The sequence below is a fragment of the Mauremys mutica genome, chromosome 1 (genome assembly GCF_020497125.1).
Source record: "Mauremys mutica isolate MM-2020 ecotype Southern chromosome 1, ASM2049712v1, whole genome shotgun sequence".
Lineage (NCBI taxonomy): Eukaryota > Metazoa > Chordata > Testudines > Geoemydidae > Mauremys > Mauremys mutica.
In genome coordinates this window covers 134,588,332-135,165,047 of record NC_059072.1, presented here as the reverse complement: position 1 = coordinate 135,165,047, position 576,716 = coordinate 134,588,332, and the positions used below count along the sequence as shown (strand labels likewise).

At 45.9% G+C, this 576,716-nt stretch overlaps 5 protein-coding genes and 3 long non-coding RNA genes across 11 annotated transcripts; 4 read left to right on the top strand and 4 right to left on the bottom strand.

Moving 5' to 3' along the window:
* Positions 1–30,532: 30,532 nt before the first annotated feature.
* Positions 30,533–38,593, bottom strand: LOC123367487. Its single transcript, XR_006578495.1, has 2 exons — positions 38,496–38,593; positions 30,533–30,728 (listed from the first exon to the last, which is right to left on the bottom strand). It is a non-coding gene; the product is annotated as an uncharacterized LOC123367487 (long non-coding RNA).
* Positions 38,594–126,677: 88,084 nt separating this feature from the next.
* Positions 126,678–144,156, bottom strand: AKAP3 (A-kinase anchoring protein 3). The gene is made up of 5 exons (XM_045009310.1): positions 144,029–144,156; positions 139,627–139,734; positions 138,700–138,792; positions 132,148–134,367; positions 126,678–127,007 (listed from the first exon to the last, which is right to left on the bottom strand). Exons 3-5 carry the CDS (start codon positions 138,790–138,792, stop codon positions 126,852–126,854), a joined length of 2,469 nt encoding a protein of 822 aa, XP_044865245.1. The 5' UTR covers positions 139,627–139,734; positions 144,029–144,156; the 3' UTR covers positions 126,678–126,851.
* Positions 144,157–146,845: 2,689 nt separating this feature from the next.
* Positions 146,846–182,744, top strand: NDUFA9 (NADH:ubiquinone oxidoreductase subunit A9). Its single transcript, XM_044996775.1, has 11 exons — positions 146,846–146,995; positions 164,635–164,799; positions 165,792–165,889; positions 166,087–166,178; positions 170,457–170,598; positions 172,334–172,436; positions 173,105–173,172; positions 173,290–173,366; positions 177,367–177,462; positions 178,748–178,814; positions 182,469–182,744. The coding sequence occupies exons 1-11, from the start codon at positions 146,938–146,940 to the stop codon at positions 182,637–182,639; spliced, it is 1,137 nt and encodes a 378-aa protein (XP_044852710.1). The 5' UTR covers positions 146,846–146,937; the 3' UTR covers positions 182,640–182,744.
* Positions 182,745–271,038: 88,294 nt separating this feature from the next.
* Positions 271,039–326,853, top strand: GALNT8 (polypeptide N-acetylgalactosaminyltransferase 8). The gene is made up of 11 exons (XM_044990664.1): positions 271,039–271,273; positions 285,207–285,521; positions 291,884–292,042; positions 300,063–300,246; positions 302,916–303,113; positions 305,780–305,894; positions 319,137–319,322; positions 320,840–320,977; positions 322,633–322,728; positions 324,215–324,382; positions 326,335–326,853. The coding sequence occupies exons 1-11, from the start codon at positions 271,060–271,062 to the stop codon at positions 326,491–326,493; spliced, it is 1,932 nt and encodes a 643-aa protein (XP_044846599.1). The 5' UTR covers positions 271,039–271,059; the 3' UTR covers positions 326,494–326,853.
* Positions 326,854–348,328: 21,475 nt separating this feature from the next.
* Positions 348,329–420,356, bottom strand: LOC123363537 (CD59B glycoprotein-like). Its single transcript, XM_045004639.1, has 3 exons — positions 420,280–420,356; positions 350,981–351,091; positions 348,329–349,433 (listed from the first exon to the last, which is right to left on the bottom strand). Exons 1-3 carry the CDS (start codon positions 420,326–420,328, stop codon positions 349,324–349,326), a joined length of 270 nt encoding a protein of 89 aa, XP_044860574.1. The 5' UTR covers positions 420,329–420,356; the 3' UTR covers positions 348,329–349,323.
* Positions 420,357–462,002: 41,646 nt separating this feature from the next.
* On the top strand, positions 462,003–564,159 carry LOC123356559. 4 transcript variants are annotated; one of them, XR_006575389.1, is made up of 6 exons: positions 462,026–462,111; positions 465,783–465,862; positions 528,162–528,416; positions 558,963–559,030; positions 560,344–560,412; positions 562,162–564,159. It is a non-coding gene; the product is annotated as an uncharacterized LOC123356559 (long non-coding RNA). The 4 variants fall into 4 exon arrangements; XR_006575388.1 differs by lacking the exon at positions 560,344–560,412; XR_006575391.1 differs by lacking the exons at positions 465,783–465,862; positions 560,344–560,412 and having other exon boundaries at positions 462,003–462,111.
* Positions 522,040–526,225, top strand: LOC123356554 (potassium voltage-gated channel subfamily A member 6-like). The gene has a single exon (XM_044999919.1). The coding sequence runs from the start codon at positions 522,174–522,176 to the stop codon at positions 523,725–523,727; it is 1,554 nt and encodes a 517-aa protein (XP_044855854.1). The 5' UTR covers positions 522,040–522,173; the 3' UTR covers positions 523,728–526,225.
* Positions 547,698–550,584, bottom strand: LOC123356576. Its single transcript, XR_006575392.1, has 3 exons — positions 550,510–550,584; positions 549,389–549,891; positions 547,698–548,138 (listed from the first exon to the last, which is right to left on the bottom strand). It is a non-coding gene; the product is annotated as an uncharacterized LOC123356576 (long non-coding RNA).
* Positions 564,160–576,716: the final 12,557 nt, after the last annotated feature.

The following is a 576,716-nucleotide window of genomic DNA, read 5'->3' as shown; positions in this document are numbered from 1 at the left end:
AGTTGGTGAGCTTCCATCCTATTTTGATCAGCTCTAACCCTTGACAGGTTTCAGAGTAGCAGCCGTGTTAGTCTGTATCCGCAAAAAAAACAGGAGTACTTGTGGCACCTTAAAGACTAACAAATTTATTTTAGCATGAGCTTTCGTGAGCTAAAGCTCACTTCTTCGGATGCATAGAATGGAACACACAGACAGGAGATATTTATACATACAGAGAACATGAAAAGGTGGAAGTATGCATACCAACAGGCAGAGTCTAATCAATTGAGATGAGCTATCGTTAGCAAGAGGAAAAATAAAAGAGAAAGCACAGGAACAGATCTATACAGACACATGCCTGGAACCCCGACCAGGTGTATTCTATTTGCTACCCAAGATCCATAAACCTGGAAATCCTGGACGCCCCATCATCTCAAGCATTGGTACTTTAACAGCAGGATTGTCTGGCTATGTGGACTCTCTCCTCAGGCCCTATGCTACCAGCACTCCCAGCTATCTTCGAGACACCACTGACTTCCTGAGGAAACTACAATCCATCAGTGATCTTCCAGAAAACACCATTCTGGCTACTATGGATGTGGAAGCCCTCTACACTAACATTCCACACGAAGATGGACTACAAGCCATCAGGAACAGTATCCCCAATAATATCACGGCTAACCTGGTGGCTGAACTTTGTGACTTTGTCCTCACCCACAACTATTTCACATTTGGGGACAATATATATCTTCAAGTCAGTGGTACTGCTATGGGTACCCGCATGGCCCCTCAATATGCCAACATCTTTATGGCTGACTTAGAACAATGCTTCCTTAACTCTCGTTCCCTAACACCCCTACTCTACTTGCGCTACATTGATGACATCTTCATCATCTGGACTCATGGAAAAGAAGCCCTCAAGGAATTCCACCGAGATTTTAACAATTTCCATCCCACCATCAACCTCAGCCTAGACCAATCCACACAAGCGGTCCATTTCCTAGACACTACTGTGCTAATAAACGATGGTCACATAAATACCACCCTATACCGGAAACCCACTGACCGCTATACTTACTTACATGCCTCCAGCTTCCATCCCGGACACACCACACGATCCATTGTCTACAGCCAAGCTCTAAGATACAACCGTATTTGCTCCAATCCCTCGGACAGAGATAAACACCTACAAGACCTCAATCAAGCATTCTTAAACCTACAAAAACCAACTGCTGAAGTGAAAAAACAGATATACATAGACAGAAGATTACCCAGAATCAACATACTACAGGACAGGCCTAAAAAACAAAATAACAGAACACCCACTAGCCATCACCTACAGCCCCCCAACTAAAACCTCTCCAGCGCATCATCAAAGATTTAGAACCTTTGCTTAAATATGATCCATCACTCTCTCTGATCTTGGGATTCAGGCAAGTCATCGCTTATATACAGCCTCCCAAACCTGAAGCAAATACTCACCAGCAACCGCACACCATACAACATAAACACTAACCCAGGAACCTATCCTTGCAATAAAGCCCGATGCCAGCTCTGTCCACATATCCATTCAAGTGACACCATCACAGGACCTAATCACATCAGACACACCATCAGGGGCTCGTACACCTGCACATCTACCAACGTGATATATGCCATCATGTGCCAGCAATGCCCCTCTGCCATGTACATTGGCCAAACCAGACAGTCTCTACGCAAAAGAATAAATGGACACAAATCTGACATCAGGAATCATAACATTCAAAAACCAGTGGGAGAACACTTCAACCTTTCTAACCACTCAGTGACAGACTTGAAGGTGGCAATTTTGCAACAAAAAAACTTCAAAAAACAGACTCCAAAGAGAGACTGCTGAACTTGAATTAATATGCAAACTAGATACTATTAACTGTGGTCTAAACAAAGACTGGGAATGGTTGGGTCATTACACCAATTGAATCTATTTCCCTATGTTAAGTTCTCCTCACACCTTCTATGGGCCATCTTAATTATCACTTCAAAAAGTTTTTTTTCCTCTTGCTAACGATAGCTCATCTCAATTGATTAGACTCTGCCTGTTGGTATGCATACTTCCACCTTTTCATGTTCTCTGTATGTATAAATATCTCCTGTCTGTGTGTTCCATTCTATGCATCCGAAGAAGTGAGCTTTAGCTCACGAAAGCTCATGCTAAAATAAATTTGTTAGTCTTTAAGGTGCCACAAGTACTCCTGTTTTTCTAACCCTTGAGAATCTCTTATAGTAAATTCATCTATTTAAATAAGTATTAGTACATGATTGACAGTGTAACGTCCGGGAGACAATCCTTTACCTTGAGACTGTAACACAAGAAATGTAGAATTCACTTAGAATTGGTGATAGCAAGTCTAGACCCGGTCCAGCAAGGCAATAATATACATGCTGACTGTTAAGCATGTGAGAAATCCCATTGACTTCAGTGAGACTACTCATGTGCTTGAAGTTAAGCACATGCTTAAGCACGGTGTTGGATGGGAGCCTTGTTTATATTAAGCTCTGTAGAAGTTCAACCAAATTCCCAAACTGAAGTAATCTAACAGGTTGTGGTAAAGTACTCATGTAATAACATTAATATTGGAGCACTCTTGCTAATTATTGTAATCGCTTTAATAGTGGTATACTCCAAATTTATGGCAATAATATTTTCTAATGAAGGGCGATTCTTTTAGGGTTCATTTCAACAACATCAATATTGAAAGAACCATAACAGGCTGTTCTCCCAGAGGCCTTGATACTATGTCCATGAGATGCATCCTAACGCATCCTGGGTGACCTGAGCCTGGAGTGGTAGTAATAGGTCCCCTAGTTTTGCTCTATTTATTAATGGGTGTAACAGGATTTCTCTGTTAATCTCCCCTCGTTATAGAGACTTACTCCTTCCCCCCGCCCACTTCTTTTCTTGGAAAGTCTCCCTCCTCTTCCCTGTCTGTCTCATTTCTTTGTGGATCCCTTTCTTTACTTCTTTGTATGTCTCTTTTTTCTTGCCTTGATCGGTCAATAATGTCTTTTAAGGCCCCATTCCTCTTCCTCTTCCTGAATTTTCAAAAATCAGTGGACACAATATTACTACAGTGTGTGTTATTTTCTTCACTTCTGTCCTTTCTACCCTCTTTTTCATTTCTGTAGTTCTCTTGTGCAGCTCCCCCCTCCCCCCGTTTCCTGCAGGTTCCTCCAGCTTTTTAGTTTGTTTTTTCTTTTCTCCTTCTGTCTCTTTTAAAAAATTTAATTGGCGTGCTTTCTTCTAGCTCTCATAAAAAGCTTTCCTTTTTTTTTACCCTCTCTTTTCAACTGGTTTTCTGAACTCCAGTTGCACCAACTCTGCTTTCCTGACTGCAGAGTCATAGCAGCTGTGATACAGAGGAGCAACTGAAAAGAAAATGCTAATGGGGCTTTTTATAGAATACATTAAAAAAGCTTGGATCAAAAAAAAATGTTCTCTATGTACATTCTACATCTCAAATACCAACAATGGGACAGACTGAGTGCTTCTTTCTTGGACGTACAGCATCTAAACGAGCTCTGCAGGCTCATATATTATCTACCTGTCTCTCCAAACCACAGGTAATGTGTTAATTGAGTTAATGTTCTCCCTCCCTGCAGCCTGCCTTGAATTTATATGTAGTGTAATTTACCATGTGCCTAGTAGGAATATTATAATTGGTGCATAAGTCAATAGCAAAGAGGTATGCATTGCAACATAGGATTATCCAGAGCATGAGCTCTAAATGAAAAGCCACTAAGGGTATGAAAATACATACATTTCACCAGACACTAAGAACAGAACTGGGCAAATTCTGCAAACATTTCTCCATGACCATTCACAAGAATCTATACAAGATTTTGCTTCAGCTTTGCTCATGTCCCTTTCATTTTTTCTTTCTATGAACATTTTTACCATTGAGCTGAACGGCCATGAACAGTCATGCAAAGCAGATTTCAACATTGCATGTGAGTATTTGCAGATATAAGTACTTGCGCCAAAAGTGCTTGCACACTCATCCAGTTAGGAAACAGAAAAAACAGCATATGTCTTATCTAACCAATCACAACAGAGCAACATGGCTTTACCAGTGAATACTCAGATAGCTTTTTGAGATTACGCAATAGAATTTGAATAGAAACCCTCCAACACTGAATACTTTTCAATAAAATGGAGGAAATGCCAATCTCCTGATGGATATTCCATAAGCAGTAGAGGAAGGAAAATTCACTGGTTAAATGATTTGTCATGATTTATTCATCAGTAAATGATTTGTTTGGAAGTGGATTTTTTTCCTGTGAAGAATTTTGATGAAAACAAAAAAATTATTTTTGTCAGGTTTTTTTGAAAAAACTGAGAACTCTGAAACCAATTTTTGTTCTTGTTTTCAGCAGCCAAAGACCCATTTTTTCAGTTTATAACCTGACAAAAAAACCAACCAAAACAACACCCCCTACAAATTTTTGACAAAAAACCAAACCAAAACAAAACCGATTTCCCCTCCCCCACAACACACACATTCCTTTTTTAACCAACTCCCTCCCTCCCCATTTTCCATTCAAAAAATGCTTCAATGGAAAATTTTTGAGCTCTATTCACCAGCTGTAGGTGAGAGTTCTGAGTACAGATTCACACAGCAAGCCTGAACCTGCACTGCTTGCATACTCAAAACTCCTACTGAATTCAGAGGGAGTTGGGGTGTGATAGGCGTGCAGGATCAGGACCAAGGAATTTAAAAAGGAGGATGCTGGGAATCAAGACATAGGTTCTGATCCCAGTTGCACTAATGACTCACTGGGTGATCTTAGGCAAAGACAGCACCTCTGTACCTCAGTTTCTCAATCTGTAAAATGGGGATAATACCCTTTTTTGTAAAGCATTCTGAGATGCTTGGGTGAAAAATGCTATGTAAGTACAAAATACAATTATTGTAGGAGCAGTTGCCATTAGCTCAGTGGGAGCTGTTTGTATGCTGCAACTGCTGTGGATGTTTATCAACTGAAGCAGGAAAAAGATTAGTGTAAACGGGGAGAGAGAACCGCTGAGAAGGAAACACCAGTCAGACAGAGAATATGCCCACTTGCAACCAAAGCTAATAGGAGTTTGGGGTGATTAAGCACCATGGAATCAATGTTGTGTACATTTTAGTAGCTTTTCTCCTCTCGGTCTTAGTGGTATGTGTATGTTTATTATGATACTCTGATTAAAATATTTGATCGGGGTTTAACCCTTGATTGATTCTTTATGTTTTGACCATGGTTAAAAAAAAACAACAACCTCTCAACAATGTCTTTCAGGGCACAACTGAGTTCCTGACAGACACCCAGGCCATCCGGATGCACCGCCCAGCTATGCAGCTTCTGCAGGATTAGGTGGCACAGAAGGCAAGGGATCATTTGGGATGAATAGAGTCCTTGGCCTGTCGTTTAGACCATCCAGCCACTCTCTGTGTTCTTTGTCTGGGCCAAACAAGCTCCATATCATTACTCTGGCATTTTGCTTGCCCAGTCTCATTATTAGGTGAATTAGCTGTGGGAACTAAATCTATGACAAGAAAAGAGGGGGTGGAATTGGCACACACAAAAAAAGGCTTTCCCAGCTCAAGCTAACAACTTGTGCCTATTAGCTAAAAACGATCATTAGAAAATTCCCCTGCAGATGTTAGGCTTATGCTGGAGCAAGTTTCACGTATGCACTTGCCCTGTTACATGCACACACACAACCAGCCTTAAAGAAACACCTCCACCAGCACTGCAGCAGGATGCAAACATGGGGCTTTCTGACTTGCTTGAGCATCCTGATGCCTTTAAATACATTTTTTATGCTTTTTTCTCTTTCTGCCTTTAATAACCGTGTTTTTAAAAATATGTTGAGAAAATGGAACAAATAATAATTTTACGATCTTTTCTTTTTAAAAAAGCAGAAGAAAGGGAAGGAGGCAAGAAGAGTGCCAAGCTTACCAGCCTGGCTGTCAGTGAAACAGTTGAGCCAAACAGGCCTTCATTTTTCATTATTTTTTTTTTAAACTTGGGGCAAACCACAGCAAAATGGTTGAGGTGCACACCTTGAGGGGAGGAGCTCCCCCTAAAAGTCGGTAAGGTGATTAGATTATTCTCCTTCAAATCCCATTGTAGGGATTTGGGCACTTAGGGCCAGATTTGTAAAGGTATTTAAATGCCTAGAGATGCAGATTGGTGCCTAGTGGGATTTTCAAAAATGTCTTTGCCCTGGTCTACACCAGGGTGGGGGATCAATCTAAATTATGCAACTTCAGCTACGTGAATAACGTAACTGAAGTCAACATACTTAGGTCGACTTACCGTGGTGTCTTCACCGTGGTGAGTCGACTGCTGCTGCTTCCCTGTCGACTCTGCCTGCGCCTCTCGCGGCGGTGGAGTACAGGAGTCGACGGGAGAGTGATTGGGGATCGATTTATTGTGTCTATACTAGATGTGATAAATCGATCTCCACTGGATCGATCGCTGACCGCCAATCCGGCAGGTAGTGAAGACATACCCTTAAACAAGTTAGGTGCCTAACTCCCATTGACTTCAATGGGAAAATGGCACTAGGCACCCATCTGCATCTTTAGGTGCCTAACTAATTTCCTAAGGATCAGATTTATAAAGGTAAGTCCCATTGACTTTTAATGAAACTTAGGCTCCTAAGTGCTTCCTAAGTGCTTGGGAACCTTTGAAATTCTTCCCAGTGGTTAAGCAGTTGGTGTATTCACTGTTTATTATTATACTAAATAGAACAGGTTGAAAATTTTCAACAACTGCCATTTTTGACAAAATTTTCATTATGATTTTGAATTTCAACCAAAATCAGTCTGAACATTTCAACAATTTGTTTTTGAAAGGTGTTGTCTTTGTTTTTGATGAGCTCTAATGAACAATCATTTCACAGTCATCTCTGTCCCCACAATCATCTCCATCCCCACAACCATTTGTTTGTTGCCATATACTAAGCACTGTCTTTATTGTTATGTATGTGTACTGTGACTGACACAAGGAGCCTTGATCCCTACATGGGGCCTCCAGTGCTCTACACCACCCTTGTGTTGTCTAATTCACAACTTCATCCATGTCTGGTTACTCAAGAGCTGCAGCTTAAATGGTGTGCATTACTCTAGCTGATGTTCTTTGAAATCCATAATATCCTCCAGGAACAGGGTTGGGATAGCATCTCCCAGCAGGGAGCCATCACTTCTACCAGCCTCACTGGGATGAAGCCTAAATCTTATTTTAGGACTTGAACCTAAAGTTTTGTCTTGTAGCCATGTAATGAAAATGTTATTGATTGGACTAGGCTGTGAAGGAATTACTAGTGTTATGAAACAGGCTCTACTTTTTGGATACTGTATGTGATGTAACTGGGAGGAGACCTTTGATCATTTCTCTAGAAGGTATTTTTGTACATTTTTACTATTTCCTAATGCTGAATTCTTTTTAGATCGTGTAATGGTCTTCCTAGGGAAATGATGAAAAGCCCATTGCCTGAGACACTTAAAGCCAAACAGAGCAGGCCTCTGGAGAATATACTATAAAGAACAGGTTTCAGAGTGGTAGCCATGTTAGTTTGTATCAGCAAAAACAACGAGTCCTTGTGGCACCTTAGAGACTAACAAATGTATTTGGGCATAAGCTTTCATGGGCTATAACCCACTTCATCAGATACATGTATTTTCCTAGTGTATTTTCCACTCCATGCATCTGATGAAGTGAGTTTTAGCCCACAAAAACTTATGCCCAAATAAATTTGTTAGTCTCTAAGGTACCACGAGGAATCCTCATTGTTTTCACTATAAGGAACAGTTCTTTGTTGGCTGAAGGAACGGATAAGACAAACTAAGAAGTCTTTCCCATCCTTGGGTCATATGGACCTAATTCTTCTCTGACCACTGCAAATCAGAAGTCAGTCATTTAGGTCAATGGATTTAAGCCACTATAACACTGGTGTGAGAAGACAATTCTATTTTTCTCAATACACTTATCAGACTTGTATTCACATCACATCAGCTGGCAATCTTGTTGGTAGCCTCAGCAGAGAGGCTAAGGACTGGAATAGTGGGCATACTTCTCTCCAGGTTAGAGTTGAGGCAGCATGTGGGGAACGTGTATTGCCAGTCCTGTTACTAATTCTATGACTCTTTAACTAAACAGATGGTTCTGGTCTCCCTGGGTGTTAACCTGGAATCCCTCATCAGCACTCATCAGCAACATTTTGTTTGATGTATCTCTGTATCTAGAGATATACTTTATCACGTCACAATACGAGATCACCCTTGTGTGTGTCACCATGGATCATGGTCTATGGACATTTAGAGAGAAATCTATGATCTATTTTTGTTCTGACTGCCATTAACAATCTGTAGAAATTTAACATGACACATACACCTGGAGTGGACATTACACCAGAATCTAGGCTACTTACAATCTGATAAATACCCTAGTGCCTGCATACATCCAATGAGCTTTGGTCGTTTTACACTACATTCACCTTGTGAATTTTGTCTACAGTTCCAGTCATGTTAATGAGCATAGTCTTAGCAAAAGACTTATCTGTATTTCCCTCCTTTGTGTGGCATTTCCTACATGTAAAGATGTGTCTCTGTCTGGTAGGTTGAAACAAAAGATACTCTGAGATACTCTGAGATTGGAACTTGAAGCAAGATAAACACATTAGAATATTTAAGCAACTTTTCTACTACTTCCTTTAAAGAAGTGTTTCTAAAACATCAGACCATGAGTAATAAACAGGATGATATTCTTCTCTCCTTTATTATAAAGGGAGAATGTTGAGTTCACACGAGACAAAAATTAGGTTTCAGAAAATAAAAGTTTTACCAAACCTGATGGAGCAAATCCCCCAAGACTTGGCACCATCATCAGTGATCCTGGGCAAGGGACATTTTAACTGGTTATGGACACACAATTTGGACCACTGTACTGCTTTATTAAAGCCTGTAAACAAATATAATTCCCAATATAATTGTATAATACTGAAAAAAACTAAACATCAAAAACTGAGAACTTCAGAGAGGAAGTGAATCCAAAAGTCCTGTTTCCCTTTCTTCTGTTCAAACCACCAGATCACATTTTCCACAAAGGGGAATTAAGATTTTGGAAAATGCTAATAAAGGCCAGAATATTAAAGTTCTGAGGCCTCACAGAGGTTGTCAAAGGAAGCAACCCAGTGGTATTTGGCAAGAAGGTTTGTGGATCTGGATATATTGTACTGAAATTCAATTTTCCACTCCACTGTAACAGGCATTTATTGTGTCCATTATAATTAAGGTTGCAGAACAATCCATTAGAACCCACTTTTTTCAGATGGTGGTAACTTTCCAAAATGTTCACCCTTTGGGTTGATATTTTCCAGTCTGAATCTCTGACTAAATGTGAATTTCTTTGGAAAGTTTGAACAAAAAAAGGTTCTTTTCCAGTTATAGAACAGTGACAAAAATGTACTTTACTGGGAAAAAATTTGACTTTTTTTAGCTTGGCATAAATAAAAACTAATGAACTTTTAAAATGTTACATTTGACATATTAGAAATTCCTTGTATGAGTAGTTCAGTTTTGCTTAGATGCAAAAATTATGACTGTAGAGTAACAATGTTATGCACAACTAAGGATGTGCAGAAGAACAAAATCTATTAGACCTGATTCTGTTCTCATGTCACTGTAAATCCGAAGCCATGCCAATGGCTTCAGTGGAGTTAATCTACATTTATGCTAGTGTAAATAAGAGCAGAATCAGGACTTTTGCATTTAAGTTGAAAAATTAAGCAGAAATGTAATGTATGTGTGCAGATTAAGGATGAAATTAATGGAAGCTGAAGAGACCAGGCTGGCCAAAAAATGTCTGTTTTAACTGTCATTTTTAAATGGATAACTAGGTTTTAGATAAAACAGATATTTTCCTCATTTTTTTTTTGGTTTAAATTAAAAAAATTTCCAGAAAACCAAAAACCTGAAAACAGAAAAATTTCACATGGGAGCGGGGGGGACCAGCGGACCCTCCACAGTCACGCCTGCGGGAGGTCCACCGGAGCCACGGGACCAGCGGACCCTCCTCAGTCACACCTGCGGGAGGTCCATCAGAGCCGCCTGCCGCCCTCCCGGCGACAGGCAGAGCGCCCCCCGCGGCATGCCGCCCCAAGCATGTGCGTGGCGCGCTGGGGTCTGGAGCCGGCCCTGCCCAGAGGGAATGAACAGAACAGGTAATGATCAAGTGATAACTTTCCCTGTCACCCTTCCCAGCTTCTGGTAAACAGAGGTTAGGGACACCATCCCTACCCATCCTGGAAAATAGCCATTGATGGACCTATCCTTCATGACCTTATCTAGCTCTTTTTTGAACCCTGTTATAGTCTTGGCCTTCACAACATCAGTGTTACAGAGAAAAAAAATTCATTTTAATCAAACTTTCAGCAGGAACCCCCATCTGCCGACTAGTTTTAAAGGAGACACTCAATCTTTCAGGATCAGGACCTTTATATTTCACAAGGATACCCCTATGCATTGGATTATACATTGGAATGTGAATGTATAAAGCACTTGTAGAGTTTTCAGACCAACATGTTTTTGAGAAATGTTACTACAAAAAAAGTTAGAAAGCTTTCCATGAACTGAACAGGGGGTTTTGTTCAAAGTGAAATATCTCAAAAATGCCTTATCCAATCAATCTAATTTTTTTTTACAAAAATGTTTTATGTCTGGCCTCTTGCAAAGGGAAATCAATTTCAGTGTGAAAGAAGCCTTTCCAGAAAAGTTACTGTGGATGTGAATCAAATCTAGGTAATCAGTAGAAACTATGTTATTTATTCAATGAAATTTGCCTTTTTTTGGATCACAAATTGTTAGAGCTGTTCAAAATTTTTGTGATGGAACAGCTTTCCATCAAAAACTACAATTTTGTTACAATCAAAACATTTTGTGGGAACTTGTCAATTTCAATAAAATTTTCAAGAGGAAAGACCTTGGAAGTGCTTTTTACATTAACATTAAATGCTTAGGATCTAATGCTTAGGACAATCCTTATGAAACAAATGGCCTGATCGTGCAAGTTTCTGAGTGTCTCTTCTAGAACTAGTTGGGCAACGCTTACTTTTGATAGTGTCAAAATGATTCATTTTGACTTTATCGCTTCAGTTGAGTTCAAGTAGACTTTCATATTACATTAATTCATTAATTTTATTATATTACATATTGTTATATTTCATATTGATATGAAATTGTCTTGACATTATTTAAACAAAACAATTTGACATTATTGAAAGGTTTTGATGGTTCAAATCAAATTAAAAAAAATTCTATGGGACATTTTGAAATTTTGTCTTTTTGTTCCAATTTGGAACATAAGTTTTGAAATGTCAGAATTTCCTGCTGAACAGAAATGCTCATTTCTGATAAGCTCTACAAATTGTCCAGTTACAATTTTCTGAATAATTTCAGTGATTAATTTTTGGACCATGGCTCAAGTACGAGCATAAGCATTTTGCTGCAAATATTTGAACTTCAAGCTATTTCACTGGAAACATGAGGGTATATTTCTGTTCCCTGAATGGATGAGCATAGTTCTTGCAGTCAGGTTCTAGTGCAAACAGAAAATGTACATCCCAAATATATTTTACACAATTGTGCAGCATTTGCTATTTTGCTGAACATTTCTTCCAGAATCAGAGGGGTAGCCGTGTTAGTCTGGTTCTGTAGAAGCAGCAAAGAATCCACAGGATTCTTTGCTATTTCTTCCAGAAAATTTCTTTGCTAGGATATTTAGGTAGACCAAGTACAAAAAGATGTGCAGGGTTAAAATGGATTTGCTTAAAGATGTGAATGAAAGTTAACTGAAGACTTTTTGCAATGTTCAACCTTAATAGCCTAAATCCAAGTCCTAAATTGGTATAAATCAGTGTAGGTCCATTAATGCTAATGGATCTGGCTGAGTCAATATTATACTTATTATTATTATTATTATTATTTATTATTATTACCATAGTGCCTAATGTGACACCATTTTTTTGTCTTTCAAGAAGTGAACCATTGTATGTGGCCTCCAATTCAGAACTTGGTCTAATTCCAGGAATGTCAGAAAACATTCACTACATCTTTTCTGCTGGGAAAAATCCTCTCTCAATTTACTGTTAGCACTCTGATCCAAAAATAAAATGTACAGTACATAACAAGTGTGGTCAGATAGCATTTTCCCAGCTGGAAAGATGGAACTTTTTAATTGGCATATAAATAAAGAGAGACCCAAGCCTGCCCTTATTTAAAAAGAATGGGAGTTTTGTCATTGACTTCAATAGGCACAGAATTGGGTCCTTTAATATGGTGGGGAAGATGAAAATACTCCCTTATCAAATACAAAGAAAGGGACAGCTCCAAAGCCCACTAAAATCACTGGAAGCTTCCACTGATTCAGGCACTTTGGATCTGGCCCATAAAGGTCCTAGCATATCTTTCCTCCCCATATTATGCCTTTTTACCTGAGAAATTATCATTTCAAATGATTATGAGTTTTTATGGTGAAGGTTAGCCTGTCATAGTCTTTAAACATCGATGAGGCACCATACAAATGTACGCACAGCTCAAAAAGCTGTCATTAACTGCAATTGCTTTTTCCAGATCAAAGAATGAGGTATTTTAGTTCGGGAGTTTATCAGCAATAATTTACCTTATGTGAAATTAAATTGAAAACAAAATGCATGCATCTTATCACTGCAAATCCAGAAAATGGAAGATAAGGGAACAGACATCATCCCTGGGAAACAAAGCTAAAAATGGAGGTGATTGTCTTCCTTTCAGATCAGTTTTCAGTATTAATATACATGCTGCAAAACACTCACAAGTTTGGTTCAGGGAAGAATCCAAAAGTTCAGATCACAGGCACCAAATTTCTTTTTTCTGGGTGGGTGCTCCACCCCCACTCCACCCCGAGGCCCTATCTCCACTCTAGCCCGTCCCCGAGGCCCCACCCTCGCTCCACCTCTTCCCATCCTCACTTTGTGCCCCCCCACCAGCGCCTCCTGCCCACCACTAAACAGTTGATCAGTGGGGCTGCCGGTTGGTGCTAAATACCCACTTTTTTTTTCCTTCCATGAGTGCTTCAGCCCTGGAACACCCACGGACTCGGCGCCTATGGTTCAGAGGATTTTCCAAGCCAGGGTTGAACAAATAGGGGCAACGTGGTTCAGTAAAAAGCACATTGCACCAGGACTATGGCTCTATCTAAACTGCAGTCGTGGGGTGTGATGGCAGTGGGGTGACCACCTTTCCAAAATACAAAAATGGGACACATGCAGGGGCCCCGCTGCCTCTGTGTCCCTACCTGCCTAAGTTTGCCTTTATAACCAGACATTTTCTGATCAGACCCTGGAAAGGTTCCTGCATTGCTGCCTGGTCTGATCAGCCAGGGGTTCTGGGGGTCCTTTCTCCGCTCTCGTTTTATTTTTGAGCGTACCCCCGTTTTTAACCCCCCCACACACAAAGAACGAATTGCTGCCTGAGAGATCTCCTGATTATCAAGACCGTACCGAGCCTTCTGATGTTCTTGCTGCTTCTGCCTTTGCTGCTGCCTTGGGGACTGGTAAGAATCCCTCTGTGAAACTTTCTATACTTTTATTTATTATTTTAGCTGCTGGCTCTGTCTCCCCAGCACACAGACTCAAGCTAAACCTTGGTCTGTGTCTTAAAACCTCTCTTAAACTCCGCAGCACTTTGCCGCTAAAAATAAGTTTGTGCCGCTTCTAAGCTCTGCTCCTGTGGGCTTTGCCTAGGGCTCACTGCTTTCAGCTGTATCCACTGCTGCAGCCACCATCCCTTGGCTTCCCTGGGGGCTGCCTTGGGAGCTGTATCTTGGGCACATACCACTCTGCCCTCTGTAACTTCCCCATAGCATAAGGTGCACCATAGGTTTTGTTTTTTTAGTTTAATAAGTCATAGTTTGTTAAGATTGTAAAGCTTGTAAGTTTCACCTGCCTTGCTATAGTTCGTTGTTTTGTTGCTCCGTATAGTTGGTTGTTATAGTTTTGCTTAGAATTGTGATATTTGTTGTTTTGCCTAGTCGTTGGTTAAGATAGATTTAAAAAGCCATTGCCTGGTTGTATTCTGTACCTGTTTTGTTACTTTGTATAAGCTGCTTGTCATTTTATATAAGTTTGATTAAGTTAGAGGATAGATAAGGTTTTTGCTGCTCCAATCTCCCCCTCTGTGTACTTCTCCGTGTCTCCCAGTTGGAACCCTTTGCTGCTGCTTTCCCCCCCGCGCCTGCATCACCCTCTGAACTTCCCAAACCCCTTGCTGCTTTTTCCCCGGCGCCTGCATCACTCTCTGAACTTCCCAAACCCTTTGCTGCTTTTTCCCCCGCATCCACATCACCCTCTGAACTTCCCAAACCCCTTGCTGCTTTTTCCCCCGTGTCTGCATCACCCTCCGAACTTCCAAAACCCCTTGCTGCTTCCCCCTGCCCAACACTGCTCCGTTGTCCTTACCCCGCAGGGCTTCAGAGTCTCTCGCTGCTTGCAGCTGCACCTCTCATCAGTTGCCACTAATCATTCACCCCCCCACTCCTGTTTCTTGACCCAGCCTTTGGGTACACTCTTGCTATCACAGCCTCACAAATTAAGTCAGTAATTTTCTACATTGCATAATTTCACTTATCACCCATATTGTATTATTGCACCGTGATTCACATTTTACTTGTAATTATAACACCCCATTGGTTGCCTCCACCTTTCTGATATACTTTGTATTTGCATTGATACTATTGTGTTACATTGTGTATAAGGCCACTAACCACTTAATACATTCTATCTAAGATTGTTGACCATTCTATATAGAAGCTACCAGTTTGTCTTACATCTTCTTTTTGTATGTTTTACATTCCACACTGTATCTAGAGTTGTTCCTATATAAAGTTGAGTTGCTTATTAACTGTACTGTATCCCATTGTGCTAAACCCCACTTACTGTACCCCACTGTTAGAACTCCCTACACTGTTCAATAAGAAACCCCCCCACCATTATTGTCTATTGTAAACACCCTATACACTCCATCCCATCGTATTTCATTGTTAAATTCCCACCACTTCCTTTTCCCTTTAATAAAGAAATTAATTGGCACCCCACCTGTGTGGTAATTGCTCCCCAAGATCCCATATACCTGCAGGCAGGGACAGCCAGAAGCTGAAGTCAGGCCATGGTAAGAGCTGCCCAGGAAGCCCAGGTCACTGTGGATAGCTCCGCACCCTCCCCCTGCCATGGGTGGGAGATTGGGATGTCTAAAAGCAGCCCCCAGCCCGTGTCCCCAACTTCCAGGGCAGGTGGAGGGTCTGAGATTCCAGGGCTGCCCCAGAGTCATTCAGTCTTTCCCAAGATGGGAACTTGAAATGTACATTTCGGGACTGTCCCGCCCAATTAGGGACAGGTGGTCACCCTAGACAGCAGCTGGAGTAGACATACCTGAGCTAGCTTTAACCTAACAAGCTTGGGCACTGGAACAGTGAAACAAACTGCAGCCGCACACACTTCAGAAGAGCCTGTACTAGCCCTCCTGGCTAATTACTTGTGGGACTAGCCTGTGCTGAAGCTTGCTTTGCCATGGCTTCACTAGATGAAAGCTAGCCCAGGTGCATCTAGTCGAGCGGCAATCACACTCTATGGCTGCAGTATAGACATACCCTTAGCAGGCATATGCTCTATTTCCAGCTCTTCCACTTACCTCCTGTGTAACTTTAGACAAGTCACTTCACTGCTGTGCCCCCTTCAGTTCTTGCCTATTTTGATTGCAAGTGCTTTGGGGCAGGTATTCTCTTTTACTGTGTGTTGACATAGCACTCAAAAGTTATCACATGTGTGGAAATGTAGTCAATATTATATCTGGGGGGGGGTGGGGGGCAACCATGATGAATGCCATGACTATGTTTTCCTGCCCCCTTCTTCTTTATGGTTTGGAGCTCTGCTGAAAGAATGAACAGAACACTGCTCTGATGAGCCTGGAGTGGTTGTAGCAGAGTGTGGTGTTCCTGGCAGATACTCAAGCCAGGGGGGCTTTTGCAAGCTGTTGGTTTGTTGGCTTCTGGCAAACCATTTATTAAAATGCTTCTCTTTAAAACAGCACCCTTGTCTGGGAGTGCCACATTTGCACACCGCATAGCGCACTGGGGCCCTATAAAAACTATTCTAACCCTTTCAATCTGAAAAACCGGACTAGAAAGCTCATGAGAATAAACTTCCTCAAAAGATTCCTGATAATTCTGGCTTCCGTTTGGGCCATAAATACTGTGAGAAATGCTTTTCTAGCACTGTTTGGGAATTTGGCTTCTAGCCTTTGCTAGAAAGACAGAGGCTGTGGTTGAAATGAAAAACAACGGGAAAGAACAGCTGCCCAGACCTCCAAAAAATTCATAGGGGAATAGTTCAGGTAGGTTCTTTGTCCTGTAGCTTTCTACTGATGAATTGCTCTGTTTCACAGCACAGCCGCTATTCCCAGTTATTTAGGATACATTTTTCAAACTTGGGTGCCTAACATGAGGAACTAAAGTCTATAGGGAAGCACCTAAATAGAAACTGCCTTATCTTCAAAGCCACAGAGCACCTGCACCTTCCGGTGGAGGCAATGAGAGCTTTGAGGGAGAGAAGACTGTGTAAAAACTGAGTAGGGGCCTGAGGGCTTGGCCAACAGCTCTTTAATGAAATATTTATCTTTGATGCTGGTTCTTATTTTATCAGACCTGCTCCCTCCATAGTCCCTTGAAGGCACATGGCATGGTGCAGGTCTGTAGCCATGTCATTTCATGCAGTGGGCAGCAAAGCTTCCTCACTGAGCGGCAGTGTTGTCCAGTGGATGGCACACTGGCCTAAGACAACATTGCAGAGTCTAGTCTCAGTGTTGCCATTGACTTGCGCTATGACTTTAGGCAAGTCACTTCACCTCTGCGTGCCATCTCTGTTTCGAAGGTAAGCTGTTTGGGGCTATCTTTCCCTTACGTTTGTACAGTGCTCCCCACAATGAGGCTCTGATCTTGACTGGGATCTCTGGCTGCCACTGTATGGAAATGGTCACAATCCCACCCAGGGATGTGGCAGCAGGTGTGCAGCCTGTCCTTTAAGGGAAACATAAAGAAAGGCCCTATGTGAAATCTCCAGGAAAGTCAGCCCAGAGGATCATTCCCCAACATTCTACCTCTGAAATGAAACACAAAATGGCCCCTGCCCACGTGCCAGACTCCTCTACTTTCAAAGAAGCAACACACACAAAATAGAATGATGACATCTCCTCCCAGCTACAGAGCTGCACTCGCCACAGAACCTATGCTCACATTTGGGCCCCTCTCTGTGCAAATTATGCTTAGAGCTGCTATCAGAAGAACATTTCTGTCAACATCCTTGAGTGCTATTTACTCTTCATCTGTCTGTTGGTAGGGAAAGGTTGGGTTAGATCACTTATCTGCCTGGATAAGAGTGCCATTGAGAGTTCTTTAACTTAAAAGCTATAGTGGAAATTAAATGTATCAAAGATGTAAAATATTAATAAACTATTAATGTATGAAAATATTCATAACAACACCATTAGATATTATCCTGTATGTTCTATTCTACTGTATTCATTAAAAGGAGTATTTGTCTGACGCTTTCCAATAACTGAATCCAGGATCTGAAGTTAGGCCCATCATGTTTTACTGATGACACTAATGTATCTTCCTAAGGAGTTTCCAATAGTTACACTGGGGTCAATAACTCACTGCACGCAGTGCACAATCATCTCCTGTGTTACACACTTGCACTGGGGAGAAGGGTGTAAGGTACACCATTGGCTCCCAGGTATGGACTGCCTGTACCAAGGGTTGCACTGGGAGAAGAAGAAAGTATCTGCTGTCAGGTCACTTTAAGAATGTGTAGGGGGGTAAGGTTTCCTGGTTTGGCTTGCAAGCTAAGTTGCTCTGTGTCAAGTGACGAGGACACGGAGCCTAGTGGTTAGAGCAGGAGTCAGCACTTGAGTCAGAGGCAAGATTCCAGAGCCAAGGGTGGGAATAGGGTTACCTGGAGCAAGACGGGGCATGGCTGGGTCCAAGGCAGGGAAAAGACTAGGAACAAGCATATGCTATCACAGGAAAATGCTGTGAGCAGCCAGGGAACTGCAGCTGGGTTTATGGGCCAATCTGCGGACTCTTCCCATCAGCCGGGTGGGGTAGCCAATCAGACAGCCTACTGCAGTCCAGCTGTGTTCACTAGGTTGCCCAGAGACTGGCTCTGCTGCAGGTTCTGAGCCCTGATGCTCTATAGTGAAGTGTTTGGGAACAGCAGAGTCAGTCTGGAAACAGCCAGCTGAAAGGGAGCTGGGGTGAGTTATGCCTCTCTGCCTTAAGGAATGGCTTTTCCATTCTCTCTCCCTGTTTTTGGTTACTGGGCATAATCCTTCTGAGTCATAAGAATAAACACAGTGTTATGTTGCAAGCATTTAGCAAGAGTATTTTATGTTTTTATCTAGCTTCTCTGTGTGTATGCTGTGAACATAACAGGTCGGGGTGAGGAATAGGTGGAGTCCTGACTCTGATCTCCCTGCAGTGCATCAGCCAGCACAGCTGAGCCAATATGGAAGGGGAGATAATGTGCAACACATACAGGGCTGGAGTAAGAGGGGAGTCAGGGACTGTACTGTGACTCCTCTCTGTGTCATAATATAATTCCTAGTATGCTCCTGAGGCATGGCAGGCCCACCCCTTACTTAGGACTTGAAGCAAAGTTACAATGTAACCTAATGAATAGGGAGTTGATATCTCATGATGCTGTTAAGGGGATTTGGGAGCCTTTCACCTGGGAGTTGCTAGTTGTAATCCAAACCCCGTCCCCATTCCTGCGAGCACTTATTCAGTGGAGTGACTTTAAGCATAGAAGTAGTACTCCAGGCTGCAGAAGTATTTGCAGGCTTAGGGCCTTAGGTGCTGAAAATTTGTGTGGTGGTCCACAAGTTAAGAACTGGAGGTGAACCACAAATCTGTCACAAAAATCAGTTCTGCATAGACACTATTTGGCATTATTATTACTTATGGAGCACCAACTGGGATGGATAGCTCACAAACAGCTATAAAGACATGGCCCTTTCCAATGACAAATAATCATACACATACAAAACTTTGTTAAAAGAACTTTAATGCCACAAAGTCAAGTACTCTGAAGCTAGGAAATGTCAGAATGAAAGTTGCTTGTGCAACCCTGATTTGACTCCCCCTTGAACATGTGCATATGAGACAGTCTTTACGTACATGATCACATACTATTTTTTCCAGAGGATCCCTGCCTCATTGAGTGGTCATGAAAAATATGTAGTAGGAAGTTTAGAAAAACTCCTGAAGGATTTGAACTTAATACCTTTGCGATATAAACCATATGGCTAAACCACTAAGCCATACAAATTTTAGATAAACAGAAGTGGGACTTTATAGGTATTATTTTAGCCACTGGAGGGCCCTCCTACTCCATGAATACAACAGAAAATTATTATGAATATCACATAAATGTATACAAAATTGAGCATGATTTGCACATAAGCACATTCCATAGTTCATAGCAAAAGCTATATGCATGAAAATCAGATGTAGGGCCAAATTTCCATCAAAGCCTTAACTAGGCCTGGTAATTTGTACCTATAATTTGTTGTACCTATAAGTTGCTGTTTTGTTCACTTAGCCCCAGTTCTACACCACTGAAATCAATTGTAGGTTTGACATGGATTTCAGAGGGAGCAGAAGTGGAACTGTAGATGTCTGTGCATCTGATTATTGTGCCCACATATCAGGTATGACAATGTCTAAGGCCTGGGCTACACTGAGTGGTGGGGGGAGGGAGGTGTTCGACTTCAGCTACGCTATTCATGTAGCCGAAGTCGAAGTATCTTAGTTCGACTTACCTGGCCATCCTCACGGTGGTGAGTCGACCGCTGCGGCTCCCCCATTGAGTCCGCTTATTCCTCCTGCCGAGGTGGAGTACAGGCATCAATTCGGGGATCGATTTATCGCGTCTAGACGAGATGCGATAAATCGATCCCTGATACATCGAACACTACCTGCCAGTCCAGTGGGTAGTATAGACGTACTCAAAGTGACATACGGCACAGTACTGCATTGAACTGCATGTGAGTAGATCCTTGATCCAATGCATTGCCCCATTACTTCAGTATGGCTCCATATGGGCAGAATGGTATGCCTATATAGGACTCAGGGATCTCTCCACACACAACTCAGTGCAGTATCTGGGCCTTAAATTTCACGCACTAAGAATTAAAGAGGAAAGTTTGTATCTGCAAAATGTGGGAGATAAAAGAGCAGCTAGGATTTCAAAATCTGGCTCTTGATTTACTGTGTACTTTGTTTCTTCAATTTGAAAATGAGAACAAGGCTTTTCCCTTTTCCTACAAATTTCTGCATAGACAGGGTTCCTTTGAAATGACTTTTTGTATGTCATGCTAGAGGGGTTTGTACGCCTGCCTCCTCAAACTCCCCCAAAAGGGAAGTTCTAGTGATTCAAAGGTCATACCCCAGTTTTCCCATCAAGTTTGGTTTATCATTCTTAATATTATAGCTAGATACTGGTGAATGCAACAGTAAAGTATTTAGAAACATTTGTGAGAACAGCAAATATACTAAACAGCCATAGAAAATAGTTCAAGAGCAATCCATAGTTTGCATCAAACTTTAGTCATGTAATCTCAAATAACTAACAAAATTGCAAACAATGAAGTCTTCACAGATAATTTGCATACTGAAGAAAATATTCAGTGAGCTTAGACTGAAAGAATGTGAAACAAATAGCAATTATAGTACCTTTTTTTTTTATTTAAAGTATTTTTGTTCCTTAGGACCAGACTCTGCTACACTTACTCCACTGGCACCACTAGTGATTTCAACAGGACAAATTGAAGAATAAGGGATGCTCATGGTAAGTAAAGGTGGCAGAAGCAAATGAGGTAGGGAAGTGCTATTATCCCCATTTTACAGGTGGGATACTGAGGTAAAGAGAGACTAAAGGCCAGATTTTTAAATGTATCTGGTGCCTAAAGATGCAGATAGACATCTCATGGGATTGACAAAAGCACCTACCTGCATCTTTAGGCATCTAAATACCTTTATAAATCTGGCTTTTGTGATTTGCCCAAGGTCACACAGGAAGTCTATGGCAGATCCAATGTAGGGATCTCCTGAGTGTCAGACTAGCACACTGAACAAACATCCCTCTTTGGATTCTTTGGGGCATCACCTCTCCAAAAATCATTGGCTCTTCAGCTTTGACCTTCACAGGTTCCAATCCAGAGCCAGCCCCAAGTGTCTGCTGGAGGGGTGTGTGTGTGTGAACTGTAAATAATACAGTATTTATAGAGAAAATCACCTTGACAGACTTTGAACTGCAGTGGGTTTTGAAGGTTATCTTCACAAGGAAAAGGGCTGGAAACTATGTGGTTAGAAATTTATTCCTTGACATCTCTGATCACTGAGCCATTGTGATACACTCTAACAGCCAGATCCTCAACTGGTGTAAGTTGAAGTCAGTGGAGCTCTTACAAGCTATACCAGCTAGGAACTGGTCCTAAACCTTTGTATCACAATTCCAGTTTATATGTTTTTCATTCACAGAATTCCCCTGCAACTTCCCCTCCTCTTCTTCTTTTTGGAACATTGGAATTTCTATACTGGATCAGAGCAGTGGTCCATATTGTCTAGGATTCCATCTCTGGTGAATGCTTCAAGGGAAAGTGAAAGAAACCCCATTGTGGAGAAATATGCAATAATCTAGCTATTGGAGAAGTATTTTCCAAGCCTTCTACCAGTGCAACTCACTTACCCACTCTGTGCCTCAGTTTTCCTGTCTGTAAAATGGGAACAATACTGATCTCAAACAGGTGCAATGAGGCTTAATTAAGTGCATCAAGTGCTCTGATAAAAGGTCTTCATGTAATGCAAGCAACCAATATGTATTTTAATATAGTGTGGCAAATTGCCGGCACTATTATGATGGGTCTCGCACTCTCTCTTCTTTAGGGGGGGTTCAAGGCACCATTTCTTGCCCCTGAATTGGAATATTAATTGCCCCACTAGTGTCTTTGAGGAGGGGAGTGGAGAGGGAGGGACCTGGGCCCGCCCTCTACTCCAGGTCCCAGCCCAGGGGCCCTGAGGATAGTGGTGAACCACTTGAACTGGCGGTTCCTTCCCCTGGGCTACTTCCCTCTCCTGCCCTTCAGCTTGTGGGGGGCTTCCTGTCTAGATAGGCAGCGGCATACTTGGCATGGGGTCGCAGTAACTTATCCATAAGTCGTTGGAATGTTGCAGGGGCCCCATGGAGTCCAAAAGGGAGGACAGTGTATTGAAACAGGCCATCAGGTGTAGAGAAGGCAGTCTTTTCCTTGGCATTCTTGGCCAGGGGAATTTGCCAATATCCTTTGGTCAGATCCAGAGTGGTTAGGTATCGGGCCTTGCCTAACTGATCAACTAGCTCATCAATGCGTGGTATCGGATAGGCATCGAATTGGGATACTTCATTCAATTTCCGGAAGTCATTGCAAAACCTCAGGGTGCCATCAGGCTTGGGGACTAGGACGATCGGGCTGGACCACTGACTGTGGGATTCTTCAATAACCCCGAGTTCCAGCATCTTCTTCACTTCCATCCTAATTTCTTCCCTTTTAGCTTCCGGTATTCGGTACGGTCTTATCGTCACCCTTACTCCGGGGCTGGTGACAATATGATGTTTGACCAGTGTCGTTCGGCCCGGTTGTGTACAGAACACGTCCTGGTTCCGGTGGATCATCTCAATGACCTCTGTTCATTGTTCTGGGGTTAATTCAGGAGATATATTTACCTGCTCCTGTGGGTCATCTGTCTGGGGTGGAGCTCCTCGAATGACCAGACACGTCTCTCGGTCACGCCAGGGCTTCAGTAAGTTGACGTGGTAGATTTGCTCTGGCTTTCAGCGGTCTGGTTGTCTGACCTTATAGTCCACCTCCCCAATGGCTTCCACTATCTCATATGGTCCGTGCCAGCTGGCTAGGAGTTTGCTTTCTGCTGTCGGCACTAGCACCATCACCCGTTGCCCCTGGCTGAAATCTACGTACTTTCGCCCGACGGTTCTAATATGTCCGCTGGGACTCTTGTGCTTTTTCCCAATGTTCTCGTACTATAGGGGTTACTCGAGTTATTCGCTCTCTCATCTGTGTCACGTGCTCAATGACATTCTTTCCTGGGTTGGGTTGTTCTTCCCAATCTTCCTTGGCGATATCTAATATCCCGTGTGGGTGGCGTCTGTATAGTAGTTCAAAGGGAGAGAAACCAGTGGACGCCTTGGGGACTTCCCGTATAGCAAACATTAGATACGGTAGAAGGGTATCCCAGTCTTTTCCATCCTGTGCTACCACCTTCCGGATCATACTTTTAAGGGTACGATTAAACCGCTCGACCAATCCATCTGTTTGTGGATGGTAGACTGAGGTCCGTATGGCCTGGATGTGGAGTAGGGCACATAAGTCCTTCATTAATTTTGAAATGAACGGGGTTCCTTGGTCTGTCAGGATCTCCTTAGGGATGCCCACTCTGGCAAAAACCTGTAGTAGTTCTTTTGGTATTGCCTTGGATGTGGGGTTTCTTAAAGGAATGGCCTCTGGATACCGCGTGGCGTAGTCAAGGATGACTAGTACATTTCAGTGGCCCTTGCCGATCTTTCCAGTGGGCCCACTATGTCCATGGCTATCCTCTGGAAAGGGACTTCAATAATAGGCAAAGGTATTAATGGAGCCCGCAAGTAAGGTCGGGGGCTATGCAACTGGCATTCAGGGCAGGAGGCACAATAGCACTGGACTTCTGCACGTATCCCTGGCCAATAAAACCTTCTTAGGACTCTATCCAGTGTCTTGTCTACTCCTAGATGTCCCCCAAATAGATGACTGTGAGCTAACTCTAGTACTGCCCTTGTGTGTTTCCGTGGGACTAAGAGTTGCTCTACTTCTTCCCCTCGTATTTGCTCTATCCTGTACAAGAGATCGCGTTTGAGCACATAATATGGCCCTGGGCCTTTGATCTTTCCTTCCACAGGTACACCATTTACTTCCACTACCTCCTCCCTCACATTCACATATAGCAGATCATTGGCCTGGTCCTGCCCAAAATTCTCACGTGCAGTACCGATCTGACCTAATTCTAGGGGGTCTATTTCTACTCTTCCCCCTGGGTTGCTCCCACTTGTGCTAGGAACCGCCTCCAAGTCCTCCCTGGCCTGAATTATCTCCTGGCCTCCTGAGCGGGTTCGCCTACCCACAAGGGAAGTTTTTTGATTCTCTGCTAGAATCCTGGTCCCTAATCTTTTATCTGCCCTCCTTTCTCGCCTAGACTTTCGGGGTTTCCCAGGGGATGAGAATAACTCTGGAGAAAATTCGGCAAACATTGGGGTGAGGCTATCTGTAGGTGCCTCCGTCTCAGCCTGGGGATTGCTACCCTCCTCTGGCTCTATTGGGGTAAGTAAGCTCTCAAACCTGGGGAAGTCCCTACCAATTAAGACAGGGTAGAGGAGCTTGGGGACCACCCCTGCAGTCACCCTGGTAGTATTCCCCTGGATCTCAATCCGCACCAGGATTGTGGGGTAAAAATTCACGGTGCCATGAACGCATGTTACCCCTGTGTTTTTGGCCCAGGTTAGTTGGTCTCGCGCCACCAATTTCCCCAAGACCAGCGTGACAGCACTCCCAGAATCTATTAATGCTATGGTCTTAATACCATTCATTTTTACTGATCTTGTATACCCATGTGAGGTCATTGTGACCCCTACCAGGCCGATTAGGCCACATTGCTCCCTGTAATCCCCCAGATTACACTGCATAGGTTCTTCCCTGTTGGGGTATTGGGCTGCTATATGCCCCAATTCCCCATACTCATAACACCGCCCCCTTATTCCGGTTGTCACTCTCTGCCTGGTGCTATTTGGCTGGCCCCCCACCTCTCTTCCCAAACCCCCAGGTCCCTTCTTGGCCTCGGGTCATTCCTCGGTGTCTTTCCTCCCTGTTACAGTTCTCCTATAGTTCTCGACAGTCCGGGGCCTTGGGTTTGGGGTTAGCTTCATGAATTGCCGTGTCTCCCCGCCTGGGGTCTGGAACAGTTCGCGGGCTGCCAGCTGTCTTTCCACGAGGGAGACCAACTCATCATAGGTGGAGGGGTCATTCTGGCCAACCCAAGCCCGGAGACCTGGTGGTAGCCCCCTCATATACCGGTCCAGTACCAGGACCTCCATCATCTTCTCAGAGCTGAGGGCCTCAGGGCACAGCCATTTCCGGGTCAGGTGGATCAGGTCAAACAATTGTGATCGGGGTGTCTTGTCCTTCGTATACTGCCACTCATGGAACCTCTGGGCTCGCAATGCCGTCGTTACTCCGGATCTGGCCAGGATCTCTACCTTCAGCTGGGAGTAATCTGCTGAAGTCTCTGCATCCATATCGTAGTAGACCTTCTGGGCCTCCCCACACAGGAATGGGGAAAGGATATCAGACCACTGATCTCGGGGCCAGGCCTCCCGCAGGGCTGCTCTTTCAAAAGCCAGGAGGTATGCCTCCACATCATCCTCCCATGTCATTTTCTGTAGGCAATGGCTGGCCCGTATGGTCCGGGTCCCTTCACATTTGCGGTTCAGTTCCATAAGGGCCTTCATCTGGTTCACCAGGTCTTTCAGCAGGGCTCAGTCCTGGGCAGCCTGACTCATCAACAGATGATTAGTCTCCTGCTTGGATCTGTGTAGCCTCCTGCTGGGCCGCGGTGGCTTGTATTAGGGCCTTAACCACGTCATCCATCTTAAGGACGGGAGGGTTTTGCCTAACCCTGGTTTAAGTCCCCAGCATGCAAATCCCACTCCTGACACCACGTGTGGCAAATTGCTGGCATTATTATGATGGGTCTCACGCTTTCTCTTCTTTGGGGGGGGAGGTTCAGGGCACCATTTCTTGCCCCTGAATCGGAATATTCATTGCCCCACTAGTGTCTTTGAGGAGGGGAGTGGAGAGGGAGGGACCTGGGCCCGCCCTCTACTCCAGGTCCCAGCCCAGGGGCCCTGAGGATAGTGGTGAACCACTTGAACTGGCAGTTCCTTCCCCTGGGCTACTTCCCTCTCCTGCCCTTCAGCTTGTGGGGGGCTTCCTGCCCTCCCTCTGCACGAGCCAGGTGCCCCTTACCTAGGGTCTTGGACTTCTTAGCCCACCACAGCACTCCTCCAAACTTTCCTCTGCTTCTCTTCAAACTGTTCTCTGCTCCAATACCAATCCTTTCTGCTCCAACTCCCACACTGTCTGATTGAAGCAGGGGGTTTTTATCATGTGACTGACTGCAGGTGCTCTAATTGGCTTCAGGTGCTCTAATTGGCTTCAGGTGCTCTAGTTAATCTATAGCAAACTTTCTTCCCCTTATAGGGAATAAGGCTCCCTTGAAACACTCTCCTGCTGCCCTCTGGCCATGCTGTATCACAATAGCTAAATATATACTTCCTGGAACAAAGAATATAGACCATACTTCGAGGATGGTGGACTGTATACTGGAAAGCAGTGACTCTGAAGAAGATTTGGGGGTTGTGGTCAATAATCAGCTGAACGTGAGCTCCCAGTGCAATGCTGTGGCCAAAAGACCTTATGCAATCTTGAGATGCATGAACAGGGGAATCCTGAGTAGGAGTGGAGAGAATATTGCATCCAGTTCTGGTGACCACAATTCAAGAAACATGTTTATAAATTGGAGAGGGTTCAGAGAAGAGCCATGACAATGGTTAAAGGATTAGAAAATATGCCTTATAGTGATAGACTCAAGGAGCTCAATCTATTTAGTTTAACAAAGAGAGGGTTACAAGGCGACTTGATTAGTCTAGCAGTACCTACATGGGGAATAAATATTTATTAATGGGCTCTTCAATCTAGCAGAGATAAGTATAACATGATCCAATGGCTAGAAGTTGAAGATAGACAAATTTACACTGGAAATAAGGCCTGCATTTTTAATGATGAGGGTAATTAACCATTGGAACAATTTACCCAGGGTTGGGGTGGATTCTCCTTCACAGTGACAATTTTAAAATCAAGATTGGCTGTTTCTCTAAAAGATATACTCTAGGAATTATTTTGGGGAAGTTCTATAGTCTCCATTATACAGGTCAGACTAGACGTCTGGTCTTCGAATCTATGAATGCAAAATATGATTTCAGAACGTACAAACTTTCTACAGAATTCCTTTGATGCAGGAGGTACCTGCTCCTTCCTCAGTGTACATCCACACTCACCTCTCAGCAGTAGGCTTGTATGTCCAGGGAGGAGTTAGTGTATTGGGATACTTGGGGTTCTAAGGCCCCATATGCAGTGGAACAAACAGAATGTTACAACAGCATACGATAAGCATAAATCCTCATATTATTTTTGGCAAGTGCATGTAGACCTTCCATGTGAACATTTATTATTATCATAGCTCCAAAAGCAGGCTTAAAGTCATGTAGGGACATCTATTATTACTTCTACTGCTAATAATAATTTGTTGCACTAATTTTTGCGCTAAGGAACTAAAACCCAATGCTGAAAGTAGCATTAGCAGTAGCAACTAAGAGCCACAGTCGTGGACCAGACCCCCATTGTGCTACGCCCGGTACGAACACAGAACAAAAGGACTAAGGTCTAATTCTGCCTCTCTTCCTCATGCTGCGTAATACCTGACTTCATGAGTAGTCCCACTGATTTCAACAGGACTGTTGGTAGAGGGCTGGGCTGTCACAGCCCTTACTTGGCAGTGAGATGGAGTAAGGACTACCTTACGCTCTGCACAGAGTGCTATTCTGCAGCAGTGCGAGGGCAGGGGCTACTTGCTAGATACTCCCCACTGTGATCAAGTGGATGGTGAGTGGAGAGAGTTCTACCCTCACCCTGCTCACTGGCTCAGGTACTTGGTGGGCACACAGTGGGGATTATGCCACTCCACGAAAGGGGTGCAGTACTGTATTCCTCCCCCCAGAGCAAAGTGGGGGGAGGAGTTATAACACAACTTGTTCCTGGTGCTGCTCCTTACTCAGGGTAAACGGCGCAGGAATTGTCTGGCTTGGAGGAGGTCCTGCCGAATGGGAATGAGGGGTGCAGGGTCTGGTGCTACATGAATTTAATAAAGACTACAAACCGCTTTAGAATAAAGCTAGGACACGTGGGGCAAATTCTGTCTTCAGATGCTCATGGGTGACTCCCAGTCATTTCAGTGTGCAAGGCCCATAGAGTTTCTCTCTCACTTATATCTCTTTTGCCTTGAGCGAGCCATATGTGGACAGCAGGGGGAAAATGAGTCGCTTTGATTGTTTGATTATGTATGATTAACGAGTTGATTATTCAACTAACAGCTTGATCCTGCATATTGAGTACCAGGGCCTCTGATCCTGCACCCATTGAAATCAATGAAAAAACTGCCATTGACTTCAATGAGCACAGGATCATGAGCTGTGTCCTGCTGAAACCACTTATGTGAGTAGGGTCTATTCACCTGAGGAAGTGTTTCCAGGAGCAACCCCTTAGTTTGCTTTCTCCGGCATAGAAAAGTTGCAACTTTCATTAATTTTATATAACTAATTTAACTGCATTTCCATACAGGGATAGTCCATTTGGGCTAAGCTCATGTGGAATCTAATATTAAAAGGGGCTCTTTTAAAGACCACAGATTTCTGATTGATGATTCTCTTTATTAAAGTTGACGCTCAAAGAAAAATGAACATCCTTTGCATTGTACTAGATTTAATTGAACAGTTGACCCAAATATGCTAAAATTTAGATGTATTTTCCTTTCAGTCGGATTATCCTTTGAAACTGTGAACAAACCCTGCCTGACAACACAAAGGAATTTTCCCATGGATCAGCTAAAGCTGACTCACATGAAAGACTTGCCCGAAGTGGTCATGCCCTCTGAGCAAATACCACAGGCATGAGGATCTCTGCTCTTGGCCTAACAGCAGTGTTAGAATTCCAGAGACCCAACCTAAAAAGTGAAATCTCATTGGAAGAGAATGGGTCTCTTACCTATGACCTAGCCAATCTGCTCCTCTCTTTACTTATGTTGCTAACCTCCAAAGCAATTGAATGTTTTGAGCTGTCACTGCATGTCAGGAGAAATTTCCTGTTCTGCCCCAGGAATACAGCAAACAGCACTTGCTGTTTGTTTAAGCAGGTAAAATATACAACAAAAAGTTGCATCTGAGACATAAAGAAGATCATCTGATCATTAAAGCTTTCAGCATTGGGTTTTAGTTCCTTAGTGAAACATTGGAGTAAGCCACACACCCGTTTAGGGTGAATGTTTCCTCTGCTGGCATTGTCTATTGTATCACAAATCATCAATTAGGGAGACCTATTCACTCATCCTTAACATACAGTTTCAGCGTGGTTTAATTTTCTTCTAGTACTTTTTGAGAAAACATATCCATTTCCAGATGTATAGGCTTATTGGAAAGAAAAAAGCTTCAATTATGAGGAAGTATCAGGAATAAGCTGCATAAGGGAGTTCTTCTATAGGTTATAACACAGAAGCAGCTATGTTTTTGGACAGCAGTTTTAAAGCCTTCCCAAATATGAATGAACATAACTCACACAGGACACATACCGTTAAAACTCCTAACCAGTGTTCTGTTAATAACTTTCTAAAAACAAAAAGCATTTTAAAAATGGAATTTGCTTTTCCCCCTTTATGTTTGTTTACTTTCTGCACTTTGCTCAATGAAAGTGGACTCATCACTTTCACTTTCAATTTATAGCCAATTTCACTTTTTGTTCTTAGTGAGTTTCAGTTTCTGGCTCTCATGTTGCTAGTAGTAGATTCTTGTTTTAGAATTTCCAACATTTCAGGGTTCCATCATATTAATTGGTAAACTCTCCCTCCATTTCCCTTTTTATTTCCCTCTCATTTTAAAACAAAACTGAAATTTTGATTGTAAGCCACTTGACAATGCCATTTCAAATCAAATCTGCCCCATTTTTGTGTTTAAACTCGGCTATAGGCAAGGCCATGTGTAACTGGTGGCAAACTAGATCTAAATTCTGTGTTAATATTCCTGGATTCTGTAGCACTCCGGTTCACCCTTGAGAAGGTGGTTTGGGATCATGAGATAAGAACATTAGATGAATGTTTCTGCCAAAAGCACCAGCAGTCAAATGGCTAATTATATTGACACTTAAGCTGATGTTTTTAGATTTCAGTGTTAATAGCCCAATAGAGATGAATGGTGCAAATCTCAGAGCTGTTGTTTCAGGCTGACAGCAGACTCAGGCAGACGATACTGGATCAGTTATGTTTGGTTCATGTTTTCAAATTTATCCTCACAACTATGAGTACTAGAAAAACAGTTTTTTAAATCAAAGCATAAGTTTCAGTCTCTAGTCACCATGGAGTCAAGACCTCAATTAAAAACTACACAAAACAATAAACCACCAAACAAACCACTTTTCAGGTCTTTTTACAACATAAAGAACTCTTTGTTTTAAAAAAGGGACAAGTCCAATTCTTTCCCCTTAGCAGGTCACCTTTAATGCTTGAAAACATTAGGAAACATTGACAAATTATATTCTCTGTGCTCTATTCTGGTTTTCAGGGTCGTCTTTTTTATTAACACAGGAGATGTTGTCCTTTGCCCCCATCTGCTGGCTTGCACTTGGCTTGCTGACACAGCTGCTTGCTTCCTGGAGTCTGGCGCTTTGACACTGCAGCGAAAGGTCACTTTTGGTGAGCTGAACACATAGGGGCTGAGCCAGACCCCTTCCCTCTATGCTGCACAAGCTGGGGAAAGGCTATAGGTGCTGATCCCAAAGCAGGCTGATTTGTCCAGGGCAAAGGGCAAACTGCTGTGGAAAGCCAAATGTCCTGCTTTTGTCGGCAACTCTGGGAGCTCACGTGATTGAATAGGAGAATAAATGAGGAAAGGTTAAAAAAACAACAACACAGGCATGCTTGGTTTTGAGAAAAGAAGACTGAAGCCGGACCTGATAACAGCCTTCAAATATGTTAAGGGCTGTTATAAAGAGGGTGAGGATCAGTTGTTCTCCATGTCCACTGAAGACAGGACAAGTAGTAATGGGCTTAATCTGCAGCAAGGGAGATTTACATAAGAAAGGCCGTACCGGGTCAGACCAAAGGTCCATCTAGCCCAGTATCTGTCTACTGACAGTGGCCAATGCCAGGTGCCCCAGAAGGAGTGAACTTAACAGGTAATGATCAAGTGATCTCTCTCCTGCCATCCATCTCCATCCTCTGACAAACAGAATCTAGGGACACCATTCCTTACCCCATCCTGGCTATTAGCCATTAATGGACTTAAGCACCATGAATTTATCCAGTTAACTCTAAGCACAGTTAAGCACTGGAACAGGTTACCAAGGGAGGTTGTGGAATCTCCATCATTGGAGGTTTGTAAGACCAGGTTGGACAAACACCTGTCAGGGATGGTCCAGGTTTAATTGGTCCTGCCTGAATGCAGGGAACTGGACCTGATGACCTCTTGAGGTCCCTCCAGCCCTACATCTCTATGATTCTATGAGCTCCCCTCACTAAGCAATATTCTTGGGAAAACCTCCCATCACCTTTTCTTCTTGATTTTTAAATAATTTTCTACTATGATGGAACCTCTGAGGGTGAGAGCCCAATGGGAGAGAACTTTCTTCACTGAAACCAGGTATGAAGCCCCAAGAGGAGGGAGACAGAGAGAAACCAATGGCAGGTGCACACTGCAGAGCTGATTTCCAATTTCCTTTTGTCCTCAGACTATAAAGAGACATGGCATTCTTTTTCCACCAGCCTGGATTTCCCATGGATCCAAGATAAGACAACGCTGCTTGTTGGTAGGAACCATTTGGGGTCATGTGAGGGTGTTTGAGAGTGCTGCTGTTTATAGGTTTCAGAGTGGCAGATAGTCTGTATCAGCAAAAACAACGAGGAGTCCTTGTGGCATCCTAGAGACTAACACATTTATTTGGCTATAAGCTTTCGTGGGCTAGAACCCACTTCATTAGATGCATGGAGTGGAAAATACAGGAGCAGGTATAAATGCATGAACAGACTGACCCCACACTTGGTAAGGCAATTCACATCTGTTCATGTATTTATACCTGTTCCTGTATTTTCCACTCCATGCATCTGATGAATTGGGTTCTAGCCCACAAAAGTCTAAGCCACAAGGACTCCTTGTTCTTTTTGCTGATACAGACTAACACGGCTACCACTCTGAAACCAAATACATTTGTTAGTCTCTAAGGTGCCACAAGGACTCCTCATTGTTTCTGCTATTTATAGTTTCACATAGCAACACCTGGTGCTAGGAATGCAGCATTACAGCTACCCATTGAAATGAATGAGGCACTGACCAAGACTCGTTTATTGGTTTTTGTTTTGTCATTTTTTGTGATTTCACGAGATTGGTAGCCCCTTACTGCCTCCTTGCTAGGCAAACTGCTCTTTAATAGCTAACACGTGCACAAAATTGCTTTACAAAGGAGGTGAGAGGTGAGCTATGGGGAAAGAGACAGTATAGGAAGGTGACGGGGACTGACTGGCTAAGGTGAGAGGTCTTCAGGGCCTAGGAGCAGAGGTCAGACCATAACTCAGGATAGGTTGCAGGCAGGACTGCACCAGTACTGTAAAGCTGGGACTTTGGAGGAGGTGACTATCTGTGTACATATAATCCGAATTTTGTTATCAGAACTTTTCTAAATAAAATTAGTTTACTTTGTTGTTTTTTAAAAATAAAAATCTCATTTTCATTATATACCTGACTTCTTCTGCCTGTTCTACCCTCACTGATTGTAAACTCCTCCAGAATCACCTAGAGTTTCAAAGCTGTAGTGTGACCTTTGCAGTCTGGAGAAAGGGAGATGAGCAGAGAGAGAGAGAGAGAGAGAGAGGGAGGTTCTGCAGGCACCTGTCTTTCAAAGGTCTGTTCAGAGAGCCAAGCAAAGAGCAGGGGAAAGTGGTGGTTTCTAAGCATCACCAATACTTTACTTGCCTGTAAGTGTGTACTGAGGAGAGATTAACTGTGGAATCTCCACTGAACCTATTTATTGTAGCTCTTGCCTCTTAGCTTATTCATCCTTTCTCATTTCCATAGTGGTCCTTCCCATCCATTCTGTGGTGCTGCTTTGGAGAAGACTAATGGTTCTCTTCATACCTATGACCTGGTTCACAGGTAGTGTTTCCTTCTCCTTCCTCTGCCTTTCCCAAGATCTTGGCTTATTTTTTCCATATGTGCCAACCAACAGGTCCCCCATAGAATAGCCAGATATCCAGTTCTATCTGGTTTAAGCAAAGCAAGAGAGACAATTTTATAGAAATAGAAAGAAAAAATAAAATAAAAGTTGGTTCAATGTGAACACTTGGGTGAGTGCTATGGAAAGCATTGCTAGTGAGGCCCTAAACTTTTGAAATGGTGATGATGTTCATAGCACCTAGGAGCCCTAGTCCCGCTGTGCTAGATGCTGTACAAACACGGAACAAAAATATCATTACTGCCCGAAAGAGCTCGCTATCTAAGTACAAGAGACAACAGATCATTGCAGACTCATGGCAGAGTCCAAGGAAATGATGCGACACTATCGGTAAGCATGAACAGGTAGTGAAAGTTACACACTAGTGCTAAATGACCTGGATTTGCAGCATGGTAGACATTTTGATGCCTTTTAGAGGAAAAAGTAGCATGAGGTACTTCTGAGAGCATGATTCGACAGAGAGAGTGTGTCTGTGTGTCATCGCCTCTGCTTTTCCAGTGAGGATGTCTGGATAGTCACAAGCCAGTTGCTTCTTTTCTTTCATTAACCATGAAACAAAAGACACCCTGTTTCTAATATGAACTTGTACTAAACGAGATCTCTTCCTGTTACACAACTGCATGGATATTAGATATTTGAGTAGATTCTATCACCTGAAAATAGTAATTCTCTTCCATCTTCTCCCAACCAAAATATCTTGTATATACCATATGCCCATTAGCTACTCAGTTGTAGAGCTAAAGTACTAACGATGCAGTTTGAAGTCAACTTTATTTCTGTAAGCAGGCCTTTTAGACATCTTTGCTTACGATATTTTAGCATACAGTCTATGTATCTATCTTGGGGTTTTATACTATGTCAGTGGTTCTCAACCAGGGATTTGCGTACCCCTGGGGTCTTCCAGAGTATACATTAACTCGTCTAGATATTTGCCTAATGTTACAACAGAAAAGCACTAGCAAAGTCAGTACAAACTAAAATTTCATACAGATAATGACTTGTTTATACTGCTCTGTATACTATACACTGAAATGCAAGTAAAATATTTATATTCCAATTGATTTATTTTATAATTATGTAGTAAAAATGAGAAAGGAAGCAATTTTTCAGTAATAGCGTGCTGTGGTACTTTTGTATTTTTTATGTCTGATTTTGTAAGCTAGTAGTTTTTAAGTGAGGTGAAACTTGGGGTATGCAAGACAAATCAGACTCCTGAAAGAGGTACAGTAGTCTGGAAAGATTGAGAGACACTGTACTATGCAGGGCTGGTTCCAGCGTTTTTGCCACCCCAAGCAGCGGGGAAAAAAGAAAAAAAATAAGCCGCGATCGGCAGCACTTCGGCAGCAGCTCTTCCGCCTCTGCTTCATTCTTTGGTGGCAATTTGGCAGCAGGTCCTTCCCTCCGAGAGGGACTGAAGGACCCGCCGAATTGCCGCTGAAGAGTCAGATGTGCCACCTCTTTCTGTTGGCCACCCCAAGTACCTGCTTGCTGCACTGGTGCCTGGAGCCGGCCCTAGTACTATGTGACAGAGTGCTGAGAGATGGAGCTTAAATTAGCCCTCTGGTGAAAGCCTAATTGTTCAGGGTGTGCCTGATTACCAGGCCAGATTGGGTTTAGGAAGGTAATAAGCCAATTAGCTGATTAACAGGCAAGTGGTTTAACAAGAGCACAGGATGAAAGTGCTTGAGCAGGAAGTGGGGTGAGAGAGACAAGGTGAGAAGACCTTGACAAGATATGGCAACTCCTGCTCCACCCTTCCAAGAGAAGGGGCCAGAAAGGTGGAGAACAGGGCGAAGGTGTGGATGCACTGATGTGTGCTGGTGGTGGGATTGAGACACCGTAAATAAAGTACCTGCTGTTGTTCTCAAGTAAGAAGGTCTCAGAGTGGTCTAATGTTTGTGGAAGAGGGAGGATGTTTGGAATGCATGCCCTGTCACATACTGCCACCCATCACCACACTATCCGAGTCCCTTCCACGTAAAATCAGTAGCACTAGTGATGTCTCTATTCAGAAAACAAATGATTGAAATCCTCCCAATAATGAGACTCGTGGGCAGGCCACCTGTGGGGAATGGACTTGGGATCTCTGACACTAAAAGCATGAGACTCTTTGATTCCCAAATTCAATCCCTATAAATGACCTACCCATTAATATTTATACAGCAGATAAAAATCCATATCAGACAGGCTGGACACAGGCTGCTACACAGTGAAATATTACAATCCTCTGAGAAAGAGTGAAAGGGCCACAGTAGATAGAACCAGAGCAGCAGGGTACAAGAAAGTGCTTTTATCTCAATTACACACCCCGGTAGATTTGCTTTGTTATTGTTCCAGCTCAAGCACTGATTGCCTGCCCTTTATTTTTGCAGAGCAAGCCTGTCAGGAGCTAGTTTATGAATCAAAGGTACGTGCAATTGTGTCCCAAGCAATTGCCCAGTGGCCTCTCCTTTACATGGGGAACTACAGCATGGAGGAAACTCCTGACATACCAGCTCTGAAACCTGGAACATCTCCTGGAGCCCACACTGAGAAGTGGAGTTAAGGGGAATGCTTGGGTGGCATAGAGCCTCCCTAGCTGGCTCTGTCACCAGTTCCTGCTTCCCCCATTACCCAGTGTACAGGGTGTCCTGGGGCAGCATGGCCAGGGCATACTGCATTCTGGTGCATTCTGGCACATTCTTTCTGCTGCAAGTCAAAGCAGACCTGTTCAGGAATGAGAAGGGATGGCTGAAAGCTACTGAGGCCCCCTAGGTGATGCAGTGAGCATGGTTATCATGCCTGAGAATCTGGCCTTTGGACCCTGGGTATTTCTTTTCTCCTTTGTTGTATTACCCTTCTTCCCATCCCTCTCCCTACCACTGGAACCATCCAGCTGCCCAACCTGGCTCTTGCTGCCCATTCTGCTTTGCAACCTCCTCCTCTCTCCTTTACCCCTTCAACCTCCCTTCTCATAGTTTCTTCTCCTTTAATCACTCTTATACCCTCAGTCTCTTCCCATCATTCCTCTCTTCACTTCAGCTCCAGAGACTGCCCCTCACAATTAATGTTTTCCGGTATAAATAAAACAAGTGTCTAATCAGAACTTTACCAAATAACAAAAGGCCAGATTTACAAAGGCATTTAGGTACCTAAAGATGCAGATAGGTACCTAGACCCTGATCCTCAAAGATGTCTTCTTTGGGAGTCCGGTTCCTAAATACCTTTGAGGATCTGGGATAGAGGATTTACAAATGCATTTCAGTGCCTAAAATGCAGATAGGTGCCCACTGGGATTTCCGAACAGTATCTAAGTGAATTAGGTGCCTTACTCCCACTGACAGTCCATGGGAGTTGGTACTTAACCTGATTAGGTGCTTCTGGGACTCTTATTGGGCACCTATTTGCATCTTTAGGTCCTAAATACCTTTGTAAATCTGGCCCAAAAATCTATTACGAATATGATGTGTGGTGCCATCATCCCCATTGCTTTGCATGTATGAGCTATCCTTTCCCCCCACCCTTCAACAGTCTGGTTAGACTGGCAGTTCTTCAGGTCTGGGGCTGTCTTTTCCTATGTGTTTATACAGTGCGTAGCACATTTTGAACACTAACACCATATAAATATACAAATTCATCATAACCATGATCTTGCTGTTCATACTTCGATTTGTAGGAAGCCACCAACCATAAAATCCCTTCACTTATGTTAGTATCAAACAAAACAAAAAACTGAGAATCATTCTGTCGACTAACAAATGTTATTGAAAACTACTGGTAGGTGGACCTCAAAGGGTGTGGTGATTCATCGCAGTTAGGATAAACACCCCAAAGACACTTGCAAGAAATCAGCTGACTAATAATGGCACAGTTCAAGGTAAGTTGGAGGTGGTATTTTTTATATATTATATATATATTATAATATATATATATACACACACACACCTACTTCAGAAACCAACCCTTCCAGTCTCAATGTAGATCAATTCAAAACTACAGTATTATCGAGACAAAGCCAATCATCACTTTGAACAATTTACTTGCATCCTAATCCCTTCCTCTCCCTCTTTTTTTTTTTGTCCTTTTAGCTGATGAGTTCTTTAGAGCAAGCATTATTCCTTCCAGGATGTTTGAATAGTACCTAGCACATGGTGGGTGTTACTGAAACAAACAAATAAATCAATAATGAACATGTACGGGTCTGAGTTTCCTCTTTCTCATACTGATTTTACACTGGTGCCATTCCATTCAGTTCAGCTGAGTTACTCCTGATTTACACCAGTGTAAATGAGAATAGAGTCTGGCCTCAGTTTCCTAGCTGAAATTTAGACATTCTTCTGTTCAGACCCCTTTGGTCTGCAAAATTGGTCTGGAAGTCTCATAAGAGAACCTACTGGGAGCTTTCCAGCAATTCCCCCTTTAGGGTTAGTTGGAAGTATGCGCAGAATACCCTTTGACATACCACTCTGGCACTTCCTGGGATCAGGTGGAATCAAGCATTGCTGAAAAGTTTGAAAAATAAAAACCATTTTTTTTAAAAGTAAGCCTAATTTTCTTTTAGGCTAGAGAAACAAAAATTCACTTCTAAATTGGAGGAGGTCCAACATACAAGGTTGAATATGTCTACATCTGAAAGCTCCAAGCAGCTCTAAGAACTATCACAAGGACGCTGGAGTGGGATGTAGCTAATGAGGGACTCCTGTGGGGGATGCAGTGCAGCTAGGCACATCCAAGTACAATGCAGAGGTTTTTATGTTACATATGCTATAGAAAACAAATAGCCGGGATTTATAAGTCAAGAGGAGCTTCTGAGATCTGCAGGAATCCTGGTCCTTGCCTCTGTCTTTGCTTCATATTGTAGCTACTCCACCAGTGTCATTTTTTTCATACAATAAAGTTATTTAAATTGGGGGGGGAGAAACCCCACTTTAAGGAAACTGCCAGAGAAAAGCCATCATTCAGAGAGACCTATGGTTGTAATGACAGATGCACTATTTCAGATTAAAAGATTATTAAACCAAATTGGAAAGTTTTGGCTACTCCCAATAGCTTCCAATCACCCGATAATAGCCCTGTTCATTCCTTCTGAAGCATTTGGCATTGGCCACTGTCCGAAGACAGGATTCTGGGCTAGATGGACCGTTGGTCTGACCCAGTATGGCTGTTCTTATGGTCTTATATTGGCTGTATTCTACAAAACACCTCGTTCTACAACCAGATAAGTTAAACTCTTACCTTTGGCCCATAGAAGGTAAAGAGGAAGTGTCTGAGATTAACTGTGATAGTTACCATACAGCTGGCTCTGTGTCACATGGGTGAAGCAGCATGGTAGCATCAGAGACAGAGTTAAAGTTGTTGAGGAACCTTACTGCTGAATTTCCAGATTTCCAAATGCTTTTTTTTTGTTTTGTTTTTTTAATGAATCCTTAACTTTGCATTTCATTGATTTGATACAGTACAAGATTTTATCTGACTCAACAGATCTTTCTTTACAGACTTTGCTCTAGCTCCATGACACACAGTGGCTAGAAACTGATACCCATTCAGATTTTGAACACCTTTGTGCTTTGAAAAGAGCAAAGGACTGAAACAGTTCTGCCCATCAACTTGCCTTATGGCTGAATTCCTTTCACAGGCATGTGTCCTCCCCAGCGCGCACACACACCACATGCCGGACCTCACCTGCTCCTCACACAATAGAATTATAAACATATAAAACAAAGATCACCTGATCAAGAGGACTCTGAGACTCAGCAAGGTTCCCTATTACTTATTAGCCAGCCTGTCTGTCTCTGTCCTTGGCAATAAAACACAGATGAAAGGGAGCCGCTTATTTGGAGGCAGACTTGAAAGTACAGTAGCTATCTCAGCCACTAGCCTTATCAAAGCTTGGGACAGCAATAGCAGCACTATATGGAGCAACAAGGACACAGTGGGCTAGACTGTCAAACAGTTCCGCCCTGTGCAAAAACTGCACTTACACGTCCCAGTGGGCAACAAAACACAATGGGCTGCTAAAGGTGAGCTTCAGCAGATGGCGCCTAACATCACGTTTGTCAAACACACCTTCATGTGAAAGCATGAAAGCCATGGTAAGGTCAGAAAGGGGCACAGCTTCCTAGAGTGGGTAAACTTTTCAAGATTAATCAGCCAATGAGGCCTCTGGTGTAATTGTGGTCAAATGTCCCTGATCAGGATTGCATTACAGCACTCTGGTTAAAGCTCAACTGGCCCAGACCCCTTGGAGCTGCAGAACTGAAAGTGAAATTTTGCAAAGACAGTCTCTTTCTCGGGAGCTTCCCACTAATTCTGCTTCCAGTCAGGCTGGAAACAAAACATGGTGAGAACAGCCTTTCTTATATATTTCACAACCTTTGCTTCTAGGAGTCTTTGGCCCTGGAATTACAGAGGCATGGGAAATCTGATGCCATCACATTTAGTTTTTAAGTGACAGTGAGTAGCCTCTTGTCAAGATGGCTGTCAGAATCGTATACCAAGCCTATCACCATGGTATCTGAGCACATTCCAGCAATGCATTAAGGCCCAAATCCAGCAAATTACTTAAGCACAACCTTTACTTTTAAGTCCATAAATAGTTTCATTGATTTTAGTGAGACTGCTCATCTGCTTAAAGTTAAACATGCACTTAAGTGCTTTGCTGAATCAGGGCCTAAATGAGTGGAGCTTTTTCCTTAAGGGGAAATAATTTGAAAGCTTTACTGGATTGGTTCTTTCAAGAACTGTTGGCCTCTTATAAATACATTTCAGACATCTCGCGGAGTGTTTTTCTATAATGTTGTATGCAAGTTGGCTAGATTCTTGGCATGCTGTGTCTTACCCAAAACAACCATCAAACATAGCAGGAAGAAGATAGAAATTAACCCTTCAAACAACAGTGAAGCATTGACTAATAAAGATGAAGATGGTTTGGCCAGTGAGGACTGGCTCCAGAGTCCAGAGCCATAAGATCCCTCCTCATCTATCAGAATTTCCATAGTAAGGGAAAGAAAATGAATTCACAATAAATGGGGATTGTATAGACTACAGAGCATGGTGAACCTGCAAACTGAAAACTTGGCTTTGCCCTGGTGTTTTATTCTGGGTCCAGAGGCTGCAACTGGAGCTCTCCATTTCTTCAAAAATGCCCACTACTTTCTCTGCCAACTCTCCATAGAATATCATGCTCAAGTCTTGGTCCTTATCTGCAAGGTGCTTGAAGATCTAAGCCCAGAGATCCTCAAAGATGGTCTGATGTCCCAGGATGAGGACTTTCATTGACAACTCTACTCTCCTGGCAAAATGCAACTATCTAATGGGAGTTTTGTCTGTGGACAATTTTGATGCAAATGGGGAAAAATAATTTTATTCACATTGTCCATGTTTTTTTTAATTATTATTTTAATTTGCGGGGGGGGGGGTGAAAATTTGAAAACCAAAAGCACCCCACCCCAGACCCTGTCACAAATGCACAGCACCCCACATAGAACCCACACTCCCTAGTGCCCCAAGACACAGAGATCTTCCCTGCCCCCTCACAGCCCAGCACACCCACCCTGTTCCTCCCTCCCCAACTGGCTGAGACTGGCCAGGCTTCTGCACCAGTCCAAGGTGGCTCAGCTCCAGGGAGACAGGTGAAGCCCCACAGGTGGTGGGAAGCAGAGACTGCCCAGAGTCGGAGGTGCACTGGGGTCTGGCCAGGAGGCAGAGAGAAGCCATCAGGTGAGGCCAGGGGGCAGGGGCGGCTCTATATTTTCTGCTGCCCCAAGCATGGCAGTCAGGCGGCCTTCGGCAGCATGCCTGCGGGTGGTCCCCAGTCCCGCGGATTCGGCGGCATGCCTGCGGGCAGTCCACGGTCATGTGGATTCAGCGGCATTTCTGTGGGTGATCTGCTGGTCCCCCACCTTCGACGTACCCATCGCCGAATTGCTGCTGAGGCCGCAGGACCGGTGGACCTCCCGCAGGCATGCCAAAGGCGGCCTGACTGCTGCCCTCACAGCGACTGGCAGGTCGCCCCCTGTGGCTTGCCACCCGAGGCACACGCTTGCTGCACTGGTGCCTAGAGCCGCCCCTGCCAGGGGGTGGAGAGGAGCCCTCGGCCAGCTGGCGGGCAGGCTAAGAGGAGCAAGTGGTGGGCAGGGGGAGTCAGCGGGCTGGCGGGGTCTCAGAGCTCAGTGCAAGCACAGCAGGTCGGGGCCCCTTCTGAGCATGGGCCTGGCTCCATGGTGCCATTGGCGCCATTGTAAACCGAGCACTGCCAAAATCTCTAATCACCTTTGAAAATTTAGGTCTTAGTCAACTCACGTGACAGTGGCCTGTACTTTGGGGATAGAGGGGCTGACAACACAACGAGGATTTCTTTACTACACACTCTGGAGTTTTTGATATTTTATATTGCTACTAGAAGGAATATTGATAATGAAGTATGCCTTGCAATCTCCCTCCATCTTCCTCCAAATCCTGCCTCAAAAATACCTTGTCTTACAGTCCCTCAAACAAGTTTTCTAATTTCTTATAAACAATTTAAAAACTTTATTTTTTAAATAAAAACATAAAGATTAAGGAGCTAACACACTAAATCCCATAATGCACAAAGAACCTCATAACTGGGTCTGTCTCTTCTCTCCTTCCATCCTTACACGTTATTGTCTGGAACTTCCTTCTTTCTTCCAATCCTGCTACCTTCCCCCACTCCTTTGTCTGTATATTATCCTAAATTGTGAACCTCTGACTCGCATTTAGAGCTGTTTGGAAAATGCTAATTATTTTCCAGAGGAAATTTTTCCCCAATAGTTTATGATTTTTTCCAAGTTTTTGACAAAAAAAACCTAGAATTATTTTTTTTTCTTTTTTCCCTTCTTTTTTCAATTTTTTCCTCCTTTTCCTAGAGGCAAAATGGAAAAAGGGATAAAGAAAAAAAAAGGGACGGAAACAAGGGAGAGAAGAAGAAAAAGCGCTGAAAACTGAAAAATTTCAAATAAAATAATTTCTCATGATAGTGCTTGTTTATGGAAAAAAGTCATTTTCAGTCAAAAAAATGTTTTTGACGGCAAAATGTCAAGGAGCTCTACTCACATGGGTAAGCAGTTCCTGCAAGAGTAGTTCCATTGACATCAAAGGGGACAGATCATGCGAGTAACTACTCGCCAATGGGAGTCAGGGGTTCAGTGACTCCCAGTGAGATTGTAAGCATTTTGGGACAGGGGCCTGTTGTATTGTGTGTTTGCTGGCCACCTAGCACATTTTAGCTGCTATATAAATAATTAGCAATAATAATTATCTGTTTACATATTGAGAGGAAACTCACTGAGTTCTATCTGGTTCCAGCAGAGGGTGATGGGTGAGGCGTTGGCTGAGGAGACAGGCTAGCAGTGTCAGTGGCGCTGGGTACCCCCTTTCCTATGGCTAAGTAAGATGCGTTTCCTGGCATAGAGAAGACACTGATTGCAGCATGCAGTGTCTCAACTATCAGCATTGCCATTGAGTTTATTGGGAGCAAGATCAGGCCCTATCTGCAATAACCCTAGTAGGGTAAAGAAAAAACTGGGCTGTCCATATTTAAGATTATAGTGGAAAAAAAGGAAGTAAAATGAATACAACCTAGTTAACCCTATAAGGTCATAGATATCCCTGGGGGTAGGGGGGTGTTCATTCTCTGTATTTTTCGGGCCATTTAATAGACTATGCCAGAGGTTCTTAATCGTTTTCACACTGTGGGCTCCTTCTTAAATCAGAGATATTTCTCTGTCCCTGCCAGCCCTAATTCCACATGTTCTGTGTACCAACTACAGTGCTTAGAGACCCCGTGGGTTAGACTGTGACTCATCCTGAGCAGTAATCTTACTCTGCAGGTAGCTGAATTGAAATCAAAGGGACTATGTGTGGATAAGGTACTAGAGTAAGGGTGGTGCAACCTGGCACAGAATTAAGGTAACAAAATCAAAAAATAAATTCCATTTAATGTGATGGGTGTGACTGCTCAGTTAGCTCTTTCCAAAGTATAATTCCACTTGAGTCTATGAACTCTGGATTCACCCACCCACCCTTATTACCTGTGGACAAATTCTATCTTGATATGCATGCTTGCAGTTCCTATCAAGTCAACAGCAGTGGCAGATATGTTTCTGAGAGCAGAGTTCGGCCTTTAGTGAGCATAGTTGAACTGTAAAAGACAAAATCCAAAATTATAAGTATCTTCGTGATCTTTTCCTTCCTTAACCTGAGCAGCCACATTTTGCTGTTATTTCCACTGGTGTAAACCCAAAGTCTTTCCACTGAAGTCAGTGGAATCACTTTGGATTAACACTGGTGTAACTAAGAGCAGAATCCGGCCACACATCTTTAACAGTGACTAAGATGGGAAATTATTCAGATAACAGCTCTGATGCTGAAAGATGTCTGACTGGGATCAAACCAACTTCAGCTACCTCAGAGCTGCAGGCAACTGCCATTAAATAAACAGATAAGATGAATTAGTCAATGTTTGTACAGTGCTATGAATGTATAAAGCCGCATATAAATGCTAAGTATTATTACTAAATGCAAGAGTGCTCTGTCTTGGTGAAATTTCCCACAAAAGCAGTTGAATGAACACTACAGTGAATGAGTCGCTCTGTTGGAGGAGCCATCAAAACAAATCATGTCAATAAAACAATCTCTCTTGCTGGACTACACCCTAATCTGCCATATTAATGTCACCAGGGCGAGATTAATACCTACCTGTAGCGCCACAGTGACTAGATTCCAACCCCTTTACTTATGTTGGATGGCTCCCTACCCCATGACTTTCCCCCTTGGTTTCAGTAGGACTACTTGTGCAATCAGGTCACACTGTGAGTAAGGAAATCAGAATCATTCCCCTAGGCAGAATGCCTTCCAGGGCTCTTGGGCACGCAAGAGTGGTCTGCCTGGTACTGCATCCTCCCGGGGGTGCAGAGTACTACCGCATGTGGCTGGCAAGCTTCACGAGCAACCATGTGGTAGATGGGTAGGGAGCAGATCCATGCCCCCAATTCCTCCCTGTTCCATTGGAGGCATCATAAGAGTCCATAATGAGCTGATTGTGCCTGATGTTAAATGCTTGGAGAGGAAATCAAAGAGTGACAGTTATCATGCTTGCAGCATATTAAAACAAATGATACGCTGGCTGAATCTTTCTGTGTAAACTTTCCCATGATCATCTGTGTAATTTTCCTCATTCCCTGAAGCACAAAAAATTATAAATGGGATGAGTGCCACTAATACAAATTTCCATGGGCTTTAGGAAACACACACACTAAGATGCCTCATTTGCATTAACCATTATAATTGACTGTTCTGACAGTCAGCCATGATTTATCTCTCTTGGTGCGCCATTAGCTTAACCACCATTTCAGACTTACATACCAGCAAAAGCACGTGGATGATCCAAGGATCAATTACACATTCAAGGTATAGTGCAGGCATCACGCCTAGTTAAAGTCACTCCTGCACATTCTATGCATGGCCCTTGCATTTTGGCGGGAAAGGGAACATGAATATTTTTAACAATTTTATAATAAGCAAGAACTCTTGCTAACAGATTTGCCATAAAGTAGTGCTAAAGGAGCCATCCCATGCCTTTCACCCCAACATACAGAGATAAAGGACGATGACCAGTGAATGACAATAAAATAAAGGGGCCTAAATACATTGGGTTTCTTATTTACAGTAAGGCCCTTTACAGCTCTTTGTTTTGTCCTACTGCCACAGTGCTGTGAAGAAGCTCTAGTGCAATGTATAAGTATTGTAAAAGTAGAGTATAAATTCACTAATCTAAAAATAGAGGTGATTGGGAAATAATTATTTTCCCCACAAAGAATGTCAGCTTCTCACCAAAAACTGAAAACCAGAAAGTTTTCAGTTGCTGAAAACTGAAAACATTTTTTTTTGTGTGGTTTCCTTTTTTTTTTTTAAACAAAAACCTGAATACTTTTGTTGCAAACAAAAAATTTTCATGAAGAATTTTCTTTTTTGACAAAAGCTAATTTTTTGGAAAAAAAGAAGTTGTCAAAAATATTTTGAACAGCTCTAATTAAAAGTTACCTGCACCTTTTCTTGCTTATTTCCTTCTTCTATTTTTCTGTTTCCTTTTCTTCTTCTTCTGTCTGACCCATTCAACTGGTACTTTGATACAATAGTAACAGGGTCTATAAAAGTACCATAGATAGAGCTAACTCTTTCTTTCTTTCTTTCTTTCTTTCTTTCTTTCTTTCTTTCTTTCTTTCTTTCCAACTCTTTCTACCCATCGTTCATAACATTTTCTCTTTGTTCACATTTCTCGTATTTTCTCTCCCCTACTCATTTCTTTCATTTCATATTCACCCTGTCCTTTGTTGTCAAGCCCCTTAATCTCTCCTCTTTTGCTCCATATGCTATTTTTTCTGGCTTCTTTAATCCCTGTGTTTTTCTGTCCCCCTTACTCTTACCCATATATTGTTTTCTCTCCGCAGTCCTCCCCATCTCTTGCTTTGAATAATATTTTACAGATGGGGCAATTAAGGTTGAAAGATCAAGTTACTTGACCATGGTCACAGAGATGCTGTTAGAAAACTATAAGGATAGTTAAGCACTGGAACAGGTTACCTTGGGAGGTTGTTGAATCCACATCATTGGAGGTTTTAAAGAACAGGTTGGACAAACAGCTGTCGGGGATGGTCTGTGTATACTTATTCTTACCTCAGCAAAAGGGGATGGACAAGATGACCTCTTGAATTCCATTCCAGCCCTACATTTCTATGACAATAATATAGGAATCTTTTTCACTGAGATGCTGCTCCTCCTCACATCACTGAGATGCCTTCTACACCCCCATCCCCACCAGCCAACAGACCTCTCAGCCCTGCACCCCACACACTGTCTTCAGGAAGGGGACAGTTGTCTCCATCCCCATCTCTTGGGATCTTCAAGACATTTACCTAGAAAACACTTATGAGTTTCTGAGATGCTCAGTAGCAAGAGGCAGCCGTAGAAGCAAGCTCTTGCCACCCACTGGGTAAGACTGGGCAGCCTCCAACACCCAAGATGACCTTTATGTGGCTTGGATTAGGTAGTGGAGTCAGACCAAGTTACCAACCCAAAGAAGCAAGGTGGGATGAACAGCTATCCAGCACCCTTTGAAGATGGTTGGGAGGGATCAGCTGTCTTCTACTTGAAGACATGGAAAGATGTATGTGTGGTGGGGACACAGGCAGGTAGGACTATTGAATGCTACCTGGACCACTTTTCCCCCTCCCAAAAAACTTTAGAGACAAAGGGGACCCTGGTGGCCTGTTGGAAGGATAGCCTATGGGTAAGAATAAAAACAAGGGTGCATTTGCAACTGTACAACCCCACAATTGGGACACCCAGAGTGAGCTTCAGGTTCACAAACAAAAGCAAATCCAGATGATTCTTTTATGTGGGTTTGGGTTTCATAATGAAAAACTCACATAGCTGTAATGTGCATTGTGCCACGACTTATGGAACATGTATCCTCCAGCAAGTGCGGGGTGATGGCTTTTAGATTACAAATTACTTTAATGTTCATTACTTTTATTATTTGGATTTTTTGTAGTCAAAGAATGTATCTGGGTGCAGTTTGTTGTGCTTGTAACTAAGGACATGGAGAATAAATATTCCCCACCTAAATGGTTCCTTCTTTGAGATGCTGCAGACAAGGGGAATCTGATAAACCTTGGGACAGGCATACAAGGTAAACTGCCCAGCTTGTAGGGGTCAGAGGTTCTCTCTGGGGATTAGAGAAAATGTTAAAGATCTTCTATTTCTACCTCAGCCTCTCTTTGTGCCTTCCCAGATGGATTCAATATAATTTCCAAGGAAATATTAAGGCTAAACAGGGTACAGATCAACAATGTCCTTGGGTCCAAGTACTCTCTCATAGTTCCTGAGAGGCTCAAATATTTCCAGGAGATGAGTATGGAACATATACTGCCTCTGTTGCCCCTTTTTGATCCAAGTGGTTAGCCAATTTTTTAGGTCTTGTGGGTTGTTACTGTTAGGAGGAGAAACTGATGATGGAGTCAGGTATTTCTTTGATGCACTCCTGTTTCTTTACAAAGAATAGACACAAAGTCCTGTTTCCCTGAAGGCAGTAAGAATCAAGTTGCCAAGACAATTTCTTTGCTCCCAAGCCTTTTTCCAACCAGCGCTTTACCCAAAATCTCTCTCTCTTTGCTTTCCTCAGGGTCACATTACCAATGCATCTCTGGCTGTATCTTGGCATCCTTGATGCATTTACACTCTTCTTTTGTGGTGTTTCTGCTGCTTCTCTTCCCTGCAGCTCCCACCACAGTCACAGATATGAAATCAAATCAATCCCCAGCCCCTGTGTTTATCACACCCCTGGGAAAACCTTTGGGCTGCATGGCTCAGCCACTGCTCACATCTGCGTAGTCCTTGTGTGGTGGTTTTCCATTGTTTCAGCTATTACTAAACAAAGAGGCATTTTATTGTTCCCTTGCTTAGCCTGGATGGAAGGCTCCTATCATGCTCAACAGTCCTTCTATAAAGCGGTGTGATTGCCCAGCAGAACAATACCTTGCCCAACTGAATCCATTCTCCTTCCCCACTTTGAAAATATGGACCTAGAATAGATGATTCATTCAATTCAGCCTTCATTCAGGCTATTCCTAAGGAGAGTCTGAAGGGAGGAGTTGAACATCTAGAATATCCAATGTTTCCCTGAGATGGAAATGACATTTATTGTCCTACAAATCAAGCAATCAACCTCAGAATAGCTATTCTCATTTGAGTTAGCCTTGCCACATTGAAGTTCAAGATACATGCATTTTATACCACTGTCCCACCTCGGGCTGTGATCTTGTTAGCTCTTGCAGCTAAACATGTTTAGGCTTGGTCAGTACTTGGATGGCAAACCAGTAGAGAAAACCCATGTGCTGTGGAACGTGGTGATTCAGTAGGTGGGATTCTTCCCTCTGATTCACTGTTGAACCAGTGCCCAAGTGTGGTGTCTGAGGGCACTGTGCTGCTGGAGATGCTGAATTTCAGATGAGATGTAAAACCAAGGCCCTAATCACTTGTGGTTATTAAAGAGCCCGTGTCCTTTTCCCAGTAGGAGGGGTATTAACCCAAGTATCCTGGTCAAACTTCAGTTTGGGTTACACTTTCTACTTACCCACATTTCTCCCTGTTATTTCAATAAGATATTGTATTCTTCACTTCCTGTCCTGTGATGTTGCTACGCATTATTAAGCAGGAGCTGTTTCACCCTGGAGGTGGGTGAAGTGTTTCATATATGCAGGGCAAAATTCTCTTTTCATGCACACACAGAAGGTCTTACGTGATATTCTGGGAGTTCAGTCCTTACATACTCAAAACTCCCACTGATGTTTATCAGAGTTCTGCATAGGAAAGAAGAACACCAAACTTATGATCTGCCATGAGATCTGAGAATTTATCCCAGAGCAAGTAACTCAAGGGAGTAATTCAGGGCTTGATCCTGCAAGGTTCTTTGCAACCTCAGCTTACAATGAAGTGCCTGGAAGTAAGTCCCACTGGACTCACAGGAGATGCTCGGTACCTTGAAGACATGAGTCCTCAATACATAAAAGTTCAGGAAGTATTTGGAGATCCTCCTGAATGAACGCTGCTATATAAATAAGACGGGCCTGATTCTCCACTGCCTTGTGCCAGCATTTACTCTGTGCAAAGCCAGTTTAAAATGCTACCAAATTGGAGTGGCTGTGTTTTACACCTACTTTGCACGTACTCTCCTCAATTATCATTGCTGAGACAAGGTGCAAGGCAGTGGAGGATCAGGCTTTGTGTGCCATTCTTCAAACAGATGCACTGCTTGACACTGGCTTTGTTTGGTACATGCTAGCAGCAATTTATAGGGGCTTTGGAAAAACAAAGGAATAAAGAAGCATCTCCTGGAGGCCACTGTCAGTTACTGACAATACCTAACAATTTGCTATCCGAAAACAGATCTGATGCTTCTTGTGGATGGTGATGATACATTGCGTAGGTGTGGTGTCAATCATCACAAATTAAAAGTTGCTGAAGGGCAGAAACAGCAACTGTGAGACTTCTTCACGTTTTGTGTTCACAGGGAAACTGTATAAGAATCCTGGTGCAGTAGCTTATGTGTTTTACAGTCACATTTGCTTCATGCACTTTGGCCAAAACTTTCAAAAGCAGGTGACTGGGTAGGGTCCTTGGACCAGATTCTCAATCCTCAGATTTAGGGACCTTACTTCTACTGATTTCAAGTGGCTTGAACTTCAAAAAAATGCTGAGCAACCAGCAGCTCCCACTGACATCAGTGGGAATTGCAGTCCTGCCAATCCCAGTTGTTCAAAAGTCATGTTGAGCCCCCCAAAATCATGAGATTTAAAAATATTATTAATTACTTGTATTACTGTTGCACCTAGAAGTCCCAGCCATGGACCAGAACCTCATTGTGTGAGGCCCTGGACAAACACAGAACAAAAAGACTGTCCCTGTCCCCAAAGAGTTCACAATCTAAGCATTTGGGGGTTCATTTTATGTGCATTTAGGGGTCACAATTTCAAGCTTTTCTCCAAATCCATGAGGGCTAGAGACTTAGCTTGTGTATATCTATAAAAAAGCTGAGATTGTCAGGTAATACATTTCTTCCAGCAGCTGGAGCTTTAAGAGTATGTCTACATGGCAATTACATCCCTGTGACTGGCCCGTGCCAGCTGACTTGGGCTTGCAGGGCTCAGGCTGTGGGGGTGTTTCATTGTGGTATAGATGTTTGGGATCAGGCTGAAGGCTGGGCTCTAGGACCCTGCAAGGTGGGAGGGTCCAAGAGCCCAAACATTTACACCCCAATTAAACAGGTCCACAGCCCAAGTACCGCAAGCCTGAATTAGCTGGCACAGGCCAGCCATGGGTATTTAATTGCAGTGTAGACATACCCTAAGGAAAACACCAAATATCACACAACTTGCTATAAAATCATGAGACCTGGCAATAGCACTTTGAAAATCAGGCCAACAATTTAGGTGCCAACAATTTAGGTGCCAAATAAACTTAAGCATCCACTTTGAAAATCGTGGCCTCTTTAGTCTTTGTGGAAACAAAATAGAAAGTGTTCTTAGACAACTAGATAAAACCTGCCTAATTTTAGGTAACCATGTTTGAAAATTTTGGCATTGGCATTTATCTGAATAAGAATATCTCCTGTTACATTACATAGGGTGCGCATTTACAAGGGATATAAACTCTCATGCTTCGGGACCTACTAACTATTTGGGATTAGGAAGTAATTTGTACAACAGGAATGCCATAATTGTCAGCGACAGGGATTTGACACCTTCCTTTGTGGCATCTGGTACTGGCCCCTTTAGGATGGATCCTAGATGGATCCAGTATGGCAGTGGTTCCTGTAAGATCCTGTTTCTAGGCAAATATCTAGTGTTAAACAAGCAAAGAAAGGAAAACACCAAACAAACAGGGAGCACTCCACCCCATTCAAATTCAAACACATCCGCTGAATTTAGTCTAGAATGCTATCCCAGCAGCCTTTCTGTAGAAAACCAACGAATCAACTACACTGCATTCAGCCTGGCTTAAAATGCCTGCCCCTTTCCTCCACCCCCCAAAAAGCGTTTCTCTTTAGTTTGAAAAGTGTTTGCCATTAGGACTGATCAATAAATTTCTGCCAAAGCTGTTTTTCGACAGAAAAATGAATTTTAGATAACTGTAATTTTTCACAAAAGTGTCCATTTTCTGTGGAAAATGTTGATGTTTTACTCAAACAATGGAATGCCTGAAAACAGAAACATTCTGGTCAAACAGAAATATTTCAATTTGGAGATGCTGTCATGGTGCCTCATGGGAGTTGTAGTTCAGTTGCCTTGGTTGCCTGGGATTCTCATGATGCATGCCTCATCCCTCCAAGAGGGCTGACTGTGGTGCATCATGGGAGATGGAGTCTGACCAGGGAGCCCAGCCTATAGAGGAGAATAGGAACATGAGGCACCCAAATGTCAACTCCCATGTGAGGTTTTGAATTTCCACCAAAAAAAATTAAATTTTCCATGGGGAGAAAAAAAACATTTTTGACTAGTCACCATCCCTATTTAAAGAAACAAGCACAAGTAAAATAAGTAAAAATCGGGGTTTACTTTGCAATGAAATATTTTTGCTCTTAATTTTTTCCTTCAAAGAGGTTGTTGCTTTTAACCACTTATAATTTTAGTATCATACATTGAACATTATTGAAACAAGATATGAAATTAACTTCACTAGATGACTTGCCTTAATATCTTTCTGATAAGAATCCACGTTTTCCCGATTATATTTCTATTTTAAATCCAAGGGATCCCAAAGCACTTTACAAACTTGAACAGCTGTATTAACTATAGGTCAGACCCTCAGCTGGTATAAATTGGCATGGCTCTGTCAACTTCAGTGGATCTACGTTGAGGATCTGCCCCCAAACTATAGCTCTAGGGATCATTTCACTCACTGCTGACATGCCGACAGTGGGAGTTTGACAATAACTTGTAGTCTTACACAACATTTTAGGATTGGAAGTGAAGAAGAATACTACAGGGTGAATGTATGTAGGCAGAATGCAATCAACCAAGATGGAACTTGGCCAGGACACCATTGTTATTCTCTTAGGAAGAATGGTCTTGTACTTCATTATAGAACTCTTCTAACACCTCAGATGAGTTGCTTTGAGCTTAACCACACAAGGTTCTGAGCACTGTAGATTCTCATTGATTTCAATAGGAACTGGGGATACGCAAACTGCAGCTCCCAGGAGATGAGCCTGGTATTTGGTCCTTAGCTTCTCTGTGCCTTAACTTCCTCATCTTCAGAATGGGGCTAATAATGCTTGCCACCTTACAGGGCTGTCATGATGATTAATTCACTAATGTTTGTAAAACATTTTAAGACACTTAATTACAAAATGCTATATGGCTCTATCCACCCAAGGATTTACCTATGTTCTTAATTTGAAGCATATGAGCTGTCCCATTGACTTCAGTGAGATTATTTGCATGCTTCAGTGCTTTGAGGAATTGGGCCCTTTATGTGCAAAGTGTTTTATTATGGTTCCCACGAAAGTGTCATGAGGATTTGCTGCTGTGTACATCTTCTCTTCTGACCCTGCCACCTCCCAGAGGGAATATCTTAGGTCTATAAGAGCTACTGCAGTTGCAGCGGGGCAGCAGTGACCAGAGAGATACTGCTTAGCTGCTCTGTAGCCTGTATGAGGTGATTCCTTCCCTCCAGCTGTTTCCTGTGGACTATACTTGGCATTCAGGCTAGATTCTGGATGGAAGGATTTGAGTCTTAAGGTAATGTAAGTGTATTCTATTGTACAAAACCAGGAGTATGACTCTCACATTATTATTTGTATTGGAATCAAGTAAAGATGGGCTTGAGATTCAGATCTGTCACTAGATTTCAAACAATCTCAAAAGCTAGGGTTGTTTGGATTCAGATTTCTGCTGCAGCCCATTATAAAGCTAGGCCCTAATCACAGAATTCAAATCCAGATTAGTGATCAGAGCCTCTCAAATTTTAGGGGTGTTTGAATGTGGGGGATTCCACTCTACAGCCACTCCTCCAAAATCACCTGTAACAAAGTGATGCCATCTACAGTGAATTTGCAAAGACAATGCTGGTAAATCACAAATTATTATCTGACATATTTATTAATAACCTTTATGAATTATTAACAATTAATCATGTTTGGAGAATCAAATTCTCAGGTTCTATAAATCAATGGATCTCCATTGACTTCAGTGGACCTGCGCTGATTCACACCAGCTGAGGATCGGCCCCAATTATGTCTTATCTCATGGTACATTTGAACCCGTCTTATAATGACCAATCCATTTCTTGTCTATGAACTGGATCCTGCCTCCTTGACGTCAGCAGGAATTTTGCCATCACAGAGGATAAGAGTTAGCCACTTAAGTCTCATGATTCACTGAGCATAAAATGTGTTCCCCTCTTTTGTTTTATTAGGGATGTGTGAACCAGTTTGAATCAAATGAAAATCAACTCCTGACTCCCTTTTCACGTACTCTAACCACTAGAGCATGTTCTTTCACTGAAGCAGCCAAGTTTCACAGAGGAGGACGGGAAGTCACAGATACCACTTCTCGTTGCTTCATTCCAGAGCTTTAACGTGCACTGTTGCACATGTGACCAGCAGATTGAAATGTCTGGATCTCAGTGAGCAATGGGCAAACATCAAAAAGTTCAGAGGTTTGGAAGAGCATATCAGAACTTATCTGAATCCCTCAAGGCTGGCAATCTCAAGAGAACAGGCCTGCTTGTGAAAATGCCTCTTGATTCCCTTATTTGGCCCTGTTGGAAATACCACCGGAAGAGCTATTCCCTCATCCACAGAATATACTTGCCCCATTGTGGGGTCATGAGTCATGTTGGCTCTCTCCTGATGAAGTCTGCCTTGTGTGAAATAGGGTTTAACAATTTGGGGTGAAAGCTCAGTTTTATGGCTATTTCACAGGGGACTGCCAAACATCCCTTTCAATTTGGTTGCTTGCCTATTGGCAGTACTGTGTGTTGTGTAAAATGAGAGACAGCGAGCCTGCATCTTGCTGCTTTGTTTGCATGGGCACCACTGCTCTCTACTGGATACAATCAGACCTGCTCAAATGTTGCAGCTTGTGAGAGTCTCACCCTCTAGTGGCTGGTCTGAAAAAGACAGCACGCTACTACCGCTGACTTTGAAGCTTGCTGGATACAGGCCTCTGTTTCTGGAGGCAAAGATCAGGAAATCTATCCCCCTGTGATGGGGTCTGCTTATCCCGCACTAGCCCAGACAGGGTTAAGCCCATATCATTGACAACGGAAGTCCTGCCTCCCTGGCGGGACTAGGCATGCTCCAAATGCTCTCGCAGTATGAAGGGAGGAAGCCCAGCTCATTCTAGGCTGGATGCTGCAGGGGAAGGACCTGTCGCAGAGGGCCAGCTACAGCCCCTGCCTGCGCTGGGAATCAGAGCCTCTCCAGGCCCACTTGAACCCCGGCAACTGGAGGAGCCACAGGAGGCGACCGGCACGAATGACCACGGACAATACAAAGCCTCAGGGGAGACCCAAACACAGATACCGGTAGGAAGTGACCCAGGGAGGGTGACAGAGTGGTACCTCCCACCTGGAAAACCTCAGCATTTTTTGGTAGGACCCCCCTGCTGAGTCAGTGGCAAATTGCTCTGCCACTGTTAGGGCCCTGGGTAGGGGCCCAGTGGAGTCAGGTGAGCCCGGGCCCCCCTACCGGGGCTGCCATACCCCTTGGTGGGTGCCCCATCCGCATTGAACTCTGGCTGCTAGGCCACGCTGCCCTGTCCCCAAAGGCTGCTCTATTGACTCTGGCCACTAGGCCATGCTGCCCTGACCTTTGGGGCCCTCACCTGTATTTTGGACTTTAGACCTTGACCCGGTCACCTAGGAAGTCTGGGAGAGGACTCATAGGCAGTGCTCTTCCACCCTCAACCCCTTGTTTTTGTGACAGGGGCGTGTAGACCGCCATACCCCCACATTGATCATAGAGTTTGTCTGTATGCTCTCAGCCACAAAGCATCACAGAGCCCCTTTGTGATCACCAAGACTGTTTTAGGTGCAACTGCCTATCATCACAAGAGGAAAAGGAGAGAAAATACACTGGATATATCAGGCCAAATTCTGCTCTTAATTACACAGGTAAAAATCTAAAATTAGTCCACTGAGGTCAATTGAGTTACTTTGGGTTTACACTGATGTAGCTGTCAGGAGGATATGGCCCATCTACTCGGAAGGCATTTTGTGTTCCTGTGGCACTTTCTGTTCAAAGAGCTCAAAGCCTTTCACCAGCACTAAATCACATAACCCTGACACCTTGCGAGGCACCTGGGTATTATGATCCCCCTTCACAGATGGAGAAACAAAAGCACAGAAAGGGTAAATGACTCGCTTTAGGCTTCACAAGTCTGGGGCAAAACCAGGAATAGAAATCAAATCACCTTTAAACCTCCTCCTCCCACTCTCCCTCCCTTCTTCCCCACCCCGCCTATATTTTAACCTTTACATAATGTTTCTTCTCAACAGCAAGGAAGCCTCTGGAGAAGTGTGCCATTAGGAGATAGAAGGATTTCTTCCAACAGCGAAGGCCATTAAACAGCAACAAGACTCTAGCAAGTGTGACTGGTGAGAAATAACCAGAAATGCCATGCATTATTCAGATGCCTGCAAACAATTTGGAATGTGAAAGTTCAGATGTAGGAGGCAGCAATGGCTGGCCAGAGGGGGGTGAGGGTGCATAAACAGTCCAGGTGGATGACTGTCAGGGATGCAAGAAGGTTACAGGAAGGCTGACTACAGTATATCTTTCATTAGTGTTAATAGCACTGTGAAGTGGTTCATCACATACTTTAAGCAGGTATCCAGGCCAAAGGAGACCAATGCCAAATACCAGGCTCATCACCTGGGAGCTGCAGTTCTAGATGAGGCAGATAAAATCCTTCATGCTAAAATCCACCCGGACATCAGCTAGAAAATGTGAGCCTGATTCAGCAAAGCATTTAAGCCCATGCTTAATTTTAAGCACTTGCTTAAATCCTTCCTATTCAACAAAGCTCTTAAGGACATGCGGAATTTAAGTCCCATTGCAGTCCATTGGTTTCTGTCCCTGGCTCTGCCACAGACTTGTGCAACCTAGAGCAGTTCCTGAGTTTATGACCAGAGCTCTGCGCGGATACACAAATGTGTATCTGCATCTAGGGTGACCAGATGTCCCGATTTTATAGGGACAGTCCCGAATTTGGGGTCTTTTTCTTACATAGGCTCCTATTACCTCCCACTCCCATCCCAATTTTTCACACTTGCTGTCTGGTCACCCGCTCCGCATCCGATCCGCGATCTGCAAAAATTATCCACGGATTTGCAGTGCTCTACATCAGGGGCTGGACTGAGACTCCGAGGCACATCCCCCTCCAGAGCACGGTGTGGGAGAGACGCACTGGCAGCTGTGGCGAGCCGCAGTGGACCCTCCACCTGCCCTGGAAGTGGGGCCCGAGCACCCCTGTCCCAGTGTCCCAGTCCTCTGCCCAGGGCAGGTGGAGGAACCTACGCACCCCACCAGGGGCGGCTCTACAAATTTGGCCGCCCCAAGCAGTCATGCCCGGGAGGCGCCCCGGAGCCGCGGGAGCAGCGGACCTCCCGCGGGCATGACTGCGGAGGGTCCGCTGGTCGCGCGGCTCGGCTGGACCTCCCGCAGCTGCGGGCGGTTCGCAGGTCCGGCGGCTCCGGAGCCGCCGGCCGAGCGTCCCCTCCGCAGTCATGCCTGCGGCAGGTCCGCTGCTCCCGGGGCTCTGGTGGACCTCCCGCAGGCATGACTGCGGCAGGTCCGCCGGACCAGCCTGCCGCCCCCCCCGGGAAAGGGCCGCCCCAGGCGGGTGCTTGCCCCGCTGGGCTCTGGAGCCGGCCCTGCACCCCACAGCTGCCAGCATAGAGCTCCCCGACCAGGCGTTGGCTGTCAGGCCCAAGCAGCACCCAGCCCCTGTCCCAGCCCCCGCAGGCCATAAGAACATAAGAACGGCCGTACCGGGTCAGACCAAAGGTCCATCTAGCCCAGTATCTGTCTACCGACAGTGGCCAATGCCAGGTGCCCCAGAGGGAGTGAACCTAACAGGCAATGATCAAATGATCTTCCTCCTGCCATCCATCTTCATCCTCTGACGAACAGAGGCTAGGGACACCATTCTTACCCATCCTGGCTAATAGCCATTTATGGACTTAGCCACCATGAATTTATCCAGTTCCCTTTTAAACATTGTTATAGTCCTAGCCTTCACAACCTCCTCAGGTAAGGGGCAGGTGGAGGATCTGCTCCGCGGTTCCTCACAGCTACCAACCCGCTCTTACCGTCAGAGCCCTGCGTGGATACAAAATTTGTATCCGCATCCACGCTGGTATCCACAGAAATGGTCCACGGATATAAAGCAGAAACCCGCAGATTTACAGGGCTCTATTTATGACTCATTGTTTGTATACAGCCCCCAACTGTATTAATTTTTTTCCTCTGCAGTGTCACATTACAAACTCATATCTGATTTGCCCCCTCACGCTGAAGTCTCTCTCAGCATGACTGCTTTCTGCATTTCTCCCTCCTGCTGAATAGTTATGTTTCTGAATCTTTTCTCCCAGATGTGCTAGCTCCTTATTTCCTAACTGTATTTCCAGTCTCTCTAGGTCCCTTTGTGCTATTTCTCTCTCCCTACTGCTGTTCACAACACTTCTAATTTTAGTGGAATGCCAAATTCTGATCTTCTTACCCACAAAGAGTTTCAAAGAAAGACTATCTCTGTGATTATTTCATTCTCTAACATGGGTAAGGAGATCAGTCTGGCTCGTCATATGCTGTTTAGTCCCTCTTCTGCATTATAAATGTTGTTATAAAAAAAACATTTTAACATCATTCCCTAGGCTATTCCCATTAGACACCAGTCCACAACTCAGGACTTGGCAATTGATCAATTACTCTTTGTGTAGCAAGTTGCCAGTGCACAGGACAGTGCTAACCACCAAGCCAGATTGACTTATTAAGATTTCAAGTACAAATTCATGTGCTACAGTAATACAAATAAATAATAATGAGGCATTATATCTAATACTTTAGAAAGTTCTAGCTCTCCTGTATCTACAGCATTCCCCTCATCCACTAATCAGGAGTAAAATTGTGTATACACTTCGTAAATGCACTTTAAAAGCTCGAGCTTCCTTCATGTTTAGAATTTTATATTGCATGGTATTTTGTTTGGAATTTGTACAAAGAGAAATCCATTAAAAATAAACAGAGTGCGAGAGACCCCTGTATTCTGTAAATATCCCAAATGTGGTGCTGGGAGTTGTTTTGTGGGTACGGGTCCACTCCCGAATAGACAGTTGCACAGCCAGAGTACACCAGGGCCTTGCAACATCATGGCCTTTATACAATGGAAGGTCAAAACTAAAGGTGTCTTCTGAAATTAGCAGCTTGCACATTTCCTTGAGGCAGTACTTAGGGTCAGTTCTCCCCTCCCGTATGTGAATGCACGTGAGGCACCGTGGCTCATTTTATGAGTTGCAAAGCAATTGGATTGGCTAAATGTTGGAGGGCAGGGGGTCAAGCCCTTAGTCTTCTGCTGGCCAACTGGCAGCCCTTGGGATTCAGGTAGCCTGTGGGAAAGTTTGTGTGGCCCACAGTGATTCAGGACTCTGCATCCTTCTCCCCCACTGCAACCTTCCCCACCCCAACCCCCCTTTAGCCTCTCCCCTCCTTACATGAAGGAGTTTCAAACTGGTATGGAATATTCCATTATGGTTAAAGCGGTACAACTTTCTACAACTTTGACAAGGCCTTGGGGAAACATCTGTGAACAGATTTCAGTATTTATACATTTATTCATTGTTTGAAGTGATTTGAAGGCTGGTTTAAGCCAACTAATTTCGGACTATGGATCTCAGCTATTTACCACAGCTCTTGCTTCAGGTACTTCCTCTTCTTATTTTACTATTCTCTTTGTGTGACTGGTCACCTTAGCTCACATGACATTGTGTGTCCTTTCTCACTAGTTGTCTGAAACCCAAGATGGATGCCTGATCACTTCCAGCACATAGACTCATATGAATACACATTTGTACAAGTGTTCACATGCATCTCTTTTAGGGTTGTCAACTTTCTACTCACACAAAATAAAACACCCTTGCCCTGATTCCTGACCCACCCATCCTCCAAGGCCCCACCCCTGCTCACTCCATCCCCCTGTTGCTCGCTCTCCCCACCCTCACTCACTCATTTTCACTGGGCTGGCTCAGGGGGTTGGTTTGCAGCACAGGAGGGGGTGAGGGCTCCAGCTGGGGGTGCAGGCTCCAGGGTGGGATTGGCAATAAGGAGATCAGGGTGCAGGAGGGGGATCCAGGCTGGGGCTTGAGGTGCAGGAAGGTGCTCTGGGCTGAGATTGAGGGGGATCAGGAGTGCAGGCTCCAGAAGGTGCTTACCTCAAGCAGCTCCCAGAAGCAGTGGCATGTCCCCTCTCTGGCTCCTACATGTAGGCATGGCCAGTTGGCTCTGCACACTGCCCTGACCACAGACACCACCCCCACAACTCCCATTGACTGTGGTTCCTGGCCAATCATATATTATTAGGGTTGGAAGGGACCTCAGGAGATCATCTAGTCCAACCCCCTGCTCAAAGCAGGATCAATCCCCAAATCCCTAAATGGCCCCCTCAAGGCTTGAACTCACAACTCTGGGCTTAACAGGCCAATGCTCAAACCACTGAGCTATTCCACCCCATGCAGAGCCAGCACTTGGAGCAGGGGCAGTGTGTGGAGCCCCCTGGCTGCCCCAACATATAGGAGCTGGAGCGGAGACATGTCGCTGCTTCCAAGAGCTGCGCAGAGCCATGGCAGGCAGGCAGCCTGCCAGCCCTGCTGTGCCACCAACCAGACTTTTAACGGCCTGGTTAACAATGCTGACCAGAGCCACCAGGGTCCCTTTTCAACCGGGCGTTCCAGTTGAAAACTGGACACCTAGCAACCCTAATCTCTTTGGGAGCATCCTGCTGCTTTTCCTTTACAGACTTGAATAGTCTGGAGAATAAAATTTCATATGCACCAGTGTTTGTGGAAAGTGAGTTAAAATGGTTGTGGGAGCGAATGCAGTGTTTATTAAATGGCTGCTTGGAGTTTTCCGTTGTCACTCAACTCTCATCTGTGATGCTTGTGGAATCTCTGTCATTGGAGGTTTTTAAGAGCAGGTTAGACAAACACCTGTCAGGGATGGTCTAGATCAGGGGTCGGCAACCTGCGGCTCCCGGCTCGCGAGGGTAAGCACCCTGGCGGGCTGGCCCGGTTTGTTTATCCACCGCGTCAGCAACTTCGGCCGATCGCGGCTCCCACTGGCCGCGGTTCGCGGTCCCAGGCCAATGCGGGAGGCAGGAAGCCGCGGCCAGAACATCCCTCGGCTCGCGCCGCTTCCTGCCTCCCGCATTGGTCTGGGACCACGAACCGCGGCCAGTGGGAGCCGCGATCGGCCGAAGTTGCCGACGCGGTGGATAAACAAACCGGGCCGGCCCGCCAGGGTGCTTACCCTGGCGAGCCGGGAGCCGCAGGCTGCCGACCCCTGGTCTAGATAATACCTAGTCCTGCCTTGAGTGCAGGGGACTAGACTAGAAGATCTCTCAAGGTCCCTTCCAGTCCTACGAGTCTATGAGTTAACCTTTATAATTTTCCCATCTGTGAAATGGTGATAATAATGCCCCTCACGTAGGTGATGTGCAGCAAAATTATTGGATATAATACTGGTGCAGCACTTTGAGTTCTTTGAATGGAAGGTGCTATAGAAACACAAAATCTAACAATTATTATTCAAGTCAATGGGAATACTTCTGTGCTTAAGGTTAAGCATGTGCTTAAGTGTTTTGCTGAATCAGGCCCAGGAGAAGTGGAGCCCAGTTGATTTTGCTGGTGTACATAAAGAACTGACAAACTATAGCTTAGTTAATAATATGCAGTCATTTATTAAATTAATTTAGCCTTTCCTTGACTGTGAAATATCTATGAGCAGATCACATTTCCTATAAATTTATTTTGTTATTTAATATTGGCACATTTTTGCAAAGTTTTTTAAGTCTTTGGGTTGACCATGAACAGTTTTTTTGGGAATACTTTATTTGCTATTCAAGCTGTACTGGTTAGCTGTGACTGGCCGGATAAGTCACATGAAATTGTTTCTGTTCTCTGAATGGATGAGTGCTCAAAAACTTCTAGGGTGGGATTTCCAAAGTGCTCAGCATTGGCCTTACACTGCTCCCATTGTTACCAGAGCTAAAACTCCCTTTCATTGCAGTGGGACCAGAGTCAGGCAAATGCTAAGTGCTTTGAAAAATCTCACACCCAGCATGAATTAGCATTGCATGTGCAATTCCATGACCACAGATACTTGCATAAGTTTCTTTGAAATATGCTTTCTGCAAATATTTGTGCAGGTAAAACTTGAACTCTGTAACATGCACAGAAAACAAACAGAAGTAGTTAAGGCCAAAAATAATTCATTAAAAATATTTTAGTGAATATTCATAAAACCTTTGTGCAATATGATGTGGTAGCTGAACCACCACCATTACAAAAAGATTTTCAAAGGGACAATTCTTCAAACAAGCTGTGGCTCTGTGGGCCACTGGGCTGCCCTCCACCAGAGAGACTTGTGCAGATTCTGGAGAGATTTCAGCGCTTTTCTATGTCTTTTCTCTGATTATGTAACAATAGAATCCAGCTTATTCAGTTAATAAATGAAAATGGATAACACCAGGTAACAAAATAGCCACTCTATCCCTTTCCTAAGTAGGTAGCAGTACTGGTCATCTGTTAGGGAACTGTAATAAAATAAGGAAGCTTAAAGTAAATTACCTAAAATTTTGTTATTTATATTGCGGTAGGGCCTAGGAGCCCAAATCAAGGACCTGGACTGCAATATGCTAGGTGCTGTACACACACAGAACAAAGACAATCCCTGCCCCAGACAGCTTGTAATCTAAGTTGTGTATTCCCTTGCTTATTGTCGTCTTCCATTTCCTTGTTCCCCTTTTCTCTCCTATTTCTGAGCTAGTGGAGCCATCTCTCCGTAACTTTTCATTTTAATGCAAGTAGCCATTTAGCAGCTTGGAGGTGGTTTGAAGATAGCATGACCATACTTCCCAAAGGGAAAACGGGACACCCACAGCTGCTCGCCTGAGCGCCCCCCACCCCCCACCCCGGTGTGAGGCTGTTGCCTGGTCACTGGAACCTGCCAGCCCCCCACATGCTGGAACGCTGCCTCCCCCTCAGCCTTGCCCCTCCCCCCTGATGTGGGGCTGACATCTCCACTCGCACCTCTGCACATTCCTTTGCCAACTGCTTGAGTTGACAAAAACAAATGGGACAAACGCCCACTTTTGCAAAAAAAAAAGTCAGGAAGGCCGGGACAGGGCTTAAAAAAGGGACTGTCCCAGCCAAAACGAGACGTATGGTCACCCTATCTGAAGAGGCCTTAGTGCCATTGATGGCAGCCTCCACATTATGATCCAAAGGAGAAAGCATTGGGCATGGACTGAGGCAGCCTGAGGGAAATCATGGTCCCATTGAAGTCAATGGTAGTTTTGCCTTTGACTTCAGAGGGACCAGGATTTCATCCCTGGGTTCTATACTTGGCTCTGCCTGTGACCTGCTGTGTGGCCTTGGGCAAGTCACCTCAACCTTTTTGTGCCTCTGTTTCTCCTCCCACCCTCCACTTGCCTTGTCCATTTAGACAAGTTCCTCAGGCCAAGCAGTGTCTCTATGGTGACTAGCACAATGAGGCTGCCGATCTCATTTGTAATACAAATTATTATTATAATCTCTCTACCTGGAGCTGTAAACAGGTCTGGGATTCCCCCAATAACAGAAGGACACATGGGTTTTCCAGGAGCCCCCCAAAAACCCACCCAGGTTGGCCATAGGGTAAATAGGGATTTTCAGGAAGAGTCAATATGATGGGTTTTCAGCCCCTAGTGATCAGTTTGTTTCCAGGGCTAACCCAGCAACAGAAATAGCTGGAAAATTACAGGGTTTCTTTTTAAATTAGTCTCAACATTTATACCATCTCAAAAAATCAGGGAGGCCCCATAGCTATGGGCTCCAAAGGGTGGCTCTCAGATCAGAGAAAAAAAGCTATTGGGAAGACAGAGTACTCTGCTAGTCCATGTGATTAGGCACAGATTGCATGCATGGGTTCTGGGCTAGTTCAGGCTGATCCATAGGCTGCCATATCCACAGGGAGAGTTAGGTAACAGTTCTATTGACCCTTTTGTGCATTCAGTTCCAGAAATTGTATGTGGGGCCTTTTAAGTACTCTTACATGTCAGGAATCACTGAAAGCTTTAGAAAGAACAGGAGTACCTGTGGCACCTTAGAGACTAACAAATTTATTTGAGCATAAGCATAAATAAATTTGTTAGTCTCTAAGGTGCCACAAGTACCCCTGTTCTTTTTGCAGATACAGACTAACACAGGGCAGGTCCATACTCACTGCGCGGGTCAACGCGGTGAGTTCGACTTCTTAGAGTTCGAACTATCGCGTCTGATCTAGACGCGATAGTTCGAACTCCGGAAGCGCTGCGGTCGACTCCGGAACTCCACCACCGCGAACGGCGGTGGCGGAGTCGACCTTGGAGCCGCGGAGTTCGACCCCGCCGCGTCTGGACGGGTAAGTCAGTCGAACTAGGGTACTTCAAGTTCAGCTACGTTATTCGCGTAGCTGAACTTGCGTACCCTAGTTCGACCCCCGTCCTTAGTGTAGACCAGGCCACAGCTGCTACTCTGAAACCTGAAAGCTTTAGGGAGAAGGAGACTGTGAAGCTGGACCTCCCTTGGCCAATGATAAAATGGAGGGTCCCGGGACAAGAAGGACAACTGCAGGCACTCAGGTGGATTCAGGAAGAAGAATCTCATCCCTACTGGGACAGGCTCCAGAATCTCAGGCATTTGCTGGCACAAGTACCCTTGGGAACGAAAGTTACATCATGAGAAATGTGGTAACAGCCTTTGACTTGTGAGGAAAGACTAATCAAACTAAGGGCCAGATCCAAAGCCCTCTGATGTCAATGGGAGTTTTTCATTGACTTCAGTGGGCTTTGGATCAGGCCCCAGTTATGTAACGCTTGGCTGAATAACGACTGAAAGGTTGATGGTAGCTATGTACACATATTTAACAAGTGTAAACAATACTAAGGGGTATAACTAGGAATAATACAATGAAACTGAGCAAAGGAAAAGTTAAGTTGAATATAATTTCCTAACAGTGAGGTCTTTTAGACTGGAGCAGATACCCAAAGGAAGAGCCAGAAATACCATCCTTTGGGCCCATTCAAATTAAACTTGATAAAGCATTTTAAAAAGTGACATTCCATTCTGTTCCCCAAGGATGGGGCTCCTATAAGTGACCTAAGAGGCTTTTTCCATCTCTAATTTCTTTCTACTTTGTCTGATGCAGGGGTAGGCAACCTATGGCACGGGTGCCGAAGGCGGCACGTGAGCTGATTTTCAGTGGCATTCACACTGCCTGGGTCCTGGCCACAGATCCAGGGGGCTCTGCATTTTAATTTAATTTTAAAGGAAGCTTCTTAGACATTTTAAAAGCCTTATTTACTTTACATACAACAATAGTTTAGTTATATATTATAGACTTATAGAAAGAGACCTTCTAAAAATGTTAAAATGTATTACTGGCATGCAAAACCTTAAATTAGAGTGAATAAATGAAGATTCGGCACAGCACTTCTGAAAGGTTGCCGACCCCTGGTCTGATGGATACTTACATCAGGCAAGTGAAATCCTACTGCACAAGTACTGAGAGCTTTGATAAAAAAAATCAAGAATGACTTCAGTAATGTCAGAAAAGGATTAAAGCTTGAGTCACAGATCCTAAGTCAGCTCCGGTAATCTCAGAAGTCCTTCTGGTGCACCGTGCAAGCGAAGATATGGGATGACTGATAATGGAGACAAGTAGCTCGATGGGCTGATGGTGTCAAAAGGTTGATTTTAGATTAGTGGAGCATTGAAAAATCTTTGGTGATGAGAAGTGACTAGACGGTCTCCAGGTTAGATGGTCGCTGGAGTACCAGTCTTTTGGGTTCAACATATTGCCAATCAGTGAAGCTTAAACTAGGTAGAAAGTGGGGGAGTGGGATTTTTGTTTAATTTAGAGAATGCAAAATGAGACAGAAAATGAAGTTATTCCTCATCAGAAGAATGAGAAGAACATTGTTGTCTTTACATGGGGAAAAAGCAAGTGGTGGGCCTTAATGATGGAAATTATGACTTATCTGACAGTAAATGAAACTTGGTAGGTTGGTTCTCATAATTAGCATGTCGGTGTAGATGGGCACAATCTATACAGGAGTGACAGAAAAGGGAAGACATACTGGAGGGGTGGTTTCATATGTCAAAGTTATGAAGGCCAGCAAAATACAATGGAGAGAGTAGTGGGGGTAATTCTTTGGTTACAAATACAAGGAAAGAAAAGCAATTGAGGAGCTACAGTGGGCATCTGATAGAGACCAGCAGGAATCTACACAAGGGGAATGATAAATACCTGCATCAAGTTTCAAGGTTCTCAGATTACAGGTGTGATGGGTTGGGTCATAGAAACCCCCTTGGGGACTGCCACCTGATGTGCTGGGACTACCTCTGAGCCCACTTACCCTGGCAGCTTGGGACTTCAGTACCTTGCCTTGTTTGAGCCAGACATGCTTGCCTGCTAAAAACACAGATCCAAGTCTGAACCATGTCCCCCACAAACTGCAGGCTTAACTGAAAACAGCTTAAGAAGTGCTCCCGTCTCCAGCACTCAGATGCCCAGCTCCCGGTGGGGTCCAAACCCCAAATAAATCCGGTTTATATGTAATTTATATAAAATTATAAAGCTTATATAGGGTAAACTCATAAATTGTTCGCCCTCTATAACACTGATAGAGAGATATGCACAGCTGTTCCCCCCATCCCCCACCAGGTATTAATACATACTCTGGGTTAATTCATAAGTAAAAAGTGATTTTATTAAATACAAACAGCAGGATTTAAGTGGTTCCAAGTAATAGACAGAACGAAGTAAATTATCAAATAAAATAAAACACACAAGTCTAAACCTAATACAGTAGGAAACAATGCAAGTAAATCTCACCCTCAGAGATGTTCCAATAAGCATTTTTGACAGACTAGCCTCCTTCTAGTCTGGGCCCAATCCTTCCCCCTGGTACAGTCCTTGTTCCAGCTCGGGTGGTAGCTAGGGGATTTCTCATGACTGCAGCCCCCTTTGTTCTGTTCCACCCCCTTATGTGTCTTTTGCACAAGGCGGGAATCCTTTGTCCCTCTCTGGGTTCCCACCCCCTCCTTCTAAATGGAAAAGCACCAGGTTAAAGATGGATTCCAGTTCAGGTGACATGTCACTGTAAGACTTCATTACCCGATTGCCAGCACACAGGTGTACAGGAAGGGTTACAAGTAAACAGAGCCATTTATAACCAATTGGCCTGGTTAATGGAAGCCATCAAGATTCCAAGCCACCATTAATGGCCCACACTTTGCATAATTACAATAGGCCCTCAGAGTTATCTTTCATATTTCTAGTTTCAGCTACAAGAGTGGTACATTTATACAAATAGGATGACCACACTCAGTAGATTATAAGCTTTGTAATGATACCTTACAAGAGACCTTTTGCATGAAGCATATTCCGGTTACATCATATTTACACTCAAGCATATTTCTATAAAGCATTATGGGGTGCAACATCACAACAGGGAATTCACTTAGGGGCTCTTTAAATGCTCGCATATCTATGGGGTAACCAACCCAACCCAACATGTCATCTAATGAATTCCTAAGTATGGAGCAGACACTTCATGATCTAGGCAGCAGTGATTCCAGCAAATGGAGAAGCCACTTTGTTCCTCCTGAGAATGTGAGAATAATAAGGAAGCTTGGTATTAGTGACCATTAGCTACTTGAATTCAACATAAGGACTAGGATTATAGAAAGCAGCGGAACAGAAGTATTACATTTTGAGAAAGCAAAATTTGGGGGAAATTAAACAGTAAAGAGTCAGATTCTTCTCTTAGTTATGCCACAATAACTCAGGAGTAACCCCACTAACATCCATGAGGTTATGCTGGCATAAAGCTGGTTTAAATAAGGTCAGAATGAGATCTGTGGGTCTGATTCATTGTTGCTCCCTACACACTACTATCTTCTCTAATCTCATACACCAGCACAAGGATTTGGGACAATCTGTGCCTTTATCTGGACTAAGGGATGGAGCCGATCTCCATTGAAATCAGTGGAACAGTTCCCAGTCTTTCCTTTCACTCCAGTGGCCTAAGAGAGAACCCTCCCCCACTAGTTCTTGTAGGTCTTGGGAGTCTTTGAAAAGATCTACCCTACACTTACTGCAGTGCTCCCTTCCTGGTACAGCCCAGCAAGCTATGGAAAGGATGAGCACTGGTCCATCCTCAACTCACAGTCCCTCCGAGCCCTCTACTGCTGCTGGCAGCATTGTCCAGCTTCCTCTCCTTTCAAACCACTCCAGAATGCAGCCAGACGCCTTAGGGTTGTGTGCTGCATGGCTACACTGGGGATAAGGAGTGGTGTGTTATCTCTCTCTTCTCCATCTAGCTCACTTGTGCAGGGCCCACTGTAATCTGGCCAATGGTGTGAATTGAACCTGGTTTAGCACTGTGCAGTGTATGCTGTAAATGATACAGCAGCCTTGGTCATTTAGCCAGCTTTAAAATGCTTGAAGAAATGTAATTCTTTCTTTTTCTTTTTTTTTTAAAAAGTCCATTGCTCCCAGAAAGTTTAGTTACAGTGCTCGGTCCATTTCTAAGTGATGGTAGGAAACCCCAGCCCTTCTCCACAGGGATAAATAATGGGAGTCAGATTTGGTTAGGCCACCTATTTTTGCCACCTTTACAGGCACATACTTATGAACCACCTGTAATCATGTTAAGTACAGTATGCATTTAATGTGGGGCAGTGATCAGGGCAGTAGAATTTGGAGTTAAGAGATCTGGGTTCTGTTCTGGCCCCATAATTGAGTCACTGTGCCCTGGGGTAAGTCACTTTTTTGCTCTGTGCCTCACTGTCCCCATAGAAAATGGGACTAATAATACTCCCCTCCTTCCTAAAGTCATTTGAGAGCAACAGAGGAAAAAGTAGAACATAATTATTTGGCATATTGCACAATTAGTTCTGTGTCTTCATCCCCTATCTTCACAGCTTAATCCTCATGGGCCAGATTTATTCACCTGGGTAGGCTCTGCAAAAGAAACATAACTGGTACCACTATGGAATGGAGGACCAAGTATTCGGCTTTAAAAAGAGAGGAAAAGCTATGTACTAACACTTGAAAGTCAACATTCCACTGTCCTAATCACTGTCAAAATAAGTATTAGACAGTTGCATCACTACTCCAGTTTCACAGCTGGATAATTTAATTTTTCTTACACACAAAAGTAAAAATATTTATTTTTGTTTCCCTTTTTTTGCTTAAAATATGTAGTTATCTTTTTTATAAACCAGTGTAAGAACTCTATCATCTTTGCCAATACCACTCTCTACCATTCCTCAGAACAGATAAGGCATAAGTGTACCCATTTTTAAATTATTATTTTGCTTCTAAAATCAAAATTTAAAAAATGGCAGGCAGAGTTCTTGGAGATATTAATCTAAATCTCCAAGCTCTGGAAAAAAAAAGAAAAAGAGTTTGGATCACATTTCTGTTAGTGACAATAATCAATGCCCTGACAAGCATAGATGAAAAAAAAATGTGTCAAAAACCTGCTTTATATTTCAAACAGACCATGAAAGACATTCAAATTCTTCATCTGGAAAAAAAAAAGAGAGAGAGAGAGAGAGAGATTTCCTACTACCACTCGGTGAGAGATCGCTTCACGCTTCCCTTTGGGATGTTACATGGCCAATTGTAAAGCCATGTCATGTGAACAGATGGAAGCAAAGGATCTCAGCTTTCACTGAGAACGGGTTAAAGATCTGATGCCTGGAATGGTGGGCTAGACAGGGCCCAGCAGCGGGGGCTTTCTGTCCTGTGACAGCGAGACGTCTCCAAAGCCTGCTGGGGTGGCAAGAATCCTTACACTAGCACCTCGGCAGGTTCTCAGCAGACTGGCACCAGCTAAACCTCAGACTTGTATAGGCACTTCACATTTAAGAGCATGTCTAATCCAATCACCAGCAGATTGGAAGCTATCTGTGTACCTCCCATATAGCGTATTCTTGTAGGCTTGAAAACAATCTTCTCCTCATCAGCCTTCCCTGTTGTCTTCCTATCAATCTGTGTAACCAGTGAAGCTCCCCCCTCAGGCACACAGAGCTAATCCTATTTACTCAGTCCATCAATTTAACAGCTTTAAATATTCGCATTGGTTAGATGGACACAGCCGAACAGTAGCAGCATCCCTCTGTAAGTAAGGGAGGGGGAGAGCAGCATGGTGATCAGTGGGAGGCTGCCTTCCCATGCTGGCAAGAGCAGAAGAAAGTCATTCAAAGTGCTGAAGATCCAAAGCAGTCTGGGTCTTTCTCTCTCACACACACATACAGAGGAAAGTAGACTACACAACTCATTACACACACACACACACAGAGCAGAGTTATGTCCATATCTGTTACTGATTCATTTTAATTTAGAAACAGACTTTAACATTGACTATTCAAGAAGCTTCCGGCTTCGCCTTGTTAAAATCGCTCCTAGAAACCCAGACCTGCCACACTGCCTGTGTAATATGGGCCAGATTCGCTGTGGTCCTGCTCACTGTGTTATTGTTGTAGACAACTCTGAGGGTTTAAAATACTGTTCACTGGAAGTGGTGACAATTTGCACTCACTTCTCACTAATGTAAATGGATACCCAGGTAGCATGACGAAGGAGAATTTGGCCCAATGAGACACTTTATATTTAAAAAACACTTCTCAGCCATACACTGTACCAGTGCCTGAATGCCACATAATCTTGTGTCCCTCTTTCCTGATGGCGGTTATATCCTCGCTTTTCTATCAGATCCATTACTTAGACTGTAAGCTACTTGGGGCTTCTATGTTTTCTGGGACGTGCCTGGCCTGCTTGTGGGTAATAATAATGATTAACTATACATTATCAATAGGGTAATAGAAAAAATATTCTAAAACTAGGGAGGATTTTTTAGTTAACAAATAATAATCGGTACTTAGATATAGCATCTTTCATTGTAGGATCACAAAGTCATTTTGAAACATTAAGGCCCGAGAGTCACTGGAGCTTTGCCATTGACTTTAATGAATGCAGGATCCAGCACTAACTGAATGGAGTCTTAAAACAGCGTGTGATGTAATGAAGTAGCATTCGACCTATTATTAGACTTATTTTATAGATGGGTAAACTGAGGCACAGAAAAGTTAAAAGTGATTTGTCCTAGGTCACACAATTAATCAATGGCAGAGCCAGGAAGAGAACCCAGGAGTCCTGACTCCTACTGCTTTCTCTTCACACTAGACATATGCTGTAAATTGTCTAATATAAATAAATAACTGTGTAAAGGTAAAAATATTTGCTGGAGGCAAAGGCCTATATTTTCAATCCAGGTCAGTTCTGATGGCATTTGTGAGAAATTGGTTAACCTCCCAGTTTTGAACCTGTGAAATATGCAGAATGGGCTCTTACTAAAATGTTTGTATCTTTTACAGAGATGACAACCCAACAGTTCAGCTGTAGATTTCAGGATAATCACTCAGTTGTGGTTTAAAGTACTAGAGGGTTGCACAATTTGTTGCTCCCATAGGCCGAGCTCATTGCACACACTAGAGTTTCTCTATTTCCTCCCCCATCTCTGTCACCCACCAACCCCCTCTATTTCAGGGACTCCCTTCAGCCCCCTACCCTCTCTTTCATGCCGGGGGCTCTCTGTGTCAACCATTTTCCTGCATGCCATATGGCAGGAGCTCAGTATGCTCTCCCCCTTCATTTCCCTCCTTCCCCTCCAGGGCCTCCCTTGCTGCATGTTCCACAGCATTCTTATTTCTTTTTCTTTATTTTGTTTAGTGTGTCAATCACAGGTACCAACTTTCCAAAGTGCCAGGGGGTGCTTGTCCCCAGCTCTGCACCAGGCCCCGCCCCCACTCCATCCCTTCCCCCAAAGTTCCACCCATGCCCCACCTCTTCTTGCCCAGTTCTGCCCCTTCCCTAGAGTGCATTGCGTCCTCCTTCCCCTGCCCCCCAGAGCCTCCTGAACACCGCAAAACAGCTGATTGTGGCGGGCGGGAGGCGCAGGGAGGGAGGTGGAGGTGCTGAGCCGCAGGGCCCGCCGGCAGACGGGAGGCACTGGGGGGAGGGAGAGCTGATGGGAGGCTTCCAGTGGGTGCTCAGCACCTAGCATTTTTTCCTCCGTGGGAGCATCCACAGAGTTGGCACCTATGATGTCAATGTTTTAAACTCAATTGGGACATAAGGGGTGCTGAGATGGGGGTTGTTGTTTTGCAGAAAGGTGTTAATGGCTGCCATTAACTGGTTCTTATGGACAATTCAAGCCTGACTGAAGCTGATGTGTCTGCTAACCAGGGGCTGCTAACCACTCCACCTCGCCCTTTCTGGTTTTCTGATTTTGCCAAAATAATAGAGTTTTGCTCTCTGATGCTTAGAACATTCCCTGGAAGTTTGGAATTGATCAGATGCAGCATTCACACGTTATCACATTCCATTCAAACAGACAAATGACATCAAGTTGAGGGTAGGGTCTCACAAGCTCAACCACTGAAACTCAGACCTGGTCTATACTTAAAAATTAGATCAACTTAGCTACATTGCTGAGGGCTGGGAAAAATTTCATTGCCGCAGTTAGGTCAACCTAACCCCTGGTGTTGACGCACCTAGGTCAACAGAAGAATTATTCTGTTGACCTCATTACCGCCACTCAGAGAGGTGGATTAACTATATCAATAGAAAACCACCTTCTGTCAATGTAGGAAGCATCTACACAATGGTGCTACAGGGGTACAGCTGCAGTGCTGGAGCATATTGCCTCTATATAAATCCAGGATACTCCCACGTCTTGAATACTGTGTGCAGTTATGGTCACTCCATCTCAAAAAGATGTATTGGAATTGGAAAAGGTACAGAGAAGGGCAACAAAAATGATTAGGGGGATGGAACAGCTTCCATATGAGGAGAAATTAAAAAGTCTAGGACTTTTCAGCTTTGAAAAGAGACGACAGAGATCTATAAAATCATGACTTGTGTGGAGAAAGTAAATAAGGAAGTGCTGTTTAGTCCTTCGCATAACACAAGAACTAGGGATCACCAAATGAAATTAATAGGCAGGTTTAAAACAAATAAAAGGAAGTATTTCTTCACACAATGCACAGTCAACCTGTGGAACTCTTTGCCAGAGGATGTTGTGAAGTCCAAGACTATAACAGGTTCAAAAAAAGAACTAGATACATTCATGGAGGATAGGTCCATCAATGGCTATTAGCCAGGATGGGCAGGAATAGTGTCCTTAGTCTCTGTTTGCCAGAAGCTGGGAATGGGCAACATTTCCTCTGAAGCACCTGGCATTGGCCACTGTCAGAAGACAGGATACTGGGCTAGATGGACCTTTGATCTGACCCAATATGGATGTTCTTATGTATTGGCTGTAGTGTAGACATGGGCTTACTGGTTAATCCACTATCTATACTGGTATTTTTTCTATCTTCAAACTCCAGTGCCTGCAGTCAATGCTTCAAATTTCAGGTCTATCACATCTATATGAATGACAGGGGTAGATTCACCGCCCCACTTCCCTGCCTTTGTGCTGATCAGGCAGTGCAAAGGGAGCAGAAACTGCCCACATCTCCCAATTAGCGACTCCTCTGGTAGGGGAATAGCCAGTGAATGTAGAACTAGTATGGGTGTGTGTATTGTCGACGGGTAGTGGGTGTGGCCACAGCACACTCTGCTCTGGCTGCCTGGCTTGTAGCTAACAGGAATTAGAACGTCCCCCAAGGATGCTGAAACTTATGGCAAGGCTGGGACTGACAGGGAGCCAGGAAGAGCATCATGGAGCCATAAAATGCTACTCACCCCTTGCTGCTGCTCTGATTGGATGTAGGCTGCAGCAGACCACGGTCCACTGTCAGCAGCCTAGAACACTCCAAAGGAAGCCTCTGGGAGGGGACAGTTGTGTATTCTCCAATTCAGATGCTCTCTGCATGGAGCAGACTTGCCCAACTGACACAAAGGACTTTCATAACGGATGCCCAAACTATGCACGTTTACTATCTGTTTACCTCTGTGATGTGACAGTCTGAGATATAACAGGCACCTTTCTGTCTTTCAGCAGTTCGTCTTTCAGCAGTTCTCTATATGGGAACTTTTGTTACACATAATATGTTCTATTCCTTCCCTACTCTGACTCTAGATCAGCCATTTCACTCATTTGCTATGTAAAAGGAAATGCTAGTGCTACAGGCTAACAAAAAAACTGAGATGATTTCAAAGCACTGATTGCTTGCAAACTCAGCATCATTTAGGATGATCCAGAGTTAGATCCCAACCTTGGAATCAATATGAAGACAGATTTGCACGACTATGAACTGATGCCTGGTGTAAAAAGCCTTTACAACAGCCCTATCTTGCTCGCATATACCATGGAATGGCACACGTGAGCAAAGGGGGGATGGTTGCTGCAGTTAACATAGATTGGTGTGCACCGAGTTTCCCTTCTGTAGCACATTCCTACTGTCAACACTGTGTGATTTGTCAACAGCACAACATTGGTAAAGCTGTTAAAGCTAAGCGGGCAGCCCACCTTCCTCCTTGGGGACCTTTTGTAAATATTCAGATTGATTTTATTCAAATGTCTAAATGTTGTGGTTATGAATATGTATTAGTTTTAGTTGATGTATTTACCAATTGGGTTGAAGCTTTTCCTTGCAGGAAAGCAGATGCCAGGACTGTTGTGAAACTTCAGCTTAAAGCTTTTTATACACGTTTTAGCATCCCTGTGAGTATCAACAGTGATCGTGGAACTCATTTTACTGGACAGATTGTAAAGGAGTTATGTGCAGCTCACTGCCCTCACCACCCACAGTCTGCTGGGACAGTGGAACGCCAGAACCGGATTTTAAAGAATAAACTGGCCAAGATTTGTGCTGAGACAAACTTAAAGTGGCCAGATGCCCTTCCTTTGGCACTGATGAGTATGAGAGCCATTCCCAATCGAAAGACTGGACTCAGCCCTCATGAAATTTTGACAGGATGCCCAATGCGACTACCAGCTGCACCCCCACTAACCCTAGCTCAGATGGACATTCATTTGATGGATGACATAATGCTTAAGTATTGTCAGGCACTAATGAAATGTGTTAAGTCTTTTTATACACAGGTGAAGGAAGCATTACCGAAGGATCCTGTGCAACCTTGCCACTCATTGGAACCAGGAGACTGGGTCTACATAAAGATCCATCAACGGAAGACTGCCTTGGCTCCACGCTGGAAAGGCCCTTTCCAAGTCCTGTTGACTACCAACACCGCTGTGAAGTGCCAAAGACTGACTGCTTGGACCCATGATTCTCACTGCAAAAAGACCCCTCCACATCAGGAGAATTCTCCTACTGATAATTAGCCTATTCTTTCTTCTAGTTCTACTGTGCTTCTGGACAGCAGGGAAAAAAGGACAAGGTGACGTGCTAGCAACCTCTCCCTTGTCCACTGACAAATCTACTGTGCCTTTAAACTTTTCTAGAAGAAGCAAAATCATTACAGGGTGATGTCCTGGTAATCTCCCCTGTAGGATGCTGAACCACGACTGCTTCGGGAAAGAAGAAGAAACACCCACTCCACTGACATTGCCAAAGTCCAGGAATTCCTGACCAGAAAGGACATTGAGAACTGACCCTGGTGAAGAAAGAAAGAATTACACACTGGCAGGGAAAAAAAATTTGTGGGACCCATGCTTGGGAATGTGGTATTGATTGGATTTTGGGGTTTATTCTACAGACTGCACCCTGTGTTTTGGATAAATCCTTCAGTATGTATTGCCCTTCCTAATTGGATTTTAAATGACATTGCCCTTATCCAGTTTTCAGATCACTTCTACATACCCAGATTGCTCACAAGGGGCTGCCATTAGGTTAGCACAACAAAAAGCCTGGGTTATTTCCTCTGGACAAAAAGGGAATTGACCAGATCCCTGTAGGCTAGGGCCAATAGTGCAGCAGCCATTTGGAATATTCTTAAAAGCCAAGAACATGATAAAAAATTGGGCCAACTAGAAAAGGCCACTAGCCTTATTTTTAAAGCTCAGCTATCTTAAGTACAGGCTGGAGTTGGTGAGTTACATGTCATTTCCACCTTTAGTTCTATGACCCAGAAGTTACTGACAGAGATGGTATTGAATATCACTGAGGCTGGGAAGGCATTGCAGTGGGATCTAGTATGTTTAGAAATCCAGGATTTCCTGAATGACCAGCTGATGGCCATTCCGAGTGATCTTGAGCACCAGACTTGGCCCACTGCCCTTACAGACACATCAGGATTACCATCTGATCTGTGGTCATGGAAACGTACTTGGACACTTTCTGGATGGAAGTGTGGACATTTACAGTGCTCCTTCCAAGCATATGGACCGGTTAGGGGTGTGTGGGCTCCCACATACCGAATCCTGCCGGGTCCATGGGGAGGATGCATGTAGGACTGAATTATTTACCGAGACATCTGGGAAATTAGACCACCTGGTATACCTAACTGATTTATAGACAGTACCCCTAGAATAACACCTGACATTTTGGATAAGAATAGAGAGTCAATGGACATTTTGGCCATTAGAACCACCACAGCTCAGTGTATCTATAAACTGAAGCCAGGGGAAGTTGTCACTGTTTATGACAATATTTGCTGAGAGGGTGGAGGTCAAGGAACTACCCTGACACCCACTTTTTTCAAGCTAATGATAGCTGTGTGTACGTTAAAGCCACCACATTGCAAGATATACATATTAATCTTACCACTGCTGCAGGCAATCATATCATTTACTGGCCTGCAGATAGAATGTTGCAAGAAGCTCTTAGATTTCAGGTATATTTTAATTGGACTAGAGTAGTGCCTAATCGGTTTCAAAATTTGCTTTCATTGTTACCAGAGGTTCAAAGAATCTCTGAATTGCAAGGGCAAATTCACATGCTTCAGAATATATATCAAGCTGAAAAGAATGCCTTTCATACAGCTTATAGAGTGTCTACTTTATCTACTAAGTATGATGTCTTGTGCTTTGTAACCAAAATTGTACAACAGACCCATTATATTGTTCCTATGGGAATGTTATTGTTTGTAGTGTTGTTAGTTAGCTTAGGATTATGTTATTGTTGTTGTTGTTGTAAAAAACGTAATAATAGCAATACCTTTCATGTTCATGCTAATCATGCATTGTCATTACATCCAATCTAAACCCCTAAGGTTGAAACATCTGATGTAGAATCTGAAATCCACGAATTAATGCAAATAGAGATTTGAAAATATTTGTTGTACTAGAAGTACAAAAGGGGGGAGCAGGGAAAGAATTAATAAGGATTTGAAGGGGATCTTAATGCATGTCAGTCAGTTAGCAAGAGTTAGCCTAGCTGTAACCCTAATGACGTGAGACTTCTAGAAGCAAGGATAGTGTGAGGCAGAGGGAAAGAACTGTGTAAAAAGTTATTACGACCTTGTAACTGATAACCAAATATGCAGCCTGGTGTCTTCTAGGAGTGAGAAAACAAGATAGCAGAATGGCTTATGTATAAACAAAATGTAGTTGTTGATCTTTATTGTCTGTATTATTGCTAGTTATTGTCTGTAACAAAAGTATAAAGGCTTGCTGTAATTGTTTACCAGTTGAGAGACCTGTCCGGGACTGGGGCGACCCTGTGTCCTATGGCACTCTCTCCCTCCATTGTAATTACTGGAGAAATAATAAAGTATTTGATTTTGCTGCACCCAAACGAAAAAGTGAGAACTGAGTTTTTCTCTGACACTGCTCTTGATTTTATATTTCTGAAGACGTGAGAATTCTTTTAGAGGAGAACAGTAGAAGTCACTTTGATTCAGCTTAATGGATGCCTCGGTTTTACAGTCAACAAGCTGAGACCACTTTGGGCAGAAACAGTGTAACACTTCTATATAACAGAACTACTCAAGCAATGCACCAAAGCTATCACCATAGAACCATTCAAACCAAATGAGGTTTCCTTATTCATCAGGCCTGAGTGGAAGAATTCAGTCAAGGATAAGATCCAAAGAGTGTATTCTCTTCCGCAGTCTGCATGCTGCATGCCAGACACACCCCATGGAATCCTGAAAGAATTCTTGCAGAATGGGAATTATTTTTTTCCCTAGCATCTCTGTCCCACCTGGGGCAGGTGTATGTAGACTAATCCAAGGCACACTGAAGTAATTGGCATTGTGTCAATTGATTTCAGTGGGCTTTGGATCAGGCCTCGAATGCCCAAAGGCAACTTTTTAAAACTGTGTGGACAATGAGGAAGCCAGCACACAACCGCCCATCAGCTATTTATTTCTACATTATTTCAACATCTGTCTGGTGCTTATCATATTCCTAGGTACATGAATAGATATTTGAACCCATGGGAACATAGGTATTGCCATACTGGATCAAATCAACATCCCATCTCTCCCTGAGCTCCATTAGTGCTCCACCAATGTACAACTTCAGAGAATTTTGCCCAATCTTCTTTCCACGCCTACTTTCAATTATATCTATAACTATCTGCAGTTGTTACATCCCTCTCCCATCTCTCCCTGAAGCTCACGCTCTACTGGTTAATTTTCTGTCCTTCTTCACTTCTCGCACTGACTTCTATTTCCATACAACCAGGCCAAATGCTTTCCTATTACCAATTGCCAGAGCTCTAAAAAAACCCCAAGGCAATGGAGGAAATTAGGACTCAAAGGCAGTAGTAATCAAAGCCAGGATCAAGTCTTCTACAGCTCAGCCCCAAAGGCAGTGCTGAATAGTTAATTATTAGTTTTGGGTGTGGTAAGGTGTTTCCAAGATAATAGCTTAGGCCTTGGCTACACTTGCAAATTTGCAGTGCTGCAGCAGGGTGTGAAAACACACCCTCTCCAGCACTGCAAATTGCGGCGCTGCAAAGCGCCAGTGTGGTCAAAGCTCCAGCGCTGTACGTTATTCCCCACAGGGAGGTGGAGTACGGACAGCGCTGGGAGAGCTCTCTCCCAGCGCTGGCGCTTTGACTACACTTAGCGCTTCAAAGCGCTGCCGCGGCAGCGCTTTGAAGTGCAAGTGTAGCCAAAGCCTTAGAAAGAAATTTAAAAGGACCCACTTGACAAGGCTGAGTTTTACCAATCTTGCCTCCAAGATTTTGCAGCTGCTTCTGTCCCCCACCATTGAGTATAGCATCAGGTATTTCTTGAAGATTCTTGTAGCCTGGGTGCGGTATCTGAGACCACTGTCTATATTCCTTTGGGGTAACTGTGTTTACTGGATAGAGAAGCTTATGTTATATAAAGGGAAATGTGGATAAAAGCCCAGAAAACTTGATGATGGCATTTCTTACTTTTGTCCAGTCACTTTGATGTGGCATGATGACCTGTCACCCTAATAAACAGCTTCTAATGTCTTTTATAAACTTGCATTGGTTTGCTAATCATTTGCAATACAACACCGTAATACATGCCATGCTGATTTGTTTTTCATGGTCTTATGTTCATCATCTCTTGATGTCACATGTGCAGATAGATATCATTGAATGTGTGATGGGGGAAGGGGGAAGAGAAGGCAGAGGGGATGGCATTAATGACGAAAGGTCAGGTTTGCAATAGGTAGTCTTTCTGGAACATTAAGACTGCATCTCAGCAGGATGAACTCTGACCACTATCCTTTGAGTTCCATACAATTTACGGTAGGAAAACCAAGATCTTGCCAGAACATTAAAAATATCATGGTATTTTAAGGATTGCCTTGAAGAAGGTTACAATTTCCCTTTCTTCTTATTCAGCATGCTGACCTCTTGGCTGCCGCCGTACCAGCTTAGAGGTGCATGAATTTTTGGGGTAGAGGAGAGGATTCTTGTACCATTATTATTATTTACTGAGTGTTGACAATGTGCATAGCCCTGTACAGAACAAGGAAGACACTAGGATCCTGCCATCAAAGAATTTACATTCTAAGATCTCAATCCTGCAACGGTATCTGCACATACACACCCTCACTCCCACTTGGGGTCCAGCAAAGTCAGTGGTATTCTGTGAGTTTCTGCAGGAGTTTCTCCTGCAGGAGCTAGGCCTGAGTAGATAGGAAAAACAATGCACTACGTACAGAGTTTCTGAAGTGCACTGGGGTCGTGCACTTCATAAATGAACGAATCTGTCTGGTTTTCTTCTTGTAGAACATCTCCACTTCTCCCAGAAAGTATCCACATTTTGAATTGCAGTGTCTGGGTGTACTCCAGATGCAGCATCTCTGCAAGTGTCCAAATCCACCCCGGCACAATACCAATCATATTGACCCAGATCCTCAAAGGTATCAAAGTTCTTAACCAGGGCTGGATTTATACCTGGGGTGCCCCTTGGCACAGGAGCTTCTAGCCCCTCCCACTGCCAGGGTCACTGCAGGGTCACCCCACTGCCCACAATGGCTTGGAGCTCCTAACCGCCGCAGGCGGCAGGGATACCTGCCACTTTTAATGGTGCCCTGCTGCCCAGCATCCCCCACACAGCCCCACCACAACTTTCCAGCGCCCCTCACAAACCCCCCACTGCCCAGCGCCCCAACACACACAGACCTCCCCCACTGCCCAGAGCCCCTCACAAACCCCCCACTGCCCAGCACCCCAACACACACAGACCACCACCCCACTGCCCACCACCCTTCACAAACCCCCCACTGCCCAGTGCCCCAACACTGACAGACCTCCCCCCACTGCCCAGCACCCCAACACTGACAGACCTCCCCCCACTGCCCACCACCCCTCACAAACCCCCCTCTGCCCAGCACCCCAACACACACAGACTTCCCCCCACTGCCCAGAGCCCCTCACAAACCCCCCACTGCCCAGCACCCCAACACACACAGACCACCACCCCACTGCCTACCACCCCTCACAAACCCCCCACTGCCCAGTGCCCCAACACTGACAGACCTCCCCCCAATGCCCAGCACCCCAACACTGACAGACCTCCCCCCACTGCCCAGCACCCCTCACAAACCCCCCACTGCCCAGCACCCCAACACTGACAGACCTCCCCCCACTGCCCACCACCCCTCACAAGCCCCCCACTGCCCAGCACCCCAACACACACACAGACCTCCCCCCACTGCCCAGAACCCCTCACAAACCCCCCACTGCCCAGCGCCCCAACACTGACAGACCTCCCCCCAATGCCCAGCACCCCAACACTGACAGACCTCCCCCCACTGCCCACCACCCCTCACAAACCCCCCTCTGCCCAGCACCCCAACACTGACAGACCTCCCCCCACTGCCCAGCGCCCCTCAAAACCCCCCCACTGCCCAGCGCCCCAACATACACAGACCTCCCCCCACTGCCCAGCACCCCAACACTGACAGACCTCCCCCCACTGCCCAGCACCCCTCGCAAACCCCCCACTGCCCAGCACCCCAACACACACAGACCTCCCCCCACTGCCCAGCGCCCCTCACAAACCCCCCACTGCCCAGTGCCCCAACACTGACAGACCTCCCCCCACTGCCCAGCACCCCTCACAAACCCCCCACTGCCCAGCACCCCAACACTGACAGACCTCCCCCCACTGCCCAGAACCCCTCACAAGCCCCCCACTGCCCAGCACCCCAACACACACAGACCTCCCCCCACTGCCCACCACCCCTCACAAACCCCCCACTGCCCAGCACCCCAACACACACAGACCTCCCCCCACTGCCCAGAGCCCCTCACAAACCCCCCACTGCCCAGCACCCCAACACACACAGACCTCCCCCCACTGCCCAGAACCCCTCACAAGCCCCCCACTGCCCAGCACCCCAACACACACAGACCTCGCCACACTGCTCAGCAGCCCTCACAAACCCCCCCACTGACCAGTGCCCCCTGCCTCAGAGACTCACTCTCCCAAGCTCTGCCCCCCTGGTGGACTCTGTCCACCAGGCTAAGCGAGGAGCACTCCAGCAAAGCTGCGTGGGGCCGTCTCCCCCTCAGTTGGCTCTGCCCCCTGCCGGGACCTGGGAGCAGAAAAATTTGAAATTTTAGGTGCCCCTAGAATGCCGGCGCTCTAGGCATGCGCCTACTGAACCTAATGGGAAATCCGGCCCTGCTCTTAACTTCCACTTAACTTCCCTGGGTTAGCGCTGTTTGAATGCAGACAGAAAGGGAATTAGGCTTGAGCCTGTGTTCAAACCCTGGGCTTACTTTGCAATGTAGACATACCCTGGCCTAAAAGGCCACTAGATTCTGCAGCACTCTGATGCAACTGGCTATACATTCTAGGCAGCTTCATTTAAATCGAAAATGGAATTAAATATGAAACTGTATAATACAAGCTATACACTAGCCTCTGTGTTATTTATTTTGGTATTAAACTACATTCATTTTATTCTGTTTCTAAATGGATTTAGGACAGATCCTCATCTGATATAAATAAGCAGAGCTCCACTGCAGCAGGAAGCACAACACAAGGAATACCGCAAACACCAAAGGAATGTTATCTATTTTTCTAAAACAAACTTGGCAAGTTTTTAAAGGACACCCACTGTGGCAAATTCCAGACTTCAATACAACCTTCTGATATTGAAATTTTGAAATCTAAGGGATTGATAATGGAGGGCCAGATTCTGTATCCTGCTGTGGCCCCCTTTAAACAGTGGCAGAAAAGAGCTGCATAGCTAGCAGAACCAGCCTCCTGGCATAGGGGGTTTCCCAAGGTAGCACGGAGCTGTGTACTGCCCCCTCTTCTTGCAGTTCCCATGGTAGAAGACATATCAGGCGAGGAAGGGAACATGGCAAGAGTGTGCTGCAATTCTGCTATGCATAGCTGGCATAACAGCTCCTAATGGAGCTGTGCAAACTGGCCCAAATTAGCAGGGCCGGCTCCAGCATTTTTGCTGCCCCAAGCGGCAAAAAAAAAAAAAGCCGCGATCGGCACTTAGGCAGCAGCTCTACTGCCGACGCTTCATTCTTCGGCAGCAATTCGGCAGCAGGTCCTTCGCTCCGAGAGGGACCGAGGGATCTGCTGCCAAATTGCCGCCGAACATCCGTACGTGCCACCCCTTCCCGTTAGCCGCCCTAAGCACCTGCTTGGTGCGCTGATGCCTGGAGCCGGCCCTGCAAATAAGAAAAACCTCAGGGTTGCTCTAACTTGTACTAGGGACCATACTGCCTCCCCTGATGACCCCAAAATACAAGGCAGCAGAAAGTTGGCGTAAAGCCCAGTCCTCTCTTTTCTTGCAGGACATGGAGCTGGGGCAGGGTGGGGAATAGGAGCCATAAACTGCTGTTTAAATGCTACAGTAAACTTTAGACTAGAGAGCAGAGTTCAGGGAAAGTCAGTCCCATTGTTAATTGTTCGGTTTTCTGTCTAGATGAGAAAGTTTGCAATTTGTTTCCTCCTCTGCTCACGAATGCCAGATGCAAATGAGCACAAGGCAGTTATTAAGAAATGGAAAATCAGGAAATATCTTCCTAACAATGAGGTCTGTGAGTGTGTGGAATAGTCTCCCAAGGGACTTGGTGGATGCCCCATTACTCGAGTCACTAGAAATTTCAGAGTATAAAGTCCTAGAGAATGCTCTGTGGCAAACCAGCCCCACATTGGCTTGAAGTGGACAGTGGCGCTGGAACATTTTTAGTAGTGGGGGTACCAAAAGCCAGACCCCTTACCCTGTCTGCCTCCCCCCCCACCCCCACCCTGCTAAGGCTGGGAGCAAGGCTGTGTCTCTGGGAGGGGGGGAACCGGATAGGGATAAGGGGGCCGAGGCCACAGCTGGAGGTGGGTGTGGGTGCAGCCAGGAGCAGAGCCCCAGCTGTGGGGCCCTGGGAGTGGGGGGCTGGGCACAGGGCTGGGAGTGGGGCAGGCTGCGGGAGCGGAGGCCTGGGAGTCGGGGGTGGGGCCGGGTGCGGGGCCCCAGGCATGGGGTCAGCGGCCAGGGAGCGGGGCCGGCAGCTGGGACCCCTGCCCCAGGTGAGGTGAGGGGTTGGGGAGTGGATTGCGGGTGGAGGGCCATGCCAGGGCATAGGCACAGGAAGGCGCCCCTCCCCCCCCCAGGTTTTTGCTCAGGGTCAGTGGCGGGGGAGTGGGGCACGGGGCCAGCAGCCCCACATAAAACCTGGGGGTGCTGCAGCACCTCCCACACCCCTACTTCCCACACCTATGGAAGTGGATGGATATAGACTACATGACCTAATAAGTCTCTTTCATCCCAAAGTGCAAGACTCATTCAGCTAGGGAGAGAAATGTTTCTCTCCATTCCCTCTTGAGTGTATGCTATTGTGTGTTCACTGTATACAGCCTATTTGACATGGTCAGTGATAAAACATGCACCTTTTTTGCATCCTCCAGTTAGTTTATTTTCACATCTACCTAGTCACAGGTACTGCAAGTGCTTCAGTGAATGCTTGTAAAAAGCAGATCAGCAGAGAGTATGAGGTAAGGTTACAGCCAGATTGTGGTTTCATCTCTCTCTGTTTGAGGCAGAAAGCATTTGCAACTACTTTCCTGTCTTCACGGAGCTGCTGATGACTGCATCTTCTTGGAATTTGCCTGCTTTTGCTGGCGCACAGCAACATGCAGAGCCACCACACTCAACAGGGATTCATAGGCTGTGTCTCTTCTTCTGCGGCTAACCAGGGTCACTTTGGTTTCTATTTTCGGGGAAGGAGGGTCCAGTGATATGTGTGATCTTGCTCCAGTTAAGCTTAAGCTGATAGTGAGGCGAGGGAGTGGGGGAGAGAGAGAGAGGCAGGGGAGAGGAGATTGATGCAGTATAAGGCACTAAATATACTGCAGCAATTGAGGGATGGCAATGAGGGTGTGGGACATTTGGCCCTGGCTTTTTCTCACCCAGGCGCTTGAGAAAGTAGCATCCCAAGAACAGAAGTGTGTGATTCCACAACCCCTTTGCTATGGAGACTGAGCATTTTTAATACAAGGCCCAGTAAACTGGACAGAGTCTACTGAATACAGCTATGGGAAGAATTCTGATTTTCAAACTTCCTATTGAGTTACTAACATCTGCTTGATCTCTGCTTGCTCAGGGGTTGGATACAGACTTTGACAGAAGCAATGGCATATATAGTGTATGTGGAAGTCCTGAGTGTTGCCTTAAAAACAGTGGGCTGAATTCTCAGCAGGCGTAAATCTTTGGATCCATAGGCAGTGGGAGTGGGACAATGCTGATTTATACCAGATGAGAACCTGGCCTAGTTACTGCAATGGGTGTTCTATACATTTGGAAGCCATGCAGTGTTTATGCAGCTATAGGACAGAAGGTTCATGTGTAGCCAAAATCTTGCCAAAACAGTTGATCTTGTGAGATTTGCATGATCTGAAATTGCACAAGAATTGTTCACAAGATTTCAGTGCCATCAATTGCAAACTGAAATATGAACCCCAGACTTAAGCCTGTACCCATTCTGGATCAAGATTCAGGAATTTCTTCCTTGCCTCTAGTATTAAGAATATCACAGGATTTGCCATAGCAGTAGATGATAGCAGGGGTTCCCAAACTTTTTTCCCTAAGGCCCACCTGTGCAGCTGCAATAGGCATTGTGGTGCACTATTAACACTTCTTGAGGAAAATTATTAATTTTAATTATTACATCTATATAAACTATAACACTGTAAATAAAAAGAACAGAAGTACTTGTGGCACCTTAGAGACTAAAAAATTTATTTGAGCATAAGCTTTCGTGGGCTATAGCCCACTTCATCAGATGCATCGAATGGAACATATAGTAAGAAGATCTATATACATATAGAGAACATGAAAAGGTGGAAGTTGCCATACCAACTCTAAGAGGCTAATTAATTAAGATGAGCTATCATCAGCAGGAGAAAAAAAACCTTTTGTTTTGATAATTAAGATGGCCCATTTCAGACAATTGACAAAAAGGTGTGAGGATACTTAACATGGAGAAGTAGATTCAATTTGTGTAATGACCCAGCCACTCCCAGTCTCTATTCAAGCCCAAATTAATGGTATCTAGTTTGCATATTCATTCAAGTTCAGCAGTTTCTCATTGGAGTCTGTTTTTGAAACTTTTCTGTTGCCACCTTTAAGTCTGTTACTGAGTGACCAGAGAGGTTGAAGTGTTCTCCTACTGATTTTTGAATGTTATGATTCCTGATGTCAGATTTGTGTCCATTTATTCTTTTGCATAGAGACTGTCCAGTTTGGCCAATGTACATGGCACAGGGGCATTGCTGGCACATGATGGCATATATCACATTGGTAGATGTGCAGATGACCGAGCCCCTGATGGCGTGGCTGATGTGATTAGGTCCTGTGATGGTGTCACTTGAATAGATATGTGGACAGAGTTGGCATCGGGCTTTGTTGCAAGGATAGGTTCCTGGGTTGGTGTTTTTATTGTGTGGTGTGTGGTTGCTGGTGAGTATTTGCTTCAGGTTGGGGGGCTGTCTATAAGCAAGGACTGGTCTGTCTCCCAAGATCTGTGAGTGTGAGGGATCATCTTTCAGGATAGATTGTAGATCTTTGATGATGCGCTGGAGAAGTTTTAGTTGGGGGCTGAAGGTGACGGCTAGTGGCGTTCTATTATTTTCTTTGTTGGGCCTGTCCTTGTAGTGGGTGACTTCTGGGTACTCTTCTGGCTCTGTCAATCTGTTTTTTCACTTCAGCAGGTGGGTATTGTAGTTTTAAGAATGCTTGATAGAGATCTTGTAGGTGTTTGTCTCTGTCTGAGGGATTGGAGCAAATGCAGTTGTATTGTAGAGCTTGGCTGTAGACAATGGATTGTGTGGTGTGTCCTGGATGGAAGCTGGAGGCATGTAGGTAAGTATAGCAGTCAGTAGGTTTCCGGTATAGGGTGGTGTTTATGTGACCATCGCTTATTAGCACAGTAGTGTGCAGGAAATGGATCACTTGTGTGGATTGGTCTAGGCTGAGGTTGATGGTGGGATGGAAATTGTTGAAATCATGGTGGAATTCCTCAAGGGCTACTTTTCCATGGGTCCAGATGATGAAGATGTCATCAATGTAGCACAAGTAGAGTAGGGGCGTTAGGGGACGAGAGCTGAGGAAGTGTTGTTCTAAGTCAGCCATAAAAATGTTGGCATACTGTGGGGCTATGCGGGTACCCACAGCAGTTCTGATGACTTGAAGTGATATATTGTCCCCAAATGTGAAATAGTTGTGGGTAAATAAACAATGTCCATGTTTCCTTTTCCTTTTAATGTAAATAATTGTAATGATAGAAATCCCTAGCAATATGCACTCAAAGACATGCTTCAAAATGTTCGAAACCAAACAGTTTTAGTAAAACTACACTTTAAAAAAATGTTGAGCGCAAAATGTAGTGTTCAAAAAGGGAAAACACAGTGTATAAATGTAAAATGTATAAAACTGAACAATAAGCAACACAACAATGTTAACAAAATTGTTAAAAAATTGTTATGATTTGTTGATTTTAAAACAAAATAGTTGTCCAAGTTTGAATACTATATTGTTTTCAATTTTTTTTAGTGTAGCCTGAATTTCTGTGCTGTGTGAGTAAAGACACACTCCTATTAGAAAAGAATCAAATATTGTAAATAAAAATATAAAATAACAGTTATATTATAACACCCTGAGGCAATGGGTATGCATCCGATCAGATAAAGGAGAATTCAGATTTTAAGTATGTGTCATCATATTTTCTTACTCCTTTCTTTATTTTTTTGGCCAGCTCATTTCATGTAGCTGTAGATGGTCCAGGACTTTCATTATCTTCTCCACCAGTGCACTCTTCTCGTTTTCAAAAAATAAATTGATCTATGTCAGATTGTAATAATACTGCTTGCCGTTTTTTACTGTTGGAAATGGGGGACTGTGTGTACGGTGCTAGGTTACCTTGCAGTGAAACTCACCATTGTACTTGTGAGAATTAAACTTGACACATTGCAGCTTGTTTTTTAAAAATATAAATACATAAATAAAGTTTTTTCTATACTCTGTCCAACATATACAACTCAAAACATTACATTTATATTGCTGTTACTTAGATTACGCAAGGTCACGTGGAGTTAAAGATTTACTAAGAGTTTGACCGGAGAATGCAGTTGCACCGGCGGACCACCTGGGACTGTAATGAGGCCCACCTTTGTGCAGTGGCCCACAGTTTGGGAACCCTTGGACTATAGGATCATCCTTTTTAGGTTGTGATTTTACCAGAGCTCATAAACTAAGTAGGGATGGACATGGTCAGTTTTTGCATGGGATCACTAAGGAATATCTGTTGGTAAATGCTACAGACTGTGGGGATGGCTCTTCTCTTTGTCTCATTATTGAATAAATGCCCTTGCATGCTGCCATCCTGCAGATAAACTATAAAAAACATGCCGTTGAGTTACACAGGCAATTGTGTTCACCTTTGAAATGCAAACTGTGTCTGGAACACTCACTTTTGACACCCACCGTAGGGGAACAGCTGAGTATATTATTGCTGACAAACAGAAATAGAGTCTACATAAACATCTGTGAAGGAAACTTAAGAGTTACACTAGTTTCAAGATGATATAACAAGATAAAATATATTAAGGAGAGATATGCAAAATTCTGCTCTCAGCTCTGCATGGTGAATCTAGACTCCATTATTACACTCACGTCTGACATGATCTAAATCCCATTGAAGTCAAAGGCAAGACTCGCACTGGCTTTGGATCAGGGCCCTACTCGCTGCAGTCATGGAACCCTCTTTTCTGTGCTCTTTTTCAGAGACCAGACCACTGAAACTCAGATCCACCATATGGTGCTGGGAGCCCAGTTTTGCACCAGATGTTCTGCCTGGCCATTGTGATTGCCTTGTGCAGCTCTTTCAGCTCACAATCTCTCTATAGCAGACTGTCTTGCTGTGTTGATTGTTCAGGCATGGTAAAATGACTAATGTGTCACACAATCTGTGACGTAATGATGGTTGGTGGTGGACAAATGGCTATTGATTGTTTCCTGAGCCTGCTCTGTCCTTAAAGTATTTTAAGCTCATACCTTAAACTCTTCACACATAAACATCAACATCAAGGTGGGCTCTCACCCTCTATCCCTAATCTGTTAGTCATTCTAGCCTGATCAGAGGAAGGTGTAAATAAAACCAGGGAACAGAGCTGTTTATGTTTCCATTTCTCTCACTTGCTACTCCACCCTAGTCTGAGTGAGTTAATAGCCTGGTGAGACAGAGCTTAGTTGCATACATGCCTTTCCCACCTCCCTATTCTCCTCTTCTTTTCCAAACTCCCATCTGTGTTCCTACTCACTCTCTGTATCTCATACCTATTCAATCTCTCCTGGTCTTCCTCGCCACCATCTGTGTTACCAAACCACCCCTCTCTCTCTCTTTTGGATCTCTCACATCCAACAATTCCCCAGTTTATCTTTAGACCTTATGCCCTCTGAGCTACTCTTCAAACTCCTTCTACAGATCACTCCCCTCCCAGCTCTGATCCTGCTCCATTTCTGGATCTCATACTCTCTCCATTCTTCTTACACTCACTCTCCAGAACTCATGGTTCCCAAGCTGGGCTCCTGCCCACTTTTCCAAGCCACCTGTTCAGTTCCTACTCCCCATTTCCTATCTGCCCAGAGAGCTCCTTGGTTGGATTTTTTTCCTCCCATTCTACTTACTTTAGAAACAACATCAAGCTATGAGCACACACGCACAATGGGGCAATTGTCCGTCCTGTATCAGGAGGCTACTCCCTTCCTTTTCCAGTGAAGTGCTCTCTTTTTAAAGTTGGGGGGTTTAGATTTCATTTTGTTGTTGCTGCAGCTTCAACTAGATACTAATAAACAAAGCCAGGTTACAGTATCAAGCAGAGTTTCCCATGAGGTTCACCATATCCAGAGGACAAAATATTGGGCCCAATTCTCCTTTCACTTACATGGGTGTATTTCACAGACTTCAATGGAGTTACTTCTAACTTACATCAATGTGAGATCAGAATCAGGTTCATTGTCTCTGTTTAACCTCTTCCCAAAATACATCCTATTATTATTATTATTGTGAGAGCTGGTAATGACCGCCCTCTATTTATGTTGCCTAATACTTTCTATTACAAAGGATTCTTGTGATTCCTGCCCCCCCTCTCCCGAGAAGTTCTAACATCTCTGGCGTTGACAACAGACCTTTGCAATTCATCAGGGGGAAGCCTTCAGAAGTGATTGTTCTTTGTCCCACAAAATCCCATTCAGGTTTAGCTGAGTTATAAATTGTTTGATAAGTCCATTTGCCCTTTCTTTCTTGCATGCTTCAGGAAAATTTTGGCAAAATAACAACTGATCATGAACATTGTAAAGAGCCATGCTCATACTGCGACCAAAGCAGCAACAGTAAACCCTACACTGGGAACACCTGGGAGCTGCCAGAGCAATAATCGTTGCAGCAGGAGATAGAAGTGGAGAGAGCTGGTCTGGGCTCTCCTCACAATCACACTGCTGGACCCAGCACAGGGCTCCAGGAGAGGATCCCCACATCACTGGGATAACAAACAGCTTTCTTTTGCTGCCCGTTAGTGGAGTAACACCTGTAGAACAAGTAGTAGCTGTCTGTGTTGCACTACTGAAGGTTCAGCATTCAACTCCCATTGGTGAAGCACGATGGGGGAGAGGTGTACATAACAGAATTTGTTTGTATCTTTTTCCTTTTTAAATAAAATCTGTGAAGTTACATATCAAAATTTGCATTAAAATAATGTTACTTAGTTTGCATGGTCAAGCATTTGAAAGATAGGAAATGCCAGATTTAGGTTGTCCAAGCAATTTTAATTCTGCCCTCTTGTTCAAATGCATTATGATACAGTCTTTCATTACATGATTACATGCTATTTTTGTCACAGGATCCTGACCTCATTCCGTGCACAGACTGGATGCACAAGAGGGCAGCACTCAGGTTGCAGGGTAATGGTTAAATCTGGCATTTTCTAACGTTTGAGTGCTTGACTCTGCATCCTAAATAATGTTCTTTTCACGTAGCTTTTTGTATGTAATTCATATTTACAGTAGTACCCAGAAGCTTCAATTGAAATCAGGCCCTACTATGTTAGGCACTGTACAAACACATATTAAAAGACAGTCCCTGCACATCATAAGCTTACAATCTAAATCAACAGACAAACAAAAGGTGGGAGGGGAAACTGAGGCACAGATAGGTGAAGGGATGTGACTAAGTTCACACACAGCAAGTCAGGGGCCAAGATGGGAATAGAGTCCAGGCATTTTATTCCCAAATCTTATGCCTTATCAACTAGACAATACTGCCTTCTAAAACCCCTTTGTACTAATTACGGGTTATGATGATTTTCCTGCTTGTTGATATAGCTGAGTCCCATTTGCAAGGTATAGAAGAATTGTGGGTACTTTAATAGAATGATCAAATTTCTATTTGCCCAGGCCATCTGGTCTCCTTTGGATATTAAGGATTACTGGTACATACCCCTGAGAACCTGGGGAAAATTATACTCACTCAGTTTTGCCCTACGTCATGAGGCTATTAAAGATCTAAAGCTCTGGAAGTCTCTAACCTTAACCCTGATGCTCCCTCTGACCCTGCTCCTGACCCCAGCCCTGACCCTATCCTTGGCTGGCCTGGCAGGATAAACATTCTAAAAATAAATATGTTGCTCAGATTGTTAAAACATCTTTAAAGTCTTAATGTGCAAGACAAATTCTTCCAAACACTGCATGATGCTGCTACTCAATTTATCTAAATGTACTTAACAAGCAGGGCAAAAGCTCAGATAGGCTGATGCTTGTTCATATCCCTCCAAAACTCAGGATTAATCTCCAATGATCAGCTGTCCGACAACAAAAGTTGAGACAAGTTTATTAATTATTTATTATTTATTATTATTATTATTATCCCTCAGTATTACATCATGAGGATTAAAACCCCCCCAGACAAATGCCTTCAAAACATACATTTATAAGCATAAAAAGGGGAAAGCTACCATCTAAAATTTATCCTCCTGAGTCACCAATAAATCCTGACCAAGAACTGACTCTGAAGGTTTGGGTAGTCAGGAGTTCTGTTACGCCTGCTGCAGAATTATTGCATTTTAGGTGCTGAAATGCACTTGTTCTTCTTTGACTTTCATTATTATTTTGTTTTATTATTTGTATTGCAGTAGCACCAAGAGACCATAAGTGAGATCCATTCTGCTGGACATTGTACAATGGCACTACTGAGATCCGTTATGCTAGCTGCTGCAGGAATACAAGTTAAGAAACAATCCATGCACCAAAGAATTTACAATCTAAGGGTAGGTCCATACTTACCCGCCGGGTCGACGCGGAGAGTTCGACTTCTCGGAGTTCGAACTATCACATCTAATCTAGATGCGATAGTTCGAACTCCGGACGAGCTCCCATCGACTCCGGAACTCCACCACCGCGAACGGCGGTGGCGGAGTCGACGGGGGAGCTGCGGAGTTCGATCCCGCGGCGTCAGGACGGGTAAGTCAGTCGAACTAAGGTAGTTCGACTTCAGCTACGCTATTTGCGTAGCTGAAGTTGCGTACCTTAGTTCGACACCCCCGCCCCCGGTAGTGTAGACCAGGCCTAAGGAGACAAGACAGAAAAATGGTAGGAGATTAAACAGAAGCAAAGAGGTTAAGTGACTTGCCCAAGGTTACCAGCTGGTCAGTGAATGGGCCAAGAATCAAAGTCCAAATCTCCTGAGCTTTACCCACTAGATTATATTTCTGTCCCCAAGAGTGCTAACCCTCAGTCAGATTTAAAAATCCTTTATGCGGGATACAGGGTAGAACGTTCAAAGGGAACTAAGTTACTTAGGAACCTAAGTCACATTGAGTGAGGTGCTTAGGAACCCAAGGCCCAGATCCTCAAAGGTATTTAGGTATTTCAGTGGCTCCATAATGTTGATCCTGCTCACAAGTGAAGACAAAGGGAATTTTCTATCAACTTCAAAGGGAACAGGATCAGACCCTATATTCAGTCCCCAAGACATTGGTAAAATAGAGGCTTACTTACAATACTTAACATTATTTTCTAGCGATCCATTAGCTACCCTTTGGCTGAAAAGTATTATAAGTGCAATACAAGAGTTAAGGCTGATTATCATTGGGCACTACATGATGACAGAGTAGTAATTTCAAAATGGAAAGAGTGAGACTTTAAAGAAAGTAAAAAACCACTGAACTGACACCCTAAAATAAACAAAAATTCTCCATTTACCTGTGACCCTTTGGGCAGGGTCTACTGGAATTGTAACAGAGATGTAACTGCACCATCCCAGATGAATTGGAATGACATAGTATTCTGGAGAGATTACAGGTTAAAAAGAGATGCCCCTCTTCTCTCCTGCTATCAAAGCACTCATTGCATTACTGCAGACTTAATTCATTTCAAACAAGCTGCTGCAGTGTGTCATTAAGGTTGTTGTAGGAACCTGAACTCTGAACTTCCTGACTTTCCTGTGCTTAAAATAAAAAATTTCAATTGCACTTACATAGAGTTGTGTTTGGGGGTGGTTTGCACTAGAGCAAGTATGTCTAGGATGGAAAACAGTAAAGAAGTTAGAACCTATAAAGTACTGAGCACGCACAACTCTATGTAAATCAAGCCCTTAATTATGTAATAATTCATTTGCAAGCAAACACATGCCTATTATTATTATTGTGCTGACTGTTGATATCCCACCGACATGAACAATTTAGAGAATTCCAAACATTATGCAGCTTTCCTGCCAGCTCAGGATAGGTTGACACAGCTACAGCTACTTCTTTAAGAAGATTAGCTGGATTTTATTTGCCTAAGAATTTACAGTGACAAAACCACTTACCACACCCAGGAAACAATAATTAAAAATGAGTTATTGCACATTCTTTTATTAGCTGTGTGGCTAACCTTAGAATCCTAAAATAAACACTGCATGCAATGGGATATGCCCTGAAACATGTTCTCCCAGTCTTCCAGGTTACAGCTAGTGCACCATTAACTCTCATTACCAATAGCAGCAAAATTGCAAGGATTGTGCATGGAATATACAAAAGTTTCCTTAATTAAGCATGATCCTTGCTCTTTTGCCACTATGGGAAGCTCTGTATAATCCAAATGGATATTCTGAGGAATCAGGCTAAAATAATCAGAAGAATAAGGCCTGATTCACAGTTATGGTAAAGTTCCTTTATATCTTTAAATTGCTCTGACAGTGTAAAGCAGCCTTTAAGTACATGAAGCCCATTTTATACTATAATCTGCAACCAGAGTGGCGTAATGAGGCCTTAATGTAAATGAGAATCTGCTCTATTATCTAATCTCTTGGAAGGTAAGGCTTTGTCTACACTGACATTGCCTCAGCAAAATTTTTGTCGTTCAGGGGTGTTAAAACAACACCCCCCCACCTCCCCCCCCCCGCGAACAACAAAAGTTTTACCAACGAGAAGCACCGGTGTGAACAGTGCTTTGTCGGCAGGAGCACTCTCCTGCCGACAAAGCCGTTGCCGCTCATTGCAGGTGGAAGTTTTTTGTTGGCAGGAGAGCTCTCTCTTGCCGACAAACAGCAGCTACACTGTGCGCCTTTTAGCAGCACAGCCGTCATTAAAAGCCTCATAGTGTAGCCATAGCCTAAGTGAGAGCTATGAAGGAAACAACACACAAATGTATGTGAAGGGAATGTAAGATATTTGGGGAAACAGAAAAAAAATTAATCTGGCCCTTTAAAAATGCCTCTAATTCAAAGGTTAATCTGACCTCTTTCTCTCCATTGTTGTGTAATTATTTGTATTTCAGTAGCATGCAGAGGGAAAATGGTGCAAGGTGCTGTACAAAACACATAGTAAGAGTCAGTCCTTGCTCCAAAAACTTACAATTTTTAATTAAAATTGCTATTTTTTTTTCAGTGCAGGCCAAGATTTTCAGAATGGACTAATGATTTTGCGGACCTCAGTTTTTAGGTGCCCAACTTGACACCTTAAAGAGGCCTGATTAGGAAAGTCATTTAAGGACTAACTTAATTCTTCTTCCTTGGTTCAAAGAGCTCCTATACATGACTGTACAAGATCAAAGATAGGAATTAAGTTAAACTAATGGTTTAAATTGCTAACCACCTCGATAAAATTTACATAGTGAGAACCTACCATGTCTGATTGGTGGTCATGAAGATGTCAAACTCACTCAAAATTGTTTAAAACTACAATGCTTTTTTAGGAAACAAGAATAGAGACTTTTACAAAAATGCTGGGCTCCTAATACTCACCTCAACTGGAACAAATGTATTTCATAGAGAGGGAGCAATAAATTATTCTCAGCTGTAGAACAAGTTTGCCCTCTGCAGGTGCTCCACAGCATTACTGCCTAGATTAACGCTTAAAAAGTGTTCTTTATTGTACTGTCTGGACACATAGAGCTATATTTTCTAAGGAGCTGAGCACTCCAAACAGTGGTCAGATTTTTGAAAGAGCTCAGCTCTCATTTAGATACTGTGGCTAATTTTTCCAGAGGGATTTTCAACTCATTGGGTGAGCTGGTTGAAAAATGAAATCCTTATTTGTCAAATTTCAAACAATCAAAGTTGTTTTCATTTCAAAGTGTTTAATAATGACCCATTTTTTCAAAATTTTACATGGATTTAAATAAACCTTATTTTTTAAATCAAAACATCATTAAAATGGTTATAAATATTCTGGTTTATTGAAAACCAGATTGTCAGTGTCATGGCAAATCCCAAAGGGGCATGGCCTACTTGCAAACTGAGTGCCATCCACACTGATCTCTGGCAAGATGCTTAAAGTGGTCTGATTGTATATTCAGTCCATCACTGGCAATCTTGTTGTGCCACCCAAGCTTATGTCACCCTGGTGATTTCCGGCTGTGTAGTGACCTTAATTGGTCTTTCATTCTTATACTCTGTTCTCTTGGTATGGACAAGTTATAAGATAATAAGTCACTGCACTGAGATCTATGCTTATCTGAAGTGCATTGGCCAGGAAGCAGTGTAAAGAAAGTCGAGGACTATATGTTTTTCTTCACAGGCTGCCACAAAGTGTTGCTCCGGCAAGGGATGGCTATTATATGTATTACCGAAAACCTGTTTTTTGGTAAATGAATAATTTCAATGATTACTTCAATAGTGTTTTCAATAAATGTAAAAAAAAAAAATCCCAAACAGGCAGAATTTTTTTGGCAAAAGAAAATAACAAGATGAATCATTTTGACCAAGATGACAGTTTTTTTGTTTGTTTTTTTAAATCAGTTTTTAAAAAGGCCACTTTTCAACCAGAAGACTTTTAGTCTGAAAAATTTCAACCAGCGCTGGTACTCACCTTTTTTGAAGATTTCATAAGTATCTCAATGGGAGTTGTTGGATGTGGTGAGCACTTCTGAAAATCTGACTCACATTTAGGTGTGTAATAAAGAGCAGAGTTCTTTTGAAAATCTGGTCTCAACAGGGGGGTGCAGAGTCCTGGAAAATCTGGCTCTGAGCTCTTTTGAAAGGTAATAATAATTAAAATGGGTTATTTGTATTGTGATAGAATATAATCATGTGGGTCCCAGTCAAGTATCAGGGCCCATTGTGCTAGGTTCTCTACATACATAACAAATTGGAGACTATCATAAAGCACAAGCAAAAGCTAACCTCCCTGCCACCACCACCACCCAACACCCACAATCTTGATCTTGATCTGAAGTTGGTGGCTCATCTCTAGCAAGTGTTTGCAGTATCTTAAATACAAAACCTATTGCCACCATTCCCGCAGTCCTCACACAAAAACTACAGATGTTATAACAAAATAGGGGCCCAATCCTGTAAATCCTTACTCATGTGGATGGTTCCACTGAAGCCAATGGGAGTACTTTTGGGAGTAAGGATTGGTCATGTGAGTAATTATTGGCAGGCACTAAGGCACTACATTTCCATACTTTTAGTGAGGCGATACCTGCTCTTCCCTGTCCTCAGAAGCACTGGGTGAGGCTCCTCCCCTTCAACAGCAGCTGCAGCGGCAGATGCTTGCAAGAAGCCTGAGTCCCATCACAGCACTTCTCCAGACCTGCAGTTCCAGGCCATTCAGCACAAACTCTCCATGTCTCTTCTCTCACAAATCACACCCATGTTTCATAAGTTCCACTGGCTACTCATCTCTTTCCAGATTAAATGCAAGCCCTTCTCCTAATTTATAAGGATATGGTGGAGTTAGGGCTGGGCTACCATGAAGACAAACTACTTATCCACAGCTACCCTTGACATGGATGCTACAACTTGACTGATTGAGGATCAGACCCTCAGAGCCAAGAGGCAGAACAGTCTCAAGAGCTGTGGAATATCCTTCTTGACAAGAGTATACTGAATGGTCCACCTCTAAATGCAAGATCTACCTCTGTCACAAAGTCTTCTCCTAGGAGCAATATCATCCTCAGGACTAACCCACAATGGAGCAGCTAGAAGGCATACAAAAAGTCCACTGGGGAAGAGTGAGACACAATGAGATTATAGCATGTAATGCTTCATTGTTGTATGGCTCTTGAATGTCATGGTGCTAGCAGTTTTAGCAGAATCGTAGATACAGACAGCCTCTCAACTAGCTGCACCATGCCCCTTTTCAACACTATAAAGCAAACTATAGTTGATTCTACCCCTGGATCAACAGGAAATCTTGATCACCGGAAATTACCTCAAATGAATCTCTATGATTACCTGTGTGATTGAACCTAATTCAATTAATTGCATTAGCTGGAGGAGTGATTGCTATTGTGTAGTCTCAGTCTGGTTCCTAATGGACAAATGTCCACATCACCAAATTACCACTCTATTTAGCATCCTTTCAGAAGTCCCATAGACGCTAAGGACTGAGGTTCGAATTTTCATCCCCATTGACTTTCAGTGAGAGTTGGGTACCTAACTTCCTTAGGTTTCTTTGAAAATCCCAGTCTGAATGGGTAGGGAAAATAAACTCCTCTCTTGTCACAGGAAGTGGTTCCTCATAAGGTCAGCAATAAGGCACAATTGGCAGGTCAGCACAAGAAGAATTTGTGATGTTACACCCCATATTCTTTATGGAAATATGCTTATGATATGGATATGGCATAACAGATATATTTTATGCAAGACGGGCCTTGTAAGGTATCATCGGAAAGGTTATAATTTACTGAATGTGATTATCCAATTTGTATGCATGTATCATTTCTGTATCTAAAGTTAGGAATATTGACTATGTAACAATTACAACTGTGTGTGTATTTGGAAGACACACACCAGACAGCAGACTATCAGCTTTGATGGGCCATTAGAAAGAAACAATAAGACTTTGAAGATACTAATCTCTCTCCTTCCAGAGAGGTGTCCTGGGACACTACTAGGTCAGGTGGTCCTGTTATGTGGTACCAAACACTATCCTGGACTTCTAGTAATTTTCCACTAAAAGGCGGGGGAGGTCAAGACTGGGAAACAAAAGATTCCCTTCTTATCTACATCTTATTTAAGGCTGGGGAGTAAGGCAAACAGGACTCTTCTCCATTGCCTTCCTGCCCAAGAAGAAAGACTGCTGAAAGTGCCTGAAGAGACAAAGGAACTGAGCTGAGGGAAAGGCGAGGGCTGAGTCCAGACTAAGAAAGGAGTCTAGTCTGTAAAGAAGAATAACTTGAACTCTAACCTACAGAAACTCTGCAACTTGCCTGAAACAACATTTAGGGTGAGAAATTACTTCTTGAAACCAGTAAATTAAAGATCTTAAACTTAGTATGTGTATTTTGTTTTATTTGCTTGGTAATCTGCTTTGTTCTGTTTGCTATCCCTTATAATCACTTACAATCTGCCTTTTATAGTTAATAAACTTATTTATTATTTATAACATAACCCAGATTGTGTAATTCATATCTGGGCAGTGGAGTAAGAAGTTGTGCATATCTCTCTCCACATTGACAGAGAGGGTGAATTTTTATGAGTTGCACTGTGCATATCTTTCTATACAGCGCAAGACAATATTATCTGGGGTTTACCTCTCCACGGGGGGTGTACACGTGAGTGCTGGGTGAATCCTCTCACACAGATCTGGCTACAGTCTGTGTTTGCAGCTGAGTGTGGTTTTACCTGGGTGTGTGCTGGAAAGGGGCTTGAGCCTGGCACAGCAACTCAGTGCAAGGCAAACCCAGGCTGGCAGGACTGCAGAACTGAGTGGAACCCCAGCATATCAGGTGGTATCCCATCTGGGGGGAGGGGTCTAACTCATCACAGAATTTGTGCTGCTACTGCTCATGTTTGTATCTATTTAGTTGATAGGAAGTGTTAGACTCCAAGGCTGTCAAGCCAGCACCTTACACAGATGCTATGTATACTGTATAAAGGTCCTTCTTTCATGTAGCTTCTTTCAGCCTGTAGTAAGGCCAAAGGACCTCCCTCCAGTATTGAAGGGGTTAGAGTCCCCTGGTGGGTGCAGTCAAACCTGCCTTGCGCCCCTCACAGGAAGTGCATGGGTGTGGCCGGAAGTATAAGAGCAGAGCCCTGCAGCTCAGTTGGGGCTGGACCAGGGAAGGAGGCAGACATCTCTCTGAACCCTCTGCAGAACCGATGCCTGGTCGTTGGGACCAAAGGCACACTTTGGCTGCTGGATATGGAGGAACCTGGGGAGCAAACAGAGGATGTGATGCCTGGCCACCGGACTGAAGAGCCAAAACCTGCAGTGATGGAGCATCCCTTGCCGAGAGCGGTAGGAAGTAGCCCAGGGAAATCAGACCTTGTTCCAGTTGTGCTGCTGGAAAGTGAGGCAGTGTGCTCTAGTGGTTTCCCTGCAGACTCAGTAGAGGGGCCACTTGCTATTGTTAGGGCCCTGGGCTGGGACCAGGTGGTGTAGGGTGGGCCCAGGGCCCCCTACACCTCTGCTGCCACCCCATACCTGGTGTGGCTGCCAATTCATCCTAAGCCAGAAGATCTACAACAGGGACTGGGAGACTCTTTCCTTGTGCTGCCCCACCCGGAAGGCCAGAGCCTGAATGGTTATTGATTGCTCCAGCCAGGCACCTGCAAGCTATAGATTGTTTCCTGCTCTGCCCCATCCAGGAGCCAGAGCACAAATGACTGTTAATTGCCCCAGCCAAGAAGCTGGAAGCCATAAACTCTTTTCTGCTGCACCCACACCCAGGGGGCTGGAGCCCAGACCTATGGCCATTCACCCCCACTGGAAGGCGGCAGCCCCAAACCCAAGAAGGGAGACAGTTACACAGCCTCATTTTCTCCATTTGTAAATTGGGGGTGGAAATGCACCTTTGCAAAGTGCTGTGAGGTTGAAGAAAGAAAAGCACTATGGGCTTAATCCTGCTCCAGCTGAAGCCAATAGTGAAACTTGCATTGATTTCAATGGTGCGGTATCAGAGCCTATGTCAGGAAAGATGGTCTTTTGTTTACAGCCCTGGACTGGGATTCAAGAGAACTTGGCTCCATTTCTAGCTCTGCCAGAGCATCCAGCTGTGAGGGTGAGCAAGTCACTTTGGATGACATCCTGGTCTCATTGAAGTCAATGGGAGTTTTGGGTCCATGATTTTACCCTTAAACTTTGGATGTGAGTTCCCTACAAAATAGAGGTAATAATACTTCCTTTATCTGACTTGACTATTTATACTGCAAGCTCTTTGGGGCAGGGATGGTCTCTTACTATATATTTGCACAGTGACTCCACAATGGGAGTCTAATATTGAGTGGGACCTTTAGAGCACCAATAATATCATTAATAACATACAATCTAAAGATTGTGATTTATAGGATTGAATGGGGGAGTTGAAGGCAGGATTTAGTGATGTGATTTTGTTTTAAAGAAGTGCTTTCACTCTGTAAAAACAGCATGCTATGTTCAAGCACCTGAATGAAACTACTTCTTTTCATAGGCAATAAGTCAGAAAAGAGAACTAGAAGTGCAAATCTTTGCAGCCAGGACAGCCAGATTGGACTGAGAGGGCAAAGCAATTTAATGCTGATAGCAGGTCAAAACAGAAATTTTAGCATCAAAGACATGAAGAGCAATTCTAAAGCCCAGCTCTCACAAGTAGCACTTACAAGAGGTATCATATAAACTTAACCCTGCTGTCATTATTCCTATTGGGTAGGAAATGAGGTGAAGGCTATGACCTACAAAGCAGAGGTCAGATGTTACAGGCCACCAGACAAAGGAAGTGACAATGGGGAAAAGTTTTTTTTTGAATAACTACCAGATGGTAGTTAATCTGAGTCAGAGGAGAAGGCAAAGCCACGAAATCTCCACAGACTCCCCGAACCTGACACTCAGAGGTTACAAAGGAAAAGATCCATTCCTCCAACTGTTGCAAGGAAGACCACACAGTGCCGCTAATAAAGTTAATCATGACATTGTGATGGCTTTGAAAATAAATTGTCAAGACCAAACATATAACTTGTCTTAGATGAGTAAAGGCTCCTATTTAGGAACATGGATCTGAAATAGCCTAGAAGGACTGCCATTGTTTCTGCCCAAAACAAAAATAACTTATGATCACAACTTTGCTTTTGCTTTAATGGTGTCAAAGTCAGAGCACTACTGGCCAGGTTTGTAGCCAGTGTAAATTGGGGTAGCTCCATTGACTGCCATGGAGCTGCATAGATTTATACTAGTTGAGGATCACTCCAAAGAAGTTTTATGCACCTAGTGAGTGAAATCCTGGCCCCTTGAAGTCAGTAGGAGTTTTGCCAGGACTTCAGTGGAGTCAGGGTTTTATCCAGCATGTTGAACTTGGATAATACACCCCTTAAACATGTTTTGTATTTAAAATTAACTCAGGAAAATGCAAAACTGGCCTAAATGTAAAGGTGATGGCCCCCATCCCTTATTAGAGGGAGGCAGTATAGCCCAATGGGTAAGGCACAGAACTAGGAGTCTGAAGATCTGGATTCTTTCCTCAGGTTTATCATTCATGGGACATGTGTGACCTTTGGCAAGTTACTTACGGCTTTCTTGCTCTTTAGTTTCTCTATCTATAAAAGAGGGATAATGATCCCTATCTTGGTAAACAGTTAACACAAAACTGTGTGAGGGATCCAGAGCTGGAAGAACATTGTGGGCTGGGCTTGAGGTGTCTTGTCAGAACTTTGTGTGGAAAGCACCTCTTCACACTTTACCTGAGCTCCAACCCCAGTGTTGTTAATGTCTTCATTTTGTGAGCCTGACTGAGGCTCTGTCTAAACTAACACGTTTATCGGCAAAACTTTTGTCAGTTAGGGGTGTGACAAAACACCCCCTGACAGACATAAGTTTCACTGACAAAAGTGCCAGTATGGACAGCGCTGTGTTGATGGGAGACACTCTCCTGCTGGCAAAGAGTGGCTACATAGGAGACCGTACAGCAGTGTAGCTGCAGTGGTACAGCTGTGTAGACATAGCCTTTGTGTTAAACACACGATTAAATCTATCCCTATTCGGCAAAGCACTCAAACACGTGCAGAAAGTCCCATTGAAGCCAATGGGAGTTAAGTATGGGCTTAAAGTGAAACATGTGCAGTGCTTAATTTATAATGAAAGAGGTGCTGAGGCTCAAGCAATTTTTTTACATTCATAACTGACGCAGCAAGCCCAGAGATGCCGGAGCTCAGCCCTGGAAAGCCCTGGCACAAACTAAGCCAGGGATCAGCAACCTTTGGCAAGCGGCCTGCCAGGGTAAGCCCCCTGGGGGCCACGGTTCTCCACTCCAGGCCAATGGGGGCTGCGGGAAGCGGTGCAGGCCAAGGGATGTGCTGGCCGCCGCTTCCTGCTGCCCCCATTGGTCTAGAATGGCGAACCGCGGCCAGTGGGAGCTGCGATCGGCCGATCCTGCGGATGAGGCAGGTAAACAAACCTGCCTTACCCTGGCAGGCCGTGTGCCAAAGGTTGCCGATCCCTGAATTAAGCATTGTATGTGAGCCCTGGCTGGGATGATTTAGTTGGGAATTGGTCCTGCTTTGAGCAGGGGGTAGGACTAGATGACCTCCTGAGGTCCCTTCCAACCCTAATATTCTATGATTCTATGTGTGTGATGAGGTGAAAACCCCATCACAGGCTAGACAGGGTTAAAGCCAGTTAGGCACATCTGCTACACATGTGCTGTAGTTAATTAGTTGCTTCCTAGACAGAAGAGGCAGGACTAAGAGTTCACGTGATATTTTAATGAACACTTGGGCCTTATAAGAGGCTGAACATGGGCCGCAGGTGCAGGGCCAGCTCTACTGTTTTCGCCGCCCCAAGCAGCACGCCGAATTGCTGCTGCGGATGGCAGGAGCTGTCCGTGCGCCGTTAGGGTGGCACGCGCGTTTCCACGGCGGTGGCAATTCGGCGGCAGCTTCTGTCTTCAGCCGGAAGACAGAAGCTGCGCTGCCGCGGACAGCTGAATATAGAAGCTGCTGCCGAATTGCCGCCGCTGCAGAAATGCGCATGCCGCCCTAACAGCACAGGGACTGCTCCTGCCATCTGCGGCAGCAATTCGGCGCGCTGCTTGGGGGCAAAACACACAGACTGCCGCCCCTTGCAGATTGCCACCCCAAGCACCTGCTTGGAATGCTGGTGCCTGGAGCTGGCACTGGCAGGTGAATCCCCGCTTTGGGGAGGCTAGCCTGCTGGCCCTGTCCCTTTCTGCCCAAGGCCCCGCTCCTGCCCCCCAGAGCCCCAACCCCCCCCACCCCATAAAAGGAGAAGCCCTGACAGGGGGGGCCCATGACCAGAGGAGCCCTGGCCCGCCTTCCCCAGCCACATCAGGTGGAGCCACCGCTGCCCTCTGAATCCAGTGCCCCCCCGAGCACCAGGCTGAGCTGCTGGCCCCCCTGAGCACCAGGCCGTCCCACCCCTGAAGGCCCTCCCCTGGATGAGCCACTGGCTGCCAGTGCTGGGCCGAACCACCAGTGCTCCAAGTGCCAGGCCAGCACCAGCCACAGGGACGGGCCCCCGAGCCACCAGCCCTGGAGGCGCCCCCCCATCCCTCCCCTGCTGAACCGCCAGCCCCAGCGCCCAGCTGAGCCTCCTCACTCCTCCGGCTGCTGGCTCTCCACGTCACTCTTTACTCCCCTGTCCCTCGAGGAGGAGAAACAAGGCGAGCAGCAGGGACCTTGGGGGGGGGGGGGAGTCTTGGGCGGGCCTAGGTGTGCTTTAGTCAATTCATACAACATTTTAAGGGCTAGGAGGATGCATTAGCCTCAAGCCTGCAAGCAGTGTCTATTGCAGTCAAGAGTTGGATTTGGTCTTTATATGCGCGTGTGTGTGTGTGTGTGTGTGTGTGTGCACGCATATGTGTGCACACGACTTCATACTTTACAGTGGTACTTGCTTGCTTTGATCTATTGCACCTTGAACAGTCATAGTCTGATTTATGGCACTCATTACTATGGCTGCTTGGGAAAGAGATGTATAGCACCATGTGGCTGTTTAAATATGCTATAGTGCTCTTGTAGGTGTGGCGTGAGATGGGAAAAGCATCACTTTCTCTTTAACAAACTTGCCCCTGAACATATTGTAAAATGCCATACATGGGTGGGTATGTTGCCGAAGCCACATGTTACATCTTAGAGGGGCCAAATCCAAGATTATTATTGGGGTTTGGGGAATAAGTCTTCTCCAGGAACCAGCAGAGAAGATATAAAAATGTTCTTTGTTGGCACTTTTGCTGCTGCTTAATGAGAGAAGCAGTTATTCCTCATCCTTTCTTGTTGTTTTTGAGTATTATTTTTTTCTTACACTAATCACACAGGAAGAGTAGGCACACACAGAACCTTCCTCTGCCTTTTCATAAGATATTTACAGTCACAAGCTACAAGGCCCTTTAAAATTCTTCCTGCCATGCTGAAAAAGGAGTATCTTTTTTTTTCTTCCCCCCTGGGACCTTAGTGGTGTTCCCCAGGATTCCCTCAGGAGGAAGTGAGGCATTTTAAAGGGACAAGACGACCTGCACCTTAACTGGATGTGCAAGGCAGCCATTTGTTGGCAAATGAGCATCATATCACATTCTTTCTCAAACTAAAGCAATAAAACAGAGCTGGTTGAAAATTTTTGAAACTCACAACTTCTAAGAAAACTTAAAATTTATAATTTTGATAAGATATCAAGTGAAAGATTTTGTCTAAAATGCTCAAAAAGAGCCATCATGAAGAATCCTCTAGCTATCACCTGAGCTGGAACAAGAGCTGTACCAGGGGAAAGAATTGTGCCCAGGCCTGGAAGGTGTCCAGTCTGAGAAAAAGCTTACTGAAACATCTCTGAGGGTGAGATTATCTGTATTCAGTTTGATTAGACATAGATTTGCGTGTTTTATTTTATTTTGCTTGGTGACTTACTTTGTTCTATCTGTTACTACTTGGAACCACTTAAATCCTACTTTCTGTATTTAATAAAATCACTTTTTACTTATTAGTTAACTCAGAGTATGTATTAATACCTGGGGGAGCAAACAACTGTGCATCTCTCTATCAGTGTTATAGAGGGCGAACAATTTATGAATTTACACTGCATAAGCTTTATACAGGGTAAAACGGATTTATTTGGGTTTAGACCCAATTAGGAATTGGGCATCTGAGTGCTAAAGAGGAAGTGCTAGTCAGGAGCAGTGCCTATTCTATATAGGTTTTTATACTGCATGCATCACTACAGTAGCTGAGTGTCTGCCCTCTGGAGTGTGCTAGTCACTTTTCTGAGGAGAAGTATCGTCTTGTGGTTAAGGCACTAGACTGGGCCTCAAAAGAGGTTGGATCAGTTCCCGGTTTTACCACAGACTTTCTCTGTGCCCCTGGGCAAATCCCTTAATCTCTCTGTGCCTCAGTTCCCTTTTGGTAAAATAGGAAATATTGTTATTCCCTTCTTCCACTCCTTGTCTATCTTAAACAAGATTGTCAATGCTGCAGGGCAGGCATGGTCTCACTTTGTGCCTATACAGTGCCAACTACAATGGGGCATGTAAGACACTGCTAGAATACAAATAAGGACAATACTGCATTTGTGCTGGGCTCCAGCACAGAGAGGAAGAGTTCTTTGGCCCTTCACCTCCCATATGCATTTGTGCAAAGGCCAGGTACAGGCTGGCCCTATTTGACATTATAGTACATCAGTTACTTTTCTTAGTAACACTTTGAAGCTAAAGACTTGTGAAAGAAAAGTAGAGAAATGTGTTAGTGTTGGTAAGAGATGCATGTAATTCCTAGAAATGCTTCGTATCAGCTTCAGAGTTCCTGCCACGCTGAGCACTCAGCTGATACTCTGACCAGCTCATTTCCTTTGTAAAAGGCAGCAACCAATGTCTCTTTTTAAATCCTTTGCAACGGTTGGTGCCTACGTTTCCTTCCACCACAATGCTTGCAGCCTCAGTCAGCTGAAATGGTTTCGTGCAGTAAGCTAAGTGCATGTTAAACTGCCCTGGGGTGAAATCCTGGCCCTACTGAAGTCAATGGGAATTTTGCCTTAGCAATTTGATTTGTTGGATGAAGCAGAAAGGAAGAAAATACTAGCAATGCTAATGGAAAAATGATCAGAGGCAAAATCCAGCACTAGATAGTCCCTTCTCACCTTATAATATATAGGATTTCTCAAAAGCCCTATGCCATTGTTATGGCTGACCCTAAAAATCCTTCTCTCCTTCCACTACCTCTACAGCAGTTAAATCCTTCTCTGCAGAACTCTTCTGGACCATGAATTGCTTTGGGATTTTGCAGGCTTGGGAAAATGAGTGGCTTTTAAAACTGTATTAGCTAACCTGTATTAATTAACATTTCTTAAAAAAAAAATGTATCTAGTAGAGACAAGGAGAAATCATGTTTAAAAAAAACCTTTCTGCTAGTCATGGTCAACACTAGGTTTGGTCACAACCGCTATGACATTTTTAAACCTCACTGTGTTTGTGGTATGTTTGTAGGAGGAGACTGCCAGTGTCTAAGGTAGCCTTTCTGCATAGGAGCAGGGCTACTCCAAAACCACATAGAAAGATGCACCTTCCCCCTTCACTGAACGGAACACATTCCTGGACCAACACACACCAGGAATGCAAGAAAGAATCCAAGCCATCAACTGCAATTCAGACCTAGGGCCATCATGGTTGGTGGAAAATGCCAGGGAGCATCATGCTCTGCAGACTGCAGTTGGCTTTTTGGTTTAGTGTTTGCAATTTTTATATATAAATATAAAACATTCTCCATTTTGATTGATAGGCTTAGTACCATAGTAGAATTTTTTCAACATCAAAATTTATTTGAGGCAAATAAGATTTTTGGAGGAAAAATAAATTGTTACGAATTGCAGTGGATTTTTCTTAAAGTGAACAAATGCTACTGAAATATCTGTTTTTGTTTTTACCATAAATACATGCAAGTACATAAACACTTGGATACTTGTCTTTTCTTACACTGAAACAAAGAATTGGACCAGGAAGCCTAGATATTTTTCTAACTTTTCTCCTGGTTTCAATATTACTGCCTCTCTTGTAATTCTGTTTCATTTTTTCTCTTTTGAGTGAAATCTTGACCCTCCTGGAAATTTTTGTCACTGACATCAGTGGGGCCAGGGTTTCACTCTTTGCGTCTATAAACATTCAAAATGCTCTTAGTTTGACTGATGTAACAAATTCTTTGCCTTGATATAGAATGTGAAACTGATTCATATTACTCATTTGAGAAGCCAAGAAAAAATTCAGAGAAACTCAAATGAGTAACATAAAACAGTTTCCCCTCTACAGCAGAACTCCATTTATCTGAGCCTCCATTATGCAGCTCTCTGTATTAACGGAACAAGGAGTGCACACACAGGAATATGGGAAATTGGCATCACCTCCATGGCAACACTACTCTGTTGTGTCTTTTCAGCCTTGTAAAATGACTGAATATTAAGCGAAAATGTGTAGTATTGTCATTGGATGCTAAAATAGAGATTATTAATAAAATAAAAAAGGAGAGTCACTGGCAAAAATAGCTCAAGATTATAACATTGGAAAAAGCACAGTATTGAAAACTGTCAGATTTTTTTGGAGCAATTATAAACACTAGTACTGCTGTACCTACCACGGTGCTGTATACGGTACTGTATCTTACTTTGATAATTTATGCATATTATGTGTTAGCTGTTGTTGCAACTTAAAATGATGTATTTTTATAAACTGATAGTCTTTACTTGTTGTAACAGTTCACGTACGCTGTAAACAAAGAAGGAGGCTATGTTTTAATGCTTTACCAGGAGGGTCAGCTAGTTTAAAAGCAACTCTTTATTTTAAAATAACGGCTAGAAAACTCTTTGCCCATTCTCCTGATTATCTGAATTTTTGATTATCTGATCTCTCCCCGGTCTCACTTAGGTTGGATGATAGAGGTATATAATATCATGAGTGATGTGGAGAAAGTGGATAAGGAGAAGTTATTTACTTATTCCCATAATTTCATTTGGTGACCCCTAGTTCTTATATTAATAGGCAGCAGGTTTAAAACAAATAAAAGGAAGTTCTTCTTCACGCAGCGCACAGTCAACTTGTGGAACTTCTTACCTGAGAAGGTTGTGAAGGCTAGGACTATAACAGCGTTTAAAAGAGAACTGGATAAATTCATGGTAGTTAAGTCCATAAATGGCTATTAGCCAGGATGGGTAAGGAATGGTGTCCCTAGCCTCTGTGTGTCAGAGGATGAAGATGGATGGCAGGAGAGAGATCACTTGATCATTGTCTGTTAGGTTCACTCCCTCTGGGGCACCTGGCATTGGCCACTGTCGGTAGACAGGATACTGGGCTAGATGGACCTTTGGTCTGACCCGGTATGGCCGTTCTTATGTTCTTACGAACGGGGTTCTACTGTACATCTCTCAGTGTGTTTCATATTTGAATTCCCAGACCTCAACAAATCCCTATGTTTTTTGTGTGTCCTGGTAGGCTCCAAATGAGGTCCACTTATTGGCCTTTAAGGGTACATCTAGCTGACTCGACTGTGGGGCTAAAAATTGTTATGTAGACACTCGGGTTCTGGAACCGTTTCCGCCTCATGAGGTCCCAGACCTCAGGCTTCAGCCCAAGCTGAATGTCTACAAAGCAGTTTTTCAGCCCTGGAGACTAAGTCCTGCAAACCCAAATCAGCTGACCAGGACCAGCTGTGGGTTTTTTTACCCCTGTGACATACCTCAAGTGTATTTATCTACATTGCAGTTAGACACCCACAGCTGGCCCACACCAGCTAACTTAGGCTCAGGGGCTGTTTAACTGCAGTGTAGACATTTGGGCTTGGGCTGTAGACACCCTCAGATACATCCAAAGCTCAGTTGGTCAAGGTGCAGCATACCCACTCCTTTCTCATTCCTGTCCCTCTGCTGCCCTCATGTGGTAGTTTCATTTCACTCATTCTTTCTGAGGAAATTTTAAAAACAAGTGATGAATTGATGTGGCTTTTAATTTCTGTATTGAATTATTCAACTTGCCTCTCTGAGTCAGATAAACTAGGGCCAGAATCAGCAAAGTACTTAAGCACGTGTCTAATTTTAAGCATATGACTAGTCTCATTGATGTCTGTGGGACTACTCATATGCTTAGACACTTGTGAAGTACCTTGCTGATTCAGGGCTTAAATGAATAAACTGTGTACTGAAGTACTATATGCCCACTTAGATTCCCTTAACAAAAGCCTGACATTTTAAAAAAGCAAACTGTTTTCAAGGAGTGGGTGAGATTAAAACAGAAATTCAAAGAGTTTAGAAACATTTTCTGTACAGCTTTGTTTAGACTAAACACAAATAGCAATAATTAGTGTTATTAGAGGACTTAAATGATACTAGGACTGTGATAGGGTGTGCTCCCCACACTGGCTGTGGAAGAGCTGAATTAGGCCAGGTGGGCCCAAGCAACTAATTAGGTTGCAAACAAGGGAGCTTTAGACTGGAGGCAGCTAATTAGAGAGAGGCTCACCTGTGAGGGACAGGCGAGGCTTCTACAAAAGCCAGAAAATTGGAAGCAAGGGGGGCTGTAGAGACTGAGTCTACAGCCTCCCAAACACACCTCCCTCCTTCCAGGGAGTGATTGCAGGGACATGTAGGCCTGGGAGGAGGGAGCAGTGCAAGTGGCAGACCCAGAGAAGGAAGGAAGGGAGAGCCAGAAGGTTAGAAAGGCTCAGGGAAATGCAGCGAGGCATAGGGTGAAAGAGCTCTTGACTGTTGACTAGAACAGTGGCTCTCAACCTTTCCAGAATTACTGTACCCCTCTCAGGAGTCTGACTTGTCTTGTATGCTCCAGGTTTTACCTTACTTAAAAACGACTTGCTTACACAAACAAACATAAAAATGTCACAGCACACTATTACTGAAAAATTGCGTACTGTCTCATTTTTACCATGTAATGATAAAATAAATCAACTGGAATATAAATAAGGCTCTTATATTTCAGTGTATAGCACAGGGGTCAGTCACCTTTCAGAAGTGGTGTGTCGAGTCTTCATTTATTCACTCTAATTTAAGGTTTTATGTGCCAGTAATACATTCTAACATTTTAGAAGGTCTCTTTCTATAATATATAACTACACTATTGTTGTATGTAAAGTAAACAAAGTTTTTTTTTAAATGTTTAAGAAGCTTCATTTAAAATTAAATTAAAATGCGGAGCCCCCCCCGACCGGTGGCCAGAACCCGGGCAGTGAAAGTGCCACTGAAAATCAGCTTGTATGCTGCCTTTGCCTTCCCCTGGTATAGCATATAGAGCAGTATAAACAAGTCATTGTCTGTATGAAATTTTAGTGTGTACTGAATTTGCTAGTGCTTTTTATGTAGCCTGTTGTAAAACTAGGCAAATCTAGATGAGTTGATGTACCCCCTAAGACCTCTGTGTACCTGCAGGAATACACGTAACGTTGGTTGAGAACCACTGGACTCAGAGGTCCCTGAGCCTGAACCTGGAGTATAGGGTGAGCCTGGGTTTTTCAGCAAGCCACTGCTGGAGTGGCACTGTGAGGCAGTGAAGCAGAAGACTGCCTGAGACTGCTGGAGAGCAGGAACCCTGATAGATGTCCCCCCTGAAGGGGAAACCACAATAGTGACCAGGCCAGAGGGCTGAGTCATGAAGAGGACACTGTGGCTTCTGAGAGAGGGGCTGCAGAGGAGAAACAGAGGATGGAACTGCTGGAAGGGGTGTCAGCCTGACCGAGCTAATCCCCAGAACTGCCAGGAGGTGGTGCAATCCAGCAGTGGTAAGTAAAGCAACCCATCACAAGGCCCCATTGTTCTAGAACCTGCATAAACACATAGGCCCAGATCCTCAAAGTTATTTAGTACATAATTCCCATTGATTTCAACTGATCACTTTGAGGGATGGTGGGAGAGGAAATCTAAAAGAAACGTCTTATTTTGATTTTTTTTCACAAAATAGTTCAATTTTGTTTGAAATAACTTTTTGTTTCAAAACTTCCTTTAATCAATAAAAAAACAAACAAATTCTCAATCGAAACAAAATGTTTCAGTCTTGTCAAGATAAAATGTTTCATTTGACCAAAAACATTTTTCAACTTTTAGAAATTAACTGAGAAATATTATTCACTCTAGGCTCAGACACTGAATTCTACCTGAAACCTAAGTGGGATCCAGATTCAAACTGTTCCCTGTTCTGAACTTTAAATCAAACAAATATACTTTCTATAATATTGCTGAATATTAGTAATAAATTGTGCACTGGTTTACTGCCACACCCATAAAACTTGGTGCTTTAAAATTCCTATCACTTCAGTGTCTAAATTCTAATGGCTTAACAATACTCGGCAATATAGAATCATAGAAACATAGGGCTAGAAGAGATCTCAGTAGGTCATCTAGTCCAGTCCCTTGCACAGAGGCAGGACTAAGTATTATCTAGACCAGTGGTTCTTAAACTTTTCTTATTGCAGACCACTTGAAAATGGCTGAGGGTCTCGACGCATCACTTAATGATTTTTCCAAATGTTTGTACCATTAGCTAACTATTGTAAAGTGCTTTGGATAAAAGTGCTATGTATAAAAAAACAATTAACATTTTTTGGGCTACAAATAAAAGCGCACAACTCATTTTAATGTCAGTAGTCTTACCTTTCTACTGTAATGGATGTGCCCCCTCCCCTGCCATGGCAGTCCACAAGCTGGGTTTGGGAAGGAGGGGGTTCTCTTCCCCTGCCACAGCAGCCACAGAGCTGGGGCTGGGAAGGAGGACCATCTCTCGCCGCAGCCCTGGAGCTGGGGAAAGCCACCTCTTTCTCTGGACACTGCAGCCCGGCACATTCCAAATCCAGGGCTGCTTGGGGGGGGGGGCAGTGGGGCAATTTGCCCCGGGCCCCGGCCTGGTGGCAGCATTTCGGCGGTGGGGAGCCCTTCAGTCGCTCCAGGTCTTCGGCAGCATTTCGGTGGTGGGGGGACCCTTCAGTCGCTCTGGGTCTTCGGCGGCATTTCGGCGGCGGGGGTCCCTTCAATGCTGCCAAAGACACAGAGCGACTGAAGGGCCCCCTGCTGCCGAAGACCCAGACCACCGCCGGGTGAGTACAAGCGCCGTAGCTCCCCCACTTTCCCCCAGGCATCCTGAATCTTCTGGGCGGCCCTGCCCAAATTCCCCCCACCCCCTCCTCTCATGCCACTGCCCCCTCCCACCTACCCCCTATTCCCCACAAGGCCACCACCTCACCTTACATATGCATCTTCTCCAGGGTCCAGGCACCTAATTAGTGGAGCCACACCTGCGCAGCTCCACTAATTAGATGAGTGGCCCTTCATCCTCTTGTGTGCAGCTGCCTACGCGTGCACCTTAGAGGGAACTATCTGCAGACCACCTGAATGGAGCTCATGGACCACTGATGGTCCATGGACCACAGTCTAGATCAGAGGTTCTCAAACTACCTCTGACAGGTGTTTGTCTGCCCTGTTTTTAAAAACCTCCAATGACTGAGTCTCTACAGCCTCCTAGGTAATTTTGTTCCAGTGCTTAACTACCCTTATGATTAGAAAGTTTTTTTTCCTAATGTCTAACCTAAATCTCCCTTGCTGCAATTTAAGCCCACTACTACATGTCTTCTTCTGAATGGATAAGGAGACCAATTCATCCTCCTCCTCTTTATAACAATCTTTTACATATTTGAAGACTTATGTCCCCCCTCAGTCTTCTCTTCTGCAGACTAAACAAACCCAATCTTTTAAATCTTTCCACCTAGGTCATGTTGTTCTCAGTGGTAGAAGATGACAGAACAAGGAGTAATGGTCTCAAGTTGCAGAGGGGGAGGTTTAGGTTGGACATTAGGAAAAACTTTTTCACTAGTAGGATGGTGAAGAACTGGAATGGGTTACCTAGGGAGGTGGTGGAATCTCCTTCCTTAGAGGTTTTTAAGGTCAGGCTTGACAAAGCCCTGGCTGGGATGATTTAGTTGGGTTTGGTCCTGCTTTGAGCAGGAGGTTGGACTAGATGACCTCCTGAGGTCCCTTCCAACCCAGAGATTCTATTCTATAATCATTTTTGTTGCTGACCTCTGAACTTTATTCAATTTGCCCACATCTTTCCAAACTGTGGTACCCAGTGTACTCTCTATGCCATTATCCAAACTTATGAAGATATTGAACAGAACCAGTCCCAAGATATAGCACATCTACTGTTTCCTCGCATCTGTAAGTCTTGTTTTCCTGTCAAAGAAGGATATTTGGATTAAAATTATTTGTTCTTAACAAATCCATATTGACTGTTTCTCATTTTCTATGTGCTTACAAACTGAATATTTGCTCCATTATCTTTCTGGGTACAAAAGCTTAGCTACTGGTCTATAATTCCCAGGGTTGTCCTTATTCCCCTCTTTCTAGCTAGGTACTATATTTGCCCCTTTGCAGTCCTCTGGGATCTCTCCTGTCTTCCATAAGTTCTCAAAGATAATCACTAATGGCTTAGATCTCTTCAGCCTGGTCCTTAACTATTCTAGGATGTATTTTGTCAGACCTTGCCAACTTGAAGACATCTAAGTTGTCTAAGTAATTCTATCCGGGGGGCGGGAATTCTGTGCCAACAATTCTGTGCACAATATTTTAAAATTCTGCAAATTTTATTTGTCAAAATAATACTACCTAATCATGCCAGTTTGTTGTTTTGGTAATTTATTTATTTCAAAATACGTGTCAGCAAGAATGTCTGTAACAATACTCCTCGGGGAATTTTTGTGTGTCTGTAGAGAGTTAAAGAAACCCCTATGACAACCCAGTTCCTGTTTCTCTGCCCTCGCTGCCCAGGCGGAGGGCCAGACACCCACAACCCCTCTCCCTCATAGCCCAGCCCCGGCCCCAGCCAATACACCCAAACCCCCTACCCCCAGAGCCCAGCCATGGGGCCCCAGCCCAGATTACCAGCACCTCCTCCCCCCTAGAGCCCAGATGCAGGGTCCCCCCTTTAGAGCCCAGGGATCCAGAGGGAGAAACAGCCTGATGCTCAGTCCCAGGCTTGTGTGGCAAAAAAAAGGCATTTAACACTTCAGACCTTGCTGTGTTTTCTGATGTCTTTCCTGCCTCATAGAGTAATGGGTGTATCCTGTCCTTGGTCTTCCTCTTGCTTCTAAAGTATCTGTAAAATATTTTCTTGTTATCCTTTGTCACTAGCTAGTTTAAAACTAGTTTTGTGCTTTGGCCTTTCTATTTTTGTCCCTACATGGTTGTGTTGTATCATGTTAATTTGAAACAGGTCCTGATCCTACGAAGATACATGCACATTCTTAACTTTACGTACTATGAATAGTCCCATTGAAGTCAATGGGTGGTTGTGGCCTCAGATATGTAACAAATTAATACATCCCAGTATCAGGTTAACTTGTAGAATCATTCCTAAAAAGTGCTGAAAGCCCTATCATAAGAACATAACATAAGAATGGCCCTACTGGATCAGGCCAAAGATCCATCTAGCCCAGTATCCTGTCTTCCGACAGTGGCCGGTGCCCCAGAGGAAATGAATAGAACAGGTAATAAAGCGGGTCAGGGCTCTGTCCAATGGCCTCTCTCCTATCGCAGGTATGTCACCATGCCGAGTGCCAGCAGCTGAACCACAACAATCCCTTGAACCTGTGTGAGGCCTGTGACCACAAGTTCCACAGCACCATGCACTTTAACGGGCACATCCGCTTCGACCTGCCCCCCTAAGGTGAGAGCTGGGAGCCCTGGGGGTGGTGGGGGCTGGGGCCTGGTGAACATAACCCTCCTCCCGCGCAGGGCACTGCCAGTGATGGTGCTCCCACCTCAGCGGGTCTCGTCCCTTGGGCTCCTCCTCCCTGCTGCAGGGATTTGGTGACCCCTAATTCTTGTGTTATGAGAAGTACTGAACAACACTTCCTTATCTACTTTCTCTACACCAGTCATGATTTTATAGACCTCAATCATATCTCCCCTTAGCTGTCTCTTTTCCAAACTGAAAAGTCCCAGTCTTATTAATCTCTCCTCATATGGAAGCTGTTCCATCCCCCTAATAATTTCTGTTGCCCTTTTCTGAACCTTTTCAAATTCTAATATATCTCTTTTTGAGATGGGGGCAACCACTTCTGCACACAGTATTCAAGATGTGGGTGTACCATGGATTTTTACAGAGGCAATATATTTTCTGTCCTATCATCTATCCCTTTCGTAATTATTCCCAGCATTCTGTTTGCTTTTTTGACTGCCACTGCACATTTGGGTGAATATTTTCAGAGAACTATCCACAATGACTCCAAGATCATTCTTGAGTGGTAACAGCTAATTTAGACCCCATCATTTGATATGTATAGTTGGGATGTATGATGTTGAGAAAGTGAATAAGGAAAAGTTATTTACTTGTTCCCATAATATAAAAACTAGGGGCCACCAAATGAAATTAATGGGCGGCAGGTTTAAAACAAATAAAAGGAAGTTCTTCTTCACACAGCGCACAGTCAACATGTGGAACTCGTTGCCTGAGGAGGTTGTGAAGGCTAGGGCTATAACAGGGTTTAAAAGAGAACTGGATAAATTCATAGAGGTTAAGTCCATTAATGGCTACTAGCCAGGATGGGTAAGAAATGGTGTCCCTAGCCTCTGTTTGTCAGACGGTGGAGATGGATTGCAGGAAAGAGATCACTTGATCATTACCTGTTAGGTTCACTCCCTCTGGGGCACATGGCATTGGCCACTGTTAGCAGATGGGATACTGGGCTGGATGGACTTTTGGTCTGACCCAATATGGCCATTCTTATGTTCTTATGTTGTTATGGATTATGCTTTCCAATGTCCATTGCTTTGCATTTATCAACATTAAATTTCATCTGCCATTTTGTTGACCAGTCACCCAGTTTTGAGAGATCCTTTTGTTGCTCTTCGCAGTCTGCCTGGGTCTTACAAAATTACTAAAGATAATTTTGCAAATTTTGCCACCTCACCATTTACCCCTTTTTCCAGATCATTTATGAATATGTTGAATAGGACTGATCCCAGAACACACCCCTGGGGGACACCACTATTTACCTCTTTCCCTTCTGAAAACTGACCATTTATACCAACCCTTTGTTTCCTATCTTTTAAACAGTTACCAATCCAGGAGAGCACCTTCCCTCTTATCCCGTGGCAGCTTACTTTGCATAAGTGCCTTTGAGGGACCTTGTCAAAGCCTTTCTGAAAATCTAAGTACACTATATCCACTGGATCCCCTTGGTGCATATGCTTGTTGATCCCCTCAAAGAATTCTAGTAGATTGGTGAGGCATGATTTCCCTTTACTAAAACCATGTTGACTCTTCCTCAACAAATTATGTTCATCTATATGTCTGACAGTATTGTTCTTTATTATAGTTTCAACCAGTTTGCCCGGTACTGAAGTCAGGTTTACCAGCCTATAATTGCCGGAATCACCGCTAGAGCCCTTTTTAAAAATTGGTGTCACATTAGCTATCCTCCAGTCATCTGGTACAGAAGCTGATTTAAATGATAGGTTACAGACTACAGTTAGTAGTTCTGCAATTTCACATTTGAGTTCCTTCAGAACTCTTGGGTGAATACCATCTGGTCCTAGTGACTTATTGCTGTTAAATTTATCAATTTGTTCCAAAACCTCCTCTAATGATACCTCAATCTGGGACAGTTCCTCAGATCTGTCACCTAAAAAGAATGGCTCAGGTTTGGGAATCTCCCTCACATCCTCAGCCATGAAGACTGATGCAAAGAATTAATTTAGTTTCTCCGCAATGGCCTTATTATCCTTGAGTGCTCCTCTAGCAGGCTTCTTGCTTCTGATGTACTTAAAAAAAAAATTGCTATTACTTTTTGAGTCTTTGGCTAACTGTTCTTCACATTCTTTTTTGGCCTTCCATATTGTATTTCTACACCTCATTTGCCAGTGTTCATGCTCCTTTCTATTTTCCTCACTAGGATTTAACTTCCACTTTTTAAAGGATGCCTTTTTGCCTCTCACTGCTTTTTACTTTGTTTAGCCATGGTGGCTCTTTTTTGGTTCTCTTACTATGTTTTTTTTAATTTGGGGGTATACATTTAAGTTGAGTTTCTATTATGGTGTCTTTAAAAATTTCCATGCAGCTTGCAGAGATTTCACTTTTGGCACTGTACTCTTTAATTTCTGTTTAACTAACCTCCTCATTTGTGTGTAGTTCCTCTTTCTGAAACTAAATGCTACAGTGTTGGGCCACTGTGGTGTTTTTCCTGCCACAGGGATATTAAATTTAATTACATTATGGTCACTATTACCAAGTGGTCCAGCTATATTCACTTCTTGGAGAAGATCCTGTGCTCCACTTAGGACTAAATCAAGAATTGCCTCTCCTCTGGTGGGTTCCAGGACCAGCTGCTCCAAGAAGCAGTCATTTAAGGTGTCAAGAAACTTTATCTCTGCCTCCTGTCCTGAGGTGACGTGTACCCAGTCAATATGAGGATAATTGAAATCCCCCATTATTATTATTATTGAGTTTATTATTAGCCTCTCTAATCTCCCTGAGCATTTCAGTCACTGTCACTATCCTGGTCAGGTAGTCAGTAATATATCCCCACTGCTATATTCTTCTTATTAGAGCATGGAATTTCTATTCATAGAGATTCTATGGTACAGTTTGATTCACTTATGATTTTCACTTCATTTGATTCTACACTTTCCTTCACATATAATGCCACTCCCCCACCAGCATGACCTGTTCGGTCCTTCTGATATCTTTTGTACCCTCATATTACTGTATCCCATTGATTATCCTCATTTCACCAAGTTTCTGTGGAACTTTTATATTATATATCCTCATTTATATCAATATCCTCATTTAATATGAGGCACTCTAGTTCACCCATTTTATTATTTAGACTTCTAGCATTGGTATATAAGCACTTTAAAAAACTCGTCTCCTTTTAGCTGTCTGCATTTACACTATTTCCTCATGCTAATTTTCCCCTACTGTTACTCACACCTTCTTGTCAACTGTTGGAAATGGGCACTAAACAGTTTTTTTTTCTCCTGCTGATAATAGCCCACACCTTAATTGATTAGTCTCATTATAGTTGGTATGGCAACACCCATTTTTTCATGTCTTCTGTGTATATATATATATATATATATCTTCCTACTGTATGTTCCACTGCATGCATCTAATGAAGTGGGTTTTAGCCCACAAAAGCTTATGCCCAAGTAAATTTATTAGTCTCGAAGGTCGACAAGTACTCCTGGTTCTTTTTGCTAATACAGACTAACACAGCTACCACTCTGAAACCCGTTACACGATGTAATTGAATGGGACTCTATATTTGACTGTTTCTGATCAGAACCTGCCTGTATTTTATAATTTTCCATCCTCTTGTCTTCACTAGGACATAGAGATTCTCTAATAGATCCTCCCATAAGGGATGTCCGAACCATGTGCTCCTCCGCACATTTCGGCTTTCCCCCAGCCCTTAGTTTAAAAACTGCTCTATGATCTTTTTAATGTTAAGTGCCAGCAATCTGGTTCCATTTTGGTTTAGGTGGAGCCCATCCTTCCTGTATAGGCTCCCCCTTTCCCAAAAGTTTCCCCAGTTCCTAATAAATCAAAACTCCTCCTCCCTACCCCATGGTCTCATCCATGCATTGAGATGCTGCAGTTCTGCCTGTCTAACTGGCCCTGTGTGTGGAACTGGGAGCATCTCAGAGAATGTTACCATGGAGGTCCTGGCCTCCAGGACCTCTCTCATATCCTTCCCTACATCATTGGTACCTACATGTACCATGATCACTGGCTCCTCTCCAGCACTATACAAAAGTCTATCTAGATGTCTCAAGAGATTTGCAACCTTCGCACCAGGCAGGCAAGTCACCATGCGGGTTCTCCCAGTCATCGCAAACTCAGCTGTCTGTTTCTAATGATTGAATTGCCCATTATAATACCTGTCTCTTCCTAATAACTGGAGTTCCCTCCCACGAGAGGTATCCTCAGTGCGAGAGAATGCCACATCATCATCATCTGGAAGGAGGGTCCTAACAGGGGGATTGTTTCCCTCTGCTCAAGTTAATGTTCTCCTTCCCTGGGACTTTCATCCTCCTCAACAGCACAGAGGCTGTCAGACCAGGGTGGGACCATTCTACTGTGTCCCGGAAAGTCTCATCTGTGTACCTCTCTGTCTCCCTCAGCTCCTCTAGTTCAGCCCCTCTGGTCTCCAAAGCCCAAACACGGTCTCTGAGGGCCAGGAGCTCCTTGCACCAAATGTACACATATGCCACGTGCCCATAGGGGAGGTAATCATGCATGCTGCATTGGGTGCAATAAACTGGGTAGTCCCCATTCTATTGCTGGACTTCTGCCTGCATTCTCTTTTTACTCCTGCAGCTGGTTCCTTTGTTGTTGTTTTGCTTATACCAAGGGAGTGTTTTTGGCTTTTAAGTTTAAAGAATGTTGAGTTCTAGCCCCTGATCACATTCCCGCTATCAACTCCCTTGCAAAACTCCCCTGTTCACTCTTCTGGTCACTTAGGAGTGGGCTTTTTAAAGTCCTGGTTGCCCTGAGTAGCCCCACCCCCTGGTTAAGGGTTGATGGGTGCTAAAAGGCTTAGGGATCACAGCCTTGTTAAGAAGTGCTCAGCTCTCAGCCTTGCCTAGCAGGCCACTAGGCTCAGAACCCACATGGTCAGCGCACAGTCTCCCAAACAAACAGAGCACATGGTATATCGCGTCAGACTTTTAACACTAGACTGAACAAAGCACTAGCAAATGTACTGTAAAGGCTCATGGCCCAAGGCATATATGTGAGATGATGTCATAGACCTTTTCTATCTATTTCATTATGAATAGTTGCCTTATTTTGATATCCCAGCTCTGTCACTACACATTTTTAGACTAAAGTCTTTTTCAGAAGGAAAGAAATTACTATTTCAGACAAGATCTGGCAAGTGAGTTTTTGCCACTTGTCAAAAAAGTCTTAAAAAAAACCCTCAGCACCCATGGCTCGCAAAATGATTTGCATAAGCTGGATACTTGGTCTTAGAGTTGAAACTGTTCTAACCTGTGACAAATTCTTCAGTCTGGGCTGTCTTCTAGACAGGGCTGGCTCCAGGGTTTTTGCTGCCCCAAGCAGCCCCCCCCCCCAAAAAAGCCACGATCGCGATCTGCAGCTCTACTACCACCACTTCAGTCTTCGGAGGCAATTCAGCAGCTGGTCCTTCGCTCCGAGAGGGAGTGAGGGACTCGCTGCCAAAGACCCGGACATGCCGCCCCTCACCGTTGGTCGCCCCAAGCAGTTGCTTGCTTGGCTGGTGCCTGGAGCCAGCCCTGCTTCCAGAATCATTTCCATTGATGCTGGCAAGAAAACGGAAGTCTGCATTCTGCATTAATTAATTACCTTCAGGAGCAGGCCCCCAGTTGAAATGCTGACACACTTTGCACATACTTTATTTGTGTAAGAGGGTCATTGAGCCTGTTTAATGGTACCTCTGCCCTTCCTGCCTTCCAGAGTTTTAACTCTGAAACTAAAACATTATAGCTAGTTCTTATTCAATATTTGAGTTGTTAAATGTATATGACTACAGTATTTTTGTTTAAAAAAAAGTTATAGCAGGATTTCATTGTTCTTTGCATAATATGGATAAGCACTAAGGAGGATGATGGTACAAACTGGGCCAGATCCTCAGTAAATTGACGTTAAATGACTTCGATGAAGCTGTACTGATTTACATGAGGTGAAGATTTGGCTTGGTGAATTTCACCATTTTCAAAGGGGAAAATGCTCTGGATATGGGGCAGATGCATGGTGGATAGTGCAGGAGGAGGAACTATCTTGGTCAGGCTACAGCGTCACTCCAGGGAGGCTGCTCTAAGTCAGCTGGAGTAGGTTCTGCAGTTCTTTACATGCATTCCCAGCTCACTGAGGCAATTGCGTAAGGGACAAAAAGGGAGACCGTGAAGATGTCTGCAATGGAAGATCTCTGCCCCCCAGCCTCTCCTCTCCCGGGTCGCATCTTGCCCCCTGCATATTGCAGCAGTATGTATCCCTACCATATTGCAAAGCACAACTGCATCACTTAATCTCCCAAGGAGACTCTGTAGCCCCAGACTCAGGAAAAGGACTTGCTCCACAGAGAAGAAAGTATACACACAAGTAAGAATTCTCCATTAACCTCCTCTTTACCCTACCCTGCAACAAGGTATTTCAAATGGATTTTCTTTGACCACCTAAGTCTGTAGTCTCCTCAAGCACAAACGCTCCACTGTTTTTCTGTCTTAATGGGTGTAGAGGACAACTTGGGGTATGGCTACACTTGCAGCTGGACAGCGCTGGGAGTTAAACCTGTCTTCATACAGCTGAGTAGGGAAAGCGCTGCAGTCTGTCCACACTGACAGCTACCAGCGCACTGTCATGGCCACATTTGCAGCATCTGCAGCGGCATTGGGAGCGGTGCATTATGGGCAGCTATCCCAGCGTTCAAGTGGCAGACCCCAGTCTGTGGGCCCTGAGCATGTCAGCAATGACAGCACAGCCACAAAAGTCTCCTGCCGGCCAACACTGCCCAGAAAGAGGGCAGGGCCAATTAAGAGGATTCAGGCCAGCCACACCACTCAATGTATGGGCTGACTCCCAGATTTTAAAGCTGCCTTCTCCTATGACAACCCTAACTCCACTCTGGGTGCCCCACAGAGTGCAGAGGATGAATTTTAGCTTATCGACTTCAAGTGAGTTATTCTAGATTTACACCAGCGTAACTGAGAAAAAAATTTGGTCCAGAATGCATGTCACTAAAAGCCTTCATTCAATTTTTGTCAGGCTACAAGAAATAGTGGGAAGTTTAAGTAAGTTCCAAATCTTTGGCTTTTTTTCCTACTACAAAAACCAAGTAATATATATTATATATTTAAATGAGCTTAAACCATGGGAAACAGATGGCTAATTTCTACTATCAACTACACAGGTGTAAATCCTGAAGAAGGCCAATGACCCTGTGACACCCTGTACCCCCATATTCACCACTTGTATATGGTTATATCTAAAGTCAAGAGGTACCATGTCTACTGCTTCCCCCCCATCCACAAGGCTTGTTACCCTGTCAAAGAAAGCTATCAGGTTGGTTTGACATTTGTTCTTGACAAATCCATGCTGACTGTTACTTATCAACTTATTACCTTCTAGATGTTTGCAAATTGATTGCTTAATGATTTGCTCCATTATCTTTCTGGGTACAGAAGTTAAGCTGACTGGTCTGTAATTCCCCAGGTTGTCCTTATTTCCCTGTTTATAGATGAACATTATATTTTCCCTTTTCCAGTCTTCTGAAATCTCTCCTGTCTTCCATGACTTTTCAAAGATAATCACTAATGGCTCAGATATCTCCTCAGTCAGCTCCTTGAGTATTCTAGGATGTATTTCATGAGGCCCTGGTGATGTGAAGATATCTAATTTGTCTAAGTAATTTTTAACTTGTTCTTTCCCTATTTTAGCCTCTGATCTTACCTCATCTTCACTGGCATTCACTATGTTAGACATCCAATCACTATCAATCTTCTTGATGAAAACCAAAACAAAGAAGTCATTAAGTACCTCTATCATTTCCTCATTTTCTGTTATTCACACACACACCCCGCCATTGAGTAACAGGTCTACCCTGTCCTTGGTCTTTCTCTTGCTTCTAATGTATTTGTAGAATGTTTTCTTGTAACCCTTTGTCTCTAGCTAGTTTGATCTCATTTTGTGCCTTGGCCTTTCCAATTTTGTCCCTACATACTTGTGTTATTTGTTTATATTCATCCTTTGTAATTCGACCTAGTTTCCACTTTTTGTAGGACTCTTTTTTTTTTTTTAATTTTTAGATCATTGAAGCTCTCCTGGTTAAGCCAGGGTGGTCTTTCACCATACTGCCTATCTATCTTACGCAGTGGGATAGTTTTGCTCTTGTGCCCTTACCTACCAACTCCCTGAGTTTGCTAAAGTCTGCCTTCTTGAAATCCATTGTCTTTATTTTGCTGTTCTCCCTCCTACTATTCCTTAGAATCATGAACTCTACCATTTCATGATCAATTTCACCCAGGTTGTCGTCAACTTTCAAATTCTCAAAATCAAATCTAGAACAGCCTCTCCCCTAGTAGCTTTCTGAAATAAAAAAACTGTCTCCAATATATTCAAGAAACTTGTTGGATAATCTGTGCCCTGCTGTGTTATTTTCCCAACAAATGTCTGAGTAGTTGAAGTTCCCCCCATCCCCACCAAGTCCTGTGCTTTGAATGATTTTGTTAGTTGTTTAAAAAAAAAAAAGCCTCATCCACTGCTTCTTCCTGGTTAGGTGGTCTGTAGTAGACCCTTACCATGATATCACCCTTATTTTTTACCCCTTTTATCCTTACCCAGAGACTTTCAACAAGTTTGTCTCCTATTTCCATCTCAATCTCAGTCCAAGTGTATACATTTTTAATATATAAGACAACACGTCCTCCCTCTTTTCCCTGCCTGTCCTTCCTGAGCAAGTGATACTCTTCTATACCAATATTCCAGTCATGCATATTATCCCATCAAGTCTCTGTGATGCCAACTATGTCATAGTTGTGTTTATTTACTAGCAGTTTGAGTTCTTCCTGCTTATTCCTCATACTTCTGGCATTAATATACAGACATCTAAGATACTGATTTGATTTCCACCCCTCCCCCCAGTTCTCTTATCTCTCCCTTATCCCTGCTATAACAGTCCATGCTCCCCACAAATTCCAACCCTTCTCCCAGGTCTCCATGTTTTTGACTTACCTGTGGGCTTTGGTCTCCTTTCCCCTTCGAACATAGCTTAAAGCCCTCCTCACTACATTAGCCAGTCTGTATCCAAATATGCTCTTCCCCTTCCTCAATAGGTGGACCCCATCTCTGCTTAGCAGTCCTTCTTCCTAGAACAGCATCCCGTGATCAAAGAAGCCAAAGTCTTCCTGGTGACATCATCCTCGCAGCCAGGCATTCAGCTCCAGGATGCATCTGTCTCTGCACTGAGCCCCTACCCTTGACTGGAAGGATCAAAGAGAACACCACCTGTGCTCCCACCTCCCTCACCCATACTCCCAGAGCCCTGTAGTCACTTCTGATCTGCTGAGAGTCATACCTTGCAGTATCATTAGTGCCCGCATGGATGAGTAGCATGGGGTACTAGTCAGAGGACTGGATACGGGCCCCTGGCAGACAGCATATCTCCCGGGATGCCTTGTCAGGGTGACAGATGGGTGCCTCTGTCCCCCTCAGAAGAGAGTCACCAACCACCACTACCCTACATTTCCTCCTGAGAGTGGAGGCTGTGATCCTCCCAGCCATGGCTTCTCCTTCTCCACCTCTGGGGGTGATTCCTCATCGCTTGTTGCCAGGGCAGCATAATGGTTTTCCATCACCATGGTGAGTGGTTGGGAGTAGGGGTGGAGCACTGCCTGATGCCAGAAGTAACCAGCAGCCAGTGTCCTACCTGTGACTGAGCCATATCCTCCTCCTCTGGTGGTGTGACAGCAGCCCTCTGTAGCTGGATAGCCTCCTTGGCCTTGGATGTCTCCATATGAATACTCTCAAGGATGCTACTCAGCCTAGCCACCTCCTCCTGTAGTTCTCCCACCTGCTTCCTGAGAGATTCCACCAACAGGAACCTTTCACACTGGATGGTCCTCCTAACCTGGCTTTCTGTGAGTGGGAAATGCAGGCCACAGTCTCTGCAAGTCCACCCCAGGATCTGGGTAGGGGCATTCATGGCTAGGTTGTCTGTCTGGATACAGGCATAGTTGGAGGAGACAGGAGCAGCGTTGACACTGGCATTGTGGCCCCCTTCCTAACCATAACGATTATATTATGTGTCCCTCCCACAAACTCCCTCCCTTTAAAACTTCCCTGTTTGCAGTCCCCTATTTGTTAGGAGCATGTCAAGCCTCACCTATACAAAGGGTGTAATCAAGAATTTGCAGTTCATATGAAGGACTGAATACAGAGCATGTAGACAATGGATCTGCCTAACCCTATGAGACAGCAAGGATTTTTCCAGCACCTGGCGGAGAATATAAAATAAGGGACAGTGACATCATCAGACCACCTCTCCTCCCCCACCTATGCTGAAGGCAACAACATTGTTTGAAAGACAAAAACATTATTGAACTGGGGGGAGTTGTCCTCACTGGAAAAATTTCCAGTTAGCACAGATTGCTACAGGCTTTTGGGTAATATAAGCTTACTGCTCGAAATTTGAGTTGACCTGGTAAAGTTTAAGAAACAGCGTGTGGTTTTTATCTTTTATTATGTTTTTTTTAAACAGTTATGATCTTCTATGCCTATATCCCTTATAATCTCTTAGAATCTGTCTTTCTGTAGTTAATAAACTTATTTTAACGTTTTAGCTACACCAGTGTGTTTTTGATTGAAATTTGGGGAATCTACTCAAGTTACAAAGGCCTATTCATACCCTTTGATGGAATGACAAACTAATTAATTAGCTTACCCTAATCAAGGTGGTCTGGTGCAGTGTAAGACGCCCATTTCTGGTGTGCAATGGTGGGACAAGGGATATGCAGGTGTCCCTCTGAATGTAATTACAGAGGCCTGGGCATAGCACGCTGGTATTTGTCTGGGAGTGACTTGCATGCTAAAGGCTGGCGTGAGTGGGCAGAGTGGCAGCTCACAGAGAAAAGCAGGGCACAGTGCACACCAGACTCGAGCGTTAAGGGGACACAACGATCCAACAGTCCAGATTGTACCCTGGGGGATGTCACAGACCCCTTATCAATACTTAATTTCATCCCATGGTTCTCATGCTTACTTGCACTCTTGTAAATATATTCCTTTCCCACCCTGGTGTTTACAGCTGTCATATATATGTAGACTGTTATCAGATCCCTCTTTAGTCATTTCTTAATGAGACTAAATATATTACTCCTGGGGGAATTCTGCACCCCAAAAAAATTAGGCACACAGTATTTTAAAATTCTGAAAAATTCTGCTTATTTTTTTGTCAAAATAACACAATATAATCATACACTGTTGGGGCTCCCGCTATCAGCCCCGCATGGCTGGGGCTCCTGCTGTCATCCCTGCGGCAGGAACCCCAGCCACATGCAGATGACAATCGAAGCCCCAGCTGGAAATAGGAAGCATTTGGGTGGAAATCACAAATTCTGTGTGAAACACATAAAGCATTAATTCTGCACAAATTCTGCATTATGTAGTGGGTGCAGATTCCAGCAGGAGAAATATATGTAATTATTTTAGCTTTTCTCATAAACCAATTCCCCCCCAAACTCCCTAAACTTCCTCCAGTTTATCAGTGCCTTTCTGGGTAAACAGGTTTCTAGAACTGAATGCACTGTTCTAGGTGTGGTTGTTCTGGAGCTGAACAATGAAGGACTCTTGTGTCCCTGCACCTTGACATGATGCCTCTACATAGACACCACAACACAGTATTAACCCTACTGTCGCTTTATTGTAGTGTAAATTCTCATCTAGTTTGCTCTTCATTATCATCCCTAGGTCTCTTTCAGCACTGATTTCCTGGATTCTATTTCCCATTGAATAGTTGTTTCAGATTATTTTCCTGCTGCTGTCTTGAATTTTTCTAAATTCCATTTCATATGCTAGTTTCTGCCCATATTTCTAATTGCTTTAGGTCCCATTCTCTGCCCTCAGTGGTATTCTGACTCTTTCCTATTAGCATCATCTATGAATTTGTCCTTCTTTCAGATCACTAGTGAAGGTGTTACATAAGACCAGACCTAACCTTCAGTCCCTGTGATATCCCACTATATGCTTTCCCCCAGCTCTCCACAATTTTTCAAATGTAATTGTCAGTGGTATAGTAAGTTTGTATATACCCCTCATGCCCTAAGGTGACTATTATACACCCCAAGATGCATATCTTACACCTTCAAACCCCTACTTTGTTGAGGGACCCTGAGCTAACAGCCACAAGCCCAAAAATGTGTGGCACTGGCTGGCGGACTAGAAGTGGTCAAGGTGCATGGGAGAGATATTTATTCATTACAACTTCTGGGCAGGGAGAAGGATGACCAAGGAATTTAAAGTTGCCCTTCCCTGATGAATCACCCCCACTCAAGAGGAGTTGTCCCTGGGGACACAGAAGGATGCAAACTGTAATCTGGCTGGCATGGGTGAATTAAGCCTATGAACTATTCAGCGTTGTTCAAACTTGGCCCCAAATACAGTGAAAAGTCTTGTTAAAGAGCCTAAATCCTCTCCCCTAGACCAGACTGCTTGAAAAAGATGCATGGGAAGAGAGAGAATCGAAGGCCACAAGGTATAAAATTCAATTGACGGAGACAACTAAAAGGGACATATTACAATTAACTTTTTCAACCAGACTTCATTAGCTATTGTTTTGTTTTATTTATATGCTTGTCCAGCAGGAGTCAGTATAACTGATAATATTGTATTCTACAAATCAGTGGTGGATAGTTGAGTCTGATATGTTGGAGTTGTAATAGGTGCTTGGCTGGAATCGAAACACTGCTGGTGAGGAAGAGAGAGGAGATGCCTCTGCTCACAGGTTATTAAGCAGCCAGTCCAGCACTGGCAACCGAACAATATTTCCCAGGGCCTCACCCAGTTGTTTTTCTTTCTCATACTTCAGCACTGCCTGTATGACTTCCCCCACACTGTAGCCCTTCTCCACTGCTATTGATGACAGTTGTTGAAGCTGTGAAATAAACAGAAGCAAAACACAAGTATGATACACCATAAATGGGATATTTTAAAAGGGAGAAATGAAGGGCGAGGGTGTTAGAGTACTTCTCCTTCACCTACTTCCATTCTACTCTCTTAGGTGTACAAGCCCAGTAATGGCCAGGTGCTGCAGGACGCTGAGCTGTGAGGAATGATTAAAAGAGCCAAGTAGCTAGTCTGGCTAGGTCAGTTGTAAATAGGGACAAGATAATTCTCTACAAAATCCAAAAGGGAGAGACTTACTTAGTGTTAAATACCAAGGCATAATAACTAGAAAAAATGGGTTAAGGTTTACAAAGGGAAAATTTAGGCTGAATATCAGAAAAATCTTCATCAGTGGCTACTTTGTTGTAAACCCCCTACTTTCGTAACTAATTTGAGTAGTCCCACTGTCTTGAATGAGACTAAGCACATAAGGTGAGCAAGGTTTGGCCCAAAATACAAATGTGTGGGCTGTAGTGCCAAGTGATAACTTAATAGCATTATGGTTCAAGAAAGGCATACATTGTTTCTTGGCTTCTATCTCTGTAGGAAAAGAATTCGGCACCACTTTGTGTGTCTGTTATTTATTAAAAAGAAAATCAAGTTGTGTACTGGCAGCCAGGGAGAACAGGCATTGTTGGGCCTCAGAAGAAGAAAATGAAATCACTTCTGGCAACAGTTTCTGAGTACCTGGCTGCATTTAAGTCATCCTGGTTCTGACTGGTTTTAGTATTCAGAAAAACAAAGGCAACTGAAAATGTGCCATATATTTCGCTTTGAAAAGTGTCTTCTTTTTAGATGTTTAGGGCTTTTCTTCCATACCATTTAGGATAGTATTGATGCTAAACAACATATCCAAAATACCAGGTTTGGTCAGAACCTGCTGTGGACATCGGCATAGAACCATTACCATCTGGCATAGAAGCAATTTTTTTAAATTTATAAATGTGTAATTATACAGCTGACTACAGTTAAATACCTGGAGGCACTTTCAGAGAAAAATGTTTTCTTTTAATCATTTTTTAAATTAAAACATTGAAGGGAGTGGGGAGAAAATCAAATGCCAGAAAGCAAGGTTGATACATAGACAGTTTCTTACTAAAATGAAACATGACTGGAAAATCATAGTCAAGGTGGAAGGCTATTATTCCACCATGCTGAGGTATCAGAGCACATATGGCATTTAAGAACACCCACTGTTTGAAGAGCACAAGGCAGAATGGAGCAGAATTTGGGAAGTAAATGTTAGGACTTGTGTATTCATATTCATTCACTCAGAATTTCTTCTATATCTTTAGCCAGTTCATAGTGAGTATGGGTGTGGTTTAGTGTCCACTGATGTCCATGGAAATCCTCTCATTGATCTCAATTGTTTTCGGATCAGGCCCTAGGTTTTCAAGACTTGGAAAGATTTAGATCTGCATCTGAGTTTTGTGGCTATGTACTCTCTCTTCTACAAAATAAAAAAATTCAAAAACATTCCAATCCTAGGTTTTTTACTCAGATTATAGAAATACAAGCTGAAAGACTTAGCATTGTTAACCTCAGTGCCAGCTTGCTCCCAGTAATCAATTATCCAGACTTTCTTCCGTGTAGTTTTAAATGTCCCTAGCAATAAGCTTCCAACACTTCCATTGAGAGACTATTCCACAATTTAATTAGACTTGTCTGTCAGCAAATGCTGTATTTTCTTTTTCTTAATTTCATCTATTTACGTGTATTTACACCCCTTGAAAAAAGGGGTCACTTACCCACAACAACTCCTTTTCTCTTACTGTATGGCCTCCTCAGAGCCACAATGCAGGAGTCAAATGCCTAGACATGCAACCATGGAACTATATTTGAGCAGTAGCTGGCAGTTAGGGAGGGTGCACAATTCCCCCACTTCCAACAGTCCACAGAACAAGGTCATACATATCCCATCCTTTCTAACCATCCTTCAGTTCTTGTCTACATCCAAAAGCCCTATTTGTAGGTGGGTTCTGTAACAACACATATTAAGAGTGGGGAAGGGAGGACAGTGTGGCTATATGGAGCCAATACATTCAGAGAACAAAAATTACTATTGGTAAATAACTGGCTTTTCTCCTTCATGACACTGCTTCCACAAAGCCCCACTGTAAGAAATTAGGAGGCAGTGATCTCCCTGAGGAGGTGGACTGTGGAACACTATTAGCTGAACATTAAATGAGCACCGATCTTCCAAAACCAGCATCTGCTCTTGATGTGGTGTTGAGAGAAAAGTGATTCACAACGGTGTGAACCAAACTCCATGTAGCAGTCCTATTAATTTCAGACAAGGGCATATTGTTATACATGCTATTGAAGCCGCTATCCCCTACCTGATAAAACTCTGAGATGTTCCAGCACAGGGATATTAGGTAGTCTATAGCATGACTTGATTCATCTGGAGGCATGATGTCTTAGCAATTTAGCCAACTTTTCGGTCAAGATAGCTTGATCTGTAGAATTTTCTCCAAAGGCTAAATATATGTTCAACATTCTAAATAACTTAGGCCTGCTCATGTCCAGATGACATCACCTAGCAAATATCAGACAAGCCACTGACGGTTTATGTGATCACTTGTGATGATCAACATGTTTGGCTATTGTGGGGGGTTCTTATATTTGCCAGTTGTAGAGCAGATGAAGAAATTTCATTCTGGATTAACTGTTCCCAAGGGTTGCCCCCAGTCTCAATAGAGAGAACAAAAATCCCCTTTGTTTGTCCAGGTACTACATCATAAACAGAATGTATGAGAGAATCTGCACTGGCAGTCCTTTGATCTGTAGGAGACAGGATTTGAGAGCTGTCCTGATGGCTTTGAACTCTAGCAAGTTTATGGGGAGTTTTGCCTCCCAAGATCTTCAAAGCAATGAACAAACATTTTGAATGTGCTCCCAAACCCAGGTTTGAGTCATCTGTGCCTATCATTGTCTTCTGTCAGTCTGATCCTCAGATATTCTCTGGCAATGTCCACTAAAGTAGAATGTCTTTCACCTGCTAAGTGGGGAAACATTATCATGTTCCATTTGTAAATGCTTGATTGGTTCATCCACAACCCTGCCTAGGAGATGACTAAGGTGCTGGATTCCATCAGGTTTAACACTAAATCTTCTAACCTACATTTGGTTAGACTGACTGCCTGGATGAGCTCTATGAACTGTCCTGGGGATAGGCAAGCTAGAGCCTTGGTAGAATTGAAGGTAGCCTCTCTGAAGGCTGGAATTTAAACTGAGACCAATGCAGATTTTTCTTTAGTTACTCTCAGATCAAGATACTTGATACTACATAAACCCAGCCTTGTCCCAAGACCTGCAGGGAGCAAGAAGGGATGAGAATATCTCCAAGCAGAGGGAAGAAATGTCTGTTTGGATTTTATTTTGGAAATATAACCACAGGGAGGAAAAGTTAGTTCACGCTGAACTTTGCCACAAGATTGTCTGTGGAGAGGTCTTTGCTACCTGAAGAAAGACCGGGGGAAAAAAAGCCCAAGGAGGGAGAATGTTGGTTTGTTATAAAAGGAACTCTGGAGATGTGACCTTTTTATTAATTTGGCCTGCCACTTTCCCCAGCAGGGCTAGAGTGCCTTTTGGCCTCAATACAGCGACTGAGTCAGGGTAGCAGGCTGCCAGCACTGAAGAACCTAAGCAGCTGGCAGAAATTGACATTTCCAGCAACTTTCCTTGGAGTGGATCAAATCGATTAAGCCAAATAAGGGGAATAATTTTAAAAATGTAATTTAAAAGCTGAACAGGGGTACATCAGAGATACTATTGGATGTGTTTGAAGTCTTGTGTATTTGGGGACTGTGTGTTTTTAGCTAGAGGGACACAAAAAGGGTGAGACTGTCAGGGCAAAACTGAAAGAAATGCTTCTTCTGACAAAGTCAGAATATTTCTTAAAATATATAGAAAATTCAGTTAGTCTAGTAAGAATTGGCATGTAACATTTGGAAACTAAATTCAATTATTAAAGTGTGAAATGGAGGATATTTTTTCTTGCTTTAAATGAAAATATATAAATCTAAATAAAGCTTTAACTAGCTACCAATGCCTCTGTAATACTAACAAATTGGAAGAAATATGGAGGGAAATAACAAATGACTAGGGGAATGGAGAGATTGATTTATGAGGACAGACTGAAAAAAAACCTATTTACTTATACCCTGGCTAAGTAACAGTTCTGAGGGGACTTGATTAAAGTCCTCAAATATTTGAAGGGTGCAAATACCAAGGAGCGAGAAGAATTATTTAAGATAATACAAAGAGGTAAAACTTAGTAGAGCTATGACATTAAAGTGGCACTGTCAACTCAAAATTGACCCATAATTTAGATTTTGTAAAGACAGACCTATAAAACCTAAGACCAATATGAATGTTTCCATTTCTTTGTTCTTAAACTTCCTATGTATATAGAGCAAACTGCAGCAACCTGAAAGTGAAATCTACTATAAATAACACTAAAACTGATTTTCATTGTCCAAGATGAGAGTAGGGTGGCCACTGCCGCATCCTCAGAATATCGGATATTCCAGTACTTCTGGGAACTTTTTCACTATTAATAACCTAAGGTTAGTAATTTAGGGAAACAAATTTGATAGTCCACAATATGTAACTTTTAAATTGACAAGTGTCCCTTTATAATAAATAATAATAATTAATTATCTACTCTTATATAGCACTTTTCATCAGTGGATCTCAAGGTGCTTTACAAAGGAGGTTAGTTTCATAAAATGTATCATAAAATGGAATATCATGAAAAAGTTCTTAATTGTATTAATCTGTGGAACTAAGGGAAGTGGTGGAAGTCAAATCACTTGGGTCATGTAAAACTAGACTGAAAGTAGTGGAGAGTGCACCATACAGAACAATTCTTCACTGGCAGGGGGATGGAGTAGATGACATAATAGCTTTTTCCACCTCTAATGTTTATGATGGTGTTACTTTATAAAGGCAATAGCACCATCAATAACATTTTGAGTACTATTTTAGTAAGAGAAAAGGCCAGAAATTCAGTTTTCCTTAGAACAAAAGCTTTATACCACAAGATAGTAAAACATTGAAGAAAGAACTTAAATCCCACCAGGGTCTAAAGTTCCTGCCCATTACCTAATTACGTCATTGCTTACCTTATTCAGAAACTCATCATCCTCATCCAAGAAATACAATACAGGCACATTTGTCTGAGAGGCTGCTACCCACTGGAGGAGTGCTTGGAGCTGTTTGTTATGTAAGCTCTCGGAAGGATTCTGATTCATCACTACCACTTTGCGACCGGATGCACTGTCTTCACCTGATCCAAGCCCAGCCTCAGCAGTTCCTGTGCACTTGGAATCCATAGATCCTGTGCCATCTTCCCTGTCCCCTATCTCTGCTAGAGCAGACTCTGGGTTGCTGTATTTGGCTATCATAAGACACAACTTTGTCACTGTATCCACCAAACTGTCAATAAATTGCCCACTGCCCCCCTCTTTTCCACTTATGTCAAACTGATCAGTAATCATTTTTGTCAGTCCAGATATAGCCTCTTCACAGGACTGTTCAACTTCTGAAAGGGCATGTCCCTCAGAGGTTTTGCCAAGATTCCTGTTTGTTTCATCCATCATGGAATTTCCTTGTTGGCCTTCTATTTTGCAACCAGTCTCATTTATTAATTTTCGGATGAGCATTAATATGACACTGGACATGTCATTTTCAGGGTTCTGCTTTTGAAGTTCTGACTTCTGGGAACCTGATTCATCACTTTGTTTTGATGGATCCTGATCTTTTGCTGAAGATGGCCTGAAACTACTGCAACCACCTTTTTCATGGGATTCATGCGAGAGGAATCCAAATGAAGTGGTACCTGCTTTGTTAGTTTTGCCCCCTTCAGCTGTGCCCTTGCCTGCATTCTCCTGTTGGATTAGATGATACTGTATCAACAATAGTGCAGTCACAATCAGATCTTTTGCCCATGCATCTCCAGAGATTTTGGTCATGTTCTGAATTTCTGAACTCCAGTGTGGATTTTCTGGAGGTTTAGGTTCAGCTTCCCTTGCTGAAGGCTGAGACTTCGAGCATTTGTTGCATTTTTGTTGGTTTTGATGCCATAGAGTAAGCCCGTGCTTAATTATGTGGTTACCTACTGTTTCTGCACAGGTCATTTCTTTTTCTTTCTCTTTGGTAACTGTTTCAGTTTTTGTTGCTGAAAACCTCAAGTTCTGAGCCTTTGCATCTGCTGCTCGTGAACCTGTCTTCACAGATGCATACGCAAGACTTTGAGACTGGGATTTATCTCCTGCTGGTTTTTGCACTATTAAGGTAGTATGTAAACGATTTAGCATTGCTTGTACTATTTCTGCAGCCTTATGACTTCCTTGACTGAATAGGCTCCGCTTCACTGCAGAAACAAAATCTGAGTCAGTCATGAGTGTCCCTGTGACATTGTGTAAATTTTTCATACAGGAGTCTATTAAGTCTGAAACTACCTCCTTGGAGTGCTTTAGTATCACCTTTTTCAGCACCACACAAGCTATACTTGAGTCATTCACTTCAACTTTCATGGTCTTCATAACTGAGACCATCATATCTGAAACCACGTTATTGGCATAAACCAGAATCCCTTTGCTTAAAGTATTCGTAAATTCATCTGGGCCAAAGCGTTTCTTATGATGGCATGTTCTGTTCTCACTGTGTGCTGACCTTCTTTCATGACTCTGCTCATTTCTGGTTGAAGATTGTTCGTCTACTTCTTTATAAAAAAATGTTTTCTTCTTGGAAGATGGATTCCCTTCATATTTGGTTTCCTTCATATTAATATGAGTTGTATTCTCTGATGGATTATTTTTGCCTTCATCTGTGCCCACTCCACTAGACTTGTGACCTGGTTCCCCAAGAGAGGCAAAAAGTGACTTGTGTATACACTTATCAGTGCCATCTGTCTTGTCATTAATCTCTTTACGTGCCATTGCAATGACAAGGTTAGAGAGTCTGTTAACATAAAAAGAGACTTCATCCACACCTTGCTTGGTATCTGCAGAAGTTAGCTGACTCTCTATGTCCTTTGGTTCCTTTTGACTCGAGGTGGATTTCACCTCCATATGAAAATCGGGTGACCCACTGTTGGATCTAACATCCATGCTAAACTGCTCATCATAGACACTGAAACCACCTGGTGAGGGTGCATTGCGCATTTGGATGCTCTGCCCACCTATTGATGGTTCCCTTGAGTTCTCACAAGTCTTTTGTTTACTGGTAGACTTCAGCACATCCTGGATACCAAGTGCACATCTTTCGAGATCTTTTCGGAGCCAGGTCAAGACTTTGAGGGGATCGGATGCAGCTTGTTTGAAAAATTTTGCTGAATCAGTCTAAGGATTGAAACAAATCACAAATTTACAATGGTTTATTTCCCCAATATTCATATTCCCTTGGTACAAAGACCTTGCTCAGTCCAAGGCAGTCTATAAAAACCTAATTCAACTCTCATCAGCCTTGCCTATGCCAGAAAAATCAATACTTATATTTTAGCAACTGCCAGCAGTGTTGCAGCTCAACCTGTGGTAGAACCAACATAAGTGCTAGAGAGCAGACATGATGACATTTTTACTAGCCTGGTATGAAACCCTGTTCTATACTGGTGGCTTAGCACTAGTGCAGCTGCAACATGGACACTAACTCTTCTTGTGTAGATGCACCCATTGATGTGAATAGTAAGACTCTCACTGACTTCAATGAAAGTTGGACCAGGTTCTACACTAGTATGTAGTCTGGCCTCTTTCTTCTGTATGGGTTACATAGTAAAGAAAAATGTAAATGACAAGGGGCAGGTCTACACTAAGAATGGGGGTCGAACTAGGGTACGCAAATTCAGCTACGTGAATAGCGTAGCTGAATTCGAACTACCCTAGTTCGAACTACGTACCCGTCCAGACGCCGCGGAACCGAACTCCGCGGCTCCAAGGTCGACTCTGCTAACTCCAGCTGCCGAGGTGGAGTACCGGAGTTCGAACTAGCGCTTCCGGAGTTCGAACTATCGCGTCTAGATCAGACGCGATAGTTCGAACTCCGGAAAGTCGAACTCACCGCGTCGACCCGCGCGGTAAGTGTAGACTAGCCCAAGGACTAATGAATGGATGTAAAAATTGGATGTTTTAACAACTGTGGAGAGAGAAGCAAAAAAAAAGATACATCTGAGTTTAATCTCTTGTGAATGAACAAATCAAGGATCCAAATGTCACGTCTGGGGATTTGTCCTGCTTTGAGCAGGGGGTTGGACTAGATGACCTCCTGAGATCCCTTCCAACCCTGATATTCAGTGACTTTTTTCGGGGGGAGGGATAGCTCAGTGGTTTGAGCATTGACCTGCTAAACCCAGGATTGTGAGTTTAATCCCTGAGGGGGGCATTTAGGGATCTGGGGCAAAATCAGTACTTGGTCCTGCTATTGAAGGCAGGGGGCTGGACTCAATGACATTTTAGGGTCCCTTCCAGTTCTATGAGATAGGTATATCTCCATATATTATTATTATGTATCATTCACTTGATTCTCCAAGAAATACATTGTCTTTTAAAGATCAGAGACTGCTCTTTGCTTTACCCTTCCAGCACTGAGGATGAGTATACTTGTTGTCTGAGAACAGCAACAAAGGAATGACATTTAGCAAATTTAATCTTATTTCCTCTGTCCCTCTGACACGTACTTGCTTTGTGTGTGTATCTGACGTCATCTTCTTTTAGCTCACTCACGCTCATGAAAAGGATCTACTATTGCCAGTTAGAGACCAGTATTTGTGAAGCTGAAGGGCTAGTGTTCTCATCACAACTCCGCCAGCGTTGGTGTCATTTATCTAGTAGCTGTTCACAGCACAGAGGCTGTTTAACTACTTTTTCCCTCCTAAAGCACTTTGATGGAGAGGAATACAACAATCACAGCCATAATGAATAGCCAGGGAACTATCCCATTAGACCATCTGGATATCCCCTCCGCTTCAAAGGGAGGAGCTTGATGTGGACCTGATAGTTTCCCCCCATAGAGAATGAAAGAAATATATAGCAGCTGTACTCTTGTTGCTGTTCAATTTAAAATAATAATAATAAAAATAAAATAATAGATTAATAGTTGATAATTAATAATGTCCAGTCATTTTAACATGCTTAAATCTCTAGTAATTATGACAACCGGATGGGGGAAATGATGGTTTAATTAACGTATCTGCCTCAAGACTGCAGCTGTTCCATTGTGCGTGCATTCTACATTTTTGTCATCACTGATGTGACTCACTATGTCTATGTGTAGTGTACAGATGCTAGAAGATATATGACTAACTCTCATCTCATCCTTGTATTATAGCAAAAGGACATCTCTTTGGGATGCATAATGTATTTTATCTGACTGCATGATTGGGTGGGAGAAGGGATGTAATGCTTAGACCCAATAAACCCCTGAAGCCTGGACAACAGCAGACTTCAGCCCCACAATATCACCTACACAAAAGAACTCCAGAGTGTCAGTCCAAGATACAACCTCAGCTACACCAGGACCAAGAGGCCTACAGTACTACAGAGGGAGACACAGAGTGGTGAACAGATAGAAATATCACAAACTGAAACCTGCTAAACCTATTGGCATTACAGAGAACTTTACAAACCGTTGCCAGTTTCACACCGCTCTTTACTGCCATCATTATCTGGGAGTCAGATAAAGCCAAAACTTCCATCAAAACTCAGTGTGCACAACTACATTAAACTGAATTCACAGAAAATTGGTATGAACCCAGGCAAACTAAAACCAACAAGAATCTCACAGCTTCAGTCAGGATTCTTGAGTTCTGTTTCTGAATATTGCCACTGGCTCTGTGTTGGCCCAATTCTGCCAGACTTACCCAAACTGAAGTATACTTTATTTTGTAAGAGATTCCACACCCAGGAAAGGCAGTTCCTAAGTCATACTGGTGTAAATCCAGAGTAACTGATAAATTCAGTGGATTTAGTCTGGACTCACACAGATATGGTTGAAAGCAGAATCTGGCCCATTGACTCTGGTGGAGTTACTTTGGATGTGTTCCAGTGTAAAAGAGCACAATTTAGCCCTAAATAATATTTATATGTATCTTTCACTTTATACACTGCATCTATCAACAACTCTCTCAGTATCTTTATTTTAAGAACAACTACCATAATCAAATTCACATAATTTGAAGATGGTACATACCTCTTATCTTATCCATAATCTTTACCATACTTTAGCAAGCTAAAACACATTGTTGGTATTTCTAATAATGCTCTTGATGTCACGACATTCTGGGTACAAGAGCTGGATAAACAAATCACAACTAATAACTTATTTGACAAATGTATTAAACAAATCTATGGTTCTGGTCAGAAATACTGCTTTTGGGGAACTTCTGTATGAACAAACTTTTCTTGCATGAATGTTTGCAAAACACTAATAAAAAGGGAGGTGAACAAAGTTAAAAATAAATTCTCATTTGATCTCAGCACAACATTTGTGAATAAATTTTCTCACTATTCACCCAGAGCGAGAGAGTGTCATCGTACCCTATGTTTTCTTCTAGTACATGATCTATAACCAAATTTATCATCAAGATGATTAATTATGAATATTCAGCAACCGGCTTTTCATTGAGATTAAACCAACATCAGCCGTAAAGCCAGCACTTAAGGCACAGTATTGAGAGATGCATAACAGCTCTCTGAATTTGGCCCCTAGCATCAACCTAGGTATTCCTGGCTTGTGCCAAAGATTACATTACACAATATTGCTAGGTAGAATTGGTTGTGAATTTTTTGGATAATTTGGTTTTCACTGGAAAATGCAGATTTGTCAAAACTGAAACTTTTCATAGGAATGTACCAGTTTTGACAAAACTTGCCTTGGGAAAAGTTTTGCAGGTCCAGGGTGGAGTTTCTGGTTGAAACCACAGTAAGATATAGAGATATAGAAACATGACAGAAGAGGGATTTTTACCTGTCTCTCCCACATCCCAGATGCGTGCCTTAACAACCAGACTACTCTGAGGTCCCACTCCTGTGGTCTGTTTTTTCATGAAAAACTTCAAAAAGTCTCAGGTTTTGTCCCAATGTGGAACAGGAACATTTTCAAAGTCTCAAAATTTTTCACAGGACAGGAAAATCATCCCCACCACCCTCACCTGCTCTGTTAGTGAAATCTCAATTGGCCTACGAAAAAACATTCAATATTTTACTTTGGAAGATAAGGTAATGTCTATACCAAATGAAAAATTTCTAGATCCCATTTTCCCGAATGGTAACTTTACATTATTTACAATATATGGAGCTGAACACTGATTCCTCTCATTTGGAGAGTAAATCCCTTACTGTAAGGGACCAGTAACTACCATATATGAGAGACAAAGACCTTGCTACTTCCAAGGTATGAAACATATAGAATAAAACCATTCAAATGAATCCAAACTTGTAATATAACAGTGCAAACATCTGGCATTTTTGATGACATGACTGAAAATCTAATTGCAATGTAGAATGCCTTGTTTACTAACAAATTCATTGGGGAAAACATTTACCTTTCTTTAATATATCCACACAGAGACAAATCACTTTTCATTCTCTGTATGGTATATTTTTGGTTATTTTTCCAGACTGTTCTTTTTATGAAAATAGATTTATAAAATAATTTAAAAAACCCAACACATTTCTTACTGTCCAGTTCTGTTCTTCTTCGCCTCCTGGAGTATAGCGATCCACTTTACAGAGTCCACTTTGGCTCTGTAACCAGTCAATGTTGTCAGTCATCTGTGATGAAGTAGAAAGAAAACCAAAATCAGAGGCACGGATATGAAAGGTGAAGGAATGTGGACAATGCTGGGGACAGTCAGTGATGATCTACAGTAGAGATATCCAAAATGCGGTCTCTTAATACCACATTGTCCTTCACCACTCCAGAGATAATCTCAGACCAGTACCCTACCGCAGAGGTGCCGGAACAATTTGTATAGTGGGGGTGCTGAGAGCAATTGAACCAAACTGTGAACCCTGTATATAATGTAAACCACTTCAAGCTAGAGGGTGCTGCAGCACCCCCCTGCACCTCTAGTTCCAGCACCTATGCCCTACCATGCAGTAGAAGATAATGCTAGCAATAAACTGAAGAAAAACAATTCTTTGCCCACACTAAATTCTTTTAGCTATAGAAACTTTAGGTGTTACTTGACATTTCATAAAATACATTTTCGGATAGAAATCAAAATGTCAAGATAGCAATGTCCCTTTAAGCACAATTTTGCAGAAGGGAATGCAGGTATGGCACAATGGATTTTGACAAGCATTGAGAGTTATATACTATAATTAGGATTTTCAAAGGCAGTTCAGTGAGAATTGGGCACCTAACTCCCTTAGTTTTTTTAAAAAAACCCAGCCTGACAAAAGATACAATTGCCAGAAAACAGAACCATGATTGTGTAAGGGAAGACTGCAAATTTTGAAAATCCATACAATTGAATATATTACACAAATGCTCACAAAGAGCAGAAAGAACTAATCTAATCCTTGTCTTCAAGACACTTCTCCCAACATTTTCAGAGCTGAGTTTTAATGAAAATAAAGTTTAAACAAAATGAACGAACTCACCGTTTTCTAGGACACGTTCTGAGACTCAAGGAAAGTCTCTGAAAAATTGTGATTTGTCCTCACAATTTCTGAGAATTGCTCCCATAGGCAGCCATATAAAATCAGAATCTATAAAGGGCGAAGAAAAATATCTGATTTTGAGACATCTTTGTAAAGTGGCAGCATCAACTTCCTGTTTTCCATCCAGCCTGCAAAACTCTTTGTGACTAGAAATATCACCATATACTTGAGAACATTAAAAACCACATACAGCAGTAGTGTCAGCTATTTAAAGGCTATTGGATGCCAGAAATGAAATCTGAGGAATGGGGGGAATAGAAAGAAAATTAAATATTTCAGGACTAAACTCTCTAAACTTTCAAATACTGTTTATGCTGCAGTAAAAAAAAAACACCCCCCCCCAAAAAAAACAACCCAGCAACAAGTAGCAAGACAGGAAAAACTGCAGAATAATACAGTAATGGTTCAGATGTAAATAATAATTAATTGGGTATGGTCAAGGTCCCATGTACTCTGTAGCTGTGGACTTGCTGCAGCCTTATGCTCCAGAGTTCTAGCCCTTATGCTTGTGAAGACAACTTTCCGATTTGAACTGCGTGTACAGTGGCACAGCCATGTCCTTCTACAGTGTGAGTCTCCACACATCCTGAAACCACAGCTCTGTTAATCTGGAAATCTAATTATGCAAAGTTCACTATCACGTTATTCACTATTACATTGCTGATCATTTTCACATCCAACTAATATGCTTATTTCAAACGTTAACTTGCCTCCAACACCTTGTCAGCTGCCTAAAGCTTCAAATGCCTCCTATCCAATTTCCAAAACTTCCCGCTTACCCCTGAACTTTTTTAAGGGCTCGTCCTGACGAACAGTTAGCATGCAGCAAACTGGGGTGTAAATCTACAGTGCTGTGCACTCACTGCCTGTATGGACCCTGCTGCTGTGCACTAAAAGTGTGATAGGATCTACCGGTACTCTGCTTTGAAACAGAGGGACATCAATGTGCAAGGGGAAACTTTTAGTATGTGGTAGCCGGGTCCACATGGACAGTTAGTGTGTGGAAGGCTTTTGCACTCTAGATTTACACTTCAGCTTGCCATGCAGTATTTGTTTAGACAAGCCTCTAGTGGTTTCCACTTTCAATACAAAATTCTGCATCACAGTAAAAATTATGAGGAAACAAAATAAATTAACACAAAGGCAGTGTATTGTTGGTATTACGGTATTCATTATGGCTTGGAAGGATTTAGGCTCATAACTCCCTTAGGCCCTTGTCTTGCAAAGACTGAAAGCACGTGCTTAACTTTACATGCTGGGAGTAGTCCGGCTGACTTCAATGGGTGTACTCACAGTGTGTAAAATTAAGCATATGTGTAAATTCCCTTGGAACATCCCATTCTATCATATTTCATTCAATAAACCAAATACATTCAAGGAATCTGAAGATGCCACAGAATTTCCAGTCTGCTGCATTATAGTGCTACAGAATTTAGGTCAAGCTTGATACAGAGTACATAGAGATGTGGTTATGGGTTATGGTTATGGTTAAAAATTACACTGCTCTCTGAATATGTTGTGTCTAGTACTACTACAAGTACCACTTGAGATTAATATAGCTGAAAGATTAGAGAAAGAAGAAGCTTGATTATTTCCATTTATTTACTTTGTGCATTTGATGGACTTTGTTTATCATCTGTTTCACTATTTCCTCCTTATAGTCAATTTGTTTGGATCATTCATGTGGCAACAGGTGGGAGAAAACATTTAAAATTTTAGGAAAATATGATTACAAAAACCATAAAAATTGTCAGGGAGACTCAGGTGTAGATCTAATTTTTTTAGATGACTACATTTCAAAATGACTATGTGCCGTACTGCAGAAAAGAATGGGCTTGATTCACTAATTTGTACTGGAGAAGCCTAGGCCATGGGCAGAAAGGCTGCCGTGGCTGAGGGGAAAGGAAATAGGCAAATAGCAATGCAAGCTACCTGCAACCTCCATTCTGCTAGAAAGCCTGGGGCCAGCTGGTGCAAGTGGGCAGTTCCAGCTACAAAGTGGGAACAGGGTACCCAAGAGATGCAGCACTCCTATGGGCTCTGACTATGAATTAGAAGTTTGGCCCTGGCATAACCCTTAAATACGAATGCCTGGCCTATCCAGAAACTGAATTCCACATCAGTTGCAGCAAATTACACCCCTTCATGCCTGTAAGGGACAATCTGCTTGTATTAAGATTCACATAGTATGGATGACAAGAAGAGATGAGTTTTGATAATCATTTATAGCAATGTCTTAATTAGGTGCTGGGAGAGATTTCCTGAGCATGGTGCTGAAAAGTATAAGTTATACGTCCTCCTTCCACCAGCCTAGATCCTTGCACCACAGGAAGGGCAGGGATTATTACTGCTCCTGCTTTCCTTGAGGTTTCCACTTAAGGGAGGCAGCAGAGGATGTGCTGATTCATGCTTTGTGTGGAGCTCCAACTAGACTCCTGCCACACCAATGGAAAGGAGTCTGGGCTGATCTGTGCCCCCACCCAACCTCCTCCTGTTGGAATTTCTGCCTCAGGCTCCCTGTGTTTAGGTGTAACACCAGGTTTAATTACAGTAGATTCTAGACTGAATTTAGCTTGAAAACAGTTCTCAGTTTAGTATTTGCCCAACTAAAAGCAGGTCTTTACACTGGTGCTAAAGTAATTTGGTTGAATGGGTCTGACTGTGAGCTGGACACATCTGCTCTTCTCAAAGATTTTTTTTAAGTATGTTATGAGACAAGAATTTTGTGGGGAAAGCTGAGGCAGAATCAAGTGACAATTTACACTACCACTGTGTCAAGAGAAAAATGAAGCAGGAAGAGATTTCTGCTATTAAAGGGACAATTAGGGAAAAGACATTAAAAATTATATAAAGATAAACAATGGTGAACAGATATAAATAACTGTAAAAACAGGGGAGATTGTAGAGTTGGGATTTCAGTGCACAAAATATGCTACCTAGGGAAAAAATAGTGACTATTAATAAGTAATACCTCGCTCTTCTATAGCACTTTTCATCAGGAGTTCTCAAAGAGCACTATAAAAGAGGTTTCATTATTTCATTGATAGATGGGGAAACAGAGACAGAGACGTGAAGTGAATTGCTCAAGATTACCTAATGGGCTAGTACCAGAGCGGGGACTAGAATCCAAGTCTCCTGAGTGGTAATCTAGCACTCTAGCCACTAGGCAACACTGCCTCCCCAGCAATAGCTTTAACTAATTTTTACTATCTGTCACCGAGAGCAATCAATCAAACTTCAGGCAAAACACACTGACAAGTAACCACCGAAGAGAGACATTAAATGCCATCCTGATATGCAGTGGTCTCAACAGCTGAAAACTGTCCCCTTGCACTCTCCAATCTAGTGCCCTGGGCGTTTTTAATCTGACACGAGAAGTTTTTAATTTTGGGAAATAATTTAACCTCTCATGTTAGAGAGGTTAATGGACAGCATTCCAATAACTTTATTCTGGTTGCAGGTGTGTGTGTTACAAGGTTGCTTCCTACCCCTGGTACATTATACTCTATCCCAGAGTTCCCCAAACTTTTCCCTGGAGCAGGGCTGCAGCTCTGGGTGGGATGTGGGGGAGGGATGTGAACAGGGGTAAGGAGACTGAGGCTGGGGCACAGCTGAGGCCAGGTCTGGGACCACGCCAGGGGCCGAGGCTGAGGGTGGGAGTGGAGCCGCAAGTGGGCTGTGGCAGGGTTTGGCAGCTGGGCCCTGGCCTCAACCCTGGCCCACAGCCAGCGGCCCAGGCTGCGGACGGGTCTGGGAGTGGAGCCCTGCTGAAGCTGGGGCTGGGGCCAGGAACCAGACACGTGGCTGGACTGGAGCAGAGCTGTACGTGCTCAGCACTGTGGGGGCTGGCTCGGGCCCTGCCACTCTCCCCCCAGATGTTCCTCCATGCCCGCCCCCCCAACGGGTGCGCCCCATAGTTTGGGGACGTCTGCTCTATCCTCTTAGCCACTAGCCCATCTTCTCTGAGCTCAATAATAGAGAAATGAGCATTCCTGAAGGTAGAGATTATCTGCTCCCCATCCTGCCACGCACTCACAGATGTCAAACTGGGGACAAGGAGAGCCTTGGAAAGATGGGGATGGGAGGACTCAGCAAATAGCTTTAGAATATTTTATTGTTTTTTAAACATTGAGCTATCTGGATCAATTCACAGGGTGATGATATAAAAAAGAAGGAACCTGCAGGGAGTAACTCATGGCCTAATACTTTCCCTCTTACTCAGACTGAGTAATCTGGATTTACTCCACTCTGAGTAGGCCCATAAGAAAGCTCTCTCTAGGTTACTGTTTAATCCTCACATTTAATAATTTGTGGAATAAAAAAACCAGTTGGACTTTCCTACCTCTGCGCCATCAAAGTGGAAGGCCCAAAAGGATTTCAAAGGACACTTTTATCAACTAAGCTGCTAGGATGTTCTTGCAAGACAGTAGCTGTGGTCACCCACTTAACCTCCTCCTGTCAGAATGTAGAGTGACATCACAAGGCTTTCTGGAGACATCAGTGTTTCTATAGCAACGGTAACACCACAAGGAGGAGATCTAGACTAGGTGGGCAAATGGAAAATGAGACATACCATTTATATCTGATCCCCACTCTTCTGGCATATTAAATAATATAGAATTTACAGCTATACTTTCTCCTCCCTTAGGTACAGTAGGAGATGGGGCAGAAATACATGACTGCTGAAGTGTGCGGTTTTTTACCAGATCTTTAGGTGATCAATAACATTTAGACTTCTTTTTGGTGTTTGGTTTTTATTTTCCTGTTTCAAATACAAGAAGTTCTTTCCCACTCAGCTTTGCTTTCCCCAAACCTTTTAAAATATAAAGGGACAAATCCTGTTCACCTTAAGTCACACAACTAATCTCATTGATTTTCATGGGACTCATTGCACGATCAAGGCAAGGAGGATTTATTTATTATTTTATAGGCTTTTTAATAATGAATATATCTGTAATAACTGAACATCTCTGGCAAACTAACAAATCTACTTTCACACCACTGTGAGACTGGAAAGCATTATTTTATATAAGGAGACTATATGGCACAGATATGGGAAGTGAGTTGCACAGTCACAGAGGAAGTCTGTGACAAAGCCAGAAATAGAACCCACATTGGCTGACATTCAATCTTTTGTCTCAGTCACAATCCATCCTTGCTCATTCTGGTAACCCCTTATTACTTTCTATATACCACCACACGTGCATGGAATTGTACAACACAAAGAAAGATGGACTCCTTGCAGTACAAAGCTTCCAGTCTAGGTTAAGACAAGAATAGGGCAACATGAGGGTTAGGAGCTTGGGAGGAGGAAGGCAAAGATGGGAAGATCCATGCAGCTGCTTGGGAACTGAATGGTTTTATAGACTTAAGTGAATGTGAGCTGTAGGTACTCAGCACCTCTGAAATTCTCCTTTATTTAGATGCCTAAAGTACACACTCACAAGTTACAGTTCTGAGGTTAAAATGAGACTGGTTTCCAACTATGCTTTGTAAGTCTCCATGGTTTCCACCTGAGCACACAGTACAATATATTTATTGATATAGTCCTGGAATCTGAAGTCAGACTCAGACCTTACTTAAGCCAAACTTCCATTGATTGGAAGAAATCTGTGTCTGAGAAAGTACTGAGAAAATTGAGTAAGACTTTCAAAATCTAGACTAAAAGCAGCAAAGAATCCTGTGGCACCTTATAGACTAACAGACGTTTTGCAGCATGAGCTTTCGTGGGTGAATACCCACTTCTTAAGTGGGTATTCACCCACGAAAGCTCATGCTGCAAAACGTCTGTTAGTCTATAAGGTGCCACAGGATTCTTTGCTGCTTTTACAGAACCAGACTAACACAGCTACCCCTCTGATAAAATCTAGACTGTATTGCCTTTAGTACTAAAATGCTGCCTCAACACATCTGCTTGCCCATTAAGCAATTGACACTATCCCATATTTTCAGCTAGCGTAACTTCACTGGCAGTGTGACAAATAGTTACACCTACACAGAATTTGGCCCACTCTATAACAACAAATTTGCAATTAGCCTCTGTCCTACAAATATGTTCTACTGATGCAGCCCACTCTCAGAATAAATACACACCAAAGAGAAGGCAAGTGCATGGGAAAGAGAAGGGCTGATATGCAACAACCCCTTTTCCTGAGTACAGTACTGGGCCCTTAATTAGGACAAAACGGGATAATTTTTTAATGAGGTTGTTTTACATTAGAGTCTAGTGTTGCCTGATTCGCTGTCACATATACTTGTATGCATATTAGGATTAAGTCTACTGAAGTCAATATAAACACCATGCGACATCTATTCTCTTACACCAGTGTATACGAAAAGCATCTTGAGGGTCACTCTGAAATTATACCAGCATAAGTGAGATTATATTCTAGCCCATTTATTATCCTACTTCTTTCCATTTACATGATGTGTTTTTTGCACTTTCACAATTACTGGAACAGATCTTTGTCTTCCCCACCTCACTGGCTGAGTTCATGTTTTTTGAGTGAATGAGAGTGCTTACAATGAGGTAAGCAAAATTACAAAAGACTGGTCATTTGTATTCAAAGTAGACTAAAAAGCAGAGGGAATCAGTAGGAAAATCCAGGAAAATACAACTGCATGTAGCAGATTGAGAGAACATTGTGTTTGGCTATGATGCAACTTTTACGGCCGTACTCTTCATGGATGGCTACCGAGTTCAAACCCCATCATTTCTAAAGGAGGGCCACATCCAAGGCGAGGCACACTGAAAACTGCTCCCTGTACTGTGATAAACTAGGGAACTTGTTCTCTCTCACTATATTAAACCAGCACGGAAACTCACTTGTTATGGCTTTTCAAAAGCTCGTAATTTAGGTCTATAAAGTGACCTGTTTTCTTGAGAAAGGTCCCACATGGCAAACCACAGGCCTCCCTGCAGGCAAGCCAGGCCTACGCTGGCCAGGTGTGAGCAGGGCCCGGGCTGCTGGATGATCGGGGCGGGTCCATCTCCCCTCCCACCCCGGGTTGCTCCCTGCGAAACCCCCGCCCTGGCCCTGCTGCTTCTCCCCTCCTGCCCCGCCCCCCGCTCCACGCTCCGTCTGCCGGCGCGGGAGGGGGAAGGGCCGGCGCCGTTGCCCCGCCCATCGGCGCATGCGCATCTGGGAGGCGGCTCGGTTCCCCTCCCCTTCCCTCCCCGGCCGGTGGAGGAGGGGGGAAGCCTGTCCCCGCGGAGGACCCGTTGGCCGCGGGGGATTGTGGGAGAGGAAGATGGCGGCGGCCGGCTGCTTTCGGGCTGCCCGCAGTCTCCTGCTGCTGCCAAGGGCAGGTGAGTGTCACCCCCGCCCCCCTCCGAGGCAGCCCGGCCTCGCTCGCCCCCCCCTCCCCCCGGCGCGCGCTGCCCGTTGGGTTCGCCGCTGGGCTCGCGCCGCGGGGGCCACGCCCGGGAACGAGCTTCTGCTTCCCCGGCTGCCGCTGAGCGGCCGCGCGACCTCGGGGGCGCGTCATGCCCCAGGAGCGGGGCTGGGGGCCGCGCCCGGAGACGCTGCTGCTGCTGCTGCTAATCGCGGGCGGCGGGAACCCGCCCGGCTGGAAACAGCGTCTGCGCGGCCTGGCGCGCGGGGAGTGGCGGCGGCGGCCGCCGGTGCCGCAGGGCGGGCGAGGGAATCGCTTCGGTGGGTGGGAGCAGCTTTCGGGCCAGGCAGAGCCCCTTGTCGCGGCTGGAAAAGCAGCTCCCGGGATCGCAGCAAAGTGCGAGGAGGGGCAGATTGTTTGGCATGAGTAGTTAGCACAGATTGGAAGGGACCATTCAAGGTAGAGTGGCCTGCTGACCCCCCTGCGGTCATAGGACCAAAAAGGGTGAGTGGGTTGCAGGTTGTTGTAATAAGCCATAAATCCCGTGTGTCTGTTCAGTCCATATGGCGTGAAAGCTTCTCACTGGCAGAAGTTGGTCTAATAAAAGCCATTATCTCACCCACCTTGTCTCTCTAATATCCTGAGACGGACAAGCCTATAACTACACTGCATACCTGGTGTTACAGACACAGAGGTATGCTTGCTCATACTAATACACTTCTTGAAAAGTTCACATTAAATAAGATGAATGATGTATTGGAGATAATACTAAAGAGTTGCTTGGAGCCCCAAGGAGTTGCATAGCCTGCTTATATCTAACACCACCACTGCGCTTTCTCCATTCCACCAAGCTGAGCGTCCCCCACATCTCTTTTCTGCATCCCACTTCATAAGAACATGATCTGTCCATGGGTCTATCTCATCTCCTGGCATTTAGTCCTCAAAATAATTCTGCAGAGCGCTAGGAAAAGCTCATAGGATTACAGTTTTGAGAACTCTTTAAATTTACAAATCATTACAGTGATTATCATGATTTCAGTATTTTGCTCCAGCTCCCCAGTTAATAGAATTGAATGTAAGATCTGTCTTGATATTATAAGTACTGCATTGGATTGGCCCCAGCTACTTCAGGGTATGTCTAGTGCCATAATTGCTACAGAAGTACAGCTGCAACAGTGTAGATAGACACTTACTACAGTGACGGACGGGTATTTTTGTTGCTATGTTGAATCTACCTCTCAGAGGGGTGATAGCTATGTTAGTGGAAGAATTCTTCCATCAATCTAGTTGCATCTACAGTGGGGATTAGGTCAACCTAACTACATCACACAGGGCATGATGTTTTCCAGGGCAATGTAGCCAGGAGACTTAAATTTTAGGTATAGAGCAAGTGTGAGACAGTGCTTCTCCTTACCCTAACCTACACAGAAGCTGTGTTGCACTGGACATATGTGCTAGTCTGTGCTGCAGTAGCTATATTGGCAAAGCTCCCCTAGTAGAGAGAGAACTTATGCTGACAAAAGGAATACTTTTACCAATATAGGCCAGGTCTACACTGCAAACTTGCATCAATATAACTGTCACTCAGGAGTGTGAACCTAACCCCTAGCGTACACAGTGCTATGTCCCGTCGACATAGCTACCACCCCTTGCAGAGGTGGATTAACTACACAGATGAGAGAAGCTCTCCCATCGGTGTGGTAGCATCTTCACTAAAGCGCTACAGTGGTTCCACTGCTGTGCTGTGGATGTAGACAAGTCCATAGTTAATGCATCTCCCCATGGGTGGCGAGTGACCTGGTCTTTTTGGGCACAAGCGGAGGGGTCGGGAGCTAGCCTCCCAAGGCCCTGCCCCTCCTCTCCCTCTACCTCTTCCCTTGCAGGAGACCAGAGCACCCCCACTGTGGGCCCCAGCACCAGGCGGTGAGACCCCAGCCCCAGTGTACCAGGCGTCTGCATCCCCAACCCAGCTGTGCCAGGTGGCACAGCCTCAGCACCAGCTGCCCTGAGTCCCTGCGAGAGGCTGGTCAGCCAGCCTGGGCCGGGCAGGGTGCTGGGAACCGCAGGAAGGGGCCTGGCATGGGGGTGGAGTGTGAGTGGGGCCATACTAGGCTGTTTGGGGAGGCACAGCCTATTCCTGCCTATGATACCTGCCGCCTATGCATCTCCCTGAACAACATACTGTATACTGGCAAAAGTTGCTGGTATACACTGTGTCTACATGGGAGATTTTGCCATGCTTGTCTCTTTCACCAACAGAAGTTGGTCTAATAAAAGATATTACCTTGCCAACTTGTTTCTGTAATGTATGTCAGTTAGGGATGGATTTTTTTTCACATTCCTAAACTGACATAGAGTTTGCAGTGTAGACCTGGCCTATGAAACTGTTAACCTTTGGGTAGGACATGGGGAGAATACGTGCATGATTGCAGGACTGAATTTACACAGGCACTGGATTAAACTTGGATTTTTTCCTGTAAAACAGGGGTCAGCAACCTTTCAGAAGTGGGGTGCTGAGTCTTCATTTATTCACTCTAAGGTTTCGCGTGCCAGTAATACATTTTAATACAGGGGTTGGCAACCTTTCAGGAGTGGTTTGCCAAATCTTCATTTATTCACGCTAATTTAAGGTTTTGCGTGCCAGTAATACATTTTAACGTTTTTAGAAGGTCTCTTTCTATAAGTCTATAATATATAACTAAACTATTGTTGTATGTCAAGTAAATAAGGTTTTTTAAATGTTTATGAAGCTTCATTTAAAATTAAATTAAAATGCAGATCTTATCAGCTTAGTGCAGTGGTTCTTAACCTGGGGTGCACGCACCCCCTGGGGGTGCAAGATGCCCTTTCTGGGGGTGCGAGACAGGCAAGATTTTTTTTAGAAGGTAAATCATCGAAAACACAAATTAAGCACAGGCACATAAGTACAACTACTTTGTTTCATCAAACCTATGTATTTATTAACATAAATTTTTTAATGATTACTATAATATACAAACAAAGTTTTCAAGTTTTTAAGCTAATTGTAGTGTAATTTTTGGCCAGGAGCAGAGCCCTGGGCTGGCTGCCGGTATCCCAGGCCGGCAGGAGGGTTGAGCAGGGCCGGTGGCAGGGGGCCGGGCGGCTGGAACCCCAGACCAGCAGCGAGGTGAGCGGGACCGGCGGCTGGCATCCCAGGCCCCGCTCAGCCTGCTGCCGGCCGGGGGTTCCGTTCAATCAGGCTGGCAGCGGGCTGAGAGGGGCCGGCATTCGAGACCCCAGCTGGCAAGGGACCGGCAGCTGGAACTCCAGACCATCAGCGGGCTGAGGGGGGCTGGCGAACAGAACCCCAGACTGGCGGTAGGCTGAGCGGCTCAGCCTGCTGCCAGTCTGGGGTTCCGTCCGCTGGGTCCTGCCAGCCAGGGTCCTGCCTACTGGCCCCGCTCAGCCCACTGCTGGCTGGGGGTTCTGTTCACTCAGGCCGGCAGCAGGCTGAGCGGGGATGGTGGCCGGAACCCCATCTGGCAGCAGTGTGCCAGTAAAAATCAGCTCACTTGCCGCAGGTTGCCGACCCCTGCTTATAAGAGATTAAAAACAGATTGTACTGTGTTCAGTACTCATCTCTTTGATATAGCTTTCTTTCAATAAGTTCTGTGTGCACCAATCAAGTTGGTTATTCCACAGGCTGGGAATAGCTTTTCCCTCTTATTTTTTAAATATTTGCGTGGTTGTCATATGCTAAAGTCACATGGAGCATATAAAATGATAAATGGCATGAAAAATTAATGATTAAAATTTAATTCCATCACCATAAGCAGTGTTCTGGAGGTAGTGTGGTATATAGAGAATGCAACTATGTAATTTAATTAAATGTAGCATAAAAGCCATTTTGATGAGCTGCAGCAAGGGTGGTCAGAGTACAGGCCTGGGAATTAAGGTTCTGGTTCTATTCCTGGCTCTGCCACAGATTTTCTGTGTGATCTTGGCCAAATCCCAAGGAGATAAAGAACTTCAATTTATTTCAAAGGGATCTGAAAATACTCAGCACCTCAGATAATCTGGACCTATGTGTCTCCAGGTTTGCAACTGGAACCTCTCCTGGGCAACTCTTTTGAGCATTTAACACTTTACATTTAAAAAAAAAAAAAGCCTTTTCTGGAGACGGATGATACTTCCTTGCTTCTTCAGGTGTTGTAAAATGTAGTCAAGCAGGGCTTTTAAAATCAAATTAGCGACAAATAGGAAACTCCCCGGTCAGTGAATAGACCTATGCCATCAAGTTGTACAGTATGTAAACTTTCTTAAGTCTCAAAAATCCCCAGAGGAACTAATTCTACTAGTGACTTCAATTGGAGCAGCAACACTTTTAGGCCATGTTACTCTTAACGTTGCAAACATAGCTTTCTGAATGGGACCGAATGTAGAGCTACCTTCCTAACTTTGCAGTTACAATAGCTCTGGCAAGCCGCAGAGTGAAATTAACAAACCCAGTTTCACTGTTGTAATACCTAAAAGGTTGGGCAGCGGTTACATTGTCAAAATCTACTGCTGCCTCAGAAAATTACAGGTAGCAGCAAGAACAGGCAATGGAGCTATTTTGAGAGAGAAGGAAGACTTAAAAGGAGGCCAGGGAAGGGCTGAGTAGCAGAACAGCTCCTCCCAAAATTATCAGAAGGTTTCTGGAGGTGTAACAGAAGGGAGCAAGAATGGAGAGAGACATGCTTTTTTCCATCAACCAAAAGAATCAAAGTTTCAAACTGATGAAATATCAGATCTTTACAGAGAAGGTAGAATCCCTGAGCAGGGTCCAGGATCACAGTTCTAGCAACCGAGAGATCGAGACTCTTACCAGAGTATTGCCTGTTGATCTTTTCTCATCATTTATTTGTACTAGCACTTAGGAACCCTCGTCATTGACCAGGATCCCATTGTGCTATACAGAACAAAAAGATGCCCCCTACTTCATAGACTTCACTATCTGAGAGGAAGACGAGAACAGATGGATACAGACATAGATGAGGGAGTACAAGAAAACAACGAGACAATATTGGTCAGCATGATAGGCAGTGGTATCAGTGCAACATCAGCCTAACCGGTGTGAGATTTTTTTTGTAGGTATCATGGAAAATGAGAGTTTTGTAGAGAGATTTGAAGGAAGATAATGAGGTAGCTTTGCAGATGTTTACTGATATATTGTTGGCGAACCTTTTGCCCCATCTTTCGTATTAGCTTCTGGCCACTAGATTTAATCACCTGTCTAGTAATGCACATTTTTCAAATTCTGTTCATACCAGTCTAAGGTAATGTTGCTTTTGGGAGGATGTGTTGTGACGGAAACTCTCCTGCTGTTTTAATACAACTAGCAGCACTGATACTGTATGTGTATATTGTATATACTGTTTTCACAAAAAAACTTTAAACATTTAAGGTTGAAAGTGTATTTTCAAAAGAGTCCAGCTAACTACTCAAAAGCAATTGCTTTCTTTACAAAAATTATTTACCGCTTCAGAACACCCCAAATGTTGGAATACTTTAAAATGAAGTTAAACTAGTCATCCAGTTCTCTTCCACAACATAATTCTGGATCACACACTATTTACCTACTTCACTTTTATCACCTAGCCTACTTTAAACATTGCTCCTTGCTTTGTTCTATAAAGGAAAAAGATTGTTGGAGGTATACTGTTGAAGTTATATATTGATAGGAATTTAGTCCTAGCCTATATTAATTTATGTGAGTTCTGTACATTCTCATAGATGAAATGAATTGGTTGAGTAGAATAATATTTTTTTATGAATAAATGTTTAGTGCTATGAGGTTTATTATTAATAAGGAGGTGTGTGTGTGTGTAGACTTTGCAGAATTAGACACATAGACTTTAAGGTCAGAAGGGACCATTATGATCATCTAGTCTGACCTCCTGCACAATGCAGGTCACAGACTCTTACCCATCCACTTCTATAACAAACCCCTAACCTATGTCTGAGTTATTGAAGTCCTCAAATTGTGGTTTGAAGACCTCAAGCTGCAGAGAATCCTCCAGCAAGTGACCCATGCCCCATGCTGCAGAGGAAGGCGAAAAACCTCCAGGGCCTCTGCCAATCTGCCCTGTAGGAAAATTCCTTCCCGACCCCAAATATGGCGACCAGTTAAAACCCTGAGCATGTGGGCAAGACTCACCAGCCAGCAGCCAGGAAAGAGTTCTCCGTAGTAACTCAGATCCCATCCCATCTAACATCCCATCCCAGACCACTGGGCATACTTACCTGCTGATAATTTGGCAATTGATATTTGATTAATTGCGAAAATTAGGCTATCCCATCATACCGTCCCCTCCCTAAACTTATCAAGCTTAGTCTTGAAGCCAGATATGTCTTTTGCCCCCACTACTCCCCTTGGAAGGCTGTTCCAGAACTTCACTCCTCTAATGGTTAGAAACATTCGTGTAATTTCAAGTCTAAACTTCCTAGTGTCCAGTTTATATCCATTTGTTCTTGTGTCTGCATTGGTACTAAGCTTAAATAATTCCTCTCCCTCCCTAATATTAATCCCTCTGATATATTTGTAAAGAGCCATCATATCCCCCCTCAGCCTTGAATTGTCTAACAGCTAATGTTTTCTGTAGTGAGCAATAATGTAGGATGTAATACACTATATAGAAATGAATCCCTTGAGTAGAAAAAGAGATTCTATAATCACCTAGTAAATTTTTTTTACCTTTGTAGATTTTGGGGGGCAACTTTAAAGTAGACTCAGAGGTGTAAATCAGGTGGGGTGATAGTGAGTGTTGAAGGATGGTCATGATGAACTGCCAGATTCCTCAAATGTTGATTTTTGAGGGATTCTAATGTTTAGGTTTTTAAAAAGATGTTAAATGTTTGTGTTAAAGTATAATTGATGATGGTGTTAACTGGACTCTTTGCAACTGAACTCTTTAACAAATTCTTTATTTTGTGAATTTCCCATTTTTTTAAAAATAGTTTAACTTGCATTGGCATGTAAGGCCCACAAGAGGGTAGTCTTGCACTGTTAGACCTTAAGGTGCTGCAGTCTTTAGGAAGTCCATAGGAAGTGTGTGGAAGTTATACTTGCTTGAAACAAGGGAAACAAGGAGGATGCTTTCCTATCAGGATCTGGCTAGGTAGGTGTACAATCGTTACTTCAGTACAGTGGAAGGGAAGAGGTTTTTATATCTAGAAAATAAGCATTTGAAGTTTAATGTTAAAAGTTTCTTCTTTCCCCTGTCCACATCCATGCCCGCCCAGCCTCCTCTGCCCTGTTAGTCTTCTACTCCTGTCTTACTCACCTTTCTCCCAGGTATTCCAGGAGCAGGTAACATAGTTCATTACCACCCAGTACATTTCCCTTCATGTCCCTTCCCATACGCCTGCCCCACCCCTCATTTCCTACCATGTATCCCTGTGCCCAGTGGCAAATCAGTTTATATTTGTTAATTTTGCTTCTTATACTTGTGAAAACAGCTTTGTGCTTTCTCCCATGCTGCCCCTCATGGTTGGGTGGAACTTCCCATAAATATCTGCAAAGCAACTTCATGGTTGTCCTCCAAATCCCTTCTTAAAACTCTCCTTTGCCATGAAGCCTGCAAAAAGCTTGACAGCTGTTAGGTTGATGGTGTACTGATATCATTGCTTACCATGATGACCAATGTTGTCTCATTGTTTCCTTGCACTTCCTTGTCTATCTGCCTGTATCCATCTGTTGTTTTATGTCTTATACATAGATTGTAATCTCTTTGAGACAGGGGCCATCTTTTTATGTTTATATCGCACCTAACACAGTTGTGTTCTTGGCCTTGATTAGGTCTCCTAGGTGCTATGGTAATACAAATAAGAAATAACAGGCTTTAGCTACAGATAAAGAAAAAGAAGAGGGAGGAAAGAAAATACTGCATCTCGCCACCTTATAGCACATACAGCTGTGCAGAGCACTTCTTCATCCTGGCCCATTGTATAGACTGTAGGAATGTTACACTTCTCAAGCACTAAGGGGGTTGGAAAACCGCCCCCGGATTTAGAGCGGCTGAAGTGGTTCCCACCCCCCCACACTTTCGATCAGGAGACACACAGATTAAGCGCCGACCAGGTGCATACCACTGGAATACACAGTGCATAAGGCACCAATCAGGAGAGGGGGCGAGAAGTTGGATTATGTTAGCACATGCGCATAATAGAATGATTTATGTAACCATCATAATAAAAGGACGTGGAAAACCCCCACTGGGGGCGCTCCACGGGAACAGACTGACGGACTTGGCTTTATTCATTGCAACATCTGGTGACCCCGACGTGATTCCCCCTGCTCACCGGCTGGAATAGCCCTCGGTGCACCGAACCTCGCTGGAAAGCTTCGTTCCGTGAGTATGGGGGGGAAACTGTCAGCTCAGCAGAAAGTTCATGCGAGAGAGCTGCAGGATCATAGAATCATAGAATTCAAGATCAGAAGGGACCAATATGATCATCTAGTCTGACCTCCTGCAAGATGGACCTCCTACACAACAGGCTGGCAGGCCAGTCTTCCTGGGTCAGTTAGAACGGCTACTTGCTGTAATCAATCGCCAATGTCCTTGGTACCCGGATCACAGGTCACTGTCGGTAGATGATTGGATAACGATAGGGGCGACACTGCACGCGGAACCTAGAGCCGCGGTGCAGTGGCTCCTGCTTTGGCAGCGATGTACAGAGGCTCTGGAAACAATCAGGGTTGGAGCGTCTTCCAGGGCTATCCTTCTCGCCCCCGCGCCTTCGGCCCCCCCTCCTTACCCTCGGATCTTGCCCCCTAAGCCGCCTGAGGCGGTACCCAAATGCCATGATGCATGTCCGGGTACGGATGGCTCTTCACAGCCGAATTTTCGGCTGTCCCCTTTTCAGGCAATGTTACAGAGGGAAAACGCGGAGGGAGGACTGAGCTCTGAGGAGATAAGGGAGTTATTGGCTGCGTTCCCAGTGACACATCGCCCTGGCAACGCAGAGGGGGTGGCTGAAGGGGAGATCACAGCCCTCCCCTATCCCGTTCTCCGAGAGGCGAGACGAGCGGTTACTGAGTCTGGATTGAAATCCACCTTTACCCGAGGCATGTCAGAAGGGATTGCTAATGGGTATAGCATGCTCCCCCAAGATTGGAAGGATCCTTGTAGGATGCTTTTAAGCCCCGCGCAGTATGTTATTCGGGATAGTGAATTTCAACAGGAAGCATTACAACAGGGGCGGGCTTCGGGGGAGGCCTATACTCCCGAGCAGCTGTATGAAGCGGGACCGTTTGCCAGCATACGGGAGCAGGCTGCGAATATCCCTCTCGCAATGCTTCAAGTTGTGGGGCGTTGTGTTTTAAAGGCCCTGTTTAAAGTACCGGTGACGGGGAAACCCCCCCGGTCCTTTACCGCCACCCGCCAGAGCCCTCAAGAGTCGTATGTGGAATTTATTAACAGACTACAGGAGGCTATTCAGAGGCAGGTAGATGATCCTGATGCCCAGAGGGAATTAATGAGGAAGCTCGCTTATCGGTATCCCCCTTGAGGGACTGGCAGATACTGGAGCTGACGTTACAGTCATCTCCGCTCGGCAGTAGCCGTCCACCTGGGACAAATCCGAAGTGCCAGCTATTTGGGGAGTGGGCGGATTGCAGGCTGCTCAACAAAGCACCCGATGGATTGCTATAACTCTGCGAGAAGGGGGAAAGGAGATTCTCCTTAAGCCCTATATTATGGATATTGCTGTATCCCTATGGGGAAGAGACTTGTTAAGCAAATTTGGATCACATCTTACCATTTATGACTGAGGCCAGTGCTGTTAGTGCCTGGCCAAGTTTTGCCGCTTTTGCTTGGGTGTAGTTAGGCCCCCCTTTCTCTTGGTTGTTCGCCAAGTTTTAGCAGCTAGTGGTGTTTTTGACTGAGGCCAGTGTTTTATCTTCAGCCTTTTTCAGTTAATTCATTTTGTTCACATTTTACCATTCATGACTGAGTTTACTGCCCTTCCCCTTGTATGGCTAACCAGTACCCCTGTGTGGGTGGAATAGTGGCCACTGTGCCAGGAGAAGCTTTTTGCATTGTGTCATTTATGTGAGGAACAATACCAGGCGGGCCATGTGGAAAAATCCACTAGCCCCTGGAATTCGCCTGTTTTTGTTATTAAGAAAAAGTCTGGTAAATGGCGAATGCTCCATGATCTTAGAGCGATTAATGCATGCATTCAACCCATGGGACCCCTGCAGTGTGGAACCCCAAATCCCAGTTTTATCCCATATGATTATTAGCTTATGATAATAGGTTTTAAAGATTGGTTTTTTTAATAATTTTTCCTTGTTTCAAAGATAGGGAGCTTATTTTCCCCGGGGAGGTGGTGGTGGTTTTTATCCAATTTTTTGGACCCCTGCCCCCGGGCACGATGGGGTTAATCCTCCCTTGTTTCCATGCCGGGAAATATGGCATTTAGATAGTCCCCGGGGTAATAGATAGTGATTATATGGGAAGTATTTATGTTCAAATCTGGGCTCATATGCCAAAACAGTTGCACCAAGGGGACTCTTGGGCCCAGATGGTGGCCCTTCCCTTTTTGGCTAACATATTTTGCTATTGCCTGGCCGAGTCCTGCCGTTTTCATTGCAGCTTTTCTTGGCTGTTCGCCAAGCCCTCCCTTCTTCTTGGCTGTCCGCCAAGTTTCAGTTGCAAGCGGTGTCCTTGACTGGCCAGTGTTTTTTTTTTTTAAAACTTTTTCAGTTAATTCATTCTGTTCTTTTCGGATCCCATTGATAGTCATGCATTTTTTCATTAAAATGCTAAATTTCTAGTGAAGCATTTTAAGATCCCCCTAATTCAGGCCCAACGTATTGTTTAAGCCTGTAATCATTGTGCAAGTCTTTATCATTGCCCCGAACTGGGTGTTAATCCCCGCGGTCTTCAATCCAACCAAATTTGGCAAATGGATGTCACGCTTTATCCCCCATTTTCTCCTTGGAAATATTTACATGTTACCATTGATACCGACTTTCATTATATTTGGGCCACCCCCCAATGGGGCAAATAGGCCAAACATGTAATTAATCATGTTCTTGCTGCGGTGGCCGTTATGGGCCGCCCCCGACAGATAAAAACCGATAACGGCCCCGCCTACATTTTTTACAAGTTTGCGGATTTTTGCACGCAGTGGCAAATTAATCACGTTTTTGGCTTTCTGTATAATTCCACAGGTCAAGCCATTGTGGAATGGACCAATAGTACACTTAAAGAGTACCAAAAAAAGCAAAATAAAACAGTGGGGGATGATGGGCCAACCCTGGGCGCCAAGCAAAATTAATTAGCGATAGTACTGTTTACCCTAAATACTTTAAATATTTTTCAAAATTTTACAGCCACTGAATGACATTTTAAGACGGAAACCCCGCTCCCACGCCCATCTGTCAAATATAGGCAGAGCCCGGACCCTAACTGGTATGGCCCCGTTCCATTGATAACCTGGGGACGAGGGCATGCCGCTGTGCTTACTCCCACAGGTCCGTTGTGGGTCCCTGCCAAGAATGTGCGACCGTGGCAGGATGACGTGGCATCAAAGCCTCAAGAACCCGATACCCAACTTCAATCTGAACCTAACCGAGACCTTTCCAGTGTGCCGAGCCACAAAGACGGCACCAAAGGTTACCTGGGGGCAGGTGAAGCAGCTGGCGCAGCAGGCTCAGCAAACGCTGGAGAATAACAAGGCCAAGCCTACCCCCAAGAAATTTACTGCTGCTATCTTTGCTTGTTTGATTGCTAATTCTTTTACCATATTGTTGTGTTGTTTTTGTGTGTTGTTGGTTGGGGCCGAACCCGAATTGTATAGCCGCATGCGTTATAATATATGGGCTCGACTTGCGGTCCTTGCAATCAATCTTCCTTTTGTTTACAGCAGGCCCCTGAGATGCATGGCCTGTTGGGCACCTGCCTGGTCCCAGTATGTAAGGCGCCGGGCAGTGCTGCACATGCAACGGGGATGTCTAATTTTATAAATGTTACCGAGATTCAATATTCTTCTATGAGCCTATGGGGCCAGGCCACTTATGTGAAACCCGCGAGTGCCTTGTCCCTCTTTACCCCACGGGTAGCCAATCACGCCAATTTGACCTGTGCACGGATGGTTAATTGCACACGTCACAAGCCCCCAAAAGGATGTTTGTGGGTGGGTACCCCAAAATGGAATTGTACGCGCTTTCAAAATGTGTCCAGCAATTACGGGCACATCATGTTACCAGAGGGTTGGTTTTTTACGTGTGGTCAGAGGACCTTTAATTATATTTCAGCCAATATTTCAGAAGCTCAATGCTGCCTAAGTAGGCTCACATTGATACTCCCCACAAGGTCAATGTTGACTGGCTCCCAAACTAATGAGACCCGCACCCGATGCCGGCGACGCTTAATCCCCATGAGATCAGACTGTAATGCCAATGTCAGCCTTTTTAGTCGGGCTGAGTACATCTTTCTGGCTGCCATCCATGGGATGGGACCGAACTGTTTTGCAATATGCTTTGATTGTTATCGCCTGCTTGATTGGTTTTTGTTGCTTTGCTCAATGTATCCCTAATATAATTAGGATGTGTTTTACACCCTGTCGGCGCAAACCCCTGCCTACATTCCAAGCCGTCATGTATGCACATAGAATCATGAAACATGCGGACCAGGCACGGGTCGACAAAACAGAAAAGGAGGGGATGTAGGAATGTTACACTTCTCAAGCACTAAGGGGGTTGGAAAACCGCCCCCGGATTTAGAGCGGCTGAAGTGGTTCCCACCCCCCCACACTTCCGGTCAGGAGACACACTGATTAAGCGCCGACCAGGTGCATACCACTGGAATACACAGTGCATAAGGCACCAATCAGGAGAGGGGGCGAGAAGTTGGATTATGTTAGCACATGCGCATAATAGAATGATTTATGTAACCATCATAATAAAAGGATGTGGAAAACCCCCGCTGGGGGCGCTCCACGGGAACAGACTGACGGACTTGGCTTTATTCATTGCAACAATAGACAGGAGCAAAAAGACCTTAAATTAAAAGTGTCTTATAAACAGTATAGCAAAGTGATCAGTTTTCTCTTGTTGCCTGGATTGAGGAAGAAGAACATTTCCTTTCCTCAGGGTCCCTACAGGAGCTGCCTTGTGTTTGTCTGTATCAGGGTATGGCTACACTGACGAGTTGCAGCGCTGGTAGTTTGCAGCGCTGGTCGTCCAGCTGTGCAGGGCCAGCGCTGCAGTGTGGCCACACTGACAGCTACCAGCGCTGCAGTGTGGCCACATTTGCAGAATTTGCAGCGCTGTACCGAGAGGTGCATTGTGGGCAGCTATCCCACAGAGCACCTCGTCCTGTTTTGGCGCCGTTTTGCCGCTGAGTATTGTGGGAAGGGGAAGGAAGTGTGTGGGTCATTCCGCTTCCTGTTCCAACGCCCCGTGGTGCATCGCTTCACTTCCCAGCAGTACAGTTTCCCCGTCCACGTTTCTAGCCATTGTGAGTGCAGCACGCTTTCTGTGTGAAATGGAGCCTGAGCTGCTGAGGACTTTGCTGATGACTGTCGCCAGCACATCACGTTTGGCAGTTGAGCTATTCCTTCAGCTCCAAAGTGACAGTGAGGAGTCCGACGATGATCTGGATTTACCTAATGCGGGTGACATGAAATTGCTTGTGGCGGTAACGGAAATGCTCAGCACCGTGGAACGCCGCTTTTGGGCTCGTGAAACAAGCAGTGAGTGGTGGGATCACATTGTCATGGAAGTCTGGGATGACGAGCAGTGGCTGCAGAACTTTCGTATGAGAAAAGCCACTTTCATGGGACTGTGTGCTGAGCTCGCCCCCACCCTGCGGCGCAAGGACACGAGATTGAGAGCTGCCCTGACGGTGGAGAAGCATGTGGCTATTGCAATCTGGAAGCTGGCAGCTCCAGACAGCTACCGATCGGTCGGGAACCAGTTTGGAGTGGGAAAGTCGACCGTGGGAATCGTTTTGATGCAAGTTTGCAGGGCCATTAATCGCATCCTGCTAAGGAGAACCGTGGCTGTGGGGAACGTGCAGGACATTGTGGATGGCTTTGCAGAAATGGGTTTCCCTAACTGTGGAGGGGCAATAGATGGGACACACATTCCTATTCTGGCACCACCCCACCTAGCCTACGAGTACATTAATCGCAAGGGGTATTTCTCTATGGTTCTCCAGGCGCTTGTGGATCACCGTGGGCATTTCATTGACATTTACACAGGCTGGCTTGGAAAAGTGCATGATGCACGCATCTTTCGGAACAGTGGCCTGTTCAGGAAGATGCAGGAAGGGACATTTTTCCCAGACCGAAAGATCACAGTAGGGGACGTTGAAATGCTCATTGTGATCCTTGGGGACCCCGCTTAGCCATTAATGCCTTGGCTCATGAAACCCTATACAGGGAAGCTGGACAGGAGCCAGGACCGTTTCAACTACAGGCTGAGCCGGTGCCGAATGACTGTGGAGTGTGCTTTCGGCCGTTTAAAGGGGCGCTTGCGGGCGCTTTATGGGAAGCTAGACTTGGGGGAAAGCAGCAACCCTGCGGTTATATCCGCATGCTGTACCCTCCATAATATTTGTGAAGGGAAGGGTGAAACATTCAGCCAGGCATGGACCAACGAGGTGCAAGTCCTGGAGGCTGAATTTGCACAGCCAGACAGCAGGGCTACTAGAGATGCCCACCACAGGGCAACAAGGATTAGGGATGCCTTGAGGGAGGAATTTGAGGCTGAAAGCCAACAGTAATGTTTTTTGCCTTGACCAGGAGTGACGTGCACTGGTTACAGTGCTTTTAAGTGCCTGTGTTTTCCTTGCTGTTTGTTACCTGTGTTTTCCTTGGGGTTTGTTATCTTTCACTTTATGCAATAATAAAAACTGTTTCATAATCAAAGAAATCATTTATTTAAAAAAAACAAATAAACGGGCAGGGGGGTTGGTTGTTGAACTGTACATTCATAGTTTTGCATATGTACTGCCAGGAGTGCTGTTGTGCACCTCAGGATTGTACTGTTGCATGGTGATGGGGGTTGAGTGCAGAGGGTAAGGGTCGTAGTTCTCTGGGCTCATAGGTGACTGTACAGGTGTCGGGGGCAGCTGGTGATGGTGTAGGTAAGAACCTGGATGCTGGGGAACGGGACTTGGAGCTGACATTGGTGCATAGGGGAAAGAGGTTTGGGAGGGTGGGGGTTTGGCACGGTAGTGCTCTGTCTGCATTGCTACCAGTGACTGCATACAGTCTGTTTGGCGCGCCATGAGGTTTATAAGCTGCCTCGTGGTTTTCTTCAGCGTCAACGCCTTTCTCCTGCTTTCCGTTTCCTTCCAGTGCTGCATCTTTTCTCTCCATTCCTGCACAGTTTTATTCTCTTTTGCACACTGGTTCATAACTGCCTTCACCAAATCTTCTTTGCTTTTGTTAGGCTTCCTTCTCAGGTTCTGAAGCTTTCTTTCAGTCACTGATAACACCGGACCAGGACTAGTCAAGGACACTGTAAAAAATCAGCAAATGATACATTTTAATAGAGCCTGCATTGTGTATAATCTGAAGTTAGTTTCAAGTCTCACACTGTAGCATTCCTCTGACATTTCAAACACAGCTAGAGAATTCACAGCCTCCCAGAAATGGTAAGTTAGGGTACAGTGCCTGGTTTTGGGCTTTGTTAAAGGCAGGCAGCAAGCAGCACTTGGGGAAAGTAGCACTGCCATGTCCCTCTGGAATTAACCCTGGGGTTCCTGCCGCGGTTTGCTTGGGCAGGGTGCTTTTTGCTTCATGGGTACAGAGCCTGTTTTTGGGCTTTGTTAAAGGCAGGCAGCAAGCAGCACTTGGGGAAAGCAGCACTGCCATGTCCCTCTGGAATTAACCCTGGGGTTCCTGCCGCGGTTTGCTTGGGCAGGGGTGCTTTTTGCTTCATGGGTACAGTGCCTGTTTTTGGGTTTTGTTAAAGGCAGGCAGCAAGCAGCACTTGGGGAAAGCAGCACTGAAACACTCCCTCCATTTCCCACAGGAGTTAATACTTGAAGATATCTCCCTGCTGCGGGTTACCAAAGAAGCAAGGGAGGGTCTCCTACAACAATGCGGATTCCGCCCTGGCCCCTATGCAGCTTGCCTGTGTTCAGCCATGGTTCCCCCACCCCTCCTGGAACAGTGGCGCGGACGCGTTAGCCTGACTGGGACAGGGACCACACTGGCTCTCCCTTTAAACTTGGTCACGCGAATTGCCTATGCTCTTGCAGAAACTTTTGAAGAGATTACAGAGGCAAATTACCGCAACGTGATAGACCACATCAATGGGATATTCCATGTCTAGGCATGCAGGCATGCAGCCATACCACCCCCCCTCCTCTCCCAAAACCTTTGCATTGCAATAAAAGCTGCTTACCTGGGACCTGCTCCTGTGATTCTTCTGCACCAAGCCCCAGGGGCTGCGACTGGCTAGCTTCCTCCTGGCTTGAGAAGAGCTCCTGACTGCATGCCTCCTGGGACTCCGGGGTGTCTTCCCCCACCACAGTAGCCTCACTGTCTCCCTCCCTCTCCCCCTCCCCCTCCTCTACCGGCTCTGAACTGTCCATCGTGGTCCTTGGATTTACAGAGGGGTCACCCCCATAAATCGCATCCAGCTCCTTGTAAAACCGGCAGGTCGTGGGGGCAGCGCCGGATCTGCGGTTCCCCTCACGTGCTTTGCAATAGGCACTCCGCAGCCCCTTTACTTTAACCCTGCACTGCAACGTGTCATGCTCATGGCCCCTTTCCAGCATGGCTCTTGATACCTGGGCAAAGGTATCATAATTCTTACGGCTAGAGCGCAGCTGTGCCTGCACAGATTCCTCCCCCCAAACACTGATGAGGTCCATCAGCTCGCCATTGCTCCATGCTGGAGCTCGTTTGCCACGTGGAGGCATGGTCACCTGTAAAGATTCACTGATTGCATTCCATACCTGGCTGAGCAAACAGGAAGGGGATTTTTAAAATTCCCGGGGCATTTAAAGGGCGGGTCACCTGAGGCCAGGGCAGTAGAGTCTGACCTGATGAGCAGAGTGGCTGAACAGGCATTCTGGGATACATCCTTATACCCTGGAGGCCAATCACAGCACTGGTGTGTGGCCACACTTGATGACCAGCGCTGCAGCACCAGCGCTGGAATCCTTATTCCCCATGCCGAGTGAGGTGTACGGCCAGCGCTGCAGCCAGGGAGTTGCAGCGCTGGAAGTGCCCTGCAGGTGTGGCCACTTACTAATTGCAGCGCTGGTGGAGGCTTTCCAGCGCTGCAAATCGCCAGTGTAGCCATACCCTCAGTGCTTTAATGATCTTCTAGTTAACCCCTTTCCCAGTCTATCTTGCTGTGGTGTTTATATTACGCCTTTGTAATTCCCCCACAACCCTCTCTCACTCTGATCCTGTACCCAAATTTACTCTTTTTTTGACTTTTCCAAACTTGTATCCTACCCTAGTATGTAGTATGGGAAATTTCAGGGGAGACTGGTTTCTTTGGAGGGAAATAAAAGGAGGTGGTTTAAAAATCAGGGTTTTATTGGAAAGCTAACTTCAACTTTATCTGTGGAGTGAAAATAACAACTCTTGCAGTGGCTTCACATGCTCTCTCCTTTTGATTGTGTATTTTAGGCTCTGGCATTCCTGCCTCAGTATCTCCTGTACTGCAGCATCATCGCCATGTACATTATACTGTGATCCCCCATGGAAGAAGCGGACGTTCCTCTGTTAGCGGCATTGTGGCAACTGTCTTTGGGGCCACAGGATTTCTGGGACGATATGTTGTCAACCGCCTGGGTAATGTTTCCTGAGAATAACATTCAGCAGTTCAGATGTTTGTCTAAACTATCCACATCTTTTTAGTCTACAAAGTTGGGCACGAAATCTCCTGAGTATTGGAGGTTAGAAATTGACCCAGTGTGGGATTGTTCTCTATGGTACATTCCTAATGTTTGTCTAAAGTTGTAGTCCCAAGAAATGAAAACTGGCCTATTTTTACAAGATTTCTGGTTTTGATCCAGGGAGTTCAGAAGAATCTGAACACATTTTAAAGTAATGGGGATAGTGGTTGAAGGGGGAATTACCTTTTGTTTGAACTCATAAAATCCAGTTCTAGGTTTAGGTGAAGCTTCTGGTCAGTTCTTAAGTTTTCAACATTAATAATGTTTCTTAAGAATAAATTCTCTTAAATAAATAGTGATGAGACCTTGTGTTTAGTTGCATAATAAAAACATTTTTGCAGCAGTATTTTTTAATTAGAATTTTGATCTGACCCTTTAAAGTTGTTCTTTATAATTTGAAATGTCAAATAATATTTGCAATTTCCCCCAACTTTTAAAAAATTATATTAATCACAATGCAAATCATAAATCTCCTTAGATGTAATGCACTTTTTTGTGCTAGTCAGTCATATCACTGTAATACACACACATGTATGTGGCATATTATTACGTGGAATTTTTCTTTTGCAGGCAGTTTACAGAAGTCAACTTATTATAAAGTTACAGTGTTTGATCCATGTGGCATCCATAACTGGTATAAGAATTCTTAAAATAGGCTATTGAGAAATGTAACTTATTTGTACAATACCTCTAGATCCTCAGATGCGCGAAAGTCATTATTAGTCTGATCACAAAAGTTATCTGTGGAATCCAGTTATTTGAGCTCATCTATTGAGTTTTTATTTTATGCAGTTAAAAAGAAATTATTGTACTTTAACAGCAGCATTTCCTTTAATATTTATATAATAGTTTGATTTAAATCAAGAAATACTGGTTTGAACATTTTAGGGCGTATTGGATCCCAGATAATCATACCCCATCGCTGCGATCAGTATGACCTCATGTATCTTCGACCCATGGGTGACCTGGGGCAAATTCTGTTCTTGGTGAGTCTTTTGGCGTTGACTTTAGCAATAGTATTGCTTTTGATTTATGCTAGGAAGCCAGTGGTTATCATTTGTGAAGTAAGCCACAGAGTTCCATCTGTTTAAATTGTTTATGGAAGTTATGTGAAAGAACTTCCTTTGATTACACCTGTTTGGACATTATCTCATATCCTTCCTATTTGGTGTTATGGTTACAGGAATGGGACTCTAGAGACAAAAACTCTACCCGAAGAGCCGTGGAACACAGCAATGTGGTCATTAATCTTGTTGGACAAGAATGGGAAACAAAGTAATTTTCTTGTTTGTGTCTCTGTATGGATAGATTCATAACAGGTATTGGGTATTTTAGCAACATAATTAGCACAGAATGTACGGTACACGATCACTTTGGGATTATTGTCCCTATCTATAAAGAGACAAGACTGAAATCTTGTGTGTCACAGTTCTTCTGTGTGACCGAAGGGTTAACTGGGGTCTTGAGTGTGAGCTGGAGCTAAGCTTTACATTCTTTCCATGTTTACAGAGTTTTGCTCATTTGCATGAGTTTTGCTCCATTATAAAGAGTTGAATTTACTGCTTTCTCAATCATAATGTATGTTGGTTTGCTGAACTAATATTATGCCATTAATGTGTACACATTTTTGTGGATTTACATTTGTAGTGTAAAAATGTTCATAGAACTTGTAGCAAATGGAGACCCTAATATTCTGACTAACCACAGCCACTTTGATGCAGGATTGAATTTTGGCCTAATATAAATTCTGGCCAAGCATTTCCTATTCATGTATAGACTTTAATAAATGAGAATAGCTAGTGGAAAGTTCCTAAATCTATGAATGAATTTGTCAGTTCTATGGGATTTTGTCATGAACACCTTATTAGCTTCAGAAGCAGTATGCTCCTTCTTATACTGCTAATTTATTAACAGACATGGGATTTAGAATAAATTGTGAAACTCATAAAAAAACAAAAACCTAAAGCTTATTTTAGATTGAAAGAAATACCTGTGATAGTCTCCAATATTTTTATTTGTAATCATGACTACTTCAAGTTTGTGTAGGCCCTGTTTACACACACAACCCAAACTAGAGCTCAGTCCTTTATCAAGATTAGTTGTGACTAGCATCCATATTTAAAACTCTTTTTTGGGTGTCATCAAGGACAAGAAAAAGGGTAGCATAATTTTTAATTTAAGTTACAACATGGTTCCCTAATGTGATATAACATGTTTTCTTTGTGTTCGCACTCCAAAGAAGCAAATGTTACAACATGGACATCCCTAATTGGGGCCAAAAAACTTGTGATATGGTTCTCTTTTCTTGCTAAACGATCAGTTGGTGTCATTAGAAAAAAAATATTTGTGAATTGGAGACTAAAGCAGTATGCCTTTATAAGCAAGCATATGCTTCAACTTACACCTGACTATTCAAACAGAACACATAACTTTCATGAGGGAACCTGCTTGACAGACTCATTTGATGATCACAGTTAGTTTATAGAGGCCCTGCTTTTTTTCTTTTCTGTCTGGTAGATGCCATTTTAGTTACTTCTACTCTAGTAGATGCTTTTTTAGCCTTCCATTACATCATTTGAATCTACTGAATGCTCACTTGCTTTAAAAAATGACTTGCTCTGTGTATCTAACAAGGTCCATGTTATTTGATATGCATTCCTAAGACCTTGGTGTCAGAGTCTACCCTCACTTGAAACTGGGGGGTTTCAAAGTGAGGACCCGCATGTCTTCCCCCACCCCAAAATCCTAGGGTAGGTCCCCTTTGCTGCCACCACCTCGGTCAATTACGTGGGCCGGGACACCCCTGTTTTCCCCCTGTCTCCCTTCAAAGACACTCCCTGGGAACACAGATCAACTCACAGAGGAGGAACCTTCCCCCTCCCCTCTCTTCCCTCTCTCCAGCCTGCTCCGGAGAGAGAGATACCTTGATTCAAACTCCTTGAATCTCACACACACAGGGAAGCAGCCCACTTCCCCCCCTCCCTCTCTCCTAGCCACTGTGGAGAGATACACACCGATTCAACTCTGTGAATCACCGAGAAAGAATGTCTTAGCCCCTTCCCCTATATCCACAGTAGAAGGGATTTAATCAAATCCTTATAGAAAGAATTTATTAAAAGAAAAATAAGAAAATACAGAATCTCTATGAGTCCAAGCTGGATACTCATAGGGTATAACCTTGCTAAGTTCTGGAGAGAATCCTCTCTCTTCTCAGTACAACCAGTACAGGCAGAATTAGGAATAATCAATAACAAACACACAGAATTGCAAACATAGGAATCAAATCATAAGACTAATTCGCCTTTCTAATTAATACTCACTATTAATTAGTAGAAACTACTCCAGGAGAACTTGGAGACATGACTGTCCTCTCTTAGATCCAAAAAGAGTTCTAACAAAGAACACAGACAAAGGCTTCCCTCCACAGAGATTTGAAAAAAATCTTGTCTCTGATTGGTCCTCTGGTCAGGTGGTCATCAGGTACTGCATGTTAACCCTTTACAGGTAAAAGAGACCTTAACCCTGATCTGTTTATTTATGACACGCCCCCCAAATCGCAGACAGTGGGGGAACCACACTGGCGGTGATTTCCTTGTAGAACTTTAAAATAAACAGATTAACAAAACACATGCACTATTACATATACTACTAAGTATGTAAACAACAAGATATTTGACATTGAACAACACTTTTTATGCATTTGCCCGGACATACTTGGCGACGTCCTTGCCCTGACACTTGGTTTATATATTACTAGTTATATCTAAAACATCAGATTTGTGTTCACTATCTCTAAAGTCTGAATACAGTATCTTTGAACTCTTTATTGCTGATTTGGGAGACAAAAAATTGATCCTGGAATAAATTTAAATGCGGTGCTTGTCTGGGGGTGGGGGGAAGGAGAGCGAAGTGTCTGTAGACTTGCCACTGGGATTACCTATATCCTTCACATTATATTCTCCATGTGCTCATTTAAAACACCTTTGTCTGCCCCATATAGAAACCTTGCTTTATCTAGAGGGAAGATTGTCTGGTTATTGAAGTAACACCTTTCACAGGACTAAACAGTAACAAAAATTTAACTACTATGCTGTAGCTCAACCAGAAGATAGGGCTTGATGCAGGAACCCACTTGATGAAATTATATGGACTGTCTTATGCAAGAGGTCAGACTACATGATCATAATGATTCCTCCTGGCCCTAATACTTGTGAACCACATAAGCAGGAAGAAAAACAGTGAGATTCCTTTTATGGCTAACCTCCATCACTGAGCCTCCATCACTGAGCCTTTCTGCATAGTATTAGTATCTGATCTCATCTGGTATCCTATATTGTTTAGTCACTGCATAATTCTAGAAGATGCTGTTCATTCTTGTTTTGTGTTTCTAGTATATGCATTTTTGCAAGCAGAGCAAGAGTAATGTTTCCAAGAACTTCCTAGGATCAGAATAATTCTGGAATGCTCAAAAATAAAGACATCAATGAGATCTGTGGAGTTGGGGTGACAGATTACAATAGCAGCATTGGACTAAAACTTCTACTGTCCAAAGACAGATGTAGATGATGGAAGCTGGGGGTCCTTCCAGGGATAGTGTGTAGGCAAGAGAAGTCAACTCTCTCCTTTTTCAGTTTCTGTCCAGTGGTAGTCTGTTGAGATTTCTACAGGTTATTGTATCTCTGCTGTGGGGACCTGTTTTTGTATAAGGCTCAGTCTAGGAGGTATCTGATAAATTTGAAACTCCTCCCCCAAGCCCTTCTGGATGCTGAATGTGAGAAGGAACATTCTCTGTTCCATCCACCCCTATTCAAGTGCCTCTTCACTTCTCTGAGGTGATCACTGCTGCTCTGCCCCTTTCAGTTTTCTGGCTTCCACAAGAACGGATCCATTTCAGAACTTCAGTTCTTATGTTCTGCTTCCCATTGAATAGCTCCAATTCCTGCTTCTGAAGCTGTTTGGAGTTTTCCCAAGCAACACCACCATGAAATTGACTTGATTCTTGTCAGTTTCACGCTGCTTGCAGTGTTTTTAATAGATGATGTGAAAACTGACAAGACCAGTCAAATTTCACAAGGCTGAAACTTGAAAAAACTGAGCAACAGTTAGAAGCACTGAAACTGATAGTTTTCAGGAAGATTACACATTACATTGGTTTACAGTCTTAACATGTGGCTTAAAGGTAACCTGAAAAAAGGGCTACAAGCATACTTTTTATTTCTGAAAAGTTTAGCTTCTGCTGAAATTGATAGCATTTGCCTGGAAAAATTTCCTGCTTGCCAGAGAAGCAGATGAGTGAATTTTTCAAGCTGCGCTTTAGTCTAACTAGAGACAATGTAAAACCATAAAGTAGAGTTGCTTTGGTACAGTATTCTGCCATGTTTGAATTGCTTGTGTCTTTAATATGCAAAGAGTCCCTTCATTTAAGGACATTTTTCTAACAGTAGCATCATAATGCGCTTCTGAAATCTGTTCAGGAAACATGTGACAGTGAACTAGATAACAGGCTCGGTTGTTCTTAAGATTCTTAAAGTAACATTTATTTTCTTATTTTAGAAACTTCAGTTTTGAAGATGAATTTGTAAATATTCCTAGAGATATTGCCCAGGTAACCAGGGAAGCTGGAGTAGAAAAGCTCATTCACATCTCTCACCTGAATGCTGACATGAAAAGTCCTTCCAAATACCTTAGGAATAAAGTGAGTCTGAGTTCAGTCTGTATTTTATTCAGAAGACTGAAAAGTTTTGCCAGATCCATTTCAAGAGATTACTTTAGGAACTGTGTCCACTTAGTTATATTTTCCCTGGTTGGGAGCAATTCCTAAAATGTAGTCTCCTTACACCATTAGACACAGTGCGCCTGGGCCTGAGCCCAGTGCAGTGTGCCCTTCAGTGTGTATACAGACCCACCTAGCTCTCCATACGCATTTCTAGGGGGAAAAAAAAGTAATCTTTGATCTAATCTGGTTTACCCCTATATCCTCAAGCATCCCCTGCATCTAGTATCACTCTCATTAAGAGGAGGGAGCTGTCTTGGTCAGCAAAAATGTCGATATTTGGGAACAGGCCTAACGACCGGTGGTGGTGTGGCATATGAGTGGGGTAAGTGGGTAGTGGGAATGAAGAAATGGGGGGCAAGAGTATAGAAAGGCTTCAAAATTACTGTCTTTTGTATTGGGATTACAGCACATAGGCTCTCTTCTACCACAATTATCAGTACAGTCAAACCTCGCAGTAACACGCCCCGCTATAATGCGAAACCGCACATAACGCGATCATAGGTTGGCTCCCCTTTAAGGCATAATACAGTACTGTACCAATGGTCCCCAACACCATGGCAGGGGAGAGAAGCTGCAGCCCCGCACCTGCCGGGGACAGAGAGCACCGGCGCCCGCAGCCCCGGAGTTCTCTGTCCCCGGCAGGCCGGGGGCCACGGCTCCTCTCCCCTGCTGGGCACTAGGCAGCGCACATCAGTGCACCGCGTTGGGGACCACTGACAAACTGACTGGTTTGAAACCCTGCTCTACCACAACCCCGCATTTAGCGCGATGGAAGTTTTTGGACCCCAAACATCGCATTATAGCAGGGTTTCACTGTACTAGTCTTTAATCTCTTTTTCTTAATAGGGAATACCATATTTTTCTGCTCCCTTGCTTTTTTTCAGATGGCTTCTGCCTCATTTTTGGTTATGTAGGCCTCTCCGTGAACTCACCAGACTTTCACAGTATCAAAGCAAAATTTTAAAATGGGGGCCAAATCACATTAGGACAATTCTAAAAAATGAGTTATAGCCCTGGTTTCTAACTAGGCTAGAATATAGTTTGGCCTTGTCAACGTAGGCCAGCCAAATGTTAGAAAACAATTCAGCTGCAACCAAGTTTAAACTGTAGTCAAGCAGAGTTTTTCAACTCATTTGTGATAGCAAAGTGGGGGCCTGTGACTCACCTGATTTATTCTGAACCCTGCATGTGGGGAATGTGAAATGTGCTGAGGCCAAGCTATTTCTTAAACTCCTTTGCTTTATGTATTTATCTCGTCACTAAGGAGGGAGTTACGTAAGTAACCTATAACTGAGTCCCATTAAAGAAATGTTGATGGTGCTTCTGTGGGTTGCCCTGAGAACTGCACGTTGCTATACCTCTGTGCATCTCAAAGACCAAATGGCCTGGATGGAAATAATGTTGAGATGTTATTGCCAGAGTTAGTTCATGGAATATTTTATTCAGGTATTGTTACAATGAATGATGCGATAATACTCTGTATATCCGTGTTTCTCAACAACCAATCTGGGGACCGGTGCTGGTCCTGAGAACACAGTTTAGGAAGGCAGCAAGCTGGTCCCTGGTATCAAAAAGGTTGAGAAACCCCCAGCCTGTTTAGAGTAGATCACATTAATGAGATGTTGTTTGGTTTGTTTATATTGATTTAATGCAGGCTGTTGGAGAGAGGGTAGTGAGGGAGGAATTTCCAGATGCTGTCATTATGAAGCCCGCTGAGATATTTGGAAGAGAGGACCGGTTTTTCAATTATTATGCAAGTATGTATTGCAATAAAACAATATGCAATCTATATAACTAACCCTGGAGGCTGTAGAAGTAGGGAATAAATAATTTGCCTTCTCAAGGGGACAAGCACACTTGTTCTGCAAAGCTCCTGTACTTTAAGGCATCTATATCATGTAAATAAAACTGAACCTCATGTTTAAGATCATGACCTGTGGGGATTAGGAAAGAATATTCAGTGTCTACTCTGAAAAGTGACTTTATAGTATTTGACTTCATGTTTTTATCTGGAGTGTTTGAGACACTGTCTGCTTATTTTATCTAATTGCCAGTGCTGGAGTGCAACAATTGAGCTGGGTTCTCTTTCTGGCTCATGCATCATCAAGAATAAAGATTCTGCAACTGTCATTTATTTAGCAATTCTGATGCTGATACATGAGCCAGAATAGAATCCAGGTCCCTCTCCCAAGGTTGTATGGGTTATGCACTGCTAATTGCAGTAAAAGGTAATAAACATTTTAGACTGTGGTTGAATAAGACTGTTTATGAACTTTTTAAACATAGTCCCTTTCCATAGTAGCTCAACACTGTGTAGTTGCATTTTGGCTCATCTGCCTTGCTCTGAAACATCATGTGTTGGTTATTGCCCAATGCCCCGAGTTACTGATTACATTCTTAAGTTACTCATTGTCTCCTTTACCAGAGATGCGTACCTTTGGTGGTGTGCCACTTATTGCTCTTGGCAAGAAAACAGAGAAGCAACCTGTATATGTAGGTATTTAAAAAAAAAAAAAGGCAAAACAAAACTTGTTTTCAAACCACATGTAGAATTGCTTTTCTAAAGTTATTTTAAAAATATTTTTAAACTAATATAAATATTTCTCTTAGGTTGTTGACGTAGCCAAGGCAATTATTAGTGCAATTAAGGATCCTGATGCTAAAGGGAAAACATATGCCTTGACTGGGTAGGTTACTCATCTGATTCTAATTAACTATAGTGATTTTGTGTGGTGCCTTTTTTCACATATTATTAAGCCCAATCATTTTCAGTTTAAACCAATTTTTACTGAAAAAGTCCCAGATTTTACAAGATTTTCTGATTTTTCACCCTACTTTTCTATAATTCAGATATATAAAAAATAACTTGTTTTATTAGGAAAATACAATACATTGCATGAGAGAGATGTATTATGATAATACATTAGTCTGTGTGTATATGCAAAGCTACCTGTCGAAGTAAGGCTATGTACTAGTCTAGAAGATACAATAAACAAACAGGTCCACACACTCTGAAGTGTGCGTGCATCTGAACATACTGATGAATCTCACGTACACATTTCAAGCCGTTAGCAGGTAATGATTTAAAGATTTGACATACTAAAATGGGAAGAAAATGAAAATCTGTATCAGAATACATTTCAGAACACAAGGAACTGTTCGGAATTAAAAAAAAACAAAAAAAAAAACCACAGGAGAAAGGGATGAAGTTGAGTGTATGCGCTGTAAACGGTGTGGCCCAATTATTAAATGTAAATATTTATAGGCCAGTATTTCTAAGTCTACAGCAGTAAACTGTTTATTCAAATGAAAAGTTTTATTGGGGATTAGAAAGCTATTTTCTTAATTCAGAGGTGGCATTGTGTTTTGAGTTCTGTTTTAGTTCTGCAGCAAACCACATTGATGAACGGAATTCAAAGCATTAATCTACTGAATATTCCCACCCCCCATCTTTCCGTCCACCAAAATAAACCCCGATATTTACCCAGAAAAACTGTTAATAGTTTTTTGCACTGATTTTAACTTGTTTTTGTTGTTGTAGTGAACACTGATAAATTCCCAGGAAAAAATAAATAAAAACTAAAAATGAAGGGTCCTACATATTATGTAGTAAATTCTGTTTCCCCGTTGTGTTATACATTCTGTTTTAGCTGGAATAAATTCCATCTCCTTTGTTTGAAAAAAATAATAATAAAAAACACAGACTTGAGCCATGAGTGTTAATATTCTGGTGACCCCAATTAGGGCTCCATTGTATTTATTGTTGTATACATATTCGGAGAAATAGGCAGTCCTGCTTGTAGAGCTCACAATCTAACTAGACAAGATAGATAAAGCGTGTAGGAAAGGGATACAACATACAGGCAGATGGTTAATGTTTAACACATGACATTCTGTTCTGGGTTTTCTTTTTTTGTCTAATGTGAACATCAACACAGGGAACCGTTCTTATGAACACTGATTTTTTTATTATATAGGATTTAGTAACATATGTGCTGTCATGATATTCTATAAAGGAAGTGAGAGAGGAGTAAGCTTAAAGAGAAATTTGTATGCATTATTTCATTAGCATGGAGAAAACTATCAGCCAGTTCCCTGAAGAACATAATTTAACATCTTACTGTAAATTTAGAAATCTATTTGTCAGTTACACCTCCCTTATTCCACCATTAACAAGTGTATCTCTGTTCGTTAAGAGCCCCATTTAGATGTTTTCATGAAGTAGAAACAGCTCACTTAAAATCTTTATTTTTGGTAATTCTGATTTATAATACCTGGTATTTAAGATAAAGTAGTAATACAAGGTAGAGGCAAAAACTAAAGGAGAAATCCCACTGACTTTGGTGAAAGCCTCTGATGTAGACCCTTAGATTTGGAGAGAATTCTGGAACAACTCTGTAGGGGCACTCAGAACCAAACTGGGTAGCAACTCAGTGGTCTAAGCACAAAAATTCCAGGGTAGAATAGGATATCAGCAAACTCCCAAGAGCCAAATTTTGCTCTGACTTCCACATTTCAGTGATGTAATATGGGGTCAAAGCAGAATTAGGTCTAGTTAGTCTATGAGGCGAGAGAAGCATTTGATTTACATCATGGAGAGGAATGATAGCTAAGTAGTCAAGTTACAAAGTGCTTCTAAAAAAAACCCTCCACACGATTATATAAAATATGTTTAGTAGCCTGGGACTTGGGTTGTAAAAACCCTATCTGTGACTTAATAACTTTTCTGTATTCATTAGTTTATGATATTTTCACTATGGTATCCCTCCAGTTTCATATGCAGTGGATACTGGTGGTCAGTCTTTCCCTCTTGTGATGTCATTTAATGTGGCTTTATAAGAATGAGGTATTAAAGGGGCACTGTCAGTTTGAAGTCTGTCAGCGTTTTCAATTCTGGGTGCCTAAAGTTAGGCTCATAAATCCATATTTAGGCACCTAAATATAGGTGGCTTGATTTTTCCAAAGGTGCTGAGATCCACAAATCCCATTGTAGTCAATAGAAACTGCTGGTTCTCAGCACCACTGAAAATCAGGCCACCTACATTTAGGTGGCTCCTAACTCTGCATTTAGATATCTGACTCTAGGCACACAAATTAGAAAATATTTGACCTAGTCAGTTTAAAAAAAAAAATAGTTAAAGATGTTGCTGTACTATCCTTGGTCTGGTGCCCCTGATAACTTTTGTGGTTTTTCCATAGTATTTTCCATATTCTTTAAGAAAATGGAATTACACAATTATTAAACGTTGCTCTTCCTTCCCAAGAGCTTGTCAGTTGTGGGCACAAGCTCTGATACATGGAAACACAAAGTTTTCCCATCAGAACCAAGGCTTGTCAAACTGAAGTTTGTTCACCTCTCTGAGTCAATTGTCCCAACCTGCAGTTTCATGGCCATCTGCACAGATGTAATGTGTGTAGTTTAACAAGCTCACTTGCTGGTCACCATAATCCTGGCACTGTCTGATCCTCCTGTGTTTACAGCTGGATCTGAAATCCCACTTTCCCCTGGAAACTAAATATGAAAATACCACCGAGTATTACTTCTGGAATGCCCCGACTTTATGATAGTTACAACAGTCACATCAGGGCTTGTGGGTCATCAAGGTCACTGGTTGCTAGCTGAGAATTCCCAATAAATCCTTCAGAGACCAAAGTCGTTGGCATGTTCAATGCTCCTTCGATCATGACCTGCATGACAACGTTATGAGGATTCAGACAGACTGTGTGATATATCACATAGCTCAGTAATAAAGGGCTGCCATGGGCAGTTGTTATGATTTGGCAACAGAGTTCTGACAAATCCTTATATGGGCCAAGAAAAATTCTCTATTAGGCTCAGCCTTTTACTTAACAGGAGTACTAAACTGCCAGGACAAACTGGCAAAATCAGATCAAGAACCAGGCAGGGGAGTGGGATCGCCAATAATTTGTTTTCTTCTTAATCTGCCACAACTGTGTGTGGAACTAGTGCCCAACCTGATAAGCAGGAAAATGACACTCCAGTGCTAAAGCTATTAGCCCTGGGGCGGGTGGATTTTTTTTTTTCCTGGGAGGTTTCCTTTATTTCTACCACTCTGCCTTCTCACTGAGAGGCAAAGTCCTCCAGATAATAGGTAAATTCTTGGTCCAGAGGTGTTCTGGTAGCCCATGATCTCTCCCCTGTTAGAGTTGGGTACCACCCCCTTTTCCTTGGCAAAGTCTGCTATTTGGGGTCCTAGTTCAAAACAAGATGTTGGTGAATCTAAACAAAATCCACTACTTCCTGGCCTCCTTCCAGGGCAAGATGGATAGAAGTCTGAGTGTTAGGACACTGCAAGTCCAGTTCAGTCACAACACTGAAAACGTTGTACCCAGGTTTAATAAGGCCATATTTAAATGTGGCAAGCTCATTAAAGGCAATAGACTTAGACCTTGGGGATGAATCTGGTTGGTATCACTAAGCTCATAAAACCTATTGTGTCCTCACGCTCTGTATATGATGCTTGTACGTTTTACTGACCTCACTGCTTGCTGTTTCAAACAACACAGTTTTCTCTTGAGCCATTAAATTTCCCTTAATGCTGCCCTCTGGCAACAACAGTGAAAAATCATTTAGATTGAAGAAAAGTAGATGTTGCTATGTTTACTTGAATATTTGCAAAAGGAGGCATGAAACAGCATCATTTAACTGGTACCCTTTTTTTGCAGACCTCATCGATACCTTCTTTATGACTTGGTAGACTATCTGTATGCGACAGCCCATAGATACTATCTCCCATACCCACTCCCACGTCCTCTCTACCAGTAAGTAGAATTCTTTCTTGGCTTAGAAATTGCCGCCCGTCAAGTGGGTAGAAGCATGAAGAATTTAAAGTAACTGATTATTTGCATTGGTCTTTAAACTTTACTACAGGATAACTGCAAGGGATGTAATAAGAGGTTGATGTAGACTGAATTTCCCAAAATACTCATCAGTTATTTTAGTTCTCATGCTCAGCCAAAAATCCACCCATTAGGCCGTACTGCAATTAAGTGTGCAGTTGTTGTAATCTTAAGGTAACTCTTCACTATGCATGCTCACTATGCAATTATTAAATGGTCTCATTTTTGCTAAACCAAAACTAACCAAAGGTGTCCAGATCTGCTGTGTGTTCAGTCATTCAGTGGCAAAATGAATCCACTTACATTAGCACTGCAGAGACAGCATAGCTATGAGGGAGTGAACTGGATTCTTTTCTGGCCTTGAGTATCGTCAACAGAACTGTTAAGTAAATCAGCAACACCAAATTTTGCCCTTTTACCTTTGGAGACCATGGGATTGTATAAGGATAACAGAAGGCAGAAATTGGCTTACGGAATCATGACTATTGAATGATAATGCATAAACCAGAAAAAAAATCTTGGATCTTAGATTCCAGGCTTGGTTTGCAGGGCTAGCAGTTAGAAAACCCACCTGTTCACTTAAACTGAGCAAATCTCATGTTGAGGCATTGAGCAAAAATAAACATTGGGTTTCATCACCCTACTGCCATTTTCAATCATTTTTTAAAGACTAAAACTGCACTTTTTATAATATGGAAATTATATATGCAAATAGCTCCAAACTACATCCCCTGGCTTGCACATCCATTAAATTGTTGCTGTCAGCAAGCATGCTTTAGCCTTAGAGGCTTTGAATTGCACCACTTATGAGTGGTGAGATTATTGCCTATGCCTTCCAAGGAGCAAAGCTTGAAAAAGAGGCATACTAGTCCCTCTAGTTTCAAAAGTGGGATTATAAATGAGGATTTATTAAATGTGGATTTTTATCTCCCTCCCCTATCCCACACATACACATCATTTCCCTGAAGGTGGGAGATGGAAGAATGTCGTAGCGATCATTTATAGTAATCAGAACCATAACTGAGAATTTGCTGAAACCTTAACATTCCTAACTATGCACTAATGGAATTTCCAGCTAGGAAAATGAAATATGGAACAGAAAATGCTAATTCCTTGGGTAGTCTGAATATTCATGCCTGTCTGAATTGCCTTCTGTGTATCTGTATCATGACAATACTCACGTTTGCACCATTTTTCATGGTTACAGTTTATTTGCAAGATTCTTTGAGATTAGTCCATTTGAACCATGGACAACGAGAGACAAAGTGGATCGGGTAGGTCTGGGGAAGCACAGTTAATCTTTTCATTGGGGAAGTGTTATGAATGTTTCTTAGCAATCCAAGGAGTAATGAAACATGATGTCCCTGCAGATTGTGTATTGCAGTTTTTCAATCTGTTCCACAAATAGAATTTGGTGTGTTAGTATCATTAACAGAATGTATAAACCCTGCAAACATTCTCAGACTGTTCTTGGAGACAAAAATCTCTTTATGGAGAGGTTAAGATTTCAGAGTACTCCTTTACTGACTTCAAATGTCCTCATGGGATACATAGCATAGTTGCTGCAGCTACTGTACCCCATGAATTCCCACTTACTTTTACCTGTCCAGGCCTGTTGGATGATGTGGGAGTTGACTGCAAAGGGATGCATACCTGAAGCAGCCTGGAGGTTCTTCTGGTTTATTCTGGCAGCTATTGAATGGGAAATCAAGGCCAGCTGGGTTTGGCACATTTCTCTTAAACATGTAAGGAAGGAGCCAGGCTGACTGACAACTGAATTGTTGACAGTAACCTGGAAAGATAAACCTTTTCTCTTAAGTATCAGAGGAAGGGGTGGCTGGGAAGAGAGAACTATTGTAAGTAGACATCTGGCATGCAGCTGACTGTTTTCTGTTGGAAAGTTTGCCTGTTTTTGTGCAGTGAGTGAGGATTTTTTTCCTAGTTTTATATGCACTTAAATAAATCACAAGCATCTTCCCTTGAAGCACAGTTAAGCATACATAGCTATTTTCTGCAGGATTTTTGTTTTACTAGGGTAGGCAGAAGGGAATTTGGTTTAATATCCCATCCAGATGATGACACCTTTTAACAACTCAAGGTGAAATCTCGGCATTGGGTATGACTGAAGTCCTAATTTAACTCTGGAATCCGTGATCTTCTGACCAATAAGCAAAAGTGTTGCCTCTTGACATTTATCCATAACTTTTCATAGTTGCTTTTAATGTAGTTTTAGCTATGTGGTTCTTGCCAAATCCTGTTTCAACTGTGAAAATGTGGGTATTAGCCAATATTAACATATCAAAGCCTTGCTATTCCATGGGTAAGGTTAGCAAAAATGCAGTCATACCCCCTAATGTCAGTACCTGATGTAATTTTTTCCAAAGGTTATTGGTGATATTCCACACATCTTTGCATAAATGGAGTTATTTAGATAACCTTTCACTAAGGTAGGGCAGCAGTAGTCTGACTGAACATAATGTGTGCATCACTTTTAATTGGACGCAGCGTGGTCTGCAGGACATGGCACTGGACTGAGTCGGGAAACTCAGGTTCTGTTCCCAGATCTGCTCACTGTGTGACCTTGGGCAAGTCACTTGTGCTTCAGTTTCCACTTCTGTGAAATAGAAACATCTCACCCCCTTGGTAAAGCACTTTGAGATCCCTTGTTAAAAGTGCTATGTAAGAGCTTCTTATTTATTCGTGAGTTAGTCCAGGGCATATTGCAAATACTTGACCCTCTTTCCTTGCTCTGCCACCCTAGAGAAAGTTGCCCTCAATTGGTCTGTTGTGATCATAACAATGCAGCTCATAGGCGCACTAGCTTCAGTGGGCTCAGCTGGATAAACTGCTTGCAAGCCTTTGTTGTTGGATCACAGTGGGATACCCACAACACTAAGGTTCTCAGGGGTTGTAATGTTCTAAACCAAAACTAGCAAAATCCAGCTGTCTTCCTGCTCCAAGGTGAGCAGCTGCAGCAGTCAAGATTAAACAGAGTTTGATAATGCAGTTGCTGGAGCACACAGCAGAGAAGCAAGGGAAGTGTTTTTAATGGAGGGTTCAAAGCTGTGGTGTAGCAGAGATGAGGCTAAAATGCTGCTGGTGTGCAGCTACATAGGGTGAACCTAAATAGCATAAACAAAGATATGTGTAGAGGTTTTGTTGGTGCAAGGACATGGTGCAAATGCTGATCTCAGGAATCCAGAATCAAATTTTAATTACCTCATTTTAAAGAGCTTTCATAGTGTTGCCAGCGCAGAATGCTCGAGGACAGCAACAGTGGTCCGTTGCCCGGTGTGCTTCGCTCCAATAAACACACCAAGGTGGAGAAGCAGTTAAAGTTTATTTGAGCCCAAATAAGGTGCAAGGGAGACATAGCAATCTCAAATCCTGCACACAGATGCAAGCTGTGTTTCTCCTCTTATACATGATTTTAGCTAGGCATTTTCATTACCGCCCACTATTCTCCCCCCCCCCTTTACTCCCCTCCTATATAGTAGACACATTGTATAGCTAGCAATTACACTAAGCAAATTAAATCATTCTTGACAGCAAACAATTTATCTCGTTAGTAACTTTTCAAGGCTGTTAGCTTTTTTACTCTCTTTGGCTGAGGGAGGCAGAATAACAAATCAGACACAAGTAGGCCTCTTTATTATCTCCTGGTGCCAGTGTTGCACTGATAAGGAGCTGTTTACACATTCCATTCTTAATTCTGGCCCGCAAGGTCAATCAGAGTCCAACATGGAGGTACTCTGGACAAACATAGCACCAACCTGGGCTCATTCAGGCCTGGCACAGAAAGGCCTCATTAACACTGTGGTTTTCCACCCTCCTGAGTTACCTAGGGCTATGCCTAATGACACCAACAATAGCAAAGGTAGCAAATTTTCTTCATTAAAAACTGCAAATTTTCTAAAGTTATAACAATTCTTTTAAAATGACAATTTTAGCCATATGTATGTGGCTTTAAAGTTCAAGCTCAGTTGTAATGTGTGAAATGGAAGAGGTTATGGAATATGCTCCCAAGGTCCTATCACTTGAGCCCTTTTAAACTTGGACTTGAACCAAAACATTGGGGAATATACAGTAAGGAACAATCTTGCACTATCTACCAGAGGAGGAGCTAAATGAGTGAATATATCTTTGTATGAGAGAATCTGTACAGGACTGCAAACTGAATAAAGCAGCCCATCACAGTTGTTAGTTCAGTGTAAGTTTTCTGACAAACTGCCAGAGAAGTAATTTCAGTCCAGCTATGTGCTTGTGAATGCAAGGTCAGCATTAATTCTTTGCAGGTGGTGCACAGTAAACTTCTCATTAATATATGAAAGAGAAGGGAGGGAGTAAAGAAATGCAGTGCATTTGCTTGTCTCCTCTGTACCCTAATATAAATCTGCAACTCCTGTTGAAGCTAATTCAGGACACAAATGTACATGACTTCTTTGGATCAGGCCTGCCTGCAGGCCCTCCCCCACCACCAAACACACACATCCATGTATGCAAATTGTGATCAGGGATCTGGAGGTGGCATGTAGTTACCTGATCCCTAAGCAGTAGCTGCACAGTCCCATGTAATCCATTGTAAGATCCAACAGTGCATTGTATTGGAGCTTTATTTCTCCTGGGAAAGATCTTATGCCAGCAGCCTGCACTAATATAAAGGGAATTTTGCAAATAGTTGAAGTAGACTCTCCCAGGATCTGCAGTGATGCTATGGCATTGCATTTAGACTTATTTAAATTTGTTTCTAGTCCTAGTATTCCATACCAGTTTTTTCCGGAGGACAAAAGGCAAGCTCAGTTATAAGTACATAGTATTTAGTACATTAAGGATTAGATTTACTGTAATAGCTGAATAACTGTACATGTAGAGCTGTTCTCTCTGCTATGCTCATTCTTACTACTTTTTTTTTTTTTTTTTTTTTTAAGTTTCATACAACAGACGTGAAGTTCCCTGATCTTCCTGGGTTGGAGGACCTGGGCATTCAACCAACTCCCGTAGAACTAAAAGCTATTGAAGTTCTGCGCCGTCACCGCAAATTTCGCTGGCTGGACACTGAGCTGGATGATACAAAACCATCAAAGACTATTCCCATCTAACAGTGGCAAAGGTGGCTTCCAGTGCTTTTCAGACTGCCTTTTTGCTGACCTACTTTTGTTTGGAGAATTCTGTACATACTGAGTAAAATCCCTATGTTGATCATGTAAGCGTTATTTCAGCTGCGTCATCATTTCCATTCAAGTTTTTAATCATGGAGGGGGGGAAAAGTCTCCATGTCTGTAATTCTCTTTTTTTTTAAAGCTCATGTAATCCATGCTGCATGATGTTGCTCAGTTTGTGATCATTAAATGTTTTAGTTCATGGGAGCCTAAACAATACAGTTCAGTTCCTTCTTCCTATCTCAAAACCACTGTACAGTGGGCTCCCTACCTTAGCGTAACCTAGCTCAAACAAATTCAGAGCCCTTGTCCTCTCATCTTCAATACTCCACCAGACTTTAGAAGCCATCCCTTATTATAGGTGGAGCTGGTAGTGCTGCCTGTTAAGGTTGCCCAATAGTTCTCACTATAAGACCCTGTTTTATTTGCTTATATGTTGCCAGAGTTTAACTGTTTGGGATGAAATTTTCCATACTGGGTGTCTGCCTCAAGCTGATCGTTTTTGGGGGAGCGGGGAAATTTCAGCCCAAAGAAGTTCAGCTGTTTTTGAGAACAAGGCTAGGGAAAAAGGTTGTGTTGATCAAAATAATTCTCGTGACTTTTTCTTTGAAAAGCTCAAGTGCCACCATGCTTTGGTGCAGGGGCTTGAAATTTGGCCGGGGTCAGCTTTTGTGTCAGGGATGTGCCTTTTCCTCTTCCTGTAAAAATCTGTCTGAGTTTGGCCAAGTTATAAGGCTTTGAAAACTTATAGTTCACATATGCTCAGTAGAAACCTGCTAGAGCTTTGCAGTTTGATTTTCTCAAAGATTCCATCTGCATGCTGCAGTTTATGAGTAAGCAGGACTGTCCCTGCAATCACAGTTCCCAGCTGCTCATGCTTGTCTGGCTTCGAGCACCAGAACTGAGAATAGGGGGCCTGCCTGTCCTGTGCTCTCAATGCCCTACCCTGCTGGACCCAGGCAGCATGGAAGAGGAAACTGCCTGAATCAAATGCAGAGGGGACAACAGGTTGTGGGTGTAGATTGTGACAAAGAACTAGGTGGAGGAAGACGGGGGTGAGAGGAAACTGGGATTGGGAGTTGGGTGGCAAACTGGGTTGGGCAAGGGGACTGGGAGGTGGGGGGCGGGGAGAGTGAGATCAGACAAGGATGAGGGGGTGAGATAGGGACTGGGACACTGGGGACAGAGAACGTGTGTCTGGAGGTAACTGGAAGCTGAGATAGGAGAGATCAAATGAGGAACGAGGAAGGGAGGAATTGTGTCTAGCTGGGCAAGAAGATTGGTACTGGGGTTGGGTGTGAGGAGAGGGGACGGGGACAGGACATCCAGACGGGGAGATTAGTACTGGCTGGACAAGGAAACTGGCAGAGGGATGAGAGGTTTGAGGAGTGAAGATGGATTGGCTAGGTGAGGAGAATCGATCTGTAACAAAAGAACCAGGGAGGAGCCTGAGCCATAACTTAGATAAGGGCAGGTGGGAGGGGACATGGTAGAATGTGTCACATGTGGGTGAAATGAGCAAAAGTGTCTGTGTCCACCAGAGAATACACCCTTCCAGAGCCTGCAATGGAACCCAAAATTTCTGAGTCTCACTATTCCTCTGCTGCCCGTGTGTTTCGCACATATTTGCTGACAGTGCCCCTCCTTGTCTAGTGCTGATCTACCTAGAGGATGACAACCTACTACTGCTATCTTTTATCCCATTAGGTGAAGTGGCAGAAGTCTGTGTCATGGATCTAATGGTTCCAACCCTGCTGATGAACAAAGTGGATGTTAATATGATGCCCAATGATGGAATTTGTGTTTTCATTTTGCTTTTTTAAAAACTAGGAAATTACACATATATAAAAGAGTTAAAAGAATAGTAAGGTTGCAAAGTTAAGCACTCAGAAGTTAGGAAATGCCAGAATGAAGGTTGCCTGTGCAATCTTAATCTATCCCTTGTGATTTAATTAAGATTGCACAGAACTATTATGATGCAGTCTTTAATTACATGATCAGTACTGTTTTCTTTTCAGAGGCCCCCTACTTTATTCAGTGCCCAGGAGGGACGTGCTCCGGGGTTGAATTAGCAGTATGTAGTGAAAGAGACTGTTTCTGTAGGACCTGTTTCATTTTTTGAAGATGTGCAATGAATAAGGCTGAGGATTGCAGGAAGAGAAAGTAAGGGCTCATAGTAAAGGCAGTTGAATGCTGCCCATGAGAATTACATTCTATCCCAGTCTCTGTTAGAGCTCCTGTGTGATGCTGGACAAGTCACTTAAACCAAGATTTTCTCATATGGTCACTTCGTGTTCCTCATTTCCTGGGTGCCTGACTTGAGACCCAGGGTTTGACTTGCAGAAGTGCTGAGCACTCTCACTGCAAATGAAGTCAGTGGGAGTTGTGCTTTGAGCATATAAAGTGGTACATAATGAGAGACGGTTGGAAAAAATCAGATACAGGATAGTTCAAATCGGGTACTCCAGTAGTAGGTACTTTGGTCCTGAAATCTCTGTGCCTAAGGCCTGGTCTACACTGGGTGGGGGATCGATCTAAGATACGCTACTTCAGCTATGAGAATAGCGTAGCTGAAGTCGACGAATCTTAGAGTGAATTAAAATTACTTTGCGTCCTCGCGGTACGCTGCGGCTCCCCCGTTGACTTTGCTTCCGGCTCTCGCTGAGCTGGAGTCCAGCAGTCGACGGGAGAGCAATTGGGGGTCGATTTATTGTGTCTCCACTGCAAGTGATAAATCAATCCCTGATAGATCGCTGGGATAGACCCGCTGATCCGGCGAGTGGTGTAGATGTACCCTACCTTTCCCAGCTATAAAATGATAACCCCTCCCCTCAGAGGAGTATTGTTAACATAGATTAAAGGTTATTAAGTGCTCCAATATTATACTGTTGAGTACCATAATAAAACCCATGAGGAAATGAGTAATTCTGTCTTTAGTGTTCAGTGCATAAGGCCTGAGCTACATGTTGAGCAGTGAGGATAAAACAAAATATTGAACAGCAGCTCAGTGGCCATTATCTATCCTATGCACTGGATGAAGCATGCCTGTGGGAAAACATAGTATGTGATCATCTCATTAAAAACTATCATGCATACGCCCAAGGGGGCTGCATTAAGTTTTCATGGGCAACCTTAATTCTGGCACTTCCTGTTTTTTGAGCTCTTGACTTAGCGACCATAATAATGGGGTAATTAACATAATTTTTGTTTGTGTAATTGGAATATAGGGTAAGTTGCTGGCTCTGCCTTGTCTTTTTGACTGCAGATAGCTGTACATCCAATAAACCGTGAAGACTTTTTGCAACTAGAAGGCAACAAAATTCACAGGGTGTGTCTAATCCTGTACTTGGCATCCATGTCATATTGAATAAAGTGGTTCCGTTTCTCTGAAGTACTTTGATAGTTCTAGAGAAGGCTTTAGGTGCAAATTTTACTTCTAGATTAAACATTTGTTCATATGTCATAAAGCCAGAATGGACGATGGTGATCATCTAGTCTGATATCCTGTAGAACATCCTTACATTAAAACCTGTTTGAACTACAGCAGGTGTTCCCGAACTGTGGCATGTGTATACTAGTGGTACATGAGCTTGTTGGAAGAGGCATGCTACTCTAGGGTAGACTTCCATAGGAAGTTATGGAATCCCCATCACTGGAGATTTTTAAGAACAGGTTGGACAAATGGCTGCCAGAAAAGGACTAGGTTTACTTGGTTATGCCTCAACTCAGGGGGTTGGACTAGATGACTTTTCAAGGTCCCTTCCAGCCCTACATTTCTAGGATTCTGTGCTGTAACAGAGTGGTCTGTTCCCTTGAAGGCATAGTGGGGCTTGGGGCCAGCCAGTCCCTGTTACATTACACGGCCTCTTTAAGGAATCAGGTTTTTAAGGGAGCAGCAGACTAGTGGAGAAAGGTAGCTATCTCCTTAACATGATAAAACCCAGCTGATAGGTGACTTCTAGAAAGATTTAAAAGAAGAGGGCAGACAGCCTGGAGAGGAGAGCTACAAGGGAGCATCAAGTCTGGAGTAAAACTCTCTCGTGAGGGTACCAAAAGCAGCAGGAAGACTGGTGAGCTGGGGAAGCCTGCCTCCATCAAACCACGACCGCAAGAAGAAGGGTGGTAGCAGCCTGATGCCCAGGTAAAGCCCCTCACTCCCAGCCAAGATTCCCCACACCTCTATGCCCCTTCTCCCTGAGTCACACACACCAACCACCAGAGTCTTCCCTGCCCCTTCTTTTTCTCTAGACCCCACCCCAAAACAGCCCCCTTGCTCTCCATCCAGAATCCTGTCTCTCAACCTAACCTCATTAGGGCTGGATGGAAAATTGTTCTCCCGGTTCGTGAAACTTTGTGATGTCAAAAAAATTTCATTCTGCATCAGGATGAAACCGAGAACTTTCAACGCTGCTCATGAAAAATTAGCGAGTGCACAAGAGAGGAGGAGACCCGTCCAACCCAGAGTAGCCAATAGCCTGGTGGTCAGGGCACTCATCTGAATCAGGCAGAGCAGAGCGAATGGTCTCCTGCACTACAGGTGTGTGCTCTGACTACCAGGCTGCTCTGAGGTGGGTTTCTTTCTCTCTCTCTCTGGTCTTGACCATAAATTCCATCTTAGACCTGAGAAATCTTTTGTGATGAAATTTTCATCAAAACAGGTAGGTTCCTGCAAAATTTCAGTGTTGACAAATAGACATTTTCCAGCCATCTCTAAACCTCATGTCCACCAACCAACCCTCCCACCCAGTCTTCCCCAGCCAAACTCTCTTCACCTGTGATTTCCTCCAGACAGATCTCCACCAACCAAATTCAAAACCTTTTTTATTATAAGTTCATAAATACTTAAGCTAAGCCTACTATGGCCTAAAAATACACAAGATGGAGAAATGTGCATGTGGTACTTCAGACATCCTCTTTTACAAATATCGTATGTGAACCAATAAAATTTGGGATCCACTGAACTACAGTATATCTTTTAGAGAATCATCCAATCTCGATATGAAAATTTCTTGTGATGGAGAATCCACCAAAAGCCTTGCTAAGTTGTTCCATTGGTTAATTACCTTTACTATCCAAAATGTGCCTTATTTCTAGTCTGTCTAGCTTCAGTTTCTGCTATTGCATCTTGTGCCTTTGTTTGCTACACTGAAGAGCCCTCTATTATCAAATTCTGTTCCCCATGTAGGTAGTTACAGACTGTGATCAAACACGCCTTAACATTATTCTTTTCCACTGTTTCATTGCCATATGCCTTATTCCATAATTTAAATCTCTTCATTACTGTCTCATTCACCACTTGTACTTCAACTAGTTTAGAGTTTTCTGGTTGCCTCCATCTGTCAGATTTGATGTAACTTTTCTAAGCTAAATACAATACAGAGCCTCTGCAGCATCTGCTAAGATGAGGGCAGGATGGCATATAGTTCATCATGCCTTCCCAACTCATTCATGGTAGAACATTTGGTTAGTCAAGAGACAGCATGGTCCAGTGGCTAGTGCACTAGACTGGGCATATGGAGAGCTGTGTTCTGTTCATAACTCTACCCTCTGTTTGCTATGTGATCATGGGCAGATCAGTTAACCTCTCCTGTGCCTCCATATCCCCATCTGTAAAATGGGGATACTGATACTTGCTCTCCTCTGTAATGTCTGAGATCTTGGAATGAAGAGTTCTATGTAAGTGCTAGGAAATATTATTTGGGGGGAATAAATTTAAACTGGAAAGTGAAACATTCAAGAAGCTTTCCAGAATCTGGAAATGTCAAAGAATTTTACTGTAGAAATATCTGGTGCAAAATACAATGAGGGCCAGACGCTGAGAGATGCTGAGCATCTGCAACTTCCACTGACTTCTGTCAATTTGCCCATGTTCTGCTCCTTTCAGGATTTGTTCCTCTGTGAGGGGATTCTAGATTCATAGAGTTTAGGTCCAGAAAGGACCTAGTGTGACCTGCACATCACTCCCACCCAATTACTCCTGTTCTGAGCCGAATAACCTGGCTTAGACTAAAGCGTGACATTTCTTGTCTAGGAGGGGTTGTAGGATAGGTATAAAATTAAAGAATTAAAGTTAGCTTACGTTTGGTTACGGAAATATGTGTGTGTTGTAAAGAAAGGCCTTGAATAGCAAGTAGAAGAAAAGCCTTGAAAGTTATAAGTTATAATGCCAGAAGGAATGAAGTAGGGAGGATGTCTGGTTCAGAGAATAACTAATGAGATAAGAGGAAGTTTCTAAAAAGAAGGCCTCTGACCGATAGGGATGACTGACTGCAAATGGTTTTAAATCAAGCAAAGAGAATCTGTCTTAAAATGAGCCAACACAGCCCTTCGCTACCCACACACCAGTGTTAAAGCTTGTGTGAATCCAGGTGCAATGGGAAAACTGTTGGACAGAAAGGAGAAGGGGAGGAAAGGCCTTGGGAAGAAAAGAGGTTGTAAATCTTCTCCTGATTAAGACTGGAAATAAGGGTGAATTAGTTTTTAGCTGACATCAATAATTGGCAATGATCACTTGTTGGTTAAAGGGTATAAAAAGTAGACTCTTAAAGAGGTTGTTGATAATACCTGCCTGACCATGCTGGAGCTGACCAATAAACACCCCTTGGTTTAGCCTGTTTGTAAGTATCTTGATTAAATGCTTATAAATGTCTTACTCTTTGGACATAGTAAATTGCTTATCATTTAGGCTTTCTAGGCATGTTTAGAGCAATTGTATACGTACCATTTGGCCTTTGGATTTAATAAAGGAATTTATAGTTAAATAAATAATTGGTGGGTTCCCATATTAATAATATTTGAAATTATTCCAACAGAGGTGCTGTTTGGTAAAATGATTGGTAGCACAGAATATGGAGTGTGTGGTGCTGATTCAGGTTTCGTTTCTCTTTGTCACTGGAGAAGGGTACCGTTTTTGGTCAGGAGAGTGGTGTTGGCTCGTAAAAATTTCCTACACTCAAAGTTTAAATTTGAGAGGGCTTGGAGGGTGGGGGAGACATCTTGATGTTTGCAAAGTCAGGAAAGGGGAAGAAGAAAGGACCTGTTTTCTCTATTTGTTGTATTTAATTTAATTGTTATAAGAAAACAAACAATTGACATTTCATGATTTTGTAGTGGAAAAAGTATTATTCCAATAGTGAATACTATAGTGGATACTAACTCTCAGCTCACAATGAATTGGTACAATGAAGCTATACACTTTGCTGCAGAAGGATCTTCAAATGCGGGCACTTGAAAATGTAGACAATCCTGTTTCCTCTTTGCAGGAAACTGCTCAAAGCCATTTAAAGGTGAAACTAAGGTTTCATATAAAACACAAAGGTTGTTTGCCACATTGACCACAGGAGGGCACTACTAGAGCAGAGAGAGATGGCATTTTTGTAAAGCTGGGCTCATCTGAACCCTCTGACAGTGATCCCCTCTCCGTGCTTTGCCCTCTGACTTTTGCCATCCATGATCTCTGTGCTCTGCCTGCAGTCAGATAGAGTTTATCAAAATACTCTCCCAGCTCAATCACCAGGCTGGAAATGTGAATAGACTCAGCTATGTGGGGTCCAGGAACAATGGGGAACACACGGTTCTTGAGGTTACAGTGCTGCTGCGGTTGAGAGGATTAAAAAAGGAAGAGAGAAAACTTTACCACCAGGCAACCACCACACACATCTGAGTAATACCATTCAGCAGGGGGACAGGATATTTGGAAGGCATGTTAAACTTCTTGGTGTCATATACCACTTTCAGGCACCAGTGGCGCTCTCACTGATCTGGATGGGGGTTGCATGTGTATGGATCAGGGCAATATGGTATGTTTTCCCACAGGTGTTTTCTGAGTGTGTGCTCACATACTAATGGACTTATTGAAAAAGTAAATTAGAAGGGCATTATTGCAGGTTTTTGCTGGCTTACGTTGGAGATGCTGGCAGCCCTTGTCTTCTAATGCTGACATAGCTAGTTGCTAGTGTAACGAATAGGAGGTGGGGAGAAATGTCTCTTTAGGGGCTGCAAATTATTTTAAAGGGTCATTGTATGCTTGTTGAGGTCCTCATATGTAAATTCTGTGGAACACCTCTGGAGATGCCTGTATGTAAGGGATTCACCCAAACTGTGAAATATCCAGAACACAAGACCTGGTGGTGATGGGGGACTTTAACAACGCAGACGTTTGTTGGAAAAGTAATACAGCAAAACACAAAATTTCCAATAAGTTCTTGGAATGTATTGGGACAACTTTTTGTTTCAGAAGATAGAGGAAGTAACTAGGGAGACAGCCATTTTAGACTTGACTCTAACATGGAGGAATTGGTTGAGAATCAGAAGGTAGAAGGCAATCTGGGTGAAAGCGATCATGAAATGATGGATTTAATGATTCCAAGGAAAGGAAGGAGTGAGAGTAGTGGAACAAGGGCAATGGATTTCAAAAAGGCAGATTTTAACAAATTTGGAGAAGTGGTAAGAAAGGCCCTGGGAAGAAAATCTAAGAGATAAAGGAGTTTAGGAAAGCTGGAAGTTTCTCAACTATCCATGTGTGAAGAAAAGTTAGGAAGAATAGTAAGAAGCCAATATGGCTCCATGAGGAGCTCATCAGCGCCGTGAAAATCAAAAAGGAATCCTACAAAAATTGGAAACATGGACAAATTGCTAAGCTGGAATACGAAAGAATAGCATAAGTACGGAGGGACAAAATCAGAAACATCAATCAGGGGACATAAAAGGCAATGAGAAGTGGTTCTTTAAATACACGAGGAGAAGGAAAGATGAAGGAAACTTAGTGAGGAAGGAGAGCTAATAACTCCTGACATCAAAAACGCTGAGGTGTTTGCCTATTTTGCATCAGTCTTCACTGAAAAGGTTAATGGCGACCAGATATTCAGTGCACTATTAACAAGAGGGAAAAAATGAAAGCCAAAACAGGGAGAGAAGAGGTTAAAGAATACTTAGATAAATTAGATGTATTCACGTTAGCAGGGCCTGATGAAATTCATCCTTGGCTATTTAAGGGATTACCAGAAACAATCTCAGAACTGTGAGCAACTATCTTCCAGAACTTATGGAGGATGTGTGAGATCTCAGACAACTGGAGGAGGACAAACATAGAGGACCTGAGGAATTATAGACCAATCAGTCTAACTTCAATACCTGTAAAGGTACTGGAACAAATTATTTAACAATCACCTAGATCATTTAATTGTAAGCACCTAGAGTTATAAAGACTGGCCATCATGGATTTGTCAAAAATAAATCATGTAAAACTAACCTAATTTCCTTCTTTGATAAGGTTACTCACCTCATAGATGGGGGGTGGGGGGAAAGAAGGATTGAAATGTCTTGTTTTTAGTAAGGCTTTTGACAGTCCCACATGACATTCTCATAAGATAACTAGGGAAATACAGTCTAGATGAAATTACTATAAGGTGGGTGCACAACTGCTTGAAAGACTGTACTTAAAGTAGTTATCAATGGTTAAATGACTCATTCATGACTACAAAGGAATTTTGTGATAGAGCTGGGACTAGAACCACGATATCCTGCCTTCTAATTTCGTATTTAAGCCTCAAGACCAGGCCTGCACAACATATGGCCGGCCTGCAGAACCTCACTCTGCGGCCCGTGGGGGGATTCTGAATCCCCCACACACGGCGCTCTGCGGGCAGCCCAGAGCCCTTTAAATCCCAGCCGCGGCGGGCAATCAAAGGGCTCTGGGTTGCCCGCAGCCGCGGGGAGCACAGAGCCCTTTGAATCCTGGCCCGCGGCCGCTGATTGCCTCCTCCATGGACCCCTGCTCTAACTGCCCTCCAGGACCCCCACCCCCTATCTAACACCGCTGGTCCTTGTCCCCTGATACCCCTCTCGGGGGACAAGGAGCAGCAGCACCCGCTATCTAAATGCCGTTGCTCCTTGTCCCCCGATTGCCCCCTCCTGAGACCCCTGCCCCTAACTGCCCCTTGGGACCCCAGCCCCTATCTAAGCCTCCCTTCTCCTTGTCCCCAACTGCTCCCTCCTGAGATCCCCCCCCCGCACTTCCCCTCAGGATCTCGCCCCCTACCTGTCTCCTGATGAACCCCTGAGACTCCCATGCCTATCCAACTGCTGCCTGTCCCCTGACTGCCCCTCCGAACCTCCGCCCCATCCAACTCCCCCGTCCCTTGACTGCCCCCCGGAACCCCTTACCCCTTCTCCAACCCCCAGCCCCCTTACTGTGCCACTCAGACCAGCGTGTCTGGCTCCATGCAGCTCCAGACACATTGCTGCCATGCTCCCCCGCTTAGCCCCCCCTGCCCAGCACCTGCCTTCCAGATTTGAACACCTCAAAATTCAGGAGTGCTCAAGCTCAGTTTGGGCAGCTGTTACTTCATTTCTCCCAAATCAAATATACTGATCCACTGTAACTTGCTGTAGAAAAAGTAGGATAAAATTGAGCAAGAAATGTTTATTAGCACTGGAATTGCTATTTTCAACAGCCATTGCCTTTTTGTTTGTTTAAAAGGAAGACAGTGATATTGCATTGGCAAATTCCCCATAGAAAGAAAGAGTGGAACAAAAGAATAATAAAGGCACCTCAACTTTCCTTCATTTATGGAGGACAGTCTTATAATATACATCCAGATATCCTCCAATCACACAAGCTGAAAATTGTTCCACTTTACTGCAGCTCTGTAACCATATGGGAACCAATCCTGTCTGTGTTTTGTGCACATCCAAAATTCCTGCTGAATGACCCACCCTGGGAGTGAGTTACCAGTGCCCAGGGCTGAGGCGGCAGGAGGTGTTTGGGGGGGGGGAGGGGCACTGGTGGGGGGGGAGCCCAAGGCTGGGGCAGCAGCGGGGTGGGGGGAAGGCACTGGTGGGGAGGAAAGGGGGGAGCCCAGGGCTGGGACAGGGGGCAGACAAATTTTTTTTTGGTTGGGGCAGCAAAAAACCTAGAGCCGGCCCTGCCGGGTTCCCCTAGCTGCCGGAGCCCCGGGCCCTTTAATTTGCCCCTGAGGGCTCCCAGCACCTCTTCAGCTGGGAGCCCCTGGTTGATTTAAAATCAAGTATCACCTCCCCACCCCCAACCTTCCTTTTTGGTCCACAGCTGTTTTGGTGGGGTGGAGCTGGGGAAGGAGGGTTTGTTCCTGCAGGGCTGGGCAGTGCTGGGGCAGGGTGTTTCCGCGAGGCCGGGAGGTACTGGAGGGGCGTGTTTCCGCGGGGCCAGGAGGTTTTGGCCCTCAGCTGTTTTCTTTGGAGGAATGAGGCCCTCGCCGCTTTACGAGTTGTGCAGGCCTGCTCAAGACCATCTCTTCTTGCTTGAGTAAATGAGGCATGTGCCCGCTTCAGGTGGACTAAATTCTACATGAAGCCTGTTTTTAAAAGTAAAAGCACTAGATCTCTCAATTCGTCCATGAGTCCATCCTTTATTTTTACACTTGTTCGGCTGAATGAATCGAAGCCTTATGCTCAACTCTTGGTAGGATTTTTGATTGTTCTTCAGTTACTGATAGCTGTTACAAATTCATATCAGCATTTTCCATATACATTGAAACTTCTGTTGCAACTCACTTTTGTCTCATATCCTGTGAGATGATACCAGGGGTTGGAATAATATTAAATATGTAATTATTAAATATTCCTCAAAGCCCCCTTCCTTAAAGCTATGGATAGGAGGAAAGGCTATTTTTATGCTGTATTTCTCTGTCAGTAATGCACTAACTTGAAAATTGCAACCAATCAATTCCAAAATTTTAAGAGAATGTTCTAGGCATCAAGGGGTAGTCTCATATTGATTTTTGGTGAAAGTCAGAAAACTGGAATAGCCTTATTTTAGTGGAAATCAGGCTTTTCCTGCTTTCTGATTTTCATCATAATCAATAGGTTTCTGACCAGCATGGGAGAGGAGCAAAGGGGCCTGGCTGGGTATATAGCTGGCCTACAAAAGTAATAAAGTGTGTGACTCTCTAGATCACCAGAACCTTAGTAGATTCTTTGTAGGATTTTTAATTTATCTTCAGTCCTTGCAAATTCATCTCTACATTTTCCATATACATTGAAACTTCTGTTCCAACTCACTTTTGTCCCATAGTTCTGCAGGCTGACAGGAGGGGTTGGAATATTAAATTTCTCTTCAAAGAACCTTTCTTAAACCCATGGTTAGGCAGAGAGGCTATTTATTTTTATGTTGCTTATGTCCTTTCAGTGCAACAAAAGGAGTTGTGACATACAAGGAACCATCTTACAGCCAAATTTGTGGCCCTCAATACTTGCATGAGAAAAGGAATCTATCATCTTTTCATAAACAACAAGTTTAGTACTGGCCCTATTTGTATTTTATGTTCAGTGAGTATTTACATTTCACCTTATTTTCTCCTGTCCGTTTTATTGTTAGCTTTCTCACGCAATGCTTTTTACAGATGAAAACTCAATCTCTGTCCCCATGACCTTAAAATCAAAGGCTCCAAACCAGCTTCTTGGAAAAGTTGGTTGGAATCTTTTTGGTGAAATTATATTTCATAGCAATATGCTGTTTTGTCAAAGCTGAAACATTTTGTGGAAAGGTTTTGAGAGAGACTTTACTACAATCTGTAGCCTGGTGATGAGGGACCTGGTCTGGGACGTGGGAGACTGAGGTTTAAGCCCCTGCTCGGCCTGATTCAGACTGATCTGTTGTTTCATCCTGAGTGTCTTCAGTGGAAATGCAAGGTGCTGCATGGCCCTCAGCATCAGGCCATAAAGACTTTAATGTCAGGAATTAACATACCCATTTCCATCCCCCCCACCCAGTATTTAGCCTACATTTTCTTTTCAAATCAGTTCTAGTTATACATACCCATTGTGCCATTTGAAGTATCAGTTTCCCCCCTTGCTGCAGATACCTTTCAAATGTTTGCAGATGGCTATCATGCCACATCTTAGTTTTTGACTCATTTAGACAGCTATCCACATTTCTCTGCCTCCATAAATCAATACCTTCTGCCCAATGACCTTCTCTGAACTCCTTCCCAATTGTCTATGTTTCACCAACAGAAGTTGGTCCACTAAAAGATATTGCCTCACCCACCTTGTGTTTCTACATTTTTGTAGTTATAAGGTGTCCAGGCTGAGCACAATATTCCGGGCATGGTCTCACCAGCCAGGAACTATTCTCTCCCTGGCCTGTGATGGGATGCCACTGTACTTAAAATCCTGAATCATACTGCCTCTCCACCGACTCCCCGCCTTACCACATTGTATCTAATTCGATCATAATTACCTCAGGTTATGCTGACATCTAGACTTCTCCCATTAATTTACTATAGCCTTGTTAGTTTGCATTTTTCCTGGATAATCTAACTTTGTTGCTCTCTGTCCATGTTTCCAATTTTTCTAAATCCCTCCATTATTTTCAGACCCACTGGTTTTCCCAACACTTCTCTGATAATATCATCTGTTTATTTCATTAGCATGCTCTTTATTTACCCTTCAAAACTATTCATGAAGATACTAAATTAGACTGATTGTTCCACCATTTTACTAAGTAAAGAAGACAGGGGATGGATCACTTGATTACCTGTTCTGTTCATTCCCTCTGAAGCACCTGGCACTGGCCACTGTCAGAAGACAGGATACTGGGCTAGATGGACCATTGGTCTGACCCAGTATGGCCATTCTTATGTTCTTATGTTAGATTTGCCATGCAATAATTGCCAGAGTTGTCATTCTTCCTCTTTTCTTTAAAATATAGGATCTGAGTTTCTAATGTGTTATAATAATAATAATCTTCAGACTGTCTTTATGCATCACAAAGGGAAAAAAAGTTTAGGTTTAACCCCTAAGATTTGATATGTAAATCATAACCAGAAAGACTATTCACACTTCTGATTTTGTAACCTTTGAGAATTAAGAAAAGAAGAAAAAATATTCAATCAATATTGATCAATGTTTCTACAGGGGTTTTTGCAGAGGCAGATTAAGATTTATTGGGGCCCTAGACACACACAACATTTCGGCCCCCTACTTTTTAACATGAGCATAATAGCCTCAGGCAGGTGCAAAGGGGTAGGAGGGTGTTGCCCCCCACACTGAAGGCCTTGGGTCAGAGGTGACAGGAGGAGTGGTACCGCATGTGGTTGCTGCCTTGAGCACAAAACCCAGGTGGCAGCGGGGGTAGCCTGTCACCAGGAGCAGGAGGGACCCGTCATGGGGAAGCAGGTCAGCCTGGCAGCAGCAGGACCCTGTGGGAGGCAGCCAGGCTGGAGCGGGACCTGGTGGAGGCAGACACTGAGTAAGCCTGGGTGGAGTGCAGCAGCCACTAAGGCCGGGCCAATAGCAGCGGGAGCTGTGCCAGAGGAGCTCTCCCGGCCCGGCTCCTCATTGCCTGTGACCTTCCTAGGGCTCCCCACCATCTCCCAGCCGGGGCATGGTCTCCTCTCCCCACAGAGCATGTCTGTAAGCCCTGGGGAGGGGGCAGGAGGCTGGACTGGAGCCCCTGCCTCTGGGTCCCACTGGGAGCAGCATGCCCTGGGGAGCGACACGGGCTGAGGGCTTCTTTCTGGCAGCCCAGTCCCCTCCCAGGGCAGGTGGAGGGACCAGGGCTCCCCATAGAGGCCCAGGCTTCCTGGGAGGCTCTTACTACAGCCCTGCGTTGGCTTCCAGCCTGGCCAGGGAGCAGGGGCTTGGGGGAAAGAGGAGGAGCTGGGGATGGGGCCACGGTTCCGGTGCCAGTGGGCCCCCCCACTTTTACCCAAGTTCTGGCACTCCTATAGGGGCCCCCAAATTGGCCGGGAAGTGGGCCTGTGCATTAATCTGTCAGTGGGTTTTTGTTTTGTTTTGGATCTTATGTTATGTAGTTCACTGAGGTGAAGAAATCTAGAATCTAAAACATCTGGTTTTCTTGATACTCAAATGACTTAGAAGTGAGAGGAAGTAATTTTTAAAAACACCGTTAGGGGTGTATGTTTAAATCGGAGCCTCTTCTACCAACAATTTGAGTTTCCAGTCGGTTAGGCTTATGTTTGGGTACTCTCTGGTCACTTTGTAACTCACTGGTATAGTGATGGTGCCTATGTGTAGGCTGTTTGGGTTCCTGTTCCTGTCTGGGACCCAGTAGAGTACTTCAGCACTTGCTTAGTCCCATTACTTCAATTTAATTTCCTTGGCTGCTCAAAGATAAAAAACTTGGTGCTGTCACAGAGGTGCTGTTGCCCAGACACTATTCCCCCTCTGTGGCCCACCAAGGACACTCACTTAAAGGTTTCCAGCTCCCAGCTGTCATCTCTCTTAGTATTGACTGGGAGGAAAATCAAGAAAGAGAGATGACAGCAATAGAGAAAGGATAGAGCCGTGGGTAGGAGAATGAACAGTCAGGTAGGTGATACTGGCAGTAGAATGACTGTATCTAATCAGATGAGGAATCTGGGTGAAGCCAAGCAGAAGAAACTAAGCTGTTTGTACACCAGCGCAAGGATCCTGGGTAACAGAATGAAGGAACTAGAACGACTGGTGCAGGAGGTGAAACCAGATATTACAGGGATAACAGAAACATGGTGGAATAGTAGTCATGACTGGTGTTACAGATATTGAAGGGTATGTGCTGTTCAGGTCGACCTAAGTTACGCAACTTCAGCTATGTGAATAATGTAGTTGGAGTTGACGTAACTTAGATCAACTTACTGCAGTGTCTTCACTGCGCTGCATTGACAAGAGACACTCTCTTGTCGACTTACCTTACTCCTCTCATTCTGATGGAGTACTGGAGTCGAGTGGAGAGCGCTCTGTGGTCAATGTAGCGGGTCTAGTGCAGCAGCTTCGATCCCCGGTAAGTGTAGACATGGCCAAGGTAGACTGTAAAGAAATGAGAAGTGATAGAATGGATCAGACAGAGTCTGTTTGAGTCAAAATCACTTTGGGGAAGAAAGCTACTAGAGCCTCCCTTGGGATAGTGCTTGAGGTATGCTACAGGCCCCCAGGACCTGATCTGGATATGGATAGAGACCTTTACTATTGTTTTCAATGAGATAAATACTACTGGGAATTGTGTGATTATGGGAGATTTTAATATCCCAGATATAGATTGGAGGTCAAGTGCTACTAAGAATGGTAGGGCCCAGACTGTCCTGGATGTGAAAGTTGACAGATTTCTTCACCAAATAGTTGCCGAACCAACAAGAGGTGATGCCATTTTAGATTTAGTATTGGTGAGTAGTAAGGTCCTCACAGAATAACTCGTTATAGGAAACAACCTTGGTTCAAGTGATCATGAGCTAATTCAGTTTAAACTAAATGGAAGGATAAACAAAAATAGGTCTGCAACTAGGGTCCATGATTTCAAAAGGGCAAATTTTTAAAAAATTAATGGAATTGTTTAGAGAAGTGGACTGGATTGAATAACTCAAAGATCTGAATGAGGTGGAGGTTTAGAATTACTGTAAGACAAAGTTGCAGAAACAATCTGAAACCTGCATCCAAAGCAAGGATAAAAAATGTGTAGGGAAGGGTTGCAGACCAAACTGAATGAGCAAGTATCTCAACAGGTGATTAGGAGAAAGCAGAAAGCCTACAGGAATGGAAGTTGGGATGAATCAGGAAGGAAAGCTCTACCTTGGAGGTCAGAAAATGTAAGGATAAAATGAGAACTGCCAAAAGCCAAGCAGAGTTGGACATTGCAAAGGAAATTAAAAACAATAGTGAAAGATTCTATAACCATATAAATAAAAAGAAAGCAAGGAAAGAAGAAGTGGGCCCACTAAATGCTGAGGATGGGGTGGAGATTAAAGATAATCTAGGCATGGCCCAACACCTAAACAAATACTTTGCCTCAGTTTTTAATAAGGGCAATGAAGAGTTTAGGGGTAGCAGCAGGGTGGCTAATGGAAATGACAATATGAAAATAAAAATTACCACATCCAATGTGGAAGTCAAACTGAAACATCTTAATGGGATTAAATCAGCAGGCTCGGATAATCTCCATCCAATAATTTTAAAGGAACTGGCATATGAAATTGCAAGCCCAATAGCAAGGATTTTTAACGAATCCATAAACTCGGGGGTTATACCCTATGACTGGAGAATTGCCAATATAGTTCCTATTTTTAAGAAAGGGGAAAAAGGTGATCTGGGAAACAGGCCTGTTAGTTTGACCTCAATTGTATGCAAGGTCTTGGAACAAATTTTGAAGGAGAAAGTAGTTAAGGACATAAAGGTGAATGGTAATTAGGATAAAATATAACATGGTTTCCAAAAGGTAGATTGTGCCAGACTCTTTGAGAAGATAACTGATTTTTTAGACAAAGGAAATGCAGTAGATCTAATCTTGCTGGCATTCAGTAAGGCATTTGATGTAGATCTACATTGGAAATTATTACTTAAATTGGAAAAATGGGGATTAATATGAGAATTGAAAGATGGATAAGGAACTGGTAAAGGGGAGACTACGATGGGTCATGCAAGGTGAACAGTCAGGCTGGAGGAACCTTCTTAATGAAGTTCCTCAGGGATCAGTCTTGGGACCAATCTTATTTAACATTTTTATTAATGCCCTTCGCACAAAAAGTGTGAATGAGTTAATAAAATTGGCAGATGACATAAAGTTGGGAGGTATTGCCAATAAGGAGGAGGACCGGGATATCATACAAGAAGATCCGGATGACCTTGAAAACTGTAGTAATAGAAATGGGATGAAATTTAATAGTGCAAAGTACAAGGTCATATACTTAGGTACTAACAAAAAAAATTGTTTCTGGGGACTTATCAATTAGAAGCGACAGAGGAGGAGAAAGACCTGGGTATATTAGTTGATCACAGGATACTATGAGCTGCCAATGTGATCCAGCTGTGAAAAAGGCTAATGCAATCCTAGATTGCATCAGGCAAGGTATTTCCAATAGAGATAGAGAAGTGTTAATACCATTATAAAAGGCACTGGTGAGACCTCATCTGGAAAACTGTGTGCATTTCTGGTCTCCCATGTTTAAAAAAGATGAATTCAAACTGGAATAGGTGCAGAGAAGAACCACTAGGACTATCTGAGGAATGGACAACCTACTTCATTGGAGGTGACACAAAGAGCTTGGCATGTTTAGCCTAACCAAAAAAAGGCAGTTATAAATTACCACACAGCTTGCTTGCTTAAAAGGTAAAAACATTGCATAGAGAACGTATTAAAACAACAAAAGTTTCTATATACAAACTAAACAACAGCTAGGCAGATCAGCTGTTTCTTTATACAGCTGCTGTTTAGGCCTTTGATCTTGGCCTTTTGTTAGGTTATCAGCTGACAAAGACCTTGTCCTCAGTGCATAGCTTCAAAAGGCTGGATTATGGCTAACTGGAGTGGGGGTGTGACGTTATGAGTATAATATAATATCTCATTAAAAGGTGACAGGGCCAGAAAGAGTTAATTAACTCATAGACTGACCTGACCCATGGGTGAACCTTAAGGACTGTAGGAAGATATGTAAATGAACAGAGCTTTGAAATGCAAGTCTGCATTGTTAGAGGTGGAAGGGGAAATGTTTGCTCAGGTCTTGTGATGTAAGCAAACAAGTCTCGTCTATTGCTATAGTTTTAATTCAAAGATCAAAAAAGGAATATTAACATTTATGATGATACTTGAGTGAAATAGAATTATTGTCTATGTGTCTCTTTGAAGGTTGTGGTAACCTGTATCTGAACTGTTTAATGGATAAATTACTCTGTGCTAATTGCCAGGAGATTTGGGAGAAGGAGTTAAGCCTATTGTGGAAATGTATAAGAAGCCTGGGACGCGATCCTCCTTCATCTCAGATCTGCTTTGGGTTTCAAGAGGAGGAAACCTTAAGCCACAAGGATTGAGATCCGCAGTCACTGACTGGAGCCACCCTGAATATGGAAATTGGACTATAACCTATGGACTATTTCTAAAAAGACTTTTGGCAACTACAAGCTCATCTCTGCTATGCATCTAAACCTCAAGAATTGAATTCAAGTCTGTCTGTAGATTGATCTTTTAACCAACACACTCTCTCTCTTTTCTTTTTTAATAAATTTTAGCTTAGTTACTAAGAATTGGCTATAGCCTGTATTTTGGGTAAGATCTAAGTTATAATTGGACATGGGTATGTGGCTGATTCTTTGGGATTGGAAGAACCTTTTCTTTTATATGATGAAGTAAGATTTTTCAGGAATCATCATCATATCTGACAGGTGTGTCTGGACGGAGGCCTGAGGCTGGGTACTTTAAGGGAACTGCGTTGTTTGGACTTCTAAGTGACCAGTGAGGTACTATAGAAGCTGTTTTGTGCTGGTTGGTAGATCTAAGTATTGGAATAACCACCAGCGTTTGGGGTTTGTCTGCCCCGTTTGGTTTGCAGTTCACCCTGATTGAGTGACCTCAGCTGGCTCCCAGGGGTAGCACTGTCATAGGGGGTAATTTGCATTAATGTCTCTCCCTTGGGATTTCCCAGGAAATCCACTTTACACTCAGGCTAAGTCTACACTACCGCGGTAGGTCGACCTACACTACGCAACTCCAGGTACGTGAATAACAACGTAGCTGGAGTCAGCGTACCTTAGGTCGAGTTACCGCGGCGTCTACACCGTAGGGGGTCAATAGCAGAAACTCTCCCGTCGACTTACCTTACTCTTCTAGTTGGGGGTAGAGTACAGGGTCGACTGGAGAGCGATCTGCTGTCGATTTGGCGGGTCTTCACTAGACCCACTAAATCTATCCACCTACCGGTGGATCGATCTCAGAGCGTTTATCCCGGCTATATTGAAGACATAGCCTTATTGTCCCAAAGGCTATATTTGTCTGAGACATTTTCAGTATGGTCTATTGAACTCCCAAGTCTCACATATGTCATAACCCCTTTTTTCCCACCCCCAAAAGGTTACATGCAATCTCAGCCCACAATAATACATATACTTAATACTCTAGATCCTTTAAGGATATTACAGGAAATTATTCCATCTGTCAGAGATGCTATTCAGCCAGCCAAGCTTCTTTATATCCAGCTGCTCAGCTTGTGCATCTTGCCGTTCGTAAGATCCTTCCTTCAGAGCTATATAGCTTGCTGAGTGTTTGATTTCATCTGGTTTCACCAGCTCAGCATTTAAACTGCTTGAACTAACAAGTACACAGAGCATGCAGGTTTTAGTGTGTGCCCATACATTTTATGCAACACTTGAGAGGGTTCATTCTTTCAAGATGAGCTCTAAACCGGGCTTTTTTAACTTTGTAGACAATGTCTGTGGAAAGAGTAAAAAACATTGTACATTAAACAGCTGTTTTTGAGGACCTGATTGAGTACTAGGAGAACGGGGTATCAATGGCTCCCAGACTGGTCACTAAGCAACCCAGCAAGCTCAGCTGGGCCCAGTTAGTTTTCTTTAAATGCTGTTTCAAATGTCAAACAGCAGCCATTTTCCTGGTTTATTTTTCTGAAATGTGCTTAGGTTTTTTGTGTTTATTTACACTGGAAAAGGTGGAATACAGTAGAACCTCAGAGTTACAAATGCCTCTGGGATAGAGGTTGTTCATAACGCTGAAATGTTCATAACTGAACAAAACGTTATGGTGGTTCTTTCAAAAGTTTACAACTAAACAATGACTTAATGCAGCATTGAAATTTTGCTATGCAGAAGAAAAATGCTGCTTTTAACCATCTTAATTTAAATGAAATAAGCACAGAAATCATTTCCTTACCTTGTCAAATATATTTTTTAAAATGTTCCCTTTATTTTTGTAGTGGTTTACGTTTAACACAGTACTGTACTATATTTGGCCCAGCCCCCACCCTCGCTGCTGCCTGATTGCCTACTTGCGCGGTTCCAAACCAGGTGTGTGGTTGACCGGTCAGTTCATAACTCTGGTGTTTGTAACTCTGAAGTTCTACTGTAAGCCATTTCCCAGTGCCAGGGCTGTAGCAGTGCCTAAGGAGATTTTGATTTCACTTTAGACATGCACAAAATTAATCTTTGGGCAGAGACCAAGCAGGAATGGTTGCAGCCCAAAACGTGGACCTTTCAGGAAGTCATGAAAAGCTTTTTTCTCACATATTATCAGTATCCTCTGGTCTAACATCTGCCTGGTGGGTTAATCACACCAACAAAGTTTGTATTGGCATCCAAACTGCCCTCTTTATATAATCCCCAAACTTCACCTCCGTGCCAGTCTGCTACTTTTGTGCCACAGCACAGAGCTTCTCTCTGCAAAGGGGGAATTTAGGCTGCTGCCCCTCAGTTTTAACAGTGAGAACGTAAGACTGGAAGGCAAGGCCAGTGCAACCACTAGGCAGACTAGGCAGCTGCCTAGGGCGCCAAGATTTGGGGGCACTGCTGGCTGCAGATCGCAGACTGTAGGAAGGGAAGACGTATATGATAAGAACCATGCTCCCAATGAATTGCTCTCCTGCCTTTAGAAAGCCAGCGAAGTCCTTTGATTTCATTGCTGTGTTGATAAGTACATTTACACAGTAATCGCTCCTTCGTCTTGTAGATTGCACAGCAGCCAGAAGGAGAGTGGAGCAGCTTGCGGAGGGAAGTGTAAGACCCCTGGGGCTGGAGCTGTGCTGTCAGTGAGGTGCAGCCGGGGCCGGCTTGCATGGCACGCTCAGAGAGCGGGCTGCAGGATTTGCCGGCAGTATTGGTTACACTTGCAGCCGAACAGCACTGTTGCGGGAGAGCTCTCCCAGCACTGCAGGTACTCCACCTCCCCGTGGGGATTAGCTTACAGCCCTAGGAGCACAGCGCTGAGGCACTGTTTACACTGGCGCTTCACAGCGCTGTAACTTGCTGCGATCAGGGGGGTGTTTTTTCACACCCCTGAGCAAGAAAGTTGCAGCGCTGTAAAGCGCCAATGTAGCCAAGGCCAGAGGCTCTGCTGCTCCCTGGGGAGAGAAGGGAGGGAGGCCGCAGCTGGCAGCTCTGCGGGCTCTCTCGCATGGAAGGGCGGCTAAGCCGCTTTAACCCACCTCCCTGCGCCCCAGCTTTCTACCCTCATGACCCTGCTCTGCCTCACAGTCCTGCCTGCCCCACACCCCCTTGCCAGAGCGAGAGCCCAGCATTCAACTCCCCAGCCCGGGCACAGGACGGACTCATGAAAGCAAAGCAGAGGACACTCTCCCATTGCCCTGTTGCAATTGCAGTTGGCCCGCTGCTGCTGCATGCCAGGGACTGGAGAGGAGAGGGCCCATTTCACCTTGTGGCTCTTTGAATCCTACCCCGCCCGCCGCCCCCCGGCCAAACCCAGATTGCTCCCTCTCCCCCCTCCACACCCAAACCAGGTCTGCTTCCCTTCCCCTCCCCAACCAAACCCAATCCTCCCAGTTACCTAACCGGTCTGCTCCCCTTACACTCACCAGCCAAACCCAAACCCCGACTGACTGAACCCAGTCTGCTTCCCTTCCCTATCAAACCCGATTCCCTCTCTGATTGAACCCAGTCTGCTTCCCTTCCCCACCTAACCCGATACCCCACTGACTTAACCCGGTCTGCTCCCCTTGCACTCTCCAGCCAAACCCGATCCTCACAGTTACCGAACCCAGTCTGCTTCCTTCTACTCCTGGCCAAACTCAAACCATCACTGACCGAATCCGGTCTGCCTCCCTTCCCCTCCCCAGCCAAACCCAATCCCCGACTAACTGAACCCAGTCTGCTTCCCTTCCCCACCAAACCCAATCCCCCGGTTTGACGGAGTATCTGCCATTCTAATTTTATAAAAACAACAAGGAGTCCGGTGGCATCTTAAAGACTAACGGATTTATTTAGGCATAAGCTTTCATGGGTAAAAAGCCCACTTCTTCAGATGCATGGAGTGAAAATTACAGATACAGGCATTATATAATGACACATGAAGAGAAGGGAGTTACCTCACAAGTGAAGAACCAGTGTTGACAGGGCCAATTCAATCAGGGTGGAGATAGTCCACTCCCAATAATTGATGAGGAGGTGTCAATTCCAGAAGAGGCAAAGCTGCTTCTGTAATAAGCCAGCCACTCTCAGTCCCTATTCAAGCCCAAATTAATGGTGTTAAATTTGCAAATGAATTTTAGTTCTGCTGTTTCTCTTTGAAGTCGGTTTCTGAAGTTTTTTTGTTCAAGAATAGTGACTTTTAAATCTGTTATAGAATGACCAGGGAGATTGAAGTGTTCACCTACTGGCTTTTGTATGTTACCATTCCTGATGTCCTATTTGTGTCCATTTATTGTTTTACGTAGGGACTGTCCGGTTTGGCCAATGTACCTGGCAGAGGGGCATTGCTGGCACATGATGGCATATATCACATTGGTAGATGTGCGGGTGAATGAGCCCTTGATGGTGTGGCTGATGTGGTTGGGTTCTCTGATGGTGTCGCTAGAGTAGATCTGGGGACAGAGTAGGCAACGAGGTTTGCTACAGGGATTGGTTCCTGGGTTAGTGTGGTGTGTAGTTGCTGGCGGACTCCTTGTTGTTTTTGTGGATACAGACTAACACGGCTACCCCCTGATACTTGACACCATGCAAGGCTCTAATTTTATAAATTTTATTAATAAAACAATAATTGGATATTATAAAGGTAGAATAAAATGTAGTAGATTTTTATATGAAAGAATGAAGGAAGGAAGGGACAGTGTATTGTGTATAATGTATGTGATTTATTTTAAGATCCATGCTATGTTGTGCAAAGTGAAAACAATAACAATGTCAACACTGTCAGATTATTCATTTATTTTTATTAACTATGTAGTCTAAATAATGAAAGAGATGGTTACTCACCGTAGTAACTGTTGTTCTTCGAGATGTGTTGCTCCTATCCATTCCAGTCAGGTGTGCGCGCCGCACGTGCACGGCTCTTCAGAACATTTTTACCCTAGCAACTCCGGCGGGCCGGCTGGGCGCCCCCTGGAGTGGCGCCGCTATGGCGCCTGTTATATACCCCAGCCGGCCCGTCCGCTCCTCAGTTCCTTCTTGCCGGCTACTCCGACAGTGGGGAAGGAGGGCGGGTCTGGAATGGATAGGAGCAACACATCTCGAAGAACAACAGTTACTACGGTGAGTAACCGTCTCTTCTTCTTCGAGTGATTGCTCCTATGCATTCCAGTCAGGTGAATCCCAAGCCTTACCTAGGCGGTGGGGTCGGAGTGAGACGTGGCGGAGTGTAATACCGCGGAGCCGAAGGCTGCGTCGTCTCGAGACTGCTGCACCAACGCGTAGTGGGAGGTGAAGGTGTGGACCGAAGACCAGGTGGCCGCTCGACAGATGTCCTGGATGGGAACATGGGCCAGGAAGGCGGCGGACGAGGCGTGCGCTCTCGTTGAGTGAGCAGTGAGGCGGCATGGTGGCACGCGAGCAAGCTCGTAGCAGGTCCGGATACATGCCGTTACCCAGGAGGAAATCCGCTGCGAGGAGACCGGCTCGCCTTTCATGCGGTCGGTGACTGCTATAAACAGCTGGGTCGAATGCCGGAAGGGCTTCGTCCGCTCGATGTAAAAAGCGAGCGCCCTGCGGACGTCGAGGGTGTGAAGCTGTTGCTTCCGAGGCGAGGCATGCGGCTTCGGGAAGATTCAGGTGAAAGGCCGAGACCACCTTAGGGAGGAAGGCCGGATGCGGTCGAAGCTGCACCTTGTCCCCGTGGAAGACAGTGTAGGGTGGACCCACCGTTAGAGCACGGAGCTCAGAGACTCGTCTCGCTGATGTAATGGCGACGAGGAAGGCTGTCTTCCAGGAGAGGTAGAGCAGGGAGCACGTGGCCAAGGGCTCGAAGGGGGGACCCATCAGCTTGGCCAGCACGAGGTTCAAATCCCAGGTCGGGGCAGGACGCCGCACCGGCGGGTACAAGCAGTCCAGGCCTTTGAGGAAGCGGGAGACCATCTGGTTGGAGAAGATGGACCGACCTTCCACAGATGGACGAAAGGCGGACACTGCTGCCAGGTGAACTCTCAAGGAGGAGACCGCAAGACCTTGCTCCTTAAGGTACCCAGAGGTAGTCCAGGATAGTAGGGACAGGGACTACGAAGGGATTGAGGCCTCATTGGTCACACCAGAGCGCGAACCGCTTCCATTTCGCCAGATAGGTGGAGCGAGTGGAAGGCTTTCTGCTCTCTAGCAGGACGTGCTGGACTGCTGCCAAGCAGTCCCTCTCTGCGTGGGTCAACCATGCAGGTACCAAGCTGTAAGATGGAGGGACTGCAGGTTCGGATGGCGGAGCCTGCCGAAGTCCTGGGTGATGAGGTCCGGCCACAACGGAAGGGGGACGGGATCCCGAACGGAGAGCTCGAGCAGCAGGGTGTACCAATGCTGCCTCGGCGAGGCGGGAGCTACGAGTATGAGGCGGGCTCTGTCCCTCCGCAGCTTCTGTAGCACTCGGTGTACGAGCGGGAACGGAGGGAAGGCATAGAGGAGGTGATCCTTCCAGGAATACAGGAAGGCGTCCGACAGGGAGCCCGGCGAGTGACCCCGGAACGAGCAAAACAGGTGGCACTTCCTGTTCTCCTTGGACGCGAATAGGTCTACTTGGGGAAACCCCCACCTCTGGAAGATTTTGTGTACTACATCGGGACGGAGGGACCACTCGTGGGAGAGGAACGACCTGCTGAGATGGTCGGCCAGCGTGTTCTGCACTCCCAGAAGAAAGGACGCTTCCAGGTGAATGGAGTGGGTCACGCAGAAGTCCCACAGGAGCATCGCTTCCTTGCAGAGGAGGGAGGAGCGGGCTCCGCCCTGCTTGTTCATGTAGAACATTGCTGTTGTATTGTCCGTGAACACTGTCACACAGCGGCCTTGCAGGTGGGTGCGGAAGGTGTGACAGTCCAAACGGATCGCTCGCAGCTCGCGGACGTTGATGTGCAGAGCGAGCTCCTGGGGCGACCACAGGCCCTGGGTGTGAAGGTCGCCGAGGTGAGCTCCCCAACCGAGCGCTGAGGCATCCGTGGTCAGAGTGGCGGACGGGCGAGGAGGGTGGAACGGGACTCCCGCACACACGACCTCCGGGTCGAGCCACCAGCGGAGGGACTCGAGGGTCGGCCTGGTGACCGTGACCACCATGTCGATGGGATCTCGATGCAGCCGGTACACCGACGCGAGCCAAGACTGGAACGGGCGGAGGTGGAGCCGCACGTGCATGATGCCATGTGGCCCAGGAGGCGGAGGCAGGAGCGCACCGTCATGGTCGGGAAGGTGACGAGGTCCTGGATGATGGAGACCATCGTCTGATGTCGAGATTGTGGTAGGCAGGCTCAGGCCAACAAGGAGTCGAGGACCGCTCCAATGAACTCCACCCGCTGCGACGGAATCAAAGTGGACTTCTCGGCGTTGATGAGAAGACTGAGTCGCCGAAAGAGGGACAGGATTTCTGTCATCTGGCCCATTACCAGCTGTCGAGACTGTCCGCGAACCAGCCAGTTGTCGAGATACGGGTAGACGTGTATCTGATGACGGCGGAGGGCTGCGGCCACCACCGCCATGCATTTGGTAAACACCCTCGGTGCGGTAGCGAGCCCGAATGGTAACACGGCGAACTGGTAGTGGGCGTTGTTGACCACAAAACGGAGGTAACGTCGATGAGGGGGATAGATCGCGACATGGAAGTAGGCGTCCTTCATGTCGAGGGCGGCAAACCAGTCTCCCGGATCCAGAGAGGGAATGATGGTCCCCAGGGTGACCATGCGAAACTTGGGCTTGAGCAGGTATTTGTTCAGCTCGCGAAGGTCCAGGATAGGACGTAGCCCTCCTTTCGCTTTGGGGATGAGAATGTATCGGGAATAGAATCCCCTGCCCCGCCTTTCTTGAGGCACTGCCTCTATGGCACCCACGCTCAACAGAGTCTGGACCTCTTGTAAGAGGAATTGCTCGTGAGAGGGGTCCCTGAAGAGAGACAGGGAGGGTGGGTGGGAAGGTGGGGGCGAAACAAATTGAAGGCGGTATCCCGACTGGACTGTTTGAAGCACCCAGTTGTCCGTTGTTATTTGGGACCACGCCGAAAAGAAATAGGAGAGGTGGTTGCGGAAGAGAAGGGTAGGATCCGGTAGGGAGAGTGATGGGCCGTCCTCGTGCGTCCCATCAAAAGGCCTGCTTGGACCTTGAGGGGCCTTGGAAGAGGCCTGGCCCTGATTACGCCTGTTGCCGGAAGGACGGCGGCGATTTGGGCCCGGTCGCCTGCTATTATATGGGCGGTAGCGTTGCTGCTGGAAGGACCGGGGGGGTTGCTGTCGGAAGGACCTGCGCTGTGGAGCCGGCGTGTGCATCCCGAGGGTGCGGATGGCAACGCGACCGTCCTTCAGGGTCTGGATCCGTGAATCAGTCTTCTCAGAGAAGAGACCCTGAGTGTCAAAAGGCAGGTCCTGTAATGTATACTGCACCTCCGGCGGCAGGGTGGAGGACTGCAGCCAGGAGATGCGGCGCATCGTCACGCCGGAGGCCAAGGTCCGAGCTCCCGAGTCCGCGGCGTCAAGGGCGGCCGTGATGGAGGACCTGGACGATTTCTTTCCCTCGTCCAACATTGCTGAGAACTCCTGGCGGGAGGCTGTTGGCAGGAGCTCTGTAAACTTCGCCAGGGACGTCATGATGTCAAAGACGTACCTGGCGAGGAGGACCATCTGGTTGGCGATGCGCATTTGCAGGCCGCCCGCCGAGTAGATTTTGCGGCCTAACAGGTCCATCCGCCGCGCGTCCTTCGATTTAGGCGCAGGGGCAGGTTGACCGTGCCTCTCCCTGTCGTTGACCGACTGGACGACCAACGAGTCCGGGGCTGGGTGAGTATAAAGATACTCGTAGCCCGTGGGGGGGACTGAATATTTGCGCTCGACCGCACGAGCCGTAGGAGGGATGGACGCCGGCGTCTGCCAGAGTGTGGTGGCGTTCTTCTGTATTGTCCGCACAAACGGTAACTCCACTCGCACTGGAGCCTCCGCTCCGACGACGTTAGTGATAGGGTCCTCATCCTCCTGAACCTCCGCCACCGGAAGAGCCATAGCCGTCGCCACGCGGCGGAGCAGGTCTTAGTGAGCCTTCAGGTCTATAGGCGGAGGCTCCTTGGTGGAAGCTCCGGCCACCGCCTCGTCCGGTGAGGACGACGAGGACAAGCCCTGGACAGCGGCCTCCGTGGAAGGACCTGCAGACTGTTCGTCGGCTGGGTCGGGCTGCATGGTCCCCTCGCGGTCAGGCTCATGTGGAGGTGAAGGGGGCGGCCGGCTAACAGTCGCCTCCGGTGCCCTGCGCTCGGAAGCAGGGGCTCGTGGGGGCAACGGCACCCCCTGAGCTTCATACTGGGCCCATGGCACCCAGAATCCCCACTGCTGTGCCCCCTGAGGTTGACCGTGGGGGGTAGGCGGTAGGTGAGCATTGCTGTCCGCCGCGGAGGCGACCGATGCAGAGCGGGATGGCCATGGTGGTGCCGAGGCACTGATGGATTGCGCCGTCGACTGAGGCAGTCCGGCCCCGGACGGTGCCGAGGATCGATGCCGGTCTTCACGGTACCGGGATGGTGACCGAGACCACCGTCTGCTGCGGTGCCGGGAGCTCGACCGGTGCCGGGAGCTCGACCGGGATCCAGATCTGCGGTGCCAGGAGCGGCTGCGCGAGTCGCGGTGCCGGGAACGGTGCCGGGACGGAGACCTCCGTCGGTGCCGATGCGATGGCGATCGGGATCTGGTGCGACGCCGGGAGTGCGACCGGTACCGCGATGACGAACGGTACCGGGACTGCGACCGACGTCGAGACGGCGACCGGTACCGCGATGGCGAGCGGTGCCGAGATCGCGAGCGATGGGACGGTGACCTGCGGTGGGACCGGGAACGTGACCGGGACCGGGAGCGTCGTCCGTGCCGTCTGTCCGGAGAGGGCGGCCGGGTCATCATGGCCGGCTTTCCTCCCGACACGACAGCCCGCGCCGGCGGTGCCGGGGGCCGGAGGCTCGGTGCCTCTATGAGCGGTATCAGCTCGCGCGCCGAGGAGAAAGTCTCCGGCGTAGAAGGCAGCCGGGGCTCGACCACGGTCGGTGCCGGGGAGCGTGGCGGTGCCGGACTCGACGGCCCTTGCGGTGCCGGAGTCAACGGTCCGGTGCACGTCTTGTGCACGGCTACCGCGGGGGCCGCAGGTAGCGCCATCGTCATCGCTGCTGAGTCCTCAGCGCGGGACTTAGCGATCACCTTTGCCAGCTTGCGCTTCTTAGAAGGCAAGAGCGAGCGGTGCCGGGTCTTCGGAGCCGCTGTCTGAGGCTGCGGAGCCACGGTGCCGGAGCGGCTCGGGGCCGCCGGTGCGCTCTGCACCGATGAAGTTCTCGGTGCCGGCGCAGACGGTGCCGGGGGCTGGAGCGACGCCTCCATTAAGAGTTGTTTTAAACGAATGTCCCGTTCCTTACGAGTTCGCGGCTTAAAGGCGGAACAGAAAGAACACTTATCTGTTCGGTGACCTTCACCAAGGCAACGGAGGCAGGCGTCGTGCGGGTCCCCGATTGGCATAGGCCTCTGGCACGATGCGCAGGGCTTAAAGCCCGGTGCCTTGGGCATGAGCCCGCACCGGGGGAGGAAAGGGAGGGGATACCCCCCTTAACCTTATCCTAAAACTTAACTAACTAACTATCAAAGCTATCTACACTAAGCACTAAACGAACTATATACAGAGAACAGTAGCGAGAGCTAGGGTGGTGGAGGACAGAGAGCACTCCACAGTTCCAACTGGCCGTCACGGGCAGTAAGAAGGAACTGAGGAGCGGACGGGCCGGCTGGGGTATATAACAGGCGCCATAGCGGCGCCACTCCAGGGGGCGCCCAGCCGGCCCGCCGGAGTTGCTAGGGTAAAAATGTTCCGGAGAGCCGTGCACGTGCGGCGCGCACACCTGACTGGAATGCATAGGAGCAATCACTCGAAGAAGAATTAATCAATTTTCAAGCCGAACGTGTATTAATTCTAATGAACAGTGCCATATTATGTAGTATTCATTTTTGAAAGTTTATAATAAGAGATGCTCCAGGGAGAGGGGAGGAGGTGGGTGGGCGGAAGGTGGAAGTTTCGCCTAGAGTGCAAAATATCCTTGCACCGGCCCTGCTGGAAGGGACCTCCTGAGTCACTGAGTCCAATCCTCCTTGTGTAAACTCATTAATCTATCCCTGTGCTCCTTTGACACTTTCACCTCCTGAGCCTTCCTGCTCTCTTTTCCTTTCTTCTTCCTTGTATGCAATCCAGGAATATGAGGGTGTAGTCAGGGTAGGGAACAACTGCTGTGCCCTCCACCCAAGAATTTCAAAGTGCTGTGAAAACATTCGGGAATGTAGCCTGTGTGATGGAGATGGTGGTGGTATTATTTTGTAAGTGAGAAAGCAGAAGTGTGTGTTGATTAAGGGACTAATTCATATCTATGAATGTAGTTTGCAGTAGATATGGGAAAAGAATCAGCTTGTGCTAGCCTTCTTATCTTGTACCGTACTTCAGTTTGGAACTGGGCTTGGCATGATAGGTTGCAGCTCTAGCATATCAAACATTGATTTTGGATTCGTGCCGTCTATTGACAGTAAATAACACGTAATGTAATTATATTTGACAGACTAAGAGAAAGTGGAGAGTGGGCAGGCAGAGTCTGAGGACAGCAAAGGATGCCTCACCTTTCTCCATTACAAAAAAAGGGACTGAGGTCTGGACTTAGGCGTTGCAATGCTCAGAATGGCAGTGCCTAGCCACCCAATGGAATCCATAAATGCTGGACTAGGCACCTAGGCTCCCTATACAATGCATGGAGAGAGATAAGTGCCTAATAATGGGATCCACAAAAAGGAGCATCTGGGAGGGAGCTGCATAAGCTAGCCCATTGCAGACACCAAAGGGAGGGGTGCATCCTAAGCCCTCCCCTTCTCAGGGAGTTAGGTGCCGGTGTCTGCTTGGGATCCACAGCTGGGAACCCCCCATCCTGGAGTCAGGCAACCAACCTATTTCATGCAAGAACAGCACCAGTGCATGTCTCATGCCACACAAAATGGCTGGGGGCGGGAGGAGGTGACCTTCCTTATAACCTTTAGCCCAGTCACTGGGGCACTCAGCTGGAATATAGAAGACCACAGTTCAATTCCCCCACCCCCACCCCTTTTCCTGATGAGAAGGGGTTTGAACAAGGGTCCCTCATGTGATGCTGTATGGAATTGGGAGACACTTTATATTATTATTACCAATATTATAAAATTGCAATGAATCATGCCAGATATGCCATGTAAGGTGTCAGTGAAAATGTTATGATTTGTCAAGTATGATAATCTTGTTTATATGTTTGTATCACCTTTTGTGAGTTATAGATATGTAGGGTATATCTGTATTTCAAAGCTTGTGCTGTGATTCTGGGTGACACCCCCAGACAGATTGGCACCAGCAATGAACAATATCCCCGCCCCTGGGTGCACTTACCATGCTTGGGGTGTTTGCCAGCAGGTGTGCTTGCCTAGGGTCACCGAGAAAGTGATAGGTATGTTACCAGCGGTGTATTTTCATGTAGTGTTTTAATGCTGTGTGTGTAATTAACAATAGTGCTTCTGTTTATTGTTGCTTGTGCTTCTGCAGATACGTCCTTGAAAGCACGCACACAGAGCAGCAGCAGCAGAGTGTCTGTGCCAGATAAGAAAGTGCCCAAGACGGAGCAAGGAAGATATGTTCTGGAAGGGGCTGCAGCACTCCAATGCAGAAAAGATGGAACGCAAGCAGTGGAGGGAAAGTGACAAGCAGAAAAGAAAATGAGGCGTACACTAGTGATGCCATGGAGAGGCTGATAAAAGTTTTGGAGCAGCAAACCTACATGCTGCAGTCCTTCCTTACACTCCAGACTGAGCAGATGTGTGCCCGTCCTCCCCTTCAGCACATTCAGAACTTTTCCCCATACCCTCCCCAAACTCTACCCGCACATTCCTTTCCACAGTCTGGGCACTTTCCGCATGTTCCACCCCCGCAGACACATTTTCACATAAAAGCTGGATTTCCACTCAGCTCTGAAAGTCAGCCCTCCCCTGCTACCTCCTCTCCCCCGGAGAGAGAGTGGGGGGGGGACATTGAAAAATGCCGCAAACTGAAGATGGAAGCACATGGAATGCTGGGATGGAAAACAATGCATCACTTGGTATTGAGCCCAGATCCCTGATGCGCTGCGATCCCCTCCACCTTCCCACAAGATCTAGCGGCAGAAGGGGGAGAGCTGCACTGTGGGATAGCTACCCACAGTGCACTGCTCTCACTGTTGATGCAACTGCCCCAAGTGCAAACGTGTTGTGCCACCAGTGGAAGACAATGATTTTCTTTAAACGCTTTTTGATCATCAACCAAACTCTCGGCAAAAAAACTCTGCCAGTGTACACATAGCCTAAGGCTTTTCCATACCATGTGCTGTGAAGCTTGTGTTTGAGACAAAGGAAGTACAGGCCACATGGCAAAGGCTATAAAAAGGCAGCTGCATCTTCTCTATTTTGTCTTCAATCCTGCTTCTTGAAGCAGGGAGCAACTTCTCTACAAACTGAAGCTCTGAACAAAGGACCAAATGACCCATCCAAGCTGTGGATGTGTTCCAGAGGGACTTTGAAGTCAGCAAACTCAAGCCAGCAAACTCACCAGTACTGCTAAGAACCTGATATATGGACTCTGAAGTCTCTGTATGTATCTGAGTGCTTTATCATTTAACAACTTTTCCTTGTTCTTTCTTTTTTCCTTACAATAAACCTTTAGTTTTAGACACTAAATGATTGGCTGGCAGTGTGGTTTTTTGGATAAGATCCAAACTAATACTGATCTGGTAATGTGGCTGGCCCTTTGGGGACAGAAGAACATTTTGTATAGTGAGCAGAGTTTTTAAATAACTTCTCACTGTACTGGACCTATTTGCTGATTGGGAGTCAAAGAACTGGAATGCAATAAAGGGGGCTGTGTGATTTCTTGTTTCAGTTTCTTGATAACCAGTGTGGGGGTTCAGGAGCACGGTGGGTGAGTCTAACTTCAGTGTTAACCACCATTTGGGGAGAATCTGCACCCCTTTTTGCAGCCTGCCCTGACCTTAGCATTTTCAGTGAGGGCTGCCCTAAGCATCTCAGGAAGGGTGTCATTTTGATGGGGGCGGGGGGACGACTTTTACCATGATTCCAGGGGCTATTTTCTACTGCATCAATACTCCATAGTCACTTAAAAACTAGACCAATCTATTTATTTTAAAAAATTATTTATTAACCCTACAGTCTACCTTTAAAAAGAATCACTATTTAGAGTATAATTAAATGATGGATGTTAGCAGCATAGATCTATAACAAACTAATTCTGGCAGCCAAATCTTACAAATTGTTCAGATTGGCTTGGGTTTATGTTCATTGAAGGGTTTATACAAATAGTTATAATAAATAGAAAGGATAAAGTTGGAAGGAGGGTTCCTAGTGTGTTGCTGTAAGGATCTGAGAGAGTAAACATCACCTCTATGAAATTCACTGATGGTACTGAAGTTTCTGAGACTCTGCCACCCTCAGAAATGTTAAGCAGCAAGTACAACAGGAGATAACCATATTTACCAGCTGGAAGAGAAGGAGATACAGCAGAAAGCTAAAAATGGCTGCGTATGGATAGCAGCTGATGGGCAGGAGCTCCTCAAAAGTTATCTTGGGAAAAAGGTTCTAGAAAAGTACAACCCCACTATGGGGAGATTTGGTAAAACCCAGGTGTTCACAGAAGAATCTGTGTTTCTGTATCACAGCCTATGGACCTGACCCAAAGCTGGCAAAGGAAAGACTCACAGACAAGTGAGGCAGAATAAATGACCACACTGGGGTACTACCATTCACTACAAATTTAGAGAGTTGGAAAACAATGGGAAAGTTTTCAGTGTAATTTAACCAATATTTGCGGTGTGACCGCATGCTTGTTTCTGACAGGAGGGAAAGATCCCCAGTAGTCATTCTTCAGCACTGCTCTTGCAGCCTGAAACTTCCAAAGCTGGGCTGGCTGAAGGGATAATTACCCCCTGAATTTGCCTTCCCTGCCTGAGCAGCCCTGTGTCTACGGGTGTCATAAGGGGCTTGCTCCTGCCTTCGTAGCATGTCAGCATGTGAAGGTGAATGGCAGATCATGATGAACTCTGCAGCAAGCATCTTGTGACCTAAGCACAGAGCTCCCCCATCTCCGCCTGAGAGTGTTTGAAAAAAGTGCTGCAGAAGCTGCCAGCCCTGCTATTGGCTCTGCCAGACACACTTCTGTATTCCTGTGTAAAAATAGTCAGCTCAGGGAGGGGAGGAGGCAGAGGAGCAAGCAGTGTTGCTCCTAGCTGGCAGTATGAAACTTGGGTGGGAGAGGGGCTGCATCCCCTGGGGCTGGCGCTACCATTTTTTGCTGCCCCAAGCGGGGGGGGGGGGGGAGGGAGCGGGGAGGCGCTCGTACTACTGCCCGAAATGCCGAAGCTGCCCCAAGAATGGACAGAATGCCGCCCCTTAGCATGTGCCGCCCCAGGCATGTGCTTCCTCCGCTGGTGCCTGGAGCCAGCCCTGGCAGCCCCCCTGCCCTCCTTAAATGGCACCCTTGCCTGAGTCACACCCTACCTTTCAGGTGGGTCCCGTAGAGTCATTCTCACATGATCTCTGGCTCACTGCATGTTTAATTATTTATGCAAAGTGGAATAGCTTCAACAGGGGAGATTGAGAGCGCTACATCATCATATGCCATAGTCCAGTGGTTAGCGCAGTCACCTGGGAGGTGGCAGATCCCTGTGCAAATCCCTTCTCATCAGGCAGGTGGGGGAACGGAAGTGGTGGTCTCACACATCCCAGGTGAGTGCCCTGACCACTGGGCTAGAGGTTATAAGGGAGCCTGCCTTGTCATCCTCATCCCAGACCTATTGTGCGGAGTTAGGCATGCTCAGAGCACACCTACCCCACTGAGCTCTAACAGTGAGCTAGGTGGGGGAATGCCTATCTTCACTTGGGTTGCGTATTGAACTTGGGCATAGCTGTGGGATAAGGTCTGGATGACCTTGTAAACTGGAGTAATAGTAATAGGATGAAATTTAATAGTGAAAAGTGCAAGGTCATGTATTTAGGGATTAATAACAAGACTTTTAGTTATAAATTGGGGACACATCATCTGGAAGTAACGGAGGAGGAGAAGGACCTCGGAGTATTGGTTGATCACAGGATGACTATGAGTCGCCAATGTGATGTGGCCGTTAAAAAAGCTAATGCGGTTTTAGGATGCATCACGTGAGGTATTTCTAGCAAAGATAAGGAGGTGTTAGTACCGTTATACAAGGCACTGGTGAGACCTCATCTGGAATAGTGTGTGCAGTTCTGGTCTCCCATGTTTAAGAAGGATGAATTCAAACTGGAACAGGTTCAGAGACGGGCTACTAGGATGATCTGAGGAATGGAAAACCTGTCTTATGAAAGGAGACTCAAAGAGCTTGGATTGTTTAGCCTAACCAAAAGAAGGTTGAGGTGGGATATGATTGCTCTTTATAAATATATCAGAGGGATAAATATTAGGGAGGGAGAGGAATTATTTAAACTTAGTACCAATGTGGACACAAGAACAAATGGATATAAATTGGACACTAGGAAGTTTAGACTTGAAATTAGATGAAGGTTTCTAACCATTAAAGGAGTGAAGTTCTGGAACAGCCTTCCAAGGGGAGTAGTGGGGGCAAAAGACATATCTGGCTTTAAGACTAAGCTTGATAAGTTTATGGAGGGGATGGTATGATGGGATAGCCTAATTCTGGCAATTAATTTGGCAACTGATCTTTGAATACACTGCTCTACAGCCAAAATGCTTCTGAAATAAATGTAGTCAAACTTTACTAATTCTGGGTCACTGAGAACGAAAATGATGCTTAAAATTGTTGATTGGCTCTAGTTTTCAAGATATGCTATTGGGTCAGTATATACGACCCTTGACTTGGGAATAGCGGAGGATAAGTGAGTTATAAAGGGAAGGGATCTCAATTTAAACCAGAAATGACTAAAAAACATCTTTGACTGGATCTATAAATAAATCTATGACTGGGTTTGGACAGTACTTGCTTTTTAGGCAAAATAATGAATGATGCAATCTGAAGCTGGTATTGCATCATACATGATATGAATTGTGTCATGTTATTCCTAGAAGTCATGGATGATGCAATCATAAGGAAACTTACATCACTCTGCTGAACAAATTGCCCTATATCAGCTCTAGAAATCATAGTGTTGTGCTCTCTTATTTGTCAGTGTTTGATTTTGCAAAGGGACACATTTCTGTTTAGCCAAAGTGAGCAGAGATGCCTCATACTTGTGTGAACAGTGCAGATAACTTCTGCTATGTTTGTGGTGAAGTGACTTTTTCATCACAAAAGCGCAGTATAACCACTATGGTTAAGAAAGCCTATCACCTTTACTTTGGCTGCAAAATTGGAGATCAGGACAAGAGGTGGGCCCCACACATATGCTGCAACACTTGTGCAACAAATCTTCGCCAGTGGTTGACCAGGAAAAGGAAATCTATGCCTTTTGCAGTGCCAATGATTTGGAGAGAGCCAACAGATCATACCAGCAATTGTTACTTCTGCATGGTGCCTCCAGTTGGGAAAGGTGTGTCAAAGAAGGAAAAAAAGTGGACTGTGCATTATCCAAACATTCCATCAGCTATACGCCCAGTACCCCACGGAGAAGGACTGCCGGTTCCTGATGCACCAGAATCATTCTCACTTGAGTCAGACGAGGAAGAGGATGAAACTTCTGGTCCTGAACCATCAGTGTCACAGGACCCACACTTTCTCCCATCCTCCTCCTCTGAACCACACCTCATAACACAAGGTGAACTGAATGACCTTGTCAGGGATTTGGAACTACCCAAGAGTAAGGCAGAGCTGTTGGGCTCCAGACTACAGCAGTGGAATCTCCTGGCAGGTGATGTTAGGGTTTCCATGTTCCGTGACCGTCAAAAGGATCTTGTCCCATTCTTCTTCATGGAAGGTGATCTTGTAGCCTGCAACAACATCGATGGTGTGATGGCAGCCCTCAACATCGTTCACGATCCAGATGAGTGGAGACTGTTCATTGATTCATCGAAGACGAGTCTTAAAGCTGTTTTACTGCATAATGGCAATGTTTTGCCATCAATTCCAGTTGGTCATGCAGTCCATATGAAGGAAACCTATGACAACATGAAACAACTTTTGAGGTGCATAAACTATGACCAACATCAGTGGCAGCTTTGTGGCGATTTGAAGGTTGTTGCTCTCTTGCTTGGTCTGCAGACTGGATACACAAAGTACTGCTGTTTTCTCTGCGAATGGGATAGTCGTGCAAGAGATTCCCACTATATCAAGAAAGATTGGCCACTCCGACAGTCATTGGAGCCTGGGAGGAAAAGTGTTCAGCATCCACCACTTGTTGAATCAAGGAAGATTTTGTTACCACCCTTACACATCAAGCTGGGTCTGATGAAGAACTTTGTCAAGGCCATTGACAAAACACAAGCAGCTTTCAAGTACCTCCGTGGAAAATTTCCAAGGTTAAGTGAAGCTAAGATAAAGGAAGGTGTCTTTGTTGGTCCTCAGATTCGTGAACTTCTTCGAGATGATGCATTTGACCATGCACTGCGTGGCAAGGAAAAGACGGCATGGAAAGCCTTCAGTTAGTGGCAATAAATTTTCTCGGAAACAACAAGGCAGACAACTACAGGTTGTTGGTGGAAAACCTCCTCAAGGCATACAAAAGCCTTGGTTGCAACATGTCACTAAAGATACATTTTTTGCACTCTCATCTAGATTTTTTTCCACCGAACTGCGGAGCAGTGAGCGACGAGCACGGCGAGCGATTTTACCAGGACATTGCAGGTAAATGGAGCCCATCAATGCTTGCAGGGCAAATCAGGGCAAATGGAGCCCATCAATGCTTGCAGACTATTGCTGGACAGTGACAAGAGATGCTCCATTTAATGAATACAAGAGACAAGCCAAGAAGTGCCGAGTAGTCACTGAATAGGACTAAACTATGTACATAATAGTTTTTTGCCTTTTGTTTCATAATAAATTTTATTTATATAACCCTTTTGCTGATTTTTAAAGTGTTACATAAACAGGACAGGTGAAATATTATCATGTAAAGCAACCATAAACACATGAAAAGACCTAGGTTTACAATTTATGATTAAAACTCTACTATCTACACAATATACATAGACATACAATGTAAAAACTTAAATAACTTAGAAACAGTAGCCAATCAGTTGTTTTAATTGTCATATTTGAATTCAGCACATCAAAATACATAATAAATATCACATTTTATCTCTGAAGCAGACGACTTCTCAAAAATTGTAGACCAGTGATATCAGCAGGTAAGTATGCCCAGTGGTCTATGATGGGATGATAGATGGGATGGGATCTGAATTACTACAGAGAATTCTTTCCTGGGTGCTGGCTGGTGAGTCTTGTCCACATGCTCAGGTTTTAACTGTCAGAGGGGTAGCCGTGTTAGTCTGGATCTGTAAAAGCAACAAAGAATCCTGTGGCACCTTATAGACTAACAGACGAGAAAAAAAAGGAGGCTGATCAGGTGGTTCCTCAGTTTCTTTGATAGAGTATGGCATAATCTCTCACTGTGGTCCGTGTAGTATGTAGATAGCAGTGGTTTTAACTGATCGCCATATTTGGGGTCAGGAAGGAATTTTCCTCCAGGGCAGATTGGCAGAGGCCCTGGAGGTTTTTCGCCTTCCTCTGCAGCATGGGGCATGGAGGATTCTCTGCAGCTTGAGGTCTTCCAACCACAATTTGAGGACTTCAATAACTCGGACATAGGTTAGGGCAGGGGTCTCAAACTCAAATGACCCCGAGGGCCGCATGAGGACTAGTGCATTGGCCCGAGGGCCGCATCACTGACACGCCCCCTTGCTGCCCCTGGCCCCACCCCCAATCCACCCCTTCCATGAGGCCCCGCCCCTGCCCTGTCTCTTCTCCACCTCCTCCCCTAAGCGCGCGCAGTTTTAATAAATATATACACTCAGTAATGCACCTCACTCAAAGGACAAAACATGCACTTAGATTTACTGCCTAAGGCTCTGGGAGGGAGTTTGGGTGGGGGAGGGGGTCTGGATGCAGGCTCTGTGCTCGATTGCAGGCTCCAGGCTGCGGCAGGGGGTGGGGGTGCAGGCTTTGGGACGGAGTTTGGGGATAGGAGGGCTGTGGGGCTGAGAGCGAGGGGTACATGATGCAGGAGGGGGCTCAGGGCTAGGGAAGAGGGTTGGGCTGTGGGGTGAGGGCTGTGGATGAGGGGTTCATGATGCGAGGGGGCTCAGGGCTAGGGAAGAGGGTTGGGCTGTGGGGTGAGGGCTGTGGATGAGGGGTTCATGATGCGAGGGGGCTCAGGGCTAGGGAAGAGGTTTGGAGTGTGGGGTGAGGGCTGTGGATGAGGGGTTCATGATGTGGGGGCGCTCAGGGCTGGGGCAGAGGATTAGGGTGCGGGGGGATGAGGGGTTCATGATGTGGGGGTGCTCAGGGCTGGGGCAGAGGATTAGGGTGCAGGGGGATGAGGGGTTCATGATGTGGGGGTGCTCAGGGCTGGGGCTGAGGATTAGGGTGCGGGGGGAATGAGGGCTCTGGCTGGGGCTGAGGGTTTGGGGTTGGAGAGGCTCAGGGTAAGGGAAGCCTGCCTTGCCAGTACTGGCGGAGGGCAGGCACTAGGACCCTGCACCCTAATCCTCAGCCCCAGCCAGAGCCCTCATCCCCCCGCACCCTAATCCTCTGCCCCAGCCCTGAGCGCCCCCACATCATGAACCCCTCATCCCCCCGCACCCTAATCCTCTGCCCCAGCCAGAGCCCTCATCCCCCCGCACCCTAATCCTCTGCCCCAGCCCTGAGCGCTTCCCTTCCCCCCCCCCCAGCCCGGCCCCGGCGGGTCCCGCTTCCCTTCCCCCGGCCCGGCCCCGGCGGGTCCCGCTTTCCCCCCCCCTTACCCGAGCGCGTCTCCGGCGGTCCCGCTCAGAGCCGCGTGGCGAGGGGGCGGGGCTTGGAGCTCCACGCCGAGCGCAGCGCTCAACCCAGAGCTCCCAGCCCCGCCCCCTCCCCACGCGGCTCGGATCGGGGCGGGGCTCAGGGGCTCAGCCGGAGACTCGGCGCTCTATGCGCCGAGGCTCCAGGAGAGGGGCGGAGGCGGGAGCCTCCGCTTTTCTCTTGGGGGCCCCTGCGGAGCTCCCCTGGGGAGCTCCGCGGGCCGCAGGGAAGAGCTCCGCGGGCCGCATGCGGCCCGCGGGCCGCATGTTTGAGACCCCTGGGTTAGGGGTTTGTTATAGAAGTGGATGGGTGAGATTCTGTGGCCTGCATTGTGCAAGAGGTCAGACTAGATGATCATAATGGTCCCTTCTGACCTTAAAGTCTATGAGTCTATAAGTGTCTGGCCACCTACCTGAGGCAGCGGTGCTGATACCCAGAGGTGGAAGCTTGGCCGACTAGGGAGTTTTTACAGCAAAAATGTAGATGCCTATAGGGAGTTGAGGCACCTACACAGGTTAGGCTTGAGCTGAACAGGGGTTTTGAGGATCTCTATGGTGCCTAAATTTTGGATTTAGGTGCCTGAACTGGGAGGTGAGCACCTAAGTTCTTTTGTGGACCTGGGCCTGAGTACTTTGGTGACTGTTGGAACCCTAATATATAGGTATGTGCTAGCTAGGTGTGAGGTAGGGAAGACTGTTTTGGAGAGAAGATCAGATCCAAGAAGAGGGATCTATCCAAGAAGTAGGCAATGTGGAATTCTGTCTTGGGAACGGGTTTGCAAGCTAAGAACTCTGCCCCCGACTCACCATGTGACCTGAGCAAGTCATTTCACCTCTCTATTTTACATATCCATCTCTACCTCCCCGAGATGGCATGGCATTGTCTCCATTCTGCTTTGTGGACATTCCCATTGTGTTTTGAATGTTGGCCACATAAGCATTAATCTGTGCCAGACTTCACCATGCCTGCAATGCAAACTCCACCTGAGGGATTTGGGAATAGCACAGAGCTGCAGTGACATGAAGAAGGATAATCATTACTTCTGTGACACTGCTGCTCTGGTATGATCCTTTCCAGTCCCTTCCTCCCCCACCCCACCCCATCCCACCTCCACCAAATCTAGAATGGAGTTCAGCCTCCAAGAGCCACAGATCTGAGAAGATTTACTGGGGACTAGAACCATTTCTATGGGGGGAGGGGGGAGGGAAGAGGAATCCATTTTAGACAGCTAGTTATTTTACTTATTTATTGTTTGTTTGCCAGTAGTGCTTAGATCCCCCAATCAAGATTGGCGTCACATGGTGCTAGATACTGTACAAACATATTGCCCCAATGAACTTAAAATCAATGTAAAAAATAGACCAATGGTGGGAGAAAGGGAAAGTTATGACCCTCATTTACAGATGGGGTGCTGTGGCACAGAGAGGCTAAATGACATGCCCAAGATCACACAGAAAGTCTGTGGCAGAGCAGGCCACTGAACCCAGATTCCCTGAGTCCCAGCTCTTAACCACAAACCGTCTCACTACAGGTGTGGGATCAAACACTGGCCCCAGAGGGAATAATCAAGCAGACACTCCATGAATGAATCTTCATCATTTTTTCACTCCCCTCTAATAAAATGAAGAACAACTTGACCTTTAATATGTTTACATTGTGTTGAAGCTGTGACGACATAGCAGGCTAAATAAATTGTGGATGGCCGTGAAATGTTTCAGTGGAAGAGCAGAAGTTGCATAGAAGTGCTAAGTCTTGTGATACCTGTGACTGAAAAATAATCCTTCTATTCACAGCCCCACTACTGCACCTATCTCAGAATAGCGTCCTCTTGCCTAGCAGATTTTTGTCTGTTTCATAAAGCCTGGCATAATTTGGGGGTTGATAGCCTCCAGGAGCTATCTGTTAGTGAAACAGGCTTGGCTGGTCTATAATACAATGACAGAACAAATAGGGAAGTTGACACAGGCTCTATTTACTCTTTTGCTTTTTCTGATTGTATCAACTCAAATGGTGCCTCACCTGGGAGGGTAAATAGCAGTTGGGAGACAACAAGCGGTGTAAATCAGAGGGTATGTCTTCACTGCAGAGGTAGCCTGGGCTAGCTTACCATGGGTGGAAAGTAGCCACTGCAAAATACTAGCCCTGTGGCTAGGGTGGCCACTCACATGTTCCTAGAATACCAGAGATTCTGGCACTTCCAAGAAAGTCATGGGCCCAACCTTGCCTGCATGGCTCTGCCCCCTCCTGCATGGCCCCACCCCCATCAGCGTGCCCCTGTACATGCTGTGTGTGAGGTCATGCCACGGGGTAGGGTGATCAGACAGCAAGTGTAAAAAATCAGGACAGGAGGTGCGGGGTAATAGGTGCCTAGATAAGACAAAGCCCTAAATATCAGGACTGTCCCTATAAAATTGGGACATTTGGTCACCCTACACAGGTGGGGATTCCTCTGTGCTGCGATGCCTCTGCTGGGGTGACCTCATTTACATGGTGTATGCGAAGTCATGCCATATGGGTGGCACCATTTTCAAGAGTGTGCTGCCCTGCCAGCCTGAGCTGGCACGCAATGTGCGTGAAGATGTCGACAGTGAAGGTGGAGTGGTGTGCTGTTCAAAATGGTGTCCCCTGTCCAATACTGGACAAAAACACATCAGCTTTTGTCCCAGTACTGGAGGGGGGACAAGCCAGCCAAAAGGAGGACTGTCTGGTATAAAACTGGACAAGTGGCATCCCTACATATGGCTGCATCCACGGTGGTGCTGTACTAGTCCATGTACTGGGATATGTTTTTGGTGGGATATCCCTTGATTCTTAGTAGGGAATTAAACTGGGCTGCTCTATGAATTCATTTGCAGGGTGATCTTGCTCTCTCTCCTCTAGCACAGAGCTGCAGTGACATGAAGACAATACTGCATTTAAAAAAGTGCCAGCTAGGATTACTCACTGTTAATGCAGACAGTTCTGAAGGTGAAAGCAAATAGCGTTTGGAACCAAGAACTTTTATCATTAAGGAGTTCAGCCTGCAAACCACAAAATGATTGATAGCACATCAGACTGACTTCTCTGCCTCTGCATTTCTTTCCTGTCCACTAAACATTAAAAAATTGTTGTGGGGACATTTCTCCAAATTATGTGTCTTAGGCCTGGTCTACACTAGGACTTTAAATCGAATTTAGCAGCGTTAATTCGAACTAACCGCTCAACCGTCCACACCAGGAAGCCATTTAATTCGAACTAGAGGGCTCTTTAGTTCGAATTTGGTACTCCACCCCGACAGGTGGAGTAACGCTAAATTCGACATGGCTAGCTCGAATTAGGCTAGGTGTGGATGCAAATCGAACTTAGTAGCTCCGGGAGCTATCCCACAGTGCACCACTCTGTTGACGCTCTGGACAGCAGTCCGAGCTTCGATGCTCTGAGCAGCCACACAGGAAACGACCCGGGAAAATTTGAATTCCTTTTCCTTTCTGGACAGTTAGAATCTCATTTCGTGGTTGGACATCGGGGCGAGCTCAGCAGCACCGGCAGCAATGCAGAGCTCTCCAGCAGAGGAGTTCATGTAATCTCTGAATAGAAAGAGGGACCCGGCATAGACTGACCGGGAACTCTTGGATCTGATCGGTGTGTGGGGCGAGGAGTCTGTGCTTTCGGAGCTGCGCTCCAACAAACGGAATGCAAAGACCTACGAGAAGGTCTCCAAAGCCATGATCCAGACAGAGGATACAGCCGTCATGCAACGCATCGCCGCGTGAAAACCAAGGACCCCAGACAAGGCTACCAAAAAATCAAAGCGGCAAACGGACGCTACGGAGCCTGCCACCACTGCCCCACCAGTGACCATGGACTCTGATGATGGGACAGTGTCGACGGACAGTTCCTCGGCGATGTTCGCGGACGGGGAGGATGAGGAAGGGTTTGTGGAGGACGAGGCAGGCGAGAGCGCTTACAACGCTGGTTTCCCCGACAGCCAGGATCTATTCATCACCGTCACGGAGATCCCCTACCAACCCTCCCCGGCCATGAACCCGGATCCTGAATCAGGGGAAGGAGCAGTCGGTAAGTGCTTTAACCATGTTAACTTTTATTCTTAATATAACAGGAATCTTAAGTGTGTGAAAAGGAGGGCTCTCTATATATGGGGATAGAACAGAAATCATCCTTGGAGATCTCCACGAAGCTCTCCTTGCGTTAATCGAAAAGCATCAGCAGGAGGTTCCTGGGGAGAGCTGCCTTATTGGGTGCTCCGTGGTAGCACACTTTTCCGCGCAAGGCTTTCATGAGGTACTCAGGGAGCACTGCCTCCCCGAGCACGGCTGCATCGGGCCCTGGTTCGTGCTAGCTTTCACGCAGCATGCGCTCTCTATCTCCTTCAGTGACCATCCTCAGGGTGATCTCGCTCGGAGACTCCTGCATCTAATTAGGGTAATTACCATAATTTTACGCCTGGTCCAAAGTATTTTTAAAAAATCTACGGACAGACGGCATAGCACAGACTCAGCACGCAGCTGCGTGACGAGCGTAACAGAAAGCCAAAGAATATAATGGACGCTCATGGAGGGAGGGGGGAATGAGGACGCAAGGTATTCCACAGTTCCTGCTGTCTCCGAAAAGTATTTGCATTCTTGGATGAGCTCCAAATGCTTCTAGGGTCAAACACAGTGTCTGCGGTGGGTCAGGGCATAGTTCGGCAATTTGCGCACACACCCCACCCACCACCAGAAGTGAAAACAATCCTCTGTTGACTCTTTTACATGTCACCCTATCTTTACTGAATGCTGCAGATAGACGCGATGGTGCAGCACTCAACACCAACATCCTTGCTCCCCCCACGCTATGGATGGCTGATGGTACAAAAAGATGGATATCCGTCCTCATCATCAGCCTATTGGCACATGGGGCAGTGCAAAAGGACTGGTAACCATGCGTACTAGCATCTGTGAGGTCGGTCAAGGGCGCCTGGCCCTAATTTTTCATGGTAGATGGTGCAGTATGGCTGGTAACCGTCCTCATCATTGCAACAGGGGGCTGAGCTCCATCAGCCCCCACCCTTCCTGTGTAAAGAAAAGATTGAATTGCCCCTGGACTAGCAGAGGGATGATGGGCTCCTTCATCCACAGTAATTAATGTCCTGCCTGGACTATCATTGCAGCTGGAGGCTTCCTTCCACTCATTTCTCACAAACAAGTCACTGTGTCTTATTCCTGCATTCTTTATTACTTCATCACACAAGTGGTGGGACAATGGTATGGTAGCCCAGGAAGGCTGTGGGAAGGCCGGAATGAACAGGTGGTGTTGTTGCAGGAGCACCCCCTGTGAATAGCATACAGCTCCAAATTTATGCAGGATCGGACACAGAGCAGCTGTGCTCTCTGGTTCTATGATACAGTGGTTCTCTAGTACACTTCCCCATAATCTAGGCAGGACTGATTCTATTTTTAGATACCAAAAAGGAGGGATTGACTCAGGGAGTCATTCCCAATTTTTGCTTTTGCGCCCCTGGCTGCTCGGCCAGGGGCACTTATGACAGCACCAAATGGTGCAGTGCAAAAGGACAGGTAACCATGCCCATCTTATTACCATCTTATTACCAATTTATGGTATGGTAGATGGTACAATATGGCTGGTAACCATCTCTGCTGTCATGCAAAAGCATGCTGCTGTGTAGCGCTGCTGGCCCGCCTCTGTCAGCGGCATCTAGTACACATACGGTGACATACAAAAAAGGCAAAACAGTGTCTATGGTTGCCACGCTATGGCGTATGCCAGGGCAATTCTGGGAAAACGGGCTTGAAATGATTGTCTGCCGTTGCTTTCCCGGAGGAAGGAATGACTGGCGACATTTACCCAGAATCCACCGCGAAAATGATTTGTGCCCCAGCAGGCACAGGGGTCTCAACCCAGAATTCACAGAGACAGCCTAGACTCAGTTAATTGTTCGCAAAAATGTATCTTTGCAAGGAATTCACTCCCTGTTTCCCATCTCACAGCTTCCACTGTCTCCAGACCTGCTACAGCATCCCCCTCGCAGAGGCTGGCAAAGATTAGGCGGCGAAAGAAAAAGACAAGGGACAAGATGTTCGAGGAACGTATGGGCTGCTACCTAGCAGAGGCGGACCAGCAGAGCCAGTGGAGGGAGACCGTCTCTCTGTGCCAGCGCTCACACAGCGAACGGGAGGAGAGGTGGCGTGAGGAAGACAAGCAGGCGACTGAAACGCTGCTTGGACTAGTGAGGGAGCAAACGGACACGCTCAGGCGCCTTGTGGATGTTCTGCAGGACCGCAGGAGGACAGAGACACCCTGCAGTGTATCTGCAACCGCACTCCCCTGCCACAAAGTCCCATACCCCCCTCACCGAAAATAATCAGGAGGAGGGGCGGCCGGGGACGTGAATACTGTCACTGCACCACAGCACAGTGCTCAAGTACCCAAAAGCTCTCATACCCTACATTTGCCGAAGTCCTTCACTTCCAGACTCACAGTAGTCCCAATCCCAGTCCCATCTCCTAACTGTCTACTTAATTAATAAAAATGCTTTGCTGTTAATTACTGTTTCCGTTATGTTTTTTCAAAGAAGACTGTGTTTGAATGGGGGGCGTGGGGAAGGGGGTGGTTAATTGCATAGGACAGTCACCTTTCCCAGGGTACAGACACGGGGGCAGGATCAGCAGCGGGTCACACACACGGTGCAGTCAGTAGGCACCCTGGTCGGTATGGGAGGTGGTTTCCAGGATCTGTGTGGGCGGGGGAGATGTGACTTTGCAGCGGGGGAGGGCGGTTACAGATCTTATACAGCGGTCCTTGTCCTGGACCGCTGAGTCATGCAGCTGAGGAATCTGTATCCGTCCTCCTCCACCACAAGGTCACATATCCCCCCGCACACAGAATTCCATAAAGAGGGATGGCAGGCTCCGTTGAAAGAAGCATTCCGGCACTGCGGACCGCTCTAGGAGCAGGAGCCTGTCATTCCTTGAGTTTAGAGGCGGTCTTTACATCACCGCACACCCTACCCAGCACAGTCTGCGTCCCAGTTTCAACCCTTTCACGAAAAGTCATGAATAAAGAAACCTTTGTTAAGTAATAATGGGACATGTATTTTATTTTTACACGTGTGCTGGAAGTGGGGGTAACGGGGTGAACGGGGTATGTAACCGAAGAGGAGAGTCAACAGTAACTGGGTAAAGAAACAGGGGCAGGTTCAGCTTCTCTGTAAAGAAACTGAACAGTCACAGGTCACGCTGCTCGCTGGTATTTGAAGAGTTCCTTGTCGCTGTCCCAGGCGCCTGTATAGGGCTTCATGAGCAAGTGCATTAGCGGGCAGGCTGGGTCCCCGAGGATGACTATAGGCATCTGCACATCCACAACAGTTATTTCGTGGTCCGGGAAGAAACTACCTTCCTGCAGGCGTTAGAGCAGCCCACAGTTCCTGAAAACACACGCATCATGAACCTTGCCCGGCCACCCGACGTTGATGTTTGTAAAACGTCCCCTTTGGTCCCCCAGTGCTTGCAGCACCATTGAAAAGTAGCCCAATTTCTCATCAGCTGACTGTGGAAGAGGTGGATGATAAAGTGCGAGGAGGAGAAAACGGCGATGATCGCAGCGGGCTCCATGCTTCCAGTGCTGTGGCGTCCGCGCTGTCACTGACCAGAAAAGTGCACGAACAGATTGCCCGCAGGCGCTTTCAAGGAGGGAGGGAGGGAGGTTGTGGTTGACGGTTCAATGACGACACTTACCCAAAACCACCCTCGACACATTTCTCCCCCCAGCAGGCATTGGGGGCTCTACCCAGCATTCCAATGGGCAGCGGGGACTGCGGGAACTGTGGGATAGCTTCCCACAGTGCACCGCTTCCAAAGTCGACGCTGGCCCCGTGAATGTGGACTCAGAAATTCGAATTAGTGTATTTAGTATGGATACACAAATTCGACTTCATAAGGTCGAATCCACAAATTCGAACTAAGTTGATTCGAAATAGTCTTGTAGCATAGACAAGGCCTTACTGACATCACACTACAGCTTTACCAGAAAGCTGGTGTCAGCCTCTGGCCAACTTGACAGCACAGGAGAAGGATTTCTTGGATGGCATTTCTGTTCAAATGCTGTGGAAGGGCAGCAGAAATGGAAAAGGCAAACATGGGGTTAAAATGAGTGCAAGAGAAAGGAGTTAGACAGGAAAGTACACCCAGTTAGAATTGTGCAATGGTATGTTCTTAAATTATTCGAGAATTGGAGAATTTGGCTAAATGTGTTTTTTGTTTGTTTCTTTGTTTGTTTAAGAATTGAGTTAGCTGGGGACCACTTTTTTGAAGTGTTCTTAAATCTGCAAATCAAATGAAATAAGAGCCAAATCCTGCTTGCCTGTTTTACTTGAATAGCATCATTGACATCAGCAGGACAACTCAGTTTCACTCACATATCTTATTACTACTTAGAAAGATTTTTTAATATGACTATGTTCTAGGCACTGATTCTGTTAGGTAAAAAGCAAGTCCTACTCACCTCTCCAGCACCCGAGTTTGTGCGGAGTTGGTATAGGGCTCAGAAATCTGTCAGAGACCAGACAACAATTCGTTGATCAACGGGCTCACACAATCCTTAGGTTAAAAGCTTCGGAGTAAGTGTGGCAAGTTTATTAGGGGTGAGCATCAATGTTTATACACAGAAGTAAACAAAGTGATTAACAGATCTTAATGGTCATGCATAATCAATCAAGATTCTACAGGATAAAACAGGTTAAAATGTAAATTAGAAAAGACAAAGGAGGAGATGGCTACTTATTGGGAGGGGGGAGGTGTCAGGAGTAGTTCGCAGGTCAGAGCTTTGATTAAAAGTTTCAGATAGAGACATCAAGTCTGGATTAAGTTTAAACTCATGAAAAGTTCAGACTCAACATTCCTCCATTTGTAGCTTTGGGATAACTATTTACCAAAAGCTACACCCCATTTTAAGGAGCCAAGGGCCGCTTGGCAATTTCAGCCTGGGCCAACTTGAAGAGAGTAAGGCCTTTGGCTGAAGTAGGAAAAGAATAAACTGACCCACAGGGTTTCTTAAAAGCTGACTCTGAAGGCTTGTGAGGGATCTACATATGGGATAAGTGGGATGCGCAAGGCTTGAAGCCAAGATTTTTACTAAAGGCGGTGCCATTAAAATACATGTTGCATTTACTTGTTCCCACAAAAGTTGACCCCTTTTCTTTAACAAAACACAGTGATCCTGTCTGATTGGTCACCCTGAGATATCTGTTAATTGGCACTTCTGTTTTGTCCCATGTAAGATTGTGTTGGACTGGATCTTTTACTCTAGCTGGTGGCATCCAAGTCATATTAGCAGTAGTCAGGGGAATGGGTGTGAAGGGGAGTCCCTGTTCTGCATTTACTGGAAATTGAGTACATACCCAGCAATTACTTCTATTTCCTAAAATACGAGTTTTAACCTCGTGGGAATATCTAATAAAAGCATTATCTTCATAAGCAGAAAATAAACTAAAAAGGCATGATAAAAAACATACAGTTGTCAGAATAAAAGGTCATCTCATTTTTTTCGAGTCAATTTAAGTCTGATGTCTGAAAGAGGTAAGCTGGTCCACTGGTCAGAGGCAGTGTCCTTAGTGGTGGCAAGAGCTGCTGGTCCGTCACTGTGGTCCACTACGGCTGGCTTGACGTGGGAGTGGTGGATCCAGGATTTGCGTCCTTCCAGGAACACTGCAGTCTGGGTTGTTAAAAGAACCTGGTGGGGTCCAGTAAACCTCGGCTGGAGGGCGTCGCCACGAACGAACTTTTTGGCCCAGACGAAGTCCCCTGGTTGGAACGGGTGGATCTGTTCTTCCAGCGGCACGGTCTGGGAAAACTGCGAGGCTTTCCAAAGGGTACGGAGGCGAGCCTGTAGGGAGAGAAACTGGCACGCGGTCATATGATCCCCTCCCAATAGTGAAACATCAGCACATGGTAGCGCCCCGCCTTTGAAAGGGGGGTGTCCATAGAGCAGTTCAAAGGGGGATAATCCCAATACACGGGTTGGGCGAGTACGAAGGTGAAACAGGACCAAGGGAAGTACCTGAGGCCACTTTAACCCTGTTTCCTGACAGTATTTAGCCAATGTAAGCTTAAGCTCCCTATTCATACGCTCAACTTTCCCGCTAGACTGGGGGTGGTAGGGTGTATGAAAGGAGTGTGAAATGCCCAGTCCTTGTTCTAAACGGCCAAGGACATTACCAGTAAAGTGGGGTCCGCGATCTGAATCAAGTATGAGAGGGATGCCAAAACGGGGTACAATGTCTCTAAGGAGGATCTTCGCCACTGTGGCAGCAGTACAATTAGCAGTAGGAAAAGCTTCGACCCATGAAGTCAGAGGGCAAACCAAAACAAGGAGGTGTTTTTTCCCAAAAGCCTTTGGCATATCTGCAAAGTCAATTTGAAGATGTTGAAATGGAGCAGCAGGTGGCGGTCTTCCACCCTTAATTTTGTTAAGAGGCGGAGCAGGTCCATTTCGCTGACATGTGCTGCATGCTTTCACTATTGACAGGCAGTAGGGTTGAATGCCTGGAGCATACCAAAAGCGAGCGATGGTGTCCACAAGGGCGTGCGTGCCGTAGTGACCCCCCTTATCATGGTGCCAGCGAACTGCCACGGGGTATGTGGAGCGAGGGAGGCAGGCTCGGCCATCCGGCATAAGCCAGGTCCCTTTGACCAGAGTGGCTCCGAGGCTCTCCCACGACTGTAGTTCAGCAGCGGGTACCGGTACGGGGTGCGGTGGAGTAAAGGAGGAGGTTACAATAGCCAACGTGGGCATGGCTAAGGGTAAGACGGCAGCCGCCTTGGCGGAGGCGTCAGCCAGGGCATTCCCACGGGTGACGGGGCTATCATTTTTAGTATGGGCCCGGCAGTGAACTACAGCCAGAACCGAGGGTTCTTGGAGGGCATCCAAAAGCTTGTGGATGAGGGGGAGGTGCTGAATGGGTTTACCGGCAGCTCTCTGGAAACCTCGAAACTTCCAGAGGTGGATGTGACAATGCACAACTCCAAAAGCATACTTGCTATCAGTAAAAATGGTAACGGTCTTACCAGCGGCCAACTGGCAAGCTCGGGCCAGGGCATAGAGTTCGGCGGCTTGGGCTCCCCAGTTGCCTGGCAGTGAGGCGGCCTCTTGAATGTCCCATTCAGAGGTGACTGCATAACCGGTGAAACGCTTGCCATTAACATAGAAGGAGCTTCCGTCCGAGAAGAGGATGCAATCAGGGTTGTCCAGTGGCACGTCAAACAGGTTGTTCCTTATCTGTAAGATGCTATGAACTACTTCCACACAATCGTGCTGATCCTGGAGGACTGGCAGGTCAGGAAGCAAGATAGCTGGATTAAGGGGTCCACACCTTTCAAAAATTAGGTTAGTGTCTTCTAGGAGTTCGGCCTCTAGCTGCTGCTGACGATGGGCCGAAAAGACTTGGGTCGTGCCCCTACGCAGAAGGGCTGACAAGGCATGAGAGGTCCAGACCGTGGTAAAATGACCCAGGGTCAGGCTCTTTGCCTTTGTGATCAGCAGGGCAGCTGCTGCCAGAGTCCGGGTGCAGGATGGGGTTCCCTGAGCGACAGAGTCGATCTGCTGGGAGTAAAAAGCAAGCGGAAAATGGTGGGGCCCGCTCAGCTGGGTAAGGACGCCACTAGCAATTCCGCCCTTCTCGTGGACAAAAAGGTGAAAGGGTTTGCTGTAATTGGGGGGGCGGAGAGACATGGAGGAGGCCACACTGTCCTTGAGTAACTGAAAGGCTTGGATCGTGTCTGGGGACCACTGCAAAGGGTCAGGAGCAAGGTTAGCAGTGAGTCGGTGGAGTGGTTTGCTCAACTCCCCGCAGGACGGCAACCAAGGTCGACAGAAGCCAATTAATCCTAAGAAACCTCGAAGTTGTTTCTTGGTGTTTGGCAGAGGGCAGTTTTGGATAGTCTTTATGTGGACTGGGTCCATTTGTCTCCCCTCTGGGGTTAACAGGAAGCCCAGATATCGGACCTTCTGTGAGACCCACTGAATCTTGTTAGGGTCTACCTTGTGGCCTCTGGTGTGTAGGTATAATAAAAGTGCCTTACCATCGATGCGGAGGGCGGCTTCTTCGCGGTTACCTAGTAGGATGTCATCTACGTATAGGACTAACGTGGATCCCTGCGGACTGGTGAAGCCTTCCAAGTCGTGGCGTAGGCATTGGCTGAAAATCGTGGGGCTGTCTCTGTAGCCTTGAGGAAGTCGTTGCCAGACATAACTTTGTCCCTCCCAGGTGAAACCAAAGAGATATTGAGAGTCTGGGTGCACAGGAATGCTGAAAAAGGCTGATTTTAAGTCAATAACAGTGAACCACTCAGCATCCCAGGGGATTTGGCTGATGATAGTAGCTGGATCAGGAACTACTGCATGAAGAGGGACCATATAGTTATTAATAACCCGTAGATCCTGTACAAAGCGCCAACGAATAGGGTCTCCGTCCTTTTTAGGAGGCTTTTTGACAGGCAGTATAGGGGTATTACAGGGAGTGCGCTGAGGGCGGACTAGCTTTTGTGCAATGAATCCCTCGACAATGGGGCGGATGCCCTCCCGGGCTTCCAGCGACAGGGGGTATTGGAGAACTGACGGGGGGGCTAAGGAGGGCTTCACTTGAATCCTTACTGGCTCTGCCGAAAGGAGCAGGCCAACATCAGTGTCAGAAATTCCCCAGAGGGTTGAAGGCAAGTCAGTGAGGTCAGGGGAGAGAGAGGGGGGGTTTCCCAATTACCCTGAGTTAGGGCCGAATCTCCTAACACTGTCATCAATAATCCTACCCCTTCAGGAGTGCAGGTTAAAGTAGCCTCAAGCTTACAGAGTAAATCCCGGCCCATCAAAGGGATCGGACAAGCTGGGGAAAAAAGAAAACGGTGAGAAAAACATTTATCAGCATAAATAACATTTAGAGGCAAAGTGAGTCCCAGAGACTGTGGGTTGCCTTCCACCCCAGTTGCAGTTTTAACCTCAGAGGATAGCCAGGGAGAGGGGGCATGATTTAAAAGAGAGAAAGTAGCTCCAGTATCAATGAGGAAACAGACAGGCAGTCCCTGGACTGAAAGGGTTAGATGAGGCTCTTTGCTGGGAGGGGAGAAAGTGAGGAAAGAGCCGGCTAAAGACATTAAGGAAATAAGACCATCACATTGTTTGCCTTCGCCCCCGGGGTACCATCATTGAGAAGGCTGAGTTTGCTGCAGCTGCTGCTGTTGCCCGTAGTTGATCCAGGCCTGAGGAATGGGCTGGGCTGGTGGTGCAGGGGTGTATTTGTCCCTGGTGTAAGTATCTGCGGATGCGACCGGACCCTCTGGGCGTCCCCAGGGGCATTCACGTTTAAAGTGACCGGGCTGTCCGCACTGAAAACAATTTCCTGATGGCTGGGGTTGCCAGGACCCTCTTCCCCGAGCACCCTGAAATCCCCTGCCACGGCCACGGCTTTTGCCTCGAATACCACCGCGAAAAGCTAAAGCCATCAACTTATATTCTTCCTTTTTCTCTTTCTTTCTGCTACTTTCCCTTCCTTTCTCCCATGCAAAATCAGCTACATCCAACACTGAAGTGACTGACTCACCTCCCCAACCAGGGCGAAACTGTAAGAAATAATCCCTTACAGGGGGTACTGACTGATTCACAAAAAACGAAATAAGAGTAGGGTGGTCTGCTTCTCTCTCAGGATCCATCTGAGTGAACATTCGGGCCCCCTCCAATAGCCTCGACCAGAACTTTCTGGGTGGCTCATCAGATTCCTGCCGAATCTGCATGAACTTAGCCTGATTAGGCGAGCGGCGAGCCATTTCTTTGAGTCTCTCTAACAATCGCTCTCGATCTATCCGCAGCTGAGTCAGCCTTTTCTGACTCCAGTCTAGGGGATTCCAGCCAGCGGCTTGATCCCGCCTATCCATCCAAGTGGTATTAACCGCATTGCTATCCCCCCATGTCCTTTCTGCCATCCACAATCTACTACGTTCCTCTCCGGTCAAAACTCTACTTAACAACTGATCTACATCCGTATAAGTAGGATTATGACTTGAAAACAATCTTTCTAAAAGTTCAGTGATCTTTCGGGGATTTTCCCCAAAGGACCCTGACAACCGTCCCCACTCTTTCAAGTCCCATTCTAGCCATCCTTTATATTCCACAATATTAGTATGTTGTATCTGGCCATCATTGTTCACAAAAGGTTGGTCGTGCACCTGTAAAGGCATTTCTCTACTCACAAAAGGTTTGGCAGAGGCAGCCTCTGGGCTATCCTCAGGAGAGGGGTATGCACCCTGCTGCATCTGCTTGATCTTTTGCCTGGTAACTACTCCTCCCGAGGTGTGCCCCTCCATTTCCTCCTTATCACTCTGCAGAGATTCCAATTTGGAGTCCTGCAGATTCCCCTCTGCGCCCTGGAGAGAGTCCCCTTGCTGAGGAATAGGGGCAGGTGCAGTGGGGACCAACTGACGAGTTAAAACACGCCGTGGTTTACACCCTTCATTGAAATAACATGGAGGGGGTTCACTCTCGGAAGAATACCTGACTGACATAATTTTTAAAGATTTCCACAGCTCTGCTGCTGTGTCCCAACAAAACCAGTAACATAACTGTCCCGGATGGTCTTTTTCGATCTGGCTCCTTACTCCTCTTAAGGCAGCCTGTTCGAAAGAGCCATACGAAGGCCACCTCATCTCCGGGTCGGCCAATACCGCGGTATACCCAGTCCAATTCCTTACACACAGTGTGTACAACTTCCTCCTAGACATTCCTGTCTGTACTGGGAGTTTCCCTTCATTCCATAACTTATTTACAATCCCCAGCGGACTCTCAAGAGGCACGCTAGTCCCTTGACCCATGGTGTCTGACAGGAGCCCTCCAACTGGCGTTTATCCTGCTGTCCAGTACACGACCCTCAATATTGAATTGGCTGGGAGAAATCTCCCGTGGCGCCTGCCAATTCGTATATGAGTGGTCTGACCACTGGACAGAGGCACCGCACCAGAAGGAATCCCGGACGAGCCCCCAAATTGTTAGGTAAAAAGCAAGTCCTACTCACCTCTCCAGCACCCGAGTTTGTGCGGAGTTGGTATAGGGCTCAGAAATCTGTCAGAGACCAGACAACAATTCGTTGATCAACGGGCTCACACAATCCTTAGGTTAAAAGCTTCGGAGTAAGTGTGGCAAGTTTATTAGGGGTGAGCATCAATGTTTATACACAGAAGTAAACAAAGTGATTAACAGATCTTAATGGTCATGCATAATCAATCAAGATTCTACAGGATAAAACAGGTTAAAATGTAAATTAGAAAAGACAAAGGAGGAGATGGCTACTTATTGGGAGGGGGGAGGTGTCAGGAGTAGTTCGCAGGTCAGAGCTTTGATTAAAAGTTTCAGATAGAGACATCAAGTCTGGATTAAGTTTAAACTCATGAAAAGTTCAGACTCAACAATTCGGATCCAGGATTACCGGGAGCTTACAGTGTTTGTGGTTTAGTTCTGTGGTTAAGAGCACTGAGAAATGTAATTACTTAAAATATTTTTACTTCTGTGAAAGGGGAGGCTTTGGAAAGGTTATTACATTTCAGAAGTATGGCCACCTAATTCAGTCATCTAAAAGCAGGCCCCTACCATCTGTTAATTTATATTATCTGCATGCAGGGTGTTACTGTAGTTAAGTATTGTCAAAGTTAAAATCAGGACTCACAATTTGTCAGACCACTCTGTTTTATTAGCACAGCGCTCTACCAATAACACCCAGATAATGTGAGTGGCCATGCAAGACCCAAACAGTCTTATTTATACAGATAAAAGAGCGGGAATTAAACAAAGGGACAAAGAAAGCAAAACAGTAAAATTCACCTGGGGCACAGCATGCATATTCTACTTCCTTACTAACTCTTATCGATCTAAGGCTAATGCTTCACCAATTGCCCTTAAATGGTGCAACTGTTCTATGTTAATGTCTGTATTCCTGACACCTGGACTGCAGCATTTCAGCAATTTTGCTTACAGGTACAGACAGCATTTTTTAAATTGTATCTATTTTACAATATAATTCATTTTACTTTCACAATCCCTCCTTTTGGTCACGCTTCGCCATGACCAACATTGGACTGAGTTCCACATATTAACCGTTCTTTATCTCTTTGTTCATCAGCGATATTTAAAATTATCATATTAGCACTTTGTTTTGGGGCAGTCACCTGGGTGGCATATTTTACACAATTTTGGATACAACAGGAGATTAACTGAAAACATACAAAAATCACTAGGATTTCAAACAGGATAGTCAGGGCTCCCTGAAACAACCAGTTTCCTATGCCAGAGAAATTGAACAGGTTACTTAGCCACTTTCATAAAGAACTCGGCTCTTCATGGGGAAGATATGCAATTTGTTCTAAGTGGCTAGCGGCGGCGCGATTTATTACCTTATAGGTATTGTCAGATATAAACACACAACATTCTTTTCCAGTGAGAGCACAGGTCCCACCTTTGGCCGCCAGCACTATGTCCAGTGCCTGACGGTTTTGGAGGGCCACCTGTGGGATCGCCCCTGTTTCTTTGGCCAGGGTTTTTAAACTCTCTCCTGTTTCATTTGCCATTATTTTAACTACTGCTTGTAACCTCAGGAGCCTTTTTGCCTGGTGTATTACTCCCCCAAGTGGGATAAGGGAACCGCCAATGGCATCTTTCCAGGTTAAGGGGCTTATGTTATTTATATACTATTGGGCATTTGGTAAGTTCCTTCTTTTTCGCCTGAAATTACGGAGGCGTTCTCGTGGGAAGGACCCTAGCACTCGGAATTGTGGGAAGAGTCGGGCGGGATAACAGATACCTGACCAGTTAGCTGGTAATGCAGTATAAGCTTTGGTTCCACAAACCCAGTGATGACCCTTGAAGGGTCGATTGCATCCATTTGTTACATAGGTGTCTGCAAATGAGGAGTAATATCCTCCAAAGGGAACAGGGTAATTTTTCTTACGAGGAGTGGTAGTGTTTGTATGGCATTGAAAGATTGTATTATTTTTACTAAGATTACTGTAGGGGAAACATGAGATTGATTTTTCTGTTTAATCCCAGGTTGAAAAAAATTCATATCCCCATACCCGGCCCGCCACTCTTTAGTTTTGTTTGAATAATCCCATACACCATCGGCCATGATATGCTGAAGGTAACGGCTTTTTCCCAGATCCAGCCCTGTCCCATTACACACCCAACACCAAAGACCCTTTCCCTCCACCACACTTATCCATTTAGATACATTTATTCCCACTGCTTTCCAAGTGTCATTGCTGTTCCATGTTTTGTTAAACTGACGAGGTCCTTCAGTGAGGTCTGGGGAATTGAGTGGGATAGCCAGGACAGGAACACCAGCTTGAGAGTGGGCTGGGATGTGGCTGCAGACCCAGCATTTAGAAATATTAAGGGTCTGAGCTATTCACACTTGCTGCTGGATAAAAGAATTGTCATTGTGGGTTCCCCAGACCTTAAGACACCAGCAGCCGAGGAACAGGTGCCACCAGAGGTGCATGTTGGAGGCAGGGCCCTTCTGGTTCTGACAACCTCAACTGAGGGAACCGCAGTCACAGTTTTACATCCACCAGGCAGCAGGCGCTAGGCTCGCTACTGCTTCTTCTTGGGCCTTGCTTTAGGTTGTCGTCTGCTTCTGGCAACCCTTATGAGAGCGTAGATTGTAAGATATTGCAGGCTGTTCCTCTACGTCTTCTTCTGGAGTCAAAATTGACTCTGCGCGGTTCTGAGGTGATGATTGGTTCGCCGGGGAGGGTGTTTTCTTACACTGTGAAGCATGTATCCACGCTGCGATGCCAGATAGTTTAACAGCCGTCTGGGTAATAAGCAGTACCTGATGAGGACCCTTCCACCGGGGTTCCAAGGCGTGTTTTCGATGATGGTGCTGTACGTAGACCCAGTCACCTGGCTCGAGGTTGTGGCAAGTGTCGGAGGTGGGTTCCGTCGGCCAGGCAGCTCAAACCTGTGAATGGAAGTGACTTACAGCTTGCATTAATCCCTTGCAGTATTGAAGGAGCGTACTGTGAGTCAAGTTTAAGTCTGGGACTGGAGTAATGGTAGCCACAGCTCGCATAGGGCGTCCCATAACAATTTCAAAGGGACTCAGTTTATGCCTTTGGGATGGAGTGGATCTCATTTCCATAAGGGCTAGTGGTAAAGCTGCTGGCCAGCTTAACCCTGTGGAGTCACAAATTTTAGCAAGCTTGTTTTTAAGTACACCATTTCGCCTTTCCACAGCACCTGCACTTTGTGGGTGGTAGGGACAGTGCAGCAGGTGTGTGATATGTAATATACGATCCAGGTGTTGAACAATTTGTCCGGTAAAATGTGTACCCCGGTCACTGAACAGAGTGGCAGGAATTTCCTTGGCAGGCATAATATGATTTAACAAACATTTAGCAACAGACAGTGAGTCAGCCTTGCGACAAGGAAAGGCTTCAATCCAACCAGAAAATAAACATACCATAACCAAAATGAATTCCTATCGTTGGCACTTAGGCATTTGTACAAAATCAAGTTGCCAATGCAAGAAGGGTGCTTGGGGCAGGCCCCAGAATCCCTGAGCCACTTTTACAGGTTTACCAATATTGTGGCTTTGGCAAGTGGTACAGGCGGCACAGTGGCGGGCTGCAAAAGAGCTGAAATGGGGGGCCCACCATCCCGCTTTAGTTACAGCAGAGACCATCCCCTCCTTTCCGACATGTGAAACACCATGTAGCAGGGCAGCCAGAGACGGGTAGAGTGAAAAGGGAGCCACAAAGGCACCAGTAGGCGAATGCCAAAGGGAATCAGGATGCAGAGAGCAACCCTGGGCAACCTAGGAGTCTTTTTCGGCTTCTGGGGCAGAATCCTGGAGCAGGGTGAGGTCAGTGAGGGACAGCGGTGGTATAGAAACAGAAAGGGAACCTAGAAATGCATCTGGGGAAGGTTCTATGGCAGCAGCATGTTTAGCAGAGGCATCAGCAAATGCGTTACCCTTAGCAACATTAGTATCCGCCGTCGAATGGCCAGGGCACTTAACAATAGCTAGGGCAGTGGGAAGTAAAACTGCATACAGGAGAGCAGCAATGTAGGGGCCGTTTTTAATTGGGGAACCGGTGGAGGTAAGGAAACCCCGAGCTTGCCAGAGGGTGCCAAAGTTATGTACAACCCCAAAAGTATAGCGGGAGTCAGTGTAAATGGTGGCGGAGCGTCCCTCCGTCAAAAAGCAGGCACGGGTGAGGGCAACTAATTCGGCAACTCGCGCTGAGGTTACAGAAGGCAAAGGCACAGCTTCTAGGGTTTTAGAGAGTGACACTACAGCATATCCTGCAAGGAGACGACCTTGGTTGTCTCGAAAACAGGAACCATCAGTAAACAAAACAAGGTCAGAGTTAGGGAGAGGGACATCAGAAAGATCAGAGCGCGGGACGGTGACAGCAGAGACAGTTGCAAGGCAGTCGTGGGGATCACCGTCATTAGACAAGGGAAGGAGAGTGGCAGGATTTAACTGAGAACAACGCTTTATGGTGATATACGGACCCGACAGCAGTAGAAGTTCATACCTGGTAAGGCGAGCGGAGGAGAGGTGGCTTGTGTTACGTTGTAACAGCAGAGTTTCCACAGAGTGAGGGACCATGAGAGTAAGGGGAGAGCGAAGGACAAGGGATTCAGACATTTTGACTAGGTGCTCTGCAGCAGCCACAGCATGCAGGCAGGGGGGTAGGCCTTGGGCCACAGGGTCCAAAGTGGCAGAGAAATAAGCCACTGGGCGGTTCTTGCCTTCGTGCACCTCAGTGAGAACTTCAAGTGCACATCCAGATTGTTCATGGCAGAAAAGGGTAAAAGGCTTAGAATAGTCTGGCAGCCCTAAAGCGGGGGCAGAAGCCAAACCTTGTTTGAGGGAAACAAAGGCAGAGTCTGCTTCAGGGGGCCATGGCGTGGGATTAGGCACAGAGAGTCGAGTGAGTTCCTGGAGAGGTTTTGCAAGGGAGGCATACTGGGGAATCCATTGCCTGCAAAATCCAGCCATGCCCAAAAATTTTTGGATCTGGCGTGGGGAGCAGGGTCGGGGAAAGCTAAGGATAGCCTGGACGCAGGTGGGAGAAAGTGTACGGGAACCCTGGGAGAGGAGAAAACCAAGATATGTGACAGAGGCTTGACAGAGCTGTAGTTTAGAGCGAGAAGCCTTGTGACCTTTGTTTGCTAAGGCAGTAAGGAGCACTAAAGAATCAGTTTTTGAGGCAGATAACGGGGGGGGGGGGGGAAACAGAGGAATAGATTATCTACATATTGGACTAGAGTGGACCTGGATGGGAAAACAAGGTCAGCTAGGTCTCGGGCTAATGCCTGGGAAAAGTAAGATGGACTTTTCGTATACCCCTGAGGAAGCGTGGTCCATGTATATTGCTGTCCCTTGTAAGAAAAGGCAAAGAGGTACTGGGAGTCAGAGTGAACTGGAACAGAAAAGAAAGCAGAACACAAATCAACTACAGTAAAATGAGTTGCAGCTGGTGGGATAGAAGCCAGAATTGTTGCTGGGTTTGGGACAACAGGAAAGGCAGGTATAACAATACGATTAATGGCTCGGAGGTCCTGAACAAATCGCCATGATTTGCCATCAGCTTTTCGAACTGGGAGGATAGGGGTGTTACAGGGGCTGGAGCAGGGAACAATAATGCCTTGCTCCCGCAGGGCGGTTATAACCGGAGCAATGCCAGCCTCTGCCTCAGGGTTTAAAGGGTATTGAGAAAGGTGAGGCAGAGGTTTGGAGGAGTTAACAGTAATGAAGACGGGGTCAGAGGGATGGGTTGACCACAGAGAGGATGGGACCTGCGAAATTAGGTGTTCAAGGGATGGGACCAGTGGGCAACAAGGGACCAGAGTGGAAAGGGAAGTTTTAGACAGCAGGGAGGCTACAGAATCACTCAGAGCAGACTGGGGAATTTGTAAATAAACTTAATTCGGGGAACAGTATATGGTGCAGCCAAGCTTACATAACAGATCTCGACCCAAAAGGTTTACCGGAGTGGAATCAGAGAGAAGGAAGGCATGATCCGCAGAAAGGGGACCAACCTGGACTGGTAGAGGTTTTGAAAGGGGATAAGGGGTTGGGACTCCTGTAATGCCCACAGTGGACACGGTTTTTCCGGAGCGGGGAACCGCAGGCAGATCGGTAGTACAAACTGCAGAGAACGAAGCTCCCATATCAACAAGGAAAGGGAGAGAAAGATCATTGATAGTTAACACACACTCACCCGTGGGAGTGAGAGGTAGTAAAGGACTTAAAATTTCCTGAGGTTCCCCGGCGTCCCATCATTGCTGTGGGACAAAGTAAGGCTGGGGACTGACTGGCTGTGCTGGCAGGGGGTCTAGCTGGTTATTTACAGAGTTACCAGGCCGGCTCGGACATTCGTTTTTTCAATGTCTGGGCTGTTTACAATAATTACAAACACTCCCATAACCTGAAAATCCAGTTCCTTGGCCTCTCCCTCGACCACGTCCCGGTCCCTGGTATTTTCCCCATCCCCGGTACTGTTTGCCCTGCCCTGAATAATGCTGTATTTGCAGGGCCATTAACTGTTGAGCTGATTGTTCCTCCTTTCCCTTTAAAGTACGTTGGCAGTGCTCTGCCACTGTTTGCAATTTATCCATGGTTTCAGTCTCCCACCCAACACTTATTCATTTTAGCATATTGCCGATAGCAGGCAGGAAACCATTAACAAATGCACTAGCCAGGGCGCCCTGTCCATTTTTATCTGGTTGCTGTATACCAGAATGTTGCAGAAAAATGTCAGTTAGCCGGGTGCGATAGTCGCCTGGGTTTTCTCCCTGTCGTTGCTTACAGCCATTTATGACCGTCCAGTTGGTTTTAGGAGTTCATACCCGAGGGATGGCTTCAAATAGATTTTTAGCTCACTCCTTACACTTTTTCCGGTATTCAGCATTAGGACCAGTGTCTGGTAAAGTAGCGTGGCGGTTAGCAGCGAGCCAATCTGCTGCTGTGAGCCATTTTTTATGCTTACTAGGGGCTGCTAGAAGTAGCTTGCACAGCTGCAGGAGGTCTGCCTCAGAGGGTTCATAGGTGTTACATACTAACAAAAATTCCTCTGCGAATTTGGTAGGATTTTCCCGGGGCTTTGGAAAGCCTTTTACAATTGAAAGGAGCTCTGTGCGAGTCCAGGGTTTATAGCTCCAAGTGGGACTCCTGTCTGGGCCCCCAGTATGCAGGATTCGGAGGGGAGTCTGGATATTTTTAAGGCCCAAGCGCAAGCTTTTACGGGGCAGAGCGAGTCCAGAGGAATGGGCCTCGGCAGTACTGGACGATCCGGACGGGTCTGAACTGGAGATTTCTGGGAATTGTTCCTGAGCTGGGAAATCTGGTGACAGTTGTTCCTGAGCTGGGGGCGTGGGTGGCTGTCTATTGATTCGACGCAAGGCTGCCAGGCCAATTAATGCGTCTTCCTCATCATCGTCCCCAGAATCTAGCAAGGGTTTTTTTTCGTCTTTTCCCACCCGGAGACAGGAGTATGAAGGGGGATCTGCTCGGACAACCAGGTAAAGGGGAGCGCTCGGTCTAGTGGTGGGAGAGGAGGTTTCCAATAAATCTTTTAACTTATTATTTTAATTTTTGAGAGAGGCGAGTTTCGATTCTGTCCATCTACGATTTGCCTCTTTCCACCATTGCATGAAACAGTTAACCTCTCCTTTTGCCAATTTAGTTTTAGATTGACCGAGTTTGTCTTTTAAGACGTCTACTCGGTCCTTGTCCCAAGATCCTAACAATGGCCACTGAGTTTTGGGATCTCCCTGAGTTAGCCTAGATCATTTTTCCAGAAATTTACAGGAGTCCGGACCCTTCCTAAAATACATAAAATGAGCCGGCGTTCCTTTAGGGAACTGTCCCGACTTAGACGTCTGGTTACCCATACAGGAGGACTTCACACACCAATCACACAAGAAGGAAATTCGGGTTCGTTAGAGCGATGCCCGGTGCACCACACAAAAGGAGCCCATAGGCTACTGCCTCAATTGCCCTTGCTTTCACATCAAGGGTTTTACCCAAGGTGCGGTGCGGCTGCGATTGTGCAGATTTCACTCACTCAAACCACGGGGACAGGAACCCCTTGGTCAGCCGATCACTGGATGGAAACAGCACCCAGACTTAAACACTCCACAGAGAGGATGGATAGACACAGAGACAGGACAGTTCTCAGTCCGGACAAACCACAGAAATAATTACCTGACCAGATTCCTGATGTCAGATCCCGGGATCCGTACCAGAACAGAGTGGGAACCAATAGGTTCGGTGGCGTAGACTTCACTGTGGTCGTGCACCTTTCCGTTCAGAAGGAGGACCGCTCGGGCCAAATGCCCAGGTGCCGGCTGCCACGATCGTCCTACAAAACAGTCAGGAATCACACGGCCCCAGTGAAGATGGTTGCCCTCTCGGTGGGACCTCCAAATTGTCAAAGTTAAAATCAGGACTCACAATTTGTCAGACCACTCTGTTTTATTAGCACAGCGCTCTGCCAATAACACCCAGATAATGTGAGTGGCCATGCAAGACCCAAACAGTCTTATTTATACAGATAAAAGAGCAGGAATTAAACAAAGGGACAAAGAGAGCAAAACAGTAAAATTCACCTGGGGCACAGCATGCATATTCTACTTCCTTACTAACTCTTATCCATCTAAGGCTAATGCTTCACCAATTGCCCTTAAATGGTGCAATGTTCTATGTTAATGTCTGTATTCCTGACACCTGGACTGCAGCATTCCAGCAATTTTGCTTAAAGGTACAGACAGCATTTCTTTAATTCTATCTATTTTACAATATAATTCATTTTACTTTCACAGTATGTATAATCTGTTACTGTAAATTCTTTAATCAAATTCCTATCTATTTTAGTTGACTCATTGCTGATCTGGATTTGGCATTTTGCTAGCTAATAGGCTCTTCCTACTCTCCACGTTTGAAGGATATTGTATTTAGCTCTTCTGACCTCCTAGATATCTACCATTTGCAACCCCCCCTCCCCGCATTTCCAAGATTCTGCTTCCAAATTCCTTTCTACTTCTTTGGCTCTAAGTTCTTCAGGTCAGAGACCTTGTCTTCTTGTGCATCTTCATTAAAGGCAATATATCCATAGGACACTAAAGAAATACAATCCTTATTGAACTAATATGAAGTCTCTGCGATGCTAGGACAGAAATCCCTGGGCAGCTCTTTTATTGTATTACTGAGATTAATGAATGGACTCCACCAGAAATTGGCCCCCGTTAGCAGCAGTCTGTCTTAGTTGACTGGTGACCATGACAGAGTTGTGCTGGTGTAACTGAGAGCAGGATTTGACCCAGAGGCTTTGATGTTAGTGTGAATAGCTCTGGTGATTATGGGCAGCCTTATTTTGTGCCATAGCTCAATTTAAAGGGTGCATATTTTATATATTTTTATTACATGATTTTCAACTTCATTTCCTAATTCCTACAAAGAAAAAACATTAAACAGTTAAGGGTTGGCTAAGGGAAACAACCACCTATCCACACTCTTAAAAGTAAGGTAATGTCCAGTTAAGGTAGCCTTCCTTAACACCCCTTAACCACCCCTGCAGCCTTCTAGAACTAAGTGCCATACAGCTCCAAAATGTAGAGTAACACTATAGCCAGACCACATTCCTCATGGTAAAGCGAGATCTGCTCTTGGTGAGTCTCTGCATGCAGCTCTGGGGATCGCTAACTTCTGGGTTTGTACAGCCACTGCAAGTTGGGAACCCGAATCACAACTGCATTACTCCCAGTTGTACACTGGCATAAAGCTGGAGTAATGTAGTGATGAATCAAGTCTATTTGTATGATCAATGGGCCTGATGCTGATTTCATGTTAGTTTTAACTCTATTGCCTTTGGTGGAGTTACTCCCGAGTTACACCTGTGAAAATGAAAGTAGAATCAGGCCTCTTAAAGACCTAAAGTGAGTGGGTAGATTGATTTTTGTGTGTTTTGAAGTAGTGCATAAAACACGAATGTTACTGAATAATTGTTTTATTGGCATATATTTAATCTGTCTGATTGCAGCCATTACTAAATATCATTAATATGGCATCTCTTTCTTGTGAACCCTGCCAGATTGGAATCAATCTCAAAGATAACTATTTATCATTCGCGAACTAGTGGTACTATGTAGATTACAGTTTGGCAATAACAATCGCCTTTCCCTTGACAGATGACTTTATGACTATCCACAGTTAGGTTGCTGCTGCTGCCCTCACTACTTTGACACCAAAAAATACATAGTTATCCTTTTTATTTTTTCATACTTAATTGAGAAACAATTGCAATGCAGAAAAACAAAACAAATTATCTTGTTGGTTTAGGGTTGTTTCTAACAGAACATCACCAATCTGAAAAAAAAATATGTAACAAAAATAAAACATCATCAAGCTGCAAAATCATGCCAGAGAATAGAAATCTGAATAGTAGTGTTTTGGAGCAAGAGATTGTGTCATGATCATCAAAAGCTTATACAGACAGAGATGAGATGGCTATCACATAGGAAGGTGTCTGGTAAAGGTGACAGTTCTGTAAAAACACGGGCCATACTTTGGTTGTCAACGTGGGGAACAGGGAAGGTTCTCATAGCTGAGATGAGGGTCAGTCCAGCACTTTTGTGTCAAGGTCACATAAACAATACAATAATTATGATGATTTGGGAAATCTCTCTGTACAATTTATGGGTTCCGTGTGAGATTATGAATTCTCTGAATGTATCTGTATCCAGCTGCAAATTCTATTTTGAACTTGCAGCCTTTTGTTATCTCTGATGTCCTTTCAACTCCATGTTGGAATAAAATTTCAACAAAGGGAGGGGAAGAGGCCTAACAATAGAGAGTCATTTAACATAAGTGCTCGATCACTGAAATGTAATCACTCTCAAAACAGACTGATTCCCAAGGAGGAGAACTGGGGAGAAGTCATCTGGCAATAAAATCATGTGGCAGGGATCTCTGGTCACCTGTTGAGGAGGATAGGGGAATCACTGACTTTACAGAGAAACCTGAAAGGTTATAAAAAGACAGGAGATGATCTATTCCAGGATGATTTTTTTCCCAGATCAAGAGGAGGGAGAAGCAACCCAGCAGGTAGAAGCCAGATGAGGCAGAGTATGCTGACTACCTTCCGGAACACAGATGGTCCCCCCAAGAATTTCCAAGGGAAGGGTGAGCCAGTGAGGGGCATTGCAGTTAGGACCTTGGTTGTTTTCTAAATGGGCAGTACTCTTTTGTACTTTATCTAAATAAAAGAGCGATGGTGCTAGAATCCCATGCAAAATGTCGCTGTGTTATGCTTCACAAGAACCACATGCTTAAACTGTAACCCAGGAGAGATAACAGCTTGGCATGGAGTTCCGGGAGAGGGTGTGTTCAAGTGCAGAGAAGTCTGAAGGATCAACACTGTGTCCAGGGACCAGGCAGCTAGACAGCATATTCCAGTCCTCAGGACGGGTGCCCTATAGAGTAGGAGTTCTGAACATTTTTCTGTCTGAGGCTGCCCAGCATGCTAAAAAGAACTTCCATGGCCCACCTGTGCCACTACAACTGTTTTTTTCACATCAAATCCAGGGCCAATGTTAGGGGATAGCAAGCAGGGCAATCGCCCAGGACCCCATTCCACAGGGGGCCCTGTGAAACTAAGTTGCTCAGGCTTTGGCTTCAGCCCTGGGTGGCGGGGCTTGGTGCCCTGGGCTTCAGCCCCATGTGGTGGGTCTTCAGCTTTCTGCCCTGGGCCCCAGCAAGTCTAATGCCAGCCCTGATTGGTGGACTTCCTGAAATCTGCTCATGGCCTTCCAGGGGGCCCTGGACCTCAGGTTGAGAGCTACTGTGACAGAGTGTTTTTGCCATGCCTAGAGACACCAAGACACTCCAGAAGCTTAAAACACTGAGGACCCAGCAGCTGGGTTCCCTCATAGCAGACTGGTGACTGTCCAAGAGCAGGTACTCAACTGGGACTTATGACACTAGACCAGTGGTTCACAAAGTTGATGTCACTTTATTTTTAAAAATGAATGTTCAAAGTATCATATATACATTTTGCCTTTTTGTGCATATTTGTTTTAGGCCCCAGTAGGCTTAACTTCAATATTTCTGGACTCATAGTAAAATAAATGCCTAGGGAATTCCAAAATATGATGATCTTAATATTCTTTTTAAATATCTCAGGTTTAAACAGTGAGTCAAAAAGCACAAGGAAGCAGGATGGTAAGTTGTTTTCCATGTTACACAAATTCCAAGACACAACTGAATCTGTCAGATGATGTTCTGATATATTTTGGCATGCCACTGAATGATGTCAATGGCTTGATGTTTAATTTGTTTACCTTTGTTTAACTTATTTGTTTAACTTAGAATTTCCTCCTAAATTTTTATCTGGGCTAATGCTGAACATGAGCCAAAGTTTACTTTACTTACCTTTTACAAGATTTAAATCAAGAAAAATACAAAACATTTTGAGTAGGTCTCAGAAAAAGTTTTAAAAGAACCATTAATGAGATTAGTGTGCTTGCTTCATAGAACAGAGTTGCTTGATTCAGGTCAGACACTGGTGAATGTCAGCTGAAAAGCTGTTTCTATATTGAGGTGCATCGTGTTCTTGTTTTTAATGAGAGAGACAAGGTGGGTGAGGTAATATCTCTTACTGGACCAACTTCTGCAGGTGAAAGATACACCTTTCAAGCTACAGAGTTCTTCTTCAGGTCTGGGAAAAGTACTTAGAGTGTAACTACTAAATACAAGGTGGAACAGATTAAGTATAAGGAGTTAACACATAGCAAGAGACGATTCAAGATGAAGTGAGCAATTAACACCTCCGCTGTCATAGGACAAAAGATAGTCAGTGGGTTACAGATTGTTGTAATGAAACCAGTGCCTCTAAGACCGTGTCTATACTACAGAGTTTTGTTTACAAAAGTTATGTTGATGACCAAAAAGTACTATTATAATAACATTGCTATTGCATGTTCACACTACACTCCCTCTGTTGGCAGAGCACGTCTACACTTGGTGCTCTAGCATCGACGGTAAGAGTAGTGCACTGTGGGTAGCTAGCCCACAGTGCTACTCGCCACCTTTTGCTGCTAGGACTTGTGGGTTTCTGGAGTGGATCACAGTGCATCATGGGTGCAAGCTGAACATCCCATTGTTTTCTGTCCCATCATTCTATGGTCTTCCAACTGTGGCTCATGGCCTTTTTTTAACAACCCCTGTTTACTGTGTGCCCACCATGTCTGTGGGAAAGGATGGATCCTGCACTGCTCTCTACTTGATCTGTTAACTGTTGTTAATGCATCGCGGATGGCAGTGCATTTAATCATGAGGTTCCTATCTGAACAGAAACCTGAGTTGCTTGACCTGCTGTGTGCCATGGATAGAAGCAACGCCAGATTACTTTTAGCATTCACAGAGCACTTGCACACGGTGGACCACTGTTTTTGGGCTTGGGAACCAGCATTCAGTGGTGGGATCACATCATTATGCAGGTCTGGGATGATGAGCAGCGGCTACAGAACTTTCAGATGTGGAAAGCCAACTTCCTGGAACTGTGTGCTGAGCTCGCCCCAACCCTGTGGCTCAGGGACACCAAAATGAGAGCTGCCTCTCAGTGGAGAAGCACATGGTGATTGCAGTGTGGAAGCTGGCTGCTCCTGACTGCTACTGGTAGATGAAGATTCAGTTTGCAATTTGGAAGTCAACTGTTAATGCAAATGTGCAGGGCCATTAATCGCATCCTGCTGCGAAGGACCGTGACTCTTGGCAATGTGCATGAAATAGTGGTTGGCTCTGCAGAAATGGGTCTCTCTAACTGCTGGAGGGGTAATAGATGGCACACATATCCCAATTTTGGCACTGGACCAACTTGCGATGCAGTATATCAATAGAAAGGGGCACTTGTAGATCACCATGGGTGTTTCACTGACATTGATGTGAGGTGTACTTGCCTGTACAGAAAGCTGCAATCAGGGTCTTTTCAGACCAGAAGATTCCAGTGGGGGATGTTTGAAATGCTCATAGTGATCCTGGGAGACCCGGCCATACCCCTTACTCCCCTGGCTCAAGAAGCCTGGACAACAGCAAGGAACACTTCAACAATAGGCTGAGTAGGTGCAGGATGACCATGTAATGTGTGCTTGGCAGATTAAAGGCACATTGGCGATGCCTTTATGGCCGATTAGACCTCAATGAGGAAAATATTCCCATGGTCATAGTTGCCTGTTGTACGTTACATAATTTTTGTGAAGGTAAGGGTGAAAGGTTTGCTCAGAGGTGGAGTGCTGAGGCAGATCACTGGCTGCTGATTTTGAGCAGCCTGATACCAGGGTTATTAGAGGGGCACAACGGGGAGCAATTTGAATCATGGAGACCTTGAGGCAACATTTTGAGAATGAGAACAAGTGATGTATATTTCTAAGCAGCAATCTATCATGCCTCATTAAATCAACTTTTTTTTTTTTTTTTTTTTTTTTTAAGAAAGAACTTGTACTGATTTGTGGGCTACATTTTCAGTAAGCAATTGATTAAACTGCCTGTATATGTTTTGCTGCAAGGTGCTAACACAATTTGTAGGATGCAAATAAATATTAGTCATCTTTCAGATACTTTCTTTTTATTAAACACCAATGAACACACACACACAAAGGCTTGGTGGGAAAAGAGGTACCAGGGCCGTGCAGATTGACATAGCTGTGCATAGGTCCAGCTGTCATTTTGAAAGCTGCCTGAAGGAAACTGAGAAGTTCCAGAAAGTTGAAAGGAACATATGGGAGGAGTTTGTGGAGGGTATGGAAAACAATTTTGTATAGGCTGCAGGGAAGGGCAAGCATGCATCTGTTCTGACTAGGACATGATTAGGCACTTCAGCATTTCTATTTGCTCCTCCATTACTTTTATCATCTGCTCAGTGCCCTTTTGAATTATTTTCTTTTCTGTCCAGCCTTTCAATTTCTCACCACTCCCTGTGTTCCCTTTTTTCTGCATCAGAGAATTGCAGCACCTCCTGGAGCATGTCCACCTTGGTCTGTCTTGGTCCCGTTCTTATCTGGATGAGGTGCTATGCCAGTGTGTACGGGGTTCCCCCAAAGGCCACATCTGCAGAAGCATAAGAAACAGTACACAGAAGCGGGATTGTTAGTTCACGAACAGCACTGAATCATTACAGTTAAATAGACCTCTTGTATCATACCAAGCACTTTTTCACTGATCCTTGGGAACCACACATCTTGGTGAACACCATAAGCATGGCGAGTTGAGGCTCGGGGTGTGAATGAAGTGAAGGCGTTCCACTTGGGGTAAAGAGTGATGGTGGTGATTTAAGGGTCATAGTGCAGGTGACTAGGGACAATATAATAAATTATCCTACCATTCTCCAAAGGTGAGGGTCATTGAAACAGATATATCACTCCAGAGGGTAAGCAAGGATGTAAGGATACATCTACTGCACGCATACGACTTCAGACACAATCCTTATGCTGCTCAACTGTGTACCACTTTGGTCCCTGCCCAAGTGATTGCAGGGTGATGTGGGAAAGTTTCCTACAATGGGGGACAGAACAAAGCATCTTTGCCAAGGAACCTTCGGCAGAGGATTGACGAGTACCTCCAGGAAAGTTTCCTAGAGATCTCTCTGGAAGAGTCCCATGAAATCTCGGTGTACATCAACACACTGTTCTGCTGCACTGCCTAGTTGCCCAGGTGAATGTGCAGCACACAGAAACACAGCTAGTCTTGTACATTTCTATCCCTTCACCCACTTCTGCACTACCCAAAGCGCAGGAAAGCTGGACATTGTATAACCAAGCAGCATCAACTCAAAAAAAAATCACTAACCAGGGGTCTCCTCTCCTGCTTCTTGCTTGCAGGAGTGGGACTGCTGGGACTGGCTAGACACCTCTGGAGTGGAGAAGAGTTCCTGACTGGCCACCCCACCTGGTGACCGCACCGTGGGCTCCATATCATCATCCAACTCCCACTCCTCTTCCACGACCTTGTCCCCTGGATTAGGTCCACTTTCTGCCATCTCCAGTCCTGCCAAAGTATCTACGGGTTCTTGGCTGTGGAGGTGGGGTTACTGCTGAGGATAGCATCCAGCTTCCTATAGAATTGGCAGGTCTTTAGTGCAGTACTGGAGCAATGGTTTGCCTTCCTTGCCTTCTGGTACACCTACCTCAGCTTCTTTATCTTTGCTCTGCACTACACTGTGTCCCTATCATAGCCCTTTTCGCACAAGAAATCTGCTTGTAAAGCACAACTGGGAGTGGCCAGCCTCCTCTTTTCATATACTGAGCAGATCCAACAGCTCCGCATTGGTCCAAATGGGAGAGTATTTGCACGTGTGTGGAACTGCCATGGTTAGCTAGGAAGTTGTGATGTGAGCTCACCACACCATGCAAACAAGAAATAAAAATTCCTAGGCCTTTAAAGGGGGACGGGTGTATGGTTGTTTACCTGGCTGCAGGGCAGAGGGGTTAAAACTGCTGACCATAGTGGTCAGGATGGGCATTGTGGGATACCTCCTGGAGGCCATTTACAGCAACAAAACCAAGTGTGGTGTCTACACTTGCACTTTGTCACCAAAACTTTACCAGAAAAATCTGTCTTTAGTAGAAGTGGTTTTATTTTGTCACCAAAACAGGCCAGTTTTTCACCAAAAGTTACATTGCAGTGTGTACACCTCCATCGTTTTGTCAAAAAATCGCCCTTTTGCTGACAAACTGTATAGTGTAGACAAGACCTAAGAGACAATGGCATCATGCAATGACATTTCTCCTCCCCGACCTACGCTGAAGGCAACAAGAACTCTGGGAAGAAGACAACTTGAACTGAGGAGACTAGTCCCAGTCTGAAAAGGAAAGCCTGTGCTTTAAGGACTGTAACATCCATTGGAGTGAGACAAACTGCTTGATCCAAATGCTGCTTAGGCTGTATCTACATTAGCACTTTTGTTGGCAAAACTTCTGTTGGTCAGGGCTGTGACTCTGTATGATATATAGGAGACACGTTGTGATTTTGTTAACTCCAATATTATAAAATTGCAAGGAAACTGACCAGATATGCTGTAAAAAAGTTACGATTTGCCAAGTATGATAATCTTGTTTATAGGTTCGTATCACCTTTGTATTGTGAGTTATAGATATGTAGGATATATCTGTATTTCCAAACTTGTGCTGTGTTTCTGGGGGACACCCTGAGACAGACTGGCATCAGCACTGCCTGACCTGTTCAGTGGCCAATCAAGGGTCATCAGCTGTAGAATAAACCCATTGAAAGACCAGGGACTACACCTTATGTGTCAGCAAGACATGTAGGGGCATGTCTACGGACAGAACTCTAAGGCTTTTCCATGCTATGTGCTGTGCAGCTTCTGTTTGGGACAAAGGAAGTACAGGCCACGTGGCAAAAAGAATATAAAAGGCAGTTGCACCTTCTCCATTTTGTATTCATTCCTCCTTCTTACGTCTGGAGTAACTTTTCTACAGACTGAAGCTCTGAACAAATGACTGAATGACCCATCCAAGCTGTGGATGTGTTCCAGAGGGACTTTCAAGCCAGCAACCTCAACAATACTACAATGAACCTGATGTATGGACTTTGAAGTCTCTGTATGTATCTGAGTGCTTTATTATTTTACAACTCTCTCCTTGTTTTTTTCTTTTTTCCTTACAATAATCCTTAAATTTTAGACACTAAAGGATTCGTTGACTGCGTGGTATTTTGGGTAAGATCCAAACTAATACTGATCTGGTAATGTGGCTGGCCCTTTGGGGTCAGAAGAACATTTTGTAAGTGAGCAGAGTTTTTAAATAACTTCTGACTGTACTGGACCTATTTGCTGATTGGGAGTCAAAGAACTGGAATGCAATAAAGGGGGCTGTGTGATTTCCTTTTTTAGCTTCTTGATAATCAGTGTGGGGATCAGAAGCACAGTTTGTGACTGGTGGGTGAGTTTAACTTCAGTGTTAACCACCAGTTTTGGGAGTGTCTGCTCTTCCTTTTGCAGCCTGTCATGTCCGTGGTATTTTCAGTGAGGGCTGTCCCAGGCACCCCGGGTCACAGGGGATGTGAAAAAAACACTCCCTGGCCGACATAAATTGAACAGAGAAACACGCTGGTGTGGCCAGTGCTATGTCAGCAGGAGATGCTCTCCTGCTGACATAGCTACCACCACAGGTTTAATTATGCCGGCAGGAGAGTTCTCCCCTGTTGGCATAAAGCAGCTTCGTGGGATACCTTACAGTGGTGCGGCTGCAGCGGGACAGCTGTGTCACTGTATGGTCTGTATTGTAGACATAGCCGTAGTTTAATAAGGTTTAGGATTTAGACTGTGTGCATATTATTTATTTTCTCTGGCAACTTTCTCTGACCTTTATGCTTACCACTTATATTCATTTACAATCTATCTTTCTGTAGTTAATAAACTTATTTTAATATTTTATCTTCACTAGTGAGTTTGTCTAAAGTGCTTAGGTAATCTGATCAGGTTACAAAGGCTGGTGCATGTCCACATCCCTTTGATGAAGTGGTGAACTAATTGGTAAGTTTGCACTGTTCAAGAGTAGGTGTTGAGCAGTGCAAGATGGTATATTTGTGGAGTGCAAGGCTGGGGGGTTGGGAGATTTGCTGATGTTTCCCTGTGTATAGTTCATGAATGGCTAGGGGAGAATTCATGCTACTTGGCTGGGTGTGCCTCTGCTTGCTGGTGGTTGAGTGATAACAGCACCTGGAGGGGTTTGCTGCTTGTCACTGGCAAAGCATTGTGAGAGACAGCCCAGGCTGGAAAGTTAAGGGGACATAGTGGTTCCGCAGTCCTAGGTTGTACCCCAGGAGTTCCATCACAGTGACATAGCGAGCTGGGTGAAATGCACAGCTTGCTGTTCTGAGTGAGATTTGCACTTCAGACCTGGTGTGGAGATTTTAAGTGTGTTGGCTGAAAACAGTCAAAGAGAAGGTTACAAGTTTGTTATTTTCTGTTTGCTTATTTCAGGCAAGAGAAATAGGAGCAAAGAACCATAAAGATGAGTGGAAGCAGTGAAGCAATTGCAAAGTTAGAGCTGTACAGATTACAGGTAGCAGAAAAACAAAGAGAATAGCAATGAATCTTGGAGCTAAAGCAATTGGAAAGGAAAGAGAAAGAGGAAGCACACCAGAGGGTGGTGGAACTTAATCAACAAGAAACTGTGGAAAGAGAGAGAGAGCAAAAACATCAATTTGATCTGGCAGATAACCAGAACCGGAAACCACCAACCCCAACATCATCATCTTGACTGCAAGAATCCACAATTGTGACCAGTTATGTCCTGCATACAAGGAGATCGACAATATCTTACAACTTTTGAGAGACTGTGCAGTTCATGAAATTCCAGATGACAAGAAAGTCCCCACCCTGATTGCAAAGTTGACTGGTAAAGTTCTTAACATATTCAATGAAATGCCAATACAGGATGCTTTAGACTACTGTGAATTAACAATACTGTTTTCAAAGGTTTTAAATGACTTCCGATACATATAGGGTGAATTTTAGAAAACTAAAGGGGGGTGCTGGTATGAGTAATAGTGAATGTGTATACAGGGTGAAAAATCCAAAGGGAAAAATGGGTGAGGGGAAAAGGTGTTGGAAGTTTTGAACAAATTTTTGACCTTGTTGCTTAGGAACAGTTATTAAATATAGCTAGAGATGATGTAAAACGATGTAGGATAAAAATGTGAAGACTGTGGAAGACATGGCTTCTCTGGCTGATGTCTTTGAATAGACCTAGGCATTTATTGAGTGTAAACCACAGAAAGAAGGGGCTAAACCAAGTGGGAAGGGAAGATCCCATTTTACCCCTGGGAAGAAAGAAGTGAGTTGGGAGCCTAAACATTCTCTTCCCCCAAAACATCTCTCTACTAGTAATTCCCACCCCAAACCTCCTGTGAAAACAGAAGAGCCCAAAAGGTATTATCAGTGTAATTCCTCTGAACATCTAAGAAATCGTTGCCCAGAACTGAAAGCAAGCCACAAATAGTTCATGTAAATACTGCTGTCCTCTTGGGCACCTGTCACTTATAATATTGGTTTTGTGAAATTAGGCTCTGCAGAACCAGACATGGAGCCAGGTAAGTTTTTCAGGATTAATGGCAGGGAATTCTGAGGATGGAAGGATACAGGGACACATATTTCTCTGGTTAAGCAGATTGTGGCCCCAGATGCCAGCATATTACGTGGTCAAATGGCAGAGATTGTAGATGTGGGCGGAACCAGATTCCTTGTGCCACTAGCTAGAATTCATGTGGTGTGGGAAGATTTGGAAAGTGTTTTGACTGTGGGGTTGATGGAAAGTCTCCCAGTTGACATGTTTATAGGAAATGATTTTTTCAATGTAGCTCAGGCTGTTAAGGTGTTTGCCAGCAGCAAGGAGTACTATGCTGGGACCCTAGAGGTGAGAGGCAAAGCCCCAGAAGCTGCTGAAGGAAATTGAGTAAGTTGCTTTGATTCCTCTGCAGCAAAGGGAAGCAGCATGCTTCCAGGTGTGAAGGGTATTGAGAACAACCCTGTACCTCAGCTAAAGGTAGCGCCTCCTCAGTAAGGGAGGAAGGTGGAGTGCCTGTCACCGAGGAAACTTTTCCAGCTGTTAGCTGCAAGTCCTTTGCAGCTGAACAAGGGACAGAACTAGGGAGCATAGAGACATGTGTCCTAGAGGGGAACCCAGAGAAGTATGATGGAATCTTAGAAACCACTGTTGTGGAAAACTAACCACGCGTTGTGTTTGGATCAGAACAGCCTGAGGCCCTGTAGTGGGGCAGACTGCCCCACTCCCTGTGAGAGTAGGCTGCGGCAGGCCAGGGCGCCTGCGCAGACAGGGAGCCAATCAGAAAAGGGCTTATTGTGAGCCAATCAGGGCCAGCCTAAGATGTATATAAAGGCTGCCCAGAGCAGGAGCAGTCAGTCTGTCCCAGGCCTTCGAGAGGGGAAAGTGAGTCTCCAAGGGTGGAGACTAGCACCATGGACAGCGCAGTGCTGGCCAGGGCTCGAGGAGGCTAGAGAGCTTGAGCCCATAGCCGCCAGGCTGCAGGCCCTGAAGGGAAGGGCCTAGCGGGTGCAAGGGGCCGTAGGGGAAGCGGCCCAGGGAAACAGACAGACGAGGGGAGAGAAGGAGGACAGTGAGGCTGCTGCCAGAGGGTCCCTGGGCCGGGACCCAGAGTAGAGGGCGGGCCTGGGTCCCCCACTTCACTCCTTGCAGTACATCCAGCCAATGGCCGTAGGGAGCAGCCATTATACTACGCCAGATCCCTGACAAAAAGGGATTGGACTCAGAGGGCGGTTGGACATAGTGGCTGGGGTGTGGGACTGCTGAGCACCGACCCCCGGAAGGGGGTGCAGATGGACTAAGGGGCACTGCCGAAGGGCAGTGGCCTCGAAGAGGAAGCCGCCAAGCAGGCAGCAACGCGGGTCCAGAGACAGCAACAGAGGGCAGAATGACGGACGGGACACCACCAGGAGGAGACGCTCCACTGGATAGAGCTAATTCCCAGAGTCACCAGCAGGAGGCGCCAGGTGGTGAGTCCCAGCCCATCTAGAGGCCCACTTTATTACAAGCATGCAGGGAGAGACAACCAGTCTGGCTGCTCTCCAGAAAAAGGGAACAAAGAAACTTATATAGATCAAAACCACATTTAGTTACACATACTTCCTTATTAATATTTTCCCTTATTAGAAATACAGCAAAACCAAGCATTTCCTGTTATTCACAGGTTGTTCTTTTGCAGTTTGCGGCTTTCCTAGCACTAGGTATTGCAGTTACATTAAGCAAGATTGGCTGTTGCAAATGTGTCGTTTTAGTCATTTTTCCATACTCTCTTCTTTTGCCCTTTGCCCACTTACACAGTTAGCTTGACCAGAGTTTAGGCCTACTCTTATTTTTCCTTTATAATCCCCACTTTGGTGCCCTTTTGGCACCACCTTGGCCTAAACTTCCATTTTCATTAAATTTTTGATTTTTGATTTTAAATTAAATGGCTTAGCCTTTGGGGTTTTGGTTGAAGGCAACGGCAATGCATTGTTAGTATGAACATGGAAGGTGCCATTATTATTATGTCCTTTACAACAACCATAACATAATCCCAAGACAAACAATAATAATAAAAACATTAACATCCCCATTGTAATAATATGATGGGGTTGTTGTATGGCCTTAGTTACATAACACAATACATCATACTTAGGACATAAAGTAGACAGTCTATAAACTGTATGAAAAGCATGCTTTTCAATTTGATGTATATTTTGGGACATATGAATTTTCCCTTATAATTTAGAAATTTTCTTGACCTTTGGTAGGAGTGAAAGCAAATTTTGGAACCAGTCACAATAAGGCAGTCCAATTAAAAAGTATTTGAAGCATAAGGCCTGATTATAAAATTTTATCCACAGGCCAATAAATAATAATATTGCCTGTAGCAGTGGTGAGATTAAAATGTATGTCTTGTAAAGTGGTGCCCTTAACATATACACAGCTATTATTCGCTTGGAAAAGCAGGTGTCCTGCCAGGGTAGTCCCTTATCCTTTACCCTCCCAACAAACATTGTCATGAACAGTGACAACTTCCCCAGGCTTCAGTTTGCATACTGTGTGGGGGTTCTAATGGCCACAGTGTCCATTGACTTCCTATCTCTAGTCAAATGTCGGGTCTTATTCCAAGAGCACTGACTATAAATTGGTTAGGCATACCAGATAGTTTAATTTCCCAAATGTCTCGGTGAATTACCCAGTCCCACATGCATCCTCCCCACAGACCCGGCAGGATTTGGTATGTGGGAGCCCACACCCCTCCAATGGGTCTGTATGCTTGGAAGGAGCATTGCGAATGTCTGCACTTCCACCCAGAAAATCTCCAAGTATGTCTCCAGGGCCATAGATCAGATGATACTCCTGAAGTATCTGTAAGGGCAGTGGGCCAAGTCTGATGCTCAAGATTACTCCGTATGGCCATCAGCTGGTTGTTCAGGAAATCCTGAATTTCTGAACATGCCAGATCCCACTGCAATGCCTTCCCAGCCTCAGTGATATTTAGCACCGGTGTTGTTAATTTCTGGGTCATTGAACTAAGGGCAGAAATAACACGCAATTTACCAACTCCAGCCTGCACCTGAGTTAGCCGTGCTCCAATAATAAGACCTGTGGCCTTTTCCAATTGTCCTAATTTTTCTTCATATTGTTGGCCTTTATAAATATTTCAAATTGCAGCTGCACTGTTGGCACCATCCCATAAGTGTCTGGCCACATCCCTTTTTCTTCTAGAGGAAACCCAGACACTTTGCTGTGCTAACCTAATGGCAGCCCCTTTCGAGCAATTAGGGTATGTAGAAGTGACTTGGAAGCTGGATAAGGGCAGTGTGAATTTTATAGTTCCTGGAGTAGTATTAATTAGAGTCCAACGAAAACCTAACACATCCCTCTTTGGTGAAGTACCATACCACATTTGTTGGCTAAACACTTCTATGTACTTCCAAGAGGTATTAACATTAATAGCATAGGAAGGGGTATATGGTGCGGGTTAAATTATTAGTTACTGGAATTATTTCAGTACAGGTAAAAGTTCCAGTGGCAGAACAAACTTTTTGGGTATATGTTTGATTATTTACTAATTGGGTGACCAAATAACAATAACGGCCTCTTTCATTTAGCATACTGCAAATTTCAGGAACGGACATCATATTTTACCCCATCATAGAACCCATTAATCTCAATTTCTGATTCCTGGGGCTTATTTATAGTGATATCAAATATTTCTATTTCCACCGACTCATTTGTTTTCCACTCAATTGTTCACTCATATGAACTATTCTGAACTTTGAAAAATAATTTTTCTAAACAAAATTCCAATAAATTACTAAGATGTGAAGGTTTGGGCCATTGGGTTTCAGTAGAATATACAGTATTATCTGTATTCGGGTAACAGGGGTGGTGGCAGGGGTGGAGGGGATGGTGGGATTAATGTTTGTGGTAGCAAGGCGTTTTTGGTATTCATCCTCCAGAAGCCAATTAGGGAGGGTAGTACATCCTGATGGTACTTGTCCGAAAACACAGGGCGCAGCCTGTGGAATGAACCACAAAACCCAATTAATACCACATCCCCAAGTATGGCTCCCACAAGTCACTCCCTGCCAATGTATAATACTCCATTTCCTCCACCAGGGTCAATTTTTAATGTCCTTTGTTGTCAGGAATTCCTGGACCTTCGGGGTTTCAGTAGTGCGAGTGCTCCTTCTTCTGTTTTGGAACAGTCATGATTTAGCATTATACAGGGGAGAGGTTACTAGCACATCACCCTGTAATGATTTGGGTCTTTCAGCAAAATCCAAATGCATGGTAGTTCTGTCAGTGGACAAGGGAGAGGTTACTAGCACTTCACCTTGTCCTTTTCTTTTGCTGTCCAGAAGAAGCAGCAGCACCAGAAGGAGCGATAGCCCGCTTATCAATCGGAGAGCCATCTCATGGTGGAGGAGCCTTTTTGCAGTGCAAAGCATGGGTCCAGGCAGTCAGTCCTTGGCACTTCACAGCGGTGTTGGTAGTTAACAGGACTTGGTATGGGCCTTTCCAGCGTGGGGCCAGAGCGGTCTTTTGCTGATGGACCTTTATGTAGACCCAGTCTCCTGGTTCCAGTGAATGGCAGGGTTGCTCAGGATCCTTGGGTAGTGCTTCTTTCACCTGTGTATAAAGAGACCTGACACATCTCATTAGTGCTTGGTGGTTGGGTGATGTTAAGGGCCTTGCAAACCTGTTGCATAATCTGGCCTGTGAAAGGGGTACCTTGGTCACTGTTGATAGAGACAGGTAGACCAAACCAAGAGATAAAATCTTTTAACAATCTTTTAACCACTGTGATGGAATCAGCCCTGACACAAGGGTGGGCCTCTATCCATCCAGAATACATACAAACACAAACAGGAACATACTCATAAGAACAACATTTTGGCATGTTGATAAAATCAATCTGGATATTCACAAAGGGTCCCCACAGGGTGGGGTGTGCAGCTGGTTTTGTTCGTACCGGTCTGCTACTGTTGTGGTCTAGGCAGATAGGGCAAGAATTACAGTACTACTGTGCCATTATGGAAAAACTTGGGCCATACCAATGTTGCAGTAGGCACAGGGGGGAGGGATAGCTCAGTGGTTTGAGCATTGGCTTGCTAAACCCAGGGTTGTAAGTTCAATCCTTGAGGGGGCCATTTAGGGATCTGGGACAAAAATCTGTCTGGGGATTGGTCCTGCTTTGAGCAGCGGGTTGGACTAGATGACCTCCTGAGGTCCCTTCCAACCTTGGTATTCTATGATTATCCCCCCTTTGCTCATGTGCGCCATTCCATGGGACAAGGAAGCAAGACCTTAGGCACCACCAAGAGGCTGTCTGGGTATCAGGATGTAAAGAACAATCATCCTGCCTTCATTGGTCCTTCTCATGCTCAGAGGTCAACTCTTGCATGAAAGCTAAATCTTGGAGGGCGTTAGGCATGGAGGGGGACTGTAAAATAAAGCAAAACAGGATTAAATGGAGCCAGAGATCTGGAAAGGGCCACCTGTTCGGGAATAACATCTGCCAAAGCATTTCCTCTCTTAACATCATCATAAGGTTTCTGGTGAGCAATACAATGGCAATAGCAGAAGGAAGCTGAAAAGCAGAGAGAAGAGCATTAACAAAAGGCCCATTACAAATTTTTGCCCCCCCCCCCGACGTGAGAAATCCTGTGTTTCCATAGTTGCCCATAGTCATGGACCACCCCAAAGGCATATCGGGAGTCAGTGTAGTTGGTAACAGATTTGTCCTTGGCCAAGGTACAGGCATGGGTAAGGGTGACAAGTTCTGTGACTTGGACTGAGCATGCTCCCGGGAGGAAGTGGGCTGAGGGGGTACCCCAAAGAGGCCTTGAAGGGTAGAAAGGTATCTGCTGGCCAACGGGGGGTTGGGAAACCCCAATTTCTCTTTTGTCTTCTTTAATTATGTTTTGAGTTTTTCTTGGGAGTCCTTGAAACTCCTCATTTGAGATTCACAGTGCCATTTTTTCTGGTTCTCCATACCAATCAAAACATACATCAAACTGACCTTGTCCGACTTTATTGGCCAAAAGTGTGCCTCTGAGGTGCACAATCTTGTCAAGGTTGAAACTTCCCTTTGGGGAGACTGCAAATTTTGGATAATCTCTTGTATACCAATTCCATTTGTTCAGAAACTTGCAAGTGAAAGGACTGTATTTTGTATACATATAGTACACAGGTGTGCCTTTTGGCAAGGCGGTGGTCCCTTTGGACCCACCGGCTCCCATTTTTCCCAGTTCCTGGAAAGGCAGAGATCACCTTGGACCCTCCAGCTCCCAGTATCCAAATTACTTTCACTTGGATCACTCACACAGGGAAGGCTTATTTAGGACGTCCAAGACTCTCCTGCAGTCCCCTTCAGAAAAGAGTGTCGGCTAGTCTCAGAGAGAACGGCACTGCTTACTCTGTTGCTTCAGGTGAGGTGATCAGACCAGTCAGTGGCTCATGAGCCACCTTCAGGCGGGGACAGAGACAGGGGAGGAAAGAGGTCCTGGGAAAGGACCGTCTGAGGACGGGAAAAGGATAGTGTCACACAATCCTGGACCCAGGCACACCCCTCGCCGGTCAAGCCATGCAGAGCGGGGCTGCCTTGGTCAGGGCCCTCCTTTGGCCCTACTAGTTGCAGTCACAGGACTTGCATTAGAGACATCTCTGGTCACAACATTGTGGGCTTCACAAAGAGCTCTGGGTGTCTTCTTGTGACCCTCATTCATACAGGCACATACCACAAGAGGCCTACCAAGCCACACTTGTGGCTCTTCCCAGGGCAACCAGAAGGGCATCAGGCTTGTCTGGCAGCAAAGGTCTGGATCCAGCATGCAACTCACCCAAACCCAGAGCCTATGGGCAGTCCTCCACCGGAAACCAAAATAGAGATTTAAGAGGTCTCCTACCTTTAAGATGGCACCCGGGTCCGGTGGGGAACAGTCCGCGGTCCTCCGGTCTGGTGGTATGCTGTGGATCCGAGTCACGGCACCAAGAATTGTTGTGGAAAATTAACCACGCGTTGTGTTTGGATCAGAACAGCCTGAAGCCCACTTTATTACAAGCATGCAGGGAGAGACAACCAGTCTGGCTGCTCTCCAGAAAAAGGGAACACAGAAACTTATATAGATCAAAACCACATTTAGTTACACATACTTCCTTATTAATATTTTCCCTTATTAGGAATACAGCAAAACCAAGCATTTCCTGTTATTCACAGGTTGTTCTTTTGCGGTTAGCAGCTTTCCTAACACTAGGTATTGCAGTTACATTAAGCAAGATTGGCTGTGGCAATTGTGTCTTGTTAGTCATTTTTCCATACTCTCTTCTTTTGCCCTTTGCCCACTTACACAGTTAGCTTGACCAGAGTTTAGGCGTATTCTTATTTTTCCTTTACACCACTAAGGAGGTGGGTAAGTATTCCTCTAACTCTGCATCACAAGGAAGCAGCGTGCTCCCAAATCTGGGAGGGGCTAAGACTAGCTCCTTTCCAACAGAAGGCAACACTCCCTCTGGATCAGGGGCAAGAGAAGTGTTGTCATTAACTGAGAAAACGTTCCCAGTTGTTAGCGGGCAGAGTTTTGCAGCTGAACAAGGGATAGATCCCCCTCTAGCGAGCATAGAAAGATGTGTCCTAGAGGGAACCTCAGAAAGAGAAAATGGGGAAAGGGTTTCTGTAGGAGATAAGCAACACTATAAGTGATTGGCTTTGCCTATCCAGCATCATGGGGAAGGAATAGTGGAGGCATATGATACAGCATCTGTCCACCCAGACAAGCAACCTGTAACTCAAGTTCAGAGAGGGCACTGTGAAACTGAATTTCCTGAGGACAGCAGTCACACTGCTGACTTCTCAGGGCAGAAAAGGGGATGATGGGTGGTACCCCAATCCAAGTTCATTTTCCAGGGCACCAGTCTTGAAATACTTGTGGAAACGGACTCTCTCTTTTTAAGACAGGAAGCAGATTCTACTGAGAAAGAAGATGTTTGTGAGCATGCAATTGATCTTGCTGGCAGAGGGGATGGGGGCTTCCCCTGGGCTGATAAGACACAGAGAGTGACTGAAGAAATGTTGATGTAAAGAGTAACATCTTATTGAAGAGTGGACACTCTTAACCCAGAGAAAAAAACTGATAACCCGCTAGGAAAAGGGGACAAGGAATGTCCCAGTGCTGGGAGTGGGGAACATAGGGTAACCCCAAGAGGGGAGATTTTTTTTTCATATGCCGAGTCCTGGGGTTGGGAGACAGCCCCACAATGAGTCAGCTAATATGCAGGATCCCCCTGAACCCTTACCTCACTGGACCCTGAGGTACAAAAATCCCAGAAATATGATCAGATTAAAAACCCAGGCAGAAAGGAACGCTGGAGGGAAAGAAAAGCTAGTGTCTGATTACATGCAAAAGTTCTGAAGAGAGTTAAATGACACAATGGGCCATGAACAAACCAGTCTCAAAACCAGACTGTCTGAACAGGAGTGGCATGGTAAAGATATTTGTAAACACTCATCTATGAATAAAAAGTTTGGTACTAAGTTTCAACCTTGTGATAAGGATTTTGATACTAATGTTAAACCTTGTGATAAGCTACAGTATGCACAATTTTTGGGACAAGTCTAGGAATGGTAATTGGGAACACCTGTAGTATTAAGAAACCTTATGGTAACGCTGCTTCCCAGCTATTACCTGTAAACAGACTTAAAGCTTGTCACAGTAGAGAAACCATAAGGCTTTGATGGCTGGATGCCAAGATACCTACATACTGGGAAACATTATACTAGACAAATTAGAGGATTGGGCCAAAAGAAATATGATGAGGTTCAACAAGGACAAGTGCAGAGTCCTGCACTTAGGACGGAAGAATCCCATGCACTGTTACAGACTAGGGACCGAATGGCTGGGCAGCAGTTCTGCAGAAAAGGACCTAGGGGTTACGGTGGACGAAAAGCTGAATATGAGTCAACAGTGTGCCCTTGTTGCCAAGAAGGCTAATGGCATTTTGGGTTGTATAAGTAGGGGCATTTCCAGCAGATCGAGGGATGTGATCATTCCCCTCTACTCAGCACTGGTGAGGCCTCATTTGGAGTACTGTGTCCAGTTTTGGGCCCCACACTACAAGAAGGATGTGGATACACTGGAGAGAGTCCAGCGGAGGGCAACAAAAATGATTAGGGGGCTGGAGCACATGACTTATGAAGAGAGGCTGAGGGAACTGGGATTGTTTAGTCTGCAGAAGAGAAGAATGAGGGGGGATTTGATAGCTGCTTTCAACTACCTGAAAGGGGGTTCCAAAGAGGATGGATCTAGACTGTTCTCAGTGGTAGAAGATGACAGAACAAGGAGTAATGGTCTCAAGTTGCAGAGGGGGAGGTTTAGGTTGGATATTAGGAAAAACTTTTTCACTAGGAGGGTGGTGAAGAACTGGAATGGGTTACCTAGGGAGGTAGTGGAATCTCCTTCCTTAGAGGTTTTTAAGGTCAGGCTTGACAAAGCCCTGGCTGGGATGATTTAGTTGGGTTTGGTCCTGCTTTGAGCAGGGGGTTGGACTAGATGACCTCCTGAGGTCCCTTCCAACCCTGAGATTCTATGATTCTATGAATGTGTTTTGGTTTATAGGTTTTAAGGGAACTACAGGGAAAGGGTTAGGGCTGACAAGGGTCTCCCACTCCCTTCCCACTCCCCTTCCAAACTCCCTTGTGAAACTCCCTGTTAGCAGCCCCTGTTCTTGACTTCATGAAGGACTTTGTGCTCCAAACCAATGCCTTGAAAGTGGGGCTAGTGGCTGTCCTGTCCCAGGAGGTAGATGGGGAATAACACCCCATCTTGTATTTGAGCCGTAAGTTATTCCCCAGGGAGGCACATTATTCAATGATTGAGAAGGAGGTCTTGGCTGTAAAGTGGGCCTTTGACACCCTATGTTAGTAAATGCTTGGAAATACCTTCAAATTGATTACCGATCGTGCACCCCTCAGATGGTTACAAAGCATGAAGGATACCAACCCCCAGATCATGTGTTTGTATCTCTCTGTCCAACCTTATGATTCCACATGTTACATTGACCTGGTGTAGCGAGGCAGTGTGGCTCCTCACCGCCCCGGAGAGAGAACAGCCCGTCCGGAGGCCGGAGTGGGCAGAGCTAGGGAGCTCTGAGCCCGCCCCTCAGAGGGTCAGGCGGCGACCCGGAACTATAAAGCTCAGTAGGAGACCCGCTGCCGGAGAGAACAGGCATCCCTAGCGGAGCCCGTGGCTGGGAAACCCCCGCGGCCCAAGGCGGCCGCCCAGACTGGCCGGGCCTGTCCTGCACCCGCTATCCAGAGGAGTTGCCGGTCCTGCCCTGCACCCACTATCCGGAGGAGTTGCTGGACCCGCCCTGTGCCCGTTACCCGGAGGAGTTGCCGGGTCTGCCGATCAACCCCTGCCCCGAAGAACCCATGCTCCTGGATCCCCCAGAGGCCAACACCAGGGCCCAGGTAGGGCCCGAGGGGGAGTGTGAAAGTAGCCTGGGGGCAGCCGACCCCTGTCTGGCTGCAGCACCACCAGAGCTTATGTCGGTGTGTTGCGGCCAGGATCCCCACTGACTAAGCAGTGGATCTTCAGCCGCTGCTAGGGCCCCGGGCTGGGATGCAGTGGAGTGGGAGGGCCTGCGTCCCCCCTGCCAACCCAACTCCTGGGTGGCAGACTCCCCCTCTCCCTGGCCTGAGGAGGCTGGAGCCTGTGGTTACTGCTCAGCCCTGCCTGAGGGCCTGAGCCCCCTAACTCAGCATTTGTGCCTCGCCCTGACCTAGGGCCTGGGCTTAATACTATTGTTACTGCTCAGCCCTGCCTGGGGCCTGAGCTCCTGACTTAGCAGTGTTGCCTCGGCCCTGAGCCAGGGTCGGGCTAACCGCATTTCGGCTGGCTACAGCAAAGGCTACTGAGGGAGACCCCCCGGCTGCACTAATTCCCCGGGACCAACTGTGTGTAGTGAGCCGGTGTGGCTGCCCACCGCCCCGGCAAGGGTCAAGCCCCGGCAAACTCTTGTACACCTGGTAAGGCTCATGCCAATGCAGACTTCTTCTCTAGGCTGGGACTGGCGGAGGGAGGGGTAGACTGCCCACCAGATTCTCTTAAAGGGGTGTGTGTGTGACAAAGTGTGCATATCCCGCATTAGAGAAGCAAGGGTTAACCCCACACTAAGGGTGGAGGAAATCCCACCCCAGATCATGTAGGGCATGCTCCATCTGCTGTTCCAGTATAAAAGGGAGCAGACTAGCTCAGTCTAGGCTGACCGCTGAGGAGGAAGGACGCTTGGTGGAGCTCCAGCCCAGGAGGCGCTACAGCCCCTGACTGTGGGCACTGGAGATCCCAAGAACCAGACTGGAGACCTGTTGCCTATAGCCAACCAGCTGGAGTCGGAGTCCCAGGGACCTACCTGTACCAAGGAGCCAGGAGACCCTATTGACATATGGACCATGGCTTCCAGAGATAGGGAGGAAGTGGCCCAGGGATGGGGAGTGAGTTGTAACCCCACCAGAGCGAAGTCAGTGTTGCAGTAGGATCCCTGCTGACTGAGTGGTGGACACACTCATCACTGCCAGGGCCATGGACTGGAACCCAGTGGAGCAGGGAGGGACTGGGTCCCCATACCCCAGCCATCACAACCTACCTCCCCCTTTGCGTGGCGGACCCTGACTCTGGTCAGTAGGATTCACAGCTCTGAACCCAAGGGCAGCCATATTGACTCTGGACTTTGAGCTGCACTATCTTGAGTCCAAGGACAGTCTGGTAGATGGCAACCATGGTGCCAGCACATCCACAATCCATCCCAAAGGGGAACTGGGTGTGTCTACACAATGACAGTAAGGTATAATAATAAAACTGGCTTTGCATAATGATAGTTTTTTAATATGCTGAAATATGGGATAAAAGAGATTTAGTATGTGACAGGCAATTTTCTATTTAAATAAGGGACGCCCCTTGTAATACGGGACTATTGGCAACCCTACGTGCAGGTGGCTCTAGTGCGGAGTGTGTGTGTGTGTGTGTGTGTGTGTGTGTGTAAGTAAAAGGGCCTGGGATGGGTAGAAAGGTTGAGGGATTCTTGGCAGGAGTGAGGAGCTTTACCCAGGCATCAGGCAGCTTCCAATTCATCCCTGTTCCAAAACTTCAGGTTGCCAGTTCCCTTTCAGCCAGGCAGCTCTGCCTCTACCACTGGCATCCCTGACTTCTCTAGAGAGTCTTCTCCACAGGTCAGCTCTTTCTGGATCCACACTTCCAAATCCTTCCTCTTGGCTAAGGAATTCCACAGCCCCCCACCATAGGGCTGTGCTGTAAGTAAAGCGGGCTTCCCCAGCCCACCAGTATCCATGTTCTTGCTGCACCCCCCCACCCCCGGTCCTTGGACTCTGACACTTGGTCCCCTTGTTCTGGGGCCTAACAGCCCTCCTTCTTGGGGCTGAGCTGTGATTCAAGCAGGGTTCTCCAGAAGAATTGAGAGACCTAATTCTTGTGAAGTTTAAAATTCTAGTGAATCTTTAAAATGTTCTCAGAATGGGAAAACAGTTTATCTCCTAGCTCTAGTGAAATTTCCCTTTCTGAGTACAAATGGAAAAAAATCTTCATTTAGCAGTTTCAGCCTCAGGTCTAACAAGACCCTTAAAATATGAACCTGTCTCTCAAATAAAATCAAAGAGAGTGCTATAATCCTAGCCAGTTCTCCAGTCAGGGAGGAAACCACCCACAACTCTTGGCTGAATGTAAGCGGCTCCAAATGCAGCTACTTACAATGTCCCACTGTACAGAGGGTGGAGTGAACGAGGACAAACTCACTGGCACAGCCCCAGCACTGATTGTCTTGAGACATGCACGCCCTTTTGTTAAGCGTTTAAGCTATTTGCTCTTCTGCAGTTTTTTGGAGCCATCAGTCCTCCCAGGATACACAATGCCCTCACGCCACAGGATACTATCTTCACCTGTTCTGCTTCGTTTGCAGACATATACAAATCTCATCAGACGATCTTGATCAGTGGCAAAGGAATCACTTGCAGATTTATTGTGTGTGGTTTTTTTCTGACAACCATCCAGCAGTATTAGACCTCTGGCAACATGTGCCACATGAGAACAATCAAATCCTTTAACTCACTAGGAAAGTCTGTTACAGCTGCGTACCTTCCCATTAAAGGGTAACCTGTATAGCACAGTGTAGATAAAAGGCTGAAAATGCCCCTCCCTTCCAGGTACTTTAAATAATTGCTGCCTGCTCTCTGACACATTCAGGTTCAAAGAGATCACTCCACCTGAGCAGTCTTAATGTCCGCTCCAAAGAGGTCTATTTGGAACTAATTTGGGGCAGCAACGACTGCAACTGAATAAGAATCACTACCAGGACAGATATATATTTAGAGAGAGAATGGTGTCATGGAGAAGGTTACCAGGTCTCTTTCCAACAGTGTTGTTTCTTGTATCCACTGCAAATATCTTCCTTGTGTTTTATGTGAAGAATGTAATACAAGAACTGAAAAATGAAAGCCACGGATACTTAGCGGTTCACCCCCAATCTTTCAGCCAAGAAAATGCAGTAATTGAGCGGCTGGACCATTTGGAGATGTATATTCACAACATCTGTAAGTAAAACACATTGCCGTTCAGCAGCATATTTAGAACATCTAACTTCACTAGAATTAGGTCTCTCAATTATTTTGCCCTGTGGGTACTTTGTAGCATTTTAAAAGTAATTTATGTCTGTATGTGTTTCTTGGGATTTGTCTGAACACATTTTCTCTGCAACATTCTGATTTAGAAAAGATTTGAGGATTTCTCTGTCATATCCACAAGGAAATGCCACTTGCCCTTACTTGCTTTGTTTTCTAGGCTGGTATCACCCGAAACTCTCTTGGAGTTGGGACAGGTCTTAATCTTTTAGGCAGCTATAGATGTTGGAAACAGCAAGATTTTCAGGGTTAGATGGAAGAGATTAAGATCAAATGTGAAACACTTGGCAGAGCTGATCACACCAGCAGATTAATCACAAGGGAAAATAATTTCTTAGATTTTGTTATTGCTGTAAGAAATCTATTGTGAGAAATTAATCTGTTTTGAAAGGAAGGGAGGCCTTGAGAATCCCCTTGCTCTTTTCATCTGACCTCTGCTGGTGTTGTGAGCAAAGGATTTGAATTTGGGAAGCCATGACCAGGCCCTGGTTTTTTTGTTCTCACTCCCTGAGCTAGAAGGCACTGGCAGAAGTGCTATATTGGGAAAGGGGGTTGCTGAGATTGGTGATAGCTGCTGACTGACCTGTGTTCAAAAGCAGCACTGAGAGCTGAAGAGAAGATTGTTCAACCCTCAGAATACAGAATGAGGCAAGAAACTTCTAAGGGTCTGTCTACACTAGAGCTGGAGGTGTAATTTCCAGCTTGGGTAGACATACTTGCACTAGCTCTGATTGACCTAGCATGCTAAACAAAGCAGTGGAGCTGCTCTGAGTATAATCCCATCTGAAACCTAAGGTACTTGGGCGGCTAACCCCTCCTGCTGCTCAGGCCACTACAGCTATTTTTAGTGCTCAATTTGTTTTAGCATGTGTATGTTTGCCTGAGCTGGGAATTACACCTCCTGGCTGCAGCGCAGACATACCTTGAATGGGATGGAATATTTATGTAAGAAGAGATCAGGGCTTTATGACTGAAGATGTAGGAAATCCCTGTGTCAGGAATTCATTCTGAGTGGGATTTTGTTTAAAATGGTGTCACAGGGTAGCTGGTCCCTGTGGATAGAATAACACCAGCTCCCCTGGACCAGAGCCGGCGAGTCCAATCCAGCCAATTAAAGAGGGAGATGGACAGAGACAGATTGTGCCCTGGGGAGGGAAAGCTGCACTGGCTTCAGCTAGCTCCTGTGGTGGGTCCCTGGACCAAGGGTCCATAAACTCAGGAAAGCAGCCCTGGGGCTGTTGCTCCAAGAAGGGAGCAGAGCCTGCTGAAACTGGGAAACTGCTGGGAGTAACAGTGCCAGAGACCCTCCAGAGGGGTGTCCCTAAAGCCAGAGGCTAAGGAATGAGCTAAAACTGGTTTTGTTTGTTTGCTAACCTCCATTAAGGAAATAAACCTCCTTGTAAAAGACTGGATGTGGCAGCACATGCTTTGGCACTGGGTAGATGCCTGGCCCAGTGACACATGGTACTAGAAATGGGGTTGCTAGCCCGCCCTGGAATAAAGGGAAAGATGGAGGTGGTAATCTGCCTGTTAGTGGCAGGACAGCAATAGCAGACCCTGGTCCTGCTGATAGAATTGATGGAAAACCAACAGAAACAGCAGGAGGCCAAGTTAGCAGCACAACAGAGGTGACAAGAAGTTCACTCCAAACAACAGGAGTGAATACAGAAAAGGTTAGGCTGAGCCACATCTGGTAACAAAGCTGGTGTTGGGACTACGGGCTGGTTGGTCCTAGGCCTAGAGAAGCTTGGACTGGAAGATGATGCTGAGGCCTTCCTCTGAACATTTGAGTGCATGGCAAAGGTGGCAGACTGGTAGGTGTTGACAGGGGTGGCTGCATAGCACTTTCCTAGTGGGTGAGAAGCAGGCAGCTTACCTGGCAGTAAGAGATGAGATGGTGAAAGCCTATCCAGTGGTGAAGACTGCCATCCTGGACTGAATAGGGCTGAGTCCTGAGGCATATAGACACAAGTTGTGGGTAGAACTGTTTCCACAAGGGGTCTGATGGTAGTAATGGCCCAGAAATTATGGGACCTTGCGACACGGTGGCTCTGCCCTGATACCAGTTCAGTGGAGAAAGTCATGTTGGAGCCATTCCTGAAAGTTCTACCGAGGGGATCAAAGAGCTGGCCTTAGTGGGGGAAGCGGTGGAATGAGCTGAAGCCTTCTTTGAGGAGAAAGGAGACAAGTGGCCAGGGCACTATGATAAACTGAGGTGAATTCACTAGGGGGTGACCCAGGGAAACTCACAAGGGGGAAAGACCTTGAGTGACCAAAACTCAGGGACATGCAGAATCTACAAGGGACTCAGGTAGCCCCACCATTTATTGTAAATACTGGTGAGAGGGAACCAGAAGGACCCTATGGTTTGCTTCAGGTGTGACCAGTCCAGGCATAGTAAAACTGTTAGTAGAGTGGGACCATGCAGTGGGAGACCACTCCAAAACTTTCTTAGAGTTGGACAGGGCTTAATCATTTAGGGGCCCACAGGAGCCCCACTGCAAGTAGTAGAAGTTAGGGTGGGGGAACAGTAGTTGAGGGACTTGTCGACTCAGGCTGTGGGTGCATGCTGGTTCAGGAAGATCAGGTAAGGCTAAGTAACCTGGACAAGTACCTCTGAGTACACATCTATACCCATGGTAAGACCCACATCTATCCCACCACAGAAGTTGAGCTGGAGGTTCAGGATCAAAGACCTCAACTACACGCTGCGGGGTCAAGTGCAGGGCCGGCTCCAGGCACCAGCCTACCAAGCACGTGCTTGGGGCGGCACCTTGGGAGGAGGCGGCACTCGGGGTTTGTTTTTGGGTTTTTTTTTTGTTTGGCCAGGCGGCGCTGGGGGGAGGCGGGGCTTAGGAGGCGTGGTGCCATGTTGGGGGGGCGGGGACTTGGGCGGTGCTCGGCTGGGGCGGGGACGTGGGCGGCACAACGCAACACTTGGGGGGGCGGGGACTTGGGCGATGCGACGCTCGGGGGGCGGGGACTTGGGCGACGCGACGCTTGGGGGGTGGGGACTTGGGCGGGGCAATGCTCAGGGTGGGGCTGGGTGGGGCAATACTCGGGGGCGGGGCTTGGGTGACGCTCGGGGGGGCGGGGCTTGGGCGACGTGACGCTCGGGGGCGGGGACTTGGGCGGGGCAATGCTCAGGGTGGGGACTGGGCGGGGCAATGCTCTGGGGCGGGGCTTGGGTGACGCTCGGGGGCGGGGCCTTGGGCGGTGTGACGCTTGGAGGGGGGCGGCGCTCCTTCTTTTTGCTTGGGGCGCCAAAAATGTTAGAGCCAGCCCTGGTCAAGTGTCTGCCTTGGTCCACAGTCCTGTGGTGAGACCGGGTGGATTTCCCAGCTCTCGTACAACAGGGGCTAGAACAAGAGCCCAGGACGTGGAGGGTTCAAGATTGACTAGGAAAAGAAATAAGAGGGCTAGAGGCCAGAGCAAAGATAGCAAAGGCAGACCAAGCGGAGGAGAGGTGTCACAACCTTCCCTAATGACTGAGGGATCAGCTTAGCAAATACCAACAAGAGTTGGACAATATAAGCACCTCATGGGGAAAATCATCAGTCAACTGGCCAGGTTAGAACAAGTGCTGGCCTGGGTTCAGGTGGAGGTTAAGAAGGAGAAGCAGCGATGCTTGGCGCTGTAGGAGGAATTGACCCAGGCCCAGATAAGAAACACTCGGCAGGGTACTTGAGAGATCCAGATTGATTCCCAGGCTCAGCAGGCTGCTGTAGAGACCTAGACATGGTCCCTGGTTTTAGTGGGACACTAGGGAGGCCCAAATGAAATCTCAAATCCCACAGGAGACTGTGGGAACCCAAACAAAATCCCAAATTCAACAGGGTACCATGGGGACCCAAGCTGAACTACCTATAAAACAAGCCAGCGTGGGGATTCAGACAGGACTACTCCAACATGTGAAGCCCTAAACAGGGAGCCAGGGGGAGAAACAGGGGGCTCCAGTGCAGGGAAAGAGATAGCACAGGTCTGTTTTATAGCTCCCCTGCCAAGGCCTGGTGAGTTTATAGAACAACTGGAGTCCGCGGAAACAGTGGTTTCCCCAGGAATTGAAATTAGGGGGGGTGTTCGAATTTACAGGGGGGGTGTCAGAACCAATGAGATATATAACCAATGAGATATGAATAAAGTAAATGTTTTGTTAGGATTATGCAAATTTAACATAAGAATAATGCAAGTTACACCAAAACACATAACAGGTCTAGATTTCTAAAAAAAATATACATTAAAAAAAAAAGTATTTAAATTGACTTTTGAAAAGTGAGCCATCATGGGGTAAGAGGAAAGTCCTCTCATGGATCAGTAACTGGTTAAAAGATGGGAAACAAAGGGTAGGAATAAATTATCAGTTTTCAGACTGGAGAGAGATAAATAGTAGTATCCCTGAGGGGTCGGTACTGGGACCAGCGCTGTTCAACATATTCATAAATGATCTGGAAAAATGAGTAAACAGTGAGGTGGCAAAATTTGCAGATGATACAAAACTATTCAAGATAGTTAAGTCCCAGGCAGACTGCGAAGAATTACAGAGGGATCTCATAAAACTGGGTGACTGGGCAACAAAAATGGCAGATGAAATTTAATGTTGATAAATGCAAATGTACATTGGAAAACAATCTCAACTATGCATACAAAATGAAGGAGTCTGAATTAGCTGTTAACACTCAAGAAAGATCTTGCAGTCATTGTGGATAGTTCTCTGAAAACATCCACTCAGTGTGCAGCGGCAGTCAGTGATTCCCAACATTCTGTTTGCTTTTTTAAAAAGAACAGGAGTACTTGTGGCACCTTAGAGACTAACACATTTATTTGAGCATAAGCTTTCGTGGGCTACAGTCCACTTCATCGGATGTAGCCCACGAAAGCTTATGTTCTTTTTGCAATACAGACTAACACGGCTGCTACTCTGAAACCTTTGCTTTTTTAAGAAAGGGATAGATAAGACGACAGAAAATATCGTATTGCCTCTATATAAATCCATGGCACATGTACACCTTGAATACTGTGTGCAGGTCTGGTTACCCCATCCCAAAAAAGACATACTGGAAATGCAAAAGATACAGAGATGGGCAACTAAAATGATTAGGGGTATGAAACAGGAGAAGAAATTAAAATGACTGGGAATTTTCAGCTTAGAAAAGAGACGACTAAGGGGGGATATGCTAGAGGTCTGTAAAATCTTGACTGGTGTGAAGAAAGTGAATAAAGTAAATGTTTTGTTAGGATAATGCAAATTTAACATAAGGAAAATGCAAGTTACACCAAAACACACAACAGATCTAGATTTCTAAAAAATATATATAATTTAAAAAATGTATTTAATTTAAATTAACTTTTGAAAAGTAAGCCATCATGGGGTAAGAGGGAAGGTCCTATCATGGATCAGTAACTGGTTAAAAGATGGGAAACAAAGGGTAGGAATAAATTATCAGTTTTCAGAATGGAGAGAGATAAATAGTGGTTCCTTGAGGGGTCAGTACTGGGACCAGTCCTATTCAACATATACACAGCTGGAAAAATGGGTAAACAGTGAGGTGGCAAAATTTGCAGATGATACAAAACTATTCAAGATAGTTAAGTCCCAGGCAGACTGCGAAGAGCTACAAAGGGATCTCACAAAACTGGGTGACTGGGCAACAAAATGGCAAATTAAATTCAATGTTGATAAATGCAAAGTAATGCACATTGGAAAACAATCTCAACTATACATACAAAATGATGGCATCTGAATTAGCTGTTAACACTCAAGGAAGAGATCTTGGAGTCATTGTGGATAGATCTCTGAAAACATCCACTCTCAGTCACCAAAGCAAACAATGCAGCAACAGTCACAAAAGCAAACAATGTTGGGAATCATTAAGAAAGGGATAGATAATAAGACAGAAAATATCATATTGCCTCTATATAAATCCATGGTACGTGCACACCTTGAATAGTGTGTGCAGATCTGGTCAACCGTCCTAAAAATATATATACAGTCGAACCCATTTATCTCGACCTCGGTTAACTTGCCAATCGTATTAAGTCGACGTTTTAGAAGTGGAACCGCCAAATTCTCTCTTTGTCTTAGCATTTTCTCATCGGTTATGTCGATTCTTTTATGTCGCCGAACCCTAATATCTCGAGCACAAAAGAGGGCCAAATTTGCCACTTAGCGTCGGTTATCTCGATCCCCATGACCAATCGCCGGCTTTTGAAAATGTTAGTTATCGATGTTACGTACGAAGATTTGGAACCAATTCCCTCAGCTGGTGAGGTGGTAGAAATGCTACAGAAAATTCGACGGTATGGTTCTTTTGTAGGAGATGAAACTGTTTTAGACAGCATAAATAATATTGAAGCATTTGTTTTCAAGCAGACTGTTAAAGGCAAAAAGCAACAAAGCATTTTAGACTTTGTAAAGAAACCATAGTAACCGCGTATACGATACTTTTCAGAGCTGTCAGAGTGAAATGACTCGCGAATTTAATTTTGACACTGGTTAGCTTTTTGTAAAAACGAACTACACCCCGCACGTTTTTTGTGATTTTGTGATTTTGTGAGCGATCTTTGTGTTTGCAATGTTGGAGAATATAATAAAGGTTTGTATCGAGAATCGACGGTAGTTTGTATTGTATACTGGTAAATCTCTGCTGTTAGTTGGTGCACATATGCCTTTTGTTGTTAGCAAACATGTACGTATGTACATTTTTATAGCATGCCGATCGCTTCATCAAACAAATCGCGTGCATGTACATTCTCATTTATTAACGCACATCATGTACATAAAGAAATTTCAAGCACACGGTAATACAGTATATTGCCGCCATATTGGTTTTCGTTTATCTCGATCATCGGTTATCTCGACGCTTTTTGGCAAACCCCTAGGTCGGCGACATAACAGGGTTCAACTATATTGGAATTGGAAAAGGTATAGAGATGGGCAACTAAAATGATGAGGGGTATGAAACAGAAGGAGAGATTAAAGTGACTGGGAATTTTCAGCTTAGAAAATAGATGACTAATGGGGATATGATAGAGGTCTACAAAATCTTGACTGGTGCGAAGAAAGTGAATAAGGAAATTTTATTTAAACCTTCACATAACACAAGAACTAGCAATCACCCAATGAAATTAATAGGCAGCAGGTTTTAAAAAAACAAAAGGAAGTATTTCTTCACACAATATAAAGTCAACGCAGGGAACTCTTTGCCAGGGGATGCTGTGAAGACCAAAACTATAACAGGATTTTAAAAAGAACTAGATAAATTCCTGGAGAACTGGTCCATCTGTGGCTATTAGCCAGGATGAGAGGGATGCAACCCCATGCTTGAGTGTCCCTAGCCTGTTTGCCAGAAGCTGGGAATGGGCAACAGGGGATGGATCACTTGATGATGACCTGTTCTGTTCATTCCCTCTGAAGCACCTGGCCTTGACCACTGTTGTAAGACAGGGTACTGGGCTATATGGACCATTGGTCTGACCCAGTATGACCACTCTTATGTAAAAATTAATTATAATAAAAATGTTTAGTACAGAAACTCCCCAACATAATGACCTCCCAAGATAGCAACAATGTGAAATAACAACCTTGGCAAATACTGCATTTTAAAAATCTTGGCCTACTGGGAAACATATTTATATAAGTTTCCATTCCCAGTCACAAATCTAGCATTCTGGAGCAAAGTGACTAAAATATAGGCCAACAAACAAATGTTAATTTAACGTGCCCCTCACTTTTCCCTCCACCGCACTCCACTCACCGGTGTTGTCTTTGGTCAGTGGAGACTCAGAGTTCAGAGGTGCTTTCACGTGAGTTCACCTTCCAGGTGGGGGACAAAAAGGCACAGTTCGCTCTGGCCACGGCTGTTCGTTGTGCAACCATTCATTCCACTGCTCTGTTGCCAGTGGCCCTGCACAGTCACCTTCTGCTGTCACCTACCACTGTGATCTCTGCGAGTTGGTCTCTTGAGGTTCCACCAGCTCTCAGGCTTTGACTACACTTACACTTCAAAGCGCTGCCGCGGCAGCGCTTTGAAGCGCTAAGTTTAGTCAAAGCACCAGCGCTGGGAGAAAGCTCTCCCAGCGCTGTCCGTACTCCACCTCCCTGTGGGGAATAACGTACTCCACCTCCCTGTGGGGAATAACGTACGTAAAGCGCTGGGGCTTTGACCACACTGGCGCTTTGCAGCGCCACAATTTGCAGTGCTGGAGAGGGTGTGTTTTCACACCCTGCTGCAGCGCTGCAAATTTGTAAGTGTAGCCAAGCCCTCAGTGATTTCAGCTGAGCTCTCAGTGCGGGAACCTCGCTGCTAGTGCAGTCTGGGCTGTCTCTTACACAAAAACACTGTCCCCACAACAGGACTAAGCACTTAGACCTGATTGTCAGTGATTTCAGCTGCAGTGGTCACTTAACAGAACAAAAGGTAATAAAGGTAATAATTGGAGATATACCAATCTCCTAGAACTGGAAGGGACCTTGAAAGGTCATCAAGTCCAGCCCCCTGCCTTCACTAGCAGGACCAATTTTTGCCCCAGATCCCTAAGTGGCCCCTTCAAGGATTGAACTCACAACCCTGGGTTTAGCAGGCCAATGCTCAAACCACTGAGCTATCCCTCCCCCCTATCTGTGGAGCCTAATCAGCTCTGTCTTTAAACAGTGGAGAGGGACAGGTCCCCACCCTCTCTCTTGATGCCTCAAATCATCACAGACTAAGTACAGTTCTACTGCCCTTTACTCATACAATAAGAACAACATTTCATCCCCCGTTCCCCCCACATTCAAGTGGTTTGTAACCCAACCCCAGCCAAAATCTATCACTTGGACTGTTTGCTGGATACCTAGGTAGATTAGGTGTGAATGTAAATATAATCTGGCCCTGAAGCCTTAGCCCCCAGCTCATCACTAGCTGTCAGGGAGAATTCATTTAGACTTTGCTTACAAATCATCATTTGAAATTATTAGGTTGGCCAACATCACCGAAATGAATGCACTGACATCATAAAAAACAGCTGTATAAGGAAGCAAGGAAGCTAGTCTATGTTCATACTTTTCAAATCTATTATACTTTTTCAGATACACATATTTTATCATATACTGTATAAGCTTTTAAAGTGTGTATTAATGTTTGTTTAAATTCAGATTTCCAAACAGTCACTAAATTGGTATGTAACTAGCTCACAAAACTGGGGGGGGGTGTTGGGAAAATTCAGGGGGGGTGTAGGGAAATCACTGAGCGGAAAGCAAATGATGGAATCTCAAGCTCAAGAAAGAACAGCTAGCCACAGATCTCCAATTCACTGAGTAGAATAGAGAACGTTTACTCCTCATGGTTCATGAACTTGAGACTCAAGTGGAGACTCTGTGTGCAGAGGCGGAAAAGCCTATTCATGCAGCGACTCCAAAGTCCAGGCGACAGAGATAAGACTATGTAGGGACCGTGCCCAGTGAGACTGTGTATGTGACCCTGGCCCCACTGCATAATATTCAAGGTGACTGGGACTGAGAGTTCGTGCTTGGGGGCAGGACCTCTAGGACTCAGAGAACACTCTGATTGGATGGGACTTGTGGAAAATGATAGCTGAAATGTTGGTATTATGTTAAACCACTGAGGCGAATATTTGGGTTGGATTAAGAAAAACATTCAGGCCCTGAAATGTTGTAAAATGAATGATGTTGCAGAATGTCGGGGCAGAACAGTGTTTTTGCACTGAGAGGGGTGAGAGTAGCCCCGGGAGGCCACCTCACAAGAAGGAAAATATATGCATTTTTTTATTCCTGGAAAACTGGGGGTTAGGGTATGTCACAGGGTAGCTGGTCCCTGTGGATAGACTAAACCCAGCGCCTCTGAACCAGAGCAGGTGAATCCAATCCAGCCAGTTAAAGAGGGATGGGCTGCTATAAAGGGCTGTTGGGAAAGGGATGAAGACAGGCTGTGCCCTGGGGAAAGAAACCCACTCTGGCATGGAGCTAGTTTTTGTGGTGGGTCCCTGGAAAGGGCCAGGAGCTCAGGGAAGCAGCCCTGGGGCTGTGTTGCTCCAAGAAGTGAGCAGAGCTGACTGAAACTGGGAAGCTGCCAAGGACAGGGCCGGCTCCAGGCACCTGCTTATCAAGCAGGTGCTTGAGGCGGCCACTCCGGAGTGGGGCGGCACTTTCAGGTATTTGGCGGCAATTCGGTGGAGGGTCCCTCACTCCCACTCGGAGCGAAGGACCTCCCGCTGAATTGCCGCAGATCACGATCGCGGCTTTTTTTTTTTTTTTTTTGGCTGCTTCGGGTGGCAAAACCCCTGGAGCCAGCCCTGGCTAAGGAGCAGGAGTCCCAGAGACCCCTGGATCTGAAGCTAGAGGCTAAGAAATGAGCAAAGACTGTTTGCTAACCTCTGTTAAGGAAATAAACCGCCTTGCGGAAGATTGGGTGGAGCAGCACAGACTTTGGAGCTGGGGAGAAACCTGGCCTGGTGACAAAGGGGTGTAGTCCTTCAGACTTACTCAAGTGAGTTGTCCCACCGAAATTACCCCAATAAGTGCTGCAGTATCAGGCCTTTAGGATTTTTTTCCCCATCCTCGCTAGGCCTTTTTCTGTTCCACCAGACCGGTAGCAATGGTGGGAGGGATAGTGTAGCCAAGCCACTGCCAGCTGCCATGGTTTTAGAATCAACATGTTGTCTAGAGCAGCATTTCTCAAATGCTGCCAGCAGGGATCGGCGCCCTTCGGTATGCGCAGCCTCCTCGGGGGCTCTGGGTAGTGCCTCTGGAGTCACACTTGCCAGTGTGCACAGTGCTGGAGGCGACTCTTGTTAGGGGCTATGGTGTTTGGTCACCGGGGTGTTCCCTTGGGCAGCTCCCCCACTCCTGCCTGGCCATGGCACGGGGAGTCTGGGACTCTGCAGGCGGCCAGTGAGTTCCCAACCCACCTTCCCCGGGGCGGGTTTCACTCAATGTCCATGGGCAGCAGGGAGAGCAAGATGGGTTGGCGTTTCCCTCATGTGGGGTCACTCTCACTCTTTACAATAGCTCGATGGCTCTGGGCTGTTGCAGGGCTTGGCAGCTCCACGGCAGGGTGAAGGGCTCCCACTCTGTGACATGCTCAGAGCACAAGAATAGGAGCAAAGTCCATGTGTGCTGAATGGGGAGCACTACATCCCACTGCCTTCCTACTACATAAATGAATTACAATGATTTGGACAATATTTATCTGTTTTTACCTAAAGTTAATTATGTATTTTAGGAAAAATTGTCAGAGCAGCCACCAGCAAGAGTTGGTAACCGCACTCTGAGGCCACCAAAACATTTGTTGTGAGAACCCCTGGTCTAAACTTACTTTGCCACTAGATAGGCTTGTGAGTACCAGGGAAAGGGGATATAGAGCAGGGATATACAGCACAGCGATCAGCCAGAGATGAAAGCAGCCCTTTCAAATGTCTCTTAGGAAGCCCTGGAATTGGCTCAGACTATGTGGGTTCACTTCTCTAACTCTAGTAATACGTATCCCAGCCCAATGACCACACCACCCTTAGTGACAGACTATGACTCCAATTCACATGGGCACCTGCTGCTTTGCATAACTCTGCCAATTGCTTTTAACAGCTATGAAAAGTAACAAGTGTGTTCGGTTCAGTATTTGAAAAAGACACTGCTTTTGTTATTTTAAATCAAAAGGCAAAATATCTCTTACAAGGGCTCTGCGGCATACAAGTTTTTAAGAGATATTTTCCTTTTGAAATAAATACAGGAATTTACAATCCAATAAAATATGCAACAACAACCCTGCACACACTGATGGCACTCCTGCTTAGCGAAGTCCAAAAATAAATACCTGAGATATATACCTATAGACAGTTCCTGTGAATTACCTGCCTTTTTGATACAGCCTAATTTGCCAGTTCACCCAGAAGTTTATCTAGGCAAGGGAGCTATTATTAAGCAGTCATGTAATGGAGATAGGGTGGAGAGGTCATTTGTGCTTTATGCTTAGAACTACTCTCATAGCCCATATTGCATAAGCAACATGGTTCAGATATGGACAGATGCTGATCTTAGTTACTTCAGTGTGTCACAGGGGCGGGCAAACATTTTGGCCTCAGGGCCGCATCAGGTTCTATAAATTGTATGGAGAGCCGGTTAGGGGAGGGGGTCGTGGCCTGGCCCCCACCTCCTATCTGCCCCCGCCGGGACTCCTGCCCCATCCAACCCCCCCTGTTCCCTGTCCCTTAACTGCCCCCGGACCTCCGCTGCCCCATCCAACTCCATCTCTCATTCCTGATGGACCCCCGAGACCCCTGCCCTATCCAACCACCCCTTCTCCCTGTCTCCTGATGCCCCCGGAACCCCTGCCGGTCCCCTGCTGCCTCATCCAACTCCTCCTCCTTCCTGATTGCCCCCCAGAACCCCTGCCCCCATTCAACCCCCTGTTTCCCCACAGACCACCATCCCCATCCCCTGATCACCACTCCGAACTCCCCTGTCCTCTATCCAACACCCCCCCCACTCTCTACCCCCTTACCATGCTGCCTGGAGCACTGGTGGCGCTACAGCCACGCTGCTCGGCTGGAGCCGGGCCATGCTGCCGCCCCCACCACCACACAGCACAGAGCACTGGGTCAGGTTGGGCTCTGCAGCTGCGCTGCCCCAGGAGCTCACAGACCCACCGCCCAGAGCATTGCGCTGGCGGTGGGGCGAGCTGAGGCTGCGGGGGAGAGGGAACAGCAGGGAAGGGGCTGGGAGCTAGCCTCCCAGCCCAGGAGCTGGGGGGCCAGGCAGGACGGTCCCGCGGGCCAGATGTGGGTCGTAGTTTGCCCTCCCCTGATGTATCAAAACAAACTCTACTGAACTCCTTGAGTCCTGTTTCTAATATCACTTGTACACTGGTTTTCTTTCTGCACCTCTCCATTGATTTCAGTGGCGTTTCTCTTTCTTTACACCAGGGAAACTGAGAGAAGAATGGTTTTCTAGGGGTAGTTGTGTGAGTCTGTATCAGCAAAAACAAAGAGGAATCCTTGTGGCACCTTAGAGACTCACAAATTTATTTGGGCATAAGCTTTCGTGGGCTAAAACCCACTTCGTCAGATGCATGGATTGAAAAATACAATAGGCAGGTATAAATATACAGCACATGAAAAGATGGGAGTTGCCTTACCAAGTTGGGGGTCAGCGTTAACAAGGCCAATTCAATTAGGGTGGATGTGGCCAGGGCCGGCTCTAACATTTTTGGCGCCCCAAGCAAAAACAAGGAGCGCTGCCCCCCCCCAGCGTCGCGTCGCCCAAGTCCCTGCCCCCCGAGCATCGCGTCGCCCAAGTCCCCGCCCCCCGAGCGTCGCGTCGCCCAAGTCCCCGCCCCCCCAAGTGTTGCGTTGTGCCGCCCACATCCCCGCCCCAGCCAAGCACCGCCCAAGTCCCCGCCTCCCCAACATGGCACCACGCCTCCTAAGCCCCGCCTCCCCCCAGCGCCGCCTGGCCAAACAAAAAAAAACCCAAAAACAAACCCCGAGTGCCGCCCCCTCCCAAGGTGCCGCCCCAAGCACGTGCTTGGTAGGCTGGTGCCTGGAGCCGGCCCTGGATGTGGCCCATTCCCAACAGTTGACAAGAAGGGGTGAATATCAACAGAGGGAAAATTAATTTTTTATAGTGATCAGAATGTGATCAACAATATTGACATTGTTAGGACTAACTTTTGGAATCCTGCCTTTACAGATTCCTTTTTATAAAGTAGCTAGAAACTGATTCTCCTCTCATGCCAGTTTCATGGTAATTGTAACTGTATTGATTTATTCCTGATTTAAACCTGTGTAAGGAGAATCTGGCCCATTATCTTTATTCTCTCTTGTCATTAGACCCTAAACACACTTTATTTTTAAGCAGCAAATTCCATGAAAAAGCCCTCTCATAATGAAAGAATGAAAAAGAAAGAAGATGACATAAAGCTGCCAGAGGAGTCAAAGGGTGAAATGCACCAGGCTGAGAAAGCAAAGGAGGAAGACAAAATGGAAAAGAAGGTTGTGCACAGAAAGCTGTTTCCAGATTCAAATCTGTTCAAGCGCTGGGGTGCAGATTTAACAGAAGAGCAACAAACCACAGCCCAGGATCTATTCACTAAATATGGGTATAATGTTTATCTCAGTGACCGTCTGCCCCTGGATCGGCCTATTCCAGACACCAGATATCCCAGGTGCAGTATGAACCCGGTATACATTCATAGGCAGATGTACGAATGTAAAGAGGTGCTATCCAAGGCCCCAAGCTGATTTAGAATGGAAGGTTATAAGGGATCCATGAGCAGATCTGGATTTGTGCTGCATTTAGTTTGATGTGTTCTTCTTTCTGTATTTTACAAAGAGCAGTGGGTAATTCTCTGCACACACAAAATGCAAGTCAGGAGGTCAGAGCTTATAGGAGACATATGTAAAAGATATAATGGGGAAGTTTTAAATAAAATAGGATCTTGTTAACAATGGTAGATGCTAGCACAGGGGAAAAATAAAAGCAACATTCAAAAGACCTTCTACTCTATGCTATGTTTAAGCTCCACTTGAGCTCCAAGAGTGAAATTGTCCCCTGTGCACAGGGCATGCTCAAAGAAGAAGAAAGCTAGAAAGGATAAGGAAGCTGTATTGTGTTTATACTCAGTAGACAGTGTAGTCAAAAGGAGAGGGCACTGTGGGGCTGTTAGGAGACGTGAATTCCATGCCAGTGATTCACTGTGGGACATTGTGCAAGTCACTCAACCGTTCTGTTCTTCACTTTTTCCATCTGTAAAAAAAAAAAAAAAAAGGAATATTGATACATACATATCTGCATAATTGCTTGGATAAAAAGGTCTATGAAACTACCTAGGTGGTATTAATGGTAGGGGACAGTAAGCCCAGTATCCTATGGAAGCGTTATGATAAATGGCAGGTTGAGCTGGGAGCTGAGATTTATGAATACGGAAAGACTGATCATGTGGCAATACATGTTAGGAGCCAGGACAAAAGTTTGGCTTAAAAACAGTTATCCAGGGCTGATCACTGGCAGTGTGCTACAAGCCTCTTGAGTGCTTTCTACCTTTCCCTAGCGCACTGTTCAAGCTCATAGATATGATGCTCCAGTCATAAACATCACACGTCTACACCTGTAACTAGAGCTGGTCAACAAATTTTGATTTTTTTTTTAAAGTGAAAACCAAGGACACATTATTTGCAAACTTTTTGTGAAAAAGTTCCCATTTTTTGATCAGCTCTAAGTGTACGTTCATTGACTTCAGCAGCATTACTCCTGATTTACATAAATGTAAATGGGATCAGAATAAGATGTACTAATCTATGGAGGTGTCCCACCTTACCATAATATCTGAGCACTTCTGACTCTCTGATTTGCTCCCCAGAGGTCCCTGAAGCTGCAAAAAGGGCTGTTTTAAAGGTGACTCAGAACCAACTCTCTTGAACTTTGGGAGAGTTCAGATTCAGAGCTGAGTGAAAATATTGACACTAATCCTACCCCAATAATGGGCCAAACAAAACAATACTGAACAGCAGCAAAAAAGAAAAGAAATGATTAATCTCTCTGCAAACTGGTCATGTGGACCTGAGGAAAAATGATAAATTCATTCTTATCTGGTTAGGAAATCCTCCAGCTACCCACCCAACCCTTCTCATTCATTATAACTCTCTTACTTCACCGCTTTGACCAGCTGGGAAAGATTTGTATCCTGAGAAGTAGATTGTGCCAGCTGTAGTGGGTAGAGCAAGCAGCTGAAATCTTTCCCCAATAAGTGATGGAACAAAGAATGTGTAAACAGTATAAGGAACAAGGCGTTCTGTTGTACTGTAGGTGAACATCTTATATGGTGCCAGCGTCAAGGCTATAGCGGAATCAGATAATGCTCTATTTTATGAGGGAGAAGATTGTCAGTTGCCAGGTTTGCTTACAAAGTGAACCTACTGTGTTGTCTTGTGGATTTAGAAGAAGGAGGCACAGTCTGGTCTTAAAAGTAAGGCTTTCGTAGAACTAAAATAGGATTACATAAGCCAAAGGAGAGCAGTGTACGCCTAGCTGTGTATCTAGTGAAGCTCACTCTGGACTGCTTCCAACCCATCTTCCTAGCCCAATCCCCTTCTCTCTAACATATGCTCTGCTCTTAAAGTCACAGTATGTACGCTTAACATCTACAGTGGAAATCCCAATCCCTGAGGAGCATGGTATAAATTGATAGGGCCAGATTCTTGTTTCAGTTACACCAGTGCAAATCGGGAGTAACTATTTTGAGCCCAATAGAGTTAATCTGAATTTACACTGGCATATCTGAGAACAGACAATGAGCTTTATATAGTAAATGCAGGATAATTTAAGATGTGACAAGGGTATTAGACTTCAAGAAAGCAAGTTGGAGGCAGAACTAAGAAATGTAATGAACATGATGAAATTACACAAAGTATAAAGGGGAGATTTTCATAGACACAAATACAAGTCGGTTGCATGACTGCCAACTGGGGCCTTTGAAAATCTTCCTCCAGATCAGTAGGTGCTGAAAGAAGTTATAACATCCTCAAAAGTGCTCAAATCAAGCCACAACAGACTACAGTGCTTCTGGTTACAACTTATTAGGCAAAAGATCTAGGTGTTACTGGGCACATCTTGGGCTATGTATATACTACACACAGCTGGCGGCGGCATGTAGGGTATGTGCAGCTACACTAGGGTGTCCAACTTTCTAATTGCACAAAACCGAACACCCTTGCCCCACCTCTTCCCCAAGGCCCTGCCCCTGCCCTGCCCTTTCTCCGAGATCCCACACCTCTAGTCCCCCTCCCTCTGTTGCTGGCTCTTTCCCACCCTCACTCACTTGCTCATTTTCATCAGGCTGGGGCAGGAGCTTGGCATGCGGGAGGGGGTGAGGGCTCCAGCTGGGGATGCAGGCTCCAGGGTAGGGCTAGAAATGAGAGGTTCAGCATGTGGGAGGGGCTCCAGGCCGGGGCAGAGGGTTGGGATTCAGGGGGGTGGGGCTGGGGGTGAGGGGGTTGGGGTGCAGGTTGCAGGCTCTGGGAGGGAGTTTGGGTGCAGGAGGGGGCTCCGGCCTGGGGCAGAGGGCTGGGGTGTTGGAGGGGGTGAGGACTCCGGCTGGGGCTGGAATGGGAGCAGGGATGAGGAGTTTATGGTGCAGGAGGGGGCTCAGGTCTGGGGCAGAGGGTTGGGGCACAGGAGGGGGTGTGGCATGTGGGCTCCGGGTGGCACTTACGTCGGGGGGCTCCCTGGAAGTGGTGACATGTCCCTCTGAATCCTAGGTGGAGGCATGGCCAAGAGGCTCTGCATGCTCACTGCCTCCACCCGCAGGTTGCAGTTCCAGGCCAATGGGAACCGCAGAGCCGGCGCTCAATGTGGGGGTGGCATGCAGAACCCTCTAGAAGCTGAGGGATATGTCATCACTTTCGGGGAGCTGCACGGAGCCAGGTAGGGAGCCTGCCAGTCCCACCAACCGGACTTTTAACGGCCCAGTCAGCAGTGCTTGGCACTTGGCAATTCTAAGCTACACACTGCAGTGAAAAGCAGGCTGTGTCCAGGCTGCGGTGTGTAGCTACATGTCTCAGTGAAAGGCAGAGGAGGCAGTGGGGAAAGATTGAGCCTGCCAGAGCCTTTCCTTGCGTCTGTAATCTTTCCATGAAGTGGGGAAAGGCTCTGGCAGGCAGAAGATGGTGGGACCTTTTCCCACTTCCTCTCCGTTGCCAGTGTTCCCTGGGAATAACTGCAGCAGTGAGGAAAGGCTCCCACAGCTCCCTGATGCTGGAGCCCTTCCCCACTGCAGAGAGCCTTCCCCATGCTGCTGAAAAGAAGCATGCAGCATAGACTTACCTTTTAGTGTGCGGCAACAACCGAAAACATTTATAAGCTACCAGCTTTCTAAGAAAGGGCCAGGGAATAATAAGTTATGTATTTTCATGCCATTATATAAACCATGGATCAGTCCAGAATTTGGATAATATATCAAGGTTAAAAAAATGCAACAAACACAGGATGCACTAGAAAAAGGCAACAAAAATGGCCAAAGGCCTAAAGAGGTATTCTGCATTTGCAAGTTTCCATATACAGAGAGGAAAAACTAGGGCTGGGATTTTCAAAGATGTCTATGGGAGTTAGCTGCCCAAAATCCCAGAGAATAAGAACATAAGAATGGTCCTACTGGGTCAGACCAAAGGTCCACCTAGCCCAGTATCCCGTCTTCTGACAGTGGCCAGTGCCAGGTGCTTCAGAGGGAATGAACAGAACAGGTAATCATCAAGTGATCCATCCTCTGTCACTCATTCCTAGCTTCTGGCAAACAGAGGCTAGGGACACCATTCCTGCCCATCCTGGCTAATAGCCATTGATGGACCTATCCTCCATGAAATTATCCAGTTCTTTTTTGAACCCTGTTATGGTCTTGGCCTTCACAACATCCTCTGCCAAGGAGTTCCACAGGTTGACTGTGCATTGTGTGAAGAAATACTTCCTTTTATTTGTTTTAAACCTGCTACCTATTAATTTCATTGGGTGACCCCTAGTTCTTGTGTTATGAGAAGTAGTAAACAACACTGCTTTATCTACTTTCTCTATTCCAGTCATGATTTTATAGACCTCAATCATATCTCCCCTTAGCTGTCTCTTTTCCAAGCTGAAAAGTCCCAGTCTTATTAATCTCTCCTCATACAGAGGCCTTTCCATACCCCTAATCATTTTTGTTGCCCTTTTCTGAATTTTTTCCAATTCCAATATATCTTTTTTGAGATGGGGGCAACCACATCTGCACACAGTATTTAAGATGTGGCCGTACCATGGATTTTTATAGAGGCAACATGATATTTTCTGTCCTATTATCTATTCCTTTCTTAATTATTCCCAGCATTCTGTTCGCTTGTCAATGGGATTTATGTGCCTGATTTCTTTAGGGTCCTTTGAAAAACCTCAGCCTAAGGGCTTGGCTACACTTGAAAGTTGCAGCGCTGGGAGTTACAGCGCTGGTCGTGCAGCTGTGCAGGGCCAGTGCTGGTGTGTGGCCACACTCACAGCTACCAGCGCTGGTGTGTGGCCACATTTGCAGCATTTACAGCGCTGTTGGGAGTGCTGCATTATGGGCAACTATCCCAGCATTCAAGTGGCAACAACGTGCTTTTCAAAAGAGGGAGGTGGAGGGTGGTGTACTGTGACAGGGAGCGGGGAAGATAGAGAGAGTGGATTTTTGGAGCCAACACTGTGTGTTAGCTTCCCTGGATTGAAAAATCACAAAATGTTTGCGAACCCTTAGTCTTAATTGCAAACAGCCTGCATCCAACACTGTTTCTCTGTCAAGCAAACTGCTTGCCTCTCATTTGATCGTTCACAGCCAGGTACAGATAGCTCCTGTTTGCTGTGATCAGTGTTTGTTTTTTAGATAAGCAGTTCAACGGAGCTCCGATCGGAGTTCACAACAAAACGAAGAGAGGCTGCATAACAAAACAAAGGAAGTAATTTAGTTAAAAGCATTCTGGGATATCTCCTTATTCCCTGGAGGCCAATAAAAGCGCTGGTGTGTGTCCACACTTGATGAGCAGCGCTGGATCACCAGCGCTGCAATCGCTACACCCCAACCTGGCCAGGTGTACAGCCAGCGCTGCAGCCAGGGAGTTGCAGCGCTGGATGTGCCTTGCAGGTGTGGACGGTTACTAATTGCAGCACTGGAAAGCCTCTACCAGCGCTGCAACTTGCAAGTGTAGCCAAGCCCTAAGGCTAACATTTTCAAGCTTGGCAGCCTAAATGCATAGGCAGACAGTGAGTGGACTGATTTAATCAGGTCTGAGCACCTGCACGCCCTGCTAGCTTGGCACTGCTGATTAAATCAGACCTCTTTTACCTAAGTGGCTAAATATGGATGTAGGTGCCTATTTGTAGGGACCCAGCTTTGAAAATATTTTGCCTAAGACAATTGTTGGTGGAAAGGAGACAAATAAGAGGCGATTGAGCTACATAAACTTCCATGCTAAAATCTAATATTAAGGAAACCTTAAATCTGAAAAATAGTGGTGAGAAGACAATGTGGGAGGATCAAGATGACTCTGCCCTTTATATCCTTTGTTGGAGGCAGAAAGAAGTGCAGGGCCCATGCTTCATCCCAGCTTGTCGCTCAAGTCCACCTGGCGCACGCATACCTAAGTGGGATTTGTGCAATCACTTAAGAAGAACTGTAGAATTAAAGTAAAATGGAATTACTATGAATCTACTCCAACAGAGATAAGATCAGCCCTTTAGATTTCACTGAAATTCACATGTCTGTGTTTAAATACTCACATTTTCCTCTGGCAAAGAATGCTTGCCTTTCTGTGGAGGGGCAAGATCTTTGCAAAGACAAGGGCCTGGTTCTCAGTTATGTGAAAGCCCCTTTACACAGAATCAGGCCCCCAAGGCTCTTTTTCATGGGTAGCCAGTGTTCAGAACAAACTATTTCCTGCTTTGCCCTGAATATGAAGATGCTTCCTTCAGTTCACTGCTTCTCTATTGAGTCTTTTCAGGAATCCTGCTAATATTCTTCTCACTGTCTTACAGCTGTAAAGTGAAAAAATATCCCCACAACCTCCCAACACTTAGTGTCGTTCTTATATTCATGAATGAGGCAATGTCGATCATCTTACGTGCAATTACCAGTATAATTAACCGAACGCCTTCTCATTTGCTGAAAGAAATTGTCCTGGTAGATGATTACAGCTCAAATGGTAAGTGACACAGTTAAGGCATAGACATCTTCATTTGCTTTTGGGTGCTCCTTGCAGGTGACAGACCATGTTTTAACAGTGCAAAGTTCTGAGTCTGACTCTGCAGCTTTATTCAGTAGCTGTTTTGTCACTGGATTGGGGATAATGAGGATTTGTCATTACATGTCTAAACCCAAACTGCACTGGAAATTACTTAAACTCATGCTCATTGAACTGCAGCCCATTGTCAAATCTATTTCTGCTAGACATGGTATATCTAATATAATAATGCCTGACAACAGGGGCGGCTCCAGGCCCCAGCACGCCAAGTGTGTGCTTGGGGCGGCACGCCGTGGGGGGCGCCTTGTCGGTCGCCGGGAGGGTGGCAGGCGGTCCCGCGGCTTCGGTGGAGCATCTGCAGGCATGTCTGCGGGAGGTCCACTGGAGCCGCGGGACCAGCGGACCCTCCGCAGGCATGTCTGCGGGAGGTCCACCGGAGCCGCGGGACCGGCGACCGGCAGAGCGCCCCCCGCGGCGTGCCACTGTGCTTGGGGTGGCGAAATGGCTAGAGCCGCCCCTGCCTGACAATCACCTGTTTAGCTGTAGTATCTTCCAGTAAGGCTATCTCTGGGAAGTGAGAGAAATAATCTAGGACATGTACATATTTTTTTCCAGTCAACATAAACAAATCTATGCCTACTGTGCTCCAGGGGGATAGTTTTTCTTGTGCTACCAACATGGCTCTTTTGCTTGACTTGGCTTGTATTTCTGGAGGATGCAACAAGCCTTGACAGATTCCCGAATATTGCTGTTCGTTTGAGGCCAGTATAAATTGTCTCTCACCCGTCTTAGATTTTTTCAATCCTTAAAAGACCATCATGTATCCCTTTAAATTTATTTGTCTGTAGCACCTTAGTAATCCCATCTAGGACTGAAAACTTCCCCTGAATCAGTGAAAGGGGCTGGGAACATGTTGTCCCAGCCATTCTGTGCCAATAGCCTTAATTATTTTCTGTAGGGTCTCATCCTGAACAGTAGCTCTGGCAATCACAATCCACATTTCATGTGAGATTGCACAGGGTTGGTTTTTTTCCAATCAGATTGACCTATACAATGTCTAGCTCTGGACTTGCTCCACTGCATTTTTTGTCAAATGCTCTAGAGTGTGTGTGTCAGCAGAGACCAAATCTCTCCCAGTTTTGTACTGAATGTACAAATCAGGCAGTTGTAGCTGAAAAACACAATCTCTGTATTCTCAGGGAGTTGTTTGCCAGGCCCCTTTTGGCAATGGCAATAAGTGGTATATGGTCAGTTTTAGCTAACACTCGTCTCCCATAAATAAAGACACGAAACGCTTCACATTCATGGATTAAGGTCAAAGCCTCTTTCTCTGTTTGGGTATACTGATACTCAGTTTTTGTAAGCGCTCATGACACACGTCACTGCTCTCCAATTTTGACCATTCTGCTGTAGGAGGACTGCACTCTTACTCTCCTTGGAGGTGACTGTGGACAACTTAGTTTTGTGCTTAGTGTTCTATTACCTCAGGACTGGGGCCTCTTTAATTAATGCCTTCAGTTTCTCAAACTCTTTATTAAGATTTGCATCCTGTGCCCATTGGACATATGTGAACAACGGTGTTCTCAGTTTCCTGGCTTGATCAGATAAATTAAGGACAAATTTGCCTATGTTGTTCACTGTTCCAAGGAATCATTGTATCCCTTCCTTGTCTGAGGAAGGTCTCTCTCAGTCAGTCCTATTGAAGCTGTTTCTATTGTATGAAATACTTAGTCATTGGAACCTGGGTCTCACAGGTGGGTGACCTAGCCATTAGGCTATAGAGTCATTGTTACTTAAATATTATTTGGGCCAGGAAGAGAGTATGTTATACACACCTTCAACAGGTGAGATTGAGACAGATCTACTCCAGAATACCCTATAGCCCACTCATTAGGGCACTCTCCTGGGAGGTGGGAGACCCGAATTAAGTCCAATGAGTGCTCTAACCATTAGGGTATAGGCAGTGATGAGCTGCCAACATTTTAACAACCGGTTCCCTATAAAAAGTTCTGATTTAAGGGCGGGAAGCGGAGGAGGGGCCGGAGCAGGCGGAGACATACTTGTGGGGCCGGAGGCCCCTCCAGGGCCTGGGGCAAATTGCCCCATTTGGCCCCCCCCAGCAGCCCTAGAGCTTGCAGCCCCCTCCCCCCTTATCTTGCTGGCACCTCAAAGCAACTCCGGAGCTCAGCTGAGCTGCCCAGCTGATGCCGGCGGCTGGCCACACTGCAGCTGGGGGGAAGCAGGGGAAGGGCCGGGGGAGCCTCAGCCCAGGGGCGGCTCTAGGCACCAGCAAAACAAGCTGGTGCCTAGGGCGGCAAAATGTAGGGGGCGTTCCCTGCCGCCGGGGGGGGGGGGGCGGCAGGCTGGGCCGGCGGACCTGCTGCAGTCATGCCTGCGGGAGGTCCACCGGAGCCCCGGGACGACCGGACCTGCCGCAGGCATGACTGCGGAGGGGGCGCTCGTCCCGCGGCTCGGCTGGACCTCCCGCAGGCATGACTGCGGACGGTTCGCTGGTCCCGCGGCTCGGCGGGACCTCCCGCAGGCATGCCTGCGGCAGCTCAACCGGAGCCGCCGGACCAGCGAACCGCCCGCAGCTGCGGGAGGTCCCGCCGAGCCGCGCGACCAGCGGACCCTCCACAGTCATGCCCGCGGGAGGTCCGCTGCTCCCGCGGCTCCGGGGCGCCTCCTGCGCATGACTGCTTGGGGCGGCCAAAAATGTAGAGCCGCCCCTGCCTCAGCCTCCCCAGCTGGGAATCCTGGGAGCAACAGGATGGTCCGGCCCACGAACCAGAGTTCTTTGCCCACCCCCTGGCCCTTTAACAACCGGTTCTCCACAGAGGTCTAATTTTAGCAACCGGTTCTTGGGAACCTGTGGGAACCTGCTGCAGCTCACCACTGGATATAGGCTAGAAGAGGACATCCTTCTCAGAGGTCACCTACTGCACTAAACTGAGAACTCCTGTTGGATTGGGGTTTGCAGGCAAGATAGATGTAGGAATGCCCATTTTGTGGATCCCACTGGGGTTTAGGTGCTGAGTAGCTCAGTGGCTGGGTGGCTTTGCAAATGTCTATTGCCAGAAATGTAGGCATCTTGGGGATTTCACTTGCAGAAACTTAGGTGCCTAGGGAATTTAGGAGCCTATAGGCTTAGGTGACATCTAAGCAGGAATTTGGAGGATCTAAAGTTTGGATTTAGACACCTAAAGTGGCAGTTAGATGTTTAAATCTCTTTATGGATCTTGCCCCAGCTCCCCCCCACCCCCGATCAAAATGTCATGTATGCAAACCTTAGTACCCTCTAGACCATCAAAAAGCTGTATTTTCCAGGTATCAAACACAAACCAAATAGCATTCTACAGATATAATGTCTGCCAAAGCGGGTGTTTACTGCACAATCATGTGCTCTATTTTTCTAAGAGAACCTGATAGAATTCTGCTGACACATCAAGAATAGAAGAATATTTGGCAACAGCCATCTCTCCAAAAATGTCTCCCTTTGTAGGTAGTGGAAAATGTTCCCTTTTCACATATATTTTAAAATTAATTTGGGTCTGTACATAAGCGAAGGGGTCCATCTTTTCCTCTACCATTACCAACGAATGTACCCATTTCAGTGGTCCCTACTTGCTTTACGGTCCCCAGAGCAATGAGCCTATCCAGCTCCTTTTTTAGTCTCTGCCTCTGGGATGATGAGACGTTTCCTAGGGGTGTGAATTGTGGCACGGGTTGTGCTCTTTCAGTTCCATTCTGCACTCTGCTGAGAGCTTTCCTATCCCCTAGAAGGCATCTTCAAACTCTGCCTTAATTGTTTTGGTCCCTCGTCTCTCCAGTGAGTGCACCCTCTTGATGGGACCAAGGGGGTGACATGTTTTTACCCAATAACAGGTTATTTTTCCCCCTGATAATATTGCATGCTGTATCTCTTCCAGTTTATTTACCCATACATCAAGCTTATATATTCTGCTAGTGAGGATCAGCTCACCATTGTAAGACCTGTGTTTTACAAGCTCAAAAATTTATCTCCTCTACAAACAGGAGTAGGTCCAATAAAAGATATTACCTTACCTACCTTATTTCTCATGTCTTGGATTGGACCTGGCTGCAACACTGCAAACTTCTGTGTTTTACCTGTTTATCTTTCATACCTGTGACATTTTGTGTGTGTGTGCTAGTAACACTTTCTGGCAACACGGCTTGTGCAAAAGTATCCAACTTAAAATTAATAAGTGTCCCATTTGCTTTCAGGTTGGCAGGCCAAGAATCTTGTGCTGCAATGTTGTCCATTACTCCTAGGAAGAATTCAGCTGAGCTAGTGGTGCTGTCAATGTCCACTGTGTCCATGCTATGCACCATCTGCTGGTGTTTGCAAACTCTTGCAAAATGATGTGATCTATTGCAGTTCCTGCATCTTTTCTCATAGGCCAGGCACTGTTTTGGCTTGTGGCTGTCACTATGTGTGCAGTGCCATGTGCTGTTTTTGCTGGACTCTGAGAGCCATGTGCCTTTCTGCCTCAAGTGTCTTTTTGTGTGTGTCACAGGGTCCACTTACCAAAGGTGGTGCCTCCTCCTTGTCGCTCTGGGGATTAGCTGATTCCAGGTCTGACGCCTTCTTTCTGCTTCTTGCCATGCACCCTGCCTTCTCTTCCTTGCTCCCAGTGAGACAAGATGCCTGGTCTTCGTGGCTTAGCCCTTCATTCAAGTCACATGTGTCTTCCCCTTCCAGGGTATCAAACTCTTCCAGAGCAAACTGTTCCAGGCAGTCTGCTTTCCACTGCCTGGTCTATGCCACTTCCCCAGTGGCTGGTAAGGGAACCCGGACCTGCCCTCTGCTCTGGGTTCCAGCCCAGGTATCCTCTAGCCAGCACCCAAGGACTGTTCAATCCTGGACATTGCTATTTGTTCCCTGAGCCTTTCCTTACTTTCTGGCTTTTCCTCTTTCCCTGAGTTTGCCAGCCCCACCTTCCAGGGAGTAGCTAAGGTTACTTGACTCTATAGCTCCAAACATATCTCCCTTCTCCTAAGGAGTGACTGCAGACTACTTCCCTGCAGCCCTTTACTGCTATCAGTTCCCTTGCATATGGAAGCCCCACCTGTTCCTGCACAAGTGATGTTTCCCTAATTAGGGCCTTCATCTCAGCCTTAATTCCCCCACCTTGCAACCTAATTGGTTAATTGGCCTATCTGGCCTCCATTAACACCTTCAGGGCAAGTGTGGGGTGAAACACCACTTTACAGTGTGGTATTTTGGATTCTCTATGTAATCCTTCTGCCCGTCTGAGTTGGCAGCAACAAGGACCAGGTTCAGTATCTAGGCATTCCATTTTAATAACGCAATGCAAAACAGGCTTGAGCCCCCACCCAGTGACCTGAGACAATTACATACCACCCCCCAGGTGTGGGGGGTGGTATGCCCCAAGCGGCAATACTTCTCCTCTTGCAAGTACAGAGTCTGGGTGTAGCAAAATCCTTTTAATAAAGGAGGGAAACAATGCAGCATTATGTTGGGGAAACACCACAAACAGGATTCATTAGACAAACCATGAGCAAAATACCCACCCCCAAGTAAGTTTGGCAGTATCCTTTTCCCTCTCAGGGTCTTATGTCCAACAACCCAAAAGGCTCTGTCCCTGGTCAGTGCAGCCCCAGAGTTCAAAAGTTTATCTGCAGAGTTTTACCTCGCAGCCTGGGAGGGGGGGGGGGGCGCACAGCAGTGTTAAGGGACAGCTTACATGGTCCGAGGCCAACTGACCCACCTCTCCATAGGGTTCTGCTACAGCCTTCACCACGAGCCACTTCGCCAGCTGCTCCGCTCCACCAGCTGTCCCGCAAGCCGCTCCAGTCAGCCTGCAAACTACTCCACCAGCCACTCAGCAACATAGCTTCAGGCCCCCCCAGCACTCAGTGATTTCAGCTTGAAGTAGGGGAGCCTCAGTGCTGGTGAACTATTGGCCCAACGTGAATTCAGCTCAGCAGCCTATAACTAGACTCCCAGTGGAATTAAAATTAGCTCTGATATTTCACAGTGGAGAGAGAAGGTGCAATTGGCATTTCATGCCCTCAAAAAGGGCCCATACTATCAGGTACAAATACTTGTCCCAAACCCCTTCTCAATTTACTAGGTTTTGGAACCCATGCCCCTTGTCTAGAGAGTGCTACTTAGTTGATGGCAAGTCCCTCTGTCATAAAACAGTTTCATTGTCTTTGATTCACATAATCAGGGTAACAACACTTTATTCTTCCTGTCCCAATAACAGAAACTGGGGATCCCACAGCAGCCAAAGTGACCATTTGGGCTGCTGTGGGTTCATGATAGGCGGGATGGGTGTGCCTATGCAAACAAGATCTGCCTCTGAAATTCTTTTCCACAACTCGCCACAATTCACCACCAGATGTCAGGGTAGAGCTCATCCTGACTCTGCTTACATCTATCATGTCCACAGTGTCAGAGCACTGTCCACCCTCATTCTGGACTGGGTGACTTCCTTTGCTTGCAAAATTCCAGTTGCTTAGTCAAGGTTTAACTCTGTGTTTCCCAGTAGTCTCTCTGAGGTTTTTTTGTTCCAGATGTCAACCACAATCAGGTCTTTTGTTAGAGGCTTAGGTGGGAGCTTCTGTCTCCAAAACTGAAAGATTGTCTCTTCAGCTTCATTTCAGTTGCAAGCTTTTTATAGTTTTACTTTCTTTTTGTACCCTCAGGTTAAAAACATCTCTCCCCTAGGTCTCATTTTTACATGAAGTGCAGAACTCTTCAAATTTCCATATTGCACCTTCATAGCTGGTCCTGTGTGCCTGAACTGAACACCGTTGAATGCATCAAGTGTATCACAACCTGCTATTGTCAGAAATAAGGCTACTTTCTATTGTCCTTTTCACAGGCCTTCATTGCTTGCAGATGCACAGTGAAGTGCTTCTTAATTCTCTTCTGATTTTCTTCCATGTTCCCAGAGAGTCTTAGCTCTGGTGAAGCTTTTAACTGCTCCAATCTTCCACCCAGGTTATTTTCTTTAATTTCTGTTTACTCCTGGGGCCATCTGATGTTCAGGAATTGCTCTGAACCCAAAGTGTTTGAAAGAGATCCTCTGTATTTAGTGACACAGTTCCCAAGTGCCTCTGCATAACACAACATAGGTTCTGCAGCACCCTGCTCCCTGTAAGCTGCCTGTCTTTGAAGCTAAACCACTTAACGGTACAGTTCCCAATACCACATGGTGTACTGGGATATAGCTATGAGATTAAACCAAAAAAGTGAACATTTAAGCTGATTATCAGGATAAACTTCCTGACAGTGATATTTTAGGCTGAGGAATAGGATCCCTAGAGAAGTAATGGAAGCCTCATTGCTCTTAAAATTTGACTGGACAAAGCATTAGGAAATCTACTGTCCACAGGGAGATGGACTGGTTCATCCGCAGATCTTTTCCATTTTGAATTTCTATAATTCTCTAGGTAGATCCTTCTTGTTTCTGCCTGTGGAGAAGGAAATGGTGGCCCTATGTCCCAGGAGAGCACATCCCTACTCATATTACCTAGATGTGTGTTTAGCATTTTCATGTTGGTAAACTCTTTTTCAGGTGCAGTTAACTGTAGACACAAATGCTAGCAGTTAGACATCTAATTGCCTGGTCTTTGGACACAATCAGGAAGTTAGAGGTCTAATGTCTGGTATATGTGCCATAGTTATTGTGGGTGCAATTAAGTTTGGGCACAAAATTGTGTCCCCCAAAATAGAAGCTGGGTTTAAAAATCAGTCTGTTAAGTCCTGGATGAGCTGTTACCCTAGGTCAAGGTTTACTTCCTGAGAAGTTCTTTGGAGTAACCAAATAATTTAGCCATTATTTTTGAGGGAAGAAATTTACACTGAGGTTGGGGCTGGGAAAAGATGGAAAAGGTTTATCTAATTGCTCTTTTCTGTTTCCCAATCTCAACAATTTCCATTAACGGGGAAAAAAAAACATGCTAAAATGTGCCATACTATTTTTAGAGGATCTAAAAGGACATTTGGATGAACAGATAAAAAATTACAATGCAAAACACCCTGGATTGCTAAAAATTGTGAGGCATCAGAAGAGAGAAGGCCTAACACAAGCTCGGATTTCCGGCTGGGAAGCATCTACTGCTGATGTTGTCGCAATCTTGGATGCCCATATTGAAGTGAATGTTGGCTGGTAAGATTGAGGGAATTGTTTTCTGGGAGGGAGGAGTCTAACTGTGGAGCTGAGGTGCATGGATTTGCTTCTGCCTCACCAAACAATGCCATTGTGTACAAGGCTGGCCTTAGAGAAAGTGGTGCCCTGGGCAAACCCCCTGCAACTTCATCTCCTTCCCCGGCCAGGAGCCGGTTTGACCTGCTCACTCCCTCCATCAAGCTGGGCCACAGTGCCCCCTGCCCATGGTGCCCTAGGCAGTCACCCATCCCGAAGGTCAGTCCTGATTGTGTATGGCAAGTAGAGGTCACCAGCTGGATGTTTACTTTTGATTGGTGAAGGGATGCATGGTTTGAAAAAGAACTGGGCACATTCAAATTAGGGAAGCAGTCAAATAACAGAATAGTCTGTTTAGAGAAGTGCAGGCAAGCAGCGTCTAGGTTCTTTGTATCTGTATTAGTGGGCAGGAGATTGCGTGTCCTTTTGTATGTGTATGCACAAGGGAGACAATCAGAACATATGCAGATTGTTTTCTTTAAATACCAAGGTCCTGATCTATTCCTTTCTAGGTACTTGTAAAGAGCAATAGCATCAATTGACTCTTTAAATAGGAGTTAAATCAAACTAATGTGTACCTGTTGTCTATTTAGCATTGTTAATTATTATTACCAATTAATGATTGCATATAGAGTTATAGATGTTCATGAATCATTACAAAGAGAACCAAGACCAGTGGTTTGAGCATTGGCCTGCTAAACCCAGGGTTGTGAGTTCAATCCTTGAGGGGGCCATTTAGGGATTTGGGGATTGGTCCTGCTTTGAGCAGGGGGTTGGACTAGATGATCTCCTGAGTTCCCTTCCAACCCTAATAATCTATGATTCTAAGACAAGGTCCCTGTTAACAGGTACTTATACTATAGTTTAGATCAGTGTATTTACCCTCCCTTTCTGTACCCTCTCTCTCTAACATATGTCTATCCTTGTTGGTTGGGTTCAGTGCTTGACCACTGCTCACATTGTTTCACTTCCCTAGCAGACAGCGTTTCATCTCTGAGACTGTGGGCTGGTCTACACTAAGGGGAAAAATCGATATAAGATACGCAACTTCAGCTACGTGAATAACGTAGCTGAAGTCGAAGTATCATATATCGATAACTTACCCGTCCTCACGGCGCGGGATCGATGTCCGGGGCTCTCCATGTCGACGCCGCCACCGCCGTTCGCGGCGGTGGAGTTCCGGAATCGATAGAAGCGCGTTCGGGGATCGATATATCGCGTCTAGATGAGACGCGATATATCGATCCCTGAAAAATCGATCGCTACCCGCCGATACGGCGGGTAGTGTAGACGTAGCCTGTGTTGCATCTCTAATCTTACCCTACCCCGGGCTATGATGGCCTTATTCATCACAGACCGCACAACCAGGGACGACTCCTATTTGTTGTTATTTTTATTGCAATAGCACGTAGAGGCCAGCTGTGGTCACTCAATTAGGGTAAACCCCAAAGAATGGGGCAGACAATCCCCAAAAAGCTGGTGAACATTCCAGTACTTATATTTACCAAGCCAGCATAAAAGAGCTTCTTTTATACCTTAGTGGTTACCCAGAAGTTCAAACAACACAGTTATCTTAAAGTGATCCAGCCTCAAACCTCCACCCTGGTACCCACATTAAATATGGTTTCTGAAAATCTTATCATATAAAAGAAAGGGTTCTACCAATCCCAAAGGATGAGACATATTACCTCCCAGGTTAATGAATGTTTCGGAACTTACCCAAATACATGCATACAGCCAATTCTTATTAACTAAACTAAAATGTATTAAAAACAAGAGAGAGAGAGAGAGTATGGTTAAAAGATCAATATACAGACATGAGTTCAGTTCTTAAGATTTTAATTCATAGCAAAGATGGTGAGCTTTGTAGTTGCAAAGAGTTCTTTCAGGTGTTAGTCTTTAAGGTTCCACAAGTACTCCTGTTCTTCTTTCAGAAATAGTCCATAGGTTATAGTCCAATGTTTATATTTCAGAGCGATCCAGTTAGAACTGGGTTCTCAGTCCTTATGGCCTAAATTTCCCCTGTATGAAGCCTTAAGCAGATCTGAGAGGAACAGGATCAGGACCCAAGGATCTTTTACACAATGTCATGTCCTTTTTGACAAGTTGGAGTTCCTCTGGGAAAAAAAGTAATTAGGATGACTTTGAAGGAGGTCCTTCACCAGTAGTAAGCTATATGAATTAACATAAGGCAATTTATTTGTTCCTCCACCATTCACAATACATTTCAAAGAGAGATGAATACAGAGCTATCTTGTGTTTACAATTAATTTAAATATCATGATGTTCTTTTGATCTTCTGATTAACAGAATACAACATAGACAGGGACTGTTGATTACATTGTTGACCCTCCTCATAGATATGTAAATTAAATACACAAAAACACAAACATTATCTCCCCACATGTTTTTAAGGGTTGTTTAATTTGCAGCATGTTTAACCCTTTCTGGTCACATGCCACTACTGGTCATTACTTGGTAGAGCTGAGAGAGGAGCCAAGGGCTCAGTCATCTCTTTGGTCTCAATTCTAAGAAATGGGCTGCCCATTTCAGCATTTCGGTACCATGCACTTTGGTTCACCAGGTCCATACTTGCTGCAAGGTGAAAATAATATTTTTATTCATTATCTTAGGGCTGAACCTATTCTGTCTCGAATCAAGGAAGATCGCACTGTTATAATATCACCGGTATTTGACAATGTTCGCTTTGATGACTTTGAACTTCTTGAGTATGCGGTGGCTGCAGATGGATTTGACTGGGCACTATGGTGCCTCTATGAACCGTTACCAAAAGAATGGTATGCGCTCAAAGATGAAACGGCTCCAGTCCGGTAAGTCTGAATAGTATTCTTGAGGGAACAAAGACCTCAGACATCTGAGATGTTTTCAGACTCACCTTTAAAACTAACAAGGATAGGGTTTTCTCATGTGGGTGGTTTCAGAGTAGCAGCCATGTTAGTCTGTATCTGCAAAAAGAACAGGAATACTTGTGGCACCTTAGAGACTAACACATTTATTTGAGCCCACTTCTTCGGATGCACCCGAAAAATGGGTGGCTAAGATATCTGCAAAATGCAGGTGAGTTGAAATTGTCAGTTTTGGTCTGAGAGTCGTGTAGTAAACATTAGAGAACTCATGTTGTCCCATGTGGTCTGTGTAAAAGAAAGATCCAGGCTTTCCAGCATTCTAAGTCTGGTCCTAAATATTTCTCCCTCTGCAATCTTGGGCAAATAATTTAATCTGTCTGTCCAAGTTTCCCATCTATAAATGGATAATAATACTTACCTACTGTCACAGTTGAGAGTTAGCTGTACCTCTGACCCTTCTCTAGGGGTATGTCTGCACTGCAGTCAGACACCCATGAGTGGCCCATTCCAGCTGACTCGGGATTTATGGGGCTTAGGCTAAGGGGCTGTTTAGTTGTGGTGTAGACATTACGGCATGGGTGGCAGCCTGAGCTCTAGTACCCTCCCACCTTGCCGGGTCCTGAACATCTACACCACAATTAAACAGATCCCTGAGCCCAAGCCCCTTAGCCTAGATCAGCTGGCATGGGCCAGCCAGCACAGCACAGCCATGGGTTTTTAATTGCAGTGTAGACATACTCTATGTCCGCCTGAGTGCAACCTCTGGAAGTGACAGGCCCTGTGCCTTTTCTTTACCTCCTTGTGGTGGAATCTCAATTTCCCCACTCTGACAGGAATACCAGATTACAGGCCTCTGCAGACCAACTGACTCCTCAGCAGGCCCGAGTGGGTTCAAGCCCTGCAATTCTTCCCTTAGGAAGCTGTGACCAGTATATGATGAGAGTGGTGTGAAACAGCCTTTTCAACAAATAAAAATTGTTTCATCTTAACAGGAGTAACACAGAGTAACAAGAAAAGGGTCTTGACACAACAGTCTACATGCATTACTTTCTTACCTACAACTTAGATAGGCCTGGCTTACCCAAACACCCCCACTTCTGGGGCTGGGGTTCAGTCTGCTTCTCCACAGTCCCTGTCGCTCTCAAATTTGGTCAAAACAGTTTATGTATCTTGCTGGGTTGCTCTGAGGTAACATCACAGTTAATAGCTCTTGGTGTTTGCTGAGGAACTTTTATCTGGGCCTTTCCTCCCTTTCCTGGGATCTAGCCCCTTATAAACATGTAACAAACAATATAATAACAAAGATATAGATCATTCATGAGATATGACAGGCATCTTCCAAGTCCTTCACACCTACCTCTAGGGTTGCCGACTTTCTAAACGCACAAAACCGAACACCCTAGCCCCACCCCTTCCCCAAGGCCCCACCCCCACTCACTACATTCCCCCTCCCTCGGTGACTCCCCTCACTCACTTTCACTGAGCTGGGACAGGGGTGCAGGAGGGGGTGAGGGCTCTAACTGGGAGTGTGGGCTCTAGGGTAGGGCCAGAAATGAGGGGTTCAGGGTGTGGGAGGGGTCTCTGAGATGGGACAGGGAGTTGAGGTGCAAGAGTGAGTGAGGGCTCCAGCTGTGGGTGTGGGCTCTGGGATGCAGGAGGGGGCTCTGAGTTGGGGGGCTCTGGGCTGGGGCAGCGGGTTGGGGTGCAAGCTTACCACAGGCAGCTCTCAGTCAGTGGTGCTGTGGGTCTAAGGCAGGCTCCCTACCTGTCCTGGCACCATGCTGCACCCGGTGCAGGAGGGGAGGGACAGGAGGCTCGTCGCACTGCTCTCGCCCCCAGGCACCGCCTCCCCAAGCTCCCATTGTCTGTGGTTCCCAGCCAATGGGAGTGGGGAGCCAGTGCTTAGGGTGGGGACAGTGCACAGAGCCCCATGACCCCCCTGCTTAGGGGCCGGACCTGCTGGCCACTTTCGGGGTGCAGCGCGGTGCTAGGACAGGGAGGGACCAAGCTGCCTTAGCCCCTCAGCACCAATGACCAGACTTTTAACAGCCTGATTGGCAGTGCTGACCAGAGCCGCCAGGAAACTGGACACCTGGCAACCCTACCTACTTCACATATGGTGGTGTGAACATTCTCTTGTTAAAGTAGTGCATTTTGGAGATGAAAGTCATTATGTACAAGGTATGCAAAATAAATAAACCATTATGAGGCATTTAATGTCCATATTCAACAGAAAGGATTAATGAATCCTGTATTTGCATGCTGCTAACATAACGCCACCCTGAATAAATTCATTACACACTCAGACACTGGTAATGGGTAAATACCTAGATAGATAAGGATGGGCAGAATTTGGCACTAAATGCATTTATGGAAATGTCCACTGTAAATACAGGGTGGTGGTAGAAATGGGATGGGAAGAAACCAAATCTAGCTAAAGAGCAATTTACTAGGGACCCCCAAACTAGCACAAACAAAATAAGAATTGTCTCAATGAGCCCAATACTCAGTCTCTCAGTGAACAGGAAATTCAAAAGAGCATAATTAATTCTCAAATGATTGTTTATTCCTCTTCCTGTTTATTTTGTAGTTTATTTCTTCTCTCCAACTGTATCTATTCTCTTTCCCAGGAGTCCTTCTATTATGGGGATACTTGCTGCACATAGAGTGTTTTTGGGTGAGATTGGGGTACTGGATGGCGGAATGCATATATACGGAGGGGAGAATGTGGAACTTGGCCTACGGGTACGTTTACTTCTGCTTCTCTTATAAAATAAATAACATAAGCGTGGGGACCTGATTTTCAAAAGAACTCAGGGCCAGATTTCTAAGTGCTCAACACAGACAATTGAGCTCAGTTTTTCAAAAGAGTTCAGCTCCCATTTCAGTACTGAAATGAAATGGGCAGATTTTCAAAAGTGCTGAGCACCTAGTAGCTATTGTGGTTAGATGTTCGGCTGCCTGTACGTGTTTTTTCCTGTGTGCTGTCCCAGCTCTGCACAGACAACTGGCATGGCAGACCTTGAGTGAACCGCCCAATGACCACAAGATCTGTTAAGGTATGAAGGCACCAGGCCAGGTTTATTGTCGACAAAGCATGGTAATAGCACCTGGCAGACTCTACAAGGATACTAATACATGTATGCCCTTGACAATGGGCACAGCTCAGTGAATGGTGGGACTTTCCATTTCCCCCTCACCTGGACAAAGATACTCCCTCTGAGATACCTCTTTATACCTTGATACAAACAAGTTATGTACTGCCCCTCTGACATAGTTACTGCCCCCTGACATGGCTAGTTATCACCCATCACATTGTACATGTTGATTTGATCAAAACATCTCTATTACGTACTGTCATCCTGACCTTACCTTTTGGGAGGGGTCAGTGTGTTCCTGTTAGCCTTGGGGAATGTTTTTGTACCATCCTTGATATCGGGGTGTTCTGGTTCCACTTGATAGCGGGAGGTGTTTGTGTGAGCACTTCTAGAAATGTGTATTTCTGCAATATCATCCCTGTTCTTGCCAGATCCTGTGAGCAGGTCCTGCCTCATACCAGGTCTCTGATACAAGGGCTTGTGTCTCAGGCTCTCTTCCTATTACAGCTATTATTGTGACACTTATGGCCAGACATTCTAAAGAGTTCAGCTCCTGACATGCTGAGGCCTTGTCTACATGGCGAGTTATTGTGTAGCAAGGCAGAATGTGAATCTACAGTGCAGTAACTTGGTGTCAGGTATCGTCCCACGTGGACACTGCTACAGCACGGCAGAAATCCCAGAGTGCAGCTTGGCGTATTATACTTTCAAGTAGTCAAGCCACACTCCGGGATGTTCATTGCACTATGGCAGTGTCCACATGGAGCATTGCGGCATGGCAAGCTGGTGCACAGTAGAGTCACACGGTGAAGACAAACCATGAACTCTTCGAAAACATGCAATATGAACTTATTTTGATGCCTAAAAAAGGAACTAAGCTCTCTTGCAAATCTGGCCCAGTGAGCAAATATAGAACTGCTGAGTGTAGTAATGTACAGCTCTCTGCACAAAGTTACTGTGATGGATGCTTGCTATCCTAACAGTAGAACTGGATTAATTTTGCACATTTTAGTCTCAAAAGTGGTAAGCATAATTTCAATGGCCATGAAGTTCACAAAGGTTCAAACAAGTCCACCTTTCTTATATTCAGAATCCACAGGCAAGGTTTGAGTTTGCAATGGTTTATGCACTGTTACACAGCTTTCCTGATTCATCAAATGTGGCTTTAGTTTCCAGACTGGAAATTATTATTTTAGGTTTTAATTCCATGATAGAGGAGACAGCAAATACACATTCAGAAAGAAATGTAGAGGACAGGTGCTGGCTGAGTGTGGGATGGAGTTTGAAGGAGAGGACTGTGTACAGCAGGGGGATCAGTAGAACAAATTAATAATGACAGGTAAACATAGAGAAAGAAAGATAAGATAGAAAACCAGGAAGGGAAGAATTTCACACAAAGTGTACTCAGCTGTTGTCTTCCCTGCCACAGTAAGTCATAAAGAACATTGCTAAGATTGTATAGTGTTATGTCCATTGATAACATAAATATACAAGCTAAGATAAGTGTAAACTTCACGAAGTTTACAAGCTGGAGGCAGGAGGGAAATCCAAATTGTGAAATATTAACCAATTGGAGAGTGACACTATGGGGTACAAGGTCTTGCAGTGTACTCCTCAGGAGCATTATATATTGACCCAGCAGGACACCAGGCTGATTCAACATAGGAAGTGCTGTAAGAAGGGGCCAAGGCATTAGAAAGGCAATACCACAGAAAGGGACCTCCGCAACCCCCATGTTAATCAGTAAACCTCAGAAGCCTCTCCTCAGGTAACATGATGTAGTACTTGAGACCCCAGGGCTACCACCTCAAAGTGCCAGGGGGATCTTTGAAGACATAAGTCAGGTTCTTGGTTTTACCTTTCATTTAAAATTCAGCACTTACAGCTGCACAATGCTCCCTAATGCCTTGCCTCAGTCATGTTGCCTCAGTACTGATTTAAAGGGAAGACCGTTGAGCCTTAAATCACCAGCACTACTTGCTGCAGCATGTAGGTTTTCTGCTGATAGAATTTCAGACACATTTATTTCCTTTCAAGCTGCGAGCCTCCAAAGAAAACTGTCCCTTTCCTCATATTTAGTGTCCCCTCTTCTCAGATAAATATTGATAATGGATTTGTAAATCATTTGATGATTGCTAATTAACATTTAGCAGCAGCAGTGGGAACATGTTACATATAGTGATTAAACTAGAAGAAGGATGGTCCAGTCATTAGTTTGCTAGCCTGGGATTTGGGAGACCTCAGGTTAATTCCCTGCTCTGCCGCAGACTTCCTGTGTGACCTTGGGCAAGTCCCTTAGCCTCTCTTTGCCTCAGTTCCCCATCTGTAAACTAGGGATACCAGCAATGCCCTGCCTTTCAGAGATTTTGAGAGGATCAGGCCTGCTGATGGGGGCAAGGGGGGCAAAGGTGGCAATTGCCCAGGGACCTGGGTGATTTAAAAGGGCCCAGGACCTCCCGGATGCCACCGCTGCCAGCAGCACAGTGGGGCTAAGGCAGGCTTCCTGCCCACCCTCACTCCGCACTGTTCCTGGAAGCAGCCGGCACGTCCTAGCGGCCCCTGGTAGGGGGTCTCTGCGTGTTAATCCCACCCTGAGTGCTGACTCCGCAGAGCCCATTGGCTGACAAGTGCCTGCAGGCAGCAGCTTGCGGAGACCCCCCAGGGCCCCCCGCCTAGGAACTGCTGCCAGAGGGGTGTGCCAGTGGCTTTCAGTAGCTGCCCAAGGTAGGTGCTAACGCCCTGACTCGCTCCTGAACCCCAACCCCCTGCCCCAGCCTACGGCCCGCAGCCCCACCCAAACTTCCTCCCGTAGCCCAACCCTGCACCCCCTCCTACCCCCTCCTGCACCCAAACTCCCTTCCAGAGCCTGCACCCATAGCCTCTCCCAGAGCCCACATCCCTTCCCTCCTACACCCAAACTCCCTCCCAGAGCCTGCACCCCCTCCTACACCCCAACCCATTGCTCCAGCCTGGTGAAAATGAGTGAGGGTGGGGGAGAGTGAGTGACGGAGGGAGGGAGAGATGGAGCAAGCAGGGGTGGGACCTTGGAGAAGGCACAGGACAGGGGCATGGTCTCAGTGAAGGGGTGGGCTGGGGGGCAGAGCAAGTGTCTTTGGGTTTGTGCAGTTAGACAGTTGGCAGCCCTACCTGTTGGACATGTGGAAGCCCTGGCTGTGCTGGAAGAGTGCGCCCAGCAGCACCAGCCAGTGCAAGCTCATCACCACCTAAATGTCAGGCAGACCACGTCTGCACAGGCGCGGCTTGTACGTGCCTGGAGACCTATTGACTGTTCTGCCCTGGGGCTGGGAATTGCTGTCAACGGGCCTGGTGAGGATATATACATTAGAGATTGTGAGGTGCCCACTGTTACTACAGCAATAGGGACCATTCAGTATCTAATTGATAGGCAGAATGTATTTTGTCTTATTCAACAGCAACTACTGCAGTGACAGCACTGATATCCTGTGAAGAGAATCCCAGGTAGCTTTCTGTGGCTAGAAGGGTGGTGACTGCATCTCAAGGACTCACGTGTGAAGTGTGGGAGGAATAAATATGGTAGATTCAGAGTACTCAGGATCCACCTAGGGAAAAGGTGGGATTGACACGTGTGACAAAGTTCCTCCTCTGCCTTGGTGGGTCCTGCACTTATTGGCAGATTTGCTCACCTCACAGATTCACCCTGTGGGTCAGGAAACAGCCCAGAGACCTTCCCCTCTGGTAGAAGCCACAATCCAGCTCAATTCCTCCTGTGTTGGATCAGGAGTTGGGAGGTTTGAGGGGAACCTGGGACTACCCTCTACTCAGTCCAGGGCCCTGTGGACTGCAGCTGTCTAGAGTACTTCCTGGTACAGTTGCGCAACAGCTACAACTCCCTGGGCTACTCCCCCATGGCCTCCTCCCAACACCTTCTTTGTCCTCACCACCGGACCTTCCTCCTGATGTCTGATAACACTTGTACTTCTCAGTCCTCCAGCAGTGTGCCTACTCACTCTCAGCTTCTTGCACACCTCTTGCTCCCAGTGCCTCCCTCATACACACTTCTTCTCCTCTGACTCCCTTTGGCCTGACTGGAGTGAGCCCTTTTATAGCATTAGAGGGGCCTTAATTAGTGTCAGGTGCTTAACAGCCTCACCTGACTCTTAGCAGGTTGACTGGAGTCAGGTGCTCTCATTAGCCTGGAGCAGCCCCTGCTCTGGTCACTCAGGGAACAGAAAACTCTTTCTCTAGTGGCCAGAAGACCTCCCTTCTGCTACTCTGCTGTAGGAGCTAGGAGGGAGAGGGCTGCTGCTGCTGTTGCTGTTCCTGCTGGGCCCTCGCTGCTGCTGCTGCTCCGGCTGCTCCCCTGGCTGGGCTAGACACCACCACCCACACCCTTTCTCTGCTATCTGCTTGTTGGCTGGCTAATAGCTTTCCCCCCCACCACCCAGTTGCTGCTGTTACTCCACCTACAGCCCCTTGGGGGGGGGGGCTGGCCTGCTCCCCGGAGGAGGGGAGTGAGGGACCCCAGCTCCAGCCCTTGTTGCTGAGGAAGCCACCACCACCATCTTCTGAGTGGGGTCCCTCCTGCCTAGCCACCAGACCACCACCTGGAGCTGCTGGAGCTGCTGTGTTAGCTGCTGGGGAGCTGCTGGAGCCCCGAGGAGAAGGAGAGTGCTGCCTGCTGCTGCTGGAGGACCTCGTAGAGACTCTGAAGGCCACCGTGGAGGGGGCACCTAAGGACTGAGTATTTTTCGGACTGTGCTCTTGTGGTGGGGGCTTGGACTGTGTCTGTTGGGACACTGGGGGTGTGGCATGGAGCCTGCCCCCGGTCCATCTGTGTCCCCCTTCGCCCCCACCACCGTCGTTGCCCCCTCCACCACCCCCGCTGGCGTTTTTCCATCTGCCTCATTCTCCTGCCTCTGGGACTGAGCTGCTCACCTGGCTTGTCACGCCCACCTCCACCATTTGGGCCTGCAGCAGCAGCCAGCTGCATTGACTTTTTGCACAAGTGCCCGTGGGCGCACCCCCCACCCCCACCCCCTTGGCCTGGCCCCCTCTCCTTTGCCACATTTGTCTGCCCCACCCATTTCCTCTGTGGCCCTGACTGTCCTGCCCCAGCCCTGCAGCTAGCCCCGTGGTCCCACTGCCCTGTTCCTAGTTTGATTTTCCCCCCCAGCCCTGTGATCCCCCAGCCCTGATTGGCCCCTCCCCCGTGCGCCCATGCCCCCTCCCATGCGCTTGTGCCCTTCCCCATTTGAGTTTGCCCTTGTTCACTGCACCACCCCTATGTTGTTAGCCCCCCTGATCCCCTAGTGCAACTAGAGGAGCCGGAATTCCCCTCTGGGTCGGTGGCCTGCCACCCTCCCGCCCCTGGGTCCTTGCTTGCTCCCCACGCCCCTTTAGTCTTCCCTTTCTGGCACCCTCCTCCCCTGCCTGCAGCCTAGCGGGGAGGGGTGGTCACCTCCTTTCCCTCCCCTCCCCTCGCTGTTTGTCCCCCTTCCCGCTCTCGTTATGGCAGGGGACGCGGCGGGGGAGACCCCTCGCGATGCTCCCACCGCCCCTCCTCCCGAAACCCCCGTGTCCCATCCCCAAGCCTCTACCTCGTCCGCCGCTGCCGGTTTGCCTGCCACTGCCCCCGCTGGGGCACCGGCAATGGCGAGTATCGGGGAGACGTCCGCTGCTGCCACGTCCTTCGCCCCTTCCGATTCGGAGGGAGCCCCCCCAGCCGGTCGGAAAGATCGGGGTGGGAAGAAGGGTAAGGGCCCAGCTATGAAGACCAGGCCCTCCATGGCGGGGACTACCCCCGCTGCCGTGGTCCCGCTACCGGCCGGGGCATCCCTCCCCGCTGTTCCCTCTACCAGCTCTGCAGGTGTCCCTCCCCCGGCCCCCAGGGCATATGCCCAGGTGGCGGCGGCCCCCCCGCATGCCGCTACTCCTCCGCCTGCCGCTTCCACTACCATCTCTAGCGGCCGGGGCCCCTTTCCCACCTTGACTAGGAAGCACGGAGTCCGTTGCCTCCTGGTGCCCACCTCGCCCCACGTCGAAACCTATGTGAGGGCGTTGGCGAGGGTAGTGGGGCCCACGGCCATTGTGGCGGCCTCCAAAATGTACGGGAAGGTGGTTTTCTTCCTGCCGTCGGAGGCCGCCGCCCAGGAAGCGGTGGAGACGGGTCTGGCAGTGGGGGGCGTGTTTGTGCCCCTGGAGCCCTTGGAAGACCTGGGGGTCCGCTTGGTCCTGACCTCCGTCCCTCCCTTCCTGCCCAATGCCGCCCTGCTGCCCGCCCTTTCTGCCCTGGGGCGCCCTATTTCTGTCATCAGCCCTCTCCCGTTGGGCTGCAAGGACCCCGCCCTCCGTCACGTCCTCTCGTTCCGCCGGCAAGTGCAGCTTCAACTGCCGCCGGAGGCACGTGACGGAGAGGCGCTCGAGGGGTCCTTTGTGGTCCCCTACCAGGGAGCCCGCTACCGGGTGCATTATTCAACGGGGGAGGCCCGGTGCTACCTCTGCCGGGTGATGGGGCACGTCCGGAGGGACTGCCCCTTGGCCCGGCACGGAGGAGCGTCCGGGACCCCCGAGCCCCGGTATGGCGCCGGCCCCGTCACCGCCAGTGCCCCTAGCTGCCCAGCACCTGAAGCTGCCCCTCCTCCTTCTCAGTCCACCGCTGTGGAGGAGGGTGCGGCGGAGATAACGCCGGGCGTGGGAGAGGGCCCGCCCCAGGGAGACTCCTCCCTCGTTCCTGTTGCCCCTCCGTTGCCTCCCCGAGTCCCTAAGCCGCTGCCCTTGCCCCCAGACCTGACCCCTGTTAGCCAGCCCCCGGATGATGCCATGGAGGGCTGGTCCTTAGTGCAGGGGAAGCGGGGCAAGCGGAAGGCTCCGGTCCCATTACATCTTTCGGATTCGGAGGCCCCCCGGAAGAGCAGGAAGGGGGTCTCTGATGACGAGCCTTCCGCTTTGCCCCCTGACGACGCCCGTTTTGTGGTGCTGGCTGGGCACGACGTGGCAGCACCGGACAGTGACGCTGCCCCTCCTCCGGGGTCCCTTCCCGAGAACGCCCCCAAGGGAGCCCCTCTTGCCCGCTTGCCATCCGCACCCCCTGCGAGCGCTGAGGTGGGCGTCGCTTCGGGTGGTGGCAGGGAGGGCCCCGGGGTGGCGGACGGCGATCTCCCCTCCATCTATGAGGAGATCGAGGCCCTGGGTCTGACCCCAGTTACACAGGGGGAGGACGGCCCTTTGCAAACGGGCCTCGATCTGAGCAACCTCACTACGGTCCCCCTGTCCCCGGGTTCCCTACTCCTGACTGGTGCTTCTGCTCCCGCCTCCGAGGGTCCCCTGGGGTCTTCCATCAGCCCGGCTGCAGGTGGCACCTCACTGACGGCTGCCGAGCCCATTGAGGCGACGGTCGGTGCCCCGCTACCCGGACCCGATTCCCAGGGGGTGTCCCTCTTGGGTGTGGGCCAACCGACCCCTGGCCCTACTCTTGTCCCCTCCACCTCCCGTGATGCCACTGCTGCCCCTGGGGATACTCCCCAGGGTGCGGCCTTAGTTGTTTTTCCCTGCTCTGACCCATCAGGGGCTGCTGCTCTCCTTCCGCCGCCCCCTGTTGAACTGGGGAGCGGGGCGGGCCGCGTGGCGTCGGCCCATCGGACGCCACGTCGAGGGTCTGCCCCCTGCCTGCCCGCCTCGGTGGGCCACGGGGCTGTGACGGGGGCCCCGCTGGGGGACGGTTCTCGATCCGTTACCCCGCCCCCCCATGCGCTGAGGGAGGAGCTGCGGGAGTTCCTTGAGGACGTCCGTGGCTCCCGTAACTAAGTCCATCTTGCGCTCCAGCGGTGGGGGGATTTCCATCTAATCCTCCGGGCCGCAAAGGCCCTCATGGGGGAGGGTAAGGGGACCGGGAAGCAGGCCGCCGCGGCCTACCGGCGGGTCTGCTTCTTCCGTGACTCTCTACTCACCCACGGGTTTGGTCACGGATTGCTGCGCGGCCCGACGGAGGCCGTGGGCGTGTCTGCCGGCGAGGATCCCCCCAAACACTCCTCATGGCGACGATCATCTTTGCCACTTTGAACGCCCGGGGCTGTAGGATGGGTCTCCGCAGGAGCCAGGTGCTCTCCTTCCTTCGGGACGGAGGGTACTCTGTGGTTTTCCTGCAGGAGACCCCTACGGATCCGGCCGCTGAAGCTAGCTGGCGGCTGGAGTGGGGGGACAGGGTCTACTTTAGCCAATTCTCGGTTCGCTCGGCGGGAGTGGCGACCCTGTTCTCCCCCAACCTACGGCCCGAAGTGCTGGGGGTCGCCGAGGCTGTGCCGGGCCGCCTGCTGCACCTCCGGGTCCGCATGGAGGGGCTTGTGGTTAATCTCGTCAACGTCTATGCCCCGACATCGGGCCCGGAGAGGTTGCGTTTTTACCGGCAGGCGTCCGCCTTCCTCGGCTCCCTGGATCCTCGTGAGTGCCTGGTCCTGGGCGGGGACTTTAACACCACCCTCGAGGAACGGGACCGCTCGGGGACCGAGCAGTGCCCGGCCGCAGCGGACGTCCTCCGGGAGATCGTCGAACGCCACTCCCTGGTGGACGTCTGGCGCGACCACCACCCGGACGACGTCTCGACTTTCACCTTCGTCCGGGTGGAGGCCCATCGGTCGCGCCACTCCCGGCTGGACTGCATTTATCTGTCACGTTTCCACCTTTCACGAGCCCACTCCTCCAGCGTTCGGCCGGCCCCCTTTTCTGATCACCACCTTGCCGCCGTAACGGCCTCTCTCTGCGTGGAGAGGCCGGGGCCGGCCTACTGGCATTTTAATAATAGTTTGCTGGAGGACGCGGGCTTCGTGGCGTCCTTCCGGGAGTTCTGGCTGGCCTGGCGAGGGCAGAGACGCGCCTTTCCCTCGGCGCGGCGATGGTGGGACCTGGGGAAGGTGCGCGCCCGGCTCTTCTGCCGCGACTACACCCGGGGCGCCAGCCGACGGAGGGATGCGGCGATAGAGCAGTTGGAACGGGAGGTTTTGAAGCTGGAGAGGCGTCTGGCCGCCAGCCCCGAGGATCCATCCCTCTGCGGAGCGTGCCGGGAGAAGCGGGAGGAGCTCTGGGCCCTCGAGGATCATCGAGCCCGGGGTGCCTTTGTTCGATCCTGCATCCGCCTCCTTCGGGAGATGGATCGCGGCTCCCGCTTCTTCTACGCCCTGGAGAAAAGGAGGGGGGCCAAAAAGCACGTCACCTGCCTCCTTTCGGAGGACGGCACCCCCCTCACGGATCCGGCGGAGATCTGCGGGAGGGCCAGGGCCTTCTACGCGGCTCTTTTCTCCCCGGATCCGACCGATCCTAACGCTTGCAAAGTGCTCTGGGATGGACTCCCGACGGTCAGCGCGGGCGACCGGGACCGGCTAGAGCTGCCTCTCACTCTGGCCGAGTTCTCAGAAGCCCTCCGTCGCATGCCCACCAATAAATCTCCGGGCATGGACGGGCTGACCGTGGAGTTCTACCGCGTGTTCTGGGACGTCCTCGGCCCAGACCTAGTCACCGTCTGGGCCGAGTCTTTGCGGAGCGGGGTCCTCCCTCTTTCGTGCAGGCGAGCCGTGCTCGCCTTATTGCCGAAGAGGGGGGACCTCCGCGATTTACGGAATTGGCGTCCCATCTCGCTCCTCAGCACGGACTACAAAATCGTTGCGAAGGTCATTTCGATTTGGCTAGGGTCCGTGCTGGCGGACGTGGTCCACCCGGACCAGACCTACACCGTCCCGGGCCGCACGATCTTTGATAACTTGTATCTGGTCCGGGACCTTCTGGAGTTAGGGCGTAGGGATGGTCTGTCGTTCGCCCTCTTGTCCCTGGATCAGGAGAAGGCGTTCGACAGGGTGGACCATGGGTATCTCCTGGGCACTCTGCAAGCGTTTGGCTTCGGGTCCCAGTTTGTGGGTTTTCTCCAGGTGCTGTACGCTTCCGCGGAGTGTCTGGTCAGGCTCAACTGGACCCTGACCGAGCCGGTCAGCTTCGGGCGAGGAGTACGGCAGGGGTGTCCCCTCTCGGGTCAGCTGTACGCTCTGGCGATCGAGCCCTTCCTCTGTCTCCTCCGTCGGAGGTTGACGGGGTTGGTGCTCCGGGAGCCGGAGCTGCGGCTGGTCCTGTCGGCGTACGCCGACGATGTGCTCCTCGTGGTCCAGGACCCGGGCGACTTGGCGCGGGTGGAGGCTTGCCAGGCCACTTATTCGGCGGCCTCCTCCGCCCGGGTCAACTGGGTCAAGAGCTCTGGCCTGGTGGTCGGGGACGGGTGGCAGGCGAGCTCCCTCCCACCCGCGCTTCAGGCCATCCGGTGGAGCGCGGGTCCGCTGCTCTATCTCGGCGTTTACCTTTCTGCCACGCATCCGTCTCCGCCGGAGAACTGGCATGGTTTAGAGGGCGGGGTGAGGGCACGGCTCCGGAAATGGACAGGACTACTCCGGTGCCTCTCTCTTCGAGGGAGGGCGCTGGTGCTGAATCAATTAGTCCTGTCCATGCTCTGGTACCGGCTCAACACCCTGGTCCCGGCCCCGGATTTCTTGGCCAACCTCCGGACGGCGGTTCTGGAGTTCTTCTGGCCAGGAACGCACTGGGTCTCTGCAGGGGTCCTCCACCTGCCCCTGGAGGAGGGGGGGCAGGGCCTGAAGTGCCTGCGCACTCAGGTCCACGTCTTCCGCCTCCAGGCCCTGCAGAGGCTCCTGTACGGTGTGGGTAGTCCGGCGTGGAGCGTATTGGCACACACCTTCCTCCGCCGCTTCCGAGGGCTCCGATACGACTGGCAGCTCTTTTCTCTCCATCCGAGAGGTCTTCCGCGAGACCTCTCTGGGCTGCCGGTCTTCTACCAAGACCTCCTCCGGACCTGGAAGCTCTTTCCAACGACCAGGTCCGTGGCGGCCACCGTGGGGGTCGATCTCCTCGCGGAGCCCCTGCTACACAACCCCCAGCTCTGTGTGCAGGTGGCGGAGTCCCCCGCGGTGCGCCAGAGGCTGGTCTTGGCAGGAGTCACCAGGGTCGGAGACCTCCTGGACTACGACCGGGGAGACTGGCTGGATCCCCTGACGCTCGCTCAGCGCATGGGGCTCTCCAGCCCTCGTACCCCCCGGCGCGTACTTCAGGAGGTGAAGGCCGCTTTACTGCCCGCTGCTCGGGTTTACCTCGACCGGGTCCTGCGAGAGGGCACGCCCCGCCCACCTTCCACCCCGGGCCCTGTGGATCTTTTTATCGGGCCCCTGCCCCGTGGCCCCAATCACCCCCCTCGCCCTTTCACTGCAAGCCAGCTGCCCAATCTGCAGCCGGTTTTGTTCCAGACCGCGCCAAGAAAACATCTGTACACGCTCGTGCTCCACACGCTTCACTACCTCACCCTCGCGTCCCGCCCCGATACGAAATGGCGGGACCTCCTGCCACCTCTCGAGGGTGAGGAGCCCCGGTGGGCCAGCCTGTATTCTGCCCTAGTCCCGAGGCCCGCCGGGGATGTCAGTTGGCGGCTCCTTCATGGGGCCGTGAGCACGGGCGTGTGCTTGGCGCGGTTTACCCCTGTCCCCAACACCTGCCCCTTTTGCGGCGTGAAGGAGACCCTGGCGCACGTTTATTTAGAGTGCGCCAGGTTGCAGCCCCTGTTCCGGCTCCTCTTGGATCTCCTGTTGCGTTTTTGGTTGCACTTTTCCCCTCACCTGTTTATCTATGCACTCCCTATCCGTGGCCCCACGAAGTCGCGGGATCTCCTTGTCAACCTCCTCTTAGTCCTGGCCAAACTGGCCATCTATAAAACCAGAGAGAGGAGGTTGGCCGATGGGATTTCCTGCGACTGTGGGGCCTATTTCCGCTCCTCCGTCCGTTCACGCATCCGGGCGGAGTTCCTCTGGGCGGCGTCCACTGGCTCCCTTGACGCCTTCGAGGAGCAGTGGGCGTTGTCCGGGGTTCTCTGCTCGGTGTCCCCATCCGGTTCCCTTCGTTTAGCCCTATGACCTCACTCCCGCTCCTGTTTTTTTCATTGGTTGTCCCACGTACTTAGTTAGTGTCCCGGACCTGTGGATCCTCTCCTTAGGCTGGGGGGAGGTCCTTTAGCAGTGGGCGGGCTTCGCCCGCCCACTTCCTGGATACTAATAGGACTACTCTGCTGTTCACAACTGTCATGGGTCTATCACACTGGGGATGAACACCTTTCCACTTTTAATACATTAAAATACACAGAGGCCTCATTCTTCATTGCCTGATACATGTATATTCATTTACACCAGTGCAAGGTGGGTGTAAAGCATCACCATATTAGAATGGTACCATTATACCTCTTCTCTGTGCTGGTGTATCTGACTGCACAAAATGCAGAGGAATGGAGAATCAGGCCCATTAAATACATTTCTGCTCAGAGAAGTGACTTCAAAAATAACATTTTAGGGCTTCTTTTTCATTGTCCCTCAATGATTTCTTGTATCAAATGTGCTCAGTTTGTAAGCAGATTGATGAGGGAGAGGGGGGTTTCTAGGTGCCAGCCCTGCAAACAGCCTGGAATATGAGAGTCAGGCTGGTCTCTTTCCTTCTCCTGCAACCTAATCATAATTAAGATTCTGTAGGGCCAGTTCTGCTCTTTGTGACTCCTGTATAACCTCATGCAAAGGATTTACATGGGAGTAACTGCTTAGTCCAGTAACTGGAAATTAATAATGATGCAAAAGACTAAATAGCCTCCACCTCACTCTCCTGTACCTGTTTGCTCTGCAGAGCCTAAAAGAAAAGTCCTGAAAATTTCCCTTAATCACTAAAGTCATGAGAACTGACTCTGGATACTGAGAGTGACTAGATCCGTTGAGTAAGGAGGTGCAATTTTTAGTCACTTTTATAAAGAACAAAATCATGTTAACCACTGGTGAAAAGAACCAACTCCAAATGTACATTCACTGGAACTCCTGCTTCATCCATACAGGTTTGGCAGTGTGGGGGTCAGATAGAAGTCTTGCCCTGTTCAAGAGTTGCTCACCTGGAAAGAGCGCACAAACCCTACTTGCTGGACTTGAGCATTGCTATGAGACGCAACGCCCTGAGAGTGGCCGAAGTATGGATGGACGACTATAAATACATGGTTTATTTCGCATGGAATCTTCCTATTGAGGTGTATATGCTTGCTTGGTTGTTTAAAATTGGTTTCTCTAAATTGAGATGGTTGTATGGGAGCAAATGACTAATAGTGGTCTAAGTAGGCCAAGAAATCGCAATGAGGCCAAACATAGCAAACAGAGGTGTTTGTGAGATTTGTCCCTTTAAAAACATTACTATTATTATTACAGTGTCTAGGAGCCTGAGTCATGGAGCAGGACCCCATTGTGCTAGGCACTGTACATAAAACAAAAAGATGGTTTCTGCCCCAAATTTCTAACTTTTTTTAAATAAAAAGTATGTTGTTTGGATTTTTGCAAGTTGTGATCATAGAGCAAATGAACAGGGCATCCTTGAATATCTTTTAAAATGCACTAATAAATAATAGGCAAGTCAGTTACTTTTAATCAAGCGACCCAGCAACACCCTACACTAATTGACCGCCATGCCCAAAATGCTGCAGAGTCCCACCTCCCCACTCTCGGACAGCCATTTCTCACAGGCAAGGGATAAAGAAAGAGTGGGCCTTACAGCATGCTCTGCAGGCTGAGAAACATTTGTGTTGGGAAATCAAGCACTCAGAATTAAGGAAATTCAAAGAGATGGTTGAAAGCTCAATCTTAACTTTCCTCCACTGTTGTGCTCATGCCTTCAACTACAGTCTCTCTACATATCATTGTAAGTTATGCCAATTAATACCATATATAATGCAAACTGGAATTTCTTATACATCGTTACTTACAGTAAATCCTAGTGCAGTGCATACATTCCTCAAGATTGGCTAGTTTTTGTAAATCTCATAGGGATCGACAAAGCATACCTCATGAGCGTGGCAAAATGGCAGCTTCCTCTTTGATACTCCGAGATATTTTTGGTTCTGTTTCACACATTTAAAATGTGTAGTGATTTATTGTTCTTCATAACTAGTAACAGATCACATTTTTGTACACTGCCATTTTCCTTTAAAGGTGACCTGGCAAAGGTGGTGGTGGGGGGGAGGTTTTGTGACCTTGTTTTCTTTCTTTCTTGATGTAAGATGCTCTGCATGCTGTTTTTAATTTTTATTTCCTTTCCTCTTAAAGACATCAAGAATGCCAAGTCCTTTTTTTTTAATGGTAGAATTTATAGTTCAAAGGTGTATTGCGCTTACCTGGAGTGGTGTTTTGAGTCTTTAAAAAAAGGAGATTTTTTTTTTTGCCAGTGGTTTAGTTAACTAGATGTTAATGAAAACAAAGTAGCTTGAATAAAAAAGCACTAGTTCTCTCAATTAATTAGTTTTTACATCCATTGTATCTGTGATTTCATAGACATACTCATTCTCCAATCATTCATAGTCTTCCAGGCAAAACACAATCTGAATTTCTAATGTAAAAGTAATCAGGGATTTTTTAAGAGCGGATTTTAGATACTCTTTATATATTATGAAGAAGCACAAAAAGAGGACAGGGAGCACAAGAGGGTGGGGGCATTTTCCCTTCTCTCCCCCCTCTCTCTTTTAAAATTAATGTCTGAAAAAATGTGATGTTTTTTCAGAATCCTGGAATAGACTATGGAGATGTTTCTTCCAGAAAGGAGCTAAGAAAGAAACTGAACTGTAAAAGCTTTGACTGGTACATAAAGAACATTTATCCTAACTTAATACCTTTGACCACCATTGTTGGCTACGGAACAGTAAGTACTGTGCATGTATGGGGGAGGGATAGTTCAGTGGTTTGAGCATTGGCCTGCTAAACCCAGGGTTGTGAGTTCAATCCTTGAGGGAGCCACTTGGGGAACTGGGGTAAAAATCTGGGAATTGGTACTGCTTTGAGCAGGGGGTTGGACTAGATGACCTCCTAAGGTCCCTTCCAACCCTGATATTCTTTGAACAGATGCAATAATTAGATCTCTCCAATATTATGGAGGTTGTTGAAGGCAATTTCTTCTGTGTTCCTGATCAGTCTAACTTGGGTTGCTCTTGGAAATTGGTCATATTCAGGTATGTTTTACTAGAGGTTTTAGAGACATTTCAAGTGAGTGTCGTCTTTTTGTAAAACTTTCTGTATCTATTGCATATCTAAACTGTTCCCATTGTCTAAAGACATAAGCATAAAATAGCATAGGAAGGTATTTAGATACATTTTTGTGCAACATAACAGTACTCATAGAGCAGGGAACAACATTGGATGAAATCTCTCCCTATAGTTGTCTGCAATGTTCAATAGACTATTATGCAGATGCATCACAGAAATTAAAAGTCCAACAAAATAATCATTACCTGCTGTACAGCTATAAATCAAGGGAGGACAGTATCTTCTGGTCACTCATTTCAGAGTTGTTAAGTTGCTTTTTTAATTTGGACTGGAACAATAATCATTAATGTCGTGATAGTGGGGAAAACTATAGCTAAAGAAGAGTAAAATATACAGAATGTGAAAGAAACAATTGTCAATCTAAAAACAGTGGACCACATTGCCAGACCTCCTCTGGCTGAATTGGGCACACACAGATTGTGCCATGTGCAAACTCAACTGTGCAGGTTGAGCCAAGTGCAAACTCAGATGCATGCAAACCTTTGTTTTGCGCACAATGAAACAGAACACAATTGTTTTTAAAAATTCAATCAAATGAAATATTTTTGTTTTGGTCAAAAAGACATTTCCAAAATGTTTCAGGTGAAAAAATCCAGCCTTTTCTATTGGTGCTGCATGGAGTGATGTGGTTTATATGGGACTGCTCTATGATTATACTGTGTCAGTGAACAATTGTGTTATAGCAGGCTGAGGAGTTGTCTACACTATAGAGCCTTTGCCGGAACCCCTAGTGGAGATGCACCATATGTTAATAGAATGAGTTCTTCTGCAAGTGTATGTGAAACACTTCCCTCAATAAGAACAGGAGTACTTGTGGCACCTTGTGACTCCTGTTCTTTTTGCGGATACAGACTAACACGGCTGCTACTCTGAAAACTTCCCTCAATGACATTAGCTAAGCGAAGCACTCTTTGTCAGCATAGCTGTGTCTACACGGGGGGGTTTGTTGGCATAGCTATGTTGGCCAGTGGATGTAATTTTTGTAGTGTAGACCAAGCTCCATTGTTTCTCTGATGTATAGATACTAGAAAAGCCTTTAGATTTGCTTCTCATGTTTTCTGGGATGAAATCAGCTCTGAAAAGCTGTTTTGCAGTTTCTTCTTCTAAATCCATCCTGTGTTCTCCTGTTACTTCAGAGTCTGAAGCAAAACTGCAAACCAGCATAGCTCTCAGCAGAGTTTACTAAAACAGTGGTGGGAACAGGAAGATGTGGTAGTTATTCCATGCATTAATATGCCTGTTTTATTTCGGTAGATGAAAAACACTCTGAATGAGAACATCTGCATAGATCAAGGCCCTGTCCCTGGAAACACTCCAATAATGTATGGCTGTCATGCTTACTCACCACAGGTATTACAAGCAAGCTATTTAACTGCAACCAGAAATCTTTTATTAGCCACTGCTTTGGATCCTTTGCTAGACAATTAAATAGACTCCTGAAAATTGTTCTTCATGTGCTGTCATGCAGGGAAGACTACATTTTATTTTGTAAGTAAACAAATACAATCCCAAACCAAAAATGAATGGCAGTAGTCTCATAAACTTTAAGGTAGGAGCGGGCAAACTTTTTGGCGCAAGGGGCCACATCTGGGTATGGAAATTGTATGGCGGACCATGAATGCTCACAAAATTGGGGGTTGGAGTGTGGGAGGGGGTGAGGGCTCTGGTGGGGGTGTGGGCTCTGTGGTGGGGACAGAGATGAGGAGTTCAGGGTGTGGGAGGGAGCTCTGGGCTGCAGCAGGGAGTTGGGGTGTGGTGGGGGGGGGTGAGAGCTCCAGCTAGGGGTGCAGGTTCTGCGGTGGGGCTGGGGATGAGGGGTTGGAGGTGCAGGAGGGTGCTCCAGGCTGTTACTGAGGGGTTTGGAGGATGGAAGGGGATCAGGGCTGGGGCAGGGGGTTGGGGCATGGAAGGGGGTCAGGGTGCAGGCTCCAGGTGGGGCTTACCTCAAGCAGCTCCCAGAAACAGAGGCATGTCCCCTTTCCGGTTCCTATGTGAAGGTGTGACCAGGTGGCTCTGTGCCCTATCCTGTCCACAGGCACTGCCCCTGCAGCTACCATTGGCCATGGTTCCCGACCAATGGGAGGTGCGGGGGTGGCATTTGGGGCAAGGTTTGCATGTGGAGCACCTTGGCTGTAGGAGCCGGAGGCGGGACATGCCGCTGCTTCCGGGAGCCATGCAGACCCCTGGAACACGCGGAGCAGGGCCAACCCCTGACCCCACTCCCTGGCTGGAGCGCCAGAGTAGCGCAAGTCCTGGACCCCACTCCCCAGCGGAAGCTCGAGGGCTGGATTAAAATGTGTGAAGGGCCAGATGCAGCCCCCGGGCTGTAGTTTGCCCACTCTTGCTTTAAGGTCAGAAGGGACCATCATGCTCATCTAGTCTGACCTTCTGCTCATTGCAGGCCAGGGCAGATTCCATCATGGTCTAAGGACATTAAGTCAGTTCCATTTTTATGGGGAGGTGACCTCACCACCTCCCTTCCCCACACACACATTGACAATCATTGTTCTTGTCGGTGGTGGCTCCAGCAGAGAGGTGAAGGATTGAATGGGATTCAGACTGAACTCCTCACTCTTCACTCCTTGTTCTGTCACTAGGACAGACACTACTGATTACAGTTCCACCACAATGATCTACCTGCTTTCTATGAACAGAGGAGAACAAGACTGATGTCATAACTCTAGTGGGTCAAATTCATCCTGGTTTACCTTCAATGATATCAGTGAATTTGGCCCCATGTATCTAATGTTAGTCAGTTTCACAAATGTCTGGTATCCTCCTCTGGGATTTCGTCAGTGTCCTAGCTCACCTACTCCAATGTAACATTCCCTTTCAGCACTTGTTTTATCTCAGCACTGGAGAAATGTATATAGGAGGCCTACGATCTCGACAGAACACAGTAGATCGGTGCCTAACTGATCCTGGTACAGGAGACCTGCCATTTATAGAGCAATGTAATGAGGCTGTGAAAAAGGGACTGAACATGCATTGGGATTTTAATCAGGTAGGTGAATTTCCATGTCCCTACATTGCAATGGCATCTTTCATCCTGAAAGAGCCTAAAATGCTTTACACACACGAGGACAAATTTTCATATGGGGAAGCCCCAGCTGTAGGATTTGCACATGCAATTCAAGGAACCAAGCTGATGTCATTGGGAACAGCAGGTGCTCCACACCTAATGGATCAGGACCTGGATACCTCAAATTCCATTTTATCCTCCATTCTCCCAACAACCACCCAGCGTCCTTAGCAACAACACGGATTCTGACCATCATGCACTGGGATCAGGCCATTCTCGGCAGCTTGGCTGTGGAACTACTTGTCAGAAGAGATCAGAGTGGGCTGACGTCTGTTCAGTAGAAAGTGATCTGATAAAGCCTTCACCCAGGACAGACAATCTTTACAAAGGCAAAACAGCCTGACCCAAACAAAGCCATACTCCTCTGTCCCAGAAAAATACCTTTCGATTTGAGATTTGAGTTCCTTAATTTTGTGCAGTACTTAAACACCGCAGTGATAGCTGGCATCAAATCATTAGATAGACTGACTCAAGGTCTGGGCACAGGGCCTCCCTCTGCTTCTTTGGGATCTGGTCTAAGATACTCGGATACTACTGGGGTTGGGTGGTATAAAAACATAGACTGGGAGAGAGAGAAGAGCATGGTGTCAAGTTTGACAGGTTCTTGGCAGAGAGAATTGAGGCCAGTCATAACTCAGGCAAGCCTGGCTCTGCTCCCCAGAGTTCTCAAACAAGTATCCCCTAGTTGCCATCCTCTTTCCCCTCCCCTCCCGCCCAAGTTAGCCTGCCCCCAGGGCAAAATGTTTTGAAACATTGTGGATCACCCACCTCCAGAAATATTACTGATTTGGCGTGAAGGGTGGGGTTCTGACAGATTTCTTTTGTCCTTAATCTGGCTTGGGGCCACATGTCTGGAGACAATTTAAAGTAGAGAACAGATACCTTTGAAAGGCTGTCAATCCATCTTAAAAGCAAACCTATAATTCATATAAGTCATATATAAGGCTATGCAGTTTTGTAGTGGGGCCCATTGAAGCTGGGTGGACCAACCGTATTTAAAAGGAAAGCTATATTAAAGTGTAAAGCTTTGGCAGCGTATTGTTATCACTATGATTTCACCTCTTTAAATTACCCCACCCTACACAAAACATTTCACATTCTAGTATTGACTTGGGAAAAACCACCTGCCTTGAGTGAGTTCCCTTTGATGTTAGGGTTGTCCTTGTGCAACATGTGCATTAGTGCCAGCCAAAAGACCTATCCTATGATTTATTTGAACTGTAAAGAAGGTAACTGTATTTGAATAGGCTTTACAGGTTTCCCTGTAACTTACTGATCTCTCTTTGTCAGTACATATGGAGACTCTTCTGTTTACCAGAAAAGACTTGTTTTTGTATTTCTGATTAATTTATAGGGATCACATCTGTAAATATTGTCTAGTCTTTGAATATTTGAATAACTTTATCATTCTGCTGTGTCTCACTGGTTTGTCCTTTTCTTTGCCGACTTACAGAGTCATAGATTTTAAAACCCAGAAGGGCGCCTAGATCATCTAATTTGACCTCCTGTATAGAACAGGCCACGGACCCCACGCAGCACCTGCACACTAATCCAACAACTGAAATGAGACCAGAGTGTTCTTTCTGTTACTAATTTATTACTAGCTGGCAGGCTGATGCTAACTTCACTCCAGAGTAATAACTTTCCACCTTCTGAAGCTGCAGTTTGGTTCACTCAGTCAAACCGAGAAACTTTCTTTCCTACCTATGACCACAGTCAAGCTAGATGCAGTGACAAAAATGTATTCTGTCTGTGTGCAGACAACATTTTCACTGACCTGACATACCACAGAAATCAAGAGAATTGTTTATTGCCTGGGCACTCAGTTCTGAAGTGCAGACTGCAGCTTGTCTCATGCTTCTTTCGTTTTGCAGGGCTCATCCGTGATGAACAAGAAAACTAAGAGATGCCTCGAAATTGTAAAGGACAATCCATCTTCGCCTTACAGACTTGTAATGCAGAACTGCACTGGACAAAAATGGAATGTTCAACACACAGTTAAGGATTGGGGCAAGAGAAGTGCTCTGAGATAGCTTATTTATCTCAACCAACAGATGACTTGGCATTGATTCTGGGAAGTGGGAAAATTGGGATCACCAGGAAAACATATCTTCAGAAGTTTCCAAAGAGGAGCAAGACTTCTGTTGCTAGGACATTACACAATGGAGATTATCTCAGGTAGACTCTATAACATTTTGGGGAGCACATTATTGGTATGGAGGAATGTATGCTCTGAATTATGGGAGGATATGGGCACATAAATAGGAGGGTGATGGACACATGTACCATAGGTAGTTAGTTATCGTTGTGTGTGTTTAAGTTGGCAGTCAGTGAGGACAAACTGGAACCAAAGACTGGATGAAAGAAAATTGATCTTATGTAGATCACTCGGATGGGAGATTAAAGATTCTGTGGTAGAAGGGAAACTAAGTAAATGTAAACAGAGATATTATAAAGCAGGGGTTCTCAAACTGGGGGTTGCAAGGTTCTTATGTGGGGGGGTCGCAAGCTGTCAGCCTCCACCACAAACCCCGCTTTGCAGCCAGCATTTATAATGTTATTAAATATATAAAAAAATGTTTTTAATTTAAAAGGAGGGGTCGCACTCAGAGGTTTGCTATGTGAAAGGGATCAGCAGTATAAAAGTTTGAGAACCACTGTTATAAAGGATGTGTTATTCAGAGGTGACCAGGACCTACAGCTCCCATTGACTTCACTTGGAAAGCTGGGTGTTCAGTACCTCTCAAAATCAGAACCAAGGTTTTTTGTTGGTGTGTGTGTGTGTGTGTGTTTTAACCTTGTGAGCCTTCTAAATAAGTGGCCTGATTTTCAAAAATGTTGAGCGCCCATTGAAATCAATAAAATACTTGCACTGGCCTCTTATTTTTTAAGATCTTGGTTGAGACCTATACACAATATCTGTACCCTGTCTTTTATATTCAGGGGAGCTTCAGTGGATGGGAAATCACCCTGCTTTCAGCTTGACCTTTATACACTCTGTGACAGACCCAGGCCAGTGGGGTACAGGAGTCTGGTCCTATTAGTATCCAGGAAGTGGGCGGGCAAAGCCCGCCCACTGCTAAAGGACCTCCCCCCAGCCTAAGGGGAAGATCCACAGGTCTGGGATACTAACTAATTACGTGGGACAACCAATGAAAAAAACAGGATTGGGAGTGAGGTCATAGGGCTAAACGAAGGGAACCTGATGGGGACACCGAGCAGAGAACCCCAGACAACGCCCACTGCTCCTCAAAGGCGTCAAGGGAGCCAGTGGATGCCGCCCAGAGGAACTCTGCCCGGATGCGTGAATGGACAGAGGAGCGGAAATAGGCCCCACAGTCACAGGAAATCCCGTCGGCCAACCTCCTCTCCCTGGTTTTATAGATGGCTAGTTTGGCCAGGGCCAAGAGGAGGTTGATAAGGAGATCCCGCGACTTTGTGGGGCCATGGATGGGGAGTGCATAGATAAACAGGTGAGGGAAAAAGTGCAACCAAAAATGCAATAGGAGATCCAAGAGGAGCCGGAACAGGGGATGCAACCTGGTGCACTCTAAATAAATGTGCGCCAGGGTCTCCTTCACGCCGCAAAAAGGGCAGGTGTTGGGGACAGGGGTAAACCACGCCAAGTACACGCCCGTGCTCACGGCCCCGTGAAGGAGCCGCCAACTGACATCCCCGGCAGGCCTCGGGACCAGGGCAGAATACAAGCTGGCCCACCGGGGCTCCTCACCCTCCAGAGGTGGCAGGAGGTCCCGCCATTTGATATCGGGGCGGGACGCGAGGGTGAGGTAGTGAAGAGTGTGGAGCATGAGCGTGTACAGATGTTTTCTTGGCGCGTTCTGGAACAGAACCGGCTGCAGATCGGGCAGCCAGCTCGCAATGAAAGGGCAAGGGGGTCGATTGGGTCCACGGGGCAGGGGCCCGATAAAAAGGTCCATGGGGCCCGGGGTGGAAGGTGGGCGGGGCGTGCCCTCTCACAGGACCCGGTCGAGGTAGGCCCGAGCAGCGGGCAGTAAAGCAGCCTTCACCTCCTGAAGTACGCGCTGAGTGAGCGTCAGGGGATCCAGCCAGTCTCCCCGGTCGTAGTCCAGGAGGTCTCTGACCCTGGTGACTCCTGCCAAGACAAGCCTCTGGCGCACCGCGGGGGACTCCGCCACCTGCACACGAAGCTGGGGGTTGTGGAGCAGGGGCTCCGCGAGGAGATCAACCCCCACGGTGGCCGCCACAGACCTGGTCGTAGAAAAGAGCTTCCAGGTCCGGAGGAGGTCTCGGTGGAAGACCGGCAGCCCGGAGAGGTCTCGCGGAAGACCTCTCAGATGGAGATAAAAGAGCTGCTGGTCGTATCGGAGCCCTCGGAAGCGGCGGAGGAAGGCGTGCACCAATACGCTCCACGCCGGACTACCAGCACCATACAGGAGCCTCTGGAGGGCCTGGAGGTGGAAGACGTGGACCTGAGTGCACAGGCACTTCAGGCCCTGCCCCCACTCCTCCAGGGGCAGGTGGAGGACCCCTGCAGAGACCCAGTGCGTTCCTGGCCAAAAGAACTCCAGAACCGCCATCCGGAGGTTGGCCAGGAAATCCGGGGCCAGGACCAGGGTGTTGAGCCAGTACCAGAGCATGGACAGGACTAGTTGATTCAGCACCAGCGCCCTCCCTCGGAGAGAGAGGCACCGGAGTAGTCCTGTCCATTTCCGGAGCTGCTCCGTCACCTTGCCCTCTAAACCGTGCCAGTTCTCCGGCAGAGATGGATGCGTGGCAGAAAGGTAAACGCCGAGATAGAGCAGCGGACCCATGCTCCACCAGATGGCTCTTGACCCAGTTGACCCGGGCAGAGGAGGCCGCCGAGTAAATGGCCTGGCAAGCCTCCACCCGCGCCAAGTCGCCTGGGTCCTGGACCACGAGGAGCACATTGTCGGCATATGCCGACAGGATCAGTCACAGCTCCGGCTCCCGAAGCACCAACCCTGTCAGCCTCTGACGGAGGAGACAGAGGAAGGGCTCGATCGCCAGAGCGTACAGCTGACCCGAGAGGGGACACCCCTGCCGTACTCCTCGCCCAAAGCTGACCGGCTCGGTCAGGGTCCAGTTGAGCCTGACCAGACACTCCGCGGAAGCGTACAGCACCTGGAGAAAACCCACAAACTGGGGTCTGAAGCCAAACGCTTGCAGAGTGCCCAGGAGATACCCGTGGTCCACCCTGTCGAACGCTTTCTCCTGTTCCAGGGACAAGAGGGCGAACGACAGACCATCCCTACACCCTAATTCCAGAAGGTCCCGGACCAGATACAGGTTATCAAAGATTGTGCGGCCCGGGACGGTGTAGGTCTGGTCTGGGTGGACCACGTCCGCCAGCACGGACCCTAGCCGCATCGAGATGGCCTTGGCAACGATTTTGTAGTCCGTGCTGAGGAGCGAGACGGGACGCCAATTCCGTAAATCGCGGAGGTCCCCCCTCTTCGGTAGTAAGGCGAGCATGGCTCGCCTGCACGAGAGAGGGAGGACCCCGCTCCGCAAAGACTCGGCCCAGATGGTGACTAGGTCTGGGCCGAGGATGTCCTAGAACACGCGGTAGAACTCCACGGTCAGCCCATCCATGCCCAGAGATTTATTGGTGGGCATGCGACGGAGGGCTTCCGAGAACTCGGACAGAGTGAGAGGAAGCTCCAGCCGGTCCCGGTCACCCGCGCTGACCGTCGGGAGTCCGTCCCAGAGCACTTTGCAAGCGTTAGGATCGGTCGGATCCGGGGAGAAAAGAGCCGCGTAGAAGGCCCTGGCCCTCCCGCAGATCTCCGCCGGATCCGTGAGGGGGGTGCCGTCCTCCGTCAGGAGGCAGGTGACGTGCTTTTTGGCCCCCCTCCTTTTCTCCAGGGTGTAGAAGAAGCGGGAGCCGTGATCCATCTCCCAAAGGAGGCGGATGCGGGATTGAACAAAGGCACCCTGGGCTCGATGATCCTTGAGGACCCGGAGCTCCTCCCGCTTCTCCCGGCACGCTCCGCAGACGGATGGATCCTCGGGGCTGGCGGCCGGACGCCTCTCTAGCTCCAAGACCGCCCGTTCCAACTGCTCTATCGCCACATCCCTCCGTCGGCTGGTGCCCTGGGTGTAGTCGCGGCAGAAGAGCCGGGCGCGCACCTTCCCCAGGTCTCACCACCGCCGCCGAGGGAAAGGCGCGCCTCTGCCCTCGCCAGGCCAGCCAGAACTCCCGGAAGGACGCCATGAAGCCCGCGTCCTCCAGCAAACTATTATTAAAGTGCCAATAGGCTGGCCCCGGCCTCTCCGCACAGAGAGAGGCCGTCACGGTGGCAAGGTGGTGATCCAAAAAGGGAGCCGGCCGAACGCTGGAGGAGTGGGCTCGTGAAAGGTGGAAACGTGACAGGTAAATGTGGTCCAGCCGGGAGTGGCGCGACCGATGGGCCTCCATCCGGACGAAGGTGAACGTCGAGACGTCGTCCGGGTGGTGGTCGCGCCAGACGTCCACCAGGGAGTGGCGTTCGACAATCTCCTGGAGGACGTCCGCGGTGGCCGGGCACTGCTCAGTCCCCGAGCGGTCCCGTTCCTCGAGGGTGGTGGTAAAGTCCCCGCCCAGGACCAGGCACTCACGAGGATCCAGGGAGCCGAGGAAGGCGGACACCTGCTGATAAAAACGCAACCTCTCTGGGCCCGATGTCGGGGCGTAGACGTTGACGAGATTAACCACAAGCCCCTCCATGCAGACCCGGAGGTGCAGCAGGTGGCCCGGCACAGCCTTGGCGACCCCCAGCACCTCGGGCCATAGGTCGGGGGAGAACAGGGTCACCACTCCTGCCGAGCGAACCGAGAGGTGGCTAAAGTAGACCCTGTCCCCCCACTCCAGCCGCCAGCTAGCTTCAGCGGCCGGATCCGTAGGGGTCTCCTGCAGGAAAACCACAGAGTACCCCCCGTCCCAAAGGAAGGAGAGTACCTGGCTCCTGCGGAGACCCATCCTACAGCCCTGGGCATTCAAAGTGGCAAAGATGATCGGCGCCATGAGGAGGGCTGGGGGGGATCCCCGTCGGCAGACACGCCCACGGCCTCCGTTGGGCTGCGCAGCAATCCGTGACCAACCCCGTAGGTGAGTAGAGAGTCACGGAAGAGGTGGACCCGCCGGTAGGCCGCGGCGGCCTGCTTCCCAGTCCTCTTACCCTCCCCCATGAGGGCCCTTGCGGCCTGGAGGATCAGATGGAAATCCCTCCACCACTGGAGCGCAAGTTGGACCTTGTTACGGGAGCCACGGACGTCCTCAAGGAACTCCCGCAGCTCCTCCCTCAGCGCATGGGGGGGCGGGGTAACGGATCGATGACCATCCCCCAGCGGGGCCCCCGTCACAGCCCCGTGGCCCACCGAGGTGGGCAGGCCGGGGGCAGATCCTCGACGTGGCGTCTGATGGGCCGACTCCACGCGGCCCACCCCGCTCCCCGGTTCAACAGGGGGCGGCGGAAGGAGAACAGCAGCCCCTGATGGGTCAGGGCAGGGATAAACAACTAAGGCCGCCCGCTGGGGGGTTTCCCCAGGGCCGGCAATGGCATCACGGGAGGCGGAGGGGACAAGGGTGGGGCTGGCATCAGAGATAGGGCAGGGGTCAGGAGTAGGGGTGGGATCAGGAAGAGAATCGGGGAGAGGGGCAGAGGCAGGATCCTGAGCCTCAATAGTTGGGCCGCAGGAAGGCTGCCCCTCTTGGTCAAGCTCAGGGATCATGGGAGCGGGAAGGGGACCCACAACGACGCCGGGCGCAGCCACAACGGCTGGAACGACAGCCACGGCATCCGGAGATGGAAAGTCAACAATGGGGTCCCCGTCCGGGAAGGAGGTCGGTTGGACCCACACCCAAGAGGGACACCCCCGGGGAATCGGGTCCGGACAGCGGGGCACCGGCCGTCGCCTCAGTGGGCTCGGCGGCAGTCAGCGAGGTGCCACCTGCAGCCGGGCTGATGGAAGACCCCAGGGGACCCTCAGAGGCGGGAGCAGCAGTCAGGAGAAGGGAACCCGGGGACAGGGGGACCGAGGTGAGGTCACACAGATCGAGGCCCGCTGGCAAAAGGTCGTCCTCCCCCTGCGTAACCGGGGTCAGACCCAGGGCCTCGATCTCCTCATAGATGGAGGGGAGATTGCCGTCCACCACCCCGGGGCCCTCCCCGCCAACACCTGAAGCGACGCCTACCGCAGCGCTCGCGGGGGCTTTGGATGGCAAGGGGGCAAGAGGGGCTCCCTCGGGGGCTTCCTCGGGAAGGGACCCCGGAGGAGGGGCAGCGTCACTGTCCAATGCTGCCACGTCGTCCTCAGCCGGCACCACAAAACGGGCATCGTCAGGGGGCAAGGCGGAAGGCTCATCATTGGTGTCCCCCTTCCTGCTCTTCTGGGGGGTTTCCGAATCCGAAGAACGGAACGGGTCCCGAGCCTTCCGCTTGCCCCGCTTCCCCTGCACTAAGGACCAGCCCTCCATGGCATCATCCGGGGGCTGGCTAACAGGGGTCGGGTCTGGGGGCAAGGGCGATGGCTCAGAGACTCGGGAAGGCAATGGAGGGGCATCAGGAACAAGGGAGGAGTCTCCCTGGGGCAGGCCCTCTCCCACACCCGGCGTTATCTCCACCACACCCTCCTCCACAGCGGTGGACCGAGAAGGAGGAGGGGCAGCTTCAGGTGCTGGGCAGCCAGGGGCACTGGCAGTGACAGGGCCATCGTCTTGCCGGGGCTTGGGGGTCCCGGATGATCCTCCGTGCCGGGCCAAGGGGCAGTCCCTCCGGACGTGCCCCATCGCCTGGCAGAGGTAGCACCGGGCCTCCCCCGTTGAGTAATGCACCCGGTAGCGGGCTCCCTGGTAGGGGACCACAAAGGACCCCTCGAGCGCCTCTCCGTCACGTACCGCCGGAGGTAGTTGAAGCTGCACTTGCCGGCAGAACGAGAGGACATGACGGAGGGCGGGGTCCTTGCAGCCCAACGGGAGAGGGCTGATGACGGAGATAGGGCGCCCCAGGGCAGAAAGAGCGGGCAGCAGGGTGGCACTGGGCAGGAAGGGAGGGACGGAGGTCAGGATCAGGCGGACCCCCAGGTCTTCCAACGGCTCCAGGGGGACGAACACGCCCCCCACCGCCAGACCCGTCTCTACCGCCTCCTGGGCAGCGGCCTCCGATGCCAGGAAGAAAACTACCCTCCCGTACATTTTGGAGGCCGCCACGATGGCCGTGGGCCCCACAACACTCGCCAAAGCCCGCACGTAGGTCTCCACGTGGGGCGAGACGGGCACCAGGAGGCAACGGACGCCGTGCTTCCTGGTCAAGGTGGGGAAGGGGCCCCCGCCACTATAGATGGTAGCGGAAGCAGCGGTCGGAGGAGCAGTGGCAGGAGGGGGGGCCGCCGTCACCTGGGCATATGCCCTGGGGGCTGGGGGAGGGACACCCATGGAGCTGGTAGAGGGAACAGCGGGGAGGGATGCTGCGGCCGGTAGCAGGGCCACGGCAGCGGGGATAGTCCCCGCCATGGAGGGCTTGGTCTTTTTAGCGGGGCCCTTACCCTTCTTCCCACCCCGACCTTTCCCACCGGCTGGGGGGGCTCCCCCCGAATCGGAAGGGGCGAGGGACGTGGCAGCAGCGGACGTCTCCCCAGTACTCGCCATTGCCAGTGCCCCAGCGGGGGCGGTGACAGATAGACCGGCAGCGGCGGTCGAAGTAGAGGCTTGGGGAACGGACACGGGGGTGTCTGGAGGAGGGGTGGTGGGAGCATCGCGAGGGGTCTCCCTGCCACGTCCCCCGCCATAACGAGAGTGGGGAGGGGGACAAACAGCGAGGGGAGGGGAAGGAGAGGAGGCGACCATCCCTCCCCGCTAGGCTGCAGGCAGGGGAGGAGGGTGCCAGAAAGGGAAGGCTAAAGGGGTTGTGGGGAGCAATCGAGGACCCAGGGGCGGGAGGGTGGCAGGCCACCGACCCAGAGGGGAATTCCGGCTCTTCTAGTTGCAGATCGGGGGGCTAACAACATAGGGGGTATAGTGAACAAGGGCAAACTCAAAAGGGGGAAAGGCACAAGCACATGGGAGGGGGCATGGGCGCACGAGGGGAGGGACCAATCAGGGCTGGGGGATCACAGGGTTGGGGGGGGAAAGGTCGAGCTAGGAACGGGGCAGAGGGACCACGGGGCTAGCTGCAGGGCTGGGGCAGGACAATCAGGGCCGCAGAGGGAAATGGGTGGGGCAGACAAATGTGGCAAAGGAGAGGGGGCCCGGACAAGGGGGAGGGGTGGGGGGGTGCGCCCACGGGCACTTGTGCAAAAAGTCAATGGTTGGCTGCTGCTGCTGCAGGCCCAAACGATAGAAAAGGGCGTGGCAAGCCAGGTGAACAGCTCAGTCCCAGAGGCAGGAGGCCGAGGCAGAAGGGAAAACAGCCAGCGGGGGTAGTGGAGGGGGCAACGATGGTGGTGGGGGCGAAGGGGGACACGGATGGACCGGGGGGCAGGCTCCACGCCACACCCCCGGTGTCCCAACAGACACAGTCCAAACCCCCACCACAAGAGCACAGTTTGAAAAAATACTCAGTCCTCAAGTGCCCCCTCCACGGTGGTCTTCAGAGTCCCTATGTGGTCCTCCACCAGCAGGCAGCACTCTCCTCCTCCTACCCCTCCTTGGGGCTCCAGCAGGTCCCCAGTAGCAAACACAGCAGCTCCAGCAGCTCCAGGTGGTGGTCTGGTGGCCAGGCAGGAGGGACCCTGCTCAGAAGGTGGTGGCGTCCTCAGCAACAAGGACTGGAGCTGGGGTCCCTCACTCCCCTCCTCTGGGGAGCAGGCCAGCAGCCCCCCCCAAGGGGCCATAGATGGAGTAACAGCAGCAACTGAGGTGGGGATGGGGGGAAATCTACTGGCCAGCCAGCAAACAGATAGCAGAGAAAGGGGGTGGGTGGTGGTGTCTAGCCCAGCCAGGGGAGCAGCTGGAGCAGTAACAGCAGCAGCGAGGGCCCAGTGGGAACAGGAACAGCACCATCCCTCCCCCTCCTACCCTCTATAGCAGAGGAGTCAAAGGGAGATCTTCTGGCCACTGGAGAAAGAGTTTTCTGTTCCCTGAGTGACCAGAGCAGGGGCTGCACTAGAATAATCAGGAACCTGCTAGAACCAATTAAGGCAGACAGGCTGATTAGAACACCTGCAGCCAATCAAGGCAGGCTAATCAAGGCACCTGGGTTTAAAAAGGAGCTTACTCCAGTCAGGCAAGGGAGAGCCAGAGGAGAGGAAGTGCGTGTGAGGAGCTGGGAGCAAGAGGCGCAAGGAGCTGGGAGTGAAAGGGTGTGCTGCTGGAGGACTAAGGAGTACAAGCGTTATCAGACACCAGGAGGAAGGTCCTGTGGTGAGGATAAAGAAGGTGTTTGGAGGAGGCCATGGGGAAGTAGCCCCAGGGAGTTGTAGCTGTCATGCAGCTGTTACAGGAGGCACTATAGACAGCTGCAATCCACAGGGCCCTGGGCTGGAACCCAGAGTAGAGGGTGGGCCTGGGTTCCCCCCAAACCTCCCAACTCCTGATCAGACACAGGAGGAGTTGACCCAGACTGTGGGGAAGATCACTGAGGCGAGCAAATCTGCCAATAAGCGCAGGACCCACCAAGGTAGAGGAGGAACTTTGTCACAACTCATCTAATCTGTTAACTAGTGATGCAATGGAGTGGTGACTTGTTGGCTTCTGGGAGCTCCTTGTCAAAAGCCTGCAGCCAAACTGAAGGGAAGGCTGGGGTGATTTGCCTGCATCCAGAGGAGTTACCCCTGTTCTGTAGATACTGCCAAACCATCCCTGTCAGAAAAGACTTATCCTTGGGGCTCATAAAAATACTTCTGAGAACGGAAGCAGAAAATGTTGTTAGCCTTTGGAATTGACCAATGGATTGCTCCGGATTGTAGGTGTTTTCCAAGCATTTCTTGGAACAGGATTTTCCTACATGGTCTTCATACCCATTTTCTCTTCAGTTTTACAAGCCGAACACTACACTGTCCTGTCAGTAAATTTTTCAGGAATACCGAGTAAGCATTTCCAGTAAAGGACAGTTTAGTAGAGGTTTGTTCGCCACATGCTACCTGCCCCTCTCTTTGGTTATGGTGATGAGTAAATGTATTTGTTTAAATAAGTTGATTCCATGTTCCCTCACCCCTGATACACAGGGTTGATTTGAGGCTAATTGGACTTGTTGGTGAGAGTCAGATGGACAGCTCAATGCTGTGAACACCTGTAAAAATTAAATTTCAACGGTGAGTTTCTCTTGCATTTCCGCCCCTCCCCCCCAGGTTGTTAAATTTGATTACATTAAGATCACTATTACCAAGTGGTTCAGTTATATTCACCTCTTGGACCAGATTCTGTGCTCCACTTAGGACTAAATCAAGAATTTCCTCTCTCCTTGAGGGTTCCAGGATTAGCTGCTCCAAGAAGCAGTCATTTAATGTGTCTAGAAATTTTATCTCTGCATCCCATCCTGAGGTGACGTGTACCCAGTCAATATGAGGATAGTTGAATACCCCCATTATTATTGTGTTTTCTGCTTTTGTAACCTCTCTAATTTCCCTGAGCATTTCACAGTCACTGTCACCATCCTGGTGAGGTGGTCAGTAGTATATGCCTAATGCTATACTCTTATTGTTCAAGCATGGAAATTCTATCCGTAGAGGTTCTCTGGTACAATTTGAGTCATTTAAAATTTTTACTTTATTTGACTCTGTGCTGTCTTTCACATACAGAGCCACTCCCTCACCAGCATGACCTAAGCTGTCATTCCAATATGTTTTGTACCCTGGTATTACCACATTCCGTAGATTATCCTCATTCCACCAAATTTCTGAGATGCCTAATGACTATTATATCAATATCTTCATTTAATGCCAGGATCTTTAGTTCATGCCAAGTTTGAGTTCGTACTGCATTTACCTCCTTAGCACCCTTACCCTGGTGGTGTTAGTTTATTTTAATGATAAAGGTATGAAATGATAGCTGCACTATGGAAAATTTACATTCTTGGCCCGGAAACAAAATCAGGGAACAGATCACTGAGAGTGGCACACACATGTGAACAGCCAATCAGACAAGTACTTCACAGATTCAGCAAAGCAACTTTCCCTGAACCTGAAATCTTGTCTGCACTAAGGAAACATGGTTCTAGGACTGTAGGCAGATGCCCAGACCTTTTACATGAGGAAAAGTTACTTGGGACAACTAAATTGATGCTGCATGTGGTTTAATTGCCAGCATATCCAAAGACAAGGTGCATTCAGCATATCAGAAACCATGTTTAAAATCTGGTTGAACCATAGTTGCCGAATGCTGTTTGGCCTTTTCTGCAGTTATCCTGGTCAGTTGCATCCCCTTGTCAGCAACGGATAATTTTCCCAGGGTACACAAGCTTGTGGATCTGCTTATATGCCTGGAATCATGTTTGTATAGCACCATGTTTCAACACTCATCTCGACGGTCACAGGGTGACTGGCCCCTTTAAGGAGAAATGGGCCCAGCTATAGCGGTGCCATAATTAACTGCCTTGCAGCCAGAGGGAATCGGGCTAATGAGGTCAGGTGTTAGCATATCATACTAAAAAGGCTTGTGAAATCAATGTCAAGGGGAAGCTGTGATAGGAACCAAAGGAAACAGGTTAGGCTCCTGCAGGAGGCCCTGCAGTAGGAAGCAGGGAAGTTTCTGGGAGGGGAGGCAGTGGAACCTGCTAGGGAAGAGGGCCTCCAGGGAGAAACCCCTGGGAGGTAGTGCTCAATTAGAAGGAGCAAAGAGCAACTTGCAAAGCCTGGGAGTAGTCCAGGGGAGCAGCCTGGAGTCAGCATTCTAGAACTGAGCAGAAAAGGATAGTAAGGTAGCCAAGAATGGCAGACAAAAGGGGGTGCTAGAGTGGAAGAATCCTTGCAATGTCTTGTCCTGGCTCACAGGGGTGTTCCAGTGGTGAATTGCCTCCATGCCATCGCCCCAGTACAACAAATTAGATTTCAGCACATCCATACTGCAGCAGTGACCAGATTTCCATTTCTATGGTGCAGGGGATAAATCTCAGTACAGATGCGAAAATAATGTTAGCTTACTACTAGATTGCCTTTACTGAGTTTTAGCAGATACTTACCAGTTACTTTATATACATGATGCTTGAACAACATGATAGTTCACATGCTTATGACTTTGGTGCTTATTCAATTAAACAAAATGTTCAAGGAACCTCTGCTTTGTGTCAACTAGTGACGTGCACCAAATATGTGAGAATAACCATAAAGCCATATTTATTACTTCTAAGTGTGTTTACTGACTCTGGAATGTAGCTTTACAACTTCCATTTTGCTTTAATTTTCTTCTATACTACTTTTAAAAGATGTAAATGAATGTTAGTTATTGTGATTCATGCTTTGTATAGAGTGTTTGATAGAAATCTTTAACTGCAAGTTGTAAATGTATGAGACCTGGTAGGTTGTAAATCTAGGAACTATGCAATCAAAAGGAAACCAAACAATAAGAGCACTTTATTGAAGTACAGGATGAATCCTCCTTGTACAAGACGCCATCCTGGTACAGGTCTGATCTTTAGCTCGAGAGCACAAACTCTGTAAGATAGTTAAATTATCTTAGTCTTTTTAAACTATAAGGCTATTCTTTATTTGAGATATTCCAAAGAAGAATGATCTTTAGGGCGTGTTATGAGAGCTAAAAATTCAGTCATAAAAATGGGCCTCTTTATGCCATCTCTTTGCAAGAAAAAAAATCTTTTTTTTTTTTAAACCTACAAGGAATTTTATATATAGCCTTCTTGAAACTGATCTTTTATAAGCACTCTAAAATCTTCATTTATAGGTGGGAAACATTTTACAGGAGCTATTGGTTACTTCTAACTCATGTTTTCTCTTAAATGTGAAAACCTTTGTTGTCTCTCAACTGCTTATAGTGGCATAAGTTTCCTATGCGATATTTAGTTGTAAATGTTTTGTATCTAAATGCAAGCATCCATGTAATAGGTTCCTGATGCCATTTTTACATGAAGAATAGTAAGATGCTTAATGTACAATTACAGCAAGGTCATTTGATTCTATGACCGGTTACAATATAAAAAGCCGTTTGAATATAAAAATATTGATATTAATTGGGGAACTAAGTAAATATCTGGCAGTGCTTCAGGAAGCCCTTGCCAAACTCAGAAAGACAAGATGAGCCTCTCCAAGGATTACCAAGAAGAAAATGCACTACTGTATTTGATGACCACTTAACTTTAAAGACTAAATCACTTAAATTGCAAAAAGGCTAGTTTAAGGGCTGAAAGACTTTTGTATAGGAAATAGGATTGTTTGAAGATAAGAACAGCCATACTGGGTCATACCAAAGGTCCTTCAAGCCCAGTATCCTGTCCTCTGACAGTGGCCAATGGCAGGTGTCCCAAAGGGAATGAACAGACAGGTTATCATCAAGTGATCCATGTCCTGTCACCCAATCCCAGCTTCTGGCAAACAGAGGCTAGGGACACCATTCCTGCCCATCCTGGCTAATAGCCACTGATGGACCCTTCTTCCATGAATCTATCTAGCTCCCTTTTGAACCCCGTTATAATATTGGCCTTCACAACACCCTCTGGTAAGGAGTTACAGAGACTGACTGTGCGTTGCATGAAAAAATACTTTCTTGTGTTTGTTTTAAACCTGCTACCTATTAATTTCATTTGATGGCCCTTTGTTCTTGTATTATGAGAAGGAGTAAATAATACTTCCTTATTTATTTTCTCTATACCACTCATGATTTTATAAACCTCTATCATATCTCCCCTTAGTTGCCTCTTTTCCAAGCTGAAAAGTCCCAGTCTTATTAATCTCTTCTCATATGGAAGCCGTTCTATACCCCTAATCATTTTTGTAGCCCTTTTCTGAACCTTTTCCAATTCCAATATATCTTTTTTTGAGATAGGGCGACCACATCTGTACACAGTATTCAGGTTGTGGGCATACCACAGACTCATTTGAAACAGGACTTCAATATTAAACCTTGATGGCAGTCAAAGAATCTCAGAAAATGAACTGAATAAAATAAAGTTAAAAATCTAATGTTAAAGACGTGTGGATTTCCCACTACAAAAGCAATATAACCATAAATTACACCGTGCTATGTGTGCAAATTACAACCCTGCTACATAGCAAATAGCATCTTCATAAGCTGAAGACACTACCAAGCCCAGCTTACGAAGGTGTTGAGCCAGTGAGAGGTGACAGTGGCTGATATATTAATCTGGAAAAGCCCATGAAAGAGGTGTATCTTCTACCTTCAGTGAGACTGTAGAAAGAGTACAAATGCCTCTGAATTGAGCTGTGCACTTTTAGGCCTAATCTAGATTAGTAAAGGCTTGATAGTATAGCTATAATGCAAACCTTGATGCTGTGGACATACTTTATAAAGGTACAGCAAAGATTTTTTTTGCTGGTAAATCTGCATTTACACTAGGACTTCTGCTGGTATAGAAATGTTGTTGTAAATGAATTGCTACTAACCAACATTGCTGGTATAGTAAAAGGTTTTAGTACAGACTTGCCTTATTCTCTTACCATTATGTTTTCTTATGCACTCTTGGTTCTGCTTTTATTCTCATCACACCCTCAAGCCAACATTTCTACAGGTGAGCCAGCAACAATCTGACAGCTAAGAAGACCAAAGCCACAACACAGCATTAAGAGGAAGAAAAAAAAATCCATCAACATGTGGTCACTGCTGCTTGTTAGAGGCTACATAAAGTCTGTGAGTAGAATGGGAAATGTGACCAGAATGTCTGGAATGAGGAAACCAACTGGAGCAGGTCATCTAGGGAAGTTGTGGAATTCCTATTACTAGACAAACATTGATCAGAGATGTTCTAATACTGCCTCAGCATGATGGAGATAGACTAGATGATCTTTCAAAGTCCTCTCCAGCCCCCCAGTTTTATGACTGGCACAAGCTGGCCGGCCCAATGTTGCACTCCCTGCTAGACTGCTAGCGAGGCCCTCCATCTAAAGTTGGCCATCCAGGTGAAGACTGATGCACATTGACTGAGAGAGTCTGCATAGTCACTTCCCATGATGCAATTGCTCTGCAGATAAAATTACCTAGGACTGTCAAGACCACATTAAATTCCCATCTTTAAAAAAAAAAAAAGGGGGGGGGTGGGGGGAGCTCCATTATTCTAAAAGTCATACTTATCATTTTTTGTAACCACCTATTTATATTTTGTTAGTGTCTATGAGGCTCAGTTATGGATCAGGTTACAAATAAGGCCCCGTCTACACTGGAAAGTTTCTGAGCACTTTGAGCATTGTAACTCCTGAGGTGTACACACTGCCAAGCCACAAACTGCACAGTTGTAGCACTATAAAAAAAACCACCTCGATGAGGTGTACAGCTTCCTGCGCCATGGCTACAGCACCGGGTTGCCAGTGTAGACACCATGGCGACTACAGCACTGTGATTGGCCACCGGGTGGTGTCCCACAATGCCTGTTCTCGCCTCTCTGGTCATCGGTTTGAACTCTACTGCCCTGCCCTCAGGTGACCAACCATCATCCCCACCACGTAAATGCCTTTGCAAATTTGAAAGTCTCCTTCCTGTTTGCTTGGTGATGAGTGCAGTGGTCTCAGCACATCATTCCAGGTGGCCACGCTTGCTCCACGCACCAGGTGATCCCCCGCTTGGAGCAATGCCAAGCTGCTGGACCTCATCGGCATTTGGAGAGGAAGCTGTCCAGTCCCAGCCACGCTCCAGCCGTAGGAATTATGATTCCTACGGACAGATTTCACGATGCATGATAGAAAGGGTCTTTCTTACAAACAGGAAGATAATTTTGTTTTAAACAAAGTAGGAAAAGAAGGTTGTAGAACCACAAAACCTTGACAAGGTATTTTGAGATACAAGTAGACTACATTGCAAATTTCCCTCTTAATTTTTTAAAAGCTAGTGATTTTTTCATTAACTTTGGCAGATCATACAAAGTACAAGTCAGAGGTTAATGGGAAGTAGAAAACATCAACCATGGAGAACAGGGAACATCATGTGGACAGATGGAAAATGACAAGTTAAAACCAATCCCAAAGCAACAGGAGGACTTCAAGGAGGCAGGGAAAGGGATGAAGTGAAAAAATGGTGGGCAGGAGGTTGATTTTTTTTTTTTTTTAAATCTAGGAAGGACCATTACTTCATCTAATCTGACCTCCTGTCATAGGCCATAAAATTTCACCCAAGTACCTTTGTGTGGAGTCCACTCTTGTTTGGCTAAACCATATCTTCTAGAAAGGCATGCAGTCTGGATCTGAACACATGAAGAGATGGAGCATCCCCAACTTCCCTTAGTAGTTAGTTCCAATGTTCAATCACCCTCACTGTTAAAACTTTGTACCTTCTTTCTAATTTGAATTTGTCTGGCTTCATTGGTTCTTGTTCTACTTTTCTCTAGTAGTTTAGAGAGCCCTTTAGTACTTGGGATTTTCCTCCTGTGAAGGTGCTTATACACGCTAGTCAAGTCACCTCTTGATCTTCTTTTTGGTCAACTAAACAGATCGAGCTCTTTAAGTCTTTCACTGTAAGACATTTTCTCCAGAACTTGAAACTAATTTCTGTGGTCCTTTTCTTCACCCTCTTCAATTTTTCAGCACCCGTTTTAAAATGCTGACACTAGAACCAGGTGTAATAGCCCAGTACTGGCCTCACCAAGGCTGAATACGGAGGTAAAACTTGCCTCACTATTCCTGCACATACCTCCCCTGTTTATACATCCAAGGATTGCATGTCCTTTTACCCACAGCATCACACTGAGAGCTCATGTTCAGTTGATTATCCATCACAATCCCCAAGTCCTTTTCAAAGACATTCCTTTCCAAGACAAAGTCCTCCATCTGTAAGTATGGCCTGTGTTCTTTCTTCCTAGATGGATAACTTTGCATTTGGCTACAATAAAAAATGCACTTTGTTTGAATGGGCCCAGTTTACAAAGCAATCCAGATCACTCTGTCTGACTGTCCTGTCCTCACATTATTTATGACTGTGTCCATCTTTGTCATCTGTAAACTTTTAGCATCAATGATTTCACCATTACTTCCAGATCACCTATGAAAATGTCATACCCCCTCAAAACCAGCCCTTTTTTGAGAGCTGTCAGACAGTTTTTTATCCATGTAATGTGTGTCTTAATTTTTTTTTGCAGTGCTAGTTTTTCAAATCCGAATGTGGTGTGGCACTAAATCAAATGCATTATAAAACTCAAAGTTTATTACATGGACACACCTTCATCAAACTTGTAATCGAATCAAAGAATTAAATCTGGTTTGTTTAACAGGACCTATTTTGCAGAAAACCATATTGACTGGCACTAATTATGTTCCCATCCTTTAATTCTTTACTAATTGAATCCCCCATCAGTTTTTCCATTTTCTCCTAGGATTGATATCAGGTCATTACCCATAATTACCCAAGTCATGCTGCTTGCCCCTTTTTGCATATTACCATGACACTAGCTCTCTTCCAGGCCTCTGAATTTCCCCAACATTCAAAGGTTCATTAAAAATTAACATCAGTAGGGCAGAGATCTCCTCAGCCAGTTTTACTAGGGCCAGATTGAACCACACCTTTTTACTTCCAGCTTTAACTGTGGTTTTCTTTTTAACTCACTCCTGACCTGCATGGGTTCCTGTTATAATCATAATTTTCAACAAGCCATAGAGCTCAGGAACGCAGGCTGCCAAGGCCCCTTGGACACTGGAGTCTGGGCCGCCTGAGACAGAGCCTTCTGGGGAGGAGCTGCAGGGGCCCATCATTCTGGAGCAGATGCCTCTCTCTCTTGTTCAGTTTGGGATATCAAGTCAGCTATTGGAATTTTAGTACCTGTTCATGGGAAAGGAAAGTGGTGAATTCACACTTGATTAGACAGTCACCACACAGGTCTCTACACCCTCTCATTTATCTGCTGAGGACAGCAGAGGAAAATGCACATGCAACACGAACAAGGTAAGCATATTGCCAGAGAGAGACTTTGGAGAAGCGAAGTACTGGGCAGGAATTGTAGTGTTCTCCAAGCAGAAGAGTCAGCATTCTCCACCCACACGTGGGGATGGGCCATTTCCCCCCATTTCTGGATTACCAGCATGTTCACAGGTTTAAAAACGTATGTGAGCACAAGCACAAATGAATAGTTTTCTGATCCCTTAGGAAACTCTTTCTGATCCCTTCCTGTAAATTTTAGCACTGGATCTCTGTACAAAGGGGTAGAGGATGGCTTCTTACATACAGATTCTGGAGACTAACAGGCTTGATCCACCAGCAACCTCAGGGATCTTCCCAGTCCCTGAGCCCTGCACTGGAGGGAACTGTAGAATCTCCAGTAAAAAGAGAGCAACCAAAATTTGACCCCCAAGATATGATTGTCATAATTCTCCTTCATGATCTCTCCACAGAGCTCTCCCTGCCATTGGCCAGAACAGCCCACACAGTGCCAGAGAAATACACGACTACATCATCAAATGACGGTGTCACCTGAAACAGTAAGCATTCCTTGCTTAGAAACCAGTGACAGTCTTGCTTCTTAGCCACAGGTCACGTGAAGCAGGGCAGAGCCAGCATTGCAGAGGCAACATAAAAAGCATTGCCCTGGCTGTGGGCAGGATCCCAGAGGAGAGCCAGGCACTTCAGAAAGATTTGCATGTGTGTCTTTGGTCATGAGGTAGGACAGAGCAAGTGTTAGACACAAGTAAATATAGCTTGTAAAGTTGCAAAGCAAACACAGTACGAGCCCAGCTTTCTGTGCAATGTAGAGAGGAAGGATGGTTCAGGAGTGGTTACGGACAGTATCTTGGGCAATCAGGTTCAATTCTCCTCGGCCACAGACCTCCTGTGTGACTGTGCATATGTCACTTAAGTTCCCTGTGCCTCCGTTCCCCACCTGTCCAATGAGGATACCACACCTTCCCTATCTTATAGAGGTATTGACAGGATAAATACATTAATGATTCTGAGATGGTAGTGAGGGCCATATAAGTATGATAAATAGGTTTAATGAAAAAGGGAGCGGTTAGTGGAAAAAGAGTGTGTTCTTCTCCTATGATCATGTGGTGCTCCACAGGCTCATTCATCTTGTACCCAATGTGCTGAGGATGGATAGCAAAAGGGAACAGCAAGAGTGTCAACAACTGTTGGTCATGAAAGAAGAGAAGAGATCACAGTTCATTGGAAGAGGCAATTTAAGAAGCTTAATTTATGGGAAGATCACCAAAGAATTTTCGGAGCCTGCAAACACCACCAAGTGCCAACACACCACGGTTGTATTGTGTTGAGCACATTTGTGACATCAGGCAAACTCATATAAGTGGTCACCCTGTGCCCAGCTGTCCCAATGAAAACCCAACATGCAGCTCCTTCAGAACATCTCACTTGCACTAAGGCCATTTCTTCTCTCAGGCCCCTGGAGGGAGCTGTTGTGTATCAAATAACCACCTGAATCTGATTCACTGTTGCTTTACTTCCCTTGGGAGCTAGGATGCTGAGGGTATGTCTACACTGCAATTAAAAACCCGCACCTGCTGGCCCATTCCAGCTGACTCAGACTTGTGGGGCTCAGGCTAAGAGGCTGTTTAATTGAGGTACAGACATTCAGGCTCTGGCCGCAGCCCAAACTTAGGGACGCTCCCACCTCACAGGGTCATAGCACTAGAGCCCGGGCTCCGGCCTGAGCTCAGAAGTCTACAATGCAGCTCAACAGCCCTGCAGTTTGAGCCTCATGAGCCTGAGTCAGATTGCATGCGAAGCTTCAAGGAAAATACTTCATTGCCTGTAAAGCTGTACTTATCACCTCCAGGTCCAATTACAGATTTGGGAATGCAGTATATATCTTTGGTTTTGTTGTAATATTCTAGATAGTTGATTTAATGTTTGAAAGAGATGTTTCCCTATTAGTTATTGTGATTTTTGCATAAAGTGAGTGGTAGACATTTTTCATTGTAGATTGAGAATTGTGAAGGAGTGACTATTCCTTTAAGAGTCAGCCAGGAGCTCACACCAAGGACAACCCTGCTATACTCAGTGGCAGGGCCGGCTCCAGACCCCAGCGCGCCAAGCAGGTGCGTGGGGCGGCATTTGACTCCGGCGGACCTTCCGCAGTCATGCCTGCGGGAGGTCCACCGGAGCCCCGGGACGAGCGGACCTGCCGCAGGCATGACTGCGGAGGGTCCCCTCTTCCCGCAGCTCCGCTTGAGCTCCCGCAGGCATGACTGCAGTGGGTGCATTGGTCCCGCGCCTCGGACGGAGCTCCCGCAGTCATGCCTGCGGATGCTCCACCGGAGCCGCGGGACTGTCCGCAGGCACTTCTGCCCCGGCCGCGGGACCGGGGAAGGGTGGCGCGAGCGGCGCGGCGCGCCGCCCTGCTTGGGGCGGCGGAATTTCTAGAGCCGCCCCTGCTCAGTGAGGCTCCCTGCTCTACCTCAGGACTATTTAAACAGGAACAGGGAGCTAAGCAGAGGAGAGGGGATTAGAAGCTATTTAGGTTTTAGTGGATGGTGGATATTCTCCCCACATCCTGTTTCCAAAGACTATGCTGACCAGGCTCAGATGCTTTGTTCTGAGAAGTTTGAGTTGAGGAGTGCTGAATGGGGTCCTGAGGGTAAGGTCGTTGTGACTCCTTATTACAAAGTCTTCCTCCATGAGGCTTTACTAGAGGATTTAGCTTGAGGGGTTTTTTTTTGTTTTGTTTTTGTTTTTTTTAGTAAATATCCCCACAAATCCTGTAAGGACCATTCCTCATTAGTTACAGGAAACCTGGTGAGAGGCTGTGGGGGCTTGCGCAGCATGTGACTGGAGGAGGCTGGGTGGGCAAATGATCTGATCCTCATAGGAAAGGCCTGAATCCTGGAGGACTGTCTACTGCTCCACAAAATACTGCTGGTTAAGGAGTCAGTCCTGTATTATGTCTACATGGGTGTACGTGTGTGTGCAGGGCTCTAGGCAAAAGCTTCAGAGCTCAGTTATGGAATGAAATGTACCAGACACGTGGCCACTGCAACCAGGGCCGGCTTTAGGAAATGCGGGGCCCAATTCGAACAGTTTTGATGGGGCCCCGGCAGGGATGACTAAGAAAAAAAAAAACGCATGTAAAAAAACACATGGGGCTTGTACTCACTGAGCGGTGCTCTGAGTCTTCGGCGGTGGGTCCTTCACTTGCTCCAGGTCTTCAGCGGCACTGAAGGACCCGCCACCAATGACCGAAAGCGCCGCCAGGTGAGTAAAAATTAAAAAGGCACTTCTAGCCAGGGAAGGGATTCTCACTGGGTGCGGGGCCCTTAGGGGCATGGCCTGATTCGGGGGAATTGGTGGAATAGGCCTAAAGCCGGCCCTGACTGCAACCCCGGGGGTTTCTGCTCTTGAATGCTCCCTACCTGCTATCTCTCTACTCCCTGTACAGATGCTGCCCACATCTCCTCCTGCAACACACCTTACCCTGCCTGCTGCGGGCACACTTGGGTGTTCAGCTCCTTCAACACAATAAAAAGGTAAAGTCAGAAGTTGCAACTACCTGAGATGTAGCAGCCACTAAAATGAGCTATGACCTGGTTCTTCTTTCCTCTGTTTCATACCAGAGTTTTTCTCAATGAGACACAAACAAAGGGATGAGACACATAACAGGAGGACAGACCCCCCAAAGTGTCCCCCTTTCCCATAGCTGACCAAAGCTTCCTGTCCCAATGGGATCCCACTTCAATGTGAGTGAAATGTAGATCCAGCTAAGATTATGAACCCCGATCTTCTCACTGAACACGACGTTTTGGAGGGGCTGGGCCATGCCCAGGACTAAGCTCCTTCACAATCACCTGACAGCCCTGGTGGCAGCCACCAAATGAACCAACTCAGACCCTGTAGAATGAGCAGTTTCATGAGCAGACAGTGTCTTTAATGTCCTGAAACCTCTGACATCCAGATGAGGCCCCAAGGTCTTAATGTTCCTTCAGAGCTGTGAGTTACTACAGAGAATTCTTTCCCAGGTGTCTGGATAGTTGGTCTCATCCACATGCTCAGGGTCCCATCCATATGCGCCTGGTCTAACATTGCCATATGAGATCATCCCCCAGGTCAGCTTGGCAGAGACTCTGAGGGTTATTCACATTGCTCTGCAGCATGGGGCATGGGGTCTGTAACTTGAAGTTTTTTAAAATCAAGAATTGAGGACTTCAGTACCTCACCCAAAGGTCATGAGCCTATTACAGGAGTGGGTGGGTGATGTGCAGTAGCCTGCGATGTCTGTAGGGAAGGACTGAGGGGCATTGGCAGAGCTGTGAGGGGAGCCCAGGACTGGAACAGCAGCGGGACTGCAAGGCAGGATTGAAGGGAATAAGCAGTTCTCTGTGGGGGTGGGGTGTATGCAAGTTATTGAGGACTGAGTAGCAGGAGATGCTGTGGTGCAGGGTTGAGATGTGCTGGCAGAAATACAGGTGAATCCAGGAGTGGAATAACAGGTGTGCTGTAGATCAGAACTGACAGCGCTGTGTATGGGGAAAGCTTGCACCACCTGTCTGTTACCTGCATTATCAGCCCTCATCTTTATGAGCACCAGTTAAAAGAGAATGATTGTTATGTTGTAAAAATGTTAATAAATGGACATAAGGGCAAAGCAACTGCAGCTGACATAGGGCTGTAATATCCTTTTATTATTAGTGCTCTCCATGGAGTCACTAGTACAGCTGCTAAAAACACCCATGGCAAGCGAGTGTTCTTCTCTAAAATAAGAATAATATGGTGTGTGTATGTGCGTGTGTGAGAGAGAGATTTCAGCAAGGCCCCTCAGTGAGGTTTCCAGTCACACTGCAGGGAGAGAGGGACACCCTGCTGGTGTTGGTCTTGAGTGTGCAGGACCTCCTGTCTATCGGTTGCACCGGTCAGTGCCGCAGCAAATGGCCTTTACTGCTGACCCCCCCATGGCCTTCATGACTTCACACTCGTACGTCCTGGAGCATCGCTTAGCGTATTTGGCTGGGAGATAGGAAGAGAGAGAGGGGGGGAGATGGAATAACTCCAGGAATTTTGTGATTTGGCATACTTGGGTGAGGCCACCACTTATTTCTTCTTCACCTAGGGCCAGATTAACCTTTTGTGGGCCCGGTGCCAAACTTATTTGTGGGCCCCCATGGGAGCAGTGGAGCATGACATGGGGAGGTCAGTCCCCAGAGTGAGGGGCCAGCCAGTGGCAATGGGGCGTGGCATGGCAGGGGCGGCCCAGCTCCGCGCAGCCCCATGCGAGGGCACTATTTACAAACCGGGAGTTGCCAGACACACAGGGGCCTGCCCGGCCCTGTGCTGCCAGCATGCCCCTTCCCCTTGGGGGCGGTCCCATGCCTCACCGCACAGCCCCCCCCCCCACTCAATATCCTCCCAACTCCCTATGGACAGAGCCCCCCGAGACCCACTCTGCCATCGCCCCCGCAACCACCTCCACACAAATGCACAGCACCCTGCACAACACCACCCCTGCCCAGCACCCCACAGCCCCACCACAACTGCCCAGCACCCCCCACAGAACCCCCATTCCCTAGTGCCCCAACATACACATCTTCCCCACCCCCTCACAGCCCAGCACCACCCCTGCAAGAAACCCACTCCCCAACGCCCTGCCTCCTGGCCACAGTCACTGGCCTGGCTGGGAGGCAACTGTGTCTGCCAGGCTGAGCCAGCCGTGCAGTCAGAGCTGGTCCCGGGGCCGGGAATCGCTCCAGTCCCTTGGGAGTGGTGTGATCAGCCAGGCCAGGGCCTGCCCTGGCTGGGCTCCTTCAACACACACTTCCCCTAGAGGGGCCCAGCCAAGCTCCCCGCACTGTCCCCTCTCCTCCTCCCCCACCCGGCTGACACTGGCCAGGCTTCTGCACCAGTCCCAGGTGGCTCAGCTCCAGAGAGACAGGTGGGGCCCCACAGGTGGTTGGAAGCAGAGACTGCCCAGAGCCGGAGGTGCACTGAAATCCGTCCAGGGAGCAGAAAGGAGCAGAGGGGTATGCCAAGAGGAGCAAGTGGGGGGTGGGGGGAGTCAGAGGGGTCTCGGGGTGCAGTGCAAGTGGACCAGGCTGGGACCCCCTTCTGAGCATGGGCCTGTCTCCATGGAGCCATTGGTGCCATTATAAACCCGGGACTGTCTTCACCTTCTGCTTCTCAACCTTTCTTCTTTCTTCTCACTCCTTCCTCTGTTCCTCTTTTCTTCCCTTCCTCTTTATCCATTTCCTTGCTACTTCTCCTATTTATTTTCCCTCTTCCCTTTTGGCTTTGTCTCTCAGTTTCCCATCTTCCTACCTCATTGTCTCTCATGGTACCATAGTATTTATCCAGCAGCTTTCCTTCTGGGTACAATGGGCAGGGTTGGGCTGGACATTCAGTTAATTCTCTTCAGGCCCTTCCCACACTCACCCATGGCTGGGGAGCTTGGTCAAAGACTTTGGCCTGATCCATCATGGCTGCTGTGCACTTAGCTCCGTATCACAGTAATCTGAAGTGTCTGTGACCCCAGCTTGTTCCCCTGCCTTTGTCTTTCTTACCATTGAGAGGGAAGAACATGGTAATACATTGATCCTGGTCATCCCTGCATTTCTGAGTGGTGAAGCATCTTCCGCCATTAGGGCAATGATAACACTCCAGAGACACAACAGCTGAAGGAGGCAGGAGATAAAACAAGGAGGATCAACAGGATAACGGGCAAGGTGCCTTCTTTCTCCTAGGAGTGATTGAAATGCGAGCCTCCCCACCAACTTTTCTTTGTGGGGGCAGGGTAGATTGAACAGGAGGATGGCCCAGCAAGTAGGGTGCAAGCTTGGAACTTGAGACATGGGTTAATTTCCCTGGTGTGTCACAGAATGTAATGACCTGAGGCAAGTCACTTAGTGACTCTGTGCCTCGGTTCTCCATCTGTACAATGGGGATAATAGCACTGCCCTGCCTCCTAAGGGTATTGTTTAGGTAAAATCATTAAGGCTTATGAGGTGATCAGATACTATGGTAAAGGGATGATTATAAGTAGCATAAATCGATATCTAGCTATGGAAATATGCAGATTTGGTGGACAGGAGGAGGATGGATCAGTCTCTGACCTTGTCAATGCTTGTCTGTACTTGTGGTAGCATGTGGGGGTATGCATAGCTACAGGCAGCAGTGAAAGGCTCTGGCAGGAGGGACACAGTGAGGAAAGGCTCTGTCACCTCCTTGCTGCTGGAGCCTTTCCCCACTGCATCCCCCACACAAGAGCCTTTTCCCACTAGCAGAGCCTTTTCCTGTGATAGGGAAAAGCCGGAAGGCAGTGGGACAATAATGTCTAAAAATAGCAGTGCAGATGAGGGAGGCATGGCTTGGGCGACTAGAGAGCTGTGCAGTGTACACACCCTTTGGTTCAGGTGTGTAGAGCACTCTACTCACATAAGCAGTGGCTCACTGCCTGCACTGCTGTTTATAGCCGTGCTAGCTGGGCATACAGCGTCTGTACCCTACACCCTGCCATAAGTGTAGAACTACCCTTTGTCTAACTTTTCCTTTCTAATATTTCATATTGAACAAAAGGGTCAGTTAGGAAAACATGAAGGATGGTGAGAAGCAACAGAAGGTTTACAAGTGGGGGACTCACCTTGTGCCATCAGTGTTAGGGCGAGCACACACACAATCAGGTTCCTCATTTTGTGTAGAAAGGCTTTAAACAGACACCTGGGGATGAGAATGAGCAATTTTCTTTTTTTAAAAAGACAGTATAATTAGTGGGCTGCATGTGGAGAGTCAGCACATCTCAGAGCACGGAGGTGGGACTCCCTTACTAGAAAGCTCTGGCCTGCCATTCTGGAACCCTGTGTTCACCTCAGACTCACCGAGTCAGTACCAGTAATTAAGAGAAGAGCCACAAAACCCACCAGGGGCTGAGGGCCTGATCACTGAGGAAAGCTCAAAAGAGCTAAGTTATACAGAGCTGGGGTTAGAGATGACAAAGGCCTGGGTGGGGAACATGGTAACAATCTTTAGACAACTGAAGGTGTAAACACCATGGAGGTAACTTTGTAGAGCATGTATAGGGACATAACGAGGCATGATGAGGGAAAGTTCTGCTGAATATCCTATTTTTTAGTTCATATTTGTCTTGTGTTTTAAGGAAATAACAGTTATAAGGGCTTTGTCCTGAGGGCACTGGAGGTTCGGTACCTGACTAGATGCCATTCTTGCAGTGCACAGGGCACTGTTAGTTTAGTCCACCTCAGGCTGCCACACAGAATAACAGAATTGAGCCAATGCAATTCAGTTCTGGTGGCTGTGAAACCTAGGGGGACTCTGGGACACATTGCCTGAATTGTTCCGCAATCTACCCATGATGAAGCACTCTTGTATTTGGACACAGGACATGCTAAAGTCACAGGAGAAGAAGTGCTCCATTTTGGAAATGATCAAAAGGTCTGGTCTAGGTGGAACTTTGTCTGTCAATTAAGGATGCTGAGCTGAGTAATGGTTTGCACCATCACAAGTATTCGCTAAACAGGGCCGGCTCCAGGCACCAGCCTACCAAGCACGTGCTTGGGGCGGCACCTTGGGAGGGGGCGGCACTCGGGGTTTGTTTTTGGTTTTTTTTTGTTTGGCCAGGCGGCGCTGGGGGAAGGCGGGGCTTAGGAGGCGTGGTGCCATGTTGGAGGGGCGGGGACTTGGGCGGTGCTCGGCTGGGGCGGGGACTTGGGCGGCATAACGCAACACTTGGGGGGGGCGGGGACTTGGGCGACGCGACGCTCGGGGGGCGGGGACTTGGGCGGGGCAATGCTCTGGGGCGGGGCCTTGGGCGGTGTGACGCTCGGAGCGGGGCGGCGCTCCTTGTTTTTGCTTGGGGCGCCAAAAATGTTAGAGCCGGCCCTGACTGTACAGCACCAAGCATGTTGTGAGTACTAAATAACATACTTGTGAACCCCTGCTCTAGAGACCAGTTAGAGGAAACTCAAACTTCAGGGAACACAGGCTGGGGTCACAAACACAGATTAGATTAGATTACATGAAACTGGAATCAGTCTGACTGAGTCTAATGCTCAATTTCACATTCTATTCATGCTGGTGATTCAAGGAAGGAAAAAAATCTCACATACCTGGTTTGCAGTTGAAGCGAGGGAGATCGGTTTCGTTGCTGCTGTGTGGGGCTGCTGGTTTATATACTTCCCCACTTGCCCCCTCCACTCTGCTCCCACCCAGTAGACATGGAATTTCCTGCAATTGTTGACTTTGTTTTACTGTCACTTTGCCCAGGGAAAACAGAGGGAAGAACAGGACACAGCAACCTTCAGTAAACTTGTGTTGAAACACTTCCTTTTGGATAGGACTCAGCTCTTAGGGAAACTCGAAGCTCTTACAGAAGGCGCAAAGTACACAGTGTATCTGCCAAACAGATGAGGAAATATTCAGGGAACCTGGATGGCTAGTGTAAACAAAAGAAAGCTCTCTAAGGGGTGCTTCCCACCACAGTAAATCTATGGCGTATGCTTATGGTTCAAAACTACACTTTTTTTTTTTTTAGTCCTTGTATCGCTGACTAGTGTCATGTCTATATTTAAAAGTTACACAGTTGTAATTTAAATCAGTCTAATTATACCTGTTTAGATACACTGTTTGTGTATGTTCACACTGTAGTGCTTGCATTGGTGTAGCCCCTGTCACATTAGAAACCATGTGTTCACACAGCAGTGTGCAGTCAAGGTCCATCTCCCAGGATGCCTTGCACTGCTTCTAGGCTTGCTGCATTCTGGGCAACTTTCATAGCAGATATTGGGATACTTCTCAGAGGCCAAAAGAGGAGTGGGAACAGGCATCAAACTTGCTTAATCCGTCTTGTGCCCTGGTGCCATTTTGAACACTTTCAGCATGGAGGTGGCACACGAACACTGGGCTCCAGTCCCTTAGTAACTGTGAAAAGCAGATCCTGTCATACTGGAGAGGCCTCACTGAGGCATCCTCAGAAGCCTACTAGACCCAGCAGGATTGTTACAGGAGATGGAATGATGGAGGACCAGGTGATGGATTCCATACACACGTCTGTGTATTTGGTGAACTCCACTCAACAGAGCACGGCTTTGGGGGCTGACCTATGAGCACAAAATGGTAGGACCAGGTAATTATTTATGCTATAGATACACACATGTAGGGTTCTGTGGTATATCTCTGCCTTTCTAATATGTCTATCCTAAATTCATTATTGGAATGCTCCACTATATATTAGTGATGGACCTTTTTATATAAGTTCTGTTTTCAATAAAGTTTGTATTTCAGTGATTGTGTATGTACTTATCCTATGCACCTAAACTTCAATAAACAATCCTGATTTATACATACATGCATTTCTAAACAGTCATTTACTTATTGCCAGATTTTGCAACCCATATTCACATGCCAGTTAGTGCTACATAATGTGAGTATGGGTTGCAAAATGGAACACTTTTGTAATAGGATTTTGTAAACATTTCAAAGAATTTTCCTTAACAACTGTGAATGTTCTAATATTGATTACTTTGCTATCCCTTTATGTAGATATTTACACATGGTATTTTTCTTATGGGACCTGTCCACTAACTTTCTTAATAAAGACAAAAAAATCTACATTTGTAAGTTTCACTTTCATGATAAAGGAATTGCACTACAGTACTTGTATGAGGTGAATTGAAAAATACTATTTCTTTCATTTATCATTTTTACAGTGCCAATATTGGTAATAAAAAAATAATATAGAGTGAGCACTGTACACTTTGTATTCTGTGTTGTAATTGAAATCAATATATTTGAAAATGTAGAAAAATATCCAAAATATTTATAATAATTTTCAATTGGTATTCTATTATTGTTTAACAGTGTGATTAAAACTGCACTTAATCGTGATTAATTTTTTTAATCGTTTGACAACCTAGTTTCTTCAAAGATTTCCAGCAACTGAACTCTAGTCACTGCTATGATGAATCTGCCAGGCAGGCATCTACCATTTCCATCAACCCCCTACCTAACCTTCCAGGGTGGCAGCACAGCTGTATGTCCCTGAAGACAGAATATGCTGCAATTGGTCTTCATAGTCTGGAAAGGCTCTGGTGGCCAGGTGTAGGGAGATACCTCAATGTAGTATTAATACAAAAATGATGATACATTTTATTAATGGGTCATTAAACTTGCCTGTGCCTCTACTGAAGTTTAGGATATATCGGTATTTATCATTATTTACAAACATATGGTGCTTCTCGAAAAGTACCTAACATGCATATATCTATTTGTTAAATTATATTAAATATTCAAGCTATCCAAAAGAATTCCAGCAGACTTCTGCTTTCTGTTACTGCAGAGACAAGCAAATGTCAGGAAGATCACCCTTCGTTAGCAATAAAACCATGTTTGTTGCCCCTCTGAGCATCTATACCAAATCAGAAAAGCTGCATTTTAAACTTCCTCTTGCTTTAACTTTCTATATCAATTATTTTTATATACTGTGTTTTTTAAAAATAGATGTGAGTTAGGCTGATAACCTAAAAGTATATTATTGAGCACCATAAGCAATGATATACCAGACAAGACCTTCCAGCCTTATAGTCTTTTGCCGACTTAGAAGCGGTATAAGTACTTATGAGATAGTAAGCTTGGCTCACAATATATTTAGGAAACAGTATTGTGAAAGACAAGGTGGGTGAGATAATATCTTTTATTGGACCAACTTCTGTTGGTGAAAGAGACACGTTTTTGACCTGCACAGAGCTCTTCTTCAGGTCTGGGAAAGGTAATCAGAATGTCACCACTCAATCCAAGGTGGAACAGCGTGTTAAACATAAAGAGTTAACATGTTGCAAGAAACCATTCAGAATGAAGCGGGCAATTAACACTTCTGCACTTATAGGACAAAGGAGAGTTAGTGGGTTTCAGATTATTGTAATGAGACATAAAAACTGATGTAAGCAGGGTCAGAATAAGTTCTCCCCTGACCTTGCCAGAGACTGGCCAGAAACAGACAGGCATGGAGGAGCTTCCTCACTGCCCTAAACACCAGAGGCGTAATAGGAACATGATGATGATGATTGATGATGACCTCTAGTAATGAGGACCAGACCATATTTGCATAAACACTTACTCTGCATAGGTATTCAGGAGACAGCGCTGCATTGCCAAAGTGATCAATTTTGACCGGTACTGAATGCATAGGTAGTGAAATGTTGTTATCCTTATCGTATGAGTAAAGGGCAGCAGAACTGTGCTTAGTTTGTCCTAATTGAGGGGGTCACCCTCAACTGAACTGAACTCCTTAACTAGGGCATAGGGATGCCAAAACCCTGTACAAGGGGAGTGGGAGGATAGACAGCGTGAAGGAAAATACGGTGGGCTTACAACTTTGGCCAGGCTTTTAGGCCTAAACTTTATATAAGTTTGTTTCTAGGTTGTGTTGAACTTTGGTTCAGCTTGTCTCTGTGTATAAGGAGAAGAGAGGAAGGGGACAGAGTGATGAAAGAATGATGGAAAGTTGCTTCTGTGTGTCAAGAGGTAAAAGGAGTCACAGTGGAAAGTTCCCAAAATGGAACAATGGCTTTGTGTGTATAAAGGGCATAAGGGGTAGAGTGATTAAGTCCCCAAGTAGCATAAGTTGCAATGGCCAGGCTTATGAAATATATAACCACAATAGTTGTGTTAGAAAGGTTACTGACCGCAAAAGAACAGACAGTGAGTAACGGGGGGAGGCGGTGGGGCTAGTGGGCGAGACACTTGTTTTTGCTTTTGTTCTATATTAATTTTGCAATGTATTCCAAATAAAGTAAGTAATACGGAAGTATGTGTAATTTGTCTGTGGTTTTAACTTTTATAAGCTGGCTAGAAATTTATGGAAGGCAGAGCAGTTTGCCTCTTGTGTGGGGCCATGCTGACTCTCCCTGCATATGTGCTTGTATGAAATAAAGGAGCCTCAGGCTGTCTGATCTGAAATCAACCATGTGGTCAATTTTCCACAACAATTTGGGGGCTCGTGCGGGATCCACAGATGACTTCCCCAGACTGGAGGACCGCGGGCAGTCTCCCACCAAACCCTGGGCCCATTTGAAAGGTAAGAGACGTTTTGAAATCTCTATCGTGGGTTGTTGGTGGAGGACTGACCTGTAGGCTCAGGGTTTGGGTGAGTTATGAGCTGGATCTGAACCGTCACTCACATACAGGCACGTAAATCAAAATCCCGACACAGCCGTCAGGGCGGAAGACAAGATCCAGCCAATTACGGCCAGACCAAGACCTATGGACCAATAGGAGCTGGACCGAGGTCTACCTAGCCACATCCAGTGGCTCTCCCCGGGGAACAAAGTCCAGATGAACAGAACTGGACTAAACAGAATCCCGATGAACAGAACGGGACCAAACAAGATCTGGGTGAACAGAACCGGACCGAGGGGCGTCGGGTGTGTCTGATGGAAAAAAGGTTCAGATCCAGCTTATAACTCCCCCAAACCCTGAGCCTACGGGTCAGTCCTCCACCAACAACCCACGATAGAGATTTCAAAAGGTCTCTTACCTTTCAAATGGGGCCAGGGTTTGGTGGGAGACTGCCCGCGGTCCTCCGGTCTGGGGAAGTCATCTGTGGATCCCGGACGAGCCCCCAAATTTTTGTAAAACTTTGGCATACCTGTGAGTAGCAACATTGATTGTGAACCTAATTTTACTGGACAAATTATAACAAGTTATGTGCAGCTTCACAGATCCAGTATGGCCAAATGCCCTTTGAGGACCACTCCCAACTGAAAAACCGAACTCAGCCCTCATAAAATTTCTACCAGGACACGCAATGCAACTACCAACAGTGCCCTGCTGGCCCTGGCTCAGATGGACATTCATTTAATAAATAAGACAATACTTAATTATTGCCAGGCACTAATGAAATTTGCTAGGTCTTTTTATATACAGTAGCTCTGCCGCTCGCTGAAACCAGAAGACTGGGTCTACATGGAGATCCACCAGCGAGGAACTGCCCTGGCCCCATGCTGAAAGACCCTTATCAAATCCTGTTAATTATCAACGCCGCTGTGAAGTGCCACGAATTGACCATCTGCCCCTGTTTCTCACTGTAATGGCTCTCTGACTGATGATCGGTCTATCTTTCCTTCTGGTGTTGTTGCTCCTTCTGGACAGCAGGAGGGAAGGACAAGGTAAAAGAGCTGGTAACCTCTCCTTTGTCTGCTGACAGACCCACTGAGCCTTTGAGTCTTGCTAAGAAAACAACCTCTCCACCTGAAGACATAATAAAGCCTCCAAGCAAGCAAGGTGATTATGCTAGTAACCTCTCCCTTGCTGCCTCACTGCCAGACAGCTAAGTGAATTAAGACTATGAAATCTCGAAGAATACCTTGCGGAAGCTAGCCAAAACTACCTGAAAATGAAACTTATAATGTTCCTCAGCCTCTCCTCCTTAACGAACTTAGGGTGGGGGTGAGAAAGTAAAATTTTTCTAGATCTTAGCCGATCAGTAGCCTCACTAGTAAATAATCAAACGTATACTCAAAGAGTCTGTTCTGCTACTGAAGATTTTACCGGTACTAAAAATTATTCCTGTGACTAATGATTTATCCTGTACCATATTGCAATTTATTGCAATATACCCATACTTATACTATTAATATTAATGCCTCTCTGCCCTTTGTGAAGGTGTATGACCAACAGATGTGGTATAATACTTCACAAAAAGATGTGTTGGGACACCGATAAACTGTAATTAATGCTACATTGGGGACCATTAAATTCACACTGTCCTTATTCAGTTTTCAAATTACCTCTACATATCCAAATAGCTCTAAAAGGAGCTGCTATTCAGCTAGCACAGCAAAAGAACTGGGTTTCCCCTAGAAAGAAAGAAACTTGGCTAAACACTTGTGGGATGGGGTTAATGGCGCAGCTGCAGTTTGGAATATCCACAAAAGTCAAGAACATGAAGAAAAATTAGGCCAACTGGAAAAGGCCTCTGGTCTTAATTCTGGAGCACAGTTAACTCAGGTGCAGGTGGGAGTGGGTGAATTGCACGTTATTTCAGCCCTTAGTTCTATGACCCAGAAGGTACTAAGAGAGATGGTATTGAATATCACTGATGCTGGGAAGGCATTGCAGTGGGATCTGGCATGCTCAGAAGTTCGGGATTTTAAGTGAGTGACCAGCTAATGGCCATTCAGAGTGATCTTGAGCACCAGGCTTGGCCCACAGCCCTTACAGACACCTCAGGAGTACCATCTGACCTGTGGCCATGGAGGCATACTTGGAAATTCTCTGGGTGGAAGTGTGTGCATTCACAGTGCTCCTTCCAAGCATATGGACTGGTTACAGGGAGTGTGGGCTCCCACATACCGAATCCTGCCGGGCCCGTAGGGAGGATGCATGTGAGATTGGGTGATTCACCGAGACATTTGGGAAATCAAGCCACCTGATATGCCTAACCAATTCATAGTCAGTGCTCCTAAAATAACAATATTTGGATGGGGATAGGAAACCAATGGACGCTCTCGCCATTAGAACCCCCACAGCTTCAGTGTGTACGTCAACTGAAGCCAGGAGAAGTTGTCACAGTTAATTACAGCTTTTGTTGGAAGGGTATAGGACAAGAAACTATCCTGATAGGATACCTGCTTCTCTAAGCTAATGACAGTTGTGTGCTCGTAGAGGCCACCATATTACAAGACATACATTTTAATCTCACCACTGCTGCAGGCAGTCATATTGTATTGGCCTAAAAAGAGAATTTTTGCAATTAGCCCTTCAGCCTCAGATATCCTTTAATTGGACTACCCTAGTGCCTGACTGGTTCCAGAATCTGCTTGCAGTCTTACCAGAAGTACAGAAAATTTCTGAACTTCAATGGCAAATTCACATACTCCAGAATATATATCAAATTGAAAAGAATGCTTTTAACACAGCCTATAGGGTGTCTACTTTATGTACTAAATATGATGTTTTGTGACTAAAACCATTTAGTAATCTCAACCCCATTGTTTTATTGCCATAGGAATGTTATTGCTTTTATTATTATTATTTGATATGAGGTTATTGTAAGGGAACAATAAATAGGGACAATGGACGTAAAACATCTAACTGTCCAGGAGAGGGCTGGACAGTACAGAACACCTTTTTCGGGGGTGGGGGGGAGAGGAATTTGGGACTGGGAGTGTGTTGGGGTTACCTTGCAAGTAATAAGCATGGCAGGTGTTTGCTGACAGGCTGCTTGGATCAGAGTTGCTGAACCAGAACCGTGGCCCTATGCAGACACTCAGGGTACGTCTACACTACGGGACTATTCCGAATTTGCATAAACCGGTTTTGTAAAACAGATTTTATAAAATCGAGTGCGCGCGGCCACACTAAACACATTAAATCGGTGGTGTGCGTCCATGGTCCGAGGCTAGTGTCGATTTCTGGAGCGTTGCACTGTGGGTAGCTATTCCCTAGCTATCCCATAGTTCCCGCAGCCTCCCCCGCCCCTTGGAACTTCCGGGTTGAGATCCCAGTGCCTGATGGGGCAAAAATCATTGTCGCGGGTGGTTCTGGGTAAATGTCGTCAGTCACTCCTTCGTCTGGGAAAGCAACGGCAGACAAGCATTTCGCGCCTTTTTCCCCTGGATTGCCCTGGCAGATGCCATAGCATGGCAATCATGGAGCTTTTTTTGCCGTTTGTGACTCTCACCGTATGTGTACTAGATGCCGCTCACACAGGCGATTCAGCAGCGCTACACAGAAGCATGCTTTTGCTTTTGCATGACAGCAGAGATGGTTACTAGCCATATTGCACCATCCAAACCCTTCCATAAATTGGAACTGAGGATGATCATGGCTACCAGTCCTTTTGTACCATTTGCTGCTAGTGCCCCTGGTCAATCAGCCAGGGGCGCAAAAGCCAAGAGTGGTTACTAGCCATATTGTACCTTCCATCGTTTTGTACCATTGGCTGCTGTCATAAGTGCCCCTGGCCGATCAGCCAGGGGCGCAAAAGCAAAAATTGGGAATGACTCCCTGAGTCAATCCCTCCTTTTTGGTATCTAAAAATAGAATCAGTGCTGCCTAATATAGGCAAGTGTGCTAGAGAACCACCTGCTCTGTGTCAGAGCCCGCAGAAATTATTATCTGTATGCTATTCACAGGGGGTGCTCCTGTAACAACCCCACCTGTTGATTCCGTTCTTCCCCCAGCCTTTCTTGGCTACCGTAGCATTGTCCCCCCACTTGTGTGATGAATTAATAAAGAATGCAGGAATAAGACACACTGACTTGTTAGTGAGAAATGAGTGGAAGGCAGCCTCCAGCTGCTATGATAGTCCAGACAGGACATTAAGCAGTGTGTAGGAGAGAAGCCCAGCATCCCACTGCTAGTCCAGGGGCAACTGAATCTTTTCTTTACACATGAAGGGTGGGGGCTGATGGAGCTCAGCCCCCTGTTGCTATGATGAGGATGGTTACCAGCCATATTGCACCATCCATCCACCAGAAAAAATTAGGGCCAATAGGCTGATGACGAGGATGGTTACCAGTCCTTTTGTACCATCAGCTGAGGCTGATGATGAGGATGGATTTCCATCTTTTTGCACGATCAGCTTATGCTGATGATGAGGATGGATTTCCATCATTTTGTACCATCAGCCGCCCATGACGGGGGGGGAGCAAGGATGTTGGTGTTGAGTGCTGCACTATCGCGTCTATCTGCAGCATTCAGTAAAGATAGGGTGACATGTAAAAGAGTCAGAGGATTGTTTTACCTTTCGCTTCTGGGGGTGGGTGGGGGGTGGGTGAGTAGATTGCCAAGCTATGCCCTGACCCGCGGGCACTGTGTTTGACCCTAGAAGCATTTGGAGCTCAGCCAAGAATGCAAATAATTTTAGGAGGCTGCAGGAACTGTGGGATAGCTTCAGTCCTCCAGTCCATGCGCATCCATTTGATTCTTTGGCTTTCCGTTACGCTTGTCACGCTGCAGTGCGCTGAGTCCCTGCTATGGCGTCTGTCTGGAGATTTTTAAAAAAGGATTCTGAATTTCATCTTCTGTAACGGAGCGCTGATAGAACGGATAGAACGGATTTGCCTGCCCTTACAGCGATCACATCCGCATGGTCCATGCGGGAGCTCTTTTTTTTATTTTGATTTCGGACTGCATCGCCACCCGTGCTGATCGGAGCTCCACGCTGGGCAAACAGGAAATATTCAAAAGTTCGCGGGGCTTTTCCTGTTTACCTGGCCAGTGCATCCGAGTTGAGAATGCTGTCCAGAGCGGTCAGTGGTGCACTGTGGGATAGCTCCCGGAGGCCAATACCGTCGATTGCGGCCACACTAACCCTATTCCGATATGTTAATACCGATATTAGCGCTACTCCTCTCGTCGGGCAGGAGTACAGAAACCGATTTAAAGAGCCATTAAAATCGATATAAGGTGCCTCCTAGTGTGGACGGTTGTGGCGTTAAATCGGTTTTAGGCTCCTAAAACCGATTTAAACGCCTAGTGTAGACCAGGCCTCAGAGTATGACCTGCATGATATTTGGCTGTTTGTGAGGAGTTCAGGTTGGGAGCTACAGCAGCAAAGCATTCTGATGCATCCTAGGTTGCAGAGTAGGGGTGACACAGCCCCTCACTGGTTCTGATTGCATCCTGAAATGTCATAGATACCCTGTATGGGCCAGGGTGGGGTCATACATGACAACTAGGGGTGTGCAGTCAGTGTTTTTTTCTATATTGGATGGCCCATTCCATAAGGTGATCTACTTCTCTGTTGTGTCGTTGTTTGGTGAAGGTGGGTTTAAGTATGTTAAGAAGTGCATGCTGGACTGTTTCCTTGGAACATATTCTGTGGGATCTGAGTTCCTTGCTGGAGATAACAGATTTCTTGGTGTGTGTGAGGGTGTGTGTGTGTTGCTTGCTAGGTCTGTGGAGGTAAATGTGGAGGTCCGTGCAGATATATCCAATGCATACCTACAAAGACTTTGTTTCTGTACAATATACCGTAAATAACATAGTTTTGAGGAAAACATTTTTTTATTGAATTAAGAGACAAGGGGCAAAAGGCAGAAAGAATACAGGCAGTGCACATTTCCCAAATACCAATATTAACAGAAAGAGAAATGGAAAAGTGTATATCGTTGTCTGTAGGGTTCCCTTGTTGAAGCTGACTGTGGTGTCCATGAAGTTGATGCTGTGTGGGAGTGGTCTAGAGAGAGTTTGATAGTTGTTGAAGTTGTGGTGGAAATCTATGATTGTGACAGATAATGGCAATTTCCTGCAGTATCCTCCACAAACCTTAATTCAATAAGTTAAATCTAACCGTGTTAATTTTATGCATCATTATAGACCAAGGACTGTATGTAATTGCAGGGGGAGGGTAACCACAGTTCCTGCAGAAACTAAGAATAGTGGGAGGTGATCAGGCAAATTCACTCAGGTTGTAACACCTCTAGACCACATATCACCTTCTGGGGAGGCTGCATGTACTTGGATTCTCTAGAAAACCAAGAGACAAAGAAAGCAATTTCTGCTCATTTTAAACTCTTTCTTCTTGATTAGCTAGGTCTGTGGTTCACGAGAGCAGAAGTTGTTGTCGCCTTAGTCCTAAATTACCAACCAATTTTTAAATCATCCCTTTCTAGCCCACAGAGGGCATATCCCCAAATTGCAGGCAGATTCTCTTTTTTGTTTGTCTCTGGTTGTTGAAAGCTGTTCGGTTCTACTCAGAGTGTGTTTTGGTACAGAGACTGTTCTATGGCATCCTCGACATGGGCATATTCCCCTGGGCTCTCGTGTCAGTTCTTCAAACGCCTCCTGGGCTCTGCTTATGAGCAGCAGGCCAAGAAAATCCATCTTGATGGCCTTATTCTAGCCATTTATTCTTGCAGCTAGTTCAAAGTGGTTGGCCCAGCCTTAGCCAATCCTCAGTACACACTTTGGCAATGAAGATGAGTTGCCATATTTCTCTAATAGTGGTCCCCTGTCTATTTCCCCCATCAGGAACTGGGGACATATCAATTGTTTGTTGATTTCCAACCACCAAGCAGCCCCCTGGTATTTTGTACCTAAGGCACCAGCAACCCAAGCTCTGCCAGCCAAATCTAACAACTCTGTCTCCTCCCACCTGGAATGTAATGGTATTCCAGAGTTACCACTAGTTGAACATAGCTGCTCAATACTGTAACACACCAAGTCTATTACAGTGCTCAGTAGTGTACCAGGTGTAGCATGACTTGGAGAAAAGGGAAGAAGGTGCTTCAGCTTCTAGGCCATAGAGGCGCTAGCGCTGGGGGGTGGTCTCAATAAATGCTCAGGCAGCTCGCTAGAGTGAAGGGATAATTTTGAGACTGGCAGGAAAGGGGAGTGGCATAAGAAGTTACACTTCAAGGTAAAACTGGTTCCTAACTTGGCCCTGGGGAGCAGCTCAGTAGAGGGAGAGAGCTCCCTAGGCCCCCTGTGCCTCCGAAGCCCTCCCCAGGCCAGTCCTCCATTAAGGCATGTAGGAACTTGCAAATTTCCTGGTAACATTGGTCCCTGGTGTATCTCATTTGGGGGGCACTTGCAGCAGAGCTCCTAATAGCAGGCTGCTCCAAATGTGGTGGGAGCTAGGCTACAAGGCCCTCATGATCTCTGGCTGAGGATAATTGTCCTTAGCAAGGCCAAAAGCCTCTTCTCATGGATCGAACAACCAGTCAGGGCACGCCAACCACTTATGAGATTCATTGCCAGTGTGTCAGGTGCTTTGGTTCACTAATTTTCAGGCCTCTGTCCCTTTAAGAGCCTGAGCTAGCCACAGTTTCTCACAGTCCTTTCAGGTCTCTCTCTGCTCAGCCATCTGACTACAGGGTGCCTGCTACTTCCCACGAGGTCTGCATGGACCTGAATCCAGCTGCAGCTGCTCCTGGTCACGGCCCGCTCTGTATGCAGATCTCTGATTCCTGCTGCAGCCTGCTCCTCTGCTTGTCATGTGGTTACTCAGCAATTTCCCTGGCAGTCAGCTTCCCTGCTCTGCTCATGGCTCGCTGAGTGCCACAGTTTCCCCTAGAGTGGTTTCTTATTGGGTCAGGGTCTTTCAGGAAGTTTCTACCCTTTTTCCCTTGCTGGTGGTGGCGGGGAGGGTGGATGTTGGTATGTGCTGTGGGGAGTGGGTTGATGGGAATGGTACCTTTCTTGCTTAGGAGATTCTTCATGCTATTTGAACCGACTCCTGGGTATAATTTAGGACTAAGGCAACAACAGCTTCTCCTCTTGTGGGCCACAGGCCTAGCTAATCAAGAAGCAATCGTTTATGATATGCAGAAATTGCTCCTTTATGTTCTGCCCTGATATGATATTTATATGTGGGTAGGTTAAATAATACATTATTGTTGTTTAATTAGACTTATTTGCCATTTTGTTCTTCCTTAATATCATTCATTTAATCTGCAGACAGACAGTGACCCAAACTAGTAGGTTTATATTCAGACCACTTCAGACTTCTACTCATTCAGCCCATCGTATGTGGTTTTCTCCATTCAGAATGTTTTTTTGATCATCATCACTGTCCTGGCATGTGAGCGTCTCCAGGGAGTTACTAGTAGAGATGTTAAGTATCAGAGGGGTAACTGTTAGTCTGGATCTGTAAAAGCAGCAAAGAATCCTGTGGCACCTTATAGACTAACAGACGTTTTGCAGCATGAGCTTTCGTGGTTGCATCCGACGAAGTGGGTATTCACCCACGAAAGCTCATGCTGCAAAACGTCTGTTAGTCTATAAGGTGCCACAGGATTCTTTGCTGCTTTTAGTAGAGATGTTGGAAACATCAGTTTCCACGTTTGTTTGGATTCCAAGAGGAAAAAAAAAGAGACAGAGAGTCTCAGCAAAGTATCCTTAGTGAGGGGTCCAGGCACTGTGCGAGGTGAAGGGAGATAACAACCTGCCAGTGTTGCATGTGGAGGAGCTCCTGTCTATCTGTTGCACAGATTAGTGCCGCAGTAAACAGTCTTCAGTACTGATCTGCCCATGACCCTCATGACAACGCACTCATACTGAGGGACGCATCATTTGGTATCTAATTGCGAGAGAAAGGAGAGAACTGATTAGGAGGGAGAACTTCCAGGGCTGTCTGACTGGGCATATGTGGGAGAGGGTCACTAGTTTGTGAAAAAGGCTTTGGAATGGCTCCTCTGGCTTACAACCTAGTAAAGCAGAACATGTCCCCTCTTATTTGTCTCCTTCCTAAGGTAACAATCCCAATCTTTTCAGTTTCTTTTCATATGTGAGTTTTTCAAGGCCTTTCATAATTTATGTTGTCCCTTCTCTGAATGCTGCCCCACCTCCCAGCCCCCATTTCTGCAATATCCTTTTTTGGTATAGCGAGACCAGTACTGCATGCAGTGGCTGAAGCTGCACCATTGATTTATATAAAGGTATTATGATATTTTTCTCCAGCTCATTCCTTATGCATGCAAACATCTTGCTACCTATTTTTCACTGCAGAGGTCTTCAATGAGCTGTCTATAATCATGCCTGGTCCCTTTCTGAAGTTGATACAATTAATTTAGAACCCTGTAGGTGCAACAGTCATTTAAAATGTATCATCAGATGTTTGGCTACATGTGTGTAGTCTTCCTGTGTGCTGTCCCAGCTTTGCGCAAATAGCTGGCACAGCAGACCTCAAACAAACTGGCCAATGACCACAAGATCTGTTAAGGTATGAAGGCACCCCAACAGGTTTATTGTCAATGAAGCATGGTCCTAGCTCCCTGGATCAATGTGTACAGTTGTACTAGCACGTATATGCCTGTGACAATGGATGCAGCTCAGTGAATGGCAGGACTTTCCATTCCCCTCGGCTTGCCAAAGACACTCCCTCTGAGATACCTCTTTATACACCAATAAAAACAAGTTACGTGTTCCCCTGACATATCAGGGTGCCACCCTCTGACATACTATGGTGACACTCATTGCCTTGTACCTGTAGGTTTGATCAAAACATCTCTATTCATCATGCCGTCATCCTGACCTTATCCGTCAGATGGGTCAGTGTGTTCCTGTTATCTTTGGGATTGTGCTGGTATTGAGGTGTTCTGGTACCACCCTTCTGGAATATGCTTGAGTGAGTGCTCTGTGCCCAGCACCTCTTAGGAATAAGTGTTTTTGCAATATCAGCCCTGTGCTTGCCAAATTCTGTGAGCGGGGCCTGCCTCTTGCTCACACCCTGACTTTGCTTCATGTCAGAAAAGTTTTGACAACTACTTTAGTTCAGGCCTCATACCAGGGCTCTGAAACAACGGCCTATGACTCAGGCTCTCATTCTACTATAAAATTTTCCCCCCAATATGCATTGCTTTGCATTTCTCAATATTGAACATTATTTGCCACTGTGCTGTCCATTTACTTGGCCTATATGAAATGACTTTTCCTTCATTTAGGATGGGATTAGGGTGGGGCACTCATTGGCAATCTTCCCATCAACAAAGCTTCCTAAACTTCCTCTTCCAACGATTTGTTGTCTCTTCTCTTCTTACAAGGCAATATTTGTCCATTCACGGCCAACAGTCATTGACACTTTTGCCATTACCTTTTGCTATCCATCCTCAGCACATTGGTATAAGATGAATGAGCCTTGGTGCACCACATGGTCATAGAAGGAGAAATTCCCTCTTTTTCCACATCAGAATGTCTCACTTGCGCTAAGGCAATTTCTTCTCTCGGGCCCCTAGAGGGAGCTGTCGTGTATCAAATAACCACCGGAATCTGATTCACTGTTGCTTTACTTCCCCTGGGCAGCTGGGATGCTGAGGATATGCCTACACTGCAGTTAAATACCTGCAACTGGCCCATTCCAGATGACTCAGAGTTTGTGGGTCTCAGGCTAAGGGGCTGATTAATTGTGATGTTGATGACCAGGCTCGGGCTGCAGCCTGAGCTCTTCCCAGCTCATAGGGTCCTAGAGCCTGGGCTCCAGCCTGAGCCCAGAAGTCTACACTGCAATTCAACGGCCGTGCAACCTGAGCCCTGCTGGCACAGGCCAACCACATGTGACTAATTGCAGTGTAGACATACCTGAAGCATCCCAACACTTCAGTCCATTTGTGAATCTAGCCCTTTCTGCTTTCCCTGAATAATTGACAGGCATGTGAAGATTCAAGGAAAATGCCTCTTCCTTGCTGGAGGATTCTCTGCAGCTTGAGGTCTTCAAACCACAACTGAGGACTTCAGTAACTCAGACATAGCTTAGAGGTTTGTTACAGGAGTGGATGGGTGAGATCTGTGGCCTGCATTGTGCAGGAGGTTAGACTAGATGATCGTAATGGTCCCTTCTGACCTTAAAGTCTATGAGTCTATAAAGCTGTACTTATCACCTCCAGGTCCAGCTACAGATTCGGGAATGCAGTATATAGTTCCAGTTTTGTGGTAATATTCAGATAGTTTATTGTATGTTAGAAAGAGATGTTTCACTATTAGTTACTGTGATTTTTGTTTTTGCATAAAGTATTTGCTAGATATTTTAAATTATAGATTGAGGATTGCGAAGGAGTGAACTATGCCATTAAGGGTCAGCCAGGAGCTCACACCCAGGACAGCTTGGGTATAATGGGAGGGGATTCCTGCTCCACCACAGGACTGACCTATTTAAATAGGAACAGGGAGTTAGGCAGAGGAGAAGGGCTTAGAAGCTATTGAGGTTTTAGTGGATGGTGGTTATTCCTCCCTCTCTCCTGTTTCCACAGGCCTTGTCTACACGGGCAAGTTTCTGCGCAGTAAAGCATCTTTCTGCGCTGTAACTCCCGAGTTGTACGCACTGCCAAGCCACTTAGTGCACAATTGCTGCACTGTAAAAAAAAAAAAAACAAAAAAACAAAAACCACAACCTTATGAGAGGCGTATGGCTTTCTGCGCCAGGGGTACAGCGCCACACTGCCAGTGTAGACACCCTGGTCGATTACAGCGCTGTGATTGCCTCTGGGAGGTGTCCCACAATGCCCGTTCTTGGCTCTCTGGTCATTCTTTTGAACTCTACTGCCCTGCCTTCAGGTGACAAACCATCATCCCCACCCCGTAAATTCCTTTGGAATTTTGATAGTCCCCTTCCTCTTTGCTCAGTGATGCGAGCAGTGGTCTCAGCACATCTTTCCAGGTGGCCATACCTGCTCCACACACCAGGCGATCCCCCACTTGGAGCAATACTGAGCTGCTGGACCTCATCAGCATTTGGGGAGAGGAGGCTGTCCCAGCTGTGCTCCAGCCATAGGAATTATACCACCTATGGACAGATTTCATGATGCGTGACAGAAAGGGGCCATGACCGGGACACAGGGCAGGGTCAAAGTGAAGGAACTGTGGAATGCCTACCACAAGGCACAGGAGGCAAACCGCTGCTCCGGTGCTGCACCCACGAGCTGCCGGTTCTACAAAGAGTTGGATACGATACTCGGTGGTGACCCATTACCCCCGTGAAGGCCACTGTGGATACTTCGGTATCTCACATTCCAGTCGAGATTGGACTGAGCCAGGAGGAGGAAATCTTGGATGAGGATGTGGAGGAGGGGGACAGGGACCCAGAGGCAGAGGACGACTCGGAGGTCAGAGATGCATGCAGCTAGGAGCTCTTCTCTACTCCAGAGGAGGTTAACCAGTCACAGCTGTTGGATATTGCAAAGCGCAAATAGGAGACAAGACTCCTGGTAAGTGGATTTGATTTTGGGAATTGCTGAAGCGAGTTGTTGGGGTCAGGACGGCTGCAGAAAGCATGCTTGTGTCTGTATGATGTGCGTACCACCACATGCCTAGTCTGAGCAGTGGATCAGGGTGTGATTGACTCCCTCGCTTCATGGGAATCTGCCTCAGAGATCTCCAGGAAACTCATGGAGATACTGGGCAATCCGCTGCCGCAGGTTCTTTGGCAGAGCTGCTTTGTTTCTTGCCCCATTAAGGGAAACTTTCCTGCACCACTCTGCCATTACTGGGGGCGGGGGGTACCATCGCTACACACAGGCGAGTCGCATAAGGGCCAGGGCGGAAGCTGCAGTCTTGGAGAAGACCCTCCCTTGACTCCCTGCTCACCCTCAGCAGCGAGGTATCTTCCATAATGAACACAGCCTGTGGAAAATGTAGGGACAGGAATGATTAAAAACTCCCCCCACACAACCCCTTCAGTGCTGGCTCTCCCCAAGAGCCATGTGCCCAGTGTACAGTCCAGTCCTGGAACACTGATTTCCCCTGCCCCTGCAGTTACTCATGATTTTGGAGGTCATGTGGCTCATGTGTGCTTGCCTGGGGTCAGCCAGATAGTCACAGGTTTGTGAGTATTGGCTGTGCTTTAAACCAGTGTTCTGTGTGTTGCAAACAATACTATTTCAATAAAATGTTGCATTTTGGCTTCACAGAGATGACCTTGGGAGCCAGCCTCCTTCTTTGTTATTGCCAGCTGAACGGCTGCGTAGAATTAGAAAGGAGCCATGAAGAACTAGGGAGGCCTTTCTGCATGATGTCATGATGCACTCCACAGCCGAAAAACAAGAATCAAAGGAGTGGCAGGACAGTGAGAAGGGGGACCGAAAGGAGAATGCGGCATGGCAGAACAAAGCCACGGAGCGGCTCTTAAACGTTATGGAGCGCCAAGCAGACACGCTCCAGATGCTACTAGCTCTTCAAACCGAGCAGTTCTGCACCCACCCTCCCCTGCAGCTGCTGTCGCTAAACTCTTTGCAATACGCACCCCAGACACCTCCAACACACTCTTATCAACCGCCTGGCTCCAACCTGTATCCACAGCATTCTACTCCTGCCTCGTCACAGTCCAGCCCTGCAGACTCCCAGTACCCACTGCACTCAACCCCGTCCCTCTGCAGTTTAGCCCTGGTGAAGTACAGTACCCACTGCACTATACTCCAAAGGAGAGCTTGGATATGATACCTGGAAATATACAAATCTTTAACCGTTCAGGGACCCCACCTCCTCCTGGGACCCTCCCTTCCCCCATCTCCCACAGTGCTGATGTGTTTTTTTGTTTGTCTCTCTCCTCCAGTTTTTGTTTTTTTAATTAAAGAATTGTGTTGGTTTGAAAGCAATCTTTATTCCATTAATTGAAAGCAAACAGAGCACTGCAAAGCAACAGACAATTATCTTAAACTTTCATATTGCATCATCTGCACCAATCACAATCACCTCCTAGCATTACAAGCACTGCACTTCCGAGTATAGCAACAAATATTAGTGGCTTTCAGCTTCAAATTGCTGCCTCTAGGCATCCCTGATCCTTATGGTCCTGTGCTGCGCCCCTCTAATAGCCCTGGTCTCTGGCTGTTCAAATTCAGCCTCCAGGTGCTACGCGTCAGCGGCCCAGTCCTGAGTGAAGTTTTCACCCTTCCCTTCACAAATATTATGGAGTGTACAGCACGCAACTATAAGCATAGGAATATTGCCATTGGCCAGGTCCAGCCTTCCATATAGACAATGTCAGCGGGCCTTTAAATAGCCAAAAGCACACTCAATTGTCATTCAGCACTTGCTCAGCATGTTGTTGAACTGCTCCTTGCTGCTGTCAGTGTTCCCTGTGTATGGCTTCATGCACCATGGCATTAAGGGGTAGGTGGGGTCTCCCAGGACCACAATGGATATTTTGACTTTCCTATGGTGATCTTCTGGTCTGGGAAGAAAGTCCTTGCTTGCAGCTTCTTGAGCAGGCCAGTGCACCTTTCCGGACCAGCCTGCAGTAATGTCTGTGGAACGCCCATGGTGATCCATAAGTGCCTGGAGAACCATAGAGAAATACCCCTTCTGATTAGTGCATTCAGTGGCTAGGTAGTCTGGTGCCAGAATTGGATTATGCTGCTATCTATCGCCCCTCTGCAGTTAGGGAAGCCCATTTGTGCAAAGTCATCCACAATGTCATGCACATTGCCCACAGTCATGATCTTTTGGAGCAGGATGCAATTAATGGCCCTGCACGCTTCCATCAACATGACTCCAATGGTTGGCTTTCCCACTCTGAACTGGTTATCAACCGATCAGTAGCAGTCTGGAGGAGCCAGCTTCCACAGTGCAATCGCCACGCACTTCTCCAGTGACAGGGAAGCTCTCGTTCTTGTGTCGGGGAGAGCTCATCACACAGTCCCATGAATATCATAGAATCTCAGGGTTGGAAGGGACATCAGGAGGTCATCTAGTCCAAAACCCCTGCTCAAAGCAGGACCAACCCCAGACAGCTTCCCCCCCCACCGCCCGTTCCCTAAATGGCCCCCTCAAGGATTGAGTTCACAACCCTGGGTTTAGCAGGCCAATGCTCAAACCACTGAGCTATCCCTCACCCCATGGCTTTCCTTATGCGAAAGTTCTGCAGCGACTGCTCATCATTCCAGATGTGCATCATGATGTGATCCCACCACTCAGTGATTGTTTCCCGAGCCCAAAAGTGGCGTTCCACTGTGGTCAGCACCTCCGTGAATGCCACAAGCAATCTTGTGTTGTAGCTACTACACGTGGCAAGATCAATGTTGCTCTTCTCTTGCCTTTGTAATTTAAGGAATAACTCCACTGCCACTTGTGGCGTGTTGGTCCGAGTGAGCAGCATACTGGTCAGTGGTTTGGGATCCATTCCTGCAGCCCAAAGGAGGCAGGGTGTGCAGTACACAAACCATTGAAAGATGGTACCAAATGTGGACGGATGCACAGGGATTGATGGGATGCGAAGCAATGCATCATGGGGCATTGGGGCAGAACCAGGATGCCCTGTGACTCCCTCTGCCTTCCCACAACTCTTAGCAGCAGAAAGGAAGAGATGCTCTGTGGAACAGCTGCTCAGAGAGCGCTCTGAATAGCGCTGCAAGTGCCGCAAGTGTGAACACGTTATTGCACAGGCAGCTGACAGTGCGAACACACTACAGCAGTTTTCCTTCTGCACTCTCTGAGCAGCGCTGTAACTTTGCAAGTGTAGACATGCTCCAAGATGGCTATAGGTAGAAGAGATTGCAGAAAAACATATTTCTACCTATTTATACCATGACTCACCAGTGGATATAAAACTGTTGCTCATATGAGAGGAGGAAGCCGGGAATCTCAACTCTCCATAGGCATAGCAGTTGTTTCTAGCCTTCACAGAGTCTAAAGCCAGAAGGGGCCATTATGAGCGAGTCTGATCACCTTCAAAGCACAGGATGTAGAATCTCACCAATAGTTTTTTTTTAATCAAACTCATAACTTGTTTGAGCTAAATCATCTTTAAATCAAGATTTTAATATCTTTCTAACAGCAATGGAGAATCCACTGTGATCTTAAGAGTCGCAATATTTGAATGTTATTATTCCATGACAGCCAACTCATGTGCTTTTAGATTAGCATCCTGGTCTCTGTGCTTATGTGCCAATAACACCTGATTTTCTGAGCTCCATCGCGCAATTGACCTAAAGGCACAATTTTTCCCATGACAGTCGGGGAGGGGCAGCGAGGGTAGGTAGACTGAAGTAGCTTGATCCAAAATTAGTTGAAGTCAATGGAAAGACTCCCCTTGACTTCAGCATGCTATGAATCAGATCCTAGACCAACCTGTGCAATATCAGACTTAAAGAAGGCAGGGAAAGGGATGAAGTGAAAAAATGGTGGGCAGGAGGTTGATAGATTTTTTTAAATCTAGGAAGGATCATTACTTCATCTAATCTGACCTCCTGTCATAGGCCATAAAATTTCACCCTAGTACCTTTGTGTGGAGTCCACTAACTTGTTTGGCTAAACCATATCTTCTAGAAAGGCATGCAGTCTGGATCTGAACACCTGAAGAGATGGAGCATCCCCAACTTCCCTTAGTAGTTAGTTCCAATGTTCAATCACCCTCACTGTTAAAACTTTGTGCCTTCTTTCTAATTTGAATTTGTCTGGCTTCATTGGTTCTTGTTCTACTTTTCTCTAGTAGTTTAGAGAGCCCTTTAGTACTTGGGATTTTCCCCCTGTGAAGGTGCTTATACACGCTAGTCAAGTCAGCTCTTGATCTTCTTTTTGGTCAACTAAACAGATCGAGCTCTTTAAGTCTTTCACTGTAAGACGTTTTCTCCAGAACTTGAAACTAATTTCTGTGGTCCTTTTCTTCACCCTCTTCAATTTTTCAGCACCCATTTTAAAATGCTGACATTAGAACTGGGTGTAATAGCCCAGTACTGGCCTCACCAAGGCTGAATACAGAGGTAAAAATCGCCTCACTATTCCTGCACATACCTCCCCTGTTTATACATCCAAGGATTGCATGAGTCCTTTTACCCACAGCATCTCACTGGGAGCTCATGTTCAGTTGATTATCCATCACAATCCCCAAGTCCTTTTCAAAGACATTCCTTTCCAAGACAAAGTCCTCCATCTGTAAGTATGGCCTGTGTTCTTTCTTCCTAGATGGATAATTTTGCATTTGGCTACAATAAAAAATGCACTTTGTTTGAATGGGCCCAGTTTACAAAGCAATCCAGATCACTCTGTCTGACTGTCCTGTCCTCACATTATTTATGACTGTGTCCATTTTTGTCATTTGCAAACTTTAGCATCAATGATCTCACCATTACTTCCAGATCATCAATGAAAATTTTGAACCGCCTTAGAACCAACCCCCTTTTGAGAGCTGTCAGCAGGGCTGGCTCCAGGCACCAGCTCAGCAAGCAGGTGCTTGGGACAGCCAAGGGGAAGGGGTGGCAGGTCGGGCTGTTCAGCAGCAACTCGGTGGCAGGTCCCTTGGTCCCTCTCAGAGGGAAGGACCTGCCGCCGAATTGCTGCCAAAGAAGAGAGCGGCGCGGTGGAGCTGCCGTCAATCGCCATCACAGCTTTTTTTTTTTTTTCGCTGCTTGGGGTGGCAAAAACTCTGGAGCCGGCCCGGTCTGTCATGTAGTGTGTGTCTTAATGATTTTTTTTTTGGTAGTGCTAATTTTTAAATCTGAATATGGTGTGTCACTAAATCAAATGCATTATAAAAGTCAAACTTTATTACATCAACACACCATCAAAAAACTTGTAATCTAATCAAAGAAATAAATCTGTTTTTTTAACAGAGACTTCCGACAGGTTTGCATGTGTCTTTGGTCATGAGGTAGGACAGAGCAAGTGTTAGACACAAGTAAATATAGCCTCTAAAGTTGCAAAGCAAACACAGTATGAGCCTCCCCATGCCTGCATGAAGAGAATTCAGCTTTCTGTGCAATGTAGAGAGGAAGGATGTTTCAGGAGTGGTTATGGACAGTATCTTGGAGCAATCAGGTTCAATTCTCCTCTGCCACAGACTTCCTGTGTGACCATGCATACGTCATTTAGGTTCCCTGTGCCTCAGTTCCCCACCTGTCCAGTGAGGATAACACACCTTCCCTATCTTAAGGTATTGACAGGATAAATATATTAACAATTCTGGGACAGTAGCAAGGGCCATATAAGTATGATAAATATGTTTAATGAAAAGGGGAGGGGTTAGTGAAAAAAGAGAGAGATCCCCCTTCTCCAATGACCATGTGGTGCTCCACAGTCTCATTCATCTTGTACTCAACGTGCTGAGGATGGATAGCAAAAGGTAACAGCAAATGTATCAATGACTGTTGGCCATGAATGAACAAATATTGCCTTGTAAGACGAGAAGAGATCACAGTTCATTGGAAGAGGCAATTTAAGAAGCTTAGTTTATGGGAAGATCTCTAAAGAATTTTCTCCGCCTGTAAACACTACCAGGTGCCAACACACCATGGCTGTATTGTGTTGAGCACATTTGTCACATCAGGTGAACTCATATAGGTGGTATAACCTTGTGCCCAGTTGTTCCAGTGAAAACCCAACAGGCAGCTCCTTCAGAATGTCTCACCTACGTTAAGGCCATTTCTTCTCTCAGGCCCCCGGAGGGAGCTGTTGTGTATCAAATAACCACCTGAATCTGATTCACTGTTGCTTTGCTTCCCCCAGGAAGCTAGGATGCTGAGGATATGTCTACACTGCAGTTAAAAACCCGCAGCTAGCCCATTCCAGATGACTCACTGCTTGTCTACATTACCCGCAGGATCGACTGGCAGCGATCGATCCAGCAGGGGTCGATTCATCTCTACATGATAAATCGACCGCCGAGCACTTTCCCGTTGACTGCAGTACTCCAGCAGAGTGAGAGGTGCAGGCAGAGTCGACGGGAGAGTGTCAGCTGTCAGCTCACCACAGTGAAGACACCACAGTGAGTAGAACTAAATAAGTAAACTTCAGCTACATTATTCACGTAGCTGATGTTGTGTAACTTAGATCGATTGATTCCCACACTAGTGTAGCCCAGGCCTTAGGCTTGTACGACTCAGGCTAAGAGGCTGTTTAACTGTGATGTAGACATTCAGGCTCTGGCCGCAGCCCAAGCTCTGGGACCCTCACACTTCACAGGGTTATAAAGCCTGGGTTCCAGCCTGAGCTCAGAAGTCTACATTGCAGTTCAACAGCCGCATAGCCTGAGTCACATAAGCCTAACGCCTGGTCTACACGGTGGGGGGATTGATCTAAGTTATGCAACTTCAGCTACATGAATAACGTAGCTGAAGTCGAAGTACTTAGATCTACTTACTGCAGTGTCTTCACTGTGGTAGGTCGATTGCTGATGCTCCCCCATTGACTCCACCTACGCTTCTCGCTCTAGTGGAGTATTGGAGTCGATGGGAGAGCGCTCGGCGGTTGATTTATTGCGTCTTCACTAGACATGATAAATTGACCCCCGCTGGATCAATTGCTCTGGAATTAAGTGTAGAAATGCCCTGAGTCAGATTGCATGTGAAGCTTCAAGGAAAATACCATCCTTGCCTGTAAAGCTGTACTTATCACCTCCAGGTCCAATTACAGATTCTGGAATGCAGTATATATCTTCGGCTTTGTTGTAATATTCTAGATAGTTTATTGAATGTTAGAAAGAAAAGTTTCACTATTAGTTATTGTGATTTTGCATAAAGTGAGTGGCAGACATTTTTCATTATAGACTGAGGACTGTGAAGGAGTGACTATTCCTTTAAGGGTCAGCCAGGAGCTCACACCCAGAACAGCCTGGGTGTAATCGGGGGCTTCCTGCTCCACGCTAGGACTGACCTATTTAAACAGGAACAGAGAGGTAAGCAGAAGAGAGGAGATTAGAAGTTATTGAGGTTTTAGTAGATGGTGTTATCCCTCCCTCCTATTTCAAAGACTAGGCTGACCAGGCTCAGATGCTTTGGTTTGAGTTGAGGAGTGCTGAATGGAGTCCTGAGGGTAAGGTGAATTGTTGTTAGAAATGCTTCCTCCATGAGGCTTTACTAGAGGATTTAACTCAAGTTAGTTAGCTTGAAGGTTTTTTTTGTTTTGCTTTGTTTTGATTTTAGTTAAGGCCTGTTTGCTCTGGGGTTTCAGATCATTGTGGATTCTGTCAAAATGTGACCCCACACAGGGACGGACCTATGATTTTTGCTGCCCCAAGCACGGCAGTCAGGCAGCCTTTGGCGGCATTTCTGCGGGAGGTCCGCCAGTCACGCGGATTCAGCAGCAGTTCTGCGGGTGATCTGCCGGTCCCGCGCCTTCAGTGTACTCACCGCCGAATTGCCACCGAAACCGCGGGACCAGCGGACCTCCTGCAGAAATGCCGGCAAAGGCTGCCTGACTCCCGTCCTCAGAGCAACCGGCAGGTCACCCCCCATGGCTTGCCGCCCCAGGCACGCGCTTGCTGCGCTGGTGCCTGGAGCAGCCCTGACCCCACAAATCCTGTAAGGCTCATTCCTCATTAGTTACAGGAAACCTGGTGAGAGGCTGTGGGGGCTTGCGCAGCATGGGACTGGAGGAGGCCCCAATTCAGCTGGGCGGGCAAATGATCTGATCCTCATAGGAAAGGCCTGATTCCTCGAGGACTGTCTACTGCTCCACAAAATACTGCTGGTTAAGGAGTCAGTCCTGTATTATGTCCACGTGGGTGTACATGTGTGTGCAGGGCTCTAGGCAAAAGCTTCAGAGCTCAGTTATGGAATGAAATGTACCAGACACGTGGCTACTGTAACCCCGGGGGTTTCTGCTCTTGAATGCACCCTACCTGCTCTCTCTCTACTCCCTTTACAGATGCTGCCCACATCTCCTCCTGCAACACACCCATCCCGCCTGCTGCAGGCCCACATGGGTGTTCAGCTCCTTCAACACAATAAAAAGGTAAAGTCAAAAGTTGCAACTACCTGAGATGTAGCAGCCACTAAAATGAGCTATGACCTGGTTCTTCTCTTTCCTCTGTTTCATACCAGAGTTTTTCTCAATGAGACACAAACAAAGGGATGAGACACATAACAGGAGGACAGACCCCCAAAGTGTCCCCCTTTCCCATAGCTGACCAAAGCTTCCTGTCCCAATGGGATCCCACTTCAATGTGAGTGAAATGTAGATCCAGCTAAGATTATGAACCCCGATCTTCTCACTGAACACGACATTTTGGAGGGGCTGGGCCATGCCCAGGACTAAGCTCCTTCACAATCACCTGACAGCCCTGGTGGCAGCCACCAAATGAACCAACTCAGACCCTATAGAATGAGCAGTTACATGAGCAGACAGTGTCTTTAATGTCCTGAAACCTCTGACATCCAGATGAGGCCCCAAGGTCTTAATGTTCCCTCAGAAGGTGACCTGATTTTGGTGGCTCAGACCAGGTTCAGATGAAGGTTTCTAACCATCAGATTGCAGTTCTGGGACAATCTTCCGAAGGGGAGAAGTGGGGGCAAAAATCCTAACTTGTTTCCCTAGGGAATGGTTTGAGATTGACTACAGTGATGTATGGTCCATCTGGGACTGCTATTAGCAAATATATGCAACAGCCAGAGATAGGAACACTAGATGGGGAGAGCTGTGAGTTACTACAGAGAATTCTTTCCCAGGTGTCTGGATAGTTGGTCTCATCCACATGCTCAGGGTCTCATCCATATGTTCTTGATCTAACTTATTGCCATATGAGGTCAGGGAGGAATTTTCCCACAGGTCTGGTTGGCAGAGACTCTGAGGGTTATTCATGTTGCTCTGTAGCATTGGGCACAGGTCACTTGCTAGTTTGAACTAGAGTAAATGGATTCTCTGTAACTTGAAGTCTTTTAAAATCAAAACTTGAGAACTTCAGAATGACAGCCAAAGGTCATGGGTCTATTACAGGAGTGGGTGGATGATGTGCAGTAGCCTGCAATGTGCAAGGGGTACTGTGGGGGAGGATTAAAGGGCATTGGCAGAGCTGTGTGGGGAACCCAGGACTGGAATAGCAGGGGGTGCAGGGCAGGTCTGAGGGGCATTGGCAGAGTTCTGAGGGAAGCCCAGGGATGGAATAGCAGGGGGATAAAGGGCAGGACTGAGGGGCATTGGCAGAGTTGTGAGGGGAGCCCCGCCCAGGACTGGAATAGCAGCGGGGCTGTGACGGAGCGATTCTGGCGGGACCCAACTGAGAGTGCCAAATCAGGACCAATTGCTTAAACAGGGCAGTCACAGCCCTAGGCTGGGGTTTTTCCATCTCTAAGGCAAACCAAACCAGCCAGACAAAAAGGACTTTGGTCTCACCCCACTGGCTAACCACAAGTCACACAAGCAATTTCCTTAGACACTCCAGTCTCCCAGTATCACCACCAGTGCACTCGTCCTGGGGATAAATGGTTAAGAAAACCAACACCCCAATAAAAGAAAAAGGTTCTCTCGATCCCAAAGGACCAAGCCCCAGACCCAGGTCAATATACACATCAGATCTTACCCACAAATCACGCTGTTGCCAATCCTTTAGAATCTAAAATCTAAAGGTTTATTTACAAAGGGAAAAAGGTGGAAATGAGAGGTAGAATTGGTTAAATGGAATCAATTACATACAGTAATGGCAAAGTTCTTAGTTCAGGCTTGCAGCAGTGATGGAGTAAACTGCAGGTTCAAATTGAGTCTCTGGAATACATCCCCCACTGGGATGGGTCATTCAGTCCCTTGTGTAAAGCTTCAGTTTGTAGCAAAGTCCCTCCAGAGGTCAGAAGCAGGATTGAAGACAAGATGGAGATGATGCATCAGCCTTATATAGGCTTTTCCAGGTGTAAGAATCTCTTTGTTCTTACTGTGGAAAATCCCAGCAAAATGGAGTCTGCAGTCACATGGACAAGTCTCTGCATACCTTGCTGAGTCACAAGGCGTGTCTGCCTTCTCTCCATGGGTCATTTGTGTAGCTGATGGTCCTTAATGGGCCATCAAGCCAGCTAGGCAGGGCTAACACCAGCTTGTCTGGGATATTTCCCAGAAGCAGAGCATAATACAAAATACAGACAGTACAGAGCCAATACTTATAACTTCAACTACAAAATGATACACAGACATACAGACAGCATAATCATAACCAGCAACCCAGAACCTGGTCTTAGACACCTTATATGACCCCCTTTACTTAAGATTTGGTGCCACTACAGGACCTTGGTTGCAACCCATGTTCTATATGGTCCCAATTTATATCAATAACGTCACAGGGGCTTCAAGGCAGGATTGAAGGGAATAAGCAGTTCTCTGTGGGGGTGAGAGTATACAAGTTATTGAGGACTGAGTAGCAGGATATGCTGTGGTGCAGGGTTGAGATGAGCTGGCAGAAATACAAGTGAATCCAGGAGTGGAATGACAGGTGTACTACCGATCAGAATTGACAACACTGTGTATGGGGAAAGCTTGCACCACCTGTCTGTTACCTGCATTATCAGCCCTCATCTTTATGTGCATTAATTAAACAGGAAAGATTGTCACATTGTAAAAATGTTAGTAAATGGACATAAAGCCAAAGTAACTGCAGCTGATTTGGGGCTGTAATATCCTTTATTATTAGTGCTCTCCATGGAGTGACTAGTACAGCTGCTGAAAACATCCATGGCAAACGAGTGTTCTTCTCTAAAATAAGAATAATATGTGTATGTGAGAGAGAGATGGCAGCAAGGTCCCTTAAGTGAGGAGGTCCAGTCACACTGCAGGGGGAGAGGGACACCCTGCTGATCTTGGTCCTGAGTGCACAGGAGCTCCTGTCTATTGGTTGCACAGGTCAGTGCTGCAGCAAATGGCCTGCACTGCAGACCCCCCCCAAGGCATTTAGGACTTCACAATCATACGTCGAGGAGCATCGCTGAGCGAATGTACCTGGGAGACAGGAAGAGAGAGACAGGGGAAGATGGACTAACTCCAGGAATTTTGTGACTTAGCATACTTGGATGAGATCACCACTTATTCTCTTTTCACCTTCTGCTTCTCCAACTTTCTTCTTTCTTCTATCCCCTTCCTCTGCTCCTATTTTCTTCCCTTCCTCCTTATCCATTTCCTTGCTACTTCTCCCTGTTTATCCTCCCTCTTCCCTTGTTGCTTTGTGTTAAGGCTGATTCCCCACTCTGACACTCCGAGTGCAGAAGGTGGTGGCCCACAAGGATTTTAAAAATTAATACTGGCTACTCCAGGCTTGTATTAAACTCCAAAGGTTACAGCTTTTCTCTGACCTTGACTTGGTAAACGCTGCCACCACCCAAATGCAAAACCCCTTTTGGAACCCAGGAAGACACACTTGGGAATTCCTCTCTGTGGGATATCCTCAAGCCCTTTCACCTCCCACTCCGGGGAAGAGCTCAGAAAGAAAACAAAGGAAATTAGCTGTTGCCACCAGCTAATTATACAACATCTGCACAAACCTCTTAGAACACACAAAATCCAATCCTGTTCTTAAAAAAGGTAAATTTTATTAAAAACAAAAAAGAAAAAAAAATACATCTGGAACTTAGGCTTTTGCTAGATTTTAAAAGAGCAATTCCAAAAATGAAGCACCCAAAATAGCTTTCTTGGGGGTTCAGCTTAAAGATTACAAGCAAAACAAAAAGCATTTGGGGTTAGCACAGAGGAATCCACAAGCCAAGAAACAAACAGAAATAAACCTAATTGTGTCTTTCTAAATACTCCTGATCTACTTACACATTTGGGAGTTTCAAATAAGTAGTTCTAGGTATGATCTGATGATTTATGATCATACCTGGCTTAAAGCTTCTCATAGCATAAGTGCTCCCTGTTCTCCTCTTTCCCACAGAATAACAGAGATATGAAGGGGAAGTTTTTTCACATTTTAAAAAGTTCTAGCCTTCCCATTGGCTCTTTTGGTCAGGTGCCCACTCCCTTTCCTTTACTTGGGGGACTTTGTTAACTCTTTACAGGTAAAGCAAGTAGAGAACAGCCACCAAGAGGGACTTATAACTAACTGGCTCGGTGGGTGTCCATAAAAGGAAGCTACCCCCACCCCCACCCCCACCCCCATTTATCACACTTTGTCTCTCAATTTCCTATCTTCACACTTCATTGCCTCTTGTAGTACTTGTGATGGGTTGGATCACAGAAACCCCCTTGGGATCTGCCACCCAATGTACCAAGACTACCTCTGCTCCTGCTTTCCCTGCCAGCTCAGGACTCCAGCATCCTGCCTTGCTGAGCCAGACTCTCCCGTCTGCTCCAGCAAAGACCCAGAGTCTGAATTACTTGCTCCAAAGCTGCAGGTTTATCTGAAAGCAGCTCACAGAAGTGTACTTGTCTTTAATACTCAGATGCCCAACTCCCAATGGGGTCTAAACCCAAATAAATCTGTTTTACCCTGTATAAAGCTTATGCAGGGTAAACTCATAAATTGTTCGCCCTCTATAACACTGATAGAGAGATATGCACATTTGTTTTCTCCCCTAGGTATTAATACATACTCTGAGTTAATTAATAAGTAAAAAGTGATGTTATTAAATACAGAAAGTAGGATTTAAATGGTTCCAAGTAGTAACAGACAGAACATAGTAAGTCACCAAGCAAAATAAAATAAAATGCGCAAATCTATGTCTAATCAAACTGAATACAGATAATCTCACCCTCAGAGATGCTTCAGTAAGTTTTTTCCTCAGACTGGACACCTTCCAGGCATGGGCACAATTCTTTCCCCTGGTACAGCTCTTGTTCCAGCTCACGTGGTAGCTAGGGGATTCTTCATGATGGCTCCTCTCCTCTCTTTTCTCTGTTCCATCCCTTTATATATCTTTTACATAAGGCGGGAATCTTTTGTCCCTCTGGGTTTCCATCCCCCCCTTACTGGAAAAGCACCAGGTTAAAGATGGATTTCAGTTTATGTGACATGATCACATGTCACTGTAAGACCCCAAGCCTTCATTCCTCCCAGCCTGACTCACTGGAAGGCTTGCCTGCAAACAGAGCCATCCGGTCAATTGTCCTGGTTGATGGGAGCCATTAAGATTCCAAACCACCATTAATGGCCCACACTTTGCATAATTACAATAGGCCCTCAGAGTCACATTTCATATTTCTAGTTTCAGATACAAGAGTGATACATTTATACAAATAGAATGACCACACTCAGTAGATTATAAGCTTTGCAATGATACCTTATATTCACTTATATTCACTCTATCAATTTTTTATAAAATCATATAGACTGCAATGTCACAGTACCATAGCGGTTATCCAGCAGCTCTCCTTCTGGTTACAATGGGTAGGGTTGGGCTGGACACTTTCAATGTTAATTCTCTTTAGGCTTCTCCCACACATTGCTGGAGAGCTTTGTCAAAGACTTAGGCCTGACTGATAGGTTTCTCCTGCTCACCATCCCTGATATGCACTTAGTTATGTATCACACTAATCTGAAATGCCTGTGTGACACTGCACCCCATATTCTTCACAGTGATATTATGATATGATTATGGCATAATTACAATGCATTTTATGCAAGACAGGTCATGTGAGATGTCATTGAAAAGATTTGCTGAATATAATTATCCTATTTGTATGCATGTATCATTTTTGTTTCTGAAGTTATGAATATTGCCTGTGTATCTGTATTTCAAATGGGTAATTCCCACTAGAGAAGATGCTTTCTGTCTAGATGGCTGGTTGAGAAGGGCCTATTCAGGGCAATGAGCCATTAGAAAGAACAATAGGCCTTAGGAGAAGCTTATCTCCCACCTGGTGAGCCTTCCTGAGAATGGTTCAAACAGGCTGCTATGACTTTACAAGGACATGTGACCAGTCTACATGATGTTGGACTCCATCTTGGAATGTCAGCATCTTTCCACAGACTGGTCTGGGAACCAAACTTTGGAACAAAGGGTTCCTGCCACATGCAAAAGCTATATAAGGCAGGGAATGACATGTCATCTGTGGTTCCTCACTTCCCACACAAGAAGACTTCTGGAAACACCTGAGGAACAAAGATTGAACTAGGGGAAGTGCTGGACCCAGGCTAAAGGGATTTCCTGCCTGTATATGAAACACCTGGGGATTCCAAGCTGTAAAGCAAGTGCAGCTTGTGCCTTAAGAATCTGCAGTCTGCTTGTATCATCTCTTAGGGTAAGAATCTGCTAATTCATGTCCACTCTATCTAGTATATGAAGCTTAGTTTGCCTTTTTTGTTTATTTGCTAGGTGATCTGCTTTGATCTGTTTGCTATCACTTATAATCACTTAGTCTATCTTTTGTAGTTAATACATTTGATTTTGTTTGAATCTAAACCAATGAGCTTTGACTGAAGTTCTTGGAGAAAATCACTGCTTGGTTACTACAAGTGTGCATTGCTCTCTTCACATTGAGGGAGAGGTGGACTGGGTATGAAACCCATATACTGGTCAGATTTGACCAGGGAAGGATGCTACTGCCCTGGGGTCCCAGGCTGGGAAGCTGGTGGCTAGAGTGTTTGCATGTAACTACAGCTGCATGTGTCCCTCCCTGTATGAATGCTAGTGAAAGTTCAGGCTGGAGGGCTTTGCAGCTTGTTACACCATGTAGCAGGGCAGTTACCCTGCTCCTGGGGAAAAAGGTAGGCTGATTGAGGAAGCGGCCACAGCTGTGGCAACATCCAATCAGGCTACAGCTGGCCCTGATATAAGGGCTAAGGGAGGAGCTAGGTCAGTCTTATTCCAGCCTTGGAGTGGAAAGGATCTGGCTGCCTAGAAGCACAGGGTACCTTGGGCAGAGCTGGGGAAGGGCAAGAGGAGCTGGAGCCTGGCAACTCCCCAGGCTGAGGCCTTGTTTAAGGCCTAAGGAGGTACTGGGGCTGCAGAGGTGCAGCCTGGGGATAGGCAGAGGCAGCTAGTCCACCACCCTTGCTAGTGATGAGTGGCCATTAGAGACTGCAGTTTTCCCAAGAGAAAGGGGGCTAGATGAGGACTGGCTCTAGCCACTGAGGCAAGGTGGGCTTAGGGAGAGGGGGCTCCTCAGAAAGGGAGACCCAGGGTGTAGGAGTATGTCTGAGGGCAGAACCCCAAGGAAAGGGGCACCAGGGTCTGGGAGGGACATACCTCCTGAGGCAGGAGGGACAGTGGCCAATGGGAGGCACACTGAGTGCTGAAAAAGAGCTAATTCCTGGATGACCAGCAGGAGGTGCTGTGGCGGTGAGTGCTTGATCTGCTACACAGAAGTACAGTGCAAGAAGGAGCACAGGCTGTTAGGTCAGGGGCCTCAGAGGTACCTCGGTTCCAGGTGGCACACCGGGGTGGAACCTGTCACAGTCTGTGACCCCAACTTCTTCCCCTGATTTTATCCAACTTACCTAGGAAAGGGAAGACCATAGTAATACATTGATCTTGGCCATCCATGCATGTCTGAGTGGTGAAGCAGTTTCCTCCATTAAGGCAGTAATAACACTCCAGAGACACAACAGCTGAAGGAGACAAAACAAGGAGGGTCAATAGGGCAATGGCCAAGGTGCCTTCTTTCTCCTAGGAGTGATTAAAATGCAAGGCCTTCCCACTAACTTTAATTTGTGGGGGCAGGGTAGATAGAACAGCAGTCTGGCCCAGCAAGTAGGGTGTAAGCTTGGGACTTGAGCCATGGGTTCATTTTCCTGGTGTGCCACAAACTTCCTGTGTGACTTCAGGCAAGTCACTTAGTGACTCTGTGCCTCCGTTCCCCACTTGTACAATGGGGATAATAGCACTGCCCTGCCTCCTATGGGTGTTGTGAAGGTAAAAACATTAAGGCTTGTGAGGTGATCAGATACTATGGTAATGGGGTGATTATGAGTAGCATAGATAGATAGCTATGGAACCATGTCTCTGACCTTGTCTGTGCTTCTCTATACTTGAGGTAGTGTATTGGCAGGGGTGATACCAGTCTCTTCCTGGGGGGAGGGGGACTTGAGGTGGGCTAGATAGAAAATTGGGGGGCCTACACCATACATCATATGGGCACACATACTTATTTATTTTTTTAATAGTCTTCGGAGCTGGGTACCTGGTGAACAGCTGCAGGTACCCAGCTCTGAAGGCAGTGCTGCCACCAGCAACAGTAAAGAAGTAAGGGTGTCAATATCATACCCTGCTGCACTTACTTCTGCATGACATTTGACCGTTGAATGGGGAGAGGTGGCTATGGGGAACTAAGGCAGATCTCGGGTGGCTATAACCACAGAAAGGCCTGCACTAGTGCCATCCCTCCATGTCGGGTATTCATAGCTATGCAGAGCAGTGAAAGGCTGTGGCAGGGGAGAAAGGATCCAGCCTCCCTGCTGGACTCACCTTGTATCATCAGCGCTAGGGTGAAGACACACACAGTCAGGTTCCTCATTTTGTGTAGAAAGGCTTTAAACAGACACCTGGGGATGAGAGAGAGCAATCAGTCTGGGGAGCTGGCATTAAGAGATGGCAGGAATTTTTTTAAAAAAAGGCAGTGTAAGTAGTGAGCTGCATGTGGAGAGTCCCCACATCTCAGAGCAGGGAGGTGGGACTTCCTTACTAGACAGCTCTGGCCTGCCATTTTGGAACCCTGTGTTCACCTCAGATCCAGAAAGATACCTGAGTCAGTAGCAGCAATTCAGAGAAGAGCCACAAAAATCACCAGGGGCTGAGGGTCTGACCACTGAGGAAAGCTCATAATTGCTAAGTACACAGAGCTGGGGTTAGAGATGACAAAGGCCTGGGTGGGGAACATGGTAACAATCTTTAGACAACTGAAGGTGTAAACACCATGGAGGTAGAAGTAACTTTGTAGGGAGCATAAAGGGACATGACATAAGACATGATGGGGAAAAGTTCTGCTGAATATCTTACATTTTAGTTCATATTTGTCTTGTGTTTTAAGGAAATAAGTTATAAGGGCTTTGTCCCCAGAGTACTGAAGGTTCAGTACCTGACTAGATGCCATTCTTGCAGTGCACAGGGCACTGTTAGTTTAGTCCACCTCAGGCTGTCACACAGAATAACACAACTGAGCCAATGCAATTCAGTCTTGGCGGCTGTTAAACCTAGGGGAACCCTAGGATACATTGCCTGAATTGTTCCACAATCTACCCATGAAGAAGCACTCTTGTATTTGGACACAGGACATGCTAAATTCACACGAGCTATCTGTAAAAAGTGATACTTGTATGTTTGTTAATATCACATATCACTTTTCATAGCCTCCCAAGTAACTATTAAGTGTGGTGCATATTAACAAATATGCAAATATTCACAGCAAGTCCCAGAATCCACAAGCCTTGGATTGGGGTGGGGATGGGGAAGCAGCATTATTTTTGGTTTTGAGTCTACTGAAAAACCCTACAAATATGCATTACACTGATTTGGATGTGAATCTGTGCATATTTAATTGTTTTTCCTAAAGTTAATTGAATATTTTAGGAAAAAGTGTCAGTGCGACCACCAGTGAGAGTTGGCCACACTCTGAGGCCATGAAAAAATTTGTTGCAAGAACCCCTAATCTAATGCTCAATTTCACATTCTGTTTATGCTGCTAGATCAAGCAAGGAAAAAAGGTCTCGCATACCTGGTTTACAGCTGAAGCGCAGGGCGATCTGTTTTATAGTTGCTGTATAGAGCTGCTGGTTTATATACTTCCACTCTGTTCCCACCCAGTAGACATGGAATTTCTTGCATTTGTTGACTTTGTATTACAATCTTTTTGCCCAGGGAAAGCAGAGGGAAGAACAGCCCGTAGCAACCTTGAGTAACCTTGTATTGAAACACTTCCTTTTGCCTGGGACTCAGCTTTTAGGGAAAAGTTGGGAGAAGGTACTTTGCAACTTGTGTATCTTCCAAAGAGATCAGGAAATAGGGAACCTGGGATGGCTGGAGTAAACAAAACAAAGCTCTCTAAGAGGTGTTTCCCACCACAGTAAATCTATGGGGTATGCTTATGGCTCAAAACTACACTTCCTTTTTTTAATCCTTGTATCGCCGACTAGTGTCATGTCTATATTTAAAAGTTGCACTGTTGTAGCTTAAATCAGTCTAATTGTATCTGTTTAAATACAATCTTTGTGTATGTTCACACTGTAGTGCTTGCATTGGTGTAGCCCCTGTCACATTAGAAACCATGTGTTCACACAGCAGTGTGCAGTCTAGGTCGATCTCCCAGGATGCCTTGCACTGCTTCTAGGCTTTCTGTATTATGGGCAATTTCCATAGCAGATATTGGGATACTTCTCAGAGGCCAAGAGAGGAGTGGGAACAGGCATACAATTTGCTTAATCCCCCTTGTGCCCTGGTGCCATTTTGAACACTTTCAGCATGGAGGTGGCACACGAACACTGGGCTCCAGTCCCTAAGTAACTGTGAAAAGCAGATCCTGTCATACTGGAGAGGCCTCAGTGAGGCATCCTCAGCAGCTCACTAGACCCAGCAGGATTGTTACAGGAGTTGGGGCCTGCCCCATGAGTACAAAATGGTGGGGCCAGGCAGTTATTCAGGCCTGAGATGACCAGCAGAGACTTCAGGATACTGAAGGGCACTTTCCTGAGTCTGTGTGCTGAGCTCACCATAACACTACTCTATACCAGAGCAAGAGGTTGAGAGGCCCCTCAGCGTGGTAATCACCAGTAGCAGCCTAGGCTGGCAAGCATCCAAATGGTAAGTGAGTAAGAGCTTGGTGTTGTGATGGAGGTGTGCAAGCACCACTAAATCGTGTGACAGAGGGGCAATGTACAGCACATCATTTGACAGCCCTAGTGCAAACCCTTCAGTGATTAAAAAAAAAAATCAGTTTTAATCACACTGTTAAACAATAGAATACCAATTGAAACTTATTATAAATACATTTGGATGTATTTCTACATTTTCAAATATATTGATTTCAGTTACAACACAGAATACAAAGTGTACAGTTCTCACTTTGTATTTTTATTACAAATATTTGCTCTGTAAAAAAGATAAACAATCTTGCAATCTACAAGTCGAAGTATGAAGGGGCGTATGAATGATTAGTATATGTGGCAAGTAAATATTTTGCAACACCAGCTAAAGAGTGCCATGTGAATGCCTGTTCTCACTTTCAGGTGACATTGTAAATAGAAAGCAGGCAGCATTGTCTGCAGTGACTCACGCAAGGTCATTCTTGGCAGTATCATTGGTGCTTGCCATGAATACCTTGAGCAGGTCACTGCAGATAATGTGGGTCTGTGAAGGATAACTGAGTTTGAGGTACAAGTCGTGTTCTCATCCATCCTCCCTGTTGAAGGAAAAGGTCCAGGAAGGGACCATCAAATTGTGGAGGTAAATGCATGGTTGCACAGGTGGTGTTGGAGAAAGGGCTTTGGATTCTTTGACCAGGATGTTGTTCCAGGAAGAAGGATTGCTAGGAAGAGATGGGATCCACCTAACAAAGAGAGGGAAGAGCATTTTTGCAGGCAGGCTTGCTAACCTAGTGAGGAGGGCTTTAAACAAGGTTTGCCAGGGGATAGAGACCTAAGCCTTGAGGTAAGTGGGATACTGGGAGGAAACATGAGGAGGAGGGTGCAACAGGGGAGGCCTCATGATTCATACTGAGAAAGTAGGGCAATTGGCTAGTTATCTTGGGTGCCTGTACATGAATGCAAAAAGCCTGGGAAACAAGCAGGAAGAATTGGAAGTCCTGGCACAGTCAATGAACTATGATGTGTTTTGGAATAACAGAGACTTGGTTGGGTAACTCACATGACTAGGGCACTCTCATGGATGGGTATAAACTATTCAGGAAGGACAGGCGGGAGAGAAAAGGTGGAGAGCAGTATGATTGCTCAGAGCTCCAGTATGAAAGTGGAGAAAAGCCTGTTGAGAGATTTTGGGTTAAGTTTAGAAGCGAGAGCAACAAGGGTGGTATCATGGTGGGCACCTGCTATAGAACACCAGACCAGCAGGATGAGGCTTTCTTCAGACAACTAACAGACGTTTCCAGATCACAGGCCCTGGTTCTCATGGGGGACTTCAATCACCCTGACATCTGCTGGGAGAGCAATACAGCAGTGTACAGACAATCCAGGAAGTTTTTGGAGAGTGTTGGGGACAACTTCCTGGTTCAAGTGCTGGATGAATCAACATAGGGCTGTGCTCCTCTTGACCTGCTGCTCACTAACAGGGAAGAATTTGTTGGGGAAGTAGAAGTGGGTGGCAACCTGGGCAGCAGTGACCATGAGATGGTCGAGTTCAGGATCCTGACAAAAGGAAGAAAGGAGAGCAGCAGAATATGAACCCTGGACTTCAGGAAAGCAGATTGATTCCTTTGGGGAACTGATGGGCAGGATCCCCTGGGAGGCTAATATGAGGGGGAAAGGAGTCCAGGAGGGCTGGTTGTATTTTAAAGAAGCCTTATTGAGAGCACAGTAACAAACCATCCTGATGTGAAGAAAAAATAGCAAATATGACAGGCGAACAGCTTGGCTTAACAGAGAAATCGTCAGTTAGCTAAAACACAAAAAGGAACCTTGCACGAAATGGAAATTTGGACAGATGACTAGGGAGGAGTATAAAAATATTTCTCGAGCATGCAGGGGTGTAATCAGGAAGGCCAAAGTACAACTGGAGTTGCAGCTAGTAAGGGATGTGAAGGGTAACAAGAAGGGTTTCTACAGGTATGTTAGCAACAAGGTGGTGGTCAGGGAAAGTGTGGGACCCTTACTGAAAGGAGGAGGCAACCTAGTGACACGTGGAAAAAGCTGAAGTACGCAATGCTTTTTTTGCCTCAGTCTTCACAGACAAGGTCAGCTCCCAGACTGCTGCACTGGGCAGCACAGTTTGGAGAGGAGGTGAGCAGCCCTCAGTGGTGAAAGAACAGGTTAAGGATTATTTAGAAAAGTTGAGCATGCACAAGCTCATGCGGCTAGATGCAATGGATCTGAGAGTGCTAAGGGAGTTGGCTGATGTGATTGCAGAGCCATTGGCCATTAGCTTCGAAAACTCGTGGCAATCCAGGGAGGTCCCGGATGACTGGAAAAAGGCAAATACAGTGCCCATCTTTAAAAAAGGGAAGAAGGAGAATCTGGGGAATTACAGACCGATCAGCCTCACCTCTGTCTCCAGAAAAATAATGGAGCAGGTCCTCAAGGAATCAATTTTTAAGCACTGGGAGGAGAGGAAGGCTGATCAGGAACAGTCAACATGGTTTCACCAAGGGCAAGTCATGCCTGACCAAACTGCCTTCTATGCTGAGATAACTAGCTCTCTGGATATGGGGGAAAGTGGTGGACATGATATACCTTGACTTTAGCAAAGCTTTTGATACAGTCTCCTGCAGTATTCTTGTCAGCAAGTTAAAAAAGTATGGATTGTATGAATGGACTCTAAGGTGGCTAGATCGTCGAGATAAACAGGTAGTCTTCAACGGCTTGATGTCTAGTTGGCAGCCAGTATGAAGTGGAGTGCCCCAGGGTTGGTCCTGGGGCCGGTTTTGTTCAACATCTTCATTAATGATCTGTATGATGGGATGGATTGCACCCTCAGCAAGTTCAAAGATGACACTAAGATGGGGGGAGAGGTAAATATGTGGGAGGGTAAGGATAGGGTCCAGAGTGACCTAGATAAATTGGAGGATTGGATCACAAGAAATCTGAGGTTCAACAAGGACAAGTGCAGAGTTCTGCATTTAAGAAGCAAGAATCCCATGCACTGCTACAGGCTGGGGACTGACTGGCTAAGTGACAGTTCTGCAGAAAAGGACCTGGGGATTACAGTGGATGAGTATCTGGATAGGAGTCAGTGTGCCATTTTTGCCAAGAAGGCTAATGGCATATTGGGCTCAATTAGTAGGAACATTGCCAGCAGATTGAGGGAAGTGATTATTCCCCTCTATTCAGCAATCAAGAGGCCACAGCTGGAGTATTGCCTCCAGTTTTGGGCCCCCGACTATGGGAAGAATGTGGACAAATTGGAGAGAGTCCAGTGGAGGGCAATGAAAATGATTAGGGGACTGAGGCACATGATTTATGAAGAGAGGTTGAGGGAACTGGGGTTATTTAGTCTGCAGAAGAGATGTGAGGGGGGATTTTGATAGCAGCCTTCAACTTCCTGAAAGGGGGTTCCACAGAGGCTGGAGCTAGGCTGTTCTCAGTGGTGCCAAATGACAGAACAAGGAGCAATGGTCTCAAGTTGCAGTGGGGGAGGTTTAGGTTGGATATTAGGAAAAACTCTTTTGCTAGGAGGGTGGCGAAGCACTGGAATGGGTTACCTAGGGAGGTGGTGGAATCTTCATCCTTAGAAGTTTTTAAGGCTTGGTTTGACAAAGCTGTGGCTGGGATGATTTAGTTGGGGTTGGGCCTGCTTTGAGCAGGGGGTTGGACTAGATGAACTCCTGAGGTCCCTTCTAACCTTGATATTTTATGATTCTAACCCTAATCTTCTATGATCTCCCATAAATATAAATAAACTCATTTGTCTTAGTGATTGGCTGAACAAGAAGTAGGATTGAGTGGACTTGTAGGCTCTAAAGCATTGATTGCAAGGTCATGCATTTAGGGATTAATAACAAGAATTTTAGTTATAAATTGGGGACACATCAGTTGGAAGTAACAGAGGAGGAGAAGGACCTCGGAGTATTGGTTGATCACAGGATGACTATGAGCCGCCAATGTGATATGGCCGTTAAAAAAGCTAATGCGGTTTTAGGATGCATCAGGCCAGGTATTTCCAGCAAAGATAAGGAGGTGTTAGTACTGTTATAGAAGGCACTGGTGAGACCTCATCTGGAATACTGTGTGCAGTTCTGGTCTCCCATGTTTAAGAAAGATGAATTCAAACTGGAACAGGTACAGAGAAGGGCTACTAGAATGATCCAAGGAATGGAAAACCTGTCTTATGAAAGGAGACTCAAAGAGCTTGGTTTGTTTAGCCTAACCAAAAGAATGTTGAGGGAGGATATGATTGCTCTTAATAAATATATCAGAGGGATAAATATCAGGGAGGGAGAGGACTTATTTAAGCGTAGTACCAATGTAGACACAAGAACAAATGGATATAAATTGGACACTAGGAAGTTTAGACTTGAAATTAGATGAAGGTTTCTAACCATTAGAGGAGTGAGGTTCTGGAACAGCTTTCCAAGGGGAGTAGTGGGGGCAAAAGACATATCTGGCTTTAAGACTAAGCTTGATAAGTTTATGGAAGGGATGGTATGATGGGATAGCCTAATTTTGGCAATTAATTTGGCAATTGATCTTTGATTATCAGCAGGTAAGTATGCCCAGCGGTCTATGATGGGATGATAGATGAGGTGGGATCTGAGTTACTACACAGAATTCTTTCCTGGGTGCTGGCTGATGAGTCTTGTCCACATGCTCAGGGTTTAACTGATCACCATATTTGGGGTCAGGAAGGAATTTTCCTCCAGGACAGATTGGCAGAGGCCCTGGAGGTTTTTCGCCTTCCTCTGCAGCATGGGGCATGGGTCACTTGCTGGAGGATTCTCTGCAGCTTGAGGTCTTCAAACCACAATTTGAGGACTTCAATAACTCAAACATAGGTTAGGGGTTTGTTACAGGAGTGGGTGGGTGAGATTCTGTGGCCTGCATTGTGCAGGAGGTCAGACTAGATGTTCATAATGGTCCTTTCTGACCTTAAAGTCTATGAGTCTATTACTGTTGGCAGACAGGATACTGGACTGATCCAGTATGGCCATTCTTATGTTCTTACATAGGTCTCAGCCAATTCTTGCAAATGCCTGTTTAATTTCATTGGCATTATGATGCATGGTAACCATGACTGCGCCATTCGTGTTTTGCAGTATATAGCTGGTTCTGTAAATCAGGGTGTACAAGCAATGTTTGTAAAGCAGTTAAATCCATTCCATGGGGCACAGGTGTTGCAATAGAATACAAAGTATAAGACACTTTTAATTGACTATATTTAAATTCGGGTAAATGAAATTCAAAATCACATCCCCCTAATTGTTATAATATGATAAACTTTTATTCTCATAAGGATTATGATTTACTTTTTGAACATAACTTCATTTGTTTGCCAATACCTTTATGTTAGTAGCATCCAGCACTCCAAATTTTAATACAGTTCCACCCAAAGCAGTTCAATACATTTCTTGGGAGCCTTTTCTTTAGGCTACCCACCCCTCCTGGCTGCCAGGCAAATCCAGTAACCTTCAATAGTTCACATTGAGATAGTATTAGGGCAGCTATACCTTCACTGGGCCTTTACTGTACTGTCCCTTATAATAATTAGGGAAGGTGTTACAATGGCTTTTCTTTCCTTACATCCATTTTATACAACACACAGGTGCAGTCAGCTGGGCTTGGTTGCTGGAAGTTGACTAAGAAGTAATAATTGGCAAGTCTTATTCTTTTAGTAACCAATATTTTTACATACCATTTTTTACTTGGTAATTTCACTTTTTGTGCTTTAAATTTTCTTTTATGTCCATCCTTTTATTCCCACCTACAGATAAACCTTGTGTCTCATGCATATTTTGCCTTTAAATGTGCTTTTACCACCTAAGGATGGTTAACAGATTGGTGTTTCTTGACCTCTACCCTTCTGTAACATTGGTTTCTGTAAATACAGTTAAAATGTTTGTTAATCCTTTTCTGCCTACTGCAGTATTTTCTCTTTTTTTTTGGTAACACAATAAAAAAAAAAAAACCACAAGACAAAACACAATCTTTGTCACAACAGTAGATCCATGGTATTCTGGGTTGCTCTTCAGCTGGTACCAGCTTTTCCTGATTTTCTGTAAGACAAAACATGTTTCTACCTCTTTTGGGGTGGCAGATTATTGCTTAAAATATTCCTTCCTTTTACAAATATCCTTGCTGAGTGCAGGCAAAATAGACAAATTACCCCCCATATGCTCCTGTGTTTTTGTTCTATAGGCAGGCCAGGTTTCAATGGCTCCTACCTTTTAAGGGAAATTATCCCACCGTTCAGTTATGAAACTTATGAGGTGGTGTACCTCAGTTTTTCTTCTTATACAGCAGACCAAGTCTGTAATGTTTTTTTTCTGCTGTGCTAAGCTTTAGGTTTATTCACAGGTAATAGCTGAGAAGTATCATTACCATATGACCTTAAACGTTTTTTTCAAAAATCATATATACTATACATTGATACAGGGGTGCTTATTAACATTACATTTATCCCAATGTTTAATATTAACATCAAATCTATTAAAAGTATCTGGTTATACCATGCTTTTTATGTAGACATTTTGTTTTTGAGGCCAGTGTGTTTAATGTTCTCTTGAAATTTTTGCATAGGCTTTTTAATTTAACTATATCCTTGGAGTTTTGGTGAATTTAAAGGTAAGGGTGTCATGCATATAAGCAAACCCTTTTTGTACCTGTCTTCAGATTTCAGCACTGCATACACACAGAGTATATTTTTTTCCTACTTAGGGTTAATTTGTCCCTCTTATTTTTAGGTTTTGATGACTTTTTCGCCCTCCTTTGGAGGGTCATAATTTGAGCCTTTTGGTTTCAGGTAGTTTGTTTGCTGACCAGGTATGTTCATTATCTGCAGCTCCTTTGTGCTGCCATTTATGGGCAGTTCTCTCCTTCCTCTATCAATTAGATAATTTGCATGAACACAGAGGCTTTCTGGCTTGCTTTTGGATCCAAAGCCATCAGCAGCCCAGAGACCCTGTCTTAAAAGGGACACAATCAACTTCCACCCGAGTTTTGATTTTTCACTTTCAACTCCTGCTTCCAAAACACACAGTGATCTGAAAAAGAACACACAACCTGTTGTGACTCCCTTTAGAGCTGTAATAGGATTTTAATTAAGTAGCATGTTTTGTTTGCATTTTTTACCCCTTCTACAATATACAGTGCACATGTCCTGGGGAAAAATGCACATTCCTTTCATAGTTTAACTTCTATAACATTATATTAGCCATATCAATTTTTACATAAGGTGTAACTGTTTCTTTTGTGCTCACAGAGTTTTCATGTACCTTTATCTAAGTGACAGTCTGATTACTCAGAGCCACCTTAAGGCTCAGTGTTTCTAATGTTGCTTCTTTTTTTGTGTGCACCTCACCCCTGCTGTTGCTCCAGGGGGGCGCTGTCTTTTTAAATTTCATATTCTTTTACTAAAACTCTTATCTGCTATTTTGTTACTCCCCCGCAAAAATAAATAAAATCCACAACTTCTCCCCATTCTCCTGGATTTGACTGCCTGCTACAGCCACAACTTTGGTCTTTAAAAAGATATTGAACTTTATAAAGCATTGGGGTACTTTAAGAGTTAAATGCTAAATACCAAAGCCAAACAACACTAGTTACCTGTGTCTGGCAAAAAGTCTGTCAGATTTGCAACTTTGAATGAAAGAGTCAAATGGATTTTTAGTGGTGGTATTGTGGCAAACCCAGGCCAAATGGCTACAAAGGGGGGGGGGGTAGGAATTAGTCCCAGGGGGGTTAAAAGGCTTCTCCCTATCCATTGAGGAGAGGCAGCTGTGAGACATTAGGTTCAGCTGGAACAAGGGTTACCAGGGAACTAATTTGGTTCAGCTGGCCCCAATTGCTGGTGACCTTTTTAAACCCTCCCTGGCAGGGAAACAGGGGGGGAGTGAGAGAAGCAGAGAAGCTGCCAGCAAATAGGTGCAGCAAGGCTCTGCCCTCTTCCAGCAAGGAAGACTGCACTCTGTCCCCAGAAGGGGAGAAAAACAGCAAGGGGCTGACTGAGAGGAGGATCAGCCAGACCCTGCGTGACTGGGAAGGTTTTTACTTTGCCCAAGCCTGTGTCCCCAAGGAAAAAAGGGACTGAGCCAGCTGGGGAGAAGCAGGTACTTTGCCACATGTGGTGTCAGGGGTGGGATGTGTTAGTGAGTGTGGCTCTGTGGCAAGCCACCTCAGGGCCAGGTAAATCACAAAAAAAAATAAAATAAATAATTAATTAAAAAAAAATGGAGGACGTTGTGAAGGCGCTGTTACAGGCCACTGCAGCCCAGCAAGAGGCTACCAGGGTACAGGCGGCGGCCCAGCAAGAGGCAGTACGTGTCCAACAGGAGACCAACCAGCTGCTGATGAAGCAGGCGGCCCAAGATCGAGCCACCCTGAATGAAGTAGTGGACCAGCTGAAAGCCCTGGCCACGCTGACGCACGGGGCCCAGGGGACCCGGCTGCTGCGGGCTAGCAACTATTTACAGAAGATGACTACAGATGACGATATAGAGGCATATCTCCTCGCATTCGAGAGGACGGCACTGCGGGAGGCCTGGCCCCAAGACCAGTGGGCAGGCCTCCTGGCCCCATTCCTGTGTGGGGAGGCCCAGAAGGCCTACTTTGACTTGACCGCAGACGCAGCTATGGATTACCCCCAGCTGAAGGCGGAAATCCTGGCGAGGACAGGCGTGACGCCGGCCATGAGGGCCCAGCGCTTCCATGAGTGGAAATACCGGGACGACAAAGCACCAAGGTCCCAGCTATTTGACCTGATACACCTCGCCCGGAAGTGGCTCCGCCCTGAGACCCATGGGCCAGAGAAGGTAGTGGAAATCCTGGTATTGGACAGGTACATGAGGGGGTTGCCGCCAGACATACGAGGGTGGGTCTGCCAAAATGATCCCTCCTCTTGTGATGAACTAGTTGCTCTCGTAGAGAGACACTTGGCAGCCCAAGAACTTTCTCGGACCACCGAGGAAGGGAGGCGCCAGAATCGGAGACCAGTCTCTGCGCCGAGGCCCCGGTTTGCCCTAACGCCAGGCCGGACAATGGAGAGGAGGAAGGAGGCGGGAGAGCAGCCGGCAGTCCCGGAGAGGCTGGAGGACTGGGGGAGAAAGACTCGGGGGATAAATCCCAGCAGCCCGAAAAATAGGGGGCTGCCCCAAGCGGGGTACCGATGCTATGCCTGTGGCGAATTGGGGCATATTGCTGCCCAATGCCCAAATCTAGGAGAGCCTATGCAGTGTGAACTGGGAGATATAAGGGGACTATGTGATCTAATAAGTCTGGTTGGGGTTGCGATGGTCCTGCATAGATACACTAGGCCTGTTAAGATGAACGGTATAGAGACCACGGCATTAATTGACTCGGGAAGTGCAGTCACATTAGTCTCGGGGAAGCTGGTCAGGCAGGACCAACTATCCCGGGCCAAACGCTCGGGAATATCCTGTGTGCATGGGGATGTCAACTATTATCCAACCATCCCCGTAAGCATAGAAGTTCTCGGAAACCCCACTAAGTTGACAGTGGGAGTAGTTCCGAAACTCCCGTACCCTGTCCTTATCGGACGAGATTTCCCGGGGTTTGATGGCCTACTCCCCGGGGACGAGGTAGAAGAAAATAATGACCCTGGGACCCAAGGCGTGGTCCAGATAGATGACCCTTCCCCAGCCTTCCATGAGTTTAGCCAGGATTTGTTCTCCCCGCCGGGGAAGCCCAGGAAGACTCGGAAGGAACGGAGGGCGGATAAAAGGAGGGGGACGAGGATCCTGACCCGGTACCAGAAGTCTACGCTGGCAGGGGAAAGAAGGGGCTCGGCTGACAGCGGGACTGGGTCGGCCATCCAAAACCCTATCGTTGGGCCTGGTTCCCCAGGGGCTGTCCCCGAGGAGGAGACGGAGGTAGACCCCCCAGAATTTGGTCAAATGGGGACCGCACGCGGGAATTTTGGTCAGGATCAGGCCAATGATCCCATATACCACAATATTCACAAGGAAGTAGTCGAGGTAAATGGGGTCCCAGTGGAGGGGAGAGTTAAGGGCCCAGGGCCATATTACATGATTAAGGAAGATCTGCTATATAGAGTAGTCCGGGTCCAAGACCAAGTTATAGAACAACTCTTGGTCCCCCGAAAGCATCAGAGGGCGGTAATGGATCTGGCCCACAGTCATCTGTTTGGGGCCCATCTAGGGGTAGATAAGACCCTTGATCGGATCCTACAGAGGTTTTTTTGGCCTGGCATTTATGCGGCCGTCCGGCGATATTGTACCTCCTGTCCGGAATGCCAAATACATGGGCCCGGACCATACTTAAGGGCCCCTTTGGTACCTCTGCCAATTATCGAGGTTCCATTTGAGCGAATAGCTATGGACATTGTAGGGCCATTGGAGAAGTCAGCCCGGGGCCATCAGTACATTCTGGTAGTGCTAGATTATGCCACCCGGTACCCCGAGGCCGTACCCCTACGGAATACCATGTCCAAGACCATAGCCAAAGAATTGGTCCAAATTTTTTCCAGAGTAGGAATACCTAAGGAGATCCTGACAGACCAAGGGACCCCCTTTGTGTCTAAACTGATGAAGGACCTATGTACCATGCTCCATATACGGACCCTTAGAACGTCGGTCTACCATCCCCAGACCGACGGCCTTGTTGAACGTTTTAATAGGACATTGAAAAACATGCTACGGAAAGTGATTAGTCGTGATGGGAAAGACTGGGATGCCCTCCTGCCTTATGTCCTGTTTGCTGTACGGGAGGTTCCTCAGGCTTCCACTGGATTCTCCCCCTTCGAGCTGTTATATGGTCGCCACCCCAGGGGCATACTGGACCTGGCTAAAGAAGACTGGGAAGAACAGCCGAACCTGGGGAGAAACGTTGTAGAACGTGCTGGAGATGAAAGACAGAATAGCCCGAGTCGCCCCCCTTGTGCGCGAACATATGGAGAAGGCCCAAGGGGCACAACGGACGTACTACAATCATCAAGCGAGAACCCAGAAGTTCCAGGTAGGGGACCGGGTGATGGTGCTCATACCCACAGCGGAGAGCAAGCTCCTGGCCAGGTGGCAGGGGCCATATGAGTTAATAGAGGCTATAGGAGAAGTCGACTATAAGGTCCGACAGCCAGGTCGCCGGAAGCTGGAGCAGATCTACCATATAAATCTGTTGAAACCGTGGCAGGATAGAGAAACTCCGGTGGTTGCGCTGGGGGCACCATCCCCTACAAGCAACCAGCCCGACCTGGTGGGAATATCCTCGGAGTTGACTCCGGAACAACGGTCAGAAGTGATGAGCCTGATAGAACGCAACCAGGATGTGTTCTCAGAAAAACCAGGCAGGACGACTGAGGTTCACCATCACATCTTCACAGAGCCCGGGGTGAAGGTGAACATCAAGCCATACCGGATCCCGGAGGCCAAGAGAGAAGAGATTAGGAGAGAGGTCAGGAAGATGCTGGCCTTAGGAGTCATCGAAGAATCTCATAGTCAATGGTCCAGTCCCGTGGTTTTAGTGCCTAAGCCGGACGGCAGTACGAGGTTCTGCAATGATTTCCGCAAACTGAATGAGGTGTCCCGATTCGACGCGTACCCTATACCCAGGATAGACGAGCTGATTGACCGATTGGGAAAGGCACGGTTTATGTCTACCCTTGACCTTACCAAGGGCTATTGGCAGATCCCCCTGGCCAAGGCCGACAAGGAGAAGACGGCCTTTGCAACTCCAGAAGGACTATATCAGTACACTGTTCTCCCCTTTGGGTTGCATGGGGCTCCCGCTACCTTCCAACGGCTAATGGACAAACTGTTACGACCCCACGGAAAGTACGCGGCAGCCTATCTCGATGACGTCATTATCTATAGCCCCGACTGGGAGACACACATGGAGAAGGTGGAGGCAGTCCTGGACACCCTGAGGAAGGCAGGACTGACTGCAAATCCGTCCAAATGTTCACTCGGGTTAGCTGAGGCCAAGTACCTGGGGTATGTAGTGGGGAGGGGCGTGGTGAAGCCCCAACTCAACAAGTTGGAAGCTATACAGAAGTGGCCCCGACCACTCCGGAAAAAACAGGTCAGAGCGTTCCTGGTACTAGTGGGGTACTATAGGCGGTTCATTCCCCACTTCGCCACCAGGGCATGCCCATTAACAGACCTAACCAAAGCTCGGGGCCCAGACATAGTAAAATGGTCTGCTGCAGCAGAAGCCGCTTTTGCCGATCTGAGGACGGCCCTTTGCACAGACCCCGTACTAATAGCTCCGGACTGGGGGAAGGAGTTTATCCTACAAACGGATGCCTCAGAAGTAGGGCTGGGGGCGGTGCTTTCACAAATGGTTGGAGATGACGAACACCCCATCCTCTTCCTCAGTAGGAAGCTCCTACCTAGGGAACGGAAATACGCCATAGTGGAGAAGGAATGCCTGGCAGTAAAGTGGGCCATAGAAAGCCTCCGCTACTATCTACTTGGGCGGCGGTTTACCCTGGTGACGGACCATGCCCCTTTGCAGTGGATGCACCAAAACAAGGACAAAAATGCGAGGGTAACAAGATGGTTTCTGTCGCTTCAACCCTTTCACTTCAAAGTACGACATAGGTCTGGAACCCAACATGGCAATGCAGATGGCCTGTCAAGGGTGCACTGCTTTCCGACCCAAGTAGCCCAACCCCCTAGTGTTGAGCGGGGGGGGGGGAGGGGAAGAATATGTGGCAAACCCAGGCCAAATGGCTACAAAGGGGGGGGGTAGGAATTAGTCCCAGGGGGGTTAAAAGGCTTCTCCCTATCCATTGAGGAGAGGCAGCTGTGAGACATTAGGTTCAGCTGGAACAAGGGTTACCAGGGAACTAATTTGGTTCAGCTGGCCCCAATTGCTGGTGACCTTTTTAAACCCTCCCTGGCAGGGAAACAGGGGGGGAGTGAGAGAAGCAGAGAAGCTGCCAGCAAATAGGTGCAGCAAGGCTCTGCCCTCTTCCAGCAAGGAAGACTGCACTCTGTCCCCAGAAGGGGAGAAAAACAGCAAGGGGCTGACTGAGAGGAGGATCAGCCAGACCCTGCGTGACTGGGAAGGTTTTTACTTTGCCCAAGCCTGTGTCCCCAAGGAAAAAAGGGACTGAGCCAGCTGGGGAGAAGCAGGTACTTTGCCACAGTATTTAAAGTGGTTTTTGTTTTTGCTTTATCTTAAACCTACAAAACAGAGTTTTACAAGCAAGGAGTGTTGGTTCAGGTCCTAAACACTCCATATAGCTGCGCAATATATTTACACACACACACACACACACTCTCTTTTGCTTAACATCCCGTACACTACTTTAGTTTTTACACGGCTGAACATAGATTACACTGGTATACATTTGAGGTCAGTTTGTTCAGTCAAATGATTTAAATCAGATTGTCTTTTTGCCTGGCTTATTTACAAACATTCCTTTGGAAAAGGGCCGATTTTCCCTTCAGAATGGCTGCAGAGAAACCAAGAATTCTTTTTCTATAACACTTTCGTTTAGCATTTTTACAAGGTTCAACTTCTTAATTCCCTCCAGCCTCTGCAGAGTTAACTTCTCACTCTTTCTTTAAATCACTTGCTTATCTCCCAAAATGACACCTTCATCAGCTTAGGGTAAGTCTACGCTACGGAATTATTCCGATTTTACATAAACCGATTTTGTAAAACAGATTGTATAAAGTCGAGTGCACGCGGCCACACTAAGCACATTAATTCGGTGGTGTGCGTCCATAGTCCAAGGCTAGCGTCAATTTCTGGAGCGTTGCACTGTGGGTAGCTATTCCGTAGCTATCCCATAGTTCCCGCAGTCTCCCCCGCCCCTTGGAATTCTGGGTTGAGATCCCAGTGCCTGATGGGGCAAAAATCATTGTCGCGGGTGGTTCTGGGTAAATGTCGTCAGTCATTCCTTCCTCCAGGAAAGCAACGGCAGACAATCATTTCGCGCCCTTTTTCCCTGGATTGCCCTGGCAGATGCCATAGCATGGCAACCATGGAGCCTGTTTTGCCTTTTGACACTGTCACCGTATGTGTACTGGATGCCGCTGACAGAGGCGATACTGCAGCGCTACACAGCAGCATTCATTTGCTTTTGCATGATAGCACAGACGGTTATTAGTTGTTCTGTACCATCTGCTGTCATTGTAAATTGACAATGAGATGATGGTTATCTGTCGTTCTGTACTGTCTGCTGCTGTCATGGGTGCCCTTGGCTGAGGTCAGCTGGGGGCGCAAAGACAAAAATGGGAATGACTCCCCGAGTCAATCCCTCCTTTATGGTATCTAAAAATAGAATCAGTCCTGCCTAGAATATGGGGCAAGTGTACTAGAGAACCAGTGTATCAGAGAATAAGAGAGCACAACCGCTCCATGTCAGATCCCGCAAAAATGATGAGCTGCATGCCATTCATAGGGGGTGCCCCTGCAACAACCCCACCTGTTGCTTCCCTCCTCCCCCAACCTTCCTGGGCTACCGTTGCAGTGTCCCCCCATTTGTGTGATGAAGTAATAACGAATGCAGGAATAAGAAACAGTGACTTGTTACTGAGATAAAATGAGGGTGAGGCAGCGTCCAGCTGCTATGATAGTCCAGGCAGTACAGAATCTTTTCTTTACACATGAAGGGCGGGGGCTGATGGAGATCAGCCCCCAGTTGCTATGATGAAGACGGTTACCAGCTGTTCTGTACCATCTGCAGGGAATGACCGGGAGTCATTCCTATTTTTACCCAGGCGCCACCAGCCAACCTCACCGAGGCCAGCCAGGAGCACTCACGGGCTGATGACAAGAACGGATACCAGTCCTTTTGTACAGTACCGTCTACCACCAGGGAGAGAAGAGGATGCTGTTGTTTAGCTCTCCAGTACCCCGTCTACCAGCAGCATGCAGTAGACATAGAGTGACCTTGAAAAAAGGCGAGAAACGATTTTTTTCCCTTTTGTTTCATGGGGGACGGGGGGGTTACATTGACGAGCTATACCCAGAATCACCCCGGACAATGAGTTTGACCCTACAGGCATTGGGAGCTCAGCCAAGAATGCAAATACTTTTTGGAGACTGCTGTGGACTGTGGGATAGCTGGAGTCTTCAGTACCTCCTCCCTCCCTCCATGAGCGTCCATTTGATTCTTTGGCTTTCCGTTACGCTTGTCACGCAGCACTGTGCTGTGGACTCTGTATCATAGCCTGGAGATTTTTTTCAAACGTTTTGTCATTTTGTCTTCTGTAATGGAGCTCTGATAGAACAGATTTGTCTCCCCATACAGCGATCATATCCAGTATCTCCCGTACGGTCCATGCTGGAGCTCTTTTTGGATTTGGGACAGCATCGCCACCTGTGCTGATCAGAGCTCCACGCTGGGCAAACAGGAAATGATATTCAAAAGTTCGCTTTTCCTGTCTACCTGGCCACTGCATCCGAGTTCAGATTGCTGTCCAGAGCGGTCACAGTGGAGCACTGTGGGATACCGCCCGGAGGCCAATACCGTCAATTTGCGGCCACACTAACCCTAATCCGATGTGGTAATACCGATATTAGCGCTACTCCTCTCGTTGGGGAGGAGTACAGAAACTGATTTAAAGAGCCCTTTATCGATATAAAGGGCCTCATAGTGTGGACGGGTGCGGCATTAAATTGGTATAACGCTCCTAAAATCGGTTTAAACGCGTAGTGTAGACCAGGCCTCAGATTTTACCGTTCCAAGTATTGTCCCAGGGATCTGAATTCCCCGTGCCTATACCTACTTACTCCTTTCCTTACTCCTGCCATTATGCCCCTCAGGGCTCCCAACCTGTTTTCCAATCTCTTTATCTGTTGCCTGTCTGCTTGTCTGGGTCTGATCCTGCTTTATTCGCTGAACTGCCCCTTCCCATGGGCACAAGCTTTGTCCCACATTTAGCAAGGAGGGTGGACTCCTCAATTAGCCCCCACCCCTCCCTTTTCTTTGTTCTCTTTCTCTTGTTACTCTGAGGTGGTCATTCTGCCAGAGAGGTAGCAACCCTTTCTGACCGAAGGCACAGGTACTTTGCTATTGTTTACTGTGTTAGACTCTATCAGTTCAGTCCAAAAGACCTTAGGCTGCCCACATTCTCTCCACCAAATTTGTTACCCGCACAAAATTCTCTGTTACTCACACATTCAAGGGCACCCACCTTTACCCAGTTCCTAGGGCTCAAGGAGAAAAGCACCTAACTTACCCCTCCGTGGACTCCGGGCTCCACTCTTCCATGAGCTCCAGGCAAATACCCTTTCCCTGTGGACTCAGGGCTTAATCTTTTGTGGGTTTATGGGGTCTTTTACCAGTGAAAGGGCCCTACATAGTAACATCCTATGTAACCTCTATTTATTAACAATCACCAAAAACAGACTGCACACGCTACACATACAGTGTTCACCACTCCCAATAAAACAGATGAACTTTTCTTGATGGCCAGTCAGAATCAGGTCTAGCTGGGGGACTCCAGTTTCTGCACGGTGTCATTGCCAGAGGGTTAAGGTCTGGCATCTCTGATCCTTGGGGCTGTGTCCTGGAGTTGGCTCTCTGTCTCTGGACATAATTTCTCCACTTGAGCAGGCAATCAGCCTGAGTTCTGAGTCCCAATAATGTAATGTATCCGTAAATTAACTCGCAAACTATGACACAGGAACTTGTAGGGAGCAACCCCACCCCGCTGTTTTTTCCCTCCTATTGCAATGGACAAACTACAAACTGTTTGTACCATTCCTCTCCTTCCTCTCTACCACTCCTTGCTAGGGCCTCCAAATTCTGTTACCCAGGGTTCTTTCAACCCAAAGCTCTTGGTAACTTTTACTGTGCAAGGTGATGTCAGGCAGGGCCAGCTCCAGAGTTTTTGCTGCCCCAAACAGCAGCAAAAAAAAAAAAAAAGCCGCGATCTCGATCTGTGGCAGCTCTGCTGCCGCCGCTCTGGTCTTTGGTGGCAATTTGGCGGCTGGTCCTTCGCTCTGAGAGGGAGTGAGGGACCCGCCGCCGAAGACATGGATGTGCAGCCCCTCACCATTGGCCACCCCAAGCAGCTGCTTGCTGGGTTGGTGCCTGGAGCCAGCCCTGATGTCAGGATATAAAACAGGGGAGACACGGCCATCTGACTGATAGATAGCTGGCACAAACAGGACAACACAAAAGTGCTTTCGCTTGAGCTAAACTTTACTTAGTCTCAAGCACTTACACACGTCTGCAACAGGTTAGTAAAACACCCCCAACCCTTGATAATTACTGAAGCAGAATGTGGCTCTTGAGTGGCACAACAGCAGCCTGCCAGTGGCGAACACAAGATGCATCCAGAGGGGGAGAGACTAAACCTCAAACTTTTCCCCCTTATTTATGCATTAGTAATACAATGACACGTCACTTGAAACTGCTTGCTTAACAAGGTTTTTTTAATGGTTAAGCAAGATGTTTTCTTCTGATTATTGATTAACCAAGTGTTTTTTGTTTTTTCTCTCCCCCTCCCCCCAAAAGTTTGCAGCCTTGAGGCCCCTAAAATGCATGTATCAGCAACCTCCACACAATTCTTATCAGGAAGGACGCAGGGTCAAGCTGCCCTTTCTGTGGAACCCAACCCCCCACTCCCCTTCTGCCTTGGTTAAGCTGAGGCTGCTGCATGACCAATTTACGGCCTGCTGACTTGGCTGCTTTTAGCAATAAGCAATAGTGGTTTCGGGCACTTTACTGGTTTGTCAAAATCTCCCTGTACAATACCAATGTCTCTATTGAGTCCATGATATTTGGTGTGTAGTGGAGTTCTCAGTTTAAGCTACCAGGCTGGTCTATTGAAGGTGGTGTGCAGATTTCCTTTGAGGATGAGATTTGAGCGGTCAAATATGAAGTGATCATTTTATGAAAAGTGTTCACCCATGAGTGATATGGTTTTTTGTCTTTTATCACTTTTCTGTGCGAGTTGATCTGAGAGTGTAGCTTAAGATGACTGGTGCCTCCCCATGTTAAGGGGGCACAAACTAAAGGTGAGGACATGTGACCTCCCCATGTGTCTCCCCTGCTCAGTGACTCCTCCCGGTCTGCACCCAGCCTGGGTCCACAGCCAGGGCTGTCCCTATCTATGGTAGTGCCCTACGCAGCCTGAGCACCTGCACCCCCCCTACGGATGGAGTGGCTGCTCTGTGGGGGGAGGGAGGCCTGCACTCAAGGGCTGCAGGGGCAGGAGCTGTGGGGGCGGGCAGCAGCAGGGCAGGGAGGCCCAGGGCAGCGGGGGGGATTAGTGGGGGTCCTGGCGCCAGCAGCAGGAGTCAGGCCCACCCCCCCATACTCACCGGTGGCAGCGGGAAGCAGAGCAACCCAGCCCGCTCCACTCCCCCAGCTCTGTTGCTTGTGGGAGGGAGCTTGCAGGAAGGGGTCAGGCCCACCCCCGCACTCACCAGCAGCGGAAAGCGGAGCAACGCACCTGGGGTCTGGCGGGGAGGAGTGGAGCGGGCTGGGGCTGGGTCGCTCTGCTTCCTGCCCCCAGTGGGGAGTAAGGGGGCAGTTCCAACCCCTTCTGCCAGCTCCAGTACCCCCACTAATCCCATGGGCCATGTCGCTCGTGGGAGGGGGTTTGGGAGAAGGGGTGGGGGTGGAGCAGGGGTGGCAAGATGGGGGATGGGGCAGGGGCTTGGGGGAAGGGGTCGAATGGGGGCAGGGCAGGCGTGGAGCAGGGGGGCTGGCCGCTGGAGCCAGCACTGCATACAGCTGCCTAGGGCACCATGAAATGTGTGTATTCTGTGTATGCCTAAGGACGGCCCTGGCCCCAGCACTGTCTCCACCTCATGTTACCTACCGGGTGTGTGTGTGTGTGTGTGTGGCGGGGGGGAAGACATCCTTCTCTACCTATGCCTCCCTCCCCCCACAACTTTGGCCACTCTCCCTGGCAGCTGGGTTGGGAGCGGGATGGAGCTGCTTCTGCCTGAGAGCCTGACACTCTCCCCTGTAAGTAACACTCACCTGAAAAGCAGAGGGGGAGAATTCCTTGCAGCATCCCCCAGTGACTCCCAGCTTAGAACCAGCTCTGCCTCTCATCCAGGCTCTCTCACACAGAAGCGGCTCCGTCCCACTCTCTGCCTGGCTGCCAGGGAGAGAGGCTGAACGTACTGGGGGAGATGCTCAGGGAGATTAGGACAGAGCCACTCTCCCTCCCTGCCCCTGGCAGGCCAATCTAGGGGGGCACTTGACACCGCCATGTCTCCCCTATATGTCGCTTCTAGGGTATTTGATGCGCTGGATGAGGTACACCTAGGGTGACCAGATGTTCTGTATTTAAAGGCACAGTCCCATTTTTTGAGACTTTTTCTTATATAGGCACCTATTACCCCCCCACCCACCCAGTGCCATTTTTTCGCAGTTGCTACCTGATAACCCTAGGTACACCACATGTTGTGATAGGCGTGTGTAGTATCCGTGTATCTTGAAAGTTGTGTTGTGGGGGATTGTAGTGGGGTGGCCACCCCGCTCCAGCCCTGAAGGGGTTAAAGCAGCCCTGGAGAGTGCTGCAGTGGGGAAAAGGTAGGCTGATGGGGGAAAGCGGCCACAGCTGTGGCCAGCTTACTCATGGCCCAACTGGCCCTTATAAGAGGGCTGTGGGCCAGAAGCTAAAACATACTCTCTCTCTAGCTTCAGAAGGAGAAGGACCTGGCTGCCTGGGAGCTGAGAAGGGCACCTGAGGTGACGCAGTGCTGGGGAAGGGCAGAGGGAGCTGGGGAGCTCCAGCCTAGCAAAACCCTAGGCTGCAGGTCTAGTTAAAGTCCTACAAATAGGTATTGGGGCTACAGAGGGACAGCCCAGGCATAGGCAAAGGCAGCAGGTCTTAACTCCCTTGCTGATGAGTGATTTACAGACTGCAGTCCGCCCCAGGGAGTGGGGACTAGATGGTGACTGGCAGTAACCACTGAAGTGAGGTGGGGATAGAGGGTTGGGGTCTACCCTGGGACAGTGGGTGGCTGCTGGGGGCAGAACCCAGAAGTAGAGGGCACCGAGGTCTGGGAGGGACACGGGGGCCAGCGGCAGGCGGAACACCGGCCTGCAGTGAGCGCTCTGGGCTGGAAAGAGCTAATTCCTGAGATGACCAGCAGGAGGTACCGTGTCGGTGAGTTGTCACCTCACTACAGGGATGTTGATCGTGTTAGCTGTGGAGATATGTCTGCAGGTTTTGCTTCTGTTCTAGCAGTGTCAGGCGCTGCTTTGAGCTGGTGTGTCTTGGTCTGTGGGAAGCTTCTAATGATGAGCTTGGCAAGGTTGAGAGTTGTCTGAAAGTCAAATGAGGGGGACAGGAAAGAGTCCTTTCAGGATGTGGTCCCCATCAAATATGGGTTGTAATTGTTTGTTTGATACTGTGACCGAATGCACTCCTGTATTCACACTTTACATCAGGGGTAGGCAAACTTTTTGGATGGAGGGCCACATCTGGGTATGGAAATTGTATGGTGGGCCATGAGTGCTCACAAAATTGGGGGTTGGGATGCAGGAGGGGGTGAGGGCTCTGGCTGGGGGTGCAGGCTCTGGAGTGGGGCCAGAAATGAGGAGTTCAGGGTGCAGGAGGGGGCTCCAGGCTGGAGCAAGGAGTTGGGGTGCAATGGGGGGGTGAGCGCTCTGGTTGGAGGCGCGTGCTCTGGGGTGGGGCTGGGAATGAGGGGTTGGAGGTGCAAGAGGGTACTCCAGGCTGGGACTGAGGGGTTCGGAGGGCTGGGGCCGGGGCTTGTGGCATGGGATGGGTTCAGGGGTGCAGGCTCCCAATGGCGCTTACCTCAAGCAACTCCTGGAAGCAAAGGCATGTCCCCCTTCCGGCTCCTATGCGGAGGTGTGGCCAGACAGCTCAGCACCCTGCCCCATCTGCAGGCGCTGCCCCTGCAGCTCCCATTGGCCATGGTTCCCAGCCAATTGGAGCTATGGGGTCGGCACTTGGGGCCTGGCTGGAGATAACAGATTTCTTGGTGTATGTGAGGATTGTTGCTGGATCTGTGGAGGTAAATGTGGAGATTTGTGAGTTTCTTGTATATCGTTGTCTGTAGGTTCCCTTGTTGAAGCTGGCTGTGGTGTCCATGAAGTTGATGCTGTGTGGGAGTGTTCTAGAGAGAGTTTGATGGGTGGGTGGTGGTTGTTGAAGCTGTGGTGGAAATCAATGATTGTGACAGATAATGGCAATTTCCTGCAGTTTCTTCCACAAACCTTAATTCAATAAGGTAAATCTAACCATGTTAATTTTATGCATCATTGTGGACCAAGGATTGTATGTAATTGCAGGGGTAGGGTAACTACAGCTCCTCCAGGAACTAAGAACAGTGGGAGGTGATTAGGCAAATTCACTCAGGTTGTAACACCTCTAGACCACATATCACCTTTTGGGGAGGCTTCATGTACTTGGATTCTCTAGAAAACCAAGAGACAAAGAAAGCAATTTCTGCTCATTTTAAACTGTTTCCTCTTGATTAGCTAGGTCTGTGGCTTATGAGAGGAGATGCTGTTGCCTTACTCCTAAATTACCAACAAAATTTTAAATCATCCCTTTTTAGCCCACAGAGGGCATATCCCCAGATTGCAGGCAGATTCTCCTTTCTGTTTGTCTCTGGCTGTTGAAGGCTGTTTGGTTCTACTCAGAGTCTGTGGTTTGGTGCAGACTGTTCTACGGCATCCTCGACACAGTCATATTCCCCTGGGCTCTCGTGTCAGTTCTTCAAACGCCTCCTGGGCTCTGCTTATGAGCAGCAGGCCAAGAAAATCCATCTTGATGGCCTCATTCTAGCCATTTATTCTTGCAGATAATTCAAAATGGTTGGCCCAGCCTTAGCCAATCCCCAGTACACACTTTGGGCATGAAGATGAACTGCCCAAAGGACAGGCCTGATTCCTGAAGGATTGTCTACTGATCCACAAAATACTATTGGTTAAGGAATCAGGTCTGGGTCTATACAGGTGTGCAGGGCTCTAGGCAAAAAACCTTAGAGCTCAGTTATGGAATGAAATATACCAGATACATGGCTACCTCAACCCAGATTTTTCTGCTTTTGAATACTCCCTACCTGCTCTCTCTCTACTCCTTGCTAGAGACACTATCCATTTCTCCTCCCACAACACACCCACCCAGCCTGTTGTGAGCAGTCCTCAGGTGTTCAGCTCCTTCAACACAATAAAAAGATAGTCAGAAGTTGCTGCTACTAACATGTAGCAGCCACAAGAATTAGCAATGAGCTGGTTCTTCTTTCCTCTGATTTGACACAAGGATTTTTCTCACTGGGACACAAACAAAGGCATGACACACATAACAGGAGAACAGACCCCCAAAGTTTTCCCCCTTCCCCATAGCTGACCAAAGCTTCCTATCCCAATGGGATACCACTTAAATCTGAGTGAAGTGTAGATCCAGCTAAGACTGTGAACTCTGATCTTCTCACTGAACACAACATTTTCGAGGGGCTGGGCCATGCTCAGAACTAAGCTCCTGCACAATCACCTGTCAGCCCAGGTGGGCAGCCATCAAATGAACCCATGCAGATCCTATATAAGGAGTAGATGGAAATTAGAGCAGTTCTATCAGCAAACAGTGTCCTTTAATGTCCTGAAATCTCCGACATCCAGAGGAGGTCCCAAGGTCTTAATGCTCTCTCTCAGAAGAGTCTGATTTTGGTAGTCCAGACCAGGTTCACATGAAGGTTTCTAACCACCTGTAGCAAAATTTGGGGATTTCAGTAACTCAGCCAAAGGTCACAAGCTAATTACAGAAGCAGGTGGGTGATGTGCAGTAACCTGTGATGTGCTAGATAATCATGATGGTTCTTTCTGGTCTTACAGTCTGAGTGGCAACTGGGTTAAGCATCTGAAAGGAAAGGAAATCAGCCCTTCCAGGATGGGCATCCCAGACACTTTCTCCCAGTGCTGGAAGACATTTCATCCAATAAACCTTAATCTCAAACTACCTGCAGGACTTATTTCCCTGGCTAAAGGCTCCTCACTTGGTCCCCTCAACTCCTCCCACCCTCCTCAGGCTTCATGGATGTGATGGCCAGGTGGAAGAGCTCAGCTTATGGCTGGTTAGCCAGGAAGCAGCTGGAAATGTTTTTTCTATCTGTTCTTTATAGCAGAAGTAAAAGAACAGCTGCAGTCCCTGGGTTACCAGAACATGGTGTTGTGGTGATGGGTTTGTCAGCATAGTTACTCTGGACCATCCACATTTCAGCATTTCTGCTGCTAGTGAAGGAAGGAGACAAAACACGAGACAGAAAGAAATCCCTCTAAGCGAAGTGTCAGAGAGGCACCAGCTGAAGGCATATGAAGCCTCCTGTAGTGATGTGGGGAAGAGTGATCCAGGTTTGCATCTAGGCAAAGGATCATGTCTGATGGGGCTGGGTCAGTGTAGCACTGTGCAGTGAGTGACTTCTTAGCTGAGAATCTGTACACATAAACATGGCAGCCATTTCACATTTCCCCAGTAGCTCCCACCCAGTCCTTGATGTTCAGGCCTGTTTTCACAGAGGTGGGGAAACTCTCCCAAGCACTGACGTAGAAAACCAAATGGCAAGAGCTCTAAGTTCTGGCTGGGCTGCCCAGACAACCAGAAGAGAGCCCAGTTTAACATCAGCACTGAAACCCAGGAGCTTGAGTGCAGTGCTGCAGCAGTGTGGCTGCTATGGATTGTGTCTGCATGTATGTGTACTGATTAGGAGGTGTCCCACTTACCAATATGTATTCCCTTCTTTTTGCTGATTGAGGGAAGTTTCTCCTTTTAGCTAACAACTACAGGGTCTCTATAAAGAAAGTGAGCAAGTAGCATGTGGGTCTATCTCTTGTAGAACTCTAGGGCAATTTCCCTGAAAAGAGGCCGATCTATTTTTTCATTGACTTTTATTTATATATTTGGCTTTGTCTTCCACCAGCCTTAACACTCTACTCTGAAATATATAGCAGATCATGGCAGTATGGTGGATAGGGCCTACCTGTTCTTTAGCCATATAACTAACACACGGACTCAGGGAAGCAGCCAGGTGGTTCCTTGCTATGCAGAATATTCAAAGGTTTTTTTTTAAGACAAGCTCATTGTTTGTTGGCTCTGACTCATGATTTCCAAAACTCGAGGTTGGCAACACTGCGTAACTGAGGGTAGAACTCAACATGATGGGCCATATACTCCATTGACCTGTGTCTTTATAATCATTTACACCAGTGCACAGTGAATGTAGAGTGATTGTAAGATAGTGGAGTTCTTAATTCACGCCCATGTGACTGGTGGCAGGATTCAGCCCATACACTTTGTCACTCTGTGAAAGCTTTTACTTCAGGACGCTGCAGATGTGTAACTGTCATTAGTCCTGTACAAGTGTATATACTAGACATTACGCTTTCACAAGAAATTAAGTGTTCTTACAATATTTTAAGGCATCACAGAAATATAGGACTGGAAAGGACCTGGAGAAGTCATCAAGTCCAGCCCCTTGCGCGGTGGAGGGACCAAGTAAACCTAGGCCATCCCTGACAGGGGTTTGTCCAACCTGTTCTTAAAAACCTCCAATGACAGGTCTTCCACAATCTCCTTTGGAAACCTATTCCAGAGCTTAATTACCCTTATAGTTAGGAAAAAAATTCTATTATCTAACCTAAATCTTCCTTGAGCCGATTACTTCTCCATGTCCACTGAATGTGGAACAAGAACAATTGACTACTATCCTCTTTATAGCAGACCTTAACATATTTGAAGACTTATCAGGTCCACCCTCAGTCGTGTTTTCTCAAGACTAAACATGCCCAATTTTTTTTAACCTTTCTTCATAGGTAAGGTTATTCTAAACCTTTTAGTATTTTTGTTGCTTTCCTGTGGACTCTCTCCAATTTCTCCACATCTTTCTTTAGCGTGGCACCTAGAATTGGACACAACACTGCAGCTGAGGCTGCATCAGTGGTGAATACAGCATGACAAGTACCTCCTGGGTCTTACATGACACCCCTGTTAATACACACCGGAATGAAATTATGTGTGTGTCTGTATAGTTGCAGACATACTTGCTGACAGGTATTTTGAAATAAATTACCAAAATAATTGAAACGGGTCTGATTTATATAGTGTTATTTTGACAAATAACATTTGCAGAATTTTAAAATATTGTGTGCATAATTTTTTATTTTTTGGTGCAGAATTCCCCCAGGAGTAACCCTCTCTGCAAGGCTCCTAGCCCCAGGCCCTTCAAGATACAGTGACACCTTCCAGGCAGCATTCATTCCTGAGACCACTTCTTCTCTATCCATATCCTGATTAGGCCCTTATATGTATATCTACTGGGCCTTTCAAACCCTCAAAAAACCATGCCATGTGATGGGGTGGGCTAACCACTAGGTCCTACTATCCTTAAGGGCAGTCTTCACTTGAAACTTGTATTCTGCTGTACGGTCATCTTCATTCAGAAATTTTATCTCAGTAGGTTTCATGGAATCCTTCCACATGCATTGGCAGAGCTGGGTGGGGAGCCCAGAACTGCAAGGGATACTGTAGGGAAGGACTGGGGGGCATTGGCAGATATCTGTGGGGAGGCCAGAACAGGAATAACAGGGGCTATTCCAGGGCAAGTTAGAAGGTCATTGGCAAAGCTGTGAGAGGATTCCAAGGCTGGAATAGCAGGTACTTCCCCGGTGCTGGAATAAAAGGAAGTAGCAGTACTCTGTGTGGGTGTATGTAAGTTACTGAGGACTGAATAACAGGAGATACCATGGCACAGGACTGAGATGAGCTGGCAGAAATACAAGTAAATCCAGGAGTGGAGTGACAGGTGTGCTACAGATCATAATTGACAGCACTGTATATGGGGAAAGCTTGCACCACCTACCTGTTACCTGCATTATCAGCCTCCACCTTTATGTGTATTAATTAAACAGGAAAGGTTGTCACATTTAAAAAATGTTAGTAAATGGACATAAAGCCAAAGTCACTGCAGCTGATCTGGGGCTGAAATATCCTTTTTTATTAGTGCTGTCCATGGAGTCACTAGTACTCAGCTGAAAACATCCATGGCAAACAAGTGTTCTTCTCTAAAATAAGAATAAAGTGGGGGAGAGAGATGGCAACAAGGCCCCTCAGTGAGGATTTCCAGTCACACTGCAGGGGGAGAGGTTCACCCTGCTGGTGTTGGTCTTGAATGTGCAGGAGCTCCTGTCTATCGGTTGCACCGATTAGTGCCGCAGCAAATGACCTTCAGTGCCGGCCCCTCTATTGCTTTCAAGATTTGACACTCATACGTCGAGGAGCATCGCTTAGCGAATTTACCTGGGAGACAGAAAGAGAGAGAGAGGGGAAGATGGAATAACTTGGGCATACTTGGATGAGGCCACCACTTATTCCCTCTTCCCTTGTTGCTTTGTCTCTCGGTTTCCCATCTTCACACCTAATTGCCTCTTGTGGTACCATAACAGTTATCCAGCAGCTCTCTTCTGGGTACAATGGGCAGGGTTGGGCTGGGCTCTCAATGTTAATTCTCTTCAGGCCCTTCCCACACTCATCCATGGTTGGGGAACTTGGTCAAAGATCTAGGCCTGACCCATCATGGCTGATATACACTTAGCTTCATATCACAGGAGCCAGCAAACAGAGCTGTAAACAGGGGAGTTTGAGTGGGACTTTGGGGAAGGGAGGGTGTGGTGTTTTGTTGTGGTATTTGGGGTTTTGGTCTTGTTTTTTTGTTTTTATTTTTCCTTGACAGGGGTTTAGGTGGGAAGACTATGATGGATACAGAAGTAGCAGTGGTAGTGACCGAAGGAATGGAAGAGACAATGAAAATGACTGGATGTGGAAGCTCTGGGATGTATGTGATCCTGGAGAGGGTAGCTAAAAAAAGCTTTGTTTGTATTAAGTGCTGCCTGATAGAGCTGATGGAAGAGAAGATCTGAGGTTTGGAGATGCAGGTGGAAACTATGGTTGAGTTTCGAAGGGCATTCAAGCAGGTGATGGAGGGAAGGAGAGAGGAGGCTGAAGGGAAAAATCAAAATGTGCAGATGCAAGCTGGACTGAAGAACTTGGAGGAGAGACTGCTGGTTGAGGAAAGTGGCCAGTGGAAGCATGTGACTATGAGAACCAGGCAGAGGAAAAGACCGGCTAGTGAAGGAGAAATAGAGCTCAGGAACAGGTTTGTTGACTTGGACAATGAAGTAGGGGCACAGTAGGCAGTAGTAACTGAAGGAGGGAGGGCAAGGAAGGAGAGAAGAGTGGCTGGACCTGGAAGAAGAGGGGAAGAGTCAATGTAGGTACTCAAAGTGCAGAGCCCCAGGAGGATACAGGCTGACTCACAGAAGATTGCCAGGAAGAACAAAAGACAAGAGGACTTGCAGACAGACAGAACAGGAGGAAGGTCAGAGAATCACCCATGACCAGGAAGAGGCCAGTCTATGTGACTGGGACTCCTTATTAAGAAGAACAGACAGGCCTGTCACCAGAGTTGATCCGGAGAACAGAAAGGGTGTGCTGTCTGCCAGGAGCTAAGACACAGGCTGTGGACCTGAAACTGAAGAGGATCTTAACGGGAGCAGGAAAGACTCCACTGATTCCCCCCTCATGTGGGAACAAATGATAAAGCTAGATTCACACTGGAATGTATCAAGGGAGACCATGCCAGGCTGGGGAAGATGCCTAAGGAAATGGAGGCTCAGGTGATCTTTAGTGGGATTTTTCCCTTCTCTAGTGAAGGAAAATGAAGGCGAGACAAGATTATGATGATGAACAGATGGCTTAAGCAGTGGTGCTATAAGAAGGGCTTTGGGATGTTTGACCATTGGGAGGCATTCATGGACAGAGGACTGTTCTCATGGGATGGACTCCACTTGAGTGGGGAGGGAAATAGACTTCTGGGATGGAGGTTGGCACAACTGATTAAAAGAGCTTTAAACTAGGAACTCGGGGAAGATGGTTGGGAGATGCTCATGTAATCGCCACACCCAATTCTGTCATTGAGCAGGAGAAAAATCAAGTAAGAGAGGATACAGCGATGGAAAAAGGAACCACAGTGATTAGGAGAATTGCCATTAAGAGGAAAGGTAGTGCCAATACCAATGAAGCTAACAGTCAGGTAGGCAATACTGGAAGTAGAATGACTGTACTCCATTGGGCGAGGACTGTGGGCAAAGCCAAGCAGCAACAATTAAGATGTTTGTTCACCAATGCCAGGTGCCTGGGTAACAAAATGGAGGAACTAGAACTACTGGTGCAGGAAGTGAAACAAGCTATTATAGAGATAACAGAAACATGGTGAACTAGTAGTCATGACTGGAGTTACAGGTATTGAAGGGTATGTGCTGTTCAGGAAAGACAGAAATAAAGGCAAAGGTGGTGGAGTAGCATTGTATATCAATGATGAGGTAGACTGTAAAGAAATTAGGAGTGATAGAATGGACAAGACAAAATCTGTTTGGGCCGAAATCACTTTGGGGAAGAAAGCTACTAGATGTTTCCCTGGGATAGTGCTTGGGGTGTGCTACAGACCACCAGGATCTGATTTGGATATGTATAGAGACCTCTTTAATGTAATTAATGGAAAAAAATACTACTGGGAATTGTGTGATTATGGGAGACTTTAACTTCCCAGATATAGATGGGAGAACCAAGATTTTTCCTGGATGTGATAGCTGACAGATTTCTTTACCAAATAATCACTGAACCAACAAGAGGTGATGCTATTTTAGTAGTGAAGACCTCATAGAAGAGCTGGTTGTAGAGGACAATCTTGGTCCAAGTGATCATGGGCTAATTCAGTTTAAACTAAACGGAAGGATAAACAAAAATAGATCTTCACTAGGATCCTTCATTTCAAAAGGGCAAACTTCAAAAAATTAAGGGAATTATTTAGGGAAGTGGACTGGACTGAAGAACTCAAGAATCTGAATGAGGTGGAGACTTGAAATTAATGTAAATCAAAGTTGCAGAAACTATTGAAGGCTGCATCCAAAGCAAGGGTAAAAATTTTGTAGGGAAGGGTTGCAGACCAAGCTGGATGAGCAAGGATCTCAGACAGGTGATTAAGAGAAAGCAGAAAGCTTACAAGGCATGGAAGATGGGAGAGATCAGCAAGGAAAGCTCCCTCTCAGAGGTCAGAAAGTGCGGGGATAAAGTGAGACCTGCCAAAAGCCAAGCAGAGTTGGACCTTGCAAAGGGGATTAACCAATAGTAAAAGGTTCAGCAATCATATTAGTAAGAAAAGTTAAGCGCCAATGTGGACACAAGAACAAATGGATGTAAGCTGGTCAACAAGTTTAGGCTTGAAAGTAGACGAAGGATTCTAACCATCAGAGGAGTGTAGTTCTGGAACAGCCTTCCAAGGGGAGCAGTGAGTACAATAAACTTAACTGGCTTCAATACTGAACTTTATGGAGGGGATGGCATGATTGGACTGCCTACAATGGCATGTAGCTGATCTGCAATGGCTAGCAGCAAATATCTCAAATGGCTGGTGACGGGACATAGATGGGGAGGGCTCTGAGTTACTACAGAGAATTCTTTCCCAGGTGTCTGGCTGGTGGGTCTTGCCCATGCACTCAGGGTCTAACCGTTCACCATAATTGGGGTCAGGAAGGATTTTCCCCCAGGTCAGATTGGCAGAAACCTTGGGGATTTTTTTTCCTTCCTCTGCAGCATGGGGCATGAGTCACTTGCAGGTTTAAACTAGTTTAAATGGTAAATTCTCTGTAACTTGAAGTCTTTAAACCATGAATTGGGAAATTCAGTAACTCAACCAGAGATTATGGGTCTATTTCAGGTGTGGGTGAGTGAGATTCTGTGGCCTACAATGTGCAGGAGGTCAGACTAGATGATCAAGAGGGTCCCTTCTGACCTTAAAGTCTATGAATCTATAATCTGAGATGTCTGTGACCCCAACCTGTTCCACTGACTCTATTCAACTTACCAGTGAGAGGGAAGAACATGGTAATACATTGATCCTGGTTCACCCTGCATCTCTGAGTGGTGAGGCATCTTCCTCCATTAGGGCAGTAATAACACTCCAGAGACAGAACAGCTGAAGGAGACAGGAGACAAAACACAGAGGGTCAACAGGACAAATGCCAAGGTCCCTTCTTAGGGAGACCAGGCAGCACATTTGAAAAATCAGGACAGGGGATGGGGGATAATAGCCTATATAAGAAAAAGATCCCAAAATCAGGACTGTCCCTATAAAATCAGGACATCTGGTCACCCTATCCCTTCTTCCACTCACGAGTGAATTGAAATGCAAGGCCTTCCCACCAATTTTTCTTTGTGGGGGCAGGGTAGATAGAACAGAAGGGTGGCCCTGCAGTAGGGTACTAGCTTGGAACTTATGAGACTTGGGTTCATTTCTCTGGCCTGCAATAGACTTCCTGTGTGATTTTAGGCAAGTCACTTAGTGACTCTGTGCATCAGTTCCCTATCTGTACAATGGGGATAATAGCACTGCCCTGCCTCCTAGGGGTGTTGTGAAGGTAAAAACATCAAGGATTGTGAGATGATTGATACTGTGGTAATGGGGTGATTATAAGTAGCATAGATAGATATCTAGCTATGGAAACATGCAGATTTGGTGGCAAGAGAAGGGTGGATCTGTGTCTGATCTTGTCTACACTTGTCTGAACTTGTGGTAACGTGGGGTATGCAGAGCATAGCAACAAGCTGCATAAGGCGGGGGGCATCCACACTGTGATGCAGCAGTGAATGCTCTGGCAGGGGGAGAACCCGCCAGAGCCTTTTCCCACCAGCAGAGTCTTTCCCTGCAGCAGAGGAAAGCTCCACAGCGGGAAGGCAGTGGGACAATAATGTCTAAAAATAGCAGTGCAGGGAGGCATGGCTTGGGTGAGTAGAGATCTGTGCAGTGTATACACCTTAGGGTTCAGGTGTGTAGAGCACTCTACTCACATAAGCAGTGTCTCACTGCCTGCACTGCTGTTTATAGCCGTGTTAGCTGGGCATACAACATCTGTACCCTACACCCTGCCGTAAATGTAGAACTACCCTTTGTCTAACTTTTCCTTTCTAATGTTTCATATTGAACAAAAAGGTCAGTTAGGAAAACATGAAGGATGGTGAGAAGCAACAGAGGGTTTACAAGTGGGGGACTCACCTTGTGTCATCAGCGCTAGGGCGAGCGCACACACAATCAGGTTCCTCATTTTGTGTAGAAAGGCTTTAAACAGACACCTGGGGATGAGAGCGAGCAGTCAGTCTGGGGAGCTGGTGTTACGAGATGGCAGGAATTTTTTTTAAAAAGGTAGTTTAAGTAGTGGACTGCATGTGGAGAGTCAGCACATCTCAGAGCAGGGATGTGGGACTCTCTTACTAGAAAGCTCTGGCCTGCCATTCTGGAACCCTGTGTTCACCTCAGATCCAGAAAGATACCTGAGTCAGTACCAGTAATTAAGAGAAGAGCCACAAAAACCACCAGGAGATGAGGGCCTCACCACTGAGGAAAGCTCAAAATTGCTAAGTACACAGAGCTGGGGTTAGTGATGACAAAGACTTGGGTGGGGAACATGGTAACAATCTTTAGACAACTGAAAGTGTAAACACCATGGAGGTAGAGTGAATTTTTTAGGGATTGTAAAGGGACATAACGAGGAGCGATGGGGAAAAGTTCTGCTGAACATTCTATGCTTTAGTTAATATTTGTCTTGTATTTTAAGGATATTATATGTGGTATAAGGGCTTTCTCTCCAGGACATTGGAAGTTCAGTACATAACTAGATGCCATTCTTGCAGTGCACAGGGTACTGTTGATTTAGTCCACCAGAGACTGTCACACAGAATAACACAATTGAGCCAATGCAATTCGGTCTTGGTGGTTGTTAAACCTAGGGGGACCCTGGGACACATTGCCTGAATGTTTGCACAATCTACTCATGATGAAGCACTCTTGTATTTGGACACAGGATGTGTAAAGTCTGCAAGAGGACTGAGGTCACTGTTCACATTCCGCAGGGTGCAGTCTGGACTGATGGACTGCTGTGTCCTCTTAGCTCTCCAGCCTGGATGCCTTTTACTTTGCTCTGCTGTTGAACAGCAACCACTTCAAGCTCTTCTTACTCACAGTCACCAGTATTTAAAGTCACTCCCAGCTGAGAACATGAATGCTAGGCCCAGCCATCCATGAATTACATATCGGGCAAGACCAGTATATCCCCAGTCCCAGCCTTGCTGCCCCAGAAATGTGCGTCTTACACTGTTCAGTACTTTCCTGGACAGTGTAAGCTCATAGATAGTTCATCATGCCAACACTGGGTAATGGTCATGCACCAGGCTTGTTGACCTAAGTAGAGATTTCCCAAACACTTAAATCAAACTGGTTTAGATAAAACTATAAAGCATGTTTATTAATTAGAGAAAGATAGATTTTAAGTGATTATAAGTGGTAAGGCATAGAAGTCAGAATTGGTTGCATGAGAAATAGATAAAACCACAAGCTAACACCTAATTGAACTTAAAAGCAAAATGTCTCTCTCACCATAAGATGCAACACTTCACAGACTAGTTTGCCTTTCATACAGGCACCCACCCCCAGTTGAATTTCTTCAGATATTCCTTGACGCCGTGAGCAGAGAGATGGAGGAGGAGAGGGGTGACATGGAGGTCACTGTCTTTTATTTTTATACCCTCCTCCTTCCGTTGAGGATGGCCCCCCTCTGGCTTTAAGATTAAGCTTGATAAGTTTATGGAGGGAATGGTTTGATAGGATAACATGATTTAGTCAATAGGTCAATAACGTGCGACCACTGGTAATTAGTACCGAGGGTCAATGTTGGGATATTGAAAGTCTTTTTCCTGAGTGTCTGGCTGGAGAGTCTTGCCTGCATGCTCGGGGTTCAGCTGATCGCCATATTTGGGGTCGGGAAGGAATTTTCCTCCAGGGTAGATTGGCAGTGGCCCTGGAGGTTTTTCGCCTTCCTCCGCAGCATGGGGCAGGGGTCGCTTGCTGGAGGATTATCTGCTACTTGAAGTCTTTAAATCAGGATTTGGGGACTTCAACAGCTGAGTCAATGGAGAGAATTATTTCAGGAGTTGGTGGGTCAGCTTTTGTGGCCTGCATCTTGCGGGAGGTCAGACTAGATGATCATAATGGTCCCTTCTGATCTTAAGTTCTATGATTCTGTGTAGACAAAAAATTGCCTGTGTACGTGAGATTTGAACTTTCTTCAGGATGCAATATAAATGTCTGGTTTATACCTTCTCCACTGCTGGCAGATGGCCAGTTAAGTATGTGATGGCCCACCTGACTCTGTTGTCTGGAGTTGCCAGTGTGTCTGTCTCTGAAAAGTAGGTTTGTGGGCATTACCTAGAACTACAACATGTTTCAATAATAATCATATAACAAAGTCTCATAATTTTCCATGCAGTGTTACACACACTTCAACAAAATAATAATATTCAGCAGATTCTGAGTTTTCAAATGATACCTCACAAGACCTACTTTGTACAAAATATATCATAACCATACAAAAGTGAGGAAGTTGAGGAGAGAGCCCACCAAAGACTCATGGAGCAGCTAACAGCTAAGACAGGAGCTCACACACTGCAGCTCCAAGGTCTGGGGAAGCAAAAGGAGCAGCCTCAGACTGTGGCAACATTCCCTCTGAACAGCAAGGAATGGGAGAAAGCCTGTCCGATTGATCATGAGACTGACTGCATTGAAGAATTCCTGTCCAGGTTTGAGAGACTGTGACAAATCCATAAGATTCCAAAAAGATAAATGGATGCCTATCCTCTTAAGCAAGTTGACTAGAAAAGCTGGACAAGTTTTTAATGAAATGGAGGTGAGTGATGTATAAGAACTTTAAAGTATCTGTATTGAAAAGGTTTAAGATCACTCCTGAGTCCTATTGACTGAAGTATAGAAATCTTAAAATGTCTGACAATATCACTCATGTGGAATATGTGTATACGGTGCATAGTTATGTGAAAAAATGAATAGTTGGCAGGGTCTGAAGATCGCTATGACAAGCTGTTTGATTTAATGGCACAAGAGCAATTGTTATGGATACTCACTTATGAAGTAAAAGTGGCCATCTGTGACAAAAAAAAATCCAAATTTTGAATGCAACAGAAATTGCTGATGAGTACATTGAGTCAAGGGCTGAGGAGGGATGCAAACTCTCAAGGGAAAGGTAATCCCTCTGCTCCCCAGGTCAAAGGGGATGAGTGAGTCTAGGAATAAACCTAACCCCAACTTTGTTAAAAAAAACAAAAACATCAAGGTAGCTCAGATATTAAAATCTCTTACTCTAAGGGAAAACAGGCAATCTGCCATCACTCTGGGGCTCCTGGCCATATAAAACCAACTTGCCCAAAACTTAGTCACCCCAGAATCTACACCCACAACCCCCACCGAGAGTGCCAATGCTACCACCGGGAGTGCTAATGCTACCACCTTGATTTCAGAGGAAATTGTAGTGGAGGAGAATAGCCTCGTAAACTATATTAGAACTGAGCCTTAGGAAGGTCGTGAAGAATTGATTGAGTGAATGGCATTGAGTGTACAGGATGGAGGGACACGGCATCACAAGTCTCACTTAGGTTAAACAAAGTGTGGTAAGAGCAGAGGACAGACCTCCTGGCAAAAGTCTAAATATTTTAGCTTTGGCTGATTTTTCTGTGACTCTTCCTCTAGTGAAAGTCCACTTTGAGTTGGAAAGATTTAATGGAACTTTAAATGGGGCGGTACTGAGAATGTATGTCTCCAGGCATGAAAACAACTGGGACTTTTTACTACCTTTTCTTCTACATGCATACAGAAATGTATCCCAAGAGTCTACTGGCTTTGCCCCCTTTGATCTCCTGTGTGGGAGGCAGGTGAGCAGACCCTTAGATTTGATTTGAGGCTCTTGGGAAGGCAGTATTGAGGAAACAGGACAACAGTAGGGGAGTATGTCACTCATTTTAAGGAGAATTTGCAGGTTATGATGGATTTAGTGCAACAGAACCTTAAGAAAAGTCAGGAAACTCAAAGTTTAGTATGATTGGTGTAGTGAAGAAAGGTTATTTGATATTGATGATTTGGCACTAACATTAATTTCCATGAGGAAAAAAGAAAATGCAGGATTATTGGGAAGGATCTTTTAAGGTGATTGAAAGAGTAAATAAAATCACGTCTGATGTAAGGAAGCCCAATGGCAGAGGAGCATGCAAACAGTGCATATCAATAGATTTAAAGCTTAAAATGAAAGGGAGATAGCAGTAAAAATGATCTATTGTGCTGATGTGGAAACGCTTTCTGCCACTTTAATTGATTTAGTCAAAGAACGTGGGGAAGAAACTCCTCTAGAAAGCATTGCATTTGGGGAGGGTTTAAGTCCAACCCAAAAGCAGGAAATGCTGGCCCTTTTAAAGCATCACAAATAGGTATTTTCCAACCAGTCAGGTCTAACTGAAAAGATTGTGGACTGTTGCGTCTCGGTGCCTCTCAAGCGGGCATGAACAAAGCTCTTCAGTCAGCATGATTGGCAGCTAAGTCCTTTATTTCTCTCCAGCATATTTCATTTATACAATTAATGCAGGCAATCAAGCAATTGCTAATTGGTTAATAAGGTGCAGACAAGCAGCAGCTGTAACTTCATTGGCTATTTAACATCCTGGCCAACCCTTTAATTTATTATTCTGTTATTGCCTCCCAGCAGATAAGAACGAGCCTCATCCTTGAGACTTGCATGTCAGTTTCCCACACTCTTATGCAAAACAATCCGACACTTCCCCCCTTTTCTCATAATAAAAAAAAGGAAGGCACAACAAAACATTTTCAACTTATAGCATCACATTACTACAATCTATTACACAGCAAAACTAAAAGCAAATCTAAACATCAGCTGCCTAACTAAACCGTAACAATATCTTCCGCAGTGCCCTACTTTTACCTATACATCCCTCCTCCAGGTAACACAAGTGGCCCAAGGGGCCAGGAGGGTTCTGCCAATGTGCAAACACCCACAAAGCAGGTTTCCAATAAGGGCTTCCACTGCAGCAACATGGGGCAAGCAAACAGAAGGCCATTGTATTTATGGCACTCTGCGCCAAAATCAGCCAAGGCCGGACCCACTTCGCCGGAATCCATCTGGGACCTTGAAAACAATCTCAGCTAGGCCACCTGGCATTTGCCTCGCTCTGGCAGTTCCCTACTTTCTCATAACAACTTTATCTCATCCCTCTGTTCTTGTAACCACGCTGCTGTAATTTTCCACCAAGGCAGCATAGGGAAGATGCAACCGGACATCTCCCCCCTATTCCTAAACACATAAAAAATTAACAATAACCAATTAAGCAAAACAAAACTAAAAGCCAAATAATGCTTCCTCAATGTATAAGGCTTATCCATAACCATGCAATTCATAACATACAACACCAACAACATCAAACAAAACAAACATAAATACACAAAATCAAACACATAAATGGTATAAATTCTGCAGGGTTCCCCCAATCTCTATTGCACACCAAATCGTGACAAATTTCTATTACCAATCCATCCCCCATGTGTCAGGTGATCAAACTGACACTGGGGGGGGGATCCTAGCAGGAAAAGCACAACATAAACCACATAAACATTTTAACAAAATCACAATTCTTTCTGGCCAGAAACACATATCACAAACAAACATAAAACATAAAACATAAATTTAAACTCTATAAATAATTACATGGTACATTAAATGCTATGCAGCTAACACCAATTTTCTTTAATATCTAAAAAAACAAAAACAAAACTACCCCTACTGGGCAAGTAATCATTACTTAAAATATACCAAAACCCTATATAGCTAGCAAGCAAAACAAAACGAAAAAAAATTACTTCATCAAGTAAATCATTTACATTAATACAATTGCTTCCTAGCTTACTCCTAAAATTCAAAGCTAATCACAGCTTAAAATTTCTTACTATTAGCTTCTAATTTTAAACACTAAAAAAAAAAAAAAAAAACAGCACCACTTATATGCCCTTAGCCTAATACAATTACAAGTACATAGCACAATATACAATCTTCAACTAATGCAACAAAATATTCATGGCCAAACAATTGCAAACTAATTTCTTGCCTAAATTTATTTACAAACATTTCAAAACACCAAAAACTTTTCTCTAAGCATTTTTACAAAATTCAACCTTTATTCCCTCTGGCAACCATAGAGTTAAACTTTTAGTCTCGCTACGCCCTCAAGAGTTTTTCAGCCAGCTTTCCAAGCCTTATCTGTTGCCTGTCCGCTTGGGCCCGATCCTGTTTTCCCTTCCAAATACGCTGTCTATTATAATATAAACCACATCTAATATCAAGCAGTCTACAACGGCCAATAATCAGCACATAACACAAAATTAACAAAAAGTCTAAATAGACTAAGACTAACAAAGGCACTTTACATAAAAATTCTTAGGGTCACATAAATTCAAAGCCATTCTCCCAAATTACCTAAATTTATGCCTAAATAACACACAACTCCCCCCTTGAGAATACTCAACAAACCCTTTGGCTGAGTTTTCTCAAACTTGAAAAACAAAAAACAATTAAACTCTAAAAAGCTGGGGCAATAATTTCACATTCATCCTCCCCATGAACCCGGCAGGGTTCGATATGTAAAAGCCCTCACCCCCCAACTCAACCGATTTACATGCTGGGGAGGGGCACTGTTGGATTGTTTTGCATAAGAGTGTGGGAAACTGACATGCAAGTCTCAAGGATGAGGCTCATTCTTATCTGCTGGGAGACAATAACAGGATAATAAATTAAAGGGTTGGCCAGGATGTTAAATAGCCAATGAAGTTACAGCTGTGCCTGTCTGCACCTTATTAACCAATTAGCAATTGCTTGATTGCCTGCATTAATTGTATAAATGAAATATGCTGGAGAGAAATAAAGGACTTAGCTGCCAATCATGCTGACTGAAGAGCTTTGTTCATGCCCGCTTGAGAGGCACCGAGACGCAACAAATGGTGACCCGACGTGATTCGTATTGAATCATGATAGTGTCGGGAGCCTGAGCCCAGAGGCGAACGGCCAGGAGCCTGAGCCCAGAGGCGGGGAGTGCCTATCCGACGTGATTCGTATCGAATGCTGAAAGTGTCGGTGGCCTAGTCTCGGTGGCCTGTTCCAGGCGGAAGAGCCGCGGCGGGGAGTGCTGGAGAAGGGCCGGCCCCCGGGCGTCCAAAGGAGAGGCGCATCTGAGCTCAGAGGTGAGCGGCTAATATGGGAACCGCTGCATCAGCGGAACAAAAGATAACACAGAAGCCCCCGGGCGTCCAACAGAGACGCGGTGAGCGGCTGGGAGCCGCAGGGGAGAGTGCCGGAGAAGCCCCCGGGCGTCCAACAGAGACGCGGTGAGCGGCTGGGAGCCGCAGGGGAGAGTGCCGGAGACGCCCCCGGGCGTCCAACAGAGACGCGCGCCTGAGCTCAGGGGCGAGCGTCCGAAAAGAGAGGCGCACCCAAGCTCAGATATGAGTACCGCTGTATCAGCTGAAGAAAAGATAACATAGAAGTTTTATTTGCACATTATGAACCGACAAAGGGAAAAGATCTTCCCTGCTGCACTGATTCACTTATTAAGAAGAGAGGGGGAGTTGTGGAGGCTTCTCCCGACCGGCCTTCGGGCACAGGACGAGGAGGTGCTCCGCTGAAAGCGAGCCCTGGACGGGAAGACGTTGGAGTGCATGGCACAGGCAGAGGGTCGTGAGCAGGCAGAGGCACGTGAGGAGGTGCTCCGCTGCAAGCGAGCCCTGGACGGGAGGTTTGAGCCTGGGACAGTGCTGGGAAAACCATTATGCTTCTCCGGTATGAGCAGCGATAGCTGACACAGGATTTACAGATTAAAAGAAGCCAAGCAGGGAAGGAAAAGGAACAGCATGAGTTAACAAGGCAAGAAAGCTCATTCCTTTTTTTTTGGCCCAGCCAAGGACATTGCTTGCAACTAAGACTTGGCGAACGGCCAAGAGAAAGGGGGGGGCTTGACTGTGCTCAGGCCGCTGGAATAGCTGTAAAACTCGGCCTGGCATTACCGGAATGTGTCAGATTTATTTTCTTATGGGTAAAGAAACGCTACAAAAAAGACTGACTTCTTGGACCCATGATTTAAGCTGAACCATGCCGGTGGTGGAAAACAAGGAAAAACACTTATGTTGTTGATGTTGCCAAAGTCCAGAAATTCCTGATTAAAAAGACATTGAGAACTGATCCTGGTGAAGAGACAAAGAATTGTACACTGGCAGGAAGAAATTTGGGACTCCTGCTGAGAAATGTGATATTAATTGGATTTTGGGATTTATTTTACAGGCTGTGCCCTGTGTTTTGGATAAATCCTTTAGTATGTATAGCCCACCCTAATTGGATTGTAAATGATATGTTTTTATTTTATTGAGGCTGAGAAAGCATTGCCGTGGGAGCTAGTATGTTTGAATTTTTGAATGGCCAGCTGATGGCCATTCGGAGTGATTTTGAGCACCAGGATAGCCCACTGCCCTTATAAATATATTAGGAGTACCATCTGATTTGGAGTTGTAAAAATATATTTAGACACTGTTTAAGTAAAAGTGTAAATATTTGCAGTGCCCCTCCCCAGCATGTAAACCGGTTGAGTTGGGGGGTGAGGGCTTTTACATATCGAACCCTGCCGGCTTCATGGGGAGGATGAATGTGAAATTATTGCCCCAGCTTTTTAGAGTTTAATTGTTTGTTGTTTTTCAAGTTTGAGAAAACTCAGCCAAAAGGTTTGTTGAGTATTCTCAAGGGGGGAATTGTGGATTGTTTAGGCATAAATTCAGGTAAATTGGGAGAATGGCTTTGAATTTATGTGATCCTAAGAATTTTTATGTAAAGTGCCTTTGTTAGTCTATTTAGATTTTTTGTTAATTTTGTGTTATGTGCTGATTATTGGCCGTTGTAGACTGCTTGATATTAGATGTGGCCTATATTATAATAGACAGCGTATTTGGAGAGGAAATATGGATTGGGCCCAGGCAGGCACGCAATAGATAGAGAATTTGAAGGGAAAACAGGATCGGGCCCAAGCGGATAGGCAACAGATAAGGCTTGGAAAGCTGGCTGAAAAACTCTTGAGGGCGTAGCGAGACTAAAAGTTTAACTCTATGGTTGCCAGAGGGAATAAAGGTTGAATTTTGTAAAAATGCTTAGAGAAAAGTTTTTGGTGTTTTGAAATGTTTGTAAATAAATTTAGGCAAGAAATTAGTTTGCAATTGTTTGACCATGAATATTTTGTTGCATTAGTTGAAGATTGTATATTGTGCTATGTACTTGTAATTGTATTAGGCTAAGGGCATATAAGTGGTGATGTTTTTTTTTTTTTTAGTGTTTAAAATTAGAAGCTAATAGTAAGAAATTTTAAGTTGTGATTAGCTTTGAATTTTAGGAGTAAGCTAGGAAGCAATTGTATTAATGTAAATGATTTACCTGATGAAGTAATTTTTTTGTTTTGCTTGCTAGTTATATAGGGTTTTGGTATATTTTAAGTAATGATTAATTGCCCAGTAGGGGTAGTTTTGTTTTTGTTTTTTAGATATTAAGGAAAATTGGTGTTAGCTGTATAGCATTTAATGTACCATGTAATTATTTATGAATTGCATGGTTATGGATAAGCCTTATAGATTGAGGAAGTATTATTTGGTTTTTAGTTTTGTTTTGTTTAATTGGTTATTGTTATTTTTTTATGTGTTTTTGGAATAGAGGGGAGAATTTCCCTATGCTGCCTTGGTGGAAAATTACAGCTGCGTGATTATGAGAATAGAGGGATGAGATAATGTTGTTATGAGAAAGTAGGGAACTGCCAGAGCGAGGCAAAGGCCAGGTGGCCTAATTGGATCAGATACGGTGCATGGGAAATGGGAAGACAGTAAGCAAGGTGGATTCCGGCGAAGTGGGTCCGGCCTTGGCTGATTTTGGCGCAGAGTGCCATAAATACTATGGCCTTCTGCTTGCTGCCCCATGTTGCTGCAGTGGAAGCCCTTATTGGAAATCTGCTTTGTGGGTGTTTGCATATTGGCAGAACCCTCCTGGCCCCTTGGGCCACTTGCGTTACCTGGAGGAGGGATGTTTAGGTAAAAGTAGGGCACTGCGGAAGATATTGTTACGGTTTAGTTAGGCAGCTGGTGTTTAGATTTGCTCTTAGTTTTGCTGTTTAATAGATTGTAGTAATGTGATGCTATGAATTGGGAATGTTTTGCTGTGCCTTCCCCTTTTTATTATGAGAAGAGGGGGGAAGTGTTGGATTGTTTTGCATAAGAGTGTGGGAAACTGACATGCAAGTCTCAAGGATGAGGCTCGTTCTTATCTGCTGGGAGACAATAACAGGATAATAAATTAAAGGGTTGGCCAGGATGTTAAATAGCCAATGAAGTTACAGCTGTGCCTGTCTGCACCTTATTAACCAATTAGCAATTGCTTGATTGCCTGCATTAATTGTATAAATGAAATATGCTGGAGAGAAATAAATGACTTAGCTGCCAATCATGCTGACTGAAGAGCTTTGTTCATGCCCGCTTGAGAGGCACCGAGACGCAACAGGGCACTGCAAATATTTACACTTTACTTAAACAGTGTCTAAATATATTTTTACAACTCCAGATCAGATGGTACTCCTAATATATTTATAAGGGCAGTGGGCTATCCTGGTGCTCAAAATCACTCCGAATGGCCATCAGCTGGCCATTCAAAAATTCAAACATACTAGCTCCCACGGCAATGCTTTCTCAGCCTCAATAAAATAAGGACATATCATTTACAATCCAATTAGGGTGGGCTATACATACTGAAGGATTTATCCAAAACACAGGGCGCAGCCTGTAGAATAAACCCAAAATCCAATTAATATCACATTTCTCAGCAGGAGTCCCAAATTTCTTCCTGCCAGTGTACAATTCTTTGTCTCTTCACCAGGATCAGTTCTCAATGTCTTTTCTGGTCAGGAATTCCTGGACTTTGGCAATGTCAGTGGAGTGAGTGTTTTTTTCTTCTTTCCCAAAACAGATGTAGTTTAGCATTCTACAGGGAAGAGATGATGAGTACATCACCCTGTAATGGTTTTGCTTCTTTTAGAAAAATTCAAAGGCACAATAGATTTGTCCGTGGACAAGGGAGAGGTTCAACCAGCACATTACCTTGTCCTTTTACCATGCTGTTCAGAAGCACAATAGGACTAAAAAATTACATAGGCCAATCATCAGTAGAAAAATTCTTCTAATGTGGAGGGGTCTTTCTGCAGTAAAGATCATGGGTCCAAGCAGTCAGTCTTTTTGTAGCGTTTCTTTCCCCTTAAAAAAAAGAATCTAACACATTCCGGTAATGCCAGGCCGAGTTTTACAGCTATTCCAGCGGCCTGAGCACAGTCAAGCCCCCCCCTTTCTCTTGGCCGTTCGCCAAGTCTTAGTTGCAAGCAATGTCCTTGGCTGGGCCAAAAAAAAAGGAATGAGCTTTCTTGCCTTGTTAACTCATGCTGTTCCTTTTCCTTCCCTGCTTGGCTTCTTTTAATCTGTAAATCCTGTGTCAGCTATTGCTGCTCATACCGGAGAAGCATAATGATTTTCCCAGCACTGTCCCAGGCTCAAACCAGCCAGCGTGGGATGCCTTCTCCGGGCTTCTGTAGGTCCGAACGACCTCCGGGGCCCCGGCACAAGCCTCTACCTGCGCCGTGCACTCCAACGTCTTCCCGTCCAGGGCTCGCTTCCAGCGGAGCACCTCCTCGTCCTGTGCCCGAAGGCCGGTCAGGAGGAGCCTCCACAACTCCCCCTCTCTTCTTAATAAGTGAATCAGTGCAGCAGGGAAGATCTTTTCCCTTTGTCGGTTCATAATGTGCAAATAAAACTTCTATGTTATCTTTTCTTCAGCTGATACAGCGGTACTCATATCTGAGCTTGGGTGCGCCTCTCTTTTCGGACGCTCGCCCCTGAGCTCAGGCGCGCATCTCTGTTGGACGCCCGGGGGCGTCTCCGGCACTCTCCCCTGCGGCTCCCAGCCGCTCACCGCGTCTCTGTTGGACGCCCGGGGGCTTCTCCGGCACTCTCCCCTGCGGCTCCCAGCCGCTCACTCACCGCGTCTCTGTTGGACGCCCGGGGGCTTCTGTGTTATCTTTTGTTCCGCTGATGCAGCGGTTCCCATATTAGCCGCTCACCTCTGAGCTCAGATGCGCCTCTCCTTTGGACGCCCGGGGGCCGGCCCTTCTCCAGCACTCCCCGCCGCGGCTCTTCCGCCTGGAACAGGCCACCGAGACTAGGCCACCGACACTTTCAGCATTCGATACGAATCACGTCGGATAGGCACTCCCCGCCTCTGGGCTCAGGCTCCTGGCCGTTCGCCTCTGGGCTCAGGCTCCCGACACTATCATGATTCAATACGAATCACGTCGGGGTCACCATTTGTTGCGTCTCGGTGCCTCTCAAGCGGGCATGAACAAAGCTCTTCAGTCAGCATGATTGGCAGCTAAGTCCTTTATTTCTCTCCAGCATATTTCATTTATACAATTAATGCAGGCAATCAAGCAATTGCTAATTGGTTAATAAGGTGCAGACAAGCAGCAGCTGTAACTTCATTGGCTATTTAACATCCTGGCCAACCCTTTAATTTATTATTCTGTTATTGCCTCCCAGCAGATAAGAACGAGCCTCATCCTTGAGACTTGCATGTCAGTTTCCCACACTCTTATGCAAAACAATCCGACAGTGGACTCCATTCAAAACTTGGGGCCTCGCCCAGTTCCAAGCAGAGCATACCGGGCTAACAGAGAAATGCAGAAGCAAATTCAGGAGGAGATGGAAAGCATGCCTGAAATGGATGTAATCACTAAGTCAAAAAGCCCCTGGGCATCTCCTATTGTAATATTAACTAAAAAGGACAATCACATGAGATTTTTTTTTATAGGAAACTAAATGGTATCACCTGGCCTGATCTTTACCCCAAACCCCAAATAGAGGGCTTACTGGCTCTGTTAGGGGATACAAAATTCATAAACTCACTGGATTTAACTCGTGGATACTGGCAAATTCCCTTAGATGTTGTTGCTCAAAGAACAATCTGCTTTTATAGTGGAATCTAGACTATATGAGTTTAAAGTTATGGCTTTTGGATTGATAAATTTGGGGGCAGCCTTTATGAGGCTTGTTAATGAGGTTCTGCAAGGGTTACAAACATTTGCCAGAGCCTTTATAGATAACTTGGCTATTTTTAGTAGCTCCTGGCAAGACCACTTAAATAATGAGGGAATTGTGTTACAAAGGCTAAGAGACACCAACCTCAATGTCAAGGTCTCCAAATGCAAGATGGGAGCTGCAGAGGTATCCTACATAGGACACAAGGTGGTTAGTGGGTTGGTTCACCCTGAACCTTCAAAGGTAAAGGCCATTAGGAGCTGGCCTGCCTCTAGAACAAAGAAGTAGCTTCAATCCTTTATTGGTCTGGCCAACTATTATCCATAGGTTTGTAAAGGGGGTTAGTTACACTGTGGCCCCATAACCAACCTTAAAAAAAAAAAGGGGATGCCAGACTGGATGGTATGGACAGAGGCCTGTCAGAAAGTCTTCCAGAAAATAAAAAAAGCTTTGTCTAAGGAGCCTGTTTTGGTCAGCCCTGATTTCGGCAAACCATTTGTGCTGTGCACTGATGCTTCTAACATTTGGGCTGGGTGCAGTACTGATGCAAGATGGAATGGGGGGGGTAACCCCCGAACAAAATTATGCTGTCATTGAGAGAGTGTTATGTCACTGTTTGTGCTGTTAAGCAACTTAAATCTAATCTGTATAACAAAAAAATTGCTGATTTAAGCGATCATGTCCCTTTGACATGGCTGCACCGAGGGAACCAATTCTAGATTACTTCATTGGAGTCTAGCTCTACAGGAATTTGACATGGACATAATTCACATCAAAGGAAAGAAGAATGTAATGGCTGATGATGCCTTATCAAGAATGGGGGAACCCTAAGGTCTATTCAGGTGCGTCAGTGACACCCTGTCCTACACCAGGTTTGCATTGGAGGTCTGATGCTGACCGACTAGCTAAGGCCAGAGCCGTAGACCATTTCACTTCTGTGTGAATACCAAAGGAGTTAAATCATGTATTAGCATACATTCAGGCCAATTCATTTTTGTGTTAATAGAGATCAAAGGAGATATCAACAGTATTGTTTTCACTTATCTATTACTATTATAATGTAATGGCAGGCATGTACATTATATATATATCCCTGTGACTAAATTACCCATCAAAGAAATCTTGTGAAATGCTAATGAAGGGCTTAAGAACTTTAACAGAAAATAAGAACATAAGAATGGCCCTACTGGATCAGACCAAACGTCCATCTAGCCCAGTATCCTGTCTACGGACAGTGGCCAATGCCAGGTGCCCCAGAGGGAATGAACAGAACAGGCAATCATCAAGTGATCCATCCCCTGTCACTCATTCCCAGCTTCTGGCAAACAGAGGCTAGGGACACCATTCCTGCCTATCTTGTCTAATAGCCATTGATGGAACTATCCTCCAGGCATTTATCTAGTTCTTTTTTGAACCCTGTTATGGTCTTGGCCTTCACAACATCCTCTGGCAAGGAGTTCCACAGGTTGACTGTGTGTTGCGTGAAGAAATACTTCCTTTACTTTGTTTTAAACCTGCTGCCTATTAATTTCATTTAGTGACCCCTAGTTCTTGTGTTATGAGAAGTAGTAAATAATACTTTCTACTTTCTCTAAACCAGTTATGACTTTATAGACCCCAATCATATCTCCCCTTAGTCGTCTCTTTTCCAAGTTGAAAAATCCCAGCTGTTCCATACCACTAATAAATTTTGTTGCCCTTTTCTGAACCTTTTCCAATTCCAATATATCTTTTTTGAGATGGGGCAACCACGTCTGCACACAATAGTCAAGATGTGGGTGTACCATGGATTTCTATAGCGGCAACATGATATTTTCTGTCCTATTATCTATCCCTTTCTTAATTATTCCCAGCATTTTGTTCACTTTTTTGACTGCCGCTGCACATTAAGTGGATGTTTTCAGAGAACTATCCACAATGACTCCAAGATCTCTTTCTTGAGTGGTAACAGCTAATTTAGACCCCATCATTTTATACCTCTACCCTGATATAACGTGACCTGATATAACATGAATGTGGATATAACACGGTAAAGCAGTGCTCCCGGGGGTGGGGGTGGGGATACGCACTCTGGCAGATCAAAGCAAGTTTGATATAATGCAGTTTCACCTATAACGCAGTAAGATTTTTTGGCTCCCGAGGACAGTGTTATATCGGGGTAGAGGTGTATATGTATAGTTGGGATTATGCTTTCCAATGTGCATTACTTTGCATTTATCAACATTAAATTTCATCTGCCATTTTGTTGCCCAGTCACACAGTTTTGAGAGATCCTTTTGTCGCTCTTCACTGTCTTCCTGGGACTTAACTATCTTTAGTAATTTTGTATCATCTGCAAATTTTGCCACCTCACTGTTTACCACTTTTTCCAGATCATTTATGACTGTTGAATAGGACTGGTCCCAGAACAGACTCTCTGCATTCTGAAAACTGACCATTTTTACATACCCTTTGTTTCCTATCTTTTAACCAGTTACCAATCCATGAAAGAACCTTCCCTCTTATACTGTGGTAGTTTACTTTGCCTAAGAGCCTTTGGTGAGAGACCTTGTCAAAGACTTTCTGAAAATCTAAGTGCACTATATCTACTGGATCCTCTTGGTCCACATGCTTGTTGACCCCCTCAAAGAATTCTAGTAGATTGGTGAGGCATGATTTCCCTTTACTAAAACCATGTTGACTCTTCCTCAACAAATTATGTTCATCTATATGTCTGACAATATTGTTCTTTATTATAGTTTCAACCAGTTTGCCCGGTACTGAAGTCAGGCTTACAGGCCTGTAATTGCCAGGATCACCTCTGGAGCCCTTTTTAAAATTTGGTGTCATATTAGCTATCCTCCAGTCATCTGGTACAGAAACTGATTTAAATGATTAAAAAATGCTTATTTCAAAGTAAGTGGTCATTGTGTGTGATGATCGAGGGCAAGGACTCTGAGTGCATTCCTCACTATCAGTCATCAAAGAAAAAACCCATGTGGGTAAAGACACTAACTGCTTGCTTTTAGTGTGGAAAAGCTAAAAATATGGATTCAAGAAGAAATCCATCATCCCTGGCCTGTTTGGATTCTAACAGGGTAGAATAACTGAACAAGAAGATGGAGATTATTCTCGGCATCCCTGAAAAGACTTTGGGAAATTTGCTGATTATTACATCTCTGCTACTATTTTAGATTTACAAACATTGTTATATTTTACCTCCTTTAACCTCTCAGTAACTCTCTCATTATTTTTTCTTAGCAAATAAACCTATAGTTCTTTTACTATAGAATTGGCTGCCAGCATTGTCTTTGCTGTAAGATCTAGAGTACCAACTGATCCAGGGTAAGTGACTGGTCTCTTGGAACTGGGAACAACCTACACGTGATGTGATTTTTGGTTTGAGTGACCTTTTTATCACAAAGTTCAGTTTGTCTGGGTGGCAAGGTAGACTGGAGAGTCTGAGGGGACTGTCTATGACTCCATGGTCAGACTGGTATAGTGATCCAGGAGTTCACAGTTGTCACTGGCTTGGTGAAAACTAATTATAGAACATACGACCAGTCTGGACTTGTTTTCTGACAGTCTGCTCTGATACTCGCTCACAGTGGTGAGCCGCTCCAGACAGCATGAGAGCTGTGATGGGATTTATAAACTTCACATTACAAGTGATGGTTTAAGGGGAGCTGAGGAGTCCAACTAGCCCATTCTGTACCACCTGAAGGGTAGAGTTGCCAGTTTTGGTTGGATGTATTCCTGGTGATTTCATCACATCACAATCTTTAATTAAAGATTAATCTTTAATTCTTAGAGACTCCAGGCCAATCCTGGAGGGCTGGTAACCCTATGGAGGGGAGACAGGCAATTCTGGAGAGGATCCAGCTGAGTAGAACCAGACTGGATGGTTCCTATAAAGGAAGTACTGTAGGGCACTAGGGAGAGGAGACTCAGGAGACAGGTAGGTGGGAGTTTTTCTTTCTGTGGGAAAGAAACCATGGAAGTGCCTGTAGAAAGGAGCTGGTATCCTGGGACTATCCCTGAAGGGAGAGGGCAGCTGGGGAGAAGGAGACTTCTGAAACGGGCCTGGGAGGAGAAGAACGCCAGAGAAGAAGCTATGAGGGTCAGTGGCTTGATAGGAGCTGGGCTTCTATGGAGAAAGTCCTGGAAGGCAGCAGTTTGTAACAAAGTGAGAGAGAATTTTGCAGAGCCTGGGAAAGAGGCAAAGAGCTTCTGCAAGTCTGAGCCTGGGAAGGGTGGAAGAGTTTTGAATTTGGACACTGTTACCCTGGAAGGGGCAAGTGTGACCTGCCCACTCGACTCCAGTGGAGGAGGGTGAGGTAGAAGGGCTGCAAAGCTGGGTCTTGCCATGATGAGGTGTTCCATGAGGGAGAGTCTGACACTCCTGCTTATAAAGTACTAGAAAATCACTGTCTTGTCATTCAGATAACTCCTAAAAATTCACTCCCCGGTTCAGTCTTTAATGGAAATCCACCAAAGCAAATACAACATTTAGGGCTAGTCTTCTCTACCGGGGAGATTGCTGCTGCTGCAATCGATGCAGCAGGGATCGATTTAGTGGGTCTGAGGACCCGCTAAATTGATGGCAGTGCACTCGCCAGTTGACCCCAGTATTCCATCTCTCCGAGAAGAGTACTGGAAGTCGACCAGAAAGCATCTCCTGTCAACGCTGCACAGTGAAGACACCACAGTAAGTCGACCTAAGCTATGTCGACTCCAGCTACATTATTCACATAGCTGGAGTAGCATAACTTAGGTCGATTTACCCCGGTAGTGAAGACAAGCCCTTACATACAATATTAATGGCGCTCACAGTGCATCTTCATTTCCTCAGCTTGTGCATAAGGGCCTATATTTTAAAACACAGATCTAAATTTAGATTTCCAAGTCTATATTAATGCACTTTTATACATGTGGGCTGAGTTTCTGAGGTGCTGAGTACCCAAAGCACAACACTTACTGAATTCCCCATTAGTTGGATTGGCTCAACATCTCTGAAAATCTGCCACATTTAGTTAGTTACCTAACTTTAGGGCCACATACTTAAAATGTTAGCCTATGTGTCTTGAACTGTTTTGTCTGTAAAACTCCTTGGAACAGAGACTATGGACTAGATTTCTTAAAGGGATTTAGGTTCCTAAAGAACAGGTATCACACTAGGTGTCTGTCTGCATATTTGGGTGCTTAAATACCTTTTAAAATCCTGGCATTAGTCTTCATCTACTAATATACACTATACAGTACCAAGCATGCTGTGGGTGCTAAATAACATACTTGTGAATTCGTGCTCTATAGCAGTGCTTCTCAAAGCCGGTCCGCCGCTTGTTCAGGGAAAGCCCCTGGCAGTCCGGGCTGATTTGTTTACCTGTTGCGTCCACAGTTTTGGCCAATCACAGCTTCCACTGGCCACAGTTTGCTGCTCCAGGCCAATGGGGGCTGCAGGAAGGGCGGCCAGAACATCCGTCGGCCCTCGCCGCTTCCCGCAGCCCCCATGGGCCTGGAGCGGCAAACCATGACCAGTGAGAGCTGTGATCGGACAAACCTGTGGATGCGACAGGTAAAGAAACCGGCCTGGACTGCCAGGGGCTTTCCCTGAACAAGTGGTGGCCCGACTTTGAGAAGCACTGCTCTACAGAACTGTTAGAAAAAACCTCTAACTTCAGTAAAACCAGGAACACACAATTGAGTTTCAGGCTGGGGTCACAAACATAATTTAGATTAAAATGAGTTTCATGAACCTGGAATCTGTGACACTGAGCATTAGACTCTGTCATTCTATTCATGCTGTTGAAGTTTAAGCAAGGAATAAAAAATGTTACATACCTGGTTTACAGCTGAAGCACAGGGCGATCTGTTTCATTGCTGCTTTGTAGCGCTACTGGTTTATATACTTCTCCACATCCCTGTCCCTTCTGCTCTGCTGCCACCCAATAGACATGGAACTTCCTGCATTTGTTGAGTTGGTTTTACGATCTCTTTGCATAGGGAAAACAGAGGGAAAAACACCCAATAGCACCCTTGAGTAAGCTAGTGTTAAAACACTTCCTTTTGGCTAGGACTCAGATTTTATGGAAAAACTTGGGAGAAGTGGTGCCAGTTCTTGCACAAAGTATAAATTATACACTGTATCTTCCAAAGACATGAGGAAATATTCAGGGAACCTGTCATGGCTGGAGTAAACAAAATTAAAAAGAGGTGCTATTCACAACAGCAAATTTGTGGCAAATGCTTAAGGCTCAAAAATGGACATTTTCTTTTTTTTAGTCCTTAGACCACTGACTAGTGTCATGTCTGTACTTAAAATGTGCACAGCTGTAGCTTAAATCAGTCTAATTATACCTGTTTAGATACACAGTGTATGTTCACACTGTAGTGCTTGCATTGGTGTAGCCCCTGTCACATTAGAAACCATGTGTTCACACAGCACTGTGCAGTCTAGGTTGATCTCCCAGGATGCCTTGCACTGCTTCTAGGCTTGCTGCATTCTGGGCAATTTCCATAGCAGATATTGGAATACTTCTCAAATGGCTAAGGGAGTTGTGGGAACAGGGGTCAAACTAGCCTGGTTCCTCTGGCTTAATCTCATTTGTGCCCTGTTGCCATGTTGAACACTTTCAGCATGGAGGTGGCACATATGAACACTGGGCTCCAGCCCCTTAGTAACTGTGAAAAGCAGATCCTGTCATATTGGAGAGGCCTCAATGAGGCATCCTCAGCAGCCCACTAGACCCATCAGGATTGTTACAGGAGTTGGAATGATGGAGGACCAGGTGATGGATTCCATGCACACATCTCTATAGTCTGTGTATTTGATGAACTCCACTCAACAGAGCACAGATTTGGGGCCTGACCCATGAGCACAAAATGGTGGGGTCAGGCAGTTATTTAGGCCTGAGATGACCAGCAGAGACTTCAAGATGCTGAAGGGCACTTTGCTGAGTCTGTGTGCTGAGCTCACCATAACACTACTATATACCAGAGCAGGAGGCTGAGAGGGCCCCTCAGCGTGGCAACCATCATTTGGAAGCTTGCCAGCCTAGGCTGCTTCTGGTCAGTGTGGAACCAGCTTGGTATTAGGAGAGCCGCAGTGTGGAGTGTTGTGATGGAGGTGTGCAAGCTCTGCTAAATTGTGTGACAGAGGGGCAATATACAGCATGTCATGGAAGGATTTGAACAGTTAGCATTCCCCAGCTGTGCTGGGGATGTTGATGGGAACCAATACCTCCCTAACCTGTCTGATTTGTGCTCTGGGGCTTGTCCCAGCTTATCCTATTTCCTGGGACACTGGGGCTTGCAACACAGTCTGAATAGCACATACATTGCATTCGGTTGGTTTGACGTGATTTATTCTCGACAAATTCATGCTGACTGTTACTTATCTCCTTATTATAGTTTAGGTGTTTGCAAATTGATTGCTTAATTATTTGCTCCATTACCTTTCTAGCTACAGAAGTTAAGCTGACTGGTATGTAAACCCCTGGGTTGTTCTTATTTGCCTTTTTGTAGATTGGCATTATATTACCCCTTTCCCAATCCTCTGGAACCTCTCCCATCTTCCATGATTTTTTGAAGATAATTGCTAATGGCTCACATATCGCCTCTATCAGTTCCTTGAATATTCTAGGATGTATTTGTTATGATCATAAGCTGAAATCATGACTGTAGTGTGTGTACCAGGCACTTGTGGGAAGTGGTAAACTTCTTTCTCAAAGACACAGGATGTGTTGATGTCCCAGGCAGGCTCTATCAATGCTGATGGGCAATCACCTATTAAGTGGCCATTCTTTGGCAATGAAAGGGGGCAGGAACAAACAGATCTGCATCTTAGCAAACAACAGCAACCCCCCTTCACCAGATTCCATGTATCCTGGCTCTCAGCTGGAAAGAACTTTTTCTGGGGGGTCACTCTCAGGAAAATGCATTTCAAAGGATGACTGAACTATAAAAGTGAGGGGCAAAACACCTCAAGTTCTCTCTCTCTATCCATTTCTCTTGAACCTAAGAGGACAAAAGAATCCATCTCTTGCACTTTGAGAGGGATCCTGACCTGAAGATTAGTCAGTAATGCTGTTAGGACCATGTGATAAGAATTTTACCTTGAACCAAGTTTAGATTGCGAAGACGGGCAGCCCTAGACTAGCTACCGGCAACTGGCTCCCTAGGCAAACCATGCAATTGGTGCCCCCAAACCCCAAGGGCAGATCTAGGCTGAGGTTTTAGGTAAACTGGGAAACATTTTGCCCCTTTTTTCCTTTTAATGTTAAGAGTTGTTTTTTTTAAACAGAGGCTTAATTATTCGGTTTGTCTGTCCAACCAATGTTTCTAAGATCGGATAAAATAGAGACATGACTTTTTCAGAATAGGTTTATACATGACAGCTGGTTGATATTTTAGTCCAATTTCAAATAAAAATGCATTAAAAATGTTAATTATAATTTTTATTACTACAAATCCAAAATCATCCATTATGCTATCCTTCTTTAACTGCCATTACCACCACATCCAACATGGAAAGAAATAAGAAAACTTTTCAATGAACTTTAACCTGTATTTACAAAACACTCCAAATAAAATACAGTCTGTGCTCTTAAAACATGACTTTTCTTGCTTTAAGTTTTGCAAATTCAGTCACTCATTCTTTTAGATCCAGTTTTCCATGCTCTATTGGCATTGTGGCAAGTCCAACGAGTCTCTCTTGCACCATTGTTGAACGCAGATATGTTTTTATCAATTTTAACTTTGAGAAGCTACGTTCCCCACTAGCTATGGAAACTGGCAAAGTTAAAAGAATGCGTAGAGCTATACACTTGTTTAGGAAACTATCTGAGTTTATTTTCACAAACTTCAGTACTTCTTCAGGAGTGGAATGTTTCTTAAGTCATCTTCGAAAAAGCCTGAAGCTCACTACACAAATCTGTAGCATCAATGTCTTTTGAATTTTCACGAGTCAATGCCAACTCCAGTTTTATACAAAATTCTCTTATGTTTTATTGTTTTCTTTCACAAGCTGTGGATATTATATAGAAAGCCAAATACTGACTTTAGCTGCTGCATCTGTTGAAATCTTACGTCAACTGAGTGAATAGCAGTATCAAGGACTGCAAAGTAGAAATTCATTTGAACCTTTGTTTTGGGTTCTGAATGGGTGTGTCTCATCCTTCATACGAAAACTGCTTTTTCTTTTGCCAAATGCGAACTGGCTCTGGTTCCAATTTTGTTGGAAAGTCAATTTCTTCAGCAAGCTCGAGAGAATCTACCAATGTTCTTTCGAACCCTTCATCACTTCTGAATTCCTCCAGAATATTTTTAGTTTGCTGCAGTTTTTGACTATCAGAATGTATGTTCAAGTTCTTTTCCTGAAGCTGCATACTAGTGAGGTTAATCTCGAAAGGGATATTGTACCACAAAATGAGTGAAGTCATAAATTTGAACATGGAAATGCCATTTGCAGGAGCTTCAGTATCTGAATGTGCCTTATTGCCTGATGATCCAGTAAAGGTAGTATCAGAAATTTCAATTAGGGGATCATAAATGTTTCCAAGTTCATAGCAAAGAAGCTTCAAAGCATCAATGCAACTCTCCCGTCTTGTCTGACTAAGTGGTTTCCACAGTTAGAGAATTCACATGGCGAGTCAGAATCTCCCAACACCATGTTGAGTCTGAGAAAAACACACAAACACATTGCGCCAGGTCAAAGAAACAGCTTGCCTCTAAACAGCATCTAGCAGCATCACTGACAACCAAATTCAGAGAATGCACACTGCAAGGAACGAAAAAGGCCCTATGATTGATTTCCATTATTCTCCTTTGCACACCATTGTCTTTTTCCTTCATATCATTCCCATTATCATAGCCTTGGTCACGTAAGTTTTCAACAGCTAATGACATTGTTTCAAGCTCTTGTAGAATAGTTTCAGTCATAAATGTTCCAGTCGTCTCCTTCAATGGTACGAAACCCAAAAAATGTTCCTTTATGAGCACTTCAACATTATCTTCATCTGCAGACTTTTCCATACCCACAAAATGAATGATCATCATCATTTGTTCAACATGACTCACATCTAGTGTACAGTCCAGTATTATTGAAAAGTATTTTCCAGAATGGACAGCTTCTACAATTTTCTTTTTAATGGCATCTGCCAGGATTTGAATCAGTTCATCCTGAATATTTTTCCTAAGTAATGAACCCGTGTTTCATTATCAGTTATTTTACGTAGATGCTCCTTCATGACTGGATCAAACAAAGCTAGGTATTCAACAATTTTTAAAAAGTTTGTTACCTGGAGTGTATAATTTTTCATTTCTTCTGCGGCTGCGGAATGCTAAATTTTGCCCACCGAGAACTCTCACTAAAGCAATCAAATGTTCTAATATTTATTGCCAATATTCTTCTTTTTCCTTGATCACAGGTAAATTTTCCTTCATCGATAGTTTTTCCCTTTTTTCAATCATAATTCAAGTTCTTTCCAATTTTGAAAACATTCCAAATGTTTGGTACTACTTTCATGTGAAGAGAGAATTGAAGATATGTTTTTTCCAGTCCTTCTAATCATTTTCATTAAATGATGTACCAATTGCTTGATTTCTAAACAACTTGCAGCAAAAGCAAAACACGTAGTCCTTCGACTCTGAATATTTTAACCAGTTTAGATTAATTTCTTCCCCATTAATGAGTTTCCTCCTGTAATGCTGAGCAGAGAATTTTCTTTTATTTCCATCCTTAGGGAAGGGAAATGCATGAACTTGTTTGGGTCCATGTTCCACGAGAATTTGCCACACACTGTCATCACATCTGGGCCATGAAGCTGAGTCCCATACTGTAACTTCCTCATCATTTCTTCCTTCTACTTCATTTACTTCAATTTCTGCATGAGTCTCTGAAGGTGAATAAATTTTCTCCACTTCCATATCAGTCTGATGCTGTGAGCTTCCTTCATCTAGAACAGGGGCGGGCAAACTTTTTGACCTGAGGGACGCATCGGGTTTCCAAAATTGTATGAAGGGCCTGTTAGTGGAGGCTGTGTCTCCCCAAACAGCCAGGTGTGGCCCGGCCCCACCCCCTATCCAACCCCTCCTGCTTCTCATCGCCTGATGCCCCCCTGGACTCCTGTCCTATCCAACACCCCTGTTTCCTGTCAGCCCCCAGGACCCCTGTCACTGACTGCCCCCCACCACCGCATCCAACCCCCTTCTCCTTCCTGACTGCCCCCTGGGCACCTCTGCCCCCCATTCAAATCCCCTGTTCCCCGCAGACTGACTGCCCCGACCCCATCCACACCCCCGGCCCCGATCACCACCACCCTGAACTCCCCAGCCCTCTATACAACCCCCCCCTGCTGCCTGCCTCCTTACTGCGCTGCCTGGAACACCGGTGGCTGGCAGTGCTACAGCTGCACCGCACAGAGCGCCAGGACAGGCAGCTGCGCCAGCTGGCTGTTGCCAGCCATGGCACCATGCAGCACAGAGCACTGGGTCAGGCTGGGTTCTGTAGCTGTGCTGCCCTAGGAGCTCGTAGCCCAGAGCATTGTGCCATCAGCAGAGTGAGCTGAGGCTGCGGGGGAGGGAGGACAGTGGAGAAGGGGCTGGGGGCTAGCCTCCCGGGCCGGACAGGAGGGTCCCGCCTGCAGGCCGTAGTTTCTCCACCTGTGACAGTCAGTAGAGTTTCCCCCACCCCCAATAGCTAGTTAAGCAGTTTATAATAGCTGGCAACCATTACAGGAAATTGGACACCTCAGGGACACAGTAGCCTGAATTTTTGAACTGTCTTCCCTTATCAGTTTAAAGGCAGTTGAAGCTAGTCCTGAACTGGTTTTTGCTGAGCAGATTGCAGGGGTGCAGGGTTTTCTAACCACCAATCAAATGCTAACATGACCGAAGCCTGTGTGTGAGTGTGTATAAAGATTCTTGTTTTTTGAATGGAGTTAGAGTTTCTGTATCCTAGTACAGAGCTCTCCTTTCTTCTGCAGAATAAAGCAACCTTTCCTTATCCCTGTCTGGCTGTCATTGGCTCTCAGCTAGGCGGACCCGACATTTCGGTAACACACCTCTGATCTAGACAGAAGTTTCCATCATCTTGAGTTTCCAAACTACTTTTTTGTGGATGTGAGCTACCCTCATCTTGAAGTAACATACCTTCATCTTGATGTTCCAAACTGCTTCCATGCAGATGTGAGCTAACCTCTTCTCCAAGTAAAACTCCTTCATCTGGATGCTGTGAACTGCTTCCATCTTTATTTGGATTAAAAAGAAAATATTTCAGGAAGGTTCCCTGCTGTCAGGGCCGGCTCCAGACCCCAGCGTGCCAAACGCGTGCTTGGGGCGGCGTACCGCAGGAGGGCAGCAGGCGGTTCCAATGGACCTCCAGCAGGCATGCCTGCGGAGGGTCCGCTGGTCCCACAGCTTCGGTGGAGCATCCGCAGGCATGCCTGCGGGAGGTCCACTGGAGCCGCGGGACCAGCGGACCCTCCGCAGGCACGTGTGCAGGAGGTCCACCGGAGCCGCGGGACTGGCGACCGCCAGAGCGCCCCCCGCGGCGTGCGCCCTGCTTGGGGCGGTGCAATTCCTAGAGCCGCCCCTGCCTGCTGTTTTGCTTGGTCCTTTTCCTTCTCAAGCTTTCGTTTACGATACTCAGCTCCTGAGGGTTTTCTTTTTCCTCTTTCTGCCATGGGGCATTTGAATATTGTTGTTTACTAACTGTGCTCCCGAATGCAAGCATTATAGCATTAAGGACGGCTCACACACCACATGGCTGGTGATTTAAACCACATTGCAGCCATCCCAACATGTATTTTCACTGCTTAAAGGTCCAATGATTAGTAACATACACTCACTTACCTATTAAAACAGTTGGTTATAGCATTTACACAGAAACAAAATGACCTTTTTCGATGTTATAACCCGACACCGGTTGTTTGGAAAGTAATCCCCTTCCTCACAGTTATCCACTTGGAGTGTGACATCATCACTTTCATAGTCTATTAAGCATTAACACTGTTACTTTTCTTTTATGGAGGTTATTTATTACATGTGAACCAGTTATAACAAGGAAAAGTTCATAATTAAACAGCCCGATAATAACGCTAAGGTTTAATAACTCTTAAAGATACTCACATTTTGGATTTATAATGCTGAAAGACGTTATTCTTTATTCTTTGGCACCAAGAAACACAATTTTTCACAGTATTCACTCGATTCTTAACCATCTACCTGCGATGTGGGTGAAAATGATAGTTTGACATGTATCAACTCACAATATCTCCACTCGCATGAATTTCCAGCTATGCAACCTTGATGTATATTCGAGTTAGGTGTCACTAGCATTGCAGCCCTTGCCGCTGGCAGATGTTTCATTGTTGCTGAGTTATTGCTTATCAGAATTGCAGAGTGGGTCATCTTGACCCTACGTCACAAATTGAAACAAAAAAATTGCTAAAATTTATTTTTGCAGTAAAAAAAGATTTGACATATTAATAAATTCTCAGAAATGTAGAGAAATGAATTATAATTCATATTCCCTCAGTACACACACAGGAATTGAAATAATGTCTTCATTATTTTGTGTTTTTTTAAATCTTATAATTTTTTTTAATTTGATTTTTTTCCCTCGAATTTGGTGCCTCATTTAACTTGGCACCCTAGGCGACCGCCTAGTTTGCCTATATGGATGAGCCGCCCCTTCTGAAGATTAAGTATCAGGAAGCATTTTATCTTTATTTTTCTTGTAACCATTTCTGACTTTAATGCCTCATTACTTGTACTCACTTTAAATTGATCTCTTTGTAGTTAAACGTTTTGTTCCTTAATCAAAATTAATCTAGTGTTAACTGTGTGGGGAAACTCCATTTAAGGTGGCATGTTGTTGTATGTTGTTCCCTTACAGGGACAATGGACCTAAAACATCTGAACTGTCCAGGACATGGTTGGACAGTACAAAATATCTGCACACCAAATTAATGGTGTTAAATTTGCAAACCTCTCCAGCACATTATCAACGATCTACAACCTATCTTGGAAAATGATCCCTCACTCTCACAGACCTTGGGAGGCAGACCAGTCCTCTCTTACAGACAGGCCCCCAACCTGAGGCAAATACTCAACAGCAACTACACACCATACCACAGAAACACTAATCCAGGAAAAAAATCCCTGTAGCAAACCTCGTTGCCTACTCTGTCCCTATATCTACTTTAGCAACACCATCAGAAGACCCAACCACATCAGCCACACCATCAAAGGCTCATTCACCTGCACGTCTACTAATGTTATGTATGCCATCATGTGCCAGCAATGCCCCTCTGCCATGTATGTTGGCCAAACCGGGCAGTCCATAAGTAAAAGAATAAATGGACACAAATTGGATATCAGGAATGGTAACATACAAAAGCCAGTAGGTGAACACTTCAATTTTCCTGGACATTCTATAACAGATTTAAAAATAACTATTATTGAACAACAAAACTGCAGAAACAGACTTCAAAGAGAAACAGCAGGACTAAATTTCATTTGCAAATTTAACACCATTAATTTGGGCTTGAATAGAGACTGGGAGTGGCTGGCTCATTATAAAAGCAGCTTTGCTTCTCCTGGAATTGACGCCTCCTAATCAATTATTGGGAGTGGACCACATCCACCCTGATTGAATTGGCCCTGTCAGCACTGGTTCTCCACTTGTGAGGTAACTCTCTTCTCTTCATGTGTCATTATATAATGCCTGAATCTGTAATTTTCACTGAGGGGTCCAGTGGTTGTGTGAGGTGAAGGGATATAACCTGCCAGTCTTGCAGGTGGAGATAGGGTGACCAGATGTCCCAATTTCATAGGGACAGTCCTGATTTGGGGGGGATTTGTCTTATATAGGTACCTACTACCTCCCACCCCCTGTCCTGATTTTTCACACTTGCTGTCTGGTCACCCTATGTGGAGAGCTATCTGTTGCACAGATTAGTGCCGTAGAAAACAGCCTTCAGTACTGATCCGCCCATGACCCTCATGATGTCACACTCATACTGAAAGGCACATCACTTGGTGTATTTAGCTGTGAGAGAGAAGAGAACTGATTAGGAGGGAGAGCTTCGAGGGCTGTCTAACTGGGCATATGTAGGAGAGGGTCAACAGTTTATTGGGGGTGACTCCCCTGGCTTACCACCCAGTACAGCAGAATATGAGAGAAAGAGGCCAGGGCTGGGAAGTGGCAGAGCATGCGTGCCATTGGTTTAGTAGGGTGGAAGGGAAAGGAAATTTGAACATGTACTGGGGGATCTCCATCTCACTTTCCCCTTTTTGTTTCCTTCCTCTATTCTCCCTGCACCCCAGTTCTCTGCTCCCTTTTCATTCTTCCTTGCTGCTCTTCACTTTTCCCTAATTCTCTGTTTCTCCCCTCTCTCTTTTTTTTCTCTCTCCTAGTTCTTTCCCATTTTCTGGACTTACATTTATTCTCCTGCCATTTCTTCCCCTTTTTCTTCCCTCTTCCTTTTTTGCTTTCTCTCTCTGTTTCACATCTGCACACCACATTGCCTTCTGCGGTTCCCAGTTGCAGACCGGGTCACTGGAATGGCCGTACCGGATCAGACCTGTGGTCCACCTAGTCCAACAACCTCTCTCTGACAGTGGCCAGCTCGAGGGGATTTAGAGGAAGGTGCAAGTAGCCTTGGAACTATGCCTTTACATTGGGTCTCATCCTGATCTCTCATAGTTAGACTGATTTAAGGTCCACAAAAAATGTATCATAACTAATCATGAAACTGGATATTCATATACATGCCTAGTCCTGTTCTGAATGCTGTTGTTCTTGGCCTGGATGACTTGTTGTGGCAATGAGTTCCACAATGTAAATTACACGTTGTTTGAAAAAGTACTTCCGTTTACCAGTTTTTGAATATGCAAACTTCTAATTACATCAAATGTCCCCTTGCTCATGTGTGATGAGACAGCGTGAACAGAAGCACTCACTGTACCTTTTCTAGACCATTCATTATGGTATCGACTTTTACCATGTCCCCTCTTATTTGTCTCCTTTCAAAGGTGTAACAATACCAACCTTTTCAGTCTCTCCATGAGTTTTTTCTAGACCCTTCCTCATATTTGTTGCCCCTTCTCTGAATGCCCTTCCACCCTATCTATTTCTACAATATCTTTTTGGGGGGTATGGCATGACCAGTATTGGACACAGTAGCTGAGGCTGCACCATTGATTTATATAAAGGCGTTATGATATTTTTCTCCAGCTCATTCCTTATAGCTGCAAACATCCTGCTAGCTATTTTTTACAGCAGAGGTCTTCAAGGAGCTGTCTATAATCATGCCCTGGTCCCTTTCTGGGCTGATATAATCAATGTAGAACCTTGTAAGTTGCAACAGTCATTTAAAATGTTCTCCTCCAATATACATTGCATTTCTTAATATTGAACATTATTTGCCACTATCAAATGGCTCTTCCTTCAGGTAGGAGGTGGGGGCACTCGTTGTGTTGAGCCCCCTCTCCCACCAGTCTGTGGTTGTGGAGTTGGGGAAAAAGCTTAGGTCCTACTGACACCACCATAGTTGCAATCCATACTCCTTTAGGAATGTCTTTAAACCCAACTTGTTCCTTTGATCTCCCACTGTTTATCACGTGTAGGATAAAAAATGGTAACACATTGATTTAGGTCTTTTCTACATATCTGGGGGCTGAAGCATCTTCGTCCGGTAGAGAAATGATAACACTTCAGAGCCCCCACAGCTAGAGGAGAAGGGTGACAAAAAGGAGAGAGGGTCAAGTTTTAATGGAGCCAGGGGAGTCAGGTCAAAAGTAAAAAGGGCCTTATCTCCAGCCAGGATCCTCCAAACCCTCTGATAGCTGTGGAGGGGGAGGACAAACAGAATTATGGCTATTTGGTCATGACAGTTAGGTGGGGAGGCTGGATCACTCTCACTTCTCTGTTTCTCAGTCTCATATTAAACCATAGTCCAGGCACAGAAACATGAAGGAGTGTGAGAAGGTGAAGGATAAATGAGTACCTAGTATTTAAGGCACTAGCCTGGGATTTGAGAGAGCCACAGGCTTCCCGGGTGACCTTGGTCAAGTCATTTATCTTCTATGTGCTTCTGTCCAGCATCTGTAAAGTGGAGATGATAGTACTGTGTGTGGGATGGGCACCCCATCACACAGGATTGGAAGGGGTGAAGGTAGCCAGGAAGCCTATTAACTCCACAGGCTGCACCTGGAGGGAGAGCCAGGGAGCAGGGATTGATTGCAAGCATGCTCAGCTGGGAAGGAACAGGCGGGGCTTATAAAGCCAGGAAGCTGACAACAGCCAGGGGCTGCTTGCTGGGAAAGGAAAGTCATTCCCTGGGATGTTCTGGGATTTCTTCTCCCAGCCCTCACTGCTCCTTCCTGAACTGCTTCCTACCTCTCCTGGTTCCCCTCCTTTCTCTGAGTGTACCAGCGCCAAACCCTCTTCCCAGGAAGTCACTGTTGCCTACACATCCCTGCAGCCCCCAAACTCCTCCCTCTTCCCAGGGAGTGATTTCCCTTTCCCAGCAGCAGCAGCCACCCCAGCTCCCTGTTAGGGGTGCCAACATTGTATTTCAAAAATAAGGGACTGTTTTCCTAGCATCCCTGCCACTCCCCTCCTCCCAATATTATCATTAATAATAATAATAAGCAGTACTCACCTACATTCACCAGTGGTATTTCTTGCTGCTTTTTGCAACACTCTGCAACTTTCAATCTTGTACAGAGATGAAGAAATAAGGGACATCCCTTGTAATGAGGGATTGTTAGTAATCCTATCCCCTGGCTCTTCCTCCAGGTGCAGCCTTTGGAGTTAATAGGCCTACCTGGCCATCTTAACCCCTTCCAGTTAGGGTTGCCAGGTGTTTGATTTTTTTACCGGAACACCCTGGCAGCTCCGGTCAGCATCACTGAGCAGGCCATTAAAAGACCATTTGGTGGCACAGGCAGGCTCCCTACCCAGTTCCACATGGCTCCTGGGAAACTGATGGCATATCCAGCTCCTAGGTGTAGGGGCAGCCGCAGGGGCTCAGCGCACTGCCCCTGCCCTGAGTGCTAGTGCCGCAGCTCCCATTGGCAGGGAACTGCAGCCAATGGGAGCTGAGGGGGTGGTGCCTCTGGATGGAGGCAGCACACAGAGCCCCCCTGACCTCTCCGCCTAGGAGTCAGACCCATTGCAGCTTCCCAGGAGCTGCCTGATGTGAGCGCTGCCAGAAGACCACACCCCAACCACCCTCCTGCACCCCAACCTCCCTCCTGCACCCCAACCCTCTGCCCCCTCTCTGAATCCGCTCCCGCTCACAAACTCCCTCCAAGAGCCCACACCCCTGTCCCAGCCCGGAGCCCCCTCCCACATGCTGAACCCCTCTGCTCCAGCTCAGATCACCTTCCTGCACCCCAAGCCCCTCATCCATGGCCCCATACCAGAGCCCGCACCCCCAGCTGAACCCATCACCCCCTCCCACACCCAATCCCCTGCCCCAGCCTGGAGCCCCCTCCCACATCCTGAACAGTTCATTTCTGGCCCTACCCCAGAGCCCTCACCCCCTGCCAGAGCCCTCACCTCCTCCCACGTCCCAACCCCTTGCTCCAGCACCAGTAAAATCAGGGAGCACACAATAATCAAAAATCAGGTTGGGGTCACAAACACCACTTAAATTAAAGAGCTTTTATGAATGTGGAATTTGTAAAACAGGTTTAGGTTTGGAGTCTCTATGGGTATGTCTACACAGGGATAGAAGACCTGTGGTATGGCTGGGTCTGGTCCAGGTCAGCTAACTCTGGCTTGCAGGGCTCAGGCAGCAGGGCTAAAAATTGTTTGTGCCTTCTGTCTTTGCAGAGTCCCAGATCTCGTGCTCCAGCCCAAGCCTGAATGTCTACACAGCACGTTTTAGCCCACAGCCCAAGCCCCATGAACCAGAGTCAGCTGACTTGGGCAGCAGCAGATTTTTCATCCCTGTGTAGATGTATCTTATTCTCTAGTCTCTCCTCTCTGTAAATTTGAATGAGGAAAGAGATTTGTACTTACCTGGGTTGTAGAAGAAGTGCAGGAGGATCTGTTCATTGCTGCTCTCTGTGCTGCTGTTTTATATACTTTACCCGTGACCTTTCCCCCTCCCTTCTACTTCCTTCTCAAGACAGGTAGAAATTCCCTTCATTGTTGCCTTTGGTTTATCATCTTTTTTTTTCTTATGTCATGTGGAAAATGGGGGAACAGCCCAGAATCTGCCTGCTGGGAAAATATGTATTTCTAGTTTGCTGGGACACTGAGTGTATGGGGGAAGTTAGAAAAATCAGTGCCAGATCTTACATTCAGTCATGTACTGTGCATCTATGGCAGGGGGAGAAAATCTTTAGGGGACACAGCATGGAGGGGTAAAGAAGAATAAAGTGTGGTACTACATGCCACAGCAAATATGTGCCACAAGCAGCAAAAGGCCCCAAACTGCTTCTTATTTTAACCCTCTGAGCTCTGATGATGACACCTTCCTGCCCCCTCTCCCTTGAGTGATTCCTCTTTCTTTAGAAATTGATTCTTCCAGTTCCCTTAATGTCCTTCAGTTCTGCCTGAAGGTCATCTTCCCCACCCCCACCCCCTGCTATAGAACATGGGGTTAGAGAGAACCACAATCTAACCCCACTGCCAAGATGCAGGATTTGTTGTGTCTAAGCCATCCAAGACAGGTGGCTATCCAGACTCCTTTTGAAAAGCTCCAGTGAAGGAGCTTCCACAACTTCCCTAGGCAGTCTGTTCCACTGTCCTACTGTTCTTACAATTAGGAAGATGTTCCTGAGATTTAATCTACATCTGCTGTGCTGTAGTTTGAACCCATTGCCTCTTGTCCTACCCTCTGTGGCAAGAGAGAACAATTTTTCTCTATCTCTTTTTGTGGCGGCCTTTCAAGTATTTGAAGACTGCTATCAGGGCTGGTGCAACCATTTAGATGACCTAGGCGGTTGCCTAGGGCACTAGGATTTGGGGGGCAGCATTTTCTTCTGCAGCGACCGCGGCGGCCAGATCTTCGGCCACCCCAGTCGCCTCTGGCATTTAGGCGGAGGGAGCTGGGGCAGGGGAGCACAGGAAGGGACGCTTGCAGCAAATGGGGGGGGGGCAGCATGCAGAGGAACTCTCCGCCCCAGCTCACCCCTGCCCGCCTCCTCCCCAAGCACACTGTGCCTGCTTCACTTCTCCCGCCTCCCAGGCTTGCGGCGCCAATCAACTTAGGTGCCGCAAGCCTGGGAGAGGGGAGAAGTGAAGCAGCCACGGCGTGCTCGGGTAGGAGGCAGGGCAGGGTTGAGCTGCCACAGGGGTGTGCCTCAGGCTGGAGGGGGGGAGCTGCCGCGGGTGGGGGGCCTCAGGGCGGGAGCTCGGGGACGAGGGAGGGCGCAAGGTGGAAGTTTCGCCTAGGGCGCGAAACATCCTTGCACTGGCTCTGACTGCTATCATGCCCCTCCCTTAATCTCCTCTTTCCCAAACTAAAATACCCAGTTCCTTCAGCCTTTGCTCTTATGACTTGCATTCCATCCCTTTGATCACCTTTGTCGCTTGGCGCTGGATCCTTTCCAGTTTCTCCACATCCTTTCTATACATTGGTGACCAAAATTGGACACAATACCCCAGCTGAGGCTTAACTAGCACCGAGGAGAGTAGTACTATCTCTTCCCATGACTTGCAAGCTATGCCTCTGTTAATGCAACCTAAAATTGCATTTGCTTCTTTTGCCACAGCATTGCATTGCTGGCTCATGTTGAGGTTATGGTCCACCACAACTACCAGATTGTTTTCAGCTGTGCTGCTGCCGAAACAGTTATCCCCTATTCTCTATTTGTACTTTCCCTAAGTGTTGTACCTTACATTTATCTTTGTGGAATTTCATTTTCTTGTCTACAGTCCAGTTCTCCAATTTATCAACATTCCTCTGACTCTTAGCTCTATCCTCCAAAGTACTGGCAATTCCCCCCTAGCTTTGTGTCATCTGCAAAATTGATCAGTAGGCTTTCTATATCTACATCCAGCTCATTAATAAAGATGTTAAACAACACTGGACCAGAGTGGCCCTAGACTAGCTGCCAGCCAGGGGCGGCTCCAGGCCCCAGCATGCCAAGCGCGTGCTTGGGGCGGCAAGCTGCAGGGGGCGCTCTGCCAGCACTGCGAGGGCAGCAGGCAGGCTGCCTTCGGCGGCTTGTCTGCGGAGGGTCCGCTGGTCCCGCGGCTTCGGCAGACCCTCCGCAGGCAAGCCACGGAAGGCAGCCTGTCTGCCGTGCTTGGGGCAGCAAAATGCCTAGAGCCGACCCTGCTGCCAGCAACTGGCACCGTAAGCGAACCATGCAATCGGCGCCCCAAACCCCAAGGGCAGATCTATGCTGAGGTTTTTGGTAAACTGGTAAACATTTCCCCTTTTTTCTTTTAATGTTTTTTAAGTGGCTTTTTTAAACAGAGGCTTAATTATTCAGTTTGTCCGTCCGTTTGTCCAACCAATGTTTCTGAGATCAGATAAAATAGAGACACAAATTTTTCAAAATAGATTTGAACATGACAACTAGATGATATTTCAGTCAGATTTCAAATAAAAATGCATTTAAAATGTTGATTATAATTTTTATTATTACAAATTCAAAATCATCCATTATGCTATCCTGCTTTAACTGCCATTACACCACATCGAATGTAGAAAGAAATAAAAAAACCTCTTCAATGAACTTTAACCTGTATTTACAAAACACTCAATAAAAACACTCTGTGCTCTTAAAACATGACTTTTCTTGCTTTAAGTTTTGAAAATTCAGTCACTAGTTCTTTTAGATCCAGTTTTCAAGCTATTTTATGCTCTATTGACATTTTGGCAAGTCCAACAAATCTCTCTTGCACTATTGCTGAACACAGATATGTTTTTATCAATTTTAACTTTGAGAAGCTATGTTCCCCACTAGCTACAGAAACTGACAAAGTTAAAAGAATGCGTAGAGCTATAAAAATGTTTGGAAAACTCTCTGAGTTTATTTCCACAAACAAATCAGTACTTCTGCAGGAGCAGAATGTTTCTTAACTCATCTTGAAAAAGCCTGAAGCTCACTACATAAATCTGCAGCATCAATGTCTTTTGAATTTTAATGAGTCAATGCCGACTCCAGCTTTACACAAAATTCTCTTATCTGTTTTACTGTTTTCTTTTGCAAGCTGTGGATATTATATAGAAAGCCAAATACTGACTTTAGCGGCTGCATCTGTAGAAATATTTTGTCAACAGAGTGAATAGCAGTATCAAGGACTGCAAAGTAGAAATTCACTTTGAACCTTTGTTTCATCCTTCATACTAAAACTGCTGTTTCTTTTGCCGAATGCGAACTGGCTCTGGTTCCAATTTTGATGGAAAGTCAATTTCTTCAGTGAGCTTGAGAGAATCAGGGGCGGCTCTAGGATTTGCGCCGCCCCAAGCAGGGTGGCACGCCGCGGGGGGCGCTCTGGCGGTCACTGGTCCCGCGGCTCCGGTGGACCTCCTGCAGACGTGCCTGCGGATGCTCCACCAAAGCCGCGGGACCAGCGGACCCTCTGCAGACAAGCCTGCGGGAGGTCCACCGGAGCCGCCTGCCGCCCTCCCGTGGGACGCCGCCCCAAGCGCGCGCTTGGCGCGCTGGGTTCTGGAGCCGGCCCTGGAGAGAATCTACCAATGTTCTTTCGAACCCTTCATCACTTCTGAATTCCTCCAGAATAGTTTTAGTTTGCTGCAGTTTTTGACTAGCAGAATGTATGTTCAATTCTTTTCCTGAAGCTGCATACTAGTGAGGTTAACCTCAAAAAGGATATTGTACCACAAAATGTGTGAAGTCACAAATTTGAGCTTGAAAAGGCCATTTGCAAGAGCTTCTGTATCTGAATGTGCCATATTGCCAGATGATCCAGTAAAGGTATTATCATCAGAAGTTTCAATTAGGGCATCATAAATGTTTCCAAGTTTATAGCAAAGAGGCTTCAAAGCATCAATGCAGCTCTCCCATCTTGTCTGACTAAGTGGTTTCACAGTTAGAATCTCCCAACAGCATGCTGAGCTTGAGGAAAAAAACCACATAAAGACATTGCATCAGGTCAAAGAAACTGCTTGCCTCCAAACAGCATCTAGCAGCATCATTGACAACCTAATTCAGAGAATGCACACTGCAAGGAACAAAAAAGGCCCTAGGATTGATTTCCATCATTCTCCTTTGCACACCATTGTCTTTACCCATCATATTACTCCCATTATCATAACCTTCGCCACGTAAGCCTTCAACTGCTAATGACATTGTTTCAAGCTCTTGTAAAATAGTTTGTCATAAATGCTCCAGTCATCTCCTTCAGTGGTACGAAACCCCCAAAAATGTTCCTTTATGAGCACTTCAACATTATCTTCATCTGCAGACTTTTCCATATCCACAAAATGAATGATCATCATCTTTTGTTGAACATGACTCACATTTGGTGTACAATCCAGTATTATTGAAAAGTATTTTGCAGAATGGGCAGCTTCTTTTATTTCTAATGGCATTTGCTAGGATTTGAATCAGTTCATTTTTGCATATCTTTTCCTGAGTAATAAACCTGTGTTTCATGAACAGTTATTTTACATAGATGCTCCATCATGACTGGATCAAAAAGCTAGGTATTCAACAAATTTTAAAAAGTTTCCATTATCTGGAGTGTATAAATTTTCATTTCTACTGCGGCTGCGGAATGCTAAATTTTGCCCACCGAGAACTCTCACTAAAGCAATCAGATGCTTTAATATTTGTTGCCAATATTCTTCTTTTTCCTTGATCACATGAAAATTTTCTTCAGATAGTTTTTCCTTTTTTCATTCATAATTCGAGTGCTTTCCAATTTGAAAACATTCCACAGGTTCTGTTCTTCTTTCATGTGAACAGAGAATTGAAGATATCTTTTTACAGTCCTTCGAACCATTATCAGTACGTGATGTACCAACTGCTTGATTTCTAAACTACTTGCAGCAAAAGCAAAACAGTCCTTTGACTCTGAATATATTAGCCAGTTTCAATGAATTCCTTCCCTATTAGTGAGTTTCCTCTTGTAATGCTGAGCAGAGAATTTTCTTTTATTTCCATCCTTAGGGAAGGGAAATTCATGAACCTGTTCAGGTCCATGTTCCACGAGAATTTGCTGCACACTGTCATCACATCTGGGCCATTAAGCTGGATCGCCATACTGTAACTTGTTTGTAACTTCCTCATTCTTTCTTCCTTCTACTTCATTTACTTTTATTTCTGCATGTGTCTCTGAAGGTGAATCAATTGTCTCCACTTCCATATCAGTCTGATGCTGTGAGCTGCCTTCAGCTAGAAATAAGTTTCCATCATCTTGATGTTCCAAACTGCTTCCATGCAGATGTGAGCTAACCTCCTCTCCAAGTAAAATTCCTTCATCTGGATGCTCTGAACTGCTTCCATCTTTATTTGGATTAAAAAGAAGATATTTCAAGAAGGATCCCTGCTGTTTTCTTGGTCCTTTTCCTCCTCAGCCTTTCATTTACAATACTCAGCTCCTGAGCGTTTTCTTTTTCCTCTTTCTGCCATGGGGCATTTGAATATTGTTATGTACTAACTGTGCTCCCGACTGCAAGCATTATAGCATTAAGATGGTTGACACACCACATGGTTGTCGATTTAAACCACATTGCAGCCATCCCAACATGTCTTTTCACTGCCTAAAGGTTCAGTGATTAGTAACATACACTCACTTACCTATTAAAACAGTTAGTTACAGAATTTACATGGAAACAAAATGACCTTTTTCGACATTATAACCCAACATCTTTTTCTTTTTCAAATTTGATTTTTTTTCCCTCGAATTTGACACTTCATTTAACTTGGCACCCTAAGTGACAACCTATTTCGCCTATATGTACAGGCCACCCCTGCACTGGACCCAGAATAGATCCTTGGGGAAATCCACTTGAAACCTCCCTCCAATCTGACATCATTTCATTAATAGTTACTCTTTGTTTGCGGTTGTCTAAGCCTTATGTATCCACTTAATGGTAGTTCCACCAAGCCCATTCCTTTCTGCTGTTCAAAAAGGGTGGTTGGCCAGATGAAATCAAATCATAGATTAATTCTCATAGTACAATTATAAAATCCTGCTCCCACAAGCTGGGTGCCATACTAGGCAGGATCCCCACCACCGCCCCACGAACCCCAGCAATGGCTATTGACAAAGAACTCACCTAGGAGGGAGATGTGGAGGATATAAAGACCTTGGAGACCCAGGAGCTCTTTGAGAACCAGGTGGAACTGATCTGGATGAGCCAGAAGGAGGAACTGGCTGAGGAGGGGGAAGAGAGCTTAGGTGGGTGTTTTATTTCATGGGTTTAAAAACAAACGAACTCAAAACCTATGTGTGCAGACCCCAAAGGTTACCGATTCCCCTTCGTTCCTCACCTATCCAAATGTTTACAAAAGCTGTGGAAGCAGCAAACAAAGGAATTGCCTTTCAGAGTAACCAGTTTATTTGAGCAATTTAGTTTGGTACCATTTTTGTGTAGGTAAGTATATAAATATAAAGGGGTACACTAATAAAGTTCTGAATCTTACTAGGGTTGCCAGGTGTCCAGTTTTCAACTGAACACCCGGTCGAAAAGAGACCTTCCCCAGCCCGGTGAAAATGTGTGAGTGAGGGTGGGGGAGAGTGAGCGACGTGGGGATGGAGTGAGTGGGGCGGGGCCTTGGAGAAGGGGCTGGGCAAGGGTGTTTGGTTTTGTTCAGTGAGAAAGTTGGCTGAGGTGCTGTCTGCCTCATTCTTATCCCTAAAGGACAGAATATAAGAAAACTGTTTTTTTTTTAGAAGCAGCAAAGAATCCTGTGGCACCTTATAGACTAACAGACGTTTTGCAGCATGAGCTTTCGTGGGTGAATACCCACTTCTTCGGATATTCACCCACGAAAGCTCATGCTGCAAAACGTCTGTTAGTCTATAAGGTGCCACAGGATTCTTTGCTGCTTCTATAGAACCAGACTAACACGGCTACCCCTCTGATACTTGTTTTTTTTTTAAACAGGAAAGTGACAGCCTGCCAGTTCTTCATTAGCAATAATTTACCCTCCATGGTGCACAATCAGGGGCTAGAGTACCAGAAGCTGACAGTCAGTACCTGCACCTCCCAGGATGCTTTGTGGGTCAGAGGACCTCATCTTTAAAAGACTCACGCTCAGTGACACAGAAATCTGTTCAGTTTAGACATATATTTTCTTGTGAAGAAGACAAATGTGTCCAAAGAACTGGATCAAGCTTAAAAAGGACTGTTACCATTTGTCAGCTGAAATAAAAACTTTTGACTTTTGTGTAAAAAGTCTTGCTGCTCCCTGAGTTAGACTGCAAGGAAGGAGCTGGTAAAGTCTATTTTCTTTTCCTTTGTGTTCTTTGTATATTCTTGTGACGCTGGGTCAGAAAGGATTAAGCAACTAGCAGGGTAAATGATCCAGATTCAACCTTTAGTGCAGAAGTGGGCAAGTTGCGGCCCATGGGCAATCCACTGGCAGGCCGCCAGATAGTTTGTTTACATTTTCACAGCTGTCCGCAGCTTCCAGTAGCCATGGTTCACTGTTCCCGGCCAATGGGAGCTGCGGGAAGTGGCACGGTCCACAGAGATATACTGGCTGCCACTTCCCGCAGCTCCCATTGGCCGGGAATGGTGAATTGTGGCCACTGGGAGCTGCGGGTGGCTGTGAAAATATAAACAAACTATCTGGCGGCCCGCCAGCGGATTACCCTGACAGGCTGGAGGTTGCCCACCACTGCTTTAGAGATATGTTAGAAAAGTATATAAATGGTAATTAGGGCCATTCTATGTTAGATAGGCTAGAACTTTGAAATGCAAACCTGTATTGTTAGAGAATTAGAGGTGATAATAATTGTATGTGTTTACTTATATCTTGTTAGATGTTAGCCATATAAACAGACTGTTCCTGTCTATTATTATAGCTATTGATTCACAGATCAAAAGGCAATATTAACATTTATATGAACCTTGGGTGTAATAATGTCATTGTCTACATGTCTCTTTAAAGTTTGTGATAAACTGCTTAATGAATAAATTACCTTATGTTAATCCATGTAGTAATTAACAGTGATGTTTGAGAAACAGAAGGTTACATCAAAGGCCTATTGTTCAGTCAAGGACTCTGTGCTGCCCAGGAACTGTATTAAAAAAACTTGGAACCTGATCCTTTTTATTTCAAATCTGCTTATGCTTTATTGGGGGAACCACTGAGCAGATTGGGATCTCCAATTTAATTTGGATTACCCAAAGTGATGAGCTGCCAAAATTTTAACAACCAGTTCCCTATAAAAAGTTCTGATTTAAGGGGGGAGAGCGGGGGAGGGGCCGGGGCAGGCGGAGACATACTTGTGGGGCCGGAGGCCCCTGCAGGGCCTGGGGCAAATTGCCCCACTTGCCCCCCCAGCAGCCCTAGAGCTTGCAGCCCCCTCCCCCTTTACCTTGCTGGCAGCTCAAAGCAACTCCGGAGCTCAGCTGAGCTGCCCAGCTGATGCTGGCTGCTGGCCACGCTGCTGCTGGGGGGGAAGCGGGGGAAGGGCTGGGGGAGCCTCAGCCTCCCCAGCTGGGAATCCTGGGAGCAACAGGATGGTCCGTCCCGCGGACTGGAGTTCTTTGCCCACCCCCTGGCCCTTTAACAACCGGTTCTCCATGGAGGTCTAATTTTAGCAACCGGTTCTTGGGAACCTGTGGGAACTGGCTCCAGCTCACCACTGTAGTCTTAGGCCTCTTAATTTCTGTTTTACATTCCACTTACTGTAGTTAATGCTCTTTTCTATTGGATTCAATTTGATTGGATTACTGTTTTCTGAAACATAGCTGTTTGGCACAAATAACTACTTGAAATTTGTTGTTTACTATATTAGTTTCTTCTTTTTTCTTGGTTAGAAGTCTGCGTGTCTTCTGTGATCCTGGCTTAAATAAATTCTTCTGTGAGTCTAAGGACTTTAATTTCCTTACTTTTGATTTTAGGATGGTTTTTAATGAGCTTCCTCACTTTTAGACATTCCCCATCTCTCTCTACTAGTTTTTGGTATGATTCCCCCCGCAAATATACTGAATTTATACTATGGTCAATATTACTCAGTAGCTCAACTCTAGTGTCATTCTTGAACTAAGCCTTATATGTTAGGACTAAGATGAGTATAGTCTCTACTTTCTCTGCTCTAGACCTTGCTGTTCTAAGAAGCAATTGTTCTTTGTGTCCAAGAACTGCTTCTCTACACCTTGTCCCATCATGAGATTGACCCTATTATATGTGCATAGTTTCAGGTATTTGTAATGAGGTGACTTGCCCCATGGGCTGCAGCGCTCCAGGCTAAGCCAACCCTGATTACAGGATGAGCCCCATCTGGGAGGACTCAAGTGATTCCAGTACAAAAGGAGCAGGCAGTTGCAGTGAAGGAAACTTATGTCTATAGATACTGCAGGGAGCAAGAAGACTCCTGCAGGGCCCTGAGTCAGCAGGGGGAAAAAGCTCAAGAAGCAGGAGTGAGTGAGGAAAACTCGCCAGGCCTGGAGCCTAGGAGAGACTGCAGAGGCCTAGCTGGTAAGCCCGTGGAGAAGAACAAATGCCAGGCAGGAGGTGCTGGGAAGCAGAAAGACTTTGTCGCTCAGGGAGGTGGTGTTGTGCCTAGCTGAGCCTGGGACAGAGACATTTCAAAGACTTTGTGGTATTGTACACCATTGGGGGAGAGACTCTGAACTAGGCTTGGGGCCTAGAGGGGACTCAGTAACTTGGTCTCCAGGAGGGGATTGTTTGAATGGAGTGAGTTCTCAAAGGGCCCTGAAGAGGGAGAAAACAGAGGTAGGGTGCCTGTAATGTGATGCTAGGCCACGAGAGGGAGCATAGGAGGTGGCTGGCCTGTTACATCACCAATTAGTACTGTTTGCTAGATTTAATTGCCTCTTTGATCTCTCTCTCCATTGTGCACTCTATTTCTCTTCCACGATCAGGATGCTGGTGGTATAACGTTGCTCCCAACAGATTCTAGTGTGTGGTTGTCTCCACTCAGAATCTGTGTCTCTCTGGATTCTCTGCAGTGTTTTTAGGTGCATTGGCAGAGCTGTTTGAGCCCTCATTGGAATAATAAAGGTGCTGCAGGTCAGGATGGAGGCAAAGAAGCAAAACTCTGTGTACGGAGGCACTTTGGACTAGCATAGCAACTGGTTCTGAGAGTCAAGATGGAGCTGATTTGGCAGAACTGTGTGGGGAGCCAGGCCTAGAGTAACAGGGGTACTGCAGATCAGAAATGGTACATCTGTAGAAGAGGGATGCTTACACTGTATGTGCTCGTAACCAGTGTTATCTGCCCCTGCCTTCATGTGCATCAAATAAACATCAAAGTTTCTTACTTTACCAAGTGGACAAAAAGCTGCTTCAGCAGATCTTAAACTTTAATATCTTTTAATACGCAAAGGCCAGGCTAATCATAGTATCTCTGCACCATTGTTAGTACAGGTGTTGCGAATATCAGCTGCAAATTTTGTTCTGATCCTGGGGAGGGACCTCCAGTGAAAGAATAGCAAAGGATCCCAACTGGAGAGGGAGGAGATGGGGGATACCTTGCCAATCACAACTGGGGACAAGTTCCCTCTATTTGTTGCACAGGCCAGTGGTGAAGCGAAAGGCCCTCAGAGATGGGTGTCCCACTGTCACTGACTCACAGGCCCCATGCCTTCTCGGCTCTGTACGGTACCTGAGAGGGAACCCCTCTTCAGTGTGACAGCCCTTCTCAGGGGTCCCCTCTCTCTCTCTCTCTCTCTCTCTCTCTCTCAGGGGGTAAGTCCTGGGCTCCACCACCTCCTGGAACTGCACCTCTCTGAGCCTCCAGCACGCCTGTCTCTTGTGGGAACCACTTGCTCTGGACCCTCATGGGCGTCAAAGTCTGGGCACTCTTGAACTTCTCTGGGAGAAGCTTAGCCAGGACTCTGGTGCAGCGTGACTCTCCTCGGGACACATTGTACAGAGGAGTCTCTTCCTGGGTCCAACCTCGGAGCATTCAGCAGCCTCTGTTCACGCCGTGAGCTCCCCACAGCGAGTACACCTTGATGGGATGCCTTACATGCCCCCAAAGGGGCATGCACCCCCATTTTGCGACTCTCAGCCCGTGTTGTAAAGGTTTATTAGTTGACAGGAACACAGCACAGAACAGAGCTAGCTAGCACACAAATAGGAACTTTCACCAAAGTCCATCTTGGGCGAATACAGAGCCTGGTGCTCTGGACTCCCCACTCCGAGTCCCAAACCTGGAGACTGAGACCAGTTTCCACCAGCCCAGCCTCCTCCTCTGGTAGCCCCTCTTCTGTCCTTTGTCCCTTTCCCAGGCAAAAGGTCACCTGATCTTTGTTCCTAACACCTTGCAGCAGGGGTGGGAGGTGGTCATTGGTTGCTAGGTTACAGGGTGTCAGCCATTCTCTGTGCCTACAGTACTTACACCTGCCCTCTAGGAGACTCTGCAGCCTCACACACTCTTATTCCACCACCTACATATTTAAGCAATACATAGGGGAAACTGAGGTGCATACAGAGTATTCAGAGAAAACATTAAGAACATTCCCACTTCATCACACCCACAGCATTCAAAGTATTGTGCTTGAACTGGCTTGGGCATAGCTTCCCAAAGCTCCCGAGAGACATAAGATTAGGGGGATAACTGCCAGGGTTCTCTGGACATCACAGGATGAGGGCAACTACTGTGAGGAGAATCCCCAGAGCTTGTTACCTGCAATACACTTAAGGTGGAAGAAGGGGAGAGGAGGAAGAGGGGGCATTTGGGAACGATTGATTGTGAGCAGGCTGTGGTGGGGAAAGGGAATTTTCCACCCTGCACCTCTCCCTTCTCTAATCCCTTTTCATTCTTCCCTTCTTCTGTTCCTCCTCCAACTTCTCTTCTGCTCCCCTTTTCTTCCCCCCTTCTTCCTTTCCCCATTTTCTTTCTCTACTTCTTCCCCTTTTCTTTCCCCATCTCTATTTTTTTTTTCTTTACCATTGTCACAGTTCAAATAACTGCATCTGAATCCCCCTTCTGTGGTACAGCAAGGGCACCTGCTTTAGGCTTCCAGCTCCCCTGGCTATCACCATGTTTGGATGAAGGCTTGTGTCTCATTCCCTTCTGACTGGGGTATTTCCAGGCTGTACAGACCCCTGACTATACTGTGATATCCCAGAAAGAGATTTTGCCTAAGCTGGTCTGCTTACCCTTATTAGTCTCTGAAGAAAATGTAATTGCCCACTGTTTATAAGGTACCACAGTGCACTTCCCATGTAAGCCTATTTTATTAAAGTAAAAGCCCTACAGTAAACCTACATGCATGTTAATAAGCTTACTAGAGATCACCCCACCTGTAAGCTCTGGCAGGAACAGTTCTTTAAACCTTCCTCCTCCCTTCCCCACAAGTTTCTTTGTGGTTTCAAGTTTGTCACAGCTTCAGCTCAGAACAAGCGCCAGTCTTATGGGACCTCAGTAGGCTCAGTCCTTCCAACCCTTCCCAAAGGATTGAGGCCCTCTGTGGATGGATCAAGACAAAGGCCCTGAGCTATTACCCCCAATCCTTTTTTTTTTCTTTGTATGGTCCCTGAAGAATCCAGTTTGAATCAGTGGTGCAAGTAGAAATAATTTCTTGCTGGTATGCTGCACTCATGGGAGGGACACAAAGGGGGGGGGATGGTATGTGACCTCCCCATGTGACCTCTTCCCAGCCCAGGGCCCCTGCACTCTCCCCATCTCCTCCCCATGATCCATATTCATCCCACGTTACCTGGGGGGAGGCAGGGGAGGCTCTGTCCTTCTCCCGTTGCGCCAGAGACTTCTTCTTTACAGACCCCAGGCAGGATGACTCAGGAGACATAGCTGCGTGGAAGGGCTGGTGGCTGGACTAGAGGTGGTAGAGCAGCACAGGTGGAGCTGCTGGTGTGAGGCCAACTGGTGGCCTCACATTCTACTCCTTTCGCTGGTGCAGAGTCTGGGAGTTCAGGGCTCCCCGGAACCGCAGCGGCGAAAGGAGCAGAAGAACGTGGGGCTGCCGGACAGCCCCAGGCTGGCAGCTCCTCTGGCATGGCTGCTGTACCACCCCCAACCCCACCCTCAACCTTTCCACGCAGCTGTGTCTCCTGAGTCGTCCTGCCTGGGGTCTGTACAGCAGCCATGCCGGAGGTCAGGGCTGGTGGGTGGAGGGGGAGCCTGGGGGAGGTACAGCTGTGCCAGAGGAGATGCTGGCATGGGGCTGGCTGGCGGCCCCACCTTCTGCTCCTTTCCCTGCCGCAGTTCCCAGGAGAGCCCTGACCTTCATAGGCACAACATGGCTTAGAATTGTGCACATTTGGTTGCTCCTCCCACTCCATAGCTATTCGGAAGTTTGAAGGCCTTGCCTTTTTTATCAGACCTGGCTGGAGATAAGGCACTTTTTACCTTTGACCTGACCCACTAGTCTCTTGAAACTTGACCCTCTCTCCATTTTGTCTCCCATGTCCTCTAGCCCTGGAGGCTCTGGAGTGCTATCACTGTACAGAGCTGAGTAGCTGCTTAAACACCTGTACAGGAGGGAGCACTACACTGGTATGTTCTCTGGCATGGGTCAGTGGGGTGGGGTCAGGGAAATAAGTGAGAGCGGACATCACTAATAAGCATTGACCGGAGCTGAGACTGTACAGGTATGGAGACTCGCCTTGTGCCATCAGCGCTATGGCAAGAACAGACAATGTGGTTGCTTATTTTGTCAGGAAATACTTTAAGCAAACATCTGGGGATGAGAGCAAGTAGTCGAAGGGAGCCAGCAATAGGGCATGGCAGCAAATAAATAAAAGACAATGCAATTAGGAACAACAAGGAGGCCGGTGGCACCTTAAAGACTCTGGATACAGACTAACACGGCTACCCCCGATACTTGACACAATGCAGTTAGGGTTACTGTGTCCAAAGGGGCTGCATGTACAGAGGCAACACATCTTTCCTCCATGCTCTATGCCACTTACTACACAGTTCTGTCCCTGCTGCCCAGGAACCCTGTGTCCTCCACCATCTATAGATAACTGAAGGGTATAAACACCAAGGAGGTAGAGGTAGTCTGTTGGCATTAGTAGCCCTGATGGGAAGGATTGAGCAAAAAGGAAATTTCAGCTGGATACACACTTAGTTATTTGTGCTATGCTATAAAGACATAGGACCTGATTCTCCACTGCTTACAGCTTGTATAGTTATTTATACTGTTGCAAAGTGGGAGTAAACTATAAAAAACTGCCATTCTCACCTCATAATATTCACTGTCCTTATCCTTATTTTGCACGAGTGTAAGTGACTACCTAAGCGGTAGAGAATCAGGTCCATAGAAGTGCTACATTCATGTATTTGTTTTCCTAATGCTGAGACCTGTTGCATTGTGCCACATCTCACTGCTGAAAGAAATACAGGCATATTTAATGCTGGGATTAGACAAAGGGCCAGAATTTGGGCCCAAATCTATGCCTTTGTCCATTTAGTGTCACTAGAGAGCTACAGAAAGTTGGTTTATAGAGCCTGCTGGGGATTAATTGTGCATAAATGATTCCCATGGCAGCACACAGCCAGTATAGCTAACTCTTCTCCAGCCTCTCTTGCCCCATTCAGAAGAAATGAGTCCACTAGGTTCTGGTGATCCTCACTGATGGAAGCCTCTTGGGGGGCTGTTATTCTAGCCCAAGTTAGATCAGCTCTGTGGCTGCTTTAACTTGGAATGTCAGTTGCCTTCATGCTCAGGATGGGTGGAAAACTACCTATCCCTCCCTCTTCTCAGATGCAGAGCATAGGCATGTGTGAGGTTCCATCCCAATATATGCATTCCATGACATGTTCATGTATGGCTTGGTGCTTCAGACAGCAGAATTTTAAATCCTATGTGTGCATTTCAAAGCACAAGAACTTTGCCCCAAGAATTGAGTCTAGTTAGAAAGATTAAGGCAGAGGGCAAACTCTTCTGCTATATTCAACTGTTCCCTCTTTCAGAAACTAAATAATCAAAATTGAACAACAGTACAGCATTTCTTCAAGGACTGTACACTGCTCACAGGCTCAGAAAAAGAACTTGTAAAATGATGGGTAACAGCACCATCTGGTGATTCCTGCCATAACAGCAATCATTTTAAAAGCATGTATTAAATACGTGCTGCTCTGAGGGTGCACCTCCACCTCCTCAGCCTGTGCACTATGGCCTACATTTGCAAATCTGGGGATCTAAAATGAAGCACTTAAACAAGTGGGCTGACTTTTTTCTGCGCTGTTGTGCACCCACAGCACACATTGAAATCAGTAGTAATTGTGATTGCCCAGTGCCTCTAAAAATCGAGCCACTTTTATTGAGGTGCTTAGACAGAGACTTAAGCACTGAACTTTAAGCAGCCATGTGTGAAAACTTTGGCCTGTGTCTTGAACCGTTCTGTCCATACCATTCTGAGAGGGACCATGTTCTCATCTACCAATAGGTATTTAGTACCCAAGCATGCTCTGGGTGCTAAATAAGGTAAAATAGAGAATTAACATTCACTTATATTTTGCAGAAGTCTTAGGAGACTATGGACACTCAAAACTTAAGTAAAATCAGAACTTGGTAAAAATGGGAAATATACAATATCTTATCAGCAGACTGGGTTACAGAAGAATGTTAGAAGATTTTTAAACTGGAATTTGTCAAACTGGAGCTTAGCTTCAGATTCTATTATGTGATTATTTTCATTCTTCTTTTACTATGTGTAAGAAAAATCTCTTATCTGATTTGTAGTTGTGGTAATGGGTTGGTTTATACCTTCCCCTCTTCCCTTACTTCTACATCTCCCAGAACATGTGCAATTTTTCTCAGTGATTGATTTGGTTTCACAATATGTCTTGTGTCTGCACATGAGAAATAGAGGAAGAACACCAGGGCCAGACCTAAACTTTTTCACAAAATAACCTTCTTGCTTTAAAAGTGATGTGTGTTGTCTTCTGGCTGATTTTCCAAAGAGCCCTGGAAAAATATTTTTTAAAATGAATGTTTCAAACAATCAATTAAAAAACAACAACACCATTTTGCTAAAGTACTTGCACAAACTAAATGTAGATTGTGCACTGATCAATGCCCTAAAAGTGACTTAGGTGAAAGTGGCATTGAAGGAAAAATAATGCTAGATTTGTGTCTTTCACATACTTTCATTCCTCACTTTCTGCATTCAGTTTTATTTTCGGATACATACCCAGTGTCAGTATTACAGTCCTACAATGGAATCCCAGGAGGTTAGCGGGTCATGGCCATTCAACATACCAAGACTTTTTCCATTTGTGAAATGAGCCTTAAAAAGTTGCGGAGTCAAAAGAGATGTACATTTCCCCTGGAAAAAACAACGAGGAGTCCTTGTGGCACCTTAGAGACTAACAAAAGATGCCACAAGGACTCCTCGTTGTTTTTGCTGATGCAGACTAACATGGCTACCACTCTGATTTCCTCTGGAGACATTCCTATTTTGGGGTGAAAAGCTCTCTGCCTAAGCCTTGCAAGGTGCTTGTACTGGGGCAGCTGCCTCACTCCTGCAGACCAGGGGTAAAAGCAGCCCTGGAGAAGGCTGCAGCTGGGAAAAGCTAGGCTGGTTAGGGAAGCAGCCACAGCTGTGGCCAGCTCAATCAGGGCCCAGCTGGCCCTTCTGAGAGGGCTGGGGGCCCGGAGCTGAGAAGGGGACTCTCTCCCTAGCTTCAGAGAGAGAAGGACCTGGCTGCCTGGGAGCTGAGAAGGGTACCTAGGGTGGAGCAGTTCTGGGGAAGGACAGAGGGAGATGGGGAGCTCCAGCCTAGTAAAACTCCAGGCTGAAGGCCTTGCTAAAAGGCCTAAAAAGGTACTGGGCCTGCGGAGGGGCAGCCCAGAGACAGGCAAAGGCAGCAGGTCCTAACCCCCTTGCTGATGATGAGTGGTTTACAGACTGCAGTCTGCCCCAGGGAAGGGAGGCTAGATAGTGACTGGTAGTAGCCACTGAGGCAAGGTAGGGATAGAGGGTTGGGGGTTCCCCTGGAAGGGGAGACCCAGGTTGTGGGGGCACTGCCAAGGGGCAACACCACAAGGTAAAGGGGCACCGAGGTCTGGGAGGGACACAGGGCCAGCAGCAGACAAAACAGCAGCCTGCAGAGGATGCTCTGGGCTGGAAGACATAAGTCACAAGACAACCAGCAGGAGGTGCTGCACAGGTGAGTCTTTGCCCTGCTACAGTGCTGCATCTCATCACCATTCACTGACTTCTGTGAGTAGGGTGACCAGACAGCAAGTGTGAAAAATTGGGATGGGGGTGGGGGGTAATAGGAGGCTATATAAGAAAAAGACCCAAAAATCGGGACTGTCCCTATAAAATTGGGACATCTGGTCACCCTATCTGTGAGAGCTGGGAGTGCTCAGAACCATGTGGGATTGAGACCTTTCCTGGATAAAACTTGATCTTAATCCAAATGAACCAGTTTTTATATATCAGCGTTGAGGACTTCAGACTTTACTATGGATGATATTCCAGAAATGTTTGCTAAATCTTCTGGGGTTTGCTGGGAAATGGAAGTCCTCATATTAGACAGAAATGCAACCCTTACCCAGAACAAAGTAAGAAATAGTCTAGTAAGATTAAGAATGTCCTTGCATCTGGAGATACGGAAATGGTGATGCTAAAATAACTGAACCCCATGAGAGCTATTGGAAGTGGCATCATTAACAGCAAAAGAACAAGAATATGGATATATAGCATCTGAAGACCCGTGGTCTAGCAGGCCAGTGGATTGCTCACCATCCTGAATATTCCAGTGAGCACCATCTTGGATTTATCTGCATTTACCTCCTTTCTTCATCACTGCGGATAACAACACCGTTCTGCCTGTCACTCAGGCCTGAAACCTGGTCGTCATTTCTGACTCAGATCTCTCTCTAAGTCCTTGCAACCAGACTATGTCTTTCTGATTCTCTCTGCATAACAGATATGGCCTTTCTTATCTCTCAATATAGTTAAGGCCTGGTCTACATTACGCATTTAAACCGGTTTTAGGAGCGTTAAACTGATTTAACGCCACACCCGTCCACACTAACAGGCCCTTTATATCGATATAAAGGGCTCTTTAAACTGGTTTCTGTACTTCTCCCCAACGAGAGGAGTAGCACTAATATCGGTATTACCATATCGGATTAGGGTTAGTGTGGCCGCAAATCGACGGTACTGGCCTCCGGGCGGTATCCCACAGTGCACCACTGACCACTCTGGACAGCAATCAGAACTCGGATGCACTGGCCAGGTAGACAGAAAAAGCCCCGCGAACTTTTGAATATCATTTCCTGCTTGCCCAGCGTGGAACTCTGATCTGCACGCGTGGCGATGCGGTCCCAAATCCAAAAAGAGCTCCAGCATGGACCGTACGGATGTGATCACTGTATGGGCAGACAAATCTGTTATATCAGAGCTCCGTTACAGAAGACGAAATTCCAAAGCATTTTAAAAAAAACTCCAGACAGAGGCCATAGCAGGGACTCAGCACACTCCTGCATGACAAACGTAACGGAAAGCCAAAGAATCAAATGGACGCTCATGGAGGGAGGGAGGGGGGACTGAGGACTCAAGCTATCCCACAGTTCCTGCAGTCTCCGAAAAGCATTTGTATTCTTGGCTGAGCTCTCAATGCCTGTAGGGTCAAACACATTGTCCGCGGTGGTTCAGGGCATAGCTCGTCAGTTTACCCCCCTCACCCACCCCCAGAAGGAAAAGGGGAAAAAATCGTCTCTTGACTCTTTTAAATGCCACCCTATGTGTACTGAATGCCGCTAGTAGACGCGATGCTGTGGCAGTGAACTATAGCATCCTCGCCCCCCCCCTTGGTGGCTGATGGTACAATATGACTGATATCCATCGTCATCATCAGCCTTCCTCATCATCAGCCCATGAGTGCTCCTGGCTGGCCTCCCGGTCATTCCCAGTAGATGGTACAGAACGGCTGGTAACCGTCTTCATCATAGCAACAGGGGGCTGAGCTCCATCAGCCCCCGCCCTTCATCTGTAAAGAAAAGATTTTGTACTGTCTGGACTATCATAGCAGCTAGAGGCTGCCTTCCCCTCATTTTATCTCACTAACAAGTCACTGTTTCTTATTCCTGCATTCTTTATTACTTCATCACACAAATGGGGGGACACTGCAATGGTAGCCCAGGAAGGCTGGGGGAGGAGGGAATCAACAGGTGGGGTTGTTGCAGGGGCACCTCCTGTGAATGGCATGCAGCTCATCATTTCTGCAGGATCTGACACGTAGCGGCTGTGCTCTCTGGTTCTCTGATACACTGGTTCTCTAGTACACTTGCCCCATATTCTAGGCAGGACTGATTCTATTTTTAGATACCATAAAGGAGGGATTGACTCGGGGAGTCATTCCCATTTTTGTCTTTTGCGCCCCCGGCCGATCTCAGCCAGGGGCACCTATGACAGCAGCAGATGGTGCAGCACAGAAGGACTGGTAACCGTCATCTCATTGCCAATTTACAATGGCATGGTAGATGGTACAGAACAGCTGATAACCATCTCTGCTATCATGCAAAAGCAAATGAATGCTGCTGTGTAGCGCTGCTGAATCGCCTCTGTCAGTGGCATTTAGTACACATACGGTGACAGTGACAAAAGGCAAAACAGGCTCCATGGTTGCAATTATAAACCCATGTTTGCAGTGGAGCATGGATGCTCAAGAGCATACATGGAATCGCTGAGTCCACAAGCCTAGGTCCCACAGATCCGGATTTATAATCCAGTGTAGACATACCCAGAAGTGCTGCAGCGAACATAGGGATAGTGCAGTATTTTTTCAGGGCACACAGTGGATGAATACATTGTGTAGTCAGATGTCCCAAAATAAAGTTGCTGTTCAATATAATTGTCTATTTATAGATTTGACAAGATGCACCGGAGAAGCTTCACTTGTGGGCCAGATCCTGTCTGACCTAGTTGAAACTAGCACAAACTGGGCTGTTGCAATGCTGGCTGCCTGGTAGTGAGGAAGTATATAACAGGGAAGAGGAAGTGCCCAGCCCTGCACCCCCAAATCCAGGTGTCTGGTAGGCAGGCTCATCTTGGCAGAATCCAAGTGTGGAGGGGCTTAGTGGGCAGGGATCCAGTGTGAGTAAGAGTTTAATCTTGGTGTGCACGGCTCCAAAATAAATAAATAAATAAAAGTCTGATTGTGTTTTTGTCTTTAAAGTTAATTACTCTTCCAGAAAGGCAGAACTATGTGCAATGATATTTACAGAAGCTCAAGGTGGAGTGTAGTTTCTCATTGTCACAAGAGCTAGGTGTTTCCTCACTGGTTTTTAGTAAAGTCACATTTGAGGTTCATTGCCCCACGTGTGATAACGTGGACTCCATTAACGCTAGCAAGCATGCACTTAACTGGCATTTTCAGCGTGTTGCCAACTCATGATTTTTATTGCAAGTCACACTATTTCATGTTTTTCCGTCAGGTGCCAGGTCCTGGAATCATGTTATTTCAGGAGACTCTGAGCTTTTGTTTTACAGAAATAGAGTAAGTTCCTAGCCCTCATCATTGTAGAGAAAAGCTTGAACATAAACCAAAAGAAATAAAAAGAATGTGTGTTTTTTAAAACCTCATGATTATTAAGCTACTCATAATTTTGCTGCCTGACTGATTGTTTGCACATTTTGTATTGGCAATACCGTGTTTATGTTTCACAGTAAGGCCATGATACTTCAGCATACATATTACCTTTACCATTCTTCTGAAGTTGATCCATGCAAAATCATGTTGTCCTTCAAACAATATATCTTTGGCATCCCCTTGAAAATTGCAGGCATGGTTTCTTGACACATAGAAGCTGCTGAAACAAGTCCCATAGGGACATGTGTACATCTTCAGAGGTTATAAATGCAGATCTCTGACATTATTATGATCTCTTTCTATTATCATAATGCCTAAGAGCCACCCTGGTCATAGGCCAGTACTCCATTGTGCAAGGCACTGTAGATAAAAATAGAACAAAAAGATGGTCCCTGATCCACAGAAGTTACAATTTAAGTAAAAGACATAGGCATACAGACAGAGGGGGAGTACAAGAAAACAACAAAACAATATTGGTTAGCATGACAGGCAGTGTTCTCAGCCCACCAACAGCCTAACCATTGTCAAGTTTTTATAGGCATCCCAGCAAAGGAGAGGTTGAAGGAGGGATTTGGAGGTGAATAATGAGGTAGCTTTGGGGATGTTTACAGGGAGTGTCTCCCAAGTGTGAGGGACAGCATGAAGGAGCTTGTTAGAAAGTTTAATAGGTGAGTGATGGAGGCTGACATCATGGCCTGATCAGAGGTAAACACTGACAGCTCAATAGTAAAAGGGAGGTAAGTAAAGTGGGGATAGACTATGAAGGGCCTTGAAAGTGAAAGACAAAGTAGCTGATGTTTGGTGTGCTAGAGAAGGGAGAGCTAGAGGAAGGACACAAAGATAGGGGTGATATGGGCAAAGTGATTTTTGCAGCATCATTTTGAATGGATATGAAACCCAAGATTGTATTTGTGAAGGCCAGCAAGGAGATGAGAGCCTGGAGGGGAGTCTTAGGGTACATCTACACTATGGGATTATTCCGATTTTACATAAACCGGTTTAGTAAAACAGATTGTATAAAATCGAGTGCACGTGGCCACATTAAGCACATTAATTCAGTGGTGTGCGTCCACGGTCCGAGGCTAGCATCGATTTCTGGAGCGTTGCACTGTGGGTAGCTATTCCGTAGCTATCCCATAGTTCCCGCAATCTCCCCCGCCCCTTGGAATTCTGGGTTGAGATCCCAGTGCCTGATGGGGCAAAAATCATTGTTGCGGGTGGTTCTGGGTAAATGTCATCAGTCACTCCTTCCTCTGGGAAAGCAACGGCAGACAATCATTTTGCGCCCTTTTTCCCTGGATTGCCCTGCCCAGCTGTGCTAACTCATCCACATTGCACTACACAGATCTTCTGACTCAGGTCTGCAGGTAGAACTGCACCCACACTGCAAAATGACAGGGCTTGGACCCAAGTCAGAGCAGGACTCAGGGCATGTCTTCACCACTGCACTAAATTGACTGACTCTAAATGCTGAGCACTATTTCCATTTTTTTTCATGGTGGTTTGATGAAAAATGGATTGATAACAGAGGGCTTGGCTACACTTACAAGTTGCAGCGCTGGGAGTTACAGCGCTGGTCATGCAGCTGTGTAGGGCCAGCGCTGGAGTGTGTCCACACTGACAGCTACCAGCGCTGCAGTGTGGCCACACTTGCAGCACTTTCCAGCGCTGTATTGAGAGGTGCATCGTGGGCAGCTATCCCACAGAGCACCTCGTCCCGTTTTGGCGCTGAGTATTGTGGGAAGGGGAAGGAAGTGCGCGGGTCATTCCGCTTCCTGTTTGCCAGCGCCCCGTGGTGCATCGCTTCACATCCCAGCATTCACTCTTTCCGGCAGCGTTTGGCGCCATTGTGAGTGTCTTTCTGTTTTACTCTCTGTATGAATCGCGATTTCTGTGGCAAATGGAGCCCGAGCTGCTGAGGACTGTGCTGATGAGTGTCGCCAGCACAACACGTTTGGCAGTCGAGCTATTCCTTCAGCTCCAAAGTGACAGTGAGTAGTCTGACGATGATATCGATATCAATTCTCCTGCCGCGTGTGACACCAAAGTGCTTGTGGCATTCACAGAAATGCTCAGCACCGTTGAACGCCGCTTTTGGGCTCGGGAAACAAGCACTGAGTGGTGGGATCACATTGTCATGGAAGTCTGGGATGACGAGCAGTGGCTGCAGAACTTTCGTATGAGAAAAGCCACTTTCATGGGACTGTGTGCTGAGCTCGCCCCCACTCTGCGGCGCAAGGACACAAGATTGAGAGCTGCCCTGACGGTGGAAAAGCGGGTGGCTATTGCAATCTGGAAGCTGGCAACTCCAGACAGCTACCGGTCGGTCGGGAACCAGTTTGGTGTGGGAAAGTCGACCGTGGGAATCGTTTTGATGCAAGTTTGCAAGGCAATTAATCGCATCCTGCTAAGAAAGACCGTGACTCTGGGGAGCGTGCAGGACATTGTGGATGGCTTTGCACAAATGGGTTTCCCTAACTGTGGAGGGGCGATAGATGGGACGCATATTCCTATTCTGGCCCCCCCCCCACCTGGCATCAGAGTACGTTAATCGTAAGGGGTATTTCTCTATGGTTCTCCAGGCGCTTGTGGATCACCGCGGGCGTTTCATTGACATTTACACAGGCTGGCCTGGAAAGGTGCATGATGCACGCATCTTTCGGAACAGTGGCCTGTTCAGGAAGATGCAGGCAGGGACTTTTTTCCCAGACAGGAAGATCACAGTAGGGGATGTCGAAATGCCCACTGTGATCCTTGGAGACCCCGCGTACCCGTTACTGCCTTGGCTCATGAAACCCTATACAGGGAAGCTTGACAGGAGCAAGGACCGGTTCAACTACAGGCTGAGCCGGTGCAGAATGACTGTGGAGTGTGCTTTTGGGCGTTTAAAAGCCCGCTGGAGATGTCTGTATGGGAAGCTAGACTTGGGGGAAAGCAGCATCCCCGCGGTTATATGCGCTTGCTGTACCCTCCATAATATTTGTGAAGGGAAGGGTGAAACATTCAGTCAGGCATGGACCACCGAGGTTCAAGTCCTGGAGGCTGAATATGCACAGCCAGAGAGCAGGGCTAATAGAGAGGCCCAGCACAGGGCTACAAGGATTAGGGATGCCTTGAGGGAAGAATTTGAGGCTGAAAGCCAACAGTAATGTTTGCTGCCTTGCATGGGAGTGAATTGCACTGCTTACACTGTTATTCTATTATCCCTAATAATAATATGATTTGCAGTGCCTCTTTCTTTACTGGGCTAAGTTATCTTTAACTATCTGCTATAATAAAGACTGTTTTCAAAGCCAAGAATTGTTTTATTGAAAAGAAAAAAACTTCCTTGACAGACAGACAGACACACAACATTTCATGAACACAAGAGGGCAGGGGTGTGGGTTGGTGAACTGTACAGTCACAAGTTTGCATATGTCCTGTCTGGAGTGCTGTTTAATGAACCCTGCACTTCAGGGTGCATATACTGCATGGTGATGGGGGTTGAGTGCAGAGGGTAAGGGTGGTGGTAGGTATCAGGGCTGGTTGGTGAACGTACAGGTGTTGGAGGCAGCTGGTGGTGGTAAGAACCTGAATGCTGGGGAAAGGCGGTTTGAGCTGACATTGGGGCACAAGGCAAAAAGCTTTGGGACGGGGGGGGGGGAGTAGCACGGTAGTGCTCTGCTTGCATGGCAACGAGTGACTCTATAGAGTCCGCTTGGCGCGACAGGATGCTTAGCAGCCGCTCCGTGCTTTTCCTCTTGGCCACTGCATTTCTCTTGCGGATCCTGCTCTCCTTCTCGCTCCACTCCTTCAACTCTTTACTCTCTCGAGCAGAGTGATGAAGAACAGTTTTCAGCATGTCCTCTTTGCTCTTTCGGGGATTTTTTCTCAAATTTTGAAGCCTCTGTGATGTTGAACATCTGGGCAGTCCAGTAGTCAAGGTCACTGTAGAAACACAGAAATGACAACATTTAACACGGGCAGCATTGTATTCACTATCTCCAGACATGAATTGTTACACTGAGGGAGTTCTCACTTTAGCATTCTTTTCCCAAACGCATAACACAACAGAAGCCACGAAATGGTGAGTGAGGGGTGCTTATAGAGGGAGAAGTGGGGCTTGAGTGATAGAGGGGAGCTGGTTGCTTCGGGTAATCTGGAGTGCTAGAGGGGTTGAGTGAAGATGCAGCTGCAGGGGTGATCTTATCTCCCTATCTCTTCACTAAAGAGTCTCCCAACATTTTTCGCAGGAGTTAATCCTGGAAGATGTCTCCTTGCTGCGAGTCACTAGGGAACAGCGGGAGGCTCTTTTAGAGCAATGTGGATTCCGCCCGGGACCCTACGCGGCTTGCCTGTGTTCAGAAATGGTCCCCCCACTACTGGCAGCACAGTGGCGCGGACACGTCACCGTCACTGGGACAAGGGACACAGTGGCTCTGCCTATAAACCTGCGCAGGCATATTGCCCACGCTCTGGATGAAACTTTTGCTGAGATAACTGAAGCAGATTACCGCGACGTGATAGACCACATCAACGGGCTATTCCACATCTAGAGGCTGGCAAGCATGCAGCCATAACCCCCCTTCCTCTCCAGAAACATTTCCACCCAGAAAATAAAAGCCGCTTACCGTTAACCCGCTCCTCTGCTTGTCCTTCTGCAACTGCTGGCTGCTGCGATTGGGTACTTTCCTCCTGGCTTGAGAAGAGCTCCTGGCTGCATGCCCACTCTGGGGTGTCTTCCCCCATCCCAGTAGCTTCACTCGCGGTTTCCTCCCCCCCCCCCGCCTCCGCCTCCGCCTCCTCCTCCTCCTCCTCCTCCTGTCCCCCAGCCTGCTCAGAAGTGTCCATCGTTATCCTGGGATTGGCAGTGGGGTCACCCCCAAGTATCTCGTCCATCTCCCTGTAAAAACGGCAGGTCGTGGGGGCAGCTCCGGATCGGCGATTCCCCTCGCGGGCTTTGTAATAGGCACTCCGCAGCTCTTTAACTTTCACCCTGCATTGTAGTGCGTCCCGATCATGGCCCCTATCCAGCATGGCCCTTGATATCTGCTCAAAGATATCGTAATTCCTACGGCCGAGCGCAGCTGTGCCTGCACAGATTCCTCCCCCCAAACACTGATGAGGTCCATCAGCTCGCCATTGCTCCATGCTGGGGCTCGTTTGCCACGTGGAGGCATGGTCACCTGGAAAGATTAACTGATTGCACTCCACACACACCTGGCTGCAGCAAACAGGAAGGAGATTTTTAAAATTCCCGGGGCATTTAAAGGGCGGGTCACCTGAGGCAAGAGCAGTAGAGTGCAAACTGATGAGCAGAGTGGCTGAACAGGAATTCTGGGATAACTCCTTATTCCCTGGAGGACACTTAAAGCGCTGGTGAGTGTCCACACCTGCTGAGCAGCGCTGGATCACCAGCGCTGCACTCCTTATACCCCTGCCGGGATGGGTTTTCAGCCAGCGCTGCAGCCAGGGAGTTGCAGCGCTGGTTGTGCCCTGCAAGTGTGGACGGGGTGTAATTGCAGCGCTGGAAAGCCTCCACCAGCGCTGCAACTTGTAAGTGTAGCCAAGCCCAGAGACAACAATCAGAGTTCAAATGTCACTCCTTTTTGATGACTCTTTACACTGGATTGTCTCTTTTCCTTATGCAAACAGCCTACAGACTCTGGGACCTGGCCTCATGGTTGCTACTTATGGCCTGATTCCTAGAATATCGGTTATACATTCTGGTTTTGTTTACCCAGTTTTATAAATTCTTAGTCCAAATAGAAAATGTGAGTGTCAAGCTGAAGTTGCTCAGAAATGTGCTGTGGTGCAAATGCTGTCACTTCTATTAACTCCTGTAGCAAACACTTGTTAAAATACCCTGGAAGCTTAGGGAAAAGTTTCTGAAGCTGTGAAAGAGATTATTAGTTCAAATCTCACCTCTTGATAGATGTTTAGATTCCCATGCAACTGACTAAGGTAATCAACCCCAATCTAGAAGGCAGGTGGAGAAGAGATGTTGAACCCTCCCCTCATCTCTTCCCCCACACTCAAATTTTTAAAATACATAAAACTTTCATGACATCACTGCAGGCACAAAACCTGGGTTTCTAAGAGGACAAACCCAATGCTATCCACTGCACCCCATTGCCTTTCAGAGTGACTAACCCCATTTGGTTCATCCTATCTCTTCCCATTGTAAACCACACCCCTCTCCCAAGGATTCCTTAGCACTACTGTAATATAATGCAAAACTTCAATCTACACATGCTGCATTGGTGTAAATATGTTTAAACAAGTAACTTATTCCACTTTCAAAGATAGATATCCAGCTTCTTTTTTGAGGTGTGTTAAAATGATCTCAGTAAAATTAATTTAGCAAATTAATTTATAATTTTAACATTGCTACATAACTTTTAGAGTTGCCACAATTCCCTTACCACGTAAATCAGAGGGCCTAGCTGCAGAATGTGTCACTTTGCGTACAGGGCCTTGGTCTTATTCATTAAATCAGCGGTTCTCAAACTTTAGCAACCTGAGGACCCACATTTTGATTTAAAAATTTTCATGGGCCCCCAAGCCATCCGCTAAGCCCCAGGCCCCACCCCTGCCACATCTCTTCCTGCCCCTGCTCCACTGCTTCCCCTCCTCTTCCTTGCCTCTTTCTGCCCCTCCCCTGAGCGTGCCCGCTCCTCCCAGTGCCTCCTGCATGCCAGGGAACAGCTGTTCAGGGGTGTGCAGGAGGCACTGGGGGGGATGGGGAGGAGTTGAGTTGATCAGTGGGGCCAGAGGACCCCCTGGAGTTCCCTTGTGGACCCCCCTGACCCCAGTTGGGAAACCCTGCATTAAATTATGCTGGTTTTGACTCATCGCCAAGAGGCTTGACAGAGTTTATCTGGGAGGTGAGAGTGTGCCTGAGGGCCTGAGTTCAAGCACCAAACAGAGGTGGTGGCAGGAAGTAGCAGTAGCCAATTCAAGACAATTGCTGACTGTCTGAGCCCTCGGTAGTACTGACCAAGGGCAGTTTAAATGATTGTATTCCATTCAAAATATGAAAAGATGTGAGGGGAAAAAAAGACACAGGTTACTTTGCCGCTTGCCATCAAAGTGAAGGATGTCCTTGAAAGGCAGTCTTGGTTCCTTGAGATTGTCCTCCTTTTTCAAACCCTGTATATCTGGCAGGTGAAAAACTCCAAGGAATATGAAAGTCAAATGCCTAAACTTTTGCAGAAATGTAAAGACTCAGTTCCAACAGGGGCATTGGAACAATCTGTATAGTGATGGTGCTGAGAGCCACTGAACCAAACCATACAGTCCCCAGATAAAACCCCTCCAATGCATCATCAGGGATCTACAACCCATCCTGGACAATGATCCCACACTTTCACAGGCCTTGGGTGGCAGGCCAGTCCTCGCCCACAGACAACCTGCCAACCTGAAACATATTCTCACCAGTAACTCTAACTCAGGAACCAATCCATGCAACAAACCTCGATGCCAACTCTGCCCACATATCTACACCAGTGACACCATCACAGGACCTAACCAGATCTGCCACACCATCACCAGTTCATTCACGTGCACGTCCACCAATGTAATATAGGCCATCATATGCCAGCAATGCCCCTCTGCTATGTACATCGGCCAAACTGGACAGTCTTTATGGAAAAGGATAAATGGACACAAATCAGATATTAGGAATGGCAATATACAAAAACCTGTAGGAGAACACTTCAACCTCCCTGGCCACACAATAGCAGATCTTAAGGTGGCCATCCTGCAGCAAAAAAACTTCAGGACCAGACTTCGAACTGAAGCGCAGCAGTTTCTCTTTATCTGCAAATTTGACACCATCAGCTCAGGATTAAACAAAGACTGTGAATGGCTTGCCAACTACAAAACCAGTTTCTCCTAACTTGGTTTTCACACCTCAACTGCTAGAATAGGGCCTCATCCTCCCTGATTGAACTAACCTCGTTATCTCCAGCCTGCTTCTTGCTTGCATATATATACCTGCCCCTGGAAATTTCTACTACATGCATCTGACGAAGTGGGTATTCACCCACGAAAGCTCATGCTACAAAACTTCTGTTAGTCTATAAGGTGCCACAGGACTCTTTGCTGCTTTTACAGATCCAGACTAACACGGCTACCCCTCTGATACTTGAACCAAACTGTAAACCCTGTATGTGATGGAAACCACTTCAAGCCAGGGGATGCTGCAGCACCCCCAGAACCCCTAGTTCCAGCACCTATGAACAAGGCTGCTGAGAGCAGGTTTGCGCCCCAATGAAAAAAATTTTCAGGCCCCCCAGCAAGGGTGGACCAGCTAAACAGCGCCGGGGAAGCTGGGCTCCGGGCCCCCTTCCGGACTGCCGGGCCCCAGTAATTTGTACTGGCTTCTCCCCCGTCTTGTCAGCCCTGCCTATGAATTCCAGCTCAGAGCCATGAAATGCATGCAAAACTGTCATGTGGTGACATCCCTCTGCAGACCTCCCCTGAAAGTCTACTTCACTGGAAAATTTCGGTTGGCGGCTATGTTTTGGAACAGATGAAAAGGTCTGATGTACTGGTTCCTTGGGGTACCAGATCTCCAACTGAAGCCAACACACTCCAACAAAACAAATTGAAGGAGCAAGACAGTTCAGAAAAACAGTTTCCATGGAACTTTTATTTTTCTTTTCTGAAAATCGAAACATTTCAAAACGTAAATATTTTGGCCAAAACTGTAAATATTCTGATTTGGATATGTTGCCACAATGCCTCATGTAAGTTGTAGTTTAGTTGCTTCATGTTCCCGTTCTCTTCTATAGGCCAGACTATATCTCCCACAAAGCACCATGGCCAGGGCTTCCAACCACGCACTGCCTCCCCCTCCAAGAGTGAAAAGAGTGAAGTTTTGGTGAATCAGTGGAGATGTAGGCTGGCCACAGAGTAGAATGGGGATATGAGGCAGCTGACTTAAAACTCCCATGAGTGGTTGGTTTGTTTGTTTTTCCTGAAATACTTCAATATTTGATTTTTCTCCCCAAAATTGGATTTTTCCACTGTGTAATACCCCACTTTCCAACCAGGTCTAGCTCTGACACAGTACTTTTTGGTGTTTCTACGGAGTGTCTTTGAAAACTCATACCTACCTCCCTGATGCTGGTCCTCTCAGGAGCTATTCCAAGTTGAGATGGTCTCCTACCTGACAGGAGTCCAGATTTATTTCTACATGCACTAATCTGCAGTACTTTTTCCACAATATTTTCAGTCTGAAAATCTTTCTTTAAATTCCTCAGTGACAATTAGCCTCCTCCCTCCACTCACCCTTCCACCTTCCACTCAGGAGCAATGTACTCATTTGTCAAAATTCCCTTAAGCTTCTAGTAATGAGACAGCACTCTCTCCCTTCTGCTGTGCAATTGCTCTTTTATTCAATGAAAAACACACTAAATAATATTCAATATCTCCTAATTTAATTTTTTTTGTTAGGAACCAAAATAAAAATTGATGCAAAGCACAAATGACAACTGAATCTTCCTCTCTGCTGCCACTCAGGATGTGAAGGGCTTGGAAAGTCTGTGTGTCAAAGTAATTCATTCTGTACTGGGACTGCACAGAGCAGGTTATTTGCAATTATTGAAAAGGACAGTTGAGTCAGCATCTCTGTGGTTTTTATATGCCTGGTCTGTGACTCATTCCACCACGAAACTTGCAAAGTATATTCAGTATCTGAAGAATGTCAAGAAAATTGCCCAAGGAATTTCTCAGCAGGAAAGAAGTTTTGATGTTCGACATGCATTCCTGGTAAGACTCTTTACTTTTCATCCTCCCCAAACAATTTTAAATGTGGAATGGCAGAGCGAAGGAGTGACAGCTAAGAGGAGACTAGGGCAATCTGAGCTGAGCCACTTGGGCACCACAAGAGGCTCTGTGCAGGCAGGATCAGGGTCATGGGTTTAAGTTAGCCCCACTGTAATTAATAGGTTTGTTTGTGTTGGATGAGAACATTTACTAGGATATTTACTCTCTCTCTCTCTCTCTCTCTCAAGATCATGGAAGGACTGGTTTTTATCATCTCTAAACTCTTCTTGATAGACAAGTGGCTAGCCAATAAACTGATGAACTCGAGGAAGCTAAGAAAAGAGCAATAAAAATAAAGAGGAATGCGGTGGGACATATTTATAAGGGTTGTCTTCTGGTCAGCCCCTTTGTGAGGTCAACAAAGATCAAATGGCTAGCAAACAATTGTACACCTAAAAACTGGGGTTTGGAGATTATTATTTTTCACCCTTGATTTCTCCTATAGAAATACTGATTCCACAAATGTAATCAAGCAATTGGTACATCACTTACTGAAAATGGTTCGAAGGACTGTAAAAAGATATCTTCAATTTTCTGTTCACATGAAAGAAGTACAGAACATTTTGAATGTTTCCAAATTGGAAAGCACTTGAATTACAATTGAAAAAAGGAAAAACTATTGATGAAGAAAATTTTCATGCGATCAAGGAAAAAGAAGAATATTGGCAACAAATATTAGAGCATCTGATTGCTTTAGTGAGAGTTCACGGTGGGCAAAATTTAGCATTCCGCGGCCACAGTAGAAATGAAAAATTATACACTCCAGATAATGGAAACTTTTTAAAATTTGTTGAATACCTAGCTTTTTGATCCAGCCATGAAGGAGCATCTATGTAAAATAACTGATCATGAAACACAGGTTCATTACTTAGGAAAAAATATGCAGAATGAATGCATCCAAATCCTAGCAAACGCCATTAGAAATAAAAGAAGCTGCCCATTCTCCAAAATACTTTTCAATAATACTGGACTGTACACCAGATGTAAGTCATGTTGAACAAATGATGATGATCATTCATTTTGTGGATATGGAAAAGTCTGCAGATGAAGATAAGGTTGAAGTGCTCATAAAGGAACAGTTTTTGGGTTTCGTACCATTGAAGGAGATGACTGGAACATTTATGACTGAAACTATTTTACAAGAGCTTGAAACAATGTCATTATCAGTTGAAAACTTACATGGCGAAGGCTTTGATAATGGGAATTATATGATGGGTAAAGACAATGGTGTGCAAAGGAGAATGATGGAAATCAACCCTAGGGCCTTTTTCGTTCCTTGCAGTGCACATTCTCTGAATTAGGTTATCAATGATGCTGCTAGATGCTGTTTAGAGGCAAGCAGTTTCTTTGACCTGGTGCAACGTGTTTATGTGTTTTTTTTTCTCAAGCTCAACATGTTGTTGGAAGATTCTGACTCGCCATGTGAATTCTCTAACTGTGGAAACCACCTAGTCAGACAAGATGGGAGAGTTGCATTGATGCTTTGAAGCCTCTTTGCTATAAACTTGGAAACATTTATGATGCCCTAATTGAAACTTCCTTTACTGGATCATCTGATAATATGGCACGTTCAGATGCAGAAGCTCTTGCAAATGGCCTTTCCAAGTTCAAATTTGTGATTTCACTCATTTTGTGGCATAATATCCTTTTCAAGATTAACCTCACTAGTATGCAGCTTCAGGAAAAGAACTTGAACATGCATTCTGCTAGTCAAAAACTGCAGCAAACTAAAATTATTCTGGAGGAATTCAGAAGCAATGAAAGGTTCAAAAGAACACTGGTAGATCAGGGGCGGCTCTAGGCGTGGGACCAGCGGACCCTCCGCAGGCAAGCTGCCAAAGGCAGCCTGCCTGCCGCCCTCGTGGTGACCAGCAGAGCGCCCCTAGTGGCTTGCCGCCCAAAGCACGCGCTTGGCATGCTGGTGTCTGGAGCCGTCCCTGTGGTAGATTCTCTCAAGCTTCCTGAAGAAATTGACTTTCCAACAGAATTGAAAGCAGAGCCAGTTCACATTTGGCAAAAGAAACAGCAGTTTTTGTATGAAAGACGAGACACACCCATTCAGAACCCAAAACAAAGGTTCAAAGTGAATTTCTACTTCGCAGTCCTTGTCAACTGAGTGAATAGCAGTATCAAGATATTTCAACAGATGCAGCAGCTAAAGTCAGTATTTGGCTTTCTATAAAATATCTACAGCTTGCAAAAGAAAACAGTAAAACAGATAAGAGAATTTTGTGTAAAGCTGGAGTTGGCATTGACTCATTAAAATTCAAAAGACATTGATGCTACAGATTTATGTAGTGAGCTTCAGGCTTTTTCAAGATGAGTTAAGAAACATTCTAATCCTGAAGAAGTACTGGTTTGTTTGTGAAAATAAACTCAGACAATTTTCCAAACATTTTTATAGCTCTACGCATTCTTTTAACTTTGCCAGTTTCCGTAGCTAGTGGGGAACATAGCTTCTCAAAGTTAAAATTGATAAAAAACATATCTGTGTTCAACAATAGTGCAAGAGAGACTTGTTGGACTTGCCACAATGTCAATAGAGCATGAAATATCTGGAAAACTGGATCTAAAAGAACTAGTGACTGAATTTTCAAAACTTAAAGCAAGAAAAGTCATGTTTTAAGAGCACAGAATGTTTTTTATTTGGAGTGTTTTGTAAATACAGGTTAAAGTTCATTGAAGAGTTTTCTTATTTCTTTCTATATTGGATTTGGTGGTAATGTCAGTTAAAGCAGGATAGCATAATGGATGATTTTGGATTTGTAATACAAATTATAATTAACATTTTTAATGAATTTTTATTTGAAATCGAACTGAAATATCATCTAGTTGTCATGTACAAATCTATTCTGAAAATTTTGCGTCTATTTTATCTGATCTCAGAAACATTGGTTGCACAGATGGATGGACGAACAAAGTGAATAATTAAGCCTCTGTTTTTTTTTTTTAAAAACAACCACTTAAAAACATTGAAAGGAAAAAAGGGGTAAAATGTTTCCCAGTTCCAAAAACCTCAGCCTAGATCTGCCCTTGGGGTTTGGGGGTGGGGGTGCCGATTGCATGGTTCGCCTAGGGTGCCAGTTGCTGGCAGCTAGTCTAGGGCCACCTCTGCTCTCTCCATTCTGAAAATGATCACTTATTCCTACCCTTTGTTTCCTATCTTTTAAACAGTTACTGATCTATGAGAGGGCTTTGCTTAAGAGCCTTTGGTGAGAGACCTTGTCAAAGGTTTTCTGAAAGTGCAGGTACACTATATCCACTGGATCACCCTTATCCACATGTTTATTGGCCTCCTCAAAGAATTCTAAGGGACTGATGAGGCATGATGTCCCTTTACAAAAGCTCCGCTGATTCTCCTCCAACAAATGGTGTTCATCTACATTTCTGATACTTCTGTTATGTACTATAGTTTCAGCCAATTTACCTGGTACTGAAGTTATGCTTACTGGCCTGTAATTGCGAGGATCGCCTCTGGAGCCTTTTTAAAAAAATTGGCATCACACTAGCTATCCTCCAGTCACCAGGTGTCCAGAAGCTTATTTAAGTGGTATGTTATATACCATACTTAATAGTTCTACAATTTCACATTTGAGTTCCTTGAGAAATCTTAGGTGAATACCATCTGCTCCGGGTGACCTATTACTGTTAAATTTATCAATTTGTTCCAAAACCACCTCTACTGACACCTCAGTCTGGGACAGTTCCTCAGATTTCTAGCATAAGTTCCTGTGAGAAGGTAAAGCAACAGGATTAAAGGGAGTCCTGCCTATCAAATGACTGTATGGGATATATAAGGAAGAGGAAGTTGGGTCCAGGTTAAGAGAGGGGAAGGGTATGCCCTCTTTTCTTCTGGCTGGTGGAGGAAGGGGACTTGGGTGTGAAACAGCCTACCAGCCTAAAGTTCCCCCAGAATTCACTGAAGCTTCACTGGATGGGAATTTAAGACCCAATCAGCAAGGAAGCAATGGTAGAACAATCTCTGCAGCATTACTGAGATGCCCTGGGAGCCAGAGGACAGCGGAACCATCTGGCTCAACCTCTCCCTCCCCCTCCACATGTTCAAATGAGATAATCATTCCCAAAATGATGATGGGACAGAAACTTGAAAGACCATAAGTCCAATTTATGGAGGTTTTTACAAGAAAAATGCCTGTGTAGTGGGACAACTAAACACATTGCTTTGGTGATACTATGCATTGTTGTTCTCTCCTACCGCACTTTCACTGAAATGTGTTCTGTGTAATACTGTCACCTGCTATGAACTATTGTGTCAGCTGTATAGGTCACAACATATTGCTTTGTTGCACAATAATTTAGGGTCTTTTCGCAGGTCATTTAAATAGCTTTTCTTGCTATTTGCCTCTTCTGTTTTCTTACGAAGAGCAACTGTTCTTCATTAAAATATTTAGGCTGCATTCTCTATTGGCACATGTACAAATATATGACTTCAACATCTGCTACAAGCCTCCCTGGCCTCCTATCTGAGTGTCCTTTTTATTTTTGTGATACCCAAAGGCCTTATTCTTTTCCCACAGAAGCCAATGGACGTGTTGCCATTGACTTCAACAGAAATTGGATTATAGTCTTCGTGAGTTTTGTCATATTCCCATTGCAAATTGTTTTCTGGGCTTTGTAATTTGTCCATTTCAAACTGAACTAAGATGGAGCTTGGCATGCACAGACCCTTGGCAACGCTGTACTTAAATTAGTTCTGATGTTTTTGATTTATAGATGGGCCGAGAAACAGTAAAAAGCTAGTGTGTGTTAAATCCTTGTTTTTATAACTCAAGGGACAAGTACCTTAGTTTTTAATAAAATTACACAGTCTGCATCTATCATAGTTGGATCACTTCAGTGATTTTTTTTTTAAATGAAGCAGTATCTACAGCCCATCATATTAAAAACCAAAATATTTTTCACCATTTCGTTCTGTAGATTCTCACCCACAAATTACATAGGCTTTCTTTGATGGTAATGGGAGTCTTGTACAGCAAAATGAGACCAGTCAGTGCATAGTTTTCATGAAAAAATACTATCCAAAATAAGGACCACCAGAGACTTGTTGCCAGCTTGTAGTGCCACCCATCCCCTACGGCAATGCAGCTTCATGATCTGCCTCCCCCAGCGGCTGTATGGAGGCAGGGCCATCCTTAGGCATACGCAGCATATGCAGCTGCATAGGGCACCATGAAATTTGGGCCCCGGACAAGTCCCTCCACCCTGCCTCTTTCCCTTCCTCCCTGCCCACCTCCAGCCCACCCCAATACCCCCAGTGACCCCGCACTCACCAGCAGCGTCGGGAAGCGGAGCAACCTGGCCCCAGCCTGCTCTACTCCGCCAGCTCCCAGCTGTGGCGCTCCGCTTCCTGCTGCCGATGAGTGCGGGGAGGTTGGAGAAAGGCTGGGGCCAGGCTGCTTTGCTACCCGCAGCTGCCGGTGTGAGTGTGTGTTTGGGGGGGATCTCTTCCCCCAAGCCCCCTCTCCCGAGCGACGGGGCTGGGGTCAGGGAAGCAGAGCAGGCTGCTCCTGGTCCCCTGCTAATCCCCTGGCCAACTCTGGGCCTGTGTGGCCCTCAAAAGTGGCTCCTGCCTCTCAGACCCTGGGGGGGGGGCTGGGGCCCCACAAAGGTCCCTCGGGGGGGCTGCATAGGGATGGCCGTGTATGGAGGGGACCATGACCTAGATAGTTGCTGGGCTCTACGCCTTTCTGCCCTAGACCAATGGATATGAAGACTCCATCCCCAAAGTTTTTCTGTGGAAGAGCTTCTACAGGATGAGGAGAAACCAGTGCTCCTCTCTTTCTGTTTGTCCATGCTAGTTTCTGCTCACAGAAGGCCCATTCATCATTATCCAGGAATGGGCTAACATTCAAGGACTTTAATTCATATATAAATTGGAGATGGAAAATTCCTATTAGGTCCCATCTAGTCCATCCTCAGAGGCAGGGGTGTTTCCTACAGCATACCTTCTAGGGCTTGTCTGTCCTTGATGCAAATGATTCAAGTGATGGGTCTTTCTCTGTTCCCACCAATAATTGGGGTTCCCAGGCTGCACTACACTGGCAGAAAATCACTCTATTTCAGATAATGTTGGTGAATGTTATACACTGAAAAAAATTATATTAATAATGCAATTAGATGAGCAGCTCTGTCACTTCAGATGTGCATATTATGTATCAGGCTCAGATTTTTTTCTACTGTGAAACAATATTTCCTCCCTGCTCAAACTTGACTAAGAAAATTACATCAGAAAAGAAATGAATTATGTAAAGATATGTCCTGGCCATCTGACAATCTCATCATCTTCCCACTAGGCACAGTGCTAACTTTATCACAGCACAGAGCTCAGGCTAATATGAGTCATCTGATAACCTCCTCAGTGTTCATTGACCTCAACCTTGGACCAAAATAAACATACATTAAATGACAAACCTATACTTGGCGCACACTCGCTCATGTCTCTGAACAGCATAGCAGACTCAGTAGCTTCACTGCGTTTCTATTCTGTTGTTGTGAGTTATGGAATAGGAGTGGAGCCGCACAGTATTCTTTCTGCTTGTTCTTTAGAGTGGGTCTGATTCTGCTCTCATTGCAGTTCTATGCTGCTGTAACTCTCCTGAAGTCAATGGAGCTGCTCCTTAATGACACAGGTGTAAGTGAGAACAGGAGTTAGGCCCAGTCTATCCATTGCTGTGATTTAACGGACATTTCAGATCTATTCTTTCTCTGAAGGCAGCATACCTCTCTTCCACATGGTCTACTTATAGTTCCCCCAGCCATTAGTAACGGATGCAAAGAGCATTGTAATTCATATATAGGATTGTAGAGTACAATTAAACTCCGGGGTCAAATGGCACATGTACCTTGGTGATCTCAAGATAAGCATGTGTAACCCGTGGGAGAGTGTGTGTGCTACAGATTTCCCTCTCACCCCACTATACCTGATGCACAGAGGATATAAGTCTCATGGTTTGAGCCAAAGAGTTGAGGCTCTGTAGGTAGGGCACTATCAGCTTATGCTTTTGTCTCTGGTTCAATCCTTAGTGTGTCGGCCAAGATGGTGGCTGTCGCATGTGAAGGGAGCATGAGTACAGTCCATAGATTAAAGCACAGGACTGGGATGAAGGAGACCAGAGTGCTATTTTTAGCTCTGACACTGATTTGCTGTGTGTTCTTGGGCATGCTACCTAAACCCTGCCTTTTTTTCCCCTCCATACCTAAAAGGAGATGATGATATTTAAAAAGTTACTAATGATTTTGGGTACCTTGGATCTTGAATGCTCAGCCTGAGATAATTTAAAGGGCCCTGATTTTCAGAAACTGCTGAGCATTTACCCCCTCAAGTTCACTGGCCATCTTTCAAAGCCTTGGTCTACATCTGATTGAATTATTCATTGTAGATAAACTAATACATTTAGTTCCTTTTGTTTTGAGAATCACTTGCAAACTGATCCTGACTTCTTGAATGAATTCATGATTTGTAACTATTCACTGCATTATCTGTGAACTAGTGTCATCCTATGGAGTTTTCATGAACTATTCACTCTGTCTTCCACTATTCACCATTTATGCTTTGTGATTGGTCACCTAAATCACATGGTGCTGTTTCTGCTCACAGACTGGATGACAGGAACTTTTTAAACAGGGTAAGAAAGACTGAGGAATAGTGAATAACATACTGTCTGGTATGAATTTTTGGATAAATAAACAGGCAGAGTTCAACTTATTATGAACAATGAATTAATATGACCAAGGATAATAGTTACTGTAATAATAATTACTGCGTGAAGAAGGCCACATAAAAACATACATAGATGGATATTCGCAAATTGCGTTTTGCATGTCTTGAGCAGCTCTAATATTTATCGAATTCTTTGAGGGGGTTGGAAGATTAATCCATCAGTGTTTCCAAAGTGCTTTCAGAGTCTTAGAAAGAAGATGCTATTGAAATGCAAAGTAGTATTAATATATTATTTCTGGAACATTTTCCAGAAAATGTTTGCAGACTGTCCCAGCAAACTCGCAATGCTGAGTCCAACCTTCTTGAGCATAAAGGAGTCATGGAATTGGAGAGAAAATGGATATGTTCAGGGAATCATACTTCCAGCCCGCTCACTTTATTTGTGCCTCCTGAACTGTGTTGGGAAATGAGCCCTTATTTGTGAAACTCACTGCACATCTTGTTCCACACAGAGTTTGAAAGATTCATCCCTGTAGCAGGGTGATAACCCGCTCCTGCCTTAAAAAGCTGAAAACAGCCTGGAGAGAGGGCTGTGGCAGGGAAGGAAAAGCAGGGCTGATTGGGGGAAGCAGACTCCGCTGGGGGCCATGCCCCAATCAGGCCGTGGCTGGCTTAATGAGGGCCCAGGTGGCCCTTATAAGAAGGCTGGGACCAGAAGCCAGAGCAGGACTCTCTCTCGCTTGCTCTTGAGGGAGAAGGGCCTGGTTGCCTGGGAGCTGAGCAAGGTACCTAGATTGGAGCAGGGCTGGGGATAGGCCAGAGGAGCTGGGGAGCTCCGACTGGGAAAACCCTCCAGGCTGCCAGCCTTGTTAAAGGCCAAGAACAGGTACTGGGGCTCCAGAGGGGTAGCTTGGGATAGGCAAAGGCAGCAGGTCCAAACCCCCTTGCTGGTGATGAGTGGCACTTACACTGCAGTCTGCCCCAGGGAACGGGGGCTAAGTGATGACTGGCAGCAGCCATAGTCTGAGGTGAGGTGGGGATAGAGGGTGGGGGTTCCCTGGGGAGGGGAGACCCAGATCTGTGGGGGTACTGCCAGGGGGCAGCACCCTGGCCTAAAAGGGGCACCGGGGTCCAGGAGGGACTCGGGCCCAGCAGCAAGCAGGACACCGGCATGAAGAGGGTGCTCTGAAGGCTGGCGAGCTAATTCCCTGGATGACCAGCAGTAGGCACTGCAGCGGTGAGTCCTGCACCGCTACAATTCCCAAGTCACTTTGCCAATAATGTACACATTTTCAAATTCTTAGGGTGGGATCACAAGTTCATTGAAGTAAATAGAGCAACTCTTATTAACTTCAGGCTTTGGATCATGCCCTTGGGCTTAAATTTAGAAAAGTAACTAGTGATTCTGAGCGCCTTAACTTTTGAGTCCCCAAATAAAGACAACTTGAACGGGCCTGATCTTTAGAAGTGGTAAGCACTCACCCTCCAAAAATCAGGCCTCTAAGATGTCTCAAGCTGGGCACCCAAAAAGTGAGACACTTTTTTGAAAATGTTCCCTTAGGCCGTAATGCAAAAGATTTTCCCAACCTACCCATTAGTCTCCTCCCCCAAATTCCCTGAAAACAAACTCACTCTCTGGGATTTATATATGTGTAAGATTATGACCATAGTGCCTCAGCTGGAAATTATGAAGGAAAATAAATTCAACACTTTGATTTTGCTCAGTAGACATTAAAACACTTCCGAAGAAACCCATTTATATTGTGTCCCTCACTGTGGTGTTTAGGCACCAACTTCCAAATTTATAAAGGTATTTAGGCACCTAGATGAATTTTCAAAAGCACTTAAGAAGATTTAGTGCCTCACTTGCATTGACTTCAAGAATTTCACCCTGGGTACTGCTAGCTACAGTGTCCCTGTCAAACATAGCTGATGGGGAGCACTGGAGTGAGAGAGCCAGGGTCCAACCAACTGAGGACTTTAAATGGATGTAAATCTAAATTGTTCTGCTTGCCAAAGTTTGTCTACCAGAACAGCCTAGCCCATCTCAGCTCACTTCTCATCTAAACCAGGGATCAAATTCTGCACACCGTTACTCCCACCCAACCCCACTGATGTCAAGGGAGTTTGCTGAAGAGCAATTTAGGCAGATTTTTATTTGTCATCCTAATGTTAAACCAGAGTAATTCCATTGCCTTCTGTGGCGTTTTTCCAGATTTACACTGGTGTAACAGAGCATAGTCTGGCCCTAAATATTTTGAATGCATCCATCAACATAGTGTCTAGATGCTGAGTTAGACAGAAAACCATCTTAGAAGAAAACCAGGCAAATATTTATTTTTTTTGCAGGAGGCTTTGATTCCTTTACATTCCTGTATGTAAGAAATTGGGGACCAGAGCTGCTGTAGATCTTTTAAAATATGGTATAAACCAAGAAAATGATGGATTTGGGTCTGATGTGATTTTAACTAGAGCTGGTCAGGAATTTTGCACTGGAATAATTTTCTGATTGAAAAAAAGTCTTTTCATAAAATTGACAAAAGCCTTCCAGGCAGGCAGAAGTCATTTCAAGTTTTTTGATAGGAAGAGTGAATGTTTTTGGTAAAATAGAAATGTTTCTATGGAAAAGGCCTATTTCACTTTGTGCCTGCCTGGAGAAGGTGAAATTGACAGAAGCCCGACACGCAGGCAACCTGGCAGGACAGGGAGGCAGAAATGCAGATAAGAGTTCAGCCTCTGGCAGCCAGCCTGGAAGGCTTTTATCAATTTCCCTTTCTCCATTCAGTCAGGAAGTGAAACTAACAAGAGTCTTCTGGTGAGTATCTGGCAAGCCGAAAAACTCCATTTCAGTCATCTCAAAATTGAATTTTGCTGGAAATCCCTTACTGTGCTCAGGATGGAAAATGTTTTAAAAGTTTGAAATTGTTTGTGGAAAGGGATTTCCATTTTCCAGGCTGCTCTCATGTTAACCTTACAAGATACGATTTTGGCAGGTACATGGGGGACTCCAGAGAATACCACAGCATAGCGTCACCCAGATAGGTACCCCCCAAAGTAATTACCTTAGTACCATTATGAAGCAGAGCACACAGAAAACCCTGGGGTGATGAATCTGGGACTGGTGTTTCTCAGGGATATGATCTGGTCAGGTCTATAAGGCCAGATTTCACCAACAGGGAATAGTCCGTGTAGAGTGATACAGCAAAGCCTCACCAATAAGGCTGGTCACTGTCAACTGGCTCCGCCCATGATCTTCTGTATAATTTAGGAATAAACTGCAGATGGGCCTTCCCTTACACAAGTAAATGGAATGGCAGCTGCTATCTCTAAAGCAATCAGTAAGTGCCAGATAGACTTACAGATAACATTGGAGAAACATTAGTAGCAAAACAATTTAATGCAATTTGAGTGGTAGTGATGTTCTTTTAATAAATGAGGGAAACCAATGAGACCATCAGAAGGTAAATGAATGATTTGTCATGAGAATGTGAAGAAGATTAGAAAGAGAACAGTCCAGTTTCAGAAGATGGAAACCTGCCAGAAGCACATACCAAGAGAGCTATAAGAAGTGATTGCTTTTCTGGAAGAAGGCTGGTTTCCATTCTCTTTCACTGATGGACAATTAAGCGTGTATTGTGGATGATATAGAATGTCAGAGTTGTTAACTGGAAAGTTTCATATCTTTAAAAGTTTCTAAGAAGGGTGATAAATGAATGTCAGCCTTTGTTAGTTCATGTTAGCGTTTTAAATTTTTGGATAAAGCAAAGATTCTACTCTCTCTGTGTATTTGGTACAACCCTATTGAATGCCTACATAGTCTCAACTCAGAGAAGATGACATTTAAAAAAAAAAGATTTAGGGACAGTTTTTGCAAAATCTCTTTATGCCCACAATATTGCACCTTCAAATAAACTTGAGAGAAAATGATGACATATAGGGATGAGATTTTTCAAAAACACTCAACACTGGCTAGCTCTGATCCCATTGGAACCAGTGGGAGAAGTCTTAATTAGGAGTAGCTAGACCAACACTGAATGCTTCTGCAGATACCACCTCAGCTATCTAATTACCGGATTTTACTGACAGATCAGGTGGCTAGGGGTGGGATCCACAAAGGGACTTAGGCTGAGCTTCATGGTGCCTAACTTGTAAACTCCAGAAGAATCACCGGAACAACACTTTGGTTCACAATGGCCGTGTTTAATAGATTCTAAGCCCAAAAGGGACCATTGTGCTCATCTAATCTTCTATGGCCTGTGCTACACAGTAGATCACTTTCCCATAATAATTCCTAGAACATAGATCTTTTAGAAAAACATCCAGTCTTGATTTAAAAATGGTCAGCGATGGAGACTCTGCCATGACCCTTGGCTAACTGTTGCTATGGTTAATCATTCTTGCTGTTAAAAACCTACACCTTATTTCCAGTCTGAATTTGTCTAACTTTAACTTCTACACATTGGATCGTGTTGTACTTTTCGCTGCTAGATTGAAGAACCTATTATTAAATAATTGTTCCCCATGTAGGTACTTATAGACTGTAATCAAGTCACCCCTTAACCTTCTCTTTGTTAGGCCTGGCCTACACTACGCGTTTATACTGAATTTAGCAGCATTAAACCGATTTAACCTTGCACCCGTCCACACAACGAAGCTCTTTATATCGATATAAAGGGTTCTTAAAACCGATTTCTGTACTCCTCCCCGACGAGGGGAGTAGCGCTCAAATTGGTATTGCCATGTCGGATTAGGGTTAGTGTGGCTGCAATTTGACGGTATTGGCCTCCAGGCGGTATCCCACAGTACACCATTGTGACCGCTCTGGAAAGCCATCTGAATTCAGATGCACTGGCCAGGTAGACAGGAAAAGCCCCACGAACTTTTGAATTTCATTTCCTGTTTGGCCAGAGTGAAGAGCTCACCAGCACAGGTGACCACGCAGAACTCATCAGCACAGGTAACAATGCAGTCTCCTGAGAATCGAAAAAGAGCTCCAGCATGGACTGCACGGGAGGTACTGGATCTGATCGCTGTATGGGGAGAGGATTCCGTGCTAACAGAACTCCATTCCAAAAGACTAAATGAAAAAACGTTTGAAAAAAATTTCCAAGGCCATGATGCAGAGAGGCCACACCAGGGACTCAGTACAGTGCCGTGTGAAAGTTAAGGAGCTCAGACAAGCCTACCAGAAAACCAAAGAAGCAAACGGAAGGTCTGGGGCAGGGCCGAAAACATGCCGCTTCTACGCTGAGCTGCATGCAATTCTAGGGGGGTCTGCCACCACTACCCCACCTCTGTCCGTGGATTCCGAGGTGACGGTGGTAATCGCAGCCATGCCTGAGGATTCTGCGGATGGGGAAGATGAGGAGGAGGAAGAGGAGGACGAGCTTGCAGAGACGGGGCGGCTCTAGGAATTTCGCCGCCCCAAGCAGGGCGGCACGCCGCGGGGGGCGCTCTGGCGGTCGCCGATCCCGCGGCTCCAGTGGACCTCCTGCAGACGTGCCTGCGGAAGGTCCGCTGGTCCCGCGGCTCCGGTGGACCTTCCGCAGGTACGCCTGCGGCTGCTCCACCGGACCCGCGGTACCAGCGGACTATCCGCAGGCATGACTGCGGAAGGTCCGCTGGAGCCGCCTGCCGCCCTGCCGGCAAAATGCCATCCCACGCGCGCGCTTGGTGCGCTGGGGTCTGGAGCCGGCCCTGTGCAGAGAGCACACAGCACTCCGTTCTCCCCAACAGCCAGGAGCTTTTTCTCACCCTGACGGAATTACCCTCCCAGCCCTCCCAAGCCACTATCCCAGACAATGAAGCCATGGAAGGGACCTCTGGTGAGTGTACCTTTGTAAATATAAAACATGGTTTAAAAGCAAGCATTTTTTAATGATTAATTTGCTCTGAGGACTTGGGATGCATTCGCAACCAGTACAGTTACTGGAAAAGTCTGTTAACAACATGTCCGGGGATGGAGCGGAAATCCTCCAGGGACATCTCCATGAAGCTCTCCTGGAGGTACTCCAAAAGCCTTTGCAGAAGGTTTCTGGGCAGAGTGGCCTTATTCTGTCCTCCATAGTAGGACACTTGACCACGCCATGCATGTAGCAAGTAATCTGGTATCATTGCATGACAAAGCCTAGCTGTGTATGGTCTCGGTGTTTGCTGGCATTCAAGCAACATCCGTTCTTTATCTCGCTGTGTTATCCTCAGGAGAGTGATATCATTCATGGTAACCTGGTTGAAATTCAGGAATTTAATTAAGGGGACCGAGATGGCCATTCCTACTGGGCTGTTTGCCTATTGCTTAAAAGAAATCCTTCCCTGCAGGTAGCCAAGCAGGGAGAAGGGCGGGGGGGGGGGCGTGATTGGCGCTGTGCTTTTTTGCGTTTGGCTAGCAGGGATCTTCCCTGCTACCAGCCACACGGTGGGGGGAGGAGTAAAGCGATCATCCCAGAGAACTGGATGGCGGGGTGGTTTCTGCTGCTGCACGTTAACAGGAAAGAAGCAGCACTCAACGGGCTTTGCTTGCTATTTGGGAAAGGAGGGCACTGGATAGATGAAGGCTGCAGAAGACGAAAGACAATGGCTTACCATGGCCGCATGCAAGCCGAATTCTGCTGCCCGGACCTGCATCTGTGAGATCTCTAACACCAGATCCGCAGGCACTCAATATTAAGATGCAAAATGCGACCTTGTAGTGAAATCACATGTGCTATGTAAGGTGAATAGTGTTGTTCACCATGAAAGAGTATAACCATTGTTCTGTAAAATGTATCTTTTTAAATACTTCTCTCCCTTTTTTCCCTCCCTCATGCAGCTGCAAATTTTTCAAGCCTCCCTACTCCATCCTGAAGGCTATCTCAGATAAGGCGGCGGAAAAAAAAGACGCGAGACTAAATGTTCTCGTAAATCATGGAAGTGACCCGCAATGAAAGAGCTCATCTGAATTAATGGAAGGACGTGGTATCAAAGTACAGGAAAGATGCCAGTGACCATGAGGACAGGAGGGACAAATGTGAGGACAGGAGGGATGAACGTGAGGACAGGAGGGATGCTCAAGATGAGAGGTGGTGGCAGGAAGATCAACGGTGGCGGGATGCAATGCTGGGGCTGCTGCGTGATCAAACTGACATGCTCCGGCGTATGGTGGAGCTTCAGGAATGGCAGCAGGATCACAGAGTGCCGCTGCAGCCCCTGTATAACCACCCTCAACCCTCACCATGTTCCTTAGCCTCCTCACCCACCAGACGAGTAAGAACGCGTGGGGAGAGGCTCCGTGCACCCGCCCACTCCACCCCAGTGGACAGCCCAACCAAAAGGCTGTCATCATTATGAAATTTTTTTAGTGGCCTTTTCCTTCCCTCTTATCCTCCTCTCAAACCCCACCCGGGCTACCCTGTCAGTTCTCTCCCTCTTTTTATAATTAATTAATAAAGAATACATGATTTTTAAACAAGAGTGACTTTATTTCCTTAGAAAGCAAGCTGTGTTCAAAGAGTAGGGGGGTGGCTTACAGGGAATGAGTCAATCAAGGGGTGGTGGGTTTCATCGAGGAGAAACAAACACAACAGTCACACTGTACCCTGGCCAGTGATGAAACTGGTTTTCAAAGCTTCTCTAATGCGCACCGCTTCCTGGTGTGCTCTTCTAATCGCCCTGGTGTCTGGCTGCGTGTAATTAGCGGCCAGGTGTTTTGCCTCAGCCTCCCACCCCACCATAAAGGTCTCCCCCTTACTCTCACAGAGATTGTGGAGCACACAGCAAGCAGCAATAACAATGGGGACATTGGTTTGGCTGAGGTCTGAGCTAGTCAGTAATGTGCGCCAGCGCGCCTTTAAACGGCCAAATGCACATTCTACCACCATTCTGCACTTGCTCAGCCTGTAGTTGAACAGCTCCTGACTACTGTCCAGGCTGCCTGTGTATGGCTTCATGAGCCATGGCATCAAGGGGTAGGCTGGGTCCCCCAGGATAACTACAGGCATTTCAACATCCCCAACTGTTATTTTCTGGTCTGGGAAGTAATTCCCTTGCTGCAGCCGTTTAAACAGAGTAGTGTTCCTGAAGACGCGAGCGTCATGAACCCTTCCCGGCCATCCCACGTGGATGTTAGTGAAACGTCCCTTGTGATCCATCAGTGCTTGCAGCACTATTGAAAAATACCCCTTGTGGTTTATGTACTGGGTGCCCTGGTGCTCCGGTGCCAAGATAGGGATATGGGTTCCATTTATCGCCCCACCATAGTTAGGGAATCCCATTACAGCAAAGCCATCCACTATGACCTGTACATTTCCCAGAGTCACAACCTCTCGTAGCATCAGCTTAATGATTGCTTTGGCTACTTGCATCACAGCAGCCCCCACAATAGATTTGCCCACTCCAAATTGATTCCCGACTGACCGGTAGCTGTCTGGCGTTGCAAGCTTCCACAGGGCTATTGCCACTCACTTCTCAACTGTGGGGGCTGCTCTCATCTTGGTATTCTGGCGTTTCAGGGCAGGGGAAAGCAAGTAACAAAGTTCCATGAAAGTGCCCTTACGCATGCGAAAGTTTCGTAGCCACTGGGAATCGTCTCACACCTGCAACACTGTGCGGTCCCACCAGTCTGTTTATTTGTTTCCCAGGCCCAAAATCGGCGTTCAGTGGCTAGAACCTTCCCCATTAGCAGCAGGATCTCCAACGCGCCGGGGCCCGCAGTTTGAGAGAATTCTGTGTCCATGTCCTCATCACTCTCATCGACGCTCTGCCGTAGTCGCCTCCTCTTCGCCTAGCTTTGCAGGTCCCGGTTCAGCATAGACTGCTCGAGAATGCGCGAGGTCTTTAAAACGTCCATGATTGCTGTCTTGAGCTCAGCAGGGTCCATGCTTGCCGTGGAATGGCATCTGCACAGTTCACCCAGGAAAAAAGGCGCGAAACAGTTGTCTGCCGCTGCTTTCATGGAGGGAGGGGTGAGGCTGTACCCAGAAGCACGAGCGACAATGTTTTTTGCCCCATCAGGCACTGGGATCTCAACCCAGAATTCCAATGGCGGGGGAGACTGCGGGAACTATGGGATAGCTATGGGATAGCTACCCACAGTGCAACACTCCGGAAATCGACACTAGCCTCGGTACATGGACGCACACCGCCGAATTACTGTGCTTAGTGTGGCCGCGTGCACTCGACTTTATACAATCTGTTTTAAAACATGGTTTCTGTAAAATCAGAATAATCCCGTAGTGTAGACATACCCCTAGACTCAAGGAGCTTAGTCTATTTAGTTTATCTAATCCTTTAATCATTTGTGTGGCTCTTCTCTGAATTCTCTCCAATTTATCAACACCATACTTGAATTGTGGGCACCAGAACTGGATGCAGTGTTCCAGTAGTGGTCACACCAGTGCCAAATACAGAGGTAAAATAACTTCTCTTCTCCTATTTGAGATTCCCCTGTGTATGCATCCAAGAATCACACTAGCCCTTTTGGGCCACTTGGCGCTCATGTTCAGCTGGTAATCCACCATGGCCCCCAAATCTTTTTGAGAGTCACTGCTTCCCAGGATAGATCCCCTCGTCTTGTAACTATGGCCTACATTCTTTGTTCCTAGATGTACACGTTTACTCTTAGCCATATTAAAAAACCCATTGTTTGTTTGTGCCCAGTTTACCAAGTGATCTAGATTACTCTGAATCAGTGACCTGTCCTCTTCATTATTACCATTCCCCCAGTTTTTATGTCATCTGCAAACTTTATCAGTGATGATTATGAGTTTTATTCTGGGTCGTTGATAACAATGTTAAATAGCATAGGGCCAAGAACCGACCTCTATGGGACACTACTGGAAACAGACCCACTCAGTGATGATTCCCTGTTTACAGTTACATTTTGAGACCTATCAGTTAGCCAGTTTTCAATCCATTTAATGTGTGCCATGTTAATTCTATATTGTTCTAGGTTTTCTTAATCCAAAATGTCACATGGTACCAAGTCAAATGTCTAGGTGTATTACATCAACCCTATAATCTCTACCCAACCAAATGTATAATCTCATGAAAAGAAGATATCACATTAGTTTGATAGGATCTATTTTCCATAAACTCATGTTGATTTGTATTAATTACATTACCCTCCTTTAGTTCATTATTAATCAAGTTAGGAGCCTAGGCTCCTCATACAATGAATGGGGAGAGATCGTCACCTAGGAGTACGATCCACAAAAGCCAGCCCTCTTGGCAGGGAGATACCTACGATAGCAAATGGCAGACACTGACCAGAACGGTGTGTGCTATGCTCCACCTCCTCAAAGAGAGAGGTGCCTAAGTCTGGGCTACTCAGAGGCACCTATCTCTGCTAGTGATCCGTGATCTGAGGGAAAATGAATGAGTGGCCACCTATGTTGTATGCAAACCTGAAACAAAACAGCCTGGGGTGGTGATAGGGCTCCCTCAATCTCTCCCGTTGAAGCTGTTCCACTTTAATTAAACAAAGGAAAACTTAAAAGTTGGGCCAGTGAAAGACTCTACAGCCTAGTTGAAAGGTGGCAAAGCCATGTTCAAATCTCTTCTCCCCATCAAGAGGTGGGGATGAAGTGGCGTTCTCCCACATAGTAGGTGAATACCCAAGCCACTAGGTTAAGGGTTATACGGTGGAAGTAGCTGCTGTAGCATCTTGCCTAAGGGACTGTTCTGGCAGCCATGCTCAGAGGTCACCTACCGGATTGGGCCCCTGCATGTGACTTGGGCAGCTGAATGCCCGTCTTTCCCAGTTTGTGTATATCTATGGGGTTTAGGTGTCTGGACACCTATCATGAGGCAGTAATGCACATGCTCAGGTGCTGGGGTGCCTCGTGTGATGCTGCAGTGCACATGTCCACAGGAAAAAATATAGGTGCCTACAGGGTTTGGTGGCAGCCAAGTGGGAATTTTGTGGATCACAATGGTGCCTAAAAACAGGACTTTAGGTACTTAAGTACCTTTGTGGATCCAATCCTAGATATCCACATGGCTTAATTTTTGCCCACAAAATTGTATCTGCTAATCTGTGCCTGGAAAAAGGATGCCTTTTGAGGACCCTTTCAATATTTGGCTGTTAAGGTGGACTATAATGCATTACTGAATTTAAAGTGATATTCACTGCATTTCATCTTTATTGGATCTTCTTTAAATATTTATATAGCAGCTTCTGTACTAAAAGACAGATCAGAATTTCACATCTATCAATCACCTGGTTAAGGAATCCTTCACCCCCTTACCACTGGCTTAGTACATCCCCATTACGTTTAATTTATGCTTATATGATTTCAATGGGACTACTCAAATGAGTAAAATCTGGACGATTGGGCCCACTTGTAATTGAGTGTAATAATTTTCCTTGGGAGAAGTCCTGATCCTGTGAAACTGCTAAAAACATTTTTAGTTTTTGTTTCTTTTTAAAAAGCTTGGAAAGGTTTTGTAGAGTCTTTAGAGATGCCTGAATATTATTATAGTCAGGTAGGCTTGCTATTTTTCAGGTCAGATAAAACTGCGCCCTGTGGTTTTGGTTACACAGATTTGCTAGTCAGACTATGACTATGTCTACACCACAGCCTATGTCGCCATAACTTATGAGCGACATGCACCTACATGAACTCTTGTGTGCACAGTGCTATATTGGCAGGAGAACTTGAGAGTGTTTTTTATTTATTTTTTTAAGGTTCAGATTATTCCCAAAATCTGGGGTGGTTTAATTCATGGCTTTACGGAAGGTTTATATACACTGTATTCTACAAACAAAATTTGGAAGTTCCGTTTTCCAATTATTTATTATGAAGACATGGTAGTGGACCCATATTTAGGCCTGAAAGATAGTTTCCATTAAAATCCCCTTTTATTTTTTGCAAAAATAATCTAACGCCTAATCCTGCTCCCATTGAAGTCAATGGCAACACTTCATTTGCTTTGTAGCAGCAGTTTCAAGTATCACTAAAGAGCTTTGCTATGGGAGAGGTGATATGCATTTTTCATAAAAAGCAATAAAATATGTATTCCTTTTAGTGCCTTAGAGTACTGTAAAAAAAAAACAGTTTGTCAAAACTGGGGCAGCAGAGCTGCATTATTTAACTTCACAGCCATTTTATTACATGTTATTAAAAATATGAAAATCTTACTTTTTGATTTTTTTTAAGAGGACAGATATTTTATAATTTTAATGTTTATTGCAATGTTATTTCACAGCAAAAATTCTGCCTTGAGAAAGCAAATAAAAAAATACAATCCACCATTTTAATTAAATGGACATTAAAAATAATCATGTTAACTCAGGTTCTCTGTCAAAACCTTTTATGAAACCTCTGTTGTAAGAAACAGGAGTTTGCAGAGTTGCTCAGAATGAATGGCTCCACAAAAATCCAGGCCCAATTCTGCAAACATTTATGCATATGAATAACTTTTTACTTCTGTTGTGTAGTTGCATAGACTTCAGTGGGACTACTCAAAATAAGTAAAGTCACCCTCTACCTGTTTGCAGGATCTTAGTTATTACAATAAGATTTTTCATGAATGCAGGATTGTGTACCCCCTGCGCCTAAGGGGGCCCCCTCCAGAGTTCTTTGGCGGCATTTCGGCAGCGGGGGGTCCTTCGGTGCCGCGGAAGACCAGAGCGGACCCCTTGCCGCCGAAGCCTCAGACCGCCGCTGAGTATTCCAGTCGGGTCCTGTGGGTCATAAAGCCAGCCCTTGTGTACACCTGTTTGTAGGGCTGTTCATTGGTGCTGAGCTCTGCACCCCAAGGCCCTAATCCTGAAAAATGCTTACATATGAGCTTAACTTTATACATGACTCACTGAGCTCAGTGGGACTCTGTAATGAAGTTAATCATGTGTGATTGCAGGATTGATTCTTTAGCCCTAAGGCCCCAGTCCTGCAAAGACTAACATATGCTTAATTGTTTTTGTACGTGTGTGATGGGTTCGGTCACAGAGGTCCCCGTGGGACTGTCACCTGATATGCTGAAATTACCTCTGAGCCCATTTTCTCTGCCAGCTTTTGACTTCCAGAACCCTGCCTTGTTGAGCCAGACACACTAGCCTGCTGCAACACAGACCCAGGGTCTGGACCATGCCCTCAAAGCTGCAGGCTTTAAGTGAAAACTGCTCAGCAAGTTACCTATCTCCAGCACCCAGACACCCAGTTCCCAATGGGATCCAAACCCCAAATAAATCCATTTTACTCTGTATAAAACTTATACAGGGTAAATTCATAAATTGTCTGCCCTCTATAACACTGATAGAGAGAGATGCACAGCTTTTTGCTCCCCTGGGTATTAATCACTTACTCTGGGTTTATTAATAAACAAAATTATATTTAATAAAATCAAAAGTAGGATGTAAGTGGTTTCAATAATAACAGACAGAACAAAGTAAGTCACCAAGCAAAATAAAACACAACATGCTAGTCAAAGCCTAATAAATTAAGGCCTGGTCTACACTAAGGGGGGGGGGGGTCGAACTAAAGTACGCAAGTTCAGCTACGCGAATAGCGTAGCTGAACTTGAACTACCTTAGTTCGAACTACTTACCCGTCCAGACGCCGCAGGATCGAAGTCCGCGGCTCCCCCGTCGACTCCGCCACCGCTGTTCGCGGTGGTGGAGTTCCGGAATCGACGGGAGCGTGTTCGGAGTTCAAACTATCGCGTCTAGATTAGACGCGATAGTTCGAACCCTGAGAAGTCGAACTCTATGCGTCAACCCGGCAGGTAAGTATAGACCTACCCTAAGAAACTGATTATAGGTAATAGCTTACCCTTAGAGATGTTTCAATAAGCTTCTTTCATAGACTAGCCTCCTTCCTAGTCGAGGCCCAATCCTTCCCCTGGTACAGTCCTTGTTAGTTCCAGCAGACATCTTAGGTGGCTTTCTCATGGCTAGCCTCCTTTCTCCTGCTCCACCCCGTTTTATAGCTTTGGCACAAGGCAGGAATCTTTTGTCTCTCTGGTTCCCTACCCATCCTTCTAAATGGAAAAATGCCAGATTTAAGATGGATTCCAGTATCAGGTGACATGATCACATGTCCTGTGAGACCCCAGCCTCCACTCTTCCTGGGTTGGCCCACTTGTACACAGGAAGGTTTGCAACTAAACAGAGCCATTTACAGTTAATTGATTCCAAAGCACCCTTAATGGCTTCCACTTAATATGTTTACATCAGTAATACAAGGTTATATCTTATTCTCCTAACTCCAGACATAGAAATAATACATCCAAACGAATAGGATGAACACACTCAGTAGATTATAAGCTTTGTAATGATACCTTACAAGAGACCTTTTGCGTAAGCATATTCCGGTTATATCATATTCACATTCATAAGTATATTTTCATAAAGCATATGGAGTGCAACATCACAATGTGTATTCCCCTTGTGCTCAGTGGGGCAACTCATGTCCCTAGAGTTAAGCATGGGTGTAAGTCTTTGCAGAGAATTGGGGCCTTAAGCACTGATCCAGCAACCACACATGTGTTTGTCTTTGCAGGATCAGGCCCTTGTTTGTCATCTATTGGAACTGATATTTTCCATTGGGATTTTTTAGTGTTTTCATGGGGGGAGAGGGGAAGGCAGGGAAAGACTTATTTTACAAAGAAAACACAATGTACATGATTCTTGCAAACCACTATAAGGGAGGAAGTTAGATCTCATTTGAATTGACTGACTTATTATACTCCCTTTAAGGAACATTACAGCTGGGCTATCTCTGGTTTCTTTAAGAGTCTTTTAGGAGTTTTTAAAAATTGGGCTTATGCCCTTTTTGGCGTTGTTCCTTTTTACTTAAGGACCCATCTGTGCAACTAATGCCTTGTTTGGCATCCAGTAAGAGATCATTGGATGTAAATGGAGTAAACATCTCTAATAGGAGGTATGTTCTGGATGGAATGGAATTCACTACCGAGAGTTGCACAAAGAGATCAGCCCTTGGTTTCATTCAGCATTAGGTGCCAAACCATATCTCTATGGTTTGATACTTGCAGGAGAATGAGATGAGTGCGCTTTTCTTGCTTTTGCGGCTAATGAAACCCCCTCTCCCAGCAGCAACTAGTGAGCTTTGTTCATTGCGTCAGGTGACTTGTGTCTCAGGTGGGTATTTGTATACCTGTGTTGGCAGGACACTCTCTATAAGAGGGGATTTGGCTAGTAAAGTATCCTCTGATCTTGGGAAACTTTATCAAAAGACTATACTCAATCCACTCTTTCAAATTAAGCTGGCAATAGTCCCACTTTAAACTAACATCAATTCAGAGCCTTTGGGACGTGCCTTAAAACTCTGATTTTTCTTCCTTCTCCCCAGAAACCTTTCAGAGAAAAACAATAGGATTGCAATGTAGGCCCAGGATAGCTATAACATTCAGCCCTGTATTAATCTCTCTTCTTAATTTTATTCTTTCAGCATTCTGAATCTGGAGTACAGTTGTGGCGTATGTGGCAATGAAACGGTGATGCCTTTGTTTTCTAAATACTGCCCCTCTAAATGTGAGCAGTGTCAGGCAGCCATGTTAGCTGTCAGGGTGGCTGTAACCGATTATTGTGGAGATAAATACGCTGTTCTTCCTCCATGAAGACTTTGATTTTGCTTTCTCTTGCTCTCCATCCTCCCGCTTTAATCTAAATTAGACTGAAAACATATGGTTGCTTTTAAGGTATGAAAAACCATAACAGCTGTAGAGGAAGGTGTTTCTTTTGAGTGCCTGTTCCTGGCAGATGGCCCACCCTGGTCCTGCAAAATGATCCTTACAGGTTTAACCCTTGCACCTATGCAGAGTTCCAGTCATGTTGGTCAGGTTCCATTGGGGGAGAAGGGCCATTTTGCAGGGTCGGCACTTTAATTTGGTTCAGATGACTTCAAATTCAAAAGCTGTCTTAGTGTTCCAGTGGTGAGCAAAGTGAGCCAAAGAATTTGGTGGAGACAGAGAAGAGAAAAGAGATTCCCACGTTGCAAGTCTTTATAGGGTAGCCATGTCAGGAGGGATGTACCAATGTATTACAGTCTGCATGAGGAATCCCTACTCTGTAATGCTATTGTTCCCTTACAGGGGACCTGCTGAAGCAGTGCCCTAGATTGTTTCTTTATATTATATAAACACAGCATGAAACACTTTCATTTAACAGGCAGATGTGGGAGGCAGACTTGATGTGGGGCTGTGGAGTGCAAAATGAATTGATGAGCTGGGGGCCCATCAACATTAATTGGAATTTTGGTGTCTGGGGAGAAGCTGTAAGCTCTCCACAGCATCAGGCACTATGTGATAAAAACTTGTGCAATCTGATTTTAGCTGGCACTTCTAGCAAAAGCACCTGTAGTGAGGGCTGACATTGCATTCCTCACTGTAGGTCTGTGAGAGCTGATAGCACTGTAACTGTCACACATGCACTGCGGGGGGAGAATACAGACCAAAACATACGAGAGAATCTTTTTTATAAAAGCCTCATGATTTGGGGGCCTTTTTGAACCTTTGGGGTTGGCAGGATTGGAGGAGGGCAATTTGGAGCTGGGGATGAGGGAAGATGAAGAGTGATATGGGGGAAAGTAGGATCCTTTGGTTGAAGGTTAGAAGATGGGCAGAAACTGAGGAATAGGGTAGGCATTTGGGAGTTGGGGTGGATATGAGCAGGTGCGACGGGGCAGCAGTTGGGTTGAGGGGTCAGAGGTAGGAGCTGGGAAAGGGGGTATAGGAGTGGAATGGGACAGGGAGAGGGTGTGGGGGCAGGGCAGAAGGCCCAGCCACTCAGCACACTCCTCTACAGGCCCTGGAATTTAACCCATTCTTCCTGAGTCTCCACATTCCTTTGCTGTCTAACAAATACTTGTGAAACCTACTGGCAAAATATGTGTCTCTATCCTCCTCTAGTGGCAGGTGCACATAAAAGATAACTCCCTTCGATTGCTACCAGGGACTGTCTGTTTGTTCAAGTGCTAGAGGACTGTGCAGCGGGGCCAAAGATTCCAACCTGGCTGAAGACCCATGTGTAGGGCCTTTCGTTTTCAGTTTTTATTTTCTTTAATTTTCTTCCTGGGAATTTATCAGTGTTTATTACCACAACAACAAAAACAAGTGAAAACCAGTGCAAAAACTCTTAATAATTTTTCTGGGTAAATAGAGAGGTTTGTTTTGGTGGATGGAAAGACAGGGGGGAAAAGTATTCTGTAGATTAATGCTTTGAATTCCATTCATCAGTGTGGTTTGCTGCAGAACTAAAACAGAACTCAAAACACAATGCCACCTCTAAGTTCTCTAATTCTCTATTTCTCTAATCCCCAAATAAAACTTTTCATTTGAATAAACAGTTTACTGTTGTAGACTTAGAACTATTAGCCTATAAACATTTACATTTAATAATTGGGCCACACCTTTTGCAGCGCATACACTCAACTTCATCCTTTTCTCCTGTTTTTGTAAAACTTTTGAATACTTCCTTGTGTTATGAAACATATTCTGATACAGATTTTAATTTTCTTCCCATTTTCTTAAAACCGTTATCTAACAGCTTGAAATATGCATGTGGTGGGTGTGAGATTCATCAGTACGTTCAAATGCGCATGCACTACAGAGCTTGCGTGCATGCCTGTTTTGTTTATTATGTGTATCTTCTAGACTAATAGACAGCCTTATTTCAACAAACAGCTTTGCATATACACACAGACTAATGTAGTATCAGAATACATCTATCTCATGCAATGTATTGTATTTTCCTAATAAAACAAGTTATTTTTATATATTTGAATGATACAAAAGTAGGATGAAAATCAGAAAAAACTGAATAATGCTTTTTGTAAAACCCAGGGATGTTTCAGTAAAAAACAGTTTAAACTGAAAATGAAGGGGCTTACCCATGTGTGATGCTGATATGGTTCCACAGCATGAAATTTTAATTTTTTTCATCTTTTAAGTTTTATAAAAATGTAGGCAATTACATACAAAGAAACTACATTAAGATTCCAAAGTCAAGGGCACAGAAGTTAGGAAATGCCAGAATTAAGGTTGTCTTCACAAACTTTCATTCACATCCTCTCCCCCACCCTCTTGTATGTATACATTCTGATTCAGTCTAAGTACATGGTCACATACTATTTTTCTATATGACCCCTGCTTCATTCAGTGCACAGAATGGACGGTGCTCTGGGAATGTATCAGGATGACGAAGGCTGTTGTCTGTGACATATGATGGAGCAGCTATTAGCCCCTCCATAGTTAACATTGCCACTGAGTTTCTGTGTAAAGTGTAATGTGATGACAGACTGCATTGTAAAGCATGCTGTTGTGGAGAAATTATTCTCTGCATGTTCTATTTTGAAATTAAAACCTGAGCCTTAATGTTGCAGTGACATAGTTTTTGCATATATGCATCTTTGCTTAAAAACACAAACAAAAAACAACTTTCCCTTGTTTTAGTAATCGTGTTATATACCAGAGAACAGAAGGCTACAGCTGTGGCAAACCAATTAACATTTCCAGCCAACTTGCAAGGTTGACCAGGCTTCTGTTACCTTTACAAACGTGTAACAACATTTCTGGGGGGAAGAAAAAAATATCCTACTGTGAGTAAACCATACTGCATTTTGATCTGTTAAGGCTGTAGAACTTAAAATATCTGTGCAGTAACAGCTATATCTCATCAAATGGAGGGAACAATATGATTTCCTTCCATTACTCACAATATAGATTCATTCAAATTCACATCTTGAAAGAAACCAATATTTCGATCTCTTGAAATAAGGCTGTGTTATGAACATTCTTTGCTCTATGGGGCCCATAGCTGTGCTTGATCCCTGATGTTTGGGGGATGGTCAGAGGATTGCGGTGTGCTGAAAGACGTATGCCTTATGAAGGGGTCTAATTTTCAGAGGGTGGCGGTGCAGCGATTCCTGAAAATCAGGACCCTTTAAGGTGTTTCTATTCTATATAGGTTCTCATATCATGTTCTTCCTCATAGTATCTGAGCAGCTTCCAGTAGTGCATTAAGCATGACTTTACATCTGTCACATTTGTTCTCTCATCCTTCCCTACTACCTCCCACCCCTAAGGAAGAAGCATGCAGAGCGTCTAGTTTTGGTAGGATTTTTATTAAAGAGACCTGTTGCTATGTTTTTATACTAGAGAAGGCAAGATCAAATAAATGCACCTTGCATTTGTATCAGAAAGTAATGAGATTTATAATGGTCTGTAGCTAGGGGAATTCATTCCACAGTCTGAGACCACCCCTGGAGAAAGCTCTGTCTCCCACACAGATAAACTTTGCTCTTATTGTTGGGAGTTCCATTGTGCCAGAGGAGCGCACCTGTCAACTGTGGTTCTTTATCGCAGAGCTTTAAGCAATTTTTCGGATATCTTGAGCCCAGGTCATGGAGCGCGTTGAAGATAAGGACCTACACCTTGAACCAAATTCAAAATTCCATTGGAAGCCAGTTTAGAGAGTGGAGGACAGGTGTGCTGTTCATGGTAGCCTGTGCTGTTGAGGAAATGTTTCAATGTTTTGTACTGGCTGGCATTTCCTAAGTGCTGAAGGCTTCATGCTCAGATGTATGGCATTGCTGTAGTCCTGCTGAGAAGTGATGAAGCCATGAATAACTGAGGCTAGGTCTTTGTTTGCCAGGATGGGACGGAGATGGTAGAAAGTATTATTCATGGCTGCTGCTATGTGAGAGCTCAGCATTGGTGAGGAATCCAAGAGCACTCCTAGACTAGAGAATGAATTAACCAATTGTGGATGTGAACATTCAATCAAAGGTGACTGCACCGTGACTGCAAACTCCTCAGACATACTTTTCTTTGCTCACAAGCATCACCTCTATCTTGCTTAAGTTTAGTTTTAGCCAGCTGTTTTTCATCCATGAGCTCATCCCATCACAGTGCTGGGCCATCTTGATGGTAGTGGCATGGTCACATGTGGTGATGGATAGGTAGAGCTGTGTATCATCTGCATACTTCTGGCACTTCAGTCCATGTCATCTGGCCAGTTCACCTAGTGATTAGATGTAGATATTGAAAAGGACCAGAGAGAGAATTGATCCTTATCGAAACCCACAAATGAGGGATTGAGCAGTGGAGGTGCAGTTTCCAGTTGCTACTATTTGGGTGCATCTGTTCAGGAAGGACTCAAACCATTAAACATGAGAATGGTCTGACCCAGTATGGCCAATGTTCCATCTAGCCCAGTATTCTGTCTTCTGACAGTAGCCAATGCTTCAGAGGGAATTAACAGAACAGGGCAATTATCAAGTGATCCATCCCTTGTCATCCAGTCCTAGCTTCTGGCAGTCAGAGGCTTAGGGATACCCAGAGTGTGGGGTTGCATCCCTGATCATCTTAGCTAATAGCCATTGAAGAACCTATCCTCCATGAACTTATGTAATGCTTTTTTGAACGTTATATTAATTTTGGACTTCACAACATCCTTTGGCAATGAGTTCCACAGGTTGACAATGCGTTGTGTGAAGAAATACTTCCTTTTGTTTTTAAACCTGCTGCCTATTCATTTCATTGGGTGACCCCTGGTTCTTGTGTTATATGAAGGAGTAAGTAATACGTCCCTATTCACTTTCTCCTCAGCATTCATGACTTTATCATACCCTCCGCACACACACCCCTTCTCTTTTCTAAGATGAACAGTCCCAGTTGTCTTAATCTCTCCTTATATGGAAGCTGTTCCATATACTTAGTCATTTTTGTTGCCCTTCTTTCTACCTTTTCCAATTCTAATGTATCTTTTTTGGACTGAGATGACCAGAAATATTGTCAGTATTCATTGTGTAGGCATATCATGGATTTATAGAATGGCAGTATATTTATTTTCATCTATTCCTTTCCTAATGATTCCTAACATTCTGTTAGACTTTTGGACTGAGTGAATGTTTTCAGAGAACTATCTATGACTCCAAGATCTTTCTTGAGTGGTAATTGCTAATTTAGACCCCATCATTTTGTATGTCTATTTGGGATTCTGTTTTCCAATGTGCGTTACTTTGCATTTGTCAACATTGAATTTCATCTGTCATTCTTGTCCAGTCACCCAGTTTTGTGAGATCCCTTTGTAAGTCTTTACAGTTAGCTTTGGACTTGACTATCCTGAGTAATTTAGTATTGTTAGCAAATTTTGCCATCACACTGTTTACAACCCTTTTCCACATCACTTATGAATAGGTACTGATCCATGAGAGGACCTTCTCTCTTATCCCATGACCGCTTGCTGAAGAACCTTTGCTGAGGGACCTTGTCAAAGGCTTTCTGAAAGTCTGAGTACACTATATTCACTGGATCACTCTTGTCCACGTGTTTGTTGACCCTCTCAGAAAATTCTAATAGATTGGTGAGACATGATTTCCCTTTACAAAAGCCATGTTGATTCTTCCCCAACAAATCATATTCATCTCTGTGTCTGATAATTCTGTTCTTTACTATAGCTTCAACCAATTTGCCTGGAACTGAGGTTAGGCTAACTGACCTGTAATTGCCAGGATTGCCTCTGGAACCTTTTTTAAAAATTGGTGTCACATTAGCTATCCTCTAGTCATAGCTGTGCCACCCCAATGGCCGGAATGCCGCCCTTAGCATGTGCCACCCCAGGCACGTGCTTCCTCCGCTGGTGCCTGGAGCCGGCCCTGATCAGGTGTACAGAAGCTTATTTAAGTGATACGTTACATACCACAATTAGTAGTTCTGCAATTTCATGTGAGCTCCTTCAGAACTCTTGGGTTACTACCATCTAGTCCTAGTGATTTATTTCTGTTAAATTTATTATTTTGTTCCAAAAGCTCCTCTATTGACACCTCAATTTGGGACAGTTCCTCAGATTTGTTACCTAAAAGAATGGCTCAGGTGTGGAAATCTCCCCCTCATCCTCTGCAGTGAAGACTCATGAAAAGAATTCATTTAGCTTCTCTGCGATGGTCTTGTCTTCCTTAAGTGCTCTTTTAACACCTCAATTGTCCAGTGGCCCTGCTGATTGTTTGGCAGGCTTCCTGCTTCTGATGTACTTCAAAAAATTGTTTGCTGTTAGGTTTTGTGGGTTTTTTTAATTGACCTTCAAATTCTTTTTTGGCCTGCCTAATTATACTTGACTTTCCAGGGTTTATAGTTCTTTCTATTTTCCTCAGTAGGATTTGATTTCCATTTATTAAAGGATGCCTGTTTACCTCTAACTGCCTCTTTTAGTCTGTTTAGCCATGATCGCATTGTTTTGGTCCTCTTACTATTTGAGCCTCTGTTGCGGTGGTTTTAAAAAAGTTGTCATGAAGCTTGCAGGCATTTCATTCTTGAGACTGTTCCTTTAATTTCCATTTAACTAGCTTCCTCATTTTTGTGTAGTTTTCATTTTTGAAGTTAAATGCCACTGAAGGCATCTTTGGTATATTTCCCCCCCTCAAAGAATGTTAAATGTAATTGCATTATGGTTGTTATTGCCAAGTGATTCAGCTATATCAGAGGTGGGCAAACTACGGCCGGGCCCCCGAGCTCCTGGCCTGGGACGCTCACCCCGGCCCCTCCCCCGCTGCCCCCCACCACCCGCAGCCTCAGCTTGCTCGCTCCGCTGCCGGCACAATGCTCTGGGTGGCAAGGCTGTGAGCTTCTGGGGCAGCGCAGCTGCAAAGTCCAGCCTGACCCAGTGCTCTGAGCTGCATGGTGGCGGCGGCTGCAGCGTGGGCTGGCTCCAGCCGGGTGGTGCAGCTGTAGCGCCGCCAGCCACTGGTGCTCCAGGCAGCGCAGTAAGGGGGCACGGAGAGGCGGGGGTTGGGTAGAGGGTAAGGGAGTTCGGGGTGGTGGTCAAGGGGTGCGGGTGTGGATAGGGGTTGGGGGGTTGAATGGGGGCAGTCAGGAAGGAGGGGGGGTTGGATGGGGCAGCAGGGGGCAGGGAAAAGGGGTGGTTGGATGGGGCAGGGGTCTCGGGGGCGTGGGGTGGCAGATAGGAGGTGGGAGCCAGGCCACAACCCCATCCCATAACCAGCCCTCCATACAATTTATGGAACCCAATGCAGCCCTCGGGCCAAAAAGTTTGCCCGCCTCTGAGCTATATTCACCTCTAGGACCAGAGCCTGTGTGCCACTTAGGACTAAATCAAGGATTGCCTCTCCCCTTGTGGGTTCCAGAATTAGCTGGTACAAGAAACAGTCATCAATGGTGTCTAGAAATTTTATCTCTGTATCCCATCCTGAGGTGATATGTACTACCCAGTCAATATGTATAGTTTTAGCACATTACCCTGGACTCTTGCCACCTCTCTCTAGTGAGGCAGCAAAACCTCGTGGTCAACAGTATAAAATACTGCAAGCTGAGAATGGATGTCTGCCTTCTATCCATTGACAGAAGATGATCATCCATCAGTGCCACTAACATGCTACCGTTCCATGTCCGACCTAGCCTAAATCCAGATTGTTCTGGGTCTAGGACAGTTGCTTCAGTTAGATGAGCTTGTATTCGGCCTTTGGCTAGCTTCTCTATGAGGTTGCTCAGGAATGACAGGTTTGACACCGGGCAATAATTGGCTAAGACTGAAGTATCTAGGGTGAGTTTCTTCAGTGTAGGTCAGGCTATTGCATGTTTGGTGGAGGAAGGAAGATTCCTTCTCTGAATAAGGTGTTAGCTATTTTGGTTAGGAGTGACCAGTTATTCATACTCTTTCATAGCCATTAAGGGCATTGGTTGGATTCACAAGTCTTGGGCCAGGACTCTTTTAGGGTGTCCAGAACTTCTTGATGAGTGAATGCATTCAGCTCGAGGAATGCAGGTGAGCTGTCAGTTGGTGAGTCCAGATGAAGCAGATCCATGCTGTTTGAGAAGGCTCCCTGAACGTGCATGGTCTTTTCAGACAAGTAGGATAATAGTTCTTCGCCGCGGTAGGCACTCAGCTGTGATGGAAGTTGTAGGCATATAGGATTGATGAAGCTATTTATCACTCTGGATAGTTCCTCAACTTTCTCCAGCGCCGGTGGGTGCCTGTGCCTCCGCCCCTGGCCCTGCCCTGACTCCACCCCCTCCTTGCACCTGGCCCCGCCCCCATTCCAACCCCATCACCAAAGTCCCTGCCCTAACTCCTCCCCCTCCCTGCCCCTATTGGATCCCTTCCCCAAATCCCCGCCCAGACCCCGCCTCTTCGCCCAGTGCCCTGCATTCCCCCTCCTCCCCCCTCCCTTCCTGCCCCACGAATCAGCTGTTTCATGGCACAAGCACTGGGAGAGAGGGGGGAGAAGCAGGACACGGCGGCATGCTTGCAGAGGAGGCGGAGGTGGAGGTGAGCTGGAGCAAAGGGGCCACGGGAAGCTGCCGGTGGGTGCAGAGCAGAGTCAGCACCTATGGTCCCTTATGCCAAATATCACATTATAGTATGTTCCTCTCAACCCCAGAGGGTCAGTCACTTACCTCATGTCAATGGATACTCTCGATCTCACACCAAAGACAATGCTGGCAGCCAGTGTCTCTAGTAAACTAACCTAAAGGTTTATTTTCTAAGAAAAGAAATGAGTTATTGAGAGCTTAAAACAGGTAAAATACATTAACAGGTGAGATAAAGATCATAAGTCCAAAACGATAGCAGGGGTGTAGTGGTGTAGGGGTGTAGCAGGAAGGGACAAGCTGCTTCCAGCCACCTGTGGGAGGGAGGGGGGAGGGAGAGAAGAGGTGAGCTCTGCAAAGACACAGGCCAGGTCATCCCTTCTCCCACTCCTCCTCCCCTGTGGCTGGAAGCAGCTCCTGTCCCTTCCCTCCCACACAGTGCGGAAAGGCTGCTGCTGCCCACGTTCTAATGTGAACCCTGGCAGAAATCTGGAATCTGGGGAGGGGGGGCATGTGACCCTGTGTGCCCTTCTGCCACGTGTTGCCTCAGGAAGACACGGTGCCAGATACCAGGAGAGGTGGGTCTGTCTCGGGGGCCCAGCCAGGCATGCTTGGCAGAGAGCGGAGCAGGGCAGGTCAGGTTGGTCAGTCACCCTCCTGTGTGTGTGTGTGTGTGTGTGTGTGTGTGACCTCTCCCCGTGTGTGTGTGTGTGTGTCACCCCTCCCTGTGTGAACCCTAAAGCCTTTAAGATAGAAGGTAAATAAAAAGAATCCAACTACGCAGTATTTCTTTTTGAGAGGGGCTCAAATTTGAACATCTGTACTGCATAGTTCTTCTTGATTGCTGTTGAATTTGCTTGAATAGGAGTAATTTTACCAGGTGTCCCATATTCAGCATAGGGAAATTTGGTCACCCTACTCAAATTTCCACCCCATCTCTCTTCATCCAGCGTCAAAAACTTGAGGAGATCTGTGTGGGCAAGGGGAAAGAAGGAGCTGTTTGGGAGCCAGCATGTCAATGGCCCAGGCCTCTGTAGGGCCTCAACTCCTTATCCTGGTTGCGGGGTGCTGTTGTCCTTTAGCAGGCTTTGGAGTTTATGAATGGGCCTTCGTGGTCAAATCAGGATAATTGATCTTGTTGCCTGAGGTCCTACACTGCTTTAATGCGGTAATAGTCTGTCCAAGATAGAGTGACCAGCAGGGGCGGCTCTAGGAATTTGGCCGTCCCAAGCACGGCGGCATGCCGCAGGGGGCGCGCTGCCGGTCCCGCGGCTCCGGGGCACCTCTTGCAGACGTGCCTGCGGAGGGTGCGCTGGGAGGGCGGCAGGCGGCTCCGGCGGACCTTCCACAGTCATGCCTGCGGGAGGTCCACCGGAGTCGCGGGACCAGCGAACCCTCCACAGTCATGCCTGCGGGAGGTCCGCTGGTCCCGTGGCTCCGGTGGACCTCCCGCAGGCATGACTGCGGAAGGTCCGCCGGAGCCGCCCGCCGCCCTGCCGGCAAAATGCCGCCCCAAGCGCGCACTTGGCGCGCTGGGGTCTGGAGCCAGCCCTGGTGACCAGATGTCCCGATTTTTATAGGGACAGTCCCAATTTTTGAGTCTTTTTCTTATATAGGCTCCTATTACCCCCCACTCCCTGTCCTGATTTTTCACATTTGCTGTCTGGTCTAGTCGAAGACAGTAGCCGGTTGTAATTCCTCTGTCTTGATACTAGGCAGAAGATAAGGTTCAGGGTATGACCAGCTGTGTGGGTTGGACCAGATGTTTCAAGTTGGGCACCCAAAGTCACTAGTCACATTTGAAACTCTTGGCTTCGGTGTATGGAGGCCATTGTAGGGGACTGGGCTGGAGCCATAGTGTTTGGTTCACAGTGACAGTGTTGAAACTCAGGTACATGAAAGCTGCACAATTTTCTGAGGACAACTTGGATAAGATGGAGCCATGAGCTCAAAGGGGAATTTGGACAGAGATTTTCAGTTTAGTGACCACTCAGGGCATTTCTGTATTAGGAAAATTTGGACCTGTCATTCTTCTCTGATGCAGCTCCATCAGTGTTAGCAATAGTGGAAGCTGTAATGTGGACAAGGTACAAGAATCTTTTTAGAGGGTCATCAAATACCCATGGTCTATTTTTACCTTCCATCACCCACAGTTTCTAGCACTGGTGGAGCTGCACTGACTGAGAATTTTATATATGAGTTTCTCACACACAGAGACAGTGTAGAGAGAGCTCCAGACATAACCAGAATTGGAACCCAGGGCTAATTCTTCACTGTCTGCATCATGTATGGTTATTTAGGTGTGTGGAAAAGACAGGTCAGAATGGTTGTATATTACACCCACTTTGCCCAGGAGTAAAAAGAAAATGGGAAATCTGGCCACTAGTTTTTAGTGCCACTTCAGGCTGGTGCTCTGGAGACTGGAGGCTGTTTACTAGTGGGCTGGGCTGGATCCTGTAGCTGTTTTGGGGGGGTGGGAGGGAGGAGAAAATGGCGAACTGGTGTTTGGAGGTGCTGTTATAGCTGAAAGCTGTGGGGAGGGATAGCTCAGTGGTTTGAGCATTGGCCTGCTAAACCCAGGGTTATGAGTTCTATCTTTGTGGGGGCCACCTAGGAAAATGGGGTAAAAACCTGTCTGGGGATTGGTCCTGCTTTGAGCAGGGGGTTGGACTAGATGACCTCCTGAGGTCCCTTCCAGCCCTGATATTCTAGTTTTTGCTTCCTGTCTCAGTTTAGCATCCCCATCTGTGTGTTTATGACTGTTAGGAAGTGAGAAGGGGTCAAGTTGGCTGTAACTGAGTTCTGTGTATAAATTGAAGTGACTGACCCTTTTCTAACCTGGCCGTTTTCCCAGCTAGCAAACTTTTCAGTGGCTATTAATGCTTTTAGGCCATCTGGATTCATTTTACATGTGAAATATATTTTGGCTTCTTGTAGGTGAATTTCACCTTGGTGCAGAATAAAAGCTAAAGCCTATATGCACTTACGCCCTGCATTAAAACTTGAAACAAGGCTTATAGGTGGTACACAATGTATTAAAGGTATGGCAGACATGAGTAAGATTCTTCTTTTCATTACCTGGCTCCAGTCACCTGATGCAGAGCAGGATTACAAAAGGTCTTATGGCAAGGAGCTGTATCCACTGACTCCAGTGACTACTGTTAGTTGTAGGTGCTTTGCCTTGGGGTGAATTTCACCGTACGTGTGCATGCATAGTTGTCAGCTGCCCTGGTTTGGCGGGGACACTTCTGAGAGCTTGTAGTCCTGCCTAGGGGTCTGTGTAGCCTTTTAAAAAAACTAAACAGCTGTTTTCTGGGCTGCTCAGTAGCTCCCTCCTCCGTCCCCTGCCAACTTCTTCACTCAGTTTTGGCAGCCAGCTGCCACCTCCAGCCTTGCTAAGATGAGCCCAGCTCCAGAAGCAGTTGCATGGGTGTGGGGGGCTTGCTATATTGAGATACAGCTATCTGCAGTTTAGAGAGGAAGCCAATAGGGGCCAAAGGAGAGGGCTGCTCAGCAGCTGGAAGAGGTACCTTAATATGGACACAGAGGCAAGTCCTAGTGCAGAAAGGGAAGGCAGGAGGGAAGAAAACAACCCAGGAAGGACGAGAAGAGGAAAGTTACAGAGGGGGGAAACAGGAAAGCCATAGGGGACTAGGGCAACAAAGAATGAAAAGAGGAACCCATAAGGGAGCAATAGGCTTTCAAAAAGCAACTTATTTGGGGCACAATTTTCCAAAGTAGCCTCTGATTTGGGGAACCCCAGTTCTTGGGTGCTCAGGTTGTGACACCATGGGCCTGATTTTTTCAGAATGTGCTGAGCATCCATAACTCCAGCTGCTGTTAACAGGAGCTGTGATGCCCAGTGCCTCAGATAATCAAGTCTGAGGTGTCTCAACCTGAGCACCCAAAAACAGGCATCCAGAATCAGAGGCCACTTTGGTGAAGTTTGGTCTAAATAAGCAACATAAAGGTTTTAGACTGGGATTCTGGAAGCTGCCTAAGAGATCTGGATGTCCAGTTCCTGTAACTATTAATGGGAATCAGGTCTCCAAATCCATTCATACTGCAAAAATTTCAATCTTAATGCATATTCAGGAAAAAAATAATTATTTGTTCTCTCGTAGCTGGAGACCAGCTTCAAGCCCCTGCTCCACTACAGACTTCCTGTGTGATCTTGAGCAAGTCAATTAGTCTCTCTGCCTCAGTTGCCCATCTGTGAAATGAGGATAATAGCATCGTCCTGCTTCACCCAGGTGTTGTGCAGATAAATGCATTAAAGTTTGTGAGTTGCTCAGATACCACATTAATGTGGGCCATGTAAGTAGCTGAGACAGACTGGGGGCGGAGGATGGGGGGAATCACCCAAAATTCACCAGAAGTGCACATCTAACTGTGTGGCAGGCCCCTAATCTTCCAATTTAGTTTTTGCACATTAGAAATGTTGGTACATGAGTATGTTGACATATAAAACAAATTGCTTTTGAGGCTCTTATTTTCCTCCTTCAAGCTTTTCTTCAATCAACTGGCAGCCTAGAATATGTTTATGAATAAAACAGTTGTATGAATTCTTAGTATTTTAACATTCTCTAAGCTAAACACTTGCAACAGTTAGCTGTTGTTCATCTCTGCATTATGTATAAGCTAATTATCCCCCTTTTTAATAACAGTATTAAAAATGAGTTTGTTGCTGGAAAAAGCCATCACATTCACAACCCTGGAGGTTGATTGCCTCTTTTTATCCACAGGAAGCAAGGGCAACATATTTCAAACTTCATGCTTCTCCTTTCAGTATGTCTCTGATCTAGAGCAACTGGAGTTGTGAAACTATATTTCAGTCTCTATCTTCATTATTTAGGCTGCCTAGGGCCAGTTCTCCTTTTACCTAATGTTCCTTTATGCCACTCTCATAGTGAAGAAGCTGCCTCAAAATACTCCTATGGAAGAGTGCTCCCTCAGTGACACAGAGTCCTGCTTCCAACCTCCAGTGAAGGGGAGCAGTCAGGTGTTAGCTGAGGGTTGGAACTGGGAGGGAGGGAGAATTGCCACAGCAGTATGCTGGGTATTCTCCCTTTGCCCAAGCCCACAGAGGGCCAGAGAAGGTAGAGCTTAAGTTAGAGCAACCTGAATGTTGCTCTAATTGAGGCCAAAATATGGGGTGTTCAAAGCTAGTTTTGCTCCCTCTCCCCAACCATTCTTGCGTCAAACATAGGAGTGGACTGATTAAGAATCAGGGCCTCTGTTGAGACTACCAAGTTGTCTCAAGGGTGAGTGAGATACCTGTCCACTAGAACTGCACTGAGCTCCATTAGCTGATTCCACACAGACTGTTGAATCCCTGTCCTGTACTAGTGACTTTTGATCCCTCCTGACCTGATTCAGCCCACTAGCCTTAGAGGTGAAAGGTTGTGTATCCAGTTACAAACTGCAGGAGCCTGCCCAACCTTCCCAAAAGAATTTTTAAAAATATCCTGAATGTGTAATGACATGAATGAATAAATCATAATAATGATGATTCAAGTAACCATATGAATGAATAATTCATCAGAAGATTTGAAATATGAATCATGGTAAAAAGCAATTTACTATCACAAGATAAATGTTGATTTTTTTTAAAGGATCTATTCTTCGGTAAACTTTGTCATGTTTATGCACAATGTAAACAGGAATCACACCCCCTAGTGCAGCAGACTTGCTGATTTAGCACAGAAAACAAGAGGAGAGAAAAGGAACTAGGCACTGTTAAAATAATGTAATAGCTGATTCTCACCTCCTTTCTGAAGACAGAACCAAGAAGAGTAGCAACCAACTGGTCAAAAGCATTTCAGGCGTTAACAACCAAGAATTTTGCCAGATAACTAGACTGGAAAGGGAGAGAGTTCAGGGAATGCTCTGCTTCTACACCCTATGCTGTTAAGGGATGGTGTGGACTGAGGACATGGCTGGAAGCCAACAAAGTCATCAGATGCTACAACAATAAAAGCCTTAGCACTGGTAAAGTACTCTTCATCAAATGATCTAATGGTTCTTTGCAAGGAGGGGAAGGAGCATTAGCCCCCTTTTACAGATGGAGAAACTGAGCCACGGTGAGATTAAGTGATAGAAGGAGCTGGTAATAGATGTTAGGACCAGAAGGGCCTGTTACTGTTACCTCACCTAGTGTGTTCTCCTGTAGTACACAGGACACAACATTTCACTCGGTTACCCCTCCTGAGCCCAGGTCTCCTGACTCCCCGTAGATTACCCAGGTAATTTCCATTCACAAAGCCAGTTTCCTAAGGGTAACAGATTTTGTTCTTTTAATATATGTGATCAGATCATACATATAAAGTGAGGCTCTGGAGGTTGTTTAAAACCAGCCAGTGACCGGCTCAAGGTCAGATACTGATGGGCAAAGAAGGGAGCACGCACCAGGTCTCCTGGAGCCGCGTCCCCTGCTCTGAACACTGGGTCATGCTGCCTTGTTTTCTGCCATTCGCCAGGGCTTAGGTTAACAAAACTGTCATTCCGAGTAGGGGGAGCTGCTACCTCCAGAGCCAGCCCCTGAGCTGGAGCATCTGGCTCCAGAGCAGTTCGCGCGGGGGAAGGTCGTGCATCCATCCGTTGGGATGGGAGGGCTGTAGCGAACTACACCTTCCCGCTGGGAGCTTGTAGGGCCGCTGATGGGGAGGGCAGTGCGGGCACCGATCGCCCCCCTCCCCCGAGCTTACTGTTGCTGCGTCCTCCGGCTGGGTGGGCGGGGGTTGGGGGAGGAAGGCGGAGGCAGGCACCACTCTCCGCTCCACGTCTAGCTGTGTGTGTAGGAAGGAGAGAGGACGGAGCTGGAGGAGCTGCGGTAGCAGCGAGGGGCAGGCGCCCAGACACCCAGCCGGTGCCCGGCGAGGAGGAGCTGGGCGCAGCCGGCGCCGGAGACCGAGAGCCGGGCACTGGCAGAGGCTGAGCCGGGGCGCAGAAGGCGCAACAGGCGGAGGACGGAGGGGAGCCGGACCCCGGCGGGAAGGACAGACTGAGCCGCGCGAGGGACGGACAGAGCCAGCCCCGCCCGGCAAGCGGGAGCGACAGCCACACCCCGGCTCCTGAAGGAGAGGGAAGGACAGCCAGCGAGCCAGCCTGCGGGGGGTGAAACAGGGACAGCCCGACAGACCGCGAGCTCCAGCCCCCAGCGGGGAGGGGCGCGCAGACCCAGACCCCAGTGGCGGGAGGGGAGGGGAGAGACAGACAGACCCAGACCCCAGCGGCGGGGGAGAGGAGGGACAGACGGACCCAGACCCCAGCGGTGGGGGAGAGGAGGGACAGACAGACTCAGACCCCAGCGAGGCGGGAGGAGGGACAGAGGGACCCAGACCCCAGCGAGGCGGGAGGAGGGACAGAGGGACCCAGACCCCAGCAGCAGCGGAGGGGAGGAAGAGCGCACCTTGCGCTGGGCAGAGCAGCAGACCCAGGGCTGCCCCGCCACCTCCCCGCCGGGCTTGGCTCCCCTGGCCGGGAAGTGCAGCTGGCATGAGGGCGGAGGAGCCCCTGTCTCTGGCAGGGGCCGGGGGCGGCTGCGGAGAGGCGGAGGCTGCCGGGGAGGACCGGAGCGGGAGCGGCAGCTGCTGCAGCAGCGAGCGCCTGGTGATCAACATCTCCGGGCTGCGCTTCGAGACCCAGCTGCGGACCCTGTCGCTCTTCCCGGACACGCTGCTGGGGGACCCGAGCCGCCGGATGCGCTTCTTCGACCCGCTGCGCAACGAGTACTTCTTCGATCGGAACCGGCCCAGCTTCGACGCCATCCTCTATTACTACCAGTCCGGGGGCCGGCTCCGCAGGCCAGTCCATGTGCCCCTGGACATCTTCATGGAGGAGATCCGCTTCTACCAGCTGGGCGAGGAGGCCATCGAGACCTTCCGGGAGGACGAGGGCTTCATCCAGGAGGAGGAGAAGCCCCTGCCTCAACAGCACTTCCAGCGCCAGTTGTGGCTCCTTTTCGAGTACCCGGAGAGCTCTGGGCCGGCCCGGGGCATCGCCATCGTCTCGGTGCTGGTGATCCTCATCTCCATAGTCATCTTCTGCCTGGAGACCCTGCCCGAGTTCCGCCAGGAGAGCAAGGGCGCACCGCCGGGCTTTGCGGAGGGCGCACACCAGGACAACCAGATGTTCTTGCTCCCTGAGCAGCCAAATGGCACCCCATCTCCGATGCACCCCTCTCCCAGGGCAAGCCCCTTCTTCACAGACCCCTTCTTCCTCATCGAGACCTTGTGCATCATCTGGTTCTCTTTTGAGCTGATGGTGCGCTTCTTCGCCTGCCCCAGCAAGCCCGAGTTCTCCAGGAACATCATGAACATTATAGACATCGTGGCCATCATCCCCTACTTCATCACCCTGGGCACTGAGCTGGCTCAGGAGCAGCAGAAAAAACAGCAGCCTAGGACTGCCATTAACAACAACGGGGGCCAGCAGCAAGCCATGTCCCTGGCCATCCTCAGAGTCATCCGCCTGGTCAGGGTCTTCAGGATCTTCAAGCTCTCCAGACACTCCAAGGGGCTGCAGATCCTGGGGAAAACTCTCCAGGCCAGCATGAGAGAGCTCGGACTCCTCATCTTTTTTCTTTTCATCGGTGTGATCCTCTTCTCTAGTGCCGTGTATTTTGCTGAGACTGATGACCCAGAATCTTTGTTCACCAGTATCCCCGATGCTTTCTGGTGGGCAGTAGTGACCATGACCACTGTGGGCTATGGGGACATGTACCCTATGACAATCGGGGGCAAGATTGTGGGCTCCTTGTGTGCCATCGCTGGCGTGCTGACCATAGCCCTGCCCGTACCTGTTATTGTGTCCAACTTCAACTATTTCTACCACCGAGAAACTGAGCAGGAGGAGCAGTGCCAGTACACCCATGTCACCTGTGGCCAGCAGCAATCTCCTTTCTCGGAGCCTAAAAAGGGGGACAGTAATCAGTCCCTCAGTAAATCAGAATTTCTGGAGGCAGAAGATTTAGAATCTATGAAATATCCCAACTTCATTCCAACCAGCAACCAGGGCTACAGAGGGAAGAAAATGCTGACAGAAGTGTGATCAGCTTCTCTAACAGGGTGTGGAACAAGACTGAACTTTTACAGTTCTACTACCCTCACCCCATTTTCCTGGATCCCAAATGCATAGCCACAAGCTGCTGCACATTATCTCTCCCAGTAGCAGCTGCATACGTTCAAGACAAAACACCAGACTGCGCATTGTGATGCTGAAAACAAATTGCTTGTGATTTGGACACTCCTGTCCTTGGTTGCTATGTCTCATTAGCTTGTGCAATTGGACATTCTTTTGCCTTACTCTATAGATCAAGGGGGCCCACTTGTTGTCCCCTTCCCCTTCCATTTTATTTTTGGCGTGAGGCGGAGCTTTATTCTGGTTGTAACTTTGAAGACTAATTTTTCTACTACATTGACAAAAGAAAAGCCCAGGCCACTTTTGTTGCTAAAAGATCAGGTGGGGAATAGGTCAAATGGGCTATTAACATCAGTCTCAAGCTGTGCTGGTGAATTTCTGTGCTGGTGCAGTGACCTTGGTTGTGGGATCAGTCATGCCTGCCATGCGGTTGCCTTGGGAGAATGGAAATGTTGGATCCAGTGTTGCACTGTGTTCTGCAGATGTAGGGAAAGTCAACGAGTGGCCTTCCTCTGAAATTTTTCCTTGGGTTTGCACTGCAGTGTGCATCTAAGGGCCTGTTTGTTATTAGATTTTCAGATCTAAAAGCACTTTAATTTTTAACTTGTTGCCATGATAGAAGTTGTGACCAATATTTTCCATGTGTGGCATAGCAGAAACAGCTGTTTTTTAAATTTATAGTAATTATTTTCTTATTCTTTGTGTTTGAACAAGTTTCACCTTTGTTTCCATCAGTACCCTAGTGTTAATTAGCATTTATCATAGCAACACCATCTTTGTGCCTGAAGTGTCCTCATATGCAAGGCACATTTGGGCTAATTCCTTTGTCTTCTGACACGTACCACATAAGTGTTTTAATGAAATTTACTTTATGCTACAAGTATCTGGTTCTGTACTTAGAACCATGGGAGCAGTTGACTTCATTGAGGTGTGCAGTTCTGAATTTAAGGGCTTATATAGATTAGGGAAATTTGCAATGGTGTATTTACACTGCTGCAGACCCCTGCTGTAGACACACTGCATCAGTGCAAAATGGGGCTTACATTAGTATGACAAACCCATCGGGGTCAATCACACCAGTATAGTTGTGTCATTTAGGGGTATGCATTGCCACCAGTGCAAGTTTCCCTAATCTATCTAGATAAACCCTAAAGGCATAACTGGGATCTTTTGAATGAGGAAAAAAGACCTAAAGGCCTAATCTTGGAAAGATGCTGCTGTCTTAACAAGAAATACCCATAATGTAAGTTTAGATGGAAGGCGCACCAAGATCATTCACGTACTCCAGGTTCTTATGAGAGCAACATTTGTCAGCAGTGCAAAAGGCACACTCTGGTCTGAAGCATTATGCTTATCAGTGAGCACATTTTACAACTCAAGGTGCATCTAACTCTGCCTCTTTTCTGATTTAAAATAATTGCTCAACACCCTTCCTTTTTGGAGAGCAAGTGGGGAGGAAGGAGAAATTGATGCTTACAGAATCCACAGATAAGGAAATGTCTTTTAAAATTAAATGTATATTTTGCATGCATCTGTGTGCATTAGAGAGTGAGAGAGAGGCAGCCATTAATGCATTGTGCTATATTATATATGTATTACCTGTTTTACATATTGCATATAACATGTGTAATACATAGAACAGTGTACATAATGTATATACATTTCCTGCATATTATGTGTATTATGTGCTGCAGCCATAAAGCAGGGTCCTAAGGAATAAGAAAAAAGATAAAATAAAGGAGCGTCCTTTATTTAAATGTGTTGCTCCGCCACCAGGTTTTAAGACAAAACCAGCAGGATTGTGAGACAGGAGCAATTAGCACAGATTTGCACCTTTGTGACCCTACTAATTCCCCCCCTGTTCTGAGATTTGGTTCTACGCCTTGACTGACTTTATCATGGTCTTTCCTCATTTAGGCCCTGATCCTGCACTGAGAACTGCGTGGGCAAACCTCAAGACTTGTGCTCACCCTGAGTCCCACTGACTTAAAAGGGGCTCTGTATTGGGCACAGTGATCTCTCTGCACAGTTCTTAATGGAAGATCAAAGCATTAGACCTTGATCCTTCTCCTAGTGAAGTCAGTAGCAAAACTACCATGGATTTCCATGGTGCAAGATCAAGTCCTTAGGCCTGATTGTTAGATATGAAGAGTACTATCAACTCCCTTGAAACTGGTGGTAACTGATAGTTCAGCACAAAGCTATTTTGTTTGGTTTATATCAGGAAGACTGTTTTACATAATGAATTATTATTATGATTTTTTTCCTATGGCAGAGACTGTTTGTGCTCAGATTCTTTGTGGTACCAGCAGGTGTGCATTAGCTCTGCTGAATGGCCTTCTTTTTGGGAGACGCCGCTTGAGGTATCTAGGGCACTGCTGTCGCTCAGCACAATGCCTATGCTATGTTTGGGGTTGTTTTTATGTATGTGTATACTAGTTGCTAAAAGTTTCCCTAAATTGAGATATAAAAAACTCAGATTAAACAAAAGTTCAGGAGGAGAGACAAGACATACTGTTATCTGCATCAGAAGCTTAAATTCTTTTGCCCATTTCTTCCCTGGGTCCTGACACCAGCATCATTGATTGGCAGAAACCCTTGTTTTCTAAGACATTTAGCTTCAGACCAAATTGCTGGCAGGACAATCTCAGTAACCTAACTCCAGCATGAAGGTGTTGTCCAGGTGTCCTGGAATTGTGTTTGCTTAAGGGATGCTCTCAACTTAAATGTGGGGGTTTTGTGGTGTGTGCAGGTTTTGTGGTCAATAGAAATACCTCTACAAAACAAAGAAACATGCCAGTGAAAGCAGTCTGCTGCAAACAAACAACTCCCTGCAGTGTTTGCCTCCCAAACTTTTCAACACGGAGAAGAACCTGCAGATGAAACTGTCTATGAAAAAAGAGTGAAATTGACTTTATGGATTTCCTTTGCCATAACTGAGAGAAAGGCAAAAAGGACACAAAGGTCCAAATATGCAAACTTGGGTCCCTAAAGTTAGGCATCCAAAATCAGTATTTTAAGCACCTTAATGAACGTGGGCTGATTTTTCAGGGTTGTCGAGCATTTGCAATTATTATGGGTGCTCGGCACTTCTCAGCAGAGGGCCACTTTTATTTAGGAATTATGGGTGGGAGTTAAGAAAATGCCTGAGTGATTTAGGTGCACACATCCCATTGGCTTTCAATAGGACTTGTGCTCTCACATCACTTGGGTGTTTTCAAAAATCCTACTCTAAGTTCCTGACTTTGGGCATTCATTTGGGATATAAGAAGCTGTTGTTCTGTCTATATAGCTATTTTCCTTCTGAAGTCAGAGCACATCTTTGTGAAGCATTTGTGGAAAGTAGGAATCTCCAGGGACTTGTTTCCATAACAACCTCCCAGACTGTTTCTCTGTACCTTGTGACTTTGGCTACAAGCAAAAACACTGGCTAAATATTCCAAGTTCCCAGACACAAACATCCCACTATTACAGCTGTTTGGCAAAGGCTATAGTGTGTGTGTGTGGGGGGGGGAGTCCCTGTGGTACCAAATAAGTCTGCTACCCACCCAAATACATCAAGCTCAAGACTGATGCGTGTTACAAATATTTGAAGGCAACATTTGAAAGCAGACAATACAGGAAATGGGAAGACACTCAGGCTGTATATCTTTGCAAACAGAGAGGTCAGTAGCCATGGGAAGGGCATCCCGAGGCTGTCAGTCAAATGGCTGGAGGGTCAAAAGGCCTGTGAATTTGAAATCAATTGTATGTCCCCTGACAGGAACCCTGAAATCTAAAGCCGTGAATTAAATAAGAGTAACAAATCTGTCAATTATCTCAGCAGAAAAAGAATCTTGCTGTCGAAGAGACTTGATTCTTTCCAAGCCCTTTTGCCGAAGAGAATACTGTAGCCCTGGCTATTTCCCTAAGGGACATTTTTGTACCAAATCAAGCCAGGGCAGAGCCCTTTTTGTTGTCTGGGGGAGAGGTGGAAACAGGGCTGGCTGTAGGCACCAGTGCTCCAAGCATGTGCTTGGGGCGGCACTTTCCAAGGGGCAGCACTCCGCACCCCCCTCCCCCTCCCTTTTTTTTTTTTTTTGCTTGGGGCGGCAAAAAGCTGGGAGCCGGCCCTGGGCAGAAAAATTCTAATGGCAATTTTTTCTGCCTCCTTTTGCCCTTCAGCGGTTTGGAAATGCACAAAGAATTGTTTTGGAATGTTCCAAAGACATTGCACTTTTGGGAGCTAATGCACAGACACCTCCCCCCCCCCCCCCGAGAGGAACATTTTATTCCTTTCCTATTGGTAGTATTGCAACTCAGGCTTTTCAAGCATTTTCCCCTGTGCCCTGCTCTTTGTGTTAGTGTCTACAGCTGGAGAGAAGACTCGCTGCTGCTGTGGTGGTGAAAGTGAATTGACTGGAAGCTTCTGCCAGGCCCATCAGTTTAATGTAGAAAGCTTCCTGTGGCAACAAAGAAGAGTGAGACAAAGGGAATTCAGTGCAGCAAGAAGAAGGGCAGAGGGAAAAGTGTTTCTCCAGTGTGCTGGAGAGAACACAGAGTCCTCCCCAAAAGGAAAGGTGCAGACAGCTACCTCACCTGCTGTTGCAGAAGAACTAGGTAAGGTTTTTCCCTTTCCATCTACGAAATTAACCCCTGATTTCTTTGCAGTTAAAGAGAAGGACCTTCCAATTAAGATTTGAAGCCTGCTGGGAGAATCTTATCCTAGGTGAAGAGAGAGAGAGAGTTTATTTTTGTAATCTATAATCTATGGGACAGATCCTCAGCTGGTGTAAATTGTCATAACTTCATTAACCAGCACAGCTACACTGATTTGCACGTGAATCTGTCCCTATCTTTTTAATCAAGGAAAAAAATATTCTTTGTTAAAATGTAGGGTTCCCCCTACCCCAAACCTATAATATAGATGCTCTGTTTACATCAGGGAAATAATCTGTGGTTTGCAACAGGTGTCAGTCACGGGTTTCCCATAGACTCTCTTCTCAGTTACACTTATGTAAATCTGAAGCAATTCCACTGAATTCAGTGGAATCTCCCCAGATTTAAACTGGCATGAATAAGAACAGAATTATTTATACAATGCTAGAAATGTGCCTGACAGTTTACAGCTAGTTAAAGACTGGAACCACTTCTGATCTCAATTACATCAGTGTAAATCCAGAGAAATTCTGGTTACACTGCTGTAACTCTGATCAGATTCTGATCCCAGTGTCCTTTCTCCTAAGAGCTTACAGTCTAAGGTCTGCATTACACATGTGAGAAATCCCCTGGAAGTCAAAGTTAAGCATGGAAGCAGGTGTTTGCAGGGTCATGGCTTAAGGTCCTGATCTACCTCATCTACCACCAAAGTCAATGGGAGATTAAGCCATTTGCAGGAGGAGCTCAGCCCTGTGAAGGATTAGGCACTAAATTAAATTGACACGACTAAGGAAAGTAACAAACATGGGAGAGGTCATGGGGAAGGTATACAATGGCTCCAGCAGTAAGATCTTGCCCTTGCTTTAGTGATCCAGGCACACATCTTGACAGTTATGCAAGGCTTTGCTGTATCTTTGAATTTTGCTTGTTTGTTTCAGAGGCCACACTGGGGTTTGTTAGGTGGGCAGAAGGGCCTGGATGTTTTAGGTCAGTCCTTTTTTCTTTTCTTTTTTTACGGTTTTGTGAACAAATAACCAGGATGTTAACTGTGAGTTTAGAATAGCTACGACACAAGCATTTTGCTGGTTCCTGTAGGTTACAGGGAATGTCCACATGTTCCCTAGTCTGCATTAGAGAAGGGGAAGGAATAGATTTAGCTTTTTTTGTGGTGATTTTTGAGGAGGGATTCGGGCACACATGTTTCCATGAGCAACTTAGCTTACTTAAGCAGCCAGAGGCAATGTGGTTAGAAAACAGGACTGAGGGCGAGGGGAGATCTCTGTTCTAGCCCCAACTGCCACTAAAGTGTAGCATGGCCTTGAGCAAGTCACTTCACTGGTTTTCTCCTGTTTTCTCGTCTGTTAAATGGGCATAAAGTCCTGTGTGAAGACAGTCAGCTAAAAAGTACTGGAGATACATAATGTTATTGTGACCTACATGAATTTCGAGATTCTGATCTCACCCCAATTTTGTACAGGTGTAATACCACTGATTTAAATGAAATTACTCCTGATTTAACTGGGTGTGAGAGGAGAATCAGGCCCAATATCTCTTTAACCTTAGCTGTTATTTCCTGTGCATACACTTATGCAGAGTTCTAAACACAAGAATTTAGAATACAGCTCCTCAGCTAGTGTGAATCAGCAGAGCAGCTATGCTGATTTTCACCAGCTGAGGATCTGGTCCTTAGAGTACAGCTTGGCTAATTCTCGTACACTCCCAGGAGAGAAATGAAATGGCATCTGACAAGAAAATTGCTACATTGGTGTCTCCTCTTGCTGCTTTTCAATGTCTGTTGTTCAATTAGCATGATGGCATCCATTTTCAGGAAACAGAGACAGGGCGAGATGCTGCACTTACTTTACCTTGATACAGTTTTGGAATAATTCCTCTGAATGTTAGTGAAATTACTCCAGCTTTACACCAGTGTAACTGAAAGCAGAATCTGACCCAGGATCTTTTTCTCTGAACAAATGATGCTGTGCTTTTTGTACAGAGCAGCTTTCCAACACTTCACCTGCAGGATAGGGGTGCCTCACACCAGTCAAACTTAGGGCCATGTTGTACTCTGAACTCAGCTACACCCTGACCCCTTCCATTGAAATCACATTGAAATCACAGCTCATGGTTTAAATCGCCTCGTGTTTGGGTCTGGAGTGGTTTGGCAAGAACTCGTTACATTTTTAAACTTTCCAAATGAGAAACTTTTTGTGAAACTTAAACCAATCCTTTTCAGGCTGATCACATCAATATACATCCCAATTCAGGGAAGCACTTAAGCACATGCTGAAGTTTAAGCACATGCTTAAGTTCCATTGGAGTGAACGGGATTTAAGCACATAAATCTAATTGAGTTCAATGGGACTGAAGCACCTGCTTAAAGTTGAGCAGGTGCTTCAGAGTGGTCCTGAATGGGGGCCATAAGCAGCACTTATAGTTCTTATAGTTCTATAGCACTTGTAGGATAGTTCTGCTATAACAATTGTTTAGACAGCCAAGGAATGTGGTTCTTCCAAACATATACTAGGAAAATGGTATTGAATTTATTTCTGGGCCTGTTCTTGACATTGACATCAGTGGAAGCAGCAGCAAATGTGGGTGTAATTCTTAATTTTTATTTGAATCACAGTAGCACATAGGAGCTCCACACATGGACAAAAATCCCATTGTCCTAGGCACTCTCCAAACACAGAACAAAAAGATGGTTTGAATTTATTGAAACAAAACATTTCAATTGACCTGAAACATTTTTTTTAAATTTCATTTTTCTAAAAAAAATTGGTTTTTGCACCCCAGTTTGGGACCACTCCCCCCACATTGAAATTTTTTACAGGCTGGAAAATCAATTTTTCAGCCAGCTGTAGTTAAAACTGTTGATTGTCCATGACAACAACCAGAGTAGCCCCTGGATGTCTCTGTCTTCCTCATATATCACCATGGCATTCTAATGGTCTGAGATGGATGAAGTGGTAGGGGAGGTGGCTGTATGCGGCTGGTGAAGGACACACTGAGTGTGACTGTAAAGAATTTGTACATTCTGATGCTGTCTCATTCTTGGCCACAGCCCCTGTAAAATCCATACTGAGTAAGAAGGCTGGTTAATTAATCCAGACTGCTTTGCAGTGTAGTGTGCCTTTATGGAATATATAATGCCCATGAATTCTGTGGACTCCCTGTCTTCACTCAGCATTTTGCTAGTAATGTGTGTTAACAAGAAGGTTTTTCTAAAAAATACAGCCCAATGATTTCCTGGTTGTTACAGGGGAAAGGACCATGCGTCTAGTAGGGGGAAAGGTGACATTTGTAGTGCTATTCAGTCTCCCACTACTGTTTATATCCTGTAAGACAGATGGTCCAGTGATTAGAGTGCTAGACTGGGCTGTGGGATACCTACATTCAATTTCTGGGCTGCCACAAACACAGTGTGTGACCTTGGGTAAGTCACTTAGGGCTGATTGCTCAGAAGGAGTTAGGAGCCTAACTTCCATTGAAATTAATGGAAGTGTCAGTGTAAATCAGGAGCCTAACTTCTTTTGAACATTCAACCCTAAGTGATTCTGTGCCTCGGTTCCCCATCTATGCAGTGGGGATAACAGCACTGCCCTGCCTCAGTGGGGTGTTCTGAGGATAAATACAATAATGATTGTGAAACACTCAGATGCTATAGTAAGGGGGTCCATATGAGTTCCTTAGATAGATATGTCCTTATGCCTGGTTCAGAGCAGGAGGTTCAAAAAGGTCCCAAAGGTACCCACCTACCTGGTTATTGTAGCAGACAAGTAGTAATTCTTCCCTGCATATTGACCATGTTTGCTTAGGGTTGCAGTTAGAAAATGCCCGAGTTGGTGTTGACCATCAGGAAAATGCTTCAGTATCCTAAGAGCATGGTCCCCCCATCAGTCTAAGAGACTATAGGTGAGTAATAAGGATGGTCTTGTAGTTAAGATATTGGACTAGGAGTTCTGGCTTCAGTTTCTGGCTCTAGCTTGGGAAAGTTCCTGAATCTCTGTGCCTCAGTTCCCCATCCTTCCTCTCTCTCATCTGTTGTCTTTTTTTCTATTTAAGCAATAAGTTCTTTGGGTCAGGGACTATCCCTTACTAATATCCATACAATCCCAAGTACAAATGGTTGGAGCCTCTAGGTACTACTCTGCTACAAATCATTAATATGTGGGGAGCGAGGGTGAAAACAGAGAGGCATTTTGGCTGTTAGGATCAGAGCTGTTGTGTAACTAAATGTCCAGTCCAAGTTCTGGTAACTGCTGGCTTTGTGTTGGCTAGGGGCCTGTACCTTAGATGTGCTGAAGTCAATGGGAGTCACAGGATCAGCCCTGAGGGATGTAGGCTGCAGCCCATTCTCTTGCGACCTCCCATTCCTTGTGCAAACTCTACTGTGGTTAAGGGCTAGTGGACAAAGCCCAGAACTGACTTATTGCTGGGGTAAATTGAAAGCTGGCAGGACATACAATGAAAGTAAGCAAAAGATTGTTGATTTTTTCCCAGCTTGTCTGTAAGAAGTAAATCAAAGTCCATGAAACATTTTTCACTCTGGGATAAAGACTTAAAAGTGAGAAGGAATACAACCATACAAGACGGGAGCATAGCTCACCAGTTATTTCTCTCACAGATTTGTATTAGCTCTTCAAGCACTAATGTGACTCAGATGCCTGCATCACACCAGTACTGAGCACTTCAAATCTGGCAGGATTGTTTTCTCATGTATTCTTAATGGCATCATTAAAAAACCTAGTGTCTGATCCTCCGTAATGTTCTGCTGGTGTCCATTCCTTTACAATCTTTTCAGGAGTACAAGCTACAGTACAGACAATTATGGCTCCTTGTACTTTATATTTAGCCACATATTGGTGATTCAGCAACAAATGTACATGAAAGGGATAAGTTGCAATAGAAGACAGATTCCTTGCTATGATAAAATACCAAGATCTATGGGCCTGATTCAGCTAAATCTTTTTTGGGGGGTGGGGGAGGGCAGGTGGTATTACACAGTTTTGTGCCAGATGTGATGTGTCAAGCATAAATTCAAAAAGACTTATGCACACAGTTGTCTGGTTTTAGGTGTGTGGGCCAGATCCTTATCTGGTGTACATCAGCATAGCTCCACTGACACCAGAGGAATTATGCTGATGTACTCTGGCCAATGGCCATTTGCCCACTGAAGTTCCCATTAGTAGTGCTAGTCGGAAATGTTTTGATGAAATGTTTTTTCATTGGAAAATGCTGATTTGTCAAAACCAAAATGTTTTGCAGTAATATACTGGTTAAATGAAATTTTCATCAAGAAATTTTCTCAGGCCCAAGATGGAATTTCTGGTCAACAAGAGAGAGGCCCACCCCAGAATAGTCAGTACCCCAGTGGTTTCTTGCCCAATCAAAATTTAGTTAGTTATACAAAGTGAAACAGTTCTTATAGGTGAGACTGATTCTATAGCCCAGTTGTTAGGCCTCACCTCACCTCAGACATGGGACACCCAGGTTCAAGTGTGCCAAGCAATATGGCTGACATCTGTCACGTGGTATTTGTTCTCTCACATCTCTGCAGAAGAAGAAGAGCATGGAGTGGAGTGTCTTGCTTTGGTTGTGAGTGGGTTTTTGTTTGTTGTTTTTGTTTATATACCTATTGCAATGTGTTTATGGTAAAGAAGGTAAGGGCTACATTTAGCCCAACAATACAATATATATCTGACTCTCAGGCACTGTTTATGGATTAGTTTGTTGATTTTTATAAAGTGCATTGGAAATTTAGAGTGAGGTTTTCAAAAGTCAGCAGTCAGTGGTGGCCTAACCCTGATCCCTTGGAAGTCAGTGATAAAAGTCCTGTTGACTACAGTGCAAGTAGAATTAGGTTAACTCTGAGCACTTCTGAAAATCCCCCTCTTACATGCTAAGTTTTCTTAGCAATTTACACAAAACAAACAGCAAACAGGAAAGAAGGCCTCTGTGCTTCAACACCATCCACCTTAGTGACCCCACCATCTCATAGTTGGTGTCAGGAATCAGGGCCTGCAGCAGAGCTAATATCCAGGCAGTCTCATCTCTAAAGCTGACCTGCAGCAGACTATCTGATTGGCCATGCCACCTGATTGGCTGCAGGGACCAGCAGGCTGGCTCTTAAGCCATAGGCAGCAACAGCTCACTGGCTGCTCAGTGCCCCAGCACTGTGTCTACTCCAGCTGCTCCTGCCTTGCACCCAGATTTGCCAGCAACTGCTACCGTGCTCACTCCAGTTCCTGCCCTCCATCTTAACTACTGACTCCAGCTTGACCCTAAGCTCTTGTATCTATCTCCTCACCCTTGATCCTTGGCACCAGATTCCGACTCCTGACTCTGGCTCTGTCCCTGGTCTTTGGTTCCTGATGCCAGCTCTGGCCTTTCGGCCTGATGCCTGCTCCAACCAATAGACTAGACCATAAGAACATAAGAACGGCTGTACTGGGTCAAACCAAAGGTCCATCCAGCCCAGTATCCTGTCTACCGACAGTGGCCAATGCCAGGTGCCCCAGAGGGAGTGAACCTAACAGGTAATGATCAAGTGATCTCTCTCCTGCCATTCATCTTCACCCTCTGACAAACAGAGGCTAGGGACACCATTCCTTACCCATTCTGGCTAATAGCTATTAATGGACTTAACCTCCATGAATTTATCAAGTTCTCTTTTAAACCCTGTTATAGTCCTAGCCTTCACAACCTCCTCAGGCAAGGAGTTCCACAGGTTGACTGTGTGCTGTGTGAAGAAGAACTTCCTTTTATTTGTTTTAAAGCTGCTTCCCATTAATTTCATTTGGTGGCCCCTAGTTCTTATATTATGGGAACAAGTAAATAACTTTTCCTTATTCACTTTCTCCACACCACTCATGATTTTATATACCTCTATCATATCCCACCTTAGTCTCCTCTTTTCCAAGCTGAAAAGTCCTAGCCTCTTTAATTTCTCCTCATATGGGACCCATTCCAAACCCTTAATCATTTTAGTTGCCCTTCTCTGAACTTTTCTAATGCCAGTTATCTTTTTTGAGATGAGGAGACCACATCTGTATGCAGTATTCAAGATGTGGGCATACCATGGATATAAAGGCAATAAGTTATTACCTGTCTTATTCTCTATCCCTTTTTTAATGAATTCTAACATCCTGTTTGCTTTTTTGACTGCCGCTGCACACTGCATGGACGTCTTCAGAGAACTATCCATGATGACTCCAAGATCTCTTTCCTGATTAGTTGTAGCTAAATTAACCCCCATCATATTGTATGTATAGTTAGGGTTATTTTTTCAAATGTGCATTACTTTACATTTATCCACATTAAATTTCATTTGCCATTTTGTTGCCCAATCACTTAGTTTTGTGAGATCTTTTTGAAGTTCTTCACAGTCTGCTTTGGTCTTAACTATCTTGAGCAGTTTAGTATCATCTGCAAACTTTGCCACCTCACTGTTTACCCTTTTCTCCCTGGTTTCAGAGTAGCAGCCATGTTAGTCTGTATCCGCAAAAAGAACAGGAGTACTTGTGGCACCTTAGAGACTAACAAATTTATTTCAGCATAAGCTTTCGTGGGCTACAGCTCACTTCTTCGGATGCATAGAATAAGTTGAATAGGATTGGTCCTAGGACTGACCCTTGGGGAACACCACTAGTTACCCCGCTCCATTCTGAAAATTTACCATTTATTTCTACCCTTTGTTCCCTTTCTTTTAACCAGTTCTCAATCCATGAAAGGATCTTCCCTCTTATCCCATGACAACTTAATTTACGTAAGAGCCTTTGGTGAGGGACCTTGTCAAAGTCTTTCGGGAAATCTAAGATGAAGGAAACCACCTTCATCCCAGTCAGCTGAGAGACTGAGCAGCCCTTAAAATTAGTACCCAGGGTCCTCAGGGCTAGCATGGACCCTACTAAGGTCCCAGTTGAAGTAATGGATGGCATCTAAAACCTGCAGGTGCAAGTAACTGCTGTGCAATCGCAAAATGCAGCCTTGCAGATGGAGGTTGCTCTGCTGGCTTTTCCTGCTCCATCTTCCCCAGAGTCATAGATTCTTCTCCCTGACAAATTTGACAGAGATAGGGACAAGTTTTGGGGGTTCCTGAACCAATGTCAGCTCCTGTTCCTCCTACGCCCTCAATCATTCCCAATGGACCAGGCCTGTCTGGTGCTTAGCTTGTTTGTTGCCTGGGGAGGCCTTGGCCTTGGCTTGCCTGCTCCTGGAATAGTCCAGCCTCCTCTTGTGACAATTAGAGGAATTCATTCAAACAATGTCCATCACCTTTGATGACCCCAGCCGGGTGTGGAACAGTGAGATAATCCTTCAGGCCTTACTGAAAGAATGCCGGCCTGTTGCCAAATACATTGCTGAATTTCATTGTTTTGGCTTCTGACCAGGTGGAATGAGGTGCCACAGCAACATTTCTACTGGGGCTAAATGAGGGTATAAAGGATGAGCTTGCTTGCATGGAGCCTGTGTCCATTTTGAATAATCTGATTGACTTGTGTATCAGAATTGATGATTGCCTCATGGATTGTCATCATGAGTGTACCTTGATTTACCCTGCTCAGGACACCCCAAACGCACAGGTCTTCCCTGGCATCAGAGCTCTTGCAAGCCAGCCAGGTTCACCTGCACCTCTCTGACTCAGAGAAATACTGATGCCGGGAGTTAGGCTTATGCTTCTATTGTGAGGAAACCAGTCGTGTTGCCTTGACATGTCCAGTGAAGATGTGGGCAGAACTGCAGCTGGGAAATGCCAGGTCCAGAGCCTGTAGGAGTGATTCTGGGCTGAGCTGGTAATCTCCCCCATCTGGGAGTTCCCAGCACCTATGGACCACAGTCATTACAGCAGGACCCCTGAGTGAGCTACCAGTGGAACTCTGAATACCAATATTGATTTAACTACCAGTAGGATTCACCTAAAGGCCCTAGTCAACTCTGGGGCCTCAGCTAACTTTATGGACTTGAACTTTGTTAAGACCTATACAGTTCTCACCATATGCAAGGACTTTCCAGATCTGGTCAACGCTATTGATGGGTCTCTTCTCTTTCTGGGAGCAGTAACCCACCAGACATTGCCAGTTAAGGTTATTACCCTCACAGACACCAGAAAACCCTCCAATTTGGATTAATCTGGGCCCTTCATGCTCCTGTCATCTTAGGTATGCCCTCTCTTACCACCCATGACTCCCACATTCATTGGCAGCAGTGGACACTACACATTAACTCCTGGTATTGCCAGCTATCCTGCCTCCCAGGATCTGGTTGACTCTGAGGGTCACACCACCCACTGGAAGACCAGGACCCTCAGTGTTCCCGACAGCTCTGTGTGCTTTGTCCAAGATCCTCCACAAGTACTGTGACTTCACTGATATATTTGACAAAGTGAAGGCAGACATCCTGCACCAGTATCAGAGTTACAATTGCCTGATTGATCTCCAGATTGAAACCGAGATCCCATTCCATCAGATATACGCCCTCTCTGAACCTGAATGTCAGGCTCTACACCTGTATTTGCAAGGGAACCTTCAGAAGGGTTTCATCCATGTCCCCAGCAGGCCCTCTCATCTTTTTGTCAAGAAGGAGAACAGCTCTTTGTGGCCACGTATTAACTATCAAACTCTGAACAAGATGACTGTACGAAGCTGCTTCCCGGTTCTCTTAATCAGTGAGTTCTTAAACTGCCTACCTACACCCTGTATTTTCACAAAGTTGGATCTGTGCGTAGCCTGTCACCTGGTGTGCCTGCATGGGAGAGACAAGTAGAAGACTACCTTTCATACTCAATATGGCCATCTAGTCATGCCGTTCAGTCTGTTCTGTGCTTCAGCAACCTTTCAACATGTTATGAATGGTATATTCAGTGATATGCTGGACCACTTGGTCATTATTTACCTTAATGACATTCTGATTTTCTCTGAAGACTCAGCTCTGTGTAGCATTGTGTAGCATTCTTGAAAGACTATGCCAGAATCATCTATATATCAAGCCGGAGAAATGCAAGTTTGCCTGGGACACTCTTGAAGTTCTTGGATATGTCATTTCACTGAAGGGACTGGCAATGGAGCCCCACAAAGTGGCCATCATGGATTGGGTGGCACCAAAGGATGTCTCTGGAATCCAACACATCTTGACTTTTCTGTTTTTTATAGAGTATTTACTCCAGGATTCTCTGATTTGGCCAGTCCTCTCAGCCAGCTTTGCTGTGAAAAGGAGTCTGTTTTTCATGGTTCCCAGAAGCAGAGGCTGCCTTTGATAATTTGAAACAGAAATTCATCACAACTTCCACCTTGATCCACCCAGACCCCCCCAGACTGTTTATGGTAGAGGTGGAGACTTCAAATTTTGTCCCAACCTACTGCTCCCGATGATCACCTTCATCTGCATGCTTTTTACTTGCAAAAAGCTCACTCTTGCTGAGATGAATTATGACATTTTGGATAAGGAACTGTGACCATTAAAGCACCCTTTGAAGAATGGTGCCATCTTCTGGAGGGTGGTAGGTTCTGCCAAAGTCCCCAAGTTCTGCCAGTAAAAATGACCAGGCACCTGAACCAGAGGCAGGTATGCAAGTCCCTCTTCTTCATGAGATTCGAGTTTGTGGTCACCTATTGGCTGGATACAAGGAACAGGAAGATGGATGCATTGCCGTGTAGGATGAGTACTACAAACCTGATGAGGAGATTATGTCCAGGATTCTTAAGCCCTCAGTCTTCATTTCTGGCACCATAGCTTCTGACCTGTTATCCTCCATCTGCTCTCAGTTACCTAGCAATCCAAACCTATCAAGCCTTAGACCACAATCAGGACCAGACCTCTACAGTATTCGCATTCCAGGATGGGATCCTATACCACAAGGGACATATCTATGTGCCTGAAGAGGCCAGATGGATTTGAGTCCTATAATTCTGCCACAATGCTGCCCTAACAGGCCACTTCAGTCATTCCAAGACCTAGTTTCCAGGAACTTTTGGTGACCTGCCATACGCACCGCTGTTGCATCCTACATAGATTCCTGCATTTTTTGTGCACAGGCCAAGATGCCCTGTTCAAGACTGCTGGGTCTCCTCTAGCCCTTACCCACTCAACCTCAGACTTGGGCCATGATTGCCATGGACTTTATTGTAGAAATAACTATCCCTAGCCTGTTTGCCAGAAGCTAGGAATGGGTGACGGGATGGATCACTTGATGATTACCTATTCCGTTAATTCTCTCTGAAGCACTTGGCATTGGTCACTGCTAGAAGACTGGATACTGGGGTAGATGGATCAAGTTTTGGTATGGCCCAGTATGGCCCTTCTTATTGTCTTATGAATTACCAATCTCCAAGGCCACAGTACCATTCTAGCGGTGGTTGACCACTTAACCAAGATGGCACATTTTGTTCCATGCCAGACACTTTTGTCTGCTCAGGAGATGGCTTGTTTGTGAGCAACATCTTTTGTCTCCACAGCTTGCCTTCAGGCGTGGTATCTGACCAAGGATTTGAGTTTATTTTCTACTTCTGGTGAGAATTTCTATGCCATCTGAGTATTGATGCCCTAACCTCAATAGTCTATCACCCAAGCACCAATGGGCAGGTGGAATGGGTCAGTTAGGTTCTCGAACAGTACCTACATTGCTTTCTAAACTGTCCTCAAGATGATTGGCTGTCCCTGATCCTACATTCTGAGTTTGCTTACAAGACTGCCACATGCCTCTGCCAAGCAGACTCCTTTCTTTGCTAACTATGGCTTCTATCTTTGTGCTCATCCAGAGATCCCCTCTGAATTATTGATGTTTGCTGTTACTGAACTCACAGCCCACATCCAGCAGGTACACCAAGAACTCCAGAGGCAGTTAGAAATTGCCAAAGCAACCCACAAATGGTCCACTGTCCAGTCCTGCCAGCCAACACCTGGCTTCGGGGGAGGGGATAAAGTGTGGTTGTACTCCCAGAATCTGCAATCAACTTGGCCCTCTGTGAAGCTGAACCACGAGTACCTGGGACCTTTCCAGATCATGAAACAGATCAACCTATTCACATTCAAGATACAGCTACCAGATTCTCTCAAGATTCACCCAGTCTTCCATGTGTCTCTTCCCGAACCATCAGTCAAGAATCCCTTCTCACTTCATACTCCTCCCCTTCCTCTGCCTGTCATTGTTTGGGACCAAGAAGAATATGTGGTTCAGCAGTTTTTAGATTCTTGTTGGGTCTGAGGAAAACTACAATATCTAATTGACTGGGATGGGTAACGTTCAAAGCTACTTGCAGACCACGTCCATGTGATCATGTGTGTGCCTTTCACCACACTTACCTTGAGAAACCTGCCTCTGAGGTCCTGAGACAGAGCCCTCGAGGAGGGGAGTACTGTCAGGAGTCAGGGCCTGCAGCAGAACTAATCTCCAGGCTGGCCTGCAGCAAGCTGTCTGATTGGCCATGCCACCTGATTGGCTGCTCTGTTCTCATGCCCACCTGAATTTCCTTGTTCCTCTTGTTCCTGCCTTGCTTCTGTCCTGCCTCTACCTTGAACCCCTCTTTGCCCTGCCACCCTGCTCACTCCAGTTCCTGACCTTCAACTTGTCCTGAGGCTTTGGCTTTTGATTGCTGGCTCCAGCAGCTTGATGCTCAGCTCTGGTATCTAGCTCCTGACCTTTGGCTCCAGCTTCAGACTACTGAATCCAGCTCAGACCCTAGTCTTTTGTTCCTGGTGCTTGCTCCAGCCACTAGTTCTAATGGCTGTTCCAGCCACTAGGCTAGACTGCCCTCATCCTCATCAGCTGATAGTTGGGGCCCGATCCAGGACTTACTGAAGTCCATGGAAGTCTTTTCATAGACTTCAGTGGGCTTTGGATCAGGCCCCCATTCTGCAGAACATGGTTACACTGGTGCCTCTTGGTGTGTGGAACTTCAGCATCCTATAGTGTCCTACCTCCATCGACCTCTCCCCATTTTGGGGAAAATGTTCCACTTTCAAAGGTGTTTTCTTGTGAAGTTTATAACAGCCCTCCAGTCTGACTAATATTTTGTTACATCTTTGATGTTTCTGTATTGTTGTAGTTTACATTTTGTCATATATGCAGTACCTTGTGAATCTTGGCTTAAAGGAGTTCCATATTAGGTAAAGACAGGGTACTATGTAATATCGGGGTGGACCTGAACCCTGTAGCCGAGCAACCCCAAACTCTGATAGGAGGGCTTCAAAATCTGCAGCACAAACCAGATGTGAATTTTAAGGCTTGGGTCCATCTGTACCATGTAGCTGTAGTTAAATGAATTATTTTAATCTTCTAAAATAGAATGCAAGTGCTATGGTAATTAGCTAATTAGTAAGAATGTTAATTAGATTAATTATTGTTTATACAACATTTAGAACATAAAAAGCCCTTTATAAATTATAAGTATTATTAATTAGTATGAGACCTACCAGCAGCAATTTCTTAGCAATACAAAGACACAGTCACTCCATATACTCCAGGGTAACTACCATCTTAACCCTTTTTAGCTAGACTTGTCCACATCCTATGCTTATTCAATCAAAATGCTCTTAGAAATTAGTGTTTTTTCCCCCAGGAATGCAGACAGCAGAATCAGGACTTATGTAAAAGAGAACAGGGAGAACATGTAGAATTCAGTTGAATGTAATTTAAACAAAGGAGAAAATATGACTCAACTAAACTACTGAGGAATTTCTCTGATGCTGACAAGTATCGGGGGTAGCCATGTTACTCTGTAGCCACAAAAGCAACAAGGAGTCCGGTGGCACCTTAAAGTCTAACAGATTTATTTGGGCATAAGCTTCCGTGGGTAAAAAACCACTTCTTCAGATGCATCTGCATCTTAAAGGTGCCACTGGACTCCTTGTTGTTTCTGATGCTGACAGAGTGCATCTCATCCCAGTATGGGCAGAAGACACTGCCAAAGGCTGGAGATGGGTTTTTTGGGTGTGGCATAATGCCATCTTGTGGACCATGTAGATACCTAGTGAGTGAGAGAGAGGGAGAAAGGGGCAGTGTAAGCCCTCTCTGAATAAAATGTTGCATCCAGTCACATCCATTTAATTGCTGTGGTAACAATTAAATAAAATCTCTTACTGAAACCAAAGATTCCTTGCTTCCTCAAGAGTACTACACAGGACTCCCATGAAGGTCAGAGGGAGCCACACAAGCACAGCTGAGGACAGAATGTGGCCACCTAGGGAAGTTAAATTCAGGAAGGCACATGGCATAGTAGGGTTTTCCCCACATATTGTTATTCACCCAATCTGACAAAACCTACCATCCCTTCTCTGGGCAAGATGGCAGTTGGACATTTGTGCTATAATGTCATGTTCAGAGATTCCCTATTCTGGAGGGATAGCTCAGTGGTTTGAGCATTGGCCTGCTAAACCAAAGGTTATGAGTTCAATCCTTGAGGGGGCCATTTAGGGGACTGGGGTAAAAATCTGTCTGGGGATTGGTCCTGCTTTGAGCAGGGGGTTGGACTAGATGACCTTCTGAGGTCCCTTCCAACCCTAATCATCATCTATGATTAGCTTCACTCTGCCTATGCCAGCCACCAATGGAAAAGAGGTAGAGAGATTTATGGCTTCATAAACTCATTTGAGACAGAGTTAATCATCCAAAAATTGCATCTCATTAAAGATTGCATCACTCTTTTTAATGTGAAGATTACAGGAGTGTGACAGCGTCAAGCCAGATGGCTACAAGAGAGTGGCTGAAGGTAGATACATTAGCTCCAGGTTAAGCAGGTCCCTTTTCCCTGGGTAAGATAACAGGGGCTATTCCAGAACACTCAGGAACTTTCTAGAACTAATTAAGGCAGGCAGGCTAATTAGGACACCTGTAGCCAGTTGGGAAGTTACTAGAAATAATTAAGGCTAATCAGGACACCTGGTGTAAAAAGGCGCTCACTCCAGTTAGTGAGGTGTGCGTAAGGACCTGGGAGTGAGAGGATGTGCTGCTGGCGGACTGAGGAGTACAAGCGTTAACAGACATCAGGAGGAAGGTCCTGTGGTGAGGACAAAGGAAGTAGCCCAGGGAACTGTAACTGTTCCAGAAGGCACTCTAGACAGCTGCAGTCCACAAGGCCCTGCAGGGCCGCCCGGGGGGGGGGGGGTCAATTTGCCCCGGGCCCCACAGGGGCCCACATGAGAGATTTTCTGGGACCCCTGAAGCAGGGTCCTTCACTCGCTCTGGGGGCCCTGGAAAACTCTCACAGGGCCCGGGCCCCCAGAGCTTTTTCCACTCTGGGTCTTTGGCGGCAATTCGACAACAGGGGGGCCTTCCGCTCTGGGACCTGCTGCTGAAGTGCCCCGAAGACCCGCGGTGGGGGGTCCTTCAATCCCGGGACCCGCCGCCAAAGTGCTGGGTCTTCGGCGGCAATTCGGCGGCGGGGGGTCCTTCTGCCCTGGGACCTGCCGCTGAAGTGCTGGGTCTTTGGCAGCAATTCGGCGGCGGGGGGCCCCCGCCGCCGAAGACCCCAGGCCCCCTGAATCCTCTGGGCGGCCCTGGGGCCCTGGGCTGGAACCCAGGGTAGAAGGCAGGCCAGGATTCCCCCCAAAACCTCCCAACTCCTGATCCAACACAGGAAGATCTCTAAGGCTAGCAAAATCCACCAATAAGCGCAGGACCCACCAAGGTAGAGGAAGAACTTTATCACAAGGAGCCATTCTTGGATTGATATCTTTCTAGCTATCTGACATATTAGATCTGATCAGAAAGCTTCTCTTTCATTCTCTCACACCATAGCAAACTAGCTGTCACATTTGCACCTTTTTATGTTAGATGGAAGAATTAAAGTTTACCATGAAGACTTTTGTTTTCAGCACAGTTCATGTAACTTCTCTTCATTCTTTCCAGTATTCTTCAGCTGTGAAGGCCCTGATCCACAAAGGTACTCAGGTGCCTAAGTCTCGGGTTAAGCACTTATGTCCCAGTTGTAGTCCCCGCTGTGATCTATAGAACTCCTACTGGACCCTGTATGTGTCTGTGTTTCTGCATCTGGGTGTGCATGTAGCTGCCTCACTGTAGGCATCCAAACACCTGTCTCCTGCCTAAATCCCAGAATGATTCATGAATAGGGGGAAGATGGCATTCATCCACCTAAGTCATGTGTGGGGCCTGATCTGGTAGGCATGGTCAGGGATTGCATACCGCATCAGGTTCCATTCAGAATCCATCTGGCCAGAGGTAGAGGTAGGTGACCAGATAGCAAGGGTGAAAAATCGGGGACAGGGGGTGGGGGGTAATAGGTACCTATATAAGACAAAGCTCCAAATATCGGGACATCTGGTCACCCTAGGGGGAGGAGGCAGTGGTGGTGCCTATCTTATAACTTTTATCCCAGTAATAAAAGCATTCTCCTGAGACGTGGTAGAATCCTGTTCAAATCTCTTCTTCCCCTCTGGTAGATAAGGGGAAATTGTAACTGGGCCTCCCACATCCTAGGCAAGTGCTTTAACCACTGGGCTACAAGTTATAAGATGTGTAGCATCACCTACTCCTCTGGCCATTTTTGGGTGGAATGAGGCAGGTGCCTAACTCATTCCTGCAAAAGCAGCAAAGAATCCTGTGGCACCTTATAGACTAACAGACGTTTTGCAGCATGAGCTTTCGTGGGTGAATACCCACTTCTTCGGATGCAAGCAGTGGACTCCACAGCTTGCATCCGAAGAAGTGGGTATTCACCCACGAAAGCTCATGCTGCAAAACGTCTGTTAGTCTATAAGGTGCCACAGGATTCTTTGCTGCTTCTACAGAACCAGACTAACACGGCTACCCCTCTGATACTTCATTCCTGCAAGAAACACCTTAGGTGCCTGAGCCACCTGATTCCAAGAAAGGGATTCTCCTTCCCGGCTAACTAAGCAGAAATAGGCTCCTCCATGCAGCCCAGACTTAGATGCCTATCTCTGTGAGGGGGCAGGGCTTCAGACACATCACTCTCATCAGCATCTCCCTAGCTAGCTAGCTGGCTCCTTGCCTAGCATGCTGGCTTTTGTGGATCTCATTCTAAGGTGCCTGTTTTCTCCCATTGATTGTATAGGGAACCTAGGTGCCTCACTCAGGCTTTGTGGGTCACAGTTTTGTTCCTGTGATTTTCTAGGTGCCTAAAAGTCAGACGCTGTGATGCTGCAACGTAAATCCCTTTGTGTATCCAGGCCTCAGTGCCTTCAATTTCCTCACTCCCAAATGACTTCATATCTGTAGACTTCCCACTTAGCTGAACTGTTTGAAAGTGACTGAACATAACATCTTTCTGAGTGACTCATGGCTCTTCATGTGGTCAGGAAGAAGTAGCTCCTTTAAGCTCTGAAGAACATTTTACATTTTTAAGGTTGCTCTTCGTAAACCTAGAATGTGCTTGATTTTTTTAGTGTTATTCCAAAGAACGCTGCGGACTAAGGGCCAGATTGAGGGGCCCTTGCTCATGTGGAACAGTACCTTCCTCCATCTAGAGCCCCCCCCCTGATTTCAGAGAGACTTCTTGAGGAGTAAGGATCCACTCAAGCCCATGTCTTCATTTACAAGCTTAGGTTGACGTAAGTTATGCCTGTTTAGACTGCCGCAGTTAGTATATCAGCTGTGCACAGGCATACTTGGCTGCTTGTCTTGGCGCTGCACGTACTCACCAGCAGTGCTTGTGTCAATGCAAAGTGCAGTGCACCATGAGTAGGTTTTCCAGTATGCCATGCACCACCATCTGGTGCAGTGGTGTTGGGAAAACTTTCACAATGCATTGTGGGATACCATCTCTGACAGAAATGTGGTGCCCACAGAGATCAGCACTGCTGTCATGAATATTGCAAATACCGGATGCACAATCCTCTGGTATTTGAAAAACTGCAACAACAGGAGACGTGACAGGTTCTTTGAGGACAGATTGCTGATGTACATAGTGAAAAACAATTCAAGGTTGTTGGTGACATTCAAAGGATGGCTGCAGACAGTCGAGTGCCACTTCTGGGCCTGAGAAACAAGCACTGACTGGTGAGATTGCATCGTATTGCAGGTTTGGGATGACAAGTAGCAGCTGCAGAACTTTTGGATGTGAAAGGCCATGTTTCTGGATCTGTGTGCCAAGCTCATCCCAGTTCTCCAACGCAGGGACACCAGAATGAGAACTGTACTAACAGTAGAGAAGCGAGTGGTGATCACACTATGGAAGTTTGCAATGCTGGACTGCACCGGTCAGTGGGAAATCATTTTGGAGCTGAAAAATCCACAGTGGTGCATGTTGCCATGCAAGCATGTAGGGCCATTAACCAGATCCTGCTATGCAGGACTGTGACTCTTGGCAATGTGTCGGACATATTGGATCAGCGTGAGCTGGTCAGGGAAAGTGCATGACACTCTCATCTTTCAGGAGGGAAATTGTTTCCTGACCAACGGATTACCATTGGCCATACTGAAATGCCAATAATGATTCTGGAGGACCCAGCCTACCATTGCTTCCTTGGCTCATGAGGCCATATGCCAGCCATCTCAACTGCACCAAGGAAAGACTCAACTACCAGCTTAGCAGGTATAGAATGAAATTTGAATGTGCTTTTGGTACATTGATGAGACATTGGCAGTGTTTATTCACATAACTGGATCTCAGAAAAATAGCTGCCTGTTGTGTCCTGCATAATATCTGTGAGGCAAAGGAGGAAAAGTTACCGCCAGGGTAGTGGGCAGGGTCGGAGTGGCTGTCTGCTGACTTTAAACAGCCAGACACAGGGGCCATTACAAGAGCTCTATATGGAGCTATGCAGATGAGGGAAGCCTTGACAGAGCACTTCACAAGTCAGTCCCACTAATGTGCTGGGCTGTGCTCTTGCTCTGCCGTTTTGGGGGTTGTTAGGAATATTGCAGTATAGTGCTACTTGTACATTTATAAATATTACCCTGGTGTCTTTTGCTGAAGCTGTGAAGTATGCATTGCTTGCTGTACATTTATAATCATTACAGTGTGTGTTTCATTGAACCTCTGAGTTCTGTGGTCCCATACAATTACAAGGAGTGGGTGCTTTGAGTACCACTATGCATTGTGCAGCATGTGTTGTGAACTAATAACGATTAGTTCATTTAAAAAAAATGCATAGCAAAAACAGTGAGGAAACCCAATGTGTAAATAAAAAAAGTCCACACAGTACAATCTTCTAACATAAATTAATGGAACGGACCTTTAATATTAGACAGACAGGAATGTTTTCTGCCTATTTCAGTGGACAAATGTAGTCCATTTTGGCTACACGCACACCAGCCGTGGCTCTCACAGGTTGGCATATGTGAAGGTGTGGTTTTCCTTGCAGTCCTCTGGCATGAAGTGGTAGGGGTAGGGATGTGGCCCATGATGACACGTAGAATGTTGGGGAGTATAGGGAGCTGTTACACAGGAGTTTTCCAGTGACTGAGAAGAATGGTGGGTCAACGAGCATCTGCAGCATTTGTCTTTGCTACCTGAGAAGCCAATATCCTGGTGCACCTCCCTCTCTGTTTCCTGTTGGGTCTCTTTGGCCTCTCTCCTGTCTGCTCTTTCCTTCTCCATGCTGTCTGCCATATTGATCCTCCAGGCCCTTTGTTCATCGTCCGATGCAGCACTGGCTTGCAGGATCTCTCTGAACATGTCACATCGAGTCCTCTTTTTTCTCCTTCTCAGGGTCAGGCATTCTGTAGGCATGGAGAGGGCACCCTCAAGGGCTTAATAGCAGCAGCTACAGATAAAACAGATGGGCATATCATTGGATTTACAGTCACAATAGAAAGGGAGAGAAAGGTTTCAAAACTCCTTTCTCTTAGGCCAGTGTGGGAAGAGCAGCCAGCACATCCCTCGGCCCACTCTGCTTCCCACAGCCCCCATTGGCCTGGAGCAGTGAACCGCAGCCAGTGGGAACCGCGATTGGCCAAACCTGCAGACACGGCAGGTAAAAAAACTGGCCCGGACCGCCAGACGCTTTCCCTGAACAAGGGGCGTTCTGACTTTGAGAAGCACTGTCTTAGGTCATGTCTACATTAGCACTTTTGTCGGTATAACTGTTTTGTTGCTCAAGGGTGTGAACCCTCTCCTCCTCCCCCCGAGCAACATAAGTTGCACCAACAGACGCGCCAGTATGGACAACTACCACCGCTCGTTGAAGGTGGTTTAATTATGTCACCAGGAGAGCTCTCTCCCACCGGCATAGAGTGGCTACACTGGAGACCTTACAGCGGCACAGCTGCATCACTGTAAGCTCGCTAGTGTAGACATGGCCTTATTCCCATAGCATTTTCTAATGAGACATGCTTATTGGCACTTCAGCTTTGGAGTGCCTCTGCAGATCACCACTCTCCAGCCCAAGCCATGGTGAGTATGGCCTGCCACAGGCAGGGGGAGGGAGAGGGATGGGGAAGGAGGAGGGAATTAAGTTTTTTGGTTGTATGAAACAACAAAACGTCATCTCCTATTTGCATGGGTATGAGTATGGGGCAATGGCACTGAATACTGGCACTATTTTCCACAGCCATTGATGATTTTAGCTCATATGTCACTTCTGAGGGTAACAATGGCACAGAGAGCACAGGTACTGCTGGCATCCTAAAGCCACCATACTCATATGCCACTAGCCTGTTGACTGCAATGGTGCCTGCCAACGACTGGTATGGGAAATGTCCTATTGTGGGGGGGAAATAAGGCTGCCACCCCTAGAGACCTTCAGGAGAGGACTGCAGAATATCTCCACGAAAGTTTCATCTAGATCTCTTAAGAGGGTAGAAGGGTCATCCATAAACAAACTGCTCCCCATGTGCCGTCACCTCCACCTAACCCTACAGGGGAATGAAAAGCAGATAACAACTCTACCCCAGTTCTTGTGTTTGATAAGTAAAACAATGAAAAGTCAATACCTGTGTCCTGTTAATTTAGGGGTGGGCCGAGTGCCAGCTTTACATTTAAACACTGTAAGGAAAAATATATACACAGGCTTACCTAAGGTCTCTTTCTGAGGCTCCTTCAAGGTATCCACAGTGGACTGCACAGGCTGGTGGGGTCTCCACCACGTATGGTATGAATCTCGTTGTAAAAGCGGCAGGTCTACGACTCAGCACCAGATCCATTGTTGGCCTCATCGTATGTCTGCCACAGTTTCTTTGCTTTAATGCGGCACCACTGCTGATCCCTGCCATACCCCTTCGCTTGCATCCCCTGTGCAATCTTTTCACAGATGTCCATGTTTCTACAGCTGGTCCATAGCTGTGTCTGCACAACCTTTTCTCCCCAAAGGCCAAGAGATCCAGTACCTTTTGAGTACTTCAGGCAGGAGTCCAGAGTTTAAAATTGTGACCAGAACAGGAAACAAGTCATTGTGGGACAGCTGGTGGAGGACTTTTAGGATCAACATAGGTCGCACAGTGTCTGTGTTGACCTCAGTAGGTCAACCATGGCTCAATGCCATTTGGGGAGGTGGTTTTACTGTATTGCTGTACAGGCATCTGGAGACAAATTTGAATGTAGATATGAGCACAAATAGGTCGACACAAGGTGGATTATATCAATCAAATTTTGTAGTGTTGACCAGACCTCAGTGTGAGCGAGGGGCTCAGAATATGACCCTAAATAATAACTTCCAAACTCATATAAGCAATGATCACAGCAGAAGTGACCGAGAAATCAGTTCAGAAAAAATAATTCCCTGCCTCCCGCACATGCACATGTACAATCCCCAAACTCCATCTACACATGAAATGATATTCTTTTCTGATATTCAAAGATGCTAGGAGCCACCTTAATCTCCCTTCTGCTTGAGGAAAATGGGGAAGGTCAATCCATTTCCTCATCATTGTTAGGTGCGTACAGATTTGGGTATCTAATGTTAGACATCCCAGTTTAAAAACATGTCCCCATATCCTTTCAGAACTGGGATTTTGTATTCCCTTGGTTTGGATTGCTACATACACAAAAAGCTACATACTATTTCTATAAGTGTAGCCAAGTGCTTGATTAACTCATGGTTTGTTATTAAAAATGTCCAAGAGACCAAATAACCAAGCATAGCCAATTTACTGCCTAAAGAAAAAAAAACCAGTATGATATGAAAGAGACATACATACCCCTCCTTTTGAGAAGCAGTTCTTATCTTGCAGCATGTTCACCTTACACAGTAAGCGTGCTTCCAAGGTGCACCCTAAAAATCACCTCTATTTATAATAGGGATGTTTACAAGCTAAAACCCTTTATACATCATTTAAGATTCAACCCACCAACTTCAACTTGTTTCTCTGATAACATGATGCACTCCTCTTATGTTTTGTTTAGGACACAGCATTCCAGGTACTAATAGGCGTGAGGTGAAGCCACCTCCTAAACTTGTATCAAAGGCAGGTCAGTCATGTATCTTGTCTTTGACAGGATTTATGTTTGCTAATTCCAAAAGCTGCGTTTAGCTTTGTAGCGTATTATAGGATTGTCAGAGTCTACCCTCACTTGAAACTGGGCGGTTTCAAAGTGAGGACCCGCATGTCTTCCCCCACCCCAAAATCCTAGGGTAGGTCTCCCCTTCGGCTGCCACCACCCGGTCAATTCCGTGGGCCGGGACACCCCTGTTTCCCCCCTTGGGAACACAGATCAATTCACAGAGGAGGAACCTCCCCCCTCCTCCCTCTCTCCAGCCTGCTCTGGAGACAGAGGTGCCTGGATTCAAACGCCTTGAATCTCTACACACAGGGAAGCAGCCCACTTCCCCCTCCCCTTCCCCTGAATTTCCCCAAGGGAAGGAATTAACCAAGTCCAAAGAAAAGAAAAGAATTTATTAAGAGAACAAAAGAAAATACAGAATCTCTATGAATCCAAGCTGGGCACTCATAGGGTATAACCTTGCTAAGTTCTGGAGAGACTTCTCTCTCTTTCTCAGTACAACCAGTACAAGCAGAATTAAGAATAATCAATAACAAACACACAGAATTGCAAACATAGGATTATTAGATAAGGACACAAAGTATCTTTCTAATACTCACTATCTTGACTAGAAGAAATTAGTTCAGAAAGGTGGAACTTGTAGGGACTTGATTAACTCGTCTGGTCTCTTGAACTCCAAACGGCCAAAGACAAAGACCCCCCCCCCCAAACAGAGGGAAAAGTTCCCTCCTAGGAGTTTCAAATTCTCTTCCCTGATTGGTCCTCAGGTCAGATGCCCACCAGGTACTATGCTTTAACCCTTTACTAACTATTCATGACACGCCCCCCAAATCGTCACAGTGGGATCCACTGGCGGCGATTTCCTCCTAGAACTGTAAAACAACCAGAGTAATAAAACACATGCACTATTACATCGACTACTAAGCATGAAAACATATTAAGAACAGTTTTTAGCCACTTGATTCTGGGAAACTTTCACGAGAGAGTGCATCAGCAACTTTGTTGGAAGCTCCTGAAATGTGTTGAATGTCAAAGTCAAAGTCTTGGAGAGCTAAGCTCCAGCGGAGAAGTTTCTTGTTGTTTCCCTTGTTGGTGTGAAGCCACTTTAGCGCAGCATGGTCAGTTTGTAGCTGGAACTGCCGGCCCCAAACGTATGGGCGTAGCTTTTCCAAGGCATACACAATGGCGTAACATTCTTTTTCACTGATGGACCAGTGGCTTTCCCTCTCAGACAGTTTCTTGCTGAGAAACACGACAGGATGGAAGTTGTGATCCGGTCCTTCCTGCATTAGTACCGCTCCTACCCCACGTTCAGATGCATCGGTGGTAACTAGGAAGGGTTTGTCAAAGTCTGGGGCCCTTAATACAGGGTCCGACATGAGCATCGCCTTAAGCTGGGTAAAGGCTTTCTGACACTCATCAGTCCACTTAACTGCATTTGGCTGGGTTTTCCTGGTCAGATCAGTTAGTGGGGCAGCGATTTGGCTGTAGTGTGGTACAAATCGCCTGTAATATCCGGCCAAACCTAAGAAGGATTGGACCTGTTTCTTTGACCTTGGGACAGGCCACTGTTGGATAGCCTCCACCTTGGCCTGTAGGGGGTTGATGGTTCCTTGTCCCACCTGGTGTCCTAGGTAAGTCACTCTGTTGTGGCCTATTTGACACTTTTTGGCCTTAACCGTTAGTCCTGCCTGCCTGATGCGCTCTAAAACCATTTTCAAATGTTCTAGGTGTTCGGGCCATGAATCAGAAAAAATGGCCACATCATCGAGGTATGCAACTGCACAGTCTTCCAATCCTGCTAGTAGACCATCCACCAGCCTTTGGAAGGTGGCAGGTGCATTCCGCAGTCCGAACGGAAGCACAGTAAACTCATACACCCCTGCATGGGTGATGAAGGCAGATTTTTCCCTGGCAGGTTCATCTAGTGGTACCTGCCAGTATCCCTTGGTTAAATCAATGGTAGAGATGAACTGGGCACGTCCCAACTTTTCCAATAGCTCATCAGTGCGTGGCATTGGATAGTTGTCTGGACGAGTTACAGCATTTAGCTTACGGTAGTCCACACAAAAGCGTATTTCCCCATCTGGTTTGGGAACCAGAACCACTGGAGATGCCCATGCACTGGTAGAAGGGCGGATGATACCCATCTCCAACATGTTGTCAATCTCCTGTTTAATAGCAACTTTGGCATGAGGTGACACCCGGTAGGGTGGTGTTCTAATCGGGTGAGCATTACCTGTGTCAATGGAGTGGTAGGTTTGCTCAGTCCGTCCTGGGATGGCTGAGAACAAGGGGTCGAAGTCAGTGCACAGTCCCTTGATCTGTTGCCGCTGTAGACGTTGTAGGGTTGTGGAGAGGGTCACCTCTTCCACACCACCATTTCTTTTACCTTCGTAGTAGACACCTTCAGGCCACTCGGTGTCATCTCCTTCCTGAACTGTAAAGTGACAGACCTGTAATTCTCTGGGATAAAAGGGCTTTAGAGAGTTAACATGAAACACTTTAGGCTTTAAAGAGGAATCAGGGAATGTTATGAGGTAGTTAACAGCTCCCAGGCGCTCCTGGACCATGTATGGTCCTTCCCAGGACGCCTCCATCTTATGGGCCTGTTGCGCCTTCAAGACCATGACCTGGTCTCCTACCTTGAAGGACCGCTCCTTGGCATGTCGATCATACCAGACCTTTTGCTCCGCTTGAGCATCTCTTAAGTTCTCTCGAGCAAGGGCCCAAGAGTCTCGGAGGGTGTTTTGAAGGTTGCTTACAAAGTCCAGAATGTTAGTCCCTGGAGGATGTGTAAACCCCTCCCATTGCTGCTTTACCAGCTGTAATGGCCCCTTAACCTCATGGCCATACACCAGCTCGAATGGTGAGAATCCTAAACTCGGATGTGGAACAGCCCTGTAGGCAAACAGCAACTGTTGTAACACTAGATCCCAATTATTGGAGTGTTCATTGACGAATTTGCGGATCATGGCCCCCAAAGTTCCATTGAACCTTTCCACTAGGCCATTAGTTTGGTGATGGTACGGGGTGGCAACCAAGTGATGCACCCCATGAGTTTCCCACAGGTCTTTCATGGTCCCTGATAGGAAATTTGTTCCCGAATCTGTAAGAATTTCAGAGGGCCAACCCACCCTGGTAAAAATGTCAGTTAAGGCCTGGCACACAGTGTTAGCCCTGGTGTTGCCTAGAGCTACTGCTTCCGGCCATCTGGTTGCAAAGTCCACAAAAGTCAGTATGTACTGCTTTCCTCTGGGGGTCTTCTTTGGGAAAGGACCCATAATATCCACAGCTACTCGCTGAAATGGGACCTCCATTATGGGAAGTGGTTGGAGAGGGGCCTTGATCTGGTCTTGGGGTTTTCCTACCGTTTGGCATACCTTACAAGACCGGACGTAAGTGGCTACCGCCTTGCCCATCCCCTCCCAGTCAAAGGACCTTCCCAACCTGTCTTTGCTTCGTTTCACCCCAGAATGGCCACTAGGGTGATCATGGGCTAAGCTTAAGAGCTTTTCCCGGTACTTGGTCGGAACGAGCAACCGTTTTTGAGGATGCCAGTCCTCCTGGTGTCCACCAGAAAGAAATTCCTTGTATAACAGTCCTTTCTCCACAACGAACCGGGATCGGGTAGTAGAGCTGAGAGGCGGTGGGTTGCTGCGTGCCGCCGCCCATGCTTTCTTGAGGCTGTCATCGGCTTCCTGCTCTGCTTGGAACTGTTCCCTTGAGGCGGGAGACACCAGTTCCTCTGGGAGCGATGTAGGTGATGAGGTTGTTTCCGCTGACTGTGAACCGCTCTCCGCTGGTGCACAAGGCGTCATTTCAGGCTCCGGCTGAGCCTCTTGGGTAGGGTTGTCTGCTGGTTTTTCCAGTTCAGGCCCGTTGTCGCCCTCTGGCGGTGGAGTTGTAATAGCTGGCGCCGGTGCTGGCGCTGGTTGCTCTTCCAGTTCCGGTTCTGGGACTGGATGTACTATGGCTGCTGTAGGTGTTGGCCTGGGATCCGGTTCCACCACCTCTGTCTGGGTCTCTGGTAACACAGACGGGGTCCCGGTGGATGGCTCAGGAACAGGGATGGGTCCGGCAGCTCGTCTGGCTTGGCTGCGTGTAACCACTCCCTCTGTTTTTTGCTGTTCAATGTGTCGGGCCAAGTCGTTCCCCAGTAGCATGGGAATCGGATGGTTGTCATAGACAGCAAAAGTCCACTTCCCTGACCAGCCCTTGTACTGGACAGGTAAACGCACTGTAGGTAATGTTACAGGTTTTGACATGAAGGGTCGAATTGTCACTTTGGTTTTCTGGTTGATGAATTTGGGGTCCACGAAGGTTCGGTGGATAGCTGACACATGTGCTGCAGTGTCTCTCCATGCGATGATCTCCTTTTCGTCCACTCTCAAAGTTTCCCTATGTTCTAAGGGTATTTGAGATACATCTATGTCCGGCTTTCCTTGGTGTGAAGGTGCAAGGAGTTGCACTCAGTTTAGGTTCTTTGGGCATTTGGCTTTGATATGCCCCAATTCATTGCATTGAAAACATCGCCCAGTTGATGGGTCACCGGTTTGTGTTGGTCTACTGGAGACTGGTGAGGTAGAAGGAAAGGTAGAGTGTGACTGTCCGTGGGTTGTAGGTGTGGGTTTGATTGGTCCGCGACGGTAGGGTTTAGTGTCGCTGTGTACCCTGTTGGATTCGCTCCCCTTGGCAGTAGCTGTCGTGTTGTCTACCGATGCCATCCATCTGGCTCCAATCTCTCCTGCCTCAGTGAGAGTTTTTGGTTTACCATCTTGGATGTAGCGTCTAATGTTCTCAGGAACACCATCTAGGAACTGTTCCATCAATATCAGGAGGTGTAGGTCGTCTAGCTCCTTAACCTTGGATCCTGATATCCAGGAGAAATAGTGTTTTTCCAGGTAAGCAGCGTGCTCTGGAAATGACATCTCTGGTTTCCATTTCTGGGCTCTGAAACGCTGACGGGCGTGATCAGGGGTGATGCCCATTCTGAGTCTGGCCTTGGTTAGGAACAGTGGAAAGTCGTCCATCAGGTCTCTAGGCATTTCAGCTGCCACCAGGGATAATTGTCCGCTGAGCTGTGACCTCAGCTCCAGCATGTATTGATCTTTAGGAAGATGGTATCCAATACAGGCCCTCTCAAAGTTTTCTAAAAAGGCCTCAACATCATCCCCTGCCCTGTAGGCGGGAAATTTTCTCCGAGAAGGTTGATCAGTAGGTTGAAAAGGGGTTGGATTGGTTGGCTCCTGCTGCTTAGTCTTTGCTAATTCCAGAGCCTGCTGGTGGGTCTCCCTCAGGATTTCCATTTGTCTCTTGTGCTCAGCCTCTTGTTTCTCCAGCTCCCTCTTGTGGTTAGCTTCTTCCCTGGCCCTTTCTGCAATAATTAGTTCCATCTGTCTTTGATGTTCTTTTTGTTTTTCTTCAGCCTGCAGCCTGGCCAGGTCAAGTTTGCTAATTGTTTCACCAGTACTCATGGTTGTGTGCCTTCTGGTGCTGGCCACACCCCTATGCAGTCAGTGAACTGTCTGTGGTGTTTGACAGTCCCTAACCCTGGCTATGATAACTTGAGTAAAGAAAGAGAAATCACTCCTTTGTATAGCAAATTGTGGTTTGTGTAATGTTACTGGTTTGTACTGAGAAAGAGGGAAAGAGTAAAAAAAAATTCCTCTGTCTCCCTCTGCTCTGAGTTGCTGTACCCAGCAGCCCAGCTGAAAGGCTGCTGCTAACAATACCCCTGAGAAAAATCTGGTCTATTCCTCAGGGATTTGTGTTCTCCTGTCTTCTGATCCTTTCAAAAGACACAGGGAGAAAAAAAAAAAAAAAAAAAAACCTGGCTGGAGGGTTTGTCTCTTCCCCCCCCAAACCTGTTTTTCCTGTTGGATGGGAATGTACTTTGGCGAGCACTTCCCCCCACCTTAGGAATCCTGAGTGATACCTGATATCACAAAGGAAGGACACACCTCTAGGGAAGAGTTTTTCCTCAGCATAGCCAGCAGAGAAAAAAAACTCCTCCCAACCCTGAAAACTGCTTGAAACTTGCCTTTTCCTCAAGCTGCCTCAAGCAAACAGAAGAAAACTGCTTCCAACAAAGCCTGCTGGAACTTAATTCCCTCCAGCCAACCTGGCTGAAACTGTAAACTCCCTCTTCTGTCAGGTTGCTTTCCTGCTCTAGAAGAAGAGAATAGCTCCCTTCAGCGTAGCCCAGCTGAAAAAAACTCCTTGTAACAATGGGTTCGAAACTCCGCTGCCACCATGTCAGAGTCTACCCTCACTTGAAACTGGGCGGTTTCAAAGTGAGGACCCGCATGTCTTCCCCCACCCCAAAATCCTAGGGTAGGTCTCCCCTTCGGCTGCCACCACCCGGTCAATTCCGTGGGCCGGGACACCCCTGTTTCCCCCCTTGGGAACACAGATCAATTCACAGAGGAGGAACCTCCCCCCTCCTCCCTCTCTCCAGCCTGCTCTGGAGACAGAGGTGCCTGGATTCAAACGCCTTGAATCTCTACACACAGGGAAGCAGCCCACTTCCCCCTCCCCTTCCCCTGAATTTCCCCAAGGGAAGGAATTAACCAAGTCCAAAGAAAAGAAAAGAATTTATTAAGAGAACAAAAGAAAATACAGAATCTCTATGAATCCAAGCTGGGCACTCATAGGGTATAACCTTGCTAAGTTCTGGAGAGACTTCTCTCTCTTTCTCAGTACAACCAGTACAAGCAGAATTAAGAATAATCAATAACAAACACACAGAATTGCAAACATAGGATTATTAGATAAGGACACAAAGTATCTTTCTAATACTCACTATCTTGACTAGAAGAAATTAGTTCAGAAAGGTGGAACTTGTAGGGACTTGATTAACTCGTCTGGTCTCTTGAACTCCAAACGGCCAAAGACAAAGACCCCCCCCCAAACAGAGGGAAAAGTTCCCTCCTAGGAGTTTCAAATTCTCTTCCCTGATTGGTCCTCAGGTCAGATGCCCACCAGGTACTATGCTTTAACCCTTTACTAACTATTCATGACAAGGATATATATCTCGTGATTTAGGAGAGCAAAAATATTAAGGTAACTGTCCACATGCTGGATGTAATACAATATGAATATGGTGCAGCCTACCAATACACATGACATCATACCCTTCACATGACATGGAATCCTTGGACCAATTTGGTCACAGTTCAGAATTCACCTCCAATTCATTTTTGAAATGTCTGCAAAAATTTTCAAAAGTGGCCAGTGGCTTTGGGTACGCAATCTGAGACACCTTAAAGGAGCCCCCTTAAAACCTCTCAAGTTAGGCACCCAAAAACTCAGGCATCCCAAACCACAGGCCATTTTTAAGAATCTTGGCCTAATTTTTTATGTTTCATTAAACATTATTTATAAAACAGTGGCTAGGATGTCAGCCACAACACTCACAAACAGCACATTCATTTTTTCCTGTGTTTCATGTTTCAGCAGTAGCTTTCTTACTAGACAGGCCTTTTTAGATCTTTTACTTCTTATGGAATCACAGAGGTTAGAGATAGAAAAATCCTTTTAATTGGTACAGTCCATTATTCATTCTCCCAGAACCCATCTAAATATATTCCATTGCATTGTTGGGTGTAACATTCCACAGCAACTTTTAAAAAACCAAGACCATAGGCAGGTGTTAATCAGCATAACTCCATTGCTACACTGATTTGCACCAGCTGAGGATCTAGCCCCTTGTTTATAATAGTGCTTTAAAAGTGACTTCAGCAGAGGTACACTGATTTACCCCAGTTGAAGACCTGATGGCAGGGTTCCTGTTCTCTTGTTAGAGGATGCAAGTAATCTTCCCCACTGAAATCAGTGAGAGTTTCTTCATCTTCTGCTGTGTTAGAATAGGGTCTTAGGGACTTAAACCTAGGAGGCAAATCAGAGAACATACATGGTGGGAATTTGCCACGTGAAAGGTCTGAGATCAGTCCTGCAATCATGCTGTATGCAAAACCCTGATCAAAGTCAAAAAGAGACCCCTTTGGGCTCTTTGATTTGAAAACAGTTAAATGAAATATTTTACAAGACTAAAACAACCAAACAAAAATGGTTTTCATTGGATTTTATGTGTAATTAATGCAAACATTCCTATTCATATTTGCACATCTAAATTTTGGCCCTACAGATAAAAAAACAATCCTGAAATCTGCTCCAAGCAAGTGAACCTTTATGCTGGTATGTAATCTCATTGAAGTAAGTGGGGCTTCATATTGGTGCATGGGGGTCACCCTCGTAGATCAGATTGCAAGACTAGGCCCATAATTGTTTAGTATATTTTACTATTTAAAAAAATTATTTTGGGGGTTATTAATATATAGTATTGAAAAGGAGATGCCAGGTAGCTAATATGTAGGATCTGATCCTCCTCTAACTTACATTACTTTTACACTGGTGGAATTCTATTGATTTCAGTGGAGGTATTCCTGAGAGCAGCATCAGGCTCATGATCAAACTATAACCTCCTACTTCTTACTAAACAGTGAAATGCAGTCCCCAATCACTCAGTCCACTTACTGTGGGTCTTCTGAGGTTTTTGTCCCCCCCACCCCACAAACAGGACCGGCTCCAGACCCCAGTGCGCCAAGCAGGCGCGTGGGGCGGCATTGTCCTGGCAGGGCGGCATTTGGCTCCGGTGGACCTTCCGCAGTCATGCCTGCGGGAGGTCCACCGGAGCCCCGGGACTAGCGGACCTGTCGCAGGCATGACTGCGGAGGGTCCCCTCTTCCCGCGGCTCTGCTTGAGTTCCCTCAGGCATGACTGCGGCGGGTGCGCTGGTCCCGTGGCTCAGACGGAGCTCCCGCAGGCGTGCCTGCGGATGCTCCACCAGAGCCGCGGGACCACGGGACCGTCCGCAGGCACTTCTGCCCCGGCCGCGGGACCAGGGAAGGGCGGCGCGAGCGGCGCGGCACACCACCCTGCTTGGGGCAGCGGAATTTCTAGAGCCGCCCCTGCCCCCAAATAAACTGAAAGCTGTGAAATGTCTGATATGGGTTCTTTGACTTGCCAAACTCTGGGAAATTACTTGTATCCCGTGATTATCTCTTGAATTGTAGGAGCATAAAAAAGTCAGTGTTGGTATCTCTAGTCTCAGTTTACTCTGTGAGATTCCTTGGCCAGATTTCCCCTTCCCACTCAAAAAGTTGCAGGAAGGGACCTATGGGAAGGAAAACTCAGTGCGGAGAACCTTATGGAAATTGTCCCATATTGTTTCCTGGAGGTCAGCAGAAGTTCAGCCCACAAGATCAGAGATCCGAGTCAGTTGGGTAAACTGAAAGCCAGAGAAGAGAGTGTGTTAGAGGTCTGGAGGAGTAAATTCATCTAGCCCCATTACATTGTTTTTCAGTAGCTGAGGATCTGGCTCAAGGTGTTGCACACACAACTATATGTGATTGGGCAATGACATTTTTCTAGAGATTTGTTTAAGGTGTAACAACATTTTAAAATTGTTACATTGGTAATTTAAAAAAAATGTAGCCTCTAATTTCCATCTCCTCTACCTCTCCCAGCATGGGCTTGGAAGCCGGTTTTGTCTCACCTCTGAGTTCTCCTGCACTGCCTTCTCCTTTGTTGATTATGTGAGTGTTGGAGTCATTTTCCTGGGCAAGGAGGATTCACCATCATACTCTCCATAGCTCACTGTTGCTATTCCTTAACTGGCTAGATGGATCACCTGGAGCAATACTGGTGGAGGGATTTTGAGGGTCTGGAACTGGGTGTTTTGCACAGTGGTGTATGCTACTCCAAACGGCTTATAATTGGTGAACAATATGGAAGTAGGACAATCTGGTTGAAAAATATGTAAAAATAAAAAATGTGCAAATTATCTACAAACTGAATCTCCAATCCAGAAAAGCTCTTAAGCACGTGCTTAACTTCAAGCATGTGAGCAATCCCATTGGCTCAATAGGACTATTGATGTGTTTAAAGTTAAGTGTAGGCCTAAGAGTTTTGTTAGATCAGGGTTGGGGTATTCATAATCTTGCAGTACTGAGCTCCAAATCTATTAATTTAACATCACAGTTGAGCGGTTATGGACCATACATAATACAAACCCCCTCCAACATAAGGGATAGTTCAGTAAGATAAATTCTAGGTGCATGCTAGACTCATAGAAATTAAGTTACATACATACATACATACATACTTGCAGTATGCAATAACAGCACCATTTGCTTTTTGCTTTATGTGTGACTTTTTTGAGGCTCTTCAGATTGAAATCTCTGATCCAATTAAGAGGTCACAAAGTGTCAGGAACACTGCTTTCACTCTATTCACTTTGTGCTGTTCCTTTCATTTGTAACCAGTCACTGGAAATATTTTTGAAATCATGGAAATGGTTCTTTAAAATTTGTCTGTGGAACTGAGGCACATGATCTGCTCCATAACCTGTGCAGTTAGAGGTGACTGCATCAGCATGCAAAAATATAGATGTCTGTGGGTGAAGAAGAGCAGTTAAGAGTCTCCTCAGTTGTACTGGGACCAAAGATATTTACTTGTCCCTTCTTCAAGTTTATTCTCCTAAACGTGTTTTCAGTTCTGATCAAAAGTACCACCAGCTCTGACAGATATTCCTGCTCAAAGGAAAATGCCTGTTGTCAAGAACAGAACTTAATTTAGAAGGGATAGAAAATAGATGAAAAGTAAGTGACTAAAAGCCCTGGGCCCTGATTATATTTACTCTCAGTCTGTCAGTGCCCTCACTCACTCTGAGCTTTGGAGAATCTGAATCCTTTACAGCAACACAGTGCTGGAAAGTACCCTGCCAAACTATGCATCACTAAAACATGCAGAATTCACCTTTCACAAGTGATCTGTGGTAAGTATCAGCAGATGTAAGGAAAGGTGCCGCTTGCCCTCAAACATTGATAAACAAATGCCAGTAGGTGTTCAGGTAAGGAATAGTAAGTAACGCTTTCCAGTTAATCTCAGTACAAATCAGATAGAGCCAGTTGCAGAGTTACATTGGTTAGGCATTCATGATTCCACACTATGCAAACATTTTTATAAGAAGCCTGTAAGTCAACACATCACAGCTATGCAGTTGATTCATGAAAATAAAACTTTTTTTTTTAAAAACACTTACCACTTTTTTCTCCCTAGAAGGGGTGCTGGATGCTGGTTCTTAGCCGCTGCAAGGCTGCTGTGTCAGAATCCTTATCCTGCAGTGGGGTTTGTTGCAGCCTATCGGTATATAGTGGGTGTGGTTTTACTGTATGCAGCATGAATGCAGCATTTAATGATGGGAACAGGCTTTTACTTTGTTGGTGTTTGCTTTATTTTTTTTTTAAAGGTTACTCTAGTGCATTTTTTTTCTTGGATTCCAGGAAACAGGAGCAAAATATGCGTGAAAAAATCCTTTAGAAATCGGCAAGATTTCAGTACAAATTGTACGTGATGCACAAGAAAACCAACCAGAACAACACTCAAATTCTAGTAATGAGATCTGAGAACAGTGGTAACTTGCTGGGTGTTCAGACTGGGGTCTGAAATCCAACAGGACCATTGAAACAGACACTCCTTCATCACCACAAGACTCTGATAACTACTCTTCTCTTAAGCCCTCCTTGAAGTGAAGAACCCAGGGCTGGCAAATGCTTAAGGTCAGCCATAAGAAGAACAACAGTACAGCTGTTCTCTAGAAAACTAGCCAATCAACCTAAGTTTTTCTCTTTCTCTCTCTCTCGGATCACTGTGCATTTATAAACTATGTTTTCATAACTCAGTTAAATGGTAACAAAACCCATGAAGAATTACTATCCTATACATTGTTTTAAAACTATGATGAATAGCTATGAGATCTAGGGGATGTGTACAATGTACAGACACTTCTACAAGTTGTCTCACTTACTCTATGTGTAGTCCATACCCATTATATATGTGTAGTCCAGTACCTGTTTCAAAGGAGGTGGGTTATAGTCAGCTTCAGTGAATTTGGAGAGTTCCACTGATATGACACTATTTATTGCACATCTTGAAAGCACACTATCCAAATACTTTACAAAACATAATTTAATTACATGCAGTCCATCTGGGAACTACTAGGAACCTCCTTTCATGGCTCAGCTGAGATGAACGCCATCATGGCTTTTCAAACCCCAGGAGTCACAAAGGGTCAAGACTGTGATTATATGGCAGGCTGGGCCTACTTAGAAAATCCAAATAGCCCTAAAGGGACTAGGATGGAAAGCGAGCCTCTCGTCGGTAGTGCTCTGTTCTTTGGCAATTGCAAACTCCTCTATGTAGCCATACAGCTAAAGGTTTCTGGCCCAGGCTGGTATGAATGTTCTGTGTCAGTAGAGGTGGGTGTGAGTGGGTAAGCGGGTATGTGGATTTATATGGGGAAGTTGAGTGAGGGGGCAAGTGGGAAAGGAAGTTCTCTTTGCCAATGCAGGGCTTTGCGCTCTTCAGGGCTTTTTATGCATAGGAAAAAAAATGACGAGGGCATTATGGCTAGGATTTTCAAAGGAACCTAAGGGAATTAGGTCTCAAACTCCCATTGAACCTTACTAGGAGCTGAGCACTTAACTACCATAGGTCCCTTTATAAATCCCACCCTACAGCTTTATGTGATGGACATGACTGGCAATCCAGAAGCTTGGGAGCAGGGGTGGAGGAAAGGCCCACTTAGAGGCATAACTCCCTGCCGGTAGCTTTCTCCAGTGGTTGCTGACTGAAGACTCAGTCCTCAGAGGTGCTGAGGACCCTCAGCTCCCTCCGACTTCAATGGGAGCATCTGGTGTGCAGCATCTCTAGGGATGGGGCCCAGAGAGATTTGGGGCGGTGGAGTCAAAAAGGCTCTTGGGATCTCCCTGGCTTATACCGATAGAACAGATATCTTGCTCCTAGATGTTATTGCAAGGGTGCTTTATAAGTCAGGATTTTAGAGAAATGTGGTGGTCCAGATCCTCTGTTGGTATAAATACAGCTCCCTGCACTCATCGGAACTACACTGACTTATACCAGCTAAGGCTCCAGCCCAGTGTAGTTGATAAGTGTCTAGATGTTTTAATTGCATTTATCTTTAAAGGGCAGGAATTTAGGCTAATGGTACACTGGGGGTATTGAAAATGAGGGGTAAAGTTCTGCTCTCAGATCTTGGTTATGAAATCCAGCTCTCGCAGCAGGAGTTCCACGCGTTGAGGGAGCAGGATATTGGAGTGGCAGGCTCCAGTGAGGGTGTGGGATTTGCCCAAGATTTGTACAGTCACACTCGATATATCCTCCTATATGTTCTGAACAACGTGCCTCATCAAAACGCAACCTCACACAAGCCAGGGGCCGATTAACCCAGTTGCAGGCTATCTGTGAATTTCTCTTGTCAGTTTATCCACTGTTAAATGGGCTGGACATACAAATAAAATGATATATTTTAAAGTATCGTGGATGTCTTTCTATCAAAAGATGGGTTGGGCTCCTGAAGTTAATGATATGCATGGGAAACACTTGCTCTATCCTTGATACTGTGATGCAGCTTTCTTAGGAAAGTGCCAAGGTTTTTGCAGAGGAAAAACTTCCCACTGAGGAGCCAACTGCTGCATTGATGCCATTCTGCACAGAGTACCTGTCAGGGGAGGGGTTTAAAGCTCACTTGGGTATTTCCCTGCTCCTGGGGCTGTCTGGCTACTCTGTACTGTGCTAGGGCAGCAGGATGGCTGCTTTAACTTATGTTAGGCTACAGTGACCACATGGGGGCAACAGTGGAGTTGAGGAACAGTAAATTGCTGTGGTGGTCTGCTTGTGCCCACTTACCTGCAGGAGCTCACCCCTTCCTTCCGCCAGCCCTGCCCTACACTAGAGTGTAACCCTATGGAACTTGAAAACCCTAGAGAGCTTTTCATCAAGGCTTGAAATAGTTCAGGGAATATTTATTTGGCAATCACAGAAGGCATTTCTTCAGAAATCATTGGTTTTTTAAGTGAAAAAAAATCACTATTCAATTCAGGCCTCCACACCAATTCTGAGTTCTCTCAGGGGGCTCAACTCAGGTGGGGTGGACAGTGTGAGGTACCTTTAAGCCACTTTTGCATCGGCCGGGTCCAGCTGGAGACCTGTCTTGCCTCTGGCACAACTTAAAGCCACCTCAGAGGCAGTTCTAAATTACACCAGCTTCCGACATTCATGTCTGGGTTACTTCACTATCCTAGGCTAGCCAGAATGCAACTCTCCCACTCTGAGATGGGGTATAGAAACCCCAGATGGGACAATATGGGGTTAATGAGCTAATGTAGGCTAAGATGGCAGTGCATCCTTGCACCTGTGAGCAGTGTCAGACTTAGAGGGAGGAGCTTAAGAGAGAGACCTCCACAGCTCAGTGGGTGGTAGACCAGGGAGGGGAGCAGATTGTTAATCTTCAGCTCCTGAAGAGAGGATTGGCTGAAGGTGTCCCCTCCCCAGTTGACTGATTCCCCCTCCCTGAAGAAAGGGATGGCCAGATGCTCATGCACCTTGCAAGAGACCCATTCCCCACCATTACCTGTAAACTCAGTCCATTTCCATTAATTCCTCTTGTTTTTTGTTTGTTGACTACCGCGGGTGGGGAAAGACTTAAAAATGATCTGGTTGGAGGGCCGAGTCAAAGGAAGAGGCAGACAACTGCAGGCCTGGAGCAAGCATTGGCTAGAAATACCTGACAAAGAGAGAGCTGCTATGCCATATCTGGCCACAAGGAGGTGCTAGTCGTGAGTCAGCCCCTTCACACACACACACCTAATCCTGAGCTGAGGGTTGCAAAGGGACATGATGCAAGATGTAGTCTCTTGCTCCCAGGGTTTAGTCCCAGGGGGACATTCTGCCTCCTTTATGGCCTCTTCATGCTGCTGGAATGCAGTGAAGAGGCCACAAAAGGGGAGAGACTAGGGGCCCATTTCCCTCACTAAATAGATTAGTTTATAATTTGGAAGAAATAAAGCAAAGGCAATTTTAAATGTGCTGTGCAATAAGCAAGGTCAGATTTCCTGGAGCTGGATGCTTGACACGTCTGTCTTGCCAGGATTCCATCATCTGTGTGTTGATCCAGCATTCTTCTCCCAATTCCCCCTCACTACCCAAAGATTGTTTCTGCTCCAGGCCTCACACTTCATTCTCTTTGCATGAAATCTTGGCAATATTTCCCTTGCTTTAAGTCTGGCCTCTGCTTTTTTCTCACGCTTCTGCTGGTTCACATGTCCCCTCCCTTTCTCTTACAAAGCCCTCATTCTTTCAGATGCAGAACTAGAGCACTATTTCTACTTCAAACCACAAATCTTCTTTCCCACCCTCCTCATCCCCCCACACCTCCTTCTCTTTTATAGTCCGTGGGCCTGAATGTCTCTTTTTTTGCAAAAAATCATGCAAGGCAATAAAATCACCACCAAAAGTGCACACGTGGCAAGCTGCATGATCAACACCCCAAATACCTTCTGCAGAGTTAGGAAGGAATAGAGTTCAACCAATAGTCACATAAATTCATAGCACTGATTACATCCCTGCTACAGACACCACATCAGTGCTCGTGAAATGCTGGATTTAGGTGCAGAAACAGGCTGGTTACCAGGGAGCAACTCACTGGCCGATATAGTCTAGGCAGGGCTGGTCAAGAAATATATGGTTTTGTGTTATTTTCTTTCCTCTGCCATAACTTTGGATAAAAAAAAAGGTGTGTTTTTTTTTGTTTTCATCCAATTTTGCAAGGGGGGGAGTTTGTCAAATAACTGAAAACCAAAAAGTTTTCAGTTTGGTGGCTTTTTAAAAATGAAAATCCAACATTTTTTTTTAAGTTTCTGTTTTCCTGGACATTTCCATTTTGTCAAAAGTCATTTTCCATCAAACTGAAGTTCTGACAGAAAAATTTCAACCTGCTCTCGTTGGTAAAAACAATCCCCCAACAGCAGGGGCACTGCCCAAGTCTCAGTGCTAACCACGGGGTATTTGCTCCACTTGTGCTGCACAGACACTGTCACAAAACTAGATGACTTCATACAGGAAACTTTTTAAATTGGCATCAAGGCCAATCAAGCTACAGGCACAGCCCTGCCCCACCACTGTAGTTATTAAGACTTGCACTATAAACAACCCCCAGTATTTCACCCCACAAGCACAATCCCCTCACATGCGCACTCATGCCTGCAACCATCTTCTCACAAGTCCATTGCCTCTACCCACATCACCACACACACTTCCCCTACCCTTGTTCACACATCCTGACACATATTATGCTAAGCACACACAATCACACATTTGTGTAGACCACTGTGGCTGCTGTAATTGATACATAGACTGTGAGGAGCAGCCCTGATGCAACTCAGTCATGTCAGAGGGGAATATGTGTCCCTGCACATGGGTTGACCATACCTTGAGCATATGATGCTAGGGATAATTTTTATTGAAATAATTTTTTTTTGTTTTGCATCTGCTCCAAGATCAACCATGGTGAACTACGCACAACTCAAGCCACTGGCATGAGTGTAGACTCAGGATGCTATGTGCTCCACAATCCCTTTTTTGTGATGCAATATATGGCTGTATGCCTATATAGCCTGACTTTTCCGAAGTGCTCACCCTTCAAAACTCCAATTGAATCTATTTGGAGTTGCAAGGGCTCAGCATCTCTGAAGATCAGGCTTAAAATGGGAACAAAGTGTTTTTGGAATGTCTGGATCAGCAGCTCAAGCAGCGCTGGAAGGTCTGGTGTATGGGAATGGAATGGTTGGTATCACAGGCCAATGTCCTACATTCAAACAGACTGCTACCCTTGCACAGAAATAGTAAGTTCATCTGGGTCTTTCAGTTGAGGTCCAAGTGAGACAAACAATGGAGAAGTGATAGGTGCCCTGTCTACAGAGCATGTTCTCTCCATTGGGATTGATTCTCCTTTCATGCTGGCTAACACTGGTGTAATTCCAGATTTGTGTGAGTTAGTCCTGGTTCTCACTAGAGAAAATCATAGTAAAATCAAGTCCCATGTCTCCAGGGGAAGCAGCTGCTGAAAAGGTGGAAGTGTAAGGGCCAGTGTGAACAGTAACAGACTAGGAAAGGGGAGAGGAGTTTTGGATCATTTCCAACAGCAGCCCAGCCCCCAACTGTCCCCAGCCCCACCTACGCTCAACCCCAAGTCAGGCAGGGGTAGATTTATTAGGGATTTAGCGGTGAATTGTCTTGAAAAAGGAAACCAAATAGCGATATCTTACAATGCCACATGCACAGAAAGGGTGAGAGACAAAAGGGCCAGGCTGCAAAGAGGAGGAAATGGAAGGAGACCCGTGCAGCTATAAATGCCTTTGGTGGTTGTGACCACTCTGCTGAAGCACAAGCTGGTTTGTGAAGAAAAAGGTTTGGCCAACTCTTATAAGGACTTAGAAGCAACTTGTGAGAGACCAATTCCATGCCAGCCACTTACATCTCACAAGGGGGCAATTGTCATGAAGCAGCCTGGCATAGTGGGAGTCCTCTGTGGCCTGGAAACACTGTCTGGTGAGTAAAGACTTGTCACCAGTGATGTTCCTTTCCCTTCACTGAGCGGCCATGTGCAGATAGCTACACATGTAATGCAGCTCTACTTCCCTTATACTGTTGTCAAGCTGCACTGTCTGCCCTGCACGCTGCCGCTTATTTTGTTTCTGGCCACTAGTTACATGGGGGTGCTATGGTTAACATGTGTGGGAGAAACACTTAGTTCTTGCTTTTTGTTTGGGTGCAGCAAAATCAAATATTTTATTTTGTTTAGCTGCTACAGCAGGGAGAGAGTGCACTAGGACATAGGGTCTTCCCTTTCTAGACAGGTTTTTTAACAGGTAAACAATTACAGCCAGCATTTATATTTTTGTTATAGACAATAATAAGCAACAGCTGCATTTTGTTTATACAAGGTCATTCTGATATTTTGTTTTTTTTACTTAAGACACTTCAGTCTACATTTTGTATTTACACAAGGTCGAAAAACAACTTTTTACACAGTTCTTTTTCACTCGCTTTACACAATTCTTGCTTCTATAAATTTTGCGTGATTAGGGTTACAGTTAGCCTAACTTTTGCTAACAGAGACTGTCATGCATTAAGATCCCCTACAAATTCCTGTCAGTTCTTTCTCTACTTCTACACATGACTTGTTCATATGGTGTACTCTGACCTCACTCTCATAGTGGTATGATATGGCCTTAGATTCATCCATACTGTATTAACTCCCTTTGGTTGTGTATCCATAATCCATTGCTGTATGATGAGAGTGCTGGGGAACAGCAAGGTATTTGCATGTTTCCTGCAATCTGGCCTGCAGTTCAGTGTCTATATGTGGTAAATTTCTCCCCTGAAGCTCCCGGAATCCTATTACACCGAGTACTCCAATAATTTCTTCTGAAGCATGCCACCATTTTCTCACATTGCATTTAATTTGTGTTTCTCATCTAGGTGATACTCATGCTGTGACTGGTCCATGAGCTACATCCAGCTGTTGTCTCATGTCCATTTCAACACAGTCTTCTGGATGCCAGGGTAGAGATTACCAGAACTATGAAAGCCTCCTCTTGCAAGTGACACCATCCAGTGCTGATGGCAGAGAAGGAATCAGGTGGGACAACTTGTATTGAGATAGTTGGTAGAAACATGCCTAGGAGCTAGTATGACCATGTCTCACCTTTATGCTCCTGCATATGGCTCTCATACTCAGAGTTCTCAATTGGTTAATACAGTAGTGTGTCCAGTAGGTAATAATCCAAGGGTAGAATGATGAATCCACTTGGAATGATTCTTACAAAAGAAGTGCCATGTCTTCATCTGCCTTGAGGGATGCCCTACTACGGATGCTACTTCTCACACGTTGCCTTCAGGTCATGCCAGCAAAAATGTCAGGGTCAATAGCCCTGACAGCAATAACCCGAATGCTGTTCCATGATAGCATTACTGGGTGTCATTATCCATGTAGGCCGATATGGGATCTGATCTCCTTGGTAGCATTATAGAGACACAAGCTTTACAGGAGGGATCAGACCTACAACACTTGTGCTGGGTGAAGATATGGTTTGGGGTAACATCTTTGATGGCAGGAATGGTGCTGGCACCATTGCTGATGTCTCCTTGGAATTGTACCAGACCAATGGCACATCTTGCTCCACCAAGGAGTGCAAGAGCCCTGGCAGCAACATTAGGTCTGATGATCAGGGAGAGGATGAAGTGATCTGGCTGTGATGGGGACACATGGCACCCTCCTAACAGCAGCATTGTGACTACAGAGTCTAACTTCTGGGAGACAAACCTAAGAAATAGGGCCCTGTAAGCTGAGAGACACCACCAGGAAGGTGATCATGCTGCTGTGGGTGACTTTCATGTGTTGAATGCACATATCTTGACTGATACCTGCCAATACAAACAGCAACTGAAGGAGACCCTTACAAGTGTGCATGTCTCCTTAAGAGCTTGCCAAGAGGAGCTACTGTCAAGCCTGCTAGCATTTGAAGACCCAGATCTCAGGAAGATTAACCTTTCACAGGTCACGGGAGATGTCACTGACTCATTTTGCCATAGTGCTCTTGCACAAGCTGCACTAGTACCACTGAATGTTACTGCTGATCCATGGAGGGCATTGCCAGGCCTTCTGGCTTAGACATGGCCAAGGCAGGGACTGCTGGTCTGGAAACACTCTGTGTCTGATATAGCCACAGAACTGAGGCAGGAGATCAGGGAAAAGGGCAGGCCAGGCTCTTCTGGTGGATTTTCCAGCACTTAACAGATGAGTGGAGCTGCTATTGCTCTCCCAATGTTGTTGAACCTCCTCCTCCACCAGAGAGGTTAAGTGACTTGAATGAGCTGCATAAAAATGGTTGGGGATGAATGGTGCGGACACTTGTGAAATTCAGTTTATGACCACATGGGCATGGGACAGCAACACTGTCCTTAAAGTCATTTATGCATCATTCCCACCCTTTGAATTCTATTCTCCTGCAGCAACGTGTCTGCTGTGCAGCATGTGTAGAATTGTTCTATTTGTGTGTGTGTGGCCAGTGGGCTACAGCGGCACCTCTGTGTAAACAGCAGCTGAATTAACCTCATTTCCTCTGAAGTATGGTAGTGGTCAGTGAGTGTGCCCCTGTTTCCTTCTGCTTCAGCATGTCTGGAAACTCGGGTCCATAATCACTGATGTTCTTCGCCTGGTTTTTGCTGCTCTGTTGATGCAAAACAGCTGTAAAGCCAGGTTAAGTGGCCAGCTGAGCCAGTTTTGTGACACCAGAGTGGCACAAAGCAATTAGGGCATACTTGTGAATCTGGCCCATGGTTTCATAGTCATTGGTGTCAAGAAGAAAATAAAAAAAAACTATTGCATGGTCCCAACCTCCTTTTGCAATCGCTGGGTCAATTGCTCCTGTGACTGTGATTCTGTTCGGGGGGGGGGGGGATGTATCTGTCTGCCCGTGTTTGTAGGGTTCTCATGCACAAAGGTTAGCTTTATGGTTCTAACAGCACCTGCAGAACATGACCAATGAGCTGGTTTAGCAGATGCCCCTCTCTGACACTACAGCTCGGGCTACAGAGGCGCAGTGTTTGGATCTGGATTCAAATTGGGATGAGGTTTAGGGTAAAGTTCAGAGTTTGGGTTTGAGGCAGGTTTGGATTTGACAACACTGAAATCTCATGAACTGTCCTTGCAGTATTTCACCCCCAAATGGTAGAAATGTTGCAATAAAAGCTGATTTAAGACAATGGGAATTTTGCTTGTGTCAGAACTTCAGGATTAGGGTCACTATTTGCAAGCTTTTATAACCCTCTGCTGCCCCCATAAATCTTGCTGGACATTGCAAATTAAACTGATCTCATTTCATCTCCAAGGAAATCAGCCTCCACTAAACTTTGTAAACATTGCTGCATTTCTTTCAGCCTAGCCAAATAGCTTAAAAATATTCAACATTTGAACGGTCCTTATTCAGATTTCTATTTTAGGTATTTCTAAGGCACCAGTCGCCCTGGTCTGTGTATGCATGTAACGGTTGGTGAACTTCTTGTAATGCAGAAACCATCTAATTGTGCAGTATGTCAATGAAGTTACTATTGATTTACTCAATATTTGCATTTTTATATACTTTATATTTTTAATAACACTCTGTGACCACATGTATTAATTCATAAAGGGCACGATATAACAACCCTTATACTGAGTAATTCCATTCACCAAGAAATGTATCTGATACTGATGCTTCCTTTTATTCCTCACACATAAGTGGCTTGTTTTAGATTATTTTTATTAATAAATAATAGATCAGCCTTGCAATATTCTACTCATCCAGTGACTCTGGGCAAATTTTGAGGAGTGGATAAAATACTCTGGCCCAAATACACAGCTATTTATGGTACTTATATGGTCATTATTACCATAGTATCTGAGTATCTCACCATCTTTAATGCATTTACTCTCACATACCCCTTTACAGTAGAGAAGAGCTATTAGCTCCATTGTGAAGATGGAGAACTGAAGCACAGAGGGACAAAGGGACAGATTTTTTTAAAAGGTATTTAGACAAGTGAAGATGGAGATAAGTATTTAGTGGGATTTTTAAAAGCACCATAGATGCCTCACTCCCACAATAAGAATCTGTCACCTAGGTGCTTTTGAAAATCCTTCTAGGTGCCTATGTACCTCTTTAGGAGCTTAAATGCCTTTAAAATCTGCCCCAAAGTGACTTGCCCAAGGTCACACAAGGCATCTGTGGCAGTGCAGGGAATTGGATATGGATCTCCTCGCTCTAACTCAGGACTAGCACCTTAACCATAGGGCCATCTTTCCTTCTGTCTTTGATTTCAGTGGAGCAGTTTATACCTGTTGAGGATCTATCTCTTTATATGCAAGAGACTATCACTAATGTGACATCCTCAGAACCCCTGAGGCACCAAGTGAATTTAGAAACCTAAGTTTTCGCTGTAAAAGTTCTCTAGGCATCTAAGTTCCTGCCTTCGGGCAAGTGCACTGCTGCCTTACTGTAGCTGTCTCATACCTTAATTCCAGTGCAATTTACAAAGTGGAGGAAGATAGGTGTTTCTCTCGGAAAAAGACAGAAAATATCATATTTCCTCTATATAAATCCATAGTACTCCCACATCTTGAATACTGCTTGCAGATGTGGTCACCCCATCTCAAAAAAGATATATTGGAATTGGAAAAGGTTCAGAAAAGGGCTACAAAAATTATTAGAGGTATGGAATGGATTCCATATGAGTAGAGATTAATAAGACTGGGACTTTTCAGCTTGGAAAAGAGAAGGCTAAGGGGAGATATGATAGAGGTCTATAAAATCATGACTGGTGTAGAGAAAGTAAACAAGGAAGTGTTATTTACTCCTTCTCATAACACAAGAACTAGGGATCACCAAATGAAATTAATAGTCAGCAAGTTTAGAACAAATAAAAGGAAGTATTTTTTCACACAGTGCACAGCCAACCTGGGGTGGGAAGAGGTGGGGTGGGTGCGGAGCAGGGGTGGGGCTTTGGGGAAGACACAGAGCAGGGGATAGGGAGGCTTTCCTGGCCAGCTCAGCCGGCTGGGGGATTGGACTGGCCACTGGAGCAGCACACAGCTGTGTAGGGTACCAGGAAATTTGGGGCAATTTGGTGCCCCAAATTAACTGGTGCCCTATGCAGCTGTGTAGTTGGTGTATGGGTAAGGACGACCCTGGCTATTAGCCAGGATAGGCAGGGATGGTGTCCCTAGCCTGTGTTTGCCATAAGTTGGGAATGAATGACAGGGGATGGATCACTTGATGATTACCTACATAGGCACTGACTCCATGGGTGCTCCAGGATGGGGGCTTGGAGGAAGGGGTGGAGTATGGGGTTGAGTGGGGGTTGAGCACACCCATGGAAAGGAGGAAGCCAGCGCCTGTGATTACCTGTTCTGTTCATTCCCTCTGAAGCACCTGGCATTGCCCACTGTCAGACGACAGGATACTGGGATAAATGAACCTTTGGTCTCACCCAATGTGGCCATTCTTATGTTATGTTCTTATGTTCCTATGTTTCGCCTAATTGATCTCATAGACTTTAAGGTCAGAAGGGACCATTATGATCTTCTAGTATGACTCCTGCACAATGCAGGCCACAGAATCTCACCCACCCGCTCCTGTAACAACCCCCTGACCTATGTCTGAGCTATTGAAGTCCTCAACTTGTGGTTTAAGGATGTCAAGGTGCAGAGAATCCTCCAGCAAGTGACCCACATCCCAGATTGCAGAGGAAGGCGAAAAACCCCCAGGGCCTCTGCCAATCTGCCCTGGAGGAAAATTCCTTCCTGACCCCAAATATGGTGATCAGCTAAACCCTGAGCATGTGGGCAAGACTCACCAGCCAGACACTCAGGAAAGAATTCTCTGTAGTAACTCAGATCCCATCCTATCTAGTGACCCATCACAGGCCATTGGACATATTTACCGCTAATAGTCAAAGATCAATTAATTGCCAAAATTAGGCTATCCCATAATACCATCCCTTCCATAAACTTATCAAGATTAGTTTGGAGCCAGATATGTCTTTTGCCTCCACTGCTCCCCTTGGAAGCCTATTCCATAACTTCACTCCTCTGATGGTTAGAAACCTTCATCTAATTTCAAATCTAAACTTCTTTATGGTCAGTTTATATCCGTTTGTTCTTGTGTCCACATTGGTACTGACCTTAAATAATTCCTCTCCCTCCCTGGTATTTATCCCTATGCTATATTTATAGAGAGCAATCATATCTCCCTTCAGCCTTCTTTTGGTTAGGCTAAACAAGCCAAGCGCTTTAGCCTGGTCTACACTAGGGGCGGGGGGAGATTGAGTAAGTTACGCAACTTCAGCTATGTGAATAATGTAGCTGAAATCGACGTACTGAGATCGACTTACCGTGGTGTCTTCGCAGCGGTGAGTCAACTGCTGCCGCTCCCCCGTCAACTCTGCCTGCCCCTCTCACCGAGCTGGAGTACAGAAGTCAACGGGAGAGCGCTTAGGGGTCGATTTATCGTGTCTAGACTAGATGCGATAAATTGATTCCCGCTGGATCGATCGCTGCCCGCTGATCCGGCCGGTAGTGAAGACATACCCTTTGAGTCTCCTTTCATAAGACAGGTTTTCCATTCCTCAGATCATCCTAGTAGCCCTTCTCTGTACCTGTTCCAGTTTGAATTCATCCTTCTTAAACATGGGAGACCAGAACTGCACACAGTATTCCAGATGAGGTCTCACCAGTGCCTTGTATAACCATACTAACACCTCCTTATCTCTACTGGACATACCTCACCTGATGCATCTCAAGACCGCATTAGCTTTTTTCACAGCTATATCACATTGGCAGCTCACAATCATCCTGTGATCAACCAATACTCTGAGGTCCTTCTCCTCCTCTGTTACTTCCAACTGATACGTCCCCAGTTTATAACAAAAATTCTTGTTATTAATCCCTAATCCCTAATAATAACCTTGCACTTTTTACTATTAAATTTCATCCTATTACTATTACTCCAGTTTACAAGGTCATCCAGATCTTCCTGTATGATATCCTGGTCCTTTTCTGTATTGGCAATACCTCCCAGCTTTGCGTCATCCGCAAACTTTATTAGTACATTCCCACTTTTTGTGCCAAAGTCAGTAATAAAAAGATTAAATAAGATTGGTCCCAAAACTGATCCCCGAGGAACTCCACTAGTAACCTCCTTCCAGCCTGACAGTTCACCTTTCAGTATGACCCATTGTACTCTCCCTTTTAACCAGTTCCTTATCCACCTTTCAATTTTCATATTGATCCCCATCTTTTCCAATTTAGCTATTAATTCCCCATGTGGGCCCGTATCAAATGCCTTACTGAAATCAAGGTAAATTAGATCCACTGCGTTTCCTTTGTCTAAAATATCTGTTACCTTCTCAAAGAAGGAGATCAGGTTGGTTTGGCACGATCTACCTTTTGTAAAACCATGTTGTATTTTGTCCCAATTACCATTGACCTCAATGTCCTTAACTACTGTCTCCTTCAAAAAAAATTCTAAGACCTTGCACACTACAGATGTCAAACTAACAGGCCTATAGTTACCCAGATCACTTTTTTTTCCTTTCTTAAAAATAGGAACTATGTTAGCAATTCTCCAGTCATACGGTACAACCCCCGAGTTTACAGATTCATTAAAAATTCTTGCTAATGGGCTTGCAATTTCATGTGCCAGTTCCTTTAATATTCTTGGATGAAGATTATCTGGGCCCCCCGATTTAGTCCCATTAAGGTGTTCGAGTTTGGCTTCTACCTCGGATGTGGTAATATCTACCTCCATATCTTCATTCCTATTTGTCATCCTACCATTATCCCTAAGCTCCTCATTTGCCTTATTAAAGACTGAGGCAAAATATTTGTTTAGATATTGGGCCATGCCTAAATTATCCTTAACCTTCACTCCATCCTCCGTGTTTAGTGGTTCCACTTCTTCTTTACATAAGAACATAAGAAAGGCCGTACCGGGTCAGACCAAAGGTCCATCTAGCCCAGTATCTGTCTACCGACAGTGGCCAATGCCAGGTGCCCCTGAGGGAGTGAACCTAACAGGCAATGATCAGGTGATCTCTCTCCTGCCATCCATCTCCATCCTCTGACGAACAGAGGCTAGGGACACCATTCTTACCCATCCTGGCTAATAGCCATTTATGGACTTAGCCACCATGAATTTATCCAGTCCCCTTTTAAACATTGTTATAGTCCTAGCCTTCACAACCTCCTCAGGTAAGGAGTTCCACAAGTTGACTGTGCGCTGTATGAAGAAGAACTTCCTTTTATTTGTTTTAAACCTGCTGCCTATTAATTTCATTTGGTGACCCCTAGTTCTTGTATTATGGGAATAAGTAAATAACTTTTCCTTATCCACTTTCTCAACATCACTCATGATTTTATATACCTCTATCATGTCCCCCC

Coding starts and splice junctions, on each gene's coding strand:
- AKAP3 (XM_045009310.1), bottom strand. CDS start 138,792: ATGACTGACAACATTGACTGGTTACAGAGCCAAAGTGGACTCTGTAAA. Junction 134,368..138,699: donor AAGAAGAACAGAACTGGACA/GTAAGAAATGTG, acceptor TTCAATCCTTAG/ACTGATTCAGCAAAATTTTT. Junction 127,008..132,147: donor ATGATGAGTTTCTGAATAAG/GTAAGCAATGAC, acceptor TTTATTTCACAG/CTTCAACAACTGTCATCAAT.
- LOC123356554 (XM_044999919.1), top strand. CDS start 522,174: ATGAGGGCGGAGGAGCCCCTGTCTCTGGCAGGGGCCGGGGGCGGCTGC.
- NDUFA9 (XM_044996775.1), top strand. CDS start 146,938: ATGGCGGCGGCCGGCTGCTTTCGGGCTGCCCGCAGTCTCCTGCTGCTG. Junction 146,996..164,634: donor CCTGCTGCTGCCAAGGGCAG/GTGAGTGTCACC, acceptor TGTGTATTTTAG/GCTCTGGCATTCCTGCCTCA. Junction 173,173..173,289: donor CAGAGAAGCAACCTGTATAT/GTAGGTATTTAA, acceptor TATTTCTCTTAG/GTTGTTGACGTAGCCAAGGC.
- LOC123363537 (XM_045004639.1), bottom strand. CDS start 420,328: ATGAGGAACCTGATTGTGTGTGCGCTCGCCCTAGCGCTGATGACACAA. Junction 351,092..420,279: donor CCTAGCGCTGATGACACAAG/GTGAGTCCCCCA, acceptor TGCCTCCTTCAG/CTGTTGTGTCTCTGGAGTGT. Junction 349,434..350,980: donor CATGTTCTTCCCTCTCAATG/GTAAGAAAGACA, acceptor CCTATCTCCCAG/CCAAATACGCTAAGCGATGC.
- GALNT8 (XM_044990664.1), top strand. CDS start 271,060: ATGGTGTCATGGAGAAGGTTACCAGGTCTCTTTCCAACAGTGTTGTTT. Junction 285,522..291,883: donor CACCAGATATCCCAGGTGCA/GTATGAACCCGG, acceptor ACAGCTGTAAAG/TGAAAAAATATCCCCACAAC. Junction 324,383..326,334: donor TGCATTGGGATTTTAATCAG/GTAGGTGAATTT, acceptor TTCGTTTTGCAG/GGCTCATCCGTGATGAACAA.